Genomic DNA, 412234 nt, shown 5'->3' with positions numbered 1-412234 from the left:
GGCCTTGCCTACCACATAAGCATGGGGTTCCCCTTTGTCCCTTTGCCCTGCCTCCCCAGCTGCGGGGGCCAGGGTGGTGAGGAGGGACAGTCTTAGGCTGCATAAAATCTGGGACAGAAAGTGATGCTTTGAAGAAGGTAAATTCCAATCATTACATCCACAGAACTATAAGACTACTGACTCTGCTGAAGAGAATCCAAAGGAATTTGAAAAAGACATTGAACTTCAACAAATTCCCCCCATTCCACAAGTCTATGCAGAGCTGTGCCAAGATGGGGCAAGAGAGAAAACTTTAAATCTCCAACAACACAAAAAGCAAACTGGTATATAGGTGATTTGGGAAAATATAATTAAAACATGAGCAGCCACCAGGAGCTGTTTTGAGAAGGGCAAAATACCTGCCCCACTGCCTCAGCCTGCTCAGCAGGGGGTGGGAATGCTCTAGGACCAGGGAATCAACCTGTAATTTGATGGAAATGTAGGAGCTAACCAACCTGGCAGTCTGATCCCTGAACCCGGGAGGGGCAGGGGGACAGCAGGACAGCACAGGGACACCCTGGGGAATGTGGACGTTCAATCGGTCATTCCTTCCCCCTTAAGTAACACAGCAAAGCCTCCATTATTGCACTTCAGAGGAATAGTGTTAACTTTGATTCAAGGGGTACAGTGTGTAAGAGACCTTGTTTTAATTTCTAGCTCAAAATGTTCCTTAAAGAAAACTCCTGGAATGTTCCAGAAGACATCAGTGGGGTGAGGTCCAATATGTGACCAGAGGCCACCTTTATCCTTTTCAACTCCAGTTCATACATTCGTGCAGCCTTGTTTCTACTGGGGGCTGAAGTCTGGCATAATTTCATATCAGTGCATTGAGGGATACAGTAAAATTTCAACCAGTAGAGTAGGCACAGAACTTGGACAATCTAAACCAGTAATTTCTACAACATTCAATCAACATGGAATAATATTTTTGTGTGGTATCATTTTTGAGTCAACAGATAGGGAATGAGCTCAGCTCTTTCTCAAGTTTTATGAAACACTACTATTAATAATTATTTACTAGGCCTTACTATGTGCCAGCACTATGCTAAACATTGAATCCTCACAAAACCTTAAGTGCTAAGAAAGCTAGGGTAATTTTTTTTTCCCTGCACCCAAGACTATACAGCTAATTTGGTCTTTTGCTATAAAAACTTGGTTTTCTACTTTTTGTTGAAGCCAACAAGAACAGAAACTCAGCCTCGCCTTGATGAAATTCCTGACTTCCTAAATGAATATTAGTCTATGTTCATCCACCTATTCACATGAAGATGCTCTGCAGCTCCAGAGAGATGGATGGGATTAGAATAAAGGCAATATGGAAATCAAAATATTTTTAAATAAATAAAACAATCCAGGCTTGGGATAGTAACATACACAACAGAGCCTGTCGTTAACAAAATAGACTTAAATCAAGAATTTTGGGTCATAGGACAGGGTGGCAATGTTTAATTATATACATGAGCTAGGTAAACCACCTTGGTCTGCTCTAAAAAGCACACACCCACCTATCAACACACATTAGTTTCAGTCCAATCCATCACACTGGTATCTTTTTAGTACCGGTGAGTTGCACTAAGGCTGTACTCCCAAATGGGAAGCTCAGTATTCACCTTACTAAATCCTGTGTTCACTAAGGAAACAAAAACAGGGGTGCACATTCTTTCCCTTTTATGATACTGATTAGGTGAAGAGTTTCTGAGTTCATCGGGGCCTAGTACTCCTTTGGTGTAACCCTTCTCATGGGGTTGCCACACCTTAGCAAGGCCTGGGCGGCAGAGAGCACAGGCCAGTCAGCACACTGACACCTAGTGGTCCCAAGACACCCAAAGCTGCAGCTAAGCAGTCCAGGAGGGCGTAGGCTGCCCTGGAGGAAGCCTCTCCTTCCCCTGGGGTTCTCACTGCTTCACATCCTCCCTGGGAGTTCGGGGGAGGAGGTGGGGCAGGGTGTGCACACACATGTACTGTGACCTAGGGGACTTGGAGGATACTTTAGGTGCCTAGCCTTAGTCACCCAAGAACAAGTCCTGTCTCCAACATAGAGGAGTCTGCTATCAGCACCCAGATTCCAAAAACCAACCCCAAAGAAAAGTGAAAAGGCACATCTGGAAAACAAATAATATTGCCCTAAAAACCCCAGACTCTAATATCTCCAAACACACAAAAAAAGCAAACTTTAACAAAGCAGTGACAAAAACCCAATCAAAGCAAAAATGCAAAACGTATCTCCATTTATACATGTGCAAATCAAACTGCATACATGAAATAAATGAGGTGTTTACCGGCATTCAAAGAAGTGTTTCTCCTTTCAGGAGTTTTAACTCCTGAAACCATTTATCATTAAAAAGAAAGCTTTCTTTATCTCTTTTAATAAATTAGATAAATGTTTTCCCTCAAGTTTTTAAGAGCTTGGGATCATAATGGGGAAGATAATCCAAATAACCAGGCAAGACATGATTACAGCATAGACATTAATCTTGATTTAGGATTTCTCTGCCCATGGGGCAATGTCACCAATTATAAATTGGGTTAGGAGTATTAAGATCAGCTATGGCAAAACCATTGCATACTGTCAGGGGCTCCCTCCTCTCCCAAATTCTTCCCTAGAGTCAATGCTCAGACCCCAGTCCGAGTTGTCCTGGGAGGCAGCACACATTTAGAAGTTTCTGGCTCTATCGATAACATCCTTAATAACTGGAGTGTGGATTTGTTTGCAGCCTCCCTTGTGGAACTCTGGCTCATTAGCCAATGCTGAACTGGGGTGGGTAAAATGGAGTTTTAAATGAGAGAAAGTGCTCTTCCCAGCTACCTGACCCTGGGGTCCTGACTCGGAAAAGAGGAACAGGAAGGTGGAGAGGCTCTGAACTCAAAGGTAGACAGCAAACAATCCCTGTAGTTTTGGGGATGCAAGGCAGGGACAACACTGCTTTCTCCCCAGCGCCTATGCTTGTCTGGACAGCCCCCCTCTCTGCCCAGGAGAAACGCAGTCCCGGCCCGCAGGCGCCCTCTGCTGGTCGAGCGGGCACTGGTAGCCTTAGTGCTCAGGATCCCGCAGAGCCAGGAGAGGGCGACGCTGCACCAGGAACTGCAGGGCCAGGCACTCAAGCCAGGTTCACAAGTCCTACCCTCCAGAGCAGCCAAGAGGCCCATGCCTGGGAAAAGCTCTTCCTACAGTCAGGCTGCCAGCTGTCTGCCCTCTTAATGAAGGAACCTACCCTTGCAAAGTTTAAAGGAATGAACATACACACACAGTCTCTCCCCTTTGGATTTCTGCCCTTGTGATTGCTGGGCCCTTAGCCAGCTCCCAAGGGGACCCTGTGATGATGGAGACTCTGGGTGCTCCTCCCCAGCCCCTTTCCAGTCCTTTAGACTGGACATGCAGTTCAGACCCACAGCAGGTATCTGCGGGCCTCAGAAAAAAGGCTGGCTATGCATTCGCTATTATTTACAACCAGGGTACCAACCAAGGAGGAGGAAGAATCTAACTGCCCAGATTGAAAGGCTCCCCATTCCCCATGAAGCAGAATCCTTTCCCCTTACTCCTCAAATGCACACCCAGGCACGGCCTTGCCCCTCTGCTCTGTCTGGCAGAAGCTCCACCTGGCTGCTCACACCACCTGGCATCAGGGAGGGTGCTAGGAAGCACAGGGCTGTGGTGTGGAACACTAGTAGCCAAGGTGTCCTGCAAGGACTGGACAATGCTGATGGTTCCTCCCAGGGACATTCTACAACAGGTAGAAGGAGATTCATGATCCCTGGCCTGGAGGTGTCACGGCCTTCACAATAAACTCACAAACTTGCGCACAGAGTGCGGAAGCAATGCTTCAGTGAGGTGGGAACTCACTCTGTCACCAGCAAGCCTCTGTCCTGGGCTCAGCAAGGAGGAAGAGTATGGGGGCTACAGGTTGGAGGGTGGGGTCCAGTGCCTCCAACAAGGCCAACCACTGAGTGGCTCATCCCTGTCAGAATGACAGATGCATATAGGAAAAGCCAGCACCAGAGGTCCAGCCCTGGCAGGACACACCCACAAGTGAGCGGCCAGGACAGCACACCAACTGTGTACATCCTGGGATGATCCCCAGTTGACACCACGTTCTCTGAGAGGGCCATTCCCTGGGTTTGGTAACAACAGAGGGGACATAATACAAGCCCACCTGTTAGGCTCCAGTCATGCCACTGGTTCTTAAGTACCAATTTCACTCCTGTCCAAATCAAAGTTCAAAGATGGACCAAAGATCCAGACCTTCAAGTCTAAAAGTACTGTGAGAGTCCCTCATCTCCACTTCCCTCCTTACAGTGGCATGGGATGGAGGGAGAATCTATTAGAAAGTAGCAGAATTTCTCAATCCTCCTATCCTGCACTTCTTGCCTAAAAGGATGCTAACCAGAAATTAGGACCAAGGTATATGTCTGGGGTGGGGACATGGAAGAAAGGTCAAGCTGCTCATGTCTTCTGTCCCTGGCTGGGCTCTCTGGACAACACAAGTACGTTCCACTGTACGTGTCCTCTGGCTGCTGTCTATGACAATGCCCTGGAGTTTGGCTGTGTTTCCAGAGCAAGATTTCCTTTGGCTCTACTGCCATCTGCTTTGAGCAGCCAGGTCCCCTTGAGCATGCCACCAGCCCCATGGCATGCCACCTTGCCAACTCCTGCACCCCACCTGAAGCAGACAGAATAACAGCATAGCGAAGGTGGATGATTAACAGTGGAAATAAAAGAAGAAAGGTGTGATCAAGACCTCTTCTCCCTCCCTCGGTCCCCTCCCTCCCTCCCTCCCAAATAAATAAGTTAATGAGTTTAGGAATGTTCCCATTCAAAGTTCTTTCCAATCAGCTCGATTCCTCCTCTTGTTTTGTTTTAAATGACTCTTGAAACTCTCTTTTTACCCTGGAGCAGCTGAATCCACAGAGTCTCCCCACAGTTGCTCCTTGAGAAATGGAAATGGCGCTGTGCCAGGGAGAACCAGGCTCCAGCCTGCTATCTGCTCTCCTTTTGGTTTGGTGAAAGACTCCATGGGGCTGCTCTGACAGCAGCAGGAGCAACACGAAAAGGAAAAGCTTCTACCAAAATGTTCATGCTCCAGCCAGAGTCCCTGAATAAATTCTGCCCCTGGCCCTGCCCATTGGGGCTGGAGCCACTGTCTGTCCCAGCAGCATGGTGCGGGGCTGAGCAAGTGGCTGCTATAGGCAGTCTTTACAGAGAGCCACCTGGCCTTTGATGAAGTCCCGGCAGGGGCAGATCCTCCGGTGCCTGGGGTGGGCGCCAGCACAGCTGAAGAGCAGGAGGTCGTCTTGAAACACACAGTGCTTGTTCTTGGGGTCAAAGGAGGGCACCAGGATGTCCTTGGCCAGCTCTGAGCTTTGGCAGATCACCTCGTACCTGAAGAGGAAGAGAAAGGCATGTGGGTTGGTGATGAGGGGACGAGCCTGTGCCCATACAGGTGGCATCAGCCTGCCTCCTGAGGCTGCTCCTGCTTTAGAAATGAAATGGTGCCCGTGCTCTGACCCCAAAACCCTCCACTTGTAAGCATCTGGGCTCCAGAGGGCACTTGTGTACCAGGGTGTGTGTGCAGGGCCATGTGTTGTCTTCAAGCTGCTCAGGGAAGAGTTGCCTGTGATGGAGAAAAACTGGAAACCACCCGAACACTTGCCAAGTGGGGAACAGCCAAGTAAATTGGGGCCCATTGTACTTTTGGAGTCTCTGCAGCCACTGAAAAAGAATGAGGGAGACGTGTATGCAGCAGTAGGAGAGCTGTCCTGAAGGGAAGCAAGTTCCTGGCCTGGACACACAGTGTAACCGGCCAGCGTGCATGTGATGGTCAAAGGCATGCCAGCAACGGCTGCTTCCAAGGAGTGAGACTGGGACAAAGCTATGTACTATTTAAATAATTTTTAAGAGTATATTTAACTTTTATTAAAGGCTAAAAAATTTCCTGTTACATAGCCTTAGTCTCTGGCTGGAAAGCAGTGCCGCTCACCTACCCTCTGCTGCCTCCCTCTGGTCACGACACTGGTATCCCAGGTTACTGGGGCTTTGGGTGGTTCAGGGCAGGGCTTGAATCCAGGCCTCACCTCCCAAGCCCAGTGTTCTTGCTTCTGCCATCTCCTCCCAATAGCTGAGGGGCCTGTGGACTGGGACCACTGCTTGGGGTGAGGGGCAGCAAGGACACTTCAGATGTTCCCATTCCCAAGAGGGTGTGTTTTCAACCTTTTTTGTCTTACGACATGCTTGAACCTATAGTTAACCTTCTGCAGTACACTTAAATTATGTCTATCAGGTGGCGCCTGTGGCTCAGTGAGTAGGGCGCCAGCCCCATACACCAAGGGTGGCGGGTTCAAACCCAGCCCCGGCCAAACTGCAACAAAAAAATAGCTGGGCGTTGTGGCGGGCGCCTGTAGTCCTGGCTACTTGGGAGGCTGAGGCAAGAGAATCGCCTAAGCCTAGGAGTTGGAGGTTGCTGTGAGCTGTGATGCCACAGCACTCTACCCAGGGCGATAAAGTGAGACTCTGTCTCAAAAAAAAAAAAAAAAAGTCGATCAAAAAAGAACACTTACTGTGTTTTGAACTTCTTTCAAAAATAATTAGTGATCCTTAAAAATTTTGCAGCACACCTAAGATCCCCTCATAGAACACCAGTTGAAAATCACTGGTACATACGATTAGGTTACACTGTTCGTGTTGGTAAGATAAAACCCAAGTTGTGGTTGAGACCTTCATCCAGGAAGTATGTCATTGACCCTTACATTATACCCATTCGGTGGGAACTTTCTGAAGTCCCTCCCTCTTGAATTTAATTGATTTTTTTCTCTCATGTGTCCATGTTGTTAATCTACAAGTTTCAATTTAGTAGTGGGTACATGGGATGCCTGATTTTCCATTCCTGTGATACTCAGGAGGGTGTTCTTCAAATCCATCAAAGTGTAACAAAAGTTAAAAAAAATAGTGCAATAGTCTGACTTCTTGCTGACAGGATAGGGATCAGAACTGGGAGCTGGAGATTTCTTGTTGCCTCTGGGAAGCCTCCAAACCGACTGCCTGTGTGTGCCCACACTCGGGAGCATGATGCGGCCTGCGTCCCCCCTTGCACTACGGCACCCTACCTGCCCCTGGCAAACCAATTCCTAGGGCCTCCCCCGCTAACATGGTGATTCCTAGCACATCTGGGGCTACCAGTTGGGTCCTGCTCAGTTTTGCTGAAGCTCTAACTGCTTCTGGAACCCTGTGAGCCCCTGGCCCCATGGCCTTCATCTCCCAGAGCCTGTGGCTGCCCCTGCACACACTGATCCAACGTGGAGCTGGAGGCTTCCCAGGAGAGCAGGCCCCTCTCTCCTTGCCCCTGTGGCTGCCAGGAGGTCTCTGGGCCTTCTCCACATCTCTCAACACCCCTGCTTTTGGTGCCAGCCAGGAGACGGTGGGGCTCAGAGGTTTAAGGTCATGAACCAAGAAGGGTGGGGGCAGGAAGCGGGATGTTTATAGATTTCCTAAAAGCAATCAGACAAGGAGCCACCAGGTCCTTCACAGGATACTCTGAGAAGCTAAAAAAGAGAAAGGGACATCTGGGGCTGAATCCTGAATGACAAGTTAACATGTGGAATGTAGCCTTGGGACACAGATTCATACTGAGGACATTTATTTATTTAGGTGACTTACTGCCACAGCTGCTGTTCTTGAACTCAAACCATCTGCCGGCACACTAACTCTACAACCACCCTCAGACCCCAGAGCAAGGGCATGATTGTCAGGAGCCCGCGAAACCCCCTCACACTCCCTCCCAGAGTCACCTAGACTCTGGTTCTGCACAACATACACCTCCTCCTGAGGGAGGAGCCCATGTGAGCCCCCAGAGGCTGCAGCAGCTGAGGGCTGCACAACACGGCCCACTGCAGATGCCTCCCCATGGCAGATGCCGCCTGGAGCACAGCTGATACCAGCCTGAGGCAGCTCCACTGAGGGTCAGCTGATGCAGAGCTGTGGCCCGTGGTGCAGCTCTTGGCATTTTGGGTGCCTCCCAAGCAGACTCTAGGCCCCCGGGGAAATCTCCCTTTTACTGCCATTCCACGGGCCTTGGGCATTCAGGAAGGTGACTTTATCATCTTTGCTTAACTAGTCAGCAAAAGGCAGGGGAGAAGCAAAGCAACTTTCCCAAGTCACTAGGGCAGATTGAGAGAACAGCCAGCCTCTCCCCGAGGCCCCAGTTTGTTAGGGGTGCATGGGAGGTGCTCTGCCTGCCCCTATCCCTGAGATGTCTGCCTTGCACCCCCACCTGCTCCCATAGTACTAATTTCTCAATAGGGCCTGAAGAGCTTTTGCTACAGGACAGAGCCACTCCTGGCCCATTAGCCCTTAGATTTCTAAGAGTTACAGCTCTTGAAGAAGAAAAAGCCCCTTGCCATAAGGCTGCCATCCAGGCCTTAAGCTGAGAAGCGCAGACACTGGGGGCAGGCACAGAAGCTGCTTTCCTCCTGCCCCACTCGCCCTGCTGGGGAGTGCCTTCCCTCCCTCCACCCCCCAGGTGGCTCTGTCCATTCTAAACCTGTCCCACCAAGTCCCCTTTGTGTCTACTCTGACTCAGGGCATCTCCCTCCTCTCAAGTACCAAAGTACTTACAATTTACACTGTACCACTTAGAATTCCCCCTTCTAACAGACCGACCGATGGCCAATGCTGTGACACTTTAGAAGATGTAACTTTAAGAGGCACCAAACTTAGGAACGCGGCTTCACATCAACACATGTTGCTAGGTTTGGAGCTGAGTCCTCCCCATGGGGCCACACTACAATGGACTCTGGCACTCCTTTGGGACTTCCACCTTCCAGTCCCCACCCAGATCTGGGAGGAGTCTTGTCCAGAGATGGGTCACACCTGAACTTTGCATGCTTTGTGGTGGCCTCTCCAGACTCAGCAGTAGCTGCACCCACAGAAACCAAAGACCAGTTGCCTGACTCCCCAGTGCAAGATGACAACACAGGATGCTCCAATCAGTTCCATTTATGTGATATTAATATAAAATCGATACTACTCAACAAGGACAGGTGGCTCTTCAAGCTTGTGCCACACCCAGACTGAAAAGGGCTTACGCCTGGCTCAGAACCAGCCCCCAAGCTGGAGAAGAAAATGTAGCACTGGCTTGCAAGAGCTACAAATTGCTAATTGGCCATGAATATGGATGCGCCAGGATTACCTCCACTCAATAGACTGCCAGATAGCTGGGCTTTCGCAGTATTATCAGTATTTACAAATGCATGAACAAGTTATTCAGTAGGGCTCTTATGTTCAGGAAATTAATTTCAGACGGCTTTATTGCAAAATTAGCATTCACTCCAGGCTCCTGCTAAGAAAACCCATGTCTCCACAGTAGGCAGAGCAGCCCCACAGTCCTGCTCTCATGGACTCTGTATGGTACAAGGAGGGAAGGAGGGAGACTAGGGCAGGGGCCTGGCTTTTCTAGTCTTGGGCTGGTGGGCTATGCCGATACCTAAAACTCTCTGAAGACGGGGCTATTCTGGTGTGTCTTAGGCAAAAGCTGTGTGTTATCTCACCATCACCCAGGATGTCTGCATTTTGCAGATGAGACAATGGATGGAACAGAGGGAAGTGCCCACTTGCCCAGCTGTTGGTTCCCTTCTGTGTCCCCGAGACCGGCAGCCTCACCCTGGAGGCAGTCTGCCACATGGGGTCCGGTGCCAGCTTGGAGCCAGGCCTTGATCACATGGTTTCTGGAGCCCTGACTCCTGCCTGGTCAGGAAGCAAGCTGTGATGTTCCCATTCAGGTCCCTTCCCAGGATGCAGCTTCTCCTGCCTCCTCTTCCAGGAGTGAGCTGACGTGGACAGTACTGCGTATGCAGTCCCCCGTCGGTATCTAGTGAGCTCAGGCTGCTGTGCTAAGACACTTCCAGGGTTCTCAAAAAGCCACCTTGCTCTGGGGGCTCTCTGCAAAAGGGACCATCAGAAAGCCCTCTGGGAACCCCAGGGTTCAGGGTCTATGCTGTGGAACCGGATGCTCCTAGTGTCAGACTTCCCACATAGACCAGAGGCCCCCACTTTATAGAGCATCTCTGGTCTACTGCTGACCTCCCTCTACCAGCCTGCGCTTCTGTTTTGATGGTGGAATCAAGACAGCCTCTATGCCTGGTCTTCCCAAAAAAAGAAGGGGAAAAAAAAACAGCATTGCCCACATCCCTGCTCAGGAGAGCCTCCCTGCAGGTGAAACGCCAGAGGCCACACTCCCCAAAGAGAGATGATAGCTACAAAGCATAAACTTAAACTCTCCATTAAAAGTGTATTATAGCACACTTGAGGCTAAGACAACTCACAGGAGGGACCAGGCCAGTGAGGCCACCGTGTAGAGAGCGCCACAGTGGTCAACAGCACAGCCAGGCATGTAGGGAGAACAGGGACAGGTGAGTCCGGGACCCAAGTCCACACCATTCCTAAACATGCTCTTCAAGCTGGGGAAGCCCCACTGTTGGACTGAATATTTAGCATTGGGATAGCAGTCTTATTTATTATTTTAAGCAAGTGACTTGGAGAAAACACCTCATCAGAGGTAGGAAGATAGAGGTGGGTCAGGAGGCTAGACCATTAAGCCACGTGTGGGCCAGGGTGAGGTACGGTACAAATTGGGAGACCAGATATAGTCCTGGCAGGGGTCATGAGTCAGAAGCCTGAAAAAAACCTCATGTAGAAATTAGGGACTGCAAATACCAAAACCCAAATGCTGACCCAAAGGAAAACTAAGGGTGTCACCGAAGGTAATCCAATCTCATGCTGAAATTTGATCCCCAGTGTCCAATGTGGGGCCTGGTGGGTGGTGTATGGGTCATGGGAAAGATCCCTCATGAACAGCCTGAGATAATGAGCGAGTTCTCACCTTGCTGGTTCACCTGAGAGCTGAGTGTTTACGTGCCTGGCACTACCTCGCCCTCTCTTGCTCCCACTCTTACCATGGGACACGCCAGCTCCCCCTTTCACCCTCCAACGTGAGTAGAAGCTCCCTGACGCCTTCACCCAGAAGCAGATGCTGGCGCCATGTTTCTTACACAGCCTGTAGAGCCCGGGGACCGAATAAACCTCTTTTCTTTATACATTCTCTAGTCTCAGATGTTCCTTTAGAGCAGCGCAAAATAGACTAAGACAGCAAGCAAAAGGGCAACAAATTCCAGGAATACTGACGGCCCCTCCCGTGCACAGCCCTGGGCCAGCGTGCCTGGTGCCGCACCCACCTTGCTGCCATGGGACACGGCAGAGTCAGGCCTGCTCAGGCCTGCCATGTACCATGTGCCAAAGTTCCGGAACAAACTGTAAAAGGGAATAGGATCACAGGAGGGGAAGGCAGTCCACGGAGTTTGTTGTGAGCACTTTTGTGCCAGCTCCTTCTCCATATTTCTCATTCCTTTCTGACTCTGGGGTCAAAGACTGCCACTTGTCCCCTGCACCGTTCAGGCTCTGCTGGGGGCCCTCTGGAGATCCCACTGCCACCAGGGCTGTGAGTGTGGCTCTGTGCCCACCTCTACTCTCACTGTTCTAGGGGCCGACATCAACAAACTAAACACCTCCCACAATCTCCAAGCCCAGACAAGGCACTGTTTATGCAAATACAGCACCACCATTCACAATCTAAACACATCCACCGGCCAGTGCCCCATGACCTCACAGTGCTTGACATAACAACATTGGGCTACTCTCTCTGGGGGAATGTGCTGCATCCCGCTCCTTTCTCCTGTCTTGTCCCCGGAGTCCACAGCCTGGAAACTGAAACCTGGGCCACTCCCCCACAGCTCCCCGAGAAGGTAAGCTGGAGTCTACAGAGGCTGAGCTATCCACCTCCCCACTCCAACCCCAGACACTTACTTCAGCATGTCCTTGTCCTTGTTGAGGTGCTGGAAGAAAGAAGGCTCGCAGATGAGCTGGCTCTCCTGGCACACCTGCTTGCAGGACTGGCCGGGCTCAGCAAGCTTCACCTGCAGGGCACTGAGGGGCGGCCACATCACTTGCCCATGGCAGAAATCCTACAATGATAGACAACAAAGCTGCTGGTGAAGGGAGCAAGGATACGACTGGCAACGGGCGGCCCCACTCTGGGAGAGCGAGGGAGAGAAGAGGCAGGGCAGGACAGGATTGGAACGAGGCTGACCTCTAACCCTACCCCGAGCCAGTTACCAGCTTCCTTGACCACAAGCGGGGACAACAATAGTGTCTTCCACACAGGGCTGAAGGAAAAGATGGATGCTAGTGGTGTCCACCCTGAGGCTCTGGGGCTACAGGAACATTATTTGAGAACTGTTTTGCTTATCTGTGGTGCTGGATGGTGTGAAAATTATGCACAAAACTTTTTTGCTCATCAGCTTTCATTAGTGTTTGTGTTTTTACTGCGTAGCCCAAGACAACTCTTCTTCTTCTAATGTACAGCAAAGAAGAAAAAAGGTTAGACCCCATGGATTGTGTATACACCAGACCTGCCCATGAAAGGGCTATTCATGACCATCGTCACCAATAGTTACGCAGTCTGGCTACTTAGAGCCTGTGCCCTCCAAGGCCCATCCTCAGGCCACCTCCACCAACAGGTCTGTTCACTCCTCTGATTCCAGAGACACTACATCTACCCTAACCTGGCAGGACATCATTTCAGGAGTGCTAGTTTTATCTTCATGGCAAGATTGTGACGTCATGAGCTAAAGGTTCATGCCGAGAGACGGCAGACGTGGTGCTCTGCTTGTCACCTGACGTGGCACTACACCCTTGCAGGGACTCAAACAATGACAGTAAGTCCTCATTTAAAGTGTCCACAGGGTCTTAGAAACTGACTATAAAAAAGCCAATTTTACCACGGGCTAATTGACATAAACAAGAGTTATTCCTACAGCATAATTCTGGTCATGAAAATATCACCAAACTTTTAAGCAAAGGTCTAAAAGATTTTTCATATAAACACTGAAATAAAGAGCTATGCATACATTTAAGAAAGATTAATAAAAAAAAGACAATTACTATTTTTTGGAGAGTCTGTAAGTGCTAGTGGTCTTGAGTGGTAATGAGTTTAATCAAGAAATAAAAGGCCTATAGAGCAAAACTTATTGGGAGCTCTCCTCCCCCCAATAGTTGAAGAACAATCACAAATCGCAGGCTCACGCAGAGCTTGGTGGGGGATCATTTATTATGTTTTCAGTACGTAATTATCATATACTTTACAGAGTTTTATTGTTAAAATCACCTGTATTCATTCCTGTTTTGTCTGGTTCAGCATCAATGGGTCCCAGGGGCTCCGGGTGCAAGGCAGAGAGCCCTGGACAGGACACCAGCCCATGGCAGGATGTGCTCACACACACCCTCACATCCATTCAGACGGGGATCATGCCAGGGGTACTCAAATTTTTTAAACAGGGGGCCAGTTCACTGTCCCTCAGACCGTTGGAGGGCTTGACTATAGTTTAAAAAAAAACAACTATGAACAAATTTCTATGCATACCGCACATATCTTATTTTGAAGTAAAAAAACCAAAACGGGAACAAATACAATCACACCGCTACATGTGGCCCGCGGGCCATAGTTTGAGGACCCTGGTAGACATTTCAGTGAACTTCACTGAGAACATCTTTGGGATGTGGGAGGAAACACAGTAACCAGAGAAACCCCACACAAACACGGGAGGACACGCAAACTCCACACTGACAGTGGCCCTAGCCAGGAATTAATTTTTTTCCTCATTGATTTTACAACAAAATGACTTAGAAGAAAACTACATCATTCCAGGTTCTGCTGTGTGACATTCTACCGATTGAACAACTAGAGGAATAGTCTGAGCAGTGTGAGACAAGGAACACAGCATCCCCGGGAGAGAGGCGTGGAGGCTGCGCAGAACAGGGCAGAGCCAGTCCTCCCATGGCGCGGTGGGAGGGGAGAGAACCGGCCAGTCCGAGGAAGACTTGGAGCTGGAGAGAGGGCTGGGGGACCAGGGAGCCCTCCGGGACCTCTCTCTGACCTGTCCCCCCAGTCTCATTTCAGCTGCACCTGGAGTGATTCTGGCCCACTTGCAGGAACTTGCCCCGGGCATGTGTAGAGAATCCCGTATAGGACGGCAAGGGATGCTGGCACAGCAGTGTTGTCAGAACAACTCAGAAAAGTCAGAGGGCTGTATTTAAATAGAAAACTGTTTTAGGACAAGTACCACCAGAGAAGAGGCAGATTTCTTTGTGCCAACAGGGGAACATCTCCAAGGCGTCCTAAAGTGAAAGCAGAGTGAGGGACGGAGGGTTAGTGTTCCGCTGCAGTGAGCCCTGGGAGGAGGTTCACAGACGCGTGAACACACGTGCTGCTCCGAGAACCTCTCCTGCTGGTGGAGCTGCCCTCGGAGTGACAGGGTCAAGAGTGGTAAGGAAATGTACCTTTCAGTGTGTGTCCTTCTGGGATATTTTACTTTTCTGCACGCTTCCTTTCCTCCCCCAGTATGGGGGAGCTGGTGGGTTATCTCAGAGCCCAGAGCTCCAGAGCACTGGTGCAGACAGAGGAAATGTTTCCCACGCCACCCTGTCCGTCACATGGAGGGTGACTGCAGGAGCACGAGGGCCCCAGCTGTGTATAAAAGGGTTGCTGAGCACAAAGCTGAGGGCAGCATTGTGGGGAGGCATCCAGGAGCATCTTCCCTACCACTTATGTTTTGAGTTTTTTTTTTTTTTTCTAAATACCTTGTGCTTAACTTTAAATGATCCAAAGTCAACAAAAAAATGAGCAAAGCAAAACCTGCCCTGGGTTCTGCAGGCAGTGGGCTCGGAGAACATGTCCTGTTACCAACTATGTAAACCTTTGGGCAAAATACACAACAGTCTGTGGGGCAGTCCTGAAGGGTTATCAGTGAGCAGGCGGGAGGGAGCCGGGAGTCGGGCTGGGACTCGGGCTCCCAGCTGTGGGACTTCACAGCTGGCTGCTAAGCTCTGCCCACTCTTGCACAAAACATGAGGATAATACCATCTGCCCTTCATTCCTTATGTAATTCCCGTGAGATAAAAATGAGGTGACTGGGAAGAAGGCGCCTGGAGACGCTAACAAATGTTCCAAGGATGACCATTACTTGGTGCCAGGGTCTGGAGCTGCCAGCTGAGCTGCCTGGATCATATCTGCGATTTCACGAACATCTATGAGAGCCACCCTCAGGTGCTGGGCACAACTGAAAAGGAAGCCTGGTGATAAGCATCTTCTCATGCATGGGTGTCGGCACCCTGATGCTCGCAGAGGCTGGACGTCTTCCATTTCCTTCAACCACAGCACAGGCTACGGCGGCAATGCTGACTTGCCTTATCTCCTCCCTCTGAGCAGTCGCTCAATTACTCGTTCATGTGTTCATCCCACAAATACTTGTGAGAGGCAGAAAGGCATCAGGGTTCAGAGCTCACGCTGCCTAGATCTGAATCTTAGCTCGTTTGTCACTTCACGATGATGTGAAAGGTGCCTGACACATATCACACCACATATGTGTGGGCCGTCACCATTACTATGTGTGCTCTAGGCCCTGGTGTGTGGGGGGATTACTTGGTACACAAAAGGAACCCAATCCTCTGTCTTCATTCAGGGAGGGAGAAATAAAAACAAAATAGATAAGTCAAGTATATGTCATATGATAAAAGGCAGTAGGTGAAGTCAGGGTGGGCATGTTAATCCCAGCACTTTGGAAAGCCAAGACAGGAAGCTTGCTTGAGCCCAGGAGTTCCAGGTTGCAGTGAGCTTTGCAGGGAGCTATTATCATGCCACTGCACTCCAGCCTGGGTGACAAAGCAAGACCCTGTCAAAAAAGGTGGGGGGCAGCAGCAGTGAGGGTGGGGGTGTCTACATAAGGCATCATTGCAAAGGCAGCATTTGAGAAAAGACCTGGGTGAAGAACTAAGCCACACAAGTATCTAGGAAGAACATTCCTGGAGGAGGAAAACCCAGATCAGAAGCTCTGACAAAGCAGTCTGTTCTAGGAGGAGTGGGGTATTCTGGTGGCTTGGGCAGAGTGTGTATGCCGTGGGTGGGAGGTAGGAGGTGGGAGCGGGAGGCAATGGGGTCTGGGCAGGGGGTCCTGGGGAGGCAGAGCACCAGAGATTCAGGAGTCAATGTAAAGCCCTGGCTTTCCCGCACAGTGTGAGATGGAAGCCACTGGAGACTTCTGGGCAGCAGACTAGCTAGTGGGACCCACAGTGCTGGAAACAGAGCTGCTGCTGCACCCCAGGAGAGAGAGCAGGGCTGAGACCAGGCACAAGCACCTATGCTCAAACCTGCAAAACACACACGTACACAGGCTTTGAAGCTGCCTTCATTCATTCAAGGCTTTCCAAATGATCATCAAAAATACAAACATGAAGGTGACACAGTTGCTGGCTCAGAGGTTTAGTACACGGTCTAGTAAGAGAGGCCAACCTTAAAAAAAAAATCACAGAGCAGCACAAAACATGTGCTCAAGCAAGATGCACAGGCCACTTGGAGGAGGGACAGGATTAACTCTAGGGAAGCGTGATGGTGACAGCAATCAGAGAAGACATCCAGGGACAGGAACTTCCGGACTGGACTTTGCAGGCTGCATAGAAATTAGTAGCTTTTCACCAACATGATCTTTTGCAGATACCTGGTGCTCAATAAAGACTGTTGAACCAAATGATTTTAGAAGCATCCTGGGGCTTTGATAGCAGCAGCCGGAGAAAAGGAGACTATTGCAACCTAGCAAGCTTCTATGCCACTAGAATGAGACATAAACAGTTATTTCCAATCTGGTTAACAAGTCCACGTAGAACACAGAACATCTGCATTCCTTCCTAACAGTTATTTCAACCAGTCACCAAATTTCCCTGAATATGCCTGATTGTTCTGGAATATCCATCCATATGACAGCCATAAACCATAGTAAGAAAGGTCTATTAACCAAAAAAATTATGAGAGAAAACAATGTTCTAAACAAATAAACACAATCTGCTGTGAAGAGGTAAGGGCGGTGCCTCTGTAGTAACCAAGGCTAATTAAGAGCAGGGAGAAAACACTGCTCACGAAAATACCACAAGGGCTGAGGTGGAGGTGGATCCCTGGGAGCAGCTCTAGCAGAGGGGCTGGCTTGTCCCAACCAGGATGTCCCTCCCTCTTGGTTGGCTGGGCCCGGGAAGAGGGTCATCAGCTTGGAGCAAAGTGGAGAAGCAGGAACTGAAGGGCCAAAAGGAGAAGGCTGAGCAGTGTGTGATGGGGCCTGCTCCACAAGCCCTCAAGCCCCTGCACAGGCCAAATCTCCAACACAGTGCCTTGGGAACAGTGGATTTCTGTGGAAACCACACTGTTTGGAACCAAGAGGACAGGTTTGGATATACGTGCCTAGAGGCAGAAGCTAGAGGAAAGCCGACCAGGAATTTGCAAAAAAAAAAAGGAGAAAGAAGGTTGGTAGAACAGGTCCCAGATCATGAAGATGGGGTTTGGGCCCCGTCCAGCCAGCTCTCTGAGGGCTGTAGTACACGCATTATTTGTGTTATGCTGGGAAATCCAGCGTCTGGCACAGGAAGGGTTCAATGAATGTGAAGTGGCTGCCTTAATCGCACCTCTGCTGCCAGGTTGGATCCCCCAATATTCAGTCTGAACTGTCCCTCAAAAGGAAGTGACTTCTGTCCACAGGCAGCCCCTGGTGCTGTTTCCCCCAAGGAACTGTGAATTTGTGTTTTCACAAAGGCAACAGAGGGCGCTGTAAAGCTGAGCAACACGGAATATCTCTACCCATGCAAATCCACAGAGAGGCAAGCTCACCCTCAAAGAGCCAGAGGTAAATCTACCATATTCATGCTCTTGGCCACCAGGCACCTACCAGAAATGCAAACACACAGCACACAAAGATCTCATGGACAGCACTTACCATACAAGCCAAAGGTAGGAATAACCCAAATGCCATCAACTGGTGGATGGATAAACAAACTGTGGTATATCTGTGCCACGGCACAGCACCCAGCAATAAAGAGATGTAAGGGCAGATATCTGCTACCTCCTGGATGAACCCCCAAGACAAGTGAAAGAAGCCAGAAAAATCCAGAAAAGGCAAATCTAGAGAGAGATAAAAGAGATCAGTGGTTTTTCAGGGCTGGCGCAGGAACAAGGACTGATTTTAAACAGGCACAAATGAGCTTTTTGGAGTGCTGGAAATATTGCAAAGCGAGATTGTGGTAGAAACTGCACAACTCTACCAATTTGCTAAAAACAGTCATTGAATCGTACCCTAACACACAGTGAGTTTTAAGGGTCTGTAAATTACATTTCAGCGAGGCCGTCTGAAGAACACACCTTGCTGGTTTCTGGGCTTCTGGGCTCCTGTGCAGCAAGTAGCTGTCTCACAGCGCCTCCCAGGCCCTGCGCTTAGCGCATGTCACATGTATCCGTCTGTAGACTCCTCCACCAACCCCACGGGCCAGGTAGCAAGATCCTCATTTCACAGATGAGGAAGAAGCACAAACACGTAATTTGCCTAAGGTCAGATACAGTGGCAGCAGATGTGATCCAGCCTCCAGGGTCCAGCACTTAATCATTACCACTACCACCACCACCACCCCATCAGCAGGACCAGCCAAACAGTGGCCATTGATTTTTCAAGCAAGTGTCAATCTTTTCTAACTCCTTTTCTTCTTCTCTAGAACTGTGTACCCCCATCACCCTGGGACTCTCCAGACAACAGGCTTGTCCTTGCATCTAGAACACTCCCCAGGGAGTTCATTATGGGCTCTGATGAACAAACAGCCTACAGCTTCTGCAGATTCCACAGCTGCTCTCGGAGTTAACTCTTTCTTACCCTCCATCTCTCCAGAATGCTTTTCACATAAATCACAAAGCTGTTTACAAACACACATGACTGAGGTTATACCTAGTGGAGGTGTCCAACCTGTGGCCCCCAAGCTGCATGTAGATATGTGAGGATGTTTTTACTTATCAGATATCATGGAAATTATGCATGGAACTTTTTCTTTGCTCATCAGCTTTTGGTAGTGTTTGTGTATTTAATGTGTGGCCTAAGACAACTCTCCTTCTGATGTCTGGCAGAGAAGAAAAAAGGTTGGACACCCTTTCATAGGGTCTTTATAGGCAACAGAACATAGGGTCTCGGGCACATCTGTGGTTTTTAGAAACCAATCTGAACATTGCCATTGCTCTGACAGAAGTTGCTATACTCTCTGGCCTGAGGCCAATACATAAGATTTTCCCAAGAAACGTATAATGAAAACCTTAACATGCCCAGACACACACTCAGGATAGGGAATGATAGTGCTTGCTCTTTATTACAAAGAATTTCCCTTTGTTGGAGACAATGCCTCTTTCAGAGAACTGATCTAAAAAAAGCATGCAATCCAGATCAATATTTTAATAAAGTCAGAGGGTATTAGGGAGAACAGTGGTCCCCCCACCCTAGGGCTGTGAGACTTGCCCCCGGGTGCCTGCATCCAGGTGTGCTAAGGTGGGTTTCCTGCTGGAGACTTCAGCTGTACACTTAAGCCTGGGGTGGTCTCCACTGATGTCAGTTGGCTCCCTCTGGCTCCTGCTGCCTTGGCTGAGCGTGACAGACAACCTCGAAAGGTTTCTGGGGTAAAAGGGGCTGTGTTCTCCGTACAGATCACAGGGAGGACTCTGAAGGCAGAGCCCAGCCTAATTAGAGCTGATGCAGGAAGCTCCTCCTGGGAGCTGTAGGCTTTCCTGCTCATACAGGAGCACCTTCCTTCCATCCTCTTTGCTCTTTGAAGATATTCCTCTAGCTGTAAATAATAACAAAGTCTCTAAGCTCTAAAAAACTGAGGCCTGGAGCCAGAAGATAGTCAGAAGATCCACTCTGTGAACCAATGGGGTCTCTTCCTCTGGCATCAGGGGAACATTCTGGGTTCAATAGAAATCCTGAGATGAACTCAAAGCAGGCCCTTTTATAGTGTAGATCACTGAGAGGCTGTTTTATAAAAATGTTTTTTTCAAACAACAATTTGATAGCACCCCTGCCCTTCATCCTGTAGCTTCCTCTTGTTCCAGAATCAGATCTGAATCCTTCTTCCAATCCTCTCTTCCTGCTCTGCTGCCTCCTCTTAACCTCACCTCTCTGGTCATAGCTGAATTTCCTACAGTTGACAACGACTTCTCTTCATCTGCAGTCCTTGACTTGTCCAGCCCTGCCTGTGCCCCCAGCTTGCCTTCAGGACTTGCTTCCCACGAGATGTCCTCAGACACTATCTCCCATCTCTCCCCCACCCTACCCTGCTGGCTGGGCCATGAAATCCTGAAGCACCCTGCACACTTCACTATTACTGGGCTCAACTCAGCTGGTGATCTTGCCTGGGGACCTGGCTGCCTCCTCCACGAAGCTCAAAAGCTACCTGAGGGCAGAGATGGGGTCTTTAACATGTTTCCTCCCCAACTGCCAGCACAGCCCACAGCACAAACATTCACAGAGTGGACAAATGAATCAGCACTAGAAGGCAAAACAGCAATCTCTGAATTTCTATGAACTGCAGCTCTCTGTAGAAAAGTCTTCATTCAGAGGTAAGGTAGGGTGGGCACTCTTATTAGCATGTTTTCAGATGACAATTTTAGTAATGTGTTTTGCCAACCAAAAAGTCCAAGACAAGCTTCCTGGCTCTTGAGACGCAGGAATAAAAAGTACACTCACTCGCCTCTTGTTCGTGCACCCACTCTTTCCCCTGGGCATCATTGTGTCAGGCAGGGCGCAAGGGACCCAGAGGTAGCAAGAAAGGTGGGACCGCTGTGGCCTGGAGCATTTCCAAAGGTCTACCAGGGGAACATGACCTTCTTAGTGATAGCCTTACAGAGGACTTGAGGACTTTTAAGGACTCACTGGGATTCATGAGCCTCTGGGAAGAAATAAATGCCTTCAAATAAACTTGACCAAGAGTCACTTATGCCAAGAGGAAGTGGAGGTAGGAAAAGAGGAGGAGAGCTTCCACAACAGCTGCAGGGATCCAAGACAGCGGGTACCAAGTGCTGTCTAAAAATCCACTGTCAAAGGGGAACCCACAGCCCCTCTCCACCTGCAGGAAGGATGTGTGGCTCTTGGACGTAAAACAGGATGGGAAGCCCAGCTCTGGAACACCTGCCATCTCCTGAGCCCCGGCAGTGCTGCTGGTGCAGACTTAGCCCCACACCAAATCAGCATCAAATACAGATTCTATAGCTTGTGAGCCTGATTGACCGTGATTCTCGCATTCTACCATCTAGAGCAGTGGTTCTCAACCTGTGGGTCACGATCCCTTTGGGGGTCAAACGACCCTTTCACAGGGGTGGCCTAAGACCATCCTGCATATCAGATATTTACATTACGATTCATAACAGTAGCAAAATTACAGTTATGAAGTAGCAACGAAAATAATTTTAAAGTTAGGGGTCACCACAACATGAGGAACTGTATTAAAAGGTCGCGGCATTAGGAAGGTTGAGAACTGCTGATCTAGAGTGTGGGGTAATTACTGTCACTTCCTGGGATGAGATATAGTGACGTGTTTGTACACGTAGGCACAGAATCTGTATGGATGTGGTGGGTAGAGTTATTATTCTGGTGTCATATACGAGCAGCATGGTATCATATGAGTGAGATGATGAGCCAAATGATGAGTGTCCATGTATACATATACATCATATTAATAGTTATATTAGAATACAGTGTCCTACGCTATAACACTGTCCAGCATGCTGTATCAAATCACCAGCACTAGTACTAGTACTAGTCTGCATTGACTGAACACCATGCGCCAGTCCCTGTTCCAGGGACTTTCAGTGCATTAGGAAGGAAGTAGGTCCTGTTATGATCCTGATTTCACAGAGGAGGAAACTAAGGCACAGAAAAGCTGAGCCACATGCCCCAGTCATACAACCAAAAACTTGTGGTGTCAGGAGTTGAACCCAGGTGTCTGGAAGGCACAACATGCCCTCTTGCCACTAAACAAAAACTCGTCATGCCAAAGGCGCCACCCTGGGCACATGACCCATGGCTCCCCCTCCGTGGGGGCACCCAGGGCTGCTGGCTGCTCACCACAGTTTGTCTCCTCAAACCACCACCTCTTCCTTTGAAAGCCCCCCCTTGGGCCTACAATACATCTACCTAGATTTTTAACACACCATCTCTATTTTCAGCTTGTACCATCCTCATGCTCCATTGTAAACAGATCCCTTGATCATCTTAAAAGACTCTGTGCTTTGCTCTTTAAGAAAAGCCTCTTATTTCTAGAATTTGGTTTAAGAGTTCATATTCCCTTCTTCTTGAGGGTTCTGAGTCATCTATTTCCAGCTCCACATTGCTTTTGAAGCTCAAGGACTTAAAATGCTATAAAACGGTAGCGATGCTCTCCTGGCCTTTACTTCTCAGAGCACAACCTGCAATCTCCAAACCCTGCTGGGGGTAGTGGGACTCTAGGCACCCTGCTTTGGAACTGAAGTCCTGCTTTTATCTGTTTTATGTACCTAGGTTTCCGGCTAAGGTTTCACTTGAAAAGGTCCTTTCTTAAAAGAAGTTTGAAAACCACTAAAAAGTCCTAACATGTTTAGAGTTACCAAACATTAATGAAATGCTTAGAAACCACTGGTTTCAGTTCTTGCTTTTCTTAGGGTAAGAAATGAAGATAAGGTGGGACCAGAGAGCCACCTATCTGTCTCTCTCCCCTCCACAATCTTTATATGTCCTCAAAAACCTGCTCAGGGCACAGGCCCTAATGGTCAGTGATATCTAAGTCATGACCGTCCAGTCTCTCCTGTTGGAACTTTCCACTTGATCTTTCACTGTCATAAAGACCATATCCCCAAGGGAAAGCCTAGTTCCCTTGGGTGACCATGGCACTGCTGCCTTTTGAATGCCAACAAAGCATTATCTCACTTCTAGAGTCTTCCAAGGCAGAAAAATCACCACAGAAACCCAGTGAGCTCTTAACTATTCCTAACAGCCCTGGGATAACAGGAAGCAAGACTCAGGAAAGAAAGATGGATTTCTAATGAGCTTTACCTGTTTTTCGATGAAAGCATTGATTCTCTGTAGCATCCCCTCGCATGTAAATTCATATGGCATGTAAGGCTCGATCTGTGAAAACAGAACATGGTTCCATGAAGGAGGACGACAGGGAACATGTGACACTCACCCATTCCTCCACTGGTCCACTGTCATACAGGTACCAACCATTGGAGGCTGCTTCATGAGGGTTAAAACTATGCGCTGGAAGCCAATAGAACTGGCTTATGATCTCACCCTGCTCCTTCCTAGTTGTGGATCCTGAGCAAACTACTTGCCATCTCTAAGCCCCAGGTGCCTTATATATAAAAAGGTGATAAAATAAACCCATTTCTTTGAAGCTTTGAAGATCGTATGGGGGGAACAAAGATGCGAGGCTTAGTGTCTGCAACATCAGAGGCATTCAACAAAAAGCAGTGATTGTCACTTGCCATCAGGGAAGCTCCATGGGGTAAAGTCCATGGCTAATGGACCATCTTTGTATCCCAGTGCACAGCAGTGTGTTACGTGTGGAGACTTAAACCTCTGAATGCATGGCTGCCATTTTTAAGGACCCATAGCAGTGACAAAGGCAATGGTCTGCATTAGTAGGTGAGGACATACTAGCACATCCCCAAAGAACACATGGTGCAAAATAAAAGCGATAAAGTGCCACAAAGAGCTCAGCTAGAGGGAGGCCAGAAGGTCAAAGCTGACTTCTGCTCTGGCTGGGCTTTTAAGGCCAGCTATGAACCTAGCAAGCTAAGACTGGGAGAGCCAAGTTGCCACAGATACCCCTGGTGGAAACAAGTAGTATGAGATTTGACTTGACAGTAGGAAGGTGGAGCTCAAGACCATGATGCTGGCGAGACTAAGTTGGAAAGAGTCATTGGATTTCCACAAAAGCCTTCATATTTCTAAATGAAGGTACCTCGATTTCTTTGAGGGGAGCAGGAAACCCAGGAAGGTGCTTCATTGGGGTGGAGGAGGTAATCTGATCAATATTGTGATACCAGAAGGGAAAGAAATGTGGGTTTTATCTATGCTGCAGTGTTTCCCAACACCAAGACCTGTGTTTTCAGTGCGTTACCAGTGTGAAATGAAAATTTCATTTCTGAGGAAATCACCAGCAATCTAGTCCACTTCAGCTTCAGAGAGCCCAATAGCACCTGTCAGGGACAGGGAAGAGGGGCACAGCCAGCAGCATCCTCCTCAGTCTACATTTCCCTAGTTTGAACCCACAGGGAAAACTGGACAAAACATCTGTGAGTTGAAGCTTGTTGAGCTGAAAATCAACAGAGAAGACATTTCTCAGTGGGCACCCCAGCAATTGTTTTCAGGACATCCTCTCCTCTTATGTGTTGAATCACATTACATTTGAAATCTTCAGCCATGATTTCTAAGATTTTCATGCCTACAAATACACAACTAGATGGTGCACCATGCAGCTGGGGTGTCAGCCATACCTGCCCATCTCTGTCTGGAGAGATCTACAAAGGCTGAGCCCTAAGTACTATAATATCACAGCAGACGATTCTATAAGAACAAGGAGGTTGCTCAATTCCTAGATAGCTCATCTCCCAAGAGCTCAGGATGCTTTGAAGAACTACATTTTATGTCCTCAGCTTGCTCCCTCTATCCCAAGCTTTTAAGCTTACTGTTCCCTCTTTGACTCAGATACAATTCCTCATAAAAACGTAAAATTTTTATTTTCTTTTAAAGGATATTTTCTAGACCCATAAGGTGGCTCCAGAAGCTTTCTGTAACTCACCTGGAGATAAATTTCCTTCTAAAGAGTCATAGAAGAATTAAAAAGAAAAAAGAAGCTATATGAAGTAAAGACCATGGCATATCTAGGTTCTTTTATCAGTGGACAAACAGAACCTTTAGAATGGGATACTGTTGGTGGTCATCTTTCATGAGACCACAACACATCCAGTTAAGTGGGAACCACAGTGAGTGCCCAAGTGCCATTCTGATAACATATTCCAAAGGCATCCATTGAAAAGAAAGTGAATTAATTCAAAGGGCTCAATGTAAGAAATACAGAAAAATGGCTCTTTATCTGTTCTCCTACCAACCAAGCCCTTTTTAACCAAAGGGATGCTGACTGGTCCCAATTCACTCTTTTAAAGCATATGAAGCCAAACAATTTACCCATAATGGAAAAAAAAAAGGAAATTGTATTCTCAGGCCACCTCTGCCAGCAAGTTCACTAGCTCCCTGCTGTGGATGGAAGCAGGCAGGGGTCTCTGTGTGAGAAAGCTCTCCAGACCCGCCCTGGCTTTGGGAAGAGGACACACCGGCAAGCCCTGAGGTGGGGCTTGGGGGAAAGGACGGTGGGCATATCTCTGCAGAGCAGTTCTTGAGGAGTAAGTCAAGGCCTCTTAGGGAGATGAATGAAAAGTAAGTGCTAAAACCACACCCAATCACTGAGAAACCCAAGTAGGGCCAACTGTGGCGAAACAAGGGGATGTTCTTGGTCATCCTGCTTTGTGGAAAAAGGGCTGTTCCTCATACAGGAAGGATGCCTGCAGGCTGCACTGTGGAGTTCCTGCTGGCTTTGGAAACTTTCCATTATCTCCCCATCATCTCCTTCCTGAGAGATTTCCTGTCTCCACTCACCCTCCAAGTCAGGGGATAGCTCCTGCAGGAAACTGCCCTCAGATCAGCCTGCATGAGAAACCCTTCACAGTCTGGTGTGACAGGGTGGGCTGGGCATCATTCAAAGAGAGATGGTCTTAGAAATAACTAGAAGATCAGGCTTTGAGTTGTGGCTCCTCTATTTACTAACCATAGGATTTGAGTTAGGCAGATACTGTAATTTCTCTTGATAACTTAAAATGTAAACTAGGTCATGTCATTCCCCTGATCAAAAACTCCCCTTCATACTTATAAAATCCAGACTCCTTATCATAGCCCTATCTATTTTTTTTTTTTTTTTTGGAGCCAGAGTCTTACTCTGTCATCCCGGGTAGAGCATAGGTGTCATGATAATCACTGCAACTTCCAACTCCTGGGCTCAAGCAAGCTTGGTGGGGTATGACCTTGCTGACATTTTGATTTCATATATTTGGTTTCCAGAATTGTGAAAGAATAAATTTCTGTTGTTTTATGCCCCCTAATTCTTTGTGCTACTTTGTTAAGGCAGCTTTAGGAAATTAACAACTGAAGTGACTGGAGACCCAAGAAGGAAGAACCTTAAGCCTCCACAAGGATGACCCTCCAGCACTGAAGCTTCAGATGTGTGGCGGGTATCTTGAGCAGCCCAGTGGGACCAGGCTCTACCTAGCGCTTCTATCAGCTCAGTCACCTGAGTTGGGGACGTTCTATCCTCAACTATGGAGACTGACTGAAACTGGGATGCCCATGTCATCAGTGGGAAGCTGAGAGTTGCATCAAAGTCCACTAACCCACCATCTTTTTAAGGCAGCAGGGAATGGGTGCCAGATCACCACGCTCTTGCTCTCAAGATGTTCTCAGTTACTAAAACTGGCAATTCAGTGGGACATAGACTGGTCATCCTATTCTGTTTCCCAAAAGGAAAGGAAAAGATGGCATCATGCGGGCAAACTGGCTACTCCTCTCAGGCTATATGCCTTTCCAGCCTCCTGCCTATGCCTTGGACCCGTCCCCTTCTGGGTCCACTTCTCGGTTTTGCTTTGCAGATTCATACTCTTCCTATAAGATGAAACTCAAAGAATGCATCTTCCAGGAAGGCTCCCTGCTCTCCACTCCTAGAACTTCTGCATGTTGTTTTTGACACTGAACATATCCTGCCTAGAGTTATGCTTATTTGCGGACATCTATTCCTCGCTTTTCCTCTCCCATCCACGCATTAGGTAAATCCCCGTGCCAGGCACTGGTAATACAGTAGTGAGACTCATGGATTTCTTGCCTGCACACTGCCTGTAGTGGAAATTCAGATCATTAGTAACAAAAAGAGGAACATTTACTATTGACTAAACAGGTATTATAGTGGGACGCATTATATTTAAGCACTTCATATACATTATCTCACTTAATTCTCATTATGTAGATTATAGATGAGGGGATGTTGCCAGGAAGGGGGAGGGATGGAACCCAGAGCCAAACTGTGTGTGCCCAGCCTGTCTTCCCCTAGCACAGCTATACTGCTTCTCTGAAAACATCATGAAAAATGTACAGTGCACGCCAATCTTAGAAGTTCAAGGGCAGAGTATACCTTGATACTGGATAGAGTCCATGGCAGTCTCAGGGTAGGCAGAGAGGATAATTGAACTCATTCCCACTGGATGGTAAGATTCCTATAGGCAAAAAGCCAGCCTCATCCATGTTTATGGAGGCAAATACCTCCCCCCACCCACCCAGAGTGGCTCAGAGGTGCTCTGTGTATGGTAGGTACTTAATGACTGTCTACTGAATTGATCAGAAGAGTCTCAAAATGTTAGTTACAGGTGCCTCATAAAAATATTTCCTAGTATTTCCTTCTACTTTTTTTTGTAGAGGAAACAGGATTCTTCAGGCCTTTGTGAGGACAGCATAATTAGATACCTGAAGCAAGCACATCTCAAGCCCCTGCTTTCTGCCCCTGGCAGCCCAGGGAACCATACAAAAAGGGTCTGTAGAATCCACATCCACATCTGGACACCAGCTCTGTTTCCACTTCACACAACATCCATGAAATTCTAGGGCCAAATCCTATAGCCTGGTGTTTTTCTAACTCCAAGCTAATATGGAAATGTTCCATTTACTAAAACTGACACTTCCCACACATTTCAGGTCATATTACAAATGGGGGAAAGTAGAACAAAAGAAAAGACCTTCTGATTTAAAATCGCTTTCACCGCGTCCTCTACTTCCTCCTGATTGTTGAGGTCGACAGTCCAAACATGTGGCCGGCCGATGAAAACTTCAGCGTAAGGATGCTGGGATGTCAGCTGGAAAAAACAAAACAAAACACCTCACAAACACTTTTTAAAAACATTTGTGTGCTAGATAAAGTGTTGTGCTTTGTACAGTACTGAGCTGTACCTGCATCCTTCCCCCTTGACAATCAAAACCTCCTACGCATTATAAACACATGATAAAACGGTGACGGTTTCCCATGTGAATATCACTTGGGAATAAGACAGTGTCACAACCAGGTGACAAAGAAGCTGTTACAGGTGGCTTTAACTCCCAACAGCACACCAAGAAATAATGAAATTTATTCTTTGCCATAATCTAGCCCTGGAAACCACCAAGATCAAACCATTATCTATTATCTTGGCTAGGACAGAACAGGTAAGCATAGAAAATCACAAGACCAATCAAGCCTGCAAATTCACGGAGGATGAGTAATGGTCATAATGTGACAGAAAGACAAATAAGAGCCTCAGAAAAACAAAATTTTTGGAATGGTTTCAGGAATGATAATTTAGCATGATGTCTGGTAAAGCAAAGAATGGCAGTTTTTGTCCTAAAGGAGGTTTTAGGAACAAAGTGTGTTCAAACAAATCATGTGTGAATATTGGGGATTCTGAGTTCCCATGAAGTGTACATTCTATAAGACAGTTACACTTACGCTTCACTTTTATTTCTACCTCTGTTCTCCTATTACTTTAAGGTCATGGTGTAAAGGAGGAATTCAAGACATCTGTGAGAGCCCGCCTCAGTTACCTTAGCCCGTGGGTGGGAAACATGGACAGAAGATGCCTCCTGGAAGAAATGTCTGCTTCCCATGCAACTTTCAAACGCCCTGTTGGGCTTTCATGTCAGTTCATAGAATCCAACTCTTTGATACTTCCAGGGTCATAATTATCATGTAAACCAAAGTATATCTGTACTTTGTTTTATTTGGAACTTTACCAATGAGCCATTACCATTTCAGAAAACTCATAGAGTTAATACCACTCAAGACATCAGTCTTCAGTAAAACACACCCAAATTAGGCCGCATTTGTAGCTATCCCATTAATAGCAATTATGTACATACATATACTCTTTAGGCCTCTTTTGTAACGTCCATTTAAGCAAAAATGACTAACCATGTTTAGATGAGTGTTTCATTTCCTTTAAGTACAAACATTAATTGTGAGGAGGAATGAGACGCCATATCATCTAGCGTAGTTCTGTACAGGTTGATAACACTGAAATATGTGTTACTTTATTAGGGAATTTTTTTTTTTTTACATTCAAGTTAGAGAATAATTCTCTTGAAATTACATATTTAGGTAAGTTATATGATTTACAAATTTCAGGAGAGAAAACAGACATTATAATATATTTATTATAAAAGGAAATGCTGAATCTGGAAGTGATGAAGCCTTTGCTTTGAAGACCATGGTGGCTTTTTTCCTGCTGACTCCAATGTGGGCTACAGACTGTCTGTAGGCCCATGGAACTGTGGAAACTTCCATTTTTACCTCCTCACCTAGTATTTTGGATTCAACACATACAGATGAAGCCCTGGGCTGGGCCGGGCATTGTGCTGACCACCTGCGCATACATTATTTATCAGCTTTCTCGTGTATCGATGAAGATTCTGAGATAAAGAGGGGTTTACACCTCCCCGAGACCACACAGCCAGAAAGTAGCAGGGCCAATTCAAACCCAGATCCTTCAACAACTTCTTACCTTTAAACAGAAAGGATGATGGTAATTTTAAAGGATGCCATTGCATTCTTGAGACAAAGATAAATGCCCGAGGTAAGCACCAGCCTTTAAACCACTCTCTTAAAATCACCAACCTAAATTCAGGACTGAATTTATGCCCGTATTAGGCCTTTCCTAAAGATGAGCAAAATGTCACACCATTTTCATTTCGTGGTCTGGAAAAGAAACTAATTAGCTTTTCTGATGGAATCAGAGTAAATTAAAGTCACCATCAATGTCACTGTTGAGTAATTTACGTTTTAGCCATCTCTCCCTCCTCCCCTCATTTAAGGTCCTTGCTTATTTACAAGGTTGCTCTAAGCACTTAGAAAATACAAAATGTGGAGCCATTATTACTTTATTCATTTACTTTTATTGAAGGTTACTTAATTTTACGAGTAAGGCATTTTTTTGTGATCCATTAGTTTCCCTCTGAATGTTATGTTCCTCCTTGCTAATTTCTTGAGAACCATCTGATCTAAGCTACTTCACTGTATATCAATCAGTGAATTTACTGAAGTATAGTTTGTAAAAGTAATGAAAATATTTAATAAGATATGACTTCAGAGTGACTATTAAATCTCCTAGGAGAATATGAGTTCTCTTTATGGAAAAAAAACCCCGAAGCCAGAGAAATGTTCTCTCCTGAAATTTTCTACTAGTTTATAAAATGTCAGAAAAATGATCAAGAATCTATTAATACTAATATCTTTTCCAATATAAAGATAATGAGCATTGCAGGTTTGGAAGGAGGGAAGATGGAATAGGTAGTGAGGGATGAATAATTACCTACTGGGTACAAACTTCACAGCCATCCTATATACACTATTCAGGTGATAGATACCTAAAAACCTTGGACTTCACCACTACACAATATATCCATTTAACAAAGCTCTACTGGTACTCTCTAAATCTACTGAAATTAAGAAAAGGATTTTTTGTTATAAGAGCTACAACAAAGATAAAAATCCAATTTATATATAATAAAGTATAACCTACACCATTCATATTACTTAAGGGGTCAGGAAACTTTTTTACCTGAGTAGACATTGTGGTTTAAAAAATTGGTCCAATGTGAAAATAAAAACCCAGCTAAACTCATATTTAGAACTCTAGACTTTCTCTTCTCTTAAAATAAAGGCAAAAAAGAGACAAACATGAACTGATATGCATCACTTATGTGTCTCAATTTATGTTGCTCAACATGAAAGATTTATATAGGCCCTTAGGTTAAGATGTTTCCATTTGCTGAAGAAAAAAGATAACTTCCAGAGGTTTTTTTTTAACCCATAGAAATCTGTAGAACTTTTGACAGTCCTTTCCTCATTAAAAACATCTTTGGTTAGGAGGACTTGGGGGCTTTGTGAGCTGACCGAGCAGAGCAGGGTGGCCCACTTGGCCACGAGACAAGTTCACTGGCCTGGACATCAGGTCTGTCAGACCTTCTCACAGCTGTATGATGCTGCTTCCTTCAAACGGAAGCTCATCTCCTGGCTAAAGCAAACAGACCTTGGGGCCCCCTCGACTTGTCAGCACACATGATTCTCAGGCTTGAGACACCCTTTCCTCCACGTCCTTTACTAAAGCACAGCCCCTCCAGCATGGGCAGTCATTGCAGATGACTGTCGCAGGAATGATCCTGGGTCTCAGTGCCCTCCCCACTCCATAGACAGAAAACTAGTTTGGGGACATCCAAGTAAAATTCAGCAGCTTAGTGGAGACTGGGTATCAGCAGGATTAGAAGAGGATTAAAAATTACCCTTGCACTAAGACGATCTAGCCTGAAGGCTATAACTGTAACTGGTCCTCTCCCATTCCCTATGGCAATTTTGTAATCTACTTAGCTCCACATTAGAGAACTATTATATGATTTTGTGCCTCCACCCTGATGAATTTTTTTTCTAAGCAAAAGACCACCCGCATGACTGAGTCCAGAGACTAGTCTATTAACGCTTTACTTCTTCATTCTGGAAACACCTGCCCTACAATATTAATAAAACCTCTTGAGAATCCGGTTCAGGGTGGCACCTAATCTGCATCTCTGCAGGCTGATACGTGTCTGTGTCTCTGGGTCTCAGCAGACTTTTTCACAGAAACTCTGCATGTTGATTTCTCGACGAGTTCTTCCCTCCACCTCCAGACCTGGGTGGTCGGGAAAGTCTCCTCTTGGGACATTCTAAGTTCACCGTGTCATGGCTCCTGCCTGCGCTACAACACTCAACCATCACCTTTCTTACCTGACCCTGCAACTCCAAATTCACTCCCCTCTCATTCACTTAGCTATTTCTTTATGACCTTCTGCTGATTACACATCTGTCCTATCACTCTTCCATGTCAGAAATGAGGCTCTTAGGAAATAGAAAATGTATACTGATAAATACCCCCAATGCAGCAATTCGTACCATCCTGTGGGGCTACATTAAACATCTGTCAACTGCCCTTCCGTATCCTACCCCCTGAGGGAACCCAGGACTGATGGAGTTGTCTGTGTGAGGTCACTTGCTGAGCAATTATTGAAAGGATCCCATAATCTCTTTCCAATGGAGTCTCATTTAAGGGCTGGTGGCCTCATCTCAAGGGACAGGAGGAATCAAATGCCGGTGCAGCAGCTCCAATGCCTGTTCTCTTTTTACACCACGAAGGATAAAAACCCTCCATGATCTCAGCAAAATGTAAACAACTAAATAATAGCAACCAAAAGAAAATAAAGAACATACTTTTTTGATAACTTTATACTGGCTCATCTAATCTATGTGACATTATATCATTTATTGGGCAATACTTAGATTGTGTTTAAGAGTGTCCTAATTTTTTTTCAGGAACAAATACTCCCTTACTACAAAGTGCCATGAAAATCTTTAGGCCTGGTGTTAAAAAAAGGTGTTACCTGCCAAATTAGTCTAAGATACTTCCCAAAGGGTTGTATGCAGACACTCCAGTAAGAAAAGATACAGATTTCTTTGCTTTTCATGTATTAAAAAAAAACATGGGGGGTGGAATAGAAAATCACCATCAGAACATCACAGTAATAACCATTGCAGAAAAGATCTACTGCTAAATGGTGCAGTAAATGCACGACCAGAGGTCTGAGTAGAAATAGAATAGTCACGAAGTCTCCGAGTATTCCCCCTAGAATAGACAAAAACAGTAGCTTTATGGTGAAGAATTACAAAAAACACTAACTAAGTGATCACAGTTAACATCACCAGTAATAAAACATATTTTTATCATACACTCCTGATCCGATGTGCTAAGAAATACACCCCATACCCTCTTGGGTATTCTTGCCAAAAATGCATAACCTCAAATTCATCACGAGAAAACATTATTGAGAAACAGCACAAAAAGCCCCTTGACCCGTACTCTTTACAAGTGCTAAGGTCATGGTGACAACAAAAGTCTGAATTGTTACAGATTGGAGGAGATTAAAAGAGATGTGACTAGTAATGTAAAGTGGGATCCTAATCAGTTCCAAGAAAAGAAAAAGGATCTTAGCAGAAAAACTGGTGAAGCTGAAATAAAGTTTATAGGCTAGGCCAGTGTTTGCCAACCCTTTTTGATGTCACAGCACACCTGAACCTATATATAAACTATCGTGGCACACTTACTTATGCTCATTTAAAAAGGGTAAAAAAAGAATATACTTACTGTGCTTTGACCATCTTTCAAAAATAATTTAATTTAATTTAATAATGGTCTCCAAAAAACTTTTTTTTTTTTTTTTGAGACAGTCTCAGTAAGTCACCCTCAGTAGAGTGCATCACAGCTCATAGCAACCTCAAACTCTTGGGCTTATGCGATTCTCTTGCCTCAGCCTCCCAAGTAGTTGGGACTACAGACACCCGTCACAATGCCCAGCTATTTTTTTGTTGTAGTTGTTATTGTTGTTTGGTGGGCCTGGGCAGGGTTTGAACCTGCCAGCCTCGGTGTATGTGGCCGGTGCCCTAACTGTTGAGCTATGGGAGCTGAGCTGGTCTTCAAAAAATTTTCATGGCACACAGACTGAAAATCACTGGTCTAGGCAATACTATTGGTACCAATATTGATTTCTTGGTTTTGATCACCGTACCATAAGGAAGCTGGATGAAGGGTACACCTGAACTCTGTGCTACTGGTGCAACTTTTCCATATGATCAACATTATTTCAAAATAAATAAAAAGTAAATTCTAACCACTTTCCTAATAGGTATATACCCACAAGAATGGAAAGCTGGGACTCAAACGGGTACTCATATGCCAAGTAATAGGCGCATTACTCAACAGACAAAAGATGGAAACAACCCAAATGCCTATTAACAGATGAATGGATGAACAAAATGCGGGACACATAAATAATAGAGTATTTAGCCCTAAAACAGGAATGAGATTCTGAGACATGGTACAACATGAATAAATCTTGAAAACATTTGCTAAGTTAGTGAGCCAGACAGAAGAGGATAAATATTATCGGCTTCTACTTACATGAGGTACCTAGAATAGGCAAATTCATAGATACAGAAAATGGAATAGAGGTTACCAGGGGCTGGGAGAGGAGAGAATGGTGAGTTAGTGTTTAATGGACACAGAGTTTGTTTGGTATGATGAACAGCAGTTAATGGTTGCATAACATTGCAAATACACTTAATGCCAGCAAATTTACACTGCAAAAGTATCGAATGAGAAAATTTATGTAGTATATATTTTAGCACTAAAAAGATTTTTTTTAAATAGAAAATTACAAATATTACTTACAATTGGACGTAAGAACTTCAGTGATTTCCTACACCTAAATTAAAACCTATTGATGATTTTGGGCATAAAACAGACATACGGATGAATAGAACAAAACGAAGAAACCAGAAATGAATCCATGCATTTACAGTCAACTGAACAAAGGTGCCGAGAATACACAGGGAAGGAGAATCCCATTCATAAACAGTGCTGGGCAAACTGGGTCTCCACATACGGAAGACAAAATCCTTACCTTGTATCATATACAGAAATCAACTCAAAACGGATTAGGCTTAAATGTAAGACCTGAAACAAGTATCGCTACGAGGAAAAAACACAGGGGTAAAAGCTTCTTGACATTAGTCTGGGCAACAATTTTTGGATATGACACCAAAAGCACAGGCACTAAAAGCAAAAATAGGCAAATGGGATTACATAAAACTAAAAAGCTTCTGCACAGCAAAGGATATAACCAACAGAGTGAAAAGGTAGCTTAATGGTTTGGAGAAACTATGTGTATCTGATAAGAGGTTAGTATCCAAAATATATAAGGAATCTTACAATTCCATAGCAAAAAAAGAAAAAAAAAGAAACAATTAAAAAATGGGCAAAAGAGGCTAGCGCCTGCAGCTCAAGGGCTTAGGGCACTAACCACATACACCAGGGCTGGTGGGTTTGAACCTAGCCTGGTCCTGCCAAACAACAATGGCAACTACAAGAAAAAAATAATCGGGCATTGTGGTGGGCACCTGTAGTCCCAGCTATTTAGGAGGCTGAGGCAAGAGAATCACTTAAGCTCAAGAGTTTGAGGTTGCTGTGAGCTGTGATGCTACAGCACTCTACTGAAGGCGACACAGTGAGACTCTGTCTCAAAAAAAAAAAAAAATGGGCAAAAGACCTGGATAGACATATCTCTAAAGAAGAAATACAAAAGACAAACACATATATGAAAAGGTGCTCAACATCATTAATCATCAGAGAGATGGAAACAGAAACACAAGGAGATACCCCTCATGCCTGACAGAATGACTTTTATCAAAAATCCAAAAGATAACAAGTGTAGTCAAAAATGCAATTTGGACACTGCTGGTGGGAATGTAAATTGGTATACCCATTATGGAAAAGAGTACTGCAGTTCCTCAAAAAATTAAAAATAGAATTACCGTATGATCCAGCAATCCCACTGCTGGGTGTATATCCAAAGGAAAACTCTGCAGGTTTAAGAGATGCGCATTCTCATGTTCAGGATGGCAATTCACAATAGCCAAGACACGGCCCCAGCCTGAGTGTCCACCAATAGACGAATGGATAAAGAAATTGTATGCTGTGTGTGGGGAATATTATTTAGCCCCAAAAAGAAAATCCTGCCAGTTGCAACAACATAGATATACCCAGGGGACATTACGCTAACTGAAATGAGAGCCACAGAGAGACAAATTCTGCGCGATCTCACCTAAACGTGGAATCCAAAGTTGAATTCATAGAAATAGAGAGCAGAATGGTTGTTCTCAGGGGTTGGGGTTGTGTGGGAAATGAGATGTTCCAAGAGAGAGAGAGAAGGAGGGAGGGGGTGGGGGAAGGAAGAGCAGAGAGAGGGAAGAAGGGATGTGGGTGGGGTCTCGGTGAGTGACACACCTTTTGGGGGCAAGGCACAACTGTAAGAGGGACTTTATCTAACAAATGCAATCAGTATAACCTGGTTTCTTATACCCTCAATGAATCCCCAACAATAAATAAATTTTTAAAAAAGGGTACCAAGTTTCACTTATACAACATAAATAAATGTTAGAGATTCATTCTACAGCATTATAACTATAGTTAAAAATACTGTATTGTATATAAAATTTTCCCAAAAGGTAGATCTTAAGCATTCTTACCAGACACAAAAAAGGTATCTGTAAGGTGATGTTAATTACCTTGACCTTAGCAATCATTTCACAGCATATATGTATATTAAGATACCAAGTTGTAAACCTTAAATATAGTATATAATTTTGATGTGTCAAAAACAAATCTTAGGGATGATTTATTAGTCCATTTTCTACTCAAAACTCCGAAGTTTCAAAGAGGTCAGTCATATGCTAAAGCAGAGATTCCTAAACTGAGAGGTTCTCCCTCCCGGGGAGTATCTTTCTAAACCTTTCCGAAGAATAGGCTCTTTAACGGCAGACTGAATGTTCTTGATTTCTGTGCCCCAGCAACTCCCCGCACCTGACACACAGGTGTGCATGAAATGTTGAGCAATAAATGAAAGAACTGACCTCTCTAAAAAAACCATTCCTCTACATGAGGGATTCAAATTTATTATAATAGACGGCAAAACAAACCCACAGTTAGCCCTTGTCAGAGGTTATCTGCGCCACCGATTAACCTTCTTGAGATAATCTATAGATCTCATTGATCTTCCTCCCTCTCCTTTGGCCATTTCACTAATGATAGGGAGAGTCAGACAAAAGAACTCTCAAAATAACCCATTCTATAAATTGGCAAGGTTTCTCACTGATCGATAAAGAATAATCATTGAAAATGCATTTTACATACTATTTGGGAGGTGGGGTCAGGGAAAGTAAGCCAAGAGAGTTAAAAGCAAAATTTAAAAAATGTTATGCTTTAAAAACTGCCCTTCAGTATTGCTGCTACATCACAGGAGAGCTGCCTATCCCTGTAATTCCCCCCTGGAAGGCCCCAAATGACATGGATGCTGTTATGACCTTCTCCTCCGAAGCAGCCTGCACAGCCACTTACTAACTACACAAAAATAATAAGAAAATCAGTGTTACAGTTTCCTGCACACACCTGTTTCTGACCAGATGCAGAAACACCCAGCTTGATCACTCACACTTAGCTGTAAATGAATTTTGTTTATTGCTCTAAATTAAATCCAACTACCCTCAATGGTGATTCATCACCCACTGTGTATTTTCAAGAGGATTGTTGAAGGCAATTCAAAGAAGGTTTGCAAATGGTTTTTAGCAAGGGCAGGATTATTTCTTAGGATGATGCCTGCTGAAGGTGGGTATAAAAGTCAGAAGGCATGGCTCCAATAACCCAAGATACAGGCCAGGAGCAGTGGCTCATGCCTGTAAATCCTAGTACTCTGGGTGGGCAAGGCAGGAGATCACTTGAGCTCAGGAATTCAAAACCAGCCTGAGTAAGCATGAGAGCCTGTCTCCACTAAAAATAGAAAAAATTGCCTGGGCCTTGTGGCAGGTGCCTATAGTCCCACCTTCTAGGAGGCTGAGATAGGAAAATTGTGTGAGCCCAGGAGTCTGAGGAAGCTATGGCACACTAGCCAGGACAACAGAGAGGCTGTCACAAACAAAAAAACAAACCAGCCCCAAGATATAGCTTGTTTCTTGGGGTTGATGGTTCTTTGAAAACTCTTACCATGGAGAGATTTTCCACATGCATTTGCTGCTAACTGACCACTTGAGCTCCTCATTCCCTGAACACCACGCATTCAGAAAACCAGGGTTCAGCTGGAATCATAAGGCTAGAATGTATGTGTTCACAGTAAGATACAACTGAAGCAGAACGAAGAGATCAATTACTTTGTGAAGGCAGATGGAGATTCAAATTCTGGGCCTGCCACTGACCAGTGAGTGATGTGATCATCTCTCTGAGCCCCGGCACCCTCACCCTCCCATCCAACCGTGTTAAATGACATTAAGACTGGCATTAGCACTGAATAAATGGCTGTCACTCCTATTATGGGAAGTAGAATGATTTGATGGACACTTACCTCTCTCAGAGTTGGCTTGCCAATGAAAAAGTCTGTGTTTTTGCTGCTTTTGGGTGGGTTGAACTTGGGATTCAGAAAAGCACATCCATTTGCAATAGCCTCCAGGGGAGCTGGGCCCTCGTAAGGGAACCCAAGTCCAACGAACAACTGCAAGACAGAAAAACAAAGGGTTTAAACACGCCAGTCATGATGGGCGTCCCTAGCTCAAAGGGGGCGAGTCTGCAGAACAGTCCTGTGTGGACGGCGCCTCAGAGATTCTGGAAGGGTCCAGGCCCTGGGGGATGGGGCACAGAGAAGTCAGCTTACACCAGGATCTGAAAACCATAACCAGGGACATTCAAAGTGCTCAGGTAGCTGTTCAGCTCACTGGGCTCTCCTCTGCTAAGAAAGTAAAGAAGTAATGTTGGGGAGCAGTGAGCGGGTAGGGGAGGTCAGCGTATTAACAGAAAAACAAACAACCACCACTACTAAGACCCAACAATAATCTTTCTGTTACTCACCAGGAGACATGACTGGAAAAAACACTTGCTTAATGACACAGAAGGTTTCTTCATTGAACCAAAGGAACAACAGGCCCTTTCAGGGGCTCTGGGCGCAGGGACAGAAAGGTCACTTGGCGGTTTGATTACAGTTCAAATGGAGCCGCTTTTCAGCGAGAGTAGGTCAGTAAACATGGGTTTTTCATAATGGGATTTTCACGCGGGCGGGGGGACACCAACATCTTGGTTTTCATTCCCCCCTTCCGTGGGGAGTGAGGGTGTAGTTTGCTGAATCAGCAAGCGGTTGCTCCCCTGCCCAGCAAACAGACTATGTGTTTCTCCAAAACAGACGACAGATGGCAGCAACGACACGTTCCCCAAGTGCTCAGAGCACCTGCGGCAGCTGGTGGCCACGGTGACAAAGGGGCATGCTCAGCACTGCCGATTCCTGGGTCCAAAACTGAACTAACACCTCCCAGAAATGCCTTGCAGGCACCCTCGGCTCGGGGGGACTCCTCACCACCGAGGACCCAGCGTCACTGCCGGGCAGGGTCCAGGCTGGGGACCCCGCTTCTCCCTCCCCGCCCGGAGGAGCCCGTTAGGAAATCGCCCTAGGCCCCAGAGGCACATTAAGAGACAAAAAGTAACCGGCCCCAGGGCGTCGTTTCCTCCTGCTGTGGTGCGGAGGAACACCCACGCGGCAGCCCCCGGCCTGAAGGAGAACGCTGCGTCCGAACCGGATCAGCCTGGGATTCTCCTTTCGCCAGGCCAAGCCTCTGGGCTCCCTGGGCAGCGCCGCAAGCTACAGAATGTCGGGGCTGGGAGCTCCGAACCAGGTGGCCCTGCGCGCAGCACACGTCTGACAGACTGGAGAACCACGCGGCTCTGGAAGGAACTGTGGAGCAAATCACTGCAATCTCAGGTTTTCTGGAGATTAGTCCCAATCTTACTAATTTTTGTTATACACAGAACCCAGTATTTGAACTTTTTGGGTTTTTTTGTTTGTTTGTTTTGTTTTGGAGAAATAACCTTTCATGTCCTACAAACTTTGAGATCACAATCCTAGAAACATCCACAGGGGAATGGGTTGGAGACACAAGCAGCTGAGAGAGGCTGGCAGAGCTGGGCCATTTCCCTTCATGGGCGAGGAAAACGGGGTAGCCAGGAGCTTGGAAGCTGTAGGGTAAAGGCAGTATCTCCTGTTATGGTTCTTACTCTCCCGACACAGCTAACAGAAATGACACTGTCTTACGGGGCATGGCCTGGACATGTGGCTGAGCGGTGGGGGGGAGATCTGACAGCTGCAGGAGAAACAGACCCAAATGGAGAGATGTCCCAGGACGGTCCCGCTTTATTAAATATGAAGATTGCAGGGTGCCTGCCTCAAGGCTTTTGATCTCTGTGACCTGTCCCCCCCACCCAGACTTTGGAGAAGAGGTATCAGCTTTCAAGGAGAAAACACATGACCTCAGTCAGGCTGTGGCTGGGCATGAAATAGCACAGGAGTCCAGATCTTCTTGCCTCTGAGAAGAAAGGTGCTGGAAGATGTAGATCAGGGTCTCTGTGAGTTCAGCCAGAGACCTAGAGCCTGCAGTGTTTCCTGACCTCTGCAAATCAGGGCCTGCCATGAAGTGCTGATACCTTCATCAACTCCAAACTGCAAAGCACAACTTTGGAGAAATAAATGCAAGCAGTACAATGTTGTCTATTTAAATAGAAAATCTTGGGAAAAAAATTAATTAGCTCCTTTAGACCAATCTGAACCCATTAATTAAAAGGATTTGAGGCTGTTGCTTAATGGACTTGAATGTGACCTAGGTTTAATTATATCTGAATAACAACATGCACCATCTCTTCTGCCCTGTGGGTACCAGAATATTTCTGTACACATAAAATAAACACATACTGGGCTAACTCTCCCAAGCCTTATGATTTTAGAATGAAGCTTAAGCAAACACCACACAATTTCTTGGCAATAAGTCTTTTTGTCACACTAATTAGGATTGCAGGAAATGCATCCCTTACAAACAGCAAAATAACAGTTTTTTGTCACTTCTGTCAATAAACAATTTTTTTTTCTTTCTTCCTGTCTACTCATTACCTCTGATGTTACAATGGAGCAGATGTATTAAGGACAAATAGCCCATTTGAGGTTTGAATGACAACAGGCAGAGAGAGTTCACCTAATGGCATTTGGTGAAGATCCACGTGCTGATGACCTTGCCACATATTGGTACCTTAACGACACTAAATTGTTTTTCCCTAATCCCCTGCTTTCCCCATCATTCTGCCTTTGCATGGAAGCAAGAGACACACTGCAAGAACGCTCTCAAAGTGCCAAGGTTTAACTCTGCTGGAGAAAACTGGCCATATTTTATTTCTACTCTACCTTGTTTTTTAGAAGCCCAGAATCTAGCAAGGATATTCCAGATGACAAACTATTTCCATGGCTGCCATTCCAGCTCTATCAATGAGCATTCCTGAACAGAGGGATTACATGCTCTAAAATCAAATTTCTGAACTAATGCCAATCAAGAGAACAGATGAAGCACCATACATTTTATTCATGGCATAGCATCAGGACAGTCCTACACATCAACAAGGAGTCCAGTAAAACCATTCATACTTTTCCACCTGGTGAAAGAGAAATGAAATCGTTTTAAACTGCTAAGGGGAGTAGGATTCTTAACAAAGAATCCTTTAAACATGGATAAAGGTAGTTTTTATACAAGTGTTTTCACTCTTGATGGGGATCAAAAATATCCCAAAACAGGAGAAGCATACTCAACACATATTTTCTAATTAGCTTTGATTAGCAAACTTGGTGGAATTGCTTGGCAGGGAGGCCTGAGCAATGGATCAACCTCAGCCCACCCAGTGAATCTATTATTGGCACAAAGTGACCAGAGCAATGTGGTGATGACACCACAGGCTCTGGAATCAGACCAGGGATTCAAGTCCTAACTCCTTCATTTTCCAGTCCTGTAACTGTGGCAAACTGCTAGATGCCTCTGTCTATGGATTCTGAGGCCCATGTATAATTTCTTCTCTGTAGTTGTAGCACCTTGAGTGAAGGTAACCCAAGCTCTCTAAATCTCAGTCTTTTCATGTATAAAATAGGGAAAATAATAATGCTTTATTTATTTCACAGGGTTGCTATGAGGATTACATGAAATATTACAAGGAAAGGATATATGCCAAGCTTCGTAAACGTTAAGTAAATAGTTCCCCAAGTTCAAACCCAGATGTAACTGCGTGTAGCCGCAATCATGACCTTCTCTCCTTTCACTGGAGTTTGGGTGTGTGCGAGTTCAGTTTGTGGGTTTTTACAGAATGTTCAGGGACTGCATGTGTATTAATGAGTTCTCACTGTTTCATGATGTACCGAGAATGAAAGAAGAGGAGGGACATTTCACCAGGAGAGAGAGATGTGATGACAGAGACTGCCACATAGGAAGGCCAGTCCCGTGAGTCACATGTCATTGCTAAGCTTTGCTTGTTTATCCTTCCTAGTGATTGGGTATCATTATATTTCTAGTAATAGGTATCCCTTGTATATATTTGAAAAGAATCCACATGATGGTTATGGAGAAAATGTATTTTTCTGAACTGTGATGCTTTCCTGTATCTCAAAGGGTCCCTTCTCGGGCCATCTCTCTTCCCTGGGGCATCTGAAGCTGAAGGAAGAGATTAGCAAGTGGCCAGATTCTCTCCCATCCAGGTTAGCAACATTCTCCCAACAGCTCCACGAGCCCCTGACTCACAATAGCTAAAGACTCTAGGGAAGAGCCGGAAGGAAGACAAAGGCAAAGACCAGGAGAATTGTCCAGTGTCTTCGAATACCCAAAGTCTGTCAAGGTTGCCTGCTAAACCAAAGACTATTTCCTGGAGACCAGCTAATTGGGGTCGATTCTCTGACTATGCCCAGTTACCTAAATGCCCTTTCAGAAACAACAATAAAAACTAAACCACCGACAACAGCATCACCAAGATAAAATGTTACCAAATTTCGGTCACTTGGGAGCTTCAGTACAAAATCAAATGCATTATAATCCACACAGTAAATTTATTAACTTGGAGTAACAGAATATTTGTATAAATTGCAAATTGTAGAGGCGGGACATGTCCAGCAAGGCCAGCCTGAAATGCTAACAAATGAAAGTCCACTCAAGCATCACCTCCTGGTGTGGGGAGCCTTCCCTGACCCCTGCTTTCACACAAATTCCACACCAGGCTGAGCCCTCAGTTCCCAGCATGGAAACAGCAGAACAGGCTGCTTCCCCACGGAAACCCTGGCCTCCATTTAATATTAGGTTATAACAATACCAAGATCACAGGATTTTTGTAATAGAGAAGATTCACAGAAAAGGCTTAGCACAGGGCCTGGCACGCAGCAAAGGGTGGAGATAATAGAGATAATGGCTGTTCTGTGACAGTTAACCCCACGGGCAGGTGTACCATGGCAGCATGGATGCGTTAAACTGTGACCAACACAGCTCCCATCCTCCACAGTGGGACCACCTCAGTCATTTCATTGATTTCATGAGTCACAGAACCCCATTTTTACACAGCTGAATTTTATGTCAGGATGATTCTTTTCTATATTACTAGTTCTGCTGGAGGACTTCTCATGTTGTTACGGTTACCTGTCTACTTTCTCTACGCACACTTCTATGTTCCTTGTGGGCAAAACTGCCTGAGTCACCCCTGTGTCCAGAAGGCCTGGAAACATCTAGTTTTTAATACATATTTGCTGGGTAAATGAGCACAAGAATAACTGTTAATAGATTTCCTCCCCAGTCAGGGTCTGAGAGTGGAGGTTGAGCATGCTTGTGTGTATTTGGGTATGGGGATGAGCTTTTGCCCTGGCCAAGGGGTTCCTGAGTCACACCACCATACCCTCCTCACTTTACACACATATATGGGGAGTGAGGAGTGGAGGCACACCTCAGGGCCATTTCCCCCATCCATATGACATGAGAATGCTTTAAGGTACAGCTCACTAGGAGGAAACCCGAGTGAAATGGCTGAGGGCAAATGGGAACCAGTGCCTAAAACAGAAGATGGACTACTCCTTTGAGTAGGCAAGCTCTTGGGCTATGACTCCCAAGACCTGGAGACAGGGACATCATCACGGAGAGGCAGGTGCCGGGTATCAGAAGGGCAGGTCGCTTGCTGGGCAGATCTTGGAGATGTAGGCACACAACTCATGAGAACAGGAAGAAATTCCAGAGATCTCATATGGCTAGTGGGTTTCATCTTGACCCCTTCCTTCATTCTCCACATGATTATCTAAATGCCTCGATATGCCAGGCAGTGTCCAGGCACTGGGAGTACGCCTGGACACAGGGTAAGAGAAGCCTCTCAGCCGTCATGGAGCTGCACGAGTCTGGTTCTAGCAGTGGTGGTGGCCTCTAGGCTGGAGTTTTTGAGAGAGCTTTGACAATCACATCCAAATCCAGCGGGAAGAGCCATAGTTGATTACGGATGGGGGTGCGTGTGGGGAGAGTGTGGTCAGGTGTGGAGATGGGATGGGTCGGGGGGAGCACAGACTGCACACCCCCCAGGGCTATCCATCCAGGCCTCTGGGCGAGTCTCACGGGTAAGTTAATAAGCTGACACAGTGGGGAAACAGGATGGTCAGGACCCAACTGAATATTGGAGGGGGAGTGACAGGAGGTTGGGTAGAGAAGGGGCCATTAACAGCAGGGGCGGCAGCGGCTTGCCCTGGCACGGCCAGAATTTGTTTCCATCTGTAGAAAGGGAGGCACCTGGCCCAGCTCACGAATCACTCTGGTGAGCTGCAGATGCTCCTCCCTCCCAGCGTAGGACTTTCATGCACTATTCAATGTGGTGCAGGAAAAAGGCGCTTCCTAAAGGAAGACTAGGAAGACGGGGGCATGCAGAGGTTAAAACTAGGAAGGGGAAGAAAGAAACCATATTAAAAGAGAAGATTTAAGCCAAAAATATAAACATGCCACCCTCACTGGCTGGCTCAAATTGTACTCCTAGAGTCTGCTGGACCGAATGAGTCCTCTGTGGTCTTCTGATAAATCATCCATCCAAACTTATATCCCCGTTAGAAGGGTCCCAACAACTTCACAGCTTTTTTGGATTCAATATTAGTATAACATTGAATTCCTTTGGTCTTCACAGGCTCCCTGAAGCAAGAGTCTGCTAATGATGCTGGCCGGCACCCCTAATGGCATGCCAGGACAAAATTCTGCTGAGCAGAGGGTTTCCTGGGCTTGGCACAGAGATTCAAAGATGGCTTGTAAAGAAAAATAATGAGTCAGAACTGATCAAGCATCAATCATTTCTGGCTTTTAACCTCTTGAGGAGACCAGACTTGCTTCTCTAGCAGTAGTGAGTTGGAGGAGTGTGTGAATCCCATTCATTCTGCAGACATTTGCTTCTCAGCAGCCCCAGTTCTCCACTCCCAACATGGATTGGAATAAATCGCTTTTAAATTGCTCAGAGACACAGATGAAGGAGTCAGAGGCAGAAAGGGTTATAAATGCAGAGCCTGACTAGTCTTTCGTGTCATTATTTCATGCATCTGAGTGCTTGCTGCTGTGCCCTGGGCACAGGGGGTCTCAGCGAGCCACTATCTCAACCTCAACCTTGTCCTCATCATATTTGCTGGCTTTTGAGCCATAATCCCATTCAGAGTATTTTAATATATTCTAGTCAGGTAAACAGGTAATATGTAACAGAATGAGTGACATCCTCTGAAGGCACCAGTTTTTCAAGGACGAATATATATGTCCTTTATGCTCAAAATTCAAGCTGCAATCCTTGGTTATCAGGCAAACTCTGATGTCACGGCCTGGGCCTTCCAGGTTTCTTCTCTTGTCCTCCCCTGGACATCAGAGATTTTAGTTTCAGCCTATTTCCTAGACTCTGACGGGGTAAATGAAAGGTAGGTAAGTAAGGGTTCTTTTAAAATTTGCAAGGCTGAGCAAGACATTCACGAGGCTGGGATAATGGGAGTGTGCGAGACAGTAATGACACACTGCTGAGAACCAGCTCTGCTAAATGGTATTTTAAAGGAACTTGAGCTTTTTCCATGATCCAAAATGGAAAAAAGTAAAATGAGGCAAATGGCAAAAACAGCACTGCCATTAAAGGACCCAGACATTGTGACGATTTTAAAATGTCAACCTAAGACAGGAGGTGATGGAGAGCAAACTGTGAAAATTGGGGAACGCACTTCACTGTGGAATAGCCACACAGTCATCAGGCTACACACGACCTTGTAAAGAAATTCACAAAAATTAGGACTTGGGCCAAGAAGCCTGTGACTTTGTCCAACTATTTTATTCACAGCATCACACAAATGACTTGGAAGTAGCAAAGATCAAATGCATTTAGAGATGGAGAAACTGAGCAAAGGGGAGATATATATTCTTTTGGGTGCTGAATGTCCACTAAATGCTTTTAAGTCTAAGCATTCATGAGTAGGGTATGCTTAGTATTGCTGTTAAAAAAACTCCTAACTTAGGGTTATCCCTGAGGCTTGACCCCTGCTTAGTGTAGCCAAGCCCAACTCTCTAGCCTATTTCCTCATGTTTAAAATAAAGTTAGCAATAATACCTGCCCTGTCTACCTCTTAAGGCTGTTGCGAGAATCAGAGGACAGTGCATGTGAAGTGCACACAGTGACTAGCAATGGCTGTTATGCCACAGAGGTCTATCGGCTCAACCTCTCTCCCCTAGTGTGAACATGAAAACAGTGAGCCAGAAGCCAGAGCCGAGAACTCCATTATGGGTAATGTCCTCCTCTACACCTTAAGGGAGGGACCTATGTGCTTTCTTCACTCTTTTATCCCTTGAACAATACCTGGGACATAGCAGCTTCTCAACAAATTCTTATAAAATTCACAAATCAGAGCTTATTGAGAAACATGTGGGAGCTTCTCTAATGCATTAAAGTGCCAGCCAATGCTTCAAGGTCAGACTCTAGTTTATCCACAAGTCTCTGAACTTCATTTGGTACCTGCATGATAGGATTACAGACCACAGTGGATTTTCCCCATGTCATCATGCTGCGGCTCAGCAAAATAACTCTCCATGTCTGGCCAGCTACCTGCACCACACACTGAACAATGCCTTATCTTGACAATCAGACCCTTGTTCCCTTATCCGATTTTATCTCCCACTACCTTCCAATAGTTAGACTCATAAATAGGTCACCTGGTCCTCTACCACCTGATTGTGAGTTCTGTCTGGGCCAAAGGCAAGGTACATCCATATCTTACCCCGCTTTCATCTTCTGCATCCTCCTGATGTGTCCCCTGGTCTTTGAGCCTATGGGGACTTTCCTCTCTGAACCTCGTCAGTGTTCTAGTAGATCCATGTTGAGTGGGGAGGTGTGAGGAAAAGCTGGGTAGGGAAAGTGAATGCTCACACAGCGATAACTTCCTGTGCAAGCTGTGCCTCTTCAGAAAGTCTGTCCCTAGAGGCAGGGCCTTACCTTTCCCATTGGTGGCCTTATCCTCAGCCCCTCGCTTGATACCTTGCAGACTAGCTCCTCAGTAAATATGTTTTTGACTAAATCAATGATCAAAAGCACAGCAATCTCCTTCCACAATTCACTGTCTTTTTGTCACCATTATTCTAGTAAATCACTGCTCCAAAACATCCTAAAGATAGGATCGAAAAGCAAACATAAAAGATACTGACCCCATTTTCAAGGACAACAGAAACAACTTGTGAATACATCCCTCGTGAACTTTTATCAAACTATGGAAAACTTACCTTGGTTTCTCGAAGAAGAAACTGCAGATCCCGTCCACTGAGGATACCATGGTTTTTCACGTAACTGGGGATATTCTTGGTGCTGGAGCCGTAAACAGTCGCATGCACTTCCATATACGTGTGAATTATGTCCAAGTAGATCTTCTTATTCTAAAGAGGAGATATAAGCAGAAGACATTTCTCTTTTCCTTCCATTAGCATCATAACCTGTGTCACAGAACAGACCTTTTCTACCACCTAGAGCCACAGAGAAGGGCACTCTTAACATAGAGATCACAGGAATTTGACAATCCTTTTTTTTTAAAAAAGGAAACCTATTCCTTTTTAAAGTAATCTGGCTGGATTTTGAAGGCAAAAATAGTCATATGGCTTCCTTACAATTCTGCAAAAAGAAACACATATGAAAACATGTTACTGAATACCAACCACAACTTATGGCCAACTGTTTTGAAGTATCATCCTTGCTTTGTAAATTATAAGGGACCCAGCAGTGGCTTTTGGCTTATCCCACTTGTAGGGAGGAAGTTTGGGGAAGGAAAACCCAGAGAAGGCAGTCAGTTGGACTGGAATATTTATCCAGAGATGCTAAGCTGTCCCCGAGGAACACAAACATCCCCAAGCTCTTGCCAACATTTCTAGTGATGATTAACTCGTGTTGTCAGAACTGGATCCCCCCTAATTCGGATCATGGGAAGATGAGAGTTTCCCACAGCTGGAAAGAAAATGAGACTATCCAGGTAGACAAAAGTAGAAAAAGATTACAGTAAATTTTAATGCCTTCTGAAACAACTCAGGAGTTTTACTTTTATTAGAAGCAAACCCCGATGCTTTTCCTGTAGTTTAGGCACTGAATTTTGAGACGCATTTTCTAAATCAAAACCACCTGTGAAGTGGAAGCAAGTTCACTTTTTCTACCTCTTCATGTCTCTGTGTGACTAAGTTGTACAAGCTGGGTTTTGTGGGTTGTTGTGTTTGGAAATTGGAAAGAGTCAAGTTCTATAATGTTTTCCAGTTGCAGAAAAGTGGGACAAGATTTCCCTATTCTAAGCCTGTTTTTGGACACTCCAGTCAAATCCAATAATAGCTGCTTTTGTGACTTACGACCACAAGGAACACAGGGAGGTGGCCCAGCAGCTGTGTGTAGGGGGATGGGAGGTGGGCTTTGGACGAGCCAGTTCACAATTCACCCTCTGCCTTGGTGCATTATACAGGACACTCAACTTTGGAGGAAACAAAGTTTCCAAAGGAGGTGTCACAAGTCTTTACACGACTGGGAAGAGAGCACAGTCCAGACTCTCCATTTTATGCACCAGGGTGACTGTTCACAACCAAGCAAGTCTGTCCCTACCACCCTAAAATGTGAATAAAAGAAATGCTTGGACTGAAGGTCCAATTCTATGCCATGTTTGGTGGGACTGCAAGAGGCAGACCCTTGCATTAGTGCAGCGTGAGGACGGAGTTTATGAACCACGACTTCCCATTTGTAGCTTGAGCCAAATGTAGTATTACCTACCTGGTATAAGTTAATGTGAAGGGTAACCCCTGCCTCTGTATCCCCACCCCCAACACTGGTGGTCAGCTTTGGGTATGTGTGTGACCTGAGGCGACCCATTCTTAGGCTGGCCAGCAGCCCAGGAATGACACCACAGGCTCAGCAAGGCAAAGGGAGCCAACCAGACCCTCTCTGGGGAACTCAGAATCCTGTACACAGGGAGAGTACTGCCAGATGGCCACCGGCTTTAGAGAAAAAAGGTCAATCAGTGCTGGAGTCCCGACAATTATGGGCCAGGTAACAAGTTCTATGGAAGCCAGTCACCATTGTTGGGGGCTGAAGGAAAGGAGAGAGAAAGGTAGTCGGTAACGAGAGAGACCCAGAGAGTAGCGGCAACTGGGACATCATCCCTGTGAGCATGGTGGGGTGGAGAGAGTAAGGCGCAAGTTTGGGAAAGGAAGAGAAGGGAGAAGAGAGTGAGCATAGGAAGCAGAGAGAAGAAAGGAACCAAGGCCCAGACCCTCACCCCACCCGGTTCTGGGCCCACCTGCGGCCATTCCCCATCTCAAATCTCCAGGTCTTCCTGGGTCCTTGTAATAGCAGCAACTACCCAAACTCTACCCAGACCCTTATTTTACTTCAATTACTCCCAGTAGATTTCAATTGTCCTAAAGGTGGCTTCTGTGGACATCTCTCTGGCCTTAAAGCAGGGATGGAGGTGGGGGTGGGACACACATCTCTCCTTTATGCAAAAGGAAACATATCCCACCCTGAGAGAAAAGCTCCAGCTGCCAACTCATGAAGATGCAGGTCCCTAGGCCCCCAGGCTAGGTCTGCGATGAACAGTCCTGGACAAAACAGTCACTGTACACAGACTCAAGATTAGGATTCCCTGACTAAATGCCTGAAAAAGGAATCTGCTGGGTTACATGTGTATTGCCATCAAATCCCAGAAAAGGGTGGGGCTCCTTGAATTATAATAAGGGGACACGTTCAGACAAATATAAAGAAGTCTATGGAAAAACTAATGAGACCTATGAACTTAACTAACATGAAGCATGATAAAACCTGAAAGTAGGCATTACCTTCAGAGAGGATTTATGTATTTCACAGATGAGAAAATGCCAGCAGGTGATTAAAGGAAAAAAATGTTTCAAGCGTAATTTTAACATTTGATGTTGATGTGACAATTAGGTAATTTCACTTCACGTCTCTTGTTGCTACTTGTCAGAGTTCTGTAGAAATCTGGCAGGAGAACCATGCTACCTAATCCAGGTAGAGGCGTCGGAAGAGACTCTAGTCCCGAAGTTAACATTCACCGGAAGCTAAAGAAACCCCAAGAAGTACCCTTCAGCTCAGATCTTGGTCCTGAATTTCAAATACCCAACTGCCTCTTGAACCTTTCCACCCGGTGTGCTTCAGCCACTGCCGACTCAACAGGTCAAAAGAAAACTGCTGCCCTACCTGGCCAGCACCTTCCTCCTTTGCTCCTCGGCTTAGCGGCTGGCGTCATGCTCCCACCCAAGCACCTGCACCAGAATCATGCTGCCATTCTGCCCCGCTATGTCCCACCAACATTCACATTGAAATAGTCACAAGTCCTGTAGATCCTGCCTCTGTAATACCAATCTTCCTCTCTAGGCCCTGATCCTCATTCACCTGGATTATGCCAGGACTAATGAGCATCTGAATACTCCTCCCTGTGACCGAGAAGGTAAAGCAGCGGTGCTGACTGCAAAATAATTTGTATGGTTTGATGCTATTTTTGAAAAGTTTTGTAACCATTCAAAGTGATAATATGCACATGGGCAATGTTTAGATACACGAGCATAGTAAAGTACAAAAGTATACATGGGGACAATAGACACCAACTTCCAGAAACCGACTGACGGAGGGTGAGTGGGTCTTTAGCAATGTTAGTAACATATCATTTCTCTGCTAAAAAATATTCAAAGATGTTAGTACCTACGTTTCTGGGTAATGGGTATATTAATGTCTTTTTTAGATTTCTGTATATATGATATATTTCATAATATAAAAATTTAAAACATATGCAATCAAAAACATGAAAACTTGTCTAAAACTCTAAGGCTTGAACCACTGTCACACTTAGAGGGCTTAGTTCTTGCCATCAAGACAACCAAAAGGGATCCCCATTTCTCTTTCATGTATACTCTTATCTTGGGTGTTTAAGAAATATAATACTTGTGTTCTTAAACGAATGTTAAATGAAGGATGTTCCTGTGTGCCTTTACCCCCAACCATAGGATAGACCAAACTGGGAAGAAGGTACAGTACAGGGGTGGGGGCCCGTTCCGGCATATACCTTCCCATACCTTTTCATTATTTTTGTTATCCAAGCTCGGGGCAAAGGTGACACCATTGACCTGAGTGTCCCATTGATCTAAGATATCTGGATCAAGATCACTGCCTAAAAATCTTTCCTTGTCTGACTTAAGAGGCAAAGATCAAAGAAAATTATCTACTCCAAAAACTCTATCACCCACAAATCCCTCAAGAAGTCAAAAGGGGCTAGCCCAGAGTGTCACATACCAGCTGCAATCATTCCCTCTCCCAAAGGTTCCAGCTGAGCAACCTGCAGCTCCTAATGCTTCCAGTCTCTAGTTCAATTTAAATTCCGATTAAAAACAACTGAACTAACTGATTAAAATTTAAATCTACGTAAGCTCTCAGAGGGAGAGGAGGCGAGAGTCAAGGAGCAGTGCTGTCAAATGTCTCTGCTGTGGCTGGAGGCAGGTACATGGGCAGAACTGGAGATATTTAGAGCTTGGGTAGAAAGTGGGAAATAATTCAGTCTAAGCAATACTCCCTCTGAGTCCACAGCAGGGGAGGTAGAATGCAGAACCACAGAATCAGAAGCTCTTGCCCTAATTTCTTTTAAAACTTTTATTTATATGCAATAATTGCCTATTTATTTATTTATTTATTTTGAGACAGTATCACTATGTTGCCCTTGGTAGAGTGCCAGGGGGTCACAGTTCACAGCCACCTCAAACTCTTGGGCTTAAGTGATTCTCTTGCCTCAGCCTCCCAAGTAGCTGGGAATACAGGTGCCCGCCACATGTCCAGCTATTTTTTTGTTGCAGTTGTCATTGTTGTTTAGCTTGCCTGGGCCGGATTCGAACCCGCCACCCTTGGCATATGTGGCTGGCCCCGTAACCACTGTGCTAAGGGTGCCGAGCCTAATTGCCTATTTTTTAAATGCATGTTTTGTTACATGCATACAATGTGTGGGATGATCAAGTCAGCGTATTTAGGATATAATCAACCTGAGTATTTGTCATTTCTGTGTGTTGAGAATATTTTAAGTCCTCTCTTCTGGCTACTTTGAAACACAAACTGTGTGTGCTTGCTGACCAACCTCTCTTCTTCCCCAAGCCCCTGGCCTTCCCAGCCTCTGGTATCTACGATTCTACTCTCATCCTCCATGAGATCCACTTTTTAGCTTCTACATATGAGAACATATGATATTTGTCTTTTTGTGCCTGGCATATTTCAGGATAACCTCCAGTTCCATCATGTTGCTGCAAAGGACCAGATGTCATTCTTTTTTATGCCCAAACAGTATTTCATTGCATCTATATACCACATTGTCTTTATCCATTCATCCAGCGATGGATGGTTCTATAACTTGGCTATTGTGAATAGGGTTGCAATGAACACAAGGTTGTGGGTATCCTTTTGCTCCCCAACTTTTTTTAGCTGGTGTGTTAGGAATATATGCCATAGGAACATTCTTGGGCGAATGGCAGTATTCTGAGCTCTGGGCTGGAGTGGATGTGAGATATTCCCCCCCACCCCCCACCAGTAATACCTGCGTTCCCCAGTACAGGCACACACCATTTTCCCTTGTCCACATAGAACCTTGTGACCTGGTGAAGCAGCCCTGCCCAAAGTTGGTGGTGCCAGTGGTGAACCTGTGTGTCTGAGCCAGTGGGGGTCCTCCCTGGGAAGTGCTGGATGGGTATGGACAGCAGTGAGCCGCCAACCCAGGCTGCCCAGGCAAGCATGGGGTCTACCCCATGGAGGTCAGGTTCTACTGAGAGAAAAATGAAGTCCTAACAGAGAAGGCCCAGTGGGAGCGAGTACGCGCTGGTAGGTCTCAGTCTACAGCTCAAGTCATGTCTGAGCCCAGGTGTGCCCCTTCCCTTCCTCGCTGGGTTCCGAGAGCTGGCCAGTCTGTGTGGCCTAAAGTCAGGCTTGTGTCACTTGTGGCCGTAAGAGTCCTGACAAGTGCTTTTGGGATCAAATGCTTTATTTTGACCACTGTGGGTTGGGTTTTGAATCATTTTTAAAAGTCCAGGTTGAGCATCCCTAACCCAAACATCTGATATGCTCCAAAATCCATAACTTGAACACTGACATGACATTAAAAGAAAATGCTCACTGGAACATTCTGGGTTTTGGATTAGGGATGTTCAACTGGTTATGTTTGCAAATATTCTCAAATCTGAGCAAAAGACTGCAATTCAGAACACTTCTGGTTCCAAGCACTTCAACCTTCTCTGCTCCTCAGTAAATACAGAGATTGGCCCACTACATGGTTTTACAAAAATATAATGAGGAATCATAGTTTTTCTTGAAGAAACGCCAGGACCTAGAGTATGCCCAGACTCGGACCAGACACCAGAGTCCTCTGCTGCTACTGAGACGTAACTCCCGGAAAGGCTGCGGTTGAACTCATCAACTGTACTGAGCAAAGACCCCATAAATCTTCCCCAACTACTGGCCTCCTTCGCTGGCTCTGGCATTCACCCCTCTCGCACGAACCGCTGCGTCCCCTCTGGGCTCCTGGTCTATGTGGTGACACAGCCTTAGGTGCCGTCCCGGACTTCTGACTGCCTGCTCCTCTTCTCAGCCACACTTGCCCAAGCCAGGCTACCCTCCCTGTCAGATAGGGTGGGGTCCCCCTCGCGGAGCAGCACCCCAGAACTACAGGGGCTTTAGCTCCGAGGTGAACCAAGGCTATGGGAAGGAGCAGGGCAAGTAAGATTGTTTTTTTCTCTTGCAGACCATGCCCCAGCGGATTTCCTCCTTGCAAGTCTTCAGGAGGATCCAGACCATCCACTGCGCTACTGTGTCCATGCGGCCCCCGGTGAAGCGGGAGCTGGCCGGGTCAGCACTGCCACTGTGTTACCTTGTACTTCCCAGTCCCCTTGCCCTCACTTATCCCAGGTTTGCACCTCCTTTGTCAGCCATCGGCCAAGACACATCACTAGGCTCTCACCTCTTTAAACCATCCTCCTCATTGCTGCTAAGTTCCAAAACTGAAGGTTTTATTCCCTTGGAACATGCCAAGGTTCCTCATGGCTGCCGGAGTGGGAGACCCCCTGCTCAGCTCTGCATACAAGACCCTCCACAATCTGGGCTTCTGCAAGCAAGCTCTCCAGCCCTGGTCCTGGTTACTCCCTCACCTCCTCTGCTCATGGTCGGCCTCCCTAACTTATCCCTCAGTCCCAGACCTCTCTTGCTCTCTCCCAGACACACAGCCTGCCATTGCTTTTGTCAAAATGCCTATCCTTCTGCCCTCCTTTTCTCCTGAATGGATTCCTTCCTCTCCATCAGTGGTTCTCAACCTTCCTAATGCCGTGACCCTTTAATACAGTCCCATATGGTTGGGGGTCACCACAACATGAGGAACTGTATTAAAAGGTTGCGGCATTAGGAAGATTAAGAACCACTGCTCTCCATCCTTTCCAAGCTGGCAGTCCTGGATCCACTAGGTGAAGATCATTGCCCCCTCCTCCATGCTCTGTCTCCCCGCTTGGCCTCTGTGGGCTGTGCAGTCACTGGGCTAGTCTCCGCAGGGCTAGCCACAGAGCAGGGGCTCAGCAAACACATAATGGCTGGGTGAGAGGGACAGAGAGGGCACACAGCCATTTACAGGTTTGCGGAGAAGACGGCTCTTGGGCACGGCCCACCAACCCCTTCAGACGCCCTCCAAGGATCTGCCCATCCACCCACCCAGCTCCAGCAGCCAAGTTCTTCCAGTGCACCTGGCAAATGAGCTTCAGGCCCATCACTACCTACGGGCATATTCCAGTGGAACAAAAAGGAGAGCTGCAAACCTCAAGAGGTGTATTGTATACCTGCTTCATCTTCCTTTTAACATAGCAGCGGAGTATAGGGTTTTCTCTCAGGAGTTGTGAGGTAAGACGAAAGAAGGGAGGTGGAGAGAGAGACAAAGAGAAGCTACCTCATCTGTCTGCTCTTGAAGTCTAAAATTCACCAAGGATGAAACATTCTTTTATTCTAAGGTTAGAGGTAAGTTCTAACAAGCAAATCTCTATGAATTTCAGCAGTGAGGTAGAAGTAATTTACATTACAGAATGATTTAAAGTCTATGCAGACCTTGGCTCATTTATCTCAAGCAACCACCCAAGGTCAAGGTGGGTTTATGCAGAGAGGTTGAGGTGTATGTCCTTGCTACGTCCCACCAAAGCCTTGAGAGCTCTGGAAGACCCTCAGAAGTAAAGATTTTCTAAGCCCGTTTAGCCCTGCTCCCTCCCCCTTCCCAACCTGTTACCTCTCTAGGAAAAAAGATGGTTCTCAGTTCTGACAGTGGGAACAGAAAGAGGAGCCCTGCTTTCTTCTCTCCAGCCTTGTTTGTGGTCCCCCTGTGGGCCCTTTGATGTTCTGAGCTCCACACTCACTCCTGACTTGACCTCAGATCGTATAAACTAGAACTCATTCAGGGCAGCTGCCAAGTAGCTGTACATAGGCTGGGCTCTAGATGATACTGGGAATTCAGGGACCTGGCTGTCCAGGGGGCAAGTGAGAGGGAAGGACAGTCACAAGCTCACTGCTGGTCATTCTCCACTGTCTCGTCAGGCGAGAGTCTTGGTCTCTGGTCCAAAGACATTGAGAGATCTGGAGAAAAATGGGTAGTGCAGAAAGATCGGTGAGCCCTGCCTTAGTAGCTTGATGGCAAATTTCTCATCCCTAAATGGGGATAAAATCGCTTTACAGTTGTAATAGACACCTATTTCCTATGCAGTGTTGAGCAAGAACTGGGAATAAAATGAAGAGCTGTTTCAACATGTGCCCTTATTTTAAAAAATACTGTGCTCATGCTGCTCCCAAACCATACAATGGGCGAGCTAGATATAAGAGAGCACGCTGAGGCGGCTTAGTGCCTTCACCTCACTGCCCCACTGCAACCAGCACCCACACCTCTCCAGATCTCTCCATCCAACCTGTCAGTCTGGTTCCCTGATTCCCAGCACTTGTTTTTCAGGGTTTTCTCTGCCCTGGCACCAGAGCTTTCTGCCATTTAATGAATGCCTCTTATAGGACCCTGGGGAACCACCAGCCAGTCTGTGAAAATAAGAAACCCTTTGACATGACCTCCTTTCTGCTTTAAGAAGGGCAGGAGGGCTTCTCCCCAATGCAAATACAGTCATTTATGGATAATGATGCCTGTTCATCAAATGATGGACGGAGTCCTGAAGCAACAAAGCCCACCAGCTATGCTACTGTGCAGAAAATAGGCTGGAGGGCTACAAACAGACTGCCAGGGTCCAAATGTGTCAGCAGACTCCCTGAGCTCTCCTTGTCAGCTGTATCTGGGCAGTAACTGCAGAAAACACTGTTTAGAGACAGAAAGCTGTTGCGGGGGAAGGTTAGGAAGACTAAGAGGCTGCCTTGGCAAGACTGAAACTGCATGTTTTATAGGACCTCCATGAGGTCGGTGAGTCCTGCATTGAATGGACTTGACCTGACAGTCTCATCCTTTCCTGAATGAGAGGAAATGCGGTCCTGATAGGCCCTGGCCAGAGGCAATCAGATGCTGTTTAAAAGGAAAGCAGAGCTGGTACTATACAGGACCACCCTGTGAAAGTCTCCAGGGAAGAATTCTGGACTGTTGGAGCCAGGTGCAGCCTCAGTAAGGAATAGCAAGGTCACTCCGGTGGTCAGTGTGATGGGGCTTCTCCTGATAGCTAAGGCTAGGAACCCAAGGACAGGAGCTGAGCACCCCAGAAGTGAGCAGCCAGCTTTCCTCTATGTGGGCAAGGGCATGACAGTCACCTGGAAGAGGTGCAGGTCACCCACCCTAAGACAGGAGGGATGTCCTTTGGGGGGCTGTTGGCCTGTTCCCCAGCTCTACTTGCCAGGAAAGGGCCTGGGGGGGGGGATCACTTGGAGAGTTTCATGTGCATTGCCGGGAACTCAGGGGCACATAGATTAATGCTGGACCAAAGCCTTGAAATAGCTCAGGGCAGAGACGGGGTGACTTGGGTGTCCTAAAGAAGTCTGGAGCAGGGCCAGCTTGGGAACAGCTAGAACATCTGGAGTTTCTCAAGGAGACACAGATGATTGTGCTCCCCTTGAGTGCAGGCGAGGTGTACACTGCACAGAAGGTTGCCCAGCAGGGTCCTACTGAACCGGGCTCTGCCATGGGGGCTCCCAGGAGCTGAGAGGGAGCGACACCAGTAGCCTGAGGGGACATGCTGCTGTACTATAGGTGAGTGGTGCATGGGGGCAGGGGCAGCAAGGATCCACTGAAGTGTCAGAGAAAATCTGCATTCCACACGTGCTGAGCCCAGTGGGCACCAGCACCAGGCAGCACCAGTCATACTCAGACAGGAATGTCTACCTTCACCCCCCCAGCCCCCACACCCGTGTCCTGGAGGAACTACCAGTGGCCGTATCAGGGGACAGGAAAATGGCAGACACACACCCCATCCCTACTTCAGGCTTGGAGGAAGAAGCAGCACTTGGCAGTAGAAGAACTTAACTTGAAATGATGTTCAGAGTTTCCATTATTAAATCGAGGCCGATACTTTATTACACTCAGATTCTTCTTTAAACTAAAAGTAACAGAAGGATTCTTTTTTTCTAATGTAAGAGTTATAGGACCTGCCCTAAATTGTATCCATGGAGTAGAGAAGAATAGCAGCCTAGTTCAAGGCCTCAAATGGTAGTTCTTTGCTTGTATTCTGGGGAATTCCACTCTTCCCACTTAATTATACAAGGTGACTTTTGGTGGCAGAGGATCCCCATGTGGGTATGGTGTGTTTTTCTAAATAGCATATAAATAGGTTTATATAACTTAAAATTTAAAATGATCCTCTGCCACCAAAAGTCACCTTGAATAATTAAGTGGGAAGAGTGGAATTCCCCAGAACGCAAGCAAAGAAACTACCATTTGAGGCCTTGAACTAGGCTGCTATTCTTCTCTATGGATACAATTTAGGGCAGGTCCTATAACTCTTAAATTAGAAAATGTCATACCTGTATGATTTTATGGACATTAATTAATTAGCACAAATCTAACAGTTCGTTTTTAAAATAAGTCCATTTAAAGTAGTGGTTAACAGCACAGTTGCTATATGGATTGGGTGTGGAATGACCGGAGTTTGGGAAAGCAGCATGTGGGAGACAGCCTCATATTATAGGCGAGGACACTGAGAGAACCTCTAGGAGAGAGGCAAGAAACCCCAGCAAGGGAGTCAGAGCAGCCGACTCACACAGACTTTATGAGCTGAGAGGGTGGGCCAGAGAGTCAAAAGGAAAAGGTGGGAAACCACTTTTATATAATGCTCTGACCTTACAGAAGAGCAGGGAAGGGAGGCTTCCTTACTAATCACATTTTCATCCTGTAGCAGCCATTGACAACAAGCCTCAGCATCTGGGAGAGGCGGGGTGAGGCTCTGCAGGGTACACTGTTTGGAAGGCAGGAGGCTGGTAGGAGCTTTAGCGTTCTGGATAAACCTGGGTGACCTACTTTGCCTTTTCGCAGCTTCAGGTTCCTCAGTAATAAAATGAGGGGCTGTGATTTGAAGATCCTCTAAGGCACAAATTTATGACATGAGGCATCCTGCCCATCTGCTTTTCAGAGGGCTACTGGTATTAGCCTGCAGAGGCACAGAGGCACAGAGGCCGAGTGGCTACTGACGGACACCAGTTCTCCATCTCTGGGTGTGTTGTATGGGCTGTTGACTTCTCCACAGAGCAGCCCTCCACTGAAGAGGAACAATCACTGCTGGGGGTTGGGGGAAGGTATAAGAGGCAGACCCCATCTCAGAACAATCCCAGAGCTCTCCAGACCCCATCTCAGAGCAATCTCCAGAGCTCTTCAGAGCTTCCCCAAAGAGTCAGACTGAAGCCCGTCTCCACCTGAAAGCCCTCTGTGTACCTGAAGCATTTGACACTGGAAGGGGATCATTTTCAACACCCGCCTCCTTACAGCAAAGATTATTTTCAGTAATAACCATGAGATGAAATGAATCACGGCCAGCAAAGAAACAAAGACAGGGAACATTTACATATACAATTACATTGATAAATTAAAAATACCATATAAAAACTAAAAAGTAACATTAATATTATGATCACATTAATGTGTATCTTTGTAAAAAGAAAAAACTGTGTACATATTGGCTTCTCAGTAAGAATATTATGCTTTGTGTTTTTCAGTGTTAATTACTATAAATCTGTCAGCGACTCCATCAAAATTAATCCTCGCTATATGTTCACATTCAAGGACAATCCTGCCAGGTTTGCCAATCTAGCTTTACTGATAGTTTATCAAGGAACTCTTCTGTATTAACTTCAAAAAGTTTTGTTCACATGACACAAGATACATAAAGAACAACACACCAGCAGACAGAGCACATCTCACACCTACTCATTTCTTCATGCCAGAATGAAAAGTAATTGCTTTCTTGTAATTTCCAACTTTTCCACAGGTAATTATCTTACAACCACAGGAAAAAAGATAACACCTGTCTCCAAGATCCCATTCGGCAGCCCTACGAGATACGTTTCACATGTAGTAATTATGTGGAAATCTGGGAGGCGGAATAAGAGGAGAAAGTCTTGTTTAACTGGGAAACCAGGAAGGGAACGTGGAGAGGGAGGCAGGGCCTAATAGTACTGGATGGTACACAGCATCACCTTTCATCCGAAAGAGCAGCAGACACCTCAAGGCCCACCGCAACCTGCCAGCCTCGACAGCTAGGAACAGAAGGGGCAGCTTGAATTAGACACACCACACACTCCTCAGAATGTACGCGGGCTTCCCCTGGATCCTTCCATGGCAGCAGGCAAGGAGTACCAGACCGGCTCCATCAGACTGATTCTGAATTACACAAAACACAGGACCAGGCCACCTTGTCATGGAGACACTCAGCATAACCTGCAGTCTGGGGCTGAAAAAATGTCATTTAGCACTTACTTTACTATGAAGAATCAATCATATGATTCTATAGTAGTATTTGAAGGCGATCCTCTCTTTGTAGCTCTGGTTAATGAAAAGCACCTCTGCGGGGACACTGGGTCAGCCAAACAGACTCAGGCAGGTCACAATGTGCATGCCGTCCCCAGATCTTGGCTGCAAAGTCCCACAGGAGGGTGACAGACTCCAAATAAGAAATAATCTAATGTGCCAGGAAGCTCTCATTGTTATGATGATTGTACACATGGGAAACAGCCCTGCTTCAAAAAGACTAAGGACTTTTTGAAGATCCATAAACTTGGCGGCTCTTACCAGTGGTCTCCCAGAAGGGATGGCATTAATTACTTAGTGAGGACAGGGGAGAATCAGTCTCTGTCTGGAAATAGCCTGCCCTCCTGCACAGATCTAAAGTAATCCAGGCTTTTCCAGGCCTTGTCCACATTTGTGCAAAATTAAGTAGGTGCAGTTTAGGGTCAAGAATGAAGTAATCTGGATTTTTATTCTAGCTCTGTAACTAACTTCTTGTGGGACCCTAGGCAAGTCCGTGAGCTTCAGTTTTCTTGTCTTTAAAATGAGGGAATATTAAACTTGCCCTATTATCTCATTGGAGTGTTCACCAAAACTGAGATTTAAAAAATTCTGTGAAGGGGCCATAAACCCCGGCCCTCTCTGCGTGTGTGTGTGTGCGCACACACACACACACACCCATAAGCCCCACTATGCATCTGGAAGAGCTCCATCCAGCAGTTATGACTGAGACAGGACACACCCCAGACCCCAAAAAGGGGCCAGAGCCTTCCCTCACCAAGGGGCTGTTTATCCTCCATGAGGCTGAGCCCACAGACCCAGGGCTGACTGCTTGGGGGTGACAGCATGAGTTTGCTTACACCCCATCACACAGCTAAAGGGCATTTCTGGTGTGTAGGGCTGTGTTCGTTAAATGTCCTCTGAGGCACTCAGCCTAGTGCCATGTGCATTAATAACTATGGCGCCATGAGATGGATGTGTTAGTCGGTAATAATGTGCGTAATATCCCCCCCTCAGAATACCAAGTGTCAACACATCTTTGTTGTAGACTGGCTCTGACGTGTGAGAAACCAAGGCATTTAAAACACAAACTCTCTCACATTCCTCCCTTCCCTGCTCTGATCAAAGTTAAGAACTAACTTCTAAATTCCAGGCATAATCCCTCTGTATTTGGGGTGTACGGACTGGGCTTCTGATCTAGGTGTAGAAGTTAAAGTTCTCTTCAAAGAACAGCTGACCTCCAGGCCTTAACTAACTGGCTGACTTTTAAAGAGGGAAGCTAAAAATACCCTCCTCCCTACCCTCAAAATAAATCACATGCCTTTTGTAATTTATTTGCTTCATTTCCAATCTATTGAAAACATGAAGATAGCAAAATAAATGTGATCAGGCTAATTAGAGTGCCTCAGAATCTAAAATGCGGTAAATAAATATACTTAGAAAGGAAACACAGCTAACATGTCTAATTCAGAAGCTGCCGTTTGAAAACAGGAACAGTTAAGATACACTGGGAAGATAAAGCTGAGGTCTCATACTTGTCAATCATTTTGGAAAATCTCATGCTTTCTACATCCTCACTCCCATTTCATAGGCACCGTGCAGTCTGGATTCTCTTTCCCAATTACCAACGTAACAACATGCCCTGGGAAGCTAGCTACTGGGGAGAGGGGGGAGGACTCAGAGCCAGGAAATCAGAGTTTTGGACTTGGCACTGCCCTTTCCTGGTTATGCACCCTCTGTAAGGGGTCCACCCACCCATACCCAGATTCTTTGCATAATAACCACTATTCCTCCAAGAAAAGTCCAAAGGTTCACATGATATAATGTGCATAAGTGACTCAAACTGCAAAGGATTCTTCTCATGATTTCTCAACCTGTGTTCTATTGTAGCCAAAGCTTTCTCCTCTTTCCCATGTCCATGGCTGCTATGGACTGAATGTCTATGTGCCCCTATAAACCCATGTGTTGAAACCCTTGTCCCCACTGTGATGGTACTAGGAGGTCATGAGAGTGGAGCCTGCACAGATGGGTTTAGTGCCTTTATAAGCCCAGAGATCCAGCAACTCACTCCCCTTCCACATGCAAGGATATGATGAGATCTTGGAAGGCCTCCTCAGAGCCTGACAATGCAGGCACTCTGATTTCAGACTTCCAGCCTCCAGAACTGTAAGAAATAAATTTGCTATTTATAAGTCACCAGGTCTAAGGTACTTTATTGTACAGCAGCCCAAGGAGACTAAGCCAATGGCTAAGTATGGCCTCATCTTTGTTGAAGAGACCCTCTCCTGCTTGGAAATGCCACCCTGCCATTGAGCACTCTAGGAAGCCCCCTTTCAAAGCACTGTGAGCGGCACTTTCTTGACCCTGTCCTGGAGCAGATCACCAACAGCACCACCTGTCTGTGCAACTCCCCTGGCACTCACTCCTTCCCCAGCCAGTGGACTCTTAATCCTCTACTCACTAGTGTGTCATACTTGTTCAAACACTGCTTGAGGGCTCTATCTCCTTTTCTTACTTGATGCCAAGCTTCAGGGGGCCAAGAACCTAGTCAGATACAGCTGTGATTATTAGATCCATGGCATCAGAAGTATTACAACTCAAACACCTGCTAAATGAAACAGGCGTCCAGGAAACAGGGACCATTAGGGTCTACAACAAGACAAAGAGCTACAAAAGTTAAGAGAGTTGGCATAAAAGACACTAATGAAGTGAGACTTATCCACTAAAAGAAAGCACTTCAGTAAAAACCTGGGCCCAAATAACTTGATTTTTAAAGGAACTGTAGCAACTGTTTTAGGAAAAAATCAGTTTCAAAGGTCATAATATATTATGGAGATTTGGAGGCAAGGAGAAGATGGGTTTGCATATATTAGAACACATGTCAGATGACTTAAATTTGTTTTTCTTTCTGGCCTTCTTCGATAGGCCAGACTACTCCAAGAAAACAGTACTAGCAATATGTTAGCTTAAAGTCCTGAGACTTCTGGCTCGGCACCTGTAGCTCAGCAGCTAGGGTGCCAGCCACATACACTGGAGCTGGTGGGTTGGAATCCAGCCCAGGCCTGCCAAACAACAATGACAACTATAACCAAAAAATAGCCGGGCGTTGTGGTGAGTGCCTGTAGTCCCAGCTACTTGGGAGGGTAAGGCAAGAGAATTGCATAAGCCCAAGAGTTTGAGGTTGCTGTGAGCTGTGACACCATGGCACTCTACCTGGGGTGACATAGTGAGACTCTGTCTCAAAAAAAAAAAAAAGAAAAAAAAAAAAAGGATATCCTACATTAAAACTGGTTACAGTGCCCTGTCACTGTCATGTGATTTGGATAAAATTTAATTTTTGTTGAAATAAAAATAATTCCTTTCCATTCTCTAAAATTCCTTTCATTCTCTAAAAAGAGAATGAAACTGAGTTTTGCGTTTGATTTTTCTTTGGAGGGTACTGCTGTTTTGCTGTCTAACCTACAATAAGAGAGGGAATACACAAGATGATCCATTGGGATGTAAGAAAAAAATAGGAAAATGTCTCTACAGTTTAATATTTTTATAATGTACATGATGTTATACAAATGGGTAGTATAACAATATAACAATATTATATATATTATAAATTATAAATATATAACAGTATAACAATATTATAATGGGTAAAAATACTACCCATTTTTATCAGTAAATTAACATCCAGATATTGGGAGGCCATGCTTTAAATTTTTTCATTGACATGGCTGCAATAATCATAAACTGGAGAGCAAGCGGCAATCTGGTGTCATGAACAGAAAGCTTGAAGTCACCGCAGCAAGTGTCGGGGAAACTACCAGTGCCTTATCTGTCCTGCTCATTTACAGTTGTCATTTCAGAAGGAGTAATTGTAAAAGGAGAATGATTGTATCTTCTAAACTTCAGGAGAATGTGGGGGAGGGAAAGTAAACATTATTTTCAATGGTTCACAAGAGGTGGTGTTTGGTCTCCTGTACCTTTGACAGAGAGGTACTTCTGGACTCAGGACTACATAGCTTCTCTCCAGGAGTCACCTAATACCTATGTAGGCAAAAATACAAGTATTCCAAATTTATTACAGGAGCAGCTTGCCAAAACCCGTATTGGTTTTTTTTTTTTTTATTAAATCATAGCTGTGTACATTAGTATGATCATGGGGCACCATACACTTGGTTCATAGACCGTTTGACACATTTTCATCACACTAGTTAACATAGCTTTCCTGGCATTTTCTTAGTTATTTTGCTAAGACCTTTACATTCCACATTTACTAAGATTCACATATACCCGTATTGGTTCTGATTCCAAGTTTATTCAGGTCACCTTCACAAACCATTAACTCAGTTACCCACCAACCCATTAGTACCATATTTGCTTGACTACAGGCCCTGGGATCTCCAGGAAAAAAATTAATCACCAGGGAACCTCTCTAGCTGGTCTGACAGTTCAGCTGGGCAAGCATATAGAGGTCATGCGAGACTGAGGCTAAACTCCGTCTAGAAAAACTGTGAGAAAGAGCTCTCCTTTTAAAAAAGGAGCAAGTGTGGAAAATCAGAGGTGCTATTTTAGCGCAGATTTTGTCTAGTTCTGTTTCTTGGGAAGACTTTTCAGATAGTGCCAAAGTTTAGCATTCACAGGTAAACTTACAAGTCAATATAATAACAAGAAGAATGACTACAATGGATTGGAAAACCTCAAATGTATTTAAAATGAGTTCATAAAGATACTTAATTAGAATATCACAAGTACTAATGAAAGTACTAATGAACTCATGAGTCTAGGCAATGATTCTTAATGGCTGTTGACTAAGAAAAGCAAGGCAGCCAGACGCCATGTGCCTCCTGATGTAAACATGCCCAACACCATTTATGACAGAGCTTTACAAAAATCTAACCTGAATTTTATCAGGCTGCTATGTCTTATCTACCAATTTCAGAAAATAGAGCCAGGAGAGAAAGACAGTAAACTTCACTGCGGGTATGTAATTAGTAAAATTCAGACTGTAGGCGACCCCACTGGATAAATAACCCAGTTTCTTCAACAAATACACTTCTATTAAAGGAGACTTGAGGAATATACCCAATCACAACCTGTGGATCTCATTTGCATCCTGATTTGAATGAAGTGGGGAAAAAATGGAGACAATCTAAGATGTTAGAACACTATATGCCTTACCATTAAAAAGTTACTATTATTTTTAGGCATAATAAAGGCAGTGTGTGTGTGTTTTAAAGATCGCCATAGTCTACAAGATCCACACTAAAATACTTAAGGGTGAAAAATGAGTTGGATTTACTTCAAAATAATCACACAATGGGGGCCAGACAAAAAGCAAACGTGATTAGGTGTGAATTGTTCACTAGGGAAGCTGGGTAAAAGGTATGCGTGGGCTCATCACACAATATTTTATTAGACATTTTCTATGGCAATTTAAAGACAAGAGTCACCACAGTTTATTCTGAGAAAAGCTTTCTAACACTCTAAATTGGAGAGAAAGAACACCTTTTGCTCATCCTTGAATTTTGGGAAGAGGTGGTGACTTTGAAGTGACTTAGAGGTGACACCTCTAATCTCACATTAGTTGTACACTTTCCTTTTATTCATCTTTTGTGTATCCTTTTAAAAACCTGAGGTTCTGAGCCCCATAAAGTCCAGCTGGTGATTTCAGTCTCCTGATTCGACACTGGGATTGCTGTGACCACAGAATGATATGTAGAAAGGACCCCGAATCTTCGACAATCACCACACCAGTCACCTGCTAGGGGTTTCCATTGATAGTCCTCTGTTCAGAGACATATATCTTTTCCCGGGTTTTGGAGTTCTTGGTTACACATTTGAATATCCAGCCTTCTTGTTGAGTATTGGCTATGGGAGGGCAGCTTTCTCCTAATTTTCCTGTCTCTTCTTGTTCCCCGTCACCAAACAACTCTTCTGTTGGTGAATCTCTATTCAAGATTGAATCACAAGGATAAGGATGATTCTTACCCTTCCCTCTAGCATGAGGTGGGATGAGGCCAGCCTTTGCTGGGTGTTTTGTTACCAGCTGAACAGAGAACTTCTAGGAGAGGTGGCCCAGCCACGTCAGTGGGCATGGTGCCTCCCGTGTGCTCAGCTCAGTATGAAGACTTTACATGTAGCATTCTCATAAATCCTGACGACCATCTTAAGGACAGTCTGCTGCTATTTCCACTTCACAGATGGACAAACTGAGGCCCAGAGAGATTCACACACTTCCCTAACATTTTCTAGGAAGTTAGCTGGAAGAACAGGATTGGAACACAGTTATTAATTAACACTCTAGGAAATCTAGTTTCTGTGTCAGTTTGGTAAACGGCAAGCATCACACATATGTATCTTTTATCTGGTCAAGTGGTCTTATGTACTTTTAGAGAACAACAAAATATTATCATACTATTTTGATCTCCACCCAACTTTTGCTTGAGATGTCCCATGCAGGTATATATTCTTTGGCATACATTACTATTCTCCTTACCCTTTCAGCTAATATAATGTCAGCTTAGCACAAATCCCCTTGATAGTAAAGACTGCTGATCCCCTCTTCCCTTGTGAATAGAATATCATGTATTTGGGGCAGGAATAGTCCCAGTTAAAAGACCGTATTTTCTGAGCTCCCTAGTAACTAGGAGTAAGTAAGCCTGGACATAGCTTCTGAGAGAGCTCTTTAGAAGGAGATGCCTGAGCAGAGAAGTATATGTCCTTTCTATGCTTCCCTCCTTCCTTTCATATCCTAAGTGAACTAAAGACCTAATGGCTGGAGTTCCAGCAGCTATTTTGGGTCAAGAGGTAACTTTGTGGATGGGTGCTATTACTAAGATTGCAGAGTTGGAAGATGGAAACAGCCTGAGTCCCTGACTAAAGCAGCCCTGACTTATATATTTTTCATAAGAGTAAAATGAAATTCAGTTTAAGATATTGTTTTAATCGTGGGTGTAATCTAATATTCACATTTAAATATAGTTTTTTGTTTTTGAGATAGAATCTCATCCTGTTGCCGCAGGGTTGAGTGCTGTGGTATCATTAAAGCTCATAGCAACCTCAAACTTAGACTCAAGAGATCCTCCTTGCCTCAGCCTCCCAAGTACCCAGGACTACAGGAACCTGCTACAATGCCTGGCTAGTTTTTCTATTTTTAGTAGAGACAGGGTATTGTTCTTACTCAGGATGGTCTTGAACTCCTGAGCCCGAGCAATCCACTTGCTTTGGCCTCCCAGAGTGCTAGGATTATAGGCATGAGCCACTGCGCCTGGCTTAAGTGCAATTCTTAATTGATACACATACCCACTGGCATGTTTTGATGTTAGGAAATTTTGATGGCAACATTGTTCGTTGTCTGTGTAGTCATTTGTTCGAAGGGCATTTCTTCTAACATCTCTGGGGTCATTCCTCTCCTCTGCTTTTCCCATTAATGATTTGTTCAACCATTTCATATTTTGCCTCAGACAGTTTCTCATTTCCTGATACTTAACTGAATTTCTATAGTCCAGCCACAAGCTAATTTTGCCCATTTTAAAATACATCATTTTACTTTGCACTGACATTTTACCCTGACTCTCTTCTGAGGATTTCTGTCACCAGACCAAAATGTTCCCAGTGCTTAGCATGGTGTGATTCTGGCTAACAAGGTGCTACTTCACACCTCAATCTCACCTTCCCAGAGGCTCTTCTGCGTGTTGGCACACCTGGTTAGCTGTTCTGTATTTTCTCCATCTATTAGAATCAATATCACCTTATTTCACATGCCTCAAGGACAAGAATAAAGGGTTTATCTTCCTGTCATCAAGGCTAATCTACATTTCCTTTTCCTTGGAATGTTCAATATTCTTTATCTTTGGTGGCTCTGTGATCTTTCCCTGGGGACATATTGCCAAAACTTTTTTGTTTTCGTATTGTCATGCCCTAGTGTGTGTTGATATTTATAAATACCCAACTTTATATGTGTACATTAAAAAATACTCACATGTCTAGAATCTAATCTGAGCCAGAACTTTCTACCTCAAATTTTGGCATTACAAACCTCTACCTGAATGTAGTGACTGAATACAGTGGCCTACTCAATCACTGCCTCAGGGCTTCTCAAATTGGGAGCCAGTGGTGAGGGGCTTAGGATGGCCCAAGAAGTGACATTCTGGTCACACTTTCATTCTTCATTCCTTTTGGATTTAATATATATTGTCCTGTATACATGCTGCCTTGTAAATGGTGACCTACATTTTTTAATGCTTATTTGATACTTGCTTAGTTTTTTGCCATTTATTGGCATATAGGTTCTCCTGCTGATACTGCCTAGGGCCCAATATTATCTGCAGATAGGCAGAGAGAGAGACTGAAGAAGGAAATATAGTCAGTTCTGCTGAAATGTAGGTTTCTCTAACGTCAATCAGCTCGTATGTGAAGAACAAGTGGGAGTGACGTCAACTGAGTGGGGACATCAACTGAGCATGTAAGTCACTCTGGTTCACATGCACTTTCCCCCAGCACATGACTATTTTGTAGAATCAGTAATCGCAGCTCAATGCAAGATATGCTCACCCAGCAGCACGCAGTAATCCAGAGAGTACAGGACTGTACACCATGCCTGGCCTTCCTCCTGGCACATGTGGCCATGGGCTCTGCTAAGACGTGCTCCTGTGGGGATCTCTTCCATCAGGAAAGGCCACGTCCTCTTACCCTTGTTTCTACCAATTACAAGCAGCCTCAAACCAGCCTTACCCTTCCTACCTGCAGCATGTTAATTTGAACTTTCTAAAGGTAAAGTTGTATATTTACTACAGTATTTGCTTTTTAGATCTGAGATGTCTTTTTTACTCTTCTACCATTTTCATCTTTTTTTTTTTTTAAACTGCCGTCATTCAATGTTGTATGGATTAGCAGTGATTTAGCCCATCCGACTCTCCCCCATATATTCTCTTATTTTTAGCCTATGATTTTGCAATCTTAAAGATTTTTCAGGAATGCTGATACCACGATATAGCAAAAGTTCCAAAACTTCCAAAAGGTAAGTTTATTTTTGGTGTACCAAAAGTGAATTTTAGAGATTTAAAATACATATGTATTTGTAAAATTCAAATAGGTATGAAGAACCAATTTGCCTTTTTCAATGACTGAGGTTTAATTTTACTAATATTTCATGGTTCAGAAGAACCAGGAGTTCATTCTTCCACACCAGAGGAGTGGCCCCACTGAAGCTGGTGAAGAAAGAACCCCTAAAAAACCGACCCAGTGGGTGGTGCCTGTGGCTCAGTGAGGAGGGCGCCGGCCCCATATACCAAGGATGGTGGGTTCAAACCCGGCCTCGGCCAAACTGCAACAAAAAAAATAGCCGGGCGTTGTGGCAGGCTCCTGTGGTCCCAGCTGCTCGGGAGGCTGAGGAAAGAGAATCGCCTGAGCCCAGGAGCTGGAGGTTGCTGTGAGCTCTTTACCAAGGGCGACAAAGTAAAAGTCTGTCTGGAAAAAAAAAGAAAAAAAACCGACCCAGTTGCACTCAAAACATTTACTTTCAAAGACAGGTTATATACTTCCTGAACGCCTTTTTCAACTTTTGAGACAATTTTTGGACTTCTCTAGTTTCTCTTCGATTCCATTCATCTCATTTGCCATCCATATGGTATAGTGTCCCTTGGAATACTATTCAGCTGTAAAAAGATAGAGACTTTGTATCTTTTATATTTACCCAGAAGGATTTGGAGAAGATCCTCCTCAGTGTCTCAAGAATAAAAAAGAAAGCATCCCACGCGCTCGATACTAAATTGAAACTGGTAGCTCGATACTAAATTGAAACTGGTAGATTAACAACTCCAGGCCCACATGAAAGAAAAACACAATTAAATTCAAGAAAAGCATGGAGTAGGAAGGGGTTCAGTTTAGGTGGAAATGTAGGGGTATATGGCACACTTCCTGGGTGAAAGTCAACTACAAGCTGGACCTTACCTTACAAACACAGTGTAACCTAATTCTATGTATCCTCATATTAATCTGGAAACCGCCCTGAGAAGGGCAGTGGGGAGGGAGGAAGCTGTAGGTAGGCGCAGCACAGGCCAAAAGAAACAACTGAAAAGGCTGAGACGAGGGACAGCTGGCTTCTGGTCACCGGGCCACACTTTTTCTAAAGGGCCAGCTAGTAAGTATTTCAGGCTCTGTGCCCCATGAAGTATCTTTTTTATGCAACCCTGCTACTGAATCTCAAAAGCAGCCAGACAGCAGTAAATATAAATAAATGGATGGGATGTGCCCCACTAAAACTGTATGGGACCCTGTAACTGTGAATTCCACACAATTTTCACATGTCCCAACACGTTCTTCATTCATTTTGTTCCTCAACCATTTACAATTTAAAAACCACGCAGAGCCATACAAAAACAGGTGATAGGTGTGTGGGCTGGAGTTTGTGAACCTCTGGTTTAGAGCTTTGAGATGTGTTAAGGGTGTATTATAAATAACAACTAGATACTAGCTGGTAAAAAGTAGGCAACAACAGTATTTAAAACAGCCTGCGATGGTCAGCGGGAGGAAGATGACTTCAAAAGCAAATCTTTTAATGAAGTGGAGTTCAATAGCTAGGTTAGTAATGAGGTACTTGACTAATTTTTTCCTTTCAGTGCTTGATTTTGTGTTTTATAAGAAAAATACAAAGTTCATTAGTATGTGTATTATTGTATAAGTAGAAAATTAAATGCTCAGGTGAGTATGTTAATGGCATATCACAGCAGGCTTGCCTACCCAGAGCAGACTTCATTGCTCACTGCTCTTTAACATAAGAGGGAGAAGTAATCAGCTAACAGAAAGGACCCATTAATGCCAGTGAAAGTGACAGGTGATACCTATAGACCGATTTTAATGTAAAACTATTACGCCATATCTAAAATTTCTTTAAAGTGTCATGTAAATGTAAAAATACTTGCAGAGCAAGGTAAATGCAGACTCAAAACATTTTTTGTGAATTTTCCCATCATTTTACTGTTGTCTTGACTACCCATAATTTAACCCATATTTTTAAAGGACTCACACCTCTATCAAATGTTTCCAAAGCTACCTAAGTTTGTACAGAAGTGACTGCTCTTACTTGGCACATTTTAATTTCATCGGTTTATGTACTTGTTAGTGAAGTTATGTAATTACAACATAGGTTTGCGGCGGGAAGAGGCTTGGAAGCAAACACAGCCGATGCCTGATGTATACACAGTGCTGCTGCTGTGGATGCAGAAATTCCTGACAGCCGTGGCATGCAGGGCAACCTGGCACCCTACAGTTCAGCAGGGTGTTGGCCTCAGCAGGTGTGAGAAAGGAAATGGCAGATGTAGATAAACAGGACTTTAAGAAGTAGAGGTCCAGCAGGAGACCTTTTGGTTTACCTCCAATCTCTCCGGGGCAGTTCCTGACCTGAAATGCCTTGGAATCACCTGGGGAAGTAGAAGCTAAAAAGCCCCCTGCACACACACCAAGCTTGGTCCCCAAGAATATTCGTGACCCTGAAGAGGTATCCAGCCTGACTGCACCCCAATCCCTGTGGGTGCCCCCTGCTATTGATGACTCCCTATCCTCACCCGGTTGAAAACCACTCCTTATGTCTGGCACCTTCCATCTTTCATTTAGATACAATAGAAGTCTCCAGAACAGTGGCTGTCAGCCTTTACTCTCTCTTACAAGGAGAGTTTTATCACATGGCAGGAAGTTCTGGTCTAATTGTTCTGGGCAGGGCCTGGGTGCTGAGATTATAACAGCTCTCCAAGTGACTCCAGAGAGCTGGGCCCAGAACCACTGCGGCCTTCCATTAAGGATGGGGACACATCCCAATTCCTGAAAACCCAATCTTTTTTTCAAATAACTGGGGTTTATTCAGCAAATCATTTTTATTAAAAATATACATTCCAAATGTGTTTTTACCATAAAAACCTATATTCATCATTAAGTAGGGTCCAGGAAGCAGCTAACAATCAATTTCTACAGAACAACAAATTGAAATGATTGAGAGAACAAAACTCTAAAGGCCAAGCTCACAAAAGCTGATTGCAAGGTTCGAAGTAGCTAAAACTCAGACTTGTAAGAGCCTGGGCAGGATTTTTGAAAATTGTTTGCATTTCTGTGGGAAAAAGAAAATCAACCACACTTTCTAGGAATTTACCCAGGTACATGGAACTACAACCCTTCTTTTATTTATTTTTGTGGGGTCTCCCTATCTGCCCACACTCTACGGCCTAAACTCCTGGCCTCAAGCTACCCTCCTGCTTCAGCCTAACCAGCTAGCCTGCCTATTCTTAAGTAGTCATCATAATCAGCCTTAAGCCATGAATTCAGACTTTCTATAATTCAAGAAGAGTTCAGAATTCATTTCCACAAAGAAGGAAATGACCTCTTCTATTTGCAAGGACTTCACTGAAATTTAGAATGGGGGGATAATGGGAATAATTAAATAAAAACAATTTTAAAAAGGGAGGTCAACTTCCATCATTGTTTCCCCACCTTGTTTCACTATTCGTGGAATGAACTGTGGCATTGGTACCATATTTTTTTAATAGTTTGTCGCCTTTTTTCTTTTTAGACCATCAGATCCAGGAAGGCACACTTAAAACATGTTTACTCTTGCATTACCAGACCTTAGAATGATGCCTACCACACAGCATATGTATTTTGAATGAATGAAACAAAGTTCTTGCCCTCTGGAAAGTTAGGCATTGAGTATAATCCACTTGGATGGAGTGGGGCAAAAACACAATAGCTAAATATAGCAACATGTGACCATACACAGGGCAGGGAAAGCAATACTAAATTAAGATATAACTAGAAATATAAGGGCCACCATTCTGGCACCGTATCAGTATTTGTAATCTTTTCCTTATGAAATCTTCCCAACAAACCTGCCAGGTGGTAGAAGCAGCTCAGAGAAGACAGATGGCTTGTCTACAACATGGGTGGCGAAGGGGTCAGGGGAGGGTCTGCCTATAATCCATGCCCCTCTTAATGACTGCCTACAGCATGGCAAAGCCAGGAAGAGCATCAAGCCACGCAGAGGCGACTGTTGTTGTTAAAAGACGAACTTAAGTGCCATCATAAATGAGAAGTATTTGGTGGTAACTAATGCAATGGCAGTGACTACCACTTATTGAGCATTTATTAGGCTCCAGAAACTGACACAATTCCTCTCCGGTGAGGTATTAGAATGCCTGTTTAGCAGATGGCATTAAAAAAAGGTTAGCAGGTAAAAGGGTGGAGATAGGATAGACTCAAAAGTGATGTCTTAATCCCTTTCTTTGTGCTAAACATCTCCAAGTCTGAAGGACACCCTCTTCATCTCAGGCATGTTCCAAGCAAGCGTCTCTTGAAAGCATACTGCATGCCAGCACTTTACCAAGCCCCTGATACTCCTCACCTCCTTTCTGTAGCCCTGTGACTGAGGCACTGTGGCTGTCATTCTTGTTCTGCAGATGAGAAAACTGGGTTGACAGAGCTTAAGAGTTAAGACAAGCCCGAGGCCACAGGGTGAATGAGGGGGTCAAGAACAAATGTACAGCCCGTGGCCTAAGCCTTCTGCCACTGGAACACAGATGTACAATGCAAACCATCCCCCTTTTCTTTTCAATGTAGAGTGCTGGAGTTCTTATGGGTGGGGGGGGGCGGGAGACAGACTTCAAGTTCCTAGGCCTGGCCTACTTCCATCCAGTGTTCTCATTTTATTCTCTTAAAATATTTGTTTAGTCCTTCCAATGGCCAGGGCCTGGCGGAGCACTGGGGACGTAGATATGAATAGGATGGCGGGGCACTGCCCTCAGCAAGCCTGCAGTCCAGCCCATGATTGCTTATTGATGAGAAGCCCAATCCCATCAGGGCAGTCTGCACTCGAAGCCACTTTCCCTGGGTTTCCAGGCGCTGGCAGGCTGCCTCCGTCTGCTGGTGTGACTGCAGGAAAATTAATTCTCTGACCTCCTTATCCAGCTGGCAAAAGGAAGCCCTCAAAAGTTACAGATGTTTCCTCGCAAGGACAAGAAACTGCTTACACTAAGACCTTTATGTCTGTTCCTAAATTGTGACTCATCTGTCTTTTGGGTTGTGGCCACGATAACACTTCCTTATTTTATTCCTGAAAGAACAAAACTGGAAGGGAGTGCTTGATCCTGGAGATAAGGACCCAGCAAGTTGTCCTGAGGTGGTAAAATGCTCAGAGCAAAAGCATACGCATTTCTGTAACGAACTAACAAAATATTTAGAAATTGCTTCAACAGACCCTTCTTAGTTCGTTATAGCAAAAGTCTAAAACACAGGGATGGAGAATCGGGAGAAGCATAAGAAAAAGATGGGAAAGAACAAGGGACAGAGGAAAAGGCAGCAGAAAGGGAGAGAAAGGCAGGAGGCCAGCAGGCTCCGGTGAGGACCCGGAGCGCAAGGCCTTGGAAATCATCCAGTCTGCCGCTCGGAGAGCCAGAGTGCCTCACTACGTCCTGCACCATCATACTGTGTGTCCGGCGCTGGACTAGGAGTTCCCGTTTATAATCCTTACTTCCGGTGACCCAGCGAACCCTGTAAGCATATTGTTATCAGGGTAGGACTTTACAGTTGAGGACACTGAAGGCAAAAGAACACACAACAAGTGATCCACGCAGCTTAGAAATGAGTCCTGGTCTGCTTCTATCACCCGTGCTCTAACTGCTGTGTGCCCTGTTTCTAGAGTTGTACAGACATGTCTGTGCCTGAATGCCCTGTTACACAGATCTGACTCTGGTGAGGAAAAGTGGGGAGAGAGAGAGGGAGAAAGGAAGAATTGCAGGGGAGAGAAAATGATAAAAGCTGAGAAGCTTGCCGGGGACTCTGCTTCCTGGTCCAGTCACATGGTCCTTCCTCCCCTCTCTAGTACTCAGGTGGCAGGATCCTCTAGATCAGGGGTCCTTGAACTGCGGCCCGTGGGCCACCTGAGGCGGTGTGATTGTATTTGTTCCCGTTTTGTGTTTTTACTTCAAAATAAGATATGTGCAGTGTGCATAGGAATTTGTTCATAGTTTTGTTTTGTTTTTAAACTATAGTCCGGCCCTCCAACGGTCTGAGGGACAGTGAACTGGCCCCCTGTTTAAAAAGTTTGAGGACCCCTGCGAGTCTAGATGCAAAACCCTTTTCCTCCTGCAGTTTTTAAATTTATTTTCTTGAGGGGTTTTTTGTTGTTGTTTATTTCAGATTACTAGAAGGGCACATAAAATTAGGTTACATTGTTTGTATTTGTTAGGTAAAGTCCAAATTGCCTCCTGCCATATCTTAGCAACACCATCTATGCTAGATAATGCTCTAGTGCCGCCTGCAAAGGAAAAATATATCCCGGGCCCAGTTCCATTTTCACAGAGCAATTAGTAAAGGTGACGTTGGAGCTGAACAGCAATCCACCGATAACCAGCAGACTGGCCAACCCTTCATGCCAACTCCAGGGAACTTATTGTCTGGAGACCTTTTAAGGGCTGGGAATTGATAGTTACATGTGTGCTGGGTGTAGCACCTGCTATGTGGAAGTAAGATGGCATTTCCCCAACTCACTCAGGGACCATCACTCAGGTCACAGCCTCAAACACCCGCATTCTCCCTGAAAGCCCTTTTGGGCTCGTGTGAGGTGGGCTGCCATCCAGTTTTTAACCTCATTTTTAAATTTTCCTGATTTTTCACTTGGCCAGGTCGGTATATTTGGTCCCCAACCTCTTTGGAAAGGCAGACACATCTTTCCAGGTCCCTACATTCAAGTAGGTTCCTAATAACAGGTTCTTTGTGGCAACAATTGTAAATGTAATGAATATTAACAGTTTTTTTTTCCTTTTAGAATTAGGCTTCAACTCACTTGTTTTGTGACAAAGGCAAACATTGTAGCCCATCTCACTTTCACTATTTTGCATAAGGGATCTTAAGTCTTCATACAGAATATTGCAGAATTCATCCTTGAAATCTACCCCATGCCATTATGGGCACATTCAGCTCTTGGATCAGGAGAGGATGGGCAGGAGAAAGAGGAAGAAGTTTCCAGAAAGTCTATTCCTTGCAGTCCAGTGTAGAGGCTACAATTTATGCTGCATTTCAAATCCTGACCACATGAGGAAGCTCAGTCTCTCTCTGCCTCAGTTCTCTCACTCAAAGCTGGGGTTAATACTGCTACCTACCTCATTCAGTTAGTGTGAGGGCCATGCCTAGAACACTGGAAGCACTCAAACGTTAGCCATTGTCATCATCCCCTCAAGAAGCTCAGTCTAGTCAAAAATACACAAGGAGGGAAGAAGAGAGAGGCAAAAGCCCAAGCAGGAAGAACTCCCAGATTTCCTGGAGCTCTGCTGTCCCTCAAGGCTAGACCAGGATTCCTGATTTATCTAGTCCTGATTATCTGGTGTACAGATGGACTCCTCCAGTACTCAGGCTGCACAGCCTCTGCCATATTTTATGAGCATATGCTGTGTATGTGATTTTTATTTAAGTATAAGATTGCATATAGATGCTAAATATGACTTGAGAAGCATACGAATTACATTAAAATATTTTCTCAATTGGTGTATCACTGTTTCTCAATGCCATAATACCCCTTCTTAAAGTTATGTGATGGATTCTGCTTCCAACAAATACTCTACGTTGTAACGTCTGCTCTCAATCTGTATTTTTGATACCAAACTCCATCAACAAGCTCTGTCCCTGAATGGTCTGTTTTAAGGTTTCTACAACATGGCTCTGCACTGACAAAGAAGGCTCCAGAGGGCACAAGTCAAGATTCAGTTTCTGCCAAAAATTATTTCTCAAGCAGTCCAGCTGGCGTGAGAAGGCACCCCATGTGTCAACCCACACGAAAGCTTCAGACAGTCCACTCTCCATAGCAGTGTGAACAGCCACCAAAGAGAGGTCTGACTTCCTTCACCTGTCCCACACACTCCCCTGGCTCATGCAAATCCCATTCCCAGATTTATGAGCTGCTTCTCCATTTAAAAACAATACTTTCTACTTTGCTTCTCTCTCCAAGTCACAGGCAGAAATCCTCACTCTGTTTCCTTCTACTGCCATGATTTTGCTTTATTTGCTGAGTTTCTAAGCAAGGGTTGATATAAGGACTATTGGGAATTCATTTCAAGCCATCCATTTTCTATGTGTCTGAACCTCCAGTGTGCCCACGGGGAATGAACATTATTCTCCCAGGATGAAGCCAGGGCAGCCTTGGGGATTTTCATCCCTGAACCAAATGAAGACATCCAAGTTCCCCTTCCCCCAGAAAGCCTTGCTCAAGCTGGGAGTGTGGCGGCACCTTGGCAATCTCTCCTACCTTGGGGACTATACTATACATCTGGGCTGTGATGCCACAGGGAGCTATGTGGGGACACTGGAGGGACCAAACTAGTATCTCAGTGTCCAACAGCATGGCCCTCTCCTATCAGTCCAGGCAAGAGCTGCCCAGAATGAGGACAGGCCTATCTCAAGTTGTCACCTTACTTTTAGAAGAATTCAGACTATGCCTAGAATTCTCATCCAACACATGTTTTTCTGTAAAATAGGCTTTAATAGTGTTCTGTTTAGGAGCAAAATATGATCAATACCATTATCTCATTCTTAGGTGTGTGCAGTCACATTGAGAGGGCTCTGTCCCTCTTTAAGAAGGACCTTAACCCTGTCTTCATTTGAAGGGAGTAGTCTTGCAAGTGCTTTGGTAACAGCTTTGTTCTCCCAGTGTTGCCCACCATCTGGGCACCAAAGACCCCATGTCTGCACGTGGGATGCTGCCCCTCCTCCTCCATGGAGCATGGCTCACATGCACTCAGCCCCAGTCAGAGTCGCTCTTCCCTCTCTGCTCCCAGATGGCAACTTCTTTCCCATCCCTCAACCATTGTTCCCATATCTGCTGCCAAACTCTAGGGTTGGAGTAATAGTAAAAAGTCTCTAGGCAAATTACAACCACAACAGCTGTGTTTACTAAGAGCTGCAGATGAACTCATCCCAGCAGTATTAGAGCAGGCGGGCTGTGATTTGGAACCATCCAGAAGCACCACGCCCTCAGGATGTTTGCTGGCTGCCTGAGCCTCCAGCTTCCCAAGCCTGGGCTAGCTTTCGCGGGAGACCCTGTGCTGAGCACTGGGGGGTCTCTTTTCACCCATGACACTTTTATGTTTTCTTCTCACAGCTCCAGTGGTCTGTACCAGCTCTTCATGCCCCTGAGAGAGCTACTAGTCACCAGTGTGAAGGCACCTGGCTAGTGCTTCCCATGATGGGCATCAAGAAAACTACTCTCCACCCCCAGGCCTTCCAAATGCTTCCCTAACCACCAGAAATAAAGGCCTAGAATTTCTAACATTCATCATGCAAATGTTTGTATCATGAGTTGCCTAAAGACTAAAGGTCGCAGGAAAGGAATGGCATTCAGAATAGCATCATTCACACCTTAAAGTGGATTCATCTTCTAAATGTCTCTGGGGCTTTGTTTTATCACCTGTAAAATGGACACATGCTTCACAAGGCTATGAGACAGTACTTTCTAATATATAAAATTCTTACAAATTATTATTTGCATTCCTGGGTTAAATGGAAAGCATTTTCAAGAAAGATTATCACTGAAACCCATATCAGTAGTTTGCACCTTGTGTGGATTAACTCAAACTACTGGCTGTTACCAGGGAGATTGGGGGGGGGCGGGGGTGGATCCTTGGCAGGGAGGGGAGAGTTGTACCAGGAAGCAGAGGCCTGGAGCACAGGCTGTTGCCTGGGTGAGACAGGGTAAGGTCAGTGCCTTCTTCGGTGTGGGGTGGTTGTGGGCCATATGGGCTATATACCGTGTGTGGAAAGGGCTAATGCAGCATTTCCCAAACTTGCCTGTTTGGAACACTTGTTGGAACATAGAAATTCCTCAGACCCTTTGTAGGGATTCTGACTAGATGAGGGACCCTGGCATCTGAATGCTTAATAAGTTCCCAGGTGGTACTTAGGATCAGGCAAGTTTTTCTGAACACAGACCTGGGTTCTAGGAATGAGCTTCAGCTTTTTTACCTTTCCTTGGAACACAGGCTGGAAATCATCTCAGCAGACAACCCCACAAATCATTGTTATTCCAAAGGCTCATGCCAGGTTCCAGCCTGGACCTACAGTCGAGCCACTGCTGGGGATCAAGGCCACGAGAGGCTTTACCACTCAGGCTCTCAGGAGGGATTTTTCTCTTGCAGGTGGGAAGTAGTGAGATGGTTTCATTTTAACACCAAGAAGGTGTTATAGTGACACTGACAGGCTGCTAGTCCCAAATACAGGGTGTGTTGCCACACATTAATCCCATCTACCCTAGCCCCCAACCCCAAGAAGAAAACGGTCTCAACCACAAACACAACTCAACTCAGCAGATGCCACAGCAGCCCATGTCAGGGCTGCCAACTAGAAAGTGTCCACAGGCTGGGCTCTGACAAGAAGAAGGAACTTACAGTCTACCATACAGATTTCAGGAATTTGGGGCTCCTGGTGGAGCTGCGTGCTGTGGCCTTGATTTCCTCCCTGCCTACCCTTGTGCCTTCAAACTTGACAGATAGGTAGCTGGAAGGATGACTGCACTTGGAGCATGGAATTCATTATCCCACTCAAAGTTTCCTCACCCTCTTTAGAGGAAACCTATTCTCTTTCCAAAAACCAGGCAAAGAGATGGTTTCTTCCTGGCCTCCCTTCCCAGCAAAGGCCATAAACTCAAACACCTCTGGGGAACAACCAGGTCCTAGAGACTAGAGGAGGGGGCCCCAACAGGGCTGCTATCTCTGGAACAACTCATGACCCAGTGATGAGCGTGGCCACCGCTCAGCTCTAGGCAATCTTGGCCATGTGGGAATGAGAGTCCAATTGGCCACACATACCATCTACATTTTCAAGAGCAGCTGGCAATTTTGGCATTTCAGACGAACCTTACCAAATGGCAAATTTCCCAATTAAAAAATAAAATTCTGCTAACTAAACAGAAACATCTGTGGGGAAGATTTGGCCTGTGGGGTCCAAGGCTGTATCTGTTGCTTTAGACACAACTGTGACCTGAGACAAGTTTGTGTGGACAAAATATTTTTCTTGATGTCACCAACCAGTGGATAAGCTTTTCCTCCCTGGTGTATTCCCCCCTGCTTCCCTCACTGGCCTCTATCCACCCACATTCCACAATACAGAATCTCTGAGCTGCCAGGGGCCTTATGATTCAGACAACACCCCTCAGAAGCCCTGCTAATATCCACTCAGCCAATAGCAATGGGGGCTTCATGGCCTTCCAGGTGACTCACCTCATTTTTGGACAGCATTGCCTTTGAGTTAGGCTTCCTCTGATACTCCTTGAAAGCCCAGCAAGTTCACTCATGGCCTGCCTTTTGTCCCTTTGGGGGTCATGAAGAGCTAATCTGTCTCCTTGCTCTTTGTCACCCTCCCGAGTGACACTCTTGTCCCCAGCCCCAATCAATCCTTTTGTTTCTTGGCCTAACACACTAGTTGCTTCAATCTGTCTTCATACAGCATGCTTTGAGCCTCCCCATATTTTACTCTTTCCAATCAAAAGTGCTCTAATTTGCCTAGATAATCGTATTTATACCAGAAAAACAGACATTAGTGGATCAGTGGGTCACCACAAAAGTTTTCAGACAGGCTGTGATCTGGTGCATTGTTTCACTTCCAGGAAACAGTCAACAGTATCCTTTCTGATTAACCTGCACAAGTTTCAACTTGCTCAGCTTATCAGTGTTGCTGGGAGGGCTTTGTTTCTATCTGTGCAGAATTTGTGTTTGAGTTTTTTGTATCTCAAAGCTTTTATAATGACCCATACTAAGGATGTTCTAATAGCTCTATATTTATTAGCTTTCATCTTCATGAAAGCCTTCAAGTAGGTGCTGTTCTTATCACCCATTTTGCAGATGAGAGAACAGAGGCCCAGGGAGCCCCGTTATCACACAGCTAGTCAGTGCACAGCCAGGATTGAACTCTACCAGTCTGGTTCCAGAGTCCATGCTCTCAGCACTCTAAGATTCCAGATGAGTTCATCTGCACAGAGCATAGAAGGGGACCAACACCCTAAGTGTTGGCAGGAATCGGCCATGGCAGGATGCTTTGAAATGGGTGGGGAATATTAGCCTCTTTGTTTCATGAGTTATGCTCAACTGAAAGCTCATCATCAATTCTTGGCAGTATCCCACCCTGTTTACCCAGATGAGTTTTACTGGGTTTTCAATGACTCCCTTAAACCTCTTCTGTGCATATGGATGCTAAATCACAGTGACCCCATCCTTTCCTTGGGCAGTTGGTTTTACAGACTCTGGGCCTGGCCTAATTACCACTCCACCCACTTCCCTAGGCTCCCCGTCTGGCTCTGCCCTATTTCTGGTGGCCCGTAAAGTTGTCTTGTAGGCTATCTCTGCCTTGCCCTTGCTCTTGCAAGAATTAAGAAAGGGCAAGAGGAATTTATATTACAGAATCACGGAACCCTGACCTCCACAAAAGAACATCCCATTCTCTGCTTCGTTTTACGGACGAGAAAAGTGAGACCCAGAGGGCAAATGATTCCAAGGACAGGCTGCCGGCAAGGGGCATAGCTGCAGTGAGAATCTAGCATCTGCTGCTCACCCAGGGCTCCTCCAGCTCTTCCACACTGTCTCTAATTAGCGTCTCTGGGCCGAACCAGGGGCATGGCAGGAAGAATGTGATCTCTCTGCCAATTGACAAGTAGACGCATGGGTCAAAGATGATCTTGGACAGCTTGCTGAATATGGGACAGACCACCAGGAACACGAGATGGGAATAGGTGACCCAGGGTCCATTTTCATTACTGCTTATGAAAACTCAGCAAACACTGGCATACTTACAACAGATGCCACTCAAGGTTCAGTTACAGTCAGCATCCAGCCAACACTATTTTGGAAAAATCCCTAAGTGTCCTGGACTGTAGCTCTTGGAATGTTAAAAACTAATGATTCATTTCTGGTGTTTCCCTTTGCATTTGATTTCCCCTGTTCTTCCCACTTCAATCTTGTCCTTGAATTTTGGGAAAAGGCTCCATAATATGAGTATACTTTGTCCCATGCCAGGCACAAAACAAGCACAGGTGGCTGCCCGGCTTGCTGAGCGGCTGCCCTCCAGGGGCTCACATCTCCCCTAGTGCACTAAATTCCCTCCTGCCTCTGGCACATGCAGTCTCTGAGGGAGCATGACAAGGCCTTTCCTGATGGACTTCTCCCTCAAGAGAAATAAGAGGAGATATGCTATTTTCTAATTTCTAATGCTCTTCTGTTTGGAACCAGAATCAAGAGCTGCAATCACGTCAGACTTTCTAGCAAATCCAACAAAACTGATTCCAACTTCGTTATTTCAAAAATATACACCAATTCGAACTTTGGGTGCATTTAAACTTATTTGGTTTATCTCTACATCATCTGGGAAGAAAAGTCTGCCTAAGCAGATTAAAGAACAAACAGGATAACAAGGTTTAACCTACTTACAAAAACATGTTCTTTTCAAGGGTTTCATTGCATTCTTTAATTACAAAGGTCTTTGGTGGTTCATTAAAACAATGCACTAAGAGCAATTAATTCCTACTATGAAATAAAACAGCATTCCTCCAAACGACTCCCATTTCCAATTCTACATTAATTTAAACGAAGCTCAAGTCAACCAAATTAGAGAGCTAGATAATCATAGTTTTTAGAATGGGATTCTATCTCAGACTCAGCAGTCACCTACTCTAGAGACTGTCAAGATTTGTTTTTACTTGTTTAAAGACATTTAACCCCTTTTCCCAGTGAAGTCTTACCGGAAATCAAAACTGTGCCACAGATAAATCAGAACTGCTCTAGTTGGGCAGGGCCCATCCTGTGTGCTGCCCTTTGACCTCCCATAGTAGCTGGACCCTAGGGCTCTAAAAAACACTGCTGACAAATCATTGATCTCATTCGGGATGGTTGCCAAACTTCTATGTAATGGGCCAGATAGCAAATACTTTAGGATTTGTGGGAACACAACACAAAGTCTGTCATATATATATATATTTTTTTAATTTATTTTTTTTCTTTTAGGCTATAGGCTGTATAAAGACAGGCCACAACATGGACTTGGCCCATAGGCTGCTGTTTACCAACTTTCATTTGTTTTTTAATAGCTTCATTGAGATAAGTGACATATAATAGACTGCACATACTTAGTGTGCAATTTCATAAGTGCTGACAAATGTACAGGTTTGCCTCATGCAAGCATCACCACACTCAGACAGTGATACATCTGTCACCCCCTGTTGCCCCTCCCCTAAGCAACCACAGATGTGCTTTCTGTCACTATGAATTAGTCTGTATTTTCTGGAGTTTTATATACATAGAATCAGACAGGTTGAGTACGTACACTCCATACTTTGAGTCAGTCATATTGATGGATGTATCAACTCATTCTTTTTGTTTTTTTAACCTCTCCATGAAGGGAGGTCAGAGCCTGGACACATTGGAACACATGAGGAACCTAAGGCTGGAACTGCCTGCCCCAAATCACAGATGACAGAAGAGCTGGTCCAGAGCCGGACCATCTCCCTAATAATCTCACCAGAGGTCTCAGAAAACTCTCCAAGCCTCTATGAGATCTGCAGAATTTCATAATTGTAGTCCTGTCCCTTTTCCATCAAACCTCTTCTCTCAGACTCCGTTGTGCTAGCAGAGAACACAGGGAAATGCCTCAAAGCAGAAAGCAATCTACGTCATATCCCAAGTTCCCCAGATAAATCAGTAATTTAAGTTAAAGTGAAAGAAGATTCAGTCAGTCACCAAGTAGTTACTGAGTTCCTACCCTGTGCCAGGCAGTGTTGAGTAAACAAAACAGACCCGATTCCTGCTCTCAGAGTCTATAGCAAGATAGGAGAAAAAGACAATAAAAGATAAACACATGATTATAAAAGGATTAAATTGTATAAAGGGAATAAACAGGGTACTGTGCTATGCAAGGGGTGACATCTGGCTGAGGACACAAGTGGGGGTGAGCCAGGGCAGGCAGCGGCCATCAAAGAGGTTTGGTGGGGTGCCCAGGTGGGGGAGGAGAGTGGTGTGTCAGAGCCCCGTGGCCACAGCCCGGAGCCAGAGGAAAGAGGAGGTGCAGAGCAGTGTGGCTAGCTTGCAGAGAGCCCACCACCATGCCAGCCAGGCTGGATTTCACTGTAAACGTAGCATATTCTAAGTTTAAAATGAAGTTGCTGGAGAATTTGCGCAAAGGAGTAACACGATCCAATTTATATTTTAAAAAAGATTACTCTGTCAGCTGCTGTATAAAGAACGGAATAAAAAAGGGCATGAAAGAGGGAAAAGTTGCATCACACTTCTGAAGGTTCTGCTGCCTGATTTCTCAGGCCCAGAGGAAAGGGGCTATATGTCACTTGGGGGAATGCTGTAAATTCACAATGTCTTTGAGGTCTAGATAAAAGGGAGGTTTTCAAATTCAGTTAAGACTGGATGACTTTGGTTGCTGCCAGGCAGGATAGGTCTAGAGTGAGCCAGGCCCTAGGCTCTGGAGGCAGAAATGATTTGAATAGCTCAAATAAGGCCTATTTACTCTGCAGAACTGGCTGCCAGGCTGCTGCTGACTTGGCGATCATGAGAAGCAGCCGGGAGCAACTGCTATACTACTATTTGTCCAGGGTTTCTGCCCTACACTTAGGTAGGTCACCTAGGGAGATCTTCCTTTCCAGCTTTAGAATCCTGCTCGAAACAAGAACCCACTCTCCAGGGAGGCAAGGGGCATCAAGGAGGCAAGTCTCGGGCGGCACCTGTGGCTCAAGGAGTAGGGCGCCGGTCCCATATGCCGGAGGTGGCAGGTTCAAACCTAGCCCCGGCCAAAAACCAAAAAAAGAAAAAAAGGAGGCAAGTCTCCAAGAGGGGAGGTCAGAGCCTGGACATTTTGGCACTTCGTGTGCTGTTGGACTTGGCCACATCACCACCTCCTTGAGCCAGTTCTTCATCTCTAAGCCAGGATGGTTACAGAGGGGTCAGTAGGTACCACCTCAGATGATGGCTGTTAAGGGCTCTGAGAAGTGGGGGTACCCCACAAATTTGAGGTCATCTTTTATCATCAATGCATTCCTAAATAAGCACTAAGCTTTTGCTGAATGCCCATGAAGAGGCACCACGTTCAGTGCCTGGGGCTTCATCTTTAGAGTGGTCAGGATTTTAGAAAAGTCACTCTTCATATTTCCGCACATTGCTTATCCATTATTCTCAATCATGTAGAATATGATTAAGATCCCTCCCCCCCCCAAACAAGCCAAAAAAGACCTCTGGTGAGATCCATGCCAGGGACTGTGGGCCAGTGTGTCCTCTGGGATGGACTTGGCTTACCGGGAGATGGCATAGCTCAGGGGTCAGCAAACTTCTGGAATGGGCCAGATAATATTTTAGACTTCATGGGTCATATGATCTTTGTCACAGTTGCTCAATGTCACAATTTTGATGCAAAAGTAGTGATCGACAATGAAATGGCCTTGGCTATGTTCCAATAAAAATTTATAAAAACAGATGGCAGGCTAGATTTGGTCCACAGGCTAGTTTGCCAACCACTAGTAGCTCAAAAATTGGAATCTGAATACTTTGGGAGGCCTGTCCAGTTCCTCACAGGACTGACCCCGTGGTCCCAACCCCCCACTGATTCCCATAGTGGGGTTTTCTATCTGGCCCCAATAATGATATTAATGAGGGCCACAAACATTTTTTTTCCAAGGGTTTGACAGGCACGGAGAATGCAGGAGGACCTGTCTATTTCAGTAGGTGTCTTTACGGCAGGTGCCTGTAAGAAACAGAATGTGCCCGGATACCACAAGGGAACAGGGAGCGAGAAAAGGACATGGGATCTAGGACACCAAGGCTGCCAGGAATGCCAGGAGTCGCTTTCTCTTCCTCTCCAGGCTGTAAGGCAGTGGTTCTCAACCTTCCTGATGCCTTGATGTATTTTCATTGTTACAAAGGGGTCGCAACCCACAGGTTGAGAACCGCCGCTGTAGGGGCTGTGTTTGTCTGCCTTCCACCCCACCTAGTCCCTCCAAAGCACCCTTGCTTCTCTTGGGGCTGGGGGTGTCTCTGCACTGTGGGGCTTCATCACCCTCTCAACACCTCCCCTTCCACATCAGTCCTGAGCGGTCCTAATGTGGACTCCTGGAGAGCTTCTGCCTTAGCCTCACACACATCTTTTTTATTTCTGTCCCATGGTTCATTCTCACTGCTCCTATTTTCCAAAAACCAAATAAGGGATTTCAAGGATCTGGCTGGGCTGTCAGTTCCAACTTCTCCCAAGAAGCTGGACTGCCTTGGGCCGGGAGATGACTCCCTGGGGTCCAGTCAGCCCAGGTTGGAGCCATGTGCTGGCATTTCCCATTCTAGTGTTTGGATAGGCAGGAACATGCCCTGAGCGGGTGGGGACATTCCCATGAAGTTGAGTGGCAAAAAGAACAGCAGAAATCTTTAGAATTTGAACAAGTCCTAGAATCTCAGAGTAAAGGAAGATTGTCCAAATCATCTGGCCCATATTGTACACCACCCCCCACTGCAACCCCAAACCTCCCAGAACTGACAGGTGTCATTTTCCTTCCAGAGGAGGAGGCAAAGGAGCACTGGCATGTGGGATGGGAAAAGCCACCCATAAAACCCCCTGCAAGTTGAAGCCTGTGTCAAATGCAGCTCTGGAAATGTGGCTGGAGCAACTTCTCACCTAAAAGGCACATCTGTTTTCTGTGTGCCTTCACAAAATACTCTGGGACGGAAAAAGAGACTAAATTCTCACATACTGTGCTATGTTCAAGAATTGAAGATGTTCTGAATTCATGTGAAAACTTTACACTGCTTTTCCCAGCACAGAATGCTGGACTGACGTAAGAAAACTGAGACAGCACTCTAGATGTTTTGGTATTCAGGCAAAGATGAACATGGACACACCGGTACTCAGCATTTCTTAATCTTTGGCCAATGCACAGGCTAGGAACAAGGAAGGCTGAACACCTGCAGGGTTTGAACACCTCGAAATGCAGAAAGATTCCAAACCACCTAAGCAGCACAGTTAACACATTTGGGACAGGCACAAGGAAGTCATCTTTGTACTGGTGATACTAATTTATCTAAAACAGGTAGCCAAAAAGCATTCAGAATCAATTTATCATTTTGTTTTTCTAAGGAACCAGAAAACGTTGCCAGAGGCACCTAGGAGGTAGCCGCACCTGGCTCCAAAACAGATGATGCCATTTCAAGGTCAAGACCACATGAACATGCGAGCTATTTTTCTTTGAGCAGCAGCAGACAGAGGCTCTTCTTTCAGAGCCTGCACCTTCCTAAAGCCAACGCCATGCTCCATCATTTCATAACCAAGCTGAGCACGAGAATACCCAATAGGCTCTTAGCCCAAGTTTGTCTAAAAGTCAGCTGAAAAATGTGCTGACCCTTCACATTTTGATACAAGGGAAGTAAAATGTATAAATTCACAGGACCACCTTAAATAGCCATTTATTATCTAGTTTTATTTTATTTTACTTGAGAGAAGAAAGTGTGGAATAACATTAACTATCACCAGCCTAGCCAGGGTTTCTTAACCTTGGCACTGCTTCTGTGTGCCAGGGGCTGTCCTGGGCATTGCAGGACGTGTACACATCCCTACCTCTACTCAGGACAAGCCAGTAGTACCACTGACCAGACACGGCCACCAACACTGTCTCTAGATGATTACCAAGTGTTCCCCAGGGCTAGGGCAGTAGGAGATAAAATTACCCACAACTGAGAACTTCTGTACTAAGTGAAGACAAAACTCTAGCTGTTTATAAGACAGACAGTTATCTGGAATTAAATCAGTCTCCCAGGAAATAGCCCAATCTCATCTCCACGTTCACACAGTCAGCATCTCGGAGCGGAGGGGTGGGGCCCAGCTCTTCCTTTCCCAACACGGGGTCAGAAGAGCAGTAACAGGAATTCTTCACCCTGCACATTGCTGTGCTCCCACAGCTGTAGGACTTCTAACTTCCTTGACTGGGGAGATACAGTAATATGAAAACAGAGTTCTCTGTTTCTCAGACAGCAGAGAAGACTCACTCGGCCAAGTTTCTCCCTGTCCAGCTCCAGAAAGTTTTCCAACCCCTGTGAGGCCCTGGCTTTCAGAAGCAAGTACAAAGTGTGAAGGAAGCTGGAATGTGTCGCTTCTGCCATGCCAAGTGAAGGGTTTGCTGGATAGCTGCTGCCTGGAGGAGCAGGCATAGCCTTGGTGAGAAGGCCACATGCCGAGCCACCAGGCCCTTGAACCTTCCTGTTTACTGCTCGGCACATCCCACTAAGCCCTGGGCACTTGGCCTGATTACTCCCCGGATCAAAGTTCAATTAAATCACCCAACGAGCTTCTTTCCAGAGAGAGTGAGCTGCACAGGCTGACTCACCTTCCAGAAGCTATCCACTTTGCCATACACAAGGGACTGGTTCTGCCTTTTGATCTCATTGATGTGATGGACGTCGCTGGAGTTCAGGTGCTGCTCAACCACAAACCCCAGGAAGCTGTTGTCTGGGGTGTGAGCTGAGGGGGAAAAGAGAGGGGAGGATGGTGAGGGTTCAGTTGACAAGAAGAAATAATAATTATAAATGTATTGCAGGCCATCTCACCCACAAGTTACCTGGGTGACTTGTGTGACTTCATGTGACCCTGCTTTTCCTTACCCGAGGGGAGAGGGGGATCCCTCTTTCCCACACATCCCCAGCAAAACCTTTGTTCAGGAGTAATTCTTCTCAGGATAGGTTCACCTGAAAATCTAGCTGTCTGAAAGTCATTAAGCTGAGTTCTCTCCATCCTCGTTTCCTCAGAGCAAAGCTACTGGCTGTCCCTTGGCAGAGATGCCTCTGTCCGGCTCTCTCCACTAAATGGCCAAGGGTGGAAAGGGCAGAGCTGAATCAGACGTTCTGTACGGGGTGGCCTCACATAGTCGGATCTCACTCCAGCTGCGTTTTACCACTCCGTTAGGTAAAAGAGGATTTGGGAACAAGCAACAGTGCGCCTCCCCTCCCCCCCCAGCCCACCTTAACCTTTCACCTTCTCTAAGATTTATTCACTAATAAAAGATGTAATAACGGGCTATATTGAGCAGGGGCCCAGAAAGAAAACAAAAAAAAAAAAAGGTAAAATTCCCCAGGGATACAAACTACTCCAAAAAACCCAACCACTGCAAAAAAATAGTATCTATTGGATAGACTACTCTTAAAGAGAAAAGGCATTTGCTCTGGGTTTCCCTCATCATTTGAGTTCTACACCTTCTTTAACACTTGACCACGGGAGAAAGCAACTTCATACTCTCTCCAAATATTTGTATCTTGGGCCTATAATCTTAAAGGGGTGTCACCAGGAGGCAGTAAGTAGGAAACACTTCTCTCTTGATTAAGTGCAGACTCTTCCACTTTCATTCTATCCAGAGAAATCTCAGCGTTTCAGGGATGGCCCTGCAGAGGACACACATGGCTGATACTAAATGGAGCAAGCACTTTGCTCGGCTCTGACCTGAATAGAACAGCTATAAATAATGCAATGCCGAAGGCCTCTTGGTAATCGAGATATCGAGATTCCGTCAAGCCCGTGCACTGTAGCTTCGGCCATGGGCATCCCCAGGTAGGTGGTGGGCAAACGGAGGATGCTGGTCCCTTCAGCTTGTCCTGGTTCCCAGAACTGAAACAGCCTTTCCTGGGCAAGGAGGTGGCGCAGAAGCACCTCAAGATGGAGGGAAGGGCAGAGGCAGGCGGGCCTGCAGCCCAGGCCTAGCAATTGGATGCCCCGACTCCCCCCTCACCAGTCTGCATGGTGCAGGGGAACGCGAGGAAGAGGGCAGGCTGGCAGGGAGCCCTGGGCGGCGCAGATGCACGAGCTGCGTAAGCACTGTGTTGTCACCCTCCGTCTCCCAAGCCTCTGCCTAATGGGGGTGACAGAACAAGGAGATAATAGGGTTGTGGCTGGGGACTTGGGCTCGGCCTGGCCAATCTGTTATTTCATTTCTGCGTTTTTGAACAAGTGCCCAGAGGCAATGGCAATGGCTGCAGTGGCTGAAAAGTAAATGACTGAATAAATTCTCCCGCCAGCCAGAGGCAGTGGTTGCTGTGCTTCCCTTTCTGAGCAGCGGAGGGCAGGAGGGGCTTTGAGAGGAGACGGGAAGAGGGCCTGTGAGAGGCCCCAGGATCACGATGTTGCTTAAAATACCTCTTGGTAGAAATTTTTGTTGATTCCACAAGTTTTGAACAAGACTCTGACACTACACTGCAGCATTGTTTTTTCTATTTTCAGAAAATTTATAAGGTGATTAAGATATTTGTTTCCACAATGCAGGTATTTACTTCCTATGGGGCCACTTCGAAAAATACTTGTAAAATACTCAACAGGTCTATATTCACATTATAATTCACATTATTCACATTTTATCTTCAACTAACATGTAGTTGAAGATAAAATGACGGTCAAACCCCAAAAAGAAAACAGCACATATATGCATACATTTTTGTGTCAAAGACTCCCCTAAGCTTTTAGATCAAATAGGGGAGAAACGGGAAAAAATACTCTAGTCAAAAAACTTGAATAGCTTCATTGTATCAGGACCACAATTTGGTTCTAAATCAATATTGACACTGCATGAAAGAATGGATTACACATCCATGCTCTCTCCAAGCTTTCATCCATAGACTTTAACTCCCCTTTCCCCTTGGGAGATGTTTACTTGGGGATCAACAGCCTCTAAGTGCAGTTTGAGGACCTCAGGTAAGACTAAGGAGAAATATAGGCAGTGCTTACAAACAGCACCACCGTGTGTGATGGGCTGAAGCCTGGGTACAAGGTAGACCTCTGCAAGTCTCTTTTCTCTCAGGTGACTCTAAATTTGCCACAGGACACTGAGCCTTGGCATCATAAGGGTTTGCTCAGCTGCACCTTTTCCTAGCAAAGTAACCACAGGCCTGGCATGACTTGCTTCCAAGGAGCTGGCCACCAGCTGGTACCTACTTGGTAGTATCTGCAAAGCATGCCTTGGTCTTATTACATTGCTTATATTAAATCAAAGGCCACAAGTCCAGGCTGATACTTCTCCATATCTGAAATGACCCTTTCTTTTCTTTGTTCTTTCTTATTTATTTATGTATTTATTTTTTATTAATATTAAATCATAGTTGTGTACATCAATGCAATCATGGGGGCACCATACACTGGTTTTATAAACAGTTTGACACATTTTCATCACACTGGTTAACATAGCCTTCCTGGCATTTTCTTAGTTATTGTGTTAAGACAATTATATTCTACATTTACTAAGTTTCACATGTACCCTTGTAAGATGCACCGCAGGTGTAATCCCACCAATCACCCTCCCTCCGCCCATCCTCCCCTCTCCATCTTCTCCCTCTCTCCCTTCCCCCTATTCTTAGGTTATAACTGGGTTATAGCTTTCATATGAAAGCCATAAATTAGTTTCATAGTAGGGCTGAGTACATTGGATACTTTTTCTTCCATTCTTGAGATACTTTGCTAAGAAGAATATGTTCCAGCTCCATCCATGTAAACATGAAAGAGGTAAAGTCTCCATCTTTCTTTAAGGCTGCATAATATTCCATGGTGTACATATACCACAATTTATTAATCCATTCGTGGATCGATGGGCACTTGGGCTTTTTCCATGACTTAGCAATTATGAATTGGGCTGAAATGACCTTTTAAATGAGATTAAACCTCAAACTAAGTGTTCTCTTTTGCCCTGCCTTATTATGGGAACATAGACTTTGGTTGTGTTGGGTTTCAAAGAAAAGGTATTTACATTTCAAGATCAATCAAAGAAATCCCATCATAAATGGGATGCAGGAAATCACTCTATCCCAGAAGATAAACAAGTGTGACTTTCTTTTTCTTAAAAAGCTGATATTAGAGTTCTGAAAACATGCTAAGTTTTGTGCCAAGTATCCTCAGTCTTTCTTTTTATCCTCATGACCACCTTATAAAACATTTGTATAGATGAGAAAGAGAGCTACTTAGACTACCCGAGTCTATGTGCTAGCAAATGGCACTGCTGCGATTCACACCCAGACTGCCTGATGCCAGAGCCTAAGCTCCTGAAGCTGCTCTCACATACAGCCTGGTAGTTCCAATACTAAATTTTCAGAACCCTTTGAACTACAACAGTAAACCATTCTTTGAAGGAAAATAGTATTATAATAAGGTAGGCCAAAATACACATGTGATTAGAACTCCTATTTGATCCTGCAATCCCATTACTAGGGATCTACCTAGAAGAAAAAAAAAAATCCTTTTATCCTAAGGACATTTGCACTAGATTGTTTATTGCAGCTCCTTTTACAATAGCCAAGAGGTGGAAACGATCTAATCTAAATGCCCATCAACCCAGGAATGGATTAACAAGCTATGGTATATGTATACCAAGGAATACTATTCAGCCATTTAAAAAGATGGATACTTCACATCTTTTGTTATTAACTTGGATTGAGTTGGAACTTTTTTTTTTATTAAGTCATAGCTGTGTACATTAATGCAATCATGGGGTACAATGTGCTGATTTTATATACCATTTGAAATATTTTCTTCAAACTGGTTAACATAGCCTTCACCACATTTTCTTAGTTATTGTGTTAAGACATTCATATTCTACACTTAGTAAATTTAAGATGTACCCTTGTAAAATGCCCTGTAGGTGTGGCCCCAGCAATTACTCTTCCTCCACCCACCCTCTCCTCCCTTCCCTCTCCTCTTTCCCCTTCTTCTGGGGCTATAGTTGGGTTATAGCTTTCATATGAAAGCTATAAATTGGTTTCATAGTAAGACTGAGTACATTGGATACTTTTTCTTCCATTCTTGAGATACTTTGCTAAGAAAAATATGTTCCAGCTCCATCCATGTAAACATGAAAGAGGTAAAGTCTCCATCTTTTTTAAGGCTGCATAATTTTCCATGGTATACATGTACCACAATTTATTAATCCATTCATGGGTCGATGGGCACTTGGGCTTCTTCCATGACTTAGCAATTATGAATTGGGCTGCAATAAACATTTGGAACACTTTCTTCTTGGTAAAGTATCACAAGAATGGGGAAGAATCCAATGTTCTCAATACTAATATGAAGCCAGTAGAAGATCTAATACACACCCACATAAGAGAAAAAAAAAATCAATTCAAGGTGGGGGGCTGGGGAATGAGGGAGCAGGGAGAGGGGAGGAGGGAGAATGGATGGGTGTGCTCTCACTTAAAGGTCACAATGTTAGGGTGTATGGCACACCTCTTGGGGGTGGGACATGATTATAAGAGGGACTCTACCTAATAAATGCAAACACTGTAACCTAATTCTTTGTACCCTCCAATTAACCTGAAACTATAAAAAGAAAAAAAAAGAACAAAATACACCTGTGAGACCCAGAATATCTACATGGTGTGACCTCAGCTTTTTGAGTAACTTGTGCCATATGTATGCAGGGCACACTGACCTTTTTACGTGCTGTAAACTGCAGGGATTTGCTAAACATTAACAATGATTTTAAAATGATTTAGGACAAACATCTTTTCTTATTAAGAAAGGCACTATTTTAAGCACTTTGGAAGCACCTATTTAGAAATGATTACAAATCAGCTTGATGTGTTCCCTGAACAGATTATAGCGATGATTACTTTAAGAAATAATATTAGCTTAGCTTGAATAATTCATTTGATGACATTTTGGAGCACTTTCTACAAGCCAGGTTATATGCTAAGTATTGATGGATTACAAAATGGAGGTGAGTTTTTTGTTTCACAGAGCTTACCAACTACTTATTAAAATATCTATCAACCAGTAAGTAATCTTTGTTTTAAACACAATTCAAAAATTTTAAGCTGAATTGCCTTTTCCTTCAAATGCTATGAGGTCTATTTTTTCTAGCAGTAAGTCTCAGGCATCTAGGAGAATGCTGTGTATCCCCAACTTACCTGGTAACCAAGGGCAGGAACCAGGCAGGCTCATTCCTCAACCCTTGGTCATGTATCAAGTCCCAGGGACATCAGCTTCTCAAAACCCCTCAATTCATTCCCCCCTCTCCACCCTTCTCAGTTCAGGCCTCATCAGCTCTTGCCAAGGGTTCTGCAATAAACAAGTTTGTTTATGTTTTTTTTTTTAATTTTTTATTTATTTTTTTGAGACAGAGTCTCACTTGGTCACCCTTGGTAGAGTGCTGTGGCGTCTTAGCTCACAGCAACTTCAAACTCTTGGGTTCAAGCAATCCTCTTGTCTCAACCTCCCAAGTAGCTGGGACTACAGGCACCTGCCCCATTGCCGAGCTATTTTTTAGAGATGGGGGTCTCGCTCTGGCAAAGGCTGGTCTGGAACCTGTGAGCTTAGGCAATCCACCCACCTCAGCCTCCCACGTGCTGGGATTATGGGTGTGAGTCAGTGTGCTTGGCTGCATTTTTCTTAAATAAAAATGTTTTATTACTTTTCTTTTCTTTTTTTTTTTTTTTGAGACAGTCTCACTCAGTTGCCCTGGGGTTGAATGCCATGGTGTCATAGCTCACAGGAAACTCTTGGGCTCAAGTGATCCTCTGGCCTCAGCCTCCCAAGAAGCTGGGACTACAGGTGTCTGGCTATTTTTTTAATTTGGCTGGGGCTGGGTTTGAACCCGCCACCTCCGGCATATGGGACCGGCACCCTACCCGCTGAGCCACAGGCGCCGCCCCTGGCTATTTTTTTAAAGACAGGGTCTCACTCTGCCTCATGCTGGTCTAAAACCTGTGAGCTCAAGCAATCTGCTTGCCTTGGTCTCCCAGAGTGCTGGGATTACAGACGTGAGCCACCGTGCCTGGCCCTAAAACTCTTTTTCAGATTATAGAGAAAGTATAAGAGAAAAAAGAAGCTACCTATCATTTTACCACCTAGAAATAAGCACTATTAGTGGGCTTTTGTTTTCTCCTAAGTTTATGGATCTTTTTGTGTCTTCAAACTAAGATTGGATCCTACTACACTACTCTTTAATAAACTTTTTTTTCACTTACACAATGTGTCATAGATTTCTCTCCAGGTTATAACCACAGCTCATCACTACTCGTGAAGACAGTACAATACTTCAGCACCTGATGTGCCTGGACCCCCTGTCAGATGTGGTTTGCCAAGAGCCCTCTGTGGGCCTAACTAGTCCTCCCCCAAGCCGTGTACTTCTGTTCCATACAGGTGGTTGGGGTGATGCCAATCCTGACTCTGACCACCTCCACCCCATGATAGAATCAGGGGTACCCGCCCAAACAGACCTGCCCAGGTAGAACCAACCTGTGCAGGAAGAATGAGTGTAAGTCCCTCCCAGGAAGTGGTGGATGGACCAATCCTTGTCTCCCTAGCCCTTTAAATCCCCCGTCCACCATTACCCACATGTGGATTTCTTTCCAGTTGGAGATCCCACCCCACCTGCACCCAGGTGGAATAAAGCCATTTTAATTGCACAGGCCGGGCCTGTTTTCCTTTTGTCTCGCATCTCAGAATAATCTTTCATCTCCGGCTCTGTAACCTTTCACCCAACTCCCCACACCTCCACAGAGGGGCAGATAACTGAAAGGACTCCACCCAGCAAAGGCTCAGTTGAGTTGATAGACAGGTTTACAATCCAAGTCCCATTGCTCAGCTTTCTTCATGACTAATCAGAACTACTTTTGAAGTCAAAGTCTTTCTGCTAGTGTCATGAAACTGTCACTGTGGAAGTCTAGGGCTGCAGGTGGCTCCCCGCCTTCCTGTGAGGATGGCCTGCCTGAGAATGACACCAGCCCAGAAAAGGGTAAAGCTGAGATAGGGAAGAGAGAGGCAGACATGTCCTCCAGGCCCGAACCCAGCTCTGCAGAAGCTGGTCTCAATGACTCTCAGTGACAAGTGCCACAACCTTGTGACCAGGCCCACGGTCATGTCCTCTCTAGGACATGCTACCACAAGACACTTAGGACATTTTCAATTTTTGGCTTCTTAAATCCAGGGATACTGTCTATCATGACACCCTTGTAACTCTGCAGTGGGTTTCTGAGCAACCTCCACACCTACAGCTTTGCCCCTTCCTTCCTTCCTCACCGTCCCCCAGCCCCAGTTCCACCTCCAAGTTGCTTAACAATGTAGACTTTGAACAAATACGTGGCCATGTCTTGCTGAAAATCTTCACCTGCTTCAGAAGGAAGTGGGGCCAGCCGAGCTAGCATTCCAGCTTTAACTCCGAACAGCCCCAATTGATACAAGCCTCTGCTCCACCTGTCCTGATGTACTTAGGCCGTGTTTATCTTATCTCATCTGTCTGGCATGTCTATTACTTCCTCCTCCCTTTAAGACTTACCTCACCTCACTTCACCTCACCTCCCAGTTGATGGGATTCTGTGAATCTCCCAGACTGAGTGTGCCCTTCCTTGGCACTCTTAGACCAGGAAGAGTTAGAGCCCTTATCACACATTACTGTTTCCCCTGAGGGCCTGTATACTTCCTGAGGACAGAGCCATGCTTTAGGTCCTGACTGCCCCGAGTGCATTAAGTAAATATTTTTTGAATGCGTGATTAAGTCAATGATGAATGCTTAATCAGAAACCATTGACTTTGTAGGTAAGTCTACACTAGCAGGAACAGGGGCCATGCCTCAACTACCTTTCGCATCTGCTCTTTACACCCAAGTTCCAAACCAAAGCCAATTCTTGGGATTACTCATTAGCAAAGGTAGCTCACCCACTATGTCACAATCCAGCCTGGGCCTGGTATAACGTAGTTGTTCAGTAAATATTTATTGGACTGATAAATTAACGTCTTTTTATCTAGGCCACAAAAATAAAAAGCAAATTAGCAATAACATACTTTTAAATTAAAATTCTAACATTGCTGTAAGTCTGCAACAACTTACGAGTTCAGGATATACCAGTGAACAAGACAAGCATGGGTTTCCCTACACTAAGCATATCAGCTGGAGTGACTGATAATTAAATAATTCAATGCCATACATAAAAAGGAAATAAGCATAATTTATTCTATAAATAATATAGAACTCTAGTTAATGACATCATGCTAAAGCATGCAGGGGTCCTCAAACTTTTTAAACAGGGGGCCAGTTCACTGTCCCTCAGACCATTGGAGGGCCAATAGTTTAAAAAAAAAACAACTATGAACAAATTCCTATGCACACTGCACATATCTTATTTTGAAAAACAAAAAAACAAAATGAGGGTGGTGCCTGTGGCTCAAGGAGTAGGGCGCCAGTCCCATATGCCGGAGGTGGCGGGTTCAAACCTAGCCCTGGCCAAAAACCAAAAAAAAAACAAAAAAACAAAATGAGAACAAATACAATCACATTGCCTCATGTGCCTGTGGGCCGTAGTTTGAGGACCCCTGAAAGGCAGCGGTTCTCAACCTGTGGGTTGCAACCGCTTTAGACCGTATTAAAGGTTCACAGCATTAGGAAGGTTGAGAACTGTTGATCTAACGGTTTATGCGTCCAACAAAAACAAAAAATGATGGATTGATGGAGAGAGGATTGGCATACAGATACAGATTGATATGTCATAGAACAAATAAACTGTTAATGGTACAATCTGGGTTTTAGATTTCCGGTGTGTATTTCTTTTACTTTTTTATGTTTGAGAAATGACAAAAAATCAGAGCTATGAAATTTTTGCTGATTCTGATGATGAAACTGACATGATAGAAAAAACTTCATGGAAAAATAAAGTCACACAAGAAGAAATATGGTTTTAAAAAGCTATACACACTGATGTTATGCTTCAAATTTTACCAAAACTGATTTTTCTTCAAATGGTGGTGATGCTAGGCTTTTCAAGAGAGTAAGCTGGAATACAGGCTAGGGAAACTACAATGTATAGTTGGGTTGAAAAATGAGTACCTGAACTCTTGACAGAAGGCACACCAGAGTACATTTTTCAAGTGTCAAAAAGTAATTTAGGAGGGAATAGACTCCTTAAAGGAACATCACTCTCGAAGGTTGAGTCTCAGACTGAAGGAGCTAAAGGAGCCACAGGCTGATCCTCTTACTCACTGGTCTACACTGTAGTTAAAGGCAAAGCCCTCCTGATCCAAGTTAAAGGCCAAAAAGGAAGTTTGAATCACAGATCGCTCCTTTGTTAAAAATAAATGGTATAAGTAAGCAATGATCCCTAGCTACAGTCAACAGGTTTTATCACTTGCAGGAATGGGACTGGTTCCTTTCTAAAGTTCCTGTTTTGTCAGGCAAAACTTTTGATCCACAAGCCACCATTCCAATCAGATTGTGCAAAAATAAAAATGACTAAGAGCCCCCAAACCCCAGGGAAATTCAAAGAATATCAATGACATTAGTATGGTTTGAACACCTCTTGTATTATTTTGTGAAAAGAGAGTAAGCTGAGGCCATTGGCCTCAAGAAGCTTCTGTAACCTGAAGTTTGTGTAGTAGTTCTTCTCCTTCCTTACCTGCTGCATGGGCTAAAAATAGGAAGAGGAGGTGGAGGGGAAAGGAGGGGACGGAGGTGGAGGGAGGGTAAGTGGTGGGACCACACCTATGGTGCATTTTACCAGGGTACATGTCAAATCTACTAAGTGTAGAGTATGAGAAAGTGCAGTGAAGGCTATGTTAACCAGTTTGTTGTATTTCAAATTGTATATAAAACCAGAACATTGTATCCCATAAATGCATTAATGTACACAGCTATGATTTAATAAAAAAAATAAAAATAGAACAGGTATTATTGTTGTCCCTTGATGGATAAACTATTTTCAGAATGCCTACTATGTGTCAGGCACTCTTCAAGATACTAGAGTTTCAGCAATAAAAAAAAAGATAAAACAATCCTACCATTACACGGTGCAGATTCCAGGGGAGGAAAAAGAAAATAAATCAAAGTAAAATATAAATGCTAGGTAGTGATAAAGTTGTGGAGGAAAATAAAACATGACAGTAAGAAGTTGGAGAGAAAGAAATTACAAAGCATTCCAAATTGTATATAAAATCAGCACATTGTACCCCACTAATGCAGTAATGTACACTGTTATGATCTAATAAAAAAAGGGGGGGTCATGGTAAGTCTCACTGAAGTCAAATTGTTTCAGTGAAAAAAACTGGAGGAGATAGGGAAATCTAATGGAAGAATGTGCCAGAAGATGGGACAACCAATGCAAAGGCAATACAAACGTCCCCACGGGTGAGCACGGCTGGCCTGCCCAAGTAACAAGAAGGCTAGAGGCATAGAAGCCGATGGGGCCAGACTGGCAGTGGGGATTGAAGCCTCTGGGATGACTCACCTCAAATAGCAGCCACAACTAGGATATGCCTCTGTGTTTAAGTTTTCTCTGCTCCATTCAACTCGGTCTGTCATTTCTGAAGTGTAAGCTTCAGGAGGCCTTATCTGTTTGAGTATCTCCTGACCTTGTTGAAAGTAAGTGTCTAGAGAACAGATACTCAGATATTCCACAGGATCAGGAGATGCAAATTGAACAGGTGGACAAAACCAACAACCAAATATCCCAATCTAACTTTCAAATTCACTCTCATAAGGAACAAGAAAATACTCAGGATTAGCCACCTCTTTACCCTTACTATAGAGCACCTTACACCTTACCTTGGGAAGTGAGGGTAGTAAGAAAAAAAATCAAAGGGGCAGGGCGTGAAATAGAAAGGCTCTAACCCAGTGATTTTCAACTGTTGTGCCATGAGAGGATTTTAGGTGTGCCACAAAAATTTTTAACAATCGTTAATATAATTATTTTCAAAAGAAGTTCAAAGCGCAGTAAGTATATTCTAACTCCTTTTGAGATCAACATAGTTTAAGTGTGCCATACGTTCAAGTGTGCCTTGAGGTAAAGATTGAAAAGGCTGTGGGCAGTGGCTCACACCTGTAATCCCAGCATTCTGGGAGGCCAAGGCAGGTAGATTGTCTGAGCTCACAGGTTCAAGACCAGCCTGATCAAGAGCGAGACCCTGACTCTAAAAATAGCCAGGCATTGTTGCCAATGCCTGTAGTCCCAGCTACTTGGGATGCTGAGGTAAGAGAATTGCTTGAACCCAAGAGTTTGAGGTTGCTGTGAGCTATGATACCATTGTACTCTATCAAGTCCAACAAAGAGAGACTCTGTCTCAAAAAAAAAAAAAAAAAAACAACAACTGAAAAACATTGCTTTAAACTAAACACTCAAGCTCCCTCTTACATTTCCCTATTTTTTCTGTTCCAAATTTCCATGTGTACCAAGAAATGCTGAACACTCCCCAGCCTTGACTATATATAGAATATAGAATGTGAGTACCCCGAAGGCAAATTCTTGGTGCCTTCACATTGTGAATGACAGCTACTATGAATGATTCAACACACACAAACAAAATAAACCTATACAAACAGACTTTTCTTAGAGAATGAGTGAACTTCTATTATAGGGATGTGAATGGTGAGGCTTTTCAGGAGACTGGGTTTCAAAGATTATTGAAATGTTTGTGGGCTATAAAAATAAAGTCTGAGATGAAACTTGCCTGAAAGCAGTGATGCAGTGTTTAGTAACATCTGCTATTGCTACTTTCAGCCATATTCTCCAGGGAAAGAGAGGGGGAAAAAAACAATTGGATAAAGATGCTTTACCACTGCCAATGTTTTTACATAAGCCAGATGAAGTTGTGAACATGGGTGTCATGCAGGTAATCAGAGCTATCCAAATACTGATAATTTGCAGTGCAAGTCATCAATTTTAGAGTTTTCTCTTTCAAATGGTATAGGCAAATGTCTCCTCTATTTCATTTTTCTGTGTGGGCAGGTTTCTTGCTTTTGTTTCCTAAGGTATAATGTACCTTACTTGGGACAGTGAAAAATAAAAGATTGTCTTTAGTAGTTTATAACAAGTAATCTGCACAGTAGACTACGGGAAAACACTGGAATAATGTCTGCATACGGAGCCCAGCCAGGACTTGGAAACCCTGGGAAAACCAACAGTTAATTCTCAGCCAGAAATAAAAGCATCCCCAGATAAACACAAATTAGAGATCACCACTTGACAGACCAGAAGAGAGCCTTGAAAACCATGGTTTTCAAGCTGAAAAAAGATGCTATATTAAGTGGGAAAAATATAGGCACAAAATTGTAGTATGTGTATTACAACTTTTTAAAAATATACATTGAGAGGGCGGCGCCTGTAGCTCAGTCGGTAGGGCGCCGGCCCCATATACCGAAGGTGGCGGGTTCAAACCCAGCCCCGGCCAAACTGCAACCAAAAAAAAATAGCTGGGCGTTGTGGCGGGCGCCTGTGGTCCCAGCTACTCGGGAGGCTGAGGCAAGAGAATCGCTTGGGCCCAGGAGTTGGAGGTTGCTGTGAGCTGGGTGAGGCCACGGCACTCTACGGAGGGCCATAAAGTGAGACTCTGTCTCTACAAAAAAAAAAAATATATATATATATATATATATACATTGAGAAAACAATGGTTACCCTCGGGTTAGGGGAGTCAGTTTTGGTGTGTGTTGTGGGGTGGGTGGGGGAAGGCTTTCCCTGTTGTAATAAGGTTCATTTCCTTTATAAATTTGACTGGTAACATGGAGGAAGTCATTTAAGTAGAGTTTGCAAGAAAAGTAAAATTTGCTATAAGGTTGATTTCAAGCAGACAGGAGTGGTGAGGAATCATGTGCTGGCTCTGGAGAATCCCAGGCTGTCGGGTAAGGCTGGGGCCAGGACCTGGGGAAGGACACTTGAGGGTGTCAGTCCAGAGAGCCTCAGGTCTGGAATACTTTGTTGTGGGGTTTGGACATGACCCTGTGGTCTTTGAGGAGGAAAAGCTTGATCCATGCTGAGCTTACAAGAGCTGGTTATGGCAACCCCAGGGAGGCCTTGGCACCTGGTTCAGAGACCATGGCAGCTTGCGGACAAGGGGTGAAAGAGAAACCAGGGCCCAGGAAGGAGGCCCTCCAGACTTATCAGCTCCCTGGAAGAAACCATCGCTTAATAGATTTAGTCCAATGGCCATAATGTTGTCTGAGCACCCACCAGTCCCTCTTGAAGCTGCTTAGGAAGGTATCAGGGACAGTCAGTAAGGACACACCCTACAATGCCCACCTGCAAACAGAGCACAGAGAGGATGGTGCCAGTGAAAATTCTGAGATCAGGGGGAAAAGTACAGAAAAAACAGCTTTCCAACTTGCACTGACCCCACCAACTTAGTCGGGAAATGAGTCACTGCTCCTAAGATGCAGCTCCATTGCATCCAACCGTGTGTTTCTCTTCACCTTCCTGCTGAGCAATCTCTGCACTGCACATGTGCTACAACACTGCCACATGTTAAATAAGACAGCCACAGCTCAAGGCTGCACTCTACGAGGACGGCTCTGCACGTGGTCTCCAAACTTCTGTGTCCCCCATCAGTAGGTGTGTGTATTTATACAATTAGAGAATGACTGTTAGCCTGCAAACTGTGTTATGCACTAGGAAGTTTATTTCATTTTTAAAAATCCACAAGGAAAAAATAACTTCTGATATTTTCTTCTTCTAATCAAAAGGAATGGCCTTTCCTTTCAGAAATGCTACAATAGCTGCATTTACACACAGGGTAAGGGAAAGAGGGGTTCTACTGGGAAAGACTTGGCTGGACTGGTCCCCACCGCTTTGCCATGTGGAGGAGACCCTCTCTCGGGGATGCGCCCAAGTTCACCGTGGACATGCCCTAGAAAGCAGGGTGTAGGAGATACTGTTTTCTGCTACAAATTCCCCAGCCCAGACACATGTAAACACGATAAAGGTCTCAACTCTTTCAATTCTCTATTCACTACCATCATTTCTTCATTCAAGACGGCCTCTGCTGTAAGTTTTCCATGGACAACTTAAAGAATTCAGCCACCACTGGTAATGACTGCCTTGCTCAACTGTCTCATCAGAAGCATGAAAATGCTGATTTTCTAATTCTTCATTCTTTTTGCATTTATTAGCTGTGATTTCTCATGATTAAAATCCTTCTCTCATCAGCCATTTGATTATCTTAAAAAAAAATTTGTGTTAAGCAAGATCAAAGCTGGATTCTTGCCCTTTATTTTTCAGAGTAATAAGTTGGTGTCCTGGCAACTTGCAAAGGTGACCCACTAGATTTTGTGGTTTCTCTTGTTTGCCTTATCATTCTGGACTCTTTACATCCTTCCCCTTGCTTATATACTGAAAATCTTGGGTCCTACACTATAACAGTTTCAAATAATATAAATATTTCACACTATAAATGTACAGTCAAAAGACTCTTTCAAGTCACTTGAAGTATTTTCTTTGTGCATGGAGTTAACACCAACCCAACAAGATATTCATCTTTTAAAACCTGTTTTCAATTTTTAGTGCATTTTTTCTTTATTTTTTAATTGTGGTAAAAGACATATACTATTAAATTTACCATCTCTACCATTTTTAAATGTAAAGTTTAGCAGTGTTACATATAGTCACATTGTCTTCCATCTTGGGACATGGAAATTCAAAATACCCATTACACACTAATTCCCCCTGCCCCGTCACTCACCCCCGGGCAACCAATTTTCTGCTTTATGTCTCTGTGATTTTTACTACTTCAGATACTTCATAAGTAGGATCATCCAGTACGTGTCCTTTTGTGACTGGCTTATTTTGCTTAGCGGTTCATCTGTTTTGTGACATGTGACAGACAGGATTTCCTTTTCTGTATGGTCACACCACACCCCCGCACTTCCTTTAATCTTTATATTTGGGTTGCTCCCCACTCTTGGCTTCTGTGGATAATACTGCAATGATGCAGGTATGCAAATATGTATCTCCTGCAGACCCTACCTGGAATTCTTTGGGGTATTTAATTCCTTTTAAATTATGCAAAACATTACATAGTTCTAAAGTCAAAACAAGGTACTTTAAGAGACACTGACCTTTTCCTGCAAGCCTGCACACCCCTCCTCCAATATTAATCATTTTCATTAATTTATCCTTCCATTGTTTGCTTTGGGACTATAAGTGCATTTGTACACACTAACATATACTCTACACAAAAGGAAGCAGCTCTCAACCGAGATGTGCCCCTCCTTGAGTAGAGACATGCGCCATCACCTTTTATTGCTACATAATACAATGGACCATGTTATTCACTCATTCACATACGACGACACCTGGCTTGTTTCTAGTATTTTCCTCTTACAGACAGTGCCATGATGAATGCCCTTGTGCACGTGCCATTTCTTATTTTTCCCCACTTATCTTTGGGATGGATAGATTCCTAGATGCAAGTTTCCTCAGTTGAAGGAAAAAATGCACAAGCAGTTCTGACAGATCTTGACAAATACCCTCCTGCAGAGGTAGCACCAGGTTGCATTCTAACCACCAAGCTGGAAGAGGACTGGTTTCTCCCAGAACGGCTATGCTGTTGAACTTTTGCATTTTTGCCAGCCTGTAGATGGGACATGGGATGGCATCTGGGTGCGGTTTTAAAACATATTTCTCTTCTTGTGAGAGAGGTTAACATCTTTTCACATGTTTAGAGTAATAACGTTTTTTACCTTTCGATTGTTAATAGCTTTTTCCTAGTTTTCTATTAATTATAGAACTTTTTCTTCTCAATGTTTAGAAACTGTTTATATGTATAGGTCATATTACCCCTCTGTGATATAATTCAATTATATCATATTAGTCATATTACCCCTCTGTGATATAATTCAATTATGGTATCACTGGTGGTTGTTCCGCCATGTAGGTTTTTTTTTTCCTAAAGGCAGTCAAATGTATCAATTTTCCCTGATTTTTACTGAATTCTGAGTCAGAAAAATTGTTCCCCTTTATTAATACATGTTTTTGTCTTTGGTTACATTTTAAGTGGTGAATTTCTGTCAGTCAACCCATACCGCTGAAATCCTCCAACTGTGGAGAACAAAATAGGCTTGCAGGACTCTTAATTCCAAGATCATAAAAGAGACCTCTGCATTTTCAGGGTCTCCCTCTCTCCTCCCTGTAGATAGGGAGACATCATCCCTTGGAGGGCACACACCCGCCCTATCATTTAGGCAGTTTTGGCCCTTGTGGACACAGTTAACATTTCACTTGACATAGCCCACAGGTCACTTCTTACATTATTTTGTGCCTCTTCATCCGAGTCCTTCAAAGTCAGATGGCAAAGTCAAACCAGTGGCTAACTGTGATCATGTCACACCCTGCTGATAGCCATCTGTCATCTAGTGTGGCAAAAATTAGTTTGCCCCCTGAACTGTGCCCCAGGGACAGCTTGCAATAGCAGGATGACACAGCGCCAAGAAAAATAATGTTTATGATGCACGTAGTGTACTCACAAATCTCAGCTAAAAAGAACATTTAAATGTGAGTCAACTTTTTAAATTATTCCCCTTATTAGCTATAACCATTCTTAAATTCCCCCCTTCTCAACCCTAACACTTAAGGATTAGTCCATTGTGTTTCCTGTTATTACATTGGGTGAGCCTGAGAAAAAGGTTGCCCACCTACCAGGGGGAGAGGCAGCTGCAGGGGAAAGGCAGGGCAGGGGTCCCTGGGATCCTGACTCAACAAAGCAAACACGTTCACATCTCAGAAGTGTGTTCTGAATGGAAATGTGTGGATTAACATTATTTTGGAAAATGGGAATCCTCTACTCTGAGCACCCATGTCCCTATTTAACTCACCAACTTTCATTTACAGAATAAGACTTTGCCTTGTCCCTAAGGTCTGCTGACGTGAATAATACATTTATTTTTTGGCAAAAACACTGTCAAATTTAGTATTTGGATTTGCAGTCCTCAGGTCATTAGAAAGGAGGTCAGAGGCAGGTAAACCAATAGCTGCAAGAAGAAACGTGAATGTGGGAAAATCAGGCTACAGAAACAGAGAAAGTTTCAGAGCTAAGCAGCGAGGGGCAGTCAGCTCACTATGGTGTGGCGTGGTGCGCTGCTCTCACTGCGTCTCAAGCTGTAATCACTGCCACTGACAAACACCTCTCACCAGCAAGAAAAATGAAATTTTACCCTGGGCCCAGGATTTAAGAGGTTTGTACAGTACAAAACTGAGCTGAAAATAGTTCTTTTTTAGAAAAGCCAAATCTTTTCTTTAAAAAGTTTGATGTTTAAATAATGAAGGTTTAACTATTTGGAAATTGGACCCACATGGAAGACCCCATTCCTCATAAATGATGACGTGGATCCTGAATAGCTTTCGTGTGGCATGAAATGTGTTTAGCGTCTGCCAATCTAAAGTTGATGCAAAGTCCTTTCTCCAAATGGTTTCTAATGATTTTTCATATTGGACATTTTCCCTAGAACATTTCTAAGGCTTTTCACAGAATGCTTACATGGCCTTTCAATTCCAATTAAAAAAAAAAAAAAATGCAGTTATTCCCGAGGCAAAGGTTCAATGGCATGTACAGCTAAAGGCCCTGAGAATCATAACCCCAAAATAGATGCCGCCTAATTAATTTTCCCATTGATCACTGATGGCATTCTAGAAAGCAGAGGTTAAGACATGAATACTTACGGAACATGGTATAAAACTGCTGGGGGTTCAGATTCCATTTTCCCCAGGGGGTCTTGTGGCCTTTAGACTGGGCATAATTAGCATGATTGAACTCCGGTTCAGTGCCAAAGGAATCCAGGACTCGGAGCATGCACCTGAAAGAACAAAGCCATGTGTGTAAAAAGACATCCTTGACCCCAAATTCCAAAAAGTAGAAGCTCCATCCCTTGCTTCAGGCACTACTCCAAAAGGACAAATACTTTCAATGGTAGTTTGGGCAAGCACTGAGGGGCTTCAGAATAGCTCGTGTATTAAACAACCCCAGGTGCAACTTTAGAGCCTGGACTGCTTGCCTGATCAAAAGAATCACTAAAATACTAGCACAATAAAAAGTGCCACAAAAATTGGAACTAGGGACTGTCATGTTCATTGCTACACACCCAACACCCAAGCTGGGTCAAGCATATGGTAGGTGCCTAATCAACAGCAGAAGCAGCAAAGAACTATCATCTTTAGAGGTCTTAATACTACTTAGAGCCTATGGCATGCATTACTTCTTTCTGCTATGTTCAATATTCTCACCAATTAACTAGAGCATTTGATGGATTTTAGGTAACAGGCAATGGTGATTTTTCTATATCAGATAGTAATAGAACTTAATTGCTTTCTCCCAGAGCAGTTAGAGAATCTTATATGTACTATGAAAATTTTTAAAGATCATCAATTAAGGTCAGGAGTGGTGGCTCATGCCTGTAATCCTAGCACACTCTGGGAGGCCAAGGAGGGTGGATTGCTTGAGCTCACGAGTTCCAGACCAGAATGAGCAAGAGCGAGACACACAATGCTCAACTATTTTTAGAGATGGGGTCAAGAGCGAGACACCATCTCTAAAAACAGCTGAGCACTGTGGCGGCATCTGTAGTCCCAGCTACTTGGGAGGCTGAGGTTGCTGGGAACTATGATGCCAAAGTACTCGACCAAGGGTGACAAAGCAAGATTCTATCTCAAGAAAAACAAAAAAAATCAAATTATTTTTTAAAGAAGTTCAAAGCAAAGTATATTATCTTTTTTACTTTTTTTAATCAACATAATTTAAGCATGCTGTGGAAGTTTAACTGTAGGTTCAAATATGCCGTGAGATAAAAAAAGTGTTGATAAACACTATCCCAAAGCCTGTGGAAATACAGGTGAAGTTATTTCTTTTGGCTATTCTACCAAAGTCTTAGAACAGAGCAAAAAATCTCTACCAGCTTTTATTTATTTTTTGTATAGCCTATGAGCTAAGAATTATCTTTAACATTCTTAAACAGTAAAAAGGATGTGCAAATTATATGAAACTCAGACTTTCACATTTAAAAATAAAATTTTATTTGAATGTAGCCACATCCTGCTGTTTACCAACTGTCTCTGGCTGTTTTCAAGCTGTAACAGTTCAGTGCAACTGAGACACAGAGCCTGGAATATTTACTGGCTGGTCCTTTGAAGACGAGGCCTGCCAGCCACTGTTTCAGAGTGTACCAAGAACAACCAATCAGAAGAAAGGACTCAAAACCGGAACAAAATTTACTGATTTTACTTACATTTATTTCAACACTGATGCTTAAAACATCAATACAAATTTAACTTGCAGATGGCCAATAAAAACAGCTCTATTTTCTCTTAGGATCTCACTCAATTTTTTCTTTTTCCCTATCAGGAAGTTCTTTAAAACTTTTTTTTTTTTAAACGAGAGTCTCACTCTGTTGCCCTGGCTAGAGTGCACCGCATCATCAGCCTGGCTCACGGCAACCTCAGACTACTGAGCTCAAGCAATCCTCCTGCCTCTCCCTCCCGAGTAGCTAGGACTACAAGTACCTGCCACAATGCCCAGTTAATTTTTCTATTTTTAGTACAGACAGGGTCTGGCTTTTATTGAGGTCGGTCTTGAACTCCTGAGCTCCAGTGATCGTCCCACCTCAGCCTCCCAGAGTGCCTGGTTAACAGGAGTGAGACACCACATCTGGCCTCATTCTTTCAACTTCTATTTTGATTTCAACGTGTGATTCAGGAAAAAGAAAAATCCAGACACCAGACTGGATTTTCCAGGAAGTACACTCATAAACTCTTGTTTTCGTGTGTTTATTTGGCGTGTTAGAGATCGCCATAATTCGTCTGGACAAGAAAGAAGACAAAAGAAGGCAGGAAGGCCACAACCACAAGTGAAACACAAGCTGACTACGGGAAGGACTTTCTCTTTTCTTTTCTTTTTTTTGAGACAGAGTCTCATTTTGTCGCCCTCGGTAGAGTGCTGTAGTGTCACGGCTCACAGCAACCTCCAGGTCTTGGGCTTAAGCGATTCTCTTGCCTCAGCCTCCCGAGTAGCTGGGACTACAGGCGCCCGCCACAACGCCCGGCTATTTTTTGGTTATGGTTTGGCCGGGGCCGGGTTTGAACCCGCCACCCTTGCTATATGGGGTCGGGACCCTACTCAGTGAGCCACAGGCGCCGCCCAGAAAGGACTTTATTGTCTGAGATTCTTGTGTTGCCCTCACAGGACACTGTCATTACCATGGCAATATTTCCAGCAACAGGTCACCAGCCTGGCAGCCAACAGGTGGACAGAAATAGGAGTCCACAGTTCAGGTAGAAGCAACCTAGGTCAATGCTTACTTCCCTTGCTTTCTAAATACTTCAGAATAGTCTTTTCCTCTTCTTAATAAAGCATTTTCATTGCTTAACTTATATTTTGCCCCTTTAAAATAAGATACATCTCAGTGGCCCATTGATATAAGAGATTGTTGGCTCTTTTTTTAGTTGCTTACTTTGACTTCTCTATAGATTCTAGGTATCAAGCTTTTGTCCGATTGATAATATGCAAATATCTTTTCCCATTCTGATGGTTGTCTCTTTGCTTTGGTTTTCTCCTTAGCTGTACAGAAGGTATTTAGTTTAATTAAGTCCCTTTGTTTATTTTTGCTGTTGTTGCAATTGCTATTGGAGTCTTCTTCATAAGTCTTCCCCCAGGCTGATACCTTCAAGTGTTTTCCCCACACTTTCAAGGATTTTTTACTGTTTCATGCCTTATATTTAGATCCGTTATCCATCCTGAATTAACTTTAGTGAATGGAGAAAGGTGAGGGTCCAGTTTCCCTGAGATATCACCTAGCCCAGTGAGAATGGCCGATATCATATAATCTCAAAACTGCAGATGCTGGTGTGGATGTGGAAAGAAGGGAACACTTTTACACTGCTGGTGGGACTGCAAACTAATATACCCTTTCTGGAAGGCAGTATGGAGAATCCTTAAAGAACTCAAACTAGATCTCCCATTTGATCCTGCAATCCCATTACTGGGCATCTACCCAGAAGAAAAAAAATCATTTTATCATAAGGACATTTGCACTAGACTGTTTATCACAGCTCAATTTACAATCGCCAAAATGCAGAAATAGCCTAAATACCCACCAACCCAGGAATGGATTAACAAGCTGTGGTATATGTACACCATGGAATACTATTCAGCCATTAAAAAAATGCATTAAAAAAATGGAGACTTTACCATCCTTTGTGTTAACCTGGAGGTGGAACGTATTTTTTTAGTAAAGCATCACAAAAATGGAGAAGCATGAGTTGAATGTGCTCAATTCTGATAGGAGGACAATTGATGACCTAGTACATGGTGGGGAGTGGGAGAATAGGGGAACAGAGAAAGATAAGGAGGGAGGGGAGTGGGGGATCATAGTGTGTGACACATGCCTTGGAGGTGGGACACAATTATAAGAGGGACTTTACCTAACACATGTAAGTAGTGTAACCTGGTTCTTTGCACCCTTAGTGATTCCCCAACCAAAAAAAAAAAAAGGAAAATAAAATAAAACAAAATTAGATGCAAAAGGAATTGGTTGGAGCAGTCAATTGTTCTCTGGGAAAGCTGGCAGTATTCAGCTGGTAGGGACTGTGGTGGCAGCTCTGCAAGAAGGTTACTGTGAGAGGAGAGGACCAACACTGACTAGTGGGTTAATGGGTCCCAGCTCAGCACCCACCAGAGAACCAGAGCTGGGAGTGAGCAGCACCGCTCTGAGTCAAAGATTACAGCTCTCTGTGGGCACAGCAGGTGGGAACAGGGCACTCTGGCCAGAAGCAGCCATGGCTTGAAGGCTGCTGCTTCTTTCACTTATTTGTAATTGACTCTAACAGTCTAATAATTGACCCTTGGTATCTTCAAGGGATTGGTTCTAGGAACCCCTGGGGATACCAAAACCCATGGATGTTCAAGTCCCTTATATGAAATGGTGATGTGTTTGCCTGTAACTGTTGTGGAGAAAGTTATACTCTACTACTTTTTATTTATACTATTTTTAATTGTTTCTTCTTCAGAGAACGGGTGGTGTTTTCTCCCCATTCCTGAGATACTTTATTTACGATAATGTTCTCCAGGTCCATACAAGTTGCTGTGAAGGACATTCTTTCAATACTTTTTAATGCCTGAGTAGTAATTCAGGGTATGTGTGTGAGAGTGCACACACACCATTTTCTTTATCCACTCATAAATTAATAGGCACTTAGGTTGATTCCATATCTTTGCAATTGTAACTTGTGCTGCGATAAACATTTACTTGTATCTTGTTGAAAATTTTTGCATCTTTGTCCTAAGGGATATTGGTCCGTAGTTTCTTGTTGCGTCCTTTCCTGGTTTGGGTACCAAGATGACACTGGCTTCACGGAATGAGTTAGGGAGAAGTGCCTCCTCCTTGATGTTAGCGAGTAATTTTGGTAGGCTTGGTGCAGTTCTTTGGAGGTCTGGTGAAATTTGGCTGAGAATCTTGGGAGATTTTTCATTACTGCCTCAAACTCACCCTTGTTGTTGGTCTGTTTAGGATTTCTATTTCTTCCTGATTCAGGCTTGGGAAGTTGTGCATTTTTCAGCCTTTATCATTTCCTCTAAGTTTTCAAGTCTGTGCATATAGATTTTCATAGCATTTACGGATGATATTTTATATTTCTATCACATCAGTTGTAATGTTTCCTTTTTCATTTCTGATTGAGCTTGTTTGAGTCCTTTCCTTTATTTCTGATTAATCTAGTTAGTGGTGATGACTATATTTTTAAGCTGGAGTTTCTCTCTTTTTGTTTTTCATTTGAATAATTAAAACAAACTGATAAGTAAAAAGTTGCTGGGTGGGGGCCTAACTGCTGAAAGGGAGGACTTCTGTACAGTGCCTAGATGTAAGGTGGGTAACCCTGGGTTCCTTGTGACAAAGGACTGGAGTGCTTGGGCTGTCTCTCAGAAACTCAAAATTCTACTTCATTTTACTTGATGCTTTGACTTGGGGAATGTTTATTTTCTAGCACATCTAGGTTGGATTTATAAACCAGAGGAAAGAGACTCGTCTTTGACAATGATGTGGGAGGTTTAACATTATAGCTTTCCTTCTCCAGTCACATTCCACATCTGTGTGCTATGGAATTGTGTGTTTGTGCCACTAATATTTATGTCATCTCTTTAATGTCTTCTGTGTCTGGAGTATCAAGAGCAGACTAATGACTTGAAAAGATAATGCCCAGATGCCCAAAGCAGCTGGCCTTCCTACTGCAGCAGCAATGCTAAATGACTCCAGGAACATTCTTTGCTCTCATCCCGTGAAAGGGATGCTCACCAATTCCTCATTAGGCAATATTTCTAATGGTGTTTGACGAACAACATGGCATGTCTCAGACTATTTTCACCTTTCTTGTATGTCTTCAATGTTCAACAAAGACCTCATAGGAAGCAAAACAGGTATGAGTTTTGCAATACTCAGTAGAATACTACTTGCACGGAGGCATTTAAAAAACGTTCAGTTGAATTTCCTCCATCCCCATGTAAACTGGACGGAACTTACAAATATTTTTCTAAGATCAAGAAGTTTCAAAGATTTGCTCCTAAATGATCAGGTGATAACACTACATTCCATTAAATACGTATCATTAACCAAGATGAATATAGAACCCTGACAACTTCTAATTTTTAAAGGGGAAAGAAATTGGCAAGAGAAAAAAATAAAAAAATAAATAAAAAAAAAATAAAAAAAAAGAAATTGGCAAGAAACTTTCCAGAGGATCTCATTGGCCTTTTGATGACATCTTAGCTTCCTTACACTACAGAGACTGCAGGGCTAAGGCCCTTACAGATTTTCTGCCAGCTAATGCCACCAAGGTGGTTGATTTATCAAAGAAAGGCAGATAAACCCCCTCCTGAGATGGTGTCTTTACATCCAACAAGAATTAAATCCTAATCAACAGCAACCATTATAATAACAAAACTGTCCTTTTTAATTGATCTAATCACTACCAATGAGACTATTTTTTCACCCAAATAATCCGTCTTATTAGCAGAGATATGAGTGGAGGGCAGCCTGTACCGCCTAGTTTCTTTTGCACATTTATCAGATGCTTGCCATTCACAAAAGGTCAGGAAACAACAGCTTTATTTGTGTGAAGATTAAGAAAAAACCCAAATAGGAAAAACTGGATGTAAAAGGTAGAATGTGATCCTAGCCCACACCAAGTTTTTAATTTTGCTTTTTTAATATTCATGTACACTAACTAGTACAACGTTTCTGGAAGGAAGTATGGAGAAACCTCAAAGCACTCAACCTAGACCTCCCATTCGATCCTGCAATCCCATTATTGGGCATCTACCCAGAAGGAAAAAAATCCTTTTATCATAAGGACACTTGTACTAGACTGTTTATTGCAGCTCAATTTACCATTGCCAAAATGTGGAAACAGCCTAAATGCCCACCAACCCAGGAATGGATTAACAAGCTGTGGTATATGTATACCATGGAATACTATTCAGCCATTAAAAAAAATGGAGACTTTACATCCTTCGTATTAACCTGGATGGAAGTGGAAGACATTATTCTTAGTAAAGCATCACAAAAATGGAGAAGCATGAATCCTATGTATTCAATCTTGATATGAGGACAATTAATGACAATTAAGGTTATGGGGGGGGGAAGCAGAAAGAGGGATGGAGGGAGGAGGGTGGGGCCTTAGTGTGTGTCACACTTTATGGGGGCAAGACATGATTGCAAGAGGGACTTTACCTAACAATTGCAATCAGTGTAACTGGCTTATTGTACCCTCAATGAATCCCCAACAATAAAAAAAAAAAAAATCTTAAAAAAAAAAATATTCATGTACACTATTAATTTTTTTAAAGGACCTTTAAATTTATTCACTTTAAAAAATTTCTTTTCAAAGTAAACTTTCGAAGACCATAAATAAAAGCCAGTATCAGCTGCAATAAATTCTAGATAACCAACAAAAGCACACAACCCCAGGCGGCGCCTGTGGCTCAGTGAGTAGGGCGCCGGCCCCGTATGCCGAGGGTGGCGGGTTCAAACCCAGCCCCGGCCAAACTGCAACAAAAAAAATAGCTGGGTGCTGTGGCAGGAGCCTGTAGTCCCAGCTGCTAGGGAGGCTGAGGCAAGAGAATCGCTTAAGCCCAGGAGCTGGAGGTTGCTGTGAGCTGTGTGATGCCACGGCACTCTACCGAGGGCCATAAAGTGAGACTCTGTCTCTACAAAAAAAAAAAAAAGCACACAACCCGTCTTAAAAAGTCTTATTAAATTCAAAATAGATGCTTTTGCTTGCTAAAGGTTGAGACTCACAGCTACTCTCAGTGTTGGCAATTCACGTAAGTATTAAAAGGACTGTAGGAAATACAGTAGCATCAAACTAAGCTCTTTCTTGGAAAGGCTGAAAAGAAATCAAAAAGTTAATAAATCTTATTGTATAATTAAACGTTATTTAGTGCCATACTTGAGTACTATGTACAATTATCTTCAAAATTAAATTGCAGTCCCAAATCCACACCCCAGGAAAACACTGGGCCATCCTATTAAATAAATGTAGGCCATCCTAAAAAATTCTGCACAGAACACACACACACTGCAGTCACACTAATCACAGGCTCATCTGAGGTGTAAGACCCCAGCATTCAGACAATGGATTCCCAGATTTCCCTTCCAAGAGTGATGAGAATACTGACGAGGGAAAAGGTAAGAGCAATGAATCATCCTCTCAAACCTACAGACCTCAAGAAATGACACCGTCCATATTTTATCAAAATTGTTATTTGATTAAATGCATGAGACGGTGTAGGCGTGCTGGGAGAGGAATGCTAAGTATTAGGGAAGATAAAAAAGGTGGTCAGACACTCATTTTCTATTCCTAAGAAATCAATGAAAATAATGAATAGCCTAGCAAGCAGAAAATCACGGAGAAGAATCTGAATTTCAATTGGAAATGGCACACTCCATATAGCTCAAAAGATGTTATTTGATAAGCTTTTTCTACCTGCAACCAATCAACTGCAGGGAAACAAAAACAAAGTGCTAAGAACGTAAGAAAGGACAGCACATAGTACTTACTGGTAATGAACCCACGACGGTCCAAGAGTTTTCTTGAATTGAGCAAGTCCTACGATATCAATATAAATGAGCTCAACGATCCTGTCTCCTATAGTTGGGCAGCCAGATCGGTTTCCTACAACCTTCTTCATGATTCTAGAGAAAGGGCCGGAGGGGGGGGAAAGAGAAGAAATCATTTAGGTCAAGGTAATAAACTTGATATCTTTGACAAGCAAACGTACCCCCCTCACACAAACCCTTATTAGAGATGAAAGCATGGCCCTTCCAAATCTGCTATCTGTATCAATTCTTCCCACCCATTAAAGCCAACCAAGGGCCCTGATTCTGACTCTTGCAAAAGCAAATGGTGGCATATAAACACAACCTTTGAAATCAAGAAGTTTTGGGTCTGAGTCCCTCTCCACTCTGTAGCAGCTATGAGACCTTAGACAAATTACTTAAACTTCTCTGAATCGTTCTTTGCACATCCTCCAGCAAAGAAGGATCGGATATGAAGATGATGATACCGACCTCTCAGGGATTCTTCAGGTAGTCAAATGAGCTACTGAATAAAGATGTAATTCAGATGTAATTCTAATGTAGACCAGATACGGAATACAGATATTCCTGCCACTGGGCTTGATCTTATTACCCTCACTGACCTCTTTTTTTCCCTAAATTTCTTTACCTTCTAGCCACTACAGTATTAACTTTTTATACTATCTTGTACTGTTCCCTGATTTTTTATCTTATGTAAAACTTCTCCTAATTCGGCTGTATACAGAGAACTGCCCCCTGGTTCACTCTTCTCCAGTACCTTCTCTCCCATCCACAGATCCATCCAGACACACAAAAGCGTCCTTGCACCCAGTGACAACAGACTTGACCGGCACTAACCATACTCCATTTACTCAGGCCTCAGTCACCACTGATGCTTCTTATCCCAACCCCACTCATACCTCATAATAATACTTTATCAAATTATGAACATCCTACTTCCAAGGACAAGAGTCACGAAAGGTCTCTGCCCTACAGCCCTGTGATGCCACCAAGTCAGCCACCCTGGATTTCTGAAAGATTTAGGTTCTGTCTAACCAATTTATTTCCAAGAGGTGAATACTTTCATCTTTGTAGGCCATATGTCATCCACCCCCTCTATTCCCCTCTGCCATTGTAGAATGAAGGCAGCCTTAGATAATATGTAAACAATGAGCACAGCTACATTCCCATGAAACTTGATTTACAAAAACAGGCCCAGGGCTGAAACCATGGTTTGCTGACCCGTGGTCTGACCTACATTCAGTGATTTCCAAACTTGTCTATACCCTGATATTACTTGGGAGTCATCACAAAATCCTTATGGTTGCATACCTCCTACCCACAAAGGCTGTGAATTACCCAAAACTTTTTAAATAAAGTGAAAAGATGCCCAGATTGTTTTAATGTACAGGCCTATGGGGAGACTGCTTTTCTATTGCCTCCAAAAATTACCTTCTATAATAAAATAAGACACTTCTCACCCCGAGCCCCAGTGTGCAGGAAGACCACCATAACAAGTCTTCACTTAACACTGTCAGGTTCTCAGAAACTGGGACTCTAAGAAAAATGACATACAGTCAGCCCTTGAGGAACATCATCTCCTGCAACATGTTTCATTACAATTTTGATGGAAAAAAAATCAGTTTCATCCTATGTCGCTTCACTTAATGTCCCAGTTTCTAAGAACCTACCAATGACCTGAAGAGAGGGCTGACTGAACAGACCTTCTTTCACCAACCGAGTCTCTGCCAGATAAATCCCCTCTGTGCCTTTTCTGACCTCCCCAGCCAAGCCCTGGCACTTCCCTTTGCTCACCTACCCACTCATTCCTTCCCTTGTTCATTCAATAGTTACATGAGTACCCACTAGGTACTGGGCATACCTAAGTGCTAAATTCCCAGTGGTGAACTATTTCGTGTTTCTGCAATCCCTGTGCTTATATTCTAGCATCTATACCTCAATCAGCACGCACAGAAGTATAATTAGCATAATTATTGTAATATTAGTTGTAACACTGGTCACTTCAGTATATCCCACAACAAAACACAGCCCACAAGAAAGCACCGAGTGACTGCTGAGCGTGGACATGGCTCATGTAGCCACTTTAGAGGTCACATGTCCAGTGTGTTTTAAAGCTAGCAGGAGGCAGGTAACAGGAGGCAGCCTGTGAAAGGGACAGATGTGGTGACAAAGGGTTCAGAAGACCTCAGGTTCATCTAGCTCAGAAAAAAGTAGTGTAGTAAGTACCACGGTAAAGGACACAGGTTTAAGTTCAGATGGAGACAGGTCTAAATCCTGGCTCTCCTACATGCTACCCCTGCAACCCTGAGCAACTTATTTTTGGTTGGAACCTCAGTTTCCTCATTTTAAAATGAGGAGAGCAATAGCACCTACTTCCATGTGCTAAGGACTAAGTAAAACATGTAAGAGCTTTACTTAGTATCCTAAAACTTGGACCTCTCTGGGTGTCAATGTCTCAGACGATCAAGTCGGAGCAGGGTAGAACATATGTCAACACCTTTCCCATTCTAGAATGTTCCTTCAAGCTATTTCTTCTGGACAAAATTGGCACATTGCAACACCACAACTTGACCGTTGGATATAAAGTCTCTATGGGCAGTTATCCAAAAAGAGCGAAGGGGATTTAGATTAGCCAGCTGTGCCAATCAAAAAGGGATTAAGAGAGCTAGAGCTAGAAGCAAATTTCAGTGAAAGAGAAAACCCAGGTAGAGTTAACAGACTCAGAGTTGAAAGTTGGCTAATTGTAAAAAGGATTGGGTTAGGCTTTCAGGAAACTCATTCTATCCAAATTAAATTATAAACAGGAACCTGCTGCTCTGTTTTAAGATTTGGAGAGCTTGATGTTGAGGGTATGGTATGAATTTCAGCAAGACAGGGAATTAGGAAAGTCAATAATGTTTTGTGCTGCAGATGTTGGAAGCACCTGTAATACAAAGAATAAGCTCCTTAGTTTGAATTTTCTGGCATTCATTTACGAAGCCTCTGGAGCCTGCAGCTACAATGAAAACATATTATCCTTTTCACAGTGTATGTATTTAGCTCCTGAAAATAATCTTCTTATCTCCTGTTTAGTGAATTATCACTTTCATTTTCCTCCACAAAAAATCACACACTAATAGGGGGCTTTAAGAGTTTACAATTTCTTTTTTTGTATTCTGATTTTAAAATTGAAAAGTAATCTCCTTACTCCTTGAGCTCAGCCAGTGAAGCTGAAATCCTAATGTCATGGCCCAGTAAGTACAGAGATGTAATTAAATCACTCCACTGAACCAATTCACCAAGAGGGCCACCGCTGAAAGCTGTCTCTGCGATCTTAAATCCAGATTCCTTGGTCAGGAGTCCTAGGTGAACGAGGACCTAGAAAACAAAGCACAGACATATGCTGATCCACAGCAAATTGAGTACAAACGCCGTAGTAACATACTAGGAGGGAATCAACCAACCCCGGAGCCAGGCTTACATATCTAACAAAATCTCAACGTGGGGATGCCATTTTTCTAGAAGACAGAAAAAAAGAAGAGAATCTTTCATTGTTGTATTAGAGAAATGAAATCACTATGGTCCTTGGTCTGCTATGAGCATGAGCTATGGATAATCCTACTTCTAAAAAGCAGAGTTTATTTGTAAAATCAGAATTTTAAAAACATAAGCCAGACCAATTAAAAAAAAAAAAAGTCTTTTAACCATACTAGGTTTTTATCCACAGCTGGAGTGTTCTTAACCCTTTCCCATGGAATATTTTGAACATATAGAAATACAAACATGACAACATAGTCAATGCCACTGTATACATCACGTAGCTTCTACAATTAATCCATAAAAAAATCTCATTTAATCTATGCCTCTCATTGTCTCCCAATCCCTCTAGATTAGTGGTTCTCACCTTCCTAATACTGTGGCCCTTTAATACAGTTCCTGTGGGTCGCGACCACAGGTTGAGAACCACTGCTCTGGATTAACTTGAAGCAAATTCTGGATGACATACCTTTTCATTTATAAATATTTCAGTATGTTTCACTAAAAGAAACAAACCTTTAAAAACTGTAAGCCTAACATCATTATTATCCCTAAGATAATAATTCCTTAGTGTTATCTTACATCCGGTTAGTATGTACCCTTCCTCACCTGTCCTTTTTTTTTTTTTTTTTAAGTGCAGTAGTGTGATTAAAGGATCAGCAGGCATATGTTATCATCACTTCCTATATGTACTGGCCTCTTTGGACCTATGTAGATCGCCATCGGCCTATTTTGGGGGGAAGGTATACTATAATTCATTTATGAAAAAAATAAGATTTTATTTCCAATGGAGTCTTTGACACTCTTGATTTCGCTGATTACAATCCCAAGGTATTTTATAACAGACTCGTCTGTCCCTTCATTATGGCACATTAGTGATCAGCTCTACAGACAGGATCAAATTCAGATTTGATTCTTTTTTCTTTTTAGCAGTACTATTGGGTGGGGTTATGTACCTTCTATGGGTGAGAACAGTGTCCAGGCGTCTCTGTCCTAGGATGTTAGCAACCACTGACGATCCCTAACTGCAACCATTAATCCATTAATGGTAGAATTAGATCATTCATTTATCAGCTGGAATGCATCTATAAAGAGAAACTACACCTCATCAATTATTGAGTCACCCTAAGGTGACCCTAAGGTTTGCACAGAAGGAGGCTGGTAAACAGTTGATTCTTTCTCTTTATTTACCAGTTTTCAGAGTAATAAATTTGTTCTTTAGCATATTCTAATGATGATCCATGAGGTTCTTTTTTCAAGTATATCATTATAAAATCATGGATGTAAGCATATTTTTTGTGTTGCAATAAATTTTGGCTCTTACCCTTACTGATTATCAAATTGTCCCACCCTGGCCAGCTTCTTTGGACACAATCCTAGTGGTTGTGGATGACTTCTCTGTCCATGGGTAAATGCTTTGGAAAAGATGTGATATTCTAGGCTCCGCATGGACACCTTCTGTCCCAGACCTTCATAAAGGCATTTTTCCAAGAATGTCTTATACCACCTAGTGGAAATTTCATTAGAGAACAAAGTCGGGGGCTTAAGGGATTACAGCTTATCACTATCTACAGGCCTGTCCAATGGCCCTAGCTAGGGAATTTATTTTTCCTCGCAGATAAAACAAATCATGAGTTCATACTGGTACTTCTAACTCTAGCTCGGGATTGTAGTATTTTTACGTAACACTACCAATCTTACACTTGTCAGTCCCTCTCTTCCACGCTGCTCTTCTCAAAGACACTAACATAAGAACTTATTTCTTTTACCACCACATACGACATGATTAATCATTGTTTTAAGATTTTTTTATAGTTCTTTGTGTCCTTGGTGATATTCCATCAGAAAGTTCAACTTACTATGTTGCAAAATCACTCAGAATAGTTCTTTTCTGTGTGCTTGTCGTGGAAACTAGATGGATATGTAGTCAGATTGTGGTAATTTCCTCCTGACTTTTAAGTGTGGCTTTTTTCCTAATTAAATTTTGTTTAACACTTCTGTAAAATGATTTCAGTGTTAAACCTACAATGTCAGATATATTCAGGGAAGTCTAGTTTCTATACCTGTTGCCTCCATGATAATACTTTCTCCAATGTAACCTTATTTTTTCTTATTGTGGCAAAACATACCTAATGTAAAATAGCACTGTAACATGTAGAGTTCAGTGGCACTAAACCTTCAGATTGTACAATCATCGCCATCTATCCCCTTTTATCTTTATGGTGTATCTTCCCATTTGTAATATGAAGCACATATATGTTTTAAGTATCTATGTACAGATGTATCTACCTGTAGATACAAGTAAGTTATAAATTCCCTCTTTTAAAAAAATAATGTACACTGTGTTGCAGCTAACATTTTTTATACCTTTCAATATATTCTGAAACTCTATAGGATTATGTAGACATTTTTCTTTCTTTTTATAACCCACCTGCAGCATCTTGCCACATGCTCTTCCACAGACTACTATTTGGTGCCAAATGTTTGATCTTGTGTTACAATCTCAAGGGATCTAAGCAAAAATGACTTATCAAACTGTGAGTTAGTCTTTTAAGTGTATTTATATTTTCTTTTTCAAATATATCAAATTCATTTGATTAGGAATACCAAGCTCATGTTTAAGTTCTTTTTAGATACAGGAAATTGGAACAGTTATTCTAAAGCTGTGCCATCTAATCTATAGTAAATAGGGTATAAGATCTTCTAAGCCTAGGAATATCCTAGGTATTTTCCAAGCATCCCTTTATAAACTTGAAATGAACTGTCTCAAATTTAATAATATGTCCTAAAATATAAGTAGAAACACCAAATAACAGAGCACTAATGATATTCACTAGTTACCCAGACCCTAAATTTGACAAATGTCAAAAATATAAAATTGTCACTGTGATGTAACAGGAGGCTCTCAAAGGCTGGATTTGGGTTTAAAAAAAAAATGTTGGCAAGTTTCCCCATAACCTGAGATAGTCAGTTCAAAGAAAAAAAGCTCACTGGTAGATATTCTGGTTGGCTTCACCCAAGAAACTTATGCCAGTTCTTGCTAAGTAAAAGCATCGTAATTGGGGAAGGAAAACCCAAAAACAGCTGTACAAGAGACTGAGCAGATTCACCCCGAGGGAATATCATTCCAGACATGACATTTCTCTTAGTCTTGTTTCCAAGCAATATCAAATTTTAAAAGAAAACTGGCATCCAACTGAACTGAATTAATAAGAAACTCACTTTCTTCCGCTTTCTCTTTTCAAGATTCTGCTTTTCTGCCAGGGACTTGATTGCTTGGATCCACGCATCAGCCATTCGCCGGATCCGCAGTCTCATCCACCGGAATTCTTCGTGCTTTTTCATCGTACTGTAGAGAATATTAAAATCCGTTCGAATTTCCGCCTAGTAACAGAAATTTAATAAAATGAATAGAAGATAAAAAGTCAGAGAGCATAATGGCTTTCAGGATGTGACATTTGAAAACTTGAAAGGGACAGTCAATTAAATTGAGGGCTTCAAAAGTGGGTCTCATCTGCGGCACCGCTTTGACTTAAGGTCTCGGGATGGCAAATTGAAGCAAAGACCTCAGACGGCTGACATCATTAAAAAATTAGAAACTGAGAAAAGTGGCAGAGTCATTGCAAAAAGCCCTAAGCTATGTTAAAATGCAGTTTGTACAATGAGAATGCTTAATGTACCTTGAAATTCTCTGCACCCAAATTTATTGCGCCATTCGGATCTACTGCAGAACAGCAGGCTCCTGGGAGAACCACAGTCATTTCTTAACAGGCTACTCGCCATTGTGTAGGTTGCCAAAGAGCCTCTTTTTGTTCACAGAATAGAGAAATACATGCTCATCTTTTAGTTTCGTCCCAGTTCAAAACAAAAAAATCATTATTTTTTAAGAAATTTCAAAGCCAAGAATACAATTTTTCTACCATAACTGAATACAATTTAAAATTCAGACCAGAATAATTTAAAAGCCAGGAAGAATATATTTCCTGTATCATAGAGCTGGATACAACCAGTGATTGGAATAACAGAGAAACATAATAATAACCAGTATTTATTTCACAGAACATCTCTAACAAGCTGAAACCATCTTTCACCAGTCACCATAGCTCCTTCTAAACACCTATTTCCCTTTCTGGGTTCAATTTTCCAAGATTCCTGGGTTTTATAGTCGGGGACAGCAAATGGTAGCCCTTGGCCAATCCTCCTCACCCACGCCCCTTCATTTACATGCCACCTATGACCTCTATGGTGACACAATTGAATCCTTTCAATAGAGGCCATAGAGCCTGCAAAGATGAAAATACTTACTGTTTGGTCTCTTACTGAAAAAGTTTGATGAACCCTGGTCTGAAGAATAAAAACTTAAGCCTTTCCAATCTCATCTTCCACCCAATCATCTCACGCCCATGGCCGCAGCTGACTGAACCATGCACGCTTTCTTTCCTCAAACCACCAAGCTTTCATTTTCCCAAGGTTACTTTGACCTTGTTTAAACTCATTTATTTTAAATTCAATTCCAAAGCAATCTTCTCTATGCAATCCACCCTGACCCCTGCCAGCTGAGATTGCCTCTTCTTCATTAATTCCCAGGGCCTTTGTGAGGGGCCTGGTTATTTACAACCCTCACCCTCACCAGCTCTTTCCCAGCCTCCACATCTCACACCAGATCTTATTCCTATCATTCTGGTTAGAAACTCTCAGAGAATTGCTTGATAAATGTGATAACTGGCTGACTGACTTGATCACCTAAACTTCCATAGGACAAGTGACAAATTCTTTAGTTTATTACTGTTGCAGAGGACAGCTGGCATTTCTGGAAGATGCCACGTATATGACTTGGCATCTGACTTAAATGTGCAAATTTAGGAAGAGTTTTCCAAAAATCACTTACCAATGAATTATGATCAGCTTCTTCGTAGGGATTTTTTGCTCTCCAAGGTAAATGAGGACACCAGTTTTCAACCTGAAAAACATAAATCAGTGATGTTAAGTATGCTGATTCATCTATAAATTAATTTATGTACGTACAAAGCACCGAGAACAGTTCCTGGCATACAACAAGCACTGTATTAATGCAGGTTTTTATTACTAGTGAAATTTTCCTGCTTTGAGCCGGCAATCCAGACATGAGAGCCCTCTCAGATGAAATAGCCAGCGAAAGTCAGAAGGAACACATGATCATACTTCTGTCCTTCCAAGTACTTTTCAGGGATTAATTCCTTAATCATTTAACCCTCACCCCTCTACCCCAGAGGGAAAGGTAAGCTGATGGCAGAAAGGTAAAAGACTTGAACACTGCCACTGGGGAATGAGAAATAAAGGTATCTCAGTGACTATTTAGCAAATGGACAGGAATGATTCGGTAACCTCTATGGCATATCTGGAAAGGAAATGGATGGCATTTGAGCCACAGAGCACAGTCCTTTACCCCAGAATTAGGAATAACTTAGTGATCATTTTAGGCTACTTGGTCAAGACTTCCCTCATTTTCTGACTATTCACATCATGCTATCTCAGTAAATAAGGTAATAAAACCTATTGGAGAAAGATGAAAGGAAAAGGAAAAAAAAAATCCCTTGGTGATCTTATGAGCACAATTCTGGAAGATGGATTGTTCCGTCAAAGCACGAGGGTTTAGTGGAGAGGGAAAGAGAAGGGAAAAAAAGAGCTAGATTTTCCAGAAATTATTTCAACAAAGGTTACTAAAGACTGCTAGACAAACTAATCATTTCTACTAAAGAAAAAAATGAAAAATATATTACGTAATACTGATGTCTGGTCTCTGTCAAACTAGGTATAAAATTTGAAGAAAAAAACATTACCCATTTATTAATATATGTATATAATGAGATTACTAATGATGACTACTAAACAGGCACTAAAAATAATTTATGAGCAGGTGGATCTATAAAATTTAACAGAGCAGGAGGGTGGGGGCATCCTTGGAGGGGTCACTGAGATGGCAGGGCTGTGTGTGGGACCACAAACAGCCTCATGGATCAGCCATCAGAGAAGACGATTTGCCCTCTAGGTCTGGGTGAGTTTTCAAAGGACTATGTCAGCTTCACTAATCTAGACATTACTCATAATGCAAGGTCATTTTTGCTATGACCAAAAATAATTGGTCTAATTTGCATAAAGCCATCTACCACTGTAAAGTACCCCAAAGCAGCAAGCAGAGGGCAGCAAAGCTTGGGAAGGGCAAAGTTCTTAGATAAAGTCTACTAGTCTCTCTTCTTGTGGAGTAAAATTAGACTTCACCATATTTGTGAATGATTTCAGAGACTCAAAAGGACTCCCCATAAGGAAAGCTGGAATGATTTTTCCTCATTAAAAAAAGAAAATGTCAACTTGCCTTGGTGGCCCATGGCCTGATTACTAGGACCTTACAGCAACATAACCATGAAAGGCAATTTTTGGAGCTACACAAATGAGAAAAATGAGGGAAAACAGCAGGAAAAAGAGCCTCCAAGTGGATGAAACTTCTGCTGATCTCAGCAATATTAAGCCCATCTGTGCCTGTATTCTTAGGCCAGACTGAATGACTTTGGGCCAGTTGAATTTGTGTGAATGGACTCAACAAAACACACTTATAAAGCATATTTATAAGATGGAAGCTTCAAATGGATTGCAGGCTTGATCATGAGACCTTTAATCCCATCCAACATCCCCCAAAAGGATGAGGATGGGCAAACAGGGCAAGAATTGAAACATACCACACACTATGTAATAACCAAATTTACATGGTCACCCATCAGGATGAAAAATTTCCCTGTGCGTGGCATGAGGAGGAACGATGTAAGAAGAAGAAAACCAATGAAAAGGGCTTGGCGCCTACAGCACAGTGATTACAGTGCAAGCCACAGGCACTCAGGGTGGCAGGCTCTAACCTGGCCCGGATCAGCAAAACAACAATGACAACTGCAACAACAAAAATAAATAGCCGGGCATTGTAGTGGGCGCCTGAAGTCCCAGCTACTTGGGAGACCAAGGCAAGAGAATCACTTAAGCCCAAGAGTTTGAGGTTGCTGTGAGCTGTGATGCCTTGGCAGTATACTGAGGGCAACATAGTAACACTCTGTCTCAAAAAAAAAGAAAAGAAAAAATCAACTAAAAGGAGAGAGTTTAGTGACACCACATAGTGATAAAGGAAGAGTTCATTCCCTCCTCATGTCTCTGTCACATGAAGCGTCTTCTGAGATTCACTCTGATGAGAACATAGTCTTAACATGATTTTCTACAATATGACTTCCCTACAGAATCCTCAAGAATGTAATTCCTTTGGAAACTGATAATTTATTTAAATCAGTGGCTACTGCTTTGCAAGACTGTGAGGGCATCCCCACCAGTATGGAAAAAGGAGTCAGTCCAATTTAGCTTTTCATGAGGAATTTCACCTTTCAACATGCACTCATAATGGTGGGAAAATCAATCATGAACATCTTAACACAGAACAGGAGGTGGGTTTTTTTTATATATGGAGTGATAGGATAACTGGTTAACAGGATGATTAAATTATACATAAACCAATTACTCCACGGGGAGAGGAGAAAAACAAAACAAAGCATTTCTTTCTTTCTAGACCTCAGAGGATTCTCAGGACTGGAAGAAAGCCAGCACTGGCAATGACTCCAAGTACTGAAACAAACAGCTCTCAGATGAGCAACATCTTCCTAAATAGGAGCACCATTAATAACGTTTGGGGGAAAATCTTGCTCCAGGCTAATAACTCAACCTCCTAATCCCTAAATTTTGTTTTCTGTTTGATCTGTCTGGGGCCCTTTAACAAGCTTAACCCACCAGTGCAGCATCCTCCCAATAAAGCCAGACCCCCAGGAGAGCCCACCACGGCCTAGCCCTGGAAACAGCTGTTTCAAATTACTCAGACAGCTCTCCCTCCACTCTCAGAATCCTAGTGTCCCCACACCTGCCTGTGACCTCCTTTTACCCACTGCCTTGGGCACACTCTCCCAACTGTGGTTCCTGGTGCTTTCACCTTGGAATGGGATTTTGTATTTGTCCTTGGTTCAGGGACTCACTAGACCAGTGGTTCTCAACCTTTCTAATGCTGCGACCCTTTAATACAGTTCCTCATGTTGTGGTGACTCCCACCCATAACATTATTTTCATTGCTACTTCATAACTGTAATTTTGCTACTGTTATGAACTGTAATGTAAATATCTGATATGCAGGATGTATTTAGGCGACCCTGGTGAAGGTGTCGTTCGACCCCCAAAAGGGTCATGACCTACAGGTTGAGAAACACTGCACCAGACCCTCCGCCCACTGTCTACCCCCACTTTTGCCCAATTCTTACAGCCTGGCCAAGCCCTGCATCCAGCCTTCTGCCAGGGAAGGAATTATATATTCTTGAAAGTAGCCTATAACTCATCATAGTCAAAGAATTGAAAACCAACCGTCTGAGCTCATGGCAACAGGCCTATAACAATCGATCCAAGAGCAGAACCATTACTCTAATAACCTTCAATTTAAAGGCAAAACTCCTTCAACATGAACTAATCTCTTTAGTGTGCTAGCATCAGGCCACAGAATGAAGAGGCAGAAAAACAGACCAGCTAGGCTAGAACTTCGGGGCATCAATGGCTCTTTATTTCCACGTAAAAGGCTTTTATGCATTTGTATCTCCTTGTTCAATTTTCATGAAGAAGCATGAAATATAACTATTTGGTTTTGATGTCCCTCATGATTAAAATTTCTTTGAACTATACAGGTTTTGTAGGTTAATCATAAACATTGTCAACGAAAGCATTCTCTGAGTCCCTGAGAGTATGTCAGACTTATTTTAAGGTCCATAGGATAGACGATTAAGCATAAATCAGGAAAAGAAATTACTGGCAGATACATATACAGCTCAAGTTGGGGTTTCAAGGAGGAAAGAGCAAGTAATAAAATTATTGCAAAAACTAGGAAGAGATTCAGTTAATAAAACTAGGAAGAGATTCAGGTATAACATAGCAAAACTCCATGGTCATGTTCTGTTCATTTAAAAGAACAATGATTATTCTACTCTGGCTTCTTCCGTGATTATTGTCAAGTGTTTTGTTCTAGTGAATCACTGACAAGGATTTCATGCTGTATTCACGGTAAGTGCAATAAAAAATTAAATGGGAAACTAGCACCAATGTGAGGTTATCTTGGGATGATGGCACTATGGATGCTTTTTTTTTTGCTAATCTGCATATTATAATTCTTTTGTGATGAACATTAAGAGAATTTTTTAAAGGCGTTACATTATATGTATAAGCATACACCATTTACTGAAGGCTTATAACATGTAAGATTTTCTTCTTAATAAAAAGATTATGTCATAGCACTTAATCCCCCTGGGCATTAACATGGGCAGTGCACTATCAACAGGTTAGCATGGTATGAAATCAAGGCTTAGTGGGCACTTGCTTACATAATCACTCTCATGAGTGGTGGGGGTGGGTGACAACTGAGATCTGTTGTTTCCCTTTACCAGGAAATGTTATAGCCAGCTTAAGGCCAAGTTTCGTGAGGGACAAGAGAGCTGTTTGGTAGGGAAAGAGGCCTGGATCTGGGATCAGCCAAAATGGATTCCATGCCCATACTGATAACTAGGCATATTATCAGTATGTTCAACCACTTGGCTTTCAAGTTTCCTCATCTATAAAATGAGAGGGTTAGATTGGGTGACCCTCTTAATCCATTAACCTGTAAGATTTGAAAGGGAGAATTTGATGTCATCCCATTAGGCTATTTTGGTGATTCATCAAATGACTGTAGTGAGTATATACCCATTCATCCAACACACAGGATTCTCAAGTGTGCACGCATATTTATTAGACTGATGAAATCTCAAATGAAGATACTTACATGTCACCCCCTGTCTACTTTACCTTCTAATGTTTCAACAGAAAATGCAAATGGTAATGGCTGTCTACCCTATGTTGGCCCAACCGCTTACTTGAATGGTTGCATATGAGGACTGAGTGGGGAAGATGATGGATAAAAACAAAGGCTGCAGCATTACTGGGCGTAAGCCTTTTGCACACATTATCTCGTTTGGTCTCCCAATCATCTTTTGGGAAAGGCTGATGATCACACCAAATGAAGACACTGAGGCACAGACTGGCCACAGCTAAGAACTAAAACATTGTCTGTCCTGCCCCACAGCCCAGGGTGCAGGGTGGGGGGCTAGCTTGAAACTTATACACCAAACTTTTGGTTCCTGGAGTTCCATAAGCTTAGCCTATTCTTCAATATTTGAGTATTATTGCTTAAATCTTTTATGTAAAATCCTTTAAAATGATTTATTATGCTCCTACCGGGAAGCAATACCATAAGGTTAATAAAAATAACAATTCCTGGCTTCCAATTCTTTTTTTTTTTTTTTGTAGAGACAGAGTCTCACTTTATGGCCCTCGGTAGAGTGCTGTGGCCTCACACAGCTCACAGCAACCTCCAACTCCTGGGCTTAGGCGATTCTCCTGCCTCAGCCTCCCGAGTAGCTGGGACTACAGGCGCCCGCCACAACGCCCAGCTATTTTTTGGTTGCAGTTCAGCCAGGGCCGGGTTTGAACCCGCCACCCTCGGTATATGGGGCCGGCGCCTTACCGACTGAGCCACAGGCGCCGCCCCTGGCTTCCAATTCTTGCCCCTACCATTTGTTCTGCATAGCAAGAGTAATCATTTTAAAGCCTTAATTAAATCACATTCGACACATACTCAAACCCTGTAATGGCTTCTCACTGTACTCAGATTAAAACATAGAATTAGTACTAAAATTCTACACACTCTAACCTTAACCCTCACATTGTTTGCCTTACTCACTCAGATCCATGTAAATGAACCTCCTTGTAAGTCTAAAAACATGCCAATAAATTAGCTGGGCATTGTGGCAGGTGCCGATAGTCCCAGCTATTTGGAAGCTTGAGGCAGGAGCATCTCTTGAACCCCCAAGTCTGAGGCTGCTACGAGCTAGGCTGATGCCACTGCACCCTAGCCTAGGAGACAGAGTGAGAACTTGTCTTTAAAAAATAAATGAATACATAAATTGATAAATAAATTTAGAACTATATTTGCTTTTTTTTTTTTTTTCCGGGTGCTGGGAGCAACGTTCACCAGCTACCCAGTACCAAAAAATTATGCTTCTGAAATATCTTGATGTTGATTCCGCACGAAGAGCAGTTGAGTTGCCCCACGTGTGCCACTCATGACAGGAGCCCTTTTAATCTATTTGCTTTTAATAAAAGAAAAAAACGCTAAGCTCATTCTTACATCAGGAGGGTTGCCAGATTTAGATAAAAAAGAAAAAGGATGACCGGCTAAATTTTAACCTCAGATACACAATTTTCTTTTTGTTATTAATCTGATACAGTGTTTGTCACATACTTATTAAAAAAATTCATTGTTGGGTGGCGCCTGTGGCTCAAAGGAGTAGGGCACCAGCCCCATATACGGGAGGTGGTGGGTTCAAACCCAGCCCCGGCCAAAAACTGCAGAATAAATAAATAAATAAATAAAAATAAATAAAAAATTCATTGTTTACTTGAAATTCAGATTTCCTGGGCTGTCCTGCCCATTCCCTAGTAATTCTGCCTCAGACAGCTGCATCTGCTCCTTTCCACCTAAAACTCTTCCCTCCAGTGAGTCCTCTGCCTCCATCCTCTACTTCATCCACACTGACCTTAACTCTTCCTCAGACCAGTCACCACTCAGGGCAATTACTTTATGCACTGACTTTCTGTATATCATTTGGTGTCCCCGCTGAATATAAGCAACCTGTCTGTATGGTTCCTTGCTTGATCTCCAGCCCTCAGAACAGTGTCCAGTACATAGTAAATATTTGGTCAACATTTGCTGAGTAGTGGATGAAAAACCAAACACATGATTTGAGCACTAAAGATACTCATGATAACGATACCTTTTGGCTTATGTGGTGCTATCCTATTTTCATTTTATTAGAACCTTTCAACAATATTTGGAGATATGAAAGCAGGCTTTACGTTGGCCTCAGTGAGGAAAAAAAAACAGATGAAAACTCAGAGGAAAGCTCAAAGCCACACAGGCAAGTGGTGGGATCCAGAGAGGTAGTCCGGCTGTACGTGCTTCCGACAACACGGCCCTGCTGCCCCTACCAAGGCAGACTGGAGCGACGGGAACACCAAGTATGAAACTGACTTGTGCACGGGAGAGCTAGGGCTGCAGTGAGCCACAAGTCTGCTTAGGACATCAGGGAAGGGAAGAACTCAAGGAGGTGCTGCAGTAAGTTTTCAACGCTCCACAAAACTAATGATGATACAGTTTCAGAAATCCATCCACAATTGCCGTAGGACAGCGGTTCTCAACCTGTGGGTCGCGACCCCTTTGTAACAATGAATATATATCGTGGTGTTAGGGAAGTTGAGAACGACTGCTATAGGAAGAGAAAAGTTAATTTCCCCTTCCATGTCAGAGGCCGCAATCAAATTCCTGTAGGGTCAACCACATAGATAATGAACAGAGATGCTTCTTACACCAACTCTCACTGCACACTTCTTCTGCACACTGGGAAAAATGGTTCTGTTCACCCGCATCTACACCCAGGGCACGTTGACAGCTAAAGCCACCCAATTTTAGGACACAATCACATCCCAAAGATCAAGAATGTAACTCTTGAGTTTAATGTGCAATTTTGCCTGAAGATAGCTCCAGGCAAACAATTGTGAGTGAAAATGAGCATAAAAGATGTGCACAAAAGCTACTCCTAATATAACTGGCTCATTCCATTCTAATACGTGGTTGGCTGATCTGATCCCTTATACTCTTAATAGAAACGATATTAGAGAGCTTTACAATAGTCCCCCCTTATCCGTGGCTTTGCTTTCTGCAGTTTCAGTTATCTTGCAATCAGCTGAAGAACAAAACTATTAAGTGGAAAATTTCAGAAATAGTTCTAAAGTTATAAACAGCACACTGTGCTGAGTAGTGTGATGAAATCTCTGACCATCCTGCCCTGTCCCACCCAGCAGGTGAACCATCCCTTTGTGCAGGAGATCCAAGGACTCGCCCTGCCCATTAGTCCTTCAGTAGCCTTCCAGGTTATTGGAAAGACACCCAGTGTTTCAGTGCTTATGTTCAGATAACTCCTATTTTATTTAATAATGGCCCCAAAGTGCAAGGGCAATGATATTGGCAGTTCAGATACACCAAGGAGAAGTCGCGTACCTGTGAAGGAGAGAAAACATTATGTATGCAAGGCTCAGTATGACCTCAGTTTCTGGCATCCACTGGGGGTCGCGGTCCATATCCCCTGTGGATGAGGGACACTACTGTACATTACATTTGTTAGTAAGTGCTCAAATACGCCCCGGCTTCACGTCTCAACTTGAACATTTCAGCAGATTCTAAAGTTACAAATTTTATAAGGACAGTTTTTCAAGATTAGAAAGGTGATAGCGGGGAGAAGTTACCTACTCAGAACAAAAAAGCTATTGCCTATTTCAGAAAATGTTTCAGATGGAATCATTCAATACATATACGTGCCAGGCACCACTGTATGTGAAAACAAAATAGACAAAAATCTCTCTGGAGATAACTTTCATGTTGTTAACCTTGCTTCTTGGAAGTCAATGGTGTCCCCAGGGTCTTTGTATTTTTTTTTTTTTTGTTGTTGTTTGTTTGTTTTGAGACAGTCCCACTCTGTTGCCCAGGGCAGAGTGCCATGGCATGGAATCATCACTCACAGCAACTTCAAACTCTTGGGCTTAAGAGATCCTCTTGCCTCAACCTCCAGAGTAACTAGGGGTATATGTACACCCTCTACAATGTCTGGCTAGTTTTTCTTTTTTTTTTTTTTTTTTTTAGTTTTTCTATTTTTAGCAGAGTCGGGGGTCTCCTTTTGCTCATGCTCGTCTCAAACTCCTGAGCTCAAGCAATCCACTGTCTTAGCCTCCCAGAGTGCTAGGATTACAGGTGTGAGCCGCCATGCCCAGCTTCCACTACCTTCTAAAAATACCTCTGTCTGACATGTCACCTCTTTCAAACATCACTCCCTCACCTTCTCAGAAGGACCTAGCCTGACAGCACTCTACCTAAAACCAATGTCATCATTTCTCATTAGCACTTCTTTCCCCCCTCTTACTTTCCTCCATGGTACGTAGTTCAAGATTTTTTAACTTTTTTGATCTCTTATCAAATACATAGCCCTGTGAGGAATGTGAGATCACCATTAAATCCTCAGCACCCAGAAAAATCCAATAGGAATGAATGCCCGAGCGCCCAGACTGCGGCCCCTCAGTATTATTTTCCACTGAGAGGAACTGGGAATCCTTAGGGAAATAGCTGGTTCCAGGTCAAGGTCAGGAATTTTATAAAATGAACCGAGAAGATCTGGTCATACCAGAGAGCAAGAAAACTATTAAAAACTAACAAGGTCATGTCAAAAGGACTTAGCAGACAGTACCAATAGGTTCTTCAGGCTCTCACTGGCCAATCCAGGGATAATTTGAGAATCACCAAGAAAATAACTGCAATAGATCAAATATATCAAATATGCTTCAATCAATGACTTCATAATGATAATAAAAACCAAAAGCAGTAGTGCTAGTCACTAACAGATGATGCTAGGAAACCAACTGGGAAATAAGGAGTTATTTGTCCTCATAAAAATACTCCTAAAGTATTAAAAAGGAACTCCTAAAGAATTAAAGAATTAATGAACCTAGGCGTTGACCATCAACACCAGCTAACATCACAAAAAGAAGCCGCCAGGCACTGCGGGCCTGACAGAAGTTAATAATGCCATAATCCAGGAAGTGTCTTGAAAATGTACCAAGCCTTCCTCTGATCAAGCCTCAATTCTTCCCATCAATTTACAGGAAATATAAGGGGAAGTGAACTAGGTTAAATAACAACACAGGATGTAATCATCAAAATTCAAAGTGAGATATCTTCTCTCAGACAAATGTAGTTTTCTTCAACAAAAAACTGCAAGGGAGAAATAAAAAACAGAAGGGAACTTAAGAGAGATTTAAGACACTTCAACAGCTGCAATTTATGGTTCTTCAGTGAAACCCAGTTCAAATAAATAAACTTTATAAGACAAACTAGAAATCATCAATACTGATCTGATTTGATATTAAGAATTACATTAATTTTCAGGTGGGAAATAACAGTAACAATGGATAATTCTCATGTTTTTATAAAGTCTCTGTTAAAGATATATTGAGACATTTATAGATGATAGAATGTTAATATTTGTTTCAAAATAACAAAGCAGGGGGTTGGGAGTATTAATGATGTGAGACTGGCCGTGAATTGACAATTGTTGAATCTGGCTCATGGGTACATAGGGATTCGTTATATTCTTCTCTTTTATAGAGAAGAATATAACGAATATAACATGTTTGAAATCTTCCATATTAAAAAGTATAAAATACAACAATTTAAAAATTATCTGGGGCACATAATAGAAGTGTTTACAAAAGAAATAGGAGGTGACTACACTGAAGCCTCATCTTGCCATACGTATTCTAAGGAACAAAGAGCTACTAGTTTCGGGTCTGGCAAGTCTTGCCTTTTCTCCTGATTTTTGCAGGGCAGAGGCCAGAATAAGAAGTCTAAATATAAATAGCACAGTATCAGAAATTCACAGAGAAACAGGAAGCATCACTAAGAAGAACTTCAGATAGAGAGGAGAGAATTCAGAGACCAGTGAGGTTGACTGACAAATACCATTCTGTAAGCTCAGGACTATGTCAAAAAATCTTTTTTCTAAGGATGTCTTAGAACTCAAGTAATAAGCATGACAAATACAAATAGATGAAAAAGATACCAATATAGGGTGAACACAGAGAGTGAAAAGACCATGGTCATAAATCTCTGCCACCTCCTTTGCTGCCAAAAAATATTATCCTTGTGAAAAGGGAATTTCCTATTTCAAACAGTTAAACAGTTAAAAGATGTGTTTTGGTATTCTCAGGCAACTGTCTGAGTGATATGTTGAAAGTACTCCCTGACCTAACCCAAAATGTTACTTTTTTGCATTCAGGTTCTCTGCTGCAATCAAAACAGTCAATTCTTTATCACTGCCCACTTTGACAAATTAGTCTGTGCAACACCATTTCCAAGTTATCTTTAGCAGCCAACAAAGCTCATAAATCCAAATCATTGTACTGGTTATTAGGATTTCATTTCATGCTCGCATTCACAAACATTTAAGCTTTCAACCTTTCCTGTTGGGCATTAATCTTGGCATTAATCAAGGGATTAAGTATGCTGAATTTAAACTCAAGGTTAATAGCATGCTTAGCCAATATTAGTTTTACGTATTGCCAAGGGAGAACAGAAAGAGGCAAAGACCTTTATGCCTGTTGTTCATGAAATATAAGAAAAGACTGATGAGTGCCGCATGAAACTGCTGCTTTTGTTCCTTGAAGAGGGAGTCACACACTCTCACACCTCAGTCCAAAACTGACTGCTGAATCAACAGTTGCACACATTCTAGAACTAGCAATCACTCGCAGGGCAATTTGATTATTTTAGAGCCACTCTACTTGCAATGGCAACAGAAGTGTTTTAAAAAACAGCACAAACAAATTTAGAAGTCTGGAAAGGTGTGATGCTTGCTAGCTTCTGCAACTACTGTGTAAAGAGAAGAAATGCGTGGTGTCCAATATGCAGGTATCAGCCTCATCTATCAATATACTATCAATAGAGGTGAAGAGATACGTTCCAACTCTTAGAGAAGCTGATAGCAATAAAAGGCTCTGCAGACAGCTAAGTTAATATCCCTGAAACAATGACATTCCAAGTAATTACCTTATAGGACCTTGTCTCTATAATGGGAGTAGTTACATGGCTCACAAAAACAGATATAGAAAATGAACTGCCTGATGTTCTGGAAATACAAGGCTGCCTAATGAATCATTCACTGTCTCCTACCACTTGGAATGGCTGACACCTGGTTTTCATGACCGATGTCCTCGGCAGGGTCAGTGGTGCTTCTCGTTTGCGAGTAGAGTATCCAAATTATGGAGTATCAGCAAACTGGTAACAATGCTGAATTGAAACTAGCTAAATCAGAGCCCTATTTTAAGCACAAGTGGATTTAAGAATAAGACTGAGTATAAAGTCAAGTCAGTGACTCCAAGTCCGTTTCCAGAGTTCTGTTTTCTTTCAGCACGAAAGGGACAACACCTGTGAGAAGTGCAGGACTTTGGAGCCAAGTGACTAACTCTCTGAGCTACGACTTAGCTCTCCATTACTCCTTTGGGCTGTGAGAGGCCGACACGAAATGTGTATAGTCAGCCCTCCATATACACAGGGCGTTGGTTCTGGGACTCCCATGGATATCTAAATCCTTGAATGCTCAAGTTCCTTACCTAAGGTAGTACAGGACTGTATTTGAGGCATCCAGCACACCATGGAGGCCCAGTGATGTTTCATTCTTCTTACAGTCGGAAACCCAAAGCTCCACCCTTAAACAAGGGCAGCCACTCGGCTTTTATCTCTGCAGTCCCCAGCACAGTGTAGCACAAGTAACGAGCAACTATGGAGAGACTACGGGGGAATGTTGATGGCTTTACTTCCTTGGATTCAACCAGAGAAGATTTGTAAGCTGTAAGTTATTGAGCATAGAAGTTTATAATCCTAGAATTTGGTGGAAGTTTGTGTACTGAGATGGCCATGGGAAAGAAAGAAGAGTACCCACCCCCTCCCCAGGATGGGTCTGAATCTAAATGCTTCCATTCATCTGGTGACTGACTCTGCAAGAGACATTTTACTTCATGTCCTTTTGGTATCTGCCAAAGTTCTGATGTTGAACATACATCAAAACAAGAATTAGCTCTTCTAATAAGGATAAGAATAAAATAAAAATCACTGGTGCCAAATGTTGATCAAGTTAACAAATCCAATGAAAATGTCCCTCTCAATCATTTTCTCAACTGCAAGAGAAACCTGACATACAAGAAATAAATCCGTTTCAGAGTTTAATGAAGAGTAAGTTTCAAGACAGCAAGCGCAAGACAGCCACCCAACTGGACTAACACACAGCTCCTGCAAAGCCACAGATATCGTTCAGGATGTTAACATGCTGACTGCCACACTAGAAAACATCCCCTACCCCCCACCGGGACTATGATGTTTCATTAAATCAACATTGGTCAAGAGATGCGTCAATTATATATACTCCACAAGGCTCCAGGCTAAGAACTAGCATCAGTTTTTTTTGTCTTATTATTTTTCAGTTTTTTAAAAAATTTTATTGTTTAGAATTCATTGAGGATACAGAGAATCAGGTTACACTGATTGTATTTGTTAAAGTCCCTCTTATAATTGTGTCCTACCCCCAAGAGGTGTACCATATACCGTGACCCCTATATTCCTCAGTCCTCCCCTCTCCCCACTCCCTCATTCCCCTACCCCCACCCTTGTATTAGCTCATCTTCTGCCTTCATATTAGAAGTGAGTACATTGCATTTTTGCTTCTCCATTCTTGTGATGCTTCACTAAGAAGAACGTGTTCCACCTCCATCCAGGTTAATATAACAGATGCAAAGTCTCCATCTTTTGTTAATCCATTCCTGGGTTGGTGGGCATTTAAGTTGTTGCCACAATTTGAACAAAAAAACTAGCATAAATTAAATACAACTCACATGGTAGTTTCTGTGTTCAAGATACTAGAGGGGAAATTATTGGATTAGAAAACCCTGCTACGAACTTCGCATTAACAACAGTAGGGGTGCACTAGCTCCGTACATCCAGCTCCCAATTACAATGCAAACACAAGTATCATATCCAGAAAAAAGGTCAAGGGGAAGTGTCCTCACCATGAATACACATGCAGACGAAGCAATGCATGTGTTAATTAGCTTGATTTAGTCATTCCACAAAGTTGAACTAGTTCAAACATCACGCTGTAAACCACAAATATACACAGTTTTTGTCAATTAAAAAAGTCAAGGGAAAGAGCAAAATTTCTATGTTCCCCGCAGTCAGAGAATATAAAATTAGACTGGCAAATGAGAAGCAGAAATTGATTCCAATTCTAAGATGGCACCAACGTCCTACATATAACATCTGAAGCTAAGTGACGTCTCAGAGCTATGATCAGTAATGACAACATTAAAAAACCATAACGCATCAGTTACGTTTCCTGAGTATCTTCTCTCTGCCAACCTCTAAGTACATTCCCCCGTAATCTTGGAAATCCTTATAACATCCTCACAGAAGGGGCCATTGACAGTATTAAAACCTGGCTTATTGTACCCTCAATGAATCCCCAACAATAAATAAATAAATAAATAACTATTATTTTATAAGGGAAGAACCCGCGGTACCAAGAAGCAACATTTTTCTAATAAAATCATGGTGCTTAGAAAGCAGCAGAAACAGCAGCTGAAGTCGGGGCTGAGGCTCAAAGGCAGCAATCCTACAGAAGTGACCTTATCGGTGAAATTGTCCTCAAACTCTCACAGGGCACCTATTAAGCCCCGGGGATCAGGGTTCTTTTCAGACTAAAGCCTTGAAAAAGAGGTTCCTGCATCTGTCCTTCCTTCTCTTCCATTTGCCTCTTTTAAGATGACGGATGTGAAGCACGGTGCCAGGAAGAGTTGCCATTAAATGCTGACAATGAACCCGTGTACAGTAGAGGTTCAGTAATTGCTCACTGAACTGAATTTAGCTAAACAACAAAACCCATCTAATTAACAGCATAGGAAGAGAGTGGAATGGACTAATGAAGCACCACTGTATACATCAGGAAGAGAAAAATAGCTACAGATTCTGAAAGGAAGCACTTGGCCTCTCATAAGCGGAAGTGTGGGGTCTGCAACTGGCCTCCCCTAGAATGTCATTTTCCTTTGACCCTTGCCACATCCTTCCTTCACTAGGAGTGGGGCAGCAGTCAAAGGAAGGGGAGAGGTCAGAAATAATTGCAGTCCTTTCTGTCTGGGCCACTCTCCCAGGAGGCAGAGGCGGCTAGGACAGCAATGTAAAATCCTTTCCTTCCACTGCACACCCCAACACACAAAGTCTAAGGAAGGCGTGAAATTAGCCCAGCTTGTCAATCACAGAGCACAGTTGGACTCTGGCTAAATTCCATCAAGTGGAAAGGGGAAGAAAACTTCTGAAAATTAAACATAATGAAGAACCTTTTCCTGCAGGCAGGAAAGGTACTTTTAATTGACTTCTCACTAGAGTGAAGGTTCCCCACGGCCCCAGGCCTTCCTCCTCTGGAGAAGGAAATGGAAAGGGAGGCCGCAGGCCACGCAAGCCAGAAGCCAAACACCCAGTCAAATAAATGCCACCAAATCAGTTTGCCAGCAGTTTGTTAATGAGGAGCACCACACACCCAACTCTCGGTGCTTTTATTTCCAACAGGAATTTTATCATTAGCTTTGGGGTTCTCATGACAGCCACAGGGGGACCATGGAACAACCGCGTCAAAAATGTACCAAAGACAGAGAGCCAATGGTCTAGGACAGGGGCAAGCCCCACGGAACTCAGGGGCACACATCCTACGGCAATGCTGGTTTGGCTTCCATCCCTAAAAGAGCTGTCCCTTGTCACCTTCTGGCACAAAAAAGAGAAGGATCTAAATCCCACAGAGAAAAACATCTAATGCCTCATAAGTGGAGGCATTCATTCCCCTTCCTGCACCGCATCACCCAGGGGCTGTTACTATCACTCAAACAACAATGCCAGCAGCAAACAAAAATGGGGGACAGAATTTAAAAATTAGGCAATGGGGGATCTGCCAAGCCTTACCCTCTGAATCAGCCAGCACCTGTTGCACAAGACCGGAGGGCTGCCCTGCGCAAGGCGCAGAGGGGAAGCCAGCAGGATGTGCTGCTCTGGCAGGTGCTTCCCCTCTGCCATGCCTGAAACAAAGTCTTAACTCTTCCCTACTCCTGGATTTTCCTGAAGTTACAATGGAGATCATCCAGACCTGGGACAAATTCCATTACAAAATGCTCTGCAACCTTTATGGGGGGGAAAGCTGCCATCTAAACTCAAGGGTACAAATTCAAGGGTACAAACAAAAATGAAGCTCAGATAAGAAAAAAAATGTAAAAGTAACTAACTCAGCCTATAATGTAAAAAGCTAACTCAGCTAACAGGCCCACAACAAGATATTACTATAATTAAGGAAGCACAATCCTAAACCACAATAAGAAACCACCTCTCAGCCATTAGGAAGACTACTATCCAAAAACCAGAAAGTAACACATGTTGGCGAGAAGGCAGAGACATTGGAACACTTGGGTTCTGTTGGTGGGAAAGTAAAAAGGCGTAGCCACCATGAAAAACAGTGTGGAAGCTCCTCAAAAAGTTAAAAATACAACTACTACATAATCCAGAAATTCCACTTCTGGGTAAATTCCTTAAAGAACTGAATGAAGGGTCCTGAAGAGATGTTTGGACACCCATGTTTATAGCTGTGTTATTCACAGCCAAAACATGGGAACAACCCGTATGTCCACTGATGGGTGAATGGATAAACAAAATGTGGTTTTTATAAACAATGGAATATTATGCAGCTTTCAAAAAGAAGGGTGTTCTGAACCATGCTACAAGGTGCATGTGCCTTAAAGACACTCTGACAAGTGAAATTAGCCAGTTGCCAAAGCACAAATAGTGTATGATCCCACTCATACGTGTCACCTAGAGCAGTTAAACATAGTGACAGAAAGTAGAATAGTGGCTGCCTGGAGGTAAGAGGCAGGAGGAACGCGGAGTGTTTAATGGGTACAGAGTCTTAGTTCTGCAAAACGAAAGTGTCCTGGAAACCTGATGGAGATGGCTGTGTGATGTAGCTGTACATAATGCCACGGAACTGCACATTTGAAATGTTTAAGACCGTTTCAGAATGGAGCCTTACACGACTCCATCACACATTATGTATATTTTACTACAATAAAATAAATTGGGGAAAAAGTAAATAGCTAACTCAGCCTCTTTTTTCCCTTAAGCGGGTAACAACATCTTTCTTGAGGTGGTGGGGAAAGTAAAGAAGGGAACCACAGGTCCTTCACCTAGGAACACACAGTTTTAAGCTTTTCAAATTCCAGGCTCAGACACAAAATAGTCCAACCAGTCACCTTTACCCCCAGGAGCCACAAGAAGCTACTTACCTCACTGAGGTAAATAAAGAAGGAGCAGGTGGACCCGTCCACTCCGTAGTCTGCGTAGCAGGGATCTGAACGCCACATGTCTTTCATCCACTGAAACGAGAATCGGATCAGAACATCTGTGCAGATGTTCTCAGTGCTCCTGCACATCCACTCGCAGAGACGGGTGCAAACGGGGTGAACGGCTCAAGCTGGGACCTCAAGAACTGGGTGAAGGAGCCTCTAAGCTGAGGTCCACGTGACCAGAGCATGGCTCAGCTCCAGGATGACCCGTAGGTGGACAATGGCTTGTGCCAGGCCTCTGCAGAGGTTTTCAGAATGGCACAAGGCTGGAAGATACTTCAGGCAATGAAGCCCAGAAGAGGTGATGGCAGGGGAGTCCTATGAAGAGCAAGTGCCTAATGGGACTCTTGTACACATCCCCTACTAGGGTGCCCAGGGCACTTGGTGTGGGAACCAGGGCATGAAGGAGCATTTACAGATGACCCCAATACATACATACTCCTGGGCTTTGTCTCGCTGTCCTAGGTACACACCTATCTGACCCTTTCCTTGAAAACTACCAAGCAGAAAGTGGTGACAATGCAACTAGGATCTTTGAAAAAATCTGAAAGAGTGAAAGCCGTCAAGTGTCTTTGGGTACCTGACCAGAAACAGAAACAGGACATTTAAACCAGAATCTGGAGGTCTAAGAAGGGGGTTGGACACTAAATAGTGGCAGCCCCTCATCACTGGTCCCACTAGAGGATGAGAAACAAAGAGGGAAGGGGACTTCAAAGACACGCAGGTGCCCGCATGAGAGCTATTGTTGCCCAACCCCAGGGAGTTGACACAAACAGAGCCGGGTTGTCATGGCCACCACCCAACTCTGGCAGGATGGAGCCTTAAATGACTGGCCTCAAGAGCAAGTCACTCGTATCACTGGGGAGGAAACGGGAGGGAAGGGAACGAGGAGGTGCTAGTGTGGATGCAGGAAGATGAACATGAGCCCCACCCTCTGCCTTACCTTGATTTTCCCCTCGCAGTGGGGGTAGCCATCCATAGGAGGCAATACACATTTTTCTTGAGCTCCGTTAATGATATCTGTAAAAGACAGAAAACAGAAAAGACACCATCAAGTCTGTGAAGCATCAGCCTAACATCCTTGTAAGGAGAGACGCAGAGAGAGAAACCAAAAAAGGGAAGTCTCCACTGGTAGCCATGTCCTGACTCATGGAACACCTAGCTCCAAATATGTCTCATTGGTCTGTAGCGAGGACCTGACCCCAAGGGCTGCCCACCTGCAGGCTGGCCAGGGACCTAAGACACATGTGGCCTGGCTTGAAATGGTGAACTAGGCTCACCAATTGCTTGGAAGTTTGCAGTTGAGAAACTGAGAAACCAAACAAGCAAGGAGCAGGAAATGAAACCGTGAGATTGGAAGGGTCCACCAGGGCTGGAGGGCCCATCTCAGGTGTGCAGGCAAGCTGAGGTCATGAGCAGACTTCAGGAGGACTTGTGAGTAAACAGAGGAAGCCAGCAGGGAGAAACGGACCCACAGAGCTGGAGTGCAGAGGAGCAGGAAGCTATAGACACATCTGTGCTATCCGGCTCCAGTTCTACGAGGCACAGCTTCTTACGGATCCAGTTCTTAGATTTCCACAAAGATCTCCTTACTCTTTAAATATTCCCTACCAGCTCCATCCATGTAAACACGAAAGAGGTAAAGTCTCCATCTTTCTTTAAGGCTGCATAATATTCCATGGTATACATATACCATGATTTATTAATCCATTCGTGGATAATTTATGGTTTTCACATGAAAGCTATAACCCAGTTATAACCTAAAAATATGGGGAAGTGGGAGAGGGCGGGGAGGGGGGATGGGCAGAGGGAGGGTGATTGGTGGGATTACACTTGCGGTGCATCTTACAAGGGTACATGTGAAACTTAGTAAACGTAGAATATAAATGTCTTAACGCAATAACTATGAAAATGCCAGGAAGGCTATGTTAACCAGTGTGATGAAAATGTGTCGAACGGTCTATAAAACCAGTGTATGGTGCCTCATGATCATATAAATGTACACAGCTATGATTTAATAATTAAAAATAAATAAATAAATATCCCCTCCCCCCCAAATCCCTTTACATTAGCTAAAGTAGATTCCTATTCCTTGTAACTTCAAAGGAATTTGTGCAGTCAAAACTAAAACAGCTGCCTTAAGAAGCTTATGGTCTAATGGTGGATGAACAATGAACAACATCATGGAGATGATCTTAGGTCAGGCAAGGGAAAGACACTCAACCTCGCCTATGAGGGTCAAAGAATGGCCCTGGGTGCAGTGACATCTTAGTCGAGATATGAAGGCGGAGTATGAGCTGGACAGGGGCCTCGTCTAAAGATGGTGTTCAAGGGACAGAGGTGCTCCCAAATGCAGGACAGACTTCAGCTGGAATAAAGAGTACGAGGTACTGGGAGGTCTGACAGGAGATGCAGGCAGGGCCCGAACGGCAAAGGCCTCCACCACCATAAGGACTTTGACTTTTATCCTGAAGACAAGGTGGAACCATGAGAAGTTTTAGGGAGGGCCTGGTTATGATAAGATTTGTGTGTAGGACCAATCACTTTAGTTGGAAAATAGGACAACCCTAAACCTATATACTTCTCTTTTCAGACCTATATTCTCCAGAAATGTGAAAAATTTCACTATCCTTCACTGCTGACACTTTTCTATATAAAGCACTAATCAGAAATTAGATCCCAAACTGGTATTTTAAACAGAAGTTAGATCTTTACCTGCCCCTTGGTAATCAGTTCCTGTAATAGACTGCAACAGAAATCTGTGACTTCTTAATTCAGTGTTTTCAATGAGCCTCCTCCTTGCTAAGAATGACTAGAGCAAAAAAATCAGTATCTTCCTTCTCATGGATTGGAAGCAGTGTCATCTAGTAGTTAATATCAAGGTTATTCAGCTTTTTGGAGTCTGCTTCATGATCTGTAAAGTGGGAGTGGCTGTGCCTCTTTCATGCAGCTCTTACTAAACACAACGTTCAGGAAGAGTCTCGTCCTGCACTCCCAGTGGCAGGTACCACAGACCTCAGCAGGTGCTTAGAAGCTGGTGCTTGCTGTGGGAGTCTACCTCCGCTCGCTCTATCTGGGAAAGCAGCATTTCAAATGCACACTGGCTGGAAACACATTCTCTGTGTTTTTAAGATAGATGCAGGGTTGAGGTGGCAGTTCTTCCTACAGCTCCTCTCCTCCTGTTTGCCAGTCAGATGCCTCACCAAATGCACTGTCCCTCCAAGGAAGAGAGAGCCTTTCTGGTGACGACTACTCCTGTCACTGGTTTCAGTTCCGGTCCTGCCTGGCAGCACTCACTGAACAAATAAGCCCGAAGTTTCCATGAAATTTGACCCAGCCCATGACAGGCGAGGCTCAACACTTTAGAGGACAGCAGGCTGATGCCCCTCTCACACCACAGACACTGTTCTATTCCCAGAATATTCGAAGCGGCTACTGAGTTGGAGTGAAGGGGCCTTGCCAAGCAGAGGGAGGGCTGTAAGCAAAGCCCCTCTGCTGATACCACAGTTCCTGGTCAATACAGTTTCAAGGATAAAAACGTACCCAGGTTCAACAAACTTTTTCTGTAGAGACCCACAGGAAATATCTTACGCTGTGCGGGCCACATAGTCTCTGCTGCGACTACTCGACTCCGTGGTGATGAGAAAGCAGCTGAAGGTAACAAGCGAACGACTGGGAGACCCTGTGTTTGACATGTCAGGAGAGGCCCCAAACGAGCCTCCCCATTTCTGCAAAAACCTGCTGAACTGACTTCTTTCGAGCCCCGTGTGGCCTTCCACTGCCCAGCTGAAGCCCTTCCCTTTCCTGAAGGGGCCACAAGCGCCATCCTGAAGCAGCTGTCCTCGCCCCTTCTTCCCTCCCACGCCCACTCTGGCCTGGGGGCTGCCCTCCTCCTACCACAGCAAGGTTCCTATTATTTTCTTCATGTTTGCCCTCTCCCCTCCCAGGGCATGAGAACCTGTGAGAAGACTGTCTTCTTGCTGGATCACCAGGCGCCCAGAAGGGCTCCTTGACTGGACTGAGCGGCATGTCCCCACCTGCCCTGTGCGTTGGCTTCTTGGGCCCAGGTAGCACTAGACCGCGCCGGGCCAGTGTCAGGACCTTCTGACACTCCCTTCAACTGGCAGTTTGCCAGCTAATCCAACAAGGTCTCTTTTGCAACTATCATCTTACGTATGTGTGTGAGTTTTCTCTCCACTATTGAGTTACGCAGTGATGGGTCTGAACAGACAATGGGCTTCTAAAAGCTTTTGTTGAAGGGTGTTGGGGTAGGAGGAATCTGTGCCTGGGAAAAATGGGAAACCACCATCTTCCAAACACAGGGCAGGGCCGCTCCCTGAATCTGACCAGGAAAAATTGGAGCAAAACCCGTCACCAAACGGCTCAGGAGGATTTTCACCTCCTTCTCCGGCACAGCTCCTCATTTTCTTTCTATCATAATGACAAAAACGCAGCAAATGTTTTTATTACTTTGTGTATGTGGAGGACTTTTCTAACCTTTGAAAGCCTCTAGTCTTAGTAAGAAACAAAAATTCAGACCAAAAAAGCTAATGTTACTGCTTCTCAGGGGAGATGGAGATCACACACAAGGGAGAAAGTTTATACCAAGATATATTGCTAGAATGTTCTCCCTGCTGTTTATCCCAAACTCTCCCCCTTGCTGATTTTTTTTTAGTAGTGAAAAGACAAGGGAAAATAAGAATTTTCATGTAAGCAATTTTAGTGTAACCCATCTTATTACTGTTCACACCCTCACACCAGCCCACGACACACTGTCTTTCCCCCAACTTTTACTTTGCATGGTTCTATGGCATTGGCAACCAGGTGTCCACCTGGAAGGCAGATTACACAGGTGTGAAAATTCTGTTTTCTTAGTCACTTGTACTCACACAATGCAGCAGGTGCTCAAACACTGGGTTTAATCTAAGAGAACACATACTTTTCCTGCCATCAAAATTGCTTAAGATTTAAATCATATATAGGCCAAAAGCGGTGAGATGTCTCTCTCACACACACACACACACACAGAGCAGGGTACTCCTGTCGAGTGTGGAGCCAGATTCTCCCCGACAGTCGCCGAATACATTGACAGAGACACACACAGAGGGAGACGGCGACATTTCAGATATGTACTGAGACGAGACAGGGACAAAAAGATTCAGAACCAGACAGATTTTTTTCTTACTCTTGTTTCTGCAGCCTCTGAGGAAGGGAGGAAACAGGGAGCATCAGGGCAGAAGGAGGTGGCAAGACGGTCTTAGAGGGGCAGTGAGAGTAGAAATCGGGGGATACAGGAAAGGAAAAGAAGATGGAAAATAACAACTTGCCTTTCTATGGTGCTGTCACTTACATTATCACATTTCAGAAAAATTTCCTCCTCATAGCCCGGAAAGGAGAACCTTTAAAATTCTCAGCACCGACCTCCAAACTCAGCACCCCGGGCTGATGAGTTGACACTGCACTTTCGTAAGACATGGTCCTTGTCCTTTGGGGCTAACACACATGGAGGGAGGCACACACAACAGTGGCACTCCTGGAAGGCGCGCACAACAGCGGCACTCCTGGAAGGGGCGCACAACAGCGGCACTCCTGGAAGGCGCGCACAACAGCGGCACTCCTGGAAGGGGCGCACAACAGCGGCACTCCTGGAAGGCGCGCACAACAGCGGCACTCCTGGAAGGCGCGCACAACAGCGGCACTCCTGGAAGGCGCGCACAACAGCGGCACTCCTGGAAGGCGCACACAACAGCGGCACTCCTGGAAGGCGCACACAACAGCGGCACTCCTGGAAGGCGCACACAACAGTGGCACTCCTGGAAGGTATGGACAACTGCCGCATGCTGTGGCCTAGGACAAGCATACAGCACACAAGGGACCCCACAGTGATTTTCAAACAATGGAATAAACAAATGTAACGATGGAATGAAGAGTCCGAGTTCAAGAGGAGTGAAGAGGAGAGAAAGTGCCACAAAAGGGGTATGGGAGAGGCTCCCTCAGAGTCACCGTCCCAGTAACTCTGAGTACAGAGTCTGGCTCAACATGCGGGAAGACAGCAGGCTGGGCAGAGGTGGGAGAAGAGTCACTGCTGGTGCTGGGAGAGGGGACGTCGTCTAGCCCCAGTGAGAGTCACTGACGATCATATCTCAGTGGGATTTAAAAAGAAACCTTAAGGTAGGAGATAGAGTCTTAATGAATCATAGGTTAACTGCCCCGCTGCTCGCACAAATCAAACGCAAGGTACATTAGGTACCACACGAGCCTTTTACCTCCCAGCTGCCCAGGCCAACGTTTACACACACAGAAGGATGCTATTGTGTGTTCTAAAGCACCATCGACTATCAACTAGGCAGCACCACAAAACGCTCCATTTCTATCAACTTATTTAAAGCTATGATAAGCACTCCTCACTGCTGAACAAACGAGATCTGGAAATACAGTCTCCATAACAAAAACTATATGGCAGGTCAGCCTAAATATACCAATTGTATAGGTGGTACCATGTGTGAGAACTGGGCTACCTGGCTCCCTGGTGGAGATAACAGTGGGGGGGGGCAGGGAGGAGGGGTGGAGGTGGGGGAAAGGGGGGCGGAGGTGGGGGAAAGGAGAGAGGGGAGGGAGGGAGAGGGGAGGGGAGAGGGAAGGAGTGGGGGAAGGAGAGGGACAGGTGTTCCGCACCAAGAAGAAAGTCTACTTAGCCAAAGCTCACTTTTCTTGACATTATGATAAGTGTTTGAGATGGCACTTTTTTTTTTTTTTTTTTTTGTAGAGACAGAGTCTCACTGTACCGCCCTCGGGTAGAGTGCCGTGGCGTCACACGGCTCACAGCAACCTCTTAACTCTTGGGCTTACGCGATTCTCTTGCCTCAGCCTCCCGAGCAGCTGGGACTACAGGCGCCCGCCACAACGCCCGGCTATTTTTTGGTTGCAGTTTGGCCGGGGCTGGGTTTGAACCCGCCACCCTCGGCATATGGGGCTGGCGCCCTACTCTCTGAGCCACAGGCGCCACCCGATGGCACTTCTTTTTAAGAACTTAAAGAAAGAACATAGGGCTGTTAACTCTTTATCTCAAACTGAAAAGGCACCTGATAGATTAAGTCCCTCACCAATGCAATTTGAAAGAGTGGGGGGGAGGGGGGAAGTTAAAGTGAGTTTATTCAAAAACTCTCAGAAACCTCAAAGAACATGACTATCTGTCCACTCAGGATGTTTTAGAAAACTGAGTTCAACCTCCTCGTCTAGTTTCTTTGCTAGCAGCTAAGATAATCATCTTCATTCAGCCCAGGGACACCCCATACATATTTCCTCTCAAAAGATAAAAAGTCTCCAGTGATTTTGTTCTGTGTGTAGGACAAGGTAGCATTTCTCTCCGCACTCCTGATACGAACAAGCAGTGACACTTATCAGATGGCCCCTGAGAAGCACACCCACCTGAGCTCGGCCATCCAGCAACAGCTGGAAACCATCTAATCTCTCTGGTGGTTTAGAGACCCAGCTCCTGCCAGCACCTCCATCAGCTAGCTTGGCTTCAGGAATAGACAGCAATAAATCAGATCTAAACCAGCCACGGTGAAATATAGTCTCCCATATAAAATGACTCACCAATCATTCTCAGTTTAGTAAATATTTATTTAGGGCTGTTTTACTTTTGCACTAGGACCAGTATAATTTCTATAACTGAGTCATGTACAGGTATTTCAGGCCCAAGGTCATACAGTAATAGGAAGCTGCCTGTCCACCGAAGGACCTGAGATGCCAAAGTATGGGTAACAGGCAAGACTCATGTGTGGACCGCACGCTGGGCATTTTGAGAAGACTTGTTTGCATTTTGTTTTTGTTTTGTTTTTTAACCTTGGAAGTTCAGACTGCAATCATCATTGAACAAAGGAATTTTAGAGCTACAAGGGATTTCTGAACCGTATTTACCCACTTTCTACTTTTCCTGATTCATTATAATGAGGCCTAAGAGAGAGGAAGTACCTTCCTCATTCATCAATTAAACAAAATCCATTAAGCACTTTCCATGTAGGAAGCACTCTGCATGTTCAATCCAGGCCTTTGCCTTCTGAGTCAAGATTACTTACACACACAGTTTCTACATATTAAAAACCACACCACCATATTCATGTTCTGGACAGAAAATTTGAAGAATAAATGTCAAGGAATAAAATGACAGTGTGTTATTCCCCTCGTAAAAATCACCTCTGATGGCCTCACAGACTTTATAAAAAGGAGGCGCTGCAACAATGCCCACATACAAATCCTGCGGACAGTATGGAAGTCAGCAACAAAATCATATTCAATGTATATGGTTTCTCAGTTATACACCAGGTTAAGAATACAACACTTAAAAAGAATGGAGTTGTGATGAGAATGAAAACACACTGCCAGAGAGATGAACCTTAAAAACATTACACTGGGGAAAGCAGCCACACATTGTAAGATTGCATTTATTCAAAATGTCTGGGCAAATTTACAGAGACTGAATGTACGATTGGTGACTTAAGGGTTGAGGAAGCGATATGGGGTTTCTTTTTGAGATAATATAAATGTCTAAAATTGATTGTGGTGGTGGTTGCACAACTGTAAATCTACTCAAAGCCTTGGTCTCAGACACTTTAAAAGGGTGAGCTATAGCTCAATGAAGCTGTGACGAAAATGTGAAAATTTCTGACACCAATTTATTCAACAAATACAGCACCTGAGTATCTGCAATGATTTTAGTACCTTCCTGAGAAGCATACAAACACAAAACAGTCTCTACCTTAAAAATCCAAAACTTGCTCACCAGAAAAGGTAGTCAACAGCCTGATACACAACCAAAGACCTGTAACACAGCAGTGGGTGGAATGGGCTGGACGAAGCAGCAGACTGCAGGGGCCTGGAGGAGTCAGGAGGCTTCCAGGATTTGGCAAGCCATTTGCTGTTCCCCAGAAATGACTTTCCTTCATTCCACAGTCACGGAGTCTGCAGCTGAGCACCTGGTCCCTCAGTGAGGGCTTCTCATGCAACCGGGTGTGACCAGATGACGACACTCAGGCCAAAGAGATGTGGGAGGTTCTCCAATTTCAGGACAATCTTGCCTGGCTGAGCCTATGCCTATGATACCCATTCCTCTTCCCCACACTTCCCATGGGTTGGAAAACAAGCATGCAATGGCCTAGGAAGAGGGGAAGGTTCTGGAATCCTGAATAGCAACATGGAGGGAGAAGAGCCACTCTGTCGCCTGGATCCCTGGATTATCACATGACAGAAAAACCACCTTCATCTCATGTGAACACTGCATTTTGTAGTAGCATATTTGACACTTTAAATAATCACCAGACAAGTGGGATTTGAGTTGAACTCTAAACTAGGAGACAGAAAAGGGACGATGAGCATGTAGAGAAACAGGGATGACGATGGCGTCCAACACAGACTGAGGTGGTCATTGTAGGGAGGTGGTCAACTATGGAGTTTCTGTATTTTTAAAATTAAGATACAATACTAACATTAAGTCATCCTCAGTTGCCAATTTTCATTGAAGAAAATATACGGAGAAACAAGTGGCAGATATTAAAAACCCAAGATGTTTGCAAAGCTACATCATGTTATCAAGTTGGGGGCCTAAGGTGATTTTTATAACTATTGTCCCTTTCCCAATAAACATGATAGGGAAGAGCCTTTCCCAGCTTCCCCTGTTCTCACATGCAATTTGCTGGAAGTAGGAATGAGTGCCACTACACAGCTGCCTTGCTAGGACAGCAGCATGTCCCTGGAACATGGAACACGCACATCTTTCTTCTAGCCTCAAAGAGTGGTTTGGTTTTTCTTCTATAATAGGGTTGAATGTTAAGCACAGTTCATATATTTCTACCTATTCTTACCAAACCATCGAAAGTGTTTTGGGATTGGACTTTGTTGAGGGAATTATAGATATAGATATAGATATTTAGTTTGTATTTTTTCCATGCAAAAGTAGAAAAAAGAAAGAAATAAGGAATAACCACAAGAGAAGGCTGGCTTTATCCCTAGGATATTTTGGTTGTATATATAAATTGCCAAAAAATAAGTATGTTTTCTTCATATCATACAATGTCCCCCATTTTCAATCACGTGCCACAAGCCTCGTACAGCTATTGATAAAGAACAGCACTTGGCCCCGGATGTCTACAGGGAAGGAGAAAGTGCTTCAACTATTCTCACAACAAGATAGCAAGATAAGTTTTTGTTTTCACAAAACAGAGTTTTTCATTTTATTTTGGATGCTTGGTTGTGGGCTTCTGCATCACAATTTATTTTTCCATTTTAAAAAGTAAGATAATTTAGAACTGAGATGACATCTTGATAATAAGTTTTTGGTACTAGAAAAAGCAGAACAGAAGGAAGATATAAAAGGTAAAGGCAGGAATATTACAAATGCCCATAAGCACACCAAATCCTTGGATACAAATTTGAAGAATAGCTGAGAGGTATTTAATCTGTGGTTCTCGTGTAATGGAACAGTCGCATAAAACTTACATGCCATCAGCAGAAAGCATACAGGCCAAGCCTGCTACATCACGTCCGTGACTAGGAATGTCTTAAAGCAAATGATGCCAGGCACATGACACATGGCTACAGTCTCAGCTACTAGGGAGGCTGAGCCAGGAGGATCACTTGAACTCAGGAGTTTCAGATCAACCTGGGCAACTCTAAAATGAAAAATTCAGGCTGGGTGCAGCGGTTCACGCCTGTAATCCCAGCACTCTGGGAGGCCGAGGCTGGTGGATTGCCTGAGCTCAAGAGTTTGAGACTAGCCTGATCAAGAGTGAGACCCCCATCTCTAAAAAGAATAGCCGGGTGTTGTGGCAGGCACCTATAGTCCCAGCTACTCAGGAGGCTAGGCAAGATAATGGTTTGAGCCCACAAGTTCAAGGCCACAGCACTCTACTGAGGGCAACAAAGTGACCCTCTGTCTCAAAAAATAAAATGAAAAATTCACAGAATAGAATTAACAATGGCTTGTTGATGGAAGAAAAAAAAGTTCAGTGAATTTGAAAAAAACAAGGAGATTATTCAATCTGGAAAACCAAGAAAATAAAGATTGAGGAAATAAGCAGAGTCTCAGTGACGCGTGAGAGAACACCATGAAAGCTCACCTTTGTGTAAATGAATGTCCACAGGTAGGGTCTTAGAACACCTTAAGTTCTGGGCCTGATATGAGGCCCCGTCAGGGGTTTCATGTAATAGATCCAGAGTTGCATAAAACTTACATGCCATCAGCATAAACATACCTGCCAAGCCTGCCACATCATGTCTGTGACTAGGAATGTCTTAAAGCAAGTTATGCCAGGCACGTGACATATGCCTATAGTTCCAGATACTGGGGAGGCTGAGGCAAGGACGGTCACTTGAACCTAGAAGTTCTAGACCAGCCTGGGTAACCACAGCAAGATCTCATCTCTTAAAAGAAAAATGTTTTATAACTTAATTCCTTGTAATCTTTCCTATCCCTTAGCAGGTGTGCCTTTATGTAGAAAAGAAACATACCTGGTAGTAAGACCATGTAAATTTGGACACTGATACTCAACTTATCAAGTTAACTGAGTAATGTGCATATGGTTAGATGTTGTAAGTATTATTCCAACACTGGAATGCTATTCATCAACTCCAAAGAAAAGGTTAGTAAATATGTGATGCAAGTTCTTCCTTCTACAAAACATAAAGGTTTTCAACTGCCTGGGAATTTGTTTCAGGAAGTAGTTTGTTCCCAGATAGTGTCTGGGTTTTGAGTCAATTCCTGGATGGCACTGATCCTCAGGTCCTCGGATTATTACCTGAATACCCATTCTTTTGGGCAGCTATCCAGAATAAACCACAGTCACTCACTCACTCTCCAACCATGGCACCAGGGGGAGAGCCACCATTAAAGACACCCACTCCTTGCCAACTAGAAATGGCTGTTATTGCACCTATAGCAAGAAAGGGCTGGCATCCATACCAAAAGGGAGGGAAAAAAAAAAGGGAGGGGAAAGTCAGTGCTGTGGTGACTTGACTTAGATCATTTGCCAGCCAGAGCCCACAGCTGAACTATACAACTTGTGCAAGAACTACATGACCAATTTAACTTGGTATTCTAAAAAAAAAGAAAAAGAAAGAGAGAAAAGAAAAAAATCCTGAGAAATTATGCATTGGGAATGGTGGAGAAGCTTATACTGGAATAATCTTTGCACAGGTAACAATACATTTAAGAGTGAGGGAAAATGGGCAGAAACTAAAAGGGATTTGATCCTTGAAAGCACACTGAGTAAGATTCACGTGTACATGGCTCTAGTCGGGGAGGTAGGAAGGAGGTAGGAAGTCACTAGAAGGCAAACAAAAGGCTCTAGTCTCATTGGCTTAAGGTGTCAGAGGGTAAAATCTGGGTAGTGATGAGAAAGGAAGATAGGATATTACCAAAAAGAGAGGGCCAAAAAAGGAAAGCCCTGAAATCTGTATATTAAACTTTGAGTAATCCCATAACTAAACATTTGTAGGGGGAACTCCAAAGAAACCTCTAAAAACATTCAAGAAATTTCTTCTGCGGCTCCCTGCAAGGGAGCCAGAGTTTAAATCACTAAAACCCAAAGAGGTTTGGTTAAGATTTTGGGCTTCCCAATAAAATCCCTGAAGGGCCTCCGATTAGACCCAGAACTTGAGATGTTCTAAGATGAGGGAGAAAACTAAGACACTCCATAACAAACCATAAAATAGAGTCCTCCTAGGTTCAAGGTGATAACTCAGTAAATTAACGCCTGTGAGAATAAAAAACCCTTTGGAGAGAGATAACAGGATCCAGAGACTCTACAACATATTATAATGTCCAATTTATGATGAAGAATTACCACACGTGGCCCGGCACCCCTAGCTCAGTGAGTAGGGCGCTGGCCACATACAACAAAGCTGGAAGGTTCAAGCCCAGCCTGGGCCTGCTAAATAGCAATGACAACTGCAACCAAAAAAATAGCTGGACATTGTGGCAGGTGCCTGTAGTCCCAGCTACTTGGGAGACTGAGGCAAGAGAATCGCTGAAGCCCAGGAGTTTGAGGTTGTTGTGAGCTGTGACGTTACGGCACTCTACCAAGGGCAACATAATAAGACTCTGCCTAAAAAAAAAAAAGTCAAGATGATGCAAATGTTGGAAAGCTGGCAAAGAATTTAAAGCAGCTATTAAAAATAAGGTTAAAGATAAAGGAAAAATGGTCATCAGTGAATAAAAGGATTGTCTGCAAAGAAATGGATACTAGGTAAAAAAAAAATTTCTAGAACTGAAAAGTAGATCATCTAAAATGAAAAATTCGCAGAATAAAATTAACAACAATTTGTAGGTGGAAGAAGAAAAGATCAGTGAATCTGAAAAGGAAAAAAAAGGAAATTTTTCAATCCAAAAATCTAAGAAAATATAGATTGAGGAAAATAAGCAGGGCCTCAGCGCCCTGTGGGAGACCATGAATGAATGCCCACAGGTAGAAGAGAGAATATGGGAAAGAAAAATATCTGAAGAAATAATGGCCAACAACTTCTCAAACATGGTGAAAAACATTACTTTCAGATTCAATAACTCAGTGAACCATACGCAAGATAAATACAAAAACAGTTATGTTAAACTGCTAAATGACAACAATAAAGGTAAAATGTTGAAAGCAGTCAGAGAAAAACAAGAAAACAAGACACATTTCATAAAAGGGAACAAAGGGGGAAACGTCACCTGACATCTGATCAGAAAAAGATGGAGGCTGTAAAAACAAAAACAAAAAAAACACACTTTTTAAGTGTTTTTATCAGCTTAGAATTTTGTATCTATGTCCTTGAAAAATGCCAGGCAAAAATGAAGCCATTTTCAGACAAATGAATAAAAATGTCACCAGTAGCAGACCTGTGTGGCAAGAAATGATAAAAGCAGCTCTCTAGGTCGAAAGGGAAATGACATGAGATGGAAACTTGGAAAGAGAATTGGCAATTTGAATATAAGGGCAAATATAAAAGACTATAGTTTTTTTCTTATCTTCATTTCTATTTATCAGACAATTGACTTAATATAAAATTCACATTAGAGTTCAGAAAGATTTAAGACATTTGTAGATGTAAGATATTTAACAATAGTACAAAGAATGGTGGTTTATTGCAATATGAAATAAACTTGAAGTTGTAAAATATACTCTAAGTAAGTAAGAAACTATGGTATATTGCAATCTTTACAATAGGGTCTCAAAAATTATGCAGCCCATCAGTCAAATCTGGCCCATTGCCTGTTTTTATAAATCGTTTTATTGGAATATAGCCATGACATTCACTTACATATTGTACTATAATGGCCGTTAAATTGCTGCAACAGAGATCAGAGATCGTGTGCTCCACAAAGCTGAAATATTTAATATCTGGCTCTTTACAGACAAAGTGTCAACTCCTACAGCGTCCTTTGGTCAGTTTTACAACTTACAGGATGCATTTGGCATCTAGTAGATAGTGGAGACTTACTCCCTCCAAGTCTCTCTCATTTAAAGACAAAGGGCCTTGCCACCTGACCAAGGTTAGAGGCCAAAAGAGCCCCCCGAAACCAAAAATAAACTGCCACGGGTGTCGCTCTGCCTGCACAGGGCCCAGTTCACACTTGTGAGTTTCTATGTGTTCTTACTCTCCTCTACCTAACAGTTATCACTCTTCCTGGCCGCCTTCCCTGTGAATTTCAAGCTCCATCTTCACACACAGACTGTGGCCCTTAAAGAAGCTGTTAAAGGAGCTCCTAAAAGGTCAATCCCCTATGACAAATCCCTTAACATACACACACCTCTGCTGGTGTTGCTGCTTCTCTGATTTAATCCCAACTAATGTAAATGGACAAAAATTAACAAAGCCAAAGTTAGGTCTTTAAAAAGATGAATAAAATTTATAACACCCTAGCAGAAGTGATCAAGAGAAAACATAAATTAGCAATAGTAAGAAGGAAAGAGGGACAGCACTGTAAATCCTCTGGATGTTAAAAGAGTAAGAGAATGTTATGAACTACGTGGCAATAGTCTACTGCTTAGAAAAACTGATGGGCTCACGTGTTTCTGGCAGTATTATTCCTAATAGTGCCAAACTAGAAACAACTCACATGCCCATTGTCAGGGAAATGAATAAACCAATTATAGTGTGTTCATACAAGAGTACTGCTCTGTGATTAAAAAAAAATAAGCTACTGACATACACAACATCATAGATGAATCCCAAAAACATTCCACTGAGAAAAAGCCAGACCTCCCCCCGCCCCGCCCCCAAATGGCTATACTGTATGATTTTATTTAGAGACGGCCCAAGGACAGGTGAAATTAATGTATATACAGTGATTGAAACGCCCCAGGGAGATGAGGACCACATGGAAGAGGCACTGGGGAGCGTCCCGGTGATGAATATGCTCTTCATTTTGTTTGTGGTGCTGGTCTATGAACACATAAATTTATCAAAACCCAGATTGTAGACTCATGATCTGTGCTTTGCAATCTGTGCGATTTTGAGCACATAAAAATTAAGCTAAATTACTTTTTAAAAGTTTGCTCTTTTTTAAAGCATATATTAAGAACTGACAAGAGAACATTTTTCTTTGCTATTCTCCGTTTATCAGCCCTTGGCCAACCACCCTCAGGGAAGCACTCATCTTACAACATGCTCACATGCAGTCTTAAGCCTGCAAATACGGCTTCCAGTGACCTCCAGCATTACACCTTTACGATGGGCAGACGGTGGCGAGGGCGGGATCCATTTAGGTCATTACAAAAGCACATAGAGAACTAAACGTTAATCTTTACTCTGGAAATTACCATCTTGGACTTAAGTATAACCTCGTGGTAGAGTGTTTCTCTCTCTCAGTAACTGCATTTAGAGATCTCATATTTGGAGTGGATTAGTTAATTGTGTATTTTTAGTGCTTGGTCCAAAGCTGAAGAGAAGTTTAAATAACTGCCTTTGCTCCAAGAGGTAACTACACGTGTGCAGAATGAGTGGTGAAGATTATACTTCACCCACAAGATCCTCAACAGAAAGGAGCTGTGATCTCCTATGCCTGTCTGCAGGCTTTGACCGAAACCTCCTGACTTCAGTTTACAATGTGCAACTTTGATTCCTCAGCCTGCTTGTAATACACCTGGCTTTCTGCCTCCAAAATAAGCAATGAAAAGGGAAGATGCTCTAAATGAGAAAAATCTGAGAGATCAATAGGAATTTCTTTGTTTTCCAATATCACGTAGTTAATAACCTAAGAGTCGGAGAACGGCTGCTTTCTGCAAAGGTTCCAGGGAACAACCAACAGTGTAAGGAATGAATCACCTTACTTCTATTCTGATCATTAGAAAGACAGAAATGAATTTAATGACAACATCTGCAAGGCAACAGAGCTGCAGATGAAAGCGTAATCACTAATGATTTCCATAGCAATGTGACAAAATTCCATGATGAGAGCTTAGAGGTATCCCAAGAGTTACATACTAGGTCAACGCAAGGCAATGAGAAAGCCAGGGAGAAACTTCTTAGGGAGAAGCAAGGTTTCATGTGCTCCGGGGAAGGTCCAGGGATGAGTGTTTGCTACAGGAGGTGGCACCACAAAAGGAAGCGTTTGGATATTGATTATAGGATTAAAGGAAACCAGCTTTAAATTGGAAGAATTTGGGGGTGTGGGGTAGAGTCTGTACACACCTGAAGAAGTTCTTGAGGAATAAAAGAAGACACAGGGTGGGCAGCGCCTGTGGCTCAAGGAGTAGGGCGCTGGCCCCATATACCGGAGGTGGCGGGTTCAAACCCGGCCCCGGCCAAAAACTGCAACAACAATAACAATAACAACAACAAAAAAGAGTGTGAGATTTGGCTTGGCCCCCGCACCATGAAATCAGAAAAGACAGTGTAACTATCCTTGCCAGCACTTGTGGTTCATCTTAGTAAAATAAAAATCCACATATAGACACACTCTACTCAGACAAAATAAGAGCTATCAAACTTTAAATACAAATCTTGTTTCCATTTATAAAACTTAATGAAGGCTGGGCATAGAGGTTCAAGCCTATAATCCCAGTACTTTGGGAGGCTCAGGGAGGAAGATTGCTTGAGGGCAGGAGTCCAAGACCAACCTGAGCAACACAGCAAGAATCCATCTCTTAAAAAAAAAGAAAAGAAAAATTAGCCAGGCTTGATGGCATGTACCTATAGTTCCAACTATTTGGGAGGCTAAGGCAGGAGGATCACTTCAACCCAAGAGTCTGTAGTTGCAGTGAACTATAATTATGCCACTATACTCTAGCTTGGGCAACAAAGTAAGATCTTGTCTCAAAAAAAAGTTAATAAAGGTCATGTAAATAAAGTTCTAAATCCTACCAGCCTGCATGTCTATCTCAAACTCTCCCCCACCTGTGGAACTTTACAAGAGCCCGCCAGCTCACACAGACACCTCTACACTACCTGCGAACATCTACACAATTTTTAGTCTGGAATGGACAGTCTAAAATTGGTGTTGGCCCTAATTGGGATGTGTTTGTGTGGACACACACACATGACCCAGAAATACTGCAAACTCAGTGGCCATGTGTCAGTTTTCTTCTGTATTCCCCAGAATAAAAGAACACAACTATTGATGTTTCTGTGCATCAGGGATGGCGGTAGTGGTGCTTATACTTAGATCAGTTATGAAGTCTAGGAGAGAAGAAGAAATGACAGACTCATGTGTTTCTGGGCAAGATAGGAAAGTATTATCGGGAATACCTAGGTAAGAATATTATTCTCAGATGGGCACATCTCTCTTTCATAGGAAAGGGAAAGAATTATTATGTTTTAAATGTCACTTCCTTCTTCATCCACTCTTTTGCCTTCCTTGTTCAGAGAGAACATAGGGTCTTTAACTGCTTTCATGCTCCCTGCTTTGGAATGATCTCAGCTTTCATACATAACACACAACCAACCCTAATCCCAACCTCCAACCCCTACCCACATATACACACTTGACCACAACCATCCCCAAGAATCACTACCTCTTCCCCAATTCCTGGCCTGGACTAAGCTCCTGGATACACTTCTGATCACATCTAATACCATGGAATACTATTTAGCATGGAGACTTTACATCCTTCATATTAACCTGGATGGAAGTGGAAGACATTATTCTTGGTAAAGCATCACAAGAATGGAGAAGCATGAATCCTATGTACTCAATTTTGATATGAGGACAATTAATGACAATTAAGGTTATGGTGGGGGGAGGGAGGAAAAGCAGAGAAAGGGAAGTGGGGCGGGACCTTGGTGTGTGCCACACCTTCTGGGGGCAAGACATGATTGCAAGAGGGACTTTATCTAACAAATGCAATCAGTGTAACTTGGCTTATTGTACCCTCAATGAATCCCCAACAATAAAAAAAAAAAAAAAAGAATTTGAGGTTGTTGTGAGCTATGATGATGCCACAGCATTCTACTCAGAGTGACAGAGTGTGACTCTCAAAAAATAAAATAAAATAAAACCAAAAAAAAAAAAAAAAAAAAAAGAGAGAGACTCAAAGAGACCACCCAATTTATGTCATCTTGACAATAGCTTTCAACAACTGGAAACCCAAAATTGTATTTAGTTGATACTAAATGATGATAATTTACAACAATTTGGTCTGTGTCATGTGCGGTTGGTCTTACAAAAAGCACCTATGATTCTCTGATCATTCTTAAGACTGAAAAAATAAGTGACATAATTTACTATGAATAAAAATAGTGTTCAAACTCTAAATTTTTTGTAAGTTCTATAATTATTATAAATATAATTTATCTCTATGTCATTTACACACTGAGGAATAAAAAATATCTTGAGCCTGACAACCAATTGGCCAACGGGACTTCAGAAAAACTTTAAAACTGAGTTCCCAGTCATGACAGGCCCGGAGGTCAAACATGACTCCCTTATTCACTAACTTTGATCAGACTTTCCTCCCTTTTCTAAAGGCCCACAGCTGATTTCAACCAACCTTGTGACCACCCCTCCTTTCGTGGTGTCAGCACAACTGCCCAGCATTCCTTGCTGATAAAGAGACCACTGACCATGGAATGGTTCTGGCCAGTCCAAAGAGGCAGCACACAGAGGTCCTTTTGATGTCAGGGCTGAAAACTCCATCGTGCTAACGCCACCATGTTTTGGACATGGAATTCATGAAGCTCAACTGGATGTGCCCATGTTTCTCTTTTCAAAAATATTCATAATTCCTCCTACAGTTTATTAAATATATTTGGCCACCTGCTCAGCAGAAATTCCCCCACCCTTCTCTCCAAGTACCTGTTTTTAGCTTCTGGCCAGATGCTGTACTTCTCAGCCTGCCAGAATGGCTGCCTATAGGCTAGATGGTCTCAATTTGGCAAAACATGAAACAGAACAAGACTTAAGGATTTGGTAGATTATTTTTATAACCTACTTTTTTCTCTAATTTTTTTTTTTTCTTGAGACAGTCTCTCCCTCTGTCATCCAGGATGAAGCTCACTGCGGCCTTGAATTCTTGGGCCCAAGAAGTCCTCTCACCTCAGCTTCCTTACTAGCAACAAATACAGGTACACATCACCATGCTGGGTTAATTTTATTCATTGTAGAGACAGGTCTTAATATGTTGCCCAGGCTTATCTTAGAACTCCTGCTGTCAAGTAATGTTCCTGCCTCAGCCTCCCAAAGTGTTGGGATTACAGGGGTAAGCAACTGCACTCAGCCGAAAGTTTTAATTAAGAAAAAAAATTTTTGAAACATACATAATAGCAAAAAGAGCAATACAATGAACCCCTCCCTCCCTATCACCTAGCCTCAAGAGTTAACAACCCGCTCCCTGGGTGAAGGGCTCAACTACAACTTGAACTTCACCTTAGAAATGAAAACAAGATAACCTAAACATTTGTACCCTCCTATCATTCTGAAATTTAAAAAAAGAATAATAAAACACACACACACAACAATGTATTGTTGAATACAAGTTTGGTATTGGGGTAATAGTGGACTCAAAAACAACCTTGCCCTTTTCCTTGTCTTAAGGAAGAAGCATTCGGTTCTTTTGTGTTAAGTATGATGCAACCTGTAGGTTTTTCCTAGTTTGTTGAGAGTTTATTTCATCCATCAATGTCGGATGCTCTTAAGTGTCTTTTGGCATATATTAACATGATAATGTGATTTCTGACCTTTGTGCTAATAATATAGACTATATTACTAGATCCTGAATGTTAAAACAAACCTTGAATTCCTAGGATAAATTTCAATTGTTCATGATACATACAACCCTTTCTAAATGTTGAATTTGGGTTTCTAATATTTTAAGAATTTGTGTCAGTGTTTATAGGAGTCCACTGTCCATTTGTGATGGGTTTTTCTAAGTTTGAAAAGTTTTAGGGTAATAGTGGGTTTCTAGGTTTGAAGTAATAATGAACTCAAAATTGTGAGGTATTCTCTCCTCCTGTATTTTATGGAAGAATTTATTGAAGAATTGGTATTATTTCCTCCTTAAATAAATACTTACTTGATAGAATTCACCAATGAAGTCATCTAAACATGGGCTTATTCATTGTGGAAAGAATTTCAGTTATTAATTCAAATCCTTATTGAGCTATTCAGATGACTTTGAGTCAGTATAGATTGTATCTTTCTAGAAATTTGTTCATTTGATGAAATGAACAAATTCTAGAAATTTGTTCTAGGAACAGAACATCAAATTGTCTAATTTGATGGCGTTAAGTTTATAGTATTGTCTTTCTCAATCTTTTTCATTTCTTCACAATCATTAGAGATATCCCCTCTGTCATTCATGATTTTAGTAAACTGTATCTACTTTTTCTGTCAGTCTAGCTAAATATGTTAGTTTTCTTGATCTTTCCACAGAACATTTTGTTTGATTTTCTCTGATTTGCTTTCTTTAATTTCCACTCCAACTTTTATGATTTCCTGACTTGTTTTAGTTCTTCTTTTTTAAATTTTTTAGTGTAAAAACTTAAGTTATTGACTGGAACCTCTCTTCTAAGACAAATGCTTAAGCATATAAATTAATGTGTTACAAACCCCCAAATAACAATTTTTATGGACTCTTCAAAGAAACACATACCCACGTCTATAATCTTTTATATTTATCTATCCATTTACCTCTTTTCATTTATGTCCTCATTGCCTTGTGTGCATTTAACTCATCCGATGTTGAACATCATGTAGTTTTTCTTGTAAGACAAATCTGCTTAGCAGCACATTCTGAGTCTCTTAGTTTTGTCTTCAAAAAGGAACAAGTGTGCTAGAAAAAGAATTGATTGCCAGTTTCTTCTTTTAGCACTTTGTATAACACTATCTTCTGGCATCTATTGTTTCTGATGCGATGAATTATTTTTCTTGTTTTCAAAATTTTCTCTTTTAAGAGCTCGACTATGATGTGTCTAGGTGTGAATCTCTTTGTGTTTATAGTACTTTTAATTCCCTAAGCTTCTTAGTGAGCAAACTAATGCTCTTTATCAAATTCTACAAGTTTTTAACCATAATTTCCTCAAATGTTTTTTTCTATTCCTTTCGATTCTTCTTTTGAGACTCCTATTACACATATTTAGGGTGGTTGAAGAGACATAGGTCTGAGACTCCTTTTCAACATTATTTTAACCCTCTTCTTCTGATTGGATAATTTCTATTGATCTCCATGCCCCCTAATGATTTCTTTTGACATCTCAAATATTGCCATACATTCCTTCAGTGAATTTTTCAAGTCCATTGTTTCATTTTTAAACTCCAGAATTTCCATTTGGTTCTTTTCATAGTTTCCATCTCTTTGTTATCATTCTCCATTTGCTCAGCCATTATCATCACACTATCCTTTAATTTTTAAAACATCGTTCCTTTAGTTCTTACGATAGCCATGTTAAAGTCTCTATCAGCTATGTCCAACATCTGTGCCCACGCAGACCGTTTCTAGTAACTGCTTTTACAAAAATCTTTTGAGTATAGGTCACACTCCTTGTTTCTTTGCATGTCTCGTAATTTTTAGCTTAAGCTAGAGATTTTGGATAATATTTTGAAGCATCTCTGGATTCTATTTTCCTGAGAGCTGCTCTTCTCATTATTGTTTAAGCAATTTGCCTAGACCAAATCTGTGGAATCTGTTTCGCTGTTGATATCTCTGATCAGGTTTTTTGGGGTTTGTTTTTAAAATCTTCCATTTTAAGCCTGAATCATCCTGTGTTTGCACAGCTTAGTGGTCAGCCAACAACAGAGCTTATACAAAACCACTTCAAGTCAGTAAGACTTTCAACCTGTGCCAAAGGATCTGTGTGTCTGCTCAGAGCCCGTTCAATGTTCAGCAGCACTGGGGTCTTAGATTTTCTGCAGGATCCTCTTCTGTTTCCTCTGTCCGAGGTCACACGTTCACAATTAGCTAAGGATGAGTGGACAGCTCAGGTCCACTCAGGTCTCATGAAGAACATATCTTAGCACCTCATGGCTATCTCACTCCACACTAGCATCTACACAATAAGTAGCTGGCTAGCCTTTTGGTTCATGATTTGTCCCAAAGCAGAAGGCATGGGTGGTCGAGTTGCATCAAAAGTGTTGCCTTTTTTTTTTTTTTTGCCACAATCACTGTTGTTACTACTTAGCTTCTGGACATGGGATTTTTTGTGCTTTTCCAAATCATGTCAAGTTTATCAATGAAGTTGTTGGTTTTCCCAGCTTATCCTGCTCTGCTGCCAGAGCTGGGAGAGGGAACAATAGCAACTCCAAGCCAAAAGCCTATCAACTCCCACAGCTACCATATAAGGTCATGAGTTTTCCAGGACTCAAGTTAGTATATGCCTTTTATCCATTTCAAAACCCCCAACTCAGCTGTATTTAACAGTTTTGTCCAGTTTTATCATTGCCATTTTGGGAGAAGATTTGCCAAGCTTCTCCCCTGCCAAACTGAAAAATTCTGCCTCCAACTCACATATGTTTTTACAAAAGAGCAAATATTAGAAAATGCAAAAGTATGATTTTGTCATATGAACTAGTTTGGGAAATCATACTTTTCATCTATCTTCTCTTTTCTGGACTCTACAGCTCTTATATTTGAATACAAATTTTTCCTTTCCTCATCGAATACTGAATCTGTTTTAGCAGAGTAAAATAAATAACAAAAGAAAGACATTAAATGAAATAGATGACAATCTGCAGAACAAGGTCAGCTGTATAAAAAGATTTTCTATTTTTTACTGTCTCATGTACTCTATAAGAATAAGGAAAGTGGCTTTTCTTAAAAGTATTAAAATTAACTCCTCAGGTTAAAAAGGGAAAAACAAGACAAGGGCAAAGGAGGAAAAAAAACAAGCAAACAAAAGAACCAGAGGCTTAGTCATATACTGCAAAGAAAAATAGTATTTAAGCTTCTATCAATAAAAACTTGAAGCCAAAGATATTAAGAACAGGAAATTCAGAAAAATGGTATGAGCCAGGTAGCCACTCCCTCAATACCAAACCAAGTAATGTAAAATTTGGTTTTTATTTAGTCCCCACAAATTCCAGAAATTGACTCCTAGGTTCAGCTAGTTACATATAAAATTGTAGATTATTTAGTAAATGCCAAGTGTCCAGTTCCAATTCCCTGAAACATAGTCACATAGAAAACATAGCAACTCAAACACAATTAACTTGAGCTTTCCAGCTCCATAAAACTTAATGAATTTAAGTCTGTTCCCCACCCTTCTGTTTCTCTGCCATATCTCTCAGCCTGAACAGCCAAAATCACGGTATTTCTGTTACCAGAAACTCGAAATTCAAATAAGAACAAACATGTATGCATAAGGCTGCCAAACATTACTAGAGAAAACCCTCTTCACTTCCAAAGCACTTTACCTCTACTTTTTACTTTCCCTAAAAACATCATTGTCGTTTTGGGGTCCCACTACAAATAATAAAACTGTAGATTCCTACAGCTTGGAAGAAATGCCATGAATCCACCTAAGTCGTCCTCTCACCCTTAAGCAGAATTTCAAGGAAGACAGGAGAGTATTTGTTATATTAAGGTTAAGAGGCGGAACTGAAATATAGACCGTAACTTGGTGTAATTCAAGCTTCCTGAAACCACTCCTGCTGGGCATTGAAGCTGCCCAAGCAGTATTCTTGATGGTTCCAACAGAAACTCTGAGCAGCCCTTTCCTGTTTGGTTGAAGCCAACAACAGCATTGAGCCAGCCACCACTGTTTCTCTTGTAGTAAGTCCTTATGGAATGAAGAAGACCCTAAGTGATAATGAAACTCCCCACTAAAATTATGACCAAGAAGAGCGAGAATAACAGAGAAGGCCAATCAGGGGAGAAAAATATTTTCTTTCTTTCTTTTTTTTAATTAAATCATAGCTGTGTACATTAATGTGATCATGGGGCACCATACACTGGTTTTATAGACCGTTTGACACATTTTCATCACACTGGTTAATACGGCCTACCTGCCATTTTCTTAGTTATTGTGTTAAGACATTTACATTCTACATTTACTAAGTTTCACATGTACCCTTGTAAGATGCACCGCAGGTGTAATCCCACCAATCACCCTCCCTTCACCCACCTCCCCCCTCCCTCCCCTCCTTTTCCCCCTATTCTTGGGTTATAACTGGGATATAGCTTTCAAAGCCATAAATTAGTTTCATAGTAGGACTGAGTACATTGGATACTTTTTCTTCCATTTTTCAGATACTTTAGTAAGAAGAAAATATTTTCAACATCAAAGAAGATTTCTTTCCAACTGTAACTTATTTCATAGACCTACTGTTTGGAAATCATTGCAAGAGGATCCCAACATGTCACATTTTCTTCACCTGAGTAAAGAAACTCAGGCCATCAATGGGACCCACTGAACCCCAACTTTGCACCACAGACCTTAAGCAAACACTTCTAGCCCAATCCAGCTCTCCTATGGCTATATTCTGCTCATCAGTACTTTCGCTATAGTTCCTAGATTTTTCTGGCCATTCCCACTGTTCTTTTCTGGTGTTGTCAAGCCATTGACGTGCTATCAAATGTCAATCGACATATGGAATATCTAAAACTATATGTCCAAACTTGCCTTTAGAAAACCAAGCCCTGTATGGACTACAGATGCCTGTACACAGAACTTAATCAGCGTGGGATACATGTGGGATAAAAATCCGTTGTTTGATCATATAATTCTAAATTTGTCTCAGAACTATGGATATAGTACCATGAATCCTAATCCTAGTGGTTTCTGAAGGAGTATCATCCAGCAACCTAATGAAACCCCTATGTTAAGACTTGGAAACATGGCAATAAAAATGAAACCAGTGAAAATGAAGAAAGTAACAGATCTCCCCAGTGTTAGAGATCTTCCATGACTTACAAGGTCCATGGGGCTAGACGGCTAAGGACAATGGGTGCTTTATCTAGCAGTCAATGCCTGGGAGTGTGCAAACTGACCACCCCCCAATTTTTTTTTTTTTGAGACAGACTCTCACTGTTGCCCTGTGTAGAGTGCCATTGCATCACAGCTCACAGCAACTTCAAACTCTTGGAATCAGGTAATCCTTCGGCCTCAGTTTCCTGAGCAGCTGAGACTACAGGCACCCACCACAATGCCCAGTTAGTTTTTCTGTTTTCAGTAGAGATGGGGTCTTGCTCTTATTCAGGCTGGTCTCGAACTGGCGAGTTCAAGAAGTGTTAGGATTACAGGCAGGAACTACTGCACCTGGCCTACGCCTCTCCTTTATTCGCTTCTTCACTTAGAGGCAAAAAGTTTGAAGCCACCAGGACAGTGGGCAGTATCTCCCCACTGACTCTGACCATGCAATGCTGTGTGAGGCAGCCCCTTCTAGATTTACTGTCTACCCATTTGAAGACTGCAACACCCAGAGAACAACCAGGCAGGAAACGGGGGGACAAGTTCCCTGCCTGAAGGTGTGGTCCAGTCCTCCTGCCTCCCCACTGTGTTGCCACCTTCCAGGGCTTCTGAGTGAGGACACAAGGAGGTCTCATTTCACCCTGGGGAATGCCAGACCTGAGAGCTACCGCAGGTCCCAGGTTCCAGGGTCAGCTGACTGCAGCTTCAAGGGGGTTGGCCGCTATCAGAAAAGACAGCTTCGTGCTTGGTTCTTTCTTCAACATAAAGGAAGGAAGAAAGGGAAGAATAAAAAGACGGGAAAAAAGGAGAAGGGCAGAATGCAGAAGTGGAAGGGAAAAGCAGGCTTATTCCTGACATCTGCAGGCTTGTGTTACCCCCTCTCCCCACTTATACTAAAATCACTGCATGAGTAACCAATGCAGTGCTTGCAACCCAGTGCCCACTGGTAATGTATTCATTTGTGATTTAATGAATCCACCACCCATTTTCAATTTTCATATTTTCCATTCACTGAGTAGTAATGCTTATTATCACACACATGTTAAGAAAACACACAAGAGAAGCCAAGGTACAGAGTGATACCCAAAATGGATCGTAATGAAAGAAGAGTAGGCTATCTTTCATGTGTGAAGGTCTATTAAGGACCCACACTCCCCAGAGGCATGTCTGCGCACTAGCTATTTTTACCAGTGACAAAAATGAGTTTGCCCTGAGCCAGGTACACATCTGTGAAGGCCTATGACCTCCTCCATCTAAAATTTATTTGGAGACCCTGCCTTGAAGCCTGGCCATCCAGGTAACTGCTTATTCTGATCAGCTTAGGTATCTGGCTGAACTATAGGGGGGTATGAAGAGCTAAAACAGTTGCAAGAGCAGCAAGTCACATAAGATGCTTTGATAGAGACCCCCTGTGAGTCCCGAGGGTCCACAGCACAACCACTGGTTACAAGAGCTGCTCGTGTTCAGCCACCAGGGGTGACCCAAGGCCAAGAACACAGATGAAAATAGATCCCAATGGTAAAATTAGACAAAACAGCACAACACCCAGTGATGACTGTCTGAGGCACAGGTGAGGGGGAGGAGTGGCCAAACCTGAATTGCTTTAAAATTATAGAACCTGAAATTGAAAAGTTAGAACTACCAATTAATAGCAGAGCTGGCAACAGAGCTCTCCTATTACCCACTGCAACATGCTGGACTAAAAGGAGTCAGGCATCCCACTTAGGAGCTGGGGACCTCATGTGAACCACTCTATTCTTTGAACTTCACTGACCTCTGGAAGAGAACAATTGAGGATTAAATGAGATGCTGGTGAGAAACCGAGCCAGTGCTGTGTGAGTGACAGCAGTCAGTCTCAGGATGCCTCATTGTGTCTCTCAATCTTAGTTGCTCTCTTTGTAATCAATAAGTGAGGATGGGGGAAAGGAAGGAGCATCCTATTACTGCGTCCTGTTCCACCTTCCCTAAGGTACAATCATTTCTAAGGACTCAGAAAACCAGACACCACTGCTCTGATATGCACTAAGTTAGGCAACATTTACCAGTCAAGGTGAAGCAAGTTTCCTTCTGTTTTATTCATTCATTCTCAGGGCCAACCCTGTCACAAATTAGAAATGTCCATCTCCCAAAGACAATACGATCATATATGTCAACCCAGCCTGGCCTGACACAGCTACCAAGTGAATGAATTTGAAAAAGAAATCTCCTTGGGTTCTAGATCCCCCTGGGATCTCCACATATGAATTTGGAGGGGATGCAAACATTCAGTCCATAACACACCTTCAACCTCTCCCTAGGCTGTTCTCTTTTTATCATACTTATCACTACATGACATGTTATTACATGTAAATTTGGGTATGGCCAACTTTCCCCATTAGAATGTAAGCTCCCTGAAGTCCTTTTCTATTGGTTCACACTTTGGCCCTGACACCTCGGAGAGGCTCAGTAAATACTGTGTCACATAATCAACTTTCAGACTCCACAGTGGGCACACTCCACAGCGCTCTGCTCAGGGAAGAGCTCCCCGGCTGCAGACTCGGGTTGCTCTTGGTAGCTCAGCCCCTCCCGCAGGTGTTCTCTGCTAACAGCAGAGACCACAGGGAGATAAAGCCGCAGATCATTGGGCCCCTCACAACAGTCAATTCTGCTGGACTCTCCTGCCCACACCTGGTTTCACGGGGTACGACACTTTCAACCCAAAACCAGTCACAGAGGCTGTGAATACAACAAAGCACTGAACAATGACCCAGAGCAGTTTCAGAAAAACAACTTACATAGTAAGAGCAAAGATCAGTACAGACCAAACTGTATGAGCGGACTAGAGGCAGGAAGTAGGGGGAAATCACAGGGGAGTGGAAGGAAGGAGGAGGATGAGCAAGCCACCAGTCCCCGCTTCGCTGCACCAAGCACGACCAGCCTCTGCCTGTCACCTACTTTAATCTCCCACAAAATCCCCAGAGATTGTCGAGTGGCTCTTACTAGACAATGTCAGAGAAATTAAGACAGGCCCAGCCAGAAATGGCAAGAGAATCAAAACTAAGAACATACAAAAAATGCATCAACTGGCCAAGGTCATGTTGGTGAGGGTGGCTCTTCAGCATTTCACTGATTTCAAGCAGGTGCTTAGTGAGAGGACACACAGGACAACCGTGCACGGGACTGTCTGGCACCTCGGCCTGCCTGGAGTCTGCATGGCCAGGCGCTTCTCCAATCCCAAGAGCCCATCCTTTAGGATGAGCATTTGTGTTGGGGGTGAGACAAGTTCTATGATGTGCCAGGAAGACTTGTGGTACTCAGCATATACACTCACAACACATACTCACAAAGTATTAGCAGCCAATTTTTATTAGAGCAAAAAGATACACAGCAAAATCAACGAAGGGGAAAGATGAATGAGGCAATGTCCAAAGAAGACCAGGCGTGCTGAGAGTCCTTTCCTGGTGGGGTGATGCAGGATGTACTTAATCCCTCCAGCGATAAGTTGTGACAGCTGCACAAAATGCTGTCTAATGGGGAAGCTTGTTAGAGACTCAGTGCCCATGGTTTCTACTGGGGCTGGTCACAGAAGTACCTGGCACCTAGCATGGTGGGGCCACACAGGAGAGATCAGCACAGGGAAGAGACAAGTCGTTTCCAAGAGCGTGGAGCCCAGAAGGCATTGCCCTCCCAAAGTCAGATGGGGCAAGAGAGACCCCACTAAGCAACAGCTACATGGAGGAGAAACAGAGACGCCAAACTGGGAAGCCCAGTGCCACCAGGGCAGGCATAGCCCCTCAGGGGTGAGTCTGGATCCTGGAGACATGGAGGTGATTGCTACATGTGTGGATATGGACAAGCCGCTAGACCAGTGGTTCTCAACCTTCCTAATGCCGTGGCCCTTTAATACAGTTCTTGTAGGTCGCAAGCCAGGTTGAGAACTGCTGTGCTAGACGATGACTAGGGCCCTGCAGACAAGACAAAGGACACACACAAGTCTGGCAATTGAAACACGTCTACAGCTTCCACGTGCTAATCACGGGCTTCTTGCTGATGGGTTCTGTTTTTTAATGTAATTTGTTTTGCAATGCTGTGAACATAGTGACCCTAAAAGGTTTGGTGAGGTAAAGCCCATTTTGTACATGTGCTAGTTCCAGAAGGTGTTGGGGGTCTGTCATGTGTGAGTGTGGTGACAATAGCAGTATTCCTGGAAACCAGTTACATGGGGAATTCACAGGACCCCTGACAAGGTATCACACTCACATCATCCGAAGGAAGATACCTCCCACTGTCATCTTATTTCTCAGTTTTTGCAGAAGGTGTGACAATCACGCTGCTTTGTTTCGATTCATAAGAGCAAGGAACCATCAATTTTAATAAGTCTTTGTGAATACTTTATGGTACATGGGCCATTCTGAAAGTTTAGAGGTACACAAAAATCAGAAATGTAAAATCTTCACAGACAGAAGCAAACGAAGCCCTCCCAGCAGCTCCGATAAGCCAAGCAAGTTGAAATTTTCACAATCAAAAAGGTTATGAAACCAGCACATTGTACCCCTTGATTGCACTAATGTACACAGCTTTGATTTAACAATAAAAAAAAAAGGTTGCTGTTGACTGTGTTTCCTGGAAGTGAAATGATGGACCATAACAGTCTGTCTCAAAACTTACATAGTGACCTACATATTAAAGACCAAACAAATATCTAGTTTAGGGGCTAATTTTTTTTTTTTTAAGAGCCAAATGGTGACTATTTTAGACTTGTAGGCCACACAATCTCTGCACCAACAACTCACTTCTGACATTGTGGCATTAAAATAGCCATAGGCAAACAAGACCAGACTGTATTCCAGTAAAACTTTCATCACAAAGGCTGTGGGCTAGAATTTTGCCCACAGGCCATCTTTTGCCAGCTACTGGTCTAATTCCTATATAGTATTTGGAAGAGATAGAAACAGGTCTTAGATGGCCATGTGGGTTTTTTTTGTTTGTTTGTTTTGCTGTTTTTGTCCAGGGCTGGGTTTGAACCTGCCACCTCTGGCATATGGGGCCAGCGCCCTACTCCTTTGAGCCACAGGTGCCACCCCATGTGGGTTTTTTCCAGAACTGACATTGCCTCCTTTGAAAGGCAATAGCCATGATGTGCCAGATAAATCACTTCAGGTGCCTCCATCCTCACAGGAGACAACCAAAACCATGTTGGAAAGGCTAACTCACACAAAACCAGCACAAAGGAGGCCTTCGCTTCTAGTCATTAGCAAAAAGATTCAAATGTCAGTGAGTACCCAAGAGAATTAAAAACAAAAAAGACATGAACAGGAAATTCGCTAAATATACAAATCCCATACAATATATGGAAAACATCGAACCTTTCTAGCAATCAAAGAAACACATGTAAAATATCATTTTCCATTTTTTATACCAGCAGAAGTTTTTTATTTTTAAGGAAAACATTAAGTATTTACACAGAGAATGTAAAACAGGAATACTCATACATTATTGATCAGAGTATAATTTGCAATGTCTATCAAGTCTTAAGATACTTATACTAGAAGCTTTTCAGGGATAAGAAGCAAAGGTTTACTCTTTGGAAAGCACAGACTTCAAAAAAGGTTCTGGACTCAGAACAGTGGTCCCTATTTTTTTTTTTTTTTTTTTGTAGAGACAGAGTCTCACTTTATGGCCCTCGGTAGAGTGCCGTGGCTCGGTAGAGTGCCGTGGCATCACACAGCTCACAGCAACCTCCAACTCCTGGGCTTAAGCGATTCTCTTGCCTCAGCCTCCCGCGTAGCTGGGACTACAGGCGCCCGCCACAACGCCCGGCTGTTTTTTGGTTGCAGTTTGGCCGGGGCCGGGTTTGAACCCGTCACCCTCGGTATATGGGGCCGGCACCTTACCTACTGAGCCACAGGCGCCGCCCAGTGGTCCCTATTTTGAAATTTAAAAGGCTCCAGTCTCAAGCATTGCAGCAAAGTTTTAGCAGCCAGGCCTCTGGCTCCTGGGCAAGAGGCTGAAGGATCCATCTTTGAGGAAACTAAGAGAGAGAAAGGACTGAAACAGATATTGGGGGTCCTCTGTCATCATCCATGGCTCCCTGTGAGGTGGCCCGGCAGCTGCCAACCCTCACTCACACGCAATGTCACCCTCAAACTTGAAACAATACACCCAAAGACTGCCAGATGTGTTAGAAAACATTCGAACATGAAAGAAATCAATACAAACTCATACGCTGAAAGAAAAAAAAAAAAGAACAAAACTCAGAGGAAATAGACAATACAGACAACAGAAAATGACTGAATAAATTTTAAAACAATTACAATCCAGCAGATAAAAAAAAATCTGTTTGGTTTCTTTGCTTAAGTAACCTTGAGACAATGAGAACTCTTAGAAATGAAAACTAAGAAAAACTACATTCAAAAAAAAAAAAAGAAAGAAAAGAAAAAATTCAGGAGAGGAGCTAGATACAAAGTTATGGAAATCTTTCAGAAAATAGAGCAAAAAGATGAAGAGAAGGAGCGTGGGGATCGAATGCCCCTGTGCGCAGTCCAACTGCTGAGCTCTGGGAGGAGCTAAGGGGACCGCGCAGAGTAGCTCAAGGAAATTACCCACATAGGAGCCATGTATCCCAGCAGAAAGAGTTCACAGAAGGGTCAGAGTGAGGACAGATGCCACCCACACCAAGCACGAAAAAGGTAAGAACACGGAACAGGATGAGTCACATCCAGCTAGGAGATGACTCTGGACTCCCCACAAACGATGCTAAAAACCCAAAGTTGAAGGAGCACGATCACCACATTTGTTAAGGAAAAACAATGTTGAAACCTAGAATTTTACACGTAAGGAATCATTCGAGTGTCAAGGGGCAATGAGGACATTTTCCAAAATTTAAGAAATCTCAAAAACAAGTCTTCCCTATCCAGTTTCTCTCTCAGGAAACTACTACAGGATTAGGCATTAAACCAACGAAGAGGAGATGCAGAATCTAGAAAATCAAAGACCCAGCACCAGAGAAGTAAGAGGGCTCTGGAAACAGCAGCCCAGGACAGCAGCTGCAGGGCAGGGCAAGCCCAGGAAGCCACCGGGAGGCCAGAGGGTGCCAGGAAGAAGGCTGCTGGATGCAAAACACACGGGTAAATCCTCTGATCTGTTGGCCATATGGAGACGGGTTTGATGAAAAATTTAAGGCTGAATTTTGGTAAAGGCAAGAAATCTTTTTTTTTTTGGTCTGTTTTATTCACTGATGTGTATCGGGCACACAGAAAATAATCAGTAAATCTTTATTGTGTAATTAACCCAAACTAAGCAAATATACAGATTATTAGCTCCAAGAAAAACAAAGAGACATATCAGAAAGGCAATTTAATAGTGTCCCTTTTTACTAGGTGGTTGAGCAGTGCCTTTATGGAGTAAACATTGCCCACTGAGTCTGACCAAACACAAAAAGATCAGGATATCATGACGTTAGAAAATAGAGAGGATGAGCGTGTGGAAGGGCTGCTGGCAATGGAGCAGTGTCGCAGAGCTCAATTCTTATTCCATTACAGAAAATCACCAGATGATTCCAAATAAAAATGCAAGTAAATGCAACATCAACATACTATTAAGAAATATTAAAATACACATTGGAGGAAACATTGAAAGAAAAATATTCGCATTTGAGGAACATTAAGTCAAGGGTACAAAGGCATGGAGAAGCCTATGGCAGAAGACTGTAATTTTGTTACAAGGCTTATATTATTTGACCTAAATTATGTACATGTACTGATTTGATAGAAAGAAGCTTTTAAAAGTTCTTCTGTCTTTTGACCCAGCGACTCTGTAGTTAAGAAACTCTGCCAAGTTAATCAGAGATGCAAAAATTTATGTTCACTAAAATGACTTTTACCATAGAAAAAAGAAAAAATGTTAAAAATAGGGACCTAGTTAATAAAATATTATGTGGTTATTTAAAAATAAACTTTTTAAAGATCAGACATAAGAAAATGTGCCCTTAAAAATCATAATTTAAAATATACAGATAGTACAATTTTTACGCAATACACAGGAAAAAACCTGGAAAGAAATAACCATATGTTAACAGTCGTGTGCTCTAGGTAAGAGGATTACAAGTTATTTTTTACTGTATTTTCCAGATTTCTGACAATTAATTTGCATTATTTTGTTAAGCATTATACAGTATTTTTAATTTTTTAAAATAAAAAATAAAACATGAAATATAATTTTAGATATTTCCCTAGAGAAAATGACCTCAACTGAAACAAACAGTGAAGTAGAAAATCACAGGGCAATCAATGCACAGTGGGGAAAAAGACCAAAAAAAAAGTCAAAACTCACAAAATCAAATATACTTGGCACCTGAAATGCAAACCACCAAAAATTTTTAGATGCTCATATTATCTCCCACTTTTAAGCTATTCTCATCTTTAAAAATGCCTCCTGTGTGACTTGGTGTGATATCCAGTGAAGCATAATTTTTCCTGTTGTGGTTTGCATCTTTGAATGTGGATGTAGCAATGTACCCACGAGGATCTGAATACTAGCTCGGGCTCCCACCATGTTGGGCAGATAATGCTTCATCTCCTGTTAAATAGGGATAATTGTTTTGCAGGTTTGCTCCAAATGAAGAACTAGTATTTTAAGGTGGTTATTTGTACCTAGAACATAGTGATCTGTCAATAAACAAAAGATATTTCTTATTTTTTTTTTTACAAAAGCCCCACAATCTGTTTCACATATGGGGTCATACGAAAGCTGTGCACTGCACTCCAGAGAGCAGCATGCATTTACACTAGGCACCAACAAACCTTTTTCGGTAAAGAGCTGAATAGTGAATATTTCTGCCCTGGTAGACCAGATGGTCTCTCCCAACTACTCAATTCTGTAATTGAAGTATGAAAACAACTATAGACAATAAGTAAACAAAGGTGCGAATCTATAGTCACACTCCATTAAAACTTTATCTAAAACTTCAGGTATGAGGCCACATTTGTCCCCCAGCCATAGTTGGTTGACCACTGACATAGGCTACAGACTACATGAATACGGCCCACTGAGGTTATGGAACGTGATAGGTAAGCCCCACCACTAGAATTGTTCAGATAAGGCTAAAGAACTTTGCAAAGATTGCAGTCTCTCAATTTGGGGAAAATTTTAGAATATCTAAATCTCTTCCACTTTTAAAAGCCCATGAATCTCTGGCTATGAAAGAAGAAACAAAGATTGGGTGACTTGCAAAAGATCCCATCAGTTCTGACAGTAGGGGGCCTATATCCCAGCCCTCAGCCTATATTCCTGCACCAGGGCTGTCACTCCTCAACCTGTGGCCAGTTTACTCTCTGTACTTAACTGCCAACCACACATTTCTCAGAGGCCCTAGTGAAGTGACACATCCCTGAAATCACACAGAACCCAGTGGCCAGGAAAACCTGTGTGATTCTGCTCTGTTAAGAACAGACTGGGTAGAGTCTGGAAGCCATCTAGAGAAGGTGGGACTGGACCTCTACTCCACGACTCCATGTATCCAGGATTTTATCTTAGGTTAACAGAAACAGAGCAGATGAACTGGCGAGAAAAGCTGGATCTTGGGCCAAGATGTGCCACGATGACTGATTGACCAACCCAAGAGCCAGCTTCTATGAAGCATTAAGCTAAAAGCAAGGATCCAATTTAGGTCAAGCCTCATAAATACCACAAGAAACAATGAGGATTTCACAGTGGTCTTCTGAAGCCTCAAGGCCATAGGATGACATCCCCCAACCTGAGGAGAGTTACATAAAATGAACACTCCTTTCCTCAATAATAGCTTTAAATCTGAACAGGTACCTATGACAAAAAGATGACCTTTACAGTCTCTGCACCTACCCAGAGCTCAAACCCTACCCCAAATGTGTGAGCCTTCTGATTTTGATTTTACTTACCTTGTTCTTGGCAAATGAATACAACCTGCCTCCACTTTGGTGCCTCTAACATAATTGAGGCTCCTTAGCTTTGCTTAAAAAGCCTATGGAACAGGGCAGCACCTATGGCTCAAAGGAGTAGGGCACTGGCCCCATATGCCGGAGGTGGTGGGTTCGAACCCAGCCCTGGCCAAAACTGTAAAAAAAAAAAAAAAAGTCTATGGAACAAAACAAGTGCTAGCATGAACGCTGGACAGGAATACTTACACACTGTTGGTGAGACTGCGAACTAATACAACCTCCATGGGATAGACAAAGGATATCCTCAAAAGAGAAACCTCAAAGAACTGAAAGTAGACCTACCATTTACTCAGTCCAGCAATCCCTCTGCTAGGTATTTACCCAAAGGAGGGGTGGGGGGAATAGACATTCTCTAGAAGAGACAGATGCACTCAAATATTTATAGCAGCACAATTCACAATTGCAAAATTATGGAAACAACCTAAGTGCCCCTCAATACAGGAGTGCATTAATGAAATGTGGTATACATATACCATGCATACCACTCAGCCATAAAAAATGGTGATCTAGTACCCTTTTTTTTTTTTTTCCCACCCCCCAATCTAGTACCTTTTTTAACAACCTGTATGGAACTGGAAACCATTCTTCTAAGTGAAGCATTGCAAGAATGGAAAAACAAACACTACATGTACTCAATACTAAATTAGAACTAGTTTATCAACACTTATGTGCTCATACAGAAATATGAAAATTCACTGGAAATGAAGCAGGTGAGAGGGGGGATGAGGGGTTGGGTAAATTTATACCTAAACAGGTACAATACACACATTCTGGGTGAAGGGCATACTTATAATTTTAACTTGAAATGTGCAAAAGCAAATTATGTAACTAAAACACATAATGTTCTGAAATTAAACACACACACCCGCACCCATGGAACAAAGGCACATGCAGAGCCTTTTAAAACCATTTGTCAAAACCACACTGTAACAATTATAATAGCCAATATTTTCTGGACATTTAAGTACAGGCCAGCCTTTCAAGCATTTTCTCATGTGGCCTCCCCCAAGTCCCCATGAGCCAGGTTCTGTTGTACAGAGGGGAGAAAGAACTGAGACGTGACAGCTCTAAGCAATTTGACTCGTCCAAAGTCACTCCAGCATGGAACTCAGGTTCAAAACCAGCAGCCTGAGCATGGAGTCAGTACTCCCAGCCCCAACCAGACACTCAGGTCTACCCTACACCACGCCCCTGCCTTAATATACCCACATTTTCCCACAGTTCCAAAACCTATCTCTTAAATGTCTAGTTTGGGCCCAGAAGAAACAAATGATCTGATTTAGTTTGGTAATGAACAGTCTTTATTTTTTTTTTAAATGTTTGGTTTTAATAAACCACCTTTTGAAGTAGGATTAAAAGGGCACAATAGTGTTTCTTCAACACAGCCAAGAAGAAGTACCTCAGGGCTGTTGTGCAGACTGGTCCCACTGGCTAGACCACCCCAGGGCTCCCTCACTCACTCATTCGGTTCTCTGCTCTGTGTCTTCAGAGAGGCTTTCCTTCACAGCCCGCCCACCCTAAACAGCACCCTCTCTCCTCATACCACTCTCCCCGCTCCCTTGTTCTCCACAGCATTAACCACCGCCAGACCTGGCACATGTTTCCATGTTTGTCTACTACCTGGCTTCACTGCTGGAATGTAACCTCCAGGGAAGAAGAGACGGTTCTGCTAATCAGGGTCTCCAGGGCCTATGAAGCGCCTGTCACGGAACAGGTGTTTAGAGCAGCAGTTCTCAACCTGTGGGTCGCAACCCTGTTGTAACAATGAAAATACCTCCTGCATATCAGATATTTACATTACGATTCATCAAAATTACAGTTATAAAGTAACAACGAAAATAATTTTATGGTTGGGGGTCACCACAACATGAGGAACTGGTATTAAAGGGTCACACTGGCTTAGAGTATCTGCTAGGAAGGAACCAAATCGGTCAATCGCTGGGTGGTAGAGTAACAGCTGCTTTGCATTTTCATCACTTAGCTGTAATTTCCACATTTTGAGCAGTAAAATTGCATCTCTCCTTATACTATAAAAGAAAAACCTTGTTTTTCAAGAGGTCTTTACTTTTGAAAACACAACCCTATTATTCACTTGTGCACATAAACTCAAAGGTAGAGATGATAGCTGCTTTGGTCACTGGTAGCCTGGAGGAAAGAAAACCACTGCTAAATTCGTCCCCAGGTGCCGTGCCCTGGGGTGACAACTCAGCATGCCCAGGCCCTGGGCCCAGTGTGGCACACACTCACCAAGGGCTTTCCTGGCCAACTCAGCAGCTACAATGGCCTTCTGCCCTCCAGGAACAACTGTCCTTCCTACACAGAACAGCCACGGGCCAACAGCCACCTTCCTAATCCCCACGGCACTGCATTCCTGGGCAGTACAGGGAAGGCAGTTTATCATAGCCACCATGTCACTTGTGTCTGACAGAGGCTAGAAACATAAGGAGAAAACTAAGCTCACAATTGTCTCTAGGAGACACCTACCTGCCTCCGCAGAGTGAAGATTCAGAGACCCGCTGACAAGAAATCATCGGAACTTCTGCCAAGTGGTTCACTGTGTTTCGATCAGATACCATCTGATATGGTTTTTACTAATTTTCTCTTTGCCCCAACCCCACAGCACCCTGAAATAAAGCCTTAAATATTTACTTTGTTCTTCTGAACATCTTGCTGTAATGTGTACTGCTCACGTTAACCATACTTAATGAAAGCAATTACTGAGAAAGTTCTATTAGCATAGAGCTGAGACAGGTTAATGACTGTCTTCCCTTGTGAGCTGCACACTCCTACACAGGAATTCCCCTCCCTATTTTGGAGTGCAAGGGTACCATGAGGGGCCAGGCGCAGCTTCTGGACCTGCTTGAGGCTGCTGTGACAGGTGGTGGCAGGGGCCACATGACTTCTGCCATATGATGGGGGTAATTCCTCTATGCCTCTTCCTATCTCTACCCCCAGATGATTATAGAGTTTGAAGGTCATTCCCTAGAATGTCAAAGATCAGGCAGAGACCATGCTGAAAGCAGCTCTAAGGGTCAAAGAAAGGTATAGTGAGGACGGTCAAGGCTCCCAGTCTCCTTCTCCGCCATTAGACAGCGCTCCCAACATTCCTGGTGGTATCCCTAGCTTCCTGCCCAGCTTCCTGCCCACTGCCTGGCGCAGGCCTGCTGTCATGCTGTCAGTGCGGGTTGGATAAAAGATACATCACTGTTGACCACATTATGTTTGTGGCTGCTCCTTTCCAACACATTGGTCACAAAAGTGGGATAAGTAGGTCAAGGGGCCAAGATCTCAGAATGCATTAGCTCACTGAGTCTTCGCCACAAGGAAGTGTGTCTATTGCACAGAGCTTACAGCTGAGACTCAGCAATGGTTAGTAAAATGCCAACAGCCAGGGGACACAGAGTTCTACTCAAAACACCTGATGCCAAAGACCAGGTCCAGGCTGTGTTTGCCAAGCAGCTTCCAGAAATCCCTTTTCCCACGTCCAGTTTTCTCTATAAAATACAGGATTAGGACCCAGTAGTTTAATACCATCAAACACTGACCATCTGCTATCTGCCTGGCCCAGGGGTCAGACTTCAGTTGGGCTCTTTAAGCAGCATATGAACCAATGTCCAAATGTACCCAGTGCCTTGAGTACTTTCCAGGTTACGTACTAACTCACAGTCCTAACACCATCACCATGGCACGGGTTCTTACCCACACCTTACAAATAAGGAAACTGACTGGGTTTACCCAAGGTCACAGGGCTAGGTGGCAGCCAAGGTGGGATTAGAGCTCTGGCAGTCAGAGTCTGGGTTCTGTATCAGAACCACAGTCCTATGGCTGCTATTTAATCAAGTCTCCCAATGTGGGGAAGAATTAGCACAAGCCTTTTCCTCGATGTTCATGTGACTCAGGTTCAAGAGCCCATCTCCAGCTGCACCAAGGTAAAGAGTTTTCATCAATTTTGACTGGAAACCTCCCACTAACATGAGATATCAAGATTGCTTAAAACCAGCTGCCCAGCTCTGACAAGGCAAACCAGAATGCAGCTTCAAACCCTCTGCCAATTCCAGATACAGACTGGCTCCGTCCATGCTATGGGCACTCAGCTTGACACATGTGGATTTGGGGGCTGTGATCATCCACATAAAACTTGCTGATTGCTAAAGGGTAACAGGGACAAGAAAGGAAACTGTGTGATGAAGACAATGAAGATATTTCTGTCACCCCAAAGCGTGGTGGGGCAGCTCAGCCCTCTCCATCACATACCTAATGGGATCCATGTTTCCCTGATTTCTAAACTCAGCAAAGAATTTCAGACCACCTTCACTCCACATGCTTTCTCTCTTTTTCTGGGATAGAAGTGAGAAGAAAAAAAAAATTCAAAACTAGCAACTGATTTTTATTTAGGCCGCCTAATTTTAGAAGCTGTGGATATATATGTAAAGCCAAAAGCACAGCTTAAAAGAAAATCTCTCAAAACCCCACAAATCTCCAAACCTATAAAACCTTTTCAAAAACATGGAGACCTATCTCTCCTCACCCCCCTCCCCCCCCACCAGATCAGCTTTATTCTAAAACTGTTTCTTCCCCAATTTTTAAATCTCAGGCTCTAAAGTGAGTCTATTGAAATACACATCAATGAAAACAGGTAAAGGATGAAACGCCCAAGACAAGGGAAAAGCTGAGAAAGCATATGCTATGTTCTAACTGTGGCGTGTCTATTGACTCAATACCATATGTAAGCTGATATCACAACTGCATACACATACCTCATTAAGCCAAATTAGTGAAAGTGGGATCTGTCGCCTCCTGATTAAAACAAACAAGGCAGATTTCAATGTGTCCTGTCTCTGATACAAAGAGCACACCTGAGCAGAGGCATTTTCATACACAGAGCAGCCTACGCCGGGGCCCCAGGCCAGCCTTGCAGCACACGTTACCGGGGACGTCTGCTTTTCCTGCTGTTTCCCCATCACGTGGCTAGATAGAAACATCATTCCCTTCAGGAATACATACTTTCACTTTTTGAAATGAAAAAATTGTGTTTTCCTTGAAGAGTCAGTCATTAGTGCAAATGCACTAGGATTGCTGGGTCCCTATTTCTTTTCTATAGCATAGTGGGGGTGTTAATGAATTTTTCTAAAATCCTACTTATATTTTTATACTTAGCTACCAAGAAATCACAAAACAAATTATCTTCTCATGAAATCTCAGTTTGGGGGAAGTAAAGTGAAAGAGCGTAAAAGCATCTCCCTTTTTATTAACACGGCAGTCAACTTTCCAGGTGCTTTCCGAAAATCCAAAAGGATCCAAGGACCTGCCAGAGGTGGCCTGTGGTAGAGACAGTGGTGAAGACGTGAAGGTATGGCCACCACTGTCACGACGAAAGCTCCAGGACACAGTGACTGACCCAGAGTGGGTTCAAGAAAGGGAAGCGCGAACTCTGCTGGACAAACATTGACAAAATTTGCTATTTGCCAGCCTCCCAGATAGGCACTGATTGAAAAGAAAAATGCAGAATACTGTCCAAGCCTTTGAGGAGCTTAGAGGACTAGCTGGGGCTATAAGCAAAGCGTGGAGGAGTCCAAGGACACACATAACAGTTGTGGGATGACAAAGCAAGGCCGTTGAAAAGCACTGGGGGTAAGGAGGCCAAGCAGGTCTTCTCAGGAGACAGTCTTAAGAGGAGGATTGAAAAGGATGATAGAAAGAAGTAGTCAGACCAATGGAAGGGTGTGTCAGGCCGCCAGGCAAAAATGCATCAATGTGTAAGGGTATGAATGAGCAGTATGCTGTGGGCTGGGCCTGCTCTCGTGGAGCTGAAGCAAACTCCACCACAGAGTACACAAAATGGTGGCAGAAAAGTTAGCCATTCAGAAACTTTGCCTTCTGAACCCTCCAAGAGGGAAAAGCTTGAGTCAGACTTAGCATGCCTCTCAAAAGTCAAACCATTCCTAGTAGCTAAATGTCTTTTGTCTGCTTGCCGGGAATCTTTTTAGGGGCTCTCTCCCATACCATGAAATCCTACCAGTAAACCACATTGCCCAGACCTAGCCAATGAGGAAGCCACACATCACTGGGCACTGTGATTGGGTCACAAATAGGCACAGAGTCCGAGTTGAGCCAATCAGAGCCCTGTCTCTCCAGGGGTGTTGCCAAAAACTCCCAGAAAAGCAGCACAGTTTTGCGACTGAAAACTAAAACCTACAGGCTGCTTGGGACCATTCCATGCTGCAAAAATGGCCTGAGGATGAAGCCAACACAGAAGACAGCACAGTTGAGATCCTGAAGACCAATCCCATGTCTGAATCTTTAAGACATGCAGCACCATCCTTTAGCAGCACCATGCTTCAAGTTTTCCAATGACATGAGCCCAAGTTCCCTTTTTGTGTAAGCTAATATGAGCTATAGGTGTCTTGCCTCTTGCAACCAAGAGATTGCTGACAAATATGTGGGACTTCCTAAAAGGCTTCCAAGTATTATAAAAGGATAAAGTTAATTTGGGGACTATGTTTAAAGCACTCAGGTGAAATATATACAACATGTTTTTCTAATCAATAAAGTACTAACAACTGTTAGTTGTTAATTTTACTATCAGTGGTAAAATCTGAATAGTCACTGCAATGTTCAATTCTTATGTTAATGTTCCAAATATTTAACTTTTAAACTACAATTGACAAATGCTCATATGGGACTGACTTGGTGCCATGCTTCTTTTCTTTTTTTTTTTTTTTTTATTAAATCATAGCTGTGTACATGAATGCGATCATGGGGCACCATACACTGGTTTTATAGACCTTTTGACATATTTTCATCACACTGGTTAACATAGCCTTCCTGGCATTTTCTTAGTTACTGTGTTAAGACATTTATATTCTACATTTACTAAGTTTTACATGTACTCTTGTAAGATGCACCGCAGGTGTAATCCCGCCAAACATCCTCCCTCCGCCCATCCTCCCCCCTCCCTCTCCCTCTTTCCCATATTCTTAGGTTATAACTGGGTTATAGCTTTCATATGAAAGCCATAAATTAGTTTCATAGTAGGGCTCAGTACATTGGATATACTTTTTCTTCCATTCTTGAGAGACTTTAATAAGAAGAATATGTTCCAGCTCCATCCATGTAAACATGAAAGAGGTAAAGTCTCCATCTTTCTTTAAGGCTGCATAATATTCCATGGTGTACCACCATTTATTAATCCATTCGTGGATCAATGGGCACTTGGGCTTTTTCCATGACTTAGCAATTATGAATTGGGCTGCAATAAACATTCTGGTACAAATATCTTTGCTATAATGTGATTTTTGGTCTTCTGGGTAAATACCTAGTACAGGAATTATAGGATTGAATGGCAGATCTATTTTTAGATCTCTAAATTTTCTCCAAACATCTTTCCAAAAGGAATGTATTAATTTGCATTCCCACCAGCAGTGTAGAAGTGTTCCCTTTTCTCCACATCCACGCCAACATCTCTGGTCTTGGGATTTTGTGATATGGGCTAATCTTACTGGAGTTAGATGCAACAGAGAGATAGATGTCTGGAACAGAATAGAGAACCAAGAGATGAACCCAGCTACTTATCGTTATTTGATCTTTGACAAGCCAGTTAAAAACATTCAGTGGGGTAAAGATTCCCTATTTAACAAATGGTTCTGGGTGAACTGGCTGGCAACCTGCAGAAGACTGAAACTGGACCCACACCTTTCACTGTTAACTAAGATAGACTCTCACTGGATTAAAGATTTAAACTTAAGACATGGAACTATAAAAACACTAGAAGAGAGTGCAGGGAAAACCCTTGAAGAAATCGGTCTGGGCAAGTATTTTATGAGGACCCCCCCCTAGGGCAATTGAAGCAGCTTCAAAAATACACTACTGGGACCTGATCAAACTAAAAAGCTTCTGCACAGCCAGGAACACAGTAAGTAAAGCAAACAGACAGCCCTCAGAATGGGAGAAGATATTTGCAGGTTATGTCTCTGACAAAGGTTTAATAACCAGAATCCACAGAGAACTCAAATGGTATTAGCAAGAAAAGAACAAGTGATCCCATCGCAGGCTGGGCAAGGGACTTGAAGAGAAACTTCTCTGAAGAAGACAGGCATACGTGCTTCTAAATACTTTTCCCACTTAATCCTCCTAACAACGCTGTAAAATGAAGGCTGCTATATTTCTCCCATTTTACAGAGGAGGAAACTCAGCCACAAAAAGGTTAAGAAACTTGCCCAAAGTTACACAGCTATGCAGTGGTGGAGCCAGGATTTGAACCTGAACAGTCTGGCTCTATAGACTCATTGTCTCTCACCCGCTGAACACTAGAACCAGTTTCAACTGCCCTTAAACCAATATTCTCAAATTATGGCAAAATACTTAACCCTCCCTAAATCCACACACATTAACACATAGCTATTGTCTTCACAACACCTTATCTCTTTGCTGGGTCATTTCCTCAAAAGAATGAGCTACCCAATCATCCTTTAAGCTACACTCTTAGGAATCATTATGCTGGCTTCTCCCACCCACTACCATGCGTCTGGCAAGTGTCCTCATGCCAGCTCTACCCGCTGTGGGTCTCAATTCTCCCGTTCTCTCTGGGCCTCACCCACATGTCTAGTTCTAAGGTCTTCTCCTACCTGGGTCAACTGAAGCCTCTCTCACCTGGCTTCTGACTGGACCCCTTCAAATGCATCCCACTTCCACATGACCATTAACTATTCCCTGAAAATAGACCTCATCTATTTACCCTCCGGCTTTAACCTCTCATCAGCTGCATAGCCTAGAGAAAATAGAAACTCCTTAGCTCAACATGGAAAACTCTTTACAAATTCTCCGATCTACCTCTCTAGATTTGTCTCCTTCCATATTGCTCCAGATCTGCTGGGTAGGGTATTTTATACTGTAAAGTAGATCTTTGGGGACCTACCTTGTTTTTATTTAATTTACTTTCATATCTTGGTAATTATATACTTTGCTTAGAATTAATAATATGGAGTGTCTTCTAAAACATTCTGCAATTTAAATTCACTTTTAGACTACTTTCCACAATCATTATTCTGAATTAGTGGCTCTTCCATGAAAAGAAATAATTACCTTCTACATAAGGAGTAAAATGCACATTGCCAAAAATGCACTGGTTGTGGGCCAAGAGAGGAGTTTCTTAAGGTCAGGATCCCAAAACACTTTTCTGAGAGCTTACAAAATTTTTCCTTGAAGGTCTCAAAGACCATTAGGCAAAGCTAAACGGGATGCGGGCCTCAGAAACAGCCTCCGTAAGAAGTGGAAATAAGGTTAAGTCTCAGATGGCTAATCAGGAAACCTCAATATGTCTCAGGCATCTTTCTGCACTGACCACGGGTGGGAATATGTGCTGGAACCAGGTTCTGACAATACCTCAGAGATTAGGGTTTCTCAACCACATGACTAACATTTGGGGTTAGATAACTCTCTATTGTGGGCATTGTCCTGTACATTGTAGAGTGGACTTCTAGTTCTCAAATGGTGGCACAGAAGCAAACTAGTTTCATTCCCTATCCCATAAAACCAAACACACACACACAAATGCTAAAATTATCACTAGAAATATCCAAGAATTCAAATATGAAGATGAGCTGGTTCCTGAGGCCACTGAGACATGAAAAAAACTCTAAGCAGGCGGGTGGCAGGAGAACTGGACTTCTATATCCACACAAGTCTCCTCTAATTCTGCCCAGCACAAAGCACATGAATTTTTTTTCTCCCAACTCACTGTTTCCACACTGAAAAGAGTGAAATCAAGGTGGTCAACCAGCTTTCCCACCATCTTGGGGCCCCTAGCAGGAGATATGTGCCTGCCTCGATCCACGGGAAGCACTAGGAGTGCCTGAAGGGAGAAATATCCCTGAGGACAGCTAGACACAAAGCAGGGAGGCAGGACTAGATATCCCCAGATCTGGAAACGCAGCCCTGTAGCTCTGTAACTGAGCCAAAGGAGATGCCAAATCAGGTTGGCATCACGCTGTAAGAGGTTCATCCCAAAGATCCCTGGGTGCCAGTCTGTAGCCAGTCTCCCCATACTGCTAGGATATCCCCTTTCGAATTTCCCCCACTCAAGAAAGGCAACACTCTAACCATTTACTAGAGTTGAGGCAAACCTGGGCTTAAGGCAACAACCAGAGCAAAAAAAAAAAAAAGACAGCGACTTAGCAGTAAAGAACCTCTAAGCAAATATATCCAATAAAACCCAAGCCAGCCAGATGAAGATTGGACTAACTAATCCTTCAATGCAAAGAGATATACATCCATGAAAAATAATAGTAAATGGAAACTAAGGTCTCCCCAGAGAAAGCAATGATGGTGACTAATGAGACAGCAAAATGTAAGCACTCTGACCAAGAGAGAATAGCAATTTTAAAGAAACTCAATGATCTCTAAAATAACACATAAAAGCAATTCAGAAATGTATCAGAGAGAAATTTAACAAAGATTGAAATAATTTAAAATAATTAAATCTTGGAAGTGAGAAATACATTTGCTGAACTGAAAGTTCACTAGAGCTTCTCAATAGCTGAGTGGGTCAAGCAAAGGAAAGAAACAGTGAGCTCAATAGCCATTTGAAAAGAAGCAGAGGAGAAAAAAAAAAAAGTGGCAAAGCTGCCTACAAGATCTAGAACATTACCTTAAAAGACCAAAGGTAAGAATTATTGTTTCATTAGAATTATTCCTTCAAGAGGAAGTTGAGCAAGGTGATAGAAAGCTTATTCAAAAAAATAACAGGAAACTTTCAAAAACTTGAAAAAGATTATATACATCTCCAGGAAGGTCAGAGAGGTCAGACAACACCAAATAGATCTGACCCAAATAAGACTACCTAAAGGGATATAATATTCAAACTCTCAAAGGTCAAGGACAAAGGGAATCCTAAAAGCAGAAAGGAACATGTAAAGGTGCTCCAATTCATCTCACAACAGACTTCTCAGTGGAAATGACACAGGCCAGAGGCAGTGTGATGACACGTTTAAAGTGCTGAAAGGAAAAAAAAAATAATAACCTGCCATCCAAGAATATTATACTAAGCAAAGTAATTCCTTTAACTATGAGGGTGAGACGAAGTCTTCCTCAGCTCAAAGATTTCAGCACTGTCAGTCTGTATTATAAGTTCTTCAATCTGAAAGAAAAATATACTAACAAGAAAAAACATTTGAAAGTATACTGTAGGATATTTAGCAGCACTCCTGGCCTCTATCTAGTAGATGCAAATAGCACCTTCCAAATTATGACAATCAAAAATGTCTCCAGACATTGCCAAGTGTTCCCTGGGGAGCAAAATTGTCTGCATTTGAGAATTACTACTATAGAAACAGTCATAAAAGTCAGCATCACTTTAGAACTATATTTTTCTTCTTAATGATAAAAATCAAAACTCCCTTGACCACACAAAGTGAAAACCACACCAACAATGACAAGCATTCTCTGTGACGGTAACAAAAGTATAGCTTCTGACAAGTATCCAAATATTTATAGCTACCTTTCCAAAGAACAAAACAGAAAGTGACAGGTAGACAGACAGAACACATTTGTTATTTCTTGCTCAAATTAATAGGAAAACACCCTGAAATCTCATCTCTCTGTCTCTTGGCAGCTTCTTAAGCCCCACAGACTGGCCAGTAGCTGACCCTGAGTAAGGCACCTCTGAGCCACCACCTGGATGGGAGCTGAGAAGCTATTTCAACACAACTCATAACACAGATCCACAAACAAAGAAATAGCACAGGTGCAACTTAATTTCAGGGTCCATTAGCAGCACAATGGGGGGAAAATTACACTTCCAAATGCAAGCTCTGGAACTCAGCAGGGACATTTTTCATTTTCAACTTTCAAATGGCAGGAATAATAATTATGGCTGTTGTTTTCAGGCACAAAATCCAAGTTCAAATACACTGCACTTCAACCCCAGATACTGGAATGTACTACATGTTGCAATGGACCTTGGAAAACACAAGGCTACCTAAAGTTCAAATTAGATTAAATACCAGAAAACAGTCACTTGAGTAGTGCCTGCACCTTTGATTTTGTGATGATCGTGCTTTCTAAATGACCTTGCAATTGTAGGTGGTCCAAACAAAGTAGGTCCTGTCATTGTGTTTTGGCTTTTAGAGAACAGTTGACATTGGCCAGTTATTCAGCTAATGTTGAACGATAAAACGATAACTAGTTATGGAATATAAATAACGGCACACACAATTCTCTTGTCCCTGGTCCTCTAAAATATCACAATCTAATGTAACTACCCCATCCCATGGAAATTCACAGAATCACTGATGGAACACTCACTCATGACCAAGAAAAGATATGGTCTTACTTTTTAGGTGGTAGCTGCTAAGGTCGAAGGGAAATGAGATACCAAGTTCTATTTTCAGCTAAATCCCCATAAATACAGAGAACTAAAAGGAGAGTCTTCCTGTACGTGAAACCAAATGCTCCCCCTTCCAGTATAAGCCAATCTATGTGAGCAGTATTTATTGATTACTGTGAACAGGTAAGGCTTCGACCAAGACACTGCGGCAGAACAAAGATGAATCAGACACTGTCTCAGTTCTCAGAAGATAACTATTTTCATGATCATGAGCAGGTATCTATACTTTTTACCTTTCCCCCGTATCAAAGAATCACAAACCAAATCCTATTTACGTCCTCATTTAAGATCACAAAACTAAAAGGCAGCATGGGTCTTCTCAAAAACCAAGGCATTATTCTGAAAATGAATAATTTTGACAAGGGAGCATTTGAGCCCTTTCAGGAAGTAAATATAGAGTGGAAGGGTGGGGATTTTTAGAAATCTGCTTTTTCATTTGATTCCCTTTCCTCTTCAACAAGATAAATGGAGCTCAAGAGTAGAGTTTGAGCTGATTTCTTAATTTTAATAAAGTTCATTTCCCGCTAAATTTCTCTAGTGATACATTCACCTTCACATTAAAAAAACAAAAAAGGCAGTCCCAGGGTAAGAATTCTGCAAAGAAAAGCCATTTTGGATAAAAGCTACACAAAACACAGCTAAACAAAATAAAAGAAAGGGCAAACACATACATACACAGGGCTATTACCCTAATGCAAATAAATTTAGGGAACACTTCTTTAACTGCTGTGGTACCCAATTGAGAGACAGTATATAGCCAACTAAAAGATATATCAGCAAGCAACGAGACAACAGTAGGCCATCAGAAACGTCAGTGAGCAATGAGACACCAGAGTCAGCAGTAAAGACACACCAGGGAGAACATTTCTGAGCAATTACCACATGTCTCAATGAAGGAAGGGAGAATGAAAAACTTCACTCAAGTAGGACTGAAGCCCCATAACGCTGAGCTCTCTCACAGCTCAGAGCCACTCCGGAGTTGTCAAGAGGGGTCTGAGGACCAGCAGCATGGCCACGGATCACAAAGAGGGCAGCGGAGCAAGCAGAGGCTGCTCACAAACAAGGACTGCCCATTTAGGTGCTTGTCCTTATTTCTGGCACCCTAATCCATAAGACAACACAAATAGATTTTTTTTTAAAGTGTTAGTTAATTGAGAAGATATCAAGGACCCTCAAATTTCTGGGGGAAATGAAGGAGGATGTCCAACACGTCTATATCCACTCAGGCCAACAGTGTCTAAGAAAGGGACACCCTGTACACGCACACACACACAAAGGCCAGCCAAAGGAAGAGACCCTGAGAAAGAACTTCCTTCTCAGACAGATTACTAAATTCCCCAGGAAACTGAGCTCTTCCTCCCTAGAAAGCTTTAAGAAAACAGCAGCACCTTTGTTTAGACTCATCCTTTACGGTCGCGTAAACGCAGAAGCAGAGGCATGGAGCAAACAATCTCTTCTCTCTACGTGGCACTAGGAGGTCCCAAGCTGAGCTCAGGGGACTCTCCCAAGCACTTGACTCAACGAAACTTGTGCAACCACTTCCTTCTCAGAGACGCTAAGAAGATAAAGTACAATCATGTACCCTGGAGGGTCAGGAAGAGTAACTGGTGATTACGGGATGGCTGTGATGTTTAGATTCTTCTCCTTCCCTGCCTCTCAGTTCAGTCTGGGCCACAATCCATGTCTAGTCTGTATCTCCTCCATAAACCTCTGCCTCAATCCTACCCACCTTCCGAGTTTGCCGTCCTGCAGGAAGCCTTGCACAGTCACCCCACCCCATCCCACGGTTTGTGTTACGTTAGGTATGTGCATTATCTTCCTAATTAATCAATAAAAACTTGTGAAGGTCTCCCCCACACACCTGAAAGATGTAAAAGTGTGAGAATGAGGTTAATCACTAAAAACATGATTCTAAACTTGCCATTTTCTGAAAATGGGAAAGATATTCTAGTTCTTTATAATTAAAAATACCATACCAGGCTCAGGGCCTGTAGCTCAAGCGGCTAAGGCACCAGCCACATACATCGGAGCTGGCGGGTTTGAATCCAGCCCAGGCCCACCAAACAAAGACAACTATAACCAAAAAAATAAAATAAAATAACTGGGTGTTGTGGCAGGCGCCTGTAGTCCCAGCTACTTGAGAGGCCGAGGCAAGAGAATCGCTTAAGCCCAAGAGGTTAAGGTTGCTGTGAGCTGTGACTCATCCTTGACAGTAATGTGAAGACAGAAGCAGGAGAAATGATCAATCTCTCAGGGTGACAGCAATCTCCCACAGCACTCTATCCAGGGCGACAGCTTGAGACTCTGTCTCAAAAAAAATAAAAAATAAAAAACACCACCACACCAGTGGTACATTTAAAGGAGCCCCACTCAGAGCCAACTGGTAAGTGAGCTCTGTACATAGGACTAGCATCCCATTCAAAAGAAACAGCCACCAAGTCCCTCCGGTTTCCTTCCTGAAGGACAACCCATGACCTTGTGCCCTCCCACGTGATGCTGGGGTAGACAAGTCTCTCTGTGAACCTGGAAACCAATAGGACATCCAGAGGCAGCAGGACCCCACATCAGGGGCAGAGTGACAGCAGGTGTGTTTACAGGGACCCTAAGTCACAGGACAAAGTGGAAAGGGCAACAACACTAAAGACAGAACACCCCATCCCACCTCCGGAAACATGATGCAGAACAGTGATGTCGCCAGACAGGACCTTTCCAGCAGCACTTTCTACTACGTGTGGGCTGGGGGGTGGGGCTGGAGAGGCCTGGCTCCTGTTTATTAACAAGCAGATCAGCGCAGTGGGAGGTTTTCTTGTTCAATTATAGAAGCTGTTGGAAAGTGCAAGGAAGACAGAATTTACGGCCTCGATGACACTGCCTCTGTGTTGTAATTAAAAGTTATTTTTAATACCTTTATTTAGTTGGATAGCTCATATTATTAGAAATATACTTTGCAATTTAAAATATGCTCAAGGGCAAAGAGCATAACAAAAGGTAACACAACCACAGTTTGCATAATGTGGTATAATTAAATGTTTTGACATTGGAGATGGGGAAGGAAAACAATCTCTCCTGCCTATGTTTGAATTTTTGTAAGAAAGAAGAGGGAAAGAAAGAAGCTTAAAGTACATGAAACCAAATTTTTAGAAGTAGAACTAGATTTCAAAAGTAACCCAGTCACTTACTTTACCCATTAACCAGAGGTTGGCTACCACCTACCTGAAGTATAGACAGCTTGTTCACAGCCATTCACCCAAAGCGCCTAATCCTAACCCTTAGGCTCTCTGTTTTGTCCTGGGTCCCTAGGAAACAGTGGTCACCCTAATAAGAGCAGTCCTGCCCAAGCACAAAGGCCCAGGGGCTGGCTGACCCAGGCAGTGTGATGGGAAAGTGGGGTCCAATGTGAGCTGTGGACAACGACATGCTGTAACTTGGGTTTTGTTTTTAATTGATTTTCTTGCTCTCATCCAATAATCTAGTTTCAAGAAGGGGCCAGACAAAAGTGTGGCCCAGTGGGAATTGCATGGTGTATCCATGAGTGGCTGCAGGATCTGGGCAGGAGGTGACAAGGGCCGTGCATCTCCCAGATGCCATTCCTAGAATCTATGTTTCTCTGTACACACACGGGAGACATTTTTCTGCAATGATGGCTCTTCTTTAACAGGAATGAGAGATTATTACAAAGAACACTTCTGAAATGGTCTGATGGGAGTGGGGAGGAGAAAGGGACTCTAAAAGGCATGAATTTTCACTGACCTCTGTATTTCATTGAATCCATAGAATGAATCTTCTCATTAGAAGAGAATTCCAGGAGCTCATTATGTACAAACATGTCACAGAAACTACTAGATATTATCAGGGTGTCCATAAAGTTCGTGTGCAATTTACTATGTTAAACTATCTTAAATTGCATTTTATGTCCACCCTGTATATCATAGGGAGACTATAAAAGCATTTTACCACCAGTTATTCCCTTCAAAAATAAATTTAAACTTACTTTTACAAGGGTCATACCAAGTTTACAGAACTTAACAGTGGATACCAGGAAGAACCACTGTGCTCCCTTGTTCTTTTCCTGGTCCAAAGCATGGCTTGACTCTATGTCAGGAGAGAGAACACTGTCATTCTTACCTGCCACATTAACCTTCTCAAGTGCCACCAAGCTGGGAACAGCTGTGGTAGAGTTGGTCAAATTTGTCCCTGTGCCATTGACGACGAGATTGTCCACCTTTGACTCTAACTTGCCAATGCGCTGCAAAATGTTATCCAATAACACAGCAAGGGTTTTCTTCAGATCTGTAAAAGAAATGCAGACAATTTAAGAACACTCTGGCTTCTACATGTCTGTCTGGCTCATTCTCTAACATGGAGCGCAAAGCTTCCCAAATGTCTCAAAAGATCTGTTAGCACAAAAGATCTGCCCTAACAAACCGCGTCTTAAAGGTGATAAGGAGCCACCTTCAACTGAACAGATCAGTCAGTGGCAGAATCCAAGTCTGGCAATGATGACATTAGATAAAACTACTTCTAGCTACTATGTTGACAGAGAAAACTTACTTAGCATTATACCATGGCACTGCATTAAACTCCTTCTCCTTCATAGCACAATGGTTCCTGACCCAAAAAATGACAACACAAAGCTTCGGCAGGGTCCCAAAGCAGCCTGTGGATCAGATTCATTATTATTTTTGTGTTGTGCACTCTATTATGTCTTAATTTTTTCAGATATCTTTATTTCTGTTGGTTACATATGGTAGTACTTAATAAAAGCCACAGTTCCAGATTTCCAGGCATGCTGGATAACCCAGAGTTGACTACAATCAGATAGAAAAAGATATTTAAAGAGCTGGAGTCACTTATTTGCTTACAAGTATTTATTAAAAAATTGTGTGCCAGGCATTGTTCTGGATGCTGGGGATAGTCTCTCTGTGGTGCTTCTATTTAAGAGTTCATTCTCTTTATTACATATCTGACTGCTTGTTTAAAGAGTAGGCCCCTCTGGATACTTTACAGGTGGTTGTCTTTATCCCTACGTGAGCATTTACTAAGTTTGTAGACAAGCTGTTCCACTGGGGTGGCGGGGGGAAGAGAGGGAGAGAAGACCCTCTCCTCTGGAAACTCATAATCAAAGATACACTGACTTGCACGTCAGAGAGACAGATGACCAACAGGACAGCCCTCCTGTGAACAGAATCCAGAGCCATTTCTGAACTGGGAGTGGGCCAGGGAGAAGTGCATAACGTGAGCAGCAGGACTGAGAAAGGCCCCGAGTTCAGACAAATGACAATCTGCCACCATCGATTCTGCTGCAAACACAGCAGATCCTGTGATCTGGCTGGAAAACACATACACTCCTGGTCAATTCACCAGCCCAGAGCGCAGCCAACCGAGCTTGCCAGAGAAGCATCAGGCTGTCCCATTTTGCCATGTGAAGAGAAACTCAGCTGAAAAGAAACAGATATGCCATGAACATGGAAGTTTATGTTCTTACTGGTTTATAGACAGCATCACTTAAAGAGATTAAAAACCATAAACAAGAACGAAAACCACATCTTTATCCTGAAAGTCTGGTTCTTGGAATAATCTCATCCCACATCAAACATTTAGATCGCTTCACAATGCTAACATCTGTAGGCCAAACCAAACCTGCCTAGGCCCATGTTTTCCCTCTTCGAAGTGTATCTTCCCTGCAGGTACACTGGGTTGTAAGCATTATTTAATTTTCTATACATTGTTAAGTTTTGACATGTTAAAAAATCTTTCTGATTGGGGGAAGAGTCTCTCTCTAGGGTCTAATCAATTCTTAAGGACAAGAAAGAGCTCAGTCCCAGAAGCCAGTCGTTTTTTTTTTTTTTTTCCAATGGAAATTTAATTTTTTTATCTCTGTGTACATTACTGCATTTATGGGATACAACGTGCTGATTTTATATACCATTTGGAATATTTACATAGAAGTGGTTAGCACAGTGTTCACCTCACTTATTTAATTGTGTTTAGATGTTCATACTCTACCATTAATATATTTGACAGGCACCCTTGCAATATGCACAGTAGGTGAGGTCCCACCGATTACCCTCCTGCCACACATCTACCCCTCTCCTCCCCTCGCCCTCCTCTTCTCTCCTTCTTTCTGGGCTATAATTGTGTTATATCTTTCCTATGAAAGTGTAGGTGATTATGTATTAATTTCCTAATAGTATTGAGTACATGGGGTATTTTTTTCCAATCTTGAGATACTTTACTAAGAAGAATATGATCCAGCTTCATCATGTAAACATAAAAGAGGTAAAGTCCCCATCTTTTTTATGGCTGCCTAGCATTCCGTGGTGTGTATATACCACAATTTGTTAATCCATCCATGGGTGGATGGGCACTTAGGCTGCTTCCGTGACTTGGCAATTATGAACTGGGCTTCAATAAACATTCTTGGGCAAATGTCTTTGTTGTAAAGTGATTTTTGGTCATCTGGATATATACCTGGTAGAGGAATTGCAGGATTGAATGGCAGGTCAACTTTTAGTTCCCTAAGTGTTCTCCAAACTTCTTTCCAGAAGGGATGTATTAGTTTGCATTTCCACCAGCAGTGCAGAAGTGTTCCCTTCTCTCCATATCAGAAGCCAGTCTTTGATATATAAACTAACCAACCCAAAGCTCTGGCTCTGCTATTTGGTCACACACCCCAGAAGGCAATGTTTCTCTGCCTTAATAATCCCAGGGCTAGGAGCCAGGTAACTAGGGGCCATCAATATATCCCAAAGCCCACTGGGCTAGCTAATCCTAAACCTTATAGCCTTAAGAAAGGCTCTGTCCTAAAACTTCCCCTACCTGCCTTCTGCCTTCAGATCACCCGGGTATCTTTCCCACATGGCCCTGCGTGGCAGTTACTACTATTTATCTCTAGGACCTGTGAGCATAACATCAGCTTCTGGGTCTCCTCCTGTGGCCACATTTGACCAGCCAACTCATAAAAGAATCATAAAACATACACAAGCTAGCTATAGCTTTGGTGCAATCAGGTTATAATCACGATTGCAGCAAAGACACTGGAAGGGTACTAATGTTTCCTGAACACCATTATATGCCCCTCACAGAGATAATTCTGTTTTAGCTTCACATCCTGTGAGGTATCTATGGCTCCATTTTACAAATAAGAAAACTGAGGTTCAAAGACATTAAGTAATGCTAGTGGTTACCGAACTAATAAATCAGAATGAAGGCTTGCCTCAGGTTTGCCTGATTCCCCGAAGCCTCACTGGAACCAGTCAGAAGTCAGAACCCAGGTAGAAATAAGGGGTGAATTTTAGAGTCTCTCATTCATAATGGTGGTTAAGGGCCTGACTTTGAACCAGACTTTCTGGGCTTGAGTCCGGGCTCTCTGCTCCTGTTTCTTCATCTATAAAAGAGTGGCATGAACAAGCTTCCTGCTTGGGGTTGTTATGAGGACTTTGATGAGTTAATATTTGTATGCAGTGTTTTGAACACGGCCTAGCACATAAATAAGCAATACCTAACTACCTGTTGAATATATAAATAAAATCTTCCTCTGGAAAATGCTCTCATCCTTCCGAAAGCAGTCTCTCCTTGGGTGATGCAAAGCTGCATGATTTTATCCAAAGGGTCATGAGCTCACACCCTCTGGGGTCTGCATGACTCACAGTCTGTCGCTGGTACAGTGTTAGCTGGCATGGACAGCGGGAGTCAGTAACCTGTTCTGCTCTGCCACTGAGTCTAATGAATCAACGGGCTCTCCAGACTTGTGAAGATTGCCAGACACCAGCCACGAAGGTGGGAACAGTCATGTGAGAAGTGGTGATGTTCCATATAAAGAAACACTCCTCAGATTTAGGAGATCAGACTCTCCATTTTCAGCCTGTTTGCCTGGAGTCCCTATCACCAGCCAACTAGAAGTCAAATAGACTCTAGAATAGCATCTAACTATTACATTGGCGATTATAGATAACCAAAGCAGACCTGGGCCTCTAGTATAGGTTAACTCAGGGTTTCTCAACCTTGGCACTACTGACACTTTAGGGCAGGTAACTGTTGTCCTGGGGACTGTCCTGGGCACTGTAAGATGGTTGGCAGCATTCCTGGCCTCTACCCACTAAATGACAGTAGCAAGTCCTCAGCTATGACAACCAGAAATGATTCCAGACATTGCCAAATATCCCTTAGGGGGGCAAAACCGCCTTCATCTGAGAACCACTGAATTGAGTACATTCTCCCAATGTATTCCCCACTGCCCAAGGGGTATCAAGAGGAAACCGCATTCGCAGGGTTATGGGACAGGGGCTGTGAGACTGAGAAGTCCATCAGTAAACGTGCACCATGCGGGACTTCCATCCACCGAGGCTCTGCTGCAAATACCCCAGGAAGCAGCAACTTGAGAAGCCTGCCTTTCTCCCACGGGACAGCTAAAAGAAGACTGGTCTGTGATGATGCACTGTCACGTGCTGTTAACCTTTTGGAACCATGTTAAAGGCAATATGACTACTGAACAGAGTCCCCGACCCAGAGTCACTGGTGACAGCCATTGGTGGAGCACACCTGGGTAGGATACAAAGTTGTCACACTAACAAGATGATATTCTTTCTCACTTGTCTAATTATAGTCCACCAGTAAGTGCGACCTACTGTCTCTTGACCCTGTCTGCCACAGATTGACCTTCTGCAACTCTGTGCCCTGGTGTAGATTCAGGAATTCACGATGGTGAGGAAGGACACAGATGCTGGCCATCCCAACTCCCAGCTCATTTCCTCCTCCACCACCTACTGACCCTTTCTGCTTGTCAGCCACTGTGCTAAGCACCTTATTAATCCTAAATATGAGGATCATTCCCATCCCCACTTTACAGATGGATAAAAGCACAGTACAGATAGGCTAAATGATTTACCCCGGGTGACTACAGGCCCAGGACTGAAACATAGATGGTCTGCTTCTAGAGCTGATGGTTCTCGCTCACTTTGTTCACTGTTTCTCAGGAGCCACCACCAACTTGTCCACCAACAAGCATCTCTGACCTACACTTCTGAATCTACATGTCAAGGATTAACCTCTGGGATTCTACCATGTGTTTTTATTAAATCATATCCCAAACATCCCCAAGACGCACTGATGCCACTGTCCCGTGGCAACTCTGGCCACCTCATCACTGAACCTCAGCCAGTAGATGTTGATTTGGAGACTACCAGATACGTTAAATGATCCAAGATTTTAAAAAATTAAAGAATCTCCTTTCCATGTCTTCTGCCGTAATGAAGATGGAGAATAAAGCTGCCCAAAACCTCAGATTCTCTAGGCACTTCACCTGAGTAGGCATGTTCTCTCCCAATACAAAAGGAAAAAAGAGCTCGTTTCCAATGCAAGCAGCTATTTGAGTCATCATTCAAAGCAGTTTAACACAAGATTAGAGATACTGTTACTAAAACACACAAGGACAAAGATAATGTCAAGCCCATCAAATAAGCACTGTGCCTGCACATTCCTAAGTATTTGTTATGTACGTAAGCAAAAAAATGAATGAATGAAACAAATGAACTGTAGTCCTCCTAGAAATAAGGCTAAATAAATTATGCCTTTTCAGGTGATGAAATGATTTCTCACCTTCGTATTTTAAACTGCAAAAGCTGTTAAAAATTTTATCACAATTTTAAACAAATAATGGAATCTTTGTATTTTAGTCTTAATGGCAACCCATTTATCCAATAAGAACTGTATGCCAAAGGATAATTTCTATAGACTTTAATTTTCAAAAGAGGGTGAAAATATTCCTCCAACCCCTAGTACACTTTGGTGTTTATCATTGTGTTTTACAGTTGTTATAGCAGTAAAATGCAGTAGGAGTATGATTTTTTTCAGTTACTAATGAGCTTTAAAAATTTTGTTTGTGCTTCAAAGTCTCAGCAATAAAAATTTAATCCCAACATTACTATTGCAATTCTGTGTTCTTAAACTTACTGTACATGATAAAGAGGAGATCAAAGTAGTTGAAAACATTTAAAACGTCTCTCTGGGGGAAGCAAGCTCTGGTTTTTATCATGCCAGAGTTCTTTGATAAGTGGTGAGATCAATTAAACTACATTAGAACAGGTGCTCTGACAGCCTCTGTTAAGTTTTTATTTCCAGGAAGTCATGACATTAGGGGGTCAGAAGGGGCTGATGCATCCTTGAAAAGGACAGCCAAGGAGATGTCACTACCAGCCACATTTGCTTCCACATCTGGAATCCAAGGAGAAGAGATCGCAGTCGAGGGCCCTGCTGGCAGAGTAAGGATTGTAGATGTACAGCTAAAGCTGTGCGACCGGGTGGTAAACTCTGATTTCCCAGAGGAATTACCAAGCAAGGCTGTGCTTGGGGCCCATGTTGTCCCCTGCCCCATTTGCCCTAGGACATGCTTCTAAAACAGTGGTTCTCAGGCCTGGTACATCAGATATATCAGACTCACCCGGTGGAGTCAGCATTACCAGGCTGCATCTTAAATGTGCAAAATTTGAACCTGCAGACTCCACCTAGCCAAGGGATTCTGGGCATAGTCAAGGTTGAGATCTACTTTGAAGATGTGGCTGCCATAATTTGATGGCAGGAAACCAGAAAAGACTTATATCTAAGCTGCCAAAAATAATTTATATCTGTGTGTGCTCCTAACTCAAACCTTTTCTCGTGGCTGCCCTGGGAAGCAGAGCGTGAACAACAGAGCCACAGAACAGCATCACTCGCTGCTCTGGAGAAACTGGCAAAGACAAGGCGTTAATGAGAAAGGAAGGTGCTAATGAAAAAAAGAATTAACCCCAACCTCTTCTTTCCATTGACTTCCAGGAATGTCAGGTTTTATCAATTGAATATTTAAAAATTAATTTTAGAGTGACTTTCCAAAGAAAGATAATACAGTCATAGTAATGACCAAAATACAGTCCATTCATTATGTACAAGGACATTCAAAGCAATGCTATTTATAAAAGAGAACAGTGTTGTTTATTATAGATAAGAATGGGAACCTACCTAAACACCCAACAAAAAGATTAAATTACATATTATCATCCATTCACAAGATAGAATAAATCTCTAGATTGTAAACTCAAGGTGGGCAAAGAACAAGGCTGACTTGTCATCTGTTTATTGCCACTAGCTATTAACATCAGGAGTTCAATGGATAATGAATAAGGAAAAGTGTATAGCCATCAAAAGTAAGCTAATGGCTGGAGGACATACAAAGATTAGCTTAAAGTTATATATATAAACTTAAAGTTATATATATATATTAGCTTAAAGTTATATATATATATATAAACTTAAAGTTATATATATATATATATATATATATATATATATATATATATATATAAATTATCCCAAGTTTTGAAAAAGCACACATATGTAGACAGACAGACATATACACACATGCCTCGACCTGGAATAACAAAGGGGAAGGCTGGAGGGAGAGCAAAATTTCCTCAGTGGTAAGATCCACATTTGGAGTAAGGGGCATTTTTATTCTTTACACTTCCTTAATTATACACAAAAATTATACATGCTCTCAGTCATACATTAAAATTCGCATTGCCTTTCAAGTCCCAAAGTGTTAACATACCGTACAGTGAATTCTACTCTCAGAACTCAAAGATACTGCCACAAGCCCACCAGAAACATCTCAATGACCCTCACTGCATCATCTCACTTGAATCTTAAAGCAAAATGGCCAGTAATTCACCTGCACGTGCACTTACAAACGTGCCTTTCACCCTGCAGTTGGTCTGGGCAGCAGCACTTAGACACGAAAGGACATTGAACAGTCATTACCAAAGTCAAAGAGCAGCTCACTCACTGTCAACTAGCATTCTTTCCTGGCTTTAAAACTACAGATTTAAGCTTGGACCAGAACTTGTATGAAGAACTGAATGCTATTCCTGGGGTGCTGCAGCGGGTGTCAATGGTATTCCAGAGAATTTTCCAAGCAGGAGAATTTGAGAAAAGATCATGTCTAGGCCTGTTGATGATCTCAAGTGCTTTTAGAACCTGTAAATATCCAGAATGGAGTTCTGAGGCTATTCTCTGAATATTCCCAACAGCTAGCCAGCTATGGAACAGGAGCCAAGCACTTTAACCCTTTGTAATGGAAGAGATAAGGTGTCAGAGGTGGTAGAGATCAAGTCCACAGACACCTGAGGTCTCCTCCTGACCCCTGGGCCCTCATTTTCCCCATTAGGAAAGGACAGCCTTGCACACTACCCCTTCCTGCTCATCACCCTATACCAGAAACAGAAACCACTGATTACCTGGTTAGATGTACAAGTGCACTTGGCTACACCCTGATCACCTTACAGCCCACAGAGAAAACCTTATCTTTTGAAAGTGGCAATGACAATCACTTTTCCTTGTTTAGGATGGTGGTGGCAAACCTGCCTTCCTCTAGGGCTCAGCCAGTTTGTTCTCTTTTCTGGTGAGGCCCCTTCCCTGTAAATGCCACACAACTGGCTGCTGAAGTCCCATGTTCGCAAGGAAAGTGACCTTGAGTCCACATGGGCAGTTCTGGTTGAACAGTAATGGCCACAGGTACATGAAGGCCAGAGTCAGTGATAACCAATAGCAAATACAAATGTACTTCATTAATCTAAGAGCTTTAATAAATGTGTTATCTATAATCTGTACAATAAGCCTATGAGGTCAGTGATGTTATATCCTCTGCTTCACAGAAGAGGGGGTGGGCTTTTAAAAGATCAGTGACCTGCTCAAGGTCACACATCCAGTAAGGAGTGTACCCTCCTCCCCTCATCCCACATAGACGCTCTCAAACTCTCTCCCGGAATGAACAACGGCTCCCATGTCAGGTTCCCACACAATAGCTCCTTGGAGCCTCTTGGATACAGAGTTGTAGGGTGTTCCTTCTCATCTCCTGCTTCGCTAAAACTATTACTGTGATTTTCAAATTAGTCCCAGCTGTAACTGTCTCACCCAGTCAGAGTCCTTCTGGGTGTCAGGGGACCTGCTGCTATTCATTCATGGCTCCTATTATGTGCCAGGCACTATTATGTGCTATGGCCTGAGGCACAGAGGGGAGCAAAACAGACCAGAGTCCCTGCCCTTTAGGGGCTGACATTCTAAGCGGGGAAAGAGATGGTCAGCACAAGTGATAATATGCAGAGCTAGGTACCTTGAGTGTTAGAATGACAGTGCCCTCTTGTGAGGGACAGCAGGCACACTGCTCTGGAACAGAGAGTGAGGTGGAGGGAAGAGCGAATACAGAGGCTCAGAGGAAGGAGACCACTTAGCCACCTCCAACAGTCTCATCCTAGAAGACAGCTGGGGCTGTGAGCTGAGAGTTAGTGTGTGCAGAGCTCTCTAGGGTGCACCTGCAACAGCATGAGGTCTGCCCTGTGGCTCTGACAAAAGAGGGAGGTCAGGGCCATGTGGAGCTATGGCCACCAAATCAGGTCAGGAACACCCTGAGCCTCAGAACCCCGTACACGTGTTCCCTCAGCAGCCCAGACTGAAGCAGTGGTACGGCATGAAAGAAAAGGTCTCAATGACAAGAGAGTGGGAGAATAAGCCCTTAGTCTGTTTTTACTCCTCCCATATGGAAAACTCCTGAGGTCTTCCTTAGACCTCTGGACTGGGCTGGGTGTGCCTGTGAACTTGGCTAGCTTTGCTGAGGTTGTTGGGCAGGCTGGACTCCACCACAGGACGGCTGGACCAGTCCCAAGCCACAAAGAGGCCCATTTTTAGGTTCCAAGTTGGTTAGAGCAGAAAGCCCTTTCTGTGATCACACCGGCCACGTCAACGTGAAGTCCGTGAGGCCTCCTCAGACCCACCACACAGCCCAGCTGTTCTCTTCCCTGCCAGTTTCACTCTGAGAACAGGGTAGGGAATTTCAGCTGCAGCATTGGTGGTTTTCCACGTCACCCTACAAAAGCCCCGGCCCTCTAAAAACAGCCCCTTGATCATATTTGTAGGAACAGAGGCAAAAAGTAATAACGAAACAAAAACCTTACCTTTAACAAGTTTGCATCTCTAATGAAATCCAACCTTTTTTTTTTTACTTTTCTTTTTCAGAGAAATGGAAAGGAACACTTGCAAAAGCCATTCTCCAATCTGAGAACATCACCTGGATCTGCAAGGGGGGCAGCCACTACCCTTTCTGAGCAGCCTCTGGCAGCCCTGAATGGAGTTAACATCATGAGGTTCCCAGGACACTAAGGGCCACCAGAAGCCAGAGCAGTTGTCTCCCCAGAGTCCCTGGGCTCCAACCCCATCCTGCCTCCCTAAGGAACCAGGAGGAACTTCCTTGTGTGAAGGCCAGATTCACCTACAAGATCATCTCACTCCTCCCCTTGCCTCCTAACACATGGGTCCACAGCCTGCAGGCCCCTACCCAAGCTGTCTGCTGTTTTACCCTTGAGACCTTCTACGCTGCTCCCTGCGTTCCAGCAGTAGCCATCCCCTTCTGTCCCTGGAGTGCACATGCTGGCCTTTGGGCCTGGCACATACCATACACCTTTGCCTGGCACGCTCTACCTCAACCTCCTTCCTCCCACCCAGCCTGGGTGCTGTTGATGTCATTCAGGTTAAAAGACACCTCCTGAGAGGGGTCTTCTCTGACCTTCCAACAGCAAAATAGACCCTCTGGAATTTTTAATCACACCCCCATGTCATTTTTCGGCCTGAAATTTCCTATTTGACATTCTCTTTTTTCCCCCTTCCCAGCCACAACAGCAGGGAGTTTGCCAGTTTTCCCAGCTGTACGCACAAAGCCTAGACAGCCTGATGCACACACCAGCCAACAACAGATACTTCCCCAGGGCCAGGCTTGAAGGATACCAGCTGGGGAAGGGGTCTGTCTAGGCCTAAGCAGCCCAGGGAGGAGCATGCAGAGGGCATGTGCAGTGAGGGCCGGCAGAGAGAAGCCCACAGCAGCCTCAGTCTGAGCTGGTGGCCTTCCTAGGGCAGTGTCCTGGCAAAGAAGCAGGCGAGACACATCAGGGTTAATAAGATGTGGACAGACTATGAAGGGGAGTCTCAGCTCACCTCAGGTTTCCATTATATTCAGAGAACAGAAGTGGCCAGGCAGTCCTGCTAGATAAGAGGTGACCACTGGGGATCAGAATTTGGGTCAGGCTGTTAGAAACAGGGATCGATTCACCTTTGAAACAAGACGGGCATTGACTGGGGTGAGTGACACCATTTGTGATGCAATTCCTGTGACATCATTGATAGGCATAGCCTGGGCCACACTGGCCTAGGACATGCAAACAAGACCAAATTGCAGTGGGCTCCAGCTTCACCCGGGCTTGGGAGGTGAGTGCCAATGCACAGACATGCCCGCCGCACCCCCAGAATGAATGCTGTCACTATCCACTCAGGCTGCCGAGAGATCATCCAGGAATCACTTTTGAATTAACAAGTTGCTGAAGAAGTTCAGAAGTCTCTTTTCAAATCACCAAACAAGGACAGGTGGGGACACAGGAAGATACTCTTTGGAAGTTTGCCTCTTATTCAGTACCACACTGGCACCTGACAGCAGGCACCTGGCCTCAAGCTTCACAGTCCTTGGTGAGGGGTACTGATGCCCCACTTTAAAAGCTGTTTGTACTCAAAGACCCATGCCATGCAGGCAGGATGCGGCAAAGCCAAACCAGTTGGCTCTAAACACTTACTCCTAACCACTACACACCTCAACCTGCCACTGAGAAGCAGCATTTCTAGAGGCCAGAAAAATGCTACATTTGCATGTATATCTCATGAAAATGTCTTAAGTGAATCTCCAAATGCAGAGACAAAGGAAATTGCTGATATTAAAAAAGATAATAATTCCCAGAAGCAAAAAAGATTCACCCAGGTTCTATCTATATCCAGGTCAGGGTTTGACAAACATTTTTGGCCAAGGAGCAGACAGTAAAGATTTTAGGCTTTGCAGTCTTGATGGGTAATTACTCAACTAGGCCACTGTTGTAGTGCAAAACAACCACAGACGACACAGAAACAAGTGGTGTGACTGTGTTCTGGCAACGCTGGCTTACAAAAACAGGGACCAAGAAGGGTTTGCCCCACAGGCCATGATTTGCTGACCTGGCAAATAGTTCAGTCATTGAGAAACATGATCAGATGAGTGTTTAGAATAACCTATACTGACTGCTGGACGATGGGCTCAGAATGATTCAAGCATTCTGTGAAATAAACACTGGTATCATCATGTTTCTGTGTTACTGCATTTGCTAGAAGCAAATGGCAGATGCTGTGTTCCAATAAAACTTTGTTTACACAACCAGGCAGAGGTCTAAGTTTGGCCCCTAGGTCACTGCTGAACCCTGCTGCTTTAAGATCTCAAGTCAGAAATTCTAATAAATCAATAGTCATCTAAAATCAGCTACTTAAGTTCCTCAAACACCTGCCACAGACACTAAAGACCCATTTATAGCACACTGAAAGCCTCTGATTAGACCAACATAGGGATGAGAGAAGTGTTTTTTTTTTCTCTCTGTTAACAGGATTCATTCAAACCAGACACAAATCTCAACCACACAGGAGCAATTCTTTACTCGTTTAGAGCAGACATCTAGGCAGTGCATTGCACATGGGCGGCACTGGTGTCAGGAAGGCAGACTAAAAACCACTGGCCTGTGCATCCTCGTCCCTGCCTTGTCAGCAGCGCTAAACCACCGAACATCCTGCAGCCTCCGCATCGCCATCGCCTGTCAAGGTTACTGACAGATTCTAGGGAAGCACATGTCATCAGAATGACTCTCCAACTTGCCAGGACAGGCCCTGGCCTATCAACCCCCTGGTACAATGCTCTTGGCTCAATCTAAGTTGTTGGTGCTTGGCACTAGAAATCAAAGGGAAGGGAAGGCTGTCAAATCTGAAATAACAAAACCCAGTTATCTGCTTGAGAATGTCCTTAAGAAGAGGGTGCTAGACAGTGTTTGTGGTTTCCACCCTTAGTGCAGTGGTTCTCTAAGGTGTCAGGGAGGGAGGCAATTACTCCCCCCATGTCTGGGGTATCTTTTATTTTTACAACCAGAGAAGGGCTACTAGCATTTAGTGGGTAGAGACCCCAGAGATGCCAGTAAAATCTTAACTATGCATAAAAAGCCCCCCATAGCAAAGATTCACGCAGCCCAAAACATCAATAGTACCAGGTAAGAAACCCCATCTTAGTGGGATATCACCATGTGAAGACCCCAAAGACCTCCAGCAAATACCCATGGTCCAATTAAGTTCCAGAAACTCGGCTCCAAAGACCACTTTGATTGACATGTTAAGTTGATTAGATAAAACAGAAAACAGTGTGAGTCAGATTAGCTAACATGACCTGTCTGTTGTTTTTAAGAAAAACATGACTTTGCTGAGGTTCATCTATAAAGGGAGCATGTTGAAATAAATAATTTCTACAGTTTCTTTGAGATGCAAGGTCCTGTGATTACTAGCATACTATGGGGTTGAAATTCTAACAGACAATTTCGGGGTTTGGGCTAACTTTTTAAAAAATATTTCTGTGAGGCTGAGAAGCTAAAAACAGATCACCATCCTTTAGAATGTGGAGGAAGCATGCCTTGTGAGATTTTTAGCAGTACACAATAAAGAGAAAAATAACTAAACGACTAGAGAAATTGAAAGTCCACAAATTTACTACTCCTGTGGCTTCTTCCTGACCGTGGGAAAGGTTTGAGAGACTGAGATAAATGAGAGGAGGAAGTTACTCCTGAGTGATTCTTGTTTCCTACCAAAGCTGTAACATGAAAAGAAACTTTACAACAGCACCTGTGTTACCGGTCACATCATATACATTGGTAACATCGGTGTTGACAACTGGCTTTTATTCTGAGTGTTTGCATATACTGCTGTGGAAATGTTACAGAAGATGTTAGTAGGTGAATAACGTTAAAATGCACCCTCCAGACCCAGGGTGGTGGCTCACACCTGTAATACCAGCACTTTGTGAGGGTGAGGCAGGAGGATCACTTGAGGTCACGAGTTCAAGAGCAGTCTGAGCAACATCATGAGGCCCCATGTCTAGAAAAAGATAGAAAAATTAGCTGTGTCTGGTGGCACATACCACTAGCCTCAACTACTCAGGTGGCTGAGGCAGGAGGATGGATGGAGCCTAAGTGTTTGAGGTTTTAGTGAGCTGTGATGATACCACCACACTCCAGCCTGGGCAACAAAGTGAGAGCCTGTTGTGCACATACACACACATTCTGAAAAACTAGCTAGTTGTTTTTCAGTTTGGGCTCTCAAAAATGGAGCCTCCATTTTCTAAATTTATCAGATCAAAAAAGGTTTTTAGACATTCAAACCTAATGCCTAGATACTTTGAATGCGTTATCAAATACTAACTAACCACTGAGGAATTTCTACATTGTTTCTTAGAAGTATAACCATTTACTCCTTACAAATATATATACGTAATAAGTTTATTTTATATATAGAATTTTTGAAAACCAAGTTTTTTGGATCTTTTCAAAGACAAAAAATATATGTATAATTGAGTCTGATTTCTGGCATTTGAATTCAGCCTGTGCTGAACTGAACCTGTTGCTGTATCATCTTAGGAATCAGCATCTGAACTCTATATAATTCAGGGCACAATTCCTTGATAGAACACCACCCTTTCTCTACCTCACCCACCTTTTTCAATCCCATTCTTGTATCTCATTTCTATTATTTGTCCCAAACACGGAGACCACAGAATTCTCAATTCAATGACTAGATTTGCCACTGACCAATAACGACAGGTCATCTTTGACCAAATCTGCTATAAATACTCATAGCCACAGGAAAGCAGAGACGGAGACTTGCCAAAGCATGGTATGATGCTATTTGCAGGCTCCATTTGCAATTTTGTTTTGTAAGTGTTTGTGTGTATATATTTTATGTGTGTGTATATAACATAAAAAGATACACACTGAAGTGTTAATTATCTTCCTGTCTGAGGTAGTAGACTTGTGTGATTTTTTTTTTTTTTGGTTGTCTACATCTTCCAACTTTTTCTATATTAAGCATAACTTTTCCTAATGAAAAAGGTTATATTCCATATGTGTATTTTTTACTCTACATAACAATGAATTTAAGGCACCCAAGAAAAAAGCAATAAGTACAAAGATTTTTTGTCCAAAATGAGGACAGTTAGAGATAATAGCAAGAAACAAGACAAGTAAAATCTGAAGAAGCCAAAGGTTACGGTCTTAGCCTGCTCATAAGTGCCAACACCCTGCATATTGGCTGAAGGGAGGCACTGGTTTGGCTTTAAATTTATTGGCTTCCATAGAACATTCCTCTCCACTCTCCTCGCCTCGCCCCCACCAGCCTTAATTAAGTTTTGTTTAGGGCAAGGTCATAGGGATGTTTTCTGACATTCCCTGAACTCACTCCCGTATGGAGCCACGCAGCCCCAGAAACCTGTTGAGGGAGGAAGAGCTGGTTGCAAATCTAACCAGGAGAGCACCAACTGTACTGACCATCGGTCCTAGGGGAAGTATCCATGTGTACAAGAGCTCGAATCCCTAAAGGGCTGTTGCTTTAACTTTCTAAAAGTGCTCCTGTGTGTGTAATTCCCCGCCCACGTAGCCAGGGGTGAGGGATATTCAAGACCAAGTTCTGGGACCTCTGGGGTCCTTTCGAGGCCAAGGCACAGTTCAATGCAGAGGCCCCACCAGCACGGCTCTTACCGTAAGCTGTCATGACACCAGCGTATGGTCCATCCACCACGTTCCTGTTTTCTTCTGCCAGAGCCTTGATGTACCTTTTGCTGAGGTCCAGGATCTGCTCACGCAGCATGGAGCTGCTTTCAGGCTGAGTTCGCTGCTGGATGGTAAAATGCAGGAGCATCATACCCCAAATGAAGCCAAAAGTCACCAGGAAAAAGCCCAGCTTCTGAGACGACAACTTCCACGGAGTGAAGAGAGCCATTGCTCTCCAGCAACTTCACCTGCCCTCGGCTCCTAACGCGAGCAAGGCAGACCCGAATTCATGGTGCAGGCTGCATGCACGAGTCCGCTGGCCTCACTCCGGCTCTTGCGTCAGCCAGTTTCCTTTCCTCTCTTCCATTCTGCTGTGGAGGAGGAAAAAAGTTAGCAATGGGGTCGCGGCAAACCACAGCACAATAAGCCAGAAGCCATATTTTTACTTGCGTAGCTCTAAATAGAAGTCAACTTTTTAAAAGTTGCTGGTTTAATACTTAGGATTCTGGGATCTATAAGCTGTGGGGGAATCTGGCTCCGTGACAAGAAGCTGAGCAAACGCGGAGGAGGAAGTGGGTGCCTGTGTGTGCACAGGTATAGCAGGGCCGTCCAGTCTGGGCCAAGGTCAAAATAAGAAGCTTGCTTTGAAAGTGGGGAGGAGACAGAAAGATCTTTCACTGAATGTCAGCAAAACCCCAAGCGGAGGGTGGAGTTCTATCACCATCAGGCACACTTGTAGGTCTGAAACTTGAACTTAGAGTCATTATGTGCTTCTGGCAAGGATTAGAGCATGCAGCTGGCTAGGTGAGCAAGAAAGTAGATGCCCCCTCGGGGGTAATCAGACAATGGAGGGGGAGCGAGCCCTCATTTCATTTAAACATGGCCAGGTTTCCTTATCACTGAGAGAGGGGAGAAGACTCTTGGGGCGAACGGGCAGCCTCTCCCACACCAGCACAGAGAGAACGTGCCAGAGGTGCAGCTGGGTGTCTTGTGGAACAAAAGCAGTGCCCCACTGCTCACTTGCACGCTGCAGCTCAGGAAATGCGGACCGCCCAGCAGGCAGCTTTTCTGTGGTTCTCACTTTTACTCCCTCCGTGAGGAAAATGAGACTTTAGAAGGCAGAGTAATTTCAATACTAATGTGACCAGCTCCTACCCAATACTGGCACAGATTGGGCCACCCTTTTCACTCAGGGCTTCCCACAACAAGGGGCAGACTATAGGTTGTAAATGTTTACCAGTATGCCCAGATTTCAACCCCTTCAGCCAGGGCGCTGGGCCCAAGAACCAGCCAGCTTACAAACAGCACCTTTTTTTAAGTGCCACTCAAGGGAGAGGCTGAGCAATGACTCCCACAAGGGACTAACACAAGACATATTACAGGGTGTACATGTTTCATTTCGAAGGATTCTTTGAAAGAAACCCCAGAGGAAATTGGTAGCAGGATCTTGGGGCAATTAGCTTTCAGAGTGTGCAATGTCACAGACGTTTCTCTGTGCCTATCCATACAGCAATTAGTAGTTGGTTGTACTACTCCTAATAAAAGTAAATAATAAATAAATTAGAGCTATGTCCCAGGCATTACAACAAACCCTTTTTTTATGCCTTAGCTAGCTAAATCCTTATAAAAGTTCTATATGGTAAGAAGTATTAATACGATCATCTAGGTCTTATAAGAAACAAATGAGATGAGAAAATAAAAGCAAAGAGAGACTAACTTGGCAGAGATCAGTCAGCTATGTGGCAGAGAAGGATCATGAATAAGCCACACCCCCTTCCCCTGGCCATCCCTACTTCCCCAAGGACCTGTTTGTATATGGTCAAGAATGGTTGGCATATGCTTAAAGGGTTATGAAAAGCAACAAGGAAAAAATGCTTCATACACTATATAGTCCAAAAGGCCTAAGACATTTACTATCTGCCCCTTAAAAGGAAAGGTTTACCAATCTCTGAGAGCCACTGGCCTAGGATTCAAAGTGTGGTGAACATACCATCAGCACCATCACCAGTGAGAAATACATGTCTCAGGCCCCACTCTGTACCTATGGAAGCAGCAACTCTGGGGCAGGAGGTCCACAGTCTGTGCTTTACAAGCCCTGCAGAGGATGATGCGCATGGTTAAGTTTTAAAGCCTCTGGTCCAGACAGCCATACGTTTTGTCTCTATGCAGTACCACCAACACAGCGAGGCTCAAACTCCGCCTCACACTACTTTATAAGTTCCTCTGCCCTGGGTCCCACCCCATGCACCTGCTGGTCAGCTCATCACCATAAACTCTGCACATCCTTTGGGCATCTCCTCCCACCTGGCCCCTCTCTTTCTGTATTAGGCTGACAATCCAAACCCCACATGTTTCCCCAGGCCCAGGCCCACCTGCTTCAGACCACTGTCCCCATGGCTCCTGCCTGTCATGCTCCATTCCTAGTCTGAAGTCTGATGATGGAATACTACTCAGCCATTAAAAAGAAATCTTGCCATTCACTGAAACATGGATGAACGTGGAGGGCATTATTGTAAATGAAATGAGCCAGGCGCAGAAAGACACATACTGCAAGATCCCAGTCACATGTGAAAGGTACAAGTTAATCTCAGAGTAGAAGAGTGGATAGGGTGGGAAGAGAAGGCCACAGGCAGAGCTTGGTCAACAGGCACCCAGCTACCCTCAGATGAATGTAATAAGTTCTAGTGTTCTATTGCACAGTGGGATGACTGGAGTCAACAATACATTTCAAACTAGCTAGAAGAAAGGATTCTGAATGTCCTCAGCACAAATAAATGAGAATTGTTTAAAGTTATGGATATGCTAATTATCCTAAATAGATCATGACATGACTTGCATTGAACAGCACCTCCTAGCACCTCCCACAAGTACAGACCCAGCACTTGCCACCATCAGGCTGGGGGACTGAACAATGAGTGAGATGGAGTTCCCACACAAGCTGGTATGTAGAAAGCCATCCTGCTAACTAGGGGCTGCCCCTAATTCCTCAGGAAGTGGCTGTACTTCCTTTTTTGATAACCTGGACTCATTAGTTCATTTACCCCACGGCTGAAGGGACTTTCCCAGGGCAAGTAAATGTGGTGTTATACCAAGAACGACAGTCTCCTGATGACTCGCCTTTACTACTTTAGAAGAAAACATGTATTGCTGGGCAGGAATTACCTGTTTTCAGGTAGGAAGCCCCGCTCCACACTTCAACTAACTCTATGGAAGAGGCAGCTCAAAAAGGCAAAGTTAAAGCAAAAGGAAGGGGTAGGCCGAGGAACCCAACACAGGCTTATTAGAAAGTGGAAGGCTCTTCCACCTTTGCTTGGGGCAAGGTCAGAACCACCTATGGGAGGGCCTCCAACCACAGCTGCAGCTGGCTTTGCATACTTATGTAAGACTAATCTGGGGCTCCGCATTAAACACAAATGCAAACAAAAGCTCAGACGCCAGACAGAAAAGGTTTCTGCATAAAAAAAAGGTCCTTGTATAATTTTCTCAGTATCTGCCACCACAGATAAGATTCACAGCCCAACCCAGGCGCAGTTAGATGCCCCGGATAGACGGTATATTCCAGGGGCAAAAAGATAGCCAAGAACCCCAGCCTGGGGGAAATTTGCTCAAAGACATAACAATTTGCTGTGAAATTTTCTAGTTATAAGGAGTTCAGAATACAGTTCTGATTGCAGAGGGCCTGGATTTAAGTGACCGTAGAATTTTCTCTAGCAGAATGTAGTCTGAAATAACAGAAACCATGTAAGCAGACACCAGGCCCACATAGAAAATTACATCAGAATTCATCTCTATGATGATGCCCATTAAGACAGACTTTACAACTTCTCTAAAGCATTATTCAGGAGCCACCCCTCCCACCCCCCCACCCCCCCACCCCGTTAATAGGAGGGTAATGCAGATGCAGGACACTGATCCTCAGTCTCCTGCCAAAAGGACCATGATAATAATCAGTAATAGGCAGGCCGTTAATGGAGAAGCCTCAGGCCAACAGCGATCAAAAAGTTAGAGCTCCAGGAACAATCTGCACCCTGCAGACCCCCTAACAGCTGGGTCCTCTAGCTAATAAATACACAAAAGAGACTCTCAAAAGGACCTTGCTGCCAACCAGAATGATGAATGCCCAGGGCTATGACTACATCAGTTCACCTCCAAAAAGAAGTTTGCACTAAGTCTGGTTTCTGTATTAACAGTAGCAACACACATCCCCTCCATCCACCTCCTAACTGTAAGAGCAGCATTCCTCCACTTCCTTCCCACTCTCTCCTCAACACAATCAAATCTGGCTTCTACCTTTCCAGAAGTGGCCAAAGATCTTTGGTCAGTTCTTCTCTACCCCCCCACCACGAAAGCGTGCTTAGCATTATTACTCATTAGCAGAAATGCAAACCAACACCACAATAAGATACACCCATTAGGATGGCTATAATTTTAAAATACAGATAAGAACAAATGGGCGATGAAGATGTGGAGAAATTAGAAGCTTCAGACTGTTGGTAAGAATATAAAATGGTACAGCCAGTGTGGAAAACAGTCTGGCAGTTCCCGTCACAGGTAAACATGGAGTTTACATGACGCACACCATTATGCTCCCAGGATTGCTCCCTAGAGAAATGAAGCATGCATCCAAACAAAAACTGGTACAAAAAATGCTCAGAGCGGCATCATGCGTATTCTTAATAGACAAAAAGCAAAACCACTCAGACTTCTCTCCACTGAAGAATGTACACACAAAACTGGTATATGTAAGCAACAAAATTTTAGCCCTAAAAACGAATGAAGACCTGATGATGCTACAACAGGGATGACCCTTGAAAACATTAGGCTGAGGGGAAAAGACGGTCACAAAAATCCACATAGTATGCAATTTCATTTATATGCAATGTCTAGAACAGAAAAATCTATAAAGGCAAAGAATACATTAGCAGTCACTTAGGGCGGGGGAGGTGGAGACTAGGGGAACTAGAGGTGATAGTTAAGGCATGCAGGGCTTCTTTGAGAGGTAACAAAAATGTTCTAAAAATGGACTGCGGGGCGCTGCCTGAAACAGCTCAGTGGGTAGGGTGCCAGCCCCATATACCGAGGGTGGTGAGTTCAAGCCCAGTTCCAGCCAAACTGCACCACCACCAACAAAAAATAGCCGGGCATTGTGGCAGGCGCCTGTAGTCCCAGCTACTCAGGAGGCCAGGACGTGGAGGTTGCTGTGAGCTGTGATGCTACGGCACTCTACTAAGGGTGACAAAGTGAGGCTTTGTCTCTAAAAATAATAACAATAATAATGGCCTGTGATGAGTGGTACCTAATGCTACTAAAAGGCATGGAGTTGTACACTTTAAATGGGAGAAAGATAGGATATATGGATCACATCTCAATAAAGCTATTTCCATCTCCAAAGCAGGGGGAGTGGGAGCTACACGTAGAGCAGGTAGATGACCCATGGCTGCTACAGTCCTTTCCCTCTGTCCCAAGACAACACAGCCAAGCCCATGCTGGCCTGGCAACAGGAAATGAGTCATCCACTTCCAGGTCCTTGACATGGCTGACCTTACAGCCTCCAGGTCATCTTCCCAGACCTCCTCTCAGATGGCTGCAGGCCTACCCTATCTGGCAGCTGCCAATTTCTCAACCCACCTCAGAACACTGAGAAACAGCCCAGGTGCAATGGACCAAGAACCAGACTTACAAAGTAGATTCTTCAGGTGGCCATCCATGTCTTGGAGGTCTCATTTTTCACCCCAGGTCCTTCCTCTTCAGAGGACAAATGAAAGTAGAAGTGCCTATCCCTTCAGAAGTGATGCCAGCCTCAAGGACAGATTTGGTCTTTTCCAACAGTCCCACAGGACAGCCCCTATGCCGCCCACGGATGCCCCATTCCCACGGGATGGCACTGCCTCAGTTCAGAGACATGTTTGATCCTCACTGTACGTCACCTGAACCACTTCACATCCCTCTGCAATGAAGGATAGCAGGTCTACCATTAGCTGCATCTGTGTGATACTGCTCCAGAAATCCCAAGTCTGTTGTGTGTACCCAGCTTACCTGGGGAAATCTCATCCTTACCTCCAGCCTCACAACTCAACATTGCCTCCTGCACAGAGCCTCCATAGCTCCCCGGACTGAGGACAGCACTGCCTCCTGCACAGAGCCTCCATAGCTCCCCGGACTGAGGACAGCACTGCCTCCTGCACAGAGCCTCCATAGCTCCCTGGACTGAGGACAGCACTGCCTCCTGCACAGAGCCTCCATAGCTCCCTGGACTGAGGACAGCACTGCCTCCTCCTTGGGGCACCCATTCTTCCTTCTGAAGAGCCCCTCACCTCAGCAGGATCAGCTTGTTTTACCCATGGGTCCTGGGAGGTCCCCAAAGACAAAATATACTGGTGATGGCCATGCCTTGTACAGAGTAGGTGGTCATTAAAGTGTTTGCCAGATGAGAGGACGAGACAGTACGAATGAGATACAGAAACAGGAATGAGTGGGACTGGAAGACCGCCTTCTGGAGGGAGGCCCAAGGGGCCCGGCATGCTGAGAGCACACTTGCCCTCAGATCTCATCGGCAGCAATGAAAGATCCGTGTGCCCTTGAATAGGTGGAGTTAAAAGAAAGTGGGTATGGTGGCAGAGAGGTATTAACAGAAGAAAACAGAGGCAGGGAAGCTCCAGAAAAGAATTCTAGAAGAACCAGGGTACTAAGACTCTGGGAACAAAAAGACATCCAAGACAAGGGATTGTGGGCGGGGGAAGCAAACAGGGGACCCTCCCTCCGAAGCAACTTGGGCATTTACAGAATCACCCTATGCCAGGATGACCAGAAGGGGTTCTTTCAGCTGCCCCTCACTGCTCTGCCTCAAATGCCTAGAAATCTTTGATCTACAGCTTGTTCTGCCCATTGACATTGTGTAATCCTAGACAACTCTGTTAGTTTCTGCATGTATAACATGGGGGAAAGTTCAAGAGCCACAGGACACGATGCTGGAGGAATAGAGGTGAGTGAGCCAAGTAACTGGTTCTCACACTGTGTTCCACTGGTTCTCAAACTATGTTCCGAAAGTCTTCAAGGGTTCCCAGAGATGTTACAGAAGAATTTTTTTTAAAGTTTCCATGCCAAATCCTAGGACAATGGAGACAGTTGATAGACATGTCAATTTGCACTATACAGACCCAGAACAAAATTGCCCTCCTACCTCTGTACATCTGAACTTCGAATTCTTACTATTGGTGAGAAAGCTAATGCTCCGTAGTGGGCTTATTTGCTTATTTAAATTAAAACTACATATTTATATAAAATTGCGCCATAAAGAACACTATCTTCATTAAATGCTAAATGAGATTTGCTCACACATTTTGAGTTTCAGAGGCATTTTGCCTGATTTCCATGTTGAAAGTGAGAATTGTCACGTTACTGACGATTACTGATTCAACTTCGAAATAATTTTTGCTACTTCTCTTTCCAGCCTGTCTCAATTTACATTAAAAGCAACTTAGAGTGGGTGATCAACTGTTTTTAAATAACAGACTTTACCAATTCCTAATTTGGGCTTCCACTACTCTGCACCAAAACATGGTACAGAAATCAGCTGGATGCTAACCTTACAATGACTACACATCTTAGTCAAACTCCTGATGCTATACTCACCAAGAGCAGCTCGTGGCCTGCCAACTTTAAAAGAAAACAGGATAAATTGAAATGTATAAGATACCTTTATACAGACCATACGATGACATTCAATTTTGCTTAGGGAAATAATAAGTGCAAACCCTCAAGACACAAAAACCCAGAAAATGACACATCTGCCAATCAAAGTCAAAAATCAAACCAGCACCTGAGACCTGTCTCCTGATCCCACATGGTCTCCACCAAACCAAGCTGAGTCCCTCTCAGAAAGAAAGAGACCGTTTGAAACACAAACCAGAAACCATCATCCCATGATATTAAAGGACTATGAGTCTACTGCAGTGTCCCAACTTCAAGGAGTTGGGAAAACTGAGAGGGAGAAAAAAGTACATTTACAGAATTATTGCTATGAGGAAGACAGATGGAATGGGGGAAGGGGGATTCTGCGTTTAAATATGGTTGGTGTTACAAAAGGCAGCAGAGGAGGGAAGGACAAGGAACGCAGCTTCCTGGGAAGCAGCTCTGAGGGGGGTCACGCCCCTGGATGGCCCCTTGGCACCACCCTGAACTCAGTCATAGAGCCCACTCAGCAGTGCCCAGACCTCACCCGCGTGTGAATCCCGCGGTGCCCAGACCTCACCAGTGCCCAGACCTCACCCGCGTGTGAATCCTGCTGACCATGGCAGCATGGTCTTCCAGCTCTCGAGAGCAAACCAGCTCAGGAGCAAACAGCACTGCGGCCCAGGTGCAGGTACAGACAGAGACCCTGTCTTCAGTTTCATGACCTTGTTCCTCCTTTATAAATCGGAAAAATGCATTCTAAACTAAAACTCTCGGCTCCCTTTAGAACTGGCTAAAGGAGTCTAATTTTGAGCCACTCACTAAAAGACAACCAGCTGAAACAACACATCGGGTATTCCTGGGGAGGCTTTTTGAAGGTCTGGATTTTAAACAACTCGTCACCTTTTACATTTGAAGGGATCAAAGCAGTGCAGCCTTGTGCCCAGAGTTTTCATTCATTATGCTACATTTGCATTCTTTCTTCCTGTGGGCAGGGAAAGGAAAACCTCCACTCCACCCACCTAAAGCGGATATTTGCCTTGCAGTGATGCTGTTCATTAAGTGGAGTTCAGAGGTCTGCATGTGGCATCAATAACAAAATAAATTTCCAGACATTGTAGCAGGGCTGGTGAACCTGCATCCGGACACCACTCCTCCCTGCCCTGTCACGCCCACCCTCCCCACAACCCAGGGTCCTCTGCCATTCACATGTCGCCTTCTCCACTAGAGGGCGCAGAGGGGAAGGGAAAACAAAGGAACATTGAATGATTTTACTCTGACTTAGCCTCTTGGGATGTGCACATTACTAGCAGGTGGACAAAGGAGAAAGGACAAGAGTGAGAAGGAAGCTGTGGCTGCTGGAACAGGTGAAATCTTCACGTGTTCCCTGAGTTTCATTTACTGGGCCCATAGGTTAATCACAATGGACAGAACTTCCCTGAACCCTACCCCTATCCCCACTCTCAGGAAGAGCACAGGCTAGGAGGGGCTGGTCTATTCCAGGGGTGCTCCAGCCGCCCTACATGCAGACGTGGGATGGGCCTCCAAACACATGATTTGATAAAGACCACCTGGTTAAAAGACATAACAAACTAGCTAGTGAGAAGATACAGGCTGTACAAGTATGCACGTTTAGGGAATTTAAATTTTCAATAAAACCACAGCAGCCCCAAGCATTCTGAGAATATCAACTAATCCCAAACAAAAATCACAGATCCCTAAAAAATGAAACAAATCCCTCTAATCCAATGCTTCTCCAACTTCGCACAATTGACATACGAACCTGAATAATTCTTTGTCGCCAGGAACTGTCAGAATTTTAGCAGCATAGTTGGCCTCTAGCCACTAGATGCCATTAGAGCCCTCCAATAACCCTGCACAACTAGGGACTTGTGACGGGGGAAATGCTTCCAACACTGCCAAATGTTCCCTGAGGACAAAAACGCCCTGGTCAAGAGGCACTGCCTCAGCCAGTCAGCAGTACCTCATGCACCCACAGGAAGGCAGGCAGAGCTGGTCAGCTCACACAACCGGATTGCAGAGGGAGCCAGAAGCAGACCCAGGGGAACTTGAGCGTCCATCAGTAGCCCGCAGACCAGACCAGCTTGTGCTGAGGCTATGGAAGCCTCAGAAAGGAGAGGAAGAGTGTCCCAGACACTGTCCAAACTTGACTGATAAATGAATCTCATTTTTCTCCACATCCTTCAGTGCCACCACTGTCTAGGCACCAAAGAGTTCATTCCTAGGCTGGCTGTGCCTCCATTTACTAATTAGTATATGGCGCTGGTGCTCTGCTCCATGAGGATCCTAGTCCACAAACCAACAGGCACAAGAAGAAGGCTGGACTAGACCAAATCTACAGTGCTTTGCCAGTCTCAAAAAATAAAAACAGAAACAAAGACACTGGGATTCTCATCTGGCCGCTGGCCCCAAAACCATAAGCTAGATTTTTGAAAGGTTGATAACAGTCCTCTAAGAAAGAGTCATCTGTGAAAACATCACACAGCACAATGTGTCAGGTAGGGTTTCCTCAAAGGTTGAATAAAAATATTCAAAAAATTCATTGTCCATCACAGCCAAAGGACAGTAAAGCCACAGAGAAATTTTCTGATGAGCCCAGAAGGCTCCTACATGCACACATGTGTATGCACACTCACGTGATCTTCAGTGGCCACCAAGGCTTGGAATTTAAACTTACAATGACTTTCTTGCCACATCTGAAATAAGGCTACTGTAAATTGAAAGGAGCACATAGCCCCAAGCTTTAGCAGACCCAGGGTCAGAAATACCCCCCAATCTGAATTTTCTTAGGGAAGAACTCAGGTCAGATGTTGATAAGTTCACTGTTCCCCAAAGTATAAAGCAAGGTCAAATCTCCAAATACTGCAACTATCTTGAGTCAACCTGGATGGTAGCTGGTCACAAACCCTCAGATTATGCAAGTGATAAATTAGATCAAGCTAAAATGAAACACCCAAGGAGAGTTTCCTGTTCTCAGTTAAGGGCTGATTAAACCAGGACTTGTCAACGTCAACACTCTTAAGAATCACCTAGGCTGCTTTTTTAAAAAGTAGTGTTGCACAGCTCTCATGCCAAAAGAGAATGACTTCATCTGAGGTATACCCCCAAGCAAAGGTATTATTTTTAAGGTGCCTAGGTAATTTTAATACACGGCCAGGCGTGACATTAAAAGATGCTCCTTTCCCACCAGCAGCGTAGAAGTGTTCCCTTTTCTCCACATCCAGGCCAACATCTCTGGTCTTGGGATTTTGCGATATGGGCTAATCCTACTGGAGTTAGATGATATCTCAAAGTAGTTTTGATTTGCATTTCTCTGATGATTAAGGATGATGAGCATTTTTTCATATGTCTGTAGGCCATGCACCTGTCTTCTTCAGAGAAGTTTCTCTTCAAGTCCCTTGCCCAAGCTTATTGCAGCCCAATTCATAATTGCTAAGTCATGGAAAAAGCCCAAGTGCCCATCGATCCACGAATGGATTAATAAATTGTGGTATATGTACACCATGGAATATTATGCAGCCTTAAAGAAAGATGGAGACTTTACCTCTTTCATATTTACATGGATGGAGCTGGAACATATTCTTCTTAGTAAAGTATCTCAAGAATGGGAGAAAAAGTATCCAATGTACTCAGCCCTACTATGAAACTAATTTATGGCTTTTATATGAAAGCTATAACCCAGTTATAACCTAAAAATATGGGGAAGGGGGAGAGGGAGGGGGGAGGATGGATGGAGGGAGGGCGATTGGTGGGATTACACCTAAAGCGCATCTTACAAGGGTACAAGTGAAACTTAGTAAATGTAGAATATAAATGTCTTAACACAATAACAAGAAAATGCCAGGAAGGCTATGTTGACCAGTGTGATGAAAATGTGTCAAACGGTCTATAAAACCAGTGTATGGTTCCCCATGATCGCATTAATGTACACAGCTATGATTTAATAATTAAAAATAAATTAAATTTAAAAAAATGCGCCTTTTACCAGCCCTATGGGTCCTATCTAGTGGGACCCACAATCTATTCTGGTATTTCAAGAGATAATCTCCATCCCCTACAGATGTAGATTGACTGGCTTACTAGGTAAGGTAGGGCTGCTTTTTTTCCTTAATGAAATGACAAGCTGGTCTTCTCAGGTCACTGCCTGGCTCAACTAGCCAGACTTTCAGCAGGTCTAAATACAGAGCCTTGTTGGATCATCCCACACTGTGGAAGAATTTGAAGAGAACAGTACTAGATACCCACAGGACTTTTATTAGCCTCTCCTGTACATTTGGCTCCAAAGAAGAGAAATGACTTGAGACTAACCTGATGGCCTCACCTCCGACCGCTGCTTCTAGTAATCTGCACCTCCACAATAATCTTGCTACTGAAACTCTGGTCTGTGGCCCCATGGCACTGAACTCATCCAGTAGATTATTAGAAATGCAAATCTCAGGCCTCCCTCAGACCAATGGAATTAGTTGGTGTCTATAACAAGATCACAAGATTATCTACTTACGTAATAAAACTTAAGCAGCGTTGTTCTTTATCTTATTCAGAGTAGTAAGAAGAGGGGGGGGCGGTGTGAGAACCTAATTTCCAGGGAGGGATGAGAGTATATGGCACAGTTTTCCTTTTCACAACATGCACAGAACTTAAGGATTTGGCATCACTTTTGAATCAGCCGTAGGGAATCATGTACATCGATGGCATGATGGCACTGTTAACTAGGAATGCCTGTAGGACAATGGACTCCATTTCTAATTGCTGACAAAAAGGCTTTTGATCACAGTCTAGAATTGAAGACACAGCTTGAATACATGTCTTCCAACATTTAACTGTTATAAGCAAACCACTCTACACAGCAAGCACCCCACACAGCTACCTGATATACACTTTGTGCATCTCAAACTTATACATCACAGGGGATTTGAGTTTTTGTTGTTTTGTAATTGTCTAAGGGCTCACTGAAGAACAACACATACTTAGCAATCACAAGTACTTTCCCAGTTGACTTCAAAGTAAACCAGCCTTCAACTGGGGCAAGCAAGCTGATTAGATGCCTTGGTTTAGAAAAAGGGGATGTCAACCAATAGTTAAAGTTCCTGAAAATATCTCTATTTCTGATATTTTCCAGTGCATATTAACAGTGACTTCATGGCCACTGAGAGCCAAAGTTGGGTGGAAATAAACTATATTTGAAAGATGACTTAAAGGATAAACAATTTATCCATTGTTCTAGACCAGTTTGGCCCAACCTTTCATGACAAATGAACTCCTTTAACAGTAATATAATCCATCTCTCACAAACACATACATCCACACCCTAAGAAACTTTTTATTTCTACATTTTTACATATATAACAAAGATAGGGTATTACAGCAAAATCAATTCATTTTTTAAAAGATATTAGGGTTTATGAAGTTCATTTATTTTTATACCATCTTTGCTAATGTTCCAAAGGATGACAATTTTTTGATCCATTTAACCTAATACGCAACATTTATTTATGTCAGAGAAAGTATGATTTGTCAACAAAATCCATTCCAAATTTTCATTCTTACTAGTATACATTTGGTGTGGGGACCAAATGCATATTCAAATCAATAGCAATCTAGTTATCAGCACCAACATCAAAACTGGGCAAGAAACCGCCCAATGTTTGGATTTCTTATATCTGGATTTCTACACAAATCGAATGGTTTATAAAGCGAGGAGTCCTGCATTCCTCTAGACAAGTTTTCAATGCAGAGCAAATGCTCCATTTCACAGGAAAAAACCAGATGAGCACTATGACAGCTCCTTCTTTGGGGCACTCACCGTCTTCCAGGGGAAGAATGGCAGCAGCTCAGCTTGCAGGGACTACTGCAGACACTTTCTGTCCCTGTTCCCAGGGTTAAATGGGCAGGGCATTCAAGGCTACCCGAAGGCGGCCACCAGTGGTGTGAAGATTCCACCTAGGGTAGACCAGGACGTCTTGTACCCAAAACATCTTCCAACTCTGCTTTACACTGAGAAAGCGGCTATTGTATTTTAATTTTAGTGTAGCTTCTTCTAGTCCATGTAGTTCAGAACCAGAAGGAAGGAAGGGGGTGATTAACTGGCATCACCAAACCTCCATAAGTTTATTTTTCTATTTTTTCCCAGTTTTGTTTCTAAATGTCAGGCTAAGACAGGTGGTTTTCAGCAGTTATTTGAAAGCAGTTCTCCACAAATAACACATTGCAGGTGTATAAAGCTTTTAGTCCTAATAAATTAAGACAAAATGACTGTAACAGTCATAATATTTTCTCCTTCTAAATATTGGTTTCTAAAAATACTATAAGATATGCCAAAAGAATTCTGATCAGATGAACACAACTTTTGACTAGTGGGACGATAATAAGGAAAAATCAGCAGAATTATTGCATAATCCTCAATAATTTATACTTTGATCTAAGTCTTCTTAATGCATCCTGCTTTTAACCAACACTCCATTAAAAACACTTTTTATTATCATGTAACACATTATGGTCAAAAACCTCCTGGGTTGCTAGCACAGAACACTCTGACTGCCACTAACCACCAGATCTAAGCTCTAGATAAATACTGGTCAGCTTTCTTGATAAATGCTGCTCTTTCATCTTAAAGGGAGATCAGGATCATATACGCAAATACAAATAGAAGTAGTAGGAGAGACATCACTTTCATTAAGAATGAAAGCTCAGGGCAGCGCCTGTGGCTCAAGGAGTAGGGCGCTGGCCCCATATACTGGAGGTGGCGGGTTCAAACCCAGCCCCAGCCAAAAACTGAAAAAAAAGAATGAAAGCTCAGAGCACCATCAAAAATCTCTGGGTGACAACTATCAGATGGGAATTGCTGCTCTAGGTATTCCAAATTTGTGCACTTGGCCTGACCTGCAAGGCTTGAAAGAAATCTTCAATTTGGCCTAAATAAGCAATAAAAGAAAAAAAAAAAAAAAAACACGGCCAGGTGAAGCATACCATTGAGGACACTGTAAATGTGCCAGTGGCCTTTCCCACTCTGCCTCACGTATCCAGGAAGATTCAGAGGAGAAAGTTCTATTATCTCAGTATCAAGACTATCCATACATTCCAGGCATGTGAATGGCTGGCTAGATTTTACTAGATGGATACAGTAAAACATAATGGCATTTCCCCATTCAAGAGAACTAGTAGGAAAAGCTCACCATCCATTTCCAGGAAGTGCACTCACTGCCTTCCACTAAATGAACTATTATTTCCTGTACATGTGTTTTATGTTTTACTTATGATGTGTTCCAAATGGGTTAATTAAATAAACGAAAGAATAAGACAGCTGTGGTAGGCAGAATGGCTCACCAATCTATCCATGCCCTCATCCCCAGAACCTGTTATATTACATAGCAAGGGGAAGTAAAGGTATCAGATGGAATTAAGGTTTATAATCAGTTGACTTTATCAGAGGAAGATGATCTCTGGATTATCCTGGTGGTCCTTAAAAGTAGAACGGGGTGACAGCGGGCAGGTCAGAAGAATACATCAGTCTTTTCTCAAGACCTCCCTGACTACTAAGGGGTTGTCATAAATCAAGGACATTAATTTGACAAGTCTGGGTATTTAGTTTCTTCTGTAACCTTAGTTCTACTCTAGCAGAAACCAGATTAGGAATTTCAGAAACATTGGGGGTGGGGGGCTCCCTAATAAAGCTGACAATGCCAAAAAGTAACTAACCCTGAGGGAGAAAGCCCAGCCACCTGGAGGGCAAGCACAAACAGGGTCAAATACCACATGCCACATGCTAATCACATCGCTTCTCCCCTGAACCCAAGTTTCCATCCAACTCTATGTCCAATGAAGATGGGACGGTCTTAATTATCACTGGTACAAAGCAACAGTCACCTTGAACAGACATCCTCTCTTGTAGTGCTCACTCCAAGCCTTGAGGTAGATGCCATCTTCATTTAGAGTAGGTGAAACTGAGCAAAAGGTACCAAGCAGGCTGTTTGAGGTCACCCAGCTACCAGGTGGAAGGGCATCCAGCTCCTTCCCCAGTGCTCTCGGATGCCTCAGCACCTCCCAGGGCCTCACAGACAGAGGGTCTCCAAACTTAGGAAATGAATAAATGGAGCAAATCTGAGAAAAAGGAAAGGATAAATCCCTTTACGTTGCATATAACAAGCACTTACTACACACTGATTTCCTTGGCGAGACGGGCTTTTCCCTCTGTTTCGTCAAGGAGACCACGCAAGTCAACTGTTCATAAACAAAGAGCCAGTAGGTATAGGAATTCCCACCTCCAGTCCTGAGCAGTTTCTCCTTTAGCCACCTCCTCAAATTCTGCTTTTTGTCATTGCAGAATCTGCTGTCTATAGATTAAGAGAGGAAACTTCCCAGGTGACCCCGCAGACACTCTCATATCCTTCCCCCAGCCCAGCTGCTAGATGTCTTGGCTCCCATGACAGGGAGTCGAGTCCAGAATTTCAAAGACCTCAGGAGGCAGCAGTAAAATTCAGGCTGTGAGCAAAACAGATCTGCTATGAGAGGTCAGGAGCCACACACAGATCAGCAGGGGAAAAGCCAACCTGTGCACTAACGCTCTACCTACCTCCTAAAACTCGCACTGTATCCCAGGGAAAGGGGGACATCACCAACACACATCACCGATTTAGAGAGATTTCTTACTACTTTTCTCTTATAGTTACATCAAAGTGACAGAGTATTTTCCATAGAATGAAAACTACATAAAAGGACAGTAAGAGGCCAACTCTAGAGTCACGACACCAGGGGACAAATTACTCAGGGAAAGGGCTGGCCGGGTGCTAAGCACTTAAGAGAAAAGACTGAAGGTTCAAGAGATGGTTCCTGCCCTCAGAGATGCCCTCCACCCACTCATAGGTAGGCCAGAACACAGTGGAATCAGGAGATTTATCAGCGAGTCTCAAAGACTCTTTTGAGGTTGTGAAGAAGCATTAGGAGGTGTTATAAAACTCAGCCCCCACTTCAGGTATAAATCAAATGGTGATTTATTACACCTGTGCAGGGGACCATGGTGATTTATCACACCTGTGCAGGCGGGTCGCCACACGGAAGGGCAAATGGTCCTGAAGAAAGAAGCAAGGTGATTTTTATACTTTTTTTGTGCTATATGGCAAGCCAAGCGAAAACAGAAGCAGAATGTGGCCAGTTAGCTCAGGGGTCAGCGAGTCTCAAAGACTCTTTTGAGGCTGTGAAGAAGCATTAAGAGGTTTCATGGAGATTCTGTGGCCTAAATTGGGTCTCATTCCTTCATCATCCCTCCAACTAATGTCAAGCCCCAGGCTAGACACTGGAGATAAAAGGTGACCAAAAAGCAAAGTTCCAGAAACTATGGGCTGTAAGCTCCAAGCTTTCTCTGTAGTCACAGGACCTGGAAAGGACAGCTGGGATTGAAAGAGCCATCATACACGGAGGACCCAGCGCAGAGCTTTGAACCAGGGATTTAACAGGATTTAACATCTCAAAACCTTGGTTTTTTCTCTACCCATAAAATTAAGCAGGACAAATAGGTAGTGTCTAAGTCCCTTCCATTTTAAGTTTCAAATGAGAAAAACAGTCTTTCATTATACTTGAATTTTTTAATAACTCAGATGGAGACGCTGAAAGCGCCAAACCCAATGTGAGCTTGGTAGGAAGGGGAGGTGATAGAAGTAGATTTACAGTGAGAGAATCGCAGGTGAATGAAGTCATTATGCAAACAGAAAACCACCTAAGTTTATTTTAACGGTGCCCCCTCCCCTTTTATTCCTTGCCTAAAAGATACTAAATCTATGTCACCTGCTTCTCATGGGCACTAGATTTACAAACCCATTAAAAATACTTTTTATAATCACTCCATGCAAAAAACCTCTGACCATTATCATAACGATTTAAGTGCCTATAGCAGTACAGAAGGATCGGGGGGCGGGGGAGGTAGTTTATGAATACCTTAGTAAAACGTTCCATGAATACATCATTTGGATACTCATTATGAGTGCTCTGATTTTCCCGGTGAGATCGGTTAACATATAACTTGTGATGTGACCACCTCTGTCAACAGGATCCACTTAATGGTTTCCTCAACTCCTATACTCTGTGGCTGTTCTCTCTCTCCATCAAAACCCATCCCACAATCAAGCTGAGCTACTGGGTTCTCAACTCTCACTGGGCAGGCATCACAACCACCTTGAGAAACATTTCTTTTTAATTTCAGATTAATGTGAGGGTACAATTAGGTACAACATTTGTTAGGGAGAGTCCCTGCTGTTGTGTCCCGCCCCCCAGGAGGTCTGTCACATACTCTTACATCGTGCCCATTAAGTGGCAGCACACCAGTCCCCCTCCTTCCTCAACTCTCCCTTGGGAGAGATTTTAAATACATTAAATACAAATCCTAGCCAGCCCTTCCCACATCTCCAAGATTATGATTCAGTTGGTAGAGCCAGGAAAGCAATATAAATTTAAGCACCTCTCAATCTAGTTAAACAGCAGCTTAAAAATAATAATTTTAAGCACCTCAAATTCTGAGATACAGCCAGGGTTGAGAAATAATGAGCTAAGATGTCCGCCTTCCCTGACAAATAATAAGTGGATATGGGGAAAAGAAAGGAGAAAAAGTCTGAGGGGGTGAGAGTGGGAGAGGAGAGAAGGGAGGGCTGTTTGAACAAGAGACCAGGGACCCCACCCAGACAGGGCAGCCATTTCTCCACTCTTACCATTCAACAACCTGAGCAGAGGCAGCATGGACTGGCCAGATCTTCTGACCTTCCAAAGAAACCAGAAATCCAGAGTTTTGGCCAAATGTCTGCATTTTTAAAAGTTGACATTCAGATCCTTTTAAAAAAAAATCTGGGTGGGCCAAATAAAACACATCTGCACCCTCCCCTGACCAATTACCACTTGACTGAGAACTTGAGCACGAGCCAGGAGGGAGCCTTGCAGAAAGGTGGAGGCAGAACACAGAACCTGGAGTTCAGGGACTTCAGGATCTTGTCACCGGCTCTGCCCACCTCATTATAGCTGTTTGTTACAGTATCCTAACAGCTCAGCCACCCTCAACTTCACACAGTAGCGGGTATTGTTCCCAATCAAATACCAACCTCTGATCAACAGAAGCACTAGATTCCTGCTTCACTGCCCAATATAAGCTTTTAATGGAAGTTACCCCTATACCTGACTGCAAATGGGAATTTGAAAGGGAATTTAAAAAGTCCCCCAGTCAAAGAGATGCAGGCCCCAAGATCTAGAAAGTTCAAGTGACTTACCCAAGGCCACAATGACTGTTGATGTTAGGGTGACCAATTTGTTTCACTGGAAGCCCCTATTTAGGAAATCCTCCTGGCAAAGTGGACGATTGATCACCAGGGCTGAAGAACAGAGCCACATCCTGACCTCTGTGTATGCGCTCTCATGATTTTATAATTCTTGACACATAATACATGTATTTGACTTCTAGCTTTGTGATTTGCTCCCAGTTAAGATTCAAACTACCAGCCGGAAGAGATTCATGTCCTCTGATATCAAGTACTCAGTATTTGTTGGGAATAATCCTTGTAGCCCCCCGAATTGATAAAGATGCTTGCTGGTGGTATCCTTGAAAATTCTAGACATCCCTGCTATGGGAATTCTCTGAAGAACCTAAAAATCTCAGCCTCCCCCTTCTCCCAGCCTGCTTTCTCTGCCCATAGTGATTGCTTTGCCACTTTTATTTTTTGGTGAGACAGGATCTCCCTGTTACCCAGGCTAGAGTGCAGTGGCATCGTCATAGCTCACATTAACCTCAAACTCCTGGGCTCAAGACATCCTCCTGCCTCAGCCTCCTGAGTAGCTAGGACTATAGGCATGCAGCACTACGCCTAGCTAATTTTTTTATTTGTTGTAAGGACAGGGTCTTGCCCTTGGCTCAGGCTTGTCTCAAACTCTTGACCTCAGCAATCCTCCTGTCTGCCTCCCAGCATACCAGATTACAGGCATGAGCCACCATGCCCGGCCCTCTTTATGCCTTAACATGAGAAACACAGAAATGAATCCTGCTGCTGTGGATATCCTGCACAATTATTCCTGTAGGAAATCCAATGAGCAACTTTCAGCGGCTGCATCTGTCTCTCCTTGGACCACAAAGTCTCCTTATTCTAATGAGGTTAGTACCCGTCATGAAAGGACATAGCATCCAGTGTGCTGTGAATACTCCAGGCAGAGATACACCTCAGAAAGCAGCTTCTCATCTGTGAAAGAAGTCAGCCTTTGCAGGCCTCTCTCAGAAGTCTACTTTGAAATTATCCAAGACGGCCAGAGCTGAACACAAGCGTTTCGCATGGCTAGAGAGGCAGCCTAGTGTGGGGGAAAGGCCTAGGAATCGGACCCATATTCAGATCGCAGCATTGACACAAACTGGCCCTGGGCCCCCTTTGGAAAGTTAACAGAAATGAAGATCCAGTTTCTTCCTTGGCAGAACAGTACCCTGCAAGGTTTTAACTTGCAGAAGGCCTAGGTGTCTGACCCTTGATGAGAGGTGGAAGTTCCTGGCAAGTCCCATGACTCTGCTAACAAGCCACAGAGACCACCATGAGTCAGGTGGGAGGGCCTACCCTGCTGCCTCAGCTGAAACAGAACCCGCCTGTGCTGATCTACTTTTATTCTGAAGCAGGTTGTGGTTTTCTGTCTGCTCTTCAGTTCCTTTTCTAGTTGTAAGCGTATCTGCGAGAAACATAAAAAATGCAGGCAAGTGTCAGCAAAATGTCACCACAACTGATACAAAGGATCTTTCTTTGTGTCCATCAGTTTTGATGAAGACAAGCAGCTCTCCATGGCCAAGCCAATTCCCAATACTGGCAAAGATCGGTACTTCAGAGAATTCCCTAGGTCAGCACCTAAAAGTCTGAAATCCATCCTTCTGAATTCATTATAACCCATAATAAATAGTCCATCTCTCGGAGAAAAACTATACTTTGGTTCACTACAGCCAGCCATTCCCTTATAGACCCTGTGTTTTAGCATTAGGACCAAAACAAGACCTCAAACCAGGGAAAAAAAAAAACAAAAAAAAACAAAAAAACCTTATATTTTACAATCTGTATAAGAGAAAACAAAGGAGATTTACACATACCAGAGAAGCAATTCACACTGACCATTTTAAACTGAATGAATCTCTGATTCAAGAATCAACGTCTGTGCTACCCTTCTAGCATAAAATCTGTTGTGGCAGATCTGACTTTTTACATAAGAAAGTTATGACCTTAGGGCACTAGATAGAATTACTTTGTTCAACTTTATTCTTGGCAAGCTCTTTGGGGCATAATCCACTTTACTAGGATAAACAAGCAGTAGCTATCAAAATCTCACACATACTTACATGCAACACACACCATTACCACCACCACTCACAGAATCAAATGAAAATGTGTGCCAACAAGTCAAGAAAAAACTCAATAGTAACAGGAAGTGCTACATTCTAACCTGGCAAGAGAAACGGGCATTAGAAAGTAATCCTTGGGCGTGTAGTCTACGGAACAGTGACAGGTCGGCGTCAGGTGCCTGGGTTAGTACTGTGCCAGAACACACAGCATGGCACTGCTGGAGGAAGAGGTTCTCTGTACTATTTTTAAAAATTCCTATGAAATGATTTCAAAATAAAAACTTACCTTTTAAGCATTACTTACTAGGTATCTTCCTATTTGCTTAGGAAGATTTTTCAGGAGGCAGAAGCCCTTTTTCAATGTCCCCTTTGGGAGTCCAGGATGGGACCCACACTTAAACACTTTGTAAAGGATGCCCAGATGATTCTGAAAATCCCCTCCTGCTCAGGGAGAACCACCAGCACAAATGACAGTCATCACCAAAGACACTTAAGAGTGGCAAGACCCCCATACTTGGGATTTGAAGGGGGCAGGTTGGAGCACGGGGGCCCAGGAGCCCAGTTGGGAAGCTCACACAGATCTGGGTGAAGACAGAGTGATAAAAGCCTCAACAGGGCAGTGGCAGTAACAGCAGGTAAAGAGACCAGGAGCTGGAAACATGTAAGAGGTCAAGTGAGCGGCACAATGGACAATGGTTAACTGGGGGTAATAAAGGAGGGTTGCCTCAGACGACTACCTGGCCTCCAGCTTAGGCAGCCGAGGAGACAGTGGCAGGAAAACAGAGGTGCTGGTCTCTGGGGGAGGAGGAAGACGGCTGCCTGGAAGGTCTACAGGTAACAGTGCTTATACTGCTGATGGAACAGTCTTCTTTGTCTAGTGGGCTAAGAACACTCAGTCACATGAAGATGGACCAGCCCAGCACAGGAGGCGAGAAGGGCCAGACACCATGTAGCTGACTGCGGCTCGGCCCCGCCCTGGTATGGTCATTCTTGTGTCCTATCAGATATTTGGCCCCAAATTCCTCCACTGGAGAAAGAGTTGTTCCGCTGAGCTGTTCCCACAGGATCTGGGCTTCTACCATTTCTATATGAAAGACTCAACTCCAGAGGGTTGAGGGGACCACTCATTAAGAAATTGTACAGCTATTCATCTCACTTCACCATATCCTCCCTGTAGGAGATAGTGTTCCAGAGCAAAAAGAATTCTATAGAAGGTATCAAGGAAACCTGTGAAGACCTCCTGATACAGGGATGATAACACTGTACACTGATGTACAGCATTTACCACCCGCCAACGAGGAACATGGCTCATGATTACCTGTGGAGGTTAGGAACTTTTTTTTTTTTTTTTTTTTGAGATAGAGTCCCACTATGTTACCCTCGGTAGAGTGCTGTGGCATCACAGCTCACAGCTCAAACTCTTGGGCTTAAGAAAGTCTCTTGCCTCAGCCTCCCAAGTAGCTGGGACTGCAGGCGCCCGCCACAACGCCTGGCTATTTTTTGGTTGTAGTTGTCATTATTGTTTGGCAGGCCTTGGCTGGATTTGAACCCGCCAGCTCCAGTGTATGTGGCTGGCGCCCTAGCTGCTTGAACTACAGGCGCTGAGCCAGGAACTTTTTTTTTTTTATTAAATCATAGCTGTGTACATTAATGCGATCATGGGGCACCATACACTGGTTTTATAGACCGTTTGACACATTTTCATCACACTGGTTAACAGGAACATTTTTGATGACAGATTTAGAATACAATTCACACACAATACCATATAACTTACCCATTTAAAGCGTACACTGCAGCAAGCGTTTTTAGTATAGTCACAGAGTTGTGCAACTATTACAATAATCAATTTCAGAATATTTCTCCCATCCAGGTCCTGACCCTGCTCCACCTTTGATTGAGTGCACTGAGGGCCACACAGACTTTAGAACATTTCCGCCACCGCCAACCCACTTTAGTGTCTCTACAGTTACTTCCATTCTGGATGTTTCATGTAGGTGGAATCAGAACATGCTGTCTTGTGGGACAGGTTTCTGTCACATACCATGTTTTCAAGGTTCAATGCTTCATATGTGAATATTTTATATATATATATCAGTACTATCATTTTGGCTTAGGCTAAATATTCCATCCTACGGCTATATCACATTTTGTTGATTTAGTCATCAATTGATGGCTATTATGAATAAAATTGCTATAAGTATTTTTGTACAACTGTTTGTATATGTGTATGTTTTCATTTCCCTTAGTTATATGTACACACGGAGTAAGATTGCTGGGTCATATGATAACTGTGTTTAACATTTTGAGGAACCGTTTAAGTATTTTTCCATGGCAGCTATACCATTTTATATTCCCACCATCAGTGTATGAAGGTTCCCAATTTCACCACATCCTTGACAACAGTTGTCATCTGTCTTTTTGATTGCAGCCATCCTCAGAGGTATGAAGTAGTATCTCATTGTGGTTTTGATTCTCATTTTCCTATTGACTAACAGTGGTGAGCCTCTTATCTTTTCGTGTATTTACTAGCTGTTTGTATTTGGGGGGGAGGGAACTATCTATTGAGACCCTATGCCCATTTTTAATTAGATTATTTGTCTTTGAGTTACAAGAGTTATTTACATATTCTAAATACAAGACCTACATATATGGTTTGGAAATATCTGCTCCCATTCTGTGGGTATGTTATGAATCTTATCATTTTCAATACATAATTGCAATACTTTTAGTTCCTAAAAAACTACTTTTTTTAGTTCCAAAAAAAACAGTAAAAGCATGAATTCTAATCAGGGCTTTTCTTGCCCTGTAACTTGCCAAGGGCTGACCCTGAGCAAAAGCTGTATCTAAGAATCCTTCAATTTCTCTTACTTTCCACTGCAGCACTGGTCTTTTCCTCCCCTCCTAAACACACACACCCCATCACTAACACACACCGTGTTGCTCTGACTAATCACACACGCATGGCGACCTTCTGAAACTATGCCTTAAAACTGCAAGAATATCTCAGCCTTTACTCTTTTATCAGAAAGATTATTCTCTGTACAAATCCTTGTCTATTTATGCTAAAATTCTCACATGGGAATCACCACTGCGAGCCTGGTATTTGCTGGGTCCAATTCTCCAACTCCAGCCTTTATTAAAGCAGGCTGTGTTTTGTCTTTACTAATGGCTGGCAGGTGAGGGAAAAGCTGGACAACAGGGACCCAGTCCTGGTAAAAGAATGCAGCTCTTTCCTGCCTGTCCTGCCCCATAGCCTTTTGCAAAACAAACCCATCAGCACCAGCAGCTGCTGCTCCAAAGCACAGTGAACTGAGTAACACAAAGGTTCTGCTATGAACTAGAACCTGCCTGAAGCCATATAAGATGTTAAGGAAAATCACAGCTGAAGAGGACCCCATGGTAAACCAAAGGCCTTCTCTTCCCAGGAAGCCTTCCCGCCAAGTTTACCCCTGGGAACAGACAATGTAATTCTGAGGTAAATAGGTGTGCTAAGAGTTTAGCTTTTCTAGAATACAGCCTATATATCCATACTAACAAAGAAGTCGGTGCCAATATGCTTTGAGAGGTACTATTTTGTGTTTGTTTGTTTGTTTGTTTTAGGCAGTAATTTATAACTTGGTATTTGAGTGCTCATCAATGCTAAATGTGCTGAGAATGAATATAAGTGCAGGTCCTGCCAGCTAGGAATAGCTAAGTCTCTAAAAACATACTATTTCGGGTTCTCATCTTTGGCCTGAAATGGAAAGAGCACTTGGAGCACAGTAATAATACGACCATACCCAGAGCTCAATTCAGTATGGGACTTTCTTTTTTTTTTAAATCATAGCTGTGTACATTAATGCAATAGTGGGGTACAATGTGCTGGTTTTATATACAATTTGAAATATTTTCATCAAACTAGTTAACATAGCCTTCATAGCATTTTCTCAGTTATTGTGTTAAGACATTTATATTCTACATTTAGTAAATTTCACATGTACCCTTGTAATATGCACGGTAGGTGTGGTCCCACCAATAATCCTCCCTTTACCCACCCTATCCCTCCCCTCCCCTCCCTCTCCCCTTTCCCCATATTCTTAGGTTATAATTGGGTTATAGCTTTGATATGAAAGCTATAACTTGGTTTCATAGTAGGGCTGAGTACATTGGATACTTTTTCTTCCATTCTTGAAATACTTTACTAAGAAGAATATGTTCCAGCTCTATCCATATAAACATGAAAGAGGTAAAGTATCCATCTTTTTTAAGGCTTCATAATATTCCATGGTGTACATATACCACAATTTATTGATCCATTCATGGGTCAATGGGCACTTGGGCTTTTTCCATGACTTAGCAATTATGAATCGGGCTGCAATAAACATTCTGGTACAAATATCTTTGTTATAATGTGATTTTTGGTCTTCCGTATATATACCTAGCAGGGGAATTGTAGGATCGAATCGCAGGTCTATTTTTCGATCCCTAAATGTTCTCTAAACATCTTTCAAAAAGGAATATATTAGTTTGCATTCCCACCAGCAGTGTAGAAGTGTTCCCTTTTCTCCACATCCACGCCAACATCTCTGGTCTTGAGATTTTGTGATGTAGGCTACTCTTACTGGAGTTAGATGATATCTCAAAGTAGTTTTGATTTGCATTTCTCTGATGATTAAGGATGATGAGCATGTTTTCATGTGTCTATAGGCCCAGTATGGGACTTTTAAACTGTTGATTCACAAACAGGAGCCACCCCCAAGGTCGTGATTCTTACTGGTGCAATCCACAATTCACAAGGAGAGCCGAGGAAAAGCCCTAGGACACCGGGACATGGAGCCCAGGTGTGTGTCCTGTTGACAGGAGAGAGAATGGGGTGGGAATTAGGGCCATGTTTTGTGTACCACTAATGGGTCAAAGATTAAAGTAGTATTTGTTAAGGATACATATTAATTGATCAGAAGTCAGGAAGTTTTTTATTTAATTAATTGCCAATATTTGAAAAAGAGGAAAATTTCACACAAATAATCTTAGTTTCTGGCCTCCACTGAAAATGGGACTATCTAGTACACCGACCTCTTTTCCGGTGAAGGGACCTTGGCTGGAGTGGAGAGTGGGGGTGTGGCTCTCCTATGGGCCACAGAAAGACACAGGCTGCTTCAAACACCTGTGCCATCTGCCTACTCCCTGCTGCCAGTATTGAAGGACCATGAGCCCCAGGTCAGGGCATATCTGTTATATTTATACAGGTCCCAGAAACTGCCTGCTAGATGCTAAGAGCTCATATCAAATAAATGACTACATGAAGTCTACTAGGCCATCTGTCTATACTGGCTTGTTTCATTCTTAGCATCGTTTTGAAATATTTGCTCCCCATTTCACATGTGAGGTTCAGAGAATGAGTTAACTTCACTTCCAATGCTCACACAGGTAGTAAGTGACTATAGGATTCGATTCCATCAGCAATGTAGTATGGAAAAGCAGGTCAGGATATAGAAAGAATTTCTGGTTTACTGAAAAAAAAATAAAATAAAAAAGAAAGAAAGAAAGGGAGAAAGGGAAAAAAGGCAATAGACTGATTGCAAACTGTGTCCAGTTTCCCAAGTAGTTTTGTTTCATACTTATAAACAGAAAGAACACAGAGTTATGTCTTCTCTCTTCTGCAAAACTCAAAGAGTCTTGCATCGAGGGAGCCAAGATCTACCGCTAAATATTTAACTGAAGTTAATTCTGTTTAGTGATTAGTGACCATGCTTCCACTAGACAATTTGGGAGGAACAGTTTTAAGTTTAAAGATAACATGTCCTCCATTTGAGTTCACAAAGACAAAAGCCAGAGCGGGAAGTCACAGTACTTTCAAAGTAGGAACTCTTCCCCAAGGCCCAGAGCAGGACCAACGACAGTCCACACTCTCAAGCCACATGCCAGCAGGTGGGTAACTAAACAGATGACTACACTGCCCACTTTAACACACAATAAGGACGCATTTGGTTCGAAAAGGAATTAGGGCAGTTCTCAGAAGAGGTCAGAAGTCTGGTAAAGCTCTAAAAATGTCTTCATTATGTAAATACAGGGTTGTCCACATTTATTGCTGTTGGTGACACCCAAACAGTAGGACAAAACTATTCACTCTTCTCTCTGGTCCCTTAAATAAGGCCCTGGACCAGGCTTCTCAAAGGCAGAAGCAGCATCTTCTATGGTGACTGTATACAGCAGGCATTATAGTATCTTCACATCCCCAGAGCTCAAGGCAGGTAGCCAATAAAGGCTTCTTTTTCTGATATACATTTTCATGTGAAGATCCACAGAGGGTATAAAGCTAGTACATACTGATCTACAGATACATATCTAAATCACTTAGTGTTAGAATTTATCAAAAATGACAGATCAGAACTGTCTTCCACATGGTCCACAACAGGACACCTCAGATTTGGCCACTACTGCTGCCCATGAAATAGGCTGAGCCTAGACCTTTACTCCTGACCATCACTGTTCCAGAGATTCACCTGGGGACCAGGCCATTTTACAGACTGAGTCAGTGGTCCTACGGAGCTTGCAGTTCTTATAAACTCCCAGGTGTTGCCAATGGTGTATGCCATTGTGTGGCCCCCCCTGAGTAGCAGGACCCCAGGACCCCTGGCTGGGGCACATGACCACTTTCTTCCTTGCAGCCTCTACCATGCTTCAGTTAGTAGACTTCTTACCACAGAGGACAGAGCCTGCTGTGGCCCCTTTAGATTGCAAATTTCTAAGGCACCTGCCTTTGTCTTTTATTCCACTCAACCTCTGTCACCAGTTAACCAGAAGAGCCTATAAGAGTTTGTCCTAAGGGGAAATTCTCACAAGAAACCTCAGACCCCTTCATTATTACTATTACTTTTTGGATGTCACTAGACTCCTTCCTGTACCTCTAGGTGACTTATATGGGTTTTATCCTCCTTAGAAACAGGTGTGTGTGTTCCTATATTTCTATCTTTTTTTTTCCAGGTCACACATTTACATTTGAAATCACTTTAGGTTTTCTAAATAACCCAGGCATGGAAACCTAGTATTTTAGGGCCAAAGAGTCCTATAGAAATCTGACAAATCTATGAATACTCTTCCCCAGAAAAATTCACAGACACTAAAAGTTATTAACATTTCAGGGGTTTTGCAGACTGGACCTGAATCTCATTTACAAAAGGAAGCCAGCTCCCTGCCTTCCAGAAGACGTAAAAACACAGGTTAACACTTTCTTTTTAAAATATGAATCCCATACCAGGTACCTGCCTCTGGAGACTTACAGCAAATCCTGAAATGCCTGCCAGCAGGACCCATACTTTCCCGTAGAGCAAGATGACATAAATGACATATGAATAAAACCAAAAATTTCAAGACAAAGCCACAACCCTGGGAACAGTAAGTAAATGCCACAACTCCCATTGCTCTGGCCCACATTTACTGAAAATTATGCAAGAGAGTGTTGGACTTCTACTGGTTAACCACAGGGGGCCTGCAGGACAGGGGGTGGGGAAGCAAGGGATGAAAACTAATTAAAAAGCAAACAGGGAAAAATTAGCTTGGAAAGGGCTCACTGAGTGCTAAGGTGAAAAACAAATGCAAAAGATTTGGCAGAATCCAGAAAGAACATGATCAGAATGAGCAAGGAGGCCACAGCCAACTCCCGGCTCCAGTGAGAGTGAGCAGCAGCCAGTGACATGTGGGGGATGAAAAAAGAAGAAAGTTCTCTGGCTGAGAGAAGCCCACAGCAGGGCCTGCTACAGAAAGCAGACACTCTCAGGATGGCCAAAAATCCAGCCCAGTGTGATCCAAGGCCTTCTTAAGGAAAAAGAGACCAGTTAGAGATGGAGCATAAAGAGCTGGCTAAGCCACTACACATCAGCTCCAAGCTACAGCCTGAAGCCTTCCTGGTGTGCAGAGAGGATTTACTGGCACTTGTGGGAGACGCACACCCAGCTCACCATGGGGCTGTCCTGCTCCTTTCCACCAGTGCAGGAAACACAACAGAGACCCCACCCTCCATTCCTTTCATCTGAGCCATTTGTGGTAGAGACAGGGCATTTCATGTAGGGTTGGAGGGACACAGGAAAGACAAAAATGAACAAGTGTGCCCAAGCACATATATGACTTTGAAACCAGAGATGCGTTTGGAAATGCAGTCTCCAAAAACGAAAGGCTGGAAGAACTGGGATTCTAGGGAAGAGCATAAAGCTGGACTTCCCTGTCACACTGTACCTCATCTATTTCCTACCAGCTGTGAGTGACTCTGGACATCCTCTGTCCCCCAGCCTGCGCTGCTCAGGTTGCTTTCCTGAAAAGACAATGACCCAGCAACAGCCCAGGGACTGTGGCATTACCCAGGTAATAACACAGGCGCTTTCTCTTATTGGAGCTTACACTAGACCAGGCTCCACGTAGAGTCCTTCACTCCCACGGACTCAGCTATTCCCTTCGATAACCAAGAGTGAGGAGTGGTCCCTTCTCTGCACAGAAGGAAACAAGAAAGGAACTCGCTTGCCCCAAGGTCTCATCTCTAGTAAGAGGCAGGGGCAAGATTTGAACTTCGAACATTCCCATTTTATTCCAGTCTTTCTCATGGCACAATTAGGCCAAAAGGAGTAACTAATGAAAGCTCCACTTACTCAGTAGGTCCAAACAACTTGGCTGCAGTTAAGGCATATCTAACAGATGTGCCTGGGTTTTTTTCAAAATTTTAAAATATCCCAATGCCAGCTCTATGACTTTGCTGTGGCACCCCCCCAAGGGCACCTCAGAACACAGTTTAGAATTCACAGAACTATTATCCTGGCTTCTTCGCTCTACTGAGGAAAAAGTATCAGGGTGCAATAATTGAATTTTCTGTTCCTTGAAGTGGATCAGTATCCAACATGAGGAAGAGAAAAGCCTGCTAACGACTTCCTTTTCACCAGCAAAAATGGGCCCCTAATTCTCACAACAGGTTTTTCCACCTGGCCCAGTGGACTCCTCCAGCTTTGCCTCCTGCCTCAGCCACCCCTACAGTAAATGGAATAATCCAGACCCAGCTAGTCAGGGCCTTTTGCCCAGCTCAGGCACCTACTACACATGTGCTCTCCTTACCTTCTGTCACTTCCTGCTCCCAGCTTCCTGGCCGCTGGGCTCCTCTGTGAGGCTGCTCCACTCACAGACTTGCTTCACCACTCCTGTGCCTCTGTGTTCACAGCCCCCAGTGCACACTAGCCCCTTGGGGCTACCCACATCCTCTCTGTACTGGCCACCTATGCATCCACCTTCCCCAGCCTATTACTTAGAAACTTCTGCAGGGCAAGGCTGGTCTCTTACTCTTGTTGGTGGCTTCCTCAGAAACTGTGGAAAGTAAAGGACACAGTCTTCCAGGAGTTTTATTTAATGAAGAAGGAAACAAGAGACTGTGGGATTACTTAAGGGGCCACATGAAGCAATGATGGGATAGATGAATGAATAAAAGAAAGGATGTGGCTGGCTGGCTGACTGCATTGATGGTCCCAAGTAAGAGTCTCCCTATATCCACGCCCCTTGCGGTGAGACTGCAGAAACTTCTGTCAAGAAGAATCTATATCTTTCCACCTTGAATCTGGGCCAGGCTTGCACCTTGCTTTGGTTTATAAAATGCAGAATCTGCAGTATGCCAGTTCCCAGCCTGTACCTCCAAAAATATTGCAGGTTTCTCCTTATCTTCCTAGAACTGTAACTGACCTGGGCTAGACTAACACAGAATGGCAGACAGTGTGCAAGAGAGCCCAGCAGAGGCCATCCTAGACCAGATCCAGCCAGCCAACCCTTCAAATGCAGCTAAGCCCAGCCAAGATTAGCAGCCTTACCTGCTTCTCGAGTCACAGGAGTGAACCCGACTAAGACCAAACGAACCACCCAAGGGACCTATGGACTCAGGAACACCAATAAAGACTATTTTAAGCCTAAATTTAGACAGCATGTCACGTGGTGACAGCTAACTGATATGAGGTAATGGTCTAGTGTATGACAGTGAAGTTCCCATCTGTGCCACACTGAGAACCACAGTTTAACACGGTATTGCAACAAGTTATGAGACAGTGATCTGTGAGGGATCTGAACAATGTATGTGTGAATTTCATAAGTGACTTAGTTGAATTAGTCTGAATCCATCATCACTCTCATCTACACCACCACCACCACCACTCATGTGCTTCAATAAGCTTTTCTTAAGGAGGAAGGTGGAAAAGCAGGGCCAAGAACTTGATTCTCACCTCTCACCACACCTCCCCACCACCAATACTAACAATTACAGCAAGTGTTTATTGACCACCAATCTTATTCACCTGTCCCGTGAACTAGCTCTTAGGGAATCTCCACTTTTGATGATGTCGTCAAGTCCATCGGGGAAAAGGCAAGGCTTACAAACAGCTTTAAAAATTATAATTCATTTTTTCCTTCAATTCTCCACATTTTTCCCCATGCAGTCAACAAAAATGCCTAGTACCACACTCAGCATTCAGTACAGAAGATGTGGTCTTCCGCCCTAAGGGAACTCATCTGGTGAAAGGAAAAAGCTCTCTTCTCTCAGCAGAAGACCAAGTGAGAGCCCAGCCTAATCCTCACTGTAAAAGTCATAAACCCACAGCAGGTGGTGAGACCCAGGACTTGCCTTCTAAAATGAAAAAGTCCAGGTAACCAAACCAACCTTGGTTACCAGCCTGGTATCTGAAGAAACACCCAAACCCAACAATATTTCTGGAGTGCAGGACCTTAATGAACACTCCTACTGAGAGTGAATGCTGTGCTGGTTGCCAATGCAGTGTCTTTCCTTGAAGTATTTCTTCCTGTGGATGGATTTCAGTTCAGTGTGCAGCCGCCCACACCTACTTTCTCATGTCTAGTAAATTATTAAGACCTGCGAGCCCCAAGTGCCCATCGACCCATGAATAGGCTAGCAAATTGTGGTACATGTATACCATGGAATATTATGCAGCCTTAAAGAAAGATGGAGACTTTATCTCTTTCATGTTTACATGGATGGAGCTGGAACATATTCTTCTTAGCAAAGTATCTCAGGAATGGAAGAAAAGTATCCAATGTACTCAGCCCTACTATGAAGCTAATTTATAACTTTCACATGAAGGCTATAACCCAACTATAGCACAAGAATATGGGGAAAGGGCCAAGGGAGGGGAAGGGAGGGGGGAGGTTGGGGTGGAGGGAGGGTAATGATCTGAGCTAAGTAATGGGTGGGGCCACACCTAAGGTGCATCAGGCGAAACTTACTAAATGCAGAATACAAATGTCTATGTACAACAACTAAGAAAATGCCATGAAGGCTATGTTGAACAGTTTGATGAGAATATTTCAGATTGTATATGAAACCAGCACATTGTACCCCTTGATTGCACTAATGTACACAGCTATGATTTAACAATAAAAAAAAATGGAGACCCAAATGGGACTGAAAGAAATACTGTCATGTCAAAGTCCAAAGGTCTGGTCCCTGATAAAGGTTCAAGAAAGATTTCTTTCTCATCAGACTACCCCATCCCCTCTACCCAATACAGAAGCACATCTGTAAAAAAGGCAGTAACATCAAGTTCTGAAAGTCGTTTCCAGAAAACACATTTATTCAACTACATTTACCTAATCCTGCTGGATGCCTAAGGATCCTACACCAGCCTCCTGGTACTTTTCCTAAAAGGGCAACCAACAACCTCCTTATACCACATACAATCCTCAGAGACAGCTAATGAGGAACAAGCCACTAGAGCTTCCAGAAACAGCATCCCATTATCCTGCTGAGGACTGTCTTCTGCCAAGCCCATCAGGGCTTTATTTCTGGCAAAAGCAAGACTCCTGTCACATGGCCCTCAACTGTCAAGCACAGCAATAGTCTCATCTCCCTCCCCGACTGCCACCTCCTCATTTGCTGAGCCTGAGAAACCACAAGGATCACCCCTAGATCAAGGGCAGGAATGGCAAAAGTAGAAGCAGAAAAAAATGCCAAATCCATCTTCATTAATCACCTTCTGATGTCAGGTGTGAACTGTCTCAGGAATACAGCAGGAGGATGAATCACATTTCCCACTTACATAAGGAGACCTGGGTCTCTTTTGCTTGCTCCCCATGCCAGTGCTATTTCCTATTCCTAGTCAAGTTTTCATTTTTCTTCAGAATTTTCACGTGAATTCTGTAGATCACAAAAATGCCTTGACTAACAGAAAAACCTGCTCACCTTGGTAAGGAAGAAATGCTATGGTTGTGCTTTCAGCTGACATGTGGCTCTAAGCTACATCACTTTCATTCTTTATAATCACCCTATCCTGGAGGGCATTGGATCACAACACGGGAATTTCCCACTCAAGACCTGAAAATCAAGTTGGGTCTCACAGGACCACAACTGGAAGAACCTTCAAACTTATCCAACTTTTACCCACTGTGGAAAACAATAAATGTCCAGGTTTAGTTCTAATAAGTTCAGCTAACTCAAATTAAGGTGGCCTATGTGGACACTATTGCTTATTTCTGCTGATCTCACTGCAACAAACCAAACATATGGTAAGAACAGAGTATTATTCAGTACAATACACCAACTTCAGTTTCTTTTACGAAACAGCTGAAAGGTGGTGGAACCTATTGGAACACATCAGCTTTCTTGAAAACTGAATGCCTTTCTAAGGCCACCATCGAAAATCAGTGGAGATAAGAATCCATTACAAGCACAAAACACATAATCAAATCCTTCCAAATCAAATACAAGGATGGAATCAAAACAACCAGCTGATAGGGCAGCGCCTGTGGCTCAAAGGAATAGGGCACCGGCCCCATACACTGGAAGTGCTGAGTTCAAACCCAGCCCCAGCCAAAAACTGCAAAAACAAACAAACAAAAAAAAAACACCTGATACCACTACACACCCACCAGAATAGCTGAGGTGAAAATAATAAGAAATACCAAGTGTGGAGAGGACATTTGGACGGGAAGCTTTCATATGCTTCTGGCGAAAGTAGAAACTGGTACAACCACTTAGAGAAATCGGCAGTCTCTCATAAAGCTGGCTGTGGGTACCCCGTGATCCCCACACCCCACATCTAGGTATATACTTACTACAGGGTGGATGTGGTTTGTCTGCCAAAACTCAAGTGGATGTTTAATTGCCAGTGCAGTGGTGTTGGGAGGTGGGATCTGGTGGCAGGTGTTTGGGTCATGGGGGCAGATGCCTCACAAATAAAATGAAAGCTGCCTCCAGAGAGGGAGTTCTTACTCTCCTGGGAATAAATGACTTTCCTCAAGAGTGGGTTGTTATGAGTCAAGGTTCCTTCTCATATTTGGTTCTTTTTTGCATATGCCTGTTCCCCTTCTGCTTTTCTGCCATGTCTTTTGTACAAACAACAGTCCTGGGGAACCTCAGTTCTTGCTTGTTTCAGGCCACATGCCACACCCCACACCTGGAGGGGAAGTCCTTCGTGGAGTTCAATCCTATCCCCGTACAGGGTGCTATGGGGAGAGTTGGGGAGAATCTCCTGTGGACTTAATCCCCAGGGATTCCACATGTAGGCTCTGTCCCTGGGTCACTGAGCTCCCTTGTACCCACTTACTATGCAGTCCTCCACCCATCTTATCTTTTTTGGCTCCTGGTGTTCCCCACTATCTCATTGTGCCATGGCAATGTTGTTTCTGGGTGGGATGATATAGATGGAGGTGGCTAGAGACTCCTCTCCCAGGCTTTCCCAGAGTGGCTGATAAGAGGTCTCCAGTTCAATATTGTGAAGCCTTTCTCCTCTGCCATGTCTTGACACAGCTCATGGCCCTCCCCGGAAGCCAAGCAGATGCTAGTACCATACTCTGACTTTTCAGCCACCAAAACTCTGAGCTAAGTAAAATATCTTTCCTTTATAAATTACCCAGTCCAAGGTATTCTGTTATAGCAACACAAAATAGATTAAGACAACACTCAACTATAATGTATACCTACGTTCACCATACGCTAGAATGTTTCTGGAAGCGCTAATCTCCTGAGCCAAAGATGGAAACTATCCAAACGCCTATCTATGGTAGAAGAGATCAATACATTATGGAATGTGCACACAATGGAATACCATATAGCTAATGATTTACAACTCTAAGCAATAGTATGGATGAATTTCACAAACATAATATTGAGCAAAAGCAGCTAAACAAAAAACAGTTCACACTGTAAAGTGCAGAAACAGATCAAGTAAATCTATGCTGTTAGAAGTCAGGATGGAGGTGGCAGGATGGTGGCTGGAAAGGAGAAAATAGGGGGCTTCTGAAGGGCTGGCAATGTTCTGTCTGTCCATCTGGTGGTTGGGTGGGTGTGTCCATCTTGTGGGATGCTATCAAGCCGTACACTTGTGATGTGTACTTTTCTGCATATGTATGTCAGTAACAAGCTAAAAATAAAATCAATGGTACTGGTTTGCTTAAGTCATCTTAATGATGTGTTTGTTGGCTGTTAGGTTGTGACATAAGAAATATGGATTTGCCGTTCCCCTCCCCACCCTGTGTCCCGACTCAAGAGCCCCTAAGACCTACATGATTTCCTAAGTGATAAGGTGATAGAAGCCATCTTCTGTTGCACTATTTGGTCTTAATCCCCAATTCTCCTCACAAGAGCTCTAAGACCCCGGAAATCTCCAGAGCTGTAAGAGTGTCTTTTGCTACAGTAATGAGATGACTATTGGTAGAGGTACTTAGCTTTAGGAAAGGGGCTGGCCACTACAAAGACCAAGGCATGACTAGAGAGTTGGAATTTTCAGCCCCACACCCCAACTTCTGGGGAGGGAAGAGGGGTTGAACTATGCTGTAGAGTATTCCACTGTGCATATCCCAAATGTATTGCTCACCAATGGCCAATGATTTGCTCAATCATGCCAATGTAATGAAGCTTCCATAAAACCCTACACGACAGAGTTCAAGAACTTCCAAGTTGGTGAACACACCCCTGTACCAAGAGTGTGGCAACACCCCAAACTCGGCAGGGAGCGAAGCTCCTGCACGCAGCACCCTTCTGGACCTTGCCATGTGTACCTCTTCATCTGACTATGCATTTGTATCCTTGGTAATAGCCTTTATAACCAATAAACGTTAAGTAATAGATGTTTCCTTAATTTTTGTGACCCACTAAAGCAAATTATCAAACTTGAGGGGGTTATAGAAACCCCCAGTTTATAGCCAGGTGGCCAGAAGTACAGGTGAACAACATGGGACTTGTGACTGGTACCTGAAGTGGGGTCAGTCTTGTGGGAGAGCCCTTAACCTTGTGAGGTACGTGCTGACTTCCTCACAGAGGAAGAGTTGAGTGGTGGGACACCCAGCTGGTATCTGGAGGGTTGGAGAACTGGTTGCTGTGGGGAAAACCCCCACACATTTAGTATCATAAGCATCGAGAGTACAGAAAACATTTTTTTTTTTTATGGGTCATCTAATTTCTTGGTGATAGCTACCCTAGAAGGGTTAACTAACTAGTTAGCTCAGGCACCAGCTGGTTTCGCGGCTTCAGGTACATTCTTTTACCCTTTGTACCTGCTTCACTTAAAAAAAAAAAGTAGATAAAATGTTGGCTCAGGTTTCCTCAGCTCCAATTCTTGACAACTCTAAGCTCACCCTCCTCAGTCCCTCCCCTTCTTGGCCTTCGTGGAATCGATCAGAATCACAGTTAGAATCTGGCCAGGACAAGTTTTAGGGCCTAGCCCAAACTCAAGAGAGTACCTGACACTAACCCTCTTCACCTTACAATGCAGGACTACCAAGTCTCACTCCCCTGGATCTGTTCAGTACTGTCCAATGCCAGCCCAGTGACTAATCAGACACCACAGCACTTCACCACATGGGCCACCTGTTTATTGACCTGCAAGTTCAGTCCAATAGTTCAATGTTTTAACAGCCTGTCCTTTGGCTGGCTGGCTTTCTTCTAAGAAAATGAGGTGAGGGCATATGCAAAGTGATACTTTTACACAAGTCACCAAAGATTTCCTGTGGAAAAAAATGCAAATATCTAAAATGCCTGTGTAGACCTGGCTCATCCAAAGAGCAAAACAGTGTCTCAATGTCAAGAAGATGAGCCATCTTCCCCACAAGCATCAACTTCAGCAGATCAGCATTCTACACCCAGTGGAGCTCAGCATTTAAGCTGGTTCATTTACCACGCTCACTCAGGATGACATGCGAGTCTCAAGGTCTTATTGGCATCTTCCCTCCCTCTGTAAGGTAACTGTTTGATACACTGGAGGTGAATAATAAAAGGAATATTTCTGAAGAAGTGCAATAATATGATGAAGAAGTGGGAACAGACTGGAAGCCTGGAGCAATCCATTGCTTCCCCATGAGTTCCTGTGGAAAACTACATCCTTCATTGCTGAGGAAGTTGCAGATGCTCTGACTTCATTGTCCCAAAGAGGCAGCCCAGGAATTCAGTTAATCATTTTAAGGGAATTTATATTGTTATAAAAATATGCCATTTCCATACACAACCTATCTGCTCATCCCCCCTTCCCTCCCTCCAACCCAAACAACAAAAAAAAGAATGCAAGAAGAGGAACACAAGTGACTTCTGGTGACACCAAGCATACAGCCTCCCTCCAAGCTCAGGGAACACCACCAGGTAACCTTACTTTTAGGGCACCTTGGAAAAACTAATGCTGACCACATGATCCTTATGGTCCTCTTCGTTATTTAATTTTATTTTCACCAGAGGCTGAGAACAAGACCAGGTTTTACTAAGACAAAAAATATGGTATAAAAATAATTTTCTAAGAAGTTCAGCCATGAAAGGCTGAATAGATATATCAGGTAGAGTTATGTTTATTAAATTGTTTGGCTTCTCCTAGATAGAGTTTTGTGACTTGCCTAGGCTATGGCGGAGGCCCCACTTCAACCCTATTCCTCAGACCAGTGGTTCTCACCCTTCCTAATGCCACAGCCCTTTAATACAGTTCCTGTGGGTTGTAACCCACAGGTTGAGAACAGCTGCCTTAGACGTTTCATATAGAAGTAATGTAAGTTCATCCTTAGCTTGTATCCCTAAAAGGGATAGAGGTCAAGACTTCTTGTGTATCTTTGTATCTGTGTTATTTATATGATAAATACTAGGGTAAATAAATGCATCTTTTTTACCCTCAGGGGGTAAACACATATCCAGTTCCTGGTTCTCAGATATTCTACTTAAAATGTTCCTAAATAGCTATCAGCCACCCTGTTACCTGCTGCAGCTGGGCACCAGCAGCCTAAGCAGTTAGCATGGTCAGTATTTTTTTCTGAGTGTGGTACATATAATACACAAACTCATTTTAATCTAATAGTTAGAGGTTTTTATCTTAAATGGGTAAACAAATCAATAAGTTGATACATATTGTCAATTAGAGTGAGACTCAATTAAAATGAGTTAAGGTAGAATAACTCTGAAGTCAAACATGTTAAATGTCCAGGTGGAAACACAAATATGGTAAAAATTATGTTTGAAGTTTGAAAAATACTAAACTGTTTTCAAACAGCAACAACAAAAGTTCACCAAGAGGTGGAATAGAAAGCTCTGCTTCTGAGGGTGATCTTGCTGTATCCTGGGGATCTGTCACTATCTTCCCTAGACAGGTCTCACTAGAAGAAGACAGGCAATAAAGATGATAGTGTCAATGACAGTGTGACATTGGGCTTTCTGAAAGATTTCACAAGACCTTTTTACCTTCCATAAGGTGTGACCGCTGGAGAGCTGAGAATCACAGACCTTTGAGTTATGACTCACAAACCAACAGGGCAGTAGAGACAAGCTAGTCCTTCTCCTTAGAGCCTCCCTGAGCAGTAGAAAGTCATCTTGCCAAGACTGCAGCCTCCTGAGGTCAGCTTTGGTGGCAGGTAGGAGGCAGAAGATAGCAAAAGCACAACCATACATACCACAGCAGCTTGATGTCTGACCTCAACACCACCTGTGCCAGACTCCCAGGAGGGCAGGGCTTTCCAAGGGCAGAATTCACTGCTAAGACCTTAAAATCTCTTCTGAGCCTAGCAGAAGAAAATGATCAATATCTCTGGTAAACAACAGTCCTTTTAAAGAACTTTGAATATCATGGAGTTTGTCATAAGCCTTGAGAAATAAAGCCCAATCTGAAGGCTCAAACATGAGTCTTACTGGCCTGGAGGAAAACAGCCATGCATGGTAACCTCACATGGCTGTGTTAGGTTTCCTGGAGAGAAAGATCTATTTTTTCACCTTACATACCATTTCTGAACAAGTGCCCCCTGTAATAAACAAAGGCCTTCTACAGAAGTCTGCATTGGGACCTACTACCTGGATATGCTACCTTACCTGGCACAGGGGAATGAAGGTTGCAGATGGAAGTAGCTGATCAGCTAACTTTAAGATAATTACCCTGGATTACCTAGGTGGGACCAATGTAATCACAAGGTCATTAAACGTGGAAGAGGGAAGCTAAAGTGTCACTGCCTAGAAAATGTAAATGAAGACTGGCTTGAAGATAGAGGAGACATAAGTGATGGAGCATGGACAGCCTAGAAACTGGGAGAGGAGAGGAAGGTTGCCAGGTTCTCCCCTAGAGGCCCCAGAAAGAAACAGCCCTGACAGCTCATTAGCCCATTGAGATTCTGTATCAGTTCCTGTGGCTACCATAACAAATGACCATTAATTTCAGGCCTTAAAACACAAAAATCTATTTTCTCACAGAAATTCAAAAATCAGTATCACTGGGCAGTGTTCCTTGCAGGGGCCCTAGGAAACAATCCGTCCTGGGCCTCTCCGCGTTTCTAGAGACTGCCTGTATTCTTTGGCTTATGGCAACATCACTCCAATTCCCGCCTCCTCCATGGTCACACTGCCTTCTTTTCTGTCCCTATGTAATCTTCCTCTGCCTGTGAGAAGAGCATCTGTGGTAGCATGTGAGGCCCATCTTGATACTCCAAAACCTCCCTATCTCATGATGCTTAACTTAATCACATCTGCAAAGACACTTCTTTTGTAAAAGGTAGCAGTCACAGATGTGTGCAGGACATTATTCAGCCTACTATATAACCACTGCAGATTTCTGACCGTTAGAACCAAGAGATAATAAATGTGTTGTTTTAAGCCACTAAATGTAATACTCCACCATAGCAGCAATAGGAAATGAACACGCTCCCTGCCTCCCACATGTGTGCTGCAGATCAGAAGGCCATCAACATCTGGGAACCTATATATCCATGGGTGGCCACTTTCCCCACCAGCATTCTTGACATGATGGGATGCTGAGATTTGGCAGAAGTGGCCATTCAAAGCTTCAGAAATCACCTTTCTCTTTCCTCCCACCCATCACAAGTTTGTTTTTGTAGATGATCTCACTTTGTCATCCTGGGTAGAGTGCCATGGTGTCAGCTCACAACTCCAGGGTTCAAGCAATCCTCTCGCCTCTGGGTAGCTGGGACTTCAGGCACCAGCCATGATGCCCAACTAGTTTTTTATACTTTTAGTAGAGATGGGGTCTCGCTTTGCTCAGGCTGATCTTGAACTCCTGAGTTCAAGCAATCCACCCACCTTAGCCTCCCAGAACTAGGATTATAGGTGTGAGCCACAGCACCCAGCCTACCACAAGTTTCTTAAATAAAGCAAAGCATAGGGGGAAAATGAACTGACATACATTTCAGAGAATTCCTCTTAATAATAGAGTACACTACATTCACAAATGTCAAAGAGCTTTGCTCACAGAGCCAATAATCCTTACCACAAATATAAGGCAATGTAAAAACTTAAGGACCATATTCCTCAATTAGGAACAGCCTCTTCAGTGGCTGTCCTAGCATTCCAATGGCACAACATCTACACTTTGAAGTGTCTGCTAATCACTATTCTTTTTCTGGTCATGTTATACTGCAGGTTTTCTACCATCTCTTAGGGATTTCTATTTATAGAACTGCTCCTCTAACTGATTTGCCTTGAGGACACTGCAGCAATTCCCCTGCTGACTTCTCTCCTAGAACTTGCCATGTTGAGTCACAGTACAGAACTTCTTAAGCTCTGTACTGGGACCTTCTCAATCTGTACTCTCTCTCGCCTACTGAGTGCATCCTGTAAGCAGAGGCTATTTCAAATACCATCTATAAGCAGAGGCTCTCATATTCATGTATCTATCCTTGACCCATCCAAAGTGAGCTCTAGATCTAAATATCCAAGTGCCTACACACCAGCTCCCCTTCAATGTATAGGGTGCACCCCCAACTTAGCAGCCCCAACCAGCAGCTGCTTTCACAGATACACATGTCAGCTCAGTAAATGGCATCCCCACCCTCCCTCCCAGAGGCTCCCACAAAACCTTCAGCCCTCCTGCCCACATTCTGTTCTTCTCCTCCCATCCTCATATCTAATCCATCACTGTTAGCTCTGACTCCAATTGTATCCCAAATCTATTTTCACATCTTTACTCTTCCCATCCTACTCCACACAGCCAAATTACTTCCCACCCAGATCATGTATAACAGTCTTCCTGTCTACTCACCTTTGTCCACAGCCGGCCTTCCCCCTACACAGGGCTATCATCCATCTTTCTGAAGCATAAAGGAAATGTCACTCCTAGGTGTAAAACTATGGGGAGCTTCAAGCTACACTCAAACTCCAATGTGGACCACTACCTGCATGTTCTGTCCACTGCCCACTTGGGACCTCTCTTCCTTACATAAGAACACACACACACTATGGCCGTCTGTCTTCTCTAGAACATGCTGAGGCTTGCTCCTCACACAGCCTGTACAGTTGCCATCCCTTCTGCTGTGAACACTCTTCTTTATCACTATGACCTCCAGAAAACTCACTCATACTCTTTCATATTGCTTGACTTTGTCTTTTCAGAACCCTTAGGACTTAATAATTAGGTCTTGATTATTTGTCGATGCAGTGAGATTCTTTCTCCTCCAGCAGAATATATGCTCACTAAGAGCAGGGCTCTTCCCACAGTATCTCCAGTGACTAGCCCTGCTCAGGAGCTCAACAAATACCTGTTTTGCTTTTTGTTTTGTTTTGAGACAGTCTCACTATGTCACCCTTGGTAGAGTGCCATGGAGTCACAGCAACCTCACACTCTTGGGCTTAAGTGATTCTCTTGCCTCAGCCTCCCAAGAAGCTGGGAATACAGGCACCTACCACAATGCCTGGCTATTTTTCTGTTGCAGTTGTCATTGTTGCTTAGCTGGCCCAGGCTGGGTTTGAATCTGCCAGCCTCAATGTATGTGGCTGGCACTGTAACCACTGTGCTATGGGCGCCAAGCCAGCAAATACCTGTTGACAAGCTGAATAGCTTTAAAATCCAAGAGCAGTACCAAGTCATCTTCAAGGGTATCATTTTAGTTGGTCTCTTTGGTTTCAAGAAGTACTGATTTTCTAATTCTAACAGGAAACGCACAAAGATCTCTTCCAACCTGGGGCACTGCCCATAATTCTCACTCCTCCTGGAATCTCTTGTCTCTCTTCATATGTGACCAATTGTCCCCTCTCTACCAACTGACCAGCTCTCTTATCTTTCGTTCTATCTTGTTTCTGCTTCACCCTAGCTCTGTCTTGGGGAATCACACCACCATATAACTACCAAATTTTCTGATGAATCTCTTAATGTGACTCCCTGAGATAGAATCTCACTGGTCCAGGAAAAGGGGATATAGTATAGAATGAGGGCACTTAGGCAAAAATGAGAATTTCTAGTATGGAGATGAATAAATCCTCCCAACAATAGTGAGGTCCAATACATATCCATTTGTTCTCCTTTCTAGATGGGTACGTGACTACACCATCCTTCCAGAGGGAGGGGCAGCTGTCAAATGCCACAGATAGTAGGAATCCAAATGTTTGTGAAATGAGTGCTAGCATGAATAAGAAGATTTGGAGAGAAAAGAATCTCCATGTAAACAGCATGATTAAGAAAAATTATACAACAAAGAGATAAATGTGATCCTTGCATAAGGATCACAGTAGAGCATTGCCATTAAATGAAATGCTTCCCCTTCGCCCATGCGGGACAACTTCAATTTGTACCAGCTAGTTAAGTACACTGGAGGGATTTACTCCCATAAGATCAAATTCCCAAGAAATGTCTACAAAGCAACTACTATTGCATTCTGGGGGTAAAGAAATTGATGTTTCTTTACCCCCAGAGGTGCAATTTACATGTGTAGGGCCCACAGCGGCCCATGAGAATGTTCTTTCTAAACCATAAAGTAAAAATATAAACCACTGTACATACAATCACAAAAGTAATAGAATTTAAATATTTTTTAAATGGAGAAAGGAGTTTTGTAAACCCTAGATGCAGTCATAAAATAGAATTTTTGATTTTTGGCTTTTGTTTTTTTTAAATGGTAGAAGGAGTCCCTTGAGAGTTATAATGTAGCTCTAAAAAGATGGAGTGATTTGCCCAGGATCAAAAGCAGCAAAGAGCTGCCTATGAAGTCTGCTGTCTTCCAGATTACCACACCCTTATGCCCCATAAAACCCTATGTAGGGGAGGAGACAAGATGGCTGACTGAAGCCAGCTTTCCACAGAGGCTCCCACCCAGAAGGAGAATTAAAGAACAGAAATTCAGCAAGTAACCTGGTGGATTAGAGCTGCGCCAAGAGAGAAGGTTGAAGAAAGCACAGCAACCCTGCAGACGCCAGCTGCAACCCCAAGGATACAAACAGAAGGTACAAAATCCATCACCAAGTGAAGGGAGTCCCCTCCCCCATAAGAATGGCTCGGAGTACCCTATAAACAAATGAGCAGAGTACAAAAGTCCTCCCATTATACTCCAAGGGAGAGACCCTCTAAAAACTGGACCTACTTCCCCTAGTAGGGTGCCATGGCGCTCTTCTCCCAGGCATAAAACTGTTAAAATTGTATATATTCTCTACTTGCAATTCTGAGTTCCCAGCACTCCCCTCCACTCTCACTCTGAGGTCTGGAGGCCTGTCCCCCAGGAGTCCGGATTCTTGGGTGATTTCTCGAGGGGCATGGACAAGGCCTGGACTGCAGCTGGTTAGTGCTGATTCAGCGGCACAGGAGTGAATAGAGGACAGTCGGCTGAGAGGGAACCACGCCAGAGCAGCGGTGCCCCAAGGTGCAGAGCAGCAGCCATTTTTGGCAACAACAGGGCTCAATCCTGAATATTATGGAGTCACACCCCCTGGATATTCTGGAGTCACACCCCCTGTCTCTCTGGGCAACCAGAGGAGCCCGGGCATCTTCTCTAGTGGCAACCACCAGTGGAAGATCTGGGATGAAAACGCAGGACCCATAAGTAAAGGGTTTCCCTGAGGCGGTACCGGCCTGGGTGGAGCGCGGGGACTAGAAAACGCATGCGCAGTGCCAGGTGAATCCCAGGGCGGGGCTGACACAGAGGACTGCTTTACTGAGCCTAAGACACACCCGGCCCTCCGGGGATCATCAGCCTAGACAAAGGAGGGCAGGAGGCTAGAACTGACAGCTAACTGTGCTGTGAATACAAACCTTTGAAGCAGCAAAGACAGGGCCTGAGGCGCAGGTTTTGAGAACTCAAAACAGCTTCTCTTCTGCAGGGGAATTTAGCCGGGAGAGAAACAAATTTCGCAAAGTTGTTATGTTCAGTCAGTAACATCCATGGGGCGGGACTGGCACTGAGAGAACATCATACAGTCTCCATCAAGCCCCTGAGGTTCTCAGGCCTCACCTCCCCCTGCTGGATAGAGGCAGAGAGCAGCGGCCGGGCTGAGGAGACATACATTTCCTTGTGATTCAGAAAAGTGCAAACCGCTGGAGTATCTATCTGCTCATCGGAGACAACTGAGTCACAGCCCTGTGGGGTTATCAGTGACTGGGTGTGACAGAGGTGCAAGGTGGGGTATGACAAAGGTGCATCAACATTCCCAGACTAATCTGTTTGCTGGGGGGGGGGGTCCTCCTGACCTCACAGAGTACCGGTGAAAGTCATATTTCAGCTGTCAGCAGACCCCTGCGTTCTACTTGCCAGAGATCTTTTAAACCCTTCCAGCTGAGACAGGTGTTGACTAAGACAATTGATTTGGACCTTTTGAACTGAGCCAAATGCCAAAGGACTATCCAGGTGGTACATTGGGTGTGTGGTTGTAGGAAGGTTTGATTTTCCTTTTCCAATTGTTGCCTGAGGGGTGGGGGGGGGTGGAGTGACTTAAGTGCTGTTATTTTTCCACAACTGAGACTTCAACCAAGAGTAACTATTTCACTAGGGTTGGACAGAGACAAGCTGAAAACCAGACAGAACCACTTAGCCCCACCACACCAAACGGTCCCCAGTTTCTCAGGCCGTAGCACTGTACGGGTCCTTGGCAAAGCTCCAGGGGAAAACTCAAAGGGTGTAAAATAATCATGGGGTGGAATCAGTGGAAAAACTCTGGTAACATGAATGATCAGAGCAAACCAACCCCCCCTCCAAAGAAAGATATGACAGATGTAACAAAAGATCCCATTCATAAACAGATGGCTGAGATGTCAGAAATCAAATTCAAAATTTGGACTTCAAACAAGATTAACAGAATGGAGGAAATTTTGGAATTAGAAATTCGAGGAGCAATTCAAAAGTTGGAATTAGAAATTCGAGGAGAAATTTAAAAGTTGTCTCAAGAATCAACGAATTTAAAGACAAAACCATCAAAGATTTAGACACACTGACACAAGAATTAGCAGTCCTCAAAGGTCTGAAAAATGCAGTAGAATCCCTCAGTAATAGAGTGGAGCAAGCACAAGAAAGGATTTCTGACATTGAAGACAAAGCTTTTGAATGCTCCCAAACTCTCAAAGAGCACAAAAAATAGAGAGCAAAAGGAATCATTCTCTCAGAGAGCTCTGGGATAATTCGAAGAAGGCTAATATTTGCCTAATTAGAATCCCTAAAAGCGATGAAGTAGCTTCACAAGGTACAGAGGCCCTTCTCCATGAAATGATGAAAGAGAAGTTTCCAGATATGCCAAGAGATTCTTAAATTCAGATAGCAGACAGTTTCAGAACCCCAGCATGATTCAACCCAAATAAGACATCCCCCAGGCATATCATAATTAACTTCACTAAAGTTAATATGAAGGAGAAAATTCTGAAAGTAGCCAGATGTAGGAAAACCATTACCTACAATGGAAAGAATATTAGAATAACTGCAAATTTTTCTGCTGAAACTTTTCAAGCCAGAAGAGAGTGGTCATCAACATTTAGTCTCCTAAAACAAAATAGCTTTCAGCCCTGGATCCTGTATCCAGCTAAACTGAGTTTCATTTATGATGGAGAAACTAAATACTTTCATGACATTCATATGTTGAAGAAATTTGCCATAACCAAACCAGCTCTTCAGGATATTCTCAGACCTATCTTCCATTAAGGACCAGCCCCATCCTCTACCACAAAAGTGAACGCACTCAGAAACTTTTGATCAAACTCCAAATTCCACAGTGGCAAAAGGATAAAAATTTTCCACTGGACTTGCAAAAAACTTGATACCCAAAATTTTACCAGACTTATCAATATTCTCCATCAATGTGAACAGGTTAAACTGTCCTCTAAAGAGGCACAGGTTGGCTGACTGGATTCAAAAACTCAGGCCATATATTTGCTGTATACAAGAATCACATCTTACCTTAAAAGATAAATATAGACTCAGGGTGAAAGGATGGTCGTCCATATTTCAGGCAAATGGTAATCAGAAAAAAGCAGGTGTTGCAATTCTACTTGCAGACACAAAAGGCTTTAAACCAACAAAAGTAGGGAAGGATAAGAATGGTCACTTCATATTTGTTAAGGGTAATACTCAATATGAGACTTCAATTATTAATATTTATGCACCCAACCAGAATGCACCTCAATTTATAAGAGAAACTCTAACAGACATAAGCAACTTGATTGCCTCCAGCACCACAATAGTCTATTTCAACACTTCTTTGGCAGTGTTGGATACATCCTCCAATAAGAAGCTGAGCAAAGAAATTTTAGATTTAAACCTAACCATCCAATATTTGGATTTAGCAGACACCTACAGAACATTTCATACAAACAAAACTAAATACACATACTTCTCATCAGCCCACAGAACATACTCCAAAATCGAACACATCTTAGGTCACAAGTCAAACCTCAGTAACTTAAAAGAAATAGGACTCTATTCCATTCACAGCAGTGCCAAGAAATTATCCTTTGCATCTTCTGGGATACCATGGAATAAAAGTTGAACTCAGAAACAACAGGAATCCGCATATTCATACAAAAACATGGAAGTTAAATAACCTTGTGATGAATGATAGCTGGGTCATAGATGAGATTAAGAAGGAAATTGCCAAATTTTTGGAACAAAACGACAATGAAGACATGAATCATAAGAACCTCTGTGATACCGCAAAGGCAGTACTAAGAGAGAAATTTATAGCACTGCAAGCCTTCCTCAAGAGAATGGAAAGAGAGGAAATTAACAACTTAATGGGACATCTCAAGCAACTGGAAAAAGAAGAACATTCCAACTCCAAACCCAGTAGAAGAAAAGAAATAACCAAAATTAGTGCAGAATTAAAGGAAATTGAAAACAAAAGAATTATACAACAGACCAAGAAATCAAAAAGTTGGTTTTTTGAAAAGGTCAATAAAATAGATAAACCTTTGGCTAACCTAACCAGGAAAAAAGGACTAAACTCTCTAAACTCATCAATCAGAAATGACAAAGACGAAATAACCACAGACTCCTCAGAAATTCAAAAAATCCCTAATGAATATTACAAGAAACTTTATTCTTAGAAATATAAAAATCTGAAGGAAATTGACCAATTGAAGGAAATTGACCTGGAAGCATGTCACCTTCCAAGACTTAGCCAGAATCAAGTGGAAATGTTGAACATGCCAATATCAAGTTCTGAAATAGCATCAACCATACTAAATCTCCCTAAAAAGAAAAGCCCAGGACCAGATGGCTGCACGTCAGAATTCTACCAAATCTTTAAAGAGGAACTATTACCTATATTACTCAACCTGTTCCAAAATATAGAAAAGAAGGAAGACTACCCAACATGTTCTATGAAGCAAACATCACCCTGATCCCAAAACCAGGAAAAGACACAACAAGAAAAGAAAATTATAGACCAATATCATTAATGAATATGGATGCAAAAATATTCAACAAGATCCTAACAAACAGAATCCAGCAACACATAAAACAAATTATACATCACCACCAAGTCAGTTTTATCCCAGGGTCTCAAGGCTGGTTCAGTATACATAAATCTATAAATATAATTCAGCACATAAACAAATTAAAAAACAAAAACCATATGATTCACTCAATTGATGCAGAAAAAGCTTTTGATAATATCCATCATCCCTTCATGATCAGAACACTTAAGAAAATTGGTATAGAAGGGACATTTCTTCAACCGATAGAGGCCATCTACAGCAAACCCATAGCCAATGTTGTATTGAATGGAGTTAAATTGAAATCATTTCCACTCAGATCAGAAACCAGACAAGGTTGCCCATTGTCTCCACTGCTCTTTAACATTGTTATGGAAGTTTTAGCCATCACAATTAGGGAACAAAAGGCGATCAAGGGTATCCATATAGGGTCAGAAGAGATCAAACTTTCACTCTTCACAGATGATATGATTGTATATCTGGAAAACACCAGGGATTCTACTATAAAACTCTTAGAAGTGATCAAGGAATACAACAGTATCTCGGGTTACAAAATCAACATTCATAAATCGGTAGCCTTTACTTATACCAACAATAGTCAAGCTGAAAAAACAGTTAAGGACTCTATTCCATTCACAGCAGTGCCAAGAAGATGAAGTATTTGGGAGTTTATCTAACAAAGGATGTGAAAGATCTCTATAAAGAGAACTATGAAACTCTAAGAAAACAAATAGCTGAAAATGTTAACAAATGGAAAAACGTACCCTACTCAAGGCTGGGAAGAATCAACATTGTTAAAATGTCCATACTATCCAAAGCAATATACAATTTTAATGCAATCCCTATTAAAGCTCCACTGTCATACTTTAAAGATCTGGAAAAAAATGATACTTCATTTTATATGGAATCAGAAAAAACCTTGAATAGATAAGACATTACTCAGAAATAAAAACAAAGCAGGAGGAATCACGCTACCAGACCTCAGTCTATACTACAAATCAATAGTGATCAAAACAGCATGGTACTGGCACAAAAATAGAGAGGTAGATATATGGGACAGAATAGAGAACCAAGAGATGAACCCAGCTACTTGCCATTATTTGATCATGGAAAAGCCAATTAAAAACATTCAGTGGGGAAAAGATTCCCCATTTAACAAATGGTGCTGGGTGAACTGGCTGGCAACCTATAGAAGACTGAAACTGGACCCACACCTTTCACCATTAACTAAGATAGACTCTCACTGGATTATAGATTTAAACTTAAGATGTGAAACTATAAAAATACTAGAAGAGAGTGCAGGGAAAACTCTTAGAGAAATCGGTCTGGGCGAGTATTTTATGAGGAGGACCCCACGGGCAGCTTCAAAAATACACTACTGGGACCTGATCAAACTAAAAAGCTTCTGCACATCCAAGAACACAGTAAGTAAAGCAAGCAGACAGCCTTCAGAATGGGAGAAGATATTTGCAGGTTATGTCTCCAACAAAGGTTTAATAACCAGAATCCACAGATAACTCAAAAGTATAAGCAAGAAAAAAACAAGTGATCCCATCACAGGCTGGGCAAGGGAATTCAAGAGAAACTTCTCTGAGGAAGACAGGTACATAGCCTACAGATATATGAAAAAATGCTCATCATCCTTAATCATCAGAGAAATGCAAATCGAAACTACTTTGAGATCTTATCTAACTCTAGTAAGATTAGCCCATATCATAAAATCCCAAGACCGGAGATGTTGGCATGGATGTGGAGAAAAGGGAACACTTCTACACTGCTGGTGGGAATGCAAATTAATACATTCCTTTTGGAAAGATGTTTGGAGAAGTGTAGAGATCTAAAAATAGATCTGCCATTCAATCCTATAATTCCTCTACTGGATATATACCCAGAAGACCAAAAATCACAACACAACAAAGATATTTGTACCAGAACGTTTATTGCAGCCCAATTCATAATTGGTAAGTCATGGAAAAAGCCCAAGTGCCTACTGATCCACAAATGGATTAATAAATTATGGTATATGTACACCACGGAATATTATGCAGCCTTAAAGAAAGATGGAGACTTTACCTCTTTCATGTTTACATGGACGGAGCTGGAACATATTCTTCGTAGCAAAGTATCTCACAATGGAAGAAAAAGTATCCAATGTACTCCCCCCTACTATGAAACTAATTCATGGCTTTCATATGAAAGCTATAACCCACTTATAACCTAAGACTATGGGGAAGATGGAGAGGGAGGAGGGATGGGCGGAGGGAGGGTGATTGGTGGGATTACACGGTGCATCTTACAAGTGTACATGTGAAACTTAGTAAATGTAGAATATAAAGGTCTGAACACAATAACTAAGAAAATGCCAGGAAGGCTATGTTAACCAGTGTGATAAAAATATGTCAAATGGTCTATAAAACCAGTGTATGGTGCCCCATGATTGCATTAATATACACAGCTATGATTCATTAAAAAAAAAAAAAAAACCCTACGGAGGAGCTAGAGTTTCAAAAGGTCACATAACCTGAACTTTTGGAAAATGTATTTTTTTTAATGTAAAAATCAGTGGTGCTAGACATGATCAGGTATCACCAAAAGTCTAATCATTCTTCCTGCCTTAGCTTAAATGGGAAACCAACTGTTATTACCAAACATTAATATAAGCAAGCCCTGGGTGTACTCTATCCCTAGAACATGCCTGACAGTACTCAAAAAAAAAAAAAAAAAAAGTCTAACAGTTTCAACTAGTGATCCTCAACATTTGTCCCAGGCTCACTAAGCACAGTGGGAGGACATGGGAAGCTCATAAAAAATGCAGGTTCTGAGCCCTGTCTGACACCTGCTAAATCCCAAGGGAAGTAGGATTCAGAAATCTACATTATAAATGAGCATTCCAGGGCTTTCTGACCTGCTGTGCAAAGTAAGACTCACTGGCCAGGAACACTTATGGGACCAACCACTCTTTGGATAGACATATTTTAAATACCTGTATTCCCAGAATGTAACTATCATGCACAAGGAACTAAGAACATGCTTTATTTTGTTCTGAACTTTACCACAAGTTATTTACCATAAAATCATAATTACTGATGACAAAGCCAGTCCTGGAATATAAGTCACCAAATCAAGCCTGTATTGGAGGCTATTAAATTTGAAAGTGATTTTACCAAAAGGTACAAGGATCCGACTACTTCATTTTGTCTTAATGTGGTTGGGTCCGTGAATTTAGATAATGAAATACCTATTTGCCTATATATCTTCCTTTCCTTTTATTTCTCTTTTATATTACAGTTAGGAGATTGCAGGATTTTTAAAAGCATGTATACTGCAAGGTTACATTATCAGTGACTCACATGCAGGATGGTAAAGAGCATTACAACATAATTGTTATAAAAGGAGATCATAGACTTACAGGATTAAGAATGACTAAAAAAGATCCTGGCTAACATATGCTCTTAAGATACTGCTTATCTCACATGTTGGGGAGGTCCTTAAAAACATAACTACCCTACCCATTTACCCACATGAGTAAACTGGGCCTAGAGAGGCTGGCAGTCAGAGTCTGATGCCTATCTGGGTACCAAGTTCAGGGTCAGTGCCTTCATCTGGTCAGGCAGCTAAACAAAATACCTCAGAAATTTATAGCTCACAGTTCTGGAGGCTAGAAAGTACAAGGTCAAGGAACCTGCAGATTTGGCACCTGGTGAAGAAGGCTTGCTCTCTGCTTCACAGACAGCACTTTATAGCTGTGTCCTTACATGGTAGAGGGGAAAGAGGAACAAGCTCCCAGGGGTCTCTTGCATAAGGGCAGTAATACCATTCCTGAGGGTGCCTCTTTCATGATTTAATCACCTCCCCAGTGTCAGAATGGCTGAGTGGTCTAAGTCCCCAGACTCAAGCTTCCCCTTCCCTTAATCACCTCCCAATGGCCTCACAACCTCTTAAAACTAACATAGTGGGGATTACATTACATCTGAATGTTTATGTCACCCCAAATTCATATCAGAACAGTAAGCAGCAAGGTCAAGTAGCTGAACAAGAATGTGAAAAATACAGTTTTGAACAGTGGTTACAGGGACAGGAGACAGAAGTAGAAGATGGAAGAAGAGAAGAACTCAAATCAGATGTGAGTTACTGCTCAGTCCAGCTCCTCAGGTTGGGTGGTTTCAATGATATTCAAGAATAATAATGCTATGAACTAATGAATACATGCAACTGGTTTATCAACTAACTACTCAATTAATAATTATAGAAATAAAATTGAGTGGCCATACCAAACCCTTGGCATCTTCTATTACAGACAGCAAACTGCACATATACGTGGAGACCCAGTGCCTCAGTACTCATCAGCAACTTTTGGAGAGATGAGTATTCACGGTTCTCATTTTTTTTTTTAAAAAGAAAAGAAATGAAAGGCACCACTTGGCATGGGAAGCGTGGCCTCCTGAGCACTGTGTCAGGGCCGATAAACATGCTGGCACCCAGCAGCCACCAAGGCCACCTTGGACAACCATTCTGCTTTCTCATTAGCATTGTGCAGCTGTTACCTCACACCACAATAACAACTGCCTCCCAGAATCTGACGAGCACAGGTCACCCTGAAGGTGAAAGGAGAAAAAGATTCTGAAGACAAATCATAAAAATTGTTTCACCCTGTCTAGAGCTGGTACAGGTCAACCTGGAATGTGGAAGACACTGACTTCTTCCCTGAGGGGCCTCCTGAGGCTGCCCAAGGCGTCTGACCATTCACTGTCCCCCTCCCTCCCCATCATCCCATCTTTTCCTCATACTTGTTCCATAATATAAAAGGATATGAAAAGAGGCTTGTTAAAAACAGAAAAATAGGGGGGAGGAGGCAAGATGGCCAACTGGAGCCAGCTTTACACAGAGATGCTCATCTGGAAGGAGAGTTAAAGGACAGAAGTTTAGCAAGCTGTTTGTTTGGAGCTGAGCCAAGAGAGGAGAGTAAAGAGTGCACATCACCCCTGCTGAGGCAAGCTGCAACCCCAAGGAAACAAACAATAGGTACAAAACCCATCGCCAAGTGGATGGGAGTCTCCTCCCCCATGAGAACGGCTCACAGTATACTTTCTACAAACACGTGAACAGAGTTCAGATCTCCTCCTATTTTATCCCATGGGAGAAACCCTCTAAAAACCAGAACTCCTTCCCCAGAGAGGACCCACTAGTGTGCCATGGCACTTGCCTGCCAGGCATAAACTGAACATACACCGTACCCACAATTCTAAACTCCCAGCACTCCCCTCCACTCTCACCTGTGGTCTGAAAACCTGTCCTCCATAGAGTACAGATTCTTGAGTATTTTCTCAAGTGGTGTGGACAGGGCATGGGCTGTTACAAGTCTGTGCTGAATTGGAGGCAAGGGTGTAAACCGGGGACTGTGGAGCAAGGAAGCCATATGGGAGAGGGAGACACGGTGCCCCAAGGTCTGGTGCAACGCAGCAGCAGCAGTGGCAGGAACAATAGGGCTCACACCCCTGGTGATGTGTAGGAGAAACACTTCCTACCTCTCTTAGCAAACAGAGGGAGCCAGGCCTCTGCTCAGGTGGCGCCCACAGGCGGAACAGATCTGGGACGGAAACTCAGGCCCTGTGAGCAAAGGGTATTCCTGAGGCGGTACCTGCCAGGGTGGAGTACAGTGGGGTTGAGTACAGTGGGAGAGTAAAATCTGCGCATGGGCAGAGGTGGCATACTCCCAGGGCAGAGCTGTATCAAAATTGCTGCTTTTGTGAGTGCAAGATGCAACTGGCCCCCAGGGGAGAATAACTGGTACACAAAAGCAGGTGTGGCAGCAGCATCAGCCCAGGAGGGCAGGAACTAAGAGCCATTTGTGAACTCTAACCACACCTGCCCCAACACAGAGTGCAGCAGAGACAGAGACGCCAGCTCCATAAGAATTGGTGCAGCAGCAGCAGCACAGGGCAGGGCTAAGTCACAGTTTCTGTGAACTCAAAGAGCACCTGGGCTGTGAGGGAATATAGCCGGGACAGAAATGCAAATTGTGCAAGAATATAAGTGGCAGCAACATCAATCAGGGGCGTGGCTGGAACTGAATGAAATTCCCCAGCTTCTAGTAAGCACCTGAGGTAGTCAGGCTTCAGCTCCCCCTGCTGGCTGGTGACAGAGTACAGTGACCTGGCCAAGGAGACATAGATCTCCCAGTGACTCAGACTGGCACAAACCCCTGGTGCATCTGCTTACTAGAGGAAACTGGGTCACAGCCCTGTGGAGTTACCAGTGACAGGGAGTGACAGACATGCAAGGTGGGGAAAGAGATAACAACCTTCCTGGACTAATTCATTTGCTGGGTGGGCCCTTCTGACTCCACAGAGAACCAGACCAAGTCATACTTGAGCTTCCAGAAGACCCCTGATGTCTAGTTGCCAGAGACCTTTAGAACTCTCCCATTTGAGCCTGGGTGCTGACTGGGACAATTGATTTGGACCACTAGAACTGGGCCAATCACCCGAGCACCATCCAAGGTGGCACCCTGGTTGTGTTGTTGTGGGAAGGTTTGGTTTTCCTTTTCCAGTTGTTGCCCATGGGGGGCGGGTGTCTTAGTTGCTTGTATTTCTCCACAGCTGAGACTTCAACCCAGAGTTACTGATTCACTAGTATTAAACAGAGACCAGCTGAAAATAAGACAGAGCCAGTTAGCCCTACAAACCAAACAGGTCCCCAATGTCGCAGGCCATAGTACTGTGTGGGTCCTTTGCAAAGTGATATCTGCTCATCTAGCCAAATGGTGAAAAATAATCATGGGGTGGAATGAGGGGAAATACTCTGGCAACATGAATAATCAGAGTAGATAACTCCCAAGGAACCAAGGCAGACACACCAGAACATCCCATTCATAAACAAATGGCTGAAATGTCAGAAATCGAATTCAGAATTTGGACTGCAAATAAGATTAAAAGAATGGAGGTAAAGTTGGAATTAGAAATTCAAGGACCATTTCAAAAGTTGTCTCAAAAATTCAGTGAATTCAAAGACAAAATTACCAAAGATTTTGACACATTGAGGCAAGAACTTGCAGGCCTCAAAGATGTGAGAAATACAGTAGACTCCCTCAGTAACAGAAAGGAGTAGGCAGAAGAAAGGGTTTCTGACTTTGAAGACAAAGCTTTTTAACACTACCAAATGCTCAACTTGGAAAAAAAGAGGAGAGCAAAAACAGATCATTCTCTCAGAGAACTCCAGACAATTCGAAGAAAACTAATATTCGCCTTATAGGAATTCCTGAAGGCAACGAGGTTGATTCAAAAGGCCCAGATGCTCTACTCCAAGAGATAAATGTGGAGAACTTCACAACATGGCAAGAGATTCTGAAATTCAGATACCAGTTTCAGAACCCCAGCACAACTCAACCCAAATAAAGCCTCTCCCAGACTCATTATAATTAACTTCCCCAAAGTTAATATGACGGAGAAAATTCTGCAAGCAGCCAGATGTAAAAAGAACATAACCTACAAGGGGAAGAATATTAGAAAGACTGCAGCTCTCTCTGCTGAAACTTTTCAAGCTAGAACAGGGTGGTCATCAACCTTTAACCTCCTAAAACAAAATAACTTTCAACCCAGGATCCTGTATGTAGCTAAACTGAGTTTCATTTATGAAATTAAATACTTTTTTTTAAATTAAATACTTTAATGACATTCAAATGTTGAAGCAATTTGCCATAAATAAACCAGCTCTCCAAGATATTCTCAGACATATCATCCATAATGACCAGCACAATTCTCTAGATTGCAAAAACTCACTCATAAAATTTTGATCAAATTTCAACTTCTACAGTTTTTTGACTTTCAAAAACTCAATACCCAAAATACTACCAGGCTTATCAATATTCTCAATTAACGTGAATGGCTTAAAATGTCCTCTAAAGAGACACAGGTTGGCTGACTAAATACAAAAACTCAGGCCATATATCTGCTGCATACAAGAATCTCACCTTACTTAAAAGATAAATATAGACTCAGAGTGAAGGGATGGTCATCTATAATTTAGGCAAATGGTAATCAGAAAAAAGCAGGTGTTGCAATTCTATTTGCAGATACAATAGGCTTCAAACCAACAAAAGTAAGGAAAGATAAGGATGTTCACTTCATATCTGTTAAGGGTAACACTCAACATGATGAGATTTCAATTATTAACATTTATGCACCTAACCAGAATGCTTGTCAATTTATGAGAGCGACTCTAACAGACATGAACAACTTGATTTCCTCCAGCACCAAAATAGTTGGGGATTTTATTACCCCTTTGGCAGTGTTGGCTAGATCCTCTAATAAGAAACTAAGCAAAGAAATTTTAGACTTAAACTTAACCATTCAACATTTGGATTTAACAGACATCTACAGAACATTCCATCCTAACAAAACTGAATACACATTCTTCTCATCAGCCCATGGAACATCCTCCAAAATTCATCACAATTTAGGTCCCAAGTCTAATCTCAAAAAATTTAAACAAACAGAAATTATTCCATGCATCTTCTCGGACCATCATGGAATAAAAATTGAACTCGGTAACAACAGGAATCTGCATACTCACACAAAATCATGGAAAACTAAATAACCATATGCTGAACGATAGCTGGGTTATAGATGAGATTAAAAAGGAAATTACCAAATTTTTGGAACAAAACAATAAGAAAGACACAAATTACCAGAACCTCTGAGATACCCCAAAGGCAGTCCTAAATAGCATTGCAAGCCTTCCTCTAGAGAATGGAAAGAGAGGACGTAAACAACGTAATGGGACATCTCAAGCAACTGGAAAAGGAAGAACATTCCAATCCAAAACCCAGCAGAAGAAAAGAAATAACCAAAATTAGACCAGAATTAAATGAAATTGAAAACAAAAGAATTATACAACAGAATGATAAATAAAAAAGTTGTTTTTTGAAAAGGTCAATAAAATAGATAAAACTTTGGCTAACCTAACCAGGAATAAAAGAGTAGAATCTCTAATTTCATCAATCAGAAATGACAAAAATGAAATAACAGACTCCTCAGAAATTCAAAAAATCCTTAATATTACAAGAAACTTTATTCTCAGAAATATGAAAATCTAAGGAACTTGACCAATACTTGGAAGCATGCCACCTAGTGGCATTTCCACTTCATTGAACAGGCCTATGTCAAGCTCTGAAATAACATCAACTATACAAAATCTCCCCCAAAAGAAAAGTCCAGGACCAGAAAGCTTCACATCAGAATTCTACCAAACCTAAAGAGGAACTAGTACCTATATTACTTAACCTTTTCCAAAATATAGAAAAAGAAGGAATACTACCCAACACATTCTATGAAGCAATATCACCTTGATCCCCAAACCAGGAAAAGACCCAACAAGAAAAGTATACACCAATATCACTAATGAATATTGATGCAAAAATATTCAACAAGATCATAGCAAACAAAATCCAGCAACACATCAAACAAATTATACACCATGACCAAGTGGGTTTTATCCCAGGGTCTCAAGGCTGGTTCAATATATGTAAATCTATAAATTCATCACACAAACAAAATAAAAAACAAAAACCGTATGATTCTCTCAATTGAAGCAAAAAAAAAACAACTTGTGATAATATCCAGCATCCTTTCATGATCAGAACACTTAAGAAAATTGGTATAGAAGGGACATTTCTTAAACTGATAGAAGTCATCTCCAGCAAACCCACAGCCAATATCATATTGAATGGAGTTAAATTGAAATCATTTTCACACAGATCAGGAATCAGGCAAGGTTGCCCACTGTCTCCACTGTGTTTTAACATTGTAATGGAAGTCTTAGCCATAGCAATTAGAGGCGATCAAGTGTATCCATATAGGGTCAGAGGAAATCAAACTTTCACTCTTCACAGACAATATGATTGTATATCTGGAAAGCTCCAGGGATTCAACTACAAAACTCTTAGAAGTCATCAAGGAATACAGCAGGGTCTCAGGTTACAAAATCAATACTCACAAATTTGTAGCCTTTATATATACCAACAATAGTCAAGCTGAAAAAGCAGTCAAGGTCTCTATTCCTTTTACAGTAGTGTCAAAGAAGATGAAATATTTTGGAGTTTACCTAACAAAGGATGTGAAAGATCTCTATAAAGAGAACTATGAAACTCTAAGAAAAGAAATAGCTGAAGATGTTAACAAATGGAAAAACATACCATGTTCATGGCTGGGAAGAATCAACATTGTTAAAATGTCCATACTACCCAAAGCAATATATAATTTAACGCAATCCCTATTAAAGCTCCACTGTCATACTTTAAAGATCTTGAAAAAACAATACTTTGTTTTATATGCAATCAGAAAAAACCTCGAATAGCCAAGACATTACTCAGAAATAAAAACAAAGCAGGAGGAATCACACTACCAGACCTCAGATTATACTACAAATCAATAGTGATCAAAACAGCATGGTACTGTCACAAAAACAGAGAGGTAGATGTATGGATCAGAATAGAGAACCAAGAGATGAACAACACAGCTACTTACTGTTATTTGATCTTCCATAAGCCAATTAAAAACATTCAGTGGGGAAGACTGAAACTAGACCCACACCATTCACTTAGTTTAACTAAGATAAACTCTCACTGGATTAAAGATTTAAACTTAAGACATGAAACTATAAAAATACTAGAAGAAAGTGTAGGTAGCTCCACTGTCATATTTTAAAGATCTTGAAAAAACATTACTTCGTTTTATATGGAATCAGAAAAAACCTCGAATAGCCAAGACATTACTCAGAAATAAAAACAAAACAGGAGGAATCACACTACCAGACCTCAGACTTTACTACAAATCGATAGTGATCAAAACAGCATGGTATTGGCACAAAAACAGAGAAGTAGATATCTGGAACAGAATAGAGAACCAAGAGATGAATCCAGCTACTTACCGCTATTTGATTTTTGACAAGCCAATTAAAAACATTCAGTGGGGAAAAGATTCCCTATTTAACAAATGGTGCTGGGTGAACTGGCTGGCAACCTGCAGAAGACTGAAATTGGACCCACACCTTTCACCATTAACTAAGATAGACTCTCATTGGATTAAAGATTTAAACTTAAGACATGAAACTATAAAAATACTAGAGGAGAATGCAGGGAAAACCCTTGAAGAAATTGGTCTGGGTGAGTATTTCATGAGGAGAACCCCCCGGGCAATTGAAGCAGCTTCAAAAATACACTACTGGGACTTGATCAAACTAAAAAGCTTCTGCACAGCTAAGAACACAGTAAGCAGAGCAAGCAGACAGCCCTCAGAATGGGAGAAGATATTTGCAGGGTATATCTCTGACAAAGGTTTAATAACCAGAATCCACAGAGAACTCAAACGCATCAGCAAGAAAAAAACAAGGGATCCCATCGCAGGCTGGGCAAGGGATTTGAAGAGAAACTTCTCTGAAGAAGACAGGCGCACGGCCTTCAGACATATGAAAAAATGCTCATCATCTTTAATCATCAGAGAAATGCAAATCAAAACTACTTTGAGATATCATCTAACTCCAATGAGACTAGCCTATATCACAAAATCTCAAGACCAGAGATGTTGGCGTGGATGCGGAGAAAAGGGAACACTTCTGCACTGCTGGTGGGAATGCAAATTAATACATTCCTTTTGGAAAGATATATGGAGAACACTCAGAGATCTAAAAATAGATCTGCCATTCAATCCTGTAATTCCTCTGCTGGGCATATACCCAGAAGACCAAAAATCACAACATAACAAAGATATTTGTTCCAGAATGTTTATTGCAGCCCAATTCATAATAGCTAAGTCATGGAAAAAGCCCAAGTGCCCATCGATCCACGAATGGATTAATAAATTGTGGTATATGTATACCATGGAATACTATGCAGCCTTAAAGAAAGATGGAGACTTTACCTCTTTCATGTTTACATGGATGGAGCTGGAACATATCCTTCTTAGTAAAGTATCCCAAGAATGGAACAAAAAATACCCAATGTACACAGCCCTACTATGAAACTAATTTGGGACTCTCACATGAAAGCTATAACCCAGCTACAACTTAACAATAGGGGGAAGTGGGAAAGGGGGGGGGTGGGTAGAGGGAGGGGAATCGGTGGGATCACACCTGTGGTGCATATTACAGGGGTATTTGCAAAACTTGGAAAATGCAGAATGTAAATGTTTTGGCACAGTAACTGAGATAATGCCGGAAAGGCTATGTTAACCACTGTGATAAAAATGTGTCAAATGGTTTATGAAGTGAGTGTATGATGCCCCATAATCATATCATTGTATACAGTTATGATTTAATAAAAAAAAAAAAAAAGGCAGGGCCTTGGGGCGAGGAGTGGAATCTCAACATTCCCGTGACTCTCTCACCTCTGCCTGCACATTGGAACCATTCTACCTGCTACAATTGAACGTCCACTGGCCAGGGAAGATGGCCACCCGCAAGGCTAGGCACTCACTCCAGGTAAACAATTCCAGCAGAGAAGAGTCTTTTCCTTCAGCCTCCTTATGGCAATCTTAAGGAAGAATTTTAATTGGCCCTATTTAGGTCATGCACTCAATCTTTTGGTCCAATCAGTTTCCAGGATATAGAGCTCTATGATTGGCTAAGCCTGGATCACATACATTGCTAGCATTGAAATGCACCACTCTGTGGTTAGCTGATAGGTTTTGTGCGATGACATTCTGGTGGCTCCCCTGCCCAATCCTTCTTCCTTTTTTCTTTTCACAGATGTTACCCTTTAATAAAGTTTCAAAAGCTTAACCAACCTGGCACCCGTGGCCTCCCCAGAGCTCGGATAGGGTACTGCACCAAACCACCTGAACCATATGTAATGTAGGTGGACAGGCTTTCCAAAGTAATGAATAATTTGTATTTAATAATTACTTACAAACAATTGTAGAATAAGATACATTGCTTTGAGTAATTACATACTAAGAGTCATTGTAATGATAACTTAAACTAGAATAAATTTTTCATATTTAAAAAAAAAAAAAAAGAAAGTGTAGGTAAAACACTTGAAGAAATCAGCGGGGAGAATATTTTATGAGGAAAACCCCCCGGGCAATTGAAGCAACACCAAAAATACATTACTGGGATCTGATCAAACTAAAAAGCTTCTGCATAGCCAGGAACACAGTAAATAAAGCAAACAGCCCTCAGAATGGGAGATATTTGCAGGTTATGTCTCCGACAAAGGTTTAATAACCAGCACACACTGAGAATGCAAACGTATTAGAAAGAAAAGAGCAAGTGATCCCATCTCAGGCTGGGCAAGGGACTTGAAGAGAAACTTCTCTCAGGAAGACAGGCGCATGGCCTACAGGCACATGAAAAAATGCTCATCATCCTTAATCAGAGAAATGCAAATCTAAATCATTTAATTCCAGTAAGAGTAGTCCACATCACAAAATCCCAAAACCAGAGATGTTGGAATGGATGTGGAGAAATGAGAACATTTCTGCACTGCTGGTGGGAATGCAAACTAATATGTTCCTTTTGGAAAGAAAGATGTTTGGAGACCACTTAGGGATCTAAAAATAGACCTGCCATTCGATCTTTCAATTCCTCTATTGGGTATATATCCAGAGGACCAAAAATCACATTATAACAAAGATATTTGCACCAGAATGTTTAGTGCAGCCCAATTCATAATTGCTAAGTCATGGAAAAAGCCCAAGTGCCCATCGACCCAGGAATGGATTAATAAATTGTGGTATATGTACACCATGGAATATTATGCAGCCTAAAAAAATGATGGAGACTTTACCTCTTTCATGTTTACACGGATGGAGCTGGAACATATTCTTCTTAGCAAAGTATCTCAAGAATGGAAGAAAAAGTATCCAATGTACTCAGCCCTACTATGAAACTAATTTATAAGCACCCACACTTCCATATAAATGCTGTAATCCAACTACAGCTCAGAATGAAGGGGAAAGAGGAGGGTGACGAGAGGAGAGGAGAGGAGAGGAGGGTGGGTGGAGGGAGGTTAATTGATGGAACCACACCTACAGTGTATCTTACAAGGGTACATGTTAAATCTACTAAGGGTAGAATATAAATATCTTAACACAATAACTAAGAAAATGTGGTGAAAGCTATGTTAACCAGTTTGATGAAAGTAGTTCAGATTGTATATAAAACCAGCACATTGTACCCCATAATTGCATTAATGTACACAGCTATGATTTAATAAAAAAATGAAAAAAACAGAATAATTGTCACAGCTAAAAAGTAAGAGAAGGTTATACTATTCCACCTGCCAGTCAACCAGCTCAAAGAAAGCAGAGAACCCCTTATTCTCAATCTGAAAAATAGTCCTTTGTGCTTCAACAGACTCCGGACTTATATTATTTAACATCTGACTTTACCTACTGTTTCACAGGCCAACCTATCAACCAAACTGAAGAGCCCTTAGAGGGCAAAGACAACATCATTTCCATTTAAAAAATATAACTCAGAAGATTCAATACAGAGAGGGCTCTTAATAAAGATAGTTGAACAAATAAACATAAGACCTAAGTACCTCCAAACTGAAATGTAAATCCACTTTTTAAATTTATGTTCAATATCCAAAGTCGCGTATAGAAATCCAGGCACTATGTAACTTATAGTCCCTGGGTGTGCATTTTATCATGCACGATAACATATGATTGTAAGTCTGTATGAGCTCCAACAATCACTTACAAGAACTGCAAAGGAGTAGACAGGAAACACTAGCCACTGCCCCAAATGGGGAAAGGGAAGTGAGTCCTGAGAATAAGGAGGGGCAAAGTCCTGAGAATATGGAGAAGTAGGATTTGCTCTAGGAAAATTTCCTTTCCCCTCACTGTAAGAATCACTCACAGCAGCACAGGGCCAGATGCAGGGCAGGCAGAGGGATGGAACCTTCCTTCCACCGCACCTCTGCTGGCCAAGATAGTCCCACTGCCCAGCTTCTGCCTTGGAAGATAAAGGCCCCATCATGTGGGGTGACTATCTGAGCAGTAAAGAGGCATGGTACATTACTTCTAGGAAGGAAATATAATTTGTAACCAGCCACTTGGACTGCCAATGACCACAAACAAATAGGCAATGCAGAATATTGCCATTGATGGGAACACGAGGCCACTTACACAGCTTTCTTCATTCCAATAGGGCTTTCTTCTTCATTCCAATGACTTCCTGTCACACTTACAGGAAACTCAAAACTCCCTAGTCTGGCCCAATATATCCTATCACAACATGGCCTTCTGCTTTCTCACCAAACTCATCTGTTCTTACTCTTCTCACCCAAAAATGCCCATCTCCCTCCACCTCGAGGTCTTTGCATGTGCTCCCCCGTGCCTGCACTCCCTTTCCACGGTCACGCCTCATTCTTCAAGGTCCAAACCAACAGCAAGGGGAGCAGGTCTTTCCTAATCACCTTTTGAGACACAGGTTCCCTCCCTGGCCTCACCACTGCAACTGCCTGAAATTATCCTGTCTGCTTTGTTTACTAGAATATGGTAGCAGAGAACTCATCTTTTTTGTTCACCACAGCATCTTCAATGACTAAAACAGGGCGTAGGCCACAATACGTGCACCACTCTACCTTGAATGGGTGAAGATACAGAGAAAGGGTAATGCTAATGTGGGTTATATGGAAAGATACTTAATCTGCATCCAACTGGATTTACCTGATTATATTTGGGTTGTGGAAAAACAAATATAACTAAATAGAGAAAAGAGCTCCCAGAAACACCACAAACTGGCATCAATTGCCATCGTCCAGGAAGACCAACCGCATCCCCGTAATGGCAGCACCACTGCAGTCAGAAGTTTCTGGAAGAACCCACAAAGGAAGGACGATGTCAGGGGACCTCCAGCAGCCCTGTCTGAAGCATTCAGGCAGGAGGCTAACTTACCTTGGCAGAAAATCTGTTTAAAGTCTCCATGCATAACTATAGTGTTCTTCCCAAGGTCACTCACTCACGTATTTCTGGAATACTTCCCAAAGCTGTGCCTTTCTCAGCTTTTATGGGTGGAGCCCAGGGGTGTAGCTAAAATAGTAAGTCTTGTATTTGGGCAACTATGACTATCTGCAAAGTTTTTAATTTTAATTTCAACATCATTGACCTGAGACAGAAAGAAAATAAATCCTGAGGTATTTACCAAATCATATTTTTACTTAATAGCTTTAAAACTAAATTGTTCATGCAAGTTATTTCTGTTGGCCCACCAGAGCTTTCTGCAGGCAGTAGCTTTGTTCCTCCTGCCGTCTGCCCCACCTCCATCCAGAGCACCCAGTTGGTCGCTGGCCAACATCTACTTCCTTTAAACCCCAACAGAACTAAAAAGCAACGCTGGATACTAGCCAGTACACAAGGGCATTTCCCAAGTAAAGAATTTTGGGGTAACCTTCCCAAAGTTGAAGGTTCAAATAGTAAGGAAGAAGCAACACCCAAGGATTCTGGGTAAGTCTGAAGAAGAAAATCCTGAACTAGGGGAATAAACCTCCCAAACATTTGAAGTGATCGGTTGGGAGAAATCACAAAACACTGACAGAATTGTTAGGTCAGTGTGTAGAACAGGGCAAAAACCATCGCTTCTCTAAACAAGGACTGAATGCTCAATACTCGCAGAGCAAATATATGCCAGAACAAGGTTCAGGCAACTGCTTTTAGAAAAATTGGAGGGGGTGGGGGGGAAGGCAAGTAAGCTAGCAAAATACATCTGCAGCCAGCAGCCAAGCCTGAAACACCAGCCTGCACTGGAGAACTGGCCGGCAGTCCACAGCTGGCACAGGACAGCAGCTTTCAGTCAACAGCTGGTCCCAACTTGCACCACCCTGCCCTGCCCTGGAAGACTGTTTTCCGGAATAGGCAAACCTACATGCTTCTGAGTCCCATCAGGAAACAGGAAAACACACTGCCCACGCATAGTGGAGGACAGTCGAAGATACAGTTAAGAAAGTAAAGCCAGTTACAATTTAGTCAAATTACATGCAAAACATTTCCCTAAGAAATCTAAGCATAAGAACTCCAGAATGGAATTTAAACGTTTACTTTCAAATCTATTGCCAATTTTGGAAGACATTAAAGTATTTAATTTCCCTGAAATGGTACACATGCAACGTTTCCTGGTGTGCTAATTTTTACCTTCTGTTAACCAAAATGTTTTAAGACAACTTAATATGCCACGAGAAAACATTGCAAGGGAGCTATGGAACTGCACACAAATACTATTCGTTCAAAAATTAAACTTTTGTCTCTTATACTTGCTGAGTGTCAAAAACAGCCCTATACCTAACATTTACAAGTTAGGTTGTAATGTAAACCCCTCAACAAAAGAGAAACCATGATGCAGTCACCAAGAGCTGTACGTAGTAAGAGGAAGGATGCAAGCAGTGGTTCCCAAACCAAGCCCATCTTCAGACCCCTTAGGAGAGGGTGTTGCATAAATGTCCAATCCTGGGCACCACTCTGAGAACCTGTGATAGTTGGTCTACTACAGTAGGTCACAGAAACCTACAAATCTTCAGATGATTTTGACTCCTCCGGCAGGTTTGGGAGCAGCTGCTATAAAGAACATGGAAAGAGTGGGTTAACTGTGCTCACCCACATCAAGGGAACTTCAGGTCAACAAGCTGCTTTGGAGTGAAATGTCCAAAAGATCTCATTAACTCAGCCACCTTGGACAGAGTCCAGATGGTCCAAGACAGCCAAGCCTCACACCCAGCTGCACTCAAGAGCAAAAGGCATCTTCAAACCAACTCCCTGAGCTTTGCTGTCAATTGCTTGGTAGTTCTGAAGAACGCTGGGTCAGAATGCTGGCAATCTTCAGAGCTGGGCAGAGCTTGAGAGCAAGGAGCGTGCACATTCCACAGTACACGTGGATTGCCTATGAGGGCAAAGTGAAGGCAGCTGAGGGCTGGCTGACAGGCTCACTGAGCCAGAAGAGGCAGGCAGAGCTTATAAAACTTGTTTCATTTTTTAGTACGAAGAATCTCAAGAACGTGGGCTGTGGGTACCCTTCTTGACTACATAGGATTTAAAGAACCTTTTATGTCCAGTTACCAAGAGATTCCTCTTAAGATGACAAGGCCCAAATAGGGATGTGTCAGATAACTACTGATTCCCCCCAAGCTATTCTCCCCTTCTTCCACAGACTTGGAAATTTAACAGAGCACCTAGCTACTTAGGGTATAATCATCTCTTGCAGCTGGTGTGGGGGAGGGGGAACAAGGTCATCAAATTCTGCACTAGTGGGAAAACAGAAGAAATACATGCACCTAGGTCAGCATTCCCCTTGCCCTCCTTCCCACCTTTTTTCCTCCCTATCTTAGGCTATAAAAGGGAAAGCAACTCTTCAGATGCCACAGCAACTAGATGCAAGGAGCCCAGCCCCTGAAACATTGGAACAGAGGTACCATTCTGACTTTAACTTAAAGCTATCTTGGGGTTTCTTTAGAGCAGCTGAACACATATCCTTACATAAGAATTTTCTGTACTACATGGCATGAGACAAGAACTACTGATCAAGAAATGAACCCTTCATCCTTCCTTTTCTTCCTTAGTCTAACAATATGGCAGACATCACCTTCAATTTCAAAGGATAGCAAGTAATAAGAAGCAACTCAAATCTCTCTTTATTTAGTTAATTAATTTATTTATTTATTGCAGTTTGTGGCTGGGCCTGGGCTTGAACCCGCCACCTCCAGCATATGGGGCCGGTACCCGACTCCTTTGAGCCACAGGTGCTGCCCCAAATCTCTCTTTCTTTAATCCCAAATCTCCGATTTTAAGTGCTAGATTCAGCCTAAAAACACAAGCTTTGCTCTCTGGGCCACTCAATGTTTCCATCTACCTTTTGAATTGAATCTTTCTGCCAGCCTCTATCATATAAATTACTCATAGTTTCTGGAACAAACCTGGTATCACACCTCACCAATGCTAACGCTGTTACCTCTGCCTAGAAGGCCCTTCCTGCCCTAAAAAGTTCTTCAACATCACAGTCAAGTTCAAATGCAAAAATGTCCTAACTCCTAAGAGTTTGGAAGGCTTTGAAAAATGGATTGAAATCCACTGTGTCACATATACCTGTTAACCTACCAATCTGCAGAGTTCCTAATGACTAGAACTGATTTTTCATCTTTGTACCCCCACCCCTCCCGCCACTCCCAACCCCTATCCACACATGCCCTCTGCTGCATGCACCTGAATACCTGGCACAGTAAGAACTCAATAAATGTTTGGTGAACTAATTAATGAAGTCATTGAACTAATTGGGTCAATGTTATCTTTAGAGTAATTTTTTTAAATAGTTGAAAATTCAAACAGTGCCCATAATTTAAGGAAATCTTATCAAACACACATTGTCTTTAAACTAGTATAAGCTAGCCTGTGAAAACAGAAGACACAGATGTGATAAGGGTGGAACTAAAGATTCATGACACAAGCATCATCATTAGGAATTGAACCTAGTGGAAAAAGCAATGTTGCACCTAACAGAATTAGCTAATTAAGAAATCTGAGCTGTTGCAATTTTTAAGTGATTCTCTGTCTTGAATATGGATCCTACAGTAAAAAGAAAACATTAAACAATGTTTTTAAAAAGCTCTTTTGGATCTATATAGTTTAACCTTAAAAAAATTAAATATCTAATATAACCTTTTTGGAAGGAAGTACAGCGAATCCTCTAAGAACTCAAATTAGCCATCCCATTTGACCCTGCAATCCCATTGCTGGGCATCTACCCAGAAGAAAAAAAAAAATCCATTTGTCATAAGGACATTTGCATTAGACTGTTTATCACAGCTCAATTTAAAATCGCCAAAATGTGGAAACAGACTAAATGCCCACTCGCCATGGAATGTACACCCCGGAATACTACTCAGCCACTAAAAAAGCTGGAGACTTTACATCTTTTGTATTAACCTGGATGGAGGTGGAGCACATTCTTCTTAGTGAAGCATTGTACGAGTGGACTACTCTAACACGAAGGCAGTAGATGAGCTGATAGAAGGTGGCGCAGGGGAATGAGGCAGCGGGGAGAAGGAGGATGGAGAGGATGGAGGATCACAGTGGACGGCACACCTCTTGGGGGGTGAGACACAATTATAAGAGGGACTTTAACAAATGTAATCAGTGTAACCTAATTCTTTGTACCCTCAATGAATCCCAAACAAAAAAATAAAATAAATATTAAACATCCCCTTAGACAGACAGACATAAATACCAAAACAGCCTAACATCTCCTTTGAAAGAAAACATTCTTTCAAACACCGAGCATAGTCTTCAGTTATATTTCCCAAGCAGAGAGACATATCAAGACCAAATCTATTCTCAACAGAAATTTCCCCTCCTGCTTATATCGGCACAGGGACTAACCAAACATCTAATATAAAGTTAAATAAGGAACAATATAGGCAGTAACCAAATTCAACTTCTAAAGAATGCCACGCCCAGAGTACTGACCAGGAGCCTGCAGGGAACCACCTCAAATCAGAAGTCGGGGAAAAAGTTGTTGTTAATTCCATGACAACCACCTTCACTTTTTATCCTGAGACTCCCAAAATGGGACCTTCCACGTCATTTCTTCCAGACATTCAGATGTATTAAGTAACTTTCTGGAGAACAAGGCCCAGACTCCCTGGTCTTTCAGTGTTTTCTCCAGCACCTCACACAGGAATGTCCACTTCTTAAGGCAACTGTCACAAATAAAATCAATACTGGGAAATGAGGTCACCTGGCTTATTCACATGTTCTTTCTAACACACACATGCAGGCATGTACTGGGCAGCGGATAAAGACACTAAAAAGGCTCTAGGTCAGGGGTTCTCAACCTGTGGGTCGCGACTGAGAGGAACTGTATTAAAGGGTCACGGCATTAGGAAGGTTGAGAACCACTGCTCTAGGTGAATTCACAGTGGGATTCACTTAATGCAGCAGGTGCTAGGCTAGGAAGTCAAAACTGAGCCAAGGCTAAAGGAAACTCATTCCACAGGGAGGTTAGGGAAGGAAACAGAAACACATAATTATAAAACCACATGCTACAGCTCAGATGGGAGATAGGAGCAGGGTGCTATGGGATCATTCTACTCCAGGATTAAAATTTTGGGATCTTTCTTCCCTCTGTAATTTCTAGGATAACATCTAGAAAATTATACTCTAACTTAAGTGACTAAAGAGTAAGAATTGTTAACACAGCACTCAGATTTAAAAGATGATTTCGGAGCTTTTGAAAAGATAAATCTTTCTCTAAAATAGAAAAAAGTTTCAAGCATGAATTTTCTAAGTGTAATTATTTAGAAGGGGTTATTAAATTTGTTAATGACTAACAGTGATTCCAGTCTAGTACAGTATCTGCTGATTCAGATTCAAGTCACCCTCTTGGGTGGGTGAGAAAAGAACCATTGTTTTAGGAACATGAAGGAATCTAAATTGTTTACAGGAATATTCCAAACGATGTTTCAGTCCTGGAGGTTAAAAATCTCCATTAGCAGGATATCGCTGCCAACTGTGCTCCGTGGAGGTCAGAACCCATGAAAACAAAATTGATATGTAACCTTCACAGCGACAGTCACTAATAAAATGCTGCTGGACCTTGAGAGCCTGAACAATTCCTTCAGACCAGAGAAAGGACTAGATACTGGTAAAAGAGCACCCAACTCCAACTTCATTATCAGCTTCCTAAAGTTCTTAGTGTAGAATGGGTAGTATGTGCCACTTTAATCACAAAATACCAAACGCCAATGAGAGACGTAAATGTTCATAAATATATTCTGCCAGGACTATATCCAGAGTACAAAGGCAGATTTAAAGAACACTCCTGTCTCTCTCAAAAAGCCTAGTGGAGGAAGCAAGATTTCAGTCTGCCTCAAGGACTAGAACGAGACCGCAATTTCCATTTGTACTTTGAGGTGTGCAGGCCTCCTAAGGCAGGGAGGCCTACACACCTCAATTTACACTGGCAGGACCAAAACTCTTGGACTGTCAACACCTCCCATCATTTTCACGGTCACACCTCATCTTCAGGCTCAGGAACTAACCAGAGGACACAGGTGGTACCTACTGCCTGCCTCCTTGTAACTGTTCAGAGTTGTGTTGAGAATGACCAAGAAAGCTTATGGAACATAACAGAAGTGGTCTTGCAGTCATGAGGCCCCTCTTTTCTCTAGACTCCCTCAAATTAATATATATAAGCGTCCCACACACCTAATGCAAAGAACTGTACTTTAAAGCCACCATTTTTTCTGGGAAAAAAGTACTTTTCCCAGAAGTTGGCACAACATACAGCTATTTAGGGATACATATCTATAATAATACTATCAATATGATGAATTTAACTGATAGGAAATTATTCCGGAAAGTGTCACCTCTTTCTCCTTCCTAAAATAGACAGATGGAGATAAAAAGGAAACAAATGCAAATTGCCACCAGCAGAGCTTTGTGTGAAAGGTGCACGGAAAGATTCAAGAGCAACTCAAGGTTTTCAGAGAATGCCTGTTCATTAGCACGGTGAGAGGTGCAACTCCATCTGGCACTGGGGTCCAACAGAAGACATATTGCCCGGGATCAATTCTGAACAGCAAGCAAGTTTATTTTTACCCGTTTAACGTTTTATGCACAAAAACTACAAGGACATAAATGTCTGCGGTAGGCATGCCAGAGAGACTTAACCAGACTGGAAAATGGGATCCAAAAATGGTTTCTAACAGAAGCCAGCTTTCATCACGATTGATTAAACACCCTCCCAGCAAACCCCATAGGGCCTTGGCTAGAAACCCCGTAACAAACCACGAAGCCTCTGGGCATGCAAAAAGGGAGATTGCCTGTATCCACCAGTGCTAAAGACATGGAGGTGTTCTATCATTCAGGCTAGGGAGAAGGGCTTTGGGGGCATGTCTACCGTGGCCTGGGCACAAGGCCAGCCATTGTGGGGAAGAGGCAACCAGTCCCTGGGTGCAGGGAATCCATATAAAACAGGCCCACTCTGCAGAGTTCTCTCTGGGGACTTTTCTCTTTGAATCTTGCATAACCCATCAGAATCTTTTTCCAAGTGAAGGTACTGCCTTTTTCTCCAAGAGTTGTAATAACTGCTCAATGTCAAAAATGTGTTAAATACTGGAAGACCACAAAATTTTTTTTTTTAATCAGTCATCAAGCTACCTCCTGCAGATGGTAACATTTTAGTGTATATCCACATACATAAATATATGGTATATTATCCACCTACATATACAACCACAGAAACATACTTGTTTTCTTTCTTGTAGCCCGCTTTTATATCTTTATTCATTTTACACCTACTCCCATAATAATTATTTCTGGACCAGAAACTAATAGCTGATGGTACTCCATTGCACATACACATTTTACTTAAATAATCCCACAGTATTAGGTATTAAATTTCTCTCTTTTTTGAGACAGAGTCTCTCTTGTCACCCTTGGTAGAGTGTCCTGGCATCACAGCAACCTTAAACTCTTGGGTTCAAGTGATTCTCTTGTCTCAGCCTCCCAAGTAGCTGGGACTACCAGCACCCGCCACAAAGCCAAGCTATTGTTAGAGACAGGGTCCCAAACCTGTGAGCTCAGACAATCCACCCGCCTTGGCCTCCCAAATGCTAGGATTACAGGTGTGAGCCACTGTGCCTGGCCCCTCCCAATTTTTCTATTAAAAAAAAAAACAACCCACAATAAATTGTCTTGCACTCCTACCTTTATAAATTCCTTAAAACACAAGGAATCATCTGATCCAACAACATAGGAACTTCAGGTCTGGGTAGTAGTATTACAGGCCATTATGTGCTGCCATAACAGAATACCTGAGACAGCTAAAAAGCAGATTTACTTCATACAGTTCTGGAGGCTGGGAAGTCCAAGGTTAAGGGGCCCACATCTGGCGAGGGCCTTCTTGCCAAGTCATTCCACAGCAGAAGGGCAAGAGAGCAGTCATGCAAGAAGGGGAAAGAGGCCAAACTCATGCTTTCATTAGGAACCCATCCCTGAAATAACTAACCCATATTCTTGGCAATGGCATTAATCCATTCAGGAGGGAAGAGACCTCACAACCTAATCACCTCTCAATGGTCCCACTTCTCAAAACTGCTGCACTGGGATCAGGCTTCCAACACTTGAACTTTGGGAGACAAATTCAAACCAAGGCAATACCTCATGGCTCTCAAAGTTTCTATTACCTATGTCTTAATGCCACTTTAAAAATCAGGTGCCAATCCGGTATGAATGACTATTACTAATAAAAATCACAGCCATTACAGGGCACTTACCATGTGACAGGCACACAATACAGAAAAGTAGAATGGTGGTTGCCAGGGACTTGAGAGAGAGGGACAGGGAGTTATGTAATGGACACAATTTCAGTTTGGGAAATTAAAAAGTTCCAGGGATGGATGGCAGTAAATTTATTTAATGCTACTGTACTGTACACTTAAAAACAGTTAAATGGTAAATACGTAAATATGTATTTAACAATAAAAAGAAACAAACAAGGATTTGGAAACAAAGTGCCTCTCATGGGCTTTGTATCTAGTCAGGATGTTTCAGCCACTTGGGCCCTTGTCAGAGCCCCATGAGCCCTTCTGAGTGATGCCACCCAAGTTTGGCAGGAGGGGAGAGCAGGCAAGGAGTTGGGACTACACATTCTTAAGATAAAGTGAAATGTCCCTGGAAACAATCTTGAACGGCAGGAACCAACATGTACTGTGAAATTCATGTAGGTGAGCAGTCCACAGTAAGAGAAAAACAGCAAACACAAACTATGACAAGGACACTTGCTACAGAAACCAAAGAACATACAGAAAAATCAGGTGCGCATTCACTAATGACTACTGAGATGACAGGGAGGACCACAGGAAATGCCTTATCACAAGCCTGCAGATCACCAGACCTCAGGTCTTCAGTGGTCAAGAACATCGGATGCAGAAGGCAGAGAGACAACTGCCCTGCCACAAGCCAGCACCCTGTGTCATCCAGGCACGGGGACGCTCACCAAGAAGTGTATACCTGGGATCCAGAAAGAGAGCTTATGCCCAGCCACAACTTACCGGATTCACAAAGAACATCACAGACGGTTTCAAAACCACATTTTCCAAAGACTCAAATTCGGAAATACTATCTTGTGGCTTAATAAGAGGTCACAACAAAATTCTAAGGCATCTTAAGTACCATAAGACTCCATAAGACTAAAGCTGTTCTAAAGTGGCGGTTCTCAACCTATGGGTCGCTACCTCTTTGGACTATATTAAAGGGTTGTGGCATTAGGAAGGTTGAGAACCACTGTTCTAAAGAGCCACTGAGGTTGACCACATGTTACTGTCTACAGGAAGCCCAGCCTGAGTCTGGATTAGAGCAACATGGCCAAGACAAGACAGGAATGGAGTCCCTTCTTACAGCAGCTCTTCCCAGGCCACCATCTTGTATTTAGCTGGCTCACAATAAATCTCCCTATTGTCAAGAATCTGACTGGCCTCTGTCCCCAGTTAGGAAGAGGGAAGGCTCTAAATCCTTGGAGCTTCCTGAATAATAGGAATGTCTTTATTACTCATGAGACCCTTGGTCACACCTGAGTTTGCACTGAGAGATAAGATGGCTCAGGATAGGGTCTGGTCACCACAAAGACCAAACCATATGATTAGAGGATGAGGGCCCTGAGCCAGCCCAACTCAGCGGAAAGGAGCTCTGGGAACTGCATCATTGGTCACATAGTTGTATTCAATCAGTCACGTCCATGTAATAAAACCCCAACAAAAATTCTGCACAAGCTCAGGCGAGCTTTCTGGTTGGTGAACACGCTGATGTGCCAGGCAGGTGACAGACCACAATTCCACAGGGACAGGTGACAGGAGTTACACATTCAGGACCCTCCCAGACCTTACTCTGTGTGTCTCATCATTTGGCTGGTCTTGACTCATATGCTTAATAACAAAACTACAACTGGAAATATAGAGCTTCTTGAGTTCTGGAGCCATTCCGGTAAATTATCAAACCTGAAAGGGTCATGAGAAGCCTGTAGACTTGTAGTCAGTCAAAAGTGTGAATGGCCTGGAGATCCCATTTACGGCTAGCATCTGAAGTGGGAGCAGTCTTGTTGGGGACGATCCCTTATAACTAATGAAATCTGCACCAACTCTGGGTGGTTACGACAATCTCACAGTATACATGTGTCAGAATACCCTCTCCCCCATTTTCAGTCAATTCAAGTTCTGTACACTAGTTCTGAGACAGACCAAAGACCTCTTTTAGAGGCAGGCAGGGACCCCCAATCATTGAAATAAAGGAAAAATCTTGAGTACATTCAAGGGAAAGTCCAGGTACCTAGCTAGCCTTGCAAAGTAAGAGAGCAACCTGATAAGATGGTAACAACAGTGTCTCAAGCAAGCCAGACACACAGGGTGTTTTTGTTTCCTATAAAACCTAAAAAATAGGCTTGGCACCTGTAGCTCAAGTGGCTAGGGCACCAGCCACATACACAAGAGCTGGCAGGTTCGAATCCAGCCGGGACCCACCAAACAGGCAAAGATAACATGTTATTATGCAGGGTAGAATTTTAAAATTGCACATGAACTTTATGTCCACTCTGTATGTCCTGAGTTTTCAGAAACCTCCATCAAACCAACCTGATGAAGGTCTGAAAAATGCAGACGAGTCTTACACAGACCAACCTCAGGTAAGGGAGAACTGAGGACTGAGCACTTTTCTTTATTCTACTTTTCTTCCTAAGGGGCCTGGAGAGAACCACACCTTCAGGCCAAATCTCCATGTGTAACCTCCATGGATTGGCTTATCATTTTCTCTATAACTTCTGTTCTCCTAGAATGTACCCCTGCCTTTAAAAACCCTTGCTTGTAAACCACCTCCGAGTTCGGATCTTAAGCATTAGCTGCCCGTACAACTTGTGTGATAGCGTGCAATAAAGCACATTTTTCTCCCACTGCAAACCGCAGGGTCAGTGTCTGGCTTTACTGCACCGGGCAAACAGACCTCAGTGTGGTTGGCTAACAGTTCAATATCCAGGGCGAAATGATACCATTTTGATCTGCTAAAATTTAGGATGTTAGTGACTAGAAACCTCCTGCTTAACAGCTAAAATGTTTTTACTACTCTGCTGTCCTGGACATGATTCTATGGCCTTGTACATCTTAACTCACCTAATTGTCAGAGTAACCTTATAACAGGGTCTTTCAACCTTTATCTCACAGCACATTTGAACCTACAGTTAAACTTCCACGACACACTTGAATTAGGTTGATTAATAAACAACTGTGCTTTTAACTTCTTACAAAAATAATTTATGACCTTTAAAAATTTTCGCGGCATATCTAAGATCCTTTCACGGCACACCAGTGTGCCATAGCATCTAATAGGGTTAAGTATTGCGTTCATTCTCACTTTACAGAGGAGAGTACTGAGGCAGAGAGAGGTCAAGGAACTTGCCCCAGGTCACCTGGGAGAGGTGCTGGGACTCAGAGGCAGCTCCTCCATCCCAGAGACTGCCCCTTAGCTGTAAGTCTAGAAGAAAAGCTGTGAATGTTGTCTGCCCATGCCAAGGACCTGCAGCCGCCCTTCCTCCTCCTCCCCCTTCCTCCCATGGCAGAATTACCCAGCTCTGACTGCAGCTCTGGGGAAAATGGATTTTGCAAACACAGCATGGCGGAAGGTTAACTATTTCCCTGGAAGTCTTTAACAACAAAAACAAATTAACAGCTGGATGGTACTGGATGTAAATGAAAGTGACAAATTTCAATAAAGAGATTCAAAGTTATTCCTTTCATAGTCTCCTTCACCAGAGGCTGAGCACCTCATCATGGTTGACATATATCTCTCCCCTTCTTTTTCCCTATTACTTAAACTCTAAAGTGCTAAATACTTTTTTACTTGTATTAAATTGATAATACAGTTTGATGTTTGCACTGTTTAGTGCAGCATTAAAAGCTCAGGCAGTCACGGTGGTAGTTTATCAAACAAGTTACACAGTAAGGACTTCAGCAGGCTGCCCTTCCATTTCATTCACTCAAACTATTGTGCAAAGCACATTCTAGACTAAGTCCCTGCCTGCCTCATGCCAGCCGGGGAGAAAGTCAAAAAGGAATGAGCACACATATGTGCCTGCGTGTACATGCACTTGTATGTGTAGTGTGCACAATCAGGAACTGAGAAGTGATACTAAAACAGAGCAAGCGAAGACGGGAGTACAAAATGTGTGTGGCTGCGGGGAAGTAAGTCACAAGAAAGGGAGCAGGAGATAGTGAGGGGTCAGCTTTTTCTGAACTAACAGCCTGTATGCTACTTACCATCTGACCTACCTATTTCTTCACTCCCTATCTTTATTCACCTCTGTTAACCCCAGCGTCTGGAACAACGCTGGGTACAAAGTAGATGCTCAATAAATATACATCAAATGGAAGAATGGATGACTTTCATGATGTCATCACTGACTCGGCTATGCAGAGTCAACTTAGCATTCACAGTCCTGGGCATCTAAACAATCATGCCACCTGTCTGGGTACTTCTGGTTCAAATCCTGTCACCTGTAAGCCCAGAAGGCCATATTGTCATCTGAGTCAATTGCTCCAAAAAGCTGACACTCTAATTCTGACCCTAAGAGAACAAGGATTCTTAGAAATGATTTGACAACCTAACATTTATGCAAAAATTCTATCATGTTGCTCTTAGTTGATGAATTTCTCTAAATTTTAAAGGAAGTAGAGTTGCTCTCTCAAATCCTCTCTGCTGATAAGCAAGTGGACAATTTCCAAGTAAGCAAAAGTGTGTTACTTTTCCCTCTTTTCAGTGCTCTCTTTCTTGCATGGATTGTGTCCTATGGCCACTCAGTCTGCCGATACATTCCAGGCTGTCACTCGAACATCCACGTTGGTTTGCTCTACTTTCCCATTTGGGGAGACAGGTAGGGTTGAAGAATCAGTCTTCTGTCTCCTTTCCCCCAAGTTGGGAACAGTGAGCCATGCTGTGTGAACCCCAGGCCTCAACCAGGTGCTTCTAGTTGTAACCTAGGGGTCCTCAACCTCCTAAGGACAGCTGACCCCCAGGTAGTCCTGCCTCATGGAATTCCTTCTTCCAAACCCAGAACATTCTGACTACAGGGAAACGGCACCACATCATGGACAGCAGCTTTTGCCTCTTGGAGGAATACAAAACATACCATTTAGTCACATGTCTCCACTTTTACATAGGAATTGTTTTTTTTCCCTTGGTTATTCATTTTGCCACCTGCTGGCACTTACTGGCAGATCAGTGATTGTCAAAGACTGAGCAGGTTAGGGAAAGAAAGACTTAAAATTGGGAAAGCTCTATTCTGTCACATAATTTCATTTTCTGGAAACTGAAAAACATCACTATGATATGATTCTAGGGGCTGAGGACCCGAATCAGTTAAGCACTCGTATCAAAATTACTGCAGAAATGAAACAAGATGTGTAACACACAGGGCTTTTGTTGGGCTGCACAGTAATCATGTAAAAATGGCAATTAGTTCCTTTAAAGGATGATAATTAACATTGCCTTTACATAATCCTTTTTTTTTTTTAGTTTTTCTTCTTTACTGATGTTTTTCTGCATCAGCAATCAGCGAAGTAATCAACATTGATGTCAAGCATTTTCCCTGAGACATAAACACTTTCATCAACACCTTCACATACAGAGAGGCCTTCCCATTTGGAAAATGGGGGAGGAGAGGAGATGGGGAGTTGGAAAGGCACAGTTCTTCCCCTGCAGCATTCTGGAATACTCTTGCTGCTGACTACTGGACTGCAGGATGAGGCCCTGCCCAGACTCAAGCCTGCAAAGAAAAGTCTCCTTTGCTTCTTAAGTGCTACCCCCAGGCCAACCTTCCAAGGAGATGCAGCCATTTTTGAGCATTTTGTCAGACACTAAGTATATGACAATGGATAGGGATGCTCCCTGCCTTTAAGGGAGGGACACATCAGTAGATAGGAGATAAAAGTAAAACTAATCTATTGGTTTGGACAAGTGATTGTTGAGGATTTATATGCCAGGCTCTGGGCTCGGTGCCTGTAGCTCAGTGGCCAGGGCACCAGCCACATTAACCGGAGCTGGCGGGTTCAAACACAGCCTGGGCCTGCCAAACAACAATGACAACTACAACCAAAAAATTTCTGGGCGTGCCTGTAGTGGCAGGTGCCTATAGTCCCTGCTACTTGGGAGGCTGAGGCAAGAGAATCGCTTAAACCCAAGAGTTTGAGGTTGCTGTGAGCTGTGATGCTATAGCACTCTACCAAGGATGACATAATGAGACTCTGTCTAAAAAAATAAATACACACACGCGCGCGCACACACACATATGTATACATATATGCCAGGCTGTGGTCTGGATGCTGGGCCCACAGCAGTGTGCAAATATAACAGTGCCTGATATGCACAAGATATTGCAGAACAGAAATGTCTCTCATCTGATCCAAGAGGATGGAGGAAGGCTTCTGTGAAGAAGGTGTTCAAAACCCTGGAAGGATAAAAAGATTGTGGGGGGGGCGTCACCACAGGGGTAAGAGCACATGCATCAGTCAGGCACACCCAAGCCTACCTCCCACTGAGTGCCCAGAACGTAAGTGAGGCAGGGAGTGGCCACGTGAGTCTGGGGAGGTGAGACAGGGTGGGCGAGAGCTGGGAATGCCACTGGAAGACTGACGACTCCCCCAGAGTCAAAAGCTCAGGCATGACATGATCCACTCCCCTTCTCAGATACAATTCCCTCCTAACTTGGTTTTCATTTTGCAGCCATTGCATCTCCATTAGCAGCTTGAAAATGCATTTAAAAATAGCAAATACGTCCCAAAGAATAAGGCATTTAAGATTTTTCTGTTTTGATTAGAGAAACACTGAAAAGAAGCAACCTTATCACAGACCAAATATTTTAAAAAATTAAGTGAGCTGAAAAGCAGCTTCCTAGGGACAAATCTTCCTGACTTGGCCATTTTGCTGGAATGGTAAATGTTCTCCACGTTCCATGTGGCCTGCTGCCCACATAACACCTCTTGGTGGACAGACCCACCAAGATACAAAGTTGGCCACCACAGCTCACGGTGAACGAGCCAGCCTCTTGTCCAGAGACAAGTGGAAATACATATCCTCACCACAGATGGTGGTTGCAGAAAAGGCTACTTTTTAAAATAGTTTTAGTTAATTGAATAAGACAATATTCCCAAGGGCCTTCAAACTGAGTACTCAATTTCTCCATCATATGAAGGGCAATTTCAGATACTACTGGCTCAGACTTCAACTGTTCATCCATTCAGTATCCATAAACAAGACTACTTTTATAGACAAGACTTCTCAGAAAATAGTATTCTGAATACACCGATGCAAAAAGATTGCACTGCAATGCTGTGGTTTCCAATCCATGGCCAATGGTGAGCTTCTATAGAGTGCATCCAGTTTATTGATTAAACCTTAAGCCTGTAAGTTAGACTAGCTCCTGATGAACAAGACATCTTCAATACAAATGCAAACAAATTTAATTTCTATACAATTATCTTCCTTCCAAATAAAGTTATAAAGCCCAACAAGTGATATTGTAATTAGGTTGGCTATTTTCTTCATTATAGAAGCAACCATATTAAATTGTTCTATCTCAAAGACCCATGTTGCTATTAGTGAAACCATGCACGGAAACAAGAAGTGTTTGTTAATCACTGAAAGTTGCCAGGATGTCTAATTGACACATTGTGGAATAGTTCAAATGTCTCCAGTTAAAACTAAAACTAAGAGATGGGTTTAAAAAGTAGTTTTACCTTTCTGCTATGTGTAACTTCACTTAAGTAACAACAACAACAAAAAGGCTAAACTGATCTGTGCTATTAGAAGTCAGGGTAGTGGTTACGTAAGCGTGGTTGGTGGGGTAGGAGGCGATGATAGTGGCCAGAGAAGGTGCAAGGGGAGCTTGTAGGGACTGTACAGGTTTTGTGCTTATCTTTTTTCTCCATCTAACACAGGTGTGTTTGCTTGTGGCGGCTCATCAAGCTGTATACTAATGATGTGTGCACTGCTCTTGATGTGTCAATACAGTCTTAAAATATTGAGAGTGGAGGACAAAATACAATCCACTCTCACAAGTACCATAAGCTGACAGAAGTTCAGATCTGTGTGGCAGAAACCAGACCAATAGAAATAACTAATTTTATTCTCTCTCATCACTTTTTCTTAAAGATCTCAGCTGCTCAGTGATGAACCTACCACAGGTGACACCAAAGCAGATCACTGTGTGGCTTCCCCTCCTCTATACACAATTATTTCTGGCCATAATAAATATATTCTTGAGTCATCCTTTAACTTTAAAAGGACTATTTAAAAGAATTTCCATTGTAAAGTTATCTCAAAGGCAGCAAAATATTTCTTCCACATATTATCAAAGTGTACTACATGTACTTAACTTTCACGCTGAATTCTCACTTGTTTCAGATGTAAACCACACAAAAACTCCGAATGGTCACATGACAGAAGTGATGAAACTCAAGTTCTGTCTTAAACTGAGCTATCATTGTTTGTTACAAATCTCTACTTAAACACAGGGGACACAGCCTGCTCCTACAGGAAGCTCTAGTTCTGAACTGTTAGGAATTTACTCTTCAAGCAAAGCGTGGAGCTGAGTGCACAGGACCAACTATGAAACAGAATATTTTCGGAATTAACTTCCATATGGAATACAATGATTATTAAATGGTTAGAATAGTGTACTGGGCACAGTGACTCATACCTGTAATCCCAGCACTTGGGGAGGCCAAGGCAAGAGAATCACTTGAGGCCAGGAGTTCAAGACCAGCCTTAGCAAATTTTGAAAATGCACCAATCTGAAATGTGTGGGAATAAATAGGTTACACATGTGTAGGTATAAACATATACATGTAATTAATGATAGCAGCAATGACTTAGAACTTAGACCAAAAAATTTTTTTATGAAGTATTTTATCACCAGCTTTGTTTAGAATTGCTCCCACACTGTGAAAATTAAAAAGCGGCTGGGCCAAGGTCAGGTTGATTGTTTCTAGACTTAATGGACTGCTCCACCCTCAGGAGGCAGCTGCTGCACAACCAGAGGCCAAAGGACCACAGCAACAAAAAAGCTCCTGGAGACACTAAACAAACCTCAAGTTCTGGCACAAAAGCTTGTGTGTTGGACACAAAGACAGTCCTTCCAGTGCAGATGAGGGTGGAGTAGGGTTTCTGACCTCAGCACTATTGACTATTTGGGCTAGGTAGTTCCTAGGTGTGGGAGGTGAACTGTACACAGTAGGATGCTTAGCACCCCCTGGCCTGCACTCAGTGGAGGTCAGTAACAGGCTCCTGGAACCACCACCAATGCTATAAGCGACCTCAGGGAGCAAAATCAGGCCCAGCTGAGAACCACTATTAGAGCATCTTTGGAAAAATACACCAGAAATCAGGCACACTGACTTGGATTTTCACATTTACCCCTTGAATTCTTAACATGTATGTGTGTGTGTGTATATATATATATATACATATAAACATATATATTAACATGTATATATATATACATTTCTTACTCAAAAAAGTACATTTAAATACCCAAAGGAAACTAGAGAAAGAAACAAGGGAAGAATGAATGTTTAGGTAGCATAATGAACCACTGGAAATGTGCCTGCAGCCCTCTCAAATTATCTTTCCATCTGCTTCATGCTCTTCCCAGCCTCCCGTATCTGTTGTCCTCACTGTGGGGACCCACCTGCCTTAGAATGTCCCTAATGAACAGAAGGAAAAAAATTTAACATCTTTCCAAAAAGGTCATTCCACTCCATGAAAGATTTTCTACAAACATGGAAAAGCACATTTAAAATATATATACATGTAAGTATCTCCTGTTTTACATACAACTCTAACTTTGTTATGTTAACAGGTCACATTGAAGCAAAACGGCAGCAAGCAGACCTGTGCAGCATCCTCGTCCTGGGCCAATCTTGGTGTCTAACAAGAGCAACAGATCTGGACTTGAGTCTCTGTTCTGTCACTTCCTAACCCAGGAACCCTGACCAAATCACAGCCTTGCAAGTTGCCAGTTTTTATGTATGAAATGGAGGGTAACACATGTCGTATAGGGCTGCTGTGCAAACTGATTCACGCAAAGTATGTGGAGGCTTTCATGCAAGTGTCAAATATTACCTTAACTGCAGGTGACACACATCACCATTCTCAATATTGAGAACAGCTCTAAGGCAGGTGGGTCCCCACAGTGAGGACAACAGATACGGGAGGCTGGGAAGAGCATGAAGCAGATGGAAAAGGTCGGGGAGCACAGAGGTGTAGGATAAAGAGTCAGGGGACAGGTGGTCCAGCTTCTGATCCCACCGGGAGCCCATGGCCAACTTGCTTGACTTCTGCTTGCCTCATTCTCTTCATATATAAGTTGGGAATAACAGTAAGGCAGCTGGTTATAGAACAAAACTACGAACACGTGAATAAAGTCTCTGCAGATACTAAACTAGCAAACCCCAAATGGTTGTTCCTAGACAAGGTAGAGATTTCTGGGAGGCTCTGGTCACAACATTCTCATCAACTGATCAAGACATAACCTTGCTTCATCTGTATTTCTGTTTGAAGACAGTGTTAACAATGGACTCATGGCCAACAGGCTCCTGGAAGGAGGCTGAAAACATGCCTGAACAAAGCATATCTAGCACTTGTGTTTGCCCTAAGATACATCACATCAACCTTCTTGTGCTTAGGAACATTTGATAACACTTCAGCACTGTGCTTTCTGGTTACTTTATGCAGCAAATATACCCCAAAGGGTGAGGGGAAGCATGGCAGTAACCAGATGGAAGACTCGTTTATAACATGAGAGCTAAAGCGAGTAGGCAGGGTAGTTGCCTTGTAACACGGCAACTGTGAACACGGACTTCAGGCAACTCAAATATTGCTCCTGTGCATGTCTGAATGACCAGGAAAGCACTGTGTTGATTTGGGAGTTACGCATAACTTTTAGCAAGCAGGCAAATTTTCAAATACAGAAATCTGCATATAATGAAAATGGACTATACCTTCCTTCATAGACTACCTCTGATAAATCAATGAGTTAATAAAGATAAAGCACATAGTGAAAATTCAAAATACTAGTTATTTTGTGAGGGATCAGATGTATAAACAAGATACCATATAAAGAGTGGCAGAAATATGAAGGACATGGTAGTAACAGAACCACAGAGGTAGAAACATGGCTCGGGAAAAAGGACTCAAGAATCCAAGTTCTTTTCCTAAAGCAATCTCTTACTCTACTTATCTTCCTCTGCACCAAGAGGTTACACACCCAGCACCAGCCATCTACCTGTGAGCTCCCCATTCCATTCTCTACGCACCTGTCTTGCTGCAGAGTATCACAGGAAATGACACTTCCCAAGCTCCCTGGCCATCAAGCTTCCAGCCCTGCTGGCTGGGAGGACCCAGCACAACTTGAGAGGGAAAGGGAAGGCTTCCCCCACCCCACCCCCCACCCGCCCAACCTGTGGGGGGATCTTCTCCAGGGACGCAGGTCTCTCCAGAGGGGGCACGTGCCCTTTTCTGGTAACACTGTCAACACCTGCCCCCAATCCTAGGGGTGGACATCCTCCTGAGATTAAAAATATCTAGGTTGCTACAACATACTCTGGAAACTCTCCTCTTCCAACACCTAAATACCCAATTTTGTTGTGTTAGTGTTTCTGTTAGAAATGCCTAGTCCGGTCTTTGTGACTGGCACCCCACTAAAACCCGGCTCTGGAAGGACGCGTCGCCCTAAACTCTCCCGCCACTCCCACTGGGCATCCCAGAATCTCACCTTTCATATTCTGACTCTCTGGCTTCTCAGAAATGAGAGCAAATAAAGGTCCAGCTTCATTTTTAATTCACTACTGCAGGAAGAGAAAAGCCTATTTATGAAAATATTACAGCAATTTCACCTTTTTATCAAGTCACATCAGCTCTGCCACCTTTCAACACGGGCTACCGGCTGCCCGCTCACGGATGCAGCCATTGTTTCCATCTACTTAAGTACTGTTTACCTTTCAAAGACCTCTACTGGTAAATACCTTGATTTTTTTTTTAAATCCAGATGCAGCCTCTGGCACATGGCCAGGTCACTCACAGTCCGCATCAGCCATTCCAGGCTGCTGACTGTGGCCTGAGTAAGTGCTGCCCATCAATCCTGAGGCAGCTTCATGCTCCTTTCTTTCTTTCCATCGTCTCTTACCCCAGAGTGCACGAAAACGTCCTGCCCGAGCAGAATCAAGCTCCAGCGTAACAGATGAATAATGACTTCATTTGGACAAAAGAATATAATAGTAAGATCTTCATCCATGAATCAGAAGAGAACGAGAAAGAGCAAATGAGGGGTGCCAGCTACTCAGAAAAATCCACACTCTTGCCTTCTTCCTGGGCCCATCACGGGACGACACTTTTCAGCCAGGGGTGACCAGGTAACTGAGTTCTAGGCCACAGAATGGGAATAGATAGGAACACTAACATTGCCAGGCCCAGACATAAAAGCCTCCATTCTGGCTTTTCCATTCATACTCCCAGATCTCATGTGCTGGAATAACAATTATTGAAGGGTGACCCTGGAAGGCCTGTGTTCAAAGAATCAGAGCCTATGTAGCCTGGGTCACCAAATGACTTCTTTACAGCAGTCATTCTCCCACGCCCCACAGAACTGTTCATCAGCCTATAACTATGAAGAAAAAAGTGGACACTGGATACAAAATGACTATAGATCTCTCTCATACACTCAGGTCCACTTGTTACAGGTCACTAATGCAGTACACGTGCCTTTCAAAGGAGCAGTCAAACATCTAGTCAAGGTGGCCAAGAGAAAATCCCTGTCCCTTCCGGAAGTAACCCTGAGACAAACCCACCTGGGCAAGGGACTTGGAAATAAGAGGCTGATCCTGGTCCTACATGTTGTGTTGGAAGGATGGTGATAAGCTACTGAACCACCACTTTCATTCTGTAGCCTAAAAACCAAGACTCAGAGGTCAGAGCAGCCCCCCAAGGGCAGACACAGAGCTAAGACACATCTCCAGGGTCAGGGCCACTCAAAGGAGAGTCAGCAGAGTGGTGTCAGCCCACCAAGTGTCTGTTCTCATCTGTGAAGGGATTAATACCAAAATTGAGGGTAAGTGTTCTAGAAACTTCTATAGTGATTTTCTAGAGTAATATAGCTTTGAATCTAAAAATAAAATTGGAGTCTTGTATTATGGACTTTATTTTTATTTCATTTTTCCCCACAATTTATTGTACAAGTCCATAATGGTTTAGAATTTTTAATAACTGTTCTGTTTCCTCTAGATACGAGAGTCCCAAACCTCTTCAGCTGAATTCCCAAAGCCTCCATGTCCCCTTCCCAGTCTTTTCTGCCTCCTCCCAACCCCTCAGGCCCAGCAAGTCCCTTCATCCTTCCTCTCAAGGAGACCCCTCTCCCCCACCCTGCCAACATGCGAGCTGTAAGCGCCAGTTCCCGAATACCACTCTGAGACTCCAGCCAAAACGAAGAGTTAAGTGAACAATTAGTCATCACATAACAACACTGCTGGGAGCGAAAACAGCACGGGCTCTGCTCCAGAAAGTGGCCAGTTAAAAGAAGGAATGGACTAAAAACCTGCTGATGAGCCTTACCCATGTACTTTCACCTCTGGAGGCATCTCTGCTGCTGGACAAACAGCACCTCTGTCCATCCTACTAAACCTGAAAGGCAAAGTGAAAGGGCGCTGCCTCTCTCCTCCAAGGAGGCCAACACCCATGGAGAAATCCCATCCCTGCCTGGAGCAGGAGCTGTAGGTGATTTACAAAGTGAGTCATCTGTGTGGCATCAAAGTATGAGGAAGTATTATGGGAAGGGAACAAGATGTGGAGACAGCATTAGCTCTGCCACGCAGGACCAAAGGAATTACCCTTTACAGGGAAGTGCTGAACTAGGTGGTGTGTGCGCACGCACGTGCACAGACACACACACACACCCTCTCCTTGACACCCTCTCCTTGACACTGAATTAAGCTGGGGAAACAGATGGCAAGAAGATGACAGAATGAATAAAGGCAACAGTAGGGCACAGCCAGATAGGGCCAACGTTCCTTAGAGCGCAGGTACGTGGGGCTTCCACACAGGTCTGCGTTTAAAGCAGATGACATTTTTTAGAACTCCCAGGAACAAAAGGACACTAACTTTAACATAAGCAAAAGCAAGTACCTTTCAAAGTCAATATACACATGATCAGGAAGACTAGAATGGCAGCAAAGCCAGGTACCTGAGTGTCCTGTAAGTCTCATCTGGATATCCGATGAGATATTTTTTGCAAACAAAGCTAAAGAATAAATGTATGATGCCATTTTGAAACCTCCTGCTGGGAGCCAGGACTCTGATGAGATGCAGTCAGTGCAGGTGCTCCTTGGGGGTGAATGGCTCTGCTGCAGCACACCTGGCCTTGTGAGGCACCTTGTTCTTGGGCCAAGAGAGCAGCATGGTTTAACTCACCATGCCTCTCTGCCAACGGGAAGTGGCTACATAGAGGGCAATCTTAACGGCCTCTGCAGTACTTCACAAGCTCTGAGAAAGAAAACCAAGATGGGATACTGCTGTGTGCCGCAGGCCAACGGCCAGGCAGAGGTGACAGACATTTCTGAGCTGACAGTCTTGCCAGAGCCTGTGGCCACTATCAAGCTGCCTCAAGAAGCCTACTCCTGCCTGGCTTCTGGCAAGCTATGCACACCACACAGCCCAGGCCGGGCATTGGCAGTTCACAGAAGGTGGCCAGTGTCCTGGAAAAGTAAATCTGAACATAGGCAATGAAGGGGTTTTTATGAGAGTGTCTCACTTTGTCACCCTCGGTAGAGTGCCGTGGAGTCATAAGTCACAGCAACCTCAAACTCTTGAGCTAAAGTGATCCTCTTGTTTCAGCCTTCCAAGTACAAGCACCTGCCACAATGCTCAGCTAGTTTTCCTATTTTTAGTAGAGACGGAGTCTCACTTTTGCTCAGGCTGGTCTAGAACTCCTGATCTCAAGTGATGCACCTGCTTTGGCCTCCCACAGTGCTAGGATCACAGGTGTGAGCCACAGCACCTGGCCGGAAGGTATTTGATTTTAATCACATCTAAGACCTGCCAGTTAAGTCCCCATTTCTTGTCCCATATTATTCAACTTTGATGCCAACAGGAAAACTTCAAATCTAGATTATGGGATTAAAACTTAATGATTAACGTATTTCAATGTCAGCACATCCAAATAAAAGTAAAATGGAACAAAACCTCTTCCAGGTAAAAATAAGACTGCTTTACACTTGCTCCTCCCATGCTGACACATGCTGGCCACCTGTAGTATGAAGAAGAAAAAGCCAGTCTTAGCCCTCAAGAAATGTCCAGGCCCACAGTAACTAAAATGCATTACAATTCCCTTCGTCCTTTCCTTCACTATTTTTGCACCAGGAACATAGCATCATTCTCTTCCAGTCACGTCTCAAGAAATACAGCTTAGAAACTGGTTCTCAGAGAAATTAGTGCATAAACAACCAGGTACCAGGTCCGCCAACCCATCTGAGAAACATTTTCTGACATTCCTTTCCCAAAGTCACCCTCTCTCTTATCACAGGCTACATGGATACCAGAACTGAGTCATTCGGTCTTAGAAATTAATATCTTTCCTGTTCTAAACTGACTCATATGGTCACAACTTCTTCCTACCAAAATCAGAAGAGATGATTTTATAACATGGGCCAGGAGCAAGGTGGTAAACTGTCCACTCAGGAGGATGGCCAAAGCATGCAGAGGCCACATGATTTATATGCTAAAGGCATGCAATTAAAGAATCGTAAGGAAAGTAAAGTCATCCAGGATATGGCTTTCAAGTTATAAATGTCAGTGGCAGCAAAGTCTGCTGTTTGGGGAGCTCCTCCAACAGCAGGTTGACAACAGCCCGACCCAGCAGCTCTGGAGGAGGCTGACAGACAGCTGCTCTTTCGGTAGTTACTCCCAGAAGTGCCAAGAGGTTTCTCCAAAGGCAGCTAGGTATATGGCATGCTGGAGAGAGAAAGTGACAACATATTTGGTGGCAGAGAGACACAGCCCAGGAGTCCCACACGACGCCAACACGTCTGCTCCATAAAGGCTGTCAAACCCACATGGTGCAGAGTTGACAACAGGAGGGAGGTGCGGATGCTGCCATAAGAATCACAGCACAGTAAATGCAGAAAGATGCTCATCTTTCCCACAGCAAGAGCCACATCACTGGGTAGCAGGGAAACAGACACAGTTCCAGCCTGGCAATCCTTGGGGAGCGGAGCCAGATTCCCCTATCTATTGGTACCAGTTTCAGTGGAAACAGACCCTTGAAAAAAGACTATTCAGTTGTCTAGTCCCTGAAATGAAGTCACATTCCCATTACTCAGGGTGTGTGTGTGAGGCGGGGTGTATAGGAGGCAGGAAAGGACAGATTAAATATGCTCACTGTACTTTGGACAAAGTCCCATATCTTGAGAGATTCAAAATCTCTTTGAGGTTGCAAAGGACACACGCTTCCTATTTCTCTGGTTTCTCCCAGCAGGACACATTCTCAAGGTGACAGCTAGAGAACAAACTCAGAAGTCACATGATTTTCTAACTCTAGCATTTATGCTTTTATTCCCATCAAGACATTCTGTCTGCTTGTGAGTTGTTAGAATGTTTTTTCCTGTGATGTTGTTAGAGGCGAAATATGTTCAAAGACCCACATGAATTTTAAGAAAAAAAACTTAAGAAAGTTTAATGTTTTATTCTGTTGACCCTATAACTTTGATATCAGATCAGCCTGTGAAATCCAAACATTCTGCTCCAAGGTGAACGTGTGATTTACCAAGGTAACTCTCAAGCGTAGCCTACGCAGTGGTTTCAGGCTGTTAAAATAAGGAAGTACTTAGCAAATTACTTCCACCATAAAATATGCTCATAACTGGGGACAAAAATGTACTCCTTGATCAAGGTTCCTTGATGTAGACACAGTTTAGGTTACATTCACATCACGGCCCCCCGTGTCAGGCCCGGGTTGGGCTGGTCTGAAGGGCCAGCCCTTCTATGGAAGAATAAGTGACCATGGACAAGCTCAATAAATTTATATTTATTATGAAGTAATAGATAGCCTTCTGCTCTAGCCACTTCACTGATTCTACAGAGATAAAATATTCTGGTTCAATTACCCTGAAAGATCAATTCCACCAGACCTTCACCAGATAGAGATGTCAGGATTATAGGTGGCATTCAGAGAACCACCCTCTGGCCCAATAGGACAAGAGTGTCTATATTTTGATGGTCCAAATGACAACACTTGATTAAAAGACTTGGTCCTCTCTGCCCCAGAAGCAAATATCCTGCCAGGCACTATGCTCATATGCTTAGCTAGAGTGAGTACTTGCTGACTATGGTACTTACATGGCCTAACTGTAGAATAGGAATCACTCCTGAAAAACAAGGACAAGGACATTTTTAAGTTCCTTTTCTTTAAGGACTTGATCCATCATTGCATACAGACAGGCTGACAAAGAGCTCGTACGAACCTTGTTTCTCCCATTTTGGAATCCACTTGCCTTTTAAGATAGTCTCTCAAAAAAAGATAAGCTAAAAATAATGAGGAGGGAGGCCCTATCACTTCAACACCTAGAAGCATTTGTCTAAAAAAGATTATCTCCCTTGTTAGGATCCAATCCATCCATTATTAGTTCAGGAAGAAGAAGGCTACACTTGGCAACAATGGAACACTTGCATAAAACTGCTCTTGTTCCAAATCTCAACAGGCAGTAAACCAAAGCTTTTTACCAATCCTAATGCTCTCCAGACTGGCCCACATTAATATATGCACAGTGCCCCAAGTATAGGTGTATACACAATTTTAAAAGTAGATAGTTCTATTTTAAAAAACTAAAGAGTTCATGGGAGAAGATAAAACCAATAGAATTATAAGCCTGTTCATTCAAATATAACAGATTACTTACAGCTGCTTCCCCTTGAATAAAACCAAAAGTAGCAGTAAAATGCATTTTAGAAATAGATCTACTTAGAAATGTATCTTCTGATGTGGCTATTATTTTCCCTGTACAATGCTCCTTCAAAAAAAGGAAGAAGAGGAAACCACGACAATACATACGGTATGTTTCTGACATTCGTGCAACATGGCAGCAGAGACTTACAAATCTGAGAAGGACCTCAATCAGAAGGGAGGAAGATCTACCTTCACGCTGACTACCTGGCAAGTCTTCTAAGACTCAGTCTTAAGGACTTCGTGGAAGAACATACCAGACAATTTTCTTCTCAAAGATTTCTCAAAGAATTTTATTATTTTTAATCCAAATGATGCCAATTCCCTCTCATGTGCTCTGTGGCATAAAACTACACGAACAGTACTAACATTTTTTTTTCTGTGTAAACCAGATCTGAGGTTTGTTAAGAAGTCCGTGTGCTAGGGCGGCTTGGGAGAGCAGATGCAACCTACAACCATTCCACATCCTCTGTCCACATGGAACAGACGGGGTTCAATGAACGTCTACTCAAGAATGGAAGACTGAGACTGAATCAAGGCCTGTGACTCTTTATATCCTAGTTTCTGTCTAGATAGCTGAGGTGAAGGAATGGGTTTTGAAAATAGATGATTGTGATATAGAAAAAGTCTCAAACTCCAATACATCCAGTCAAAATTTATAGAAAACAACCCTTAACATCTTGGTCATTATCAAGAACACTTCATTCCTGAACAGTGGTGTAGGCTAACAGAATAAATACCCAGATCCCTTAGGCCTAAATACCACCAGCCTGCTGCCAGTACTTGAACTCTTTATGTTTCTATAAACATCTCATTTGGTGCATTATATGGCAATTTTCCTTGTGAATACTAGGATCAAGTCCATGGGCAATAGATGACTTACGAATCATACTCATGATAAAACTGTAAAATTCAAAAAAGTATGCATAATGTAAAGAAGTAGTAGTATTCCTTCAGCGATGCTTTCAAGCTTGTTTTGTTTTTTGCTTTAACAATAGCTACATAGTTAAGAACTCAATCATGTTTTTATCTTAAGAATCAGACAAGCTACTTTGAGTCACAAGAAAACACAGACTGCATCACTCTTGGCTCTGTTCATTTGCAAAATTCTTGGTCACCAAGAAATCAAAATGCCATTTAAAAACCATCCTCAACAAAGCTTTGATGTTCAACTCATGTTAAATATCATTCCCTGCAGAGTCAAGCAGGCAACATTAATGAAAATTTATAGCCAGTTCTAGCTGTGTCTATAAATACAGAAAATATTGAAAGAGGTTCTTTCGGGTGGTGCCTGTGGCTCAAGGAGTAGGGCGCTGGTCCCATATGCCGGAGGTGGCGGGTTCAAACCCAGCCCTGGCCAAAAAAAAAAAAAACCCAGCCACACACAAAAAAAAAAAAAAGAAAGAGGTTCTTTCCCCTTCCTAATTTTCACAACATCCTTACATCAAGATGTGACCCACAAGTATGTTTTCTAGGGATTAATTGGCTCCTTCAACTTCATTTAGGCTTATGCTTTGATTTCCTTCCCTTCTTTAAATTATACCTAAACCGTGAAAGCATTTGTAGATGAGGTCATAAGGGTACAATTCTACCTTGCAAGAGGAATAAGGTAGCAATCACAGAGGATGGTGATAGAGTAGCCAAGAAAAACTGGAGTCCCATTTTCAAACAACATTTACCCCTTTCACTTTACATGTCACGTGAAAAACATGGTAATTGCCAACCAAAAATGGCCTACTTGATAAGGTCTGTGCTATACCACAGCACTCTATTAGAAATCTGCGTTTGAGTTACTCCCTCCCTGGTATTCAAAGCCTGTCCAAAGAGGAGCCATGGTGAACAGATGCATGAGGGAGGCCCCCCTGTGCGGCACCACTGGGAATCTGATGACACAGGACGGTGGCGGATTCCAGACCTGCCAGTCTCACACCTCCCACCCTGTACGCCCTTCAGCACCACAGCCTGTTAGGTCAACCTCTCAGTTTATATACTCAGGTGTCTCTTTCTCTTATTCCCTATGGACAGTGTTTTTCCCAGTAGTAAATCTCAGAATTTCGAATGCCAAAAAACCAAGGATTTCCCTCTCCTTTTTTAGGCCTAAGGCAAAGGTAGATGAGAACACAAAGCTGCCCTATACATTTATTCCTGTAAGTGTGTCAAAGCTGCAGCCTAAAATACCTTCACACAGAGAATGATTTCAAATAAGACTGCCTGATATGCAGTAGAAACAAACAATGGCCAACTTTATCAACTTTAAATCATTCCATCTTCCTTATTAAGCATCACATTAAGTCAGCAGACCCCGCCCCCATGATTACAGCACTGGTTTCACATGGCTTCCTTCTACATTGGCTAGAGCAGCTGAATTCACACATTGTGACATTTTGCCTGATTACCTAGATCTAGAGTAGTCTTTGATACCAGAACATACACACCAGTAACCTGAAATAGGTTTGGTTTCATTATACTTCACAACTTTCCAGCATTTCCATTTCATTGAGGCCTTGTCAAGCTCCATGGAAAGTTTCCTAAAATACATAGATTCTAAATTTGCCCCAACTTGCTCACATGGCCTGGGCTCAAATACAGAGCTCAAGCTGTGTAACAGCCATGAATTTGACTCTCTAAGCCCCCTTCTTCTTGTATCTAGAAAGAGGTAATTCACCGGACCTCATTAAGAGAATGGGGGGGGGATGGGTCCCAAGCCAAGGGACACATGGCCTGTGGCATCAGAGTTAGTGAGCTCTCTACAAACATTAGAATGATGTTGCTGCGGTTGATGCTGTTGCTTTAATGCAGTAATTAACAGAATGCTAAAAGGGCAGTTCTAGAGCCACAGAGAAGCCTGGAATTTTAGCCGACCATGATGCCTGATGCCTTAGCACTTTCATCTTTCTGACAGTTATTTCAATAGGCAGCTGTGACAAGGAAGATGATTAAGTGTCCTGAGACTTGGAATACCCTTAGTTAAAATGACTGCTGTCCTATAAATGCTCCCCAGATACAGTGTGATTCACAGATGAGAAAAAAAATGTCACTATCTTATAGAGACAATACTTGTAGCCAAAGAGTTGTAGCCAAGATTTTACCAAGATGTGATGAGCCAGGCTGGGAGACCACTCATCTAGGTTTGCAATCATTTTCCATGTTCACTTACAATGTCACAAAGCATAGGTCCCCTTTGTAAGACTTCCACATCATCCCAAATGAAATTCCACATATTCACCAAGATTTCTTTCAACAAGAGCTAGGGAATTAATCTTAAAATTCTGTTTTTGGAACCATCCCCAAGTTATACCTGTTTTTCTCCCTTAGTCCACTGGTTCTCCAAACGCAGTCTTCAAACCACCACTATCAGCCGGGAAACTGGGAATGCAAAATATAAGACCTCACCAGAGGTCTACCCCATCAACTCTGGGGTGGGGCCCAGCAATCTGTTTTAACAAGCTCTCCAAGAGATTCTTGGATGCAGGCTATAATTCAAGAGCATCTGCCAATAGGCTATTAACATGTGGACTATGACATTACATCAAGACAGCTCTTTTCCTTATGAAAAAAAAAGCTATCTGGCATTTTTCTATCCCTTAAAAACCTACTATAGGATGATGTCAACTGTTCCTATTTTTAATTCCTCATGATGAGGCTGAGGATGATTCATTCAGCACCTTATGTGATCACTTAAATAGTAAGGATCCTTCTCTCCCACCCCTAATGGAAGGCGACTGCTGCCTGTTGTTTTTGGTGTAATTACAGAAGCAATTCAGTCACAAAGGTTTGTCCTTTATCAACCTCAGTAAAAGCTACAATAGAGACTTGTAACTCGCCATTTTTTTTCCCATGTGTTCCTCATAACATATCCTTTGAAACTGATGTTACCATATGTCTTCACACGGAAACACATAACCTGGGATCAGATTTAGTTTATTGTAAATGGAGATCAAAACTGCAAGTCTATGGGCCAACCTTTCTCAGCTGATAGAAAAACAAGTATGCATCAACCATCTGGTTTCATCTCATTTATCTAAGTGAAATATGTATTGAAGGGAAGAAAAGTTGATTTAATGCTTTCTGGGGGTCCTAAGGTAACCTCACAATAGTTCAGGTTGTCCTTAATACCCGACATCTAATTTAATTATCAAAGCAAGAAGCAGGAAGGGGACATTCCCTACATATCCAGTAAAGTCTCTTCTAGTCCTTTAATCTGTTGAGTTGTGTATTAATTCAGAAGAACTTCATACCTGCTGGGAGGTCACTGGATGAATTGTGAATGCCGTGTTATTAATTTCCCTTTCATTTTTGATTGATTTCACACTTACACTAGACAAGCAAGGCAAGATTAGGATGTGTAGAAGACAATGTTCAGTTCTCATAAAATACTAAATCAACCTCAAGTGTCCAAATAAATAGAGAGCCCAGATAAGAAAACATCATAGAATTGGGGCTAGAAAGTGTCCAAGGTGCTATGTAAATAAACACCCAGAGATCCAGAGTGTTGATGCTGTAAACAACATGTAATACTTTGGGGAGAGAGAACGAAAGCCAGAATTCTGAAGATTGCACTATGCCCAAATAAACTTGTGACATGGATTTGTCACATTACGAGTCTCGAAATTCCAGGGGTTCCTCAGCCTCTTTATACCCTCTGGTCTTCTCTTGACTGTCTACAGTCAGGACATTTAGTTCAAGACATGTAAAGACACAAATCACTCTCAGAGCACATGAGGAAAAGAAGTTAAAATTCAGTCCCACCTTGTGGTTTTAGATAATCAGATACCTTTGTGTAGAAACACTAATCCTATTCTCAATAATAATGCCTGTATTGAGAACCAGCCATATGCTAAGATACTAGGAGCCTTGTCACTTCATGAAACATGACACCTCCTTGAGGTGCTACTATTGACGACTTACCTGAGGCTCTTAAACACCTGGCACTGGCACGGGTGACCTCCATCTTCACTGTCAGGCACTTCCCTAGGAGCGTGATGAAAAGAACATTTCTGGCTGCCTAGACAGTATTTCAGGAGTACGGGCATGCCTCCTTCCTCTAAAACACTTCTCTTCCTACTTTTAGATCCAACTTATTTGAGTCATCTTTGAATTTTGACATTTGAATACAATTTCACAATCAAATTTTCTAACATCCACTAGACAATCCTGTGTCTTAAATCTGCCCTCACAAACAAGTTTGCCCAACTAGGATCTGCATCTAAGTCCTATGGCTAAATGCAGGCATTGGTCATCTCCAGAGCAACACTGCCAATATAGCAGTCACTTACATGTGGACATTTAAGGACAATTTTAAATTCCATTCTACGATGCACCAGCCACATCACTAGCCACCCCTGATAGTGGCTACCATACTGGAGAGCAGACACAGAACATCTCCAGCATCATGGAAAATTGTACGGCACGGCACTTGAGTAGAGCTGTTTCCATCACACACCACACCAGCACTGCGCAGGAGGACAGAGCCTCCGCACAACAGAATTCACTAAGGGCTTTCTCAAGCTAACTGTGGCCACTCTCAGGTGTCTTTAGGTCTGTCTTGCCCAGGCTGGAGCGCAGTGGTTATTCCCAGGTGCAATCACAGGACATTATAGCCTCCAACTTCTGGGCTCAAATGACCCTCCTACCTCAGCAGGTCTCATTAGGAGTTAAGTCATTTGCAAACTTAAAATAACAAATGCACTGACCTCACAGGACAGAAAGCATCAAAACGACAGGATCAAGAAACAATCACTGTGCGCCCTTCCAGTTAGGAGCCGCCACCCTATGCTCCGTGCACGCCCACCCACCAGTGCACCTCGAGGCACAGCCTCAAAGCTCTCCCCGTTAAGAAATTTATCTGCGCCCCATATACCGAAGGTGGTGGGTTCAAACCTGACCTCGGCCGAACTGCAACCAAAAAATAGCCGGGCGTTGTGGTGGGCGCCTGTAGTCCCAGCTACTCGGGAGGCTGAGGCAGGAGAATCGCTTAAGCCCAGGAGTTGGAGGTTGCTGTGAGCTGTGTGAGGCCACGGCACTCTACCGAGGGCCATAAAGTGAGACTCTGTCTCTACAAAAAAAAAAAAAAAAAAAGAAATTTATCTGCACAATTCTTCTGACAAAATTCGAATGTCTTCTAAAGAAGACAACGCTAATGGAAGCCAACTCCCAGATCACTATTTCCTAGTAATCACGCTCACTAAATTGCTTTCTTCAAACTTGGAATGTGTACATAAGCTTTTGTTGACAGTGACAGTCTGACAACATGTCAGAAAAGAGAGCCTCAGTCCCCCATGGTGACACCAGACCAGGAAAGGGTTATTTAAAAGATTTCCGGGAATTAAAAACCTCTCAGACGGGCAGCGCTTGTGGCTCAGTGAGTAGGGCGCCGGCCCCATATACCAAGGGTGGCAGATTCAAACCCGGCCCCGGCCAAACTGCAACAAAAAATAGCCGGGCATTGTGGTGGGCGCCTGTAGTCCCAGCTACTCGGGAGACTGAGGCAAGAGAATCGCCTAAGCCCAAGAGCTAGAGGTTGCTGTGAGCTGCGACACCACAGCACTCTACCGAGGGCGATAAAATGAGACTCTGTCTCTACAAAAGAAAAAAAACCTCTCAGACTCTGAGTACAGTTCCACTTTGGGGAAGGTCCCTGAAATACAGTGTTGTTACTGTTGCATTAGAACAGCCAGTGTGAGGCGCACACAGCCATACCTAGGCCAGGTCATTAATCGGACCTTCAACTGCTACAACCTGCAAGTCACCCTCTCAGGTGCCATCTCTTCTCTCTCCCTAGAGAGAGTTTCCGCATATCGTCCCTCCCCACCGTGTGTGCGTTAAGCCATTAGAGTAAGCTCCCCACCCAAGACAAGTCAGCCTTCCTGGCCACCAGCACTGTTCTATAAAGTAGAAGATCCAAGTCACCTTCACTGCCAACTTCTTCTGGTAATTTTGGCAACCCCCAGGACAGTCCCAGACAAACTGATATAGAGGCCAGACTGGGTGTCTTGTACTAGGACAAAAAAAAAAAATTAAGGCAGAGAGTTTTCTAATGAGATGGAAATCAATTCATCCTTCTGGACACTGAATGGGGAGAAATAAACTACCATGTCTTGCTTAGCGCCTATGTCAGTAGTCCAACCCTGGATAAACGTTCCTGTCTGAGCAGTCAACTCAATTACATAGGTAACATTTCTGCCTTTCTTGGTACTGTGTTCCTGTCCTTGAGGATCACATCCAAGTGAATAATTATGAACCCTCAGGACAGTCCCTGTCTTAACCATTTCCTACCCAGTCGTGAGAACAGCGTTCCAACCTTGTGGCCTTTCTCCAACCTTACCCCCATCCCACTCCATCCTGAATGCGCACACATGTGATGGACCACCAGCAACAGCCCCTTCCCCTCCCCGACCCAGCACTCCCACTTCAGCAATGAGGCGTAGGTACCACCATTTCTAAGGCCAAACCCTGGCTTGGAACTCCATCTACAGAGCCTATCTTTCCCACGAGTGTAAGTTATTTTTCCTGCCCTGTTCCCTCCACAGACCCAAAACCAACTCACCCACACATTTTAAGAAATCTGTTGGGACACTTCCTATAGTGCCAATGTCAGGGGTCCTCAAACTACGGCCCACAGGCCACATGCGGCGGTGTGATTGTATTTGTTCTCGTTTTGTTTTTTCACTTCAAAATAAGATATGTGCAGTGTGCATAGGAATTTGTTCATAGTTTTTTTTTTTTAACTATAGTCCAGCCCTACAACGGTCTGAGAGACAGTGAACTAGCCCTCTGTTTAAAAAGTTTGAGGACCCCTGGTTAGGTTAAGTAGGTTTCACTGAATTGGGACACACAGGAGAAAAACGAAGGAGCCAAAAGTAGCTTTGCCATGCCCTGAATTCAGCTAGTGGCAGCCAGCAAGCAAGCGTGGGGACATCCGTTTTCGTCCAGCGCGTGGGTGCAGGCAAGCTAGCACAAGCAGCTGCCCCCTAGGAAGTTCACCTTGGGGAGTCCAGCATGGGAGGTTCACCCCATGGTGGACCTGCCCAGGTGGAAAGCCTGTGTCCTCTATGGTGGCCGGAACAGTGGTTCTGCATTAAGCACTAATGACATAACAGGACACCTGTGACTTACTCATGGTTACTCAAAACCATCTGGCACCTCATGGCCTTCAGGCGAGAAATGCCTAATTAACTCATCTTCCCCACACTTGCCCTCCTGGGTGTGGTCACTCTCCTAACTACTGGCAGCTCTGGTTGTCAAGAGCAGCGTGAGTCCTTCACTTCTCAGTGACTCTGAAGAGCATTTCAGAAACAGGATCTTAAGCAAAACCAACACCCCACAAATACAGTTATTCGCTGAAAATAGTTTCTATTCGTAATTATTCCAAAGGTACAAGGGCAACTAAGGTCATCCCATTTCAATATAGTTTGCAAGCCACATAACATCACTAAACCTTGGTTTCATCTTCTGTGAAATAGTAACAGCTGCTCCTACCCCGAAGGGCTACTGGGGTTACAGAAACGATGGTAGAGCACTTAGCACAGTGTCTAGCACATAGTAGGCATTCAATGTTTCCTTTGCCCCCTCCTATTAAATCTCCGTAAGGGGGCAATGTGGCATAGCTGAAGGGGATGAAATGAACCTGTGTTCAGATCCCAACCATGGGACCTTGGAGGACATCATTCATCACTGAGTGCATTACCTTCAATGAGATTGAGAATCCGCCTCAAAGGATTAGTCTGAGGACGGAATGATGGGCTGTGCCTCAAATTCCCAGCACACGGTCAGCAACTGAACTAGTGCCACCCACTAAATAAAGTTTTAACTCAGTCAAAGCCCTTAGGCAACTGGATGGAAAAAAAAAAAAAAAAACACACCTTTGAACTCCTTGGTCACACTGATGCCATTTCCTCATGGCCTTTAATAAAGGGGAGTCTGCCATTGCAGCTGACAACCCTTGTGGTCTTTAGCAAGAGGCCCTCACACTGTGAGTACAAGAAAGTCACCCTGAGCCACACAAGGAGGCCCATTCTTTATGGGAAGCATGTGCGTCCTCATTATAACTGCTCACCAATCTCCGAATACTCCCACTCACTCATTCTACACATAAGTGAGACCATCCTTGAAAACACTCTGGCAGTATTATTTTTATTTTTCATTCAACAAACCAAATGATTAAAACTACTCAAATAAAAAAAGCCCCAAGTACTAAGAGAGGAAAACCCACAGATTTGAAATGGATATTCAAACCAGCAGATGAAATGGGGCAAGCTCATGAAAGGCTGTTCCCAGTTAGCTTCACACCCTTACTGGGAAGAAAAATAAACTCTACTCTTTCAGACCAATTTGCAAGTTTTTGAAAACTCTGAGGGGAAGTTGGAGAAGAAGAGAGTCCTGGGGTGCCTACTCCCCCTTCCTAGAGGCCCGGTCTTCTGCAGTAGCCTCCACACCAGAGTGCAGGGGCCCAGGAGGAATCCTCAGCTCAGGAGGGTAGAGGCCAGCATTGGAAGTTAAATGAGTTACCAGGTAACAAGGTTCCCACCAGAAATATGTCTTCTAGACAATGGTCTGGCTACACAAAACTGAAGAATGACTTCACTTCCTTCCCATTGCTCCCAGGCCCGGCCCTGCTGCCTTGGCAATGCACAGGGCTGGCTCTGACTCTGACTCCCCAGACAGGCTCTCACCCCAGCCCTAGGCAGGGAACTGATGCGAGAACAGTCACTGCCTCCCAGTGCAGCCCAAGGAAGGCTCGTCAGGATCCACAGTGAGTCTGTCCTTTACAAGGGCTTGTGAATAGCTGCAAACCCACAGACCACGCCCCAATACTGCAAACTTCCTCACTGCCTTCCACCACCTCCAGCTGGCTTCATTTCATCCTTCTCCATGCCTGCCTTGGGGCTTGTAGGTGTTCTTTGCTAAACTGTGGGCTTGCTCTGATCCTCCCTGAAGATCGTAGCCTGTAGTTTACCAGAAATGTCAGATAACACTAATGACCACAGCAGAGCAGCAGCCAGACCCTTCCCAAATGCATGGACTTTGACCATAACCCCTTTAGTAGCTTCCCTTATTAATTCCATTTCGGGTAAAGGAAATGAGACAAGGAGAGTTAAACCAACCTGCACAAAGACACAGTGGTAATGCTCCAACTGTGCAACTACAGAACCTCCACCATCCAGCCACTCTCCATTTGTTCTTTTGATGACTATTGTGGAAGAATGACCTCTCATGCCCAACCAACCATCAGCAGGTGCAGGCAGGAGAGAAGGACCAGCTGTGTCCACTCAACACTGACCCCCACTTGCATGGACCCACTTGCATGGACAGCTGTGCCCAACTTCCTCACCACCATCCCCTGTGAGCAGCTCAGGCAAGGCAGGCTGTGTTTTGCAGAAGTGGAAAGTAAGGGTTAAGGTTACCAGTTACCCCACTGAGTCCCAAAAGTATCAAGCCCACAACTGAAAGGTTAGTGTCCAGTACTGTTATAGAAGCAAGATGGTTCAAGGTAGTTGCTGAAATAGTTAGATGGAACAAATAAGAGTTTAGCTAGAAAGAAATTTTATTAACAACCTACCCAGCAGGCCAAGGCCTGTCCTAGAGACTGCAGACCCAATAGAGAACACAGCTTTTGGATTTTACGTGCCATTTTGAGAAAGTACTAATTGCTCCTTGGAAAGCCCTGTGCTTTTTCACTTGCTTTCTGACTGGTCCACCTAGGGTCTTGACCAACCCCACTGTGCACTATTACTCTTTGGAAAATTCCTAGGATTGATCTTTCCAAAACAGCCCAGTTGCAATCCTGATCAACCTCATTCCCAGAATAGCCCAGAAGAGTCTAACCATATCTGCCCTGCTTATATCTAACAACATACAGAATATTCCACCCTTCTGATATACGGAGCCCAATTCTTTGGGAGGTGGGTAGCTAATTGCTCTGGCCACTTCCTGCTGATTGGGTAGTATGAGTATTGGGCTCTGTAGCCAGCTCTCTGTCAGGGCAGGGATGAATGAACACCAAAAGGGCTGGTAGATGGGTTGAATTGAAGGTGGAGTTGGAGTCAAATTTGTTGTCAGTAGTTTCTATGGATGGGTGTCTTGTTGTAAGCATTGACACCCAGTGGTGATCAGCATCTATAAGTGGATAGCCTCTCAACAAGAAGAAATGAATTTTCTCGTAAAATTCAAACTATAAGGATCCCAAAGTAAAAGTAATAAAACAATAGGAGCTTAAAGAGGAATAAGTCATAATAAAAAAGGAGACTTAAAGTGTCCTAAAAAGGATGTTTTTTGAATCTTTAATTATTTTAATATTTCTTTCAAGGATGTCTAAATTTTTTACCACCTACCCAGTGGTATTAACCCAAAAGCAACAGGACTCGCTGAAGAGTGCACAAGTGCCTTCCTTTTCAGCTGTGAATAAGTCAAGTGTCCTTCTGTTTTGGAATACCACATCTGCAAGGCTATTTAGGGACCATTGTTGGGTCTCAAAAGCATTAGCTACGGCCTGCCAAGATTCCTGTACCATGACAGAAATATTAAGAATAGATATTTCTAATAAGAGAATACCAGCAAACCAAAAGAAGCCTCTGAAAATAGAGTGTCCTATTCCCGGGTGCTATAATATGGGATTATCTGTGACATGACTACCCCAGTCCTGGTTCCTTAGGGAATCTCTTTTATGTCTAGGGCATAGGGTCTATTTTTAAAAAGAGCTGAGAGATTAGGGTTTTGACCTTTAGTCACCATTTCCTCCTTGGTCAGGAGTGTGGCGTCCGGGAGGACAGACACCATGCCAGCATCAGGGTATAATCTGATATCAACTAGATCCACATAAAAGAAACATCCAGAGCTTGTAAGATCAATAGCTGTTATGTATCCTTGAGGTCTGGCATGTGTACATTTAAATGGTACATTTAAAAATAGTTCTTGAGGTCTTTTTGTTGCCCTTTAAAATGTTCATTTGTTACCTGTTGCCCTTTAAAATGTTCATTTACACATAAAGGGGAATAATGGGGTGAGGTATTGGTATGTGTGTGATAGGGGCTTTGGCAAAGAAGATTTCTAAATAGTAATGAATAATATTCTGAGATGAGATAGTAATATTGAAAGAGTCCTCGTCTTTCATTGTGTTTAAATGAGACATGTTAATAACTAACGTACCCCGTCTCCCCGAAAATAAGACATCCTCTGAAAATAAGACCTACTTACAGGAAGGATAAGACGTCTCCTGAAAATAAGACCTAGCACGTCTTTGGGAGCACACCTTAAAATAAGACACTGTCTTATTTTCGGGGAAACAGGGTGGTAGTGCATCCTATACCTATAAAAGGCTGTTGTAACTATGAGCTATTTAAAAGGAAAAAATTTGTTAATTTTCATATTTTTTAGAAGCATTTTGAGTTTTGCCTCCCCAGACAATTTGGTCCTACTAGTCATAGTAGTCTGAGGAATCACCAGGTTCCTATAAGAGAGAAGTAGAGCTGAAAAATAAGGTGGTTTTACATAAGGATTTATTAAGAGTGCCCAAAACATGGATTGGGTAACACACTGAAGGTGTTTGAAACAGATGTGAAGCTGTCCCCCCACAGAGTTAGAGTCTCCTACAGGGAAGGAGGGACCAGTGTGATCTCTATAAAGGAGACCACTTGTGTCCAGCCCATAATTATTTCAGCCAGATACATCCTGTGAGAGTATAACTAGTCTACATGCCAGATTGAGTCTGTATCTGAGACAGTGGGGTCTGATCTGTACACGATGGGTGGGAGGGCGATGAAAAGGAGTCCCTCACTTTTTCAATGACCCTTAGGACACATCCACTAAGAGGTATGATTAAAGTGGTCACCCACGCAGTTGTGGGGACCAAAGGATGATGTAAGCCAAAAGTTAAGGGGGAAGTATACAAGAGAAAGGAAAGTATGGTGACTTAATCTGGCTGCTGTTTGAATAGAGCTTTGAAGTCTTCTAAGGGTTGGCAGGAATAGGTGGGGTCTCAATTGTGGTTTTCACCACCATGAGAGGTGAGGTCCAACCTGGGGATGCGAGGTACCCTGAGGGCTGTGGGAGTAGACATTAATACCAGAAAGGCTGCCCCCCTCATGTTGTCTATAACTGAGATTGGGGGTTATTTTTATAAGAACCTGGGTGCATGGAGGAAAAAGGGATTGAGTTTCTATCATAGTCAATTCAGGAACTCCAAATTCAGAAATAGCCTGTTGGGATATATGGAGAGAAGTAATATATTGATAAAAAGTTAGGGATTCAGGATCTATTAGAGAATCCAATTGGAGAAAGGGTCACCTGTGCAAAATTTCAAAGGGGCTGAAAGTTGAAGTCTGCATGGGAGCACTCCTGGTCTTTAATAAAGCAACAGGTAAAACTTGGAGCCAGGGCTGGGAAGTTTCCTGAGTCAATTTCCCAATACTTTGTTGTAGGTACCAATTTGCTTGTTCTATTTTGCCCAAAGACTGAGGTCTCCAAGAGTAACAGAGTAATGCCCAAAACCTTGGAGATGCCCTGTGTAATGGAGGAAGAGAATGATAGTCCATTATCAACTTGAAGGGGTTTGGGTAAGCTAAAATGAGGAATGCCTTATGACTTTGGTCTTCTAGTTGGAAAGGCTTCTATCCATCCTATAAATGTATTTATGAATACCAACAAATATTTGAATCCCCTATAGGAAAGCATTTGAGTAAAATCAAGTTGCCAGTCCTCCCCCAGATAGGTTCCCTGTAACTACATAGGTTGGACCAGAGGAGGTTTAAACCCCACCCCACCCCCCGGGAATTATTGGTCAAACCTAGGGGATAAGATTTGATTATCTGGTCCAGTGTCTTATGAAACTGATGCCCCAGTTGGGGAGTAGGGTAGTTGTTCCTATATGTAGAGTCACATAAGGCCTTAAAAACCTTCCACCACAGGTTTCCAAGGAGAAATAAGTGATTATCCTTTGAATACCACCCTGTAGGTTGTAATTGTAGTCCCTGTTCATCTGCCCACTCTCTTTCTATGAGTGTATATGTAGGAGTGGGTAGCTGCAGTGAAGCAGAAAGGGATAGAATGTTAGTTAGCCTGATTGGTTTCTCCCCTTGCACCATTTTTGGCGGCCTGATCAGCTAGATAATTGCCCTCGGAAATATGATCCAATTGCTTTTGATGTCCCTTACAATTAATTACTGCTATTTTCTTTGGCTCAAAGATGGTCTTAATTAGCTGTCAGATTTGAAGACGGTATTTGATGGAGGGAGGAACTTTGACAAGTGAGGTAACCTTATTCTCTCCACATGGCTGCATGAGCATGTAAGACCAAAAAGGCGTGTTTTGAGTCAGTGTAAGTATTGGCTACTTTTCCCCATAAAGGCTCTGGTTAAGGCTAGGACTTCTGCCAGTTGAGCTGAAATGCCAGGAGGAAGCAATTTTAACTTTGACAGTTTTGTGGAGGGACACAACGGCATAGGCAGTTTTCTGGTCCCATCCAGGACAAACCCGCTGCCATCTATACACCAAGCCAAATAGGAGTTTTCCAGTGGAAAGTGTCTAAGAGGTCTTATCATGGGGAAGAACAAAGACTAAGGTGTCTCAACAAGTGTGGAATTTAACTACTGGTTGGGGGAGTAACATGTCTGGATTTAAAGTAACATGTCAGGGTTATCCTTTTAAAAGGGCAGCTGAGAATCTCAAGAGTCAGCCATCCAACAGCTATTGAGTGGCAGGAGACTGAAGTAAGGAAAGAAATTTGATGTGTGGTATGTAAGTGAATAAATGCTTCCAAAGTGATTTTTAACAATTCTTCCAAAGGTAAAGTTGCTATTGCAATAGCACAGAAATAGGAGGGCCACTTCTTAGCCACCAAGTCAACAGGTTGACTGGCCGGACCCAATCACTGGGTAAGTACCCCATGAGACCATTCTGGTCCATTCAGAAGCACACAGATGGAAGGGCTTAGTAGGTTTCAGGAGACCCAGTCACAGGGAAGATGTTAAAAGGCCTTTCAGTTGGCTTAGTGCTTTTTCCTGTTTGGAGGTCCAAATTAGGGGAATGGAGGCATCTGTTCCCTATCGAGAGTCATACAGGGGTCAAGCTATGACATGGAAATTGCGTATCCATATTTGGCAATCAATATCCTGCTAATCCATAAAAAGCCCACAACTGCTTTCAAGTGGTTGGCATAAGTAAGTTGAGAATGGCCAGTACACTGTCGGAGGACAAACTTCTCTGTCCTGGAGTGAGAATGAATCCTAAATAAGTAACTGATTGACTCGCTATTTGAACTTTACCTTTGGACATTCTATCCCTATTTCTCAAGGAAATTTAAAGCAAAATCTGCACAAAAAAGGAGATTGTCTACATATTATAGCAGGGCTCCTGAGCCTTGTAAATCCAACTGGGTTAAATCTTGGGCTAGGGCTTGACCTAAGAGGCAGAACTATCCCTAAATCCCTGAGGGAGAACCGTTCAAGTCAGTGTTCTGTGCCCTCTCTCCTGTGCTGGTCCACTTAATGCAAACAAGAATTGGCTCCCCAGGGCCAGAGGGGTGTGAATTACCTGACAGAAAAAGCCATCTTTGAGCTCTGGTGGAAGTATGTGTCCCAGTAGGGTATAAGTATTAGGGACCCCTGAATAGAGCGGAATTATAGCCTTAGCCTCCTTAATAATGTAAAGGTCTTGGATGCTTGGATGAGGTGATAAGAGCTATTCTCCTCCACCCCACCCACCTCCCAACCCCCGCCAAGATAAGAGTATTATAGGGTAACTGAGTTACTACTACGAGGTCATTTTTTTTTTTTAATTATCAATTAGAGGTTTTAGTCCTTTTTGAGTAGGACTTTTTTTAAATTATCAGAGGTTTTAGTCCTTTTCTGTTTCCATCAGAGAGTGTTTTCGATGTGGGAATATAGTATGGCCTTTTAATTTGATAAAATCACTGGTCGGCCTCTTAAGACTTGGCCAGGGATTCCCTGATCTCAAACTGTCAAATTGATTTGGAAATAGAAATTAGCATTTTATGACAAAAGAATGGAATTTGTGGTTGTGTAGAAGAAAGTACATGTCAGTGAGCCAGGAGACCCCAGGAGTATCTTGGTGCTCATGCGACAAAGGATGTCTCCCCCAAGTAATGGAGCAGGGCATTCTGGCACTGCCAAAAACACAGGAGTAGAAGGATGATTATAAAGGAGACAGTAATAGGGGTGTGAATTTCTTAATGAGTGGCTGACTCATGACCCCCAAAATAGTACAGGTTTTAGAGGCAAGGGGTCCTACTAAGAGCTGAGGACAGAGTTAGCCACCCCAGTGTCCATATGCACCCAAGGTTCACGTCTAGTGATAGTAAATTTTGTAGCTGGGGCAGACGGAACTGGGCCACTTCATGCAAGAGCAATCAGGGACTCCAAAGAGAGCAACCCTTCCCCTGTCCCACCAGCTCCCCGGCCAGTGGAGCAAAGAGCTGCCCAATATCCCATTACGCTGCATTTTTTATAAGGGGTTTTAGAGGGTGATTGCAGTTCAGGCAATGTTTTGCAAAATGCCCTGGCTTGCAGCAGATAAGACATTTAGGATTGCCAGAAGTGGACCTAGATGTCCTTGGTACAATCGGTCTGGCCCACAAGTATGGCTAATAACTGGGCATGTCTTTTCTACTACCTCTGTTTCCCCTCCTGAATCCTGGCCTCACATTTCTGATCTCTATTTTAATAGACAATATTTGTAACCACCAGAAGTTCCTCTAAAGTTGCCTGAAGGTCTTGAGATAAAAGTTTTTGGAGTTTTTTTCACCAATATCTGAGCTGACTGAGTTAAAAATTTGTCTTTTAGGAAAACTTTACCGTCATTAACTTTTAAGCTCTAATGCAGTACATTTAGTTACAGGGCCTTTGAGATGCTAAAGAAAAATAACAGGGTTTTCTTCTAAGGGATGAATGATACCAGCTACTGCCCCATAATTAATAACCTTCCTTCTGGCCATGTGGAGGCCAGATTTTACATACAACACATAGCGGTCTTGTTTCCACCATTGAGATTAGTCATTATTGGCCCAATTAGGTTGTGCAGCCAGCACAGCTGTATCTCCTCTGAGGTACTTATTACTGGAAAGATGAAGGCTGTCTGCAAACTTTTGAGCCTCCTTCAGGATTTGTTCCTTCTGTAGACCAGTTAGAAGTTGGCCAAATATTATTTGGAGATCTTTTCAGGTAAGATCGTAGGCCAGGCAAAGGTGTTGAAAAGCCTCTATATATCAATGGGGGTCATCTGTATATGAGCCCAAATTGTTTTTAATTGCTTTAACTCAATATTTATTAGTTTTAACTCAAGAGAAGGCTTTGCAGATAAATGCTGGTCCAAACTCTCCACTGCTGGCATCAACCAGGGGCAGAACCTTGGCACCTTTTGGTTCCACCCACAGTGCAGAAGAGGTTCAAGTATACGAGGGTGACAGGACCATAGAAAGACCAAGACAGAAAGGTTGGGAAAGCCCCATTAAAGGTTTAGCCTTTTGATGACAAAGCTTGTGTCGATCTTTGAGATAGAAGAACGCCTGAACATATGGAATCTCTAACATTTTGCCTAGATGTTTACCAAAACTGTCCGAGGTAGCCAAGGCATCATAGTTTAAGGTCTCAGTGAGTGGCCACTGTCGAGAGTTATCTAATTTATATTGTGGCCAGGCTACATTACAAAAGAAAATCAGGTGATGCATCTTAAGTGTCTGTGGATCTAAATATTTTCCACTAGTAAGAATGCATCTCAGCGTGCAGTCGGCTGGCTGGAAAGAAGAAGGGGAAGATTAGAGAGCCCAGCATCCCAGGGCAGTGACTGCTGTCCCTCTCAGACCTCTCCAAAAGCAGTCAGTCCGTTACCAATGAGCCAAACCTCTGATGCAGGTGTTTGAGGGGTTTTGCTGAAGCCACAAAACTGTCCTCAAATGGGAGCCTCAGCAAAGGAGAATTGACCAGTGCTGGGAAAAAATGAAGGAAGTGAAAAAACAGAAAGGAAAAGATTGAGGAGTTAGGCTGGGACAAAGTGGTGTCACTCACTGCTGTCTCGGCAGTAAATCTAGAAAGGAGCAGGATTAAATGTTCCTTCTGGCTTAAATGTCCCATCCTTTGTGGCAGGCTTCAGGGTCCTTCAACCCCACTTTCCCCCTTTAGTTGGCAGAAAGCTGGCTCACTCTGGCTGAGCCTGTGGACACAAGTGTCCGGGTGGCAGTGGTGAGCCCTTGTCAATTCCAACTCAGCCTGCCTGGAAATAGGTCTCCACACAGCCAATGCTGCTACTTGCCTCAAAAAACAGAGATTCCTTACCCAACATGATCAACTGTCTCAGGAGTCTTAAGAACAGGGATAATGGTCCTCAATGGAGACATTTTCTAGTGAAAAGGGGGTACCTCTCTGCTACTATAATAGCTGGAATGGTGAGGAACAAGGGACCTCACATTGACAGAGGAGGTGTATGAATGATGCTCCCGTCGCTTGGCAGGTAGCTGGCCAGGATGGTGACAAATCCCTGCTCCTGGCACAGAAGGCTCAGGTGGCCCCTCTTCCAAGTGAGCCAAAGCATGCTGTTCTCCTATCCCTCCATCGATTAATCAGCATGAGGGATGAAGTCAAGCCCAGGTGTAAAGGGCGACATAGGCAAATCCATCTCAAACCTGCAGGGACCTCAAAAAATGGGAGTCTCAGTTTCCTGGCCAATTAAAGGCAGTGAAACATACTTCTTCCTGGCTGGCTTGTCAAAATGTTAGAGGAGCAAGGCAGTTTGAGGGAGTAGCCGAAATAATTGATGGAACATGTACAAGTTTAGCTAGAAAGAGATCTTATTAGCCCCATCCTAGTGACAGCAGGGTCTGGAGAAAACATAGCTTTTGGATTTAATACCCAGTTTTGAGGAAGTACTGACTGCTCCCTAGAAATTTCTGTACTTTTTCATTTGCTTTCTGACTGATCTGGCTAGGGTCTTGACTAACTCTGTCATACACTGCTCTTTGGAAAGTCCTTAGCGTACTGATCAACCCCACTGAGTACTATTTTTTTTTTTTTTTGAGATGAGTCTCACTCTGTCACCCTGGGTAGAGTGCCGTGGCATCACAGCCCACAGCAACCTCAAACTCTTGGCCTCAAGAGATCCTCTTGCCTCAGCCTCCCAAGGAGCAGGGACTACAGGCACCTGCCACAAAGCCCCACAGGTTTTTCTATTTTTAGTAGAGTTGGGGTCTCACTCCTCCCCAGGCTAGTCTCAAGCTCCTGAGCTCAGGTGATCCATGATCTTGGCCTCCCAGAATGCTAGGATTACAGGTGTGAGCCACCATGCCTGGCCAGGACTATTCTTTGAAAAGTCCCTAGGTGTTAATCAATTCTTTCCAAAATAGCCCAGCTGTAATCTTCATCAATCTTGCTCCCAGAAGAGTCTAACCACATCTGCCCTGCTCGTACGTAAATAACTACCTAACAGTACCATATAGACACTCAGTAACACAACCCTCAGATGTACCTCACACACCTGCCACACATCGGCCAGGAACCTAGCAACAGTCTGAACCCTCAGCACCCACCCTTGTAGAGCACAGGGCCCCAAGGGAAATAGCTGGAAAGCAAGGCTCCTCTCTGCCCATTGGGCATAAATTCTGCCCATCGAGATTAAAAAAAAATGGTTCACGTGCCTCTAGGGGTCATGAGGCACAGGCCACTGAGGAAGAGTTTGGTAAGCAGAGTAAAGGCTCCTCAAAGATGTCTTCATTGCAATCCCTAGAATTTGTGACTATGCTACCTTATGTGGTGAAAGGGACTTTGTCACATTAAAGATCTCAAAATGAAGAGATGACCCTGGATTCTCCAAGTTGGCCCAGTGTAATTATACTGGTCCTTAGAAAAAGGAGGCAGGAGGGTCAGAGTCAGAAAAGCAGACATGATAATGGATGCAGAAGTCAGAGTGACCATTGGTCAATGATCTTGAAGATGGAGGAGTCGTCATGAACCAAGGAATAAAGGGCCACCTACAGAAGCTAAAAAAGGCATGAAACAGTCTCCCTACTGTTCTTCTCCTCCAGAAGGAATGCAATCCTGCCAACACCTTGATCTTAGCCCAGTGAGATCTACTTTGGACTTCTGATATCCTGAACTACAAGAGGACACATTTTGTTGTTTTAAGCCATCGTGTTTGTGGTTTTGTTACCGCAGCATCAGGAAACTAATACACCCTTGGTAGCACAGTCAGCTAGATGTAACCCATTAGTTACAAGGACCCTTCCAAGTATCAGCAGTAACCATGGGCATGTAAATAACACTAGCAATTGGTCACCATTTACTGAGGGGCTTACTAAATCCCCAAGCACCTTGCTAAATGCTTCACAAGCAACTTTTTAAAAATAAGTTTTAAATTTGCAGAAAAGTTTCAAAGATAGTAGAGTGCCTGTATACACTTTGCCTGTCGTCCCTCAACATGAACATCTTATATAACCATGATATCTCTGTCGAAACAAAGAAACTAACATTAGTGCATGTATGACACTATTAACTACAGATTTTATTTGGGTTCTACCTGTTTTCACAAGTATTTTATCTTCCCAAGAACCCTATGAGATAAGTCCGATTCTAATACGGATGTGGTGGAGAAAGGCTGCTGAGGCTTAGTAAGATTCAATCATTTGCTCATGAACAAGAAACAAAGACCAATTAAGACCTGGATTATGAACTCTGGTCCCTTGTATCTGGAGGGTCTTCTTAGGTCCTCACCATAACCTTGATATCATTATGGTCATTTTATAGAACAAGAAAATCCAACTAGAAGTACATGCAGGTGCCCTGCCAGAAGCAGCACCAGGTCTAGATCAGGGCCCACGAAAGGCCCCTGAAACCCATGAAGACTACCGTGGAGGCTGTGGTGGGGGGACGGGAGCATGCCTGCACACTACCTACTTGTTCCAGGGCCACTGGTAAACCAGTGAGCTCGCTTGTGGCTCTTGTCAGCAAAGAGGGACACAGAGGGCCAACTAAGAGTCCCTCACGAGGAGCATCTCTAGAGGAATGAGCAGCAGGAGCTGACACCAGTAACGACCCTAAACGTAGCTTTAATCAAACCACCAGAATCCATGCTTTGCTCCTTTACAACAGTTACAAGGAACTCCTTTAAACTGGGGCACCCTGTAGCTCCAGCCTTTCTAGCTCCCAGACTATGACTTGAGCAACAAAAGAAGCGGAAAGAAGGGCTGTGCCCACTCTGGGTCATCCATGGCCTCACCCAGAACTGTACGGACAACAGGACAAGAGACTCAGACAAACCCCTCAGGTCAGCCCATAACAAGCCAAGTTTTCACTTTTCTGCTAACATTCACTTCCTTTCTGGTAGTGCATGATCTATCAGGCCTCAGGGCATAGTTATAGCAATTGTTTTTATCTCTCTCTCTCTGCATTGTTAGTATAATTGCCTTTGTTCCCCCATCCCCCCATGGTTCTCAAAGTGTGGTCCCCAGACCAGCAACACTACCAAACTTCTTAGAAGTATGAATTCTCACCTCCCCCCACCCCCCAGATCTACAGAATTGCTCACAATCTTTCTTTTAACAAGTCCCCCCCACACTATGTTTCTGACACATGCTACAGTTTAAAAACTGCTTCCATGGCTGACCTGTGACCTGGGAATATATCTGGAAAGGTCTCTGTCCATAAACAAACACTATTTCATACACAGGCTGTGGGCCCTAGAGGAAGCTCACAAGTTGGACTAGGGGAGCATCAGGGAGCAGGCCAGGCCTGCGCTATGAGCTATACAGTGTCCTCAGAGAGTGTCATGGAACATAAAGTGTAGGAGAGCTTGAGGATGCATACAGAATCACAGGCTGTGGCAAATACTGTGAAAGAAGAGAACAGGTATGAGGGGGACAGTGGAGAGTGGAGAATGCTGGGGTCAAGAGAAGCTCCCTGAGGAAGGAAGGGACAATGAAGTTGAGATATGAAGGAGGGGGAAGAGTTGGCCACACACAGAGGGAAGGAAGTAACATTCTTCAGACCAGCAAAGCTTACGCAAAGGCCCTGGGGCAGGAGAAAGCATGGTGCTTTGGAGATCCTGAGAGAATCCAGCGTGGTTATAAGCAGACAGAGGCAGGAGAAGAGACACTGGAGATGCCACCTGGGCCTCACGGGTATAATCAAAAGTTTAAGTTTTCAAAGGATGTCCCTAAATGTTAGGCAGAATACTGACAATAAAAATACCAACTAACACTTTTTTTCAGCACTTCCTATCTGCCAGGCCCTATCCTAAGTGCTCTACATAAAAATATAATCCTAACACCCCATAAAGTGGTTCCGTTATTGTCAGCATTCTTTTGCACAGATGAGGTCAGAAGGCTAGTAAGCTGTCCCCAGTGACTGAGCTAGTAGAGGACCTACTAGCTCAGTCACTGGGGACAGCTGAACTCGGTTAGCCACCATCAGAAACCAAGCGCTGGACCACCCACCCCATCGTTCTGCAGAACGACAGCAATGATCTGGCTTGCATTCTCAAAAGCTCACCATGGATGCTATGGAGTTAGGGAAGAGACGATGGAAGCAGGGGCCAAGGCACCTCTCAGGCAGGGAATGGCAGTGGCCTAGACCAGGGTGGTGGCAGTAGAGATGCCCAAGCAATAGAAGCTCCCAGGGGCCGCTTAGCAAGTTCTCAACTCCTGACCTGGAACAAAGGGAGCACATCCTAACTCCCCACCTCCACCATCTCTCAGACAACAGGGATAAGGGCTGCAAAGAGTTCTCCCTCTCTAGCAGGACTAGCTCAAAACACGGGGCTCAGAGCTTTCCCTGAGCCGTGGCTATTTCTTTTTTTTCTTTTTTTAATGAGATTTTTTTTTTTTATTAAATCATAACTGTATACATTGATATGATCATGGGGTATCATACACTCGCTTCATAGACCATTTGACACATTTTTATCACAGTGGTTAACATAGCCTTTCCGGCGTTATCTCAGTTATTGTGCCAAAACATTTACATTCTACATTTACCAAGTTTCGCAAATACCCCTGTAAGATGCACCACAGGTGTGATCCCACCGATCCCCCTCCCTCTACCCACCCCCCCCTTTCCCACTTCCCCCTATTGTTAGGTTGTAACTGGGTTATAGCTTTCATGTGAGAGCCCCAAATTAGTTTCATGGTAGGGCTGAGTACATTGGGTATTTTTTCTTCCATTCTTGAGATACTTTACTAAGAAGAATATGTTCCAGCTCCATCCGTGTAAACATGAAAGAGGTAAAGTCTCCATCTTTCTTTAAGGCTGCATAGTATTCCATGGTGTACATATACCACAATTTATTAATCCATTCGTGGATCGATGGGCACTTGGGCTTTTTCCATGACTTAGCAATTATGAATTGGGCTGCAATAAACATTCTGGCACAAATATCTTTGTTATGTTGTGATTTTTGGCTATTTCTTAACACTAGCATTCTGAGGAAAGTCTGTCCTTTCTTATGAAGGGATGTCATTATGCAAACAGGAAAGCCCAAAGCACTGCAGTGTGCTGCCCCCTTAAACACTCACCAGATTCAAACTCAGACATACAAAGATGTTTCTAGCTCACATTATAACAAGCTACGTTTCTCTTTAATTAACTTGATTGTCTCTCAGCTCATTAGAGAGTCTGAGAATACATTGGTCAGAATGGCTTCTGATTCTAGAAAGTCCCACCTATGGCTTGGTAAAACGTACAGTGTTGGAGAGGCCTGGTATTCAACCATTTCCTTGAGCCAGATTGAGAGCCTTAGGGGTGTGGTCAGTGCCACCTGATTTTAGATAAAAAGGGGTTCAGAGGTAGATATGGTGGCTTAATACCTGTCAGCTTGCAGAGCCTGAGAATCAAAGCCACTGACAGCTCTGTGCCGGCAGTGGGGACACCCTGGCTGACAAGTAGAGCCACCAGGTCTTCCATGACAAGTTTAATCAGGGCCCCTCTGAGCTTCTCCAAGATAGACTTGCTGATGTCCTCTGACCTGCACATCTGGGCACGTGGGTGTGTCCAGGGACAGGTGCATCTGGACACGTGGAGGAAGCAGGGACAGACCAGGGGTAGAGACTGGCAGGCTCCAGGAGGGGACGGGAGAGGGAGATAACGAGGCGGTGGGGGAAATTTCCTAATAAAAATAAGTCACAGGCAGGCTCACTTACTACTGCAGTTGTAGAAAGGCCACATGAACTTCAAAATTTTCATCGAAAATGGTTATAGAAGTGGGCAAGTGCTCTCTGAACCTCTCTCGTATAACTGTCCCTTCCCCTACTATGAATCTCTCCTATGTTCCTCTTCCTTACGCTTGATGCCTTAATTGGCTGCAAAGTCTCTGTATTATAAATTGAAATTATAACACCTGGTGGGTAAAAAATGTTATGTCTTGCTCTTGTTTACAAAAGTATTAAATTAAGTACCTCTTGTGTAGGGCTCTTGGTAATTTTTTACTTATTTATTTATTTATTTTTTGAGTAATGAACCTTAAGAAGAAAGAGTTACAGCCCTGCCCCTGCCCTTCTGGAAAGGCTAAGAAGCTTCCAATGTGAGGAATGTGTAAAGGGACAAGATGGGATGGGAAACCCTGTCTCTCTGAGCCTCAACTCCATAGCCATAGGGCCCTCTCTTCTCAAGGAGCCACCAGCAAGAGTTAACACGCCACTCATGGAACGCTCAGAGTACAGTGATCTGCTATAAGGAAATAGTCCTCGAGTGGCCTGTAAGACGCCGAGTGAGTGGCTTAATCACCCAGCAGGGTCTAGCAGGCAAGACTGAAAACTCCGTGGAGACAGCAGGCCTGTAAATGGAAAGCATTATCATTGGTAACAGGATTAATAACAACACAGGCTGGAAACAAACAGACACCACTGGATTGCTTTTCTAACCTCTTCAGGGAGACAACAGAGTTTGATAGAGGGTTTTATTTCTCTGTTTTAAATTTCTCTGTTTTATTTCTCTGTTTTTCTTATTTAAAAAGCATCTCCCACCATGTGACACCAAGAACTTTCTCCAGGTAAGTCATCTCTTATGCATCCATCCTGACAGGCTGCATGAACAGGGCCAAAATAGTCAGGAAGAAGGTCCAGAAGGAACAATTTTATACTTCTGATTTGAGGAAAAGGGCGGGGGGGGAGGAGAAAAGACCAAAGATTTCCTGATTTCTCATGATTAAGCCTTGGCACCTTAAAAAAAGGCTTAAGGGGATCAATATTACTACATTGCAAGGTTTGCTAAGCTATGTTTCTTGAATCACTTGGAGTCTTTTTTTTTAAGTAATTTTTTGTTTTTTTTTATTAAATCATAGCTGTGTACATTAATGCAATCATGGGGTACCATGTGCTGGTTTTATATATAATTTGAGATATTTTCTTTTTTTTCTTTTTTCTTTTTTTTTTATTGTTGGGGATTCATTGAGGGTACAATAAGCCAGGTTACACTGATTGCATTTGTTAGGTAAAGTCCCTCTTGCAATCATGTCTTGCCCCCAGAAGGTGTGGCATGCACCAAGGCCCCACCCCCCCTCCCTCCTTCCCTTTCTCACTTGGAGTCTTGATTAAAGATGTGGACCCAGGGTGGTGCCTGTGGCTCAAGGAGTAGGGCGCTGGCCCCATATACCGGGGGTGGCGGGTTCAAGCCCAGCCCCTGCCAAAAACTGAAAAAAAAAAAAATGTGGATCCAATACCTGGGGAGAGGGAATCCCAAAAACCTGCCTTTTTAACAAGTTCCTTTGGCCCTTCTTAACCAATGGGGGTCGGCAAAGTGCTGCCCCAGGGTGATGCACTGTTGGTAGACAGATAAGTCAGAGAGTAAGTCACCCTTTTAAAAGGAGAAGATAGTCTCAACCACATCTGTACATAACATAGAAACAAGCAGAGAGAGATTAAAGATGGCGGCCGAGTAACAGCTTCCCTGCAACTGGGAACAGCTAGTCTGGGGAGACAAGACTCCAGGTATCTCTGGCAGGTGGGATCTGCCTATAATCATCCCTTTGAGGATACAGGGAGCCAGCAAGGGACTTCTGGACCCCAAGAGGAGGACAAAAACAGTGGAAAACTGGCAACTGGTTGCGTGTGTTCCAATGACCTAATCACGCCGGCAACTGTAAGTACAAGCAGCAGTGAGACTGCAAACCGGAAAGGCCTTACCTGTGAACTGTTTCGGGGTTCTTGGACTTGGCACTCAGTTGAACTGCCTTGGGGAGAGCTTGAGCAGGAGTGTGAAGAACTTTGGGCATTCTCTGGGGCCCCAAACTGAGCTACTGAGCTGGGGGCAGGAAGCCATTGTGAAAGAACTGCCCCGGCAAGCTCCGCCCTCAGGGTCTCAGAGCAAGGATTGGGCGGGTCAAAGTAACCTACTGACTGAGCAGCCTAAAGGCGGGGACTGAGCTGCCTTACAGCCTTAATCCTTAGGGGCAGAGTGAGACGGTTTTGGCACACTGGAGCCTTGGGCTGTTGCCCTGGGTAGAGTGCCATGACATCACAGCTCATAGCAACCTCAAACTCCTGCACTTGGTGCCACCCAGACCTCCATAAGAGCTGTGCAGTGACCCCCGACTGGTGACCCACACCCACCGGGCCTCCACATTCCCTGACCAGGAACTGCAGGAGCCACGCAACCCTGCGTCCTCCCTCCTGTGTCCTCCCAGCTTCGACACTAACCCATTCATCTAGACAGGGACTCTGGTAGCCATATGCCCTTTGGAGCCCTCCCTGCCTCTGCACAGAGTTCTTCTCATGGTCAGAGACTGCTGGAGCCTTGGGCTCTCTGTGCCAAAGTCACTGGGTGCCTGGCACTCCCAGAACCGTGCGCACCACCCCCAGCCCTGTTGCTGGATCCGGGTGTGTCACAAACCGGAGCTGCTTCCACCAGAACTCCCTAGCTAGAGCAGCCCCAGAGGACCTACACAGGGTCACTCCCTACAAAGATCCAGCAACAATAGAGTGATCCCGCTGGGGTCTAATCTTGGAGAGACACCTCCCCAACTCTGAGGACAGCCAGAGGCAACGGTGAAAAACAATCATGAGGCGAAATCAACAGAAAAACTCTGGCAATATGAATAATCAGAGTAGATCAACTCCCCCAAGGATCAATGGGGCAGAAACAGCACAATGCCCCATGCACAAACAAATAGCTGAGATGTCAAAAATTGAATTCAGGATCTGGATAGCAAATAAGATCGAATTAGAATTCCAAAAGTTATCTCAAGAATTCAATGGATTCAAAGACCAAATGACCAAAGATTTCGACACATTGAGACAAGAAGTTGCATCCTTCAAAGATCTGAAAAACACAGTAGAATCACTCAGTAACAGAATGGAGCAAGCAGAAGAAAGGATTTCTGACATTGAAGGCAAAGCTTTCGAACGCTCCCAAACTCTCAAAGAAGAAGAGAAATGGAGAGCAAAAACAGACCACTCTCTCAGAGAGCTCTCGGATAATTTGAAGAAAACCAATATTCGTCGTATAGGAATCCCCAAAAGTGACAAAGTGGCTTCACAAGGCACAGAGTCTCTTCTCCATGAGATTATGAAGGAGAACTTTCTAGACATGCCAAGAGTTTCCGAAATTCAGATAGCAGACAGTTTCAGAACTCCAGCATGACTCAACCCAAATAAGACATCCCCCAGACACATCATAATCAATTTCACTAAAGTTAATATGAAGGAGAAAATTCTGAAAGCTGCCAGACGAAAGAAAACCATTACCTACAAGGGGAAGAATATCAGAATAACTGCAGATCTCTCTGCTGAAACCTTTTAAGCTAGAAGAGGATGGTCATCAACTTTTAATCTCCTAAAACAAAATAACTTTCAACCCAGGATCCTGTACCCAGCTAAACTCAGCTTCATTTATGACGGAGAAATTAAATACTTCAACGACATTCACATGTTGAAGAAATTTGCCATAACTAAACCAGCTCTCCAGGACATTCTTAGACCTATCCTCCATAAAGACCAGCATAATTCTCCACCACAAAAGTACACCCACCCAAAAAATTTTTAATCAAATTCCAACTTCCACAGTCGCAAAAGGATTAAAAATGTCCACCGGTCTCTCGAAAGGCTTATCAATACTCTCAATTAATGTGAATGGTTTAAATTGTCCTCTAAAGAGGCATAGGTTGGTGGACTGGATACAAAAACTCAAGCCATTAATAAAAAAAAAAAAAAAAACTCAAGCCAGATATCTGCTGCATCCAAGAATCGCATCTTACATTAAAAGACAGATATAGACTCAAGGTGAAGGGATGGTCATCTATATTCCAGGCAAATAGAAAGCAGAAAAAAGCAGGCGTTGCAATCCTGTTCGCAGACGCAATAGGCTTTAAACCAACCAAAATAATTAAGGATAAGGATGGACACTTCATATTTGTTAAAGGGAATACTCAATATGATGAGATCTCAATTATTAATATTTATGCAACCAACCACAACACAACTCAATTTATAAGAGAAACTAACAGACATGAGCAACTCGATTTCCTCCACTTCCATAGTAGTTGGAGATTTTAACACCCCTTTAGCAGTCCTGGATAGATCCTCCAAAAAGAAGCTAAGCAAAGAAATTTTAGATTTAAACTCAACCATTCAACATCTGGCCTTAACAGACATCTACAGAACATTTCATCCCAACAAAACTGAATACACATTCTTCTCATCAGCCCACGGAACATACTCCAAAATTGACCACATCCTATGCCACAAATCTAACCTCAGCAAATTTAAAAAAATAGAAATTATTCCTTGCATCTTCTCAGACCATCATGGAATAAAAGTTGAACTCAATAACAACAGGACCTGCATACCCATACAAAAACATGGAAGCTAAACAACCTTATGCTGAAGGATATATGGGTTATAGACGAGATTAAGAAGGAAATCACCAAATTTTTGGAACAAATAACAATCAAGACACGAATTACCAGAACCTCTGGGATACTGCAAAGGCAGTCCTAAGAGGGAAATTTATAGCACTGCAAGCCTTCCTCAAGAAAATGGAAAGAGAGGAAGTCAATAACTTAATGGAACATCTCAAGCAACTGGAGAAAGAAGAACACTTCAACCCCAAACACAGCAGAAGAAAAGAAATAACCAAAATCAGAGCAGAATTAAATGAAATTGAAAACAAAAGAATTATACAACAGATCAATAAATCCAAAAGCTGGTTTTTTGAAAGATGAATAAAATAGATAAACCTTTGGCCAACCTAACCAGGAAAAAAAAGAGTAAAATCTCTAATTTCATCAATCAGAAATGGTAATGATGAAATAACAACAGAAGACCCCTCAGAAATTCAAAAAATCCTTAACGAATACTACAAGAAACTCTACTCTCACAAATATGAAAATCTGAAAGAAATCGACCAATACCTGGAAGCATGTCACCTACCAAGACTTAGCCAGAATGAAGTGGAAATGTTGAACAGGCCTATATCAAGTTCTGAAATAGCATAAACTATACAAAATCTCCCTTAAAAAGAAAAGCCCATGACCAGATGGCTTTACGTCAGAATTCTACCAAACATTTAAGGAAGAACTAGTACCTATACTACTAAACCTCTTCCAAAATATAGAAAAAGAAGGAATATTATCCAGCACATTCTATGAAGCAAACATCACCTTGATCCCCAAACCAGGGAAAGACCCAATAAGAAAAGAAAATTATAGACCAATATCACTAATGAATATAGACGCCAAAATACTCAATAAGATCCTAACAAACAGAATCCAACAACACATCAAAAAAATTATACACCATGACCAAGTCGGATTTATCCCAGGGTCTCAAGGCTGGTTCAATATACGTAAATCTATAAATGTAATTCAACACATAAACAAACTTAAAAATAAAGACCATATGATTCTTTCAATTGATGCAGAAAAAGCTTTTGATAATATCCAGCATCCCTTCATGATCAGAGCACTTAAGAAAACTGGTATAGAAGGGACATTTCTTAAACTAATAGAGGCCATCTACAGCAAACCCACAGCCAATATCATATTGAATGGAGTTAAATTGAAATCATTTCCACTTAGATCAGGAACCAGGCAAGGCTGCCCATTGTCTCCATTGCTCTTTAACATTGTAATGGAAGTTTTAGCCATTGTAATTAGGGAAGAAAAGGTGATCAAGGGTATCCACACAGGGTCAGAAGTGATCAAACTTTCACTCTTCGCAGATGATATGATTGTATATCTGGAAAACACTAGGGATTCTACTACAAAACTTTTAGAAGTAATCAAGGAATATAGCAATGTCTCAGGCTACAAAATCAACACCCATAAATCTGTAGCCTTTATATATACCAACAATAACCAAGCCGAACAAACAGTCAAGGACTCTATTCCTTTCACAGCAGTGCCAAAGATGAAATATTTGGGAGTATACCTAACAAAGGACGTGGAAGATCTCTACAAAGAGAACTATGAAACTCTAAGAAAAGAAATAGCCGAAGATGTTAACAGATGGAAAAATATACCATGCTCATGGCTGGGAAGAATCAACATTGTTAAAATGTCCATACTGCCCAAAGCAATATATAATTTTAATGCAATTCCTATTAAAGCTCCATTGTCATACTTTAAAGATCTTGAAAAAATAATACTTCGTTTTATATGGAATCAGAAAAAACCTCAAATAGCCAAAACATTACTGAGCAATAAAAACAAAGCAGGAGGAATCACGCTACCAGACCTGAGACTGTACTATAGATCGATAGTGATCAAAACAGCATGGTACTGGCCCAAAAACAGAGAAGTAGATGTCTGGAACAGAATAGAGAACCAAGAGATGGATCCAGCTTCTTACCGTTATTTGATCTTTGACAAGCCAATTAAAAACATTCAGTGGGGAGAAGATTCCCTATTTAAAAATGGTGCTGGGTAAACTGGCTGGCAACCTGTAGAAGAGTGAAACTGGACCCACACCTTTCACCATTAACTAAGATAGACTCTCACTGGATAAAAGATTTAAATTTCAGACATGAAACTATAAAAATACTTGAAGAAAGTGCAGGGAAAACTCTTGAAGGAAGCGGCCTGGGTGAATATTTTATGAGGAGGACTCCCCAGGCAATTGAAGCAGTATCAAAAATACACTACTGGGACCTGATCAAACCAAAAAGCTTCTGCACAGCCAAGAACATAGTAAGTAAAGCAAGCAGACAACCCTCAGAATGGGAAAAAATATTTGCAGGTTATACCTCCGATAAAGGTCTAATAACCAGAATCCACAGAGAACTCAAACATATTAACAAGGAAAGAACACGTGACCCCATCTCAGGGTGGGCAAGGGACTTGAAGAGAAACTTCTCTAAAGAAGACCGACACAGGATCTACAAACACATGAAAAAAAGCTCATCATCCTTAATCATCAGAGAAATGCAAATCAAAACTACTCTGAGATATCACCTAACCCCAGTAAGAGTAGCCCACATAACAAAATCCCAAAACCAGAAATGTTGGCATGGATGTGGAGGAAAGGGCACACTTCTACACTGCTGGTGGGAATGCCCACTAATATGTTCCTTCTGGAAGGATGTTTGGAGAATACTTAGAGACCTAAAAATAGACCTTCCATTCGATCCTGTAATTCCTTTACTAGGTTTATACCCAGAAGACCAAAAGTCACAATATAACAAAGACATCTGTACCAGAATATTTATTGCAGCCCAATTCATAATTGCTAAGTCATGGAAGAAGTCCAAGTGCCCATCAACCCATGAATGGACTAGCAAATTGTGGTACATGTATACCATGGAATACTATGCAGCCTTAAAGAAAGATGAAGACTCTACCTCTCTTATGTTTACATGGATGGAGCTGGAACATATTCTTCTTAGCAAAGTATCTCAGGAATGGAAGAAAAAGTATCCAATGTACTCAGCCCTACTATGAAGCTAATTTATAGCTTTCACATGAAGACTATAACCCAACTATAGCACAAGACTATGGAGAAAGGCCCAAGGAAGGGGAAGCGAGGGGGAGGTTTTGGTGGAGGGAGGGTAATGGGTAGGGCCACATCTATGGTGCATCTTAGAACGGGTACAGGCGATTGCACTAATGTACACAGCTATGATTTAACAATAAAAAAAAAAAGTTTCTTACAAAAAAAAAAAAAGAAAGAAAAGAAACAAGCAGGGTTCATCAGTCCATCAGTCAACACTTTAGCTCCCCAGGTTTTCTGACTGATCATTATTTATTTTACACATACTTCCTTTTTCTTCCTTCGGTGAAGTCTCTACTATCTAGCAGTGATCTAAAATGGTCAACATTTGGCAACAGAAAGAAAAGCTGTCATGATGATGGTTAACTGGACACTTCTGCTCAACAAGAGGCTCTGAGAGTTTCCACCTCACTCATTTGCACCCCGAGGGCCTCACAATTCGTTGATGCAGACATACTGCAACCTTACATCCTTCCCAGCCTGGCACTGAGCAGGCCCAGAGGCAAAGGGAATCAAAGCTCACAGCCCCCGATGGGTATGGGTGCGGTGTAAACTTGGCAACAGCCCAACTCCCAAGAGCCTCAGATTGACACTTCAGGTACTTTCCCCGCAGAGTCACAGAGCCTCACAGAGATACAAACAATGGGGTTAAAAATGGAAGACCTTCGTCAGATAGCTCTGAACATATATTCCCTTATAAGACCAAACCACCTAAAGCATGCTATCTCCATACTTTTATAACTCCTAGGAGAGGTGGCTTGTGCCTATAATCCCAGCACTTTGGGAGGCCAAAGCAAGAGGATCACTTCAGGCCAGGACTTCAAGACCAATCTAGGCAACATAGCAAGACCTTGACTCCACAAAAACATTTTAAAATTAGCCAGGTGTTGTGGTACCTATCTACAGTCCCAGCTACTCAAGAGGCTGACACAGAGGATGGCTTGAGCCCAGGAGTCTGAGGTTGCAGTGAGCTTTGATCACGCCCCTACACTTCCACCTGGACAACAGAGCGAGACCCTGCTTCAAAAACACAAAACAAACACCCCTCCCCCCAAAGCACGATCACATTATATTATTTTTCTTTGTGTTAAGTGTTCAGTCTGACATGTAAACATTTAAAATTGTCTATGGTGTATTTCTAATGTGGGTTTCCTCACATTTCCTCACTTTTTAAATATACTGAAAGTCTCAAAATTATAAAAGTGGCTGTTCTTCTCTTGAGCTCTGTGAGGCCCGGCCTATACTCTGGCAAGTGGAGCTGACCCAGCACAGCATGGTCTTCTGTCCACCTGATGATGATGACTGGAACTCTCCTGGGACACGTGCCTGGAGAAACAGAGAGGGAGTTTCCAAATTCACAGCCTCTCCTCTGCCTCCCTGCCCAGCTGCAGGCAGGGCCTATGATTTGGAGTGCTTCTGGGCGTGGGATGGAAAAACCAGGGGATAATTTACATGGAGAGCTTCTCTGTGTGGACACCAGGAGAACTAGAGCTCAGGAAAATATAGCATCATGATTCACAGGGTTTGCTTTTTAGTATGTGAAGCGATTCCTCCTTCTCTCTGCCTCAATAGATTTGCTGATGCTTCTTTAAGATGAGGCAAACAAGTAACTGTCCAAATCCTAGGAGGCCAGGAAAAGAAAACATGACTGTCTTCTCTTTGCCCTGCCCACTATCCTGGGCCCTCTGACCTGCTGACACCCACCTATAGACTCCATCTTAAAGAAGGTTCAGACACCCAAGGACCCCGTGGAAGAGTGAAGGAAGAAAGAGCTCAAGCATTCCTTAGGCTCCTGGCCCTGGGTCCCCCATCTGTGGGCCCCATTTCTCCCTGACACCAGCTCCTCTGGGCAGCTCCTCCTCCTCGGGGGTTCCAGTTCTCACGGAGCTGCAGCATCTCCATTTCCTTGGACCTGAAGGTGATATGGGTTTCCATCACTCTTAGTCCTGGGGCGGATCCCTCAACCTGGCCAGCAACTCTATAATTATTCCTTTCATTAGTTTTCATTCAAACCATCTGAGGAGAATTCTGTCTCCTGCCAGGAGCTCTGATACTGCCTCTCATTTTCAACATAATTATTTTTGCAAATGAGATGAAATGCACAGATGTGGGTCGATAAGCACGTGGGGGCATTTCGAAGAGTTTATTTTCCTGGTGTAAGGACTAGGCTGAGAAGAGCAGATAAGGCTCATGCAACATCCATGTGGCTTTGAACTCAAAGGCAATTCTAATCACATGACCATAGCAATCCCAAAGCATGGGTTCAGGGCCTCTGAACTCTGTCCCTAGCAGATGCACAGGGATTTATTACTTATCCTTGCTTTCTGCCACATGCTTACAAATATGAAAAAGAACTCTGAGGCACCCATAGAACAGTTCAAGCTTCTTTGGGGAGTAGAATCCACTGGGAAGATAATGGGAGCAGCTACATGTCAACACAACAGCCCTGAAAGGGAGCCGCCTTTATCTCTCCCTAACAGGTGAGTAAAAATAGTCAAAAAGGAGGAGCAACTTGCCTGGGCTTGACCCCAATGCTGGTTTTCTCCTCCCCATTGCACTGTTTCTTATAAGAGGCAAGTAAGACCATGGTCTCCAAGAATTGAGCCTAGAGGGATCAGGCTCCCCAGTTTTAGGCAAATCAAAAACACCAAAGAGAATTTTAATCTCAAGGACTGAAAACTAGCTAAGAAATTATAAGAAGAGCTCTGTACAATATAAGTGAAAGCCCATGTGCAGAATGTCTCTGTAGAGTATAACTTCATGGTTCAATCCCATCACAGACATAGTGTGTCTATAATATAATAATTATGCATAAAACTTATCAGCAATAGTTATCTCTAAGATGGTAAGAGATGAGAGCTCTTACAGTTTGGGTTTTTTTATATTATATATATATATATTTTTTCAGAATATTATGGTAGAAAAACAGCCTAAATGCCCACCAACCCAGGAAAGGATTAACAAGCTGTGGTATCTGTATACCATGGAATACTTTTCAGCCACTAAAAAGGATGGAGAATTTACATCCTTTGTATTAATCTGGATGGAAGTGGAACACATTATTCTTAGTAAAGCTTCACAAGAATGGAGGAGCATGAATCCTATGTACTCAATATTGATATGAGGACAATTAATGACTTGGTACACAGTAGGGGATGGGGGAAGGGGAGAGCAGATAGAGGGAAGGAGGAAGGGGTGGGGTCTTGGTGTGTGACACACCTTTCAGGGGCAAGACACAATTATAGGAGGGACTTTACCTAACAAATGCAATCAGTGTAACCTGGTATCTTGTACCCTCAATGAATCCCTAACAATAAAAAAACAAAAAATAATAATATTATGGGTGAGCTCAGCACCTGTAGCTCAGTGAGTAGGGTACTGGCCACACCAGGCTGGTGGGTTTGAGCCTGGCCCAGGCTTGCTAAACAACAATGACAACTACAACAGGCATTGTGGGTGCCTGTCGTCCCAGCTACTTGGGAGGCTAAGGCAAGAGAATAGCTTAAGCCCAAGAGTTTGAGGTTGCTGTGAGCTGATGCCACAGCACTCTACTGAGGGTGACATAGTGAGACTGTGTCTCAAAAAAAAAAGCAAAAAAAAAAAAAATATATATATATATATAGATATATTATGGGGGTACACATGTTTTGCTTACACAGTTTGCTTCTGTATATTTTAAGCCAAAGTTATACGTGTCCCCTTCACCCAGAAGGTGTGCAATGTACCTGTGAAACGCAAGGGCCCACCACCCTCAGAGCTCTGCACTGAATTGGCGTGAGGCACGGCCTGGGTGGGCACTGGGAATCCTGAAACTCCCCCAGGAGATTTGAATGGACAGCCGGAGTTGAGAACTACTTCTTCATTAGGATAAAATGACAGGTTAGGGGTCTTAAACTTTTGCACGCCTTGGACTCTACTGGCAATCTGGTGAAGCCTATGGCTGTTTCTTCCAAATAACATTTTTAAATGCATAAGATAAAACACAAAGGATTATAAAGCAAATTATATTTAGATTTAGTTATCACAAAAATGTAATGTGTGATACAGTAAGAATACCTTTCTATTAATACACCAACTAATACGATCTAAAAGTAGCTCTGTTATCTATCATTATTTTGAAATAGTGATAAGTGGGAAAAGTATTGAGATCTCTGCTACAACCATGATGTAATATGGATTTACGGATGACAATGGTCAAGGGACTAATATATTACTACTTTGGTGTGTTGCCAATATTCATAACTGAATAAAATGCCAAATTTCTGTAAGAATTCACTGTATGTTTCGCCCATCAGAGCTCAGACTTTCAGAGGAGGTGCAGGGGAGGGTGCAGTTAGGAAGCAGAGTTACAGGACTGCTCATCCCAGCATTGGTTCTATCACTAGTCATAAGACCTCAGCCAGAAAGGAGGAAGCAGGATTGACAAAAAAAAAAAACAATTTTGGTCACATGCTAATTTCCGATATGAACAGTTCCTTTTATCTTTTTTTTTTTTTTAAGTAACTCTGTAAGGCTCCTTCAAGGCATGAAAAATGTACATTTACTGAAAACTAACTCACTATATATTTTAATTACGGCAGCATTTTCCAAATAACCGCTTCATGTGAAAAGATCCCTGTTACTTCCACTAAGAAGATTCAACTGTTTTATCTGCCTCAAGACATCCATCACATGAGCGCCAATATCGGAATCTAAAAGGGAGCTTTGTGAAACTTTTTAAGTGTTTAATCAATAGGCTCCTTTTCATATAGCACTATGCTGCCTGCATGAAACCCGAATGCTTTTTTTTCTTTAATCTGAAATAGCATTTACCACATATTGAGTGGCTATACTTTGGTGCAGTGCTAGGCTCCTTTTCCTGAATTTCTGTGTTGTAAGCTCACATCCTTGCTATACCATTATCCCATCTGACTAATAAAGATATAAAATGATTAAGAACTTCAGGGTGGCGCCTGTGGCTCAAAGGAGTAGGGCACCGGCCCCATATGCCAGAGGCAGCAGGTTCAAACCCAGCCCCAGCCAAAAACTGCAAAAAAATAAAAAAGAACCACAAAACAATCTAATGGTACAAAAATCACTCTCAGGAAAAAAGAAAGGGGGCGGAGAGAGTGAGAGTGAGCCCAGACTACGTTAACATTTGTGTTGAAATTCCAGTTATAATTAAAAAGGTATTTACTTTTATCTAAACAATAAAATGTTTTCTTCGGCTAGGGAGGGACCACCACACCCACTTATCCTAGCAACAGACCAAGCTAAGAAACTTTAAGTCCTATTTTTCTTCATAGCCACACTTTTCCAATGACTCCCGCATGATTTTTAAAATTCCTTCCATTCGCGAATACAACACTCCAATGAAATGAAGGCGGAAATGACACACAGACATATGGCCCCAGCAGTGGCCGGTCCCCAGAGGTGAAGGGAACCCAGCTGCAGTCATACATACCGAGCAATCCAATTGGGAAGCCCTGGCCTGCAGAACCTGGCAAACAGGTTGGAGAGGTTCCTGGGCCATCTCAAGTGCATTAGAAACAAAAGCATTATCTTCAAATTGGTAGGTTCCTGTCCTACAACTACCAGGGAGGTTCCCAACTGACCCCACTCAAACATTTTGATTCTAAATGTCAGCCCAATTTTCCAGAAAACAGACTGAGGTTGGGATGAATTCCAGAAACCATTGACGTGATAAGTATTCAAGTTCCACAAGTGAGTATTAAGTAAATGGTTTGTGATCACTTTAAAAATGTGGTCTGCACAGCAGAATGAGTTTGGAAAGAGCAGGCAGGTCAAGGTAATTGCATGCCTTTATGGGAGGGGCCCCTTAGTTGGTCCACCAGGAGACGGTGCAGAGACACAAGCCTTCTGTTTCCTGGGCTCAAGCGATTCTTCTGCCTCAGCCTCCTAAGTAGCTAGGACTACAGGCACCTGCCACAACGCCTGGCTATTTTTTGGTTGTAGTTTTCATTGTTGTTTGGCAGGCCCGGGCTGTATTCAAATCTGCCAGCTCTGGTGTATGCGGCTGGCGCCTTAGCCACTTGAGCTACAGGCACCAAGCCACAAAACAGTAGCCTTCAAAACTATTTCAGTCCCTTGTTTCATCAAAGATAAGCATGAATCTCTAATATATGTTAATTTATTATTAAATTAAAAACATATACTACTGCCAACTTATATTAATAAAACTTACGACCTTAATTTTTAGGAGAAAAATAAATGTAAGTTAAAGTTTCCACATGTTCTTCTCATTCCCCAAATGATTATTCTGAGCACCAAATTCTGGAACTCAGTGCCCTAGATGTGCAATATAGTAGATGGTTGGAGACCAATGACTTTCATCTTCACACACCTGAGCCACATCCCTGACCCACCTTATCCAGGTACACTGTCCAGGCCTTCACTGCCAAACTGGTCTTTCCCACTGAGCATCCTGGAATCAATCCTTTCCATCCCCTCCCAGGCCACACACACTCTTCCTCCCAGGTTCCCTTACCCCCGTCTTACCCATCCCTTAAATCTTCTCCCCATATCCAGTCTCGCTATTAAAGTAATCACTCAGCAAAATCCCTACTTTTTTTTTTTTTTTATTGTTGGGGATTCATTGAGGGTACAATAAGCCAGGTTACACTGATTGCAATTGTTAGGTAAAGTCCCTCTTGCAATCATGTCTTGCCCCCATAAAGTGTGACACACACCAAGGACCCACCCCACTCCCTCCGTCCCCAAATCCCTATTTTGTTACAACAAACTATGCCTCATTTCATAGTGTACCTTCTCTTCTTCACTCAGGCAGTTTAACAGGAACAGAAAAAATAAATGAATACACAGTAACCACAAAGACATTGTTACCAGCTTACTTCCCGACCCTCATCTTTTGCAGGTATTCTGACACAACAGCTCAGGTTTTTTCTTGTCCTCAGCTAGCTCCATTCCCTTTATTCACAGCTAACCACTTCCAAACTGGCAGCACCTCCCTTATTTCCAGGCGCCCACCTGATGTACCTCACCCATCCACTCAACCATCCTTTCATTCATTCCAACATGTACTGAACACCCACAATGCACCAGTTCCAGCATTAGACACCCTGGAATGAGGTAAACTTAACATAATATGGAATCAACCTTTAGAAGTGGCACTGTACACATTTGCTAGATGTGCAACCATCACTTCTATCTCCAAAACATTTCTAACACCCCAGCCCCCGAAAAAAATCCCAGACCCATTACATGACTCTCCCCGCCCCTTGTCCTGCCCCTGACAATACTAACCTGCTTCCCTTCTCTGGATTCTCCTATTCTGGGTATCCACATCCAGATAGTCACACAATTCCCCCTTCAATTCCAAAACAGCTCTGCACTTCCTGCTGGAGGGAAGGAGGGTTCCTCCTCCTCCGAGGCGCCTCTCTCTTCTGGGCCTCTGAGCTGTGTCTCACATGTCCTAACTGCCCCTCAACCTCCCCCTGGCATCTTTAAAATCTCCCTCTGAACCGGCTCTTTCTCCAAGCCTTTGAACAATTCTCTCATCCTTTAAAAAACAACAAACACTTTCCTGCACCCTTCCTCTTGACAGCCCTACCACCTTCCCTCCCTTCTCAGCCTCAGATCCAAATTGACAAAAGTGATGAAAATACAGAGGGCCTTAGCTCACCAGTGCCCTCTGGTCATGTGACACATGTGACCTTAGGTAAATAGTGACATAGCCTCTCCGTGCCTCATTTTTCTCATCTGTAAAATGGGGATCAGAATAACACTTACCTCACTGGGTTTTTATGAAGAACAAATCAGTGTAAGTACCTAACGTGCTCAGAGATGTTCCAAGCATACTGGAAGGGCCCCCAAAATACTGTATGATCTGTAAGGTCAAGATTATCTGTCCCATAAAATTCGCAGCCCTGCTCTTCTCTGGCTATTCCACACTTCAGCTCAGCCTGTATGTTACAGGAATTGTCCTGAGACTGGCTCATCTAAGATAACACTCTTTCCAAGGTGCCATCATTCATCTCCTAGCTTTAGCTGCTACCTGATGCTGGCACCACCTAGACCCATTTATCCCAGTCCTATCCTCTCAGGCTCCATGCAGCTTTGCACTCACATGGGAATGTTTGTGCCACACATCAGCAACCCTAGGACATCTTTTTATTTATTTATTTTTTATTTTTTATTTTTTTTGCAGTTTTTGGCCAGGGCTGGTTTGAACCCACCACCTCTGGCATATGGGGGCTGCACCCTACTCCTTTGAGCCACAGGTGCCGCCGAACCCTAGGACATCTTGAACTCACCATGCCACAAATCAAAAGTCATCCTGCCCTTCCCTACATTCCTCCACCACCTCTCACTGCCCCCTCCACTTGGGGTTCCCTAGACCTCTTGTGGGGACCAGTGTCACAGCCTGCCCCTCCTGTCCCAGTCTTAGTCTGTTCTCTCCTCTTCTGGGAACAACCCATCTGAAATCCAAATCTGCCCAAGCCACCACCCTGCTTAAACCTTCCAGGTGCTCTGCACCGTCCTCAGGAGCAAGCCCAAATGCCATCTCACAAAGGCTTTCCCAACCTGCCTCAGATTGCACTAAGTGCTCTTCCCATGTGAAATTCACCAATATTTGCTGTTCATGGGTCTGTTTTTCTCATTGGGCTATAAGCTGTCTGAAGACCCTGTTTATCTTCTCCGTTTACCTATCCATCTACCCATCTATCCACCCATCCATCAATCCATCCATCCACCCACTCATTCCCAAGAGTCTACATTGGGCCAGCTGCTAGAAATACAATAGTTAGTAAAGCACACACAGTGGCTGCGCCCAGGTAGCTGGCAGTCCAGCAGTAGAAATAGACAATAACAAGTGACCACCACACCCCACCTTTATTGGTCCATTTTCTGCTGCTATAACAAAACACCACAAACTAGGTAATTTACAAAGAACTGAAGTTTATTTATATTTAGCTTATGGCTCTGGAGGCTGGGAGTCCCAGAGCATGGTACCAGCACCTGATTGGCATCTGGTGAGGGCCTTCTTGCTACGTCATAACATGGGTGGAGGGCAGAAAGGAAGACAGAAACCAGCATGTGAGACCCAGTGGGAAGTGGGCCAAACTTTTCTTTTTTATCAGGAACCTACTTCCAAAATAACTAACCCACTCTCAGGATAATGGCATTAATCCCCTCAAGAGGGATCTAATCACCTTTTAAGGGCCCCTACTTCTTGATACTGCTACAATGGCAGTTAAATCACAGCATCAGTGTTGGAGGGAACATTTGCATCATGGCACCCACCCCCACTGGAGCCACATAGTACGGGCTCTGGGGTCAGGCCCAGGCAGCTGAAATTCTGACTCCACTACTTGTTAGGTATGAAAACTGGGGCCAATTATTTCACCTTTCTGTGCCTCAGTTTCCTTATCTCTAAAATTAGAACAGTAGTGCTTACCTACTACCTTTTCTGTTTTTACTAATTCATTTTGCTAATCTATTTAGCTAATACACATAAATTGATAGAAAGTATCTGTACAATGCCTAGCTGTTCTTCCTGTTATGGGAACAATGGGAGTGTTTAGGAAAGGGCATCAACCTGAACGTGGGATAAGTGTTACATTCACCTGTGTTCCCCAGGCCCTGTACTCAGCAAATGTTTACAGAGACAGAGCCATGCTGGTGAGCCCCATGAAGATGCTTCTTTGGCTTGGCATCAAACACTTGTAGAGCTGTCAGTCACACCAAATAACATCTGACCCAACTCGCCCACTTGTGTAGAACTAGGGACAGAGGTTCACAAAGCTAGTTAGTGGCAGGGAAAACATCAGTCCCCAGATGTCCCGACTTCCCAGCTGGTGCCGGGTTCCCCATTCTAAGCAGACTGGTGTGCCCCACGGCAGCAGCTATGCTGCATCTTCTAGCCTCCCCATCCCACAGCAGAATGGCCGCTCCTGCCACCCTAATGCCTCTCTTCTCCCCTTCCCTCGTTTTCTCATGCCTCTCCTCCAACCCTGTATTCTTTTTCTCCTGTCTTATGGCTGGTGGTTCTCATATTTCTAGGAAAGAGCCTGGCTCTGTACAAAGACAGCTAGAGATAGTTGTCCTCTCCTGGATGTGGCTCAAACCAACCACAGGGGCAGGTGCAAACCCTGAGCTCCAGAGTCCCTCTCCAGGTCCTGCTGTCCACTCTCGATGGGGGAGGAGGTCTCCCTCATCACCATCAAGTTTCATTTTGCCTACTTTGGGATTTATTCTTTTACGAGTGCTCTAGTGGCCAGAAGGCAGATCCTCCCCACTTAATGTGGGAGTAAATAAAGGCCAAGTATCAGCTCTCAATTGAAAGCTGGTTCGCAGACATCTGAGCGTCACTCTCACCCATCCCTCTGCTTGCTCCAGGCGGCTGCCGTGGTCTTTGGATGGTATGTCATTTTCTGGCATTGCTGACCCAGTGACAAATAATAATCTAACAGGACTTTGTTTCCAGCCTGTGGTATTTACAGAACTGCTTTGTTAGGACTCTTTTGTTTTCACACCTCAGCTGACTTAAAAGGCCACAAAAGATCATGACACTGTGAAGAAATAAATCCTGGGGTGCTGTGTGAGGCTCTTCATTACCTTTCCTGGATGGGCTATAAAACCATTTATAAGTACCTTGTGCTTCATCCATCGTCACGTCTGAGCCTCCAGCAGGTGTGCTCCAATGGGTGTCTGAGGCTCACAGAGGCATGAAGAGTCAGGAGCCACAGCCTGGCTGAAATGTTTATCTTAACATCTCATCGCAATGTATGCCACACACAGATTTGCCTTGACAAAAACACAGCCATAACCAGACCACGAGAAACAGGAGTAGTAAATGTGCATTTACATACCTTACTACTGAGGAAGTCACTATATTCTTCCTGTATCTTTACAGCCATTGGCTACAAAGATTTGGTCCTGGATATGAGATTGTATGACTCTTAACCTTGTCATTCTTGTAAATACTAAAGCAGATCCAGTCTTTTAAACAAAATGGAAAACCATTTGTAAGAAGATCAACACTATCCGCTTTGTAGCAAAACCATTTCTATGTTTTTACATGAAAGAAGGTCTCTAGTAGACTTAGAGAAATTTCTCTTTGCCTCTACACCTAGCCCTGGACTGGCCTTCAGGAGGTGCCCCGTCTATGCCTTACCAATTCATTTGCAGGTGGAGTAGCCCCACTTAACTGCAGGGAAAGGCCAGCTGGCAGGCTTTGGGTTCAGAGACCTGCATTAAACCCCCAATCTGTACCTTATTAGTAGGGGGAACAGATTTCCTCCTTTATGCCTTTTACGTCAACATAGTCATCAAGAGCCCCACCTTTCACTCTCAAAAGTGTCCAGGTTTGGATATAAATTACATGGTCACCTTTCTTATTCTCTAAGTCATTGCAGGCAAGATACTTCACTAGTCTTCACGCTCATTCATTGAAAGTAAGAAAACCTAATATACAAGGTTGTCCCAACCATGAAATTACACAGTTTGTGCAAAGCTTGTTTATAGGAATGTCCAGTGTTCCCCTGCACAGCAGCTGCTGCACTCACAGGGTCCATCTCAGGAGAAAGTGTCTGTACCCTTTTGGTTATCATGTTGGATAAAGAGTCCTTAATTTCTATCTATTATTGTGATAAGGTCTATCTGTGTCCTATAGCTATGCAATGAATTCTGTCTCCTATCTGATCAGGAGAAAAAGCATTCAGGACTATTTTAATTCCAGTACTCTAGATCTCCTGGACTTTATTTGTTCTCTCCGCAAAGCAAACTAAGACAGAAATTCACCCCACAGCAAACCTCAATGAATCAGGTCAAGTGACTGTGATCAGAACACAAGGGAGGTAGGACACGCATCAAACTGAGTAAAATTGTCACCTTTTAGCCAATAAATCCAGTGAATTCCTTGCTTTCTCAAGCCAAGAAAAAAGAATGAAAAACAACAAAGAAAAACAAACAAACAAACAAACCCAAACCCTGGCCTTATAAATCCAACGATAAAAAAGGACAGGTTCTGAATAAAAATATCTTAGGTCTTAGGTATCTTACTTTAAAAAGTAGGCCTCGTCAACTGTACCCACAATCATCCTGTATACGAGTCCGTAATATCATTCAGTGGCTCAGGAAGCAACAGAATTTTGCTATTTCTGTTTACCAAAACGAAGCAAAACAACAACAAAAAAACAGATAAGATGCTGTCATTTCATTAATAAGCCGTTAAATGCACATACACACACACATTCCCCTGGGTCTGAAAGGAGCGCTAGGAGTATCATCGAACAGTATAATGAAGCTCCTGCTTCACTGAGGGAGGTCCTGACACTCGGCAAGTTCATCCAGCACTAACCTCATAGCAAAATGAAGGTGAAAAATTTGAGAATACTGGATTCCAGTCTTCAGTAAAATATTTTTTGAAACAATGAATAAAAATTATTCCCACTATCACTGAATATGGTTGTTGAAGGAAGGAGTGTTGAGGGCATGAAGAGCCCTCCCCATGCTGACTTCTGAAGAATTAGAAAGGAAATGTTCAGCATTTTCATCCTCTAAATATAGACTTAGAAACTGTGAGAGGAAAGACATGCACTTGGCACCACAACAATGACTCCCTGCCTGGAGGACTGCAAGCAACAGTGCGGTAAGCTCTTCCGGGGCAGTCATTTCCTATCAACAGAAGTTTCCAGAAACACAGCTGGGCGTGGTGGCTCACGCCTGTAATCCCAGCACTCTGGGAGGCTGAGGCAGGTGGATTGCCTGAGCTCACGAGTTCAAGACCAGCCTGAGCAAAAGTGAGACCCTGTCTTGTGGCTGGCACCTGTAGTCCCAGCTACTTGGGAAGCTGAGGCAAGAGAATCGCTTGAGCCCAAGAGGCTGAGGTTGCTGTGAGCTATGGACGCCATGACATTCCACTGAGGGTGACAAAATGAGACTCCATCTCAAAAAAAAAAAAAGTAATTTCCAGAAACAGAAAAAGGTTAACTCCCAGAAATCCACTTACAGCAGCAGCATAGCACCCTCTAGGCTGGACTGTCCGGGTGCCAAGCAGCCAAAGTGAAGTGCATACCTTCTTCCCTCTCAGCCTCCACTTCTGGGGTGCGCCCGTCTCCCACAAGCGCACCCCAGCAGAACCTCCCTCCCCACCAGCAGCCATCTGTGCAACATGCTTCTTGGGCAGTGGGGTACTTCCCAGAGTGTGTCAGTGATCATGTCGCTCGGAAGCACAGGAAGAGGAAAACAGGACGCAGTGTGTTTATACAGACTTCCTGCAGCATGTCTGTGGTTTTGATTCCACTTGAAAAACTGCAGCAGAAATCATCTTTGATCAGAAAATCATCAGAAAATCAGCATCTTTGGGCTTTCAATGCATCATGTGCCTTGCACCGATAGACATAGCCTTGTGGAAGAACGTTCTGACACACCTGCCTCTTCACATACGATAAAAGAGTCAGCCAGGAGAAGAGAGGAATTCTTTACTAGGTCTAAGAAGAAAATAAGCCAACTGGAGATCAGCCCACATTCACTGCACACCCCACATCTGACGCCCTTGGGGAAAAGCCAAGGCAGCAGGAGACCAGTTCCTGAGGAAGAGTATGGACAGGGGAGCAGCGGGGTGTGTAGGTCCAGGACAAGCATAATTTTACTCTCCAATTCCTGTACCACAGACCCACTTGCAGACTAAAGGGGCCTATGGACACCTTCGCAGTAGGATTTTTTTAAATGCATAAAATGAAATACACAAGATTGAAAAGGAAATCAATCATATCTAAATACAGCTACCAAAATATTTTTTCAATTGTAATATAGTAATACATGTCCTTGTTTATTAACACATTAAATAAACACTACCGGTAGGCATAACAAACCACCATAATTTCAAAATGGTAAGTATGACTATTTCAAGATACCCATCTGTAATAAGATATACAAATATTGCATTTTCATTGGTGACAAAGTCACAAACAATGCTGACCCTACTGTCATTAGCAGCCAACATTCAAAAGAATCGCTAAATGTTGGCTAGAGGTTAGTGAAAATGAAGGTGTGAAACATTCTCCTGTGCAAGCTCACAGGTCCCCTGAAACTAGGCAAAGTGGTCTGCAGCAGTTCATATGAAACTTGGGAAATAACGTGATTTCACACCCCTCCCGTGGAGCTATTCTGCAATGGTGTGGAAACCTGGAGACCTACATAAGAGCCTGGCCCAGCCAGAGCCAGAAAGCACGTGTACAAGAGAGTGGTGGTTCTGCACCACAAAGAGCCCACCACCCAAGAGTGGGGCTGGTGGAGACCCAGTATGCCTGGGGCCAACATCTCTATTTATTTTACCTGCATCCGATGTATGGGCCACAGTTTGCATGGCTTGTTATTAAGAGTATCGATTCAGATGAATCATTAGGCTAGAGAAAAACAATTGCTTCACAAGTCTTTTTGCCTAGTGCTATGTTCTAAAACCCATCCGCTTCAAAGTCCCTGGCTTATAGCAAACTTATAACACCCCTTTAATATCTGTAATCAAATTCTTAGATAACCTACCTAAAGACAACTTCAAACATACACATTAATGTCCTAATAGTGACATAAATGAAAATAAAAGGAAAGTAACTATGACAAACTTAATGTATTTCAATAAGCAGTTACTTGGACAAGACCACTCTAGTGAGCATAAAAGTCACTTGCTTGTGCTTTAATGTAAAATCAAAACACAGGTCAGATGCAGACCTGGACTGGTAACAGGAGATGGCAGTGATGCTACGCATGGTGTGAGTTTCCAAAGAGGTAAATTTCTTAATAAAACAAAGCACAGTCTTTTTTCAGCAACTGGAAAAGTCCCTGTTTATTTGAATTGTGCAAAAAATATTTGTTTACAATGCACGTTAGGTCTGGGTTCAGGTTTGTTTGTCCAGGATTGTCTAGTGGTGGGGCCCAGGAACTATTTTGTGACATACAACCATCCTACCCATTACAGATATTTAGAACGCCTGGTCCCCACCCAGTAAATGCTCCTAGCACCTCTTAATCATTGACAAGCAAAACTGTCCCTACAAATTGCTGAATAACAATAACATTGTAGGGCCTGGGGTTAGACCAGAGTCCTCTTTTCAGGACCCACCCCTGCCCACCTCTGGGTGATTGCTGGGAACAAAGAGGTCTCCCCAGGAAATTGGAACTGGCATTATAACAGAAAGATCAGCCTCAGTTTGTGGCTTAGCCTATAACAAGTACCCTTACCCAGAGTTCTGCCCCTGGGACAAGAAAAGTGGAATGAGGCAAGGGGAAGAATTAAGTAGCCAGGCAGATGGAAGCAGACAAGAGGGGAAAGATCATTTCTGGGATTCCCAGAGCCTCAGCCCCTGATGCAGATAGCTCTTGGATCCTATCCCTGTGTCCCTCATGTGAATTTTCCACTTGTGTTGAAGCAAGCTCCAGTGGGATCTGTGGCTAGCACTCACAAGAATCCTTATTAACTAAAAGCATCTGATCACCGGGAGGGACGGCCACCCACCTGAACAAAGGTTGGTAGCTAACCAAACATGCTTAGGAGGCTGGGCGTGGTGGCTCACACCTGTAATCTTAGCACTCTGGGAGGCTGACGCAGAAGGATTGCTTGAGGTCAGGAGTTTGAGACCAGCCTGAGCAGAAGTCAGACCCCCATCTCTACTAAAAACAGAAAACATTAGCTGGGCATGGTGGCACATAACTGTAGTCTCAGCTACTCAAGAGGCTGAGGCAGAAGGATTGTTTGAGCCCAGGAGTTTGAGGTTGCCGTGAGCTATCATGATGCCACTGTGCTCTGCCAGGTGCCCTTCCTGGGGTGACAAAGCTGAAAAAACCAACAACAACAACAACAAAAAACCTCAGGAGAATCTATTCCCTGGTCAAACAACCTACCTTATTTGGGAAATGTTCCCTAGATTTTACGCAGACTTTTCATGCTGTGTTTTAAGCTCATTTGTTTTGATGTCATTCTCACTGCCAATAAATAAATGGGGACCAGGGACCATCCCCACCGGGCATTTCAGATTCTACAGAGACATATCCAAATCACTTTGAAGTTCTCTTCTGCCTCAGCTCTTTTTCATCAATCTCATAAGGGACACAACATAAGTAACAATGTTGTCCTTCCTTGAGAGGCTTGGAAAACGCACTGGAGAAATCTGGCCTTTAAGGCCTAATTAGGTCTGTGGGGGAGAGGGGGGGAAATAAATAAAACTATCCAATGCCTTTTCAACGGAAAAAGTCCACGATTTAATGGCTCTAAATGTTATTACATTCAAAAATAATACACCCTAATTCAAAAATGTGGCAATAAGGACCAGTTGCCAAAAGGGTGTTCTAAAAAAATAAAGGCAGGATCACTGTTTCTCTACCTCTTCCACTAATGGACTCCATTATATCACCAAAAAAGGCACTGTGGAATGTAATGAATAAATAACTAGCACTTGAGTGGAATTTGTGTCCACTTTAATTCCAGTTAGTTTCCACTAAAGCTTTATTTAAAAATAAATTTAAAAGGGGGCCATAAAACTACTTACAATGAAATACTTTAGAAATGCTTGAAAAGTTCCCCATTTAGCCAATCTGGTATGATATTAAACAGCAAGGGCTTAATTGTTGAATCTCAATAAATCAGAAAAAAACACTGAGTACAACATGGGAGAAGGGTTCATTTTCACATCTTCCATATCTGTTCAGTGTAATTTCTAGAAATGTATCAGGAGGTCTAAGGATCACTTGAACAGGGTCTTGCAAATGGAAGGTTAAAACTAACTGATGGCTTAGCAAATCAATTCAGTGCAAGGGTCAGAAAACTTTTTCTTCAAGGGCCAGATAGGAAATACTTTGGGCCTTAAAGGACAGATAATCTCTGTCACACTGCTTACCTCTGCCATTGCGAGAAGTGTGAAAGCAGCCATAAACAATACAAGAACAAATAGGAGGGCTGTGTGTCAATAAAACTTTATTTATAAAATGGGCAGCAGGTTTCAGTGTCTGCTGAACTCTGGCCAGTATTAAGTCAATGAAATAGAACATACTAGAAAACATCAGACGACATCAGGGGTAGCATAGGTAATTACTATTTTATGAAACTTTTCTCGTTGTTATATATTTATTTACTTACATATGTGAGTTCAATGTGTAATCAATGTGTATTTCTTAATGTGGACTGGGGTTAAAAGCCACCATATTAAAGTAGTTTGAGAAAGGAAGTTAGTCTGCTGCTAACTGAAACTGGTAAGAATTCAAAAGACTGTAATGTTTTTGAACAAAAGGAAGAAAGGGCAGATATAATGGGCAAGTTATTGAACCTAAAGTATAACATAAAAAGAATATTAATTAGTTACATGTAGTAACTAACAAAGGATATCTAAAATTACTTCTTACACTATTGAAATATCTGATATGAGCTGTGTGTTTTTAGCTACTATCAGTTAGCAATTGTTCTACAGCAAACTTCCCCAGAATTCAGTGGTTTACAACAACCAGGGATTATTTGCACAGCTCTGCAGATCAGACCAGTGGTTCCAGTGATCCAGGCTGGGCTAGATCTGCTCAGGAGACAGCAACAGCTAACAAGTCTGATGGGGCTTGTCAGTCTCCTAGAGAATATGCTGGCACGACCTAGCTCAACCTTTTGGGCTAGCTTGGGCATGTTCTATGGCAGAGGTGGCAAAGTCTGCCAGAGCAAGCCCATCTGTGAAAAAGCCAAGCAGAAATGTAACCACATTAGACCAATTTGGTTCAACTGTTGTATACCAAAATTGGGAGTTGTTTTTCAATTGTCATGAATCTTCAGGTGGAGGGTCACATCACCTAATGTGCCTGGATGAACCAAGCCGGAAATCATGGATGGAACCTAAGCTCTGGACAGAGGAGTGGGGCCGAATTAAAGAGTGCACAGCCCATGACAGAACCCAGGATCCAATCAGACTAAGCCTTGACATTACCCCACAGCAGGGTCCAGTCAGAATACATTTCCTGGCATCACCCCATCACAAGACCGTATCAGATCACACTTCACTACCCCTGACTATAAAAACCTGCCCCAACCCCCAAATCTGTCTGGAGGAGACATAGTTGAGCCCCATTCTGTCTCCTTGTCTTGGCTGCCTGTATGGGGAAACCCAATTTGGTTTGGTTACAGAAACACATAGTGCCTTTAAAAACTCCATTTATACACGGCATGTGCTAACATCCCAATGGCCGAAGCAAATCACATGACCAATCCTAGTGGGGAGCTGGCCTAGTGGGGTGGGAGTACGGAGAGAAGGAGGAAGGACCACAGAGTTATAAGGCAAAGAGAGTGGATATGGGAGGCCTTTAATTGGAGCCATTAGTACAATCAATTTACCGCAGGCAATATTTACAGTTTATCATCACCCTGGCAGAAGCACAGAGATTTTACATTATTTTACGTTTTTCCATTACCATTTCTCATTTTGCTTTTCCATTATCACTTACTTGTAAGGCAGAAGTGGAGAGTAAAAAGGACGCAGGCTTTTGTACCCTGGCTCTACCACTTCTGGCTACATGACCCAGGGCAAGTTTCCTTTGCGTGCAGTTTCTCCATTGTAATATCACAGGACTGCTGACAATGACATAACTAGACCAAGTAAAAGTGCTCAGCTCAACATCTGGCCATAGCAGAACTCAAACTAAATGTGTTCTGCAAATAGTTGGCTTGAATATATTCAAAAAGGTGAGTAACAAGGAAACAGGTAAATTTCCTTTTAGAAAATAGATCCTTTCCATAAAGAGTAAAGAATCATTTCCTTACCAAGCGTTTTGAGGACTGTGGTAGGCCCCCCAAACAAGTTTATATCCTAATCCCTGAAACCTGTGAATATGTCACCTCACAGGCAAATGAGATTAAAGACCTTGAAATGAGGGGAGGTTATCTTGCATTGTCCCAGTTGGTGTAATCTAACCACACCCTAAAAGCAAAGAATCTTTCCCAGCTATGGTCAGAAGAAAAATGTGACAGACAGACAAGGCCCCAACTTGATGCTGCTGGTGTTGAGTTGGAAGAAGGGGGTACAAGCCTAGGAATGTGGGTGGCCTCTAGAACCTAGAAAACATGGGGAAATATATTTTCCCTTCAAGCTTCCCAGAAAAAAAAAAACAAAAACAGATAACTTGATCTTAGCCAGTGAAACCCAGGCTGGACCTCTCACCTACAGAATTAAAAGAGAATAAACATGTGTTGCTTTAAGCTACAAGGGTTGTGGTTATTTGTTATGGCAACAGTAAAATGACAACATGTTCTTAAAATATTTCTACTAAATACTCATGATGAGGAAATAGAAAAGTCTCTCTTGAAGCTCCTGGCCTGGGAGGAAGAAATTCTAGAACCTGGAGAACACTGTCCAGGTATGACATCAAAACTGGAAAACCGCACCTGATCCTGCCTACAGAGACAGGTAGAGAAAAGGCACTGTGGCAGTGTACGCAACTCATTATCATGGAGAACACTTTGTAGAACAATAAAATAATAGTCCACAGCCTCTCTAAGGGTCCTTACCTACAGCTGCAACAAGTAGGTTCTAGGGAGAAAGCCACATTAACAAAATCCTTTCATAAAAACTTTCTAGAGACTCCATTTAACTGATGGCGACTCCAGGTATGCAGCTCCAACTCTGACCACGGTCATTTTTTTAAGACAATGTGACAATAAAGTAATAAGCCTTAGTGGTGTACACTCACTCACATACACACACACACACTGAATCCCAAAATCCCAAATTGACCTTCATGAGCTCACGAATTGTGCTCATTTTGAGGTCCAAAAATTTCTACAAAAAAGACTGATTTAAAAAAAAAACAGAACTCTAAAACATCACAATGACCAAACAGGACCTCAAAATTAGGACCACACCTAAGAATATTTTTATTTTTTATTTATTTTTTTATTTTATTAAATCTTAGCTGTGTACATGCAATCGTGGGGCACCATACACTGGTTTTATACACAATTTGAAATATTTTCATCAAACTGGTTAACATAGCCTTCCTGGCATTTCTAAGAATATTTTTAAAGATAAAGATGCTAGAGTGGGTCTGGGTGTGGTGGCTCATGCCAGTAATCCAAGCACTTTGGGAGGCTGAGGAGGGAGAATCATTTAAGATCAGGAGTTTGAGACTAGCCTGAGCAATGTAGTGAGATCCCATCTTTACAAAGTATTAAAAAAAAAAAAAAAATGGCCAGAGAGGCCTGCAGTCCCAACTATTCAGGAGGCTAAGGCCAGGTTTGCTTGAGCCCAAGAGTTTGAGGTTTCAGTGAGCTATGATAATGCCACTGCGCTCTAGCCAGGGTAAGGGGGAGCCATGGGGGAGGAGGAGGAGAAGCACCAAGCTGCTAGAATAGGTGAGTGTGCTGAGTGCAGCCAAGGAGCATGGGACCTTAGCATAGGAGAAGCTAAGTGACTGGACTGGATCACCTGAGAGTTCAGAAATGGGAATCAGACAGCACAGACCGCACCAGCCTGCAGACAGCCACCTGCCACAGCTGGAGTTCACTCCTGAGGCCATGCTGCCTAGGCCCTGGAACTTCCATCTGTGCCTAAGACAGTTCCATACTTTCTGAGTTTTTTTTTGTTTTGTTTTGTTTTTGTTTTTTTTTTTGGAGCCAGGTTTTTGTTTTTTTTTTCCTTTGTTTTTTTTCTTTCTTTTTTTTTTTATTGAGGGGCGGAGAAGGTGGGGCAAGCCTAGGGAAAAAAACATTCCCTTGCTAGAGTTTATTGAACATCAGAATTGCAAATGAGGAATGGTGAAACTATAGAAAAAAGTTGATCATGTTTCCCCAAGAGAATTTCATTTGTATACAATGTATAGTGAAGATTGCCACATAACAATGTTACCTTTAAACCTGAGAAGCATAACAATTAAAAATCAAATTAAATGTATCATTCTTAGATGGGGAGATAGAACTTTGTGACAGAGGGAAGGCAATCAGATGGACAGAGGGCCATAAAGCCGTGTGAGCAAAGGAATGGGGACATCTCATGATTAACACTCCTGGGGGATGGGGACAGGGGAAAGTGCCCCCTCTCCTCTGAATCCTTATGTGGTGCTGCCTCTAACTTTGTTTGCTCAAAAAAATTATGTGAGCAGGGGTAAAGGAAGCATCTCAAGCAGAACCACCAAAAACCGTGGCAAAGGAAAACAAAAGTGCACACGCAGCGTGAGGCACAGACTGCTTCTCCAACAAGGTGCACAAGAGAAGGAATTGGTCCTTTAGAAAACCGTTCATCGGCATGAACACTAGTGAATAAAAAATTGGAGTTGAAAATGACAGATGATTCAGAAACAAACAAACAAAAAAGCATTTGCAAGGAGACTAATATCAAACTCCCTTATTTTCAAGCACCATTGTTTCACACAGAAGTGGACATGAAGGCGTGTGAACAGAATTTGGCCCTGCTTGTGGCAGGTAAACACCTCGCCATGTCCCAGGGCACTGTGCCACCTTACCGTAGAATACGACGAGACTGGTCATCTTCTGCTCTTTGAATCTCAACTTCCCAAGGGAAAAAAAATAGCTGCACTAAGGGAAAGCAGGTTACTTCTTGGCCAAAATTAAGGGCCAGAGCTTTTAAACTCTAAACAGGCAAAAAAGAACATCCTAAAAGATAGTATTAAAAAGGGTTGGCTCTTCCTAGATAAGCATTTCAGCTGTCTGCTACAGAAAGTCTACAAGCAAGGGCAAAAACAACTTCAATCTTTTCTCAATCTTTTTTTTTTTTAATTAAATGAGGAAATGTCATTTAATTTCTTTATCCTACACCTCCTTTGCCACACATACAGTATTAAGGAACATTAGAGATTGAACAGATCTTTGGAGCTCATTCAATCTCCCTTTCCTTCCCAACATAAGAACTAAGCCCAAAGTGGCCATATGGGCTGAATTAATGTGTTCTTCATTCACATTTTCCTTTATGTGAGACTGAACTCGACTCTCCTGCGTAAGCCCTGACCGGGCCTATGCTTTAAACTTCTCGAGCAGCTAGGGACTATTATTAACCAGAAATATCTAGAATCAGGAGCAGATGAGAGTACTGATGTGCCTGGTGCAATCCTGGGCACATGAGAGGAATACAAGAAAGGAACTGGTCCTCACTGGTATACCCAGCAGGAAAATTCCATGGTCCCAATTGTCAGAGGAAACTTTGCATGGCCTCTGCCTTCTTCCTAGGATTCCAGAGATACTCTGAGAATGTCTTCACAGGCAGCCTTTATGGGATCTGACCCTGATCACCTAGGTCACCTCTTGCCCACCCACGATTCCAGTGGTTCTCAACCTTCCTAACGCTGCAGCCCTTTAATACAGTTCCTGTGAGTCACGACCCACAGGTTGAGAACCGCTGCACTATTCTAAAGAAAAGAAACCAATGCTGAGAAGGGCCAGGTGCCCTAAGACACATGGAATTCATAAGAGTGAAATGTGAAATCCAGCCCAAACTGTACCTAATATTCTTAAGATGTCACACTTAAACAGCGACATGAGGAAGGGGACCCTTCACTGAAGGGGACATAAACTGCTTAGATTCTTAGTCAGGGATGGGGAGGGAATTCGGCCACAATGACCTACTCTCTACCACATTCCAAGGGAAAGGTGGGTGTGAGCACACAGTAGGTTCTAGGGAGGAGCCGACACCAAGTAGCCGGACATCCCCCTCCTAGATCATCGCTATAAACAAACCACGCACTCATCTCTTATTAGTTGTCATCAACTGTTCCTGTGGGACTCGGGGTCGGAAGTGAAGCCCAGCTTTCCTACTGCCGAATGTTGGTGAGACTCTGGTCAGTATATCCACATGCCTCTCTGCACCTCTGTGACCTGAGCTAGAAAAAGAGGGATCTCCCTGCAATACCTGCCAACCCTAAGTGTCTAAAACTCCCAATCCTCTTGGGTTAGAAAGTAGGTGCTGGCTGGTACAGAGCATGTTCATCAGCCCTAACAACTGTGCAGAGTCCAGCTAACATGGGCCCTAGACTGAGACCGCCTGCCTTCGAATCCTTGCTCAGCCACTTGCTAGCTTGTGACTTTGGCCAGATTTGATAATCTCATAATGCTACAGTCCCACTATATACCTGGGAATAACCACAGAATCTACCTCAGGGTTTCAGTGACGATTACATGAAATATCTGCAGCACAATAGAAGCATCTGCAATAATGCCAATTACAGAAGGTAAATGTTTTCATCACCATCATTTCTATTTTCTTGCCCACCTGTTGCTGATGCTTCTCCACAAAGACATGAAATCTCTACGATGATCACCCGCACAACACACTCAAGTCAGGGTGGGGGGTAAGATGTGGAGGAGACCCAGCACTATGAAGAGTGGAAGGCTTTCTGTGCGGGATAATTATTTTTTAAAAAAAGCATTTTAGCAGCATAACAGAACTTCTCAGCAGTCTGTGCACAGAAGTGTAACAGTAAGGAGTGAAGTTAGAACAAGAGTGGGCAGGTGGCACATGTTCCCCCAAGGGCCAGCCATAAAAACCACAGAGGGATGCAAATAAATGAGGCTGCTATTTTTCTAGGGATAACCTTAAAAAGCTGACTTTTCAAAAGTAAATCTTTCATAAGCACCAGTACTTAACTATCAGTAACAACAAAGTACTAGGGCTACACTCACTCCTGAGTTCACAGGCAATAGGGTACTCCTTAGGCATTAGAGGTAGCTGCCCCAGCAGGGGCCAAGGTCTAGCAGGTATTAACGTGGGTCTGGCAGTGAAGGTGACAAAGGGATGGATCCTCAAAGGCAATTGCCAAACCCAGCCATAATAGCTCATAACCCTTTTGTGCCCATTTACATGTCCAGATTTTGGGGGCTAGACAAAGGAAGGCCCTGTGCTTGTTCCCAAAGATTTTGTGTTTTGGCAAAGAGCTATGGGATTCTGAAGGAAAAAAGAAGTGATTCCTCTAATCCCTGCCATGCACATACACAGCCTTCCAGATCTAACAAAGTCCAGGAAGTATGTGCTTAATTGTGAGAATGAAAATATAAAATAAAACCACCCAAATGGTCAAATAAGGCCCAACTCTTCTCGCTGAGGACATGGTTACAGAACTACGGCTCCTGGGACCCATCTTGGCAGCTTTCCAAGAGCTATTAGTTTGCATTAACATGCTGAAAGAGAAGGTCAGATAAACTAAAAGTGAGAAGATAATTTAGAAGGACATCTGCTTAGCCAGCACCAGCTGAGGGAGCACACCTTCAGCCAGCATCCCGCAGCAATCAGATTGTTGATATTGACACAGGACAGGACGTGAAACATGTATCAGGATATGGCTTAGATTAGAGACTTTGAGGGTTGGGGAGATCTTTACTCAATTTTAAAGAGAAATTTAAAAGTATAGCTATCTTCTGGCTATGAAGAGTGTGACTCTATACTTCAAAGAGATTACTAACTTTAAAGGCAGCCTGGTGAAACTTGCACTGACAAGCTTCCAATGTTTATTTATTTCTCACCCAATCCTCTCAATTGTCACCCACGTGGCAACTCACAGTGTGAAATTATTTCTTCTCTTTTTAAAGTACCTGGATTGTGGAACATATACACCTTCCTTCATTCAGAACTACTCATCAACCACTCACCTGGACCAGGGCCAGACGGCTATGACACTCAAGTCCCCAGCATTCTGGATGACCAAAGAGTGGGAGAGGAGTTGAATTTTCCAACCTGGATCTTAAAGTGACTGCTTTTTCCAATTTCCTAGACATCTTTTCTGGGTACACTAGTCACTGTCTGTCCCCTGCCAAAAATGAGCTGGGGTGACTCTGAAGTGACTTATTCTGAGATGTGTGGGACAAGAGAAAAAGTCAGATCAAATGTTAGAGTGACATCTAGAACAGATCCAGAGAAGTCATACTTCTCGGGGGAGGAGCCAAACATCTCCCCCTCAGCTAGAGTCACTGGGGTAGGGGAGGGATTCTAGCATTTTAGTGCTTCAGAGGCCAACTGGGCAGAAGGCTCGTTGGTTATTTTTAAACTGAAAACTGAATGAAAAGGAAGAATATTTGGATTCCTGTGATCTCATGAGGTCCCTTCCAACTTCCAGATTCTACCAGAGAATCTGCATATGCACATAAATATGTACACCCTTCTTTGTAAAAATACATACAGATGTGTGAATATACATATTACAGGAATGCTGTATTCACACTTTAAAACACAAAGCACTTGAAATGCACACTACTGAAATCAAAAAGCTTATCAGCTGCTTTGCAGCAGGGCCGAGGGCACACAGATGTCATCGGCAGAACTGAGCAGGTCCCCAACCCATCTGCCATTGCAGTTCACCTTAAAACAGCTGGAGACTTCCAATGTCAATGCAAATCCTACAAATCTCCAAACCAGGACTACAGACTACTTCCTCCTGGTGACTCCAGTCACAAGTGTCCCAAACCTGTGAAAGCAGGATGAAACAAAGGAGGAGATGAAAGAAAACCCCCAAACCCTGTACCCAGGCACCCAGCCCTGCCAGAGTCAGACAGCTTCCTTCTCTTCTCCCAGTCCCTCTGCTCGTCACCTGGCTTTTCAGAGCCTCTCCATTTAAGGCTGACTACATGCGTATTTATTAATAGTTGGTAACCAGACAAAACTAAAACGGCCTCTAGAAATTACAGCTTTGCTCTGACCCTACTGCCGAACAAATCTGAGGGTGCCCATCTCGATTCTGAACAATAGCAACAAAAAGAAGGGAAGGAGGGTGCAGGTATGTTCATCAAGACAGATTTGAGATGATTTGTCCTTCTGTGATTTTCCTGGATCAGACAAGGGAATTCTGATGCAGGGTCAAGGCTCAGGGTCGGGAGACACAGGGGTTACATGGGCGCGCGGGGTGGGGGGCGGGGCGGTTATCTCTCAGAGTAAAGCCAATCAAGTCGTTCAGGTCCTGACAATGAACTGAGGGGAGTTCAATTCAATGAACTAGCTTCCCATTTGCTTCTCTTTGGAACGAGACGCCAACTCTTACTTTGGGTATGTTTACCAGTGCGACGCTACTATCCCCACCCCCCGAACCCTGTCCCCTCCCCAACTTCACAGCCTGACAAGTGTCAACCTCTTTCCTAAGTGGGCTGCCAGTGCCCGGTGCCGACAGCGGCGGCCAACCTGGGCCGTGCCAGGCAGTCAGTGCCAGAAGTACCGGGCCCAGACTTCGACTGGGCGTCTCTGAAATCCACACACCTCGCCTGGTTCCTGCAGCTCCGAGGAGCCCAGCGCAGAGTCTGTACTGCAAACGCCTCCGGACAATGCAAGCGCCACCCCCTCCCTTTTGAGCTCTTCCTCGCCGCGGCTACCAAACCATGGCTTTGTGTGCCACAGCAAGTATGTGAGCGAACGTCCCCGGGCTCACACACCCACTTCCACTCGGCCTGCTGGCTGCCCAGGGTCCGTGAGCTCAGCGGACGCAGTACTGGCGGGTCTACCGGATAAGAGACTAGCCAAAAGGCCTCCCGCCAGCCGGCCGCAGGGAGCAAGCGATGATACCCACGCCCCCGATCCCAGCCGCGAGGGCGGCGGGGAAGAGCAGCGCCATGGAGCTCAGCAAACTCCAGGTAGGGAGCCGGGGACGCAGAAGGGCGGCAGGCTGGGGCAGCGCCCCCAACTTGCGAGCCCCGCCACCCCCAACTTTGCAAGGCACGGGCCCAGAGGGGGCCGAGGAGCTCGCTACTCGGCAGGAAGTTCCCAGGGCCTCACTGAGCATGCTCTGGGGGAGTGAATGCGCGGGTGTAGGCTCTGCGCTCACCGCAACCTCCCGGACCCGGCAGCAGCGCTGAGAGCACAGGAGGCATCGCGGTCGGGTAGGCTGTCCCCGAGGAGCCGGGATCGCCCCGGGGCCTCCTCGATCCCCCGGCCAGAAGCTCCCGCCCGCTGCATCCCTCCTCTGGAGGGGCCCGGAGCCAGCCTCCCGCCTTCTTTCTCACCACTGGCTGGTAGTTGCGCCTGCCCTGCGCTCCCGGGTCTCCGGGACCCCAGTGGGGCGGATACCTGCGGCGTGACCCCCTGGGCTCCTCCGCTGTTCAAAAGCCCATCTGCCATCTCTAGCTCCTCGCTTCCAACCCTCGCAACCGGAGCCTCCTCCGGACAGTCTTTGGAAAGCCTACCCTCCTCTAGCCAGAGGGCCTGGGGGGCTTCAGCCTCTCCTCGGGAGGGTTGCCCCGAGCAGGTGGGCTCCTTAAGGTGCGACCCCCGGCTACACTCTGGGATCCCGCACCACGGCCGCAGCCGGGGCACCCATGCAGGCCCCCAGCAGCGCCGCCCCTAGTGCAGGTTCTGTCCGCCCGCTGGCTCCAGTTCCCCGTGCCCAGCGCTGTCCCTTCTGCGCGCATCTCCCCCAGAGGATAGCGAGCTCCGACGCGATCGCCCGGACCCAGCAGCTCTTACCTCCCCGTTGGGCCGCAGCAGCAGCCAGAAACGAAAGCCGACCGCCGTGTCCGCGAGGCCGGAGGTGCGGCGGGGCGCGGGGTCTCGGCGCCCTGAGCCTGCAACGCGGGTACCTGGGCTGGATCGCGCCTAGGGCCGCCGCCGCCGCCGCGGGAGCCGCAGGGCCGCCGCGGAGCTGGCCGCAGCAGGGACGGTCTGCAAACTCCCAGCCCTGGCGGGCCGCGAGCGGCGCGTCTACACTCAGCCCCAACGCAGCAGAGACGTTCCTTTGGGGGCTCAGTCAACCAGGGCGGGAATCAGTCCGCAATTCCTTCTGTCCTCCACTGCCCGACCTCACCAACTTCAGTCTGCTTCTGGGCTCAGCCCATCTAGGAGGCAGGGATTCCGGCCAGGAACGTTCGGCTAACTCCCCGCCCCCGGCGAAGCGCTCAGCCAATTCGGAACGCCCCACCTTCTCAGGGGCCGTCTGCAAACTCTCAACCCTGCAGAAGAAAAGACTTCAGCCTCTCCATTCCGCAGCCGGAGGGGAGAAACCAGCGAATGAGACAGTCGGATCTCGGCCATAAAAAATACTCTAGCAAGGTTAGGGGAAGTGCGCAGATGCTGATTCGACGATGCCTCTTCCAAGGTTCTGCAGGCCAAGCCTCTAGGAATCAGGGGCCTTCCAGCAGTGAAGCCCAGTAAGGGGGAGACTGTGGTCTTAACCATCTCGGGGTGCAGACAACTGTAAAAAAGTCCTCAGGCTCAGTTCACTCCTTCCTAGAATAGATTATGTAAAACATTATGAGTTTCTGCCACTTGGTTTGGTGACCTTGGGCAAGCCACTTAACCATTTGATTTTAGCTTTACCGATGAGCATAGCAAAAGCTGCTTCATGAGGTTATTGTGAAGATAAAATGAAATATACATAAAGTACCTCCCGATATCTGGTGCATAGTAAGTGTTCAATAAGTGATTCCATTCTTCTGGCTCTGCCCTGCTTCTACCCCCGGGATTTTATGAACATTCTGGAGCGCTAGCTGAACATTCCGCTGTTGAAAACTCAAAAAGAAATAAAACACACTCCATGCCCTCAAGGCACCACAGAGAACACTGACTGACCTGACATTAAACCCAGCCAACCCCCAGGAGAGAGAAGGCCACACGTTCTCATCCCTAAGCGTTATGGATCTTTGCTAAGTAGTATGTGAAATGGAGGGAGAGTGGGCGGGTGGGTGACCAAGGGTGGAAATGACGGCGGCAATTTCCAGACCCCACAACCAGTCACTACATCCAGACCCTCTGAGGGTGCATGTTCAATTTCCCCCGACCTTTCTTACAGGACTTCTCTGCCCCATGTCAAAGCCCTCTCTAGGGTCATCTTTCTTGGATTTGGATAACCTTCTCACCTTTGCTCTGCTGTCCACCCCTTCCCAAAAGAAGCGTTTAAGAACCAAGGATCAAGAAACGTTTAGAACATAGACACGATTTAGTCCATCTCCCTCATTTTGTGAGTGATCGAGTCAGGGAGGTCTCCTAACCCCAGCACCTAAGTAGAACACACTTTGTGCCTCTGTTGCACTGAGTGAGCTCAAGGCTCTAGACACGTTAGGTCCATCCTGCCTTCAACTTCAACCTCCTTGAGGAAGTGGCTGTAACACTTGCTGACCAAATTATCAGCCACTTGGATCCTCAGCTGTCAGAAACTGTTCAGGTCCTGCTCAAGAACCACAAGGAAATATGTATGAGTAGGATGACTTGTCTTCATAAGACCTTTTGGTAAAATGCCAGCAATGTTCCAGGGCACCTATTTCCCTCTGTCCCTTGGAAGAAAATTAGTCGCCAGCTCTCTTCGGGAGCCAGGAAGGAAATAGAAGAAGGGTGACATCTGGTGGCCAGGACTTACCGTGCTGGATATGGGTCCTGCAGATTTCAATCATAATAGATTTGTTTTGAAGCTGAGTTCCCCAGGGTGGTTAATAATTGTACCACCTGGTTGCCTAGAGATTTCTGAAATGCATAAATCATTTAAACTTTGTGTATCCACTACTACAGAGGATATTACACATGCTCACTATTTCAGAATTCTTTTTTTTTTTTTTACAAAATATATATGTATATACAGAGAAATAAAGTATAAGGATATAAATTCATAGGTATACATATATATGCATTTCCTATATTTTATTATATATTCTATGTATTTAATATACCGGAAATGCCTTCGAGAGAGTAACACGATTTAATGGTTTTTCCGCAGAATTAAGATTGTAATTTACATTAATGATTGGTGGAGGACATTGCTTATAGACATAAAGACCTTACAAGGATAGAGTTGTATGTTTCATTATGTCCTCTCCAGAGAGTTCATTACAAACTTAAGAAGAAAATGTCCCAGTGGAATTTCAATAATGAAAGTCCTGGCAGCTGATGGTCAAGGTCATTCATACCTGGTGAACAGAGATTCATCTTTAGCATTTCCACCACTTGTGAACAATGGGTGTTAGGTTATAAGAAGAAAGAAAGATGTTTGGGATTATTTCTCAACAATGCAACAGCATCTGCTGTCATTGGTAAGCCACCTCTAATTGTATTTTTCCAGACATATTTGTCCAGTGCACAGTAGATAATTGCTCAGTTAAAGACATAGAAAATGCAACTCTGACTGCACATCAAGTACAGTTGACCCTCTGTATCCATGGAAGATTAGCTCCATTAGCCACACCCCCCACCACCACCACATAGCAAAATCTACAGATGTTTCAATTCCTTATTTTAAAAAAAAAAATGGTGTCCTACTGTCACCCTCTCCTCTATCTTTGGGTTCTGAGCTATAGTGGATTGAATCATGGATGCTAAACCCACAGTTCCAGAGGGCCAACTACATATTGTTTCTCGGCATCTCTTACTAAGCTCTATGTGAATTGCACCTATCCTTCTAACTATGCAGGGAGCCTAGTTTGCTATAACCATTTTATAGCAACCAAGACTTAGAAAAGGTAAGCAGCACTGCTAATAAAGGTCAGAGACAGAATTGACTCCAAAGTCCAGAATCTTTGTATGATGCTATACCATGCTGGCCACTCTACACAACTAGGAAGAAATGAAGAGCAGGGCAAAAACTCTAGATTCTGAAGGGGATGTTTAAGGTACTACTGTACATAAACCACATTTCTTAATCTATTCAAATGATATAAAAAAAATAAGCAAAAAAATACGTATGTGCTATAGTTTGGACACTTGTCCTCCCACAATTTCATGTTGAAATTTGACTCTCAATGTTACAGGTGGGTCCTAATGGGAAATGTTTGGGTCTTGGGATGAATCATTCATAAATAGATTAATGCCCTCCCTGGGGTGGGGGGAGTAAGTTCTCTTTCTGTTAGTTCTCAAGAGAGATGGTTACGCGCGCTCTCTCTCTCTCTCTCTCTCTCTCTCTCTCCCCTCTCCCCGCCATGTGAGTTCTGCACAGGCAGCTCTGCTTCACTTGCTGCCATGAGTATAAACTACCTGAGGCCCTCATCAGAAGCTGAACAGATGCCAGTGCCATGCTTCTTGTACAACCTGCAGAACTGTGAGCCCAATAAACTTTATAAAAGACCCAGCCTTGAGTATTCCTTTATAAGCTGCAGAAAGTGAACTAAGACAGTATTGGAAACCTCATACAGCTGAGACCCAGCTAGTGCAGCCTTGCAATGGGACTCTGTGTAATAAATGAACTATTTTTTTCTTCCCAGGATTGGAACGCTCTTTAATGTTTTGAGAAGTTATCCTCTATGTAATCTTGGTGGAAGGTAAAGCCTCTGATGGTAAAGGTAGCTGAGCAAGTTTTAGGCAGCACCATTAAATCAATGCCGTGGCATCCAATAACTAATGTCGTGGTAGTGAAGACGTGAGCGATGATGTCTGGCATGTAGTGGAACAGATGGTGGTGTCTTTACCTTAGCCAGTTTTATGACATGATTTCAGGAGCTATTTCTTAAACGCATGCCTCTGAGCCTGACTCTCCACTTTTCCTTCAAATAAATTCTTTTCTCCTTAAATCAATCAGAGTAAGTTTTTGTGGCTTACAGTTATAGACATTAGAATTAAAGGGATCAACCCCTAAGAGAAATAGAAGAAATCGGGGATGGGCTATCCAATATGATTAAGACAGAGTTGAAAACCTACCTTATTTAAAGGATTCTGATGCAAGTGATCCATTTCACATAGTTGCAAAAGTTTATTAAATTATCAACTGAATTCACCTAGAGTAACACTCATTGAAATCAAGATTTTGGGTGACCAAGTGGCAGCTGAGAAACCACCTTACTGTGCAAGTTGTTTTCTGTGGAATTAGAAAGCTTAAAGAAAGAGAATAATGAGCTCAAACTTCAAAATTCTCAGCTCAAAGTACATATAAACTAGGGATTTCCAATGCCTCATGAAATAGACATATGAAAACAATGGCAATTAAAAAAGAAATTTCTTATTTTCGCAGTTCACAAGTTTTATCTCATGGGATGCCAAATTACAAAATCACTTGAATTTATGCCTCACCACTCTCTTTTTTGAAAGCAAGGGCATTGATTATAACAGAGAAGGATCCTGATGACTGAATGGAGATAACATGGGAAAATTCAAATAACTATAACATACCCCACATCACTCAAACTCTATGTTGGTTTCTCCTGCAAAATGAAGGTAATGGGAAGGTTCTTACTACCTTGATTAATATCCTGTAATGACGCAGCCTGAAGGTGTTGCCTGGAAACTTCACACTCTATGCCTGACCCTCCCTCATTTTCTCTCAATATGGTCAGATACCAGCCTTCCTCAAGAGGCCAATTGAAAAGGCACACTCTGAAGGAAAAGAGCTGCCCATCACAGGAGTTGTGAGATTCTGCTAACTCATAAAAGCAGAGATCTGGGGAATATGTGTGGAGAGAGATTCTGAGAATGCTAAACCCAAGAGGGAAAAATATAGCTTTAGATCAGGCTGGATTTATTGATATGTAGGAGTTACCAAAGATTTTAGACTCAATGTGCTCACTTGAGCAGTTGGGAGTAGTACTAAGCACCTGCTTAGTTGGCTGCTGAAATCTGGACTCCTGGGGACTGGTGTGAATGATAATGCCGGCTGGCACACGTGGAACTCTTACTGGGAGCTGAGCACTGTTTACAGTGCTTTCATACGTTGTATTAATTAATCCTAATAATAAACCTATGAGATATGTAGTATCACCCCCATTTATAAAAAAGGAAACTGAGGCATATACAGGTTCAACAATTTTCCACATGCAGCTTATAAATGGTAAAGCTCAGAATCAAATCAGATAGCTTAGTTCTAGACTATAGTTTGGGCTTTTCAGGTCTATGCTAAGTTCTTTTTATGAAAGTAAGATGCAGGAATACCTTGGTTTTATGTGGAGGGAGAATCAAAAAATTTACAAAAATGCTCCAAGGGATATATCAAGTGTGACCTAATTATGCATGCCAATAGCATGTTCCCTGAGATGCCCAGAAGGTGACGTCCTCATGCAGCACCAAGAAGGCCGCCATGAGGGGAATGACAGCATTTTTGGAGAGCACTGTAATGGCTTTTTTCTGGAGGTCACACCTCATAGCAAAGAGTCGTGGCCTTCATTCAGTTCCCAACCCTGCTTTCCATCAACTTTAAGCCCCTTGGAAAAAGAGAGAGAGGGGATGCTTGCAGCAGACCACAGGACGGCCAAGCATAAGCCATTTCTAGTCCTGTTTCCTTTACCACATCCCACTTTAAGACCAACAGGAAGGGCAGGCCCCCTGGGCAGCCAGACAGTGCCACAGCTGTCTCTTGGTGTGGAAGATGCTTCCTGGAAACCGGGTTCATCACAGCGGGGCAGATGGGAACAGCCTGTTCCAACCCAGAAGCTTGTAGGCCTTGGGTTGTGAACAGGTGACCCACGGTAGTACTGGAGCTTGCGGCAGGGCAGGTGGAATTGGGCAGGGCTTCCCAGCTCTGCCTCCAGAAGTGCCCAGCAGGAATTGCTGATGTTTACAGCCATACTAGCCTGAATGTGCCTATTCTTCCCTCCTCTCTGAAGGTAAGTAGGTTGGGCCTAGTTAGCACTTGGATGGGACACCACCAGGGAATACCGGGTGCCTTTTCTTTTGTGGCAGACCCTCTTCTCTCTGCCCATCAGCCAGCTGATGCCCCCGTGCTGGCACCTGCAGCTGCACTTTCCCCATCGGCCTCCTCTGACATGTGCTGGAGCAGCACAACACAGCCACAGGGCACCCAAGCCCTGCCACCTTGCAGCCCAGTGACCACTGTGGGCAAACAGAGGGCAGGCAAAACGTGACTCTACAGCCACAGGCCTAGCCTGCCTATGTCCTGGGTCTCTCCCCACGCACTAGACGTTGGCTCCACAATGCGTGGGCCAGCCAAGGGCAAAACCATGTCCACATACCTGGACTGCTAGGCCAACTGCGTGTGCCCTCTAGGCAAGGACTCCACAACCCCCCAGACCTCAAGCTCCTTGAACACAGTCACGGCCCTGGTCTAGGTAGACCACTGGAGCACTCACCAAATCTCAGGCAAGCAAGAACAAACCAAGTCATGCACCCAAGACAACTGGCCCTGCTCCAATGTCCCCAAAGTCCCCACCTCCAAAGGCCCCCTATACTCCCCTCACCACCACCCACACATCCTACCAAGCAACATGAAACTCAGCTCAGGGGCTGGGGGTGCTCCAGCTTGAAAGCCCCACAGGAATCAGGTAAGAACAGGCCTCCTTAGACGTTGGGCTGAACATTCTGAGGACCCTCAGGGGACAGGCCACTGCCCTGCCCACGCCCAAGTTCACTCCGCACCTTGCCCTTGCACGGTAGAATGAGCCCTCTCTGTCTGTCTCTGTTCTTTCTCTCTGTCTTCCTGTTATACTCGTTCTCATGTCTGAAAGTCTGTCTCTGCACGATACATGTGGGTTTACTGGGTGGTGGGGCAGGAGGCTGTGGCAGTGTGTGTGTGTGTGGGAGGGGTCTCCCTGGTGAGATCAGGATCAGTCCTTTAGTGCCAAGGTGAGGTAGAGCAGCACATATTCCCACTGGGGCTTGCGGCAGCAGGTGCCTATAGTCTGCAGGATTAGATATTTGCTTTCTCAGTTTTGGTGCCAGTAGCACTAGGGCAGGGGACTTTTGACCCAGTTCTGGCCAATGACCTCTAAGGGGAGGTCTGCCGAAGGATTCTGAGGAAGATACTTTGTTTCCTTTTAAAGTAGATGCAGGAGGAGCTAGGTTCTCACCTGGCCACCCCTGGACTTCCTGCCTTTGAATGAGGTCATGACTCTGGAGCTGCAGCAGCCATCATTCAAACACAAGGTATAATCCTAAAATGAAAAGCCACTTGGATGTTGCAATGCAGGCCACAAAAAGAACAGACTGTTCTTTGAAGAACAGTCCCAGCAACTATGTAGCTCTAGACTTGTTACATGAAGGAAACAAATCCCTGCTTGTTAGGGCATTGATGCGCCACTCTTCTAACACCTGTAGCCTAAAACATTTCTAAATGATAAAGAAACCTTTGAGTGAGGACCCAAAATAATACTCACTGGTATGTGCTATGTATATCTTCCTTCCAATGATCAGAACAATGTCAGAACACCTCTATTCTTACCCTGTGTTTCTTGAAAACCTTGAAGAGAACCCAAATGCATGTGTGTAATTTACAGTAATCCATTTTTTTAAAAATCTCCTCTCCATTTCTACCTGCTTCGATCACATGGTACTGATGCTCCAGAAGCAGCAGCTCTCAACCTGTGGGTGGCAACCCCTCTGTAACAGTGAAAGGTTGAGAACCACTGCTCCAGAGCATCTGACTCTGTATGTCTCTAGCTCTTTTTCCTTCTCATTTATTCCTCCCTGTTGCTTCTGCCTTTATGATATAGATTCCCTGGTCTCTTGCCAGCAAAAATGAGGGGAGAGTTAAGGGACGGTGTAACTACAAATTCCTTCTGGTGACTCCCAGTACTCCCACATTAATAATTATTGTTTCATCACACATCATTTTAACTTTTTAAACTTATTTTAAACTGTTGCTTATAATGGATATTTCTGCATTTCAGATCCTATTACTCACTGTATTTCATTTTGCAAGTAAAGATGGCTTCTCTCGGAAGACAATTTGATCTCAATATGAGGTCAAATCACATCTCATCAATCTCCCTTATTCAAAAAGGGGGGAAATGAAAGAAAGGAGTCGCCAGTCCCAAGCAACGTAGAAATCCAACTGTGAAAATTCTCTTTCAAGGAATGGGGTTAATGATCTGTGTGTGTGGGGGTTGTTGTTGTTTGTTTGTTTTTGAGACAGAGTCTCACTATGTCACCCTTGGTAGAGTGCAGTAGTGTCACAGCTCACAACAACCTCACACTCTTGGGCTTAAGTGATTCTCTTGCCTCAGCTCCCAAGTAGCTGGGGCTAGAGGCGCCTGCCACAATGCTGGGCTGTTTGCTGCTGTTGTTGTTGTTGTTGTCATTATTGTTTAGCAGGTGGGGCTCAAACCTACCAGCCTCCGTGTGTGTGGCTGGCTCCCTAACACTGAGCTACAGGTGCCAAGCCTGATCTGTGAGTCTTAACATCACTCTCTGAAACTGGTTTCTGTCCTCTTGATCATAATTCCTTTATCATGAAGAACAGCACCTGTCACCATCTAAATAGTTTTATCAGGTGTTTCCTGCCTGAGAGTTTTGGGAAACCAAGAGCCTTTTTAAATTTCAAGTCCCCTCTGTCCCTCTCCAGCCAAGCTGGCGGTGTTTCTGGCAGTATAACAACATCGAGTACCTTGTGGGTCTCCTATGTATGTCACAGGTATTCACTCCACTAGATAAGGGGCTCTTCCACAGATCTTTCATAGACAGTTCCATGAGAGGGATAAAGGAGTCCATGAGTCATGTTTAATCTCTTCAAAGAGCCCTCTGTGTGACAGAATGCTATGACAGTGTGTTTCTTCTTAGACAGTAGCAAAAGATTTTCCAGCCACATTGTTACTTTTCTCTCCAGAGATATTTTCCTGACTTTAAATATTACAATTTTATCCTCTTTTGCAATAGGGGTTGACAGAGAATTTCCAAAATCATGAAGTCTTGGTTCCTTTTGCTTAATAGGCCTTTCTTTAATTTTCCCCTTTCTTCTTACATTCACTATAAGTGATAAAGAATAAGCCAAGTTTTGAACAAAGTACATGATTGGAACAATAATTTTTCATTTAACTTGTTAATAAGTTGTTTAGGATATTGCATCCTCACTTATAAGTGAAATATATTTGTAATTTCCCTTTATAATAATATATTTTTTCCAATTTTAATATCAGGTATATCCAGATGAAGTAGAGTGAATTTGAAGTATTTCTTCTTTTTTCTATTGTCTATAAGATTTGGCATGACCTGCTTTTTTGAAATTATCTTCTATTTTTATTTATAAATATTAGTTGTCTGTTTTTTGAGACTTTGGGGGGGGAGGAAAGGGGGGAAGAATAAGCCAGGTTGTATCGTCAACACTTTGTTTGGAACTGTCCTCAGCTAAATATCCAAGTACATTGCTCACAAGTTCTACATTCCACATAAATAATATGGTTTAGCTAACCTTTCATCTATGATATAATAGGATCCCCTTTCCCCTAGTTTCCAAGAATATGTTTCTCATTTTCTCCTGAGCCTTCACCAGCAGTCTTTAATATCCGTATTTCTACTAACAGCCTGTTTAAGGCAAACATGGCCTTTTCTACCATGTTCCTCAGATGGTAGAAACTGTCACTCAATACCTAATTCAAGAGCCACTTCCTCATTTTCGGGTATTTCTTACAGCATTGCCCCACTTCTTTGATACCAAAATCTGTCCTGGTTTTCTATGTTTCTGTATCAAATCACCACAAACCTAGCAGTTTAAGACAATATTCACTTATTCTCTCACAGTTCTGAAGGTCAGCATTCTGAAATTGAGATGTTGGCAGGGCTGCATTCCTTCTGAAGGCTTCAGAGGGGATTCTGTTTCCTTGTCTTTTCCAGCTTTGAGGGGCTGTTCTCAGATGCTGTTTGGGAATGCATTTTTCAGCCATCCACAAGCGCCAACTCTTTGCTCCTCATTGAAACCATGCCCTTTATTATGGAATTCTGCAGCAGCCTCTCTGTGGGCATGTGGTGTCTTCTCTAGCTTTGAATTCTGGGCTTGGCACTGTGACTTGCTTTGGCTAATAGAAAGTAAAAAAAATTATGCTTTCAAAAGATCTTTCAGATTTCCGCCTGCTCTCTTGAGCTTTACCATTGTAATGAGAAGGGGTGTTTCCTCCAGTCTAGCCCTGTGATCCCATGAGATGGGTTAGGGTTGTATGCAGCAAACCTGTCCCCACCAAGCCAAGCTTAGAGTGGAGCCCCAAGCTGCTCTGCAGACACAGGTGTGAGCCCAGGCAAGAGCAGATAGTTACTGCATCTAACCCTCAACTGTGTGAGAAATAAATGCTTGTCCTTGAATGCCATTGACAATGGTGTGTTAAGCAGCAAGGTAAGTCTTTTATTTGCAAAATAACTTTAAGGCCTAAGGGAAAACTACCAATGTCTATTCTGTTGTTCTTAATACCTACGCTCATGTGAATTTAAACACACACAGACACACACACACACGGGAACGGAAGCTCTTTATGCTATGGTGTATCAGACTTAATTTTTAGTGTTTCATAAAAACTGCTTCCAAAGAAATATCATCTGACTGAAGAAAATTTTTTCTGAATCTCAGAAAAATCAGGGAAGACAGATATTTAAAATGGAGGGACCACCTTCTTGGAACATCACCACCAGAAGATTAATTTACAAGGGAATTTGCTAAAACAGGCTTCCAAAAGATCTCTGTAAAGAATGCCTTCAGGTATTGCACATAAACTCTGCCCATAATTTATGAGCTTTGCAATTTAGAAAGGATTTCTAAAAGTGTGTTCTTTGCAACACTAGCTCAGCAGTTTCTTAATTGTTGGGGTGTGTGTAGCAGTGGTGATATCAACTGATAGCCAATTGTACACAGCTCTTCCCAACTCACGTTCAGTGATACAGGCTGATAGGCAGTAATGAGCCATGGAGGGAATCCTCACACCACAGAAGCTCTGCTTCAGTTATGGATGTGTGCCCTGGGTCACAATAGAAAGTGTATTTCTTACACTGGGTCATGGTCAGAGGCTCTGACAAAAAGCCATGGCTTTCATAGCGATTGAGTAAACTTCAATTTCCCACGGTACTGACAATCTGTTTGTGCGAAACCTTGCTGCACCTGGAAGCAAAGCTTGATACAGTAGCAAAGCCAATTATGACACTATCCAAATTAATTTGAAAGCAGAGGCATTTTTCTATGGATGTTTTTGCCACTGGTGTTCAGGTTTCTATGTTCTCTTTGTCATCTCTCTGGCTGGAGGAGTGGAGTAGGAAGTGATAATTCATCCTAATGTTTCAAGCCATGACTTGGAATTTAGGGGAAAAGAGTAGGTATTCAAAAATGGGAAAAGAATGGATATTTTTGACTTCAAAAGATGGCAATCGTCCCTGCTGCCCTGTTCTCAGACCAGGCCCGATACCCACACTGTGCCATTTTTGAGTGAGGTGGGGGACAGGAATTGGCTTTGAACCATGCTGGTGGCCCCGTCTGCAGCCAGCAGACCCTTGCATAGTAATTTCAGAGGCTTTTTGCTTTGGAAGAATTTACCAGATCAGCTGGGCTAGGAACTAGAAGTAAATCAAGTTGGCGTTACTGATGGAGGCTGGAATAGTCTCTGAGAAGTTATGAGAGGTTGAGATGCTGCTCTTCTTTGAGTTTACCATATGAAACACAGAACATACTTTGACCAACACACTCAACCTTTGCCTTGGCTTTATCACTTTCTCTTCATTCTAAGCCTCAACTGTATTAGAGTCTAATATATAATTAGAACATCAAAGCTTTTCCTGTATATTTTACTTGAGTTCCTCACTTTTGCTATGGCAAAAGTTTAAACAGGAGTACTGGACACTGATATGAAAGAGTTGTTGATATGAATATGTTGTTCCTAGAACCACATATTAAAGGCACTGCCATAGGCCTAGGTCAAGTCTCATGGTATCGACAGTCTTGAACCACACCCTGACCTCCAGAACCTCATTATTTGATTTGATCATTGACTCCAGTTACTCTTACCTAAATAGTTATGTAGATGCAATATAAAGTTGAGCTTTTACCCTCCCCACAACTTCCAACCAGATCAGTGCCCCTGAGCTTGTGTGGGAATATTAAAAGCCCAGTGGTGTCAGAGCTCTCAGGCAGCAACACTTCACCAAGAAAGGAACGAAAAAGTAACATCAACCAACTAGAACCATTGAAGTTCTAGTACTAGTCATTGCTAGCTCTACAAACCATGTGTATTTCTGGGTACTTTATTCACATTAAATCACAAAACTCCTCTGAAATCGATGCTATTAATATCATTTTACAACTGAGGAAAACTGAGGTTAAGTAACTTGCTCAAGATCACAGAGTGATGGTGGTGAAATCTGGACCTAAATCCAGAGAGATTGGCCGATGGCTTGGGCTCCCAGAAAGGTGAATCTTACCCCTAACTCTGATGCCTTTCCATTTTCCTAATTCAGGTGAGATTGAGTCCTAATTCAGGTGAGAAGCTCAGAGGGCCCTTCCCCATGCTGTCTGTTCTCGGCTGTCTCTCCTAACTCTTCTTGCCCTGAATTGCAACACTGTTTTGTAGCTGCTTTTGCAAAACCTCTTCCCTTCTATATAAAGGGAGTTGGGATGCCACTAACTCCATCTGAAGTTATATTTTAAAAGATAAATTACCTTCAAACTTTAGTCTTTGACTTTTTTTTTTTAGGGTTGTGTATTCTTTTTTTACATTTATTTTTATTTTTTTTAGTCCCTCTTACAATTGTGTCTTGCTCTCAAAAGGTGTGTCACACATCAAGACCCCACCCCGCTCCCTCCTTCCCTCTCTCTGCTCTTCCTTTCCTCCACCCCTCCCTCCTTCTTTCTCTCTCTGCTCTCTCAGTGTTTGACTTTTATAATCAAAAAAAACGTAATGACAAATCCTGCAATGGATTACATTAATCATCATGGGACGTGCCAAGGTTAAAAGCCACAAAAGTAACAATAATGATCATAGTATACATTTAGTTGCTTGTAAACCCTCAACAATATTAAACTTTACCTGAACCCTGTGCTCCAGGAAAACTGCAACAGTTAAGAAATCCTTCTATTCTTTTGTTTTATGAAATCCCTCACCCTTTTGTCTTCCAGAAAACTGCTAACTAGAAAAACCCTCTCCTTTCTACCAGTAGATAAGTCTTGCCTCCACTCTTCCTGACAATTCCTCTGCACACCTGATTCTATGAAACCCCTTCCTTCCCTTTGAGATTCCTCATTAATGAATAGTTTACCTATTGCAATAGGCTAAAAATAATTATCTCCTTAATTGTCCAGTGCATTTTGTCTTTGACAGTTGTGTGCCATGACTCAGGTGGGACTGGACCTCCTTCTCAAGCCCTTGGGTCTTTACATCCTGATGTGTTCTATTCCTGGCAGCTGGCTGGGAGACCCAACACTGAGTCTGACTCCCAATCCTGCATCTGAGATGCTTGTCTATTGGTAGCACGGTAAGGATTTTATTCAGAGCAGTGGTTCTCAACCTTCCTAATGCCGCAACCTTTTAATACAGTTCCTGTGGGTCGTGACCCACAGTTCGAGAACCGCTTATTTAGACTCTTTCTTGGTCTTTGCTTGATTTCTGCTGCCAGCTTCTCTTGGTTTATGGTCTGACCATTTGTGTTCTCTGTAAATGGCCAACAGCTCATAGAGATCTTAAGTCTGCTGGGTGACAGGAGAAAATCGGCTTTGTTGTTACTCTTTTCTGTTTGTCTATTTTGATTTTAAATCAATTATGAATATTTACCCAATGAGAAAATTTATTTGATAAAATCCAATGGGATTTTTATTTGTGTTTATGTTTGACTTATGGCTACAATTTTAAAATTGAAGCTACAAACTCTCTGCTTGTATCTGTATGTACAGGGGATACGTGTCTGTGAGTTTGTAATATTTTCCTACTTCCAGATGGTATTACTAAACTAGATTATAAAATGCTTTAATGGTGCTCTATTCTGATTGGCTGAGTGATAAATGTTTATGTAAATTGAATATTTCTAAAATTCCCAAGTATGATATCGAGAGGCTATTTCTTTGGGTCGATTAATAAACAGGTTCATTTCTTGTCACTCTAAGAGGTTGAACTTAAGGAGATGTGCTTTTGTTAAGCAAAAAAAGAAGTAGTTTTGTTATAAAGTAAAATGACTGGTTCTAGAATGAAAAAGAGGAAGGTTTAGGACAAAGTCTGGGTGGATATAGAGCATTGTAGGAAGTCTGCAGAAATGAAATTTTATCTGCCATGGTCAAAGCTGGCTAATAATGCCAGCTTATGACTTATTTATAAGATTTTCAAAAAGATAGTTAGTAGCAAGTATTATATTGATGAAAAACTAGAATTTGGTTCTTTCTGTTAATATGATAGACTTTTATAATATTATCGGTCTATTCTTGTTAGGGGATTGCAAAGTGTTATTCTTACCTTCTGTGTAATCTGCTTTGATTACAAAAATTCTATGTATTGTAAGAACAATTTACTGCTCTTAATGTTGACTTTGTCATGTCCTTGAACAAAGGACAAAGCCTTCTCGCTTTTGAAAGATCTAAGTTAAAGTTGTTTACCATCATGTTACCTCCTACATATACTTCTTAAATCTGTTATTGTCACTTTGATGAAATTGATGGTCCCGTATTGTTCTCAGTAACCCATGATCGTATCTTGACCAGTGTTCAAATCTCCTCAAAACTTTTGATAGTTTGCCTTTCCTAAATTGAATCCAAAGGGATACTTTTTCATACCTAAGACCGCCTTTTAGATTTTCCAGAGGGCCTTTTTAATACATACCTACATAAGAGAAAATCACAAGGGAATTGGATTTTTTACTTTATGAAAAGAGATGGTCTAAACCTAGGTTTATTTGATGTTACTATAGGTGAGTTGCATGGGAAGCATTATAAATCATAAGAGACACATAATCTTCCCTAGTTTAAATTTGTATGGGGAGAACGTTACGGATAGAAACATTTTGAAGTTATATGCTGTATGGGAAGTTCCTAGAGAATTGTTGGTGTTTTGCTGTCCGTGATATAGTTGCTCAGAGTCCTGCCACTGCTTTGCCTGATGCGAGACAAGGATGTAGCTCTGCCAGTCATCATTTCAGGTACTTGTTTTGGTTTCAATGTTCATGTGGTCACAACTGTACTTCTTCAGTTTGAATCATTTAGACCAGTGGTTTCCAAGTTGGTATTTTCATCACTTGCCTATAGTTTTATTGGTATACAGATGTTTAGGACTTATTCCACATTTATGGAATCCCTTTACTTGATATTCCTAACATATTTTTTGGTTACTCTAACTATATGCTTTATATTCATGCTATACTGTCTCAGGATTACTATATGCCAGATATTATATATTTCTCTGTGAAGATTATGTTCATCCATTTATATAAAGTAGTTGTATTGTCCACTCTTTCTTGAAAACAGGATTAATCATTATGTTTACACCTATTTTGTCTAACACTTGCTTTGGATGAACTAATTTGTTTTGTACACTACTAAAACCTCAAAATATCCTTGTTCGTTACAGTATTCTTATAATACATTTTTCATCGGGTCTTTCACCTTTGAAAATGATCAGCAACAAATTGACCACGATCAATTTAAGTCTCTTGTTATTTACAGATAAATTCTGTTTTACTCTGATGCTTCCCTGAAAAATAATGAAATTAGCTACAGGCCTGAGTGGTTTTTCTTCAACAAAGAAATATCTCAGAGCCCCATGGAAAAAAAAACTTCGTGAGGTACTTTTGGGCTTAGGCTTTTGAAGACTTTGCTTAAAGAACATAGAGACCATATCTATATCCATGGACTGAGTCAGGATTTCCAGAATTTCAGTAAAAAAAAAAAAATGAGTTTTTTACTGAGCAATCAATGAATTCACAGCACAATGTACATATAAGCCAACACTATGGCACTGGCCTTTAAGGAAAAAAAAAGCTTTCCTCAGGTACACTTGCGAGAAGACAAGGAAATGCTTACTGCAAACTCATACAGCCTCTTTGGAAGGAAGTGCGGAAAATCGTCAAAGAACTCAAGCTAGACCTTCCATTTGGTCCTGCAATCCCACTACTAGGCATCTACCCAGAAAGAAAAAAAAAATCATTGTATCCAAGGACATTAGACTAGATTGTTTATTGCAACTTAATTTATAATCACTAAGATGTAGAAACAACCTAAATGCCCATCAACCCAGGAACGGATTAATAAACAGTGGTATATGTATACCATGGAATACAGTTCAGCCATAAGAAAAGATGGAGACTTTACATCTTTTGTATTAACCTGGATGGAGTAGAAACACATTCTTCTTAGTAAAGTATCTTAAGAATAGAAAAGCAGGTATCCGATGTGCTCAATATTGACATGAAGCCAGTCGAGGACCTAATACATACCCACATAAGAGAAAAACTCAGTGCAATTCAGGATGGGGGAGGGGGGTGGCAGAGAGAAAGAGGGAGGGGGATGGGTGTGCTCCCACTTAATGGACACTGCCTGGGGGTGGGACAAAACTACATTAGGGACTTTACCTAACAAATGCAAACACTGTTACCTCACAGTAATCTGAAATGTAAAAAAAAAGAAGAAATGTTTAAGTCTGTCTCCTGAGCTGGGAGCTGGGTCAGGTTTTATATACACAGGGTAATGAAGTAATCTGATTGGATCTTGCAAGAGGATGATGCCAGGAGGCACCTTCTGCCTGAGATGTGCCATGGGGTGATGCGAGGATCTGACTGGATCCTAAGCCTGTCATGCCGAGTCCCCCTCCTCGGTCCAGTCTGAGAGGTTAGGTTCTCCACACCGTTGCAGGCCTGGCTCATTTGGGCATGTTCACGTTATGTGACCTTCAACACAGAGAGCAACGAAAAACAACTCACAACTTCGTTACATAACACTCGTGCCAGATCGGTCTGGGGCAGTCACGAATCCCCTCCTCTTGACGTCCATCCCTCAATCTGAAGGGAAAAGGAGAGCTTACCATCCTGAACTACACCCTGCTGGTTAGGTTAGAGGAATAAAATTGTTAGCACTTGCTATAGGAGTTCCCTGGTATCTAGATCACATTTTATAAGGAACTATTTTGACCAGATTCTAAGAAAAAGTTATACAGAGTTAGCAACCTAAGCATCATTTGTTCCAGAGAACAAGTTTAGGTTTATAGCAAAAGTTCCTATCCAGGTTCCCAGTCAAGTCTGCTTAAGAAAATGAAGAAGCAAAGCTGGAACCAGTTCTGACCGATTCAAATGAGCCTTGAAAGTCCCACAGATAAAGGGAATACAGAGGACACTTGTGACGCCTAGTCACCAAATGGCTGCTTGGCTTCAAATTTAGGCCGAGCTATCTGGTCAATATTGATCTTGAAGAATTGGCTCAAACTCGTTGACAGACAGCACTGCCTTCCAACACAACACCAGGATCTTGCTCCTGCAACATCCGGTTCCACAAAGGGATCCCAGCGGCAGGGCAAGGTCCATTGAACAAAGAATGCCACTCACTTATGTCAGGCACCCAGGTACCTGTTAAATTTGAGCCACAGTCTTTTCAGTTAAATTGGTTCTGGTTTCCAGCTGGAGAAAGTTGAAAGTTTCAAAAGCTGGGTCAGCATAATCCTGGCGGAGTCTCTTAGAGACACCTGTGAAAACAAGCAGGAAAAATTTTAAAGAGGGGCCAAATGCTGAGGCTAAACATGAGCAGGATCATTAAAACTCACAAGGTGTAGCACAGAAGGAATCCTACACCAGGGGAAGCCAAGTGAAAATATTTGGAGATTAGAAATTTAACTCCGTGGGTGGCACCTGTGGCTCAAAGGAGTAGGGTGCCAGCCCCATATACCGGAGGTGGTGGGTTCAAATCCAGCCCTGGCCAAAAACTGCAAAAAAAAAAAAAAAAAAAAAAAGTAGCATCAGCAATGCTATGGTTAAGGAAAGTGACTCTGCAGTAGGCACCAGTAATGTAGACATTGAAAAAGATAAAACTTCCAATACTGACGGTGACAAAGAGCTCTTGCCCTTCTGTGATGGGTAAATGTCATAACTTTGTCACCAGTCTATAAAATTTCTTATACATTGCAACTGTTCTTATGCTTTCTAATTATTGGTTACATAAAATTTCTTGGACCATAATATGTTAAAAAATAAATGCCAAAATTCCTTTGTAATGCAAATACAACTACCTAAATATAAAAAATAAAATTTTGAATTAAAAAGTTTTTTTCTTGAAAGTTTAGACCAAAAAGGAGTGTGCATATTACCCAGGAGAGTGCCTTACACATGTCAAAATGCAGTAGTTTCCTCACTAGAGTTAATCCCCCCAAGTAAACTGAATTCTTGACAGAGTCCCCAGCTACAAGCTAAGGGGCTATCACTGGTATTGGATTGTGTCCCCACACTCTCATGTGGCTCTTAGAGATTAGGGTGAGACCAACTAAATAGAGGAGAATTTGGGTAAAAGCTGTTCCTGTGGCCAAATCTCCTGGAAAGGATAACTTAACTATTACTTCCTTCTCTTGGGAAGAAAGAAATATGGGTCTGGATGGAGTCTAAAAAGGCCCTTCCAACAGAACAAACAAAAGCCACGATTTGCAGTGAGGGGGTCAGCTGACAGGGGATAGGGTAGGCACCACCATGGGTTTGATAGCTGCCCTAACCACCTGGATGAACTCAGAACTGTAGGGAGGGGCTGTTGAAAGCATGCCAATGCTAAGGAGAACTAAAAAAAAAAAAAGGCCTTTGGCCATAGCAGGCTACCTGCCACACTGATCTTTGCCAAATGGGTCTTTATCATTCTGTTAGTCTGTTCCACCAGCCCAGAGGATTGGGGGAAATAAGTGCAATGGAAATGTTGGTAAATAGGCCAAAGTAATTTGCCTGTAAAATGAGTTCCTCAATCACCAGGAAGCTCTGGAGTGACTCCTCATGTTGGTAAATTCTCCCCATAGGGCCTTAGCTATTGCCACAGCTGGGCCTGTCAACAAGGGAAGGCTTCAGCCCAATGCAAAAACATTGCAAAACATAACTAGGTATCCTCGAGAGGCAGGAAGCTAAATAAAATCTTGTTGCCATATAGCAGGGACCTTTTAGAAGTGGGAAGTGGCCCATGGAGGCATAGTAGGGTTTGCTATTATTGTATTCTGCACACATTTTACACAGATCCCAAGGCTGTGAGTGTCCCTGAGGGCACACCTGCTGTCTGTATAAATATTGGCCGTTTCACCATTGGCTGAAAGTCATGTCCTAGTAAAAACGTGTAGTTCTACTTATTGGGCAGACCTGGCATCAGGAAAAATAAGTAACTTGGCAGGATCAAGAATGTTATGTTAGGTAATGGTAAGGTGAGGTGAGGATAAAAAGAGGCCCTCATAGTTTGCTAGGCTGCTTGCTGCATGAAGGGAAGAGAGCCTGGACAGAGTGAGCGGGGACCCTGTGGCTATCTTCTCTGCGGCTTTCACAAAGGAAGAGATATCCTCGGCTGCTGTAAGACCAGGGGCAAGACCCCGAGCAATTGGGGCTAAGCACAGATCCAATGGGTCTCGTTTGCCCTCTATTCTGACACCTAATTCCCTTGGTTGTTAGTTATAACCAAATAATGGAGGAAATCAGGAGAATTCAGGACTAGTCCAGTCTTCAGGCAGATGACAAGGACTTATACAAGGCACAGGGTTACAACCTAGTAACAGGTATGATTTGCTTGCTTTAGAAGCATAACTTCACCCCCACCCCCACCCCCACCACATTGATAAGGTAGGAAATCTCAGATTTAGAACTTCATAAGGGTAGGAAGCCAAACCAAAGAAGGCTTTAGATTTTACCTGCAATGTCTAACAGTTAAGTTTGCAAACTCATCCAAGAAAAAGTGTCTTGAAGGGTGGACTAGGTGCTGGTGTGGGTGCACAGCTTCCCAAGGAGGAGTACTTCTAAGGGGACAGGAATGGTATTCAGCAATGACGTATGAAGCACTTTTTCCAAGATGAGTTCACAAATTTAATTGTCTTACCTCATATGTTGAAAGCATAAAATAAACGGCTTTATTTTCCTAAATTTCTTTAAAAAGGAAGCAAGCCCTAATGGCACACAACTGTTTAACATAATAATCCTAATCATGACCAATAATATATAATCTGCTCATCAGAATTTTAACACTCTCATACAATTTCATGTTTTGATAGTACAATTACACCAATATACTTTAAAGGAAGTTAAACCCCATTCCTTATTTGAATTTGTTTGTTTATTTTTTACCAGATAACTCTATTTTTTTTTTTTTTTTTTTTGTAGAGACAGAGTCTCACTTTATGGCCCTCAGTAGAGTGCCATGGCATCACAGCTGACAGCAACCTCCAACTCCTGGGCTTAAGTGATTCTCTTGCCTCCGCCTCCCAAGTAGCTGGGACTACAGGCACCCGCCACAACGCCCGGCTATCTTATGGTTGCAGTTTGGCCGGGGCCGGGTTTGAACCCGCCAGCCTCGGTATATGGGGCCGGCGCCTTACCGACTGAGCCACAGGCGCCGACCGTTTACCAGATAACTCTAATCACTTAATATCTCTGTGCGATGAAAGCTACACCCGTTGAGGCTCTCTGGGGAGCCCACTTGGAAAATCTCAAAGTTAATTTTAGGCCAAAAAGTTTAATACAGGATTTTGATCCCAAGAAAACTTGCTAAAGATGTCAAAAGATCCAAAATACTTTCTTCAACAGAATCATAGTTCCCTGCTAAATAATAGTTAATGTATTTAGCCTAAATAGTAATCAAAAAAACTTCACAAGATTACATGGATTTAAAAACCTTAACCCTTTTAAAGCTCAGTTTTCCTAAGTAGTCAAACCCCAATAAAAACAATAGGAAGCCCAGAGCATAGCCAGAAGATAGTCCATAATCCCAGGGAGAGGGTGGGACTCCAACCCACAAATCTAGTCCAAAGGTCAGAGATCCAGGACAGTTTTGGGGTGTAGGTGTATTTTAATGAGGTTACTCAGCCATGGGGCAGTTTCTTTTCTCAAAAGATGTATCACTGATGGGCTAAAAGCTCCATAGTGGAAAGCAGGGGTTTCTTGATGGAGCTTCTGGATCGGGGTCCTCAAACTACGGCCCACGGGCCACATGCAGTGGTGTGATTGTATTTGTTCCTGTTTTGTTTTTTACTTCAAAATAAGATATGTGCAGTGTGCATAGGAATTCGTTCATAGTTTGTTTGTTTTTTTAAACTATAGTCTGGCCCTGCAACAGTCTGAGGGACAGTGAACTGGTCCCCCTGTTTAAAAAGTTTGAGGATCCCTGCAGTCTGGATAAACCAATCTAGGTGTCCACTCAAGATCAATGAAGAAGGCCCATACCCTGTTAATTGTGGTGCCTCTGGCAGGGCTTTCTCCCTTTGTGGTCACCAGAAATGTTACCAAGCAATCAATGGGCTCACTGCCTGGTGTGTGTAGAACCAACACCATGGCCCTGGCCTTCGAGAAGAGAAAAGCTTATTGCAAGTCCACTGGCAAGGAGACAGGAGAAAATGCTTGCATCTGTTTCCTTGAACTTAAAGGTGGGTTTTATAAGCATTGAATAATGAAACATTATTGAATTTTGCAATGGGATATTGCCAGGGAACGTTCTTTGGCTTGACCTGTCTGGATTCCGCCATGGGTGTCTGTTTGATTCAATCCCCACTCCTCAGTCTAGTCTGAGTATCTAGGTTCTACCTATGAGATTGTTACCCATGATGAAAAGGAATTAATTACATAGTACCTAAATAAACTGATGGGAGATGACTGAGGTTTTTGTTGATGATTGTGGGTATTTTCATGCTCTATTTTCTGGATATAAGGAATTCTTTAAGCTACATTTTCTCTTAACCTGTCTATAATTCATAACAATTTGGTAGATTATGCCTACATAAACAGAAATGAAACATTAACCTTTTCTCCCTGTCTGACCCTTCTAGAATTCAGGAACTATTATGTATTCTCTTTCATGACAATATAGTTATTTGAATAGGTTCAATAACCATCTGTCTTCCTTGTCAGCAAGAGATAATTAGACACATTGGTTATGCAACTGTGACTCTGCCTGGAGTGCCATACTTGTAAATGATGCTCATTTAATCAGACACGACCAAACACTTTTAAGGAACAGAGGTTAACTTTATGGAGTCAATGTATACAAAGACCTCTTGGGAAAACTGTCTTCAATCTGACTTATAGTGTTCCTAATAAAATGGAAGAGTAAGAGAAGCAACTTCCTAGGAGGCTTGGGAAATTTAGGATATTTTGCAGATCCAAGAATGGTGGATTTCTTTCAAATGTACAGGTATTACTGCAGGCAAAATCTAGTGAGGAGTCCTGGGCTTGGCTTCCTAGCCTTCGGTGGCTTTTAAACATCCAATCTGAAATTCCTTATGAATATTTGCAATAAAGCAAACTTAAAACAATGTATCTATGGTAAACTACTATTCTTGTTGTACCTATGTAAAGGATCAGGGTAAATCTAAAGGGACCACCTTTATTTTGTGTTCAAGAATAATCTTTCTTTGAGATTATTTTTCATTAAAAGGAAAGTGACTATAGAGAGAAATTTTGTGTGTCAATGGAAAACCACACCTTGTCCTTAGTACACTCTTCTCAGTTCTCGGATTTAGGCCCTGCTCACTGCCTTTGAGCTATTTTGCAGCTCTATCTAAATTGCACACAATTGATAGAAATGCAAACTCTGTCTTGTCTGGTAGAAATTGAGTTGTCTTTCTCCTCTTCTCATCCGTTATAAAAACCACTTGTGGCATCTACTTGCAAATTAGACTGAATCCTACTTTCCTGCCCAAATTGTTAAGCCAAAATAAAATTTTGATTCTTCCAGTTTCCTTCATTCTCTGGCTACAGCACTCCATACTAAGTTTTCCAATTTTTGTCCCACTCACCTGATATGGTATCATGAAAAACTAGAACTTGACCTCTCAGATTATTATGTATTGGGACTCTAACTTGCCATGATATGATTCTTTTCATCCTTGAGAGTCTAATGACTAGATGTAAATTTCAAAGGATTCATTACTGCAGTAGACTGCATATGGGCTGACTTTTTTCCCTGGACATACTGCTGCAGGAGAGAAGTCCAGGAAAATGCTCAGATCGTGCCCGACCTGTCAGAGAGGCAGCCAACCCTGTGAGCTACATCGCCAGAGTATCAACATTAAGAAACTAACTTCAAGAAACTCAATCAGCCCTGCTGAATAATCAAAAGATTTTCCTCCACTTACCAGGACTCCATCAGACTAGTTACCTTCAAGTTTCAACTATTGGCTCTTTACTCTTACCCTTTTACATTAATGTTTCTCTTTTTTTTTTAGTGTAAGATGCCTAATACTTTTAAAAGATTGATTTTTGCCACTTGCCATCAACAGATAGCTCAAGTAATTTTGCAGAAACAATGGCAACAAGAGTCTTCAAGAGCATATTTTGTTTAGACCCTGCTTTGCTCCACTCAGAAGATTTAGGATCACTACTGAGTTGTTCAGGAATGAATAATATTCATTTGTCTTGAACTAAAGGGAGAACCGGCAGTATTGAACCTTCCTTGAGCCCTATGCCCCAGGAAAACAGTGAAAGTTAAGAAATCCCCCCATTCTTTTGAGTTGGGGGCATGACTAACCACAAAGAATCAGTCTGCTCCACCCAACATGGATAAGGCCTGTCTTCCCTCATTGTCACGAGTCCCTAGCTTACTCACCTCTATAAACCTCCTGCCTCTTCTTAGAACGTTCCTCACTAGTGAATGTCCTCTCAGTTGCAATAGCCTGAAAAAAACCATTTCTTTAGTTGTTTGGTGCACTTTGTCTTTTACACCCCATAGAGTAGATTTCAGCCACCAAGAAGGATAGGGGAGCATCACCTGGGATGTGAAAAGAAAGAGCACAATGACGGTGAGAAGGACGGGAGTGTGATGGAGGAAAGTCCTAACCATACGCATCTCCATGCGGCTCGCGGCAGTGTCAACAGAGCGAGCAGTAAACTGCTAGACCTCATCCCTTTGTCCCTCCCGGCCTACTGATCTCTATGGACAATGTCAGTGGGTTCTGGTTTCCTGTTGATCCTGCATTTTGGCAGAATTTTGGAGGGAGAGGAGGATGGGGGTCCCCTCTGTGCTGCTCTCCCCCTTTGAGCATCCATAACTTCTCTCTCCTCTTTCCGTTAGCATGAAGGTGGTAATAGCTCCTCTGCCTCTGGCCCTGGCTGCTGCACTTTCCCCTCTGGCTCTCCTAGACCCACCCCTCTATTTTAATAGGCTCTTTATAAATAGACACATCCTACTGTGAGTGTGCTGCTTTCTGTTGAGAACTTTGTAGACAAAAATTTCATATTAGGACCTTAGGAAACATGTTAGGCTCAGGAAATCCATTCTCCAAATACCCTTGGGAAGAACTATAGTTTAAATTACTTTCAGAGAACAAGGCCAGCCATGATCTAGCCCTTTTTATGACTCTGTACCTGTTTTCACTCATTCCCACACAAGCCAACTAAAATTCTTTGATGTTCCGCAAGCACGGAGTGTTATTTTATCCCATTGTGGTTTGGCCCAGGCTGGGCTAGAATATCCTTGTTTCCCACCACTCCTCCCCAGCACCTACATCCTTCAAACTCTCACCCATTTTGGGGGCCCCAAGATAAGGACCCTTTCTGAGAAATCTCCCTATGATCCTCTCCAGTAGTGCTGCCCGCCCCCGCCCCCGCCCCCATACCTCTCTTGCACATACCTTAAGGCCTGTACCTGCCCCTCTCCTGGAGTGCTTTGTCCCCATTCTATCTCCCCAGGACTTTCCCAGCCCCTTGCAGACAGGGACTTACCTTATTCGATTCATGCTAGCATATAGCTTGCATACAATTAGCACTCAAAAATATTGGCTGGTTGAATTTCAGTAAGAGTACAGTTGACATTGGGATAGTGAAGGAAGGGGATACACTAGAAAGAGACAAATGAGGTGTTAGATCTTGACCTTTTGTAGCACGGACACCAAATATCTCTTACAGGCATAAAAAAGAAGAAAGAAAAAGCTTCAGAGTTAATACCTCAGCTTCAAACTGGGTCATTCTGAAGCTGGGGTATTCAAATTGGCTTTCTGTCTAGGGAGGCAAACTACATAAATTAATACACTGAGCTCTGGCCTGACGTGCCCCAAGGCTTCAATAAATAAAGAGTTGTGCCAGGCCAAACAAGAACATAACACTGCCAAATGTCTCGGTGTCTCAGTTAGAGTAACAATGTTTCCTGGGCCCAGGCCCCAGAGCAGCTCACAGAACATTAAAGAAATTTTGTGCTTCTTTCAAAATCTTCTTTGATTGAAGAGACACTGTGGCATCTCCCAAAGGAAAAGTGGACATCTCCAGTCTGCTTAAGGCTCCTTTTCAACTCCGGCTTGAAATGAAAGGCTATTTGTGGAATCTTTCTCTCTGCACCATTCTCTCCTCTATGGTTTCTCCATTTATGTAGAACAACAACAACAAAAAATCGCTGGTATTAAAGGAAGAATTCTGCCAAGTATGGTGGGGCCTTGCTAACAGAATCTCTTTTACAGAGAAAGAGAGGGTAATTCTTGGGATGAATGCCACCCATCCTACCATAAAATAGTCAAATATTTGAGTTAGAAGGGACCTTAGAAATTATAATGTCTAATCTCCCATTTTTACAGATGAGAAAACTAACGCCTAGAGCGATGATCAAATTTGCTGGTGTCAGAGAGTACGGACAAAATTGGTTTAGGATTCCAATCTAGTGATTTATTAACTCATTACATTCTGCTATTTGAAATACCTCTAACTTTGAATACATTTATCAATCAAGAGTTAATATAAGCATCTATTAAATGCTCAATGCTCATCATACCACTATTAGAAATAGAGTTTAGATTTTACAAACTCATGGCAGAGCAGAGACTTCTAGGGTTAACCTACATTCCATTTCCTTTTCCTGTAGTCACATGACAGGACTAGAGTTCTCTGCCATTTACAGTAGGAAAGGGCCACATAACTAGTTCTAACCCATGGGTTAGTATAGAAGTGACTTGTGTTACTTCTGGGATAAGGCACCAGTTGCCAGGGTGAGATGTCCAGCACCCTTTTCTTTAACTGCAGCAACTCAACAAACCACCATGTTGAGCCTGGAGCCTGGGGGACTGGAGTGGAGCTCCAGTAACAAGTGTGAGAAACTTTTATTGGGTTAAACCACTGAGATCTCAGGGCTGTTGATTACCATGGCTAATGTGTGTAGGCTAATGTGGTGTGAGAAGTGACCACATTAATGTATAGTAAGGTTTAAATGATAATAGTAGCTCTTTCCAAGTTTAACTTCTTCCAAGTTTTGATACCAATTTATAAGACTGAATTGGATATAGACCCTTTATCCCAGGATTTTTATAATCTTGTGCTGGAAAGAGAATGTGTATGTGTATAAACCGTTGCAAGGAAGGTTTTGGAAACTACCATTGAACAGTGCAGACAACGTGTGATGGGGAAGTGGGGCAGGGAGGTGACACCCCACTGACAGGAGGCGTCATGGCAGACTCACTGCTCAACAAGCATTGTTTGAGCTCCTTTTACAGGCTAGGCAGTGACAGCAGAGTCTTGAAGAATGGGTTGGATTTAGAACTTCATAGCAGAGAGGAACTCCAGTATCTGAGTGGAAAGAAGATAAAATCCACTTTCATGTATTTTCTTTATAATTTTATTTTGAATTTTCTTGGGATTCTGGAATTTAAAGTGGAAAACCATTTTGGAACTAGATCAGAGGCCTCAAGCCTCTACTTTCTGAGTATTAGTGTGGCGGTTTTGAAAAAGCCCTTTCTCCATTGACTGTGTCATTTGGAGAAAGTTGTTCAGTTTCTCTGGACCTCACTGTCAATGTCTGTAGGTAAGAGAGATGGCCCGTAACCATGTTTTCCACTGCCTTTTTCTAAACTATGAACCATGGAACACTTGTTTACCAAGACACTTCTGGGAAAGAGTTCTGAAGTCAATAGCTTTGGGAAAATCTGTACCCAAGGTGCCTCTGAGATCCTCTCTTAACAATTTATGGTGTGTGCTAGCTTATCAGAGACTCTGAAACGTCCTTCCATGAAGAACTGCCTTTAGATTTGTTTAACCCAGGAGTTACTGGTAGTACACTATAGATACCCTCCCAGGTCATTATCACCATCACCTGGATGGTGTTGTTTGGAACATGCCTTGGAAACTGCGGATTGCTAACTGCAGGACTCAGTAAGAGGAAATGATTCCCTAAGCTTTTTAGCTTCTCACAGACTTGGCATAATTGTTTCTCACCTAACATTTTCTCCAACTCTCTGTGAAGAACAGTATGCAAATAATCATAGGTCACAGTAGTACCCATTTTTCCAGCATCATGAAAACAAAGTAAGGATGGATTAGCAAAGTAAATCTTTCATATTTGATGATTGTTCAATACTTTCCACGAATTCATTATCACATGATAGCTTCACAACAGTATGATGACCGAGGGTGTATAATGCCTCCAGGACTCACGTTTTCTCAACTTTTGAGTCGATGCTCTAGGCACTACGTTATGCTCCCAGAAACCAAGGGTGTGAACGATGATGACCCATATAAAGTGCTCAGTAAATGTTCGTGGAATGAATAAATAGAGCTGGACAGACAGGAAGAAAGGAGGAAAAGAAAAGAAGGGAAGGAGAGAGGGAGGAAAGAAAAGAAATATGTCAATCTTTCAGAGACTTTGCCATCAGGGAATCTACAAGTCTAATTTATATTTATTGAGTGCCTACTATGAACTAAGAGAATACAGAAACCAAAGACATATTTGTATCCTCACAAAGCTTAGGACCAACCGAGGTAAACAGACAAGACATTAACAATATTAATGGCCAACACTACTAACTTATTTATTATTAATTGCCAAGCCCTGTTCTAAGTGCTTCCTGTGTACATTAATGCGTTTGATCCCCACAACCTAATGAGGTGGGCACCATATCAACCTCATTTTACTGACCAAGAAACGAAGGTACAGACAGTAGATTATTCAAGTTCACATAGTAAGCATTGGAACTGGGCTTCTCATGCTGAAAGTTCAGCTGAGTCACAGTGTTAACACCTGGCTGTCTCGGTCCTCAGGTGTGATGAGTGTTAGTTATGAGCTCTGACGTAAGCACAGGGTGCCAGGGACCCACAAATGGAGCTAACTCAGCAGGCAAAGAGGGGGGGGGCTCCTGGGAGAGGGGTGTTGGGCTGAGCCTTGAAGGTTGGGAAAACAATTAACTGGGAAGATGGAGGAAAAGACTTTCTAGATGGGGGATGAAGTGGGCACAATATGTGCCTAGACAGAAGACAGCAGGTGTCCATGGGACAGTAGTAAGCAGCTTTGGGGGCAGAAATGTAGGGTACAGGGAAGATAGTGGGGCAGATAAGACTAACATGGCCAGCAAGGATCAGCTCACAGGGGACTCCTGGGTCCCAGGGTCTAGACCACATACAGACACTGGGCTGGGAGAGGAAGCATCGATAGCTTTTCACTAGGGAACCACAAACTCTGAGATCATATGCCTATTGGGAAAGATGACCTTCTCGTGCATACGAAGTCTGCTAAGAAGCGATTTCAGTAAGTGATCTGTATGGGAGGTGATGATGTCTGATCCAAGGAGGGAGGGCAGAAATGAAGAAGGGAGGACAGATGCGGCAGATGAAGAGGCGGAGCTGTAAGGCCATGAGGTCGGAGTAGACAGTAGAGAGGGAGAAGGTAGCAGACACTTGCCAGCCAAGGGCAGGGTTTCTCAACCTCTGCATCACTGACACTTTAGGTCAGATAATCCTTCCCTGGGGGTGGAGCTGTCTCGTGCACTGTAGAATGTTTAGAACATCCCTGATCCTTAATCACCAGATTCTAGAGGCATCTTTCCTCCCCACTCCCCAACTGCGACAATCAACAATTTCTCAAGGCGTTACCAAATGTTCAAGGTGAGGAATCGCCAGCAGCAGTGGCATCCTCGGGGGAACTTGTGAGCAATGCACATCCTTGTGCTCTGACCCAGACCTACTGAGTGACAAACTCCCAGGTGGAGCCCAGCAACCTTTGTTTGAATAAGCACTTCCAGGTGAGTTCGATGCTTGCTGAAGTTAGAAAACTGCAGGTTCCAGAGAGGAAGGAAGTATCATTGAAGTTAGATGCCCTGGATAGGGCAGGAAGGCCAGGCCTGAAGAAGGGATATTGGGAGGCTCTGGTAACATGGGCAAAGGTAAGGTCAGCAGTGTTCAGAGTACAGAAGCTGCCCTGTCTTAGATTGGAGATGGGAGGTTGGGTGAATGGAAGCTCTGGGTACGGACCACTCCTTCCTTCCATCCACTCCCACTGCTTAGGTGGGAGGGATGCAGTGGGAGCTAGGACACCATGCAGGGTCCAAGGAGAGTTATTTATTTTTTGGACAAGGCTGGAATATGTGTATAAATTAAGGCAAATAAGCCAGTTGGAACAGGGCTTAAAAGCTGCAGAAGAAAAAAGGAGAAGATCTAGGAGATAGAAGCAGGTTAGGTGAAATGCAATTTGGGAATAAAACACCCAAAACATCAAAGAACCCAGTGGCAGAGGCTGTGGTGTGTTTGACACCACTGATTCATGGGAGAGGCAGGAACAAATTCATCTCCGGGTTCAAAGTCGGCCTTGAGAATGAGTCTGGCCCCTGGAGGGTTTCATTAAAGATTCAGGTTTGGCCTACACACATGCAAAATACCTACCAATTTACTTCAAGGACAAAAGTCTTCAATTATTTGGATATACCAATTAAAAGAGTTTTCCTATATTTAATGGGTTTCATTGCTCAAATTAAGAAGTTCTCTTTTCCACCTCATTGATTCATTTATCTTGCACATAGATCCTGATTCAGTGGTCTGGAAACTCTAAGTTCATAAATCACTGAAGAATTCTAGATTCTTGGTGTGAGACGTATCTTAGGAAGTGAACTCCTCCCTGTCTTCCCTTCAAGTAATAAATAAATATTTGTGTTCACATTCCCAGGCAACTCAACTAAGCACCCAAGAGAAAGAGACTTGCAGAAGGAAACCATCGCCGTGTTGTTAGTATGTTTAGTAATGAGCTCCACACGGGTGGCTCCATGGCTGCAAGTCTGCGCGTTATCAGAGCATGAACCATAAGCGATGATTCCAGGTCGATACGTGAGAATCCTGACGTGGGACAGCAGTGCTGTTGAAGACACAGCTAATGGTACTCTGCGGCGGTAAGGACCACGAGGTCAGAGAGGCAAGTTCTCGGGACGTCTGCTGTGCCCTGGCTCTCCCACAGGGACTTCCTGCCAGTGAGTCTTCATGCTCACACTCTCTGAGCCTCCTTTCCACACCTGAGCTGGCTACACAAGAAGCAGACTCCTGAGTCCGTCACAGCTGGGTGTAGGCTCCTGGAAAATTCTTGTGCAAACAGACTTCACGGATCGCTTGCACCGACTGCATTCCCTACCTGGTCTTTGGTCTAGAGCTAAGATGAGAATGTGGTGAGTGGTAACGGGAAGCTGCAGAGAGGAGGCAGAAACTTGTCACCCTGACTATGGAGCCGAGAGGTGGGGTTCACCATGACCTGGGGACAGCTTCTAGTAACACACACATCCCCTTTTCAGCACCTGGTGACCCAGTGCACTGTGGAAGGGTATAGAATGAGGGGGCCGGAGAGTGCTGTAGACAGAGGGAATGGGGCCAGGTCACACAGGACACAACAGAGGTTCCCAAACTTTGTCAGTTCTCTGCTCTCTTAGTGTGGCTCTGAGGCCAAAAGAAGTACCCTGTACTTGCATTTATTGAGTTCTTGGGTCTAAAAAGCTTTAGTAGGTATTTATGTCCTGACAATTATAGCCTTTTGGAAAAAAATACATAAATCGAAATAAAAACTAATATTCCATAATTCCTTTTTTTTTTTTTTGAGACAAAGTCTTACTGTGTTGCCTACACTAGAGTGTGTGGTGTCAGCCTAGCTCACAGCATCCTCAAACTCCTGGGCTCAAGCGATCCTTCTGCCTCAGCCTCCTGAGTAGCTGTGACTATAGGCACACATCACAAAAACCGGCTAATTTTTCTCTTTTTAGTATTTTTCTATTTTTAGTAGAGACAGGGTCTTGCTTTTGTTCAGGCTGGTCTTGAGCTCAAGGGATCCTCCTGCCTGGCTTCCCAGGTTGTTGTAATTATAGGCATGAGCCACTGCTTACGGCCTAATATTCCTTTCTTAAGTAATCATAATTGCTTACCTATGTGGATATGTATTGGGTGCTGCACAATTTCTCATACTTTGAAATCAGATTGGACACTGCCACCCTCATTTTCTGCTCCATGGTGAACTTTGGGTGACACTTCCTTTTTTATCACAGAAACCACCAAAATCTCAGCTTCATAAAGACACAGTGTTCTAAAAAAAAGAACGTAGTTGGGTTAAAGCTGAACTCTGAACTCCCTCAGCTTATGTGTTAGCCCCCAGTGCTAAGTATTGCTGAACCTCCTTCGAAACCATGAAATACCCAGATGCCTTTTGGGAGGTACCTCCAGCGCTCTGACACCCCCAGATTTGAGAATCCTGGGGTCACAATGTGGCTCATGGTCTCTGAAAGAGACACACAATGAAGCCATAAAACCCAGAACTTGGAGGTGGTAACTAGCACTACAAAGCAATTGTTTACATTGTTAGCCAACATCAGAAATTCTTAAACATATGCAGAGTGGACAGAGAAATGAAATACCTGAAGGTTAAGATAATAGCAAAGGAGATATGTGCTTGAGAAACTATTATTAATCTTTCATAAATGGCTTTGGTTTCTGTTACCTATTAGTAACCTCAGCCCACTGGGAGGAGTCACCTCTGAGACAGGGAAGGAGACTAATCTCTGGCCCAGGCCTGTGGGTGGTCAGGCAGACCCTGGTTAGCCATCGCACCCACCTCTTTGTTATGCTGTTGGTGGTGTGCTCTGTGCGCACACACACACGCGCGTGCACACATCTTTGTTTCACCCCTGCATAAAAATGCTCTGAAGTAATTGCTGCAGACTTTAGCACTCTTGAGCCAATCCCCAGCTTTTGCTAAATTCTTAGCAGGATTCCAGGATTTGCAAAGAGCTGTAGCAGTAACAAATGTCAAAGGAGACTGAAGGAATAAAAAAGAGAGCGAGCGAGCGAGAAAGTCAGCAGATGGCAAAAACATAGTTTACTCAGAATGGAAAGCCCTCTTCTGTGGAGGAGAGAAGGAGAGAAGGACTGACCTTTGTGGAGAACAGATACAGTAAAAGGAACAGGTGCCATGAAAAGAAAGGAATGAGAGAGAGCCCTGGGGAGAAAGGAGCATTTTCCTGTCACCTGGACAGTGGTGACACTATTGAGTCCCTGCCTACGTTGCCTCTGACAGGAATTGTGTCTCTGGGCCACCTGAGGAATGAGTAGACACACTTATAGGGAGAACAGGCAGCTGGCTACATGGTGTGCTTAGAATGTCACAGAAACTTCCCATCCCTGAACCAAAAATAATCTCCCCAGAGGCCTGCCACCAAGCCTGAAATGCTCACCGTTGTCACACTGCTTTTGAATCAGGGCACTGTGTCTCCAGGGTTCCTCTGTTAAAATAGAAAGTGTTATTTTGGGAGGATAAAGCATTACCCACCAGTGTTCGTCTAAACTTTAGCACAGACTAGCTGTTAGCTAATGTAATCCAATGGATTGTTATCTAATAATGTGTTCTCCTATGTCTGATGTTGGCTGATGCTGCATGAGAGATTATTCCAGAATTTGGTGGCTTAAGATAATAAGCAATTATTATCTTATGGTTTCTGTGGGTCAATAATTTGGAAGCATTTATTTGGCGGTTCTAGCTCAGGGCCTCTCCAGGAGTGCAGTCATGTGAAGGCTTGATTGTGGCTGGAGGGTCTGCTTCCAGGAAGGCCCACTCAGGTAGTTTTTTGCAGGAGGCCCGAGTTTCTCACCACACGTGCCCTCTCCAAGGGGCTGAGTGTCCTCACAACATGACCGCTGGCTTCCTTCAGGACTGAGTGATCCAAGAGGGGTAGGGAGGATGCTGCAACTCCTTTTTCTTTCTTTCTTTCTTTTTTCTTTTTTTTTGAAACAGAGTCCTGTGGCATCATCATAACTCATACAACTTCAAACTTCTGGGATGAAGCAGTCATCTTGTCTCAGCCTCCCAAGTAGCTGGGACAACAGAAGTCTACCATAACACCTGGCTATTTTTTAGAGATGGGGTCTCACTCTTTCTTAGGCTGGTCTTAAATTCCTGAGCTGAACCAATCCGCCCACCTCAGCCTCCCAGAGTGCTGGGATTACAGGCGTGAGCCACTACACCGGCCTTGTAATGCCTTTTATAACCAATTTTTGCATGTTATGCTTTCTCACTTTTGGCACATGCATAGTCACTGAGTTCAGCCCATACTCAAGGAGAGGGTTATTAACCTTCATCTCTTCAATAGAAAAGTACTAAGAAATTTATAGATATACTTAAAATTCAGCACAGCTCAACAGCCAGGAAAAGAGGAGAAATCAGTCAGGGAAGGGGTTTTTCCCCTTTACCAAGTTTATTGGGCTATAATTGACATATACAACTCACCAACTTAGGGTGCTGTACAATAATCACTGCCACTATCTAATTAGAGAATATTTCCAGTAGCCCCACCCAAACCCTCCACCCATTAGTGGTCACATCCCATTCTCCCCCATTCCCTCTGCTCCAAGTAACCACTAATCTACCTTTGGGATAGGTAGATGATTAGGGAGAGAGGAAAGATCAGAATAGATTTCTGCCCTGGTCTTCCATCTTGCTAAGACCGTATCAATGCACAGGAGGGAGGAACCGGAATACAGACACTTTTTAGGAAACTGGGTCTTCCTGCTGATCTTTAGTAGGGTGTGTGAGACCAGCAGCATGAGGATTCTGGTGCCTTGTAGGGAGGAAATGGAGACCTGAAAGCAGAGTTATGGGTGATCCTTGCTCTAGGATCAGATGCACCTGTGTTGGCAGTCTGGCCCTGCTATTGGGGAGCTTGTGTCTTTAGTCAAGTCACATAACTTCATTCAAATCAAGGTTTCCTCTGAGGATGGTACAGATTTTCTTTTTGTTTCCCCCACTGCCTGTTAGATAGTTAGAAATCCAGCTCTCCTAGGGAAGAAGGACATGGGTGGCCCGTCCTCCCATCTCAGTACCACCTACCTTAATTGGGTCCCAAGTGATTGCTCACACCTAAGGAGAGAGACAGCCCTACTAATCTACCGATCAGAACTTAGCCTGCCAACTCCAAAAGGGTGCTGAAGACTCTCAGGCCCATGGGGTTGAGCCTCACAGGCACAACAGTCTGGAAAGTGACCTCGGACAGCTTTAAGATTAATTACCACGTGATTAATTACCACTTAAATCTATATCGGAGTCCCCACCTCCCACCTGGCTCTCAGAATCACGGGAGGTCCACACGGGCAGTAAGACTGATGATTGATGATGTCTGAAACCACGAGGTGGGCCCAATCCAGGCAATATGAAAGAGGACTACAGGCCATACACAAAGTATTTTCCTTGTTGCCACAATGGGAGCCTGTTCGCTGTGTATGGGGAATGTATCTTGCTCTGTAAGCCTATTTTTCCCTTCCTTAATAAGCTTTGTCTCATGCTTGCCTTACTTTGGGGTGTCTGGTCATGTTTTGACCAAAAGCACTCCAAGAACAGAGGACGTTGGCAGCTGCCTGAAACCCCACATGCCCACTACTCTCTAAGGCCACTGCAGGAGCACCAACCTGTTGGTGTTAGGAGAATTGGAGATGTGTGGAACGTGCTTAACCTGAGTACTTTGCATATCTCCTTAATAAGGGATGGCTATTACCTCTATCATTCACTAGGTGGCCTGGGAGTGACCTGGATTTAGGCTGGGAGCCTCACAGTCACCTCCAAAGCATATGGGATAGTGACGGCGCATGTAGCGAGAATAAGATGGAGTCAGTCAGGCTGGGGCCAGGACGCAGCTGACTTGGTCACTTTAGGTCCTACATTTAGGTCCTCTGTGACCTTCACCTCATAGTTTCCATTCTTGTTTTGTAAATTTAGCTCCAACATAAAGAGTATATCTTGAGTAGTTTGGGATGATTGATTTCGGAGATTAACTTTTGAATTGGAAATGTTGCAATAGGTCATGGGTTATACTGATTGTTGTTTATTGTTTAAGATAAGGGTTAGTGTGGTTTTTGCTTTGAACTTTTATGTGTAAAACTGGTTTTGGAAATGAAAGGGCAGAAAAGATGTGAGACTACTCTCGCTGTTTTCCAGTTTGCTGGCTTTTCTGTCCTGGAAGCTTCTTAGACTCCTCCCTCCCCCATCTCTGTGTCTGCCTGCAGTGACAGGTGGGTGAGCCCCTTTTGGTTTAGCAACAACAGGAGTTCAGGAGAGCCTCTCTTGGACTAGCTTTCCACAGCTTGGCACACCCAAGCCCTCTTGCCTCCCATGAGTGGCTCCAGTTTTTCTTTGTGTGTGTGTGTGTGTGTGTGTGTGTGTTTGTTGTTGTTGTTTGTTTAGCTGGCCTGGGCCAGGCTCAAACCCACCAGCCCCGGACCATGTGGCTGGCACCCTAACCACTGAGCTATGGGAGCCCAGCCTCCAGTTTTTCTTTGAAATGAAGGGTGGGTCTGAGAAGCTGTTTTGTTCTCATTGCATTTAGAAGTACAGGGAGAACTTAGGAAATCCAAGTTTATACATTTTTATAAAAGTTGACTCCTTCCATTTTACAGACATACTACTTCACACTTAAACACTCACCGATGCACTGCTTTGCGTGTAAGCAGAGGGAAAAAACCCCCAACATTCTTCAGTCCAAACAAACAGCTGGGCCCAGCTGCAGAGGCAGCGTGGAAGGAAGGCATGGACCTGGCCAGTCTTCCCACCACCACCTCTGACCTCCTATTACACTGGCCCACAACCTCCTTGGCCTTACTGGGTGCCACCTGCCACAGAAAAGCCTCATGACAGGAAAAAGGCCACTGGGAGGAGCTTCCTCTGAAAGAGGAGAAAGCAGCTCAGGCCTCTACCAACCCTCCTCTCAGAGGCTGCCATGGCCCTGGCACATGGTAAGCCCGGAGGAGTTCCATGGCCTCAGCACCCTTCATTCTCGGCAGGAACTCCTTGAGCAGACCAACTTACCGACCTCCCTGTCTCAGGATTGCCCCGCCTATCACTTACTGTCACATCTCTGTGTGCCACCCTTCATAGCGCTACGTCCAAAATCCCTTGTTGGCTCATTTGTTTTTTTCTCTCCATGCCCTGAAGTATACGCCCCATGGGTGTGGGAACCTGCCCTCGTCCTGCCCGGTATCCCAGGTCCCGGAAGCCTGTGTGGTGCACAGCAGACGTGGCACATGGAGCTGAGAGAATGAATGTGTCCATCTATTCCAGCACTCAACAGTGTTCAAAGAGTCTGTCTCCTGCATGATCTCATATGATTATTCAAAAAAAAAAAAAAACAGTGAAATAGGCGTATTAATTTATTTTATTTTATAGACAAGAAAACTGAGGATGCAAGAATGACTTGTCTACATGTCACAGTGAGAGAGGAGCCAGATCTTGGACCAGCTTCTGACTTGGGATCCTTGTTCTTTTTGCCAAACTCTGGCTTATCCTCTATGGCCCATGATGGTGCCCCAGCTTCCAGGATGTCTCCCTCCTGCACACACACACACCCCTGAAATTTGACACACTATTTACACCAGGTGGGTTTTTTGTTTTTGTTTGTTTTTTGAGACAGAGACTCACTATGTCACCCTGGATAAAGTGTTATGGCGTCACAGCTCACAGCAACCTCAAACTCTTGGGCTTAAGTGATTCTCTTGCCTCAGCCTCCCAAGTAGCTGGGACTACAGGTGCTTGCCACAACACCTGGCTTTTTGTTGTTGTTGCTGTTGCAGTTGTCATTGTTGTTTAGCAGGCCTGGGCTGGGTTCGAACCCGCCAGCCTCGGTGTATGTGGCTGGCACCATAACCGCTGTGCTACGGGCGTCACCTACACCAGGTGTTTTTCTCAGCAGGGTTTTTCCATCTCCCATAAGCCTATCTCATAAACCAGATGCCAAAGAAAAACCTGCCTGTGTTGCCATGGGTTTACATGGAGGAAACTTAAACGCATATTATAGATGAAAGAAGCTCATGTGGAAGGGTCACACACCGTATGATTCTAACCAGAGGAAACTCTGGGAAAGGCAAAAGCACAGAGACAATAGAAAGTTTGGTGGTGGCCAGAAGCTGAGGGGGTGGGAGGGGGTTGCATAGGCCTTGCGCAGGGGATATTCTGGGGCAGTGAAACTATTCTGTATGATATGACATGTCATTATGCCTTTGTCCATTAGTCCAAACCCACAGAATGCACAACACCAAGAGGGACCCTACTGTGAACTGTGGACTTTGAGTGGGTATGATGGGTCAGTGATGCTCCTTAATTATAACAAACGTGCCACTCTGGAGGAGGATGTTGATAAGGGGGAAGCTGAGGGTGTTGGGGGTGTGGAGGATGTGGGAAATCTCCCTACCTTCTGCTCAGTTTTGCTATGAACTTAAAGTTGCTTTACAAAATAAAGTCCATTTAAAATAATAAAAAAATAAATGGAGAGGAGAAAATACTTAAACATGTTTGCTTATGTGCAGATTAAATATTTCTGGCAATGTGTGTAGTAAATCAATCACATTAGTTGTTTCCAGCAAGGGAATTAGGTGCCTGAAGTCAGGGGTGGGAGGAAAACTTTTGACCAGTGTACTCTTCTGTTCCTTTTTGACACTGTCTGACTGTGCTATCTATTCAAAGGTGAAATTGCTCACTGATGGAAACCATTTCTACTCCCAGTATCTCTTTTGCTAAAGTCTAATGATATGGGTGAGCTCTGAATACCCAGTTTGGGTCTCTCCTGCCTTCCTATCAAAAAATGGCAGGGCAGCAGAGTCCAGGAGGGAATTAGGGCAAGTCCCTAGGTCAGCTCTCCCACCCCCACATGCCTGAAAAGATGTCTGTCCCTGCAGGAAGTGTGGCCCCCACACTGCAATAGGATGTTCCTTTTGGAAACTACCAGGCCGTGTGCTCTGACACCCTTCTCTCCATCTGGTCCCCAGAAGTAGAGATGGGACAGGAGCAAGTTTTGGGGAACAGTTGCTTTCCTGAGACACATATTTCTAAAAGGAAACTTTATTCAATATTTTTTATATCAAATAATTTGTTGATAGTTAGTTGTTAGGACCATAATTAAAAAAAAAAATCTTGGCAAGAGCATGTGACACCAGAGACATAGGAAGTTGTTGCTCTTTTTTTTTTTTTTTTTAAAAACCTGTTCACTCTTCCATCAACTACGAACTAGACACCCAGGCAGCGACATCCTCCTTTCTGCCCTGAATGTTAGAACCTGCTTGTTCCTCTGTTTGATTACCGCTACTAGCATTTGTTTTTTCTCTTTGAGGACAAAACAGACTTACCCACACTCAACTTGAGATCTCAACTTCCCCTCTGCTCCAGCCAACCAGCAAGACTCCCATATTGTCCTGAATTATGAAGACCAGCAGAGGCCAGGTGTGGTGACTCAGGCCTACAATCCTAGTACTCTGGGAGGCTAAGGTGGATGAATTGCTTGAGCCGAGGAGTTTGAGGTTGTAAGCTATGATGATGGTACAGCACTCTAGCCTGGGCAATGGAGTGAGACTTTGTTTCACACACAAAAAAGAAGACAAGAGGCTTTCAGAAGACTTTCAGAATTGATGATACAGTGTTTTCCTGCTTACTGTGACTCCTTCCTAAGAGGTACGTGTAAGCCACCAGATTAAAGGCCACTCAAGGGTTCCAAATATCCACCAGAGATTCCTTAACAGCCTCACCAGATCCATTTGAGTGGCTACTCAGTGGCTACCCAGCAACCGAAAATGCAAAACATTCTCTGAGGAAGTCTTGATTTAAAAAGGGAGGCATACATCGTACTTAAAACAACAACGACCAGAATAATAGCAGTGCAACAGTAGAAGCCCAAGTGTGGTGCTAATGACAGGCCTCATCCTGTGGAACAGATGAAGAAAACCTGCCGAACGGGGTGCAACGATAGGTCCCTGGCAGTTGGAAGAAAGGTGGGCTTTCTCTCCTGGCTGTTCGGTCCTCCCCACTCTTTCAAGAACAGGAAAGCCTCAGCCATAGGCAAAGGAAAGGCCCCAACCTTTTTGGCAAGTTGGCATACTGAAAAGACAGACGAAGCTGAATAGAGGAAAGGCAATGTCTCTTTAAAAGTATTTCCTCTTCTCTTCCTACCAGGGAGCATTCCACCCAGTGGCGCTCTCTGCTCGCGTCTGTCCCACTAAACAAGCTTGGGACATGTTTTTATCTCTCTTTTTTTCTTTCTTTTTCATTTCTTCTTTTTTTAGAAATAGAGTCTCCTTCTGCCACCTGGGCTAGCGTGCAGTGGCATGATCACAGCTCACTGCAACTTCTGAGTACTGAGTTTAAATGACCTTCCTACTCAACCTCCCAAGTAGCTGTGGTTACAGGGATGAGCCACCACACCTGGCTAACTTTTTAATATTTTGTCGAGATAGGGCCTTGCTCTGTTGCCCAGGCTGGTCTCAAACTCCTGTCCTCAAGTGATCCTCCCACCTTGGCCTCCCAAAGTGCTAGAATTACAGGAATGAGCCACTGTGCCTGCTTGGAAATGTTTCGGGTATTTGTTTGCTTTTTGCTTTTATAATCTCCTTCACCGTGATTATGGTTCCCGTATGCGTCTCTGTTCTGGCCCCAGGAACCTGAGAATATGTAATGTTACTTGGCAAGAAGAAATTTAGGGAGCAGATGGAATTAAGTGGTTAATGAGCTGAACTTGAAAAAATGTGGTGACCCTGGATTATCCTGGGGACCCAGTGTGACCATAGGTTCTTTAAATGTAGAAGAGGAAGACAGAAGAGTCAGTGTCAGGCTGATACAATGTGAGAAAGACTCGACCAGACACTGCTGGCTTGAAGATGGAAGGGGCCAAAGGCTCCTGCAGGCAGCCTGTAGGAGCTGCAAAAGGCATAAAAAAAGATTCTCTGCTGGAGCCTCTGGAAGAAATGCAGTCTCACTGGATGCCTTGATATTAGTCTTCTGAGATCCGTGGCAGACTCCTGACTTTCAGAACTATAAGATAGTCAATTTGGGTTGTTTTCAACCAACAAGTTTATGAGGAGTTCTTACAGATGCAGCAGAAAATTGGGTCCTGCTTGTCCCAGGACAAGACGAGGATCCTTCTTAGTGGGGGTTTCCTCCATCGTCACCAATATCAACAAACAAAGGTGGGTCCCACCTACAGGCTCTGAGCTGGGCTATCAGGGAGGTCTGAGAAGGGATCTCAGATATTTGGCTCCCAATGCTTTTGGGGAGAGATGAAATGGCACCCAGTATTCAAAAGAGGAGATGAGAGGTACATTCGCTCAGAGGCCCAGGCTTTCAGCATTTGAGTAGGTCACGATAAGAAAAAACTGTGTGACCTCGGCTAGAAGCAGAACATGTGGAGGCCTGAGGGGCAGGAGCATCTGCAGAGGGAATCAGGGAGAATGCTGCCCCTCATGGGGTCCTCAGTTGGCTGCAGCACCCTAAGAGGGCGAGCTGCTAATACACAACGTTAGAAAAAGAACCTTGGCCTGAGGGATTCTTGAACATACAGAATCTTTCCTGAAACTCTGAATTTCTTGAAAATTACAAAGCTAAATCTTGAGGATTCATCAAAAAGGAGTAATGATCACTGAATCATGTGACAAGTACAATTTTAAAAAATTCAACAGAAACTCATTACTAATTCATTCCTAGAATTGGCTTTTAAAATCCCTTTCTTCAGTGTTCATGAGATGCAGAGCTAGGCTCACAGCTGTTTAATGTCTCCCCTGCAGGAAAGGTGAGGCGTGTTGAGTCCAATCCTCTCTTTGCTCTCTACCTTCCCCTGTTGACTCCACCATTTTTCATCAGAAAATCAGTGGGATGGAGGAGGGGAGGGAGGCTCAGCTCTGCAGGGCACCCGGGAAAACCTCTTCTGCTCAGCCCAGGTGCACCCTGCTTACTGACCCAGGAAGCGGCCCAGGATGAGGGATGTGGAGGGACAGGGCACCTATCAGCCCTTCTATGGGACATACCTTGGCCTTAGGGTTGGAAATTCCAGGAGCAGAGATCATGTCTGTTCGTACTTTTTGCTCCACTCGAACCCTCCATCCCAAGTGCCACCAAGGGGCTGGGCACAGAAAGATGGCCCATTAAACCCTCACTGAGTTGCATGGGTTAGAAAGTGCAGCCAAGGTCCTCTTTCCCTCCCAGCAGGTGTGACTGAAGATCTCATTTCCAGCAGACTCCAGACATCTCTGTGTACCAGGTCAAAGGAGTTTAAATGAGGCCATGTAGTTTTAATATAGATCAGAGTTATGCCATTAGATGAACAATTCCAATTGGAACAGTATTAGACGGCTAACAGCCTTTGGGATATAATCCAACTCCTTAGCTGTCCCCTGTCCCACCACGCCTCTGCAGCTTATCTTGCTCACTGAATGACTTGGTCCTCTGAGCACATCAGGTTCTTTCTGACTGTCCCTCTCCCAGGAATGCCTTCCCAGCATCCCCATCCACACCTATCTGGCAAATTTCCATTCATTTTCCAAGACTCTTTATGTGTCATCTCTACAAGGGGACTTTTCCTGATGCTCCAGGCTGAGTTAGATGCCCCTCTTCATGGACCCCTAGTGACCTGTTTCAGGGACTATGTCTTTTATCTTTATATCACTATGGACTAGAAAATTGCCTAGTATGTAGTAAATTTTCAGCAGGTATCTACTAAACAGCCATTATTAACAGCTACTGTTTAGTGAGCACATTTTAGTATGTACAATGTGCTATACCAAGCTCTAGATGTATACTATCTCATGTAGTCAGCAGTCCTGTAAAATGGATTTGTTTTTCTCATTTTACAGATTCAGGGAACTGGGGCCTGGGAAACATAAATAATCTGCCCAGGGTTATCCGGTGAAGGGGAATCTTTATCAGAGTTTCTGTGGGGGTCTTCTAAAGTTCTAAGAAGGGTTGTATGAACTACTGCTTTAGTTTAAAACAGAAAAGATTAGGGTGACAGATGACATTATTGTCCCTCCTGCTCTCCAATCCACACTCTCTGTCATGTGAGCTTGTGGTTTCTACCAAGAGAGAGTTTAATTTTTGGCTCCATTGATGTTGGGTTTGGCCAAGGGAATGTTAGTGGGTGTGAAACAAGCATAGACTTTAAATCTATCAGTGGGGTTTGGCTTGTTCTTTTTGCTCGTACTTTTCACCACAGGAAGACTAGGTCTCAGGAAGCTGCTAATCCAAGAATGAAGAGAAAACAGTATAGATCTTGTCCCAACCCACAGCTCAAATGCCAGTCTAGCTCTGAGGTCAACCTAGATTGGTCAAATCCCTAACAACCCACAAATGCCTGCACAAGAAATTGAATATGTTTGCTGTGCTGTCGAGTTTTGGGATTGTTTCTTATGAAGCATATTTTTTATAATAGTTGATGAATACAGTTAAGTAAAGGATAAAATATGATAGAAAAATATTTCCTGCCCAGTGAGAACTAAAAAGAAAAACAAAAAAACCCAGGTCTCTATTTTTTAGAACCATAGAAGAAAGAATTTGTTGAGGGCAACTGTGTTGTCCTATATTGGTTAATTGGGGGTAACACTGGGACAATTTTGTTTCTGGATAGCTTAATGAAGAATCATCTTTCTGGAATAATTTCTTGCAGAGACTCAGATATGCTAAGACAATAAGCTAGAGATCTTTTAAAAATCCTTAAAGGCGAACAGATTTTTCTGAACTGAGATTATTTAGAAAAGAAGTTTAAAAGGTTTTAGAGTCACAAATATATGATAAAAAATATTAAACTGCAACATTTTGATTAAGTGACAAAATCGTATTGTTTACTTCCTGGCAAGGTTGCTTTTAGAGATAACTGTACACTCTGTGGTTAAGAAAGAAGTTAACAGACCAAAGAAAATAAAAGGATTTGGATTCAGAAACAATATGTCCACACAGACTTTGAATATAAAAGCTTCCAGCATATTTGCATCACTCACACACAACCTCCATCAAAACTTGTGCCTTCTAGCAAGTTTCTCTGGAGTTCTCAGTTTGAAAAGCCGAATCCTGGACTTGCCTGGGAGGGATGTCAATGTCAGAGTGGTGAAGTTCACTCCATGTTTCTCATCTTGCAGGACAGTCTCAGCCTCTCCAGGAGCTGCTGCAGCCTCCTCCTCAGGCACCAGGAGGAAGCGGGAATGTTTGGGGCCAAGCATGGCAGGCTACCGATGCATTCCCTGTATAATAATCGCCTCACCACAAGTAATCTTTTTGATAATAATTTTCATGTTGATGAACTCATTGTAAGTGGGGGTGCAAGATCCTTAGCGTAATTTTTCTTTAATTAATTAGATGAATTCTCCTTTCTCCAAGCCCCCAAGTGTAGCTAATGGAAGAATTAAAGAGAATTGTTAAGATTTGCAGCAACACAGTCTGAGCTAATTTGGAGCAAGCACATTCTGGGAAGGAAATGAGCCCAGACTTCAGCTACCTGTTTCCTTTGTGTCTAAATCCTTCACTCTTTTAGTTAAGAGGGCAAAAGGCAGACATTGTCTCACTGAGATTTAGAGAATTTCATTTTCTGTGACTGATGGTAAACTAATAAGCTTGCTTCTCGTAGTGGTGAAGACCATTATGTAAAGGAGGAGCTTTTGGAGTTAGGTCAAAAGAGCAGTGTTAATTTCAGTTTTGTTAAAAAGAAAAATTCGGAGCCAAAATATTAGCACTTGCTAAAGCAGAGCAATAGGAAAGATAAACGTTTAGCTTTTTCTGCGAGTCTTAAAAACAGAAAGGGAGGGTAGAACTTCAAATGCATAAATATTACTTGACAGTGTTGCTTGAAGTCTCTAAGATCATTCTCTTAAAAAAGAGCTATTTAGGGTGGCGCCTGTGGCTCAAGGAGTAGGGCACCATCCCCATATACCTGGAGGTGGCGGGTTCAAATCCGGCCCCAGCTAAAAACTGCAAAAAAGAAAGGGCTATTTAAAAGAACTTGAGGCAGTGGTGGGAACAAAGATTGCTCCTAATCTAGGCAATTAGTTAAGTATTTCAGAAGAACTTTAACATCCAAGGCCTTTTTTTCTTTAATTATCAAAAAGACCAAGAGCCAAACTTAACCCCTTTTCAATCAATAAATATCTGAGTATATGACATTAGATCACCTCTGGGACTGAGTGCCCCTGTAGGAGCCAAGTTTGGGCAATCATCATGGGTGAGGTCAGGGGCGCAGTTTCCTCTGGAATTTCTTTCCCTGTTCTGCTTTTTAGCAGGGGGTTTTCCTATATATGTTTCCACCTGCCAAGTTGTTCTGCATCCAACTCATCCGTTCCTCTACTGCTGTTTCCTGTCTGCTCTCTCCAGGATGGTACCACACAGTTAGTAACCACAGAGCGGTTACAGAGAGATCTGTATCTGGAATCTACACATGTCCCGGGGCAGCTACTGCCACAGGCTGCTCAGCTTAGTGAGCAAGGCCCAGAAATATCAGGTGCAATATTCCTGCACAAGAATATCATTGCTGTGCCTGTCTGGTGGCGAAAATGTCCTAACTGCTCATAAGCCTGAGAATCGGTAAATGTATTATGAAGTGTATGTTAAAATGTAGGCAAATTTTAAAAAATATTGAGCGAAATAAGAAAGGTGCAGAAGGGTCCCAAAATATGATAGCAAGTAACTAAAGGTTGAAAAATGCAAAAATAAACCATTGACTATATACACATGTAGTAAAGGCATGAGAATCTTTGTGACATGAAGAACAGCCAATTCAGGACAGTGACCACCTGGAGGTGAGGCCAGGAGGTGAGGCAAGACATGAGAGGGGCCACTCAGGAGGTGTCATTGATATTTTTTATTTTTGAAGTTGGGTGGTATAAGAAAGGTATTTGCCTTATTTTTTTATACTTTTATTGTATGCTGGAAAAAAAGTCTCCATTATAATGAAAAGAAGAGAAAAGGAACAAGGCCCTGGCACTGGGGCTGAGGGTGTCTCTCAGGCTGTCCCTCGTGAGTGCCCTCATCCTGCTGTTGTCTGAGCTAGTTTCCACCCCCAGGAGTTGGAAACAGTTGGAAAGGGTCAAATAGACTAGGATTTTAGGTGTCAGCCTACAAGAAAGAGATAAATGCATCTGTTTGTCACTGTCTCTCTGAGGCCATGTCTGGACAGCAGGATGAGGGAAAGAGTAGAAACCTAAAGGGACTGACTGTGAGCCGAATGTCTGGCATGCCTGGGGTTTTCTTATTAAAAAGTTGTACAGACCCACTATTTCCACACCAACTGAAGCCGCTCCAGCTGGAAAGGTACTTGACTGTTGTCAAATTTCTCTGGAAGGATAAGATCCCACAGTGTCACCAGGTAGCCATCACCTTGGTATCTGGCATGTACATGGTTTAGCCCATAGATGTTTATTTTCTCCCTGTTCTGGAGGCTGGGAAGGCAAGGTTTGGTTTCTGGTGGGGGCTCTTTCCTTGGCTTGTGGATGGCTGCCTTCTATATCCTTACGTGGTCTTTCCCTGGTATATGTGTGTGTGGGAGAGACTGAGAGAACCCGCTCTCCAGTGCTTCTTCTTAGGAGGGCACTAATCGTATCAGATCAGAGCACCACTCTTATGATGTCATTTAACCTTAGTTACCTCCTAAAGACTTAATTTCCAAATATAGCTAGCCATATATTGATGGTTTGGTCAAGGACAGATCACATATATGATGGTGGTCCTATAAGGTCATAATTTTTACTCTACCTTTTCTATGTTTAGATATATAAATACCTCCCATTATGTCATAATTGACTACAATTGTGTTCAGTACAGTAACATGTCATACAGGTTTGTAACCAAGGAGCAATACCATATAGCCTAGGTGAGTGGTAGGCTATCTCACTGGGTTTGTGTAAATACACTCGGTGATGTTTGAAGAAGAATGAAATCACCTAAGGACACATTTCTCAGAGTTTACCTCTGTCATTAGGTAAAGTCACATTAGGGGTTGTCAACATATAAATTTTGGGGCAGACACAATTCAGTCCATAGCACCAAAGGTGAACTTCAGAGAGAACACTGCCTTTTCTCCATGGGGTCGGACAGACAATTCCCTCACCACTCCTGCCATTGTATGGACTAGTTCTTCAAAGAACAGCAATGAGAAGGGCAAAGACCAACATAGAAGTGGTGAAGAGTAGACAGCAGTCGTGTTGTGACATCTGGTTAGGGGAGCACCTATAAGGGAACCCCACTGACTTCCTCAATACACCATCATCCAATCCTCTAAGGTTGCAAGTGAAGGGAGAAACTCCAGGTGTGTAGGGCTGGCTGGAAATTGACACCCAAAGATTTACATTTGTCTCCAAAAATCTCTTCCAACTTACCATTGACAGCCATCATGATGGCCTAGGGGATTTCTATTCCCTCCTAACAATCTAACTACCAAAGGTATCCTTGCCTTTGTCATCTCGGTCCCCTGATACACACAAGCAACCAACTATATACAAGAAGCTCACACACTCAGGAAGAGGCTATTTCTTTATACTCTCCTGGGCACCCAAGGTTGACTTATTTTTAGCCTGAGTCATCTAGGAAGCCGGTTGGTTGACAACTCAGGATATTTGCTCAGTGTAATCTCTTAAGATGCTATTCTTGAAAAAGGAAATAACTAATTGTCAGAAACCGGTTTTGCTTTAGAACATTTAATACGGTGGCTGTGGAATAAGCCCAGAACTGGAGTTGGTCCCTGCAGATGCCTGCCACTGTGTTAGTTTCATCACCCACTCATGGCTGCCGTTGGGCCACAGGGAGAGTTTACCATTCTTGTGTTAGAATGACAGCATGTTCCCAATGACACGGGACTATCCCAGCATCTGAGCACAGAGTAGGAGCTCCAAAATTACTTCTTGATACATACACAAATAAAATGGCCATTCAGGATGTCCCCTGCCCATCATGAACAGCAAGGTTAATAGTTAATATTAATTGTATATTACTAGGTCACCAGAACTTTTGGAAGCATTTTGAAAAGGGAAGTCATGCATAAGTCAAAACCCCATAGAAACCATGTAATCAATCGCCTCATCTCACCTAGGAGCCTTAGGTTTCCCATAGGTATCTCAGGGGGTTTGGGCAGGAATAGTTAGGAGGAAAATGAAGGCCCCAGAGGTGGTGCTCTGCCTTTGCTTCAATTAAACAGCATCATTTTTAATCTATTTTCTACATGCGTAGAGTTATAAAGGGCATCATTAGATATAGGGCTTGCTTCACTGCTAAAATTTGGATAACATTGCTTCATTTAACACTCTCATTGTGAAAATCTAGAACCAGAATTTGGATGGGACTCAACTTATGTCACCCAGTTAGTGAATGGCAGAACTGAGACTACAAACAAGGTCTCTGGGACGATGCTATTTCAACCACACTCCATTATCTTCTGCCCCTAATACTACAAAGTAACAATATGGGAATCTGTAGATTGTAAATTTGGAGTATAATACTAAAGGCGTATAATATCAAAAACAAATCGGGTCCTCACTACACACCAAGCATTATGCTAAGTACTTTGCAAGCATTCACTTACTTAATTCTTACAAAATTTAGCAGATGTAAGTGCTGTTTTGCCATCGTTCAAAAGATCCAGAAGTTGAGTCAATGGGGAATTAAATAACTTGCCCCCAGTCTCACAGGAAGTACTTTTGGGAGCCAGGACTTGACCTCAGACAACGTGGCTTTGGAGCTCATCTGCTGACTGCCTTTTTATTCTGCATCCCCAGGCTGGAAAGGTTTCTGCAATGCGAAGATGACACGGAGGCAGTCCTTAGCCTTTCCCTCTGCTCAACAGTTCTTTCTTTCTAGTCACCATATTTTCCAACTTTTTACAAATGGAAGTTATATAATCCCCAATGGACATGTTGAACAATTAGCAATGAGAGAATTATTTTTCCTTATTAGATGAGGGGCCTTGTGTGGTGTGTAGACACAACTCACTATTTCTCATTCACAAATGCAGATGAGAAATGGCATTTGTTTGAGTCCTCAAATGTGGCTCACCTGACAGTGTGAGCTAAGTACACATGTAGTAAAATGATGGTGTGGGTTGGGATGGGGGTAAAAGACTGGATGATGAGGGATGAGGCTAGAGAGATATGCAGCAGGTCAATCCTCAGCAAAAACCGTCAGCTGCTGTTCATTGGGTAAAGACCACTAAAGAGCTTTAAAAGAGAGAGAGTGAACAGTTAGCTTCGGATTTTAGAAATGTCGTCTTGTATTGTGAAGACTGGGTTGAATTGGAGGTGGACCAAGACTACACATGGAAGGAGGATCCGGGAGTCGAGTTCGGAAATGGTTGTAGTTTTCCAGTAGAGAGAGACTCTGTTGGTCTGTTCAAGCAGTGGCAGAAGTGCCTGGACAATATTTGTAGGCAACCCACATACCTTGATCAATATGCATTACAGTGATGAAAAATAATTTCTAGCATCCCTGAAGCTCTTGGGAAATCCTTTAGGGTTGATTGGATATAATGGTGGCTGAAATCCCATGGTGTGTGGATGCTTGATTAGCGATTTCAAACTAACTAACCTTTGTACCCGGGGGTGGTGGAGGATGAAAATTGACATATAGATTTATCACCTTGTTGATGCTGAAGGATTTAAAAGGAAAGTGCTCAGTCTATGGTACAACTGAATAATGTGATGGTGAACGGTAGCTCAAAGGAAAGGTGAATTGAAAGGGATCTTTACTCTTCAGGATTCTTTAGTCCATTGGCAAAAAGATGAACAAAATGTGTGACAGCCACCTGGTCAGATAAGGCAGTGATTCAGGAAGGACCCAAGGGTAGGTAGTAAGAGCTGAAGATGTCTCCACAGTTGGCAGGCAGGTGGTAAAATGGACAGAGTCAGAGGTAGACTTCACCTTTCTTTCATGTAGCAAATATTTATTTAGCAGCTACTACATGCCAATGACTATGGGGAAACATCAGTGAAAAAAATAGACAAAAATGTCCTTCCCCATGGGGAGCTAACATCCTTGGAAACATTTATGGAGAAGGTGGGACTTTAGCTGGATCTGGAAGGAAGAGAAGCCTTGATTGGCAGACAGAAGACACCAGAGATTAGAAACTCAGATGCAGGAAATGCTTAACAGAGGAGATTTGGGGAGTGGCCAAGGTGAGTTGGTAGTGGGGGGGGGCGATAGGAAATTAAATTTAAGGTGGAGGTTGGGGTAGGGGAGATGAAACTTCATCTGCAAACTTCACAGAGCCCTGGGGAAGTGATAGAAGCTTCAAGTTAAAAGGAGGAGGCAGCAAAGACAGAAGAGAGGTGTTAGGGCAGGAAAATCTGTGGCCATTTCAGGAATTATTTCTCTTTTTATCTCTTACTCTGCCCTTTTCCCCCACCCATTTCTTTTTTTTTTAAACTCTCTGAGTTTTAAAAATACCTAAAATATTGTAATTACATCTGAATGCGTAAGAATAGTAGAATCAGGTGGAAACCACGTTGAGATCCACGGAAATTATTATGTAAATGATTTAGCAGTAATGCAGACAGAGTTCTCAGAGTGAACACTTAACCATTCTTCTCCTGGCTATTTAAGTGTATTGTGAGCTTAAGAATAAATCCAGGCAACTGATGTACTTGGGAGGAGTGTATCCCTGGGTAGGGTTATCGGGACAGAGTTCCTCCATTGGAAGTCCCTCATGGGGAATTTAATTTTAAATGGATGATAATAAAGTGGAGAATTAAGATTCAATGAGAGGGAGGGAAAATAGATAAAGTCTCCAAATTCTTTTCTCTCTCTCTTATTCATACCACATGCTTTATGGGATCTTTTATCATTCTGACACTTGCCATTTATATCCCCAGCGTCCTCTCCTGCCGGATTTATTTTACTTTTACTGTGGAGGAGAAATAAAGCTGCTTATGTAATTCTCTAGCTTGCTTTGCAAAATGTAGAACCCCTGTGATGATTTCAGTGTCCCAAATCCCTTAAAATCCTCTGGGTTGTACACCATCAGTAACTTGGAAAGGAATATGCCAGCCTGTTCCACCCAGATGTCCCCAAGCTGCAACAACCTCATGGTACAAACCATCATGGAGCAATTGTGGAAACCCCAAGCCTAGGCAGAGTCTCCCCTAGTGATTTCTGGGACTCTTCAGAGGTATCTTGCCTCAGGGGGATGTCAGCTCGTGGCCTGACTCTGTTGCTAGTGCCCTCCCGAGAGATCGCCCCTGCCTGGCACAGCATTCTTTCAACCTTCAATTGCCTGTGGCCTCAGAGGACAAGCAGGTTGGGTGTTGCATGGTGAGCCCTCACATCAAGGCTTCAAAGCATCACTGCTCGTATCTGGACTCATAAAATCCTTGTGATTTTCAGCCTCAAGCTCCTCTGTCAAGGAGGGTAGAATTTAATACAGTAGAACCTCCGTAGTTGACTACCTCAGTATGCTGACCACCTCCCTACATTGACCACTTCCTTAAGATGACCTAATTTTCATAGACCAGACATGCACTACATGTATGTATCAGTACAGCAGGCCTAGTTCCTTTTGGTGACCACCTCTGTATGTTGACCAGTTTGTTACAGTTTTTATGGGGTCAACTTACAGAGCTTCTACTATACCAGGCTATCAGAAATATACATAAAAATGTGTTGCTGACATGCTTTAGTATTTAAGAACCAGAAATAAACTGATTTCCCATCAAGAAAAGAAATCAAATGTATAAATTTGGGTATATCTATATTGTGGGATAATATGCAGATTTCAAAAAGAATAAATGAGATCTAGAGGACTCGTGTTGCAAATTAAGGGATTTGCCTTACAAATTAAAAATGTAGAGATGTTTATCAAATTTGATTCCTTTGATACAACAATGTAACCCCCAATATACTTTAGTATATGTAAGGAATTGTTTAATATGGCCTTTATAAGATTATGTTCATGTAAGGAAATAAAATGGAGGACACAACTTAGGTTGTTAAACAGTATCAGAGACCTTTATGTGTGACCTCACATCCCTTCAGTACACCTTAAAAACATTTGTTTTCAATTTTTAAAAATTGTGGTAAAATATGCAGAATGTGAAATTAACCATTTCAATCATTTTTAAGCATATACTTCAGTGGCACCAAGTACATTCACATTGCTGGGCATGCATCACCAACATCACAGAGACATCATGTGATTTCTACACTTTTAAACTCCTCAAAGTGTGTTTTATGGCCAGAAAGTGGTCTGTTTTGGTCAATGTGTCAAGTGAGCTTGAGAAAAACATGTATTCTGCTGTTGCTAGTCTATAGAAAGTAGTCTGTAGATCAGGGGTCCTCAAACTGGCCCGTGGGCCACATGAGGTGGTGTGATTGTATTTGTTCCTATTTTGTTTTTTTTACTTCAAAATAAGATATGTGCAGTGTGCATAGGAATTCGTTCATAGTTCTTTTTTTTTTTTTAACTATAGTCCGGCCCTCCAACCGTCTGAGGGACAGTGAACTGGCCCCCTGTTTGAGGACGCCTGCTATAGATGTTGGTTATATCCAGTTGATTGATGGTGTTGCTGAGTTCATGCATATCTTCACTGATTTTGTTCCTGCTAGATCTGTCTACATCTGGCTGAAGAAGTCTCAAGCTCTCATAGGGGATTCATGTGTTTCTTCTTGTAGTCTATCAGTTTTGGATTCCTGTATTTTTATGCTCTGTTGCTAGGTACACACATGTTAAGGATTATGTCTTGGAGAATTGACCCTTTATCTCATGTAATGCCCCTCATTAGTCAAATAGCTTTCCTTCCTTTGAAACCTGCTCTGTGTAAAATTAATATAGCTACTACTGCTTTCCAGCTTTCCTCTGATTGATGTCAGCCTGGTGTATATTTTTCCATCCATTTACTTTTAACCTATATGTAGCTTTGTATACAAAGTATGTTTCTTGTAGAAAACATACAGTAGTTTCTGATCCACTCTGATAATCTCTTTCTTCATTGGTGCATTTAGGTAAAAGTGATTATTAATATAGTTGGATTAACATTTACCATATTTTCCCCCTAGTTGCTATTTGTTTCCCTTGTTATTTGTTCCTATTTTGTCTTCTTTTCCTCACCTTTTTTGGTTTTAATTGAGCATTTTATAGTGTTTCACTTTCTCTCCTTTCTTAGCATATCAGTTGTACTTAAAAAAATATATATTTTAGTGGTTGCCCAAAAGTTTGCAGTATACAATATTTACAACTAATTGAAGGTCATGTTCAAATAACACTATACTGCTATAAAGCTAGTGAATATAAAACAAGAAAATAATCCTAAGTCTTCCCACCCATCTCTATAGTCATTGCTGTCATTTACTTTGCTTATGTACTATAAGCATACATACATATAACCATAAATAATCAAATATACTGTTGATATTATTTTGAAAAAACTGTTATCTATTAGATAAATTAGAATAAGAAAAATAAAACTTTCATCTTGCCTTCTCTTTTTCCTTTTTAGATGTTCTACCTTTCTTTATGTAGATCTGAGTTTCTAACCTATATTATTTTCCTTCTCTCTAAAGAAATTCTCTAACATTTCTTGCAAGGCAGGTTTACAAGTGTCTTTTTAAGAGAAAGATAGAGGAAAATTTGGGGCAGATAGAAGAGGAGAAAACAAGACACACAGAAGAGAAAGCGACGTGAAGATGGTACACAGGGACATGCAGCCATGACCCAGGAACGCCCATAGCCACCGGGAGCTGGATGAGGCAGAAGAGCATTATTCTCTTGATCCTTCAGTGGGAGAGTGGCTCTGCTGTCATTTCATATTTCCAGCCTCCAGAAGTTAAACCAGCAATTCTGTTTGTTACAGCAACTACAGGGAACTAATACAGTAGCCCCAAGGGGATTAGCTCAAGCTGCCCACAGTGGTGGCAACCTCAATAATTGAAGAGTTGGTTTCTCTTTCTTTCTGTGTCACTATTGTTTGTTCTCCTATTCTGTTCCCCCAAATAAATTCCCTGCATGCAAGCACTGATCTCAGGCCCTGATTTCAGGGGCAGGAGCTGGGGAAAGTAGACAAAGACACTTGGTTCCTGAAATGACGGTAGGAAGCAGAATCTCAAGATGTTAAAATATGGAGGTGGCTCACTCACTGGCCCGGCAGTTGGAGGGACTCTTGCTGGTGGTGAGTGGGCTGGTTAATGACTCTTGGCATCCTGTGTATGAATAAAGTGTTTTGGGGCCTAATTGTCCGGGGCATGTGGAAGGTATCCCCTCCAAGTTAAAGTATAAGTATTGCTTCTTGCACCTCCTGTTACTCAGAAAAACTACATTTTGCCACACCTGCATTTACTATGTTGTTGGAGCCCTTTTATTGGGTGACTCAGAGTTTCTTTAGTTTTGAGAAGATTCTATAGTAGGTCCAAGTTCTGGGGCAAGCTTTCTTGCTACTTGTGTCTCAAGACCAGCAGATTGATAGTGCTGGAGGAATCCACAAAAGACAAGGAGAGTCCTTGGAAAGCTCCAACAGGAGAATCATAGGGTAGACCTCTAGGGTTCAAGAGCAAGGTCATGCCTTCTATGGAAGAGGATTACTTACCATTAAAAAGTAGCTTTTTTTTGTGTTACTGGGGTCTAGTGGAGATAAGCACCTGGCTTGAGACATCAAGTGACTATGTGACCTGAGTTTCCCATCAAATGTTGGATGTTATGGCATCACATTATAAGACTGGACAGACACGGCAGTAATCCACCAAGAGGAAGAAGCAGTAGGTTTTGGATGGCACGTGAAGGGGCACAGAAGGCCCAGGCCCAGTTAGTTCCATGAATGGGTAGCTCTGACTCCCATACCAACTGTCTCAGTTGTAGCACTGCCTCCCTCTGATTTATACTCGTTATCTCAGGGAGGGTGCTTATGATTAGCCGATACAAGAGGAAAGAACTTGGGCATTGTTCCCTGATGAGTAAGTGCAATATTTCAGCACCAACTGCTGAAATGGACCCCTCTTCACTGCAGCCACTCCGGGCTGCCCCATAGGACAGTGAGAATTGAATTTCACTTTGTGAGGAGAGCTCCAAGCAGTACATTGATTACTTAATTCATATGGAGGTGGAGATGGCTTGAGGCATGGCTATACACAGACTCCTGACAGTGGTGAGTAGCTTGATTGGAGGGGTGGGCAGGGCATGAAAGGAACAAGAATGAAAGATGAGTCAAGGAAGTGAGATGATGAGGCACTCAGGTGAGCCTACAGGAGCGTTCATGGCATGTAAGGATCTTTGGGTCTCCTGTTCATGCTCACCAGTGAGCTTCTATTAATACTACAGAGGAGGCCCTACAAATGGATTTCAGCTAGCACCTCTCCATGGCCACCTCTGGGCTGTGCAATAAATGCTTCAGTGGCAGGGTACAGGGCTCTATACCTGAACCCAATAGCATGAATTGTTTCTCATCGAGGCTGATCTAGTCACTGCCACTGACGAGTTCCCAGACTTCAAGCTGAAGAGACCATAGTCAAGATTTGGATGTGATAACATCATCTAAGGTGACCAGTCAACTACTTGGTGGCAGGTAGATTTTTTTCAGATTCCTTCAACCTGGTGGGAGCAGAAATTTATTTTTATCAGAGTTGATGCCTATTCTGCATATGAAATTATCATCTCTAGCTGTCAATGTCATCATCCAAGGGCCAACAGAATGTCTGATTTAACAGGACAGAACCTATATAGGGTGGACATAAAGTTCATATGCAATTTAGTTATGTTAAACTATTTTAAAT

At 43.4% G+C, this 412234-nt stretch overlaps 1 protein-coding gene and 1 non-coding gene across 5 annotated transcripts; both read right to left on the bottom strand.

Moving 5' to 3' along the window:
* Window positions 1–4795: 4795 nt before the first annotated feature.
* Window positions 4796–358162, bottom strand: MGAT5 (alpha-1,6-mannosylglycoprotein 6-beta-N-acetylglucosaminyltransferase). 4 transcript variants are annotated; one of them, XM_053596771.1, is made up of 18 exons: window positions 357253–358162; window positions 207832–208214; window positions 206084–206176; window positions 192305–192469; window positions 141471–141547; window positions 140468–140557; window positions 123255–123326; window positions 121589–121750; window positions 118038–118207; window positions 114812–114946; window positions 106434–106567; window positions 88385–88518; window positions 47297–47446; window positions 38059–38205; window positions 27795–27911; window positions 23011–23085; window positions 11888–12045; window positions 4796–5416 (listed from the first exon to the last, which is right to left on the bottom strand). In XM_053596771.1, exons 2-18 carry the CDS (start codon window positions 208070–208072, stop codon window positions 5218–5220), a joined length of 2319 nt encoding a protein of 772 aa, XP_053452746.1. In that variant the 5' UTR covers window positions 208073–208214; window positions 357253–358162; the 3' UTR covers window positions 4796–5217. The 4 variants fall into 4 exon arrangements, with proteins under 4 accessions (XP_053452746.1, XP_053452744.1, XP_053452745.1 ...); XM_053596769.1 differs by having other exon boundaries at window positions 207832–208211; XM_053596770.1 differs by lacking the exon at window positions 357253–358162 and adding an exon at window positions 288685–288701 and having other exon boundaries at window positions 207832–208211.
* Window positions 129447–129579, bottom strand: LOC128591074 (U11 spliceosomal RNA). The gene has a single exon (XR_008381509.1). It is a non-coding gene; the product is annotated as a U11 spliceosomal RNA (small nuclear RNA).
* Window positions 358163–412234: the final 54072 nt, after the last annotated feature.

This window comes from Nycticebus coucang, chromosome 7 (assembly GCF_027406575.1).
Source record: "Nycticebus coucang isolate mNycCou1 chromosome 7, mNycCou1.pri, whole genome shotgun sequence".
Classification (NCBI taxonomy): Eukaryota; Metazoa; Chordata; class Mammalia; order Primates; family Lorisidae; genus Nycticebus; species Nycticebus coucang.
Note: the sequence above shows the minus strand (reverse complement) of the source record. Positions and strands in the feature narration are given on the sequence as shown.

What these genes read in the sequence shown, in the direction of transcription:
- MGAT5 (XM_053596771.1), bottom strand. Translation starts at nt 208,072, where the DNA reads ATGGCTCTCTTCACTCCGTGGAAGTTGTCGTCTCAGAAGCTGGGCTTT. An exon ending in ACTGCGAGGGGAAAATCAAG is followed by an intron (nt 140,558 to 141,470) that starts GTAAGGCAGAGG and finishes TTCTCGTTTCAG; the next exon opens with TGGATGAAAGACATGTGGCG. An exon ending in TCACTGGCTGAGCTCAAGGA is followed by an intron (nt 114,947 to 118,037) that starts GTAAGGAGATTA and finishes CCCTTTCTCTAG; the next exon opens with AATCATGAAGAAGGTTGTAG.